Genomic DNA, 576,716 nt, shown 5'->3' with positions numbered 1-576,716 from the left:
AAGGACAATGAAGCTGCTCAAAGGTGGGGAACAGCCTCTGTTTGTAGAATCACCAGGGAGATGGGGACTCCTGGGGCTAGGGAAGAGGCTCCTGGGAGAGGGAAGGTCACAGAGGGTTATCAAATCCTGAGTGACACAGGAAGGGAAAACTGGGGTGGCACTTCACTGTCCCCTTCAGGACACAAATTAGGAGGCAATGAATGAATGTAGCAAGCAGGAGATTCAAATTAGGGAAAGGGTGATTATTCCTGCAGCATACAGTTAAACTCTGGAATTTATTGTGGATGCTGTAATGTACATGAGTTCAAAGTGGAAATGAATTTCACTGTTGTGATATTAAGCACAAAAGGGCTTGTTTGGAGGGGTATATGCAGGAAATTTCACTATATGCCTTGCTTATTCTTATCTTCTTTCCAAGATGTCCACTACTAGCTACTCTTTGAGAGAAAAACAAACCTGTTAGATATTTGATCTGATCTGATACAGACATTTCTATCTTCTTTTGGCTAAGCAGTTGGTGAGACCATGCTCACAGCATGATACAATCCTGTTTCATTTACTATAGCTAGTATAAAGAAAATAAAAGAACACCAAGACCATAGTGTACACTGGGCTTCTCAGCTTGCTAATTGCCACTGGCTTAAATTTTAATATTTGAAATAAAGTGATGAAGAAACTACATTCCTATTCTTGACCCATAGTTTTTGCTTTTTTTGTAAATCAGCAAAACTTTTTGTAAGAGCCCCAAGGTGGCAGAAGTCAGGTACCCAGTATACCTCCAACAAGCTCAGAGCTGCACCAAGTGTCATATTCTGTTGGAGTCCACAAATAGAATGATTCAGAGGCAAGAAAATTTATACTGAGCAATTATGAAGTGTTGGTAAAAGAAAGTTCTTCCAAAGCTTCATTAGTTACAGCTTTGTTTGTGCTCTGAAGCATGAATGTTTATACACCACATACATATAAACTGCTGGTTATAGGCACTTGAGGTCTTTCTGCTCCCCCACCCTGACTAGAGCCTGTCACTAACATAAGGAATAAAATCAGATGGATTTATTGGTATCCCCCCTAGCTACGCTAGTGCAAACACATGTGGCTGCTGAACAGCTTTTGACACTCAGGTGAACAGTGGTTAAGTGGTGACAGAAAACTTAAAGAATTGAACCAGCAGATACATATGGATGGGCTAGTTCCCTGACACCAAGGCAATTAATCAGAGGAGAGAAGCAGACAGCACAGCCCATCCTCTTGTGGCACACCTCCTTCCTTTCTTATAAATACAGCAATACAAATGTGTGCCCCACACTTCAAGAAAGATGTTGAGGTGTTGGAGCGAGTCCAGAGGAGGGCGACCAAGCTGGTGAAGGGTCTGGAGGGTCTGACCTACGAGGAATGGTTGAGCAAGCTGGGGTTGTTTAGCCTGGAGAAGAGGAGGCTCAGAGATGACCTTATTTCAGTCTACAACTACCTGAAGGGAGGTTGTAGCGGAGTGGGAGTTGGCCTCTTCTCCCAGGCAACAAGCAATAGGACAAGAGGACACAGCCTCAAGCTTCACCAGGGGAGGTTCAGGTTGGACATTAGGAAGAATTTCTTCTCAGAAAGGGTTATTAGACATTGGAATGGGCTGCCCAGGGAGGTGGTGGAGTCACCATCTCTGGATGTGTTTAAGAAAAGACTGGACATGGCACTTAGTGCCATGGTCTAGTTGACATGGTGGTGTCAGGGCAATGGTTGGACTTGATGATCCCAGAGGTCTCTTCCAACCTGATTGATTCTGTGATTATGTGATTCTGTGTGCATGTAAATAGATACGTCTTTTTCTTACCTTTGCTTCTCAGTTTTATTTTTGCTACTGTTTGTTCTATACTGACTTAAACTGGAAAACTAATTTTGAAAGACTTTTCTGCTAATAACATCCTGGTCTTCTGAGGAAGGTAAAAAACAAAATTGAATGTCCTGTTTTCTTAAAAATCAGAAGTGGGGGGATGGACATGTAGGCAGGAGAGTCTTTAAGTTGGCATGTAGTCAGGTGAAAATGGCAAACCATACATCCTGCAGGTTGTGTGAAGAGTTTTTGGATCTTCAGCTGTCAGGAACCTCATCTCACGTTTCATCCTAGAAAAGACTCAGCACCTCTAGTGCCCCAGTGCATGGCAGCACCTTGCTTGAACAGGTCCTCAGTACAGAGTCAGGAGGAAATCCTTCCTTTTTAAGATAAAGTGTGAGAATAAATGTGGTAAACTGAAAATAATTCCTGTTGTGGGCTTTGCCTTACAAACATAGACCATACCTAACAGTATACTTCCTTTTCTCTCCTCCTGAGGAGAGAGATGGATGCTGTAAAGCTCTTGCAGACACAATTAATCCCACAGAACTGATAGGTTCAGGTTTTCTGAGGCAGCAGGGGACCGTGCCTGAAGACTTCCCTCGATACAGGGGTATCTCTACTAGGGTAAAATTAAGGATGTAAAGAAGACAACGTCCTTCATGTCCATCCCTCAGGTCTGATGGCTCTCCATCTGCATTTCTGCTAGCTGGTGCAAAGGAAGGCAGGCAGGATGCTACAGGGAAGTGTCAGGGATGGGCTGTGGCAGCATGCTGGGATTACATCTGTAATCTAACATTTAAAGGTAGCCCTTATGACTTCTTAACGTACCCTGGGGGCTACCTGTCAGAGATCAAGGACCTGCAATCAGCTCCCTGCTGGCTGCTCTTCCCTCTTCATTTCACCTAAGCTCTCCAGTGGAGAGTCAACCTTTATGTTTAATGAATCTAGAAAGACCACTCTTGGAGTTTTAATAATTAAAGGCTACATTTACAAAGCCAGCTTAGAGAAAGTTGTTCCTTATGTCATGCTGCTCTTTTAATTTCGTGGGAGAAGGAATGAACAACAATAATTGCACTTTCATTGCTTTGAAGAGTGACTGGAGCTTTAACATCAACTTTGCAGTTTATATCATATCCTTAACAGGAAATTTGGCCTCTGGTACTTATTCCTGGTGATAGCGCCTAATGATATCTGTATTTTAACTGCAGATGGTGCTGGAGGACACACACTGGCTCTAGCCAGCCATGAATTATTAAAATTGCAGGTGAGGTAACCAAGAGAAGAAAAATCCCTCTATTTCATAGGTATTAAAATTTGTGAAGAAGAAAAAACTCAAGAATGTTGTGTCCTCACTCTCCCTGCTAACTATGTGATAATTAATGCAGAAAATAATAATTGCAATTGCATTTTAAATTTAATTTTCAAAGCCAGAATGAACTCAAAGAAATAGGTTGAGATATTTTTGTTTATTACAAGGAAAATCACCTTAACATCATGAGAAAATGAAGCTGTAACTTTTGGCATTGTTACAATGGTGAATCAAGTTACACAGCAAAACTATATCCTTAGTCAGTTTTTCATATTACCATGCCACTATTTGAAATATTACATGATGTGGGAGAGTAGCAAAAGAAAACAATTTCCAGAAACACAATGTTGTGATGATGTGAGAGCTGATGGGAATAAATACATTATGGGGTTCCAATATCTGGAATCCCATAATGTACTTGGAACTACATTATGGAAAAAAGAAAGCATGAAGCAGTACAAAGCCAGCTTAAAGTCTTGTTCAACATATCATAAAATCACAGAATCATAGAATGGTTTGGATTAGAAGGGACCTTAAAGATCATCTAGTTCCAATCCCCCTGCCACTAGACCAGGTTGCTCAAAGCCTCATCCAACCTGGCCTTGAACACTGCCAGGGAGGGGGCAGCCACAGCTTCTCTGGGCAACCTGTTCCAGTGTCTCACCACCCTCACAGGAAAGAATTTCTTCCTAAGATCTAATTTAAATCTACCCTCTTTCAGTTTAAAACAGTTATCCCTCATCCTATCTCTACATGCCCTTGTAAAAAGTCTCTCTCCTGCTTTCCTGTAGGCCCCCTTCAGGTACTGGAAGGATGCTATAAAGTCTCCTTGAAGCCTTCTCTTCTCCAGGCTGAACAACCCCAACTCTCTCAGCCTGTCTTCATAGGAGAGGTACTCCAGCCCTCTCATCATCTTCATAGCCCTCCTCTGGACTTGCTCCAAAAGTTCCATGTCCTTCTTATGTTGGGGGCCCCAGAGCTGAACACAGTACTCCAGGTGGGGTCTCACGAGAGCATGAATAGAGGGGCAGAATCACCTCCCTCGATCTGCTGGCCACGCTTCTTTTGATGCATTCCAGGATACAGTTGGCCTTCTGGGCTGCAAGCGCACATTACCAGCTCATGTTGAGCTTCTCGTCAACCATCACCCCTGAGTCCTTCTCCTCAGGGCTGCTCTCAATCCATTCTCCACCTAGCCTGTATTTGTGCTTGGGATTGCCCTGACCCATGTGCAGAACCTTGCACTTGGTCTTGTTGAACTTCATGCGTTTTACACAGGCCCAGCTCTCAAGCCTGTCAAGGTCCCTCTGGATGGCATTCCTTCCCTCCAGCGTGTCGACCGCACCACACAGCTTGGTGTCGTCGGCAAACTTTCTGAGAGTGCACTCAATCCCACTGTCCATGTCGCCAACAAAGATGTTAAACAACGCCGGTCCCAACACCAACCCCTGAGGAAAGCCACTCATCACTGGTGTCCACTTGGACATTGAGCTGTTGACCGCGACTCTTTGAGTGCGACCATTCAGCCAATTCCTTGTCCACCGAGTGGTCCATCTGTCAAAGGCGTGTCTCTCCAATTTAGAGACAAGGAAGTTGTGTGGAACAGTGTCAAATGCTTTCCACAAGTCCAGGTAGATATGGTTTGATACATCCTCATCTTTGTAGAACCACAGCTAAAATAAAGCATGAAGTGAGTCATTCACAGTAATTCTTAGTACACTTGTTTTTTAATTCATCTGTATTCTTGTGAAACATCAAGGATTCCAGTGCACTAAAAAGTGGTGAGAAAACTGCCATTCATCTCCAGGTTCAGGAGTGCCATGCCAAAATTATAAAAGGAATAGGCTGGCCAAAAAAAAAAAGCAAACAAATAAAAAAACCCCTGGATGTAACATTTGTGTAGAAAGTGATCAGTGTTCTTGAGCGGTGAAATATTTTGTGTTTTATTAGCAGCACAACACTAAAGTGACAGATTGCCAAGTAAAGAGAGCTGTTATGGTCTGATACTGCGATGTGAGCCATTACAGAGCGATGTCTTGAAAAACATACTTTCTTTGGCTTAGCTTATGCTATGGGAGGATGCACAAAGTGCAAAGTAAACAGGTGAGTCATAAATAATCAAATTTATAATGTAAACCACACAACATTTGATTTTAAACAAAGAGGAAAAAATGTAAATACACACATAGTAGCCTAATAAAGGACATTCTGCAACCACTGATTATAGATTTTCTCAGGAACTTTTTGCAACTTTGCTGTTTTTAACTTATACCAAAGAACATGCACAGAACTGCTGTCAGTCTCTTGAATGTGTTTCATTTCACTAAGCAGATATCAAAGATCAGGCTATGTGCCCCTCCCAAAATAGGTAGCAATTTAAGAGGCTGTAATTCACCTGTTCCAAGGCATCTGTCTAATTCTTTCACTTACACAAGGAGAGGCTCTAAACCACTGGTGTTCACGCAGAGAAATGGGTTTTGAATGACATTGAACATCGCATTTACTCATGGAGTGGGGGGACCAGGCAGTACTGCAGGACAAAGCACAGTTGTGGAGAAGTATGGCAGCATCCCACACACTTGCATTAAAGCAGAGGGAGCATGTACTCATTTTTGGGCTGACACACAGACTGTCATGGGCCAGACAATAAAATCTGACCTTGCTGCTGAGCAAGGACAACACATCCCTTCTCCTCCTCCTTACAGATCAGGTGTGTGAGCTCGGTTTTAGCTTATGTTAAAGACTGACACAGAAATCTCTGCACCAGTCAAAGCCCTGTCTCTGGGCATGCTGCCAATGCCAAATCCACCCTGCTCCTGGTCCAGCACCTCACTTGAGAGGTTCCAAAGGCTGAGGTCTCTTCAGGCCCACAGATGACAGCCTCCTCATGCTCAAACGTATTTTTAAATTTTTTTTTTTTTGTCCAGGCATAATACTTGGACAAGAAAAGGATTATTCACAGCCCCGCAGGCATGGCATTTCTGCAATATGACAACAAGAGTGTATGAGATGTGTCTGAGTGTTTGATCTGAGAGTGTTTCTTAAACTGCAAGACCTTCTGGGGCAGTGTCTAAGGTCACTTACAGGTAAGGTAGCCAAACCTAGCTTAGTTTCATCTATGCGTCGCGATGCACGTCATAGCGTATTAAACAGTCCCTTAATAAACCAGCTCCTGGACAATTCCTGAGCTTTCTGTCTGGCAGAGCCATCAGGTATGGTCCAAAACAACCATGGAGAGAGCCTGCATGTCTGCAGCATCACATCAGTTCTCTTCTGCCTTATTTCATCCAGTAATGTAGATGCCACCATAGCCTACTATGTGGTTTCCATTATAGTTCTCAGACCCTTGTGATACTCAACACAGGGAAAACTACACCGATTACTAAGAAACTCAGTTAACATTTTAACTGATTTTTTCAAACATTTTCAGTGCAGATTTTCAACTTAGAGCAAAGGAACAGGGTCTTTTTTAAATTTTTGTTTGTAACTGAATTTGGTAGAAATTTGCCCGTCTTGAATAATTTTTAAACTTTTTCAACCACATCTTGCGTTATAAAAGTGAAGGCATTTAAAGCATAGGTCAAATGCTCTGGTAGGTCTGGATCCTGACAAATCCATCACCATGGAAATAAAAAATAATTTAAAATACTCGGAGGGTGAAATATGTTTAGATACTATAGAGCCTGACTCTGCTACTAACATAAATAAGGAAATAATTTCTGGGGTAAGGCTGTCACTTGAAACTTAATTCACTATTCATGGAAAGTGGCAGAAGATACAAGTTCCAGTTCTGTGCTGTGAATCATTGAGCACCCATGGATTTGCAGGGCTGTCACATGCTACCATCCATGCACACAATTCACCCTTCCCTGTGGACAAATACCCTGTCAGTATGCCGTCATCATTGGTTGGTGCCTGTTGTGCTTTGGCTTGAACTCTGAATTTCATATTTATGGCTTTCTCAGTCGCTTGATTTTATTTGAACATCATATTTCTGTTTCTTAATTGACTTCACATGTAATGGCAAAATTTAAAGGAAAATTAGGAAGATGGGGCTGTGCTATTATCATGCCACTGTATCAGAGGCCCTTTCAGGTACATTATCACACCAGCAGAGCTGCTGAGATCTAGTGATGTCATTAATCACAAAATATATGAAGCTCTAACATGATATTATGAATCCGCATCTTATTTAATTAAAACCTTGAGACCGTAACTTCACCATTTGCCAGATGTGACAACACAACCATGATAGAAATTCATTTATAAAACTTTTTCAGGTGAATATCCTCAGCAAAACTGAGAACATAAGAAAACAGAAAGATGTTTATCTCCATTTACAGCCTAGTTATTTCCAGAAAAAAAAAGGACTGGTTTTCTCTGGATTTTTTGGCTTGTGAGAAGCCATTTGACACTTTCAGGCTTCTCTTATTTTCTGTTTGACATTTTCATAAAATTATAGAATGGTTTGAGTTGGAAGGGACCTTAGAGATCATCTAGTTCAAACCCCCAGTTTTCAGGTTTCTCTTATTTTTTGTGATGAGCAATCACAAATGAGACTGAATACTTACTGCTGACCTGAAAATGTAAGGTGGTGTTATCAAAATACACACTGCTTTCCTGAGGCTGTCTCCTTGGCTATGAATTAATAAACCTGTGTTCTTTCTCATTCACTTATTTCTGAACTCCAAGGGAAGTTATCCGATCTTTACGCAAAGTGCTTTTGCATTGGACAGTTTCCAGAGCAAATATCAAAAATGATCAGAGCCTTTGAAAACACGATGGATGCAGGCACCTTGCAAGAATTAGGATTATTTAGTCTAGAGAAGAAAAGACTGAGAGGAGACATGATAACAGTCTTTAAGTATGTAAACGCTTGCTGAAAAGAGGAATGAAATAAACTATTCTTTACGTCAACTGAGGATATAACAAGGAGCAATAGGGCTTAAACTTTGACAAGAGAAATTTAGGTTAAATGTTAGGAAAAGCTTCCTAACAACAGGGAAAGGGAAGCAATGGACAAGATTGCCTGAGGAGAAGGAGCCCCTATTAACAGAGGGTTTTTGAATGGCCTGATCAAATATCTCCCAGGGATAGTTGATGTTTAACTGATCTACTAGGGGACAAAGATGGGTTAGATGTCTCTTCGTGTCCTTTCTGGCTGCACTTTCTGTGATTCTATAGAGAAGAAGAGAATAAAATCTTCTAGTAAGCTTAACCAATTCACTGGATGAAGATATCTGGGATGTATAGTGTTGAACTTTGTTTAACATCAGCAAGTTGAAACAGCCATACAGTTGCATGAACCTTTTTTCTGTTCTTGTTTCTTTTATGTTCTTGACTCAGACTATCTGTGTACCTCTAATCAAGCTGTTAATGATCCACAGTGCCTGTTCTACTCTTCAAGGCACATTTCTGTTGGAACTGCATTAAGTTTTACACTTAACACTGGCTTTCCACTATAGAAATGAAATATTCTTACGATCTTTGATATTTTTGATACCCTGGTTCATTAATCTACTTTTTATTCATTCATTTGCTAGCCAAAGTGCAGTTTAAAAAGAGTAGATATTTGTCATGGTACTTTGCTATTAGTGTCTCCTAGCAACACAACTTCCTCTCAAACAGACCCTGATCACCTCCACAAAGTCCACATTGTCTCTGCGGTTATATTGAACATTTCAGAAAAAAAGTCCAAGTTACTTACTCATTCCCTCTACTAACTCAAATCTTCTAGAAACACAAAGTTTAAATCATATACAAAGTAAAAATGTAACTTGTTGATCCTTCGATAAAAAGGAAGCTAAAGAAGCACTCCTATCCACAAAGTGAAGATTTTACTTCATCAGGCTATGTCTCAACCATCCATAACACCAAACAGGAATGCCCACAGACCATAGGGACCCATGAAAAATGGAACTGAAATTAAAAAGAGGGGTTAGAGCCTGGGGATTAAAATCTCATACTAAATCATACAGCATGATATGTGCAGCTGTGGAGGATCAGGCTGCTGTGACAATGCACAGATCACCATCCAAGACCCAAGGGCTGGTTCTCCAGCTACAGCTACTTAAAAAACACATTTTTTAAGTTACTTGAAAGCTCTCTTTACTATGCACCCGGTGTCAGTTCTTTCCAGTGCTTTCAGTCTTCCTGCCTCTGCGCAGGAGAAGCGGCCGAGGTGCAGAAACATTCAGGGAACATTCAAATATGCAAGAGGATGCAAAATTTTACACAGGAACATTCATTATTATTCAGTGGTCTTTACAGTCCAGAGCTCCTCTGCAAGCTATATTTTGGGGGTGTGTTCTGTTAAGGAACGCACCCACAGGTGCAAAGTGGTGATGCAGACATCTGTAAGGACGACTAATGGACTAAAGTGCACTAAACAGTTTGCCATCTAAACCTAGCAATAACTGGCAGACCTCCCTTTATTTCTCTTCAACAGACACATTTGTAGCTGCCACTCTTGAGGCCAAGAAAACTGAAGAGAAGCAGAGGAGACTAGCTGAGACACCAGACAAGGTCAGCTAGGAACAGAAACAGTACTGGTGTCCATGACAAGGACGGCTCACTGTCAAGTGTGATACTAGGCTGAGGAATGATTCCTGCTGTTCTCCAAAGATGGTCTCAGGAGAAAGAGGTTTTGGAGAGGGAGCAGGACTGAGAACTCCACTAAAAGTCCTTGAGGCTTCCTGCTCTATCTCCTGTGGTGTCTCTTGTCCAACAAAGGCAGGCAGCATGGTCACCATTGGTAAGGAGAAATTGCCAGGGACCACAGGATGGAGCCTTGCCCGCACAGTTGTTGAAGGCACACTGCAGGCACATGTTGCACTGAGTGTGGACCACATGTTTTGTGCTAGAGAGGCCTGTGAGTAGGCACAAAGGCTTGTGCGATGTAGGGTACTGACGTTCACCCCAAGCGCTGGGTAGTGTGTCTTCTGCTCTAGAGATGGTGCTGGTCCTCAGCAGTGGAGACACAAATAGCTCAGCACCATTTCATTCATGGGTCAGGGACTGCTCCTGGGGCAGATGCTTTTGGCGATGTCAATATGGCAATTTTCTCCCTAGCTTACACAGAATGGACTAGCTGGCCTGCAAACCAGTCTGAAAATTATCTTTTCTAGGTTTTATAGAAGGATTACAGGAGGTAAGAAAGAGCTTTGTGTGGAAGGGGAGTGGCCAAACTAAGTTTACAACCAGCAGCACTTGGGAGGTCTGGGAGTTTTTCTAAATTAACGTCGAATTTGGGCAATAACTTCAGCCAAAAAATTACAAGAGAAATATATGCAGCAAGATCTGTATCGGTAGGCAGTATCTTTGCTCTGAGCAACAGATGCAGCTGGAAGAAATTAGGCAAAGCTCCTCTACCTGGAATTTTGTCCATTGTTTTCCAACCCTATTGGTTGGCCAAGCATATGACACCTATGGCCACATTTCCGGAGAATATCTTATGGATTCATGGCTGCATACCTTTCTTACCTGTCATGCTAACGATGAGGAACAGAAGTGTTTGTAGCCATCACACCTACTGCATGCTGTTAAAAGATTCCAAAAATTTGGACCAAGGAAAGTTTACTAAAGCTGAACAAATATGTTTCAATCATCAGCGTTGGAAGCCTCTTGCAAGTGTAAAGAAGACTGTCATAAGCCAGAATATAGGTACTGGAAGTAAGAGTAACTCATGTGCCTCATCTGCCCTGAGGCACTCTCTTTCTTTTTCAGTGAACTTTACATTTCAAGCATTTTTAATGCATGAAGTATGCTTCAGCATATTCCACAGGAGTACACTGGGTACTGAAAATCAACCTATCTTGTGGACTGTGAGGCAAATATATTTGTAACTAATGAATTTTCTGAAGTACTTCTTTCTGTGTGTGTTGATTTTTACAGGTTGTTACTAAAACAAACAAACGGTACTTAATTACAGTTACAATATGTTACTAATATTTGGGTGCCTATGGTTTATGTCATGATTTAATTGCTGTTGTTTGGACAACACCTCTTTATAGGTGATGTATATCTGTGATAGAATAGCCACTTTTTACTGCAGTGAAATCTCTCTTTATTTCAACTTTGTAGTCATTTGAGTAAATCTTAGATAAGCTGAAGTAGATTTTTTTTTCTATCAGCATGTTCCCAAATACTGTGAAAGCACAGAGGGCCTGATGTAAATTTGAAAGTTTTCTGTTACCTTATTTCTCAGAGAAAATTGCTGCTGTATGAGTGTCATCCTTGCAGCAAGCCCTGCCACATACCCCTCAGTTTGTGTTGTACACTACTAATATAATTCTTCACAGTGTTTCTGCTTGTAAGTGGGTGTCCTGGTTTGGCCTAAACCAGGCCAATTTTCCTTTCAGTGATTTTTACTTTCAGCTAAGTCTCTTCTAAGTAACTGCACTTTCTGAAACTAACTGCATGTTTTGCAGACAGCGTCTGCTTCTAGGATTGATAACGCTTGAAGTTTGTAGTTATCACTGAGGCACCGGTAGGGATGTTATTCAGAAAGGCTCTTGCTGTACTTATTCTTAGAGAAACCAAGGTCATTGCTAAATTCCTCACTGCTTACGAGTGAAGAGCCGAAGGGGGGTCGCACCTGTAGGGAGGAGCGGACAGGGCAGGTGACCCAAAATTGACCAATGAAGGTATTCCATCCCATACAAGTCATCCTCAGTATAAAGCGGGGGGATCACGAGGGTCTCAGCCTTCCTCCTTCTTCTGTTTTTGGGGGGGCCTCTGCCTGCTTGGCTGCTTCTGTTGCTTTGGGCTGCTTCTGCAGCTTGAGCCTTTGGCCAGTGTCCAAGAAGGACTCTGTCCGTTTTCCTGCTGCCCCCAATCCCGATCCGTGCATCCCTGAATCCAGTTCTCGACTGTCGCTGGGCCCAGCCTGGGCCTTCCTGGAGCCTGCCCTGCAGTGCCAGGAGTGATGTGACCGACATCGGGGGAGCTCGATCTTGGGTTTGTATATATTTGTATATATTTGATTATTCCAATATTATTATGATACTCTTTTTCATTATTATAGTTTATTAAAACTGTTTTAACTTTCCAACCTGTAAGTCTCTCTCCCTTTTCCCTTTCCCTTTCCTTTTGGGCAGGGGGAGGGTTAACAGAGAGCGTCTGCCACAGGTTTGATAGCCAGCCCAGCTTTAAACCGTGACAGTGGGTCTGAGCAGTTTGTGCTACAGTACATTAGTTCCTTGGGCTGCCTGAGTTACCCGGGTGGCTTCATCAGCCAGCAGGGTAGGGAGAGCACAGAGAAGGACTGAGGATGCCTTGCCTTCTCTCCCGCAGGACAGCAAGATCTGTGTTTTACCTGGACTGCAGCACAGAGTATCAAGCACTGCATTACAGATGTTGTTTAAACCATGATAAGGTTTACTCCTATGCAGAGAATCCTCCTCAGGGGCTCTCTTCATCTTTTGAGAGGTCCCATTTCAGACAGAGTTGACCTGAGCTCCCTCATCAGGAAATAATTTTGAAATTAAAGAGCAGATGACAGGCAGAGAAATTGGAACCAAAGACCTTCTACTACTTTATCTGGATGACAAGAGAATTTAAGGGGTTGACAAAAAATAATAGTACTGTTCTTTCAAAGTTTTTTTTCCTGTTTTCAGGCATTTCTGTTTGTTTCTATTGTTCGTTTACTTGTGGTGGGTTTTTCCCTCTTAAGTATTCAGTGTGCAGATTTATATAAGGAGTCAAAGGAAAAGAGCTGTTAAATCATCCAATCCATCCCATTCAGAGGGCAATCCTGGCACAGTACTGGCAGAAAACAGTGCCTGTAACTCAGTGAAAGGCAAAACAGCAGAGTATGAACTCCTGGGCAGCCCTGGCTCCAGGATTCAGAGGGCAGCTGTCACACAAGGCAGGAAAGGGGAGCCTGCTCCTCCTCACAGCCTCCGCTTCATCCGTAAGTGGGAATCCTTAGGCTTTGCTGCACAAGGAGTCACTGCTGCAGCTTGCTGTGCTTTCCGAACACTCATGATTACTCTCTTCTGTAAGGCAGAACACGCAATTTTAATTCTTCACTTCTTCCCCAAAGAACTGGAGTGGAATGATAAACTCCCTTTTGACACAGCCAAGTGATGGGCCAGGCTTCATGCTTGTTACAAGTCCCCTGTTCCAGGAGATTAACAACTAACAATTTAGTCGTTAATGTTGACAGTAGCCTGACACTCACCTTTCATCATCCACATCATGAAGGAAATGCCATTTCTGTAGGATTTCTGAAGAAGCTGTCACAGACTGTTAAGCAAATGTGAAGTTTTCCATATGCACGTGTGCAGTCAATAGCGCCTCTTCTTCCTTCCTTAAACGCTGACACACAGGTGTCTTCTAAGTCATGTCCTTGCCCAGCTCCTGCCCAAAAGACATACAAATGCCATGTCAGCAGGGCTTGTCCACTGAGCCTGTAATCCCAGACACCTCTTTAAGCAAACCTTCATTTTATTGCTTCTCAGTTCCACATCTGCATCAGAATTTTTTGGTGAAAAGACCTCCTAACAACCCTTTTTTTAACTCTTTTAACCTCATCCTGATCCTATGGAGTTGATGGAAGAGAATTCACTTGACTTTCTCTGAAATGATGGGAGCATGGAGAAAGGAGATCAAATAGGATTCACATAAAGCAATAACTTATTTCAAACCCCAGCATAAGAACTATGGTTGATTGCATCTCCCGCTGCTGTTGTTTTTGTAGCATTTATACTATGGCTAAGTCAATGGGTTAATGTCTGACAAGAAAAGTATCTGGGCATTAAAAAGTTGAAGACTCATGCCTCTAGATCTAAAAATTATTGAGCTCCAGCTCAAAGGTGACAAATTTACCCTTGGGTGAAGCAGGGCTACATTTGTCAAGCTTTCAAATACCTGCCTTTCAGTGTGTAGCCAGCTCACTTAGTCTACCACTACTCCTGTTCAATTTGCTCCAGGTTTCTGTCTTCAGCTTTCTTCTGTTCCTGTGCTTTTAGCCTTAGACAGCAAGCAGGACTAGATCCAGTGTGCTGGGTGATGTGTAAGACATGGGCCATCATCCCAATATAAAATATACACAGCAGGTGTGTGAAATATTCAGATGTTGCTGGGGGGGGAGGGGGTGGCTACAGTAGCTGTAGCATTTTTTTCGTCTTGTCACTGGAACAGCTCACACTGGCTGTGCATCACTTATGCCCTTTGGCCAGTTTCTGCCTCTCTTACTCATTTTAAACAGTCCCTTGCCCTGCAGTCATGATTATTGAATAGGACTGCAGGGAAACTGAGGTGCTACCACTGTAAGGCAAGATGTAAGGCAAGATAGACCAAAGAGGTGTCCTTGTTTTCCAGTGTCCTTGTAGATAACTTTTCCTCTTTATATTTGGTTGATATCACTGGAAAAAATACTCAGCGCAAATTTAAAGGGAAATTTGGTGTGGGTTTGTGCGTTATGTTTCTTCTAATCACAGATCAGAACTTAAAAAGGTTATTTTGGGCCAGGTAAAACTTAGGAGCTTTATTTATCTCTCCCCAGCAAAGTCAATAGGATCTCTGCTTTGCTGTGATCAAGCTTATTTACTTGACAGTTTAGAATAAACCTAGAATCAATATCTTTATTGTGTCATGTGGAAATATATATATGTGTTAGATAAAGCCTTGCAGTTATAGCAATGTGAGAGACATAAATATAGTGCTTTGAACTTTTGGGGAATTGGTTTTAGGAATAATATATTTTATACAGCAGAGACACTAACCTATAACAGAGAGACTCAACTAATGGACAATGCACTAAGAAGTCAAAACAGTACCTTCATTAAATCACAAAAAAGTGAATATCATGATTCTTCCAGATGCAGTTTTAACGAGACAAGCACAGAATTTGAGTAACAGAGGTTGCTATTTGACCTTAAAGCAATTATCAGCCTCCCCACAATGATCACCTAATGTTCCTGAAAGTAAACCACAATTGTATGTATCTGATCTTGTGTTCAGCCAGCCTATGATAACACTATTCCATGATTATGGTATACTTTTAGCCTCATTTTGAACATCTGCTTTCTAATTCTAGCACAACTTCTAAGAATACAGTAACATTTTGACAGCGGTACGTTTTCCCAAGGCTGAGAATTACTCTAGGGTAACAAAACTTACAGGTCAGCTTTCTGTCTCGCTGTGAATTTAAATTTCAGCTGTAACCAATTAACATTTGGTTTTTCTTTCTGGCTGATTCAGAGTCTTACAAACCACTGCTACCTTAGCCAGAACTACTTTGCCAAACAACAAAAACGGAATCAGTTTCAAAAGGTACACAAGGGCTTTCCAATTGCTATGGGAGATTTTTTTTAACACCCATCTCTCAGATTCAGCATTCATCAGGAGAGAAAAGTATAGCATCAAGTGCTCTGTGTGTGGCTGTGCTCTGCAGTTTGGTGTTCTCTGGAGCAGAAAGAATCTAATCCCTGGCTCACAGAGCAGTTTGTGGTGACTTGGGGGCACCTGCTCAAGGTGGGTTTGATCTGCAGCAAGGCACTGATTATAAACCAATGTACAAAACCTAAATGGTGAGTTTCATCTTACATACCTTTATGTGACCCTGATAGAAAGAGCAGAAGGGGAAAACCGCCTATATGTCCTTTACTTCTCCAAGAGCTCCAGAGAAGAGAGGAGCCTGTGAAAGAAGTGTGCTTAGGTCCCTTCTGGCAGAGAGAAGGGAAGATAAATAAACAGGTCTGAAGCATAGTTGTTTTGCTTGTGTTCAGGTCTGAACACAGTTGTTTAGCTTGCGGTATGCTTCCACGTTTTAGAGGCACATCTGCCAAAAAGGAAGCTGTATCATAAAGTAGGACAAAGTTTGTCATGAAAATGGTGTACAGAAATATATGTGAACTGGCTCTGTGTATGTGTGCTTCCAACTTCCGAGTGCAAAGACTAGAGAAAGAGGAGCAGAAGGCTTTGTGTGTTAAGAGTTTCAAGCAAAAGTGTGGGAAGCAATAAAGATGCTTAAGAGTCTCTCATTAGCTAGCAGCCAGTTTAATTTCCCATGCTATACACACTTATTTCAGAGCTGAAGTGACAAAACCTTCTGGAACAGCTAGTGGAGCAAGCAGGGGTTAGGGGGACCTGGCAGAGTGAGGACTGTTACAAGGCACAGTCAGAAAGGTGAGGAGTAACTAAAGGAAAAAGGTCAAACTGACTGATCAGCTTGAATTAGGCCTTGCTGTGCTATGAGACGTGAAAGTCTTCACCAGTCAGCGAAGGTTAGTATGGGACAGAGAAACTTCTCCCCTAGGAAACCTGTGAATCATTATTTGCATAGATAAACTTGGTTGCTAGATGGGGTCAACCCACCACAGAAAACCTACACAGTTAGCTTAGACTGGCAGTGTAAATGCTAGACGGCTGAAGTCTGGGTGACTTGCACCCAAAACATGCTGTGCAAAAGCTTCACCATAACTCAGTAGTAGCTGTTGCTGAATTCTTTCGCCCACAAAGAAGTTATGGAGGCCAGTATGCCAGCAGTGTATTAGGTAACTATGCAAACCATAAGCAGTTTAGAAGTTTAGACTTGATGAAAATTAACCAGTGGCAACTTTCATTACCACGTTCAGTTAGTGATGCAAGGGAAATAGCTAATCAGATTGCAATTATCTTCAAAACAAAAGTAGGTGACCTGCAAATGGAATTTATAACCTTGCAAACTTTGATGGTACAATTAAAGGAAAGACTGGCTCAGCCAGACTATTGATCATTAGTAGCTGAAAGTGGAAACACATTTTTTGACCGCAGATGGACTTTCAGCTATGAAAAAAATGAAATCCAATTTAAGGTCAAACTCTTGAGATGAAGATCAGGATGGCAGGGATATGTTGACACACCAGACCTGCAAAAAGTCTTTTAACAGGTTTTTTCATGATTTAAAGAGCCATTGTATAATGCTTTCAATTTGCCACCTTTCCCAAATAGGTTTTCTTTTTTCAAGGGGAGAGGGGGAGAGTTAATGAAGGGGTTCTAATGCGGGTTATATCGTGTATAACTGTTCATTAGATGTCTTGGACTCCTTCTGGTAAAAATAATGACGTCAAATATGAATGATTCCACAGTGTATCAAGCACGTGTGTACTGCATAGAGGAAAACTCAGTTCTCCCAAATTAACAAGCAAAAAAAAAACCCAAACAGCCCAAAAAACCAACAACAAAAACATGCAACCACTAAACCCCAAAAGTAAATAAAATAGAGGCAAAAATATATTATGCTAGGGACATACAGCAATTTCAGTTAATTTTAAGAGCAATGATAGAGCAGTATAAGAAATACGTAAATGACAGATAATGCTTTTTAAAACTACAGAGCTAAACGAGAATTTCCCTAAAATAAAAAATGTTTTCTGGGAGTTTGGTGTAAAGATAGTCCTTGAGGTCAGGCCTTTGCCTGGGCAACACTTCTCTCCTATCTCTAGGCCAGCCTCATCTGCCAAAAATAGGACCATCTAATTTGAGGTCCCAGACCAGACTGGCTCTTTGAAGGCCAGGACAATTTTGAGAGTCCTAAACTACATGTTATACACTGAACTGCAGTTAGTCAGCAATCGCTCAAAAAGAATCCCAGGCAGACAGAATGAGGAAACAGTAGGTGAAATTAAGTCAATCACTGGAAAGTGAGTATTTCTTTGTAAATATTCTCTAGAGTTGATCTATCCACTAGGCAGTATAAGATGGGGAAACTGTGATGCCTTGTCTGGATCTTCAGCAAGATTTGAACCTAGGAAGTTCTACATCAGAGACCAGATCTCCAATACTAAAACTAAAAGTAAACACATTAGCTCACAGGAATAACTTTCCTCAGTGAAAAAGTCACTACAAGTGGACAGGCCCTAAGCTCTCCTTGGAAATGGTGTATTCATATCAGCTACAGTTCATGGGTAGCAGTCTGCACAAGCAAAATTCAAAGATATAGATCTTTAGAACAGACAGCATAATCATTAACTGTTGGCACATACAGTTCAAAGCCTTGGTACCCTCTACGTTTTGCAAACATTTAAACAGAAAAAAAAAGAAGCTTCTTTATTAAAAATATAAAAACATCAATATATTTTAGCAACATACTGGAAGGTGAAATAGAGTTTCCTAACTTGATTTATCTCAGTCATTTATTTTGTGATACCCAGTGGGAAAGGCATTAAACTAGACATACTTTTAGTTTTCCTTTGAAGCCATTTCATTCCATACAATTTCTTCCAGCTCCCATTTAAGATTCAAAGGATCCCCTTGGTACTGCCAAGGATTTAGAAAACATAATGTTCTTAGAGACAATTTTTATTCAAGTAGTTGCAAAATTATTGCCTCTCCATGGATTTTCACAAAGGCTGTTTTCAATACAACCAATCTACAGTATCTGACCTGAACAGCCCAAGCAGTATCAGGGAAAACTTCATTCTTTTCTTATCAAGCTTCAAGAGCTTTTAGAGCTGACGGCAAATATGCAACTGTGTTCCCTCTATTGCTCTCAGAGATTTCAGGAAACAAATCTGTTCAGTTTGTATCCGTACATAAATACAAATCTGATCCCAAACCAACTAGAATATGAATTAGCAGAATGACTTGAGTATAGTTACCAGGAAAGGCACACTGGGAAAACAGAATGTATTCTGGAAAGTGTCTGCTCTTTTACATCTGCTTTCTGAAACTCATCTTTGAAACTTTGTCAAAATATTTTTAAATGTCACACTCTTAAAGGCAGCATATATCCTAGAGAAAGTTAGGTATAGAAATAAAAAGAAACAGGAAAGCAAGTATTATTCCCTAGAAGACAATGTATGAATCTCCTCTGGTTATAAAAAGTTGTATCTGTTCTTCCTTCTTACTCCCAGCACAAATTAGTCTCTCGTTCAGACTGTGAGAAATGACTAAGAGAAAATTGGTTAAGAGAAAAAAAAAATGCCCAACTTAATAACTTACATAAAGAGAAAAAAATTACAGCCATATCTTTTGTTATGTTGTGTATTCATTGGGAGTTAATTTGCTTAAGAAAAGATGGTTTGATGGGTCAAGGGAAAAGGTTTTTATTAGATATGGCTAAGTTAGTAGAATAGTAATTTGAATATATCGAAGCATCTTTGGTTGTACTGCACTGTGTACATCAAACCTGTTCCTATAGCAGTTTTATTACTTTAAAGCTTACTCATTCAAGATGAATTCACCATAAGAGAAAAATTTCTGTGAAAGCCCTCGGAAAAGAGGACTTCATGAACAATATTTATTCTTTCAAAGGAGGCCGGAATATTTTAATAAATATTTTAGTTACAAGTAAATCTGTCAGCATGTAAAATGTTGGCTATATTTTAATTCTTCGTAAATTTTCCCAAAGAAAAAGAGTAAGTATTCAACATCAAGTTTTGACTTGAGAGTCTCTGATCTCTCTTCTTTCCACATTTTTTTGTAGTGCCTAGAATCTCATCAAGTATAAATTGCAGTTACCTCAATGAAGTGAGACAACTAATGCTATTCTGTATTCTGTAAGATTTTGGTCCTTGGCTGACTACTCATGCATCTTTTTTATGTTCAGATGTATTTATTTCTTTGTTGTGTGGGTTTCAGTACATCATTGGTTCACTTGGAGAACTGTAAAGGTCCCCACATTCAGCATTATTTTCCAAACCAATTCAACCTTCCCAAATTGTTGTAACAGTAGAATTGTATCCTTTCTCAGTAGCCTAGCATCTTTTATTATGAGAAAACAGTAAGTTTTTAAGGTACCTAAATGAGATAAAAGACTAGAGGTGAAACGACAGTATGTCATTTTTAGCACAAATTATTCAAAAGAGTTTAATACCTAAAGTTTAACTTGATAACTGAAACTCCATTGCTGTTAATAAATTTTTGATTCAAGTTTAAAATACAAACTTTTATTTAAAATTATGTTTTCCATAACCTGAATAAATTGTCCCTGTTTTCCCTTTCCCATTCCTTTTTTGGTCTGAGGCAGACTGAGGCTGAATTCTTAAATATCACATTGTGTCCGTGTCACAACTGTGTATGTCAGTCAGATAGCTCTTACAGGTAATCTCTTGTATGAGGTAATGAGTCCATTAATTTGAGAGGGCACGGAGTAAATGCACGCAGACCAATATGATCGTTAAGCAGATCTCTCTTATTTACTTATCTGAGGGTACATTTATACTATTCTATTGAGGGTACATTTATACTATTCTATTTTTGTACACGCTCTGTGTACATGTCATTTCTATTATGATTGGTTAGTATGCTTTGTTCACACGCCTCTATATTAGTTCTGATTGGCTTATGCTAAAAAGTTTTATCTTTCAGGTGCAGCATTCTTTCTTATTTTTCAACTTCCCCATATCTTATTTTTCCATTAGCCAAGGTCCTCAACTTCTGTATTATGATTGGCTAGTTCATTACCACCCCATTACCACCCCCTGGACATGCCTGGACATAGCTCGTTCAGTACGTGACCACTGTCCCGTGGGAACCCCACAAATCCCCCTTTTTATTTTTGAACGAGCTCTGTCCTGTCTCGTCCTTTTTGTCTTTGTTTCTTACTTAAACCCAGTTCCTTGTGTCTCTCACAGCCCAGTCAGAGAATCCCAGCCTTGGTTACCCATAAATCTTGCTCTCTGTTGTTGTGCCAAAAAGGCTGTATTGACCATTCGTTGTACAGTTTTCTGCAAACATGCAAACAAACAGGGTAACACAAGTAGGATAATGCCTATTATAAACATTCCCATAAGTAGACTCTATCTACAAAACATGCAGTTTGCTTCAGAACATACTGTTATTCTCTGTTATTCTAGCTGAAAGGAAAATTACTGACAGGAAAGCTGATTCTGTGTAAAGGTAACACAGAGCAGGCCTTTTAGAGCCTACTCTGAGGCCTACTCTTGCTAAACCGTTGCTAAACCATCCGGTATCAATTTCCCCCTTTGGAAGTAGTTAGATTTATTATCTCATTACTTCCATATACTTTTCTCAATGATTGTCTTAACACAACCCACCGTACTCCTGTGCCTGTAGAGACAGAAGCATAACCTCAACCCATTAGTAATAGTTCCCCTGGTCCCAACCACTCGTTAGTACCTGGTTCCCTATACCACATTTTGCCTTTGTTTTGCACATAACCTGCTTCCTGTCGAACTGCCTCCCAATGTATTACAATTGGGGGTTGCTCCTTATCTCCTGCTAAAGTTAAATGGTTAAGTACATAAACAGCTTTTGCAAGTCTCTCAGAAGGTTCAGTCACCTCTCCCCCTTTTTGTTTTTGCAGAAGGTGTTTCAATGTACTATGAGCATGTTCCACAATCGCCTGACCCGCAGGCGAATGAGGAATCCCGGTGACATGTGTAATACCCCATAGTTGATAAAATTGACGAAAAATCTGTGAACAGTATGCTGGTCCATTATCAGTCTTAAGTTGTTGTGGAACCCCAAGACTTGTAAAGCAAGCAAGTAAATGTCGTTTGACATGATGACCTGTTTCTCCAGTTTGTGCTGTTGCCCATATTACATGTGAAAACGTATCAACAGATACATGAACATATTTGAGTCTTCCAAATTCTGCAATGTGAGTAACGTCCATTTGCCACAGTTGCAACGCACTCAATCCTCGAGGATTTACCCCTATTCCAATTCCCATGCCAATTTTCTGACAACTAGGACAAGCACTGACCAATTTGCGTGCTTGTGCCATGGTGAGGTGAAATTGTTTCACTAGCATTTTCACTGATTGATGAAAGAATTGAAGGGATAGGCGCGCTTGTTCAAATAAATTTGGTGATATTTGTGTATAGGACACAAGTGTGTCTGCTTTATTATTTCCAATACTCAAACCTTGATCAAATTGATGACTATGAATGTGAGTAACAAAATAAGGTACCTCTCTGAGGTTTATTGCTTGATGAAACTGTAGCAAAATAGTGTAAAGTCACATATTCTTCACTGGTCGTATAAAAGCTCTTTCAATTCGATTTACAATGCCTGCTGCATAAAGAGAGTCTGTTACAATATTTACAGGTAAGTCCTTCCAATTTACAAAAACCTGATATATCGCAAAAAGTTCAAGTGTCTGTAATGAGTCCTCAGTTTGTTCCGAGAATTTGCAATGTTTTCATTGTCCATCCTCTTGCGAGGTAATAACTGCTGAGTGTGATCGCTTTCCTGCATCAGTAAAAACAGTTAGTCCAGTCACAGGTATCTCTGATCTGATAGGTTTTTCTTCCCAATCCTGTTTGCAAATAAACTGTAGCTTTTTATCTTTTGAACAATTGTCCAGTAAAGTCCTGTAAGGCCATTTGAAAAAGAGTTGACTGATTTGTTAATCACTGTAGATATTCCTTCTTGATAGGCAAATAGATATAATCTGGGTCTAGTCCGGTAATGTCTGTAATTCTTTTATGCACTTTGACAAGCAATTGTGATATTGCTTCCACTCTGGTACAAAGTGTTGTTTTAGGATGAAAAACCAAAGAGTCCACTCGAGCATTGTCTTCTGCAATAAACCCAGGCAAATTAGTATGATTTCTTACATGTAAAACATAAAACAATGCAGTTCGGATTTGAATTTCTTGCCACAGAGCTCGCAGCAATTCAAAAACACACTGATTACGCGTATGCTCTAAAACAGATCTATCCAATTGCTTTACAATGCCAGCTACATATGCTGAATCAGTAACCAAATTAAAGGGAATGGGAAAATTCTGAAATACAGAATATACATAATATACATAATATATATATATAATATAATATATACAGAATATACATAATATACAGCTCGTAATTCTACCACCTGAGGTGAACCCTTTTGTTGTACTACCATAGATTCCCACTTGCCATCAGAATACCAGACAAGGCCCGCCTTGCCTGTGTTCCCAGATCCATCCGTAAAAATGGTAATTCCATCCACAGGAGTGTCTGCGCACCACACTCCTGTGGCAATTGGAAGTTCCGCACTCAATTTTATAACAGGATGGAAGGGCAAGTGGTAAACAACCTGTCCCGAGAAATTCTCCATAGCTGTTTGCAAAGCAAAGCTATTAGCCATACACCACTCAAAATATTGAGCTGCAATAGGAACGGTTAGTGATGCAGGGATCTCTGGCCACAAGCTCCCGACATCGCATCCGTCCTTTGATGGTAATCTGTGCCAATAGCTCTGCAATCATGGGAACAGGTAGGTAGAAACAACCATTCCAATATATGTAACGAATTTGATTATTCTGAATTTCACTGAATTCCATTGACCAATTATTGCATACAGAATTTGCCTATCAAACAAACTGATAATTTGTATTTCCTGATTCAAATCAATACGATATACAAATTTGGAATGTAGCCTGCTTTCTACTTCTGTAATCAGTTGCTGTACCTCTGCAGTAGTCTGTCGTGGTGCTGTTAAAGTTGTGTCCCCTGCTAACAATTGGAATATAGGCTGCAATTGTGATGACATAAGCCCCAAGCACGGCTGCAGCCATAACTTGAGCCCTATGTTCCACATTTGCACTCGTTCCACAATGGTCGTTTGCCACAGGTCCAAGGCTTGGCAGCCGCGTAGGTTAACCCCGTGTGGAAACACCAGTCCTGCGCTCCCTGCGGTTCGGGCTGCGAGTTGACTGCTTAGGCCTGGAACTGGTTGGGAAGATTCATTTGTGTCAGCACACAGTTCCTCCCTGCATTCTTTCTCCAGTTTCCCTGCACTCTGCAGCTGGTTGTTATCATCTGACCTTGAGCATTATACTGAGACCTGCACAGCTTCACAAAATGCCCTAGCTTCCCACAGCAATGACACATCAAAACAGAGTTATCTCTCCCACTCAGCTTCAACTTCTTAAGGCAGTTTTTCTTAAAGTGGCCTTCCTGTTCGCATGTATAACAACGATGAACTACCTTAATTGCCGCCGCAAAAGTTTTTGCTAAATGCTCCATCTGAAATGTGGTGGTTCCTACTTTCCCACAAGCATCCATTACCTTGGTTAAGGTGGGGCCACGATTTGCCATCCCTGCAATAACTTTCCTGCAATCCTCATCTGTGTTGTTCTTTGCTTACTTTAGTAACAATGCTTCTTTTACAATTTTCCAATCTAACAGTTGCCAAATATTTCTTCCCTCAGGACCCGCACCCACAATCACCGGATATGCTTGTGGAATTATAACTCCTTCTAATAACGCATCTCGAATGACCCCTTTCCATTTTACTCCTTCCCCCTCTTCCCCCGTATACGCGGGCGGACGCTGACCCTCTCCCCCACCTCCCACATTACCAGATGGACGCAAACCTCCCCCCCCGCCCTGATCTAAAGGTGGAGTAGGGAGTTGTAAAGGAGGTTGAGGTGGCCCTAATACTTGTCCCGAACACAGAGGGGGGTTTGGGGGAGACATAGTCACGTGTCTCGAGGCGTTAGCTGAACGGTGCTGCTGCAATTCTGTCTTTAATTCTTCCAGTCCTCTGCCAAGCTCTGTCATGTCAAGTTCGTGTCCATTTCGTGATGGTAACGGTCCTTTAAGTCCTTGTGACTCTGGTACTGCTGACTCTGTAAATGGCGACTTTAACGGTGGTCGTTTAGCGCTGGAATGTAAACTTTGTTCAACAGACTCAGGAAACGGCGAATCCGGTAAAGGTGGATATGAAGCAGGTTTACCCTCCTTCTTGTCCTCCTGCTCAGCCTCATCCGTAGAGAGATCAATGAGAGGAGGGGGTTTCGGAGGGGGTTTCAGCCAAGTCTCCTGTTCAGCATCTGAATCAATTAGTCCAAATCGAGCTCGTGTTTTAGGGCTCACTACCTGTTCTGATGGATCTGTATCTATTTTACTCACTCCCCGCTCCTCGCCTTTTTTCGGAGCCGTCTGTACCCACGGCGATAAAGGAGCTGCCACCGGTACAGCCACCGGGGCCGTGGGAGGTTTTGGTCCCGCAAACAGCGAGGGGGTAGTAGGCGCTTGTGGTCCTAAAGCCATAAAAGCTGTATGTGTGACTTCTCTCTCTGCTTTTATTCCTTTTAACGCTTCACTAACCAGCCTCCATGTAGTAGACAATTTATAGGCTTCCGTATCACCACTTGATACCGCTTCCCAGAGAGAGTCACCAATCTTCTCCCATAAAGGCACTTCAAAGACATCATTAAAGGTTGTAAAATGTCCTTTATCTTTTGCCCAAGACAGTAACTGCTTTAACGCATCTTCATCATATTTAATTCCTCTCGCAGAGAGTATATGTTGGAGGAGTTTCACCACTGCCACTTCTGTCTTGGTCAGGGTAGACCCCATTCCTCCCCCAGCTGCCTGGGAAGCCCTACCCAGGTTTTCCTTTGCTAGCAAAACTCAGGCTTACCGCATCCGTTCCTGCCGGTGTGAAAATCCAGTGCCGGGGCAGCTCTCTACAGCTGGCTTCCTCTCACCCTTTCCTTTCGTGCCGTTGTCCGCTGCTTCTCCGCAGTCTCTGGCCGAAGGCCCCTGGTCCGGGGTCAGGTCCCTGTTCGGGCGCCACTTGAGTCCATTAATTTGAGAGGGCACGGAGTAAATGCACGCAGACCAATATGATCGTTAAGCAGATCTCTCTTATTTACGTATCTGAGGGTACATTTATACTATTCTATTGAGGGTATATTTATACTATTCTATTTTTGTACACGCTCTGTGTACATGTCATTTCTATTATGATTGGTTAGTATGCTTTGTTCACACGCCTCTATATTAGTTCTGATTGGCTTATGCTAAAAAGTTTTATCTTTCAGGTGCAGCATTCTTTCTTATTTTTCAACTTCCCCATATCTTATTTTTCCATTAGCCAAGGTCCTCAACTTCTGTATTATGATTGGCTAGTTCATTACCACCCCATTACCACCCCCTGGACATGCCTGGACATAGCTCGTTCAGTACGTGACCACTGTCCCGTGGGAACCCCACAAGGTAACTTCTCCAAGGAATGAATCAACTGAATAATTGTACATACATGACAGCATCTGAACCCTGCCTCCTGCATCCTCTTTGCCTGGCCTAACCCTAAGGAGCCTGCAGCCCAAGCAGGCAAGGCAGTCCACCGTCCTGCCTCAAAGGCTCAGCAACAACAATTTCAACTCCTGGGATACAGAGTAGCAATGTTGAAAGTCAAAGATTGCTTTATTTCCGATAGAAGTTTTCAGGGAAAAAAAAAAAAGAGTAGTTCAGAGCTGCTGGAAAGGGGGTGTGTGTGTGCATTATATGTCTAATACTGCTCTGAAAATTGAACTGAGAGGCATCTGAGCTATAACGGAAATTTTCATATACCATAATTGTCTATAAAACAGTAATGTCAGTTTAAACCTTGGGAAAGTATCAGAAAACGGTGAATGTGGATACACTAGCCAGGCTGTCCAACTGCTTAAACACGCAAAAAGACAGAACAGATTAATCTGTGAAGAAATGCAAAGTAACATCCTTGAGGTAAGGAAACACTGCTTTTCTTGTGACTTTACCACTGGAGACAAACTTCTTATTTTGACAGAGCATTTTATTTCACAAATTGCATTTATACAAACGACTGTTGAATTGCACATTGCAGCATACGAATCTTTTAGAAACTCTCCAAAAGACAGTGAAGACCAAATTCCTCTCACTGGTGCTCACAGGCTGGGTTGACTGTGCACACGGGTGGGTGCACACAGCAGGACCCGTGGGATTCCCTCCAGCAGGCGCTGGGTGCCTCTGCCATCCACGGGCCTGCAGAGCTGACCAGCAGGAGCCCACTGGGCGCTGGAAGCACTGGCTCTTCAGTGCCAGCTGTAAGGCTTTTTGGCTCAGGTCTTCATCCACAAGCGGCCTGCCCTTCGGTCTGGCCCTGTCTGGCCTGACTGGCTGCATGTCTCAGGAGCTGGGGAGCTGTGGGACGATGATGCCTGGCTGGTGGTGCTGGGGCCATCTGTCTCTGGCTGCGTGCTGGAGGCTGTAAGGGGAGACAGGAGGTCAGCAGCACAGCCCCGCACCCTACAGTGGTGCCCTCACCCATCACGGAGGTAGACAGCCCCTGCCAACCCCACCCAGTACACCAAGGGGGCTCCATGGGAGGGCCCAGGTTTGCCTCTTACCAGTGCTCACAGAATCACAGAATCAGCTAGGTTGGAAGAGACCTCTGGGATCATCGAGTCCAACCTTTGACCTAACACCACTGTGTCAAATAGACCATGGCACTAAGTGCCACATCCAGTCTTTTCTTAAAGACCTCCAGGGATGTTGCTGCTTGTCTGCAGCAAGCTCCGTTCGGTTGCTGGCTGGCCTGAGGCTATCCGCACCCCAGGGCCATTGAGCACTGACACCAATGTGAGGATGCAACAAATGGCATTTATTTAACTGCGCAACAGCCTTATATAGTCGTCTTGTCCCGTACGAACTCGCACGATAATGACACATCCTGCTCCTTTCGCCACGCCTACCTTCCGTTACAGCCCGAGACTTTCCAGTCGCCGTAACCTAATCTACCTACATTTCCCCCTCCCCATGCTTCAAGTCATGCGAAGTAAAGCGTATCGCTGATTCTGGAGCCTTGTGTCAAAGCGTAAGCATATCTGGCGGATACAACATCCCGAGCCCAGGTTCTCCAGTAAGATTCCCCTGCAACTCCTGAGATGCAAAGCAAAAGCAAGCTAATCATAAGCGCATTGTTTAAAGCTTTTGTTTCACTCAGCAACGGCCGCCGTTCCTCATCTTTCTTGGCGCGCCGCTGCTTTACCAGACTCTCTGTACTGTCATGACTCCTCACGTCTGAAGGTCGAGGCTGGTGCTGTTTCGGCTTCCCCCACAGGTACTCCTGCAAAACATAAAGCTCGGACAGCGTACATATTACTTCGGGTTAGGATTTTGTTTTAAATCAGGGCGCAAACAGCGTGTAGGGACCCACTGTATAACATCATCCCGTTTGATGGCGGCATACCCCCTCTCGTGATGTAGCAGCTCCCAACCTGTTTCCCACTCCGCTGTCCCAGGGAACCGAACCTTGACTGGGGGGCCCACTTCTGGCACCCCTGGACCCCAATGTCGCTCAATTGGGGCACGCTCTTGGTCTCCCCAGGCAAAATGATTTAAAGAATAAAGAGGGCGATGTAAAATGTGAGATTGGTTGTTGACAGGAATTACGTCTGGGAATCCTTCCCCCTCCCCAAGAATCTTAATTCTGTATTTTTGTTTCTTACTCAAACCTGGTTCCCTGTGTCTCGCAGAGCCCAGTCAGAGAATCCCAGCCTTGGTTACCCATAAATCTTGCTCTCTGTTGTTGAGCCACAAAGGTTGTATTGACCATTCGTTGCACAGTTTTCTGCAAACATGCAAACAAACAGGGTAACACAAGTAGGATAATGCCTATTATAAACATTCCCATAAGCAGACTCTATCTACAAAACATGCAGTTTACTTCAGAACATACTGTTATTCTCTATTATTCTAGCTGAAAGGAAAATTACTGACAGGAAAGCTGATTCTGTTTAAAGGTAACACAGAGCAGGCCTTTTAGAGCCTACTCTGAGGCCTACTCTTGCTAAACCGTTGCTAAACCATCCGGTATCAATTTCCCCCTTTGGAAGTAGTTAGATTTATTATCTCACTACTTCCATATACTATTCTCAATGATTGCCTCAACACAACCCACGCAGATCCCTATGATAATTATAATCACAACTATATAAACTATTCCCTCTAATAATGTGGCTAATCATCCTTTTAGAAACAATCCACCGTACTCCTGCGCCTGTAGAGACAGAAACATAACCTCGACCCATTAGTAATAGTTCCCCTGGTCCCAACCACTCGTTAGTACCTGGTTCCCTATACCACATTTTGCCTTTGTTTTGCACATAGCTTGCTCCCTGTCGAACTGCCTCCCAATGTATTACAATTGGGGGTCGCTCCTTATCTCCTACTAAAGTTAAATGGTTAAGTACATAAACAGCTTTTGCAAGTCTCTCAGAAGGTTCAGTTTCCTCTCACCCTTTTTGTTTTTGCAGAAGGTGTTTCAATGTACTATGAGCATGTTCCACAATCGCCTGACTCGCAGGCGAATGAGGAATCCCGGTGACATGTGTAATACCCCATAGTTGATAAAATTGACGAAAAATTTATGAACAGTATGCTGGTCCATTATCAGTCTTAAGTTGTTGTGGAACCCCAAGACTTGTAAAGCAAGCAAGTAAATGTCGTTTGACATGACTACCTGTTTCCCCAGTTTGTGCTGTTGCCCATATTATATGTGAAAACGTATTAACAGATATATGAACATATTTGAGCCTTCCAAATTCTGCAATGTGAGTAACGTCCATTTGCCACAGTTGCAACGCACTCAGTCCTCGAGGATTTACCCCTATTCCAATTCCCATGCCAATTTTCTGACAACTAGGATAAGCACTAACTAATTCACGTGCTTGTGCCATGGTGAGGTGAAATTGTTTCGCTAACATTTTCGCTGATTGATGAAAGAATTGATGGGATAGGTGTACTTGTTCAAATATATTTGGTGATATTTGCGTATAGCACACAAGTGTGTCTGCTTTATTATTTCCAATACTCAAATCTTAATCAAATTGATGACTATGAATGTGAGTAACAAAATAAGGTACCTCTCTGAGGTTTATTGCTTGATGAAACTGTAGCAAAATAGTGTAAAGTCGCATATTTCTTATTGGTTGTATAAAAGCTCTTTCAATTCGATTTACAATGCCTGCTGCATAGAGTCTGTTACAATATTTACAGGTAAATCCTTCCATTTTACAAAAACCTGATATATCGCAAAAAATTCAAGTGTCTGCAATGAGTCCTCAGTAAATTCCTGAGAATTTACAATGTTTCCATTGTCCATCCTTTTGTCAGGGAATAACTGCTGAGTGTGATCGCTTTCCTGCATCAGTAAAAACAGTTAGTCCAGTCACAGGTATCTCTGATCTGATAGGTTTTTCTTCCCAATCCTGTTTGCAAATAAACTGTAGCTTTTTATCTCTTGGCAAATGTGTTAACAATTGTCCAGCAAAGTCCTGTAAGGCCATTTGAAAAAGAGTTGACTGATTTGTCAACCACTGCAGATATTCCTTTCTGATAGGTAAATAGATAGCATCTGAGTCTAGTCCGGTAATGTCTGTAATCCTTTTATGTACTTTGATAAGCAATTGTGCTATTGCTTCCACTCTGGTACAAAGTGTTGTTTTAGGATGAAAAACCAAAGAGTCCACTCGAGCATTGTCTTCTGCAATAAACCCAGGCAAATTAGTATGATTTCTTACATGTAAAACATAAAACAATGCAGTTCGGATTTGAATTTCTTGCCACAGAGCTCGCAGCAATTCAAAAACACACTGATTACATATATGCTCTAAAACAGATCTATCCAATTCCTTTATAATGCCAGCTACATATGCTGAATCAGTAACCAAATTAAAGGGAATGGGAAAATTCTGAAATATTTTTAATACAGCTCGTAATTCTACCACCTGAGGTGAACCCTTTTGTTGTACTACCATAGATTCCCACTTGCCATCAGAATACCAGACAAGGCCCGCCTTGCCTGTGTTCCCAGATCCATCCGTAAAAATGGTAATTCCATCCACAGGAGTGTCTGCGCACCACACTCCTGTGGCAATTGGAAGTTCCGCACTCAATTTTATAACAGGATGGAAGGGCAAGTGGTAAACAACCTGTCCCGAGAAATTCTCCATAGCTGTTTGCAAAGCAAAGCTATTAGCCATACACCACTCAAAATATTGAGCTGCAATAGGAACGGTTAGTGATGCAGGGATCTCTGGCCACAAGCTCCCGACATCGCATCCGTCCTTTGATGAATAATCTGTGCCAAGAGCTCTGTAACGAATCTGATCATTCTGAATTCCATTGACCAACTATTGCATACAGAATTTGCCTATCAAACAAAGTGATAATTTGTATTTCCTGATTCAAATCAATACGATGTATAAATTTGGAATGTAGCCTGCTTTCTATTTCTGTAATCAGTTGCTGTATCTCTGAAGTAGTGTGTCGTGGTGCTGTTAAAGTTGTGTCCCCTGCTAACAATTGGAATAGAGACTGCAATTGTGACGACGTAAGCCCCAAGTACAGCCGCAGCCATAACTTGAGCCTTATGTTTCACAGTACCCACTTTTGCACATGCCTTTATCATAGCATTCAAATCTGTTTTTCCAGGTAAAGCTTCAATGATCTTTTGACAATCAGCATTAGCATTATCCCTGTTTGCCACAGGTCCAAGGCTTGGCAGCCGCACAGGTTAACCCTGCGTGGAAACACCAGTCCTGCGCTCCCTGCGGTTTGGGCTGCGAGTTAACTGCATAGGCCTGGAACTGGTTGGGAAGATTCATTTGTGTCAGCATACAGTTCCCCCCGCCGCGTTCTTTCTCCAGTTTCCCTGTATTCTGCAGCTGGTTGTTATCATCTGACCTTGAGCATTATACTGAGACCTGCACAGCTTCACAAAATGCCCTAGCTTCCCACAGCAATGACACATCAAAACAGAGTTATCTCTCCCACTCAGCTTCAACTTCTTAAGGCAGTTTTTCTTAAAGTGGCCTTCCTGTTCGCATGTATAACAACGATGAACTACCTTAATTGCCGCCGCAAAAGTTTTTGCTAAATGCTCCATCTGAAATGTGGTGGTTCCTACTTTCTCACAAGCATCCATTAGCTCAGTTAAGGTGGCATTACTATTTGCCATCCCTGCAACAACTTTTCTGCAGTCCTCACCTGTGTTGTCTTTCGCTAACTATAGTGGTAATGCTTCTTTTACAATTTTCCAATCTAACAGTTGCCAAATATTTCTTCCCTCAGGACCCGCACCCACAATCACCGGATATGCTTGTGGAATTATAACTCCTTCTAATAACGCATCTCGAATGACCCCTTTCCATTTCACTCCTCCCTCACCTCCCCCCCCTTCCCCTGTATACGCGGGCGGAAGCTGACCCTCTCCCTCACCTCCCACATTACCAGATGGACGCAAACCTCCCCCTCCACCCTGATCTAAAGGTGGAGTAGGGAGTTGTAAAGGAGGTTGAGGTGGCCCTAATACTTGTCCCGAACACAAAGGGGGGTTTTGGGGGGAGACATAGTCACGTGTCCCGAGGCGTTGGCTGAATGATGCTGCTGCAATTCCGTCTTTAATTCTTCCAGTCGTCTACCAAGCTCTGTCATGTCAAGTTCGTGTCCATTTCGTGATGGTAACAGTCTTTTAAGTCCTTGTGACTCTGGTACTGCTGACTCCGTAAATGGCGAATCCGGTACAGGTGGGTACAAAGCATGTTTACCCTTCTTCTTGTCCTCCTGCTCAGCCTCATTCGTAGAGAGATTAATGAGAGGGAGGGGGTTTCGGAGGGGGTTTCTGCCAAGTCTCCTGTTCAGCGTCTGAATCAATTAGTTCAAATCGAGTTTGTGTTTTAGGGCGCACTACCGGTTCTAATGGATCTGTATCTATTTTTCTCGCTCCCCGCTCCTCAGCTTTTTTCGGAGCCGTCCGTACCCATGGTGATAAAGGAGCTGCCACCGGTACAGCCACCGGGGTCATGGGAGGTGTTGGTCCCGCAAACAGCGAGGGGGTAGTAGGCGCTTGTGGTCCTAAAGCCATAAAAGCTGTATGTGTGACTTCTCTCTCTGCTTTTATTCCTTTTAACGCTTCACTAACCAGCCTCCATGTAGCAGACAATTTAAAGGCTTCCTTATCACCACTTGACACCGCATTCCAGAGAGAGTCACCAATCTTCTCCCATAAAGGCACTTCAAAGACATCATTAAAGGTTGTAAAATGTCCGTTATCTTTTGCCCAAAACAGTAACTGCTTTAACGCAGCTTCGTCACATTTAATTCCTCTCTCAGAGAGTATATGTTGGAGGAGTTTCACCACTGCCACTTCTGTCTTGGTCAGGGTAGACCCCATGTAAACACGTCCGAGCCGCATCCCATGTCGCCCAGTCCTCCCGCGCAGCCCGTAGCAGCCACAAGATAACTCCCCATGTTTTTAATTCTTTGGCAGAACCCGCTGCCATAGCTCGCTCAGCGAGCTGCATCGAGCACCGCTCCCAGGTATTCGGCTGTAAACAATCAGCCGGTCCTGCCACCGCCCCCCCCTTTAACGAGACGGTCCACACACTGGGCTACGTCTTTCGATTTCACAGAAATCTTAAATTCCCCGCCCAGTAACGAAATCACCTTTATCAAGGTTTCCATGGTTCGCGAACCCACTCCGACCGCCTGCGGTCCGCCAGCCCAGCAATCACGTCGGGGTCACCACTTGTTGCCGCTTGTCTGCAGCAAGCTCCGTTCGGTTGCTGGCCAGCCTGAGGCTATCCGCACCCCAGGGCCATTGAGCACTGACACCAATGTGAGGATGCAACAAATGGCGTTTATTTAACTGCTCAACAGCCTTATATAGTCGTCTTGTCCCGTACGAACTCGCACAATAATGACACATCCTGCTCCTTTCGCCACGCCTACCTTCCGTTACAGCCCGAGATTTTCCGGTCGCCGTACCCTAATCTACCTACACAGGGATGGTGACTCCACCACCTCCCTGGGTAGCCCATTGCAATGTCTAATAACCCTTTCTGTGAAGAAATTTTTCCTAATGTCCAACCTGAACTTCCCCTGGCGCAGCTTGAGGCTGTGTCCTCTAGTCCTGTCGCTAGTTGCCTGGGAGAAGAGGCCAACCCCCACCCCACTACAGCCTCCTGTCAGGTAGTTGTAGAGAGAGATAAGTTCTCTCTCACACCAGCACAGTCCTCACACTCCCACATGGCTGCACTGTCTTCAAGGCGGAGCAGCATCGGTGCGTGCCCTTGGCAGCACAGAAGCAGCACAGGAGCAGGGACCATGGCCTGGGGAAGAAAACAGACTGGTGGCTGCAGCTGCTAGGGCTGGCAGCCACACCAAGGAGGCAGCCAGGGACAAAAATGTGACCTGAGCCAAGCAGTGCCCAGCGGAGCTCCCTGGGATGGCCCCAGCTGAGTGCCAAGAGTCCTTGCTCCCAGAGCCCTGGCTGAGCTCAAGAACCCAGGCAAACCCTCCCTCCATGGCTTGGACGACCACTTAGTCAGCGGTAGCAGGGGCGTGCCATCTGGCCTGGTAGCTCAGCGTGGCCTTGCGAAAGAGCTGTCCCTTTCCCTCTTCCTCAGCCTGTGGGGCACCCCTCTCCAACCTGTCACAAGGCCTTCAGAGCCTAGGGACAATATGTATCGCACTCCATCTAACCAGTAGAGAGTTTGAAGCTGTATTGCCACTAGGCACACACATGAATACACCACATAGGTACACGTATATGGGATTGCCCACAGAGATCACAGATAGAAACACGGAGCAGTCACAGGAAAACGGTGTTGGCTTATCTGGATGGGTTTCACACCTGGGCAATGGGACTGATGGCTCTCCTGGGATAGCCCTGGGAGGCATCTGGACAGGGTGTTCCTTCTTCTGAGCCCTTTCTTTGGGTTCCTGCCTGCCTTTGGGCCTCTCTGTGGAACTGGGCTTGAGGAGCTGGGCCTCTGACAGCTCCTGGGATGGGCCTGCCATGAGTAGCTGGGGCAAGGTATTCTCTGGGGTCCTCCCAACTGCCACTGGCTCTCTGTTCTCCTCTGTGGGTTCACAGGTGGGCTTCTAGTGCATTATTTAGGCAGGCAATAGGACAGACTGCACTGGTCAGGCACTGGGCATGGCCAGAGAAGCATAACAATCAGATACTGTTAACATATTCTGGGTGTGCAGAGGATCTTTTATTGCATAGTGTAACACAGGGATCTGGAGAGACTGAGACTTAGGCATCTGCTGCCAGCAATTCCAGTGGGGAAATTGCTGTTTTGGTGACTTACCCCTCTTCTTCTGGTTGCTCCCTGTCTTGGGCATAGAGACACAGGCTGGCATCGCATTGGTTGTGCCTCTGGTACGTGTCTGTAAAGCCAGTGACAGCCTCCCATGCTCATTGTCTGCATGTGAAAGAAAAGTAAGGTCATGATCCTCCTCCCCTGCCCCAAGCATAAGGGAGACCCAGGATCTAGTTAGGCATTTAGGATAGCCAGACACTTGAGCACCGCGGGTCCTGGGGAGCCCCATGCAGCCAGTGTGGTTGCCTCTCTGAGCCCCAGATGACCTTGACTTCTGTTGTCAACAGCCTGGGCGGGGGGTGTTGGGGAGAAAACTAGGAGGGAAGCAGGAGCTGCGTTTTGCCCAAAGGAGCATGGACACAAGAAGTTGACATGAGGTCTGACAAAACAACCAGGCAAGTTCTGGGAAGAGCAAATTCCTTCAGAACTCCTGTCCATGAGCACTCCGCTTTTTGCTCCGAAGGCTGAGTTCCTGGGGTCTAGTGCATCCCTGCCTGCGGGCCCATCTCCTCTCCTCTCCTCGGAGACAGAGTTTGGGCAGAGAGCCTCCGGGCTGGCCCAGAACAGCTCATCTGTCTTGTGGGCGCTGTGGAAGAACAGAAGAGAACCAACCTGGTGGGGACTTGGATGCCCAGGGAAGACATTTCTGGCCGGAATTTCTCCCTGTCGTTATGCTGGGGGCAGCGGAAGCAAAGAAACCCAGTGTGGAAAGCCTGTTGCTGCAAGAAAGAAAGAAGAGCAGCATGAGCAGGGCACTGCTGCCAAGCACCTGCCTCGCCTGAGGGGCAGAGGAAGGGCCTCGTACCTGGATGCAGCCCTAATGGAACCTGGTGGTATGGTGTACAGGTCTCTGCCAGTCTTCTTGAAGGTGTTTTCCATTTTCAGTAGAAAACTCCATTTCAGTAGAGCACCCAAACATTTTCAGTAGACTTATTGCAAGCAAGTCACAGCAAAGGAATGCAAGTCTAGGACACCTACCATGCACACACTAGATCATCATCGGCTCCAGCCCTTTGTATGACTTGTCTTGCTTGTTGGCTTTTGCAGGGAGGCAACAGCATCGGTCCTGGGACACAGATGTCTTCCCCAGTCTGTGGGTGTCTCATGAACATGTAGGAGGTTATCCTGTCCAAAGTTCTTCTTTGATTAGACTCTTGAGAATGAGTCTAGTTGAGATTCTTTCAAACACACCTGTACATTTTTGCTTAAGGATGCAGGTGTGCCTGGAAGGGGACAACAGAGCAGTAACTGTGCTGTGTGTCTCCAAAAAATTCTACGGACTGACATGTCAGATTTTTTCTTTCACACAGGCACCTGAAGAGGATCCATTGCTAGCAGGCCACGGCAGGAACCCACACTGAGGACTGGAACCATAGGAAGTGGGAACAGCGCTGAAGGCCGTGCTACAGAGATGTGGGAGTGAGTAGGTGCAACATGCAGTGGGACAGGAGCTGAGCCAGGATCTGCTTCAAGGGTTGAGTGCTGCAGTGGGGCTTTGGGTAGCACCGGTGAGTCTGCACCCCACAGCTGGAAGCCAGGGATGCCTCCCTGGAGAAATAAACACCCTTTGGGAGAGTAGGCACAGCCACTGCTGTGATGTAAACCGCTTGCTTCTCCCCTCATCAGTGAACAAGTGACAATAAAAGTGCCTTACATAACCAAGATAATAATTTTACAGCCACTTTTCATAATAGATAATACTTCTTAAGCCTCTTACTACTTTTGTCTCTTTCTTCCAGACTCCCTTCAATTTGTTATTATGCATTAAGTAAGGTGCCCAAACTAGGCAGACTACCATCACCTGCATCCTCATCACAACCAAACAGAGCAGAATAATTACCTCCAATGTCTCTCATACGACACTGCTATTAATACTTCCCAGAATTTGATTTTCTTTTCTGGCAAGTGTATCTCATTGTTGACTCCTATTGGGTCTGACTGATCATTGAGTCACGTTCAATTAGCTTTTCCAATCAGAGTGATTTCAAGCAACCTAACCAAAAGCTGGGGCAGTTCCTTCTAGAAAAAGCTTATTTTTAAAAAAAAGGGGGGGGTAATTAACTAGTCAGTTTTTTCAGAGTACTCTATTACTTTGCCATTCTATTAATGAAGAAAAAAATGGTATTTGTCCACTGAGTCTGGAGAAATTGATTTTATGAAAGATTTTCAACCTGTAAACCACTAAATCTTGGGAGACATGGACTACTTCTGAAAGGTTTGCAAAGTGTAGCTAAAAAAAAGAAAGCCTGTTGTTAGTAAGACTAACTTCACTGCATGGATGTACATCTTCTCAGGCAACATATATTGGCTGATCAATTAAAAATGGCTGAAATTATTGCTTTGAGTAAATTGCTGATGATGCTTACTGGCTGATTCACGTGTTCTAGACACTCACTGTCACTCAAATCTTTATGTTGTCCTTTTAAGATGATTAAATACACAGGGACAAATTTTCAAAGGCAACTATCGAGTCTGCTGAGCTGTAGTGAAGAGCATCTCAATACATACATAATATAGGTATTTAAAGAAGAGTAACAGCGTATTTACCAACTTGCTTTTGCAGATGCAGAGTTTTATAGATACGGGAGGTACAGGTAGAGGTTGGGAAAGATGGCCCAAATTGTTTAATGTCTTCTCTAGCCGAGTTTCTAACTATGGTAAATGTTCCCTTTACCCTATCCTTTACCACAGTCACACTTCTCATTCTGCAATAGTATTTATTGAAGATAGATGAAAAAATGGAGAAGATCATCTACATGAATGAGCAAATAACAATCCTGAAGTTGTAGAGGTTAAAATGCAGAAAAGTCAGGAGAATCAATATTTAATTAACACCTCTATAATACATGTAGTGATACATATTAGCTACAAATACAACTTTAGCTGTTGGGTTAGCATAAATGCTTCACCTAAGGAACCTAGGCTAAATAAGAAGTGAATAGTGTGAAAGTGAAGATAAAAAAGCAGATTAAAGTGGGAGGAAATATTGTGTTTCCAGCTCTAGAAAGTAAGACAGATGAATTACTTTTGAGAGAGACTGAGGAGAGTACAAGAGGAGAAAACTTGCAGGCAAAATCTGGGTTTTCTCCTGTGTAAATTATACCTTCAAATTCTAGACTTTCTGCTGAGCAGATTAATTTACAAAATGTAACTGAAAGGGTGGCAAGAAACAGATTTTTAATGAAGAAATGCTGTTTTGTCTGTAAAGATTTGCTAGAGGTTGAGTCTATGCTATTGGATGGTGCTGTTTTCTAGGATGGTTGCGTTAGTCTTTGTCTTTTAAGCACTAGAAATCACTGGGTGTGAGTTTCTTAATTATAAGTATTGCTATTATTTTATTATTGGAAAAATCTAGTTATATATCCCCAGTAGGATGATATATATCATCACTTGGTAAATTGAAAAGAAAGCGTCCAGTTTTACACAATATGCTACTAGAGCTAATTGATATACACAATACACTCCCAAAGCTAATAGAAGTTAACGGAAACATTGCTAATTATTTCATTGGTCAGTGCAGAAGTCACACATAAAATAGCTAGCAAACCAAGAAAACGTAAATGGTTATTCTTTTGCAACAACACATGAGGTTTTGGGCATTTATACAGTCACACCCAAAGATTTGGTGAATCAGTGCTCCAAAGCCTGACTGCATTTCCCAAAATTTAAAGTAAAATAGGTTTTTTTGCTTTGTGAAAGGTCAGATTTGTACATAGTGTTCACACGCCAGTTTCAATCTTAAGAGCACAAAATAAATTTTTGCTTCAAGTTTGGCTTTGAATTAAGGCTGAACATAGCCACACTCCTAGCTGTTACTGGGGTTGTTACTTTTACAATAGTAAACTTGCACCTGTCTTCATTTTGTATGCTCAGTTTTTCACCCATCTTTCAAAGATGCACATGCTTTTTTACTCAGTCCAAACAGGATCATTCCTTCAGAATTTTCTCAGTCTTTTCTCACACAAAAAGGGTAATAGGAGGATATAAGCACCAGGCATATACAAGGTAAGGTAGTTTAAAAATATAACCAGAGGGTAAAAAAAGCTTTTTGAAATTAGAACCTCATTTTGAAGTTTTTGCTACCAGAAGGATTACATAATCAAGCTTGTCATGACATATTGTGGAGCAGTCCTGTACTCTTGCAGGTTCAAGAGTCCTAGGACAATGTGACAACATTAACTTTCCAGAGTTGCAATTCTTTTAAGGCAATAAACATTCCTTTTTTTTTTTTTTTCCTCAGAATAGTCCCACTTTCCCCTTTTCACATTGTGGTTTTTAACTAACCACCTTTGGGATGTCCCCTTTGCGTGCTTCTCGTTCTCCAAGTTCTTATTTGTTGCTAACTGACAGTGGCTTTTATGTATCTTAGCTGACTTTTGGCTGGTCATTTTCTGAACTTTGTTATTCTATTGCTCAATAGTTGCTTTCCTTGTAATCCAAGATCCTCATGCTACAGTTTCCTCTGCAATAAGTGATTACCATATTGCATTCAAGCAGTTCCTGGTCCTTGCTTCAATTACTTTTCCTCAATGAAAAAGGAAAAATAATTTGAGGTGTTCCCTCCTTTAACTCGAGTTCATCTCTCTGATTATGCCATCTCCCTCCTGCTATGAGTCAGGGCCTAAAGAGAATTGCATAGAAAAACGTCAAACCTGTCAGCATGAGAAACTTCAGCATTGAGTCATTTAGCAGTCAGTTCAAATATTCAGATAATTCACCCTTAAACATCCTCAGCTGCTGCTGCTGCCTTTTGCCACACCTTTTAATGATGATTAGAACCAGCAGCTAAGAGCGGCCAGAAGAGCGTGAAAAATATATCTGTGTTATCATTTGTACTTAGGGCAAAACGTAAAGCAAAAGGAACACGCCATTTAGATTGGAATTTGTAACCAAGTAGATAATTCACACAAAATAATTCATTAGATTAATTCAGTTCTTGCAGCACATTCAAAAGCACAAGCTAATTGTGACATCCTTCATTGTTCATATTTTGTAAACGTAACATATATAATTACACAGATACATTTCAGCAGCACTGATTCTTTCATTATTGATCAGACTGGTCACACAAAAGTACTTTTGTTCTACCAAGAGAATGAGTGCTACAGGACTTTCAGCACATATTCTTACAGATAAAAAAAAAATAAAAACATATGAGTATTCTCAGGTTTATCTGTATCCTTCAAACCCAATCTTACACAAGAATTTTGTGCCAGAAATAGTCTCTCGCACCACAGTTTGTGAACTCAAGAGGGTATTCTTATAGTGAAGTTGATGTTACATTTTGAACAAGTTACATTTTACAGTACTTATCTCTAGTCCCTAGTATGCACCACTGATCCTGATGTTTAGAACATTTTTTTCCTGCCTGCAGGTGAACTCAGTGATACAAAGCAATAAGAACCCATTTAATACATGTCTTTTCTTGCCGTGGATGCATTGCCAATGCACTGGTAATACACACCAGTAAACAAGGCCAGCTTCTGCAAATGAACCTGGGAGGCATAAAAAAGTATTAATTAGTAGAATCCTATTATCCCAAACTTTTGAAAGAAAATAGGCTTTTTAGTGACTTGCCTTAAACTGTGCTCATTTAACAAATTATTAGTATTATTTTAATTACATTAATGGTCTTTGCTTAAAAAATTCCTTCCACTTTTTAATAGCGAAGCTACAGGAAGATGCCAGTGTTGATTGATCGGAAGTGTTTATAGTAGAGTCCAGCAGGATCTGTTATTGCAGTAGTCACAGAGCACAGCAGGCGATACACTTGAGCAGTAAATGCTACCCCAAAACCCTGCTGGGGAAATCAGCCCTTACTTGGAATAGCTCAGATTGTCCACTCTCAGTAGCGCCCTATTAGTTTTTGTCATCTCTTTAGTTGTCTCACCAGCAAAGTTTTAAGTCTGTTGAAAAAGTTTCAACAATTTTTTATATATATATATATATATATATATATATAGTACGTTTAATTTTATTTTGACCATTTCATGCAAAATGGTGCTTCAGCATTTAGGAATTTTAGCCCAGATCTAAAGAACTGTGAATATAACTGAAGAATTCTGTAGATTGATTTAAAGTACACTCATTTAAGCTATTGACTGGGTTTAAGTCCCTTAGTACTACGTTATATTTCCTTGGATTACCTGTGTATAAACATTATGTTTATAAACACAGTAGTCCCCAGTGGCTGGAAAAAGGGAAACATCACACCCATTTTTAAAAAATGTAAACTGGGAACTACCAACCAGTCAGCCTTACCTCCATGCCTGGTAAGATCATGGAACAGATCCTCCTGGAAGATATGTTGAAATATATGGGAGACAGGGAGGTGATTAGAGACAGCAAACATGGCTTCACCAAGGGCAAATCATTCCTGACCAACCTAGTAGCCTTCTATGATAGAGTGACTGCATCAGTGGACAAGGGAAGAGCTATAGATGTCATCCACCTGGACTTCTGTAAGGCCTTTGATACAGTCCCCCACATCATTCTTGCCACTAAATTGAAGAGATAAGGGTTTGATGGATAGACTGTTAGATAGATAAGGAATTGGTTGGATGGTCGTGTCCAAAGAGTTACAGACAATGGCTCAATGTCCAAGTGGAAACCGGTAACAAGGGGTGTCCTTCAAGGCTCCCTACTGGGACCAATATTATTTAATATCTTCATCAATGATATAGTGGGATTGAGTGCACCCTCAACAAGTTTGCAATTGGCACGAAGCTAAGTGGTGCAGTTGATTCACTTGAGGGAAGGGATGCCATCCAGAGGGACCTTGGCAGGCTTGAGGAGTGGCCTCATGAAGTTCACCAAGGCCAAGTGCAAGGTCCTGCACATGGATCAGAGTAATAAAATTGATTGATAGCTGCCCTGCAGAGAAGGACTTGGGGGTACTGGTGGATGAAAAAATTGGGCATGAGCCAGAACTGTGCACTTGCAGCCCAGAAAGCCAACTGTATCCTGGGCTGCATAAAAAGAAGCATGGCCAGCAGATCGAGGGTGGTGATTCTGCCCCTCTACTCTCTGCTCTCCTGAGAACTCACCTGGAGTACTGCATCCAGCTCTGGAGTCCACAGTACAAGAAAGATATGGACCTGTTGCAGCAGGCCCAGAGCAGGGCCGCAAAAATGATCCAAGGCCTGGAACACCTCTCCCATGAAGAAAGGCTGAGAGAGTTGGAATTATTCAGCCTGGAGAAGAAAAAGCTCCAGGGACACCTTAATTGCAGCCTTTCAATACTTAAAGGGGGCTTATAAGAAAGATGAAGAGAGACTTTTTATCAAGGCCTGTAGTGACTGGACAGGGGGGCAGCAGTTTTAAACTGAAAAAGAGTAGGTCTAAACTGGACATCATGAAGACATTTTTTAAAATCAGGGTGGTGAGACACTGGAACAGGTTGCCCAGAGGAGTTGTGGATGCCCCACCATTCAACGTGTTCAAGGTCAGATTGGATGGGGCTTTGAGCAACAAGAACTAGTGAAAGATGTCTCTGCTCATGGCAGAGGGGTTGGACTAGATGATCTTTAAAGGTCCCTTCCAAAACAAACCATTCTATGATTCTATGATTCTATGTTACATAGACATCTCCAGCCTTAAGATTTTCAAATCTCGTGTATGTTGTACTACACTACAGCTAGATCTCTAATACTAATAAGAAAAGTGAAATGCTCCGGAGATCATTTTCTGAGCTCTGTACAACCTATATTTGGTGTTGCAGTGCCCAGCTCAGAGTTTACATCTGTTATCCCAGTGACACCTTAATAAAAATTTCCAGAGGGTCACAAATTTAAATATCAGCTGTCTGAACATCTTTAAATATGAAAGTGTCTAATGTTCAACTCACTGGAATATGGCACGTATTTAAAAGATAAAAATAAATAATGTAGTGTCCATAGATAAAATGCTTCACTTTTAAGCAAAATATATTTTTAGGTATTAGAAGAAGTTCTCAGCGTGAAAATCCCATATCCTGGCTGAAAGCAAGAGCTTGTGCGGACACATAAGATAGGAGGAAATAATTTTTCAACAATGTTGCTACTGACTCGCTTCCTTAAATTTCCCTGGGAAGATGAAGACAAACCTCCTCTGTATATATTCCAGCAAGATATGCGCCTATCATCCACCCATGTCCCTGTACCTTTGCAAAGGATTGATGCTATGTACCCTGATTTGCAGGACAAGGACTAGTGCTGCCAATACGCAGGATCGTATGAAGGGTTCCTCATCTTACAGCTTTATCTTGGAAACAGTTTAAGAAAAACGTGAGACTGGTGGGCTAGAGCAAGGGCTAATGGAGAAAGGACTGATCTGTTCATCCTCTCAGTGGTGACTACAGGCTGCAGGCTGTTCTTGCTGGGTTCCCTAAACTAGAAACTGTTTATTTCACTGCTGAAGGCAAAAGAGGGATACAGTTCACTTTATGCTTGAAGGACTCCACTGCTCCAGCCTCTCATTCCAAAAATTGTATCTCTGCCAGTACCATTAAGTGAGAAAGGATGCTCAGCAGCAAAAGGTTTGAGAGAGAGACTTCTGACGGTGATGTCTTCCTCTGCAAATACTTAGGTGAGCTCTAGGCCTGCCTGGGAAACCTGAGTCCAACTGTGTATCTCCTTCTGTGGGCTGTGAAACTAACATCACTAGCCACTTTGCAGAGTCTTCAGACCCCTGCCTGTAGGTCCATAGTGTTTGGGGGCCTCTTGTCCCCTAAATCCAGTTAGTTCTGTTGGGTCACGTGGGATAGGCTTTGACACGTAGGAGCAGGAGAGGAGGTTCAGCTGGGGTTCCCTCTAACTTGGGTGAATTCTCAGAAGGGGTCCATGGGGCACCTACCAATCTGTCTCCTGTCACTGACAGAATCACAGAATCAATCAGGTTGGAAGAGACCTCTGGGATCATCGAGTCCAACCGTTGCCCTGACACCACCACGTCAACTAGACCAGGGCACTAAGTGCCATGTCCAGTCTTTTCTTAAACACCTCCAGAGATGGTGACTCCACCACCTCCCTGGGCAGCCCGTTCCAATGTCTAATAACCCTTTCTGAAAAGAAATTCTTCCTAATGTCCAACCTGAACCTCCCCTGGCGAAGCTTGAGGCTATGTCCTCTTGTCCTATCGCTAGTTGCCCGGGAGAAGAGGCCAACTCCCACTTCACTACAACCTCCCTTCAGGTAGTTGTAGACTGCAATAAGGTCACCTCTGAGCCTCCTCTTCTCCAGGCTAAACAATCCCAGCTCCCTCAGCCATTCCTCATAGGTCAGACCCTCCAGACCCTTCACCAGCTTGGTCGCCCTCCTCTGGACTCGCTCCAACACCTCAACATCTTTCTTGAAGTGCAGGGCCCAGAACTGGACACAGTACTCAAGGTGCGGCCTCACCAGTGCCGAGTACAGAGGGACGATCACTTCCCTAGACCGGCTGGCTACACTATTCCTAATAGAGGCCAGGATGCCATTGGCCTTCTTGGCCACCTGGGCACACTGCTGGCTCATGTTTAGCAGGCTGTCGATCAGCACCCCCAGGTCTCTTTCCACCGGGCCGCTTTCTAACCACTCTTCCCCCAGCCTGTAGCGCTGCATGGGGTTGTTGTGGCCCAAGTGTAAGACCCGGCACTTGTTCTTGTTGAACCTCATGCCGTTGGTCTCGGCCCATCTATCTAACCTGTCCAGATCCCTTTGTAGGGCCTTCCTACGCTCCAGCAGATTGACACTCCCACCCAGCTTGGTGTCATCTGCAAATTTACTGAGGGTGCACTCAATCCCTACGTCTAGATCATCTAGAAAGATATTGAACAGCACCGGCCCCAGAACTGAGCCCTGGGGAACACTGCTAGTGACCGGCCACCAGTTGGACTTTGCCCCATTCACCACCACTCTCTGGGCTCGGCCATCCAGACAGTTTTTAACCCATTTAAGAGTCCACCCATCCAAGCCCCGGGCAGCCAGTTTGTCTAGGAGGATGCTGTGGGAGACAGTGTCGAATGCCTTACTGAAGTCTAGATAGGCTACATCCACAGCCCTGCCCTCATCTACTAAGCGTGTCACTTGGTCATAGAAGGAGACCAGGTTGGTCAGGCAGGACCTGCCTTCCATGAATCCATGTTGGCTGGCCCCGATGCCCCGATTGTCCGGCATGTGCCATGTAATGGCACTCAGGATGATCTGTTCCATCACCTTGCCTGGCACCGAAGTCAGGCTGACAGGCCTATAGTTCCCTGGATCATCCTTCCGACCCTTCTTGTAGATGGGCGTTACGTTTGCTAATTTCCAGTCAGCTGCAACTTCTCCAGTTAACCAGGACTGCTAGTAGATAATAGAGAGTGGTTTGGCAAGTTCATTTGCCAGTTCCTTCATTACTCTGGGGTGAATCCCATCCGGGCCCATAGCCTTGTGGGTGTCCAACTGGCACAGCAGGTCACTAACCGTCTCCTCCTGGATGACGGGAGGTTCGCACAGCCCCCCGTCCCTAACTTCAGGCGCTGGGGGCCGAGTCTCCTGAGGACAACCAGTCTTAACATTAAAGACCGAGGCAAAGAAGGCATTGAGCACCTCTGCCTTTTCCTCATCCCCTGACACTACACTACCCTCCTCATTCAGCAAGTGGTGGAGGCTCTCCTTGACCCTCCTTTTGCTGTTAATGTGTTTGTAGAAGCTTTTCTTGTTATCTTTGACCGTAGCAGCCAAATCAAGCTCTAATTGAGCTTTGGCCCTTCTAATCTTCTCCCTACACGACCTGGCCATGTCCCTATAGACCTCCCAAGTTACCCGACCCTTCTTCCAGAGCAAATAGGCTCTCTTTTTTTCCTTAAGTTCTAGCCTAAGTTCCCTGTTTAACCAGGCCGGTCTTTTTCCCCGACGGCTTGTCTTCCTACACACCGGGACAGCCTGCTCCTGAATATTTAGCAATTCCCTTTTGAAGCATGTCCAGCCTTCCTGGACTCCTTTGTCCTTCAGGACCGACTCCCAAGGGACTCGGTCCACCAGCCTCTTAAACAGGCTAAAGTCAGCCCGCCGGAAATCTAAGGCAGAAGTTCTGCTCTTGCCCCTCCTTACTTCCCTCACTAGCGAAAACTCTAACATTTCGTGGTCGCTATTCCCAAGGCGGCCACCGACCCTCACATCTCCCACTAGTCCTTCTCTGTTCACAAACAACAGGTCAAGCAGGGCCCCTCCTCTAGTGGGCTCATTTACCACTTGCATGAGGAAGTTGTCCTCCACACATTCGAGGAATCTCCTAGATTGCTTCCTCTCTGCCATGTTGTATTTCCAGCAGACATCCGGCAAGTTGAAGTCGCCCACGAGTACAAGGGCCAGCGACCGGGCGGCTTCTGACAGCCGCTTGTAAAACGCCTCATCCACCTGCTCATCCTGGTTGGGTGGTCTATAACAGACTCCCACCGTAATGTCCGCCCTGCCGACCTTCCCCCGATCTCCACCCATAAACATTCAACCTTGTCATCCTCACCATCTTCCTCAATTCCGACACAGTCCAAGCACTCCCTAACATACAGCACTACCCCACCGCCTCTCCTGCTTCGCCTGTCCCTCTTAAAGAGCTTATAGCCATCCATAGCAGCACTCCAGTCATGAGAGTCATCCCACCACGTTTCTGTGATGGCAACCACATCATAACCTTCCTGCTGTACAGTGGCTTCTAGCTCTTCCTGTTTGTTGCCCATACTGCGTGCATTGGTGCAAATGCACCTCAGCTGGGCTAATGGTCTTGCCTCCGACGCAGGCCTGTCACCCCTAGGTTCATTTGTGGTTGCCCTGGTCTTATCCCCCTCCCCCATCGAATCTAATTTAAAGACCTCTTAACCAGCCCTGCCAACTTCTGGGCCATAATGCTTTTCCCCTTCTGACTCAGGTGTTCCCCGTGCGTTACAAGCAGGCCCGGTGCCATGAAAGCCGCCCCGTGGTCAAAGAACCCAAAATCCCACCTACGGCACCAGTCTCTTAGCCACTTATTAATCTGTTGTATTTTCATAGTCTTTTCCCTATTTTCACCTAACACCGAAGGAATTGAGGAGAATATAACCTGTGCACCTACCCCCTTCACCAAACTCCCCAGGGCCCTGAAGTCCCTTTTGATAGCCCTGGGACTTCTCTCTTCAATCTCATCCCTACCCACCTGGAATACTAATAGTGGGTAGTAGTCAGAAGGCCTCACCAGTTCAGGAAGCCTCCTGGCAACATCCCTTACCCGAGCCCCAGGGAGGCAGCAGACTTCCCTGTGAGTCGGGTCTGGCCTGCATATGGGGCCCTCCGTTCCCCTTAGCAGGGAGTTGCCTATAACAATTACTTTTCTTTTCTCCTTTTTGGAGCTGGTTGCAACCCTCTTACTTGGTTGCTTCTGTTTACGTAGCCCCGTAGAAGGTCTTTCACCTAGATTCGTGTCTTCCTGACATTCAGGAAGATGCTCAGGCTCCAGCACCTCATACCTATTTTTCAGGGGGACGTGGGGAGGGGAGGAAGGTCGGGATGGGATTCGCCTGCCACCCCGAGCAGGGACCTGCCTCCATTCCTCCCCATCCCCTAGGTCTCCTCCTGCTCCTTGTGGAGGAGGAAGAGGATCCTCCACTACCCGGGGAGCATTAGGCCTGTCCGTTTTCCCCAGGACAGGCAGGGAACAGCACTGCCCGCCAGCCTCTTCCTGGGATGCTCTTTTACTCCTTAACCTTTCCACCTCCTCCTTGAGTTGGGCCACCAAGGAGATCAGGTCATCGACCTGTTCGCACCTCACACAGGTGAGGTCTCTGTTACCCTCGAGTGCCAGGGCCAGGCTCTGGCACTCCCTGCAGCCTGCCACCTGCACCTCTGCATGCTTCTGCAGCAGGTCCATTTGGGTTGCCATGTCTTTTCTGGCACCCGCAAGGGACTTAGGGCCCCGCCGAGTGGAAACCATACCTTCCTGTCCGCCTACTCTGCTCGCCCTGCCTGCGCGAACTGCTGCGCAAACTGCCACGCCCCTGTTTGTGCGCTCCTGTTCACCACGCTCCGGGTCGCTTGCGCTCCCCAGGGGGCCCTTCAAATCTCCTGCAGTGCCTCCTGCTCCGCCCCCTCCTCTTAGTCACTGCTAACTCACCCTTGTACCCTCTGGGCAGCGACTAGTCCCTGTCCTCCCAGAGGCTTCTTATCACCCGATCGACAGGGGGTGGTGCTACGCCCCCTCCTCTCCTGATTCGTTGCCGGGAACTTCCGGGTCCAGAAGGGACTTGGGGCTGCTGCTCGGGGGGCCCAGAGCATGGAAACTGCCCGGTACAGCCCGATCTCGCCCTCACCCCGCACTCACCTCAGTCGCTGCTGCCGCTGCTGCCGCTGCTGCCAACTGACTGTTTGTTATGGTTTCACCGCGTTTAAATCTCCCGCGGTGCCTCCTGATGGCCCAGTATCAGAGTTTGAGTGCACTTGGTGGCCTCCTGCCCTTACATGGCCTGCATGCAGACCAAGCTCTCCTGTGGGTAGGCTTCTTTTACAGCTGCCTGAGGAGGTGAATGTGCACAGCTTGAGGAGGTGGCATTCAGTTTCTCTTCTCAGCACAGACCGTAAGTGTGTGATAAACACCATCTCACTGGGGAAAATGTTATCAGCCTTGATGAGCCGAGTCCTGCTCTGTGCCCACAGTGTCACCAACTGCTGGTTTTCAGACCAGGAGACTTTTCCACCTGGTGGGTAAGGAGGCATCTGTTATTTTCCCTCCAGCCCCTGGGCCAGGAGATGTTTGATGGGATGAATTGTGGCTGATGCTTGTATAACATGTTTCTGACCTCAGCCCTCCTTTGAGGAATTTCTTCAGGTGCTGGTTGCTGATGCAGAAAGCCCAGTCAGGTTCAGCCAGGCCATGCCTAAGCCTGTGTAGGGCATTAGACCTCTTGTTCAGCCAGAGGTCCTTCTACTAACTATCATGCTCCTCCAGACCTTATACCAAGGTTGTGACTACACCTTTCCTCTTCTTTGTTTCTCTCTGCTCTCCTTGTGTAGTACAGGAGTACTGATTTGTGGCTCTTTGGACATGTTCAAGGTCATTCCACTAGTGTTTTGTCTGTAAGCAGCTTGAGTGCTAAATAACCCTTTCCCAGTTTCTTCCATTTTTAATCTGTTCGTTCAGTCTTTTTCTTTTTTTCACTAGTTCCTGTACAGAACCAGTGTGATTCATGATTATGTGCTGTGTGCTAGGTCCCCTCCTCAGCTCCCGAGCTCAAGGAGAGACTTTTGTTTCAAGCTATCCTCTCTATGAGGAAATCATCAATGACAACATTTAGCTTAGAGAAAAGACATATCCAACAGGTCCGTAGAGGATAAAGCTTTCAATTAGAAACCTTTGTAGCTTTTATCAATCATAGGTCTAGACAGTGCTGCAGACATTGATTTCCTTTACCTGGTTCTGTTTCATACCCACTGACAGATATATTCTCCATAAATTTGTCTGCTGTCTTTGTGAATATGTTTAAATTTTGGAGTGCCCACTGTCCTTTGACAATGAACTCCATAATTCAGCAATATATTCTATGAAAATACTTTTGGTTTTGGACTCATAATGTCACCGAGTTCCTGTGCTGTGATGCGTAAACATTGCTTATTCACCTTTTTCATACCATAAAAGATTTCATAGACTTCCAAGCTGAAGTGGACTCACAGTTGTCCTATAGAAACTATTCCATATATTTTTATTTTATTGGGCCAAATCCAACACTATCTCTTCTGTCGTTTATGGATCTTAGGACCCATGAAATCTGGATAAATGTAGCACATATGTAGCACCAGAAAGAACCTATCTCCTATGGGGAACAGATCATTTCATGAATCTTCGCATGCCCAGAATGGGTCTCCTCCTTCACTCCTTCTTGCATTTCAGCAGTGCCTGTCACCTGTCATTAATTCGGGCTTTATTTTTTCTTCTATTTTTCTCCAAAGATACAATCTCTTTCATCTCTAACCCCCTTTTTACATCTTCCTAGTAAAACATACAAGATAAAATTTTAAAATGTTTGTTCTGATCAGTGGCTTAGGAAAGGAGATACGCATGAATGGCCTGGCAACTAGCGATTATTATAAGACTGTCTGTTGGTAAATATATATAGATTCACTCCAGATAACTGTGCAGTTGTAAAGAGATACAGATAACCTTTTCAAGTATTAAACAGGCTGACACCAAATGGATAACCAAAGAACTAGTGGACATATAGCTGGTAGTCGAGAGATGTGATTCCTCATCCTTTTGTGTTTCCTTAAAATAATTTGCAAGCTTGGAAGATGAGAGCAAAGGTTATTCTTTTTATTTTCAGATTTTACTTTCCCTGTTTAGGATTGTTTTAACCTACAATGGTTATTTATGATAGCAATAACGCTATTGTCCAGGTCTGACGGAACTGTTTCGTTTCTTTATGCAAGAGGCCCAGATTTTTTAATTACCACTTAAAGGTTAGCATCATGTTCCAGAAAGCATACAGAGGAGAACACCTCATAAATCAATACTTGCATACATGAAATAATGAGCTGAGTGACAATTTTTAAAAAGCATCATGTAGTCTATAAACTCTTCTAAAACAGAAAACTTTTATTTTTTTCAGAAGTGAAGACTACAAATATTTCAGTAAAAGAGCAAAATGATTGAGTTTTCATATGGACTTGCCATTAGCATTCTGTGTCCTATAAAAGAGCCTAATGGCCTCTTGAACACTCTAGTAATTTGGGTCCATTAGAGTAATAGGCAGGGATTAAAAGCAGAAACAAAGACATCATTAACCATGAAAATTAAACACATCTGTTCATATTCAAACATTAAAATGACAAATATTTCATCACGGAGAAACATAGATCTTAGTATAGGAAGAGTCAATATAAAATCAGCTCAATATAATGTTCTGCCAAACTTACATGCTGTTTAGAGGAGGAATTTTATAGCAGCTTCCATCTTAGATGCCAAGCAAAAGTCCTACTACAGTTTCACCTAGTGGATACCGCAAAGGAACCACACAGGTCTGCAGTGCTCCCATCATTGCTTCTGAGATGAAACCCCAACTCCAGAAGAGTCCATTACCCTGACGCATCTTCCTACTGTGCTTAAAAAGTAGGGAAAAGCTGATGTCACATGTGCAGTCCCTGAAGTCGCAAGCTGTTTGTCCACCACATAACACATAGATGTGCTTATGATGTGGGGGAGCCTATTCCACTCTCCTAAACTCTGGGATCAACAGCTCCTAAAATGATTCTTGCAGCTTGGTAGAAACAGTACATCCCAGCTTCCGTAAGCCCCAAAACCTTCACAGGAATGAAGCAACAAAAAAATGCTCTTAGTTTTGCTGTTCTTTGAGCGTGGTGTATTCAGTACTTACCCTTTCACCTTAGGACTATATGTAGATTGATGAGGTTGTAGAAAACAATAAATGAAGGTTTTTGTAGAAAAACTGAGTGTTTGTGCTTAATCCCAAAACAGTAATCAAGCTGTAACAGGGAAAAATAATAAAATGTTTTGTCGTGTCCTCTCCGAAACTTTTCCCTAGTCCTTCTTTTATCCAAGCTTTCGTTCCAGCATGTGTCACAGCAACTTGTACTAGGAGTCCAAGCAACATTTTAGCATCACTTCATAGAACTAGTTCTTTCATGGTTTACTGTTTCTCAGTCATTAGCCAGTCAGTCCTGTGTCTTAGCTGCTCCCATTTCCCTTCAATCTACTCCTTAGGGCTACTTATAACAATTGTTGTCGCTTTTCCGATTACCTTGTTCTCTCTTAAATTCACATATTTCCTGGCTCTGTTATCTAGGAGGAACCTGTATTTAGCAAGATAAATCCTTTATTAATTACCAATCAACAAATACCTAGAGAAACAATTATTAAATACTGGCAATGAATATTGCTGTTTCTTTTCCCTGTAACCTCTGGAGCTGAACTCCATCCATCTCCCACTCCTTGGGAGTTTTAGTGAATTTAATCTTTTGTTGTAAATAGAAAAGACCACCAGGCTGGAAGAGATGCATTAATTAAGAATACAATATTGTAAAGGCTGTTAAAACCTCATGTAAACCAAATAATTTGAGAAGTCCTTAATGTAATTTTAGTCCATGACTACATTAGCAAGACACCAACCTTGAGATACAGGCTTAATAAAAGTTTCTGGAGTCTGGAACTCTCTTCTACTTCCTTCCCTCACCTTTACATGCCAGCAATTTTAGAGGACTCTGTAACAGAAGGGGAAAGTCATATTCATTAAAATGAGTCTGAATACCAGATTTATTTATTCTAATTTTAGTTCTGAAGTGCTTTTCCCATTGCATCGAGTGCTTTGCAAATGTTAAAGGGTGTAATAGAAATACAAACTGTTTCTTGTACGTAGCTTAAAGCAGTCACTTCTTGATTCCTAACATCTGACCAGCTGCATCTCTCAAGCCTGGGTGCATGAAACAGCTCATCACTCAGCTGCGCAACAAGTTCAAAGCTGGAGACCTTCTGCCATTGTCCTCCTGGGTGAACCTGGTCATTCACAACATGGGAATTCGTCTGTCCACAGCGGAGAGAAATACGCACTTCTAAAGTGCTGCCGCTCTCTTCATGAACTAGGTATCTGAAAAAGTGCCTCTTTCTCTCCCCTGAATGTACAGGGAGCTCACAGTCACTCACTGAGGTGTAGGCATCTATGCATTAGATGTCTGAAGCTTCATTTACAGGTGAGTGGTGAGAGTTATCCCGACTTCCCTTCCTCAGGCAGCAGCTCTTCTTTGGAAAGAGGGAATTACCTGGCATTGGTTTGCCTGTTGATTAAAGATGCTAAGAGAGGAGTATCATCCATGTTAAACAGCCTAGTCATTCTATTAGTTGATGGAACAAGAGATGAGGATCAGAAAATGCTATTAAAAGGGTAGATGTACCTCCATTTTAAAAAACTTCTTGTTACTGCAGCCACCTAAGAAATTTGTTAGATAAACAAGGAGAGCTTCAGCCTTTACAAAGCTCACTATGATTTCAGGGAACAGCAGTCCTGGTTTGTTTTTCTCATTACTCTTCTATCTTTAGTCATCCTTGCTCCCAGATGCACTTTTCTACATGGAATCTCTTGTTCCTGGAAAGAAAAAGCATCCAAAATGTTATTAGATGTTTACATGAATTTTCCAGTCCAGTAATGCGTATCTAAGTAACTTGGATAATTCATGTAAGTGTCCATACTACAATCTAAATTAAAACAAACCTAAAATTGTTTTGGAGAGTTACCTATCATTAGACAGATATGTAATTGAATGAAATGACATAGGAAGCCATAATAAATACCATAATAAAGCCATGAGTCAGTCGGCAGCAGAGGCAGCACCGACAGCAGCGGCAGCGGCAGCGGCGGCAGCGACTGAGGTGAGTGCAGGGCGAGGGCGAGATCGGGCTGTACCGGGCAGTTTCCGTGCTCTGGGCCCCCCGAGCAGCAGCCCCGAGTCCCGTCCGGACCCGGAAGTTCCTGGCAACGAATCAGGAGAGGAGGGTGTGTAGCACCACCCCCTGTCGATCAGGTGATAAAGAGCCTCTGGGTGGAGAGGGACTAGTCCCTGCCCAGAGGGGAGAGGGTGAGTAAGCAGTGACTGTGTGTGTGTGTCCCAGGGCGGGGGAGGCCACAGCCATTTGCAGCTTGTTGGGGAGGTGTCGGGTTCCGGAAATTCCAAAGCAAATTTAGAAATAAAATGCAGACAGTCCCCGTCCGCCCCCCCCCCCTGCCCCCCCCGAGAGAGAGAGAGGGAGAGAGAGAGAGAGACCCACCTAATTAGTCAAAAAGGAGCAAATCTAGAAATAAAATGCAGACAGTCCCAGTCCGCCAACTCCTGCTCCCCGAGAGAGAGAGACCCGCCTAATTAGTAATTCCAGTGCAGCCCACGTGCGGCGTGCCTGGTTCAATGCAGACAGCCTGCGCGCAGGGCCCGCAAAAAATATAAATAATTCCAGTGCAGCCCACGTGCGGCGTGCCTGGTTCAATGCGAACACCCGGTGTGCTTAACCTGCCTGTAGGTAAAGCACCCCCAAAAAATCCTGACCCGAAATATTAAAGATTCGTGATCCTTGAGTTTGGACAAAGCACAACCGAGGCACGGTATCAACAAACTTGGCTCTGACTTTATTAGGTCCAACACTGAGGCAACTCAATATTCAAGGAAAAGAGAGAGAGAGAGAGAGAGGTAAAAGAAAGAAAGAAACAGAGAAAACAGTTGAAAGAGAAAGAAAAAGAAAATATTCACCACCCTGAGATCCAGCGGCGTCCCGCGGGAAATGCTTCCTTCCTACTTGGAAGACGGCGGTGAGGGTCCCGCGTGTTCGAGCGATCCAGCCTCTTTTATAGAGTTTTTTGGCAGAGTCATGTGACTGGGAGCCGTCAGTCAACAGTTCGCACCAATCACAGATCCGAAGGCGGGACATGTCCGGTTCCTGCGCCGTAGGATTGGCCCCTTGCCAGGCTGTCACCGGAGACACACATCCGGAGGCGGGTGGAGGGCGGGCGCCTAGCTTATTGCGCCATCTTACGTTGCCAGGCTCAGGCATTCCAGGCAGCCGCCATAAGATGTCGCCCGAGCACGTGGTTTACGATTTCTGAGACAATGCTCAAAAGGAAAGGGACAGATCCCCACACCACCCCGTGGCTCAGAAATCGTCAACATATAGTCAGTAGTTCGATTCCAGGGGGTGTAGAAAAGTCGATTCCAGGGGGTGTAGAAGAGTTAGGACAGAAAAAGATAACAGGTTAAAAGAAGGAAAAGGGAAGAGACAAGGAAATGTAGAAAGGTAAGGACAGAAAAAGATAATAGGTTTTGAAGAAAGACAAGGGAAGAGTAAAGCATACAAGGAAATAAAGATAAGTCCAATGACTTGTGATTGGTATCATTCTAATAAACAGAATGAGTCACCTCTTCTTCTTTACAGAAGTCTAACAACAACAATATCATCAATAATGATAAATAGCTTTTGATAAAGTTATAGTGCAACTATAACATGTAAACAAAATGAGAAAAAGTTATACAGTGTAAACACATTTCCATTATCATCAATTTTCAGGAAACAATTACAGTCATTTAACTTTGGCACAAACTCCTTCTTCTGTTAGCAGGTAATCGAGAACTAGCCAATCTTGATTGGCTCTCGAGCACCGCTGATTGGTTCATTGGTGTTTCAGGTTGCGGGTCCATAATACTCAATAATTCGTTGGGGATCTTATAATTTGATTCCCAGTTCTTAGCTGCCAATTTTTAGAAGTATGAAGAATGGTGGTATAACATACCAATATAACATACCCCAGCCCAATTTTTGGTAGTATTTTGAATGCATGGTGCCCGCAAATCCAATAATGACCTTTCAGGGTTCGCATCCCATTTGCAAAGGACTTGGCCATGATCTGGCGGGGCGGTAGTCCTTTGACTCAGATGGTTCCCAGGCCAAAGGGGTTCCCTGTCACACCACAGTTAATGCAATTAATTTAATTCCATCCTAATTTGCATTACCATGCTCCTGCTCATTGTTTCCAAACACAATTTGTACCTAATATTTCCCCAAAGTGAGTGTAATCAGTGGGGGACCAGAAAATCTTCTCCCACCAGGGACTGATTGTAGCACCCTCCCTTTTGGTTGTAACTAATACAATAGTGACCAGGAGCAGGGTGTTGCATAGGCCAAGATGAGGGTGATTCTTTTCACAATCCACTCATGAGCAAGAGAAATGGAGATCCACAATCAACTTTTCAGACCAAATGGTCCGCCACACACCCAGCAATTAATAAGCTTAAAAGCTTGAGTAACCAATTTTCCCAACAACAAGAACTCATTTTCCCCATGTTAAACCTGAGAACAAGGAAGCAAGGTTCTCGCCGGGTAGGCTTTGAACAGTATAGGCGAGACAACATACAACTGCCCAAAACAATTTGTCAATAGTGATAAAGGCATATTGCAAAGATTATTAAGGCTATACAATTTAAAACTATACATTCAATCAAAACTTCCATTAAATGTTGCTTTCTTCTTCTGCTTCTCTGAACTTCTATCTTCCGACCTGCAAAGGAACAGAAAAAGAAACTTCTCGGTCCTATTAGTGAAAGGACCGGGTGAGGTTTTGGTTAACCATTGTCTGGTGGAACAAGCTGGGGTCTTGGGAGTGAGCAAAACCATTCTTTTAAGGCTTGGGTTATGCTTTCCCCAGCGACAGGCCAGCCCCGAGCCCGAGCCTTACAGTAAAGATCCTTGGCTCCCATATGTCCTCGTCTGATATGCAGCCACTCCAATAATCTCTCCCAATTTTCTATTACTGGTTCATTTTGTAAGGGAGCTGGACGAGACAATTCACCTGCTCCACCATTCCATCGACCAGCCAGACCATCACCGCCCTGATGAGAGGCCACCCAGGCTATGGCAAAATTCCCTCGTTTGGCAATTCTTAAAATGTCCTGCCACTTTTCCTTTTGCCATACCGGTATCTGGTTGACTTCCCACCCATTTTTCTCCCAGAAAGGAAGCCATTCGGTGCACTCCTTGGAGACAGTGAGAGAGTCAGTGTAGATGTAGACAGGAGAAGAAGATTGAGCCTCATGTTGGAAAACACTCCAAACAGCAATTAATTCACCCACTTGTGCACTACCTTCACCTTCTGTTATGATTTTCTCATCAGTCTGGGCTCGTAAAGCAGCGGCTCGATACTTCCACACTTTTCCCTCACGTTTGGCTGAGGCATCAGTGAACCCGGTATTTGGTAATTGCTTGGAAAATGGAAGCACTACTTGTATGACAGGAGGTGGGAGGTTATTCTCATGATCTGGAGAGAATTCCTCCTGTATAGCTAATTTTTTAGGTGTGCCTTCTGATACGTTAAAGATGCTACAATAATGTTCAATTTGTGCATGCCATTTCTGTACAGAAGCTCGTTGTGCCACCCCGTCAGGGGGAGGGGTCCCTGCTATTTCCTTAAAGGGGCCTCTGAGAATGATTTGTTGCTGACGAATGGTGTGCTCAGCCACTAGTAGTGCTAAGCTTACCACAAATAATTCTATTATCCACAACACTCTCCTTCGAGATGTACTATCTCTCTTTAAATTTACCAGGTTTGGGCGAGAGGGCCTCGCTAGAGGACACTTTGCCTCCATACGCCTCACATTTTTAGGTCCTGATTTCACTGGACCATATTTCCACCCATAGTTAATCAATTCTTGAGCTACTTCCCCCCACGTCCACACTTTTTGTCCTGGGATATAGCGATCCGGGGTTACAGCTCTGGTTAAAGCAGCTGTCACCCGTGCACTCTGAGGGGTATTTCTGATAGTGCCTTGCAATTGAATTCCTAAGGGTTTCAATGAATCAGGCAAACCTCTAACCAGGGGAGTCATCCTCTCAGGATCTACCGGTATCATCATTGGGGATTCCTGCCTAAGCTTCAATTCCCGATCATACATCATTTGCAAACAAGCCGCCTTGTGCACATTCTCCACAAGCTGATCCACCGAGCCTGTAAGCGCAAGAGGATCTCCCCTCTCCAAGGGATTCAAACCTCCAGCCCAATAAGCTGCTCGCTGAGTGAGAGACCAAGGGGCTCTATTATCACCAGTAGTCAAAAACACTCCAGGTCCCCAATATCCCTCAGCTTCTCTTTCACTCAACAGAATCTGATCACCACCAGTTAACGACACTCTCCACACATACTCTGTCTCAGACTCCTTTGGACTGCGTGAAAAATCCCTTTTCAACTTAGCCAATTCAGTTGCTGTGTACGGCACCTCCTTAGTAACCATCTTAGGATTATTGTCCTCACTATCCTCATAAGCATATTCGACCTTAACCAGCGGTCGAAGGGGTTGCGTAGGACCCTGCGGTAAATCACATCGTGTCCTCGCTTCCTCTGGTTCCCCCTTGCGGTACAAACCATCCCCTTTGTGATCATCACCAGGGGACGGGGCTGCATCAGCTGCCTGTGCACGACTCCGTCGCCCTGCAGTCACAAGCACGTAAGTTCTCCACAAAAGCCTCCTGCAAACACCTTACGTTCTCCCGCTCATTCTCTACTTCATCCTGCAGAGTTTTAACCCTTTCCTCCAATTCACAGTTTCTTTCCTCTAAAGTTGCCAACCGATCTTGCAACAACCGCACCAAAAGCTCTTTTGTCTGCGGCGTCTGTGCCGAGTCCTCCAACTCCTGATCTCGCGTTACATCAAATGCACTCAGAATTGCACCCATTCTCTCTAAGTTGTTGATACCTTCCGAAAACTCAAAGATCCTGCCGACTACGCCAATTTATAAATGTCGGGTTCCGGATTTAAGGTCCGCCTCCAAAGCAAATTTAAAAATAAAATGCAGACAGTCCCCGTCCGCCCCCCCCGCTGCCCCCCCCGAGAGAGAGAGAGGGAGAGAGAGAGAGAGACCCACCTAATTAGTCAAAAAGGAGCAAATCTAGAAATAAAATGCAGACAGTCCCAGTCCGCCAACTCCTGCTCCCCGAGAGAGAGAGAGAGAGAGAGAGAGACCCGCCTAATTAGTAATTCCAGTGCAGCCCACGTGCGGCGTGCCTGGTTCAATGCAGACAGCCTGCGCGCAGGGCCCGCAAAAAATATAAATAATTCCAGTGCAGCCCACGTGCGGCGTGCCTGGTTCAATGTGAACACCCGGTGTGCTTAACCTGCCTGTAGGTAAAGCACCCCCAAAAAATCCTGACCCGAAATATTAAAGATTCGTGATCCTTGAGTTTGGACAAAGCACAACCGAGGCACGGTATCAACAAACTTGGCTCTGACTTTATTAGGTCCAACACTGAGGCAACTCAATATTCAAGGAAAAGAGAGAGAGAGAGAGAGAGAGGTAAAAGAAAGAAAGAAACAGAGAAAACAGTTGAAAGAGAAAGAAAAAGAAAATATTCACCACCCTGAGATCCAGCGGCGTCCCGCGGGAAATGCTTCCTTCCTACTTGGAAGACGGCGGTGAGGGTCCCGCGTGTTCGAGCGATCCAGCCTCTTTTATAGAGTTTTTTGGCAGAGTCATGTGACTGGGAGCCGTCAGTCAACAGTTCGCACCAATCACAGATCCGAAGGCGGGACATGTCCGGTTCCTGCGCCGTAGGATTGGCCCCTTGCCAGGCTGTCACCGGAGACACACATCCGGAGGCGGGTGGAGGGCGGGCGCCTAGCTTATTGCGCCATCTTACGTTGCCAGGCTCAGGCATTCCAGGCAGCCGCCATAAGATGTCGCCCGAGCACGTGGTTTACGATTTCTGAGACAATGCTCAAAAGGAAAGGGACAGATCCCCACAGGAGGGCGCTGACTCCCTCCCAGTGCATAAGGCGAGGAAGGTGCCAAGGAGCTGTGAACCAGGGGTGTCACCAGCAGGTATTTCCCAGCTCAGTGAAAGAACAATGGTCTCCACCCGGCGGAACAAGACCAAAATGGATGTGGGAACCCAGACAGAGCTCCCACGGAAGGAGGCAATGGTGCTGGTTGCAGGCTGCAGGGAATGCTACAGCGTCTCTGTGGTGACAGGGGGCTGTGTGCGCTGTGAGCAGGTAGATGATCTGCTCAGCCGAGTGGCACAGCTGCAAAGCCAGGTTGAAAGGCTTCAAGCCCAAGTAGAAAGGCTTAGGAGCATTCGGGAGGCTGAAATGGAGATAGACTGGTGGAGCCAGGCTCTGCCCTCCCTGCAACAAAAATGGGAGCACCTGCCGGAGAGCTCCCAGGATCGAGGGACACCTGTACTCTGCCATTCTCAGGTGGAAAACAATAACCTAGAGGAGAGGAGTGAGTGGAGGCAAGTCTATGGCCGTGGCAAAAGGCGAGTGCCCTCCTTGCCTACCTCGCCTCCACAGGTGCCTCTGAGAAATAGATATGAAGCCCTAGTGGAATACAGCCAGTCCAATGGGGATGTGGTGGAGAGGCAACCTATATCAGAGGTCTCACCACAGTCAGAAAAACCTGACAGGCGTATAGCTACCTCCTCCACAAGGAAGAAGAGAAGAGTTTTAGTGGTTGGAGACTCCTTCCTAAAGGGATCTGAGGGCCCAATATGCAGAGCTGACCCTCATCACAGGGAGGTCTGCAGTCTGCCTGGAGCCAGAATCAGGGATATCACCAGGCAACTCCCCAACCTGGTGAAGGCCACAGACTACTACCCCCTGCTGATCTTCCAGACAGGTGGGGAAGAAGCTGCATCCCATAGTCTGAGGGGGGATGAAGAAAGACTACAAGGCCCTAGGACGGTTGGTGAAAGAGTCTGGGGCGCAAGTCATTTTCTCCTCCCTCCTTCCATTTTCAGGTGATGGCGTGGGATGGAACAGTAGGATTCTCTCTATAAATGCCTGGCTATGAGACTGGTGCTACAGGCAGGGCTTTGGGTTCTTTGATAATGGCTGGTTTTATAAGACACCAGGCGTGACGGTAATACATGGGCACGGTTTATGTCGTAAGGGCAAAAGGGTTCTGGGACAGGAATTAGCAGGGCTCATTTGGAGAGCTTTAAACTAGATTCGAAGGGGGATGGGGTAGTAGCTGGGCTTGCACCACTGGGGCAACGCTCTAGTGTTGAGGCAGACCAGGAGGCCTCCCATCCCCCTCGGGTGAAATCGGTGTGCTCAGCTCACTCCCTGAAATGCCTGTACACCAATGCATGCAGCATGGGGAATAAACAAGAGGAGTTAGAAATCCGTGTTCGGTCGGGGGGCTATGATCTAGTGGTAATTACAGAGACTTGGTGGGACACCTCGCATGACTGGAATGTGGTCATGGATGGCTATGTCCTGTTCAGGAAAGACAGGCCACTAAGGAGAGGTGGTGGAGTTGCTCTTTATGTGAGTGAGCAGCTAGAATGTATTGAGTTCTGTCCAGGGGCGGATCAGGAGCGAGTTGAGAGTTTGTGGGTGCGAATTAAGGGGCAGGCTGGCAGGGGTGATACTGTTGTGGGTGTCTATTACAGGCCACCAGATCAGGATGAGGAGGGTGATGAGGCCTTCTACAGGCAGCTGAGAGCAGTCTCGCAATTACAGGGCCTGGTTGTCATGGGGGACTTCAACTGCCCTGCTATTTGCTGGAAGGCCTACTCAGCCAGCTAGCCTCAGTCCAGGAGGTTCCTCCAGTGCATTGATGATAACTTTCTGATGCAAATGGTGGATGAGGCAACTAGGAGAGGAGCGCTGCTGGATCTTATCCTCACTAACAAGGAGGGTCTAGTTGAAGAGGTGAAGGTTGAGGGCAGCCTTGGTTGTAGTGACCATGAGATGGTAGAGTTCAGGATCTCATGTGGCAGGAACAGAATAGCTAGCAGAATCACAACCCTGGACTTCAGTAGGGCCAACTTTGGCCTTTTCAAGCAATTGCTAGGGGAAATCCCATGGGACAGGGTACTAGAAGGTAAGGGGGCCCAAGATAGTTGGTTAGCATTCAAGGAACGCTTCTTCCGAGCTCAAGATCAGAGCATCCCAGCAAGTAGGAAGTCAAGGAAGGGTACCAGGAGACCTGCATGGTTAAGCAGGGAACTGCTGGGCAAACTCAAGTGGAAGAAGAGGGTGTACAGATCATGGAAGGAGGGGCTGGCCACTTGGGAGGAATATAAGTCTGTTGTCAGAGGATGTAGGGAGGCAACGAGGAAAACTAAGGCCTCCTTGGAATTAAACTTTGCAAGAGAGGTCAAGGACAACAGAAAGGGCTTCTTCAAATACATTGCAGGTAAAACCAACACTAGAGGCAATGTAGGCCCACTGATGAATGAGGTGGGGGTCCTGGAGACAGAGGATAAAAAGAAGGCGGAGTTACTGAATGCCTTCTTTGCCTCTGTCTATACTGCTGGAGGCTGTCCTGAGGAGCCCCGGACTCCTGCGGCCCCAGAAGAAGTCAGGATAGAGGAGGAATCTGTCTTGGTAGATGAGGGCTGGGTCAGGGACCAATTAAGCAATCTGGACATCCATAAATCCATGGGCCCTGATGGGATGCACCCGCGGGTGCTGAGGGAGCTGGCGGAAGTCATTGCTAGACCACTCTCCATCATCTTTGCTAAGTCGTGGGCAACAGGAGAGGTGCCTGAGGACTGGAGGAAAGCGAATGTCACTCCAGTCTTCAAAAAGGGCAAGAAGGAGGACCCGGGTAACTATAGACCGGTCAGCCTCACCTCCATCCCCGGAAAGGTGATGGAACAACTTGTCCTTGGTGCTGTCTCTAGGCACATCAAGGATAGGTGGATCATTAGGGGCACTCAGCATGGCTTCACCAACGGGAAGTCATGCTTAACCAACTTCATAGCCTTTTATGAGGACATAACCCAGTGGACAGATGATGGTAAAGCTGTGGATGTGGTCTATCTTGATTTCAGTAAAGCGTTTGACACGGTCTCCCACAGCATCCTTGCAGCTAAACTGAGGAAGTGTGGTCTGGATGATCGGGTAGTGAGGTGGATTGTGAACTGGCTTAAGGAAAGAAGCCAGAGAGTGGTGGTCAATGGGACAGAGTCCAGTTGGAGGCCTGTGTCTAGCGGAGTCCCTCAAGGGTCGGTACTGGGACCAGTACTATTCAATATATTCATTAATGACTTGGATGAGGGATTAGAGTGCACTGTCAGCAAGTTCGCTGATGACACAAAACTGGGAGGAGTGGCTGACACAACGGAAGCCTGCGCAGCCATTCAGAGAGACCTAGACAGGCTGGAGAGTTGGGCGGGGAGAAATTTAATGAAATATAATAAGAGCAAGTGTAGAGTCCTGCATCTGGGCAAGAACAACCCCATGTACCAGTACAAGTTGGGGGCAGACCTGTTGGAGTCCAGCGTAGGGGAAAGGGACCTGGGGGTCCTAGTGGACAGCAGGATGACCATGAGCCAGCAATGTGCCCTTGTGGCCAAGAAGGCCAATGGCATCCTGGGGCCTAGGATCCTCCTCCCCCTCTACTCTGCCCTGGTGAGGCCGCATCTGGAATATTGTGTCCAGTTCTGGGCCCCTCAGTTCAAGAAGGACAGGCAACTGCTAGAGAGAGTCCAGCGCAGAGCCACGAAGATGATTAAGGGAGTAGAACATCTCCCTTATGAGGAGAGGCTGAGGGAGCTGGGTCTCTTTAGCTTGGAGAAGAGGAGACTGAGGGGTGACCTCATTAATGTTTAGAAATATGGAAAGGGCAAGTGTCATGAGGATGGAGCCAGGCTCTTCTCAGTGACATCCCTTGACAGGACAAGGGGCAATGGGTGCAAGCTGGAACACAGGAGGTTCCACATAAATATGAGGAAAAATTTCTTTACAGTGAGGGTGACCGAACACTGGAACAGGTTGCCCAGAGAGGTTGTGGAGTCTCCTTCTCTGGAGACATTCAAAACCCGCCTGGACGCATTCCTGTGTGATATGATCTAGGTAATCCTGCTCCGGCAGGGGGATTGGACTAGATGATCTTTCGAGGTCCCTTCCAATCCCTAACATTCTGTGATTCTGTGATTCTGTGAAATACAAATCTCCACTGTTTCTGTATTGTATTTCTGCTCTTTTTAGCCTCAGGCAACTGTGTAGTACTATGCTGTAGGCTGAAAGGACCACATCTGTATTCCAGTCTACCATCTCTCTTTAAAGAATGTCAATAACTCAAAAAAAGGCAATCAGCTGAAACCACAGCTGATTAATCCCTTTTGGGAACTGGTATACCTATTCCTTTTTTTTTAACTTTAAAATGTAAATCCACCAGGCTCCCTCCCCAAAATGAGGAAGGCACTTTTTATGATTTGTGATTTTAAGAGACCTGTCCATTTATAAACAAAACTATACAGTGATTTGGAGGATGGGGCTCAAAAGGATCTTGTGGTGCAGTCCCAGTTATCCCTGACATTTCTCAAAATGGCCTCTATCAAGCTAGTCAAATGCTAGCCTGAAAGCAACTGTATAGGTGCTTCTACTGCTCTGCTTGAAGGTAGTTCCACAATTTCACTGCACTGCTGATTAGAAATCTCCCTCTCATTTCCACCCTGAGCATATTTATGACCAGTTATTTTTCATGCCAGTCCTGCTTTTTAACTCAAGGAACTCTTCTCCTTCTTTTCTATATATACTTTCCAATATATTTAAAGGCCATATTCCATTTTGCCAAGCTGCTTAATCCATGTTCTTTCTCTCTCCTCACATCCTGAGTTTTCCACTCCACCCTTTGTCACAGTGTAGCTTTTCTGCACTTGTTCAAATGTGAATTCAGCTTTCAGGGAAAGAGCTGAGAATTTACGTAGTATTCCAGATGTAGTCTCATCAATAGCATTGAGTCTTCCCCAGGTTACTTTTACTCTCCAGATGTTGCTTTGCAATTACCTCACAGTCAAATAGTACACTAGGTCTTTAGCTTCCTCGGTCACTTCCAAATGATGACATAATTGTTGATTTCCTTGCTATTAATCCTTGGATACCTGTCCTTGAATTTCATTTTTCTGGGACCCCCCTTCTGTCATTCCTGCAATCACAGGAGTTGTTTACTCCTTTAGTAATTTGATATCTCAGTCTTCCTTGTGTTTATGATACTGCAAATTTCATGCACACACTTCTTGGTTTTAAGCCATGATCATTGATGAAAATATTAAAAAGACTTGTCCAAAGATTGATCCTTGAGAAAGTCCAATAGTGGCTTCCCTTCAGCCTGGAATTTCCTTTTCTGACACCATCATCTGCTGTGTCCCTTCAGTCAGGTTCTTACACTTTTACATTTCTCCTATTAATTCCTTCCTTCTCCAAATTTATAATTTCCCAAGTAGCAACATAATGGATATTTTACTAGAATCTAGATATTAGAATATGAAAAATATGAAATTTCCCAGTGATTTCCTTATCAGAGAAAGTTTGTTGGTCTGCCCTCATCTGTATTTGGTGGGTTAATGCTTCCTTCTAGAGAGCTCAAATCAGGTGGTGTGATCAAGCTGGAAGAATTGTCTCTTAGGGCTGTTGGAAAAACCTGTGCATGTGGATGGATGTGCCCATACCATAATAAGGAAGGGAATGGTACTTCTGTAGGTGTTTGTCTAGCTGAATTCCAGCTGAATACATTAAATGTTGACTCTATTTAGCTGTATTGTCAATCAAGCAGTATCCTGTCTGAAGATTTTAAAAGGTGTTCTCTTGCTTTCTTGAATTGACACAAGGTAATCAAGATAAATGATGGAAAATCAAAGTGTCAGTGATATGTATGAAGACTTAAGCAATCAAATTGGAAAGCTGTGGCATCTGTAATAATTCCGCTGCAGAAAAAAAACCACTTATTTTAGAATTTAAGTCCTTTTAAGTCATGTTGTACTTCATCCCTCCTCAGACACTGATTTGTTATCTTAGGAGACATCCTTCAGGTAACAGTGCTTTCTTTTACTGTAGAAACAGCTTCTTCCCAGACCACTTGTTCCAAATTTGGCCTTAATTTCTCTAACTCAAGGATAGAGACAGTGTCTCCTTGGAAATCATTATTCTTTATCCATTTATCATAAAGGAAATACTTTTCAGAATAAAACAAAATGGATAATTTAAATGCAGTCTGCTTAAATATGACGTTGTGTTTCTCTCCAAATGAACATTAGATTGCAGTAACATGGGCAATAAAACTATAATTTCTAACTAATTTCTAAATGTCAACTATGCTTTGGAAAACTAATGAGAAATTTAATCGTTCAAGGCCAGCTTATATAAAACTTAAGGAAAAAATTTCTCTCTGGGCTGCAAGATCTGAATTTTATTAAAATCAATTATTTAATATATTAAAATGCATAAAAAATTATTAGGCAGATGGCATAATAGCTGAATTTTACTCAGAGGTTTGAAAGAAACTATTTTGCCTAGTTCTGAAACTACTCAAAGGATACAAAATTCAAGATAGGAACATAATCTTTTATAGCATTCATTTTAGGTATCTTGCTCATTTACCTTTTGGCTAAGTTTTCTGTCTTCCTTCCATCCCCAGATTTCTCCCCACACTCTAATATGCAAGAACAGAGGCCTCCCTGGTTTTACAATGCCAGCAAGAATGAGCTAATTCAGGACGTCACACGGTAATATATGCCTGGAGCTGGAACAGAGCCTTAGTAGTGTCACTGGGACTTCTGTGATATAAATTTTCTTAAAGGCAAGTCATTTAATTGTATAAAGAGTAGCAAATGCTCTAACAGTTGGATATGCAAACCTCAGCTAAAACTCAGACCTGCTTGGCATGTGAGCTTTGCCCTTTATATCAGTTCAACTATAACCAATTCTTATTCTAATAGGAGTGTGCAAGTTTTTTTCTAAGATCTCTTGGGGCAAGAGAAGGGGCAAGAAGGAGGACCCGGGTAACTATAGACCGGTCAGCCTCACCTCCATCCCCGGAAAGGTGATGGAACAACTTGTTCTTGGTGCTGTCTCTAGGCACATCAAGGATAAGAGGATCATTAGGGGCACTCAGCATGGCTTCACCAAGGGGAAGTCATGCTCAACCAACTTGATAGCCTTTTATGAGGACGTAACCAGGTGGATAGATGATGGTAAAGCTGTGGATGTGGTCTATCTCGATTTCAGTAAAGCGTTTGACACGGTCTCCCACAGCATCCTTGCAGCTAAACTGAGGAAGTGTGGTCTGGATGATCGGGTAGTGAGGTGGATTGTGAACTGGCTGAAGGAAAGAAGCCAGAGAGTGGTGGTCAATGGGACTGAGTCCAGTTGGAGGCCTGTGTCTAGCAGAGTCCCGCAAGGGTCGGTACTGGGACCAGTACTATTCAATATATTCATTAATGACTTGGATGAGGGAATAGAGTGCACTGTCAGCAAGTTCGCTGATGACACAAAACTGGGAGGAGTGGCTGACACAACGGAAGCCTGCGCAGCCATTCAGAGAGACCTGGACAGGCTGGAGAGTTGGGCGGGGAGTAATTTAATGAAATATAATAAGGGCAAGTGTAGAGTCCTGCATCTGGGCAAGAACAACCCCATGTACCAGTACAAGTTGGGGGCAGAGCTGTTGGAGTCCAGCGTAGGGGAAAGGGACCTGGGGGTCCTAGTGGACAGCAGGATGACCATGAGCCAGCAATGTGCCCTTGTGGCCAAGAAGGCCAATGGCATCCTGGGGTGTATTAGAAGGGGTGTGGTTAGCAGGTCACGAGAGGTTCTCCTCCCCCTCTACTCTGCTCTGGTGAGGCCGCATCTGGAATATTGTGTCCAGTTCTGGGCCCCTCAGTTCAAGAAGGACAGGGAACTGCTAGAGAGAGTCCAGCGCAGAGCCACGAAGATGATTAAGGGAGTAGAACATCTCCCTTATGAGGAGAGGCTGAGGGAGCTGGGTCTCTTTAGCTTGGAGAAGAGGAGACTGAGGGGTGACCTCATTAATGTTTAGAAATATGGAAAGGGCAAGTGTCAAGAGGATGGAGCCAGGCTCTTCTCAGTGACATCCATTGACAGGACAAGGGGCAATGGGTGCAAGCTGGAACACAGGAGGTTCCACATAAATATGAGGAAAAACTTCTTTACGGTGAGGGTGACCGAACACTGGAACAGATTGCCCAGAGAGGTTGTGGAGTCTCCTTCTCTGGAGACATTCAAAACCCGCCTGGACGCGTTCCTGTGTGATATGATCTAGGCAATCCTGCTCCGGCAGGGGGATTGGACTAGATGATCTTTCGAGGTCCCTTCCAGTCCCTAACATTCTGTGATTCTGTGATTCTGTGATCTCATATCTGTGCTAAAGTCTTCCAGGTTCTAATGAATATGCTCAGCTACTTGAAATTCTCTGGTGATAAAAGAGAGCACACCTTTTCCACTCAAGTACCCTTTTCCCCGTAACAAGATGTAAAAATATCCTCCTGACCTATATAAAGAAAATTGGGCCAGTAAATGTTAAATAGAAGCATATTAAGAGTTCACGAGGAGACAGGCATCCTTCAGTTGTTAGAAGTGATTACTTTGAAACTTCTATGAAGTTTAGAATGTGCATGATAGATAAAGATAAGATAAATGATTGGCATGTGCATTTATTACTTTTTTTTCCTATTTCAGCCTTCTCCCTAAGCCCATGTGAATTTAGGAGCAGAGTACTGTTTTTTGTACAAGTCATAAAAGAACACAGACATTATGTAAAAGAACACTAAATATTATGTAAATAGTTTCAGTGGAGAAATGAAGTGGAAAAACTCATTTTACAATAGAAAGAAAAAGTGGTATTACTTACCATTTGATGGGGCTGAAAACCACTGAGCTTTAGAGTTGTCTGATCATTTCCCCAAGCTTTTAGGTACAATAAGGAGCAATGAATTTTAGACAGGCGCTTCCTGGACACAGTATCCCACCCCAATGAAAAGGAAAGCCGAGGGGAAAAGTTGGATCCAACTGATCTCTTTAACACATGTAAAGCCAAAGAAAACAATCCACTTCAGTGGAAGTTTTCTAGATTTACACCAGAGTAATTAGTATAGAATAGAAGTGAATAGAATAGGACAGAACAGAATAGAATATTTCACTTGGAAGGGACCTACAACGATCAGTTAGTCCAACTGCCTGACCACTCCAGGGCTGACCAAAAGTTGAAGCATGTTGTTAAGGGCATTGTCCAAATGCCCCTTAGACACTGACAGGCTTGGGGCATCAAGCACCTCTCTAGGAAGCCTGTTCTGGTGTTTGACCACCCTCTTGGTAAAGAAAGGCTTCCTAATGTGCAGTCTCAACCTCCCCTGGTGCAGCTTCGAACCATTCCCATGTGTCCTCTCACTGGATACCAGGGAGAAGAGCTCAGCACCTCCTTCTCCACTTCCCTTCCTCAGGAAGCTGAAATTGGGAACAGAGCCCTGATTCCAGTACTATTTCAAGTTTTTGTGTGCTAGCTGCTGAGTTCCTTATGAAGTTCTTGTACAAATTTGTACTGACTTAAAAAAAAGGACTCTTTCAATTTGAGAATTTGAAGAGAGAGTCCAGCGCAGAGCCACGAAGATGATTAAGGGGGTGGAACATCTCCCTTATGAGGAGAGGCTGAGGGAGCTGGGTCTCTTTAGCTTAGAGAAGAGGAGACTGAGGGGTGACCTCATTAATGTTTATAAATATGTAAAGGGCAAGTGTCAAGAGGATGGAGCCAGGCTCTTCTCAGTGACATCCCTTGACAGGACAAGGGGCAATGGGTGCAAGCTGGAGCACAGGAGGTTCCACTTAAATTTGAGGAAAAACTTCTTTACTGTAAGGGTGACTGAACACTGGAACAGGCTGCCCAGAGAGGTTGTGGAGTCTCCTTCTCTGGAGACATTCAAAACCCGCCTGGACGCATTCCTGTGTGATATGGTCTAGGCAATCCTGCCCCGGCAGGGGGATTGGACTAGATGATCTTTCGAGGTCCCTTCCAATCCCTAACATTCTGTGATTCTGTGATTCTGTGATTCTGTGATTCTGTAATTTAAGAGCTCTTTTTTTTCCTTCAGAATGTCAACATTTGTAGGAATTCTTGATAAACTATGAAGGATTTCATAGAATCATAGAATGGTTTCAGTTGGAAGGGACCTTAAAGATCACCTAGTTCCAACCCCCCTGCCACAGGCAGGGACACCTTTCCACTAGACCAGGTTTTTCAAATCCTCGTAGGGAGGGGGCATCCACAACTTCTCTGGGAAACCTGTTCCAGTGTCTCACCACCTGCACGGTACATTTAGATTGTCTCAAGGTCTGGGAGACCCTTGTAAGTCATCTGGGGTGATTTTCGTTGACTATAATGGATTTTGGATTAGGTCTGAGTGGAAATATCAGGGGAATTTATTACCGACAGTGCAGTTGTTGAAAAACATAGGTGTGAATGAGCAGCTAGTACCACATGATAGATCTGCTCTGCTCCCATCGAAACTACAGGGAAGTTGAAGAATCTTAGCTAGGGTGCAAAGCTGGCTCTAGGTGCTGGCAGAGCCACTGGCACCAGCTATCACGTCAATGCCTCATGGTCACTTCTGACTTCAGTTCAAATAGGTTTGAATCGGCCGCAGCTGCAGATTTCTATTCTGTGATTCTGCAACCTTGAAATCTGCCACTCACTTCAATGACAATATAAGTGATATGAAAAGAAACTTTGACTTATTTTCCATTTTTAAAAGGAGTCATAGTAAACCGGCCTTGTGCCAATTAGATGTATCTGGCTCTAAGCTCATCAGTTTAACCACAATGAAAATAATAACAAGCCGTCATTTAGGGGAACATAATGTCATGGGAAGTTATCTGAGAGCACTCCAAGGTGCAATTTAATGTATTTTTGCATAGGAAAAGTTTTTTTTTTTTAAAAAAGGTGAATAATCAGAAACAAGAAAAGAACCTAACAAAAAGAATACTGAAGGCAGCACAACAGAGACTGCAGAACAGTTTGATCTTCAGGCACTGCTTCTGTCTCATTTTCGCTACTCTAGCCATTTTAATAAGTATTATGAAATACTATTACAAAAACTATAGAAAGACTCCAAATATGTTGCAGTTACTTAGTGCCCTATAGAATGAAGCTGGTGATAATAAACACAAGAATACTAATGTGGCCAATTGTCCCTTCTATACAACTTTGTTGTAGTAACGCTGGCACTTAATTGGATTTGTATGCAATATTAGAGGGGAAATATGTATATTAAAAATGTAATCTGAAAGATTTCTTCATGCAGAAGATAGTTCCACCAGTTTTAACATAATCTAGGATTGCAGTTACTATGATTCAATAATTTAGTCTCTATTCATTTTACTCATTTTACTGTGATTTTCTTAACATTTTTCAATTAGTATTAAAGATATTCAGCAGGAAAATTCATTCCACACAGGTAAAAATATTCTCATATAGCAGAGTGATTATTTTTATTATGTTTCTACTTTTAAGGTGCAATTATGTTACATATTATTTTGCATGTACAAAGAAGTTTAAAAGCAAGTACTTATAATTATTCCATAAACTGATGTTATAGATACCTCACTCAAAAATCAGACATTACCAAAATTGGAGGGAGGAAGGGGACAGAGAGAGGAGAAAAAAAGATGGAAGGAAGGAAATAAAGTGGAAGCAGAAGTCATTTCCGCCATCTTTGCTTGCAATGAAGGATTGCTAACATCACTAAAAGCCCTGTCTGAAATCCCTACTATCTTGAATTGCACAAACAAAATCAATCCTTGAATTAAGAATTAAGGAAAATAAAGAATAAAGTAAGAAAAGTCACCTGAAGAGATCTTGAAGAATATGTTACAGTACAGATCATTCCATATGTTGTATCTTTTCACTGATAACTTCTCAAAAAGCACTTGAGTTTTCTTATTTACTTTCAGTCTCTATTCTTTCACACACAAACACAATCATTTGTTGTTACAGGGCTGACTTCTAGTGGCAGAACTAAGGACCAGCATGGCCAGTTACTGTTAAGAAGAAAAAGTGCCTATTTTGAATTTACAGTTAAAAAATGAAATCAACTTGCAAAATAGCATATGATAAAAATGAATGTCAGACAGACCTGGTCTACTAACCTTGCAGAGTGTCTGTAATTACACTGGAAAATTTTAATACGCTCCATTTACAGGAGAGGAAGGGAATTTGGGTATTATTTCTCCTGACCTACATTTGCACTCAGTTTGCTTAGGAGTAAGGAGTCAGGGAGGTGGGACTCATAGTAAGAAAGGTTTATCAGGATATGAATTACTGAATAAAACACAAGATGTTCAGCTTCTCAAAAGTGATTAACTTCTCTGAATTATCCAAGAAATTAGGAAATAATCATAGTAATCATACCAGCACTTGTAACACACCCTAGAGATTTTAGACAGTCTGGTGGTGGAAAATAGGATTTAGCAACACAAAAAAGATGAAGGGACAAGTTCATGTTTGTACCGGTTTCTATTGTTCATATGGCCCAATGACTTCAGCAGCATTATGTCGAGATGTTTTTGCCTTCTGTGCCTGTTACAAAAGTCAGGGAAAGCAGAATGTAAAAAGCAATTTTTTTAGATTTTATTTTTTTCATCCCTTATCTTAAAGACCACAGCTAATGGTCTTTAAGACCACTCATGTTGTGAACCTTTTCTTCACATGAATAATGGATTGTGCCTGTGGGCAGCATGACTCATGTCAGCTTTGCATAACTCCTCCAACCACAGAAATGGCTTACCATTACCAGAAGGGGACACATGACCTGGCCCATGAAAAATCCTAGAATTTCTGAAACCTTATGCTATACATAAAATGAATATAGTTCATTTTTTCTTTAGTAACAGATTACTCTAGCATAGTGGAGGTCAGAAGTGTCCTTTTGTTGAAATAAGTATGACAGAGTAAAAATTCATACTCCTTTATCCATCACCCAAAGATCCTTTGCCTCTTAGAAGGAATAAAAATAGAACTGATGAATCACAACATAACTTGAACAATTATATATCAGAGTTGCAACCTAGCAAGGCAAGAAAAGTATGTTCTTCATTTTAAGTCTCCTGGGAGTTTTTGTGGTGTCAAATGAACAAATCACTTTTAGTAATCCAGCACTAATGTATATATACATGAAAATGATACTTAAACAAATTAGATTTAAATGTGAAGATTCCCTCATATCACCTTGGAAATGTAAAAGGGTTTAAAGATGGTTTAACTGTGCTGTATTTCCGTGTTAAAACCCCTTAGTAATGCCAGTAATAGGTGAAATGGTTCCAGTGCAAACAAGAGTTAGAGCTTTCATTGGGAAGCTGCACTCTGCATCCAGTTCTCTGAGGAGCTGAGCACCTCTTGAAAGCAGTAGGAATTGAACATACCCAATATTTTGCAGGGTCAGATTTTACTTTGAGTGAAAACTAGTAGATTTACACAAATTCTGCAGACGATTCAGTAATGCCCAGAGATAATCAGGTATGCGAAGATTAAAATACTCAGAGGTATCTTTAAATTCTGTTCCCTGGGGATGGTGTCTAATACATGTTAAATCCAATCAGTGCCTTTTAGCTTTCTTCCCTGTCACAGAGTTTCAGTTTACTAATTAGAAATGTTCAGCTGCAATTCCTTTACATCACTTTCTCACAGGGTAGAATTCAGCACCCTCTGAGAATTTAAAAAGGTTACACCACCATTTGTCAAGGTCACAGCAAGAAAGGTTTTCATTAATTTTAGATTGGCAAAGAATAAGAAATATTGTAATTGCTGCATTTAAGCCATTCACTGCACCAGTTCTCTTTCTGCTTCACAGACAGCCAATTAGGGACTTTATTTAAAATGAATGAATTGCATGACTGTCATTAAAGCTATGATTCTGAAGAGTTCATTTGCTTTTTTTCAATGGAAGCATTACAGAAATGCAATCATTTTTCAGGACAATGACCCAATCACTCAACATTTGGTAAATAAAAATGTCTCTCTATAGATTTGACCACAGGTGGAGCCTCCATTAAAATTAGTGCTGGGAGGGCCCAGTTCTGCAAGGCACTGACTGGCCACTGTGCCAACGCTGACCATCTGCCTCCTCAGTGTGACAGAAAGACCTGGAAAATTCCCCAAAATGTTGTGCTTTTGTGGTAGAAAAAAAAAAACAAAAACAAAAATCACAATCAAATGCTCTTCATTTGTGAAAACTGCACAGAGCCATCTCTAAGGCCTGTTGCTGATTAGTGCAGCAAAACTGTGACTCAGTTTCAACCAAGCCAGAGACAGAGCAATGAGTAGACCCCTGGGCTCACCCAAACATGGTTTCAGCATTCTCCAGCATCCTACGAGCTTTCTTGAATGAATGTCCTTCTCATGACAGACAGCTACACTTTGCATGTTCTTTCTTTTTGACTTTCATTTAAAATTAGAGGTATTGTTTTAGATGGATTTGTTTTATTCCTTTCCTTTTTGTGTGACTTGACTCAAAAGAATACATCTCCTCTGTTTCAAAGCAACACATTTACTTCAAAGTGTTTGAATCTGGGTGGCCTGAGACTGCAGTTTGCAGCGTATTTTTTTATGGTTTTGCTTCATCAGTAAGTACACCTCTCAGGTGGGACTGCTCCTGCAGACTGTAAGAGTACGGGAAGTTTATCTTCCTGAGGACTGTATGACTTTGCACTGGAGATACAATTTCGTGTCCTGATTTTGCCAAAAGAGATTTGCTTTTTCATATGATAATGTGCTGGCCCAAAAGCTTTCCTTGGGACACACAAAAATCATCCATCATTTCATTTCTATATTGAAAATATTTTGGTTTATGGCTTTGTTTTCTTTCCGAGAACAAAAAAAAAGTCCTTGTCCCACTTGTACTGTTAGCCATATATTAATCACACCACATGCACGTCTTTTGCTCTCATCACATAGTAAATGTGTTTTTCCTGATTCCTCAAAACAGATGTGTAAATGAGAAGCTTTCTTACCACTTCATCTCTCTCCTCTTCTCTGGTCATTAGAACTACAAGAAGATGAGATATTCAAAAGACAAAAGACAGCATGGAAAGATTAGCTATTTCTTTCTCCCTCTAACTGTTTCGGATGAATTTTTTCCAACATAAGTAATGTAGACAATGCAGTTACTCAAAAATCTTGTGTGAACAAAAGAAGTTGTTACAAATGTGTCAATTGAAACTTTTTTATTGTAACGCACTATTGTGCCTCTTCGGCTATTTGATATAGAAAAGGGTGCATTTCCTGGACATTTTGGCCTTTGCGGTTAGCATCTGAAACTGCTTACATCCCCTTTCTTCAAAGGAGCTATGTTTAATCAGGTTTGTGATTTTTCAGATCTATATTCATCAGTCCACATCCAAACTCTACACTGAGTAAAAGCTGAGATGCACCAGCATGTGCCACTGGCTGCATGACCTCTGGTGTTACTTCTCAGGGAACGAAACTGGATGCTCAGAGAGCAAAGGGACCTGTGCAGGCTTCAGATTGGTCCCTGTCCAGAATGAGCAGGTGACAGGGCTTGCAGGGGCTTGCAGGGGCTTGCAGGTGCTTGCAGAGGCTTGCTAATACCTCCCTCCAGTCAGCTTCAGCATAGCTGAGGTGAGCCAGTAGCAGCCAGGAACAGACTGTCATGAACAGTGCGAAGTCATTCCCAACCAACCTGGTAACATTCTATGATGAAATGACTGGCTTGGCAGATGAGGGGAAAGCAGTGGACACTGTCTATCTGGACTTCAGTGTTTACTGAAAACAAGCCAGCAAACACTGAAGTCCAGATAGACAATGGACACTGTCTACTGTAAGATCCTCATGGAGAAGCTGATGAAGTATGGGCTGGATGAGCAGACAGGCAGATTGAAAACTGGCTGAACAGGCAGGCCCAGAGATTAGTGACCTGTGTCACGAAATCTAGATGGAGGCCAGTAACTAGCAGTGCACCCTAGGGGTCAATACTCGGTCCAATCCTGTTCAATATCTTCAAGATGACAAGACAAGATGACCTCCAGAGGTCCCTTCCAATTTCAACCATTCTGTGAAGAGCATGGGTTCCCAGTGGGACTCAGGGTCCAGCAGGAAAGGGAATCCCACAGTGCTTTGAAGCACAGCAAAGACTTTTAGACATGGGACTAAATTACCAATATAAAAATTTAATGTAAGTAGAAAACCAAGTAAGTCTTCATTCACTATTATGTGCTCTATCAAGAACAGCATTTGCTCCTCAGAAGACATACAAATTCATGAGAATATTAGATTTCTTTTTTTTTAACAGGCATTCTTTTTTGAAGAAAAATTTGAAGTCTCTAAGTAGTCTAAAACTGAAAAGTCAGGATCATATAATTTAAAAAATTGCCTATTTTTTTTCATCTCATGACTTTAGGCTGTGATAGAAGGACATACTCAAGGTTTTGAACATTTGAGTTAACAATACTGATATAGAATGTCTTTTTCTGACAAGCTTCAACACACCTAACAAAATCTCCCCTCATGGTCCCCTGTCTGCACCATAATACAATTAAACTGATAATCATGATTATAATTGTCAGATATTCTGAAACAAATGATACCTAAAGCATTTTATGGAATGAGTAGCATGAAAATTAAGGCAATTTTAATAATTTCTGTGTGTCAGACCCTTGATGACTAAAACTTTGCTAAAGAAAAGATGAAAGTACAAGAGAGTTCTCCTAGGTGTGACCTTGTTGAAGAATGTCCTAATGCTGTCTCCCACCAACCTCCTGACAACCCTGGCAGAAGCAAGAGAAGGTCAAATCAGAGAGGCAGCAGCACTGACAAAAGAAGATGAGAGACCTCGCAGGCAAGAGGCTGTGAGGAGGCAACAGGAGCCAGAGGTGTTCATGGATGGAAAGGTGATGCTGCTGTCCTGGGGTAGAGCGGCTCCATGCTCTCTATTCTGAAGACAACAGAAGGGGGAGCAAGCATTTACAGGGAAGGGAGGATATTTTACCCTTTGCCCAAGATTAGGCTAATTATGCGTGCTGCTGACTATGGCCCTGCCTGCCTTTTGCCAGGAGGGACCTCTGTTTCTAAAGTAAGTAAGAGAAAAGAAGTGTGTCTCAGAGATTAAGTTCCTCCTCAGCAGAGGAATTCATTTTTAGCGAGTGCCTTTGACCATGAAATCTCACCTGCGCTACTCAAATCACAAGCTGTTTTGAGTTGCAACCAACTTTGTTGCCCTCCTCTGGAGGCATTCAAGTACCTTAATATTGTTCTTAAATTGTGGGGCCTAGAACTGCACACAGTACTCAAGGTGAGGCTGCACCAACACTGAATACATTGGGATAATCACCTCTTTTGACCGGCTGGTTATATCATGTTTGATGCACCCCAGGTGCTTTTTGCCCTCTTGGCTGCCAGGGCACACTGCTGACTCCTGTTGAGCCTGCTGTCGACCAGCACCCCCAGATCCCTCTCTGCAGGGCTGCTCCCCACCTCTCCTCTCTCAATTTATACTTGTGCCCAGCATTATCCCATCCTAGGTGCAGGATCTGGCATTTGGACTCTTTAAATTTCATCCCATTAATCATTGCCCAAGACAGAGCTGTAAGAATTGCATAGTCATGCCCTCTGCTCACAGGCAAGTTGGATGCCTCAGCCCTGCAATCACACCCAAAGGCCAGCCTGAGACTGCCACACCCAGACATGTAGCAAGGTCATTTCTCCTTGGTCTGTTCCTATGAGCCTTTTCTCAGTGCATCCCGCTCTGCTAGCTGCTGGGTCTAACCACTGCAGCTGAGTTGACTGTTCCTGTCAACTGTATGCTTGTATCACTTGTGTGACAAGTATGCTTGTATCACTGTGCGAGTCTTGCATAAAGAAGGCTCTTAAACAGCTTCACCTTCTTTAAAGATGACAGATGACTCTTGGTTTTAGTTGAAGGCTATAGTTTTTGGACCCAAGTGCTGGTGGCTGTGATCACTTATGGCAGATTCATTTGAGCAAAGGTAGCTGATGTGAATTCCCATGTACTATTGCAATAAGAAACTTTTCCTCACTTCTTTTATGTTTCCTTTAACAGAAATGTCTCTCAGGTAACAAACTAATATATTGAACATGTTTTACATCTAGCAGAAGTCCCTTTCATTTGTCCCCCAGTCTCTCACTTTTTTCTGGGTTACCCAGCCATCCATGAACAGAGTGGAAATGTTTCACTCTTACTCTAAGCCCAGGCAACTACACTTAGGTAAAAATGTGAAAAGCAGTAACAAAACCAAGCAGCCCTGTAAGGAATCAAGACTTCAGCCATTTCTGAGTAATCCTGTTTCTTTAAGACTCCTAAATGACACAGACTCACAGGTTCCCTCTGTTGTTCAGCTAACAGAGACACTGTGGGTCAATACTGAGTCAAATAATACTGCTTTAGCTGGCCAAAGGTACCTCTTCATTGCACCTCTAAAAGAGCTGTGCAGAAAGAAGCAACTCTTGTCCTTTGGCCAAATTGAAGCAACTGATCGAAGTTTTTATTTTCTACCTACTACATTTTCCGCAATAAAGTTGACAAAGAAGGTTGACTAAAACCGGGGTGGGGGGGAATCTCAGGGACGTATATTTCTGCTCTAAGCTACTACTCTGTGAATCATGAGTAACATTACTTGAGTAAATGGCATTATTTAGTTAAAAATGAGGCCAGTCTAAATAAAGGCAGATTCTAATGATACTGACTTACAGCAGAATCAGGCCTCAGTTATTTCAATACACTACCAGTAATATATCTTCAAAGCTCAGACAGATCCACTGAACTGAATAATATTCTGTTCTCATCTATAAGAATGCAGATACTGCTTCTGCTTGCTATCAAGACCTGAAGAAAACCAGTATTTTACTTCAGTGGTTGTTGTGTCTGAAAAATTGCATAATGAATTTCTGAGTCTTCCAGCTGGAAGAAGGTATCTCCTCTACTGCCTCTTTTAAAGATTTTGCCAAATATGGATGGCTCTGGGTATAGCTAACAAATTCTTATACTACCAACAAGTATTAAGGGTTATTCCCTCACACGTAAAAATATTTCTATGGAAGTTTCCAAACTATATCTATGAGGCAGCATTAAGTAAGAAGTAAAATACCTAATTTTTTGGGGAAGATTTTTGTTTTGAGAGCTGCCTCTGCTGATTTACCCTTTGGCATTGGTTACATTTTGTTAGAATTAAAATTATATGTTTAAACACTATATCTACTATATGCAATATACATACAACAAAAAACTTCAGTTTTGCAAGATATGTTCACTTCTCATGCTCACTACATCGAAAACATACCTCCCAACTTGCTTGCACACCCTTCTTATCTCAGACTGTTTATTGCTCAGGTAGAGCAAGGGAGAGACAACAGTATGGATGACAGTATTCCTTAAATATATATCCTTTACTCTTATCTACTGTTAGCTTATTAGTAGCACCGTGACTTTTGTGATAACCTATGTTTCCTGATGAATTTCTTATGGCATTTCATTCATTCTACTAAAGCACTGAGATACTCAACTGAGTATTCTTAAATACTCCTAAGACTGTGGTTCTTTCACACGACATTTCAAGTTTTTAGGACCTAAACATTTGGCTAATGTTTCCCATAGGCTCATTTGAAAGATTTTTCATGTGGAAATCTTAAAGTATGTTTTATGCTTGCTGGGATTCTGTGGAATCTTAAAAACAAGATTTATAAATGTATGTAATGATACTGAAAGTTGTTTATGATGTCAATACACTGGAACACATTCTCCTAAATATGTCTTCTGTTTTTCTTTTTTCTGTGAAGAAAAAAGAAAAAAATTTACTTAGAGTACCTCTTTCTTTTCTTCATAAGGGAACAAGCAAAGAAAAGACTCAAATGCTTTGGTCTGAGCAGGAAGAGCATATACTCCTAAAAATGTAGATCATACTTTTCTCACCAATGGCGGTATCATTTTTTCTAACCTATATATGATTTATGATCATTCCTGCTTGTGCCCAGGAGGGATATGCTATTTAAAAGAACAGTGTGTGATTCCATGACAACTGGCATGTGCCTTATAAAGCCTTTCTTTGTTGAAAATGTGCAGGTGAACTATTATACTTTAAAATAGGAGAAATGGAGCTCTGGTGGATTTTCCTTAGTGCATGAGGAACCTGCACATTAAAGTCGAATATTATTTTTATACCTGCCTCTAGAATTCACAAAACCCAATTGCAACAGCTGCAGTAGAAAGTCTAATAAAACACACTGCCCCCCATGCTGCTGTACAAATATAACAAGCGCAGTTTTTTAGCCAAACTGCTTTGTTCTTTTAGATGTTGCTGACTACAGCAGAATCATGAGTCTGTGTACTGTCCTTTTCCCTTTGCTGACAAGTCAGGGAAGCTTTTTTGAAAAATACAAGAAAACTAACTTGTAGGCACTTTTCTCTGTTTTTCCACTTAGCTATTTCACTTGTTTTAAACTGCCTCATTTAATAAACAGTAAACAATCACTTAGTATTGTTAGAGATTTGAATTTATGTGGTATCTAATTTTCCAATTAGCAGCAAGAACTCAGACAGCCTCTTGTGTTTGTCTGACTCCTGGGATCACTGGTACAAATTAATTTCCCTGTTCCCTTTACCCTCTCAGGAACACAAAAACCAGTGGTAGCATCTTAAATCAATATCTATTTCAGCTTCTGGAGCACAGGATCTGTTTCCACTTGAACAGCTAAAAAAGTAACCCACAATAAGACTGGATTCTACATATGCAGAAAGCCTCATTTCTATTGATCCCAATGAGAAATTATGATCTTTTGCATCCTGGAGGATCAGATCTGAATATATCACCATTTTCATTAGCCGTGAGAATTTAGAGCTTGATCTGGTGCTCCCTGAAGCCAATGGAAAGACTCTCATTGTCTTCAGCTTACTTTGGATGACATCAGGAGCTCATGGTCCAACGCGGCAAGCCAAAACAAAGTAAAGCACTCCTGCCGCTCCTTTTGCTCCCTATGAAGGTTGGACATGCTTGGAAAGTAAGAGAGAAAAGACAGATTGGCAAGATAGTGCAAATGAGATAAAAAAAAAAGAAACAGCTTCTCTTAATCTATCAGGTCAATTTTGCAGCACAAAAGGAAGTTTATTTGTATCACTGAAATGTTGATGTGTTTTTAAAAAGGCTTCACCTGTCTGAAGTTGAACAAACCCCATGATTTTAAATGAGCATTTCAAAATTTTCTCAGCAAAAATCAGAAGGATGGAAGAGCTTGATCTGTTCAGTATATTGATAAGGGCTGTCATAAATGGGAACGGTTTCTCAGCTCCTGCTTGTGCCTGATAAGGATACCCTCAATACCTGCTAGCAATAACGTAACTTTTCATAAGATGTATTAACACTGATTCTGTGTTTGTTTACTTTGTGACTCTGCAAAGATGCCACTACCTTTGGAAATATGGGTTGACATTGGGAACATATCTGCAATTGTGTTTTCAAATCATTCTGTTACTGAGTTACCTACATCCTGCCAAGAAAGATTCAGTCATCTGGCACAAAACAGCTAGTCATTACTGGATACCAGTGTCTCTGTAGGAAACCACATAGGTTAATCAAAGGCAGAGACCCCTCTGCTTTGAAGGAGAAATCCATAACAGCTCCTCTTACATCAGTAGAGAAAGCCATCAGAGGTCAGTGCCTAAGTTTGTCTCTCATGAGACACCCAGGAATGTATTATCTCCTTGTAACAGCAAGAAACCTTAGATTTAACTAGATTGAGAGGGGAAGGTCTCAGCTTCAGCACCACTTCCTAAGCACTGTGTTTTTTACTTTGTTTTCCAGGGAAAACTTCTGTGATCCTATCCTAGCTCTGCTTGTCTGCCTTGCCTCCCATATAACTCATCTCCGCAACAAACACTGGCCAGTGACACCCAAACTGATGAAAGTTGTCCAGTTCCTAAAGCAATCTGATTCTTACCAGTGCCAAGAGAAAAAGGCAGCTGAGGCAACTTGTTTAAGGCCTCCACTGATGACAAGGCTGCAGTGGAGGTTTAACCTTGATTAGACATCAGAGGATCCATGTGGAATGAGCCATTATTAATATTGTCAAGAAGTGAAAAGCTTCATTCATAGATCTCGCCTGCTTAGACATCAAAGTCAACAAGCCTCAAAAGAAATCTGTGGGCAACCAGGCATCCTTAGTTCTCATATTGATCACACTACTTGTTCTGAAAGTTTCTCATCCCAGCTCTGGCAAGGCCTGACCTTGCAGAGGGAACATGATATACAAACAAGGCAAAGGGCTGTGCTTTCTTTCTTATTCTTAAAGTTAACACCAGGTGGATAATTAATATCAAATCATATATTTGGTAAATCATCTTGTTTTCTGCAAATAATTTCTCCCTCCCCCCATAAAATTACATTTTAAACTAGTCAAATGAAAGTAAGTAGGGGAAATGACAAAGAAGTCAGCAGATGAGGAGAAAAGGCTATGTAAAGAAGTAATCCAATCTTTGCTGCATTCTTTCTCAAATATTTTCTGTGTAAAATTTGGTGGTCAATGGGACAGAGTCCAGTTGGAGGCCTGTGTCTAGCGGAGTCCCTCAAGGGTCGGTACTGGGACCAGTACTATTCAATATATTCATTAATGACTTGGATGAGGGAATAGAGTGCACTGTCAGCAAGTTCGCTGATGACACAAAACTGGGAGGAGTGGCTGACACAATGGAAGGCTGCGCAGCCATTCAGAGAGACCTGGACAGGCTGGAGAGTTGGGCGGGGAGAAATTTAATGAAATATAACAAGGGCAAATGTAGAGTCCTGCATCTGGGCAAGAACAACCCCATGTACCAGTACAAGTTGGGGACAGACCTGTTGGAGACCAGCATAGGGGAAAGGGACCTGGGGGTCCTAGTGGACAACAGGATGACCATGAGCCAGCAGTGTGCCCTTGTGGCCAAGAAGGCCAATGGCATCCTGGGGTGTATTAGAAGGGGTGTGGTTAGCAGGTCACGAGAGGTTCTCCTCCCCCTCTACTCTGCCCTGGTGAGGCCGCATCTGGAATATTGTGTCCAGTTCTGGGCCCCTCAGTTCAAGAAGGACAGGGAACTGCTAGAGAGAGTCCAGCGCAGAGCCACGAAGATGATTAAGGGAGTGGAACATCTCCCTTAGAGGAGAGGCTGAGGGAGCTGGGTCTCTTTAGCTTGGAGAAGAGGAGACTGAGGGGTGACCTCATTAATGTTTAGAAATATGGAAAGGGCAAGTGTCATGAGGATGGAGCCAGGCTCTTCTCAGTGACATCCCTTGACAGGACAAGGGGCAATGGGTGCAAGCTGGAACACAGGAGGTTCCACATAAATATGAGGAAAAACTTCTTTACGGTGAGGGTGACCGAACACTGGAACAGGCTGCCCAGAGAGGTTGTGGAGTCTCCTTCTCTGGAGACATTCAAAACCCGCCTGGACGCATTCCTGTGTGATATGGTCTAGGCAATCCTGCTCCGGCAGGGGGATTGGACTAGATGATCTTTCGAGGTCCCTTCTAATCCCTAACATTCTGTGATTCTGTGATTCTGTGAAAATTGAAGAAGTAAATTACTGAATTTACTTTCAGTTTTTTATTGTGGTCTACCACATTTTGATAGGCAATATTTAATTTTGCAACTTTGGTGATGAACTATGTATTTCATTTTTCAATTTCATTTTCAAGCTATGCTTCCAAGTAATTTAAGAAGCATTACTTCTACATTAGCATTAGTAGCCTTACTGCTACACACACCCAACACTTTTTATTTGCATTTTTCTTATTTCTTGTATACTGATACCGCTTTCTCCATATCATTCTGATGCACACTTAATTATTCCCTCTTATTTAGCGATTCATATTCTTCTTCCATCCCCTCTCCCTGCAAAGATGTCATTTTGTCCTTTATATTTCTTACGATGTTATGGATTTTTTTTCTTTTTTATTAAAATTCTCCGTATTACTTGGAGTCCAACTTGCTTTCATTTTCCATTAATTTCTTAGAACCTTCTGGTTTCCTCAGCATCCTCCTCCTCTCTTTACCAGTCTTTCTTACTGGGTGGGGAGGGACTCACGAAAAGGTTTATACTCTGTGTACGACAAAGACATCAGAGACAAGTGTTCATATAAACACCTGCCTAGGGACCCCTCTCCTTAGCACACAGACGGGTGAAGCTACCCTCTCATGTGAACCAACTGTTGCCCTGTAGGCTGTGCCATCATTTAGACCACACAGAGCCTCCTTGAAGGACTTTCATTCTCTCTTGCAAGTCCTGTGTTGGGCAGCACCCTGGGCTTGGCTCCTGCTTGCTTTGCCCAGGGACAGCTTCCCACCGCACCGCCTCCAGCCAGCTGTGGGCTGGGGCGATGCTCTCAGCTCTGCCCCGCTGGGCAGGTTCCCAGCTTCATGGAGATTACTGGGAAGCCAAGGTGCTTTTCAGATCCCATTACTTGGGCACAATGTCTTTGTCGCCGGGTTTGTTAGACACAGTGAAATGGAGGAATGAGGCTCTGCCGGCTGCAACTTCATCTGCTGTGTTGGTGTAACACAGAGCAAAATAATTCCTGCTCCGTTATGTTTTTTTTTCCATTATTTTAACTCTAATCTGGAATGCTTGAAGAAGAGATTAGAAATTGCATGCTAAAAGACAAGTTAATCATGGGGCTTTATTCAGAAAATGCACATAATTTTCTAAAGCTGTTATAAAATCCCACTGTGAGCAAGCAGGAAGCGGAGAACCAAAGTGAGCCCTCCCAGCTCCCTCAGGCAGTGTGCGAAGGGCCACTGCAGTGCTCCCCAACCCCACGGGATACCCGCTCCTGCAGGGAGATGCTGGCAATCCCAGCCCTGAGGGGCTGGAGCCACAATGGAGCATGGTGGGACACCAAACCTACTGAAGGCTTCACCACTTGGGGAGACAGCAGCTCAAGGCAGGACTATTTTGGCCAGCAGATTTGCGTTCAGGTGCTGGACAGGCAGTGACTCATCAGTTTTGGAGCACACTGACCTTTTTCACACAAAGCACTGGGCAGGTGCCTCCTGCTCCAGCACAGGCACCGACACATCCTGCATTTGGCTTTAAGATCTAAACAAAAGGAGGAAATGGAGAGGTGGTGGGGTCACCATCTCTGGATGTGTTTAAAAAAAGACTGGACATGGCACTTAGTGCCATGGTCTAGTTGACATGGTGGTGTCAGGGCAATGGTTGGACTCGATGATCCCAGAGGTCTCCTCCAACCTGATTGATTCTGTGATTCTGTGATTCTGTGATTCTGTGAAAATTTACAGAAGCACAAGGCTGTGTTCTTATCCATTTGTACTTTTATAGGGCACATAACCTGGTATTTACAAGATGGTAATTATATTATTTTAATGTTGATGGCACATGTTTACAAGAATGTAGCTATTTGATTAAATATAAACTGCTAGATTAAATAGCCCATTTACTGTAATCTAGGTAAATGCCTAATTAAATAGCAAGAGAATATTAATCAGATTTATTATGGTTTAACAAATATGTGAGCATTATATATTAATACTTTAAAATACACTATTGATGTTGTACTTCATTAGTTAAACCGTTCCTCTGTTAAAAGCACATTAAAAGTACTTACATTGTCAACAATCCTGGTTCCTAATTTATATTACCCGAGAAGTGGTTTATTTTACCCTGTTTACAGATCCCAGTTTACATTCAGTTCCCAGCTGTCTAACTTCATGGAAATAAAATGCACAATCATTCACTTTATGTTTTTTTGAAGCTACAGTCCAAGATGCAAAAGCTCACCTTGAAGTTTTCTGAAATATTTCCTATGAGACTATCTATGAAATTCCAGCATCTAATTGAAGTCTAATAAAAAGTCTTCTTTATGACACACATTTTGCTAAAACAAGCACAGCCTTACTAGCAGAGGTGCTGTAGCTAATGACATTTTTTCATTAAAAGTATGTTTAAAAGATTTTTTTTGTCCCATAATATTACTGGAAAGAAAAGGAAAAAGTTAATTTTGCTTTCATTTTTAAATAACGTGTCTTGGTATGAGTTTGGCAGTTACTACAACTGTGTATTCAACAGGTCATGCTAATCTCTTTGGAATAAATGAAAGTCATGGATGTGATATGTCCCTGCCTCTCTACATCATCACAATTTTAAATAATATTGGAGGTTTCAAAAAAATTCTTGTCTTTTTTAATACCATGGCTAATATATGTTAATAATTCTTTAGAGGTTTTTTTAAAGATGCAGTGAAAAAAGGAGATATTTATAAATGTGAAATATAAAGCATTTGAGTATTTCAGTAGTATCTTTCTCCTACCCTTTAACTACAGAGTGTTTTTATGAGGAAGGAATTCCTTTTCTGTCCTTTTGACAGCTCTCCGAGATGATGCTTCTGCTGTTCTTGCACAGCCAATTTTAATATGAGGACATCATTTTGCAGAATTTCTTTCTCAGTAGAAGTAGAAGAGCAGAGGAGCTCTTTCTCAGACCATGGTGGTTTCATACCAAGCTATTTATATGCGGCTTCTTGGCCTTCTCTGATTGATGGTTTCTGAAGAACTGTGGTACTAGGCCTTTGCGTCTTCTCCAGTCCACTGTACTTTTACTCCTGACATTCTGTTTACAATCAGGACATTTACTCCTGAGAATCAGTTACTGATAATATGATGATGCTATGTATTTATATCTGGGAAAGTGTTCAGCCCATGCAGTGTATATGGTACCATAGTTCTGTAAGAGTTCAGTTTTTATATCCACAAAGGCACTATTGAAAACATCATTACTCTAAGGCAGTTGTATCTTGTTTGCATTTGAACAAATCCTACTTCTCCAGATATTTTCAAGCTTAGTAATTCTTAATACCACAAGAGAAAATTCCACTTCTCACTTCTTTTTCACATTCCCTGTCCTTCCTAACACTACACTGAAGCAGTTCATCCCTCTGTTTTTTTCACTTGTGGTCTTAATTTCTTAGTATCAAAATTTCCTTCTGTTTTATCTTGACTACCTCAACAGCCAAGCTGTCTAAATGTTGCTGTCATTCTTGCTTATTTCAGTGCTGTTAAATTATCAGTTTAGCCTTGCCTGCAAGGCAAAGGTTGCAGATCTTTCCACCTTCCACTAATGCTGTGCCTACCAAACACTCTATTTCAGATAACATAGTGTTGTTACCTCAACACCAGGTAGTTGGCCTGACATCACTCTTTTATCTCCATTCTTTGGTGGAACCAGTCATGCACTTAATGGCACTTTCTGCCTTGTCACGAATTTTCACTATTCTTTGCCTGGGAGGTATGGAGCAATGTTGAGTTCTGTTTTATCTTCCATCTGAAAAAAATCCAGCCCTACAAGTTTAATCAATTCATGAGCAAAGACACCTTGTCTGATGAGTGACCAAGTTAATGATATAGCAGGTTTTGTATTGTTAAACATTTCTCAGTGTCTACAGTCACAATAACTTATGACATGAACAACCAATCAACCCCTCCTAGGAAAGTCATGAGAAAAGAATGGGGTCAGTCAAGCTTAAGGTTTTTCTTCACAACCCTAAAGATTATGCAAGAAGCCAGACATCCTTCGGTGGGGAGGGAGATTCCTATGCTGATTTCATAAGTTGCTTTTCTTGATATATGACAGGACCTGGGCAACTACCAGGACCCCATAGTTATCAGGTAGTACGGGCTGGCCCTGTGTCTACTCCACTTCACAGAGGCAAGGATTTTTCTTTCTGTACCCTACTGAACCCTCCTGTATAATCCCAAGTTTATACTTGAAATTTGGCCTTAATATCCATGCTTGCACAATTCTACACTAAAAATAAAACTTAATTGGGATAATTTATTTACTGAGTACCTGCTCATTTTTCTTGTCTAAGAAAGAAACCAGCCACTTATTAAGTCCAAGGCTACCCAGCTGCTCAAAATTGCTTCTAATCAGAGGAGGGCCTACACATTAAGCAGTAGAGCCATATGTTCAATGAGCATTAGACTGATCATATCAACCAGGGTAAGCTCCAGAGGGGTCTGCTGCCCTAGGCAAACTGCCCAGCCCAACCAGTCTGTCGCTGAATGCCCAATCAACCTTGCCAGCTTGAAGCTACCTGTGCAAACAGCTTTGCTGCCCCTGGAATTTGGCTGCCCCAGGCAGCCACCTGTTCTTGCTCTGAGGAGAGTGCTTGCTCCGAGTTCAAAAGTAATTTGGAAATATTGGAAAAATCTCTGTTTGCAGGGAAAAAAGCATCTCTCAGGGATCATTAACTATTTTGCAAAGGGGAAATAAAAAGGCTAGTAGGCAATCACTGTGTAACTTGTTTCTGCCAAGAAATGTTTCCTGATAAAATTATATACCACCAGAATCTCAAAACATCAATGCAGATGCACACCAACACTAATTATGTGACAGGCTGTGGAAAGGATTAGTTCTACAAAACACATCATGCTGGGAAAGCAAAGGACCACAAAGAACATTAATTTTTATCTAAACACAAAAATCTACATGGGCTAATTAGTCTTGTTTCAAAAAATGAAACACATCAACAGCCACAACAATGGTGAGAATTAACTTTTATAACGTTAAGTTATATAGGGACTTTCTGCACAGTCCACAACATATCTAATTAGTTCTTCAGTTACATAAACTAATTTCATCCTCCTGATGTTGCCATTTAAATTACATTTCTTATTAATATAAAGTTCTTTCAGTGCTACAATTGACAGCAGTTAGTGCTACTTGCGAGACTTTTGCATCCAACCTAATTAGACACTGTTGTCTTACAAATTATTTTTATATATGTTTCAAACTCTCTAATTATGCTCAGTGCACTGCATTGCAAATAAAAGGATTGTTTCTTTAGTGTCTAGCATACTGTCCATGGATAAAATCATCTACAGTGAGGGAGTTGAATTGTAGATACAAAAAAATGACTGCACAATAAATTCTCCTAAGCTGTAGATGTTGAAATGGAGCAAAAGAACCTTTTTTTAAAAAATGTGCTGTTATTGTTTAGCAAGATACAGAATCCAAACAAATGTGTGGCAAGTCTGAGGGCAACTCTCTGAAATAACTGGCTAAATAAGCCTGGCCATTTTCTTATGTGAACCTAGTTCTAATTATTCTCAAGAGAAATGCCAAATTGGACCACTGCTCCATAAGAGCTTATAAAGCTCTCACTGACTGTTTTCTATCTTCTTTGGAAAGGAAAAACATCATTTTAAAATCAAAACTGCTGAAAAATAAGCTTTTTCTTCAAGCTGGATTAAAAAAACTCTGATGACACATGCTTTCCATTCGATCCTCCCCATTCTCAAGATCAAAACATGTCACAGATAGATACACTTTGATTTCAGAGATGCTGGCAGAACAGAGGCAATGTCTTTTCCTACACATTGATTATCCTGCTCCTCAATGGCTTAGCTATCAGGTTTCTCTGGAGTTGGGCACACCACAGTGTCAAGGACTTTGGTTTTCTGGATCCCATAACATCACCTCTTCCTGACTGGGGCCAGTGTTTCTCCTTACCGTTGCTAAGAAATCTTGCCATATCTCTTCTTGATCTGATCACATCGGCTCTGAAATATAAATATGTAGGGACAGGACAATGTCCCTACAGTTGTGGATGTCGTGGATGTTGTGGATGTCGTGGATGTTGTGGATGCCCTGTCATTGGAAGTGTTCAAAGTCAGGTTGGACAGACATTTGAGCAACCTGCTCTAGTGAAAGATGTTCCTGGCCATGGCAGGAGGCATGGACTAGATGATCTTTAAATGTCCCTTCCAACCCAAATCATTCTATGATTCTATTAAATTCAAGCCTCCTCTCATTTCTCCATTCTTTAAAATGTTGCCCATAAACCAGTCAATTTCTCCGTTCTCATCTCCCCATATATCTCCCAGACTTCTCTGTCTATCCTACTAATGAACAGTTGCATTTTTGTTCTACCTCCCATACTGCCTGTCATGAATGGACAATAAGAGTATTTCAGATGCTTCACACATCCTCACTTGGTGACAATGCAGATGCCACCAGCTATTTTAATACTCTTTAGTCTCTGTGGGTGGGATTCATCTCATCTCTGTGTCTAAAGTGTCGCTGCCTAGATTCAAACTAGTTATCTTTTTATAGTCAGCCAAAGGAAACAGGCACGTTCAGGGCAGCCTTTATCTGACCTATTTTAAGTGTCTATTTCAGGATGAAGTGTCCCATGCCTTAGAATTGTCTATTTCTTGCTTAGATAAATCCTACCTTCTGCATCTAATCAAGCTCTTACTGCCACCAGTGACCTTGTTTTTCTGATGTTTCTAACCTTTCTTTCCAAAGCAACAAGAACAAGATTTGAACAGATTGTTCACATTTGCTCAAAGCAAATCTATGCACAAGGTCTTCAAAACTACACCTGGGTCTTGAAGGTTGAGTTTTCCATCCTGTGAGAGCTTCTGAGGTTTTGAAAATTTTATCTCTAAATAAACAGAACAAAATGTTGAAATGTTGACTTTTTACATGACTTAACTATATTAAAAGAACAATAAAGCTCAGCTACAGAAAAGTCTGTCAACATACCTGAAAAATTCTATTTTATTTTCCCTTTGCTAAAAAACCCTTCACATCTCAAGGAAAGCATTAGATAAAATTTGGAAATGTATTGAAATTTTTGTTTTAAAACTTGAAAGGGCATGTTTCAACCATGTCAGTACCACATGAGAAGGCTTCAAAGCCCAGTCCTTTCTCCTACTCAGTCTGGTTTTCAATAGATAATTATTTCCTGACCTTGGAGTCTCACCTAAAGATTCCTAAGCGATTGCAGGTCAAGCAAATTTAAATTAAAAAAAATAACACAGATCAAGGTAGGTCAGGCCCACATTTCGTATTAGTGCTAGCATATCTATGTTTATTTCATACTAATTTTCAATTACTGTAGTAAAACTGAGCAACTTAGTTTGGTTAGCAGTTATCACAGATGTTTCCAGATTGAGGTGTTATGAGCCTGGCTCAAAGCCAAAACTCACTCCAAAGGCATGCTGGAGTAAAATCATCTGTCTTTCAAAGGCCAACACCTGTTTGAGGCAGCTTTTTAAACTTAACATGGATGCCTAAATAAACATGCCACTCAGAGGCACATAATGGTACAAGAACAGTGTACAGGACAAACTCTGCCTTGTGGTGTCGTGGTGGCTGGACACACACAGTCACCAAGAACACTTGAATGTGTCATAGTGTGTCTAGGAGAAACCTGTGTAATAGGCAATGTGATCATGTTGCCACAATACTCAGCAGTATTGAGACCTAGTCTGATTTTATTCTGTACTATCTAGAATAATGTTTTAGAAATATGAAGCTAGTTACTTCCCTTGTCAGTTTGGCAAGAGTAGAATTTTTAATAATTTTAACAGGACTAACCTAACAATCTGTATCTCTTTCAGCTTTCATTCTGGAGAAATAGCTGGTCCTGAGCACAAACCCTGCTAAATCTAATTCATATTAGATTACAAAAGATCAAACTGAGGGACAAAAGGGCCAACCTCTTCAGTTGTTCTAGAACTTATAGCTCTTAAATAAATATATAAAGGATCCAGTACCAGTAAATTAAGTCATCTGCTTCCCACCATATCAGTGTTTGTTCACTGGGTTTAAATGCAAGACGTATATCTTCAGTGGTTTAAAAAAACCCCATGTGGCCAGTTTTGGTAAATGCCTTAGCTGTGTCAATCTGTGCTATAGCTTTGCATTGTTGAATTAATTTCCTGATCCCATCAAACACAGGGTGGCCTTGAGGTTCTGGAAATGTCTTTCTTTCAGTACCGCTATTTCAAACTAAAAATTCCTTCCTGAATAAAAATACTTTTAGGCTGAAGTTTCTCTCATTTTTCTTGGCCCAAAGAATGGGGTTGGAAATATCAGTCAATTCCATCTGGCTGCTTGAGATATAGAAGTTAAAAAAAAAAAAAAGAAAGTAAGAAAGTCTCTTTCATGTTTTAAGAACTTATTTTCAGATGCTATATTTGTACTTGTGTAATTGAAAGCTAGCATCCGCATCTGCACATACACAACCCTGTTTCGACACGGACTTAATCTTGTTACATTTGCTCAGAATACTTTATTTAAAAGTAAGAATAAAAGTACAAATGCCAAAATTCTAAACGCCTTGGTCTTCATATGTTACAACAGTCTGAGAACAAGATTTGTTAAAGGAGTCTCATGGGAACCATGTATTCTGTGTTCTTTACGCTGCAGGAGAAGTAGCTTTTGCCTTCTCTTATTAATATTGCCTAACACAGGTGTTTTGCACCAGGAGGTGCTGGCCCCTTAGGATACTAGTAAGAAAGGCACTCAGACTCTGTAAGGTATCATTCACAATGCTGTTTATTAGAGCTAGCACTATAAGAAGAGAACAGCATAGATAATCTTACATCCCTTTAGATGCTGGGGACCCCAGGTGGTGTAGCATCAAAGAGGACTCTGACCCACGTGCAGCACACTGTGCAGACCCTGCCCATAGCAAAGATTCACCCCTCTCTGTCATTTAAGCTATTGTGGGATTTTCTCACAAGTAAACAACTCTATCATTTCTACAAACGATGTTCACATGAGAACTTCTTGCTGCACTTTTAGATAAAGGCAAGGCTACACAGGTGGTATAATCACCGGTAACAGGTGGGAGCTGCCCGCAGGATGCTCTGTCAGGGTAAGCTGGTTGAGTTTATCCCACGGCCAAGGGATTTGTGCAACCCAGCACAGGCCTGAAAGCCATGATGTACATGCAGCGCAGCACAGCACAGACCTGGGCGTGCTCAGGTTAACTGCTGTGTGGACCACTAACTGCTCCATGTGCGATAGTCTTCTGGTCAGGGTGAATACAATGGGGCACTTACCTGCAGTTTTCTCCGGTACTTCTGTATTTCAAAGGACAGAGAAATGACAGCGGAAATTCACCTTCTTTTAAGTTAATATGTAACACAGTTGGGATGAATCCCGCTAAGGAGATATCTCCTGCAAACAGGACCTAGACAACCAGCTTGTATTAAACACCCAGTGTCTAGACAGTGAGAGATAGGCATGATGAATGTCACATTAAGTGTCAAACACCTGAATCCAAATTAGGGTAAAGCTGTGGAGAAACCTGCAGGAAGTCTGATTTAGTAGAGGCATGGTAGTGCTGCAACAACTGCATTTGCTCTTCCCAAAATGAATTAGCACTATTAAAGGGAAGAAAACACTGGAAACACTAAAATATCTTTACCTAAATTATTTTACCATTTTTCAAGGGGTGTGAAAGAGAGTCTGTATGTGTCTCTTCCAGCAGACATTTGTTGCTTTAGAAAAAAACGATAAGAAACATCTGTCACATGTATATTTTTGAAAGCAAATATCTGTTTAAGAAGAAGAGATAATTGGTCTTATTAAGAGGGACATTTTTCAGTTATTAGTAACAATAAAGTACACTCCCAATTAAAAAGAAACTCTTACCTTAGGTGTTTCCTTGAATTATTGCAATACCCTGGGAAATAAAATTATGTCTAGAAGGACTTCAGCTGTATATCTTTTCATTATAAAAAGAAAGGAAACAAAAAAGATAATAGATAATGAAGTATTTAACCTTTTTATTTTCACAGTTTGATCAATGGTTTCTACTAGAGGAATAGTAGAATTCAATTCCTTCTACTAGAGGAATAAGGCTACATAATTTATTCACACTATACATTTATTCCAGGCTAACTTTCATATTTGTTAATGAAGTGGTAAAATTCTGCCATTTTAGCATGGTTGGATCACATCGCAGTGAGAGTGAGACCACATGTCTAAGAAATTAAATATTCTCCAGGACTGAGATTCACTTGCAAAAAATAGAGGACATTGCTTTCAAATAAATCAGAAGGATGCCATAGAAAAAGATCACAGAATCACAGAATCACAGAATCACAGAATGGTTAAGGGTTGGAAGGGACCTCTGGAGATCATCTAGTCCAACCCCCTGCCAAAGCAGGTTCACCTAGAGCATGTTGCACAGGGTTGCGTCCAGGCGGGTTTTGAATATCTCCAGAGAAGGAGACTCCACAACCTCCCTGGGCAGCCTGTTCCAGTGCTCTGCCACCCTCAAAGTAAGGAAGTTACTCCTCATATTCAGATGGAACTTCCCCTGTTTCAGCTTGTGCCCATTGCCCCTTGTCCTGTCACTGGGCACCACTGAGAAGAGTCTGGTCCCCTCCTCTTGACACCCACCCCTAAGGTATTTGTAAGTGTTGATGAGATCCCCTCTCAGTCTTCTCTTCTCCAAGCTGAACAGACCCAGCTCTCTCAGCCTCTCCTCATAAGAGAGGTGCTCCAGTCCTCTGATCATCTTTGTAGTCCTTCGCTGGACTCTCTCCAGTAATTCCTTATCTTTCTTGAACTGGGGGGCCCAGAACTGGACACAGTACTCCAGATGTGGCCTCACCAGGGCCGTGTAGAGGGGCAGGATAACCTCCCTTGACCTGTTGGCCACACTCTTCCTAATGCACCCCAGGATACCATTGGCTTTCCTGGCCACAAGGGCACATTGCTGGCTCATGGTGAACTTGTTGTCCACCAGAACACCCAGGATCTTCTAAAGGATGTTGTAAACCAGTCTTTGACAGCCAGTTGATAAACAGAGATGAAGAAAAGTCAAAATTAAGACAAAAGATAAAAATGTCTAAGCGGTTCACAAGCATGACGATGCAAAATAGTAAATTGAGAAGTCACTAATACTAGACGAAAACAGCATATGATGACAGAAACCATTAGAAAAACCCTTAGGCAACAAAACATTTTCTGAAAAAGGAATTAAATTTGAAACTTATTGGTGCTAAAACTTAAAATGACTCAGGAACTCTCTCTTATGTTACATACAAAACCAACTGGTAAGGGATATTTACAATCTCTAACACAGTATATGCTACTTTTGCAGCTTTTTATGAAGAAAAATTCTATACATCAGCCCTCTAAAAAATGGGAAGAAAATTCTAGAAATAGCAAGCTTGTTAAAACAATGTGGAACTTATAAAGGAGTAACACAAAAGAAGCTGTACTGAGTAAAACTAAATATTCCTCTAGCCCAGTTTCTTGTTCCTGGCAATGACTAATGGTGAATGCCTAGGAAAGAGCAAAAAAGAGGACAAACAAATAGTGATACCTCCTATATATATTCTTCTCACATCCAAAAATTATGGATCAGAGATTTCCTGAGCCAAAGGTTTGCCATTTTTTATTGTTGTTTTTATTTAATAGTCCTGTGTAACTTCTGTGCATTTGTCCTACCTTTTTTTACTCAAGGTAAACCTCTGCAAGTTGTGTTCCACTCTCTCTTGCAAAGAGGAGTTTCGCAGCTTTACCATTGCTGTGATCAACCACTTCTATCTTGAAATACTCAACTTCTGATTTCATTTCACTTTTCTTCAAAAAGACAGCAAATAGTTTTTCTCTATTTATCTCATCTTTGCCACTTATTATTTTATAGAACTGTATTGTATTCTCTCTTGGCCCACCCTTTCCCAAGCTGCAGAGTCCTCGTCTGTATTCTTTCCTCTATAGCAGCTTCTCCATAACTTTCATATTCCTTGTTTCCTCCTCTGTGCTTTCACTACCAGTAATTATCAACTTACTTACCATTTGCTGTTTTCACTGTTGCTGAGCAGTGAGCTAACCAAGAAAACCTCGAGGGAGTATTCAATACAAAGCCTAGCAAAACTCTAGAAACCTATTTGTTTTCCAAGTGCATTTTAAGGTATTCTAAGTAAAACTTGGTTCTTAAATGGTTTTAATGGTGTTATACTGAAGAAAAAACAAATAATTTCGTGAGAGCACCTGCTCTTTTGGACTCCCCAACCTACTGGGAAAAGCCTGAGAGATATCTTGAAAAGGTCATTTAATTAATCTCTCTGTCCAAAGACAAGGCAACCTACCTTGCAATAGGAGAATTTAGCATGAACAACCTTATATACAGCCATCTCAGCTGGCCATGCTATTGTTGGATTGCAAAAGAAAGGGTTCATGCAAACTAAACCAGGCTGGAATTTCTCTAACCTGATTTAAATCACATTCTCAGATTATAGAAACTGTGATTGAACCAGATTCATTGAGGATAAGCAAAGATGAGGTCACACTGAATTATTATTAGAAACTTGTAGACTGACAGACCAAAAAGAAATCATTTTTTGTTCAATGAACAAAGAGGCAATAATAAAAAGGAGTATTTTACCAAGGACATTTTTTGCATTTACAGGACCTCCATAATCTTTCCAGATAAATCAGAGGATGCCCCTGGGCTGCTTGAAATAAAAGACTGACACTGACTGAATAGACAAGAGGATTTAAATACTATCTGACATTATCAAACCAACCATTTTAAAGAAATAGTGAATTGAAGGTGCTTTAATCCATCTCTTAAATTTCCAAGAAAATAAAAGTTATGTAAAACTTGTAATATGAATTTACTTTTAAAAAATGGATTCTGCAAATGTATCAACACATTATTAGACAAATGCTATCTTTTCAATGTTAGCAAGAAGTACAGATATCAGTTACTATTGCAAGCATTTTACCACAAGCTAAAATCCCAGCATTTAAAAATGAGAGCAGGCCATTTAATAGCATGGGTTTGTGAGCAGTTCCAAGAGGAATATTGGGAGCAAAACAATTAATTCAACAGTGCTACAGAGGAGTCATGTCGCTGTTATTAAATGTTCATTGCTATTCCTTGGCCTCATCTGAGTTTCTGAGGTCCATCTGACTAGTCAAATTCCTCTTGGCATGGCCAAACTAAGGGAAAGAGAAACATCTCCTTGTCTTGCTGTGCTGAGAGACAGATGCAGGACACTCAGGCATTCCCCTTCCGCTCACCCTGTAAGACCAGGCATCTACTCACAAGCTAATATTTTTGTGTTGTGGTTACAAGTTGTCTTACATGTTGGATTCTCAAGACAGCAAACAAGCTGCACATAAATGAGTCTTAATTTCATCTTAATTTTGCCATTAATGTAGCTCTACCTGGTACAGCTGCTTGCTGAGTCTCTGCATATCCTGGTCACATGCTCTCCTGGAGTGTCCGCAGCCCAACAGTGCTGGCTAGGGCTGTGGGGAAACTCTGGCCTTTCATTTCACATCTACTTCTTAGTGTGCCACTGTCACACAGGTTGGGGCTTGGGATTCACCTGTGCCAAGTCTGTACCTGGCTCCTCTTGGTGGCCTGCCCCATAGCAAGTTCATTGTTTCACCCTGCCTACTTGCTCCTTTTAGCAGTCTCTTTTGTGTAACACCACAGCAACCAGTTCAGAAACAGTGTGCCACATTCACAGAAATAATACGGATGTTTCTCAGCTCACTATTCAAATATTTGGGGCAAAATAATACAGCCTGTTCATATAATGGAATCACTATTGTTCCTGAGGTTGGGGTCAATGATTTGCTGGTGCAGATAAGTGCAACATCAACGAAAGCAGATATACCCATCCGTGTCAGCAAAGAATTTTGCTCACAGTCTTGAGAGAGAAGACTGCAACCAGCAAATAACTGATAAGGAATGAAAAGAAAAAGCTTTCTATTACCAGAACAACAAAGAAATTAGTATAGAGGGTACATTATACTGTACCCTTTATGTGGCCTTATCCTCTATTGTGCTGAGGGTTCTCAATTACCATTTACTTCAATAGGAATCTTGTAGGACATTCACAACTCTCACAGAATTAGTATTGTGCTACTGTGACTAGTATGCAAATCACTAACATGCAAGTACATTAAATATAAATTAAACTGTAAGGGGTTTAATCTTTATTTTGGAAATGCAATGTGTGGGAACAATTATTAATAGAGGTATAATTCTTATCAGATACATACATGTATGCAAATACCTTTTCTTTCTGTCTTGCCTTGAGCAAACGTAAGATGAAAAAGCTCTATTGACCATTTAATTTTCCCAAAAGAGAGCTGGAGGAACGAGTCTGAAAAACAATCCTCTCATCATCAAGTTTCTGAAGTATTTCAATAGGGTTATACACAGGATAATGGGCAATGCTTCTCTCGTAACAGAGCAGTGCCGGTATTCTCCACGAGTTGTGAGGCTGTAATGTCCAGACTTTTCAGACAAGGTTATTCTAACACTTCCAGACAAAAAAGAAAACCTGATGAATAAAACAATGAAATTAAGCTAGATTTCAGAAAGATTTTGTATGGTTCATGTGATGCAGAACATGAAGCGTTCACATAATTAAAATCTATTGCACTTGTGAGCTTCAGTGTGCCTGACATTTCAAGGTCTGTGGATGAAGAACTTCCTTGCTGGTTTTCACTTTATTAAGCATAATGTGCTTTATTCTCTGGTATAGCCATGTTGGTAGAGACTCACGATGGGCTTATATGAACAAATCCTGAAATGATGGAGGTAACATTCACTCAGATTTCAGTGAGAAAAGACTGAATATGTTACAGCAAATTCAGTCCTGATCCAGCAGAACATCAAAGCATGGTCTTATCCTTAAGGTTTAGGAGCATGAACGAAGGTGACATTTTCTGGTCTTGTGAGTGTCCTGGACTTGGAACTCTTTGAGAAAATCCTGGAGAAGGACTTGTCTTCAGGCCAAACTGTCTTTCTACTCTTTCTTAGCCACCTGGTCTACTGATGTTAATAGCAGTGCTTTACCAAGACAAGACTACATCACCTAACGGGTCCTTCATTTTTAACTGCAGTCACCCTCAGTTTTACATCTCTCTGCAGCACAAAAGCTGACAACTTTGGATGGTCATGTATCTCAGTGTAAATCTGAACTTCATATTATTACAGCTGTGAATATTGAAATATACACATCACCTGGAGCCTGAAATTTTCTAGACCTTCAGCCGCTAGCTAGCAACACTGTTACTTAGATTTACTGTGAAATTAAATCGTAATACCAGCCTATTCTGCTGAGAAAGGGAAATGCTGGAACAGCTTTTTCTTTAAGTTTTCTTAGCTGTGTTAATGGTTCACCATAAATATATTCAGTATTTGATTTTTACCGTATGTTGCCTCTGTATTTACACTATAAAGCAAATCTTTGAGGAATGGTGTTTATATTACCTGTGAATCCACACGTACAAGGAGAACAATCTTGACTTAAAGCTCCTCCAGCATTCTGACAGGCAAAAGACAGTTCCTTCCCTTCTGTAGGATCACTGGACAATCCAGGCTGCAAGAGGCAAGTTTAAATGCCCCGAAGGCACAGACTGCACAACTTCTCTGGCCAACCTGTGCCAAGATGTGACTGTCCTCATGGCGAAAAAGTTTCTCCCTATGTCCATTCTGAACCTCTCCCGTGCCAAAGAAGAAAAATAAGTATATAGGCAAAGAGGAATGACTGGACTGCCCATGGATGCATCCCATCCTGCCCTGCTACCACCATTCAGTGAGCCCTCCTCACCCCAAAAAAGTTTAAACAATGCTGTTAGATAATGCAATTTCTTCTCCATGACTTTTTATACTCCACCTGAGCCAGTACTTGCTCTGCAAACTTGCCCATGGCAGCAAAACCTGCTCTGAAAGTATTGCGTGCATCTGCCAATGCAATGGTACGTTTGCAGTGCAGGTAAGCCCCACTGAAAAGAGCTATCAATGGAAACATGTTACACATTGTAACTTGGAATAGCAATGACAGTTAATTGCAAACAACAGCAAAGAGCAGAGTTACAAGGTCCTTTACAAGGTAATGGCCATTTTTTCTGTTAGTTTTTCAAAGTCACTAACAACTAGTTGTTGAGAGAAAAATAGTAAAGCCTTAGACTGAAGGAATAGGTGTAGCAGCACCTGTACTTCTCTGCTCCTTACTCCCTGTCTTTTGGCTTTCATAGACAACGTACCAGGATCACCTCCACTGTTTTTCCAGCATTGCAAGCATGACTCCAACCCAGGTCTGCCTGCAGCACCTGGCATCAGAGCCTAGGATAGCATTTGATCTAGTTTTGTACTCAAGCCACTACTCTGTGCACTCACAGACTTTTGTACCACCTCCCATCAGCCAGCCACAGCACTTCTGAACACGCACAAGTGTGCAGAAGTGCTCAGCTGTGGCACTAGAAAAAAAATCACAGAACTGCTATTCATATAAAGAAAACAAATATATCTACTAGCCTGACAATATTACTGTGCTGGCATAAGAGATAAAAGGAAGGTATGGAAAATAAAGGTAAAATTAATTATTTAAAACACTCACTAGTATTTTCCAATCTAATTTTGTATATTAAGTTTTTCATAAACTTCTTTTCTTCTAGAATAAAAAACAGAAAATATTTGAGAGGTAAATTATTGCCCATGGCTTCTTCTAAGTCATGAAACTATCTGGGAAATTTCTAGCAAGCAAAAGGCAAATGGAAGCCAAAAGCAGTTTAATTTACTGCCCCAAACACAGAATCATAGAATCACAGAATGTTAGGGATTGGAAGGGACCTCGAAAGATCATCTAGTCCAATCCCCCTGCCGGAGCAGGATTACCTACATCATGTCACACAAGAACGCGTCCAGGCAGGTTTTGAATGTCTCCAGAGAAGGAGACTCCACAACCTCTCTGGGCAGCCTGTTCCAGTGTTCAGTTACCCTCACTGTAAAGAAGTTTTTCCTCATATTTAAGTGGAACCTCCTGTGTTCCAGCTTGCACCCATTGCCCCTTGTCCTGTCAATGGATGTCACTGAGAAGAGCCTGGCTCCATCCTCATGACACTTGCCCTTTACATATTTATAAACATTAATGAGGTCACAGCACCTGTGTCCTCTGAAGTGACCCAAAGAAACATAGATATTCTCAGAGGAACCAGTTCCATCCACCTGGGGATGATTTTTCAATGATCATGAGAAGAGATGGAGAAATAGAAATCAACAGGGAAAATATGCAGGACTCTGCTGTCAATTATTTAAAAAAAAACTCTAGGAATTGGCTTAGCTTTATCTAAAATAAATGTGGAGGCTGTAAATACATTGACTGGAAAAATACCCTGAATAAATCTGATGTTCCTCGCATGCTGGCTTGCTGAGAGTGACAAATCACTTGACATAACCTTTACTCATTTTCATACAGCTTGAAAAACCTAATAAAATCTTTTAAGCATGGGAGATGGTGTGAAACCTGTTCTGCAATTAGAGGGGAGAATGCCCCTGTTATGCTAAGAGATGAGATGAACAAGTTTAATTCCAGTTTATGATTAAGAAAAAGATGTGGATGAGTTGCTGCATTCAGAGACTTAAAGTCTACTGTATGTCACAACAGCATATTTATGAGCAACATGATGTGATGCTCTCATTCACTTGCAAAGCAAACGGCATATACAAGCTGACAGCAGTCCCAAATCTCAGGGGAATCACACACTACTTCAGCTGAAAAGAAATTATTTTAATTTGTAACAAGTGCTGCAAAATTTACATAAGTGAACAATAAATACATAATAATAATAATAATAATAATAATAATAACAACCTAGGAAAAATTAATGCCTTTTCTCCACCAATAGTTATAATAGAACTTAATGAAGCATTTAAAATAAAACTATCCTAAATACTCACTATCATAAATTTCCTTGAAAACAAATAAATAAAGAGGAGTAAAGTCCGTAGTTAACAACTCAAAATAAATGGGCCAGATACTGTTTTCTAATACAGCTCTTTACACAACCCTATCAGTGTATTAGGCTTGCCAACACTTTAGGGCTACATCGTGTCAATGTATGCAGCATTGTGTTCCCCCAAGGTGCACTTAATCTGCTCTAGAAGATTTCCTTAAAGACGCTCTTTCCTTAAACGCCCACCCCCTTCCCAGGCTATATACATCCTGTGCTCTCCTGCTCGTGAGAAGCAGCAGAGAATTCAATTTGATGTTTCTTTGCCCGCTAAACCTGGTGAGAACAGGATTGACAATATGATCAGGATTTTCCCCACTTTGCACTAATATCAATAATTCTACAAGTTACACACTGAATGAAGGTCAGAAGTGGCAAAGTTCCCATCCTACAGCCCACCCCAGCAAAAACTCGATTGCCTGGCGTGGTGAGGCTTACTGATGTTCAACACTTCGGCGGCTGTGTTACACGTATGTTCCTGTCCTCCAACAGTACAGACCATATGTTTGGTAGTTATAATATGGTTTTTGCTCATATATCGGTATTGAAATTCCCTTTTATAATGCACATCCTCAAAATAATAGAATTTACAATGTAAATGGCACATACAGACATCAAGAGCTTCCTAACAAAATGCTTTATTTTTGCTATGATTACTTGGGAGGACACCAGCAGATATGGGAAATGGAATGAAATATAACTCTCAAAACAGCTGTGAAATTCTGAAAACTTTTACTTTCTGTTTGGAAGTAAATTTCTTTGGAAAACATGTCAAGGCCACTGCTTTTTAAAACTCATTTTGCACTTCTGTATCCTTGAAACACTTTTAAAATGTTTACTTGATTAAAAACTGACCACTCAACCTTGTCAAATGCTTTTCCTGCATGTAAAGACAAAGGAAAGCATTGACCTAGTAAATTATAGTAATCCCATAATCCTAAGAGCATGTTTACAGAGTTTTCATATTACTAATTACTGAGGGAGTTGGCATTCAATTACATTCTGCAATCCCCACACAATGTTTCTGTTTTGTCTTAGCTTTTTAGAATACACATTTATTCTTTTTCTCAAATTACCTGGAAGACCCTACATAACAAAAGAACTGTGTTTGTCCAGTGTGATGAAAGATTCCATTTATCTGTCATCTCTGAAATTTAAATACAGTTTTAATTTATTTTTCATGTTGAGATTCCGTGTGAGTTTGCTCTTTGACAGTCATGTTATTTATTTTGTATTTATTTTGTTCTCTTTCAAAGTTATTCAAGATTAATAAATACATCTCTTACAGCCTTGGCAGCTTTCCAGATCATTTTATTAATTTTCATAATTCATATTCAAGCCAAACTCACATTAAAGCTAAGAAAGAGTTGCTGTAATAAGATTTGAAAGAGTTGCTGGAATCAGATTTTAAAGATTAGGTTAAAACTCTTCAAGGCATAAATAAACTGTCTACACCAATATTGTTTCCTGTTTATGCATGTATTTCATAATTCATGCTATGAAATATGCAAAAGGTGAAAAACAGTTAAAATGGTTGAAAAGGAAAATGAAGTCACAACACTATGTGTTAAAGTGTTCCCTGCACCATTTTGGAATGTTGAAAAATTCTGAAAAGCTGGAATTTAAAAAGAAGAAAAGCAGTTTTGCTGATGAAAAAGGATAGCATTTTATTTTCCAAATTAATGCTCTTGGCATTTAGTGAAAACGAAAAAAAGAACCCAAACCACCTTTCCGTGCAGAATCATACCAAGGAAACATATGTATTTTCAAGTATTTCAAAGTCTGCTTCTAATTCCTTACAATCCTGTGCTCTGTGCAAAGATTTTTGTGATCTTACCAAGTGCTCACCAGATCTTGGCAAAACATTTGTTATGAAGTACACAGCCAATAATTAGCTGCAAAGCATAATCGAAACTGCTCATGCCACAAATAGTATTTGTTGAATATTTTCAGATAAAAAAGGGAAAAACAGATACTTTAAAAATCTTAACGATACTGTTTTGTGTAATGTTTTCAGTTTTGAAATCTACCTGACTTAGAAATTGTTTTTAAAGACAAGAATTTTAGGCCAAAGAGTTTTACTTTAACTCAACTTGTAATCTCAAAATATTTTTCTTTTTTTTTTTTTTTTTATTTGGTCACAGAGCTGAAATTCTCTTGTTCACACAGCTCGACTGGTCACATGTTACCTAAAGCAGTAGGGAATGCTTCAAGTAAACCCAGCAGTGTCTGCAATTCAGAATACCTTTGGTTTGATATGTAATGAATCGAGCACGTGTTTGACTAAAAACCTGCACAGCAGCAGTTAGTCATATTTAGTCACCAGGGAATAAATATTATTCTCTGCAGAGTGCATTAAAAAATTGTTTAAATTAAATTAAGGAGAAAAATAAAAAAGCTAACCTCATTCCAAAAGCTAACCCTCAATTCATTTCAATAATCCTTAGTACATTCAGGATTTGGGGGTGAATGTTCATTACAGCTAATATTCTAATTGTGGGATGTATAAGTATAAACAGCAGTTAACCCAAAACTCTTAATAGACTTTCTGAACAAAATGTATCACCAATTGACCTTTTAAGTATCTTTTCCAAATGGCATTGGACAAAATTGGCAATTAAAATAGTATTTCTTCTTGCTGGACTTATTTGGGAAAAACATTTGTGCAACTGCCTCATCACTGCACGCTGCAGTGAAAAATCCTCAGACAAAACTATTAAAATTCCTTTTCTTTTAAACTTTTCTTCCCATCTTTAGGAACAACCTTCTTAGCATTTTGAGTTTCAGCTGGCCAGTTCTTCACTACCTTGCACTTTCTATCATCTTTACCTCGAAGAAAAGCAGAATCTTTAGGTACCATAGCAGTACCTATAGCATAGACGTGACTCTGTGTCTCCAGACAGCGGGGATCTGGGACATCTTTATGAGGTAATAATTCTTGAATGTGACATACCATTTTCATAAAGAGGAGGTGAGTGCTCAACAGCTACTTCTCTTGTGCATGTCTGCAGGGACGAGATACTGCTGGGGCAGCCCCTGTGTTTACTGTATCTCTCTTCACTGTAAGGATGGAAGAGTGAGAGATGATGCCATCATCTTCCAATATTTCCTTAGAAGTCTGATTTATTGATCAGTAATCATTTTCTGTTTCACAGGAACACAGACCTGACAGCAATAACAGCTGTTGTTGTACCAGATCACCAGAGATTTACAAAGTTCCTTATGGAAAACGAGTATTGCTGCAGTGTGGAGGTGATGGTCCTGACAAAGAACCACCATATAATGTTATATGACTTTCATTGCTGTAAAACTTCAAATCTAAACAAACAAATGTGTCCAATGCAATATAGTTCTCTTTTATGTCCTGGGCAAGTCTGCAGTTTCCATGGTTACCAAAGGGCTGCCTAGTAGAGAAACCATCCACATTTTCTTTTATAGATATTTTTTTAGGACTGTCCTTTTGAAAAGTTAGTACAGAATCAATCTGTTGTAACACATATCCATGCCTCTTCATTTTGCTATTAGTTAGCAATTTATGCAAAAAGCAATTAACTAATTTTAAACAAATAACACAGGGCACCTTTGAATATACCTCATTCAAAAACAGCATTTCCAGTAACATGTGTAATGAAAACTGAGATGAATAAATACTGTCATTTATTTCTGTGAAAAGGTCCCAGTCAAGAAAATGTACTTAATGTTAGCTACATAAACTACCCATCTGGAGTCAGTGAAAACTAATTATGTTTGAATCTTACTTATTTTAATGTACGCTTGTCAAAGATATTTTTCACAGTGATCTCCTAAGATGGTATTTAATCACATTCAAGAGGTTACCTCAAAACAGTATTGGCTGTTACCTAGCCCAGTTCTTCTAAACTAGGTTAGAATGACAGAACAGTCCAGGTAGGAAGGGACCTTGAAAGACCATGTGGTCCAACCTTTTGTGGGAAAGGGAGCCTGGGTGAGATTATCCAGCACCCTGTCCAAAACCTCCAGTGATGGGGACTCTACCACATCCCTGGGATGTTGTTCCAGTGAACGATGATTCTCATTGTAATAAATTTTGTTCTGATATCGAGAAGAAACCTCCCCTGGTACAACTTGTACCCATTGCCTCTTATCTTCTCCATGTGGCTCTTTGTGAAGAAAAAGACTCCATCTTCTTTGTAGCCATCTGAGTCTTCTCTTCTCCATGGAGAAAAGACCTCATAGGGTAGGCTCTCCAGCCCTTTGATCATCTTTGTGGCCCTCCTTTGGACCCTTTCCAGTCTGTCTGCTTCTTTTTTGAATTGTGGGGACCAGAACTGGACACAGTACTCCAGGTGTGGCCTGACAAGCACTGAGTAGAGTGGGATGATCATGGCTCTATCTCTGCTAGCAATGCACCCTGCAGATGCAACGCAGGATCTGACTTGCCTTTGTTGCTGCAGTGGTGCACTGCTGACTCATGCTCAGCTTTTTATTAGAACAAGGTTAGAAAGAGTCATGAGTGTTTAGTGGGAAAAATAACCTGAATAGCCACTCTAACAGTGGCTGCAATTTTCCAAAGCAGACCTTTTCACTGTTTTCCCAGGTTTCCTTTCAGTAGCCACACGTCCTGGGCAGATCTGGCTGGCGTTTTCTATTGCCACTCAACAATCCCACAGGATAGTAAAATTTGTAACCCTGTAATCTTCCCTCTCCAGTGTACAGAATAGGGGGAGGCTGGAGTACAGATAGCCTTTGGATTAACTCATTCACTTGAAGGCATGTAGATAGTTCACCTGTTGCTACAAAGGAAGAAGACTAAACAGATCCAGACACATCATTTGCAATGTGGCTTTCTATCCTAAAACAGATTAAATTATTACATGAAATTGTGTATATAGTTTGACCTACATAAAAGGAACCTCAAATACTTTCTGTATGCATTCCTCTGTTCTAACAGAACACACCTGTTTGTCCTGTCTTATTCACAAGACTACCAGATTTATTTTCCAAGTACTCTTTCTTCTGATAAAGATCAAGGGATTTTATGGAACTGAAGTAGCAGAATTAGGAACTGAAACCTAGTTGTAGGGATCATTAAGATTTGACTTTGAAATGTTTTGAAATTGTCATTAAACTCTATTAAGGTCCACAGTACCTGACTATAAAACATGATATTGACTTTAATGGTACATACTTAAGTACTTTGAGTATTAAGATTGGACTTTGGGCTCACTATCCCATGTGTGTTTAACTATCATATTGTAGCAGAATCTTACTATACCAATACAAACAATAATGGTAACAGTGACAATGCAGGATGATCATTTCACAAACAATAGGTATTGACATTAAATGTGGACATCAAAGATTATTAACAGCATTCAAAAATCTCATTTCAAAATGACTCCGTACAGTCCCTTTGCACCTTTACATCTGCTCGCTCCAGATGGTTTGGAAATCTCAAACTATGGTTTTTAGTCACATCTACAGTGTATTAGATGACAGTTTTGGCTTCCCAAAATATATTTTCCTTTTCATATTTCTCACTTTTCTTTGCCCTCAGATGTTCATGCGAAAAAACCTTCACCTTCCTTAGATCGCTCAGAGTGCTTCCCAGTGCTGAGAGAGTTGTTGAGGGTTTATCAGGGTACAAAACCTCATATCTTGCCTCAACCCCAGCTTAGTTTTTATAAATCAGTGCAGGAGTTGTTCCCCCATCAGATGAAATCTGGTCTCACTAAGTGAAACAGTGTGTAGTGAGGCCTCCCATACATCTGGGCAGACCTGTTAAACTCACAGAGTCTTTGACGCCTTCCTTACTCTCTCCCACCAGAGGTGCTAGGTCCTACCCTCTTTCCAGTGCTGCAACACCATGTGCCACATTCAGCTGTCCAGCTTGGCAAAACTACTAGCTGTGTCAGGCACATGGAACTGGAAAAGGAATTAATACTGTTCAAGAACCAAAAGGTGTATTTTCCAGATACAGCTGTCTGTAGCCCTCATAAACCTGTGTGCACAGATACACACATATCTTACAATGACCATGCATTGCTTTACTCTGCTGAGCTGCTGAGCCATGACCTAACACAGCACTGCAGATCCTTCTTCAGTGATCACCTGGCCAGGATGAGCACAGGGAGGTCTTTCAGCAGCTCCTGTTGAAGCAGTCCTTCCTCACAGCTGTTTCTGAACTCCTTTCCCTTTTGTTTACTTCATTCATTTAAAGAGAGCCTCTGAAATAAAGGCAATATTTCAGGAACTGTTCTGATAGAACTGTGTAGCATGAGACCATCACCAGCTTAATTCATTCTTAATGCAGCTGCACAAGCAGTCTTCATCTATTTTCTTGCTGTATCATGTTACAAATTAACATATCATTTGATGCCCACTATTTCCTCTGCTTTTTATGTTTCTCTCATATTGACTATCGCAGATGGTTTTTCAAGCAGATCTGTTAGCTTGCCTTTCTCTAACAGGAATTCTGAATTCTCATTTACTGAACATATTAATACTTCTGTATTCTCATGTAATTTTTGCTTTCTTCCCTAATATTAAGAAAAGCTCTGAGTTTGGTATCATCTTCACATTTAATTCATGTGATTTCTATTCTATTAATAATCTTCCGTGGTATGTCTGCAGCTGATGCAAACTATATTCACACTAAGTAGACATTATAGTTAATGTACTAAGTGACAGTGTACTATTTCTAATACTTATTACACTGTTTGCTGCCTTTTCTAAACCATCAAGTGCATAGGTATACTGAAGAATGTATTCAGTGTTTCTAGGTCTTTAATTTTGTCCAAAATAGATCTTCTTTGTTTCTGAGAATTATTAGCTTTGGGTGTCTTACCTTCATTATAATATTATCCTTTTAGCTAAACCAAGAGCACCTTCACTCAAGTGCTCTGATGCTACTTTTAAAATGTGACTCAGACAAATCAGGTACAGAAGTATGAAGTTCGATTTTAAAGAAATTCCTATTCCTTGAGTATTTTGGTGGAGGAATCTTAATGTCACTGTTTACTTCAACAAAACACAGATTTCAAAATTATAATGAACACCTAATATTACAGTTAAAAATGAAAACAACCAATGTGCTCATAGATTTAAATGCCAAGATTCCTATTATCTCATTTTGAATACTCAGCTGTGTGAAACTGCTCTGACTGTTTTTCAGCCACTTTGAAATACCACCATTGAATTCTTCCTGCCAGCAAAGCAGCTGAACAAACTGCCAGGTAACCTCTACAACAAAAGGGTATTTCAAGCATGTCTGGCAACGTAACACGTACTGCTTAATATTTTCATCAGGATGTTCACATTGTTTTTCTTTCTTCTGAAAACAGAGAAAACACAGTATGTATCCAGCACTGAGATCTGCAGAATATCATTGCTTTCTGATCACTAAAGAAGGCTAGTATACTTCTTTGTTTCCTAGAGTTTTTTCAGTCTGCAAATCAAGACTAATTTCAAGTGATAGTGAATTACTACTTATTAAAAGGACCCTGAACAGGTGTCTTCTGTTGGCATCCAAGGCACCTCCAAAATTGTATAAGGGTTCAGGAGTATTGTGCCACCTTTTCTGGACTTGACCCCTCACACAACATTTTGCAGTAGAGGACCCTTGTCTACATACTTTATCTTTGAGCAGGGTCAATTGCAAGGGGGATCCTCAGGATACGGGATCCTCTGGAGAGGGGCTAGGGCCCCGTGGACAGCATTCCCTCCATCAGTTCTCTGTGAACTATGAGCTGGTTAAGCACTAGGGAAATGGGCATGTGGATTCAAAACATCTACAAGGCTTGAAATTAATTGCATGTTTCACTTTTCAAGCACAATTATTTGAGGACATAAATGTTAGAATTTAGATGTGGTACAACTCCTGATCTGTGATCTACAGAACAAAAGGTAAACTGTGCCTTCATATTATACAGGGTAGCATCCATTTTTTCCTTCAATTGATTGATACCAGAATTTTTTTGTGTGAGTATAATTAAAGGCCAAGCTATGGCCTCTCTGGTAAATTAGCATATAACCTCATTTATTTATAGCCTTATGTATTTAGATCTGTGTAAGGATTTCAGAGTAGAATGTTTCTTTGCTGACACACACGGCACTACAAAGAGACACTATTTAGGATCCTGTCTTCAGCAAAGGAAAACAAACCTTTTGAAGTTAACTATGCTCACAGCTTTCCATTTGCAACTTATTACAGTTAAAAAGCCAAGAGCAGAAAGCCTCTCCAAGATTTCTCAAAATGCCCCATAAAATCTAGAGTGGAACAAACTCTGGGAATCTCACTTGGATTAAAAAGCTGGAGCAGGGGCATTTCCAAGTATTTTAAATCCAGAATTTTTTGTGACATTTACCCAATGCCCTGCCGAATTACAAAAACCTGCTGAGGTTAAAAGGTAACCTGAAGAAGAGAAGGCTAGGGAGGATCTTATCAATGTGTACTGATACCTGTTGGGAGGGAATTAAGAGGAGGGAGCCAGAATCTGCTCAGTAGTGCCCAATGACAGGACAAGAGGCAAAGGACACAAATTACAACACATTAAATTCCATCTGAATACAAGAAAACAATTTTTTTTACTGTGAGGGTGATTAAACACTGGAACAGGTTGCCCAGAGATGTTGTGCAGGCTCCATCTGTGGAGATATTCAAAACCCAACTGGACACAGTCCTAAGCAACATAGTCTAGCTGACTATGCTTGAGCAGTGGGGGGATTGATTAGACGACCTCAAGAGGTCCATTCCAACCTCTACCCTTCGTGATTCTTTGAACCCAGTCTTTGGAATAAGCATCTCCTTCCATGCAACTTCTTCTTACTCTGTTCTAAACACTATGCTGGGTTTGAAGTAAACCCCAAAGCCCTACAAGGAAAGAGTGAGGGATTTAAGTCATTTAGGGAATCACTTTATCAGCCTTTTAAATCTTTATTTTCAGCAGCTTATGATAATGGTTTTAAATCTAAAAGTTTCTGTATTCTAGTGAACATTTTAATTAGCACAGTACCACTTTCAATACCTGCATCAGATTGTCAAATATGTCTGTGCTTTAATGCTTCTTTGATTCACGGCTTTTAATGATGAGTTTGTTTGATCTGCAAGCTCACAGTTCATTATACTTGTAATGAAACTGTGAATTATAATTTTTTAGGCCGATTCCACTGCGTTATATAAAGCTGGATTCCACAACTCTTACTCCCTTGACGACTCATTTGAGTCAGTCGGCAGCAGCGGCGGCGGCGGCAGCGGCAACAGTGACTGAGGTGAGTGTGGGGTGAGGGTGAGATCAGGCTGTACCAGGCGGTTTCCGTACTCAGGGCCCCCCAAGCAGCAGCCCCGAGTCCCGTCTGGACCTGGAAGTTCCCGGCAACGAATCAGGCGAGGAGGGGGCGTAGCCGGAGGCACCGCGGGAGATTTGAAGGGCCCCTGGGGAGCGCGAGCGACCTGGAGCGTGGCACGGCGCTGCAGTTTGCGCGGCAGTTCGCGCAGGGAGACCTGCAAACCGCCTGTAGGTCCACATCCTAGGCAAGTGCTTCAGGCCCCTGCCATAATGGTGTGCACTCGCCTCAGAGACAAAACCAGCATTTCTGCAGAGAAGGCCCCTGGGAAGTCTGGTGCTTTCACCCACACGGAGTCAGTAATGAAAGAGACTCAGTACAGGTGGCAGGCTGCAACGAGTGCCCCAACCCTTCCCCTGGTGAAAAGGTAAGTATCGGCAATGTAGGCCCACTGATGAATGAGGTGGGGGTCCTGGAGACAGAGGATAAAAAGAAGGCGGAGTTACTGAATGCCTTCTTTGCCTCTGTCTATACTGCTGGAGGCTGTCCTGAGGAGCCCCGGACCCCTGAGGCCTCAGAAGAAGTCAGGATAGAGGAGGAATCTGTCTTAGTTGATGAGGGCTGGGTCAGGGACCAATTAAGCAACCTGGACATCCATAAATCCATGGGCCCTGATGGGATGCACCCGCGGGTGCTGAGGGAGCTGGCGGAAGTCATTGCTAGACCACTCTCCATCATCTTTGCTAAGTCGTGGGCAACAGGAGAGGTGCCTGAGGACTGGAGGAAAGCGAATGTCACTCCAGTCTTCAAAAAGGGCAAGAAGGAGGACCCGGGTAACTATAGACCGGTCAGCCTCACCTCCATCCCCGGAAAGGTGATGGAACAACTTGTCCTTGGTGCTGTCTCTAGGCACATCAAGGATAGGGGGATCATTAGGGGCACTCAGCATGGCTTCACCAACGGGAAGTCATGCTCAACCAACTTGATAGCCTTTTATGAGGATGTTACCCGGTGGATAGATGATGGTAAAGCTGTGGATGTGGTCTATCTCGATTTCAGTAAAGCGTTTGACACGGTCTCCCACAGCATCCTCGCAGCTAAACTGGGGAAGTGTGGTCTGGATGATCGGGTAGTGAGGTGGATTGTGAACTGGCTGAAGGAAAGAAGCCAGAGAGTAGTGGTCAGCGGGACAGAGTCCAGTTGGAGGTCTGTGTCTAGCGGAGTCCCGCAAGGGTCGGTACTGGGACCAGTTCTATTCAATATATTCATTAATGACTTGGATGAGGAATTAGAGTGCGCTGTCAGCAAGTTCGCTGATGACACAAAACTGGGAGGAGTGGCTGACACAACGGAAGGCTGCGCAGCCATTCAGAGGGACCTGGACAGGCTGGAGAGTTGGGCGGGGAGAAATTTAATGAAATATAACAAGGGCAAGTGTAGAGTCCTGCATCTGGGCAAGAACAACCCCATGTACCAGTACAAGTTGGGGGCAGACCTGTTGGAGTCCAGCGTAGGGGAAAGGGACCTGGGGGTCCTAGTGGACAGCAGGATGACCATGAGCCAGCAATGTGCCCTTGTGGCCAAGAAGGCCAATGGCATCCTGGGGTGTATTAGAAGGGGTGTGGTCAGCAGGTCGAGAGAGGTTCTCCTCTCCCTCTACTCTGCCCTGGTGAGGCCGCATTTGGAGTATTGTGTCCAGTTCTGGGCCCCTCAGTTCAAGAAGGACAGGGAACTGCTAGAGAGAGACCAGCGCAGAGCCACGAAGATGATTAAGGGAGTGGAACATCTCCCTTATGAGGAGAGGCTGAGGGAGCTGGGTCTCTTTAGCTTGGAGAAGAGGAGACTGAGGGGTGACCTCATTAATGTTTATAAATATGTAAAGGGCAAGTGTCAAGAGGATGGAGCCAGGCTCTTCTCAGTGACATCCACTGACAGGACAAGGGGCAATGGGTGCAAGCTGGAATACAGGAGTTCCACATAAATATGAGGAAAAACTTCTTTACGGTAAGGGTGACTGAACACTGGAACAGGCTGCCCAGAGAGGTTGTGGAGTCTCCTTCTCTGGAGACATTCAAAACCCGCCTGGACGCGTTCCTGTGTGATATGGTCTAGGCAATCCTACTCCAGCAGGGGGATTGGACTAGATGATCTTTCGAGGTCCCTTCCAATCCCTAACATTCTGTGATTCTGTGATTCTGTGATTCTGTGATTCTGTGATCTGTTTAAGGTGCGAATGGGTCGATGATCTGTTACGTGAAGTGGTTGAGCTGAAGGAAACAGTTAGAAGGCTGCGCAGTATTAGAGGAGCTGAGGCAGAGATAGATAGGTGGTATCAGCACCATGCCCCCTTAGAAGACAACACTAAAAAAGAGGCTCCTTGGACCCTGGTGACCCACAAAAGCAAGGCTCCGCCTCAGTCTCCACCCTCCAATATCACAACCAAAAACAGATATGAAGCTTTAACAGCTCTAGATACCCACAAGCAAGATCCACAAGGTGTAACCGTACCAGCAGCAGGCAGTGGATACCGTAAAAAGAAACGACGAGTGCTCGTGGTGGGTGACTCTCTGTTGAGGGGCACTGAGGAGCCCATCTGCCGACCTGACAGAGAATCACGAGAGGTATGCTGCCTTCCAGGTGCTAAGGTGTGAAATATTGCTGAGAGGTTGGCACAACTTGTTAAGAGATCGGACTACTATCCTCTGCTTCTCTTTCATGTGGGCATGAATGACACCATGAGCTGGAATCTGGGTAGGATCAAGGAAGACTACAAAGCCCTGGGGGTGCAAGTGAAGAATATTGGTGCCCAAGTTATCTTCTCCTCCATTTTACCTGTCAGAGGAAAGGGGGCAACCATAAATAGACGTATAATGGAAATAAACTCTTGGCTTTGTGGTTGGTGCTATCGTGAGGGTTTTGGCTTTTATGACAATGGGACACTCTTTGACAACTATGACCTGTTAGGGAGGGATGGGATCCACCTATCTAAAAGAGGCAAGGGAATCTTTGGCAGTAGGCTGGCCAACTTGGTGAGGCTGGCTTTAAACTGAAGGACTTAGGGGGAGGGGTCCAGAGCAGTAATGCTCATGCCATCGCCTCTATTGGGGGAATAAGCCAGGCCAATCAGAGTAGGGAGAAAGGTTCCTTAGCTGCCTCCCAAGATAGGAACAAGAAGGCCAACCGCCTCAAGGGTATGTATAGATATCATTGATCCTCTTGCGCCTCTCCTGGGAAACCTGCATGCTTGGCTACCTCTCTGAAATGCTTGTATACCAATGCATGCAGCATGGGGAATAAACAGGAAGAACTGGAGATCTATGTGAGGTCGCAGGGCCATGATCTCATTGCAATTACAGAGACATGGTGGGATAGCTCTCATGACTGGAATGCTGTCACGGATGGCTACGTGCTTTTTAGGAAGGACAGGTCAGCAAGGCGAGGAGGTGGAGTTGCCCTTTATGTGAGAGAGCAAGTGGAATGTATCGAGCTAAGCCTAGGGAAGGATGAAGAACGAGTAGAGAGCCTATGGGTAAGAATTAAGGGGCAGGCTAACATGGGTGACACTGTTGTGGGGGTTTACTACAGGCCACCTGATCAGGAAGAGGAAGTAGATGAGGCCGTCTACAGACAGCTGGAAGCAGCCTCGCAATCGCACGCCCTAGTTCTCATGGGGGACTTCAATCACCCCGATATCTGCTGGAAAGACAACATAGCTAGGCACCCACAGTCCAGGAGGTTCCTACAGAGCGTTGACGATAACTTTTTGACACAGGTGGTGGAGAAGCCAACGTGTAGAGGTGATCTGCTAGACCTTGTGTTAACAAATAACAAAGGTCTGGTTGGCGATGTGAAAGTTGGGGGTAGCCTGGGTTCTAGCGACCACGAGATGGTGGAGTTCAGGATTCTGCATGGAGGAAGCAGGGCAATAAGTAGGACCACAACCCTGGACCTCAGGAGAGCTGACTTTGGCCTCTCCAAGGACCTTCTTGGGGGTATCCCATGGGTTAGGGCTCTAGAGGGCAGGGGGGTCCATGAGAGCTGGTCAATATTCAAACATCACTTCCTCTAAGCTCAAGATCGGTGCATCCCTATGAGTAAGAAATCAAGCAAAGGGGGCAGGAGACCTGCATGGACGAGCAAAGAGCTTCTGACAAAACTGAAATGGAAGAAGGAAGTCTACGGAATGTGGAAAAAGGGACAGGCTACTTGGGAGGAATACAGGAAGGTTGTCAGAGTATGCAGGGAGGCGACAAGGAAGGCCAAGGCCCGCTTGTAATTAAATCTGGCAAGGGACATCAAAGACAACAAGAAGGGCTTCTTCAATTACATCAGCAGCAAAAGGAAGACTAGGGAAAACGTGGGCCCGCTGCTGAATGAGGAGGGTGCCCTGGTGACGAAGGATGCAGAGAAGGCGGAGTTACTGAATACCTTCTTTGCCACAGTCTTTACTACTAAGGCCAGCCCTCAAGAATCCCAGACCCTGGAGGTACAAGAGAAAGTCTAGAGAAGGGAAGACTTTCCCTTGGTTGAGGAGGATCAATTTAGAGATCATTTAGACAAACTGGACACCCACAAATCTATGGGCCCCAATGGGATGCACCCACGAGTGTTGAGGGAACTGGCAGATGTTATTGCCCAGCCACTCTCTATCATCTTTGAAAGGTCATGGAGAACAGGAGAGGTTCCTGAGGACTGGAGGAAGGCCAATGTCACTCCAGTCTTTAAAAAGGGTAAGAAGGAGGACCCAGGCAACTACAGGCCGCTCAGCCTCACCTCCATCCCTGGAAAGGTGATGGAGCAGCTCATTCTGGATGCCATCTCTAAGCATGTGGAGAAGGTCATCAGAAGTAGTCAACATGGATTCACCAAGGGGAAATCATGCTTGACCAATCTGATAGCCTTCTATGACAATATGACTGGATGGGTTGATGAGGGGAGAGCAGTGGATGTTATCTACCTTGACTTCAGCAAGGCTTTTGACACTGTCTCCAATAACATCCTCATAGGAAAGCTCAAGAAGTGTGGCTTAGATGAGTGCACAGTGAGGTGGATCGAGAACTGGCTGAACGACAGAGCCCAGGGGGTTGTGATCAGTGGTGCTGAGTCTAGTCGGAGGCCTGTGGCTAGTGGTGTTCCCCAGGGGTCAGGACTGGGCCCGGTCCTGTTTAACTTATTCATCAATGACCTGGATGAAGGAACAGAGTGTACACTCAGCAAATTTGCTGATGACACAAAACTGGGAGGGGTGGCTGATACACCAGAAGGCTGTGCTGCCATTCAGCGAGACCTGGACAGGCTTGAGAGCTGGGCAGAGAGGAACCTCATGAAGTTCAACAAAAGCAAGTGCAGGGTCCTGCACCTTGGGAGGAATAACCCCATGCACCGGTGCAGGTTGGGGGCTGATCTACTAGAGAGCAGCTCTGCAGAGAAGGACCTGGGTGTTCTGGTGGACAACAAGTTCACCATGAGCCAGCAATGTGCCCTTGTGGCCAGGAAGGCCAACGGTATCCTGGGGTGCATTAGGAAGTGTGTGGTCAACAGGAGGTTATCCTGCCCCTCTACACGGCCCTGGTGAGGCCACATCTGGAGTACTGTGTGCAGTTCTGGGGCCCCCAGTTCAAGAAAGATAAGGAATTACTGGAGAGAGTCCAGCGAAGGGCTACAAAGATGATCAAAGGACTGGAGTTCCTCTCTTATAAGGAGAGGCTGAGAGAGCTGGGTCTGTTCAGCTTGGAGAAGAGAAGACTGAGAGGGGATCTTATCAACACTTACAAATACCTTAGGGGTGGGTGTCAAGAGGAGGGGACCAGACTCTTCTCAGTGGTGCCCAGTGACAGGACAAGGGGCAATGGGCACAAGCTGAAACAGGGGAAGTTCCATCTGAATATGAGGAGTAACTTCCTTACTTTGAGGGTGGCAGAGCACTGGAACAGGCTGCCCAGGGAGGTTGTGGAGTCTCCTTCTCTGGAGATATTCAAAACCCGCCTGGACGCAACCCTGTGCAACATGCTCTAGGTGAACCTGCTTTGGCAGGGGGTTGGACTAGATGATCTCCAGAGGTCCCTTCCAACCCTTAACCATTCTGTGATTCTGTGATTCTGTGACTAAGAGCTCCTTATTCAATGAGGATTTTCTTGTCACTCCTAGCCATTAATATAGTGTATTTACCATTTCTCTGAAGTGAGGAGGTTTTTTAAAAATCTCTGTCTAACTTTACGAAATAGAAAGTTTCTTTATCCTTAAGCCTTAAAAGTGAATTAACTCATATAACTGTCATTTCCCAGTTGTCCTATTTACTTGTCCAGCTGATGCTGACTGATGTGCTGTCCCAGCTCAGGCTGTTGTCTCTGTTGCAATGATTTCTCTCTCTCTTTTCTACTGACAGCTGTAAAGTGCTTCCATACTATAACTTATTATATTGCTAATACAATTACTAATGCGATTTTAATGTTCCAGTATTTTGACTTATGTCTCCACGTTGCATTATCTTTGCCACCCTTCATGACTGACATTTTTCATTCTAAGATAACACAAGTTCGTAGAGAAATATACTTATTTATGTGATATTTAAGCATAATTTTTGCCAGTGTAGCTGAAAGTAATAGGATAAGCATGTACCAGAGCTGGCCTTAGCCTGGCTGAAGTGTTATTTGTCAGGTCCACGTAAAATAACTATTTTGTAAAGACCAGTGACCTGAAGCTCCTTATAGCCTTGAAGCAGTCCCTCAAGGATAAGTGCTTGAGTTATTGCTCCTTAGGGTCACATATTAGTGATGCTGATTTGATCTTTTTAACTCAGTCCCCAAATATCTGTCTGTACAAGAAACTGTTATTTATGGGTTCAGGAATACCTTTAAATGACTTTGATCTTTTCCTCTTGTTGTTGTTTTCAGAAATTGCCAGATTAGCTTAAAATGGATCTAGCAGCTATAATGTCACAAAAATACAGATGCTTGGTTTATCTCCTGAAGAGCAATGTTTGGGTTCAGTGGCAGATAGCACTTGTTTTGAAGGTCTTTGCCCTGAGGCTGCTCTGTATTCTGAGTGCTTTGAGGATGTGTCTAAATGAAATCAATCTTTGACACCTGAACTTGGGTCTTGTGCTCCATTACGGCAGGCGTATGTTGCAGCTCTTAGATTTCCTTCCGTTTCTCTCTGACTCTGCAGCACATTATTCATCACACAGCCCTGCAACCCAGTGGCAGAATTTTATTTACCCACAGGAGGAGACTGGGCAGGACACCCCACCGCGGAACATGCAGGAGGCCAAGTTCCCCAGTGGTGATGCTTTGCCTGCAAAGAGCACTCTGCCCTCATTAGTACAGAGGCTTTCAAGTATTTCCAAATTCTTCTGTGTTTTGAGAAAGAGAGGTATTCTGACACTTGATAATATTTTCCAGATTTGAATGCTTCTTACTGATACCACGTAAGAAAAAATTGTTCAGTGTTTCTTTTAATAAATTAGTTAAATCAAATTCTCAATGTACTCATCTAATGGGAGACGTCAAGGGTTTGTTCAAAAGCTGACTACTGTAGTTAATAAAAAAACTGCTGATGGACTTGGTACAATTTGGATTAAGTCTTGAATGAATTATTCCCAGGAATGCCTACAAGTAAACCTGCAGTTTGCCTGTAATTGATTGATTGATAATAAAAGCATTAATAAGAATATCCCAATATCAGTTGTACTTCTTTATTATTTAGAAACATTTGTGTACATTCATATTTCATATTTTTAAAAGAGAATCAGGTGCGGCAGAAATTTATTTTGGAACAGGAAAAAAGAGTTGAATTGTGAACACAGGAGTGTCACCCCCCACTCTCCGAATGGGCTTTGCCTGTGATTAGAAGTAAAATTTAGATGCAGTTCTGTGGCACTTGCCACACACACACACAGAGCCTGAAATGACTCACCTAGAGATATGTCCAGGTAGACAGAGGCTAAGACTCAACTGAACTCAACTCAATTTTCAAGGTAGTGTGAATATCTGGAGGCAAATGAGTCATGTTGACTTCAATGGACAGCCACACAGCTAAAGCACTGTGCAGTACTTTGAAACCACAGAGTTTCAAATAGCTTTATCTTTCACTGCACAATCATATCATTTTTCATTATATTTCTGTGTATTCCTTTCATGAGAATTATTACATTATCAAGCAGAGCAGAAAAATGAGACATAGGAGTTACAGTTTCCTGCAAAAGAAGTGCCAGATATAATAGTTTTCTCTTTATCACATTCACTTTCTTAGGCAGCCTGCCAGCTATTGTCTTTGAACGAACAAAGCTCTCAAAAGATGTCAGAATCTGAAAATGTCTTTTTCAAGCAAGCTGATTCATTTAAACTCTTTTTGAACATTATCTACTGCATTAACAATAATGCACTTTCAGACATACTTATGAGCATCCCATTAGGCTGTACGTAATAACTAGGTGTTTGGTAAATTATCTAATTGACCCCAGATTTATAAGGCTACTACTTTTTTAACCATCATGCAAGACCTGTGTCATAGTTCTCCAGTGAAAAAAAAGTAACTTCAAACAGACTTTCTGCTTCTTGTTGGCAGTTTTGATCTGCTTGGTTTTGGGGCACTATTGCATCCACACACATGACAGGCTACTTTTCTTCTTCTGTAGGCATGTAGATGTGGTGCCTATAGACATGGTTTAGTGGTAGACATGACAGTACGAGGTTAATGGTTGGACTTGATGATCTTAAAGGTCCTTTCCAACCAAAACGATTCTATGATTCTATGATTCTCTACTGAAATATTTTTAGGGGGTGAGATTCTCCTTAATAGCTCTCTGCATGGACTGATCCCTATTTATTACCTATATTAATGAATAAATTATCTGTACTTCCTTGATAGGATCAGTTTTTAGTCTGTCTGTTTATATGGGAGGAAACAAAGGCTCCAGTAAACACTGTGAAACATCCTGTTATAGATTTAGATACCCCGTTGCAGCAAAGCACACAGTGCGCTAGGCAGGCTGTTTTTTGGATTGGTTAGACTGCAGATGACTAGCAAAATATTCCCAGACAGCATCTAAAATTCGTGGCCTCCTCAGTTTTGCTTTTCCCTGAGGCTTCTGAATCTGCTCTTTGTTCACACAAAACAGTTCTGAATGCAGCAACACAGCAAATGAGTTGAAATCAACCAAGACCTTCAGCGCTGGAGCACCGATGTGAATGACAAGGGGAATGCATGGCCCTTCACACCAAGTGCAAAGATTTCCTGGTAAAGCAGCTTTATTGATCCTTCTCTCTGATTTTGGAGCTAGAGGGATCTCCGCGGTTCCTGTACTGCTATGCAGCCCAACAGGGAGATGCTTGTGGAAAAAAAAAGTCTGTTTCTATTTTTTTCATTTTCTTCAGAAGATCATCTCTCAGATGATTAACTAGTTTTAGCTGAAACTGATAAAACTGCTAGTCTGAAACTTATGTAGGTTTTTCTGCACAGCTTGGATTACCATATTCTTAATTTTGGTTGGTCTATAGTGGAATTTCTAAAGTGACAATGTCACTTACGGAGTGTGTCCTGAATTGTGAAGGATTTCCTTATCAGGCAGGTGTACAAAACCAGTCAGGCACAACCTGTCACTTTGTGAATGCGTTTTATGTGATTTCACAGTACAATGATTTGAATATCAGGCAAAGAGACTTTTTATAGTCAGCATTTCCAAAGATCGTTGCCTGAATTTGGGGCCCTAACCTCACTGTTTGGTAATTTCACTAAGAGATACATTGTTTACTTGTATACTTGTATATTTGCATTTGAAAGCATTGCATTTAATTAGTCAAGGCAAAAAAAAATTAATTTAAAATAATCTTTTTAGATCACATAGGTAAAAATAATATGAATATTTAAAGACTTAAAGTGACTACTTTCTTTACTCTATGCTTAAACCAAGCTTTTTTTCTTTTTTTACAAGGAGAAAGCTTTTGCTTTCCACAAAGCAATTCTTATCATCTTGTCAATGCCATTTAAATGGACAAGTGCATGAATTAAAGCAGAATAAAAAACTGTGTTTTATCTTTGAACATTCTGTCCTGCAGTTGTTTTTCACTAGGTGACAGGCTGGTTTCTTGGAAATGTCTGGTATTTCCAACAGCTGGTTGGCAGGTCCACGGGATTCTCAGAAAAAGCACCATAACCTCAGAGCAGAGATCCCCCCGTAGGGACACATCTCAAGTGACCCACTCACCTGAGGAGATGGGCTGCAGCGGGGTTGAGGGGCACGTCTCTGGGTAAGGCTGGAGGTTCTCTAGGTTTGGGGGACTCTTGGACACTACCCCCGAGACGGACTGCTCCCCTTGCAATGCAAAATGTGAGCATGACAGCATAAAAAGACCCAGAACAAGGAGTAGCGGGCTTCCTGTGACTGTTTCTGATCACAATCTTTTTTATGGCTTCTTTTACATCTTTTCCATGTGTGGGAATGATGGAGGGATAAGGACAGGTTCTACATCTGCAGGTGCTGCTGTGCACTGAAGATGATGTTTTCTAAGTTGGTGGATGAGTTTTCTAAATTTGTATCTCTGTTTTCTCATGGCTGTAAAGCCAGCTGGCAACATTTTTTTTTAACCTAAACCATTTAGCGATTATAACTTGTGTCAAGTTCTCTTTATTTTCATGTTATTCTTCTGCTTTTGAAAGAGATCATTTAATTTTCTCTACATCATCCCTGATTTTGGAACCTTACGCTGATACTTACTTTCAAAGTATGCTTACACTGCCACTGAGTGACATAATCTAGCATTTCATTATTATTTTCTCTTAACATGCTTACAGGCTTCACTACCCTTTTCTCAACCATTTAGGTGATGATTCTGAGCACAAGGAAGAATCAAGTGGCATGAAATATTTCCAGTAATTCTGACTAAAAAGACCAACACTTCAGTTATTCTGGTCCGAATGGCAAAAGTATAATTTTCTTCACATTTAGACTTCACATGGAGCAGAACAGCATACCTGGGCAGCAGGAGATGAGGCATCACTAAGAATACAATAATTTAATCACAAGAAGCAAAGATAAAAGAATGCCACTCCTCTACACATTATAATTTACTCAGGGCAACTTAAACATTCATCTTTATCAAAGTAGGTCAGGAATAAGAAGAGCACAGGGCTATGTTTTTAAACCTAAATACTTATTAATCTTTAAAAAAAAATATTTTAGCATGCACTCTAAAAGTGCATTGGGCATGTTAAATTGGCCAACAAAATAACATGACTCTGATCACTGCAGAAGAAAACACTATTCAGTAATCCAGCTAACAAAATTGTTTCTGCCTTTGTTTAGTATTCACCTGAAAACTAGATCCATTAATGTGGGGACCATTAAAAGTTGTTCCATTTTTCTTCCACGGTCAGTAGTTATATGGCCATTTCTATTAATTCCTAACAGGTGGAGGCTACATGTATTAAGCAGGATTGCTAGTCAGCAGGATGCTGGGCTGCAATTTTAGGGAAAGCAATGACTCAGTGTGTGACCTTGGCAGGTTACTTGATTGCCACCCACTCAGTATCAATCAGTCCTGCTGGAAAATTGAATGAATAACAGAGTCTCACTGAAAATCACATTCTGTAAGCATCAAATTTCCATGGATAACAACACTACATCATTTTTTAGGAAGTAGAAAAAAGATATAATTTCAATTTTGCTGATAGTCCTTGAGCTTACACTCAGTATAATATATATATATATAATGGCTCCTCTAAGAAGAAGGGAATCTCGCTGTGAGACGCAGAGTATGTCTACGCAAGCACTTAATTTTACATTAAAGGAGTGGATTAGTAGACCAAAAGAGGTGGTGCTGAGCCCCCTAATCCCACATAACCTGTGGCTCAGGCATATTACCTGGATGGATATAGTCTGGTCTCCTGGATGGAACATCGTCATGAAGCATGCAGCTTGGAGCTGTTTGAAGGGCCAGTCTTTGGTTCCTACGTCTATGTGCAGTTGCAGTCCATGTAATGCACCCAGAAGGGAGCTTTCAATTGAGTTTCCTCCAGAAGAAATCCTGTTCCCACACCCCAGAAGTGCTTTACAAGTTCTGAGATATGGGAAATGAGACTCAGGGCTTCCCTTCAAGCTTTCACTGTTGTTCCAAACAAAACCCTTATGAAGATGAAGCCACAGGCTCTGAATGGGAGGAAGGCCACTGGAAGTATCTGCCTCAGGTTTGAAAAGAACAGAGAGAAACTTTATTGGGTTATTACTCAGTGTGACAATACTAGATTTCACGTAACTGTAAATCTTGCAAGTCTGAGAGACACCATAGTCAAGGCACATACTAGTGCTAACAATGAGTAGAGATGAAAGGAAAAAATGAATCTGATCACCAAGAAAAATTCCACAGACTGTAATATTTTTGCTAAAATGCTTTCCAGTTTCTTGTATACAGCCAGCTAGAGATGAGGAATGCTGTGATCTACTGGCAAGGAGAGGATGCTGTTAAGAAAACATATTTCACAGTTAACTCGTACAGCCACATTTCTTTCATGTGATCCCAGGGAAGCAGATCCATGAACCCTACCACCTGTCTTCTGGTCCTCCTGCCTTCCTTCTACCACTTCACAGCAAACACATGAAAGAGCCTAGAGCTGTCATTCTGCTGGGATAGACACTGAGACCTTCAATTACCAACATATCTATTCCTCACCATGGCTTAAAACATGAGAGGTAATATAAGCCTATTCCTTTTGAACTGAGACTTAAAGGTTTGTTAAAAGGAATTAATTATTTTTTGCTTTTTGATATCTTAATTTTAAGAGTCATTTATTAATGTTTACCATTGTTTAAAGTCTCCACATAAGACTGCCAGGACAGTCATCAAAAATCAGCAATATAATATAATCTTAATGAAAACAGAGTTATTAAAGAAAAAGGAGATTGGAATAGCAGTTTCAGGGGCAGTTTTCTTTGTGCGTTTAGACAGCAGGACTGTATACCTTTTTTTTCACCATGAGTCTACTATGCCTAAGGAAAGTTACATATATTTGCATTGTAAATTACTATTCAGTGAGGTCAGACACTATAACATTTTCCAGCGGTTCATATTAGTTTTTCAGAGCAAAATACCAGAAAGAATGAAATACTTCTTTTGCTGGTTTTGTCTCTTTTCATGGTTATTTCAGAGCATAAAAGTTGTTTGCCACATTTCTTAAAGAGTAAAAAAAGTGAGTAAAATTGGAAGGTTTTTGCATCCCTAAAAAATTTTGAAATAATAACATGAGAATATTGGAAGACACTTCCATGATACTGGACAATAAAGGCAATAACATTTATTTCAATTACATATAAATGTCTAGAATTTTAGATCATGAAATAAAGAATAAGACCAATAGTTATACTGACACCAAACTTCAAGTTCTCATGCAGGCATAGGAAAGAGAGCGAGACTACTGAATTTAGTGGTGTTCATGTTCACTTGTAGGTACCAGAATTTAGATTTTCAACCAGGATAAATAATCAGGTCTCACTGATTCCACAGGCATTCGAGATAATCTCCAGTTTGTCACTCTGAGTGTTTAAATCTCATACTCTTTACAGACCCTTCCCTTGCTTTTAAAAATAGAGGTATTAATTACCATTAATAGCTGTTTGGTTGGCAAAGGAAGATCAGTTGTGTCTCAGGTGATTTTGTCTTCAATACAGAAGTTCCCGACTGGACTTGGACCATCTTCCTCTCTTGTCAGTAGCCAAATGTGACTCAGTGACCAGATAATAATACTTGCTCAGGTCCTTGAGCATCATTTGGCTACAAAGCCACTGAGGCACAAGACAGCACACCCTACATGTGTAAGACAAAGGACCAAGCCTCCAGTAACTACTTTCCGTTTAAAGTTGTTTTGCTACTAGATTTCCTGTCAAGGTATGTTGGGTCATTTGGAACTTCTGAGTCAATAATTGTGCTTAATGTGCACAGATGGTGAGACTTACCCTGTCTGTGAGCTATTGGTGGCTTGGCACGTTTGGGGATTTAAAGGTAGGACGAGCCTCCCAGAGCTGACATCTCTAATACAGAAGATACCTGGGTCATGGTGTATTTTGCTTGCCATCCCTGCCTCCCTGTTGCTCCAGACTACTGTGCCTGGCAAAACACTACAATTACAGTTAAAAGAGAGATTTGTCTTTTTACTTTGGTTACACTCCAGTCAATAAGAGTTTTTCTTACCTTAATTTGAGTAAGTGAATCAGTGAGAGCAACTGGGCAGTGCAGGACCATCTTGCCCTTCTTGACCAAGGAAGTGGGGCCTCAGAAGGAGTTGTTCTGGTGCTGCTGGGCAATTGCCAGATATTTGCATGGATCTAGGAATGTGGTCTCTTTGCACTAAAGAGGGTAGGTTTAGTTAAGAGGATATGCCTGGTTGCCCTATACCAACAGAACAGTCACTCGTGGCCCTCTGCCAAAGCTGCATCTTTGTATGGGTTAAATGGAGTTGAGCCATGACCATGGCCTTGACTGACATCTGGGAGTTTGGGGAGGGTAAAGAGGAGAACATGGGTAGGGACCCCCCACCTTTCTTCCAGCAGTAGGGTTCGATCCCTGACTCCAGGCTTGGCACAGCAGCAGGTTGGTGCCCATCTCTGCCATGTGCTGTGAGATGCAGAGGGTCCAAACAACCCCAGATGAAGCAAACCCAGGCACTAGCCCACAGGTGCAGCAGGAGACAAAAGGACCTCAGTGAGGGGCAAGGGGCTGGTCGTGTCAGACTCACTCCCTCATGCGTGGAGCACACCTGTGCCACCATACAGGGTGTGATGCGGACCTCTCAAGGTAGGGTGTATTAAAAGGAGTCAATGTTGTCACAGCACAAGGACTACAGTATAGCCAAAACAGGGACAAACACTCCTGTCATGCGCCGGACAAGCATGCCGTATCTTCACCAAGCAGACTGAGGTGTCAGGAGTATGGACACACACAGAACATATCCCAAGCCTTGGGAATGACGGGGCATCTCCCATAGGCAGCACAGGGCAGCTTTCCCATATGTCATATTCACATAATGCCAAATAAAAAAAGATCTGCACATGAAACTTCTTTTCTTTGCTTCCGCAGAAATTACTACTTTTTAATAAAATAACCATTCCTGTCTTGAGTTTGGTTCCCAGGCTGTCAAACTAACCTTCCTCTCTTCTGTCTCACTCTTATTCTATGCCAATGGATGAAGGATCAGTGACCCAAACTGTAGTGATTTGCTCCTGCTGTAAGGGCAATACTTTAGCATCTGTAGCACCTGCATATGTGTTGGTACTGGCAGAATAGTCATCTGTGCTCTCCATCCCAGTATATGCAGGTTGTGTCTAAAGTACAGAGAGAAGTCTTTCCTTTACATACACAGCCTTGGTATTTAATTGCTTTGTCTTTATATAACCTTGAGAGTATGTCAGATTCTCACTTTCTAATTTCTATAAAGTTATTGTATTTTAGGAAAAAGTCTATTTAGTGTTTATCCAGCTGTCAGAATCATCATAGTGTATATACTCAATTAGAAATACCAAGAGACCTCATTTTAAAAGGCATTTTAAATTTCCAGTTTACTGCCAGGGGTTATATATGAAACAGAAGTAAAAAATATTGTCTGTATTAAAAGTGACAGGACATTTGCAGCTGGTTCCCCAGTAATAACCTAGAACGTAGAATCATGAAACAGTGTCTCATTTTAAAAAATGCCTCAAAGTAGTTTGAAGGAACAGTCTTATAATTGTTAGTGCAAACCCCAAAAAGATTTAGTAGGCAGCTTTGATCTTTTCAGTTCTTGATTCTAAAATACGGTAATTTTTACTAATTTCTAATAAAACAAATGTTGTCAATTTTTAGATAAACCAGCAAGTGAAAATGTTACAAGCTGATATGTTGTAATTTTTGTATTAACTCAAAACAAAAGTGTGAAATGGTAAATAAGAAATATGTAGTGAAATGATACTGATCCTAAGTACACATGGAAAGCTGTTTTTGAAAAATTTTAGCCTTTTTATACTTGAAAGTACAGAAGGTATAAATGAGTAGTTCTTCATTGTATACAAGATGTGCTAACTACAAAAGTTTCAGATTACATGAGTGACACTCTTTACACCCTGGATAAAAATTTCAAAAATATCTAAATTACTTACATGAAAGTCACTGGTAATTAGCCATCTTCATTTCTTGCATGCTTTTGAAAATACTTTAGAATTCAGGCTAGAATTTTTATGAGCTTGGAACTCCTGGAGCCAGATTTTCAGAAGAGGTTATAGTTCACCTCCCACTGAAATGCTAGAACAAACAGTCACATTTCAAGAGTTCAAGAGGACAGCAAGTCAAGATCTGACAGAGCTTTCAAAGGTTATTTGAAGTAGTAGAAAACATTCCTCAACCATTTTAATTAAAATAAAGCAAGGAAAAAAGAAATTTGTTGAGAAGGTCAAGATTAAAGATAATCTTGGAAGGTCTTCAGAACTAAATTAGCGCTTGCTTCACTTGTCAATACAGATAATGATGATGAATTTGGGGGCAAAAGCAGGACAGATAATGGGAACGGAAACTATCTCAGCTTAAGGGGAAGCAAAACCCCAAGACACTAGTGAATTTTGACCAAAGATAGCTATCTTCCAAAGCTTTGGAAAAGCTGCCATATCAACTTGCAGATTCTGCAGCAAGGTTTTTCTAACACTGTATTGTTTACCTTGTTTAACAAATGCTTACTTGCAAAAAGGAAAAACCAGGACATTGGTAGTTTGTTTCCCCTGATTTGTTTTGTGGCACTTGAAGAATGATGACTTTTGTCCTTTACTGCAGATCTTAACGTTATAAGGAATAATTCTGTGGATGACTGGCACAGCTAGCATGGTGGCACATGGAGAAGCTGTTCTGCAAGTCCTTCTGAAACAAACATCTCATATACTGTTGCCCAAAATTACAGGTACTAGATACTGCAACCCAGGTAGCCTTGTGTTCCTACATCCATTGTCTGGAGTGCAATGTCCTAGATGTCTGGAGAGTACTAAAAGTAATACTCGTGCTTGAGAAGACAGACAAATGTGATCTGGGTCACTGCAGGACAAAAAACTGGAGGACATACAGGAGATATGTTAAGAGGAGGCTGCAGTAGGTAAGTGCTGAAAGGGAGTATGCAAACAGAGTTTTGCAGACTTTGCTGTGGATTAGATCTCAGCCTTATCATTTTTAACGTTTCCATGACTGAAACTGGCACATCTTGTGCTGATGTATTTGCTGGTGGCATAAAATGAAGAGGCACAGTTGACATCAAGGGGGATCTTCAGCACTTACAGCAGAAGCTTGAAGACCCGAAGGACAAGGATCACAGGGAATGGACCAGCTGTCGCATACTCAGGTCTGTACCACTCACCTTTAACTCAGGCGCCTCACTTCAGCTACTTAAGAAGTCTGTTGCCCAGAAGCCATTAAAAGACAGGAAGAGGCATCTTCAGAGGGCAATTCTGTTCTGAACCTTCACTCTTCATGGTCTACACAAGGAATACAGCCCTAAGAAAACTAGTTGGCTAGGATGAATCCAGGATTTGGAGACTGGTGAGAGGAACTTGTGCTGCAAGTTAGAAGGTAATGAATGGACATGATCATGAGGGGAGGTAACAACAAGCTACCAGTATGAAACAACAAAATACAATACTAGGCAGTATTAACTGTACAGGTAGTGAAGCACCAGTGCTGTTGTAGAAGGTTCTCGTGATACCTCATCTTCGGTATGGCCCATAAAGTTTGTCACCAGTGCTCAAGAAGAGTGACTTCTGACTTGAAAAAGGTGTAGAAAAGCACCACTGGGATCAGACAGAGTGTGAAACGCATACTTGTTTGGCCTGGCAAAATGCAGGCTATGAAAATACATGGCTGCTTATAAATATATGCTGGGTTAAATGCTAAGAGCAAATAAAACTGTTTATGCTAAAGAACAATGCTTGCACAAGAACAAACAGGGGTAATAAACTGGACATGATTATCTTTTAACACTGACGCTGCTGAAACAGATCTATCCACAGACCTGTCTGGAACAACTTTCCAGAAAGACCAATGGGGAACAAAACATTTTCACATGTTTAGAAATGAATTAAGTAAGTTTATGAAGGGGATTTGTGTGTCCTGTTTGCCTGCAAGGGCAAAGAACTGGCTGCAATGACTAAAAAGATCTTATCTTTAGTGCTAAGCTCTTCTGACTATCTGTCAGTGAACTTGGGAATGTGAGTTGCTGGTGGCTGAAATATCTAGAAAATCTATTCCAGCTGGGTTGCTGAGCTGATTAAAAAAAAAAAGCAGTCTGTAATTTAAAAATAAAAGCCTATATGTATTTGGATATTGAATAAAGATCAGACAAAAATGACAAGAAGAAGTATAAAACCTCCTGTGTATGAAGCTCATGATTTCTGCCTGGATTTGCCATTCTGAGGGCTGTCTCTCGCTCATACTTGGGAACAGAAGCAGTTTATCATGCCATTGCAGTAATCTCACTATCAGATGGCCGTTTTGTGATCTGCTTTTGCAGAAGTGCATACCGGGAAGAAACTTCAGATCCTTCGGTCTCTGGGAAATGAATCGTACAACCTGGGGACTACGAACAATCATCTCCATCGTTATGGACAGCCCCTCTCAGCTTCCCATATCTTTTGCCGCAAAACAAAGCCATGTGTTCTTCATGGCATATAGCTATCGTGGAGAAAAGATTCCTTTTAATTATTAGATTAAAAAAAAAATACTTTCCATGTTCAGAGTCAAGACTGGTGTTGTGGTCTCTCTCTTATGGCATTTTTTTGTTATTTTCTTTTGTTCAAAAGCCAGGACAAGGTAGGGAAGATGGATGTTAAGGGAGCTGGAAAGCTGGGGATACATTGTGGAGAGTAATTCTATCTTAGAAGTAGAGAACGAACAGGTAAATGAGAGATGCAGTCAAAAAGATTCAGTACACATAAAAAAATAGGAAAAACTAACGGCTAGCTAGGAATCTACAGAAGACACCATCATTAAAGACATGAACCATAGCCTTAATCGAATATAAACCTGTGTGCTTTAATCCTTTTTGCAGTCTTCTGACTTTTAGATTATAAACTCTTCAAGGCAGGACTGTGTCTTTCTAGTGCCACAGTCAGATGTTTCCTATCAGAGTAATTGAGTGTTTACAAAATGGGGAAGAAAGAGTAGAAAACTTCATGCTTGCCAAACAAATAGCACAGAGAACAGTTTTTTATTATGACTTCATGACTGGTGAAATCTTTCATTACTGTTAAGAGAAACACCTTCATTACATGCTGCTTCTAACATAATATTGTGTACTATGAGTCTGACAACAAATTTTACTTCCAACATTAATTTAATCTAGTAACCAGTTAATATGAGAGAATGGAGAGCTTTTGTTGCATGAGTGAACACTTTTGAAAAGGCAAACAAAAACTCTCTTGAAATTAATTTGGAAGAAAAGGAAAGAAATACCTGTAATTCATAAATTTGATAACTTTATAGCTAATGTTTCAGCACTGCAGACTTTGTATCTACAGTCTGATGCCACCTCATATTAACAGTCAAAACAAAAATTCCCGTACTTATCTGGCATTATGAGAAAACTTTGTGCTATGCATGTTGATGTTATTCTGTATGAAATCCTACCCAGGTCCTGAAGTGTTAAGCTAAGCTCCCTTTTTCAGCAGAGATAATAACATGCTAATAGAAACTTCTGACAAGTATTATTTAGCAATTAGCAACTGCCACTGTAATAGAATTGAAATATCAACAAGGATAAAATGTGAAAAATTTTCTTCTTCTCCCTGGAACAGTTGTTCTGTTGGAGTGCTGTGCTCCTGAGAAGCAAAACCTTTGCAGAGTTGATTTGATGAAGATATTTTGAAACATACAAATATATTCATTTTATCTTTCCTCATCAGTAGCTTCAGGCAGCCAAGGGATATCAGTAAATTTCTCCAAATTCTGTGTTATTTCAGAAAGTTTATAGAGGAGACCATAAATGCAACTTTGCAGCATCAGAAGCACTATTTAGTTGCAAAATGCAGCTGAAGAATTACCCTCTGCCTAAGACTGTCTTTGTCTTGCTCAGCATGGAAATTCAGTGGCTTTCTCCCTTTTCCAGGTATGCTATCTTAAATTAAGCAGTACAAATGAAATGAGGCATAAGCACGGCACAAGAACACAATTCAAATAATGCATCTCCCTTACAAGTTCTGTCTGGATTCCCAAGTGCATTTTGTCTGTGCTGAAAAAAACATGACACATCACCTGGGACATGAGAAGAAGGACAGAGACATCGCGGAGAAAGCTTCTGCGTCACGCAGCCACCGACTGCTGCTGGAGAAGAGAGTTGCTGCCTCCCAGCAGCTGTGTGCTGCTCTGGGACTGGGTTGCTAAGAACCAGGTGCAAATGGCAGAGAGCAGTACTGCTACACCAGAGTGGACCAAGCCCAGAGGAAAATCTAGGTCAGCTCAACACAATGTGATAAAAGTATTTAATCTCTTCTTTCAAAAAGTCCAGTTAAATATATATGCCTTTTCTCAAATAACAATACAAAATTTGGTTTCTATTGTTTATGTCAGCAGATGGATCAGAGCAAGTGGGATCTTTCTCCCTATGGGTATTTAAATAAAGACAGATCAGCTAAACACCTCCCTTCAAAAAGATTTGGCCTTCCAATCAAGAACAGAAAAAGTCCTGTTAAACCTTCAATATGCCTTTATCCTGTATCATCTGATTTACACGTATTTTTGCAAACTCTGCCACTATTTATGTATCTTAGACCATACTTAAAATATTTCATTGTACAGGCTGACACATTTATGTCACTCCTGTATTAGAAAAGCTCTAGACATACAATATTGACAAATGTGAAAACCTGTCTGGTTTGTTTTGAAAGATATTTCATTCTAGATTACCCTTATTACCTGGCATTAAATATTTCAAATCTAGAGCATAAAATCACTGAATAGTTCATTGGTGTTATAATTCCAACAGGAACAATATGCTCTAACCTGTATAATATATCTATATAATATGCTTTAAATTTGAGGTTCAAATATACGTTATGGAAACTTGCAGACCTTTCAGGAAAGCCTCTGAAAACCTTGATTTCTTTTTGTACGCCTTCACTGATACGCATGCTAAAAGCCTTAGTATAAAGAGCAACCATCTGACTGTTCAAATAATTTTAAAGTTAAAGCACTGAAAAGCAAGTTGAACTGCCTAATTGGTAAATTGCTAAACTAAGACAAAATAAATTCCATCCATAGGCCAAACTTCCTAGCTCTATAAGTCTGGCAGTTAGATATGTAAGGTTGTTAGCTAAGCTCTGTCAAGGGCATCAAGGGCAGGATGCAGACATCCCTGCAGAGCAAGTGATACCACTCAACCATTGCAGATGGCTGACTTGGGAGGGGATACATCTCCTCCAAAGGTTGCCTGCTTCTCTCTCCCGATTATTGATGGAGCCCGAGCGACTAGGATAGACACCATGTGTATGTGTTAGGGAGGTAGGTGGAAAAAATCCTACCCCTACTGACCCAATGTCAGAGGCAGAATAGCCTTGTGCTGATCAACATGCTTTAAACTGACTGCAGCCTTTTGCAAGTCAAACAATGTCTTGCTTTCTCCTACTCTACCCACCATACTTGGAAGAAGCTCCATGTAAAAAGCCACAAAACCACCTCCTTATTCTCCATCAAATCTTCCCTTTACTGTGATGTTTATACACTAAAAGTGCCTGGCATGATTTAGACTGCCAATGCACTTAGACCTCTGCTAAGATCTATGATGCTGAACAAGAGAGCCTCAATGTTTCTATACTGCCCCTTTGTTTGTACCCATCTGTTGCCCTTCCTTCTACACTGACGTAGAAATTTGGGGGTCGAGGCAGAGATGTTTTTTTTTTTAAACCTGTGTTTGTACAGTGCTTAGTGTATGCAGGTGCTTGTTAATAGATACAGCTCCTAAGTGCTATGGAAATAAAAGTAATATCCAGGATTAAAAGGAATACTTGATATCAATTTATTTTTCATAGTTAATGAGCAATTTCTATGCCAAATGGCCAGTTTCACAAGGTAAAAAGGGAGCTCTGCTAGGAGGAATGTAGATCCTCTGTTCTCACATCACTATATTCTCTAAAAGTATTATCTTCAGAGGCATATGTTTTCTGATGTTTTCTGCATTGCCCTGCTTGGGAGAAAACACAGAGATATTTGCTAGAATGAAACAGGGCTTGAGTCACAGGCTCTCGAAGGCAATAGAGCTCATATATACATATATATACATATATATATATATATCCCTGAGAAGTGGCATTACATCAGGTTTGAGTAACATCGGCTCCAACAAACCTCTCCAAATAAAGCTTGTAAAAAGGAAAGATGGTTACAAGACCTGTGCGCACTGAGACATTACTGCTGCTTATGAGAGTACTTATAAAGAAAACTTCCAAAGAAATGGACACCAGAGAAAACAAATTAAGACTCTTCTCCTTTTATTATCTAAGCAGAGATATTAAAAAGGGACCTCTGTGTCCTAAGTCATGAGAAAGATTTTCCTGTTTACCAAATACTATTTAATGCTACCAGAGTTATTTTCAATAATTGAGATAAATAATGTGAGATGAACTGACATCATAGTATTAAAAATGGTGGATGACAAGTAGGACAAAAATTATAGGACTAAAGAGATTTTAAAACAATTGGTTGTAATAGTTTGTAAACAAATATAAAAGAGAAGAAAATTTAATAGGTTTACAATGTCGGCTTTTTTATTTTAAAAGTGGTAAAAACGTTAAAATAATTATAACACATATTGCACACACTCCCTAATAATTTTAATATTAGTAATTGCTCCCAGTGGTTGAAAATGCATGAGGTGAACCAGTAAGGCAGGTGCACTAAAAAATTTTCTTTAATACTAAAGTATAAAGAGATAATTGGAAAGGTGACAAGAAAGCAAAATATATTACATACAATGGTATATTTGGAATTTAAATTGCTTAGAATTAATTATGCCATAGACTAGTCACTCAAAAATAGAAAATGCATTTGCTAATGAGTATGAAATTTTTTCTGGCTCATGGACAATCAAGTGGGAAATCTCAGTATTGCCTTGCATTAAAGTTGTATTATCCATCTATGTGCTTTTTTATAGTAGAACACTAGCAAATTTACAATGGAGCTGCATCTAGAGGATTTGTAGAAGAGACTAAGGAGGAGACAAAACTATGATGCAGATAAAAGTTCTTGGAGAAAAAAACTGAGAATCTGTTAATTAGAAAATGCCTCATCTATCCAGATGGGCATAGGTTGTTTTGATGACTAAGTTGCTTCAAAGAAGACTCTTAACTCCCAGATGACAACTACAAAAGGGAAGGATTTTGAGGGACTTCTCTGTCACAGCAACAGCTATCAGCTCAGAAAGGATGAGATGCCCAAGTTTGTGGTGATGAGACTGGAAGCTGATGTAGGTAGGACAGAATGGGTGACATTCACATTGCCTAACTTTACATGACTACAACATACACACTTCTGAGCTGCTCACTTTCGTATCATTTAAAGTCATGAGGAAGAAGTAAAGGCTTTTAGATCACCCTAGATCAGACAGGTTTATGTCTCTTCTCTGACAATGAAGAAGGACCAGTGTGACTAGCTCAGCTGTAGCCATCTGCATTTTATCACATGAATCTCTCCTGATTTGTGTCACTTTTACTTTGTTTTAAATCCATGTAAAACTCCGAGTCACATCTTTGGCAAGTAAACTTTTTTGTTTGGAGAAGTCAGCATAGTGCTCCATAGCTCTTGGTAGGAAACTTGTGCAGGTGCTGATGTTAAGATTGTTAGGTCTGCAACCAAGAAGATGAACCCAAAGACTTTGTCAGGATGGATTTCTGGACTTCTGTGTCAATCTGGGGGGTAGAAAGGATCTGGAAAAACCACCTTCCTTTAGGAGAAAAGCTCTCTTCAACTCTGCAGAAGGAAAAGGAGGCACAGATGTCTTCTGGTGTATGAGTTTCCTTGCTAGTAAAATTTCTGCCTTGCTCCTAGATCTCCAGTTAGTAGAGCAGGGCCATCGGGATGAATTAACAGCTTAGCTGCTGGTAGAGACAGTGACTGTAAAACTTTTAAGCCAAGGTGTGAAAACAAGCAACAAACTGTTTTGGAGTCAGAATTTATTTCCTAGGAAAATATGTACTTACTCAGCATAGACTTCAAGCCTGTTTCCCACACAATGAGGAATATGCAGTATGCATAGTTTAAAAAAGCCATTTGTCTCTATATCCTATTTTAATATTTCATTATTATATGTGTTTTCTTTTTTATGATATACATTAGTGTCTGATGACTAGCATGACAGATCTTTTCCTTTTTAAAAACTGTTTATAGATCTCAGTTTGCATTTCCTTACAGAAACACTTAAGTAACACAAGAAACACTTTATACTAAACAGTCCAGTGAAATTAAACAGCTGATTTGTCACTGATCCAGTCTCCAGGAGCAGGCAGCAGCCTGCTCACAGCTCTTGAAAGACAGACTAATCACTGAAGCAAATGCATGGAGACATAACTCCACAGACCTTTCCCCCACCCCCTAAATTTGTCTATACTGTCCATGAAAAACTAAATAGCAGAAACAAAACACAAAGAAACATCTTTTAGAAGAAGCATCTTGTTTAGCAGATGATAGACCACAATGCATAAAACATTATCTTCTGCCACAGGGGTAACAGCAAGCCTGGTACAGTTCCTCTGCTCCTCACTGGAGTTCACAGCTGCAGTGGCATCTCCACAGAATATATGGAAAAATTAACATACTGCCTACGGCTACTCATGTTCAACACCTGACTGGACTATTTCTCTCCCATAAATACAGGATAGCAAATACATGCTGCAGCAGGTCATCATGTGGGTACACTCCCATGGTGTGTCTATGTTTATAAAAGTTTTAAACCTTAGAAAAATCCTATTTATCCCTTTCAAATTCCAGTCAGTGTAACAGAAAGAGCATTGAGTCACAGGGCAAGAGACTCCAACACCCAGGTCACCTTCCTCCACTGAAGAAAAATTACTCTGGCACAGGTTCTTCTTCTCAGTAAGCCCAGAAAGAAACCAAGCACAGAAGCAGTAGGAAAAAATCTCCCCTTGCAGAGGTAGGAATAATATTGTGCTTGCTTGCCTTTTTTTTTCTTTTTTAATCTTTTCCACATCCGTGCAATAATACTGTTTGTTTCTTTGACAAAGTGATGAGCAATCCAGGTTAAATATAATCAGCCCAACTTCCCAGCTGGTTCTTCTGGTCCAGTCAAGTTCTCTGGTTCATTTTAGCGCCTCTTCAGTTATCTTTGATAATTGCATTTATACTTTTTCCTTTCATTTTCTATTAAAAAAAATATCTTCCTATTTCTTTTTCGGACCTCATTGTGAGAACCCAGGAGATGTGGGACACTTTGTGATATGGGAATAAAATAAGATGATGTTAATTCACTTCAACATCAGAGTCTTGGGAAACAGAATTGATATCAAAAAAGTACAGTGTGAAATTTTAACTGGGAACCACTGATGACAACACTGAGTCTTCTTTCATCTTTCCAGAGGAACAAGATTTATATAGAGGCATTGCTACCTTCAAATGAGTTCATTATAAGAAATTTCACTCACAGCAGAATGATTGTGACTGTAGGATAGATAACCTAGCTAACACTAATTTTTGCCATTTAAAAATGTATGCAGTTTTTAATTTCATTTCTGATACCTGTAAGTTTTTCTCTAATTACCAATTTGCCTACTTGTAATGCAAAATAACTGCCAGATTTTCAGCTATTCTTAATCTCTATATGAAAGAAGGGTTTTGATAATTGAGGTTTTGTGGTGGTTGCTGTTGCCAGTTAATCTGCCTGATAAACTAATTTAGAGACCCATCCTGTGTGAACAGACTGTTGCATCCTTACAGAGCTCCACGGATGTCTGCAGGACTTAGTGACAGTTTATCATTCTAATAGCATGCTGTTAACCCTGAAAGGCTAAACTGGAGCCCAACCCATGTTGTTTTGATAATACAGACTACTTTAAAAAGTGCATAGAAAACCTGAAAAATGCTGAGGCTGGGTCAGTTGCTGCATTTCATTTGCCATTTTGAAGGGACAGTGTATGAGTTTTGATTTTTTTTCTTTACTTTAAACTTTAGAAGGAAAAAAAGCATAATATGAATGCTACCTTGAACATGAAAAAGGCTCAGCTAGGAATATGGAATGCCGAATGTTTATATATTCACGGGAATCTTCCAAATATGGAGAAGCTACTACCAGAGTATCAGAGTTTTGCAAGAAGTAAGATTAATAGGTCTTTGAAAGTTATCAAAACTCCCTGGGTTTTGCAGTGGTGGAAAAAGTTACAGTATATGAAAAAACGAACAGATTTAGTGGTTTTACTGCTGTTATTAGTCATTACAGGGTTTGAAGTCAGCAGCAAATTAATTTTTGTTAGTAAAATACATTTAGCTTGCTTTGACTTGTGTGTGTGCTATGAAGAACTTTGTTGATTCATGTAAGAATTTTTTAGAACTTTGGTTTCTCTTTTGTTTAATTAAGGCAGCAAGTTTAGACCCATGTCTGTTGCAAAAGTTAGGACAGAAAATGACAGATTTTTTTAGCAAAGGAAGAAAAATTAAATTCTATGATTAAAGGTTCAAGCAGAAAAGGGAGATGACGCTAGCACTTTGTATTAGTATGTGTTTTATAATTAATTAGTCTTATTTTGTTTACAAATACTTGATATTTCTGACAATGTTTTTCTTGTCCAGCTGGCAGTCTTCTGTTTATTACTGAGCAACACATCAGCTTTTAAAAAAAAATACTTTCTCTTATTACATGAAACTGTCATCTGGTAACTGTATTTATAAAATCACATTATATCTGGCTACATGTTACTATATTATGAGTTGGCAATATTCTGTGGAGACTATTTTTCCATATTTTGAACTCTAGAACACATTTCCAATATCTGCAGTGTTACAGAAGGTAGAAATTTGCTGAAGTGGAGCAAAAATATCATTTTGGCTTGCTTTGGGTTTTGTTCCTCATACCTGACCAAAAGCCTCAAATACTGGATACTGACTCGGTTCCATATTCATATGTTATCAAAGCTGAAGATAAGCTGTTTGGGTGGTTCTCTGTGACTTGAATTTTGGGGATCAAGGTTGGTGATCCTTCTGGAAGGATGTCTTTCCAATGAGAAGTTATCAGTTTGAAGCAGGACTCGGGGTACAGCTGTAGAACTGCATGATCTGGGTTGGGCAGTCAGTCAGATCAGTGATCAACATTGTTTCGTTCACCATTGAAATCTGTGAGGGAAAATCCAATCATTATTAATAACTGCCATATTCAGAGATGTATACTATGTGCTTAGCTCACTAAATCAGACAATTTAAAATATTAAAAAATTTTATACTAAAATACTATTAATTACTGTATTATTTATACATCCCTTAATATTACACAATTTGCTCTGCTTTCAATATGTGGTACTATCAATACCAGAATGTTTCATTTGAATGACAGGCTTAGCCACATTCTGCTTTGGTTTTCAATTGTACTGAATTAGCACTATTTTCACAACTGGCTATATGGAAGTCAGTACTGACTCAGGTTACATATTTCATATGATATCAAGCAATCTAAGCTACTACTTTCTGCAAAAAGAATGATCACTTTCTCCTTGAGAACAAGGACATACAGTGTTTTATTTATCCTGTCTTTATCCATGCTCTGTTTCTTACGGAATAGCAAAAGCTATTTATTCTTCTAATCCCCTTGTAAGCAGCATGATGACTCAAGTGTGGCTTCAACTCAACAAAAACAGGGAGGAAGAGAGGTGACAGGCCAGGTTCAGGGAAATACGCTATTCTCTTGTACTTGGATTCTTCTGATCCTTTAGCAGACAAAAAAGCCACATCGCTTTGTGTGGACTTGAGGCAATACAGCTGGTATCAATAGAGGTTATATCACTAAGGGCAAGCAGAACAGGAGATAAATATAAGTCAGAAAATGTGTTTCCTCTGCAGAAGCATAGACAGAGACCCTTTGGAGTTGTTAAGGTGCATGGTATTTCAGTTGTGGGGGATCAGTGTCTCATGTTAAACCTGCAGAAACTATATGTCCTATCTAAACAAGCTTCCTGGACCCCTTATAGGTCAGTAGAAAGGAACAGGTGCTACATGGGGCAATCCTTTCATTCCACCCACAACAGTTGCCTAAAATAGGTGGAACGGATTCCCACTGTGGCCTTTCTACTCCACAGAAAGAGACTAAACAACTATTTTAGGGTAGCGGAGTGGGAGTCGGCCTCTTCTCCCAGGCAACTAGCCATAGGACAAGAGGACATAGCCTCAAGCTTCGCCAGGGGAGATTCAGGTTGGACATTAGGAAGCATTTCTTCTCAGAAAGGGTCATTAGACATTGGAATGGGCTGCCCAGGGAGGTGGTGGAGTCACCATCTCTGAATGTGTTTAAGAAAAGACTGGACATGGCACTTAGTGCCATGGTCTAGTTGACATGGTGGTGTCAGGGCAATGGTTGGACTCGATGATTCCAGAGGTCTCTTCCAACCTGATTGATTCTATGTGATTCTGTGTAATTGAATGTTTAAAGAACTGGCCTCAGAACTCCATGTTCCTTAGCATGGCTACATCTTGGAACGTAAGTCTCCAGCTATGATTAATGTAAACCTCACAGATGAGATGATAAAGAATCAGTAAAAACTGCAGTAAGAATAATTTAGCTATTTGAAAGCTTTGAAATAGTTTCACTTCATCTTTGAAGTCTAAAGAACAAAGACCGTATGCAGTCCTACTTTTAAATTTATTTTTCCTTTTGTTAAATGAGTCATCTTTTCATAAGCCTATACCATCATTCTGTGACAAAAATAAAGTAACAGACAGCAAAGTATAAGGTCAAAGATGGACTTTGATGACATTTGAAATTTGATGTAAGAAGCAAACAGTTTTTAGTAATTACAGTTTTCAATTGGATTAGTAGTTTATTATAGAATACTTCATATTCCAGAAAAAAATTAGACTTGATAATTACATTATTATACGTAGCCACAGTATATTTCATAGAGTTCTCAGCAAATTTTTCAAGTACTTTTGTAACTTACAAGTCTAAATCCCACAGAAAGTTAATAGCTCTTACACTACTAAATCACAGATACTTAGTTTGAATCCTGCGTGTTTATCCCAACTGAAACTGCAAAAACCAACTGGTTTTAGGTGAGCACAGATTTCACACCTATTGATATATTCAGCGGTAGGATATTTTGGTAATTTACCCATGTGTAAAATTGAAGGCCAGCTAAGATGTATGCACCATGTTAAAATCCTCAAAATAGGATTGCTTTGGTAAAAATGTGACTTTCACCCAGAAATATTTTAACATGGATTGGTTAGGATTTAAAATTAATGCAAGGAGTGTAGAAAAATGCACTAGGTCTAATCAAAAGGAGGGTGTTTTCTTGGCTGAATAATACCCTAGTGTTAAGATTAAAGAAAGAAACATCTAGGCCAAATTGAAAAGTTCTCTTCAATTTTACAACATTCAAGTTGGGCTTGAAAATTCAACCACCAATTCAAAGAACAGCAACAAAAAAGTGAACATATTAAGAAAGAGCAATACAAATTCAAATTCAGGTCAAGAGGCAATGGGCACAAACTGAAACACAGGAGGCTCTGTCTGAACATCAGGAAACACTTTTTTACTGTGAGGGTAACCAAGCAGTGGCACAGGTTGCCCAGAGAGGCTGTGGAGTCTCCATCCTTGAAGATGTTCAAAAGCCATCTTGACATTGTCCTGGGCAACCGGCTCTAGGTGGCCCTGCTTGAGCAGGTGGTTGGACAAGATGGTCCCTTCCAACCTCAATCACTCTGCGATTCTGTGAAATTGGGGAGCATGAAGTTCTCTTTAAAAGACTAGCCACTCTATACAGTAAGAAATTCTTTAAATGCCAGGATAATACTGAGAGTTCATCCCTGCAGCGTAATCATGCTTTCTCTTTTTTTTGTGTGTATTTACTCCCTTTCTTCTTGAATGGTTCATCAGTACCTAACTTATGCTACCAAACAGGTAGGCTTAGTCACAGAAAAATGCACAAAATAGAATATTGTACTTAAGAGACAAATTAGTCTTTCAAATGGGCAGTCATGTTTTAAATAGCCAGCACCTCCTCCTACTATTTTTTTTCTTTTGAATACGTTCAAAAGAAAGTTATCAACAAAATTCCTTACACAAATCAGAAGGGAGTAGGGTTTTTAAATAATCAATGTTTATGTGAATAGCCTAACCCTACTCTGGAACTCTAAAAATTGTTTTAAAAATAGCTGCTTCTATCTTAAAGTCCTCTACTTTGCTGAAAGAATGAGTCCTGTTCTTGAGCTTAGATTGTTTGGAAATACTGGGCAACAGTTTACAGTCAAAGTATTGACATCCCACACACTGTAATGTGAATACAGAAGCTAGTACTGAAGTCCTGAAAAGGAGCATCCACTGCAATTGCTTTATTCACAGAAAAGCCATCCTCAAAAGCCATATCTAGGTAAAAAAAGTATCTTACCATCTCCCACTTGCTTTGCCCGATCTTTTGAATGCCCCAACTCACAACGTAGGTTCTGGCTAGACATGTGTCTGCCGGGCTGCCACCACCAGCTTACATTTATTGAACTTTATTTACTCTGCCCATAGCCACACTTAACTGCCTCTGTCTTACTGCTGTGCCAGAAGAGATGTTAGTACAACTACAGGGAAAACTTAATCACACTGAAAACAAACCTGTCAATCAAGAGTATTTAAGCTGGCTCTATCACCTAGAGGAGCGTAACTTCAACCAAACTCAGCTTCCAAAGACATCCCAAAGATAATCTATTATTTGTCCACAGTGGCATACATTAGGTGATCTACAGCATGGAAGCAAAAGGACAGTTCTGTCAGAAATGTGTCGGTAATTCAATAAATCAGAACATAAATGGCAGTAAAAGTAATTGCATTGGAACTATGCTAGAGATAGCTTTGGTGTGGGATGAACCTCTCATTAGCTAAAATCAGCACTGTTAAGTTTCTAAATAGACCTGTCAGGCACGATTGCCTGGAATAACAGTGGCCTGGCCTCAGGTTGGTCTCTCCCAGCTCCTAACTCAGCAATGTGCTAACAAACAAGGACTTTTCCAGTTTTGTCAGTCAGGTCCTCAGAGTATCTCTCCTGACAACACTCTCTCCCACTGTAGTTTTATAAAGATACTGTAAAACACTACTGCGTTGCTGCTTGGGACTACAGCTCAGACACACAAACCATCTTTCTGACACACTCAGAGACAAAAGACTATTTTTACAACTGTTTTGTTACATGATAATATCACAATTATCTTTTCTCCAGTTTTAGTCACCTAGACCATCGTACCTAAAGCCTCCTAGCAACAGGCATATTACAATGAATCAGTTTCTTTTTGATGTGTAGATTGCACACATATATATACATAACCGTATATCTTTTAATGTAAAAATTGCTCTTGAAGTTGGGTGCAAAATTGACCCAAAGCTCCCATTTTCTCTTCAGAGAATATTTTCAGACAAAGGTCTTTTTTTTTCCATTTGAAATTATACAGACTACAGTGAAGTCATTATGTATGATTACAGTACCCTGCACCAAGGGAAAAAACCGTCTTCAGGAAAAAGGGAGAGCCACGACACAGTGCTAATGATTTTGAATACTGCAGGCAAAGCCTTTGAATAAAGCTGGTGGTCAGATAATCAGGAAATGATTCAGTAAAATATTGATAAAGCATAAAGATTTTTTTTATGGAATATTTTTAAGGCAATTACAGATAAACAGTTTTACCAGATTTTCTTGTTAGTTGGAAATATCTGAGGCCCGAAGAACCTGACCAGCACATGTAGACAAGGTCAGGAAGAAAGAAGCTGGACTTTTTCTTCATTCTGTTCCTTGTACAGACTTGGGCACTGTTCCATTGAGGAAAAGAGGATTGCTTACCAATAATTCTGTAGAGATCTGGGTGATGGCCCTATCTGACCTTCTGGCAGTAGAACCATGGCTCTGGGAGACATCACCAACAAAGTCAGAAATCTTCCCCAGACTCCCACTACAGATCTGCTCACGTGAGACTCAGAAACTACAACAGCCTCTATTTTTTGTGTTTCTTATCCATGGTCAAATTAGCACTTTTAACTCAAATATTGTAATATTAAGATTATACAGAATCATTTCTGAAGAAAACAAGCATTTATTTTTGGTCCCCAACTTTTCTGTTCTGGAGTCTATCCATATAAAATCTTCTTATAAGTGGAAAAGCTGTGACTGTTTTCCTTGTGGAATGTTGGCCATTTAATGGCAGTGAAACTATTTTTAAACAAGATCCTCTATCTTAATCTTTTTATCTGTTAGAGTCATATTTAATCCTTTCTTACAACTGATGATAAACTAAGCAGTTTGTAATCTTCTGCTACATATCCCTAGGACACTTAATAGATTGCCTACGTTGGACTTCTTCCAAAGTTCAGAAATCCCTTTTTCCAAAACGGATATTCTAGATTTCTTTAAAATGTTCATTTAACTCTTCACTCTGTTTGCCCCTTCCCAGAACTGTATCTATTGTTCCTTCTCAAAATTAAGATAAGGCATAACCTAGACTCCATAGAAAGTCTTGTAATTTTTCCAAGGATACAAAGAAAAGACTTCTTAGCAATAAGGTTAAATCTGAATTATCCATGAAACTTCTGCATTACAACAACTAAATAACCTATTAAACCCTACTCAGCTGCATGCTAATAAAATACTTAGTTGCAAATAGTTTTAATGAAAAATATACAGTAATTATTTTATATAAGTGTGTGTATATACATAGATATGTTATCTAAAAAGGCTATGAGTATTTGAAGGCTTTTTGCTGAACTTCCCTGAGTTTTAAATGGAAAGCTGAACACTTTGTAAGCATGTGTTTTGAAGTGTGAGGCACTCTCTTTACTTCCCGTTAAAAAACATTCATATTTGAAGCATTAGTTAAAGAAACATAGAAACATAGCAGTACTCTGAATAGGCAATATAGAAATGCAAATCCTAGGAAGACAATACTAAGTTAATTTATATTATTCTAGACTACTCTGTTTAGAACCTGAATTCTTGCAAGAATAATATGAAAGCTTTTTTTTACCCTAAAGGTGGCCTTCCCCATTTAAAATAATCGGAAGGTTGAAAACCTGGACATCACAGTGCTTTCTAACGCTATGAGTTCAGATAAAAAAATACTGCCTACTGGGCCATTAATATCATCCCGTTTGGGAACGTAAGTTTTCCGTGACAGATACATATGTTCCTGGATCATGTACCCATCAAGTGTGATTACACCGGTCAAAATCATAGGCCAAGGCCAAACAGCCACAGGTAGCTCATAAACTACATGGAAAACATTGTTATAATTTTTTAAAAAAATGTTTTTGTCAAGTTCATATATTCTAATGCTGATTATCTTCAATTCTTGTTTTCTTTAACTAGATGACAATTAATTAAAAAAATGTTGCTTTGATGTCTTGGAGACTAAAGCAAAGCAGAATCTAGGCAAAGAAGCTTTTCTATTTGTATTATTTAATTAACTACATTTTAGAAGGCTTGATCCAAAATAAATTATTTCTCTAAATACTAACATTAATTAGCTCACAATATCAGATACAATGCAACACTAAGCCAAATTCACTGGAGGCCTGAATTTCAAATTTGAACAAATTATCTTTCACCTTCTCTTGAACTAAGACAAAAGAAACAGTGTTATAGTTTATGGTTAAAGGGAAAAGAAAAGCAAAATATGAACATAATTTCCTTTCTCCTCCTTAGCCTGCACCACTGATCTCATCCAGAGTTGTGTTTCTCTGCCGTCCTGGGAGGTACCTGCAAGGGGGATGGCAGACAATTTAGAGTACGCACTCCAGCTCTGATGTGGGCAAAACTGACTATGGATGTACCCAAGAAGTATTACATACGTTCACGAAACGGCTGCTTTTTGTATTTGCTTTGGATTTATGACTCTTCAGCAGTAGTCAAGCCCCATCACTGGGTTGTAAATAACTTTATTACAACATTAATAAAGCCACTAGCATGTGGCAAATCCAGAGACTTGTTTCCATTGTAGGATATAATCAAATGAGAAATGCTTTCATACAATTGAACAAAGCAGAAAAGAAAATTTTGAGACCTGGAACAGCTCTGTTAGGTGAGTTTTATAACACCTGTAGCGTTTAAAACTCTTTGACTACAGTAAGGATTTAGGGATGGTTATTATTTCATTGTCTCAAATTGTAAAGATTTAACATCTTATTCTAGAACAAGATAATGGGAGTGAAAATGTTATTGAAAGCCAAAAAACTATTTTTATCAATTACTTGTTCTCCTTTGAGGATGTAATCCTCATTAAGAAACTCATAAGTGGAAAATAAATCCTTCAAAACAATTTTCATAGCTACTCTCACTAGAATAATTTAGACTAAATACCTCATTATATTAATGCAAATTAGGTTTTATTATACAATGGGTACTTTTAAATAAAACCTTGTAATTTAAATAAATTCAGGAACTACCATAACGCTTCAGGAATATATGAGTACCCTACACATAGGAAAGGAAAAATGGGCTTCATATGTCATTGGAACTGAGCAAAAATATATAAATAAATGTAGTTTACATATTTAATGTAGGCTTTGTGTAGGTATCTGTGTAGCACAGGGAAATGGCTTGAAGATCACTGTAGAGTTTTCAAGATTTTCTTAGGTTCATGCTTTAACAAGGATGTTTAATACTAATTACTACTATTATTTTTAGTTTCTATTTTGCCATTAAAATATTCAAGGTCTCGTATTGCCTTAAATATATGTATCACCTCTTCTGTTTTGAAGAGCTTACAAAAGATGAGATCTTGTTTATCATATGTGCTTTGCTCTATTTACTACAAAATGAAATGCATTTTAAATGTTGATTTTTGTACCAAGTGGTTCTCATTTGTTTTCTATTAAGGACCCATGAGAAGTAAAATAACCTTTTATATCTCCTTTCAAAGCCTCAGATATTTCCTTCTTATGCTGCCCATAGGGATAATATGAATTATTATAAGCTTAAAAGTCATTGCCAACGTTTAATTCCAACACAGCATTTATTCCCCTAGTTTATTACTATTTTTTTCAGTTTTCCTGGTACATGATTTCCTCACAAGTCTACCAAGAATCAGCCAAACTACAATCTAAGTACTAAGTATACTATATTTTTTGTCTTCAAGAATAGACACTTTCTGTTACAGTTAACTTTCCTCCAATACTTACAAATAATTACAGGTATAACTGAACTTTAGGACCCATATAATACAGTTCTTTAAAAACAAACAAACAAAAAGAGGATTTTTTTTTTAAAAAAAAAGAGGATTCTTCCCGACAAGAGGAAACTTCACAAATAACAGGATCACAATCCTGGACTTCAGAAGAACAGATTTTAGTCTGTTTAGGGATTTGCTTGGAAGCATCCCATGGGAGACTACCCTGGAGAGACGAGGGGTCCTGGAGAGCTGATCAACTTTCAAGGATCACCTCCTCCATGCTCAAGAATGGTCCATCCCCATGCACAAGAAGTCACGCAACGGTGGCAGGAGGTCTGCATGGGTGAAAAAGTAGGTCCTGACTAGACTCAAACATCAGAAAGATGTGTACAAGAGGTGGAAGCAGGAACAGGAGACCAGGGATGTCTAGAGACACTGTCCAAGCATAAAATGACAGGGTTAGGAAAGTCAAAGCCTAATTGAAGTTGAATCTGGGGAGGGACTTGAAGGGCAAGAAAGGCTTCTACACGTATATTAGCAGCAAAAAGAAGACTAGGAGAAATGTAGTCCTGCTGCTGAATGGGACAGGTGACCTGGCGACAAAGGGCTTGGAAAAGGCCAAGGTACTTAGTGCCTTCTTCACTTTGGTGTTTACTGGTAAGATTTTTCTTCAGGAATCCCATGCCACTGAGATCAGAGGGGAAGTCTGGAGCAAGGAAGGCTTACCCTTGATAGAGGAGGATCAGGTTAGGGAGCATTTAAACAAACTGGACATACACATGGTCCATGAGACCTGACAAGTAGCAATAGGACATGGGGTAATGGTTTTAAACTAAAAGAGGGTAGATTCAGACTAAATTTAAGGAAGAAATTTTTTACGAGGGTGGGGAAACACTGGAACAGGTTGCCCAGAGAGGTGGTAGACGCCCTCAGCTGTTCTGTGACTCAGTGATATTTACAAACACTGGGCCTCCTTTCAAAAGCAATCACAAGTTTGAAAGAAAGCCAAACTATATGGTCTAACTGAATATTTCATGGACTAAAACAAAGGGGGCGTTTCTCCTTTGGATAAAGGAGAAATTGTGTTCATCAGAAATAAACTTACAGAAGTTCACACAATTTGTTCTATTCTTCTCAGTCTTATTCCATCATAAAAGGTAACAAGGCTGTCTTTTCAGATTTAAAATGTGATGTTCTTTTTGAAGGCTGTTCAAGAGCAACAGCTGGCAAAGAGGGTTTAGGATTCACTGAGTTTCAGACATTACATATCACAGTTGTGAACTCTGAACAACTATTGATCCAACAGCCCCTTCTAATTGTTAATTGAGGCAAGAATATCCAAACTGACATGACACTAAAACTAATAGTTCCAGGCACCTGTAGAAGTCCCCCAGATTTCCACTTTAACTGTAGACTCAAAAATTTTATCACAAGCATGGGAGAAAATAAAATAAAATCTGTCATTAAAGTACTTAAAAAGTGAAAGTGGTACTTGATTAACCAACGTATTATTGTTTGTGGGGCTTACAGGTATCTTTGAGAACTAGGGAGTGCTCTTCTTCAATAACACTCTACATTTTACAATAACATTTTACAATCACAGACAATGGGGAATATTTATGGATTAAAGAAAAAACAATCAGTTCTACATATTTCCCCCCAAAGGTCTTCATGCTACAGCGGTTACACTGAGGATTAAAGATCAAGACTTCAAACCAATTTGTTATTTTGTTTTTTGATGGATGATTGATAAAAAATGCTAAAATCTGGAGGGTTAATACATTGGGTCAACATTATAAAGTACCTAAGTTATTTGGAATTTTAAGCCACCATTTTTTCAAAAGTGATTTAAGACCATATTTGCAAAGACATTTAGATAGAGACAGACGTAGCCGTAAGCAATTTATATGTCAAATAACAAAATAATGCTAAATTCTCATTGATCATCCATAAATATTTTAGGTAATTATACAACTATTAAAATATGCTCCTTAGGCATTTAGGAACAGAGAATTGGATCTGATATCCAGAGACATGCAAGTGATTCAAGAGTCTTAACTCCAGTGGCAGTGTCTGGGGACTTAGGTTCTAAATGACTAAGTCACCTTGTGAAAATGGGGCAGGCGTCAAAGTTACTTATGTGCTTTTGAAAAGGCCACCCTTTTTGAAAATGAGTTAACATTTACCCAGCCTGGTCACAGTAGCCTGAACAACATTAGATTTCAAAATCACAAGGACAGTGATCTCACCTTAAAAATCTGTTTAGATATAAAAATTAATGCTTATATATATGGCTCATTCTGAACACTAATTATACAATTTAAAAGCAATGTTAAAAAAACCTCAAAAACGTTAAGGCTGCAAAATTAACCATGCAGAGATTAGAAAATGTTAGAATTAAGGTTTGCCTGTGTAACTTTAAATTTGTTTTCAGGTGCTTAGGCATTTTATCTAACTGCACGGTCATATATTACTTCACTCTGAGGATCTACCTCATTCAGAGAATGACAGTGCCCACAAAATTAATCAAAGTTCCATACTTAATGAGACTATAATGTGACTGTAGGCAAATTTATATGCAAATGACCAGTTGTGCATCTAAGTGGCTACTTGTATGTGTCATTATCTCATTTGCATGCATAATCACTGCAATTATACACAGTTTTTTTTAAAATGTGAGACCATAGCATTTGTGGCTGAAAAATATGACTTAATTCATGTATTAGTCATGCCTATTAATCAATCATTTACTTACAATGTGTTTACACTAATCAGTTGCTCTTTGCATAACTTACATTGCCTCCTTTCCTACAAGATTCACCCTGTTCCTTTTACCTAATCACTGTGTCTGTCACTCCGTAGGCAGAGACTACGTGCTGGGTCAGGGACCAATTAAGCAATCTGGACATCCATAAATCCCTGGGCCCTGATGGGATGCACCCGCGGGTGCTGAGGGAGCTGGCGGAAGTCACTGCTAGGCCACTCTCCATCATCTTTGCTACGTCGTGGGCAACGGGAGAGGTGCCTGAGGACTGGAGGAAAGCGAATGTCACTCCAGTCTTCAAAAAGGGCAAGAAGGAGGACCCGGGTAACTATAGACCGGTCAGCCTCACCTCCATCCCCGCAAAGGTAATGGAACAATTTGTCCTTGGTGCTGTCTCTAGGCATATCAAGGATAAGAGGATCATTAGGGGCACTCAGCATGGCTTCACCAAGGGGAAGTCGTGCTTAACCAACTTGATAGCCTTTTATGAGGACATAACCCGGTGGATAGATGATGGTAAAGCTGTGGATGTAGTTTCACACTGATTTCAGTAAAGCGTTTGACACAGTCTCCCACAGCATCCTCGCAGCTAAACTGAGGAAGTGTGGTGTGGATGATCGGGTAGTGAGGTGGATTGTGAACTGGCTGAAGGAAAGAAGCCAGAGAGTGGTGGTCAATGGGACAGAGTCCAGTTGGAGGCCTGTGTCTAGTGGAGTCCCTCAAGGGTCGGTACTGGGACCAGTACTATTCAATATATTCATTAATGACTTGGATGAGGGAATAGAGTGCACTGTCAGCAAGTTCGCTGACGACACAAAACTGGGAGGAGTGGCTGACACAACGGAAGGCTGCACAGCCATTCAGAGGGACGTACACAGGCTGGAGAGTTGGGCAGGGAGAAATTTAATGAAATATAACAAGGGCAAGTGTAGAGTCCTGCATCTGGGCAAGAACAACCCCATGTACCAGTACAAGTTGGGGGCAGAGCTGTTGGAGTCCAGCGTAGGGGAAAGGGACCTGGGGGTCCTAGTGGACAGCAGGATGACCATGAGCCAGCAATGTGCCCTTGTGGCCAAGAAGGCCAATGGCATCCTGGGGTGTATTAGAAGGGGTGTGGTTAGCATGTCAAGAGAGGTTCTCCTCCCCCTCTACTCTGCCCTGGTGAGGCCGCATCTGGAATATTGTGTCCAGTTCTGGGCCCCTCGGTTCAAGAAGGACAGGGAACTGCTAGAGAGAGTCCAGCGCAGAGCCACGAAGATGATTAAGGGAGTAGAACATCTCCCTTATGAGGAGAGGCTGAGGGAGCTGGGTCTCTTTAGCTTGGAGGAGGCTGAGGGGTGACCTCATTAATGTTTAGAAATATGGAAAGGGCAAGTGTCATGAGGATGGAGCCAGGCTCTTCTCAGTGACATCCATTGACAGGACAAGGGGCAACAGGTGCAAGCTGGAACACAGGAGGTTCCACATAAATATGAGGAAAAACTTCTTTACGGTGAGGGTAACTGAACACTGGAACAGGCTGCCCAGAGAGGTTGTGGAGTCTCCTTCTCTGGAGACATTCAAAACCCGCCTGGATGTGTTACTGTGTGATATGGTCTAGGCAATCCTGCTCCGGCAGGGGGATGGGACTAGATGATCTTTCGAGGTCCCTTCCAATCCCTAACATTCTGTGATTCTGTGATTCTGTGTACCTCTGCCAAATAGCAAGCTCCCTGTCTTATGGCTGCTATCTGTGATCTATGCACTCTGTACTCTATTACTCCATAAAAATCCAGAACAATTTTAAAAACTAGGACAGATCTGTGCATCAGAATTAGTTAATATCCCCTTTTCCAGTAACATGAGGTTCTATTACTTACTTATGTTTAATGAAAATTGTCAAAAACATCGTATCAATTCTGAATTTGTTCTCCTAACTGGCCCCTACACAGTGCAAACCAGGATTCAAACCAGGAGTTTTATAGTCCAGAGGCTGAAGAGTGCAAGAAAAGCATGAAGACATGTTACTCTTCATCAAGCAAATATGTTGCATTCAGTTTGCATGACCCGTTAATCTTTTGTATTTTTCGTTCACTACATACTAAATCCTTAATATAGGCTAATCTATTTTCTCGATTACTTGAAGTATAAATTGGAAGACCAGATGACTTCTATATTCTCCAGGGAATAGGCCATTATTCTTTTGTGATCCATATGTCAGTCTGTTGTGCTATATTATGCACTATTACCTGTATAAATTCCAAATGATAAAGGACAAGATAGCAAAACGTACCATGCATATGATTTTCCTTAAGTCTAGGGAAGCAAATAAAGTCTGTTATGTGGAGACCTTTGCCGTAAGACAATTATTACACATGCATTAATCAGAGAAAAATTGAAATGGAATTAAGACATCAGCACTGATTGGCATCTCTGAAGGCACTGTAATGCAGAAATGTGTTCAATGTTCCATTAGGAAACTTGCAATAGAAGAGCTGTGTATAAAAAAGGGATCTCTGAGGCCGTGAAGTTCAGTAATCAGTCGGATACTGCTTTTCATAATAAATTAATCTTAAAATTTATCTAGTCTCTTAACAACAGCCAGGTGGCAGCATGCTCCTGTGATGACCTCTGGTGAGACACATCATTAATATCAAGCTGAAACTAACACTAAGAGAAAGACAATGTGGCCTGGGAAAACAGGATGCAACTGCACCCACCGCACTGCACATCAAGCTCCACAACTCCGATAATTAAGTTGGAGCCAAGCGAAGAGAGACTGTACAGACGAGAGTTACTATGTGACCATTTGACTGTGAGTCTGTTTTTACTGCATGCATTTAATTAGATTGTTACAATTAATGAGATGGAGCATCTGTCAGGATAATACTCATGATATACCTTCTTCAGGATAACTGTATCGAGCTGAAACAGAGTACTCTCCACGTTCTCTTCAACCGTCACTCACAATGGTGAAATTACCCGACAAAGCATATGTGGAACAATTTTACCTGTGCAAGATCTCTCCTGTTCAATCATGGGAAGATAAAACTAGTGGGGTTGCAATGTGTCCCTAGAGCCAGTAATGCTACAGTACTGTTTGTACCACTAACATTACAATGCTAGTAATTCCACTCCTCCCAGACTTTTTCTTGATGGGAATGGGCATGATAGAACAGCACAAAATACTGTAATTTAGTTTACTTTTTTTTGATACCTAAGTAGTCCTTATATCATCAATGCATCAGTGGGAGCACCTCTGGAAGTAAACATACTGGAATTATGTCATGGACATGTTATGGACCCATATGCTAACATGCGTGCAAACAAAGAGAAGGCTCCAGGGAGACCTTCTAGCAGCCTTCCAGTACCTGAAGGGGGCCTACAGGAAAGTGGGAGAGGGACTTTTTACAAGGGCATGGAGTGACAGGACAAGGGGTAATGGTTTTACACTGAAAGAGGGTAGATTTAGATTAGATATTAGGAAGAAATTCTTTACTGTGAGGGTGGTGAGACACTGGCAGAGGTTACCCAGAGAAGCTGTGGCTGCCCCCTCCCTGGCAGTGTTCAAGGCCAGATTGGATGGGGCTTTGAGCAACCTGGTCTAGTGGAATGTGTCCCTGCCTGTGGCAGGGAGGTTGGAACTAGATGATCTTTAAGGTCCCTTCCAACCCAAACCATTCTATGATTCTACGATTTATGCAGCATAAAAAGGCCTTGCTTTTTCAAATATTGTCACTAGAAACAACTTCTAAAAATTTTTCATACACTGATTAGGATTCAAGTTTCCTCATTTTATCCCCATTTACTCATCTAGCCTTATTCAAGACCTCTACATAGTCCAGGCCCTCTCTATAGTCAATAGAGCGAGGGACTAGTTGCACAAAGGAGGAACTAATTCTGCCAGTTTAAGAAAAATGCACTATTTGGTTTAATGCCACAAGCACTAGTTGTGCTGAGTCATAGCAAAATTTCAAACTAACACCACAGTAAAAAAACTGTTAAAAATTGCATTTCTGAATGATGGCTGTTTGCTACTCACTCTGAAGTGACTGACTACATTACACACAGACTAGCTTCTACGCTGCTTTTACCCCTTTCGTTCCATCTGAGTCATAAAGGAAACATTATCTTTCTGCTTAACTTAAATTAATTTCAGTTCCCATTATTCTATCAGCAACATGATAAAAACACCCTTTAACTTGTGAAAAGATCTATGCAAACAGTAAGAAATAATAAAAGTATATTGAAATTTAAAGATAAACCAAAATATGCACAAGGAAACTTCCAGGACTGATTCATAAAGAAGTGACAGGGCGAATACATAGCTCCTAACATCTATTATGTGAGACTAAATCTATTTGCTCTTCTTTAAAAATACTTACAAATCCTGTTAACACAGGGAAGCATCATGAACATGTAGGTGCACTGACAGGCAAGTAGACTGAATAAGAAGAGTTGTGTATGTGTGACACAGGGCTCCCACCAGTGAAAGGAGACTGAGATAGCAAGGTGTCTTTGCTTGTCACAACACTAAGAACAAACCATGTCCCTCTACCAACTTGTTCTAGAATAATTTATGCTTGGTTCAAGGTTTTAACTAGTTTTTGCTAAACATTTCTTGAAAAGAAGCATTTCTGAGGCCTTCCTTCCTCTCCCAAAGATCAGAAATTTCCCAAGGAATTTTGAAAACAAAGTTCTAAACTATTCATGAATCCTGCTAACAAGTTTTCTAATATATCTTCAGAAAACAACCTCCCAAAACTGACAGATCTAGCTGTTTTATTTTTCACTTTTTATAGATGTTTTTATCTTGTGAGCACCTTAAGTTACCATTTGTATGTTTTACTTCTTCACCAAAGCCGGCAACCTGGTCAGACCCTTCTTACAAGAAAGTTTACATGTTCTATTTGATTATGCTCCTAAAAAATTGATCATAAAGCAAAATAAAAAGACCCTCTTCACTCTTTTTGAACATCTAGGACAATCATCCAAAACTACACACATTCTTGAGACATTTGGCATGGGAATGATACTGAGAATACAGATCTTACAGACTATTATTAGGAAACTTCAAGAAATTTTCCTAATTTAATTGTAGGAAAAATGTTGATTTTTTTAATGTCAGGAGGATTTGTGCACATAATAGAAAGCAAGAATAGACAAACCAAGTACTTTTGTGCAATTCCTTCAATTTATAAAAAAACCCAGGCATATAAACAAAACATTATCAATGTTTCCAGTAGTTAAAACAATGTAGATATAATCCATTGACTATTTTATCTTATTATTTTAAGAACTACTTATTAAAATACAGAAAGTAAATTCTAATCAAACCACCTGCATTTTATTAGGGGGTGATATTTTCATTTTCAAATTTTTTTTTTAAATCTTTTACTCGCCCACCAAAAAAAAATCTTGTATTTGGATGAGTGATTTCTATTTATTTACCTCAGTGTACTCACACTCTTTTTTCCCCCATCATTATCATCCTTCCCCCTCTCCTTATCCATACCCCAGTTAAAAGACTTTTTTTTTTTCAATGGCATTTAGTTCCTAAAGAAATATCAAACACTACTTGCTTACAACTTTGGAACTACCTCTAGCTTTATTGCCTAAGTTGACTACTAACCGACTGTCCAATGCTTTCTTCTCCTGTGCTCTGTTCTCTATTTATTTTAGGTATGTGTTGATCTACAAATACCCATGTGTTATTGAAGATACCATCAGCTGAGCATTTTGCACTGCCATTTTGTTGTTGCATGGGTGTCTCCCCATGCCAATAAAAGTTGTATTCATAAATCTGCAAACTGAGGTGTGGCAGCTTCCATCCCTTGCTGAAATGAAGAAATAAACCTGTGAGAGTTATTCACAGGCAATTAAGCTGTGGTAAATCAACTAATGATCACTGTTCCTGTGAGCCTATTGAGTGCATTCCTGCATGAACGAGTATGAAATAATGTCACTTACGGCATCTGAGGCAGACGACAGTTGAAGCAAGGGGGAAAAGTGAAGGTAATCTCCCAGAAAAGTATTTTCAGCTTCACAGTGTGTGCTTTTAAAATAAACCAAGTGTGGTAGACAAACCTTGGCAAATTAAAATGCAAGGATCTCTACTGTTCCAGAAACCACACAACTATGATGAGAATTTTACTTGGAGATCTTAAGGTATGTTATGTTAGCTGAATGTTTTTGTTTTAAATAAAATATCTCTCAAGTGCTTGATAGGCATGCATGGAAGGAAAGTTTTTCTTTCCGATTTAACTCTCTATGTCTGAAGTCTATAGCCCAGATCCTCATCAGCTTCATATCCAATAAGAGGAAAGGACCCATGCCAGTTTACACCACATGATGATCTACCTCCCACTACTCCTCCCAAAATGATATTGGATATTTAGAACCACTTATTCCACTTGGTTCTCCAAATCAAAATAATATACAACAATTTCTATGCAATTGTGATTGTTTTAATATCTCAATGTCGATATAAAAAAAAATTGGTGGAGGCCACACAATATTAGATTACCTTTCCTTACCTTACTAAAATACTATAAAATTGTCTATTACTGTAGTCCCTAAAGATTCAGTTTACTTTCCTTTAATAGTTAATATAATTAACTATATCCTAGAACCCTACATTCAGTTTGCTAAAATTAATTTGTTCTGTCGCCATATTTTGATAGGATTGTCACAATGTAATTTTTTATTATCTTTGCAGTTGTTCATATCAGTCTCGGAGGTATGCACTCTCACCTCATGTGCATACCCTGATAAGAGGTGCATAAAAGCTCAATGCTCGATTAATAAGTTGTTGCTGGTTGTAAACCACGTCCTCAGATTAGTTGCTTAACACTTGGGGAAGGAAGTGGTAGTCAAGAAGAAAGGTCTGCTTGCACCACAAGCAAGAGACAAACTAAGTTAGGGAGCACAAACTACAAGTAGGGAAGCAAATCCAAGCTCAGCCTTTCAAAAAGAATTAGATGTCTCTAACTGGGCTGAAGGGAACTGGCTGGGAAACAGCTTCAGATCAGCTTCTGTCTGATTTGAATAAGGTATTTGAACCTCACCTTCCTACTCAGGAAAACACTTTATCCATAGTTAAATTGTAGGTTAGGATCAAGAGCCATCAGTACCTTGACTAAAAATTTCAGAGTTTTTATGCTTTCCTGGCATCTGAGATACAGAACTTTCCAAATGATGCCATGTTAATCACGGCCACAGAAACTAAAAATTTTTTAGCTACCCTTGGGGAATGGAAAACAGGAAGGTTGGACCAAAAATGAAATCCCAATACTGGGCCTAATACAGGATCCCAACCTAGGGAGTGAGCCCCATGCAGACAGTACTAGTTTTATTATTATTCCTATTATGCAAATATTCCTATGCAAATTATTATATTTCATGTGAAATCATTACATTTTCATTAGTGCAGAAGCTGATACTTAACCCAATACTGCCAAGATCTAGGCAGTTCTGTGCATGCTGAAAGCGGCCTGTGTACAGCTCCAGCCAGAGCTTTCACTAGACACTCAGATAGCCTACACGATGCGGGTGGTAGGGGAAAAAGGATTTTGTTAACACCAGTTTCCCCTGAGTGTTAAAAGAAAGCACTAAGGGCCTCCTTATATATCTAGCTTCTGGCTTTGTGCTTTTTCTAATGGAAATGCAGATTCCGTAGCTGCTGCCTTCTCTTGTTCAGAATGTTTGCTGGTTTTCTCCGACCGCTGAAAGTTGGGTGTGGAGTACTTGAAGTGAGCAACCTTAATGTCACTTTCGCCAACATTTTTTAAAATTCTCTGTATCACGGCTGTTATACATTACACAAATATGTATTGCTTCAAGCAGGTGGTTAGTTTTCATTGTCTATTGCTACTTTTTTATTTCTCATAATTGTAAAAAAGATGGCTTTATTGCTTTGCGATTGTCTTGCTAATTCATGACCCTGCCTAATCGTTATTGTATAACTGAAATAATTATGTAAAATCTTTAAAAATGCATGAAATTTCAATATTATAAAAATCTTATATAAAGGCAAAACCCACCTGTTAATTCAAAACTGAATGTGAATTTCAGATATTTGGCACCTGCATTGTTTTTACTCCCTGAGCATATGGATGAAACTTATTTTAATACACTGTTTCTCACACAAATTTTAGAAATCGGAAAGCAGCCATGATTAATAAAAACAATTTTGAGTGAAACTACAATGCCTGCTGAATGCCTTCTTGGCAATGGCAAATCAATTTCTAGTACGCTTCATGACAGCTGAAAGTAGCTGTGCAATACTTAAGCTGAAGCATTTTAATTAAACCTTGGCATTTTAACAGAATAAAAGAAAATTAACTATCCTATTTCATTTCCCTGTAGTGTAAACAGAGTGCATGACAGGCATCTGTGAGATATATAATTAATCCCACTAGTCAAAAAAGACTTTCAAGGATAGTTATGAAGACTTCAGCTCATATATACAATAAAGTTTATATCCCAAAGATGCTTATTATGTACCCCTCAAATTACTTTAATGAGATGATTTATTGTTGTATACACTGTGAAAGAGAAATGTATGGCTATATATATAACTAGATGCATTATACATATGTATTTGTAACTGCAAAGAAAGATGACTAAAAGGAAGATAGGAAAACAAGAAGCAACTGCACCTAATAAAAGTGGAGAAAAAAGTCTGCAAAACACATTCCATGTACTACAAAAACTGGGTGTAAGGAAGGAGTTGTACTTTTCATTACATTTTCATAAAATATTTAATGAAATATTTATTCATTGGTTTGAAATAAGCACCAGTGAAGTATGGAAAAAGCACAGCATCTTTGCTAATAACATTGAGTGACATCAAAGTATGTTATTGAACTGCAATTTATGTTTAAATTGATTTTAATAAAGCATGCAATTCATAATCAAGCCAATTTTCTATTAAGTGATAATTGAATGGTGACAGCAGGGTGACATACTACTGCACAGTGAAGCAGAAGCAGCAGAAAGGGGAAAAAGTTTCCACGATATATCCTGAAGTGAAGAAATAAATAAGCATGTAACAATTTTCAGCTAGCCAGGAAACATTTACCCCAATTTGAGATCCTGTAGGGTGTTTTAACTGGCCTTCAGATGCTTCCTCAGAAGGACAGTGGTCTGCTACAAATCCTAGCTCACATCCGTTACATCCCATGGCTGTCTTTGATATACTAGAGCACACCACCACTCACTTAGTTGTGTAAGCAAATGAATCAAGTGCCAGATCCCCACTGATGATAATGGAAGCTTAAACCTTTAGTTTCCAGTTAGATATATATGGGCACTTGCATTAAGGCTTCTTAATCCCAAACTGAATCTCACCCTTATAACAGGAGCAAAACACAAATAATGGGGATAAGCATCTGCCCACATACAAGTGTCTAATGTCATTTGAGACGTCTTAGGTTGTCCAAGAAATCCATATGGGGCTGGCAAAATGACAAAGGACATCATAGAGGGAAGTTGCACACTGCTGGAGTGGCAGCTGAGTGCTGGCTAAAATACCCTCAGGGCATGTCAAAGAGCACTGGACCCTACAGATGACAGCCCATTGACATGACTTAAAACAACACTTGCATGGGTATTAGGTGCCTAAGACAAAAATGTGGCTAAAAAATCTTCTCTCTGGTGCACCTAATCTTATGGGGTGCCTGATTTGATGCAAAGCTCTCTAGTCATTAACAGTTCTGCACCTACATCTACTCAGAACAAGTTGGCTTCCACAGCTCAGTGCCAAGATTCCACGTAAAATGAAGTGAAATAGATCAAGCAGCCCAAAAGACCCAACATGGAAGCTCTGCACGGAGCATGCCGAGTGCTTCTATTAAAGACACGGTGGAAAAGTGGTGGCTCTGCTTCTCTCAATATCTTAAGAGAAATAAATGGGCAGTTGGCTCCCTCATCACTTAGGAATATATCCAATAATGTGCTTATGCAAATAAAGTTTAATTGATCAGCAAATAAAGTTTAATTGATCAGCATATAAAGGAAAGATGGAGCCAGACTCTTCTTGGAGGTGCACTGGGGTAGGATGAAAGGAAACAGACACAGACTGAAACACAGGAAATTCTGATTAGATTTTAGGGGAAAAAATTACTTTGAGGGTTATCCAATCTTGGAACTGGTTGCCCAGAGAGGTTGTCTACAGACTTGGAGGTGTTCAAGACTCAGCTTGACACAGCTTGGAGCAATCTGATCTAATTAGACCTTGTCACGGTTTAAAGCTGGGCCAGCTATTAACCATGTGACAGATGCTCTCTGTTAACCCTCTCCCCCCACCTAAGGGAAAGGGAAAGGGAAAAGGGAGAGAGACTTATGGGTTGGAAAGTTAAAACAGTTTTAATAAACTATAATAATGAAAAAGAATATAATAACAATAATAATAGAAATAACCAAATATATACAAATATGTACAAAACCAAGATCAAGAGCTTGGAAATCCTCCTCAGGCAGAGTTGCTCCCCCCAGCACAGGCAGAGGGGAAAATGCAGTAGCTCTCCCCAGCACGGGCAGAGGGGAAAATGCAGTAGCTCCCCCCTGCCATCACACCTGCAGGCTTTTAACTGGAAAATTGGCAAAGCTGGTACCAATCAGTGGGAGACAGGAGGGCCCCTCCCTCCTGGGCCCCACCTCCAGGAGGCAGTGGGTTAGTGATAAACAGGAAAGTGAGAATGACATGTATGGGATGGAATACCTTGCTGGTCAATCCTGGGCCCCCTGCCCCGTCCACTACTCCCTGCAGGTACAACCCCCTTCGGCTCTTTACTCGTAAGCAGTGACCTTGGGTTCTCTAAGACTATTTGGCCTGGTTTGAGCCAAACCAGGACATTCCACCCCTTATTCCATACCATTCATGTCATACTCAGATCACCACTACCTTTTCATTTTCAAATATATATATACATATCACTAGTCTATGATTCATCTTTATGCAAAAAGTCCATCAAGTTCATTTGGTTCAGGATTGTGGCTTTCCATCTGGTTAGCAGTCTCTCAGCAGTCTTTCTGGCTAGCAGTCTCTCTTTTGTCATGGTTCGTGCCCACGGGTTGCAGGTTAAAGATGTCAGACTCGAGGAGGTTACTGGACGCCACTTGATGAAGCTAGCTCCGGTCTCATCACCACTGTCTTAACCTAAAAGACACTTATGCAGCAACAACATGCAGTTCAGACTTAAGTAGTCTCACCCAGAATCAGATCACCTTCAGGGACACATCGGACTTCATCTTGCAACATCACCCACCAAGTACATCCAGGTCCCTGAGCAAAAGCAATCCCACGAATGGGTTTACCTTTGCCCGTTACAGGAAGAACCCAGACAGTTTTTCCCAATAGATTCCTTTCATGCACCACAGGGACTTTATCTCCTTCTACTGTATGTAGAAGGTCTGACTGAGCAGGGCCAGCTCGATTGATAGATCCCCTGGTGTTAACTAACCAGGTAGCTTGTGCCAGATGTTTATCCCAGTTTTTAAAGGTTCCACCCCCCATTGCTTTCAGGGTAGTTTTTAACAGCCCATTATACCGTTCAATTTTCCCAGAGGCTGGTGCATGATAGGGGATGTGATATACCCATTCAATGCCATGCTCTTTGGCCCAGTTGTCTATGAGACTGTTTTTGAAATGAGTCCCATTGTCCGACTCAATTCTCTCTGGCGTGCCGTGTCGCCACAAGATTTGCTTTTCAAGGCCCAGAATAGTGTTCCGGGCAGTGGCATGGGGCACAGAGTATGTTTCCAACCATCCGGTGGTCGCCTCCACCATGGTAAGCACATAGCGTTTACCCTGGCGGGTTTGAGGGAGTGTGATATAGTCAATTTGCCAGGCCTCCCCATATTTATATTTCAACCACCGCCCCCCATACCACAAAGGTTTTAACCGTTTAGCTTGCTTAATTGCGGCGCATGTTTCACAATCATGGATAACCTGTGCAATAGAGTCCATGGTTAAGTCCACCCCTCGGTCACGAGCCCATCTGTATGTTGCATCTCTCCCTTGATGACCTGAAGTGCCATGAGGCCACCGAGCTAAAAATAGTTCACCTTTGTGTTCCCAGTCCAAATCTATTTGGAACACTTTAGCAGCTTGATCCGCTTGTTGGTTGTTTCGATGTTCCTCAGTTGCCCGACTTTTAGGTACGTGAGCATCTACATGACGTGCCTTCACGACTAGTTTCTCTAGCCGAGCAGCAATATCTTGCCACAATTTAGCAGCCCAAATAGGTTTCCCTTTGCGCTGCCAGTTGCTTTGCTTCCACTGCTTTAACCACCCCCACAAGGCATTTGCCACCATCCATGAGTCAGTATAAAGATACAGCCTTGGCCACTTTTCTCGTTCAGCAATGTCTAAAGCCAGCTGGATGGCTTTTACTTCTGCAAATTGACTTGATTCACCTTGTCCTTCTGTGGCTTCTGTGACTCGTCGTATAGGACTCCATACAGCAGCTTTCCACTTCCGATGCTTCCTACAAGACGGCAGGATCCATCGGTGAACAGGGCATACTGCTTCTCATCCTCTGGTAGTTCATTATATGGTGGGGCTTCTTCAGCACGTGTCACCTCCTTTTCTGGTGGCATTCCGAAGTCTTTGCCTTCTGGCCAGTCCATGATCACTTCTAAGATTCCTGGGCGATTAGGGTTTCCTATTCGAGCCCTCTGCGTAATTAATGCAATCCATTTACTCCACGTTGCATCAGTTGCATGATGGGTAGTGGGAACCTTACCCTTGAACATCCAGCCTAGTACTGGTAATCGAGGTGCTAGGAGAAGTTGTGCTTCAGTACCAATTACCTCTGAAGCAGCTCTAACTCCTTCATATGCTGCCAGTATCTCTTTTTCAGTTGGGGTGTAATTGGCCTCGGAACCCTTGTATCCTCGACTCCAAAATCCTAGGGGTCGACCTCGAGTCTCCCCTGGTACTTTCTGCCAGAGGCTCCAGGTAGGACCATTGTCCCCAGCTGCAGTGTAGAGCACATTTTTAACATCTTGTCCCGTACGGACTGGTCCAAGGGCTACTGCATGCACAATCTCTTGTTTAATCTGTTCAAAAGCCTGTCGTTGTTCAGGGCCCCACTGAAAATCATTCTTCTTTCTGGTCACTTGATAAAGAGGGCGTACAATCTGGCTGTAATCTGGAATATGCATTCTCCAGAAACCCACAACGCCTGAGAAGGCTTGTGTTTCCTTTTTGTTACTTGGTGGGGACATGGCTGTTATTTTGTTGATCACCTCTATCGGGATCTGGCGACGCCCATCTTGCCATTTAATCCCTAAAAACTGGATCTCCCGGGCAGGTCCCTTGACCTTGCCCCTTTTTATGGCAAAACCAGCTTTCAGAAGAATTTGGATTATTTTCTCTCCTTTGTCAAAAACTTCTGCTGCTGTATCACCCCACACAATGATGTCATCAATGTATTGCAAATGTTCTGGAGCTCCACCCTTTTCTAGTGCAGTCTGGATCAGCCCGTGGCAAATAGTAGGACTGTGTTTCCACCCCTGGGGCAGTCGATTCCAGGTATACTGGATACCTCTCCAGGTAAAAGCAAACTGTGGCCTGCACTTTGGTGCCAAGGGAATAGAGAAAAATGCATTAGCAATGTCTATGGTGGCGTACCACTTGGCTGCCTTTGACTCCAGTTCGTATTGAAGTTCTAGCATGTCTGGCACAGCAGCACTCAGCGGTGGCGTAACTTCATTTAGGCCACGATAGTCCACAGTTAATCTCCATTCTCCATCAGACTTTTGCACTGGCCATATAGGACTATTAAAGGGTGAGCGAGTCTTGCCAATCACTCCTTGATTTTCTAATTGTCTAATCAGTTTATGAATGGGGATCAGGGAGTCTCGATTGGTGCGATATTGTCGTCGGTGCACTGTCGTTGTAGCAATTGGCACCTGTTGTTCTTCAACCTTCAGCAACCCCACAACAGAAGGATCTTCTGAGAGGCCAGGCAAGGTAGACAGCTGTTAATGTCCTCAGTCTCTACAGCTGCCTATACCAAAGGCCCATCTATACCCTTTTGGGTCCTTAAAATACCCTCTCTTGAGGTAGTCTATGCCAAGGATGCACGGAGCATCTGGGCCAGTCACAATGGGGTGCTTTTTCCATTCATTTTTAGTTAGGCTCACTTCGGCCTCCAATACAGATAACACTTGAGATCCTCCTGTTACTCCTGAAATACTGATAGGTTCTGCCCCTTTATGATCCGATGGCATTAAGGTGCACTGTGCACCAGTGTCTACCAGGGCTCGATACCTTTGTGGTTTTAATGTGCCAGGCCATCGAATCCACACAGTCCAATAAATCCGGTTGTCCCTCTCCTCCACCTGGCTGGAGGCAGGGCCCCCCTAATTAAGAAATGGATTCATGCTGCTCACAGGGATTGGACCTTCATTTCTCCTATTCACACTTGGGAAAAGTGATTTGAGGCCCATCTCCCCTGACTGGGGTCCTGCTCACTGGTAACTGGAGCAGCCATCCTCCTAGAAAAATTCTCTCTCGTATTTCTTTTAGCTTGCAACTCACGTACTCGTGCCTGTAGGGTACTGGTAGGTTGTCCATGCCATCTGCTCATGTCCTCCCCATAACCACGCAGGGCAAACCACAGGATACCTCGTGATGTGTTCCTTTTCCTTTGAGCTGGTCCTGTAGGAGAACGTTTTCTCTTAACAGCTGCAACGTGCGCCTGTGTAGGTAGAGAGTCAAGTTTATTCTCGATCATGGACAGTTTGTCTGACAGTTGTTTAAAATGAGTCCTTGTTCTCCTTAGTCAGTTTTTCCACAGCCGAGATGCGGGTCTGCAGTGGGGAAGAAATACTATCTTCATACTGTCGCATACAGTTAGCCATTTCGCCCACACTAGAATGTGCCATAGCATCTTCTCCCCATACTAATATTGACAATGTATGGGTATATGTTGGTGGAGCATTCTTCACAACCTTCCGGAACATGGATCGGTTGCATTCCACTTCATCAGGGTCTACAGGATCTACAATGTCCCCTGGGTGTCTATAAATGATCTCTTGCACAGCCAGTTCTCTAAGGTAGTTAATACCTTTTTCTATAGTGGTCCATTTGCTTAGGTGGCTCATAACATCATCTTTATAGGGATACCTGCTCTTTACAGCTGATAAGAGTCGCCTCCAGAGACTGATAGTGTTTGACTTTCTTGCGAGCGCCTTATCAATACCACCATCTCTGGACAGGAATCCCAACTGTCTGGCTTCTCTGCCATCCAATTGCATGCTGTCTGCCCCATTATCCCAGCATCGGAGCAACCAGGTAATAATAGGCTCACCATCATAACGGCTGAAGTCTTTCCTTATATTTCTCAGGTCCTTCAGGGATAAAGAGTGGTAGGTTATCTCTACGTCCGAGTCCTCCTCTTGTGATTGTTCTGCTTTAGAAGGACCTTTCTTCTGTGATGGGTCTGCTTTAAAACGACGATTGAGGAAACCCCCATCTGTGTCAGGCCCTAACTCTGCCTGAGAAGGGCCCTCACCTGGGTCATATGATGGCTCTGCCTTAGAAGGCTCTGAGTCATCATCCTTCTCTTCACGAGCTGATTTCTTTTGGTATTTCTTCCTGGTTACAGGAGCAATTGGTACAGATTCGATAGATGCTGGAGTCTGAGTAGATGCAGTGGCTGTCGTGGGAGTGCTGAGAGTCTGAGTAGCTGCAGTGGCCATCTTGGGGAGTGTAGCAGCTGTGGTACAGGCTGCCGAGGTTTCAGTGGATTTAGTGGCTGTAGCGGCAGTACACACTGTAGGGTCTGAGGTGGCTGCATGACACCTACAACTGTCCCTGCACCGATATTTAATCTTATCCCACATCAGAAACACATTCACGACAACCAAAAATAAAAACATGCCACCTAGACAGTACCATCCTAATTTCGCAAAATCTAGTGGAATCAGCTTGGCAGAAAAGGAGAAGGTGCTATTTCCCGAAGTAAAACTGGAAGTGTAATCATTAACAGAATCAGCTAAAGGACGCCTGGAGCGTGCAGATGAAGTCGCTGCTACTGATTCGCGATTAAAGCTGCCCATCATTGTGTCATAGAGATAAGAGATCGGAATATTAACTGCCCAGTTTATCACAGCATAAATCAGTATCAAACCCCATACCAAAACAATACATTTCGACCAGTGCCCACTGCTAAACTGCATGTAAACATTCGTAAGCAGCAAGCAATAACACAGTGCCCACGGCAGGTAAGGCATCATTGCAATACTCAATTGTGAAAGAAACTCCATAAAAAGATGAGATAACACAGCATTCAAAAATGACATCACCAACTTCACTATCTGTTTTAACTTTCCAACCCCTCCTAAATCTCAAAGGAAGAAATCTGATACTCTCTCAGCTGAGCTCTCCAGGTCTCCTCCCACCAGAGCCAGGATTCAACTTATCAGAGCAACCTGTTGGAGCTTCTCTCGAGCCCCACGTTGGGCACCAAATAAATCTGTCACGGTTTAAAGCTGGGCCAGCTATTAACCATGTGGCAGATGCTCTCTGTTAACCCTCTCCCCCCACCTAAGGGAAAGGGAAAGGGAAAAGGGAGAGAGACTTATGGGTTGGAAAGTTAAAACAGTTTTAATAAACTATAATAATGAAAAAGAATATAATAACAATAATAATAGAAATAACCAAATATATACAAATATGTACAAAACCAAGATCAAGAGCTTGGAAATCCTCCTCAGGCAGAGTTGCTCCCCCAGCACAGGCAGAGGGGAAAATGCAGTAGCTCTCCCCAGCACGGGCAGAGGGGAAAATGCAGTAGCTCCCCCTGCCATCACACCTGCAGGCTTTTAACTGGAAAATTGGCAAAGCTGGTACCAATCAGTGGGAGACAGGAGGGCCCCTCCCTCCTGGGCCCCACCTCCAGGAGGCAGTGGGTTAGTGATAAACAGGAAAGTGAGAATGACATGTATGGGATGGAATACCTTGCTGGTCAATCCTGGGTCACCTGCCCCGTCCACTACTCCCTGCAGGTACAACCCCCTTCGGCTCTTTACTCGTAAGCAGTGACCTTGGGTTCTCTAAGACTATTTGGCCTGGTTTGAGCCAAACCAGGACAGACCTGCTTTGAGCAGGGAATGGATTAAGATGACCTCCAGAGCTCCTTTTCGATCTTAACTACTCTATGCTTCTATGAAGGTAGTTTTAAACATATGGCTTCAGATATACATATACCTAATTCTCACTAGAACGTATAGGATTTCAGTTAATCCTCATAGCTATTGGAGACTCTAGTTCCCAGTATGAGATACAGGAACCTGTGTTAGGTATCTGTCATACACAATGTACAATCAAAGATAGGATTCCCACAATGAAATCCAAAATAACACATAGGTTAAGCAGAGAGCTAAGAAACACTGCCTAGAGAAGGATATCTAATCTTTCTTTCCTTCACTGTTCACCAGTTTGAAAGAATGAAACCAATGTGCTCACAAACTCAACAGTGGAAATACAGATCCTAGAAATAGCAAGTTAATCAGGAACTACATTTATGCCTTTCATAACACTGAAGGTTGAAAATTTGAAGCAGAATTGGGAGTAGTGGGGGTTTATAGGAGATGTTGAAACATTTTTCCCAATTTATGCCTATACAAGCAACTCTTACCTTTTATATTACATTCATCCTAAATGAATTTATATTTTGCAAAGAAACTTTAAATCCTGCACTAGTTACACAGGAACAAAACCTATTTGGTTGTTCTTTTCAATGTCATAACTGGTTTTTGTTTAAGAAAAAATATGTATCTTTAATACTAAAATAAAGGCTGAGATTTTTGTTAACAGAGAAAATATGTTAAATAAGTCTGTGATTTAATAGTGGCTTTCCTCATGACTATTTCACCTCAATTACTGTTACTGAAAATTCTTGTATTTTCCTGGAACTGGGCTTTAATTTTGCAGAGGTAGCTGCAATTCTAAAGTAGCTATTTTATTCTGGCTGCTATCTGCCTCAATTGTTTCTTTTTCCGTGGGAAAATAAGTCTGCCTTTTTATTGTGTTTCAGAACAGCAGAAACACAAGACTGAGAGCCCTCACAAGATGATAGTGTATTTTCTTACAAGTCGTAAGTGATCTGTCACACTGGAATCTATCTTCAGAAATCTTTCTGAACTTCTGTAAGAACACACAGTAGATATTCTTCTATGAGCACATAAGGGAAAATTTGGAGTGTACTCTGACACTTCTCATGGAAGATGAGACAACTCTAAATATCAGTGTAGCTTCTAGATTAAAAGGTGGAAGTTGCTTTAATTAGGTATAAGCAATTCTGAAATAATCCAAATTGTATGAGGATTTCATAGCAGTCCAAATTTTTCTTGTTTTAGGCAGGATAGAAACAATGACATGGGACAGATGCAACATCACTATTCCATGTGTGAGACTGTGCCATAAGACCTGATGCACTAGTAATGAATCCTATACTGATTCTCATGAACTATTCTAAACGGTTTTTATCTTTAGGGACTATCAAGGAACTTCTCTATGCATTACTGTACATAAACTAATTGGTCCACTCACTCTGTAAATATTTAACCATGTATTCAACTGAAAATATTCAGTACAACAGCCGAAGTGAGTTGTATATATTCTTAACAGCCTACAAATAGGGTAGAATTCATGACATGTTCATGCTAGTACTACTATGTATTAATTTGTGTCTGTATTGATTGTTTTAAGGAACAATATTTGGTTTCTTTATTTTTATTTACTTTTCTTGTGCTCCTTACAGGGACATGTGTTACCTATATTCTGAAAAGTAAAAAGTAAGTGAAACAAATATGCACATAACAATATAAATGAAACTTAAAAATTTTATGACAGATATAACACATGATGGCAGAAGTTATTCCAGCACAACTAATGCACAGTAAAAGAATGATGCAAAATAACATTTCAATGTAGTAACATAGCTGAAGCACTAGATTTATTATTACCATTACTTTTACGCATTGTAAATGGGTAAAACGTACTTTAAATGTGCTTGGTACATTTAAAAGACATACAGTGGGCATGCATTCATCTGGATGACACAATGATTAGTGAGTTAACAAAACAAAATGATTCCTCTTCAAGACTATATGACGTTCTTGCTAAAGTTTGAATAACGGCACAAAAGAAATTTCAAAAGTACTGATTACCACTATGAAGACCCCAAGGAATTCACATTTCCCTACTTAGTGTCCTGGAAGGACATTGTTAGGCTGACAGTAAAGACTTGAAAATAGAATTGTTATGCTACATGCATGCCCATAGCAATTTGACAAGAGACAGGGTACAATTCAGAAAGAAAAAAAAAAAAACAACAAAACCCCCTTGTTAACAATGTTGTAAACCCAGTTTTCAGAAGGACATTAAAGGGCTTGTTTACAGTCACTGCTAGAATACCTATAACAGAGATTTATCTTCTTTGTACAACTACAGAAATAAAGATTCTATTAAGTTCAGGAGATAAATCCATTTTTCAAAAAAGACAAGTCTTAGTTGATGTATTTAACCAGTTTAGATATAACATACTATTTAACATATATAATTGTGAAGCAACTACTTTTTCAAGCCATTCAGCCCAGAAGGCCAACCGTATCCTGGGCTGCATCAAAAGCAGCATGGCCAGCAGGTCGAGGGAGGTGATTCTGCCCCTCTACTCCGCTCTTGTGAGACTCCACCTGCAGTACTGCGTCCAGCTCTGGGGACCCCAACATAAGAAGGACATGGAGCTGTTGGAGTGAGTCCAGAGGAGGGCCACAAAGATGATTAGAGGGCTGGAGCACCTCTCCTATGAAGACAGGCTGAACGAGTTGGGGCTCTGGAGAAGAGAAGGCTCTGGGGAGACCTTATAGCAGCCTTCCAGTACCTGACAGGGGCCTACAGGAAAGCAGAAGAGGGAATTTTTACAAGGGATGTAGTGATAAGATGAGGGGGAATGGTTTTAAACTGAAAGAGGGCAGATTTAGATGAGATATTAGGAAGAAATTCTTTACTGTGAGGGTGGTGAGACAGTGCAACAGGTTGCCCAGAGCAGCTGTGGATGCCCCCTCCCTGGCAGTGTTCAAGGCCAGGTTGGATGAGGCTTTGAGCAACCTGGTCTAGTGGAAGGTGTCCCTGCCCATGGCAGGGTAGTTGGAACTAGATGATCTTTAAGGTCCCTTCCAACCCAAACCATTCTATGATTCTTTAACAAGGGTAATTGTTCATGTGTTGCCCCTGAGTAATGAGTCACCATAAACAATTGCCACTCTACCACAATTGCTTTACAATAACACTTTCATGCTTCTGAACCACTTTTACCACGACACTACCAAAACACTTATCCAACTATATTGTATCACTGATTGGTTTTGTTTAAGCAGATAGAATTAAAAAAAATAAGATAAAATAACTTACAGTCAATGTGTGCCCTACTGTAACAAGATGTGTCATAATAAAAGGTTATTTTTAATGAATACTTCGTTATTTAGAACGGCAATGTGGCATTTAAAATCTAATTAGTTTATCCCTTTCTCCACATATGGAGAAAAAAAAGATAAAATAGCAACTGAGAAGAAAATAATACAATATAAACTGGTACAGAACTGGTAGAAATGAGAATGGTGTACGCTCTGCTAACAATGCATTCACATTGGCCAGATGTAAAGGTATAAAAAGACAAGCAAAATATGTAATCTGAATTAATTACAGTAAAATCCCATTGAAGCAGGAAATCTTTGAAAGTGTACATTCAAAAACAAGAGAGGGGAAAAAAAGCAAGAGGAATGAAGGAAAAAAGGGAGCACGGAAGGCACGCGAAATCTGACGGGATAATTTGGAAGAAACTGTTCTAGACAGAGGAAAGGCAATTTGGAATGGTCCTTATCCATACTGCCTGCCAGGAATGAACACCAAGGACACTATCCTGTCTGAGTTTCCTCTTGGCTGGACCTAGTAGGTTTGCACTGAAAGGAGCCTAGAATTGAACCAGTACCTACACCCTGGGGCACCTCAGTGGAGGAGGTGCCAGAAAAAGCTGCAAACTTCAGTTACTTACAAATGAATCCTCAAATTATTGCCTAAGCTCCTGTAGAGTCAACAGGGGTAGACAGGAATCTCCAAAAATTGTTTCTCCAAAATGCTTAAGTGATACACTTAGCTTTTTGTAGGCTCTATAAAGAGCCTAAACAACTTTGAGAGACAATTATGGATTCCAGATGCCGTGTGAGGAATATAATGGGCAACAGAAAAACTGAAAAGGAGTATGTCTGAATTTCTACATGCCTCAGAAGCTCAGGGTTATAAGAAGTACATGTACTAAAGGTTGCCCGAGGGCTTCAGTCCTCTGGAGCTCAGACCTAGTCTGCGTCTTTTTTATGGACACCGGAACTGAATGTGAAGAACCACTTTGTCCATCCTATCCTCAGATTTCAAGAGGGGGAGCTATTTACTGATACCTAACCATGGAGCTCAGACTAAAGCTCTGTCTTTCTTGTAAGGTGATATATATGCTGTCGAGGGCTTGCTAGAAGGTAACTGCTTTGTATTTTGTATAGGTCCTCACGGAAGAAGCAGGTGATGATACATAGCCTCAGAACGTTATTGCATCCTTAGTTCTGAGGTAGACCACCTGAATTTTTGGGACCTTGAACTTACACAGTTGGATGCTGCCCAGGGAGATTGCCTCATAAACCACCTAAGATTGTTTCTCAGAAGGAAGCTGATCACTCAGGCATAATCCCTCAAAACATTAATAATTCTGGTTTGTTTTTTCTTTTTTTTCAGTGCTCAAACAACTCTATTGGATATGTAGCACAAGGCAGAGAGATTTCCAGAAAAAAACATGGCTACTTCACAGTCCAGCATACATATTTTGAAGGGTAGGACTATGTTGGCTTTTATAGTTGCTATCAATAATATGATATTTCATTTTCTATGGAACAGATTCTTATGCACAAGTTATTACCACCTTTGAGTATAGGTGATCAACATACGAAATTCTACTGCTGTCTCAGTTGACTAAAACATATTGTGAGCATTTTACTTACACCAATAACTTCTGAAATCATATTTTGGATGTATAAATCCTTGTATATTATGGTATGTTAGCAAGTACATACTTTTAAGAAAATGCCTGAATTTCCCACTGATTTTGATTTAACTTGCTAGTGTATCCAGGAAAATAATTTGCAGCACATTATCTCAATTTCAGACATGTAACAGTTCAAGGGAGCAAAAGAGATTTGTTACACATAATACAAACTGGTAGCAAACAGCACTTCTGAGTGGGGCCTTTCACAAAAGATTTCATGATTAGCTACAGGTCTTCATAATGACCACCAAAAAACCAGGGATAACAAAGCTTGGAAATAACTTGAAAATGCTGGTCTCTCCTTCTTTCATACGTACAGAATTTTCACCAGCCCTGAGCAGCGGTTCTACAGGTGACTCCCAGGGACCTTCCAACTCCTATGACCAACCAGCTAGACATTTATTATTAACCATTATTATTTTCACCAATAGTGTAACAGCACCTGGAAGTCCAGACTGGCACACCATTTTTATGCAAGAGATGCCTACTAAAGTATCATCCTTAGATCTCCTGGTAACAAACTTTTGTGAAAATATCTATACATACTAAATACTTAAAATTATTTTTAGACATTGGTACAGTGATAGGATTGATGAGCAACAAGAAGAAAGAAGATTCTGCATGACAGAGGGCAGGAAGAATAATGATGAGAGAAAACCAAAGGGAAAGATATGGATTACATAGTCCTACACTAACGTAGGCTAGCTTTTTTTTTTTTTTTTTTCAATCCAACCTATACCCTGGCTAGTCTGTGCATACAATACTTCAATTATTGTAAATCACTCATGCAACACAAGTCTTGTGCCAGACACAAGTTCACCACATTTCGCTACAGCTGTCCCAGAATAGCTGAGATACAAGGGGTTGGAAGAAACTGGAATAAGACTCTGACTGAAAAAGAGAAACACTTTGAAGTGTTGTAGGTCATGCCAAAAAGTTGCAGGAAATCAATGGAGGACGGGGTTATTTCACATATAAATGATAATCTGGATGAAGAGATGAATTTCATGTTCAGCATTTCCTCTTCTCATTTCTACAGTAAATACTTCAATGACACACTTCAGCATAAACCCAGTAATTCCTGCTCCAGTTTCATCTATCCCAGTGTGTATCCCATCTCATATCTCAGTCATTTTCCACTTGAGGGACAGTAGCCATTCATGAACTGCCATCAGCAGTTCAGTTCATCAGCATGAACTTCCCTTCCCATCACCAAACATTAAAAGAAATGAATTTACGTGCCCATAGGTGCTTCAAATTGGGTTGGCTAAAAGTTAAAACTCAATTCAGTTCTCCAAGGGCCAGGATGACATCAAGTCTGTAGGCAATATTGCTTTTACTGCTACTCCTTGATGTTTAGGATCCACTTTGCTATGCTGGTTGTAAAGGTGAGTTCAGTTTGGAAAGCTGGAATCCAGCTAGGATGGGATGATTTGCTGGAAAATGGCAAGACACACTGCACAATTCTTACAGAAAAGGTTTATAGACAGTGCAATTTCTATTCCATACACAACCAGTACTCCCACTCCTTTCAACCAAATACTTCCATGTGTTCTGCTCGGATTTGCTAGCTCTTTCAAGCTGTGACTTGTTCTTTTGATCTCCAAGTTCCTCCTTGTCTTAACAGTTCCTGCAGTGCTTCCCTTATTTCCTACTTTTCCAATGCTTTCACTCATACATATCTCCCCTAATTAAAATCCCTTTTAAATTAAAATCTCTTCCTCAGCAGCTCATTTTCTAATAGACATGATAAGGGAGTCAAATTTCTTCTCCATACCTATCATCTCAGTTTCACATGCATTTCCCCCCAAGCCCCGTAAAATTCTGGCTTCCCCAAACCCCTCATCTCGCCATTCTCTTCACCTCCTAAAACCCCACTTTTCTCCACTCACACAATACATTTTCTCCTTTGTCCCCTGACAACCTTTTCCCACTCCTTTCTCCTTTTCAGTTACCCCATTGGTATTCGCTCCTCTCCGCCTTTCTGAACACCCTTGTTGTAAAATGTGTCAGAAAAAATATATTTATCATCTATCTTCCCAATCTGCAAGTCACTCTTCTTCTCTGTCACGGGCAATTTCCCTCTTTACCTCCCAGATCCCTTTTTCTTCTCCTCTATGACCCAATCCCATATTCCCCCAACCTCCTCCGGCATCCACCCTCTGCTCCTTTTGTGCCCTCCACAACCTCCGTCCTGCTCCAGCTCCTACCACACATCTCAAAGCCTTCCCGGAAAACCGCTCCCAAACTCGAACCTCCCAGACTGACCCCGAACGCGCCCGGCCCAGCCCGGCCACGACCCCAAACTCACGCCCCGCCACATGTTGAGGCCGTGGCGGCTGCTCCAGCCCTGCCCGGCCGTCGGCCCCCGCGCAGGCGCACTCTGCGGAGCGCCAGGCGGGACGGGGGCGCCCTCCAGAGGCGCCGGCTGCTCCCTGCCCTACCCGGCCCTGCCCTGCCGGCGGCGAAGCGCCCCAGGGCCCCGCCGCCCGCGAAAGACGGGGAGACAGGGCTGCGGCTTGGTGAAGGGGGCGGCGGTGCAGCGACGCTCGGCGGGAGCCCCCCGTACATCCCAGGGCCGGGCCCTGTCAGAGCTACTGAGCTGCCGCCGGTGGGGCCGCGCCCGGCGCCTGTTGCCACGGGGAGGGCGGGCCGTCAGGGTGGGGGTCCCGCCTCCCTCAGGGCGGCCGGGCCAGGAGGGACTCGGCGGCGCGGGAGCTTGGCTTCTCCCCGGCCGCGGCGTGTCGGCGCGGCGGCGTGGGGAGGAGAGAGGGAGGGCACAGCTCGTTTCCCGCCTCCCGCTCGGCATCTTCTCCTCCCTCCCCCTGATCCTCCTCCCTCCCCGCCGCGCCGGCGAGGCTGCGAGAGCGGCGCCCGCCAAGCGCCCGGGGCTGCCGCCCCTCCAGGACGGGGGAAGGAGGCGCTGCCCGCGGGGAGGAATCTGGATGAGGACTTGTGCCTCAGGGCGGGTTCGCCAGCCCCTCGGGCATGAAGGGGACGCGCGGGGACTCTGCCGTGCCCTGCCCTGCAGCCGAGCGGGGACATAAGGTAACCGCCCCGCACGCCTTCCCCCTCAGCCGTGCGCGCCTCGCCCCCGTCCCGCCCGCCTCGAGTGCCGGGAGAGGGCAAGTGCCATCCGAAAAGTTATCCTCATGCCGCTGGCCGAGGGGCGGAGGAGGCAGGCGAGGAGGCAGCCCTCGGTCTAGGGTTGCACATCGGTTTATTCGGCAAGACCCGCTTCGCGCTCTAGAAACCCGGTCGCGCCCCTGAGGCTATGCGGTTCCCGCGGGGGTGAGGCGGGGAGGGGCTGAGAAGTGTGGCGGTTGTGCTGGGGCTTGTGCCGCCGGGATCCCCTCGCCTCAGCGCCTGCGGTTCGGCAGCGGTGTCCGTGGCGGTGCTGCGGCCGGCAGAAAGTTTCGAGCGAGGGTGAGGGGCAGAGAGGAGCGGGAGAGGATCGGGGAGGGGTGTGCGTGGGGAGGGGGGGCGGCCTGTTGCGGGTGGGCAGTGGGTGCTGCGGCCTCCCTTCCCGTGGCAGCAGTGGTGCTGCCAGCAGTTCGCTGAACTTGTTTCACTCTTCCGTGCTTAGTTGCCATTTGTTACGGACAGGTAGGATTAAGTATCCGGGGAGGTATAACGTCGTTTAGTCTTCTGTGAAATTTGCTAACCTCCTTGTGTCAGCTTAGATATGTTTGGGAAAAGAAAACAAACGTCAGAAATCTTACCAGAAGGAAATGCATGGCAGTACACCTGAGACTTCAGTACGTTTGTTGTTGTGTGACATAACTGTAAAAGCACTGCTGTTCTTTCTGAATCACACTTTGGGGCTTTTTAACTGAACACTTGTGGATTAAGTATAAACTTTGAATAAAATATGTGGATTATCATTAACACTATTGAAGATTAAATCCCACTTTAAATGTTTCACAGTTATGTTCTTCCCCCTTTCATCATAGTTTATACAAAGGACAGATTTGTATTTTTTGCTGAGTTCTAAAATCATTTGAGGAATAAAAAGTGAAGAGTGCCCCACAGAGATTCTAGGTACCTTTGCTATAAAGTGAAAAAACAATATTGAACCACCTTAAAGAAAAACAAACAAAACCCCTATACTTTCAAAAGCCTCCTTCCTTACTAACCCAAAGAAGTGTACATTGCAAACTGACCTGAGAGTGAAAACATTTAAGTCATTTCAAATAAGGCAAGGTCCCCTTTATAGAGAATGTTCTGCATTAACTCTCTTGGTTAAACTGGAGATAATCTACTTCAAGAATTACCAGCTGCAGTTCTGTTTTACTTCCAAATTTTCGTGTACCAAGGTAATCTCACAATGTTTATTGCAAAAGCTAAAGGAAAAACTTAAATGCAATGAGCTTAATTTCATTAGATCAGAGAAGTATGTATAGCTTTTTGGTTTTAGGTTTGGTTTTTTTTCTTTCCATAACACAAATCTAGAACCAAATTTAGGGGGAGTATTCAAAAGCAGACTAGATTGAGCAACATCCATCTGTTACTGCAGGTAATGCCTGTGATTGTTTATTGGACATTGATAAGGCACTATACTTAAAGTGGTTTACAGATTGGGACTTTTCTTAATAAACACAGTTATATTCCCTAAGAAGGTCTGTCACAGTTAATGACCCAATGCAGCTTGGAGAGTACTTCATGTATGCTCAGTTTTTTGTATTGCATTAAGCTGAGAAAGGGTTGAGGAAAGAGAAGTGTAGGCACGTATAAAACTTGAAATGCTTCCCAATTTTGTGTGTTTTGGTTTTTTTTCCATTGTCAGCTTCAAATATAACATCTCTCTGGGCTTTCATGCAAATGGCAGATCTTATTAAACATGAAAAAAATTTCTGTTCTAAAATGTTCTGTAGTTCTTACTTCCTTAAAAAGATAGATATAACTAGGGAATTATCATTTTTCTTGACAGCATGACAGTTAAAACGTGGTTTGCATAGGAGCAAGCACATGTAGGGTATTAAAAGGTGTCATTCTAAACTGTCATTGACTAACTTTTCAACGTGTTTTTGTGAAAGTGAACATATTGCTTGTAAAATGACTGCCAGGATGTAACTAAGAGGTAAGAAGGAATTAATGTAGCGATGTAGGGTCTAATTTAAGATTTTGAGCACGGATTTAATATTTGGATGCCTATGACTTCAGTGCTTAGTTTTGTAAACAGGTATGTGAGTTCATTTTCTTCATATTGACATCCCAGTTAAACTCACGAAAGTACTGTTGATGCAGCAGTGCTTAAGCTATGCAGAGGTGGTGTGTAGAATTTTGCCTTTTTATAACATACTGAAGCAAAATGCTTTGTTTGCTAAGAAGCTTTCTGTTCTGATAACATGTCCAAATTGTATGTAGCTATTGCTATCAAACGCTGAGCTTGTGTTAGAAGTCAGGAGCTTAAGTGTTACTGTGTGTTGAACAAATATTCTTTTACAGTATGTGAAACCTTAAGCAATGAAAATGGCTGGGTGAAGCAAGGGAGGCATATAAAATGCCATTAAGGTATGGGAGTGTGGGAAGTTTGGTAAAAGGGCAAAAAAGAGAAGGAATTTAGGAATGGAGGGTTTTTTGGACATGAACTTTTGCCATAAAAACTAAGTTACCAGCTTTTGAAGATAATGCATACCTTGAGGATTTGAGGTAAAGGTATACCTGGAGAAACAGTTGAGGTATTTGCTTTTACCTGAAAACTATGGTTGCGTATACAGCATTTTTCTTGCAGTTCTGTTTGCAAACCTTGTACTGCTTTACTTTAAAACCTTCTCTTGAAGCCTTCTCTTGAACTATGACAGAAAATTTGTTACGTCATTGTTAAACCTGTCTGGTGTGGTTGGACTAGGTAAAATCATGGTGAAACTAGTTAACTGGGTGTAGTGTTTCTGTAGAAGCAAGAGACTGATACAAAATGGAGTACTGACTAAAGAAAATTCCATCTTAGTTACAAGTTCAACACCCAGGCACTGAGGGGTGCATACTATAAATCTGTAGAAAGTCAGGGCTAGCTTTTGGGAAATAATTTTTTCTGGTGGCCACAAACAAGTAGTATTCCTGCAGCATGAGCAGAGTGAGCTTTCACTTTGTGTGCCCATTCTGGGTGTTTTTCCCTGTCTTCTGTTAATATTTTCTACTGATTCTCTGTTAGGGGTGTATGTCCCTGAAAATCTTAGCAATCTAAAGTCTCTTAACAAATTGTCATTATATTAAATTTGATGTTAAATTTACGTGCTTTCTGCTAATATGTGGAGGTTTAGCTTTAGCAGAGTGATACTGAACATCTAATTATCTTTTTTTTTCCACTTCAGCGGAGAGACTCACTATGATGTTCCAAATTAATATATTTGTGAATATTGCTGTTGATTTAAGTCACATAACACGTATCAGCCTCTGAAATTGAAGAACTAACTTTTGGAAACTGCAACACATGTATATCATACGAGAAATACCCAAATAAGTTACGTACTTGTGGTTGTGCATTAAGCATTCACTGCTTCTGAAGATGAACATTTATTGTAAACAATTCTGAAAACTTCATAATATTATATCTGTATAAACCTGGAGAGATAGCTTCTATTTGTTTCGTAAGAGTTGATCTATGGAGTTCGGATTTTGTATAGTGAACACCATTACTCTTTATTATTATAAAAAAACCTGGTACAAACATGTTTCTCTGTGTTGTAAAAAAGTAGATAGCTTTTAGAATAGCAGCTTTGAGGAAAAAGTTTCAAGATTCAAGAAATTGTACAGTATGTACAAAACAAAAACATGCATTAATTAAAAAAATTACAAAATAGCACATATATAAGTTTATAACCCAGCAATTTATTTGACTTCAGAAACAAGGAAATTATTTGTATAACTATCTGGCAGTTTCCCCAAAATAAAGTTTCTTTGTTAATGTGGAATTGTAAACTAATTTGCAACAGTATTTGTGAAAAATGTAATATGTGGAAAATCATAGCATAATACTGTTTCCCTGGCTTGATTTCTTTAGACACAACACTTCTTCGGGCTGTGAAGTTTTGCATAAAGATTTTTGCTAGGAGATCTGAAGATGCCTGTATTTTTTATATGTATTTTTCACAGAGGTGCACATGTACATAACTAAAAAGTACTGTCTTCCTGGTGCCGGTTCAAAACTTGCAAGTATTTGCATCAAACACCAAGCAAAGAAAATTGAATGGGAAGATCTGGCTGATTAAGTAAATTTTTCTGGAATCTCCCACTCTACTCTCAAAAACAAACTCCCCAAAATCATTTGAGAAAGAAGATTGTAACCAGTCTTGAAAATAGTATGGTAGCAGCCATTGTGGAAGTCCAGAGACGGCCTGCTACCTCCTCCTTGTTATTTGAGCTCACACTGTTTTCTGAAGCTTTCTATTCTGTAGAAAGAAGGTTCAGTTTTCAGAAAACAATTTACTGTGTCTTGGCACTGCCCAAAGCCATCTTTTTGTCTGAAGGGCAAGGTCATATTATTACTTCTCTTGGGATGACCTGTGTTCTTCATGGGTCTAGAAGAAAGTCCAGAGGTCTTCTAGGATCTTTTCAGGCATGTAATGAGTTCACTAAGCCTTGCAAACAGTGGGATCTCCTTCTTCCCTTAGTTCACTGGCTGGCTAATGCAAGGTCATCCCAGGAAGTTCTTTAATTGCTTTGGTCAGTGCAAGACAAGTCAAATTGAACAACCTTAATGGTCTTGTCAGTATGAAGAATGCTCTCCTGCTCCTATCAGTCTATAAAATTCATTGAGGCAATTAGAGACACCCATTTTGTGATTCCACCAGATTCGTTGTAGCGGCCTAATACCAGTGGGCATTGGTGGGAAAAAAATATTATGGTTGGGGAATTACTTCTGTATGTATGTGTGGTATATATGATAGTGGCTGGTATGTGTACTGTATGGTAGCATACATATTCCTGATGCTTCATATTCTCCGACTAACATTTTATGGTAAATTTACTGAGATGGCAGCTGCTTGAGCATTGAGTGATTACTCCTTCAGACATCAGAGCCTCCGTTTTCTGGCAGGTTAACCAAACTCATGACAGTATGCTTCTTCACTTTTCCCAGTCAGTGAAAACAGATGCTTACTGCATAGGTTGGGGCTTGTGTGAATCAAGATCAATGGTGTTCAGAGAAGCAGTTGTTTCGTTTCAGCTTTTTGAGTTTCAGGAAGTCCAAAATGCATGCACATTGTTCTTACATAAACTTCAGGAATTGCTGATGAGAACTGACAACTCTTGATAGTACTGCGTACTATGTAAACCAAAAAGCAAAGGGAACCAGGTCAGTTACAGTTATTCTATCTCAAAAAAAAAGATACGAGTTTATAAACAATTCAGGGAAAGGCAGAGAACACATCAAGGAGATGCTATACTTTCTTCAACAAATGATCAGATTACAGCTCTTCAGCTTCTAAAAGAGGTGATAAAAGGTAATGTGACAAAGTCAATGACATTGGCATGAAAAAAGGTGAAGATGGGCTCATTATTCACCATTTCTCATTGTATGATAATGTTCGGTGCAATTATCAGTCAGCAATAAAATAAAACAAATTATTAAGTAATTAAGCTGTCAGACTCATTGCCACAGAATGTTATAGGGGCTCATATATAAAGGACCTGAAAGGAGAGTATTCAGATTGACGGCCTGTGAGTTCACTGATAGGCATCAGGTGGAGATGGTCAAGAGGCAGTTTCTGGGCTAGGAGTTCTCTTAGTCTCAAGTGCAGACAGGTAGAAGAGCATGCCAATGATGGAAGTGTCAGTCCTTGACCTGTTTCTCATGTTGTTTTTCGTAAGCATCCTTTTTATCAGAAACAAGATAGTAACTTGATACACAAAATTTGGCCACTGCTGTGTTCAGCTATTTGCTATGGATGCCGTGTTTGGCTGCAAATTGACATTGTCTCAAAAGAGTGTGTTCAGATAGCCTTCTAACTGGAGCCTGATTAAATTGTCTTGTCAAATGTAGTATTTTAATTCAAGAATGTTCAATGCTTTCTTCTTGTTCAGTCTGTGTAGAGAAAGTTACAGCACAAAATTTAGATGATCTGAATCACTTATTACTCCTTTTAAATAAAAGATCATTAATAGTCATGATGTTAAGTTGTGGTGCTGGTTGGTAAAATACCACTTAAAAAGGCCAAAAAAAAAGCTGTGGTTTGGGGCATAAGTAGGCACCCTCATCCCTGCATTTTCAAGGGTGGCATTACCAGGATATTTCAGTCAAGTTTTGCAAAGAATTTACCCAAGATATCAATAAGGACTTTCCCTGTTCCGAAAGATTATTTCAGGTTGAATGTTGTAGACGTGCTTCAGTTCTTGATGCACCTGAACATTACTTTGAAATCTATGGCAATACTATAATATTGCACAGGTCTTTACTGATTCTAGTGCAAGGGCATACATTAAGAAATTGAAAATGCAATTAAAGATACTACATTTTAAGGAGTATATTTGGTTTCATGTTAATAACAAACATTGCATGTTTAGGATTATAGTAAAGTTGAGGCTATTGAAATCTTGAATTCTAATTTCTCTAAAGAAAGGCAAAGTCAACTTTACCCAGACCAGCAGTGATGCTCCCCCTCCCCACCCCAGCCAAAGTAACGGGGCTTCAAGAAAAACATATACATTAACGGGAAAAGGCGTTTTTTCTCTTCTTTCATAATAACCTTTTGTTAGAATATGCTATCATCTTAACAGCAAATATGACTGATGGCTGAGAGCAAAATAGCAGTCTCATCAGACCTGCCTTTTTAGGGGAAGTCATTATACTTCTGAAGTGTCTGCGGTAACCCATCAACATGGGTTATTGGGTTCTTATTACTGTATAATTATGATATATGTATGATTCTGCTCTTTGTCCATCTTGCACCTACCTATCTAATCCCTACTTAGAGACTCTTTTCATGAGAATAGGAATAGATTGTATTTTTTGAACACTAGCCTTTGAGCAATAGAGGAAGTATGTATTTACTGTCATTGCTTTCTTATTCCCATAAGTGAAGGTCAGCCTCTAAATCTGAGACACATGAAATATCTATACTAAAAGCAAACATCCTTCCCCTTAAGTATGATGCTGTGTATCTCTATTATCTTCTGGTTAAAACTAGTGATTGCTAAACTGTTCTCATTTTTGGAATTATCTTTTCTTGTGGTAATCTATCGAAGACACAGGGGGTATCTAACACTTTTTCTTGGAACTGTTACTGTCGTTATACAATGTCTCCTACACAACGCTTACTGAATTATTTGGAATATTTTGAAAGTACTTTTAAATTATGGCAATTTTTGTCTGGATCTGTGTTTGGGATTTTTTTTTTTTTGGTGTCTGAATGATAGGTTAACTTGCAGCCAGTTCAGTCAGTAACCCAAAACCAGCATCTATTGTTATTGTTTGCTCAGCTGAGTCCAAAAATATGCTAATAACAAATCTATTCAGTCCCCCATTCCAACAGAAAATGCGAGTGTGCCGAAGCATGCCGGTGAATTCTTGTCTCAGGTTGCTTATATACTTGGCACCTGCACGTATGTCTTTGAGCATGCCAGACTTTTATCTGTGATGAATGCAAAACTGATTGAAGACCTTATATTGCCAGATAATAATTTTTGGACATGCATGCTGATTCATGTGTTTTCTTTAGTCCTATCATCAAGCTGGTGAACAAGTGCAGAAAATTTTTCTCATTTTTCCAGCCCATGTTCCAGCAGACATTTGCTGCATCCAGTCTTGGCTGGCAGGCTTACTTCAGCATCCATGCCTATCCAGAAATCAGCTCCTCATGCAAATATCCAAGAGTTGAGGCCATCTGTGAAATCTGCTTCTCATCTATTCATCATTAGGGTTTATTGATTGTACTGTCATTTTTAGGTATAATCTCTGACTCAGGGTCAGTCTCTTTACCATGAGTACTGCAGCTTCCAGCTCACTATGTAAATGATGAGCATGGACTCAGAGGGTCTTTTTGCACAGCGTGCAGAAAATCCTAATTAACAGCAGAAGTGACTAAACTAAAATAATTTTTATAGCTGCGTACAAAATCCTGTTTTCACTTAAACTGCAGCTCCGTGAGGTTTTGGAATACTTAGTGGGGCTATAGGAATACAGCTTTGGGTAAGTTCACTACAAGCTTACCTCACAGCTATGTCTACAATTCATTCATTTTTCCTGGCTATTATGTTTTTATTCATGCGGCAAAAAGTTCTAAAAAGATAATACAGATTTATTAGTTAGCAGAAGACTATTTCTTGGAACCTGAATTTGTCTTGGCAGGTTGAGCTACTGTGTGGTTTTTCTGTCTCTTATTTATGAGTTGCAACAATTGAACTAATGTTTACAGGGGCTAAGGAAGCTACAAATATTTTTTACATGTCTCCCATATGCAGATTTTTCATAGGGATAAAGATCCTACTAAAACTTCATCTCAAATATCAAGGTATCTCTCAACCAGTGTAACTGTCTACAAACAGGATCCTTCCTGTGAATTGTTAACTTACTCTGAAGGAATTTTGAATCCCATTTCAACCTATTGAGATCTGCTAAAACTTTGGAAATATCAAGGACTATCACACACGCTGTCTTTGGGCTTGATCTGCAGTAGCGTTCTTTCTGAGAAATAATCTTCCTGTGAGCTTTCTTCTTGTTTACCAGAGGAACAGCATAATTGTCAGTATGCATATTTGATAAATACTGCGCTTGTGTTTGTAGCTGATAAAAAATTTAGGAAAACAGTTCTGAGACTACTTTTTAAAGTAGACAATTAGGGCACAATTCAGTTGACTGCAGATAGGCATCTGGGCCCTATGGTGTCCTGTCTGGCCAGTAGTTGTTGCTATGGAAGGACAGGAGTGTCCCATATTTGGTAGCTCCATGTAGATGCCTCAGATACTCTAAGGCACCTAAAATACTTTTTTTTTTTAGGCAATTGAAAACATCCTCCATTGACAGGATTGTCAGCTTTGCTGACAGATAGACACATCCATGTAGATTTTTTTTTTTCAAATCTTGATGTGGATTGCACTCCGATTTCCCAAAGCCAAAATGATACTTCTTGAAAATTTCCAACAGCAAAATATGCATGTGTACAATAATTTGATGAGTAAGAAATTGTTGTTACTATAAATAAGAGCCATGATTTTGGGGACTGCATTGTAAAAAGGTATTTATGTGTATAAACACAAATATATTCCATATCTTGGCCTCTGTTCCCTTTTTTTCTACCTGTAATCTTGTAAGTTTGGAATCTGAGTTCATCAGAAATTTATTGGTAGAGGAAAGGGTTCAAAGTGTTTTTACTCTGTAAAGTCCTCCAGGTTCTGGAAACGCATGAAATACCTATGCTGCCCCAGTTGACTCCATTGATTCAAAATTACTAGGTTGTGGTTTTGTGGTGCATAAAAATGTGAGTGCTAAAAATGGAAAATATCTATGTATGGCAATAAAAAATGTACATGAGCAATAACTAACCGTTTCTTTCTTAATTCTGTTCCGTTGTCCAGTATTCTCCAAAGACAATGACTATATGAAAGCAGTAAGTTAACTATAACTATCAGTGAGAGTATTTTTATTACTTTATCTGCAGTCATGTGAAAAAATAATAAAATACGTACCTGACAATAAGTGGATTGACTGAAGTTGATTGTAGTAACAAGCTATCTCTACAATCAGCTGCAACAGACATCACATAAAAGTTGCCTGATCCTGATAACGTTTGGAGAGACTGCCATGACTTTCCCTGAGTAACTCCGGAAAATTGATTCATTCTTTCTGTTCATTCTTTTGAATAGCTTATTAATGCAGACATTATTCTAAAGGAGATGCTGCCATGTCTTTTCCTTCTGGTAGGTTTAGATTTAAACTCATCTAGCACCAAGTACGAAATGAATTATGCTTTTTCACAATCTAGATCTTTAATGAGAAAAAAAATCACGAGATAAAATTAAGATGCTCGAGGCTTTTGTCACAAGAAAGCAATTGGTATTGCGTAAGAAAGAAGGACAACTGGTGGTATCTTCAGTAGTCACAGATTAAGGAAACAGAGTGATTCTACTAGAAATAAAAGATTATCTTTTTTTCTTGTAAAACAGTCTTACACTGTATCATTATTCTGTAGAATTAGTTGACAGAAACAAGTGAGAATCTTGAACTGAAACTATGTGTTAATAATAGGAAGAACACAATGCTGGTAAGTAAAAATGTCTGAAAGATACTCAAAGCAATTTCATTTATCTGCTTATAATGGGTGTTAAAATCATCATAATTTTCTGATAACAGTTCTGGGAAGTGGTATACTCTTACAGTAGCTGAAATAAGTCTCCTTTAACATGGAAGGGCTGTCTGTATATCTCTCCTAAGTGGACAGTATGTCCCAAAAGAGAGTGGGATCATACAGTAACCTATATGTCATTGGAGATAATCATATTAGGAGTTAAGGATAGCTATCTGCATAGAGGTATGTGCAAATATATGCAGGTGTTTGAGTTTCAGCAACTATTGTGGAAATTGCTGTGACTGTGCTGCCAATGTAGGTCTGTTAGACACACCAAGCACAATGCCATGGGAAGATGCATGCACTATCTTTACTTATTGTTACTGGCATAGTTTTAACATGCTATAACAGGACACTATTAAACATGACATTACTCGAAGAGGACTCTTGAAACAGTTTATAAAATCGCAAAACTAATTAATTAACTACAATAAAATTCTGTATTTCTGAACATATGTATTTGCCAATATACTTTAAACTTTCATGTTACATATTCTCTGTGATGATAACTACTTTAAATTCAAGAACTGCCTTGTACTGAGAAATGCTTGGGTTATTATGAAAAATTTAGTAAGAGATTCTAAAACTAGAGTTTGAGTTGGTAGTAGAGCAGCTGAAAATGGAAAAGTTTTAAAGATCTTTTTCCTGCATTACGTTTAGGTTTTCATTATAAGAAACGTTTCAAAAAATCTATGAGGATCAAATGTTTAATTGAATGATGTTGACTCCCTATAAAAATGACATTTATGACACTTGTAAATCTTACAAAGTGATCAGATGCTAATCCAACAGAAAACATTAAAGTGGAAGTAGTTGAAATGATTTGTGTCCAGGGAAAAGCAGAGTTTCATTTCCTGTAGGTAGATACAGGTGAGCTCACATCTACAAACTGAGCTAAAGAATAACTTCTGTTTCACAGTAATTGAGTCTTACAATATTCACTATTCAGTCAAGAACTGAAATGAAGTGGTTTTGGTGATACTGCAGGTTAGTACTGAGGTGGTAGTTCTGGTGGTCTGTGTTGACTTGTTATCTAAGCAAGACAATTTTTATAGCTTTCCAGTTTCTAAGTAGTACTATTAAATTTTGCTAAGTAGTGTTGAAATTTCAGTAATTGTCTCTACTCATTATAAAATCATGTCAATGAACAAGCTTCTGTTCCAAACCCCTTCAGTTTTTAAGGAAAGTGGAAACTTCTCTAAGCTTCCAATAACTGGTAGTAGTAAGTACTTTTCCATCTATTCCTATGAAACACTGAACATCTGACTCCTTTCTGATGGGGTACTACTGTTACTCTCTGTTCATGGATAAAAAATTTTAATAGCTTCTGCTTTTGTAATGCTAAAATGACTGTCATTGCCTTTATGTCTTCTCTGTTATTTTTATGTCTGCTTTTCTTGGTAGTTTTAAAACATGATTAAATAAAAACTGTAAATGTTATTATATTGTCTCATCACGTGAGTTATCATCAGTCGTCATCCATACCTACGCAACACGGCCCTATATTACTTGAGTAAATGGAGATACTGATGGCATTAGCAGGTTGCCCTCTTCACTATGTATGTTATTACTAGGCCATTGAAACGTAGTTTTCTATGGATTTACTGGCAGTCAGCTATTCTACAAAACACTTAAAGATCTGAGAATTTTGAGTTGAATTTCAGGTTGTATGTGGGAATGTGCATTTCCACCTAGCTGTTTCATCTTCCTTTTGTTATATGTCTGCCCATTTCTCCATATATTGTCCTATTTCATTATCTGCGGTTGTTCCTTGCCAGTGTGCTTTACCACTGCAGATTGTTTCCATGTTCTCCACCCCTTCTCAGTCCTTTCCTTTTATTTGCTTCTCTCATCCTACTTCTTGGTTTCTCTTATGCATTGTTGTTCCCCTATCTTCATGTCTTTTAACTCTTATAAAGCAATCTTATAATGTCTCTTTAGTATAGATAACTTTTTCTTTCTGTTCATTACCTGAGCATAAGCTGGATGAATTTAGAAAGCCCAGTGAAAAGCTGTCTGGCCTCATTTCATAGTAAAATTCCGTAGTGAGCTCAAATAACTGGAAGGAGAAGCTGTAGAGGTAGTTTTGCTTAGCCTGGAGGAAGATTTCTCATTAAGCAGTTTCAGGAGGTCATCACAGATCAGTTTTGAGTAAGATAGAGGTAAAACATTTTGTTACATGGGTTTTCTTGAGCTTTGACTTACTGAAGAGTCGGTAGTGTAGTTAGTGTACTGTAGGAAATGAATACATAGTCTTTCTCATCACAGCTGTCATAAGAAACCATGAGGTTTGTTTCAATGAGTTTGATAGTTCTAAATTTTTATATAAGGCTTCTCCGTCATCATTATTGAATGATGGTCTGTCCCACTAAGACATCTTTGGATTTTTTCAACTACGGAAGTGTCTGTTTACAGGCAAGAGAACATTCTACTCACTAGTGCTGCTCTTCAGAATTAAATATAATTAAAGCTGTGGTTCTGGTGATTTACTGTTCCAGATAGTTTGCTTTTGTCTATAGAACTAAATACCTAAGTAAGACATGACATCATTTTATGCTATTAGGAGTGCCTTGTGTCTCTCAGAATATTTTAATAGCAAATCTAACAAGGATTTGATGTAAATACAGAGAATACATAGTCATATGTTACTGAGAAGTTGTACTCTGGTTATGTGTCTAATTTTATCATAAAATCATAATGTTCTAGCTTCTGTAAATAACAAACTAAATAGGACCCAGCTTTCCAAATGGATAAATCTCATAGCTTATTTAGTGACAGGAGACAATTCCCATGCCATGTAATGTTTTGTTCACTGGCAGAAGGTATGCTGTTAGTTAGAAGTGTCAGACTATATTGCAATCACGTAAGAATTCAGTTATCTTATTTTAACTTTTCCTACCCTTGTTTTTTATGACCAGCCATGCTGAAATTGTAATGAGAATTCACAGGCTTACTTCAGCAGATAGATGGCAGAATGAACATTTTTATAACTGGAATAAAAGCTTTGTGTTTTGTCACAAGTCCTTCCTGTTATCTTGTTTACTTTTATCAAGGTATGATAGAATGGAATCCTGTAACATAGTAAACATTACCTCTAAAGAAGCTTCAAGGAACAACCCCCTTTTTGTTATGTGTATATATAAAAAAATACTTTAAATTTATATATATATAAAGGCACACACATACACTTTTTTATATTTTGGTTACATATTTACTTCTCGGCTAGACTTGCTGATACATTTTGGTATGTAACATTTCCTGGCTACACAAATCACTTTTTCACATTTATGTCAAACTTGAGTTGATAGTAACATTAAGTTCACAGTGTTTTTGTAGATTAGATTAACCATGGAAGCAACTTATCAAAACTGCATGGTGTCAAAGCAGTTTGGCCTTGCATGTAATTACTAACCAAAAGCATCCTAGCAGGCGGTTCAAAATATTTCAATTGAACAAAAATACCATATCTTTGTTTTCCCTTATAAGTAACAAACAAGGTCACAGTAACTGGCCAAAGGGAGAACATTTACCAAACTTCTCAGGCTTAAACTTTTCCCTTACATTGCTGCAAGCTGAAAATAAATGTTAGAGTCAATTTTTAAAAATATTTTTTCCCAACTCCAGAAATATTAGGGTTGCTCCATATTCACTGCAGACTTCAACGTGTGCTACTCGAAGTAATTTGAAGTGAGCTGCTTTCATACAAACAATTGATTAGCCCTACTCCTGAACTCTTCCCAAAAATCTTTGTGGGACAATACAGGGAAAAGGCTGTGGATCATTCCGTGATGGCTGTGTAGTTCAAGCCACTATCTTTTTCTGAAGGCTTGTGGACTCCCCTTTGGCATGAGATTGCATTTGCTCTTGTGACAGGAAGTGGGCTCTGTGGTCCTTTGAGAATCATCCTACTGAAAATGTGCCGCCACCAGAAAGGCTTGTCCAGTACAGTGCGCTTGTTCCTTGGTTTCTGTCCTGGGAAAAGAAAGCACCAGAGGTGAATTGGCCTGCTGCTGCTGATGCAGTTAGTTCATCCTATAGCCTGACACTGAAAGTTCTCTGGAAAAGAGGGTAGCTGAGGGAAGGCTAAGTATCAAGTGAATTATACTCATGCACTGCTAATGAGCAAGCACCCTTTACAAGAAATTGTAAAAGCAGATATCTCACATACATTGCATAGGTAAAAGGACAAATTCTGTTGCTGAGTTCACTGAAGGTCACAGTCTTACAACAAATCTATATTTGTAAATATTAGGGTTTGGAATATTGATACTCTTACAAATATATCACACCTGTTTAAAGTATTAGGAGAAATATTTGGTACAGGATACATAGGTAATAGTGGACATAATAAATATTAGCAGAGGTCAAGGACAGGTTAAATGCTGTGGAAGTTGTCCTTCTGAGAGGGGAATATGTGATCTTTGCAAATACATCAGATGCTCAAGCTGTCATCCTGAAAAATTATAGGTCACAGCCAAATGAATGTAAATTTCTTCATATTGATGTGTTTTGGCAGACCGTTTTCAGGATTTTATGTGAAGAATTTAGGTTGTATTTATGGGCCATGTTTCTTAAAGGTCTTGAAATATTTAAATATGAGTACCATAAAGAATTGCAATTTAGCTGCTGCAAGCTAAGTAAAAACAAGCTAAATATAATCTAATTCTTATTAGATTTATGAGAAAGGAAATACTACGTGTAACATTGAACTTTTTGTATACAAACTTATAGAATATACAAAACCAGATACAGTCTCATAATGAGGGCTTATCTTTTCACAATAACTAGCAAGGTTTCCCTTTTTTCAAGGGTACTTATGATTGGGAATATCTTGGGAGGCATTTGCCTGGGCTAAATATGACCTGCTGTGCATAGGTCAATGGGTCTTTAAAATAAGTTATGACGGGGTATATAATGCACATACAGTTAATGTAAAATAGACATATGTAGTGCAGTGGCTATAAATTTTAGAAATCCAAAATTCTTTCTCCAAAACAGAAACAAAGAAGTTATTTTATACTGGAGGGTACTGAATTTTATTTAATATAACTTGGAAAAAGGTGTAGTTGAGGAGCTATCCACCTTTTTGATCATAGGCTGGAGAAAGGGCCAGGGAAATAGGAAACCAAATTCAGAAAGTTACTAGCTATTAGAGTGTACTACTTCATCTTCCAAGAGAATGCACTAACAGCCAGACTGTAGATTAATATTAGATAGGTTCATTCACAAGCCAGTCTGTTCATGCTGGATCACCATGCAGCAAAGAATAAAAGATTTAGATATAACAGAGAATAAGTAACAGGGAACATAACATTGTAGTATAATCAGAGAAGGACTTCAGAGAGAAGTATGTTCACTGACTACACCCGTTCCTTGAGATGATTAGTGGGGACTGGCTCACGTCCATTCTTCTCAAGCCTGAGACTCTGGAGAGATAAGTTGCATCCCTGCTGCGTATAAGCAGGACTGTACCATGGTGTAGCAGCTACTTCAGAACACTTTGGACATTCACAACATAGGCTGCTTTGTTCTTGAACTGCTTACCTCTTGCATGCCTCATGATGGCATCAGTATGTTTACACAAGCCATTGGTTTGCGGTAATTGCCTAGACATGATGTTGCTGTAACTGTCACTGTTGGTGAAGCTGTGATCCCAAAGTGTTTATTTAGGGTTATCCTGGTTTATGGGATACAGCAGCATGAGCTAATGTGAAGTGTTGTAATTTGGCATCTGTGATCATGTTGAACTGTGAAGTTTGGAGGAAACGGCTGTCTTGTCAAGGATTACTTTCATCGAGTGTCAGCCACAGAATGTTTGTTGAGAAAATTGAACTAGATTGTCCTATTGAGGTGAGATCAGGATTGGGTCTAGAATTTTCCGGCGTAGAAGCCTAGGATATCTGACACCTGCTCTTCCGTTTTCTGGGCACCTGTCCCTATTGAATAGAAGAATGATACTTTTCTTTGGAGTGTGTCAACCCCCAGCTCGTACCTGAGGAATTACTTCAGCCTAAGTGAGTCAAATATGGGTCTTTTCATAGTCAATTGTAGAAAATATATCCACAAATAATCCATATTGAAAACAACCAAGCTTATAGGGGATGTGTTCAAGGGGAGTTCCCATCTGTCTTGGGGTAGTAGAAGGGGTCTGTTTATATGGCTTTCTCTACATAATGTTTATAACTGCAGCAATTGCAGTGCATAGCTCTCTACAGAAATTTGTGGACTTCCAAGCAAGACTTGTGGATTCCCCGACTGGTTCTGTCAGCTGAATGTACACTGTATAGATAGGACATCTTTTAATGATTTGGATGCCTTTCAGCATACACAGGATAGCATTTTTTGCTGTTCTCAGGCATCATCTTTATCAGTCTCAGGATGCTAATCTGTCTCCACTGTGATGGGTGCCACTCATGTCCTGCTCCCTGCTAGAGGTGACACATATTCCTTGATAACTGGAGCCAGTACAAGGAGAATAGCTCAGTCTTGAACTCTTGCAGGTGAAAATGAATTATGCTTTTACTCACCTTAACAAAAAGCAGAGGACTCAGAGAGGTCTGTGGGGTGCCAGTATCTCCAGTGCTGTATTTATGGTGAATTTTGGGAATACCACAGCTCCATCTTGCCCAGTAGTCTGTCTTTGACTGTGGCTCACAACAAGCACCTAGGGAAGAATATAAGGACAGGAACCATTAAGCTTTTAGTGATATTCCCCAGAATATTCTCCTGAGCTCTATGCATATTTAAAGAATGATCAGAGCTGGATGCCATGCCTTTGCATGTGAGTTTTAGACTGATTTATCTTTCAGGAATTTGTCCACCTTCCTTTTTCAATCTGGCTAAATTCTTATCATACGGACTGTCTAGAGACATCATTGCATTTGATGTGCCTACTGTTTGCTCTGAAATAATACTGTGCTGTGGCATGTTTTCACTAGTTTCGTACTCCATGAGTCCCTATGAAAACAGTGAAGGAAGTCAGGCCCAGTCCTTTTCTTCCTTCTTGCCCTGAGCCTGGAGTTTGGTCAAAGAATCCTCCTTTAGTCAGTAAATTTTCTACCATCCCCTGCAAGTTAAACTGTAATTCAATCTAAAGTAATTTACCAAGTATCTTCCTGCTAGATGGACTAGCATAGAGAGACTGGATACTGTTGAGCCATGGTCTGAAATGTGATCGGAGTCGGTAGAGGCAATGATATCAAACATTTCAGTCCTGAGTAGCTGGACTCTGTTTGCCAGACTTGGCATCTTGAAGCACACACAGTGAAATAACAATGCTGCAGTTTTCTATGTGGGTATCTAGACTGGAGTCATTACATTGCAGATCACATATATAAATAAGATAACTTGGACATTGATTTGACTAGGACTGCAAGCCAGCTAGTGGTAAATGGCTATCTATGATCCTGAGAGTGATGGCAGAAGACAGTTTTAGGTAGTTTTTTTTCTGAAGCTCTGCAGGTGAAGGAAGAAAAGAGAAGGAAAGAACTGGTTTGTATCTGCTGCCTGTGAGGCACTGGTCTAACAGCCATTTGTGTTTTTGTAGTCTACCTTGAGTAAATCAAAAATTTGTGCTGTTTTAGATGTCTTCTGTAAAACAGATTGGGCCCTTGAGATCAGCAGTAGGGTGCCATTCCTCTTTGCTAAACAGAAGAGTCCTTCACCCTGTCCTAAAATGCCAGTTGTGCAAACGGTGTGAACGGTTATCAGCCCCTGGACCAGATCATGCCTGGAGAGGGGACTGATCCCAGGAAAGTTACCAGAGCATAGAAATGAGAGTAAATGTTTCTTGAGGTTTCGTGGCTGGCTTTCAGGCAGCTTACATGCCTTTCCCTGTTGTCCTTCATTCTTCTCACTTGGATACTCTTGTATTGTGAAGTTCTGGGCATTGCTACCTTTTTATGTATTTTCACATCTTTGAGTATAAAATACTGTCTTATTTGCCTGACAATTCAGAATTAACAGCTGTAGTATAGTAGACTTTTAGTGATGTAAAGATAAGTAATGTATTCTTGCAATACAAAAATCAGACAAATAATTACAATATCTATAAAGAGTTATGAGTATTATTTTGTATTTCTACATAGTTTAAACAGCTGGAGGAAGCCACATGATCACACAACCTGTTACGTGTGGGGGACTTAACTTCCCCAGTATCTACTGGAAGAGCAATACTGCTAGCCACAAGGCAGAGCATGTACAGGACAGGGGCGTACTGCAGTGGTTACTAAGAAGAAAACCATGTCTCCCTAAATAGCCCAGAGTGGCTGTCATGTCCAGGATCTACTGTTTTCCCCACCGTTGTGGGTTAGCCCCAATAGGCAGCTAAGCACCACACAGCTGCTCACTCCGTCTCAGCGGCATGAGGAAGAGAATCAGAAGGGTGAAAGTGGGAGAACTTGTGAGTTGAGACAAAGACAGTTTAATAGGTAAAGCAAAAGCTGTGTGAGCAAGCAAAGCAAATTAAGGAATTCATTCACTACTTCTCATTGGCAGGTGGATGTTTAGTCATTTCCAGGAAGGCAGGGCTTTATCATGTGTTATGGTTGCTTGGGAAGACAAATGCCATAACTCCAAATGGCCCCCTTTTCCTCCTTCTTTCCCCAAGCTGTTATTCCTGAGCACAATGTCATATAGTATAGAATATCCGTTTGGTCAGTTGGAGTCAGCTATCCTGACTGTGTCCTCTCCCAATTTTAGTGCACCCCCAGCCCATTCGCTGGCGAGGCAGTGTGAGAAACAGGTAAGGCCATGACACTGTTCAGCAATAGCTGAAACACAGACCAAACCACTGTTTTGGTCTCAAATCCAAAGCATAGCACCATATGAGCTGTTATGAAGAAAATTAACTCCATCACAGGCAAAACCAGTACACCCACTTAACATCAACCCACTTTGACCAACTATTTGTGTATGAACATTTTATCATTGTATGTCTTTGGCTATTCCCTGATGGTAGCTTAATCTCTTTCCACCTGTGAAGTTTTTTTTTTGTGTGACAAAAGATAGGCTGTTGACCTCCTTTCTGTGTTGCTTCATTTTCTCTGTCTTTTTCCATCATTTTTTGAAGCAGAAAATGTCAGTTCTTGCAAAACCTGAGCTTTATTTGCTGTGAATTACATGACTTCTGGAATTGTGGTCAATGGCAAATCTAGTTTGATATTCTTCTGTAACCCTTATGTCTACAACCCCATGCTTTCAGGACCTTCCTCATGAGCTATGGCATCTTAGTAAAGCAGAAAAGGAGTGAACAGAGTGATACTATAGCTACAGTTGTGTAAACAATTGCTTAAATTTTTCCATCTCTTTGAAATCCTGTGTCCAAGTGAAACTTGGTTAAGAATACTTCAGGTTCACACTTACTAATCCACCACTCTGAGAATACACAGAATCACAGAATCAGTCAGGTTGGAAGAGACCTCTGGGATCGTCGCGTCCAGCCATTGCCCTGATACCATCATGACCATGGCACTAAGTGCCATGTCCAGTCTTTTCTTAAACACATTCAGAGATGGTGACTCCACCACCTCCCTGGGCAGCCCGTTCCAATGTCTAATGACCCTTTCTGAGAAGAAATTCTTCCTAATGTCCAACCTGAACCTCCCCTGGCAAAGTTTGAGGCTGTGTCCTCTTGTCCTATCGCTAGTTGCCTGGGAGAAGAGGCCGACTCGCCCTCCGCTACAACCTCCCTTCAGGTAGTTGTAGACTGCAATAAGGTCACCTCTGAGCCTCCTCTTCTCCAGGCTAAACAACCCCAGCTCCCTCAGCCGTTCCTCATAGGTCAGACCCTCCAGTATTCAAGGTGCGGCCTCACCAGTGCCAAGTACAGAGGGACGATCACTTCCCTAGACCAGCTGGCTACACTATTCTTAATAGAGGCCAGGATGCAATACAGCGTCCTTATTGTTGTAGTTGAATGGGTGTATGTGTATAATCATGGGTTTATATACGTGTGTGTATATGTGTAGATTTATGTATGTACATGCATATATAAAATGAGAGAATTGCAGATTGCTGTAATGGGAGTGTTTAGAAGACTGGCAAATGAGGCCAATTTTAAATTTTAAAGCAAAATTCTTTCATTAACAACACAGTTTGTGAAAATTGTTAGTACTTACATCATTATCACTACATACACGAAAATATGAGACTTTAACGATCATATTCCAGGTTAGCTGTGAATACATAAAACCACAGGGATGGTTCCATACAATTAGCACTGATGACTATGGTCTTTTGTTTCAGTCATTGAGATCAAGGTGATCAGATTTGAGAGCCCTTTGATGAGAGAAGCCGGAACTGAAGCAGGCTTGTTTTTTCTTCTGTTTTTCTCTTCATGTTTTTATCCTCTTTGCCTCTCTCCCCACAAAAGGGGGAAGGAGTGTCCTACCCTCCTATGATACTGCTTATTTTCTTTTGTCTTTCCAGTTGTCCTTTGTGTGTATTTGACAGGATGTTCTGCGTATTTGCAATCCTCAGTCTTGTTAATACCTTGTGCTTATTTTGTCCTTTGGCAGTTTGTTGTTCTTTGAAGCCTACTGCATCCACACATATCTTCATTTGGCCCTTTGGTGGTCATGTTGCTCACATATTTACATAAAATATTTATGCATTGTATCTGGCTGTGTCATCACAGTGTTACAAAATACCTGCATACTGGTTTTGATTACAGTGTCTTAGTACACTTTTTGCAATACACTTACTTTACACTTTTGTTTGCTGTAGTTTTAGTATACATTTGAGTTCAAGACAAACTAATAATAATTGTACCCCGACTAGAACACTTAAAATTTCTAGGTGCCACAGACTTCTGTTTTAGCTACAGTTATCATCAGTATTAGGATGAGTTAAGAGATATGTAAGCTCTCTCATGCCTCATCCTTTGTATTCAGTATTTTCCCCTGGCCAGGATTTTGTCAGAATCCTTTCAAAGTTCCAAAGCTACATTGGAATTCCAGGATGGAGTTGGAATCAGAATGTTAATGTCTGTTTTCTCACCCAGACTTCATGGGTTTCGGTTGCTTGTGGTTTGGTTTGGTTTTTTTTTGGAGGGGAGGTGGGAAAACAGTGCCTCATACAGTATTTGCCTGGGTTTTACAAAAAGAAAAAAAAAGAGGATAGGGTTACTTGATGCTTCTGATGATTTTCCACAGCAGCTTCTGTTACCAGGAAATCAAAAGGGCATCATCATGTCTGTTCAGAGGCTGTCGAAATGGTTAAAAGTTTCCGAAGTGGTTCTGTCAGTTTGAGACTATGCTGTGTTCAAACCACATCAGTGGAACTGTTAAAAAAGATACTAAACCTAAGTATTTGTAGAATAGCTATTGTTAATTCCATTCACATTTTTAGTAACCGGTTTGTTATTGCAGAGGCATGCAGCACTGATGCTGCATTTGTTTGGCAGAGCAGATTTCCTCAGAGGGTTTTAAAATCAACTTGCACTTACTTACTGACTATGGCAGAGCTTCGTGAGCTTGCTCACGTTGTGAATGTACATCTAGAAAGTACCTAAAAGAAAGAAATGGAGAAGGTTTCTTTGTATGTATGCATTGCTTAAATGCACGTCCACTAGCCTTCCTTTACCTCTCCTTCAGAATCACAGAATCATAGAATGATTTCGGTTGGAAGGGACCTTAAAGATCATCTAGTTCCAACCCCCCTGCCACAGGCAGGGACACCTTCCACTATACCAGATTGCTCAAAGCCTCATCCAACCTGGCCTTGAACACTGCCAGGTAGGGGGCATCCACAACTTCTCTGGGCAGCCTGCTCCAGTCTCTCACTACCCTCACAGTAAAGAATTTCTTCCTAATATCTAATCTAAATCTGCCCTCTTTCAGTTTAAAACCATTACCCCTCGTCCTATCACTCCATGCCCTTGTAAAAAGCCCCTCTCCCGCTTTCCTGTAGGCCCCCTTCAGGTACTGGAAGGTTGCTGTAAGGTCTCCCTGGAGCCTTCTCTGCTCCAGGCTGAAAAGCCTCAACTCTCTCAGCCTGTCTTCATAGGAGAGGTGCTCCAGCCAGAATTCCTCCTAGCAGGAGACATGGGATTAGAAGGAATTGAGAAAACAATGACAATCACTGCCTTTTTTTTTTCTTTTTTTTTTTTTTTTTTGCATTTCATGGCATAAGGTAACGTGATATGATACATATTTCTGCTGATGCAAAAGTCATCCAGATGAAATGCTACTTCACCCCTATCTGTATGCAGACACCAACACACAGAGAAGGTGCACTCAGTGTGAATGTGAGTAAAGCATCCCATTTCAAAGAAATACATATGTGAGTAATATTTTTTCCATCATATGTACAAGAAAATTCTGAACAGTAGGTGAAAAGCTTCGTAAGGAAAAAAATGTACACTGAAAGATAGGAAAGTGTCTATACTGCTGGAGGCTGTCCTGAGGAGCCCCGGACCCCTGAGGCTACTGAAGAAGTCAGGATAGAGGAGGAATCTGTCTTGGTAGATGAGGGCTGGGTCAGGGACCAATTAAGCAACCTGGACGTCCATAAATCCATGGGCCCTGAGGGGATGCACCCGTGGGTGCTGAGGGAGCTGGCAGAAGTCATTGCTAGACCACTCTCCATCATCTTTGCTAAGTCGTGGGCAACGGGAGAGGTGCCTGAGGACTGGAAGAAAGCAAATGTCACTCCAGTCTTCAAAAAGGGCAAGAAGGAGGACCCGGGTAACTATAGACCGGTCAGCCTCACCTCCATCCCCGGAAAGGTGATGGAACAACTTGTTCTTGGTGCTGTCTCTAGGCACATCAAGGATAGGGGGATCATTAGGGGCACTCAACATGGCTTCACCAAGGGGAAGTCATGCTTAAACAACTTGATAGCCTTTTATGAGGACGTAACCCGGTAGATCGATGATGGTAAAGCTGTGGATGTGGTCTATCTCGATTTCAGTAAAGCGTTTGACACGGTCTCCCACAGCATCCTCGAAGCTAAACTGAGGAAGTGTGGTCTAGATGATCGGGTAGTGAGGTGGATTGTGAACTGGCTGAAGGAAAGAAGCCAGAGAGTGGTGGTCAATGGGACAGAGTCCAGTTGGAGGCCTGTGTCTAGTGGAGTCCCTCAAGGGTCGGTACTGGGACCAGTACTATTCAATATATTCATTAATGACTTGGATGAGGGAATAGAGTGCACTGTCAGCAAGTTCGCTGATGACACAAAACTGGGAGGAGTGGCTGATGCGCCGGAAGGCTGCACAGCCTTTCAGAGGGACCTGGACAGGCTGGAGAGTTGGGCGGGGAGAAATTTAATGAAATATAATAAGGGCAAGTGTAGAGTCCTGCATCTGGGCAAGAACAACCCCATGTACCAGTACAAGTTTTGGACAGACCTGTTGGAGACCAGCGTAGGGGAAAGGGACCTGGGGGTCCTAGTGGACAGCAGGATGACCATGAGCCAGCAGTGTGCCCTTGTGGCCAAGAGGCCAATGGCATCCTGGGGTGTATTAGAAGGGGTGTGGTTAGCATGTCAAGAGAGGTTCTCCTCCCCCTCTACTCTGCCCTGGTGAGGCCGCATCTGGAATATTGTGTCCAGTTCTGGGCCCCTCAGTTCAAGAAGGACAGGGAACTGCTAGAGAGAGTCCAGCGCAGAGCCACGAAGATGATTAAGGGAGTGGAACATCTCCCTTATGAGGAGAGGCTGAGGGAGCTGGGTCTCTTTAGCTTAGAGAAGAGGAGACTGAGGGGTGACCTCATTAATGTTTATAAATATGGAAAGGGCAAGTGTCATGAGGATGGAGCCAGGCTCTTCTCAGTGAAATCCATTGACAGGACAAGGGGCAATGGGTGCAAGCTGGAACACAGGAGTTCCACTTAAATTTGAGGAAAAACTTCTTTACGGTGAGGGTGACCGAACCCTGGAACAGGCTGCCCAGAGAGGTTGTGGAGTCTCCTTCTCTGGAGACATTCAAAACCCGCCTGGACGCGTTCCTATGTGATATGATCTAGGTAATCCTGCTCCGGCAGGGGGATGGGACTAGATGATCTTTCGAGGTCCCTTCCAATCCCTAACATTCTGTGATTCTGTGAAAGATTAATTAAAAGGTATAGACAACAAATTCAGAGCCTACAGTTTTAACTGCCTGATTTATTTCCTTGATGAAAACATACAGTCTCACTTTTCAGGAATGTTTAGAGACTGTTTTACGTCTTGAAATACGTCTTTATAGTTTCCTTCCATTTTTCTATATCAGGACTTCTAAATAATTCTGAGAGTACTTTCATTTGCAATAGAACTACCCAGAACCCTCATGAAGCTGTGTTTTTCTTTGGCTTTTATCTTTCCCTTGAAACCAAGTTGTATTACATGATCTAGATGGTTAAATAGTTGTAGTCGTTTCCAGAGTCTGAAGCCACAGAGATCATCCACAAGGTTGTTTGCTGAAAGAATGACGAGTGCTTAAATCACCATGCGTAGGTTGCCAAAGTAGATTTCAGAATTCCATGCACTGACTCATTAAATAGGTAAATTAACTGTACCTGAATAAAGTAGCATGTTCCTTTATGTTAATAATTCTAATTACAATAGAAGCTATTTCAATTCTGTGGGATTTTGTTTGGTATAATAGCCTCTTCTACCCTCCTGTAAACTGTAAGCTGCCTCTTTTTAAAGACTTTTCTCTGTATTTTAGAGTGTACCTATCCCATGTAAACTGGAACGTTTAAGCTGTTAATTTGCTCTCATTCGACTTAGGAACATCTGACTAGTTTCTAACGCTTTAAAAATAATCTTCCTATCAAAAGTTGAGAGTTTTCAACCTTCATTTTAACACTGCTACCACTTTGATACTTTTTCTTTAATTCTCAGAAAATTGGGTGCTGAAATAAAAGCTTCTTTGCATCCTGTCAGTCTTTAGCAGTCGTGTAATTTCTCTTCTTTGATGCATCTGAAAGTTTGAGATGCAGCTTTTTGACATTGATTTTGTTGTTGTTGTACCCTGGGAAGTAAAAGATGAGATAAATTCTTAAGTTTCTGTAGTATGTGTCATGAAGGCAAAGCAGCCATGAAAAGAACCAGATAAAGGAAATGATTGTATACTTTTGACTTGGAATTTGGCTAGATATTTTTGCTTTCAAACTTTAGATCAGCCTTTTGAGCAATTCCAGTTTAAGTTTCATTCTAGATGTATGACATCGTGTGTCCCTGCACATGGAAAATTACATCAGTAAAAATTATCTCGTTGATTATACGTTCCTCAGATTTCCAGAAAGCTTTCAAGAGATTCCCTAAGCAGAAGTTTAAGAAAATAAGCAGCCATGGCACAATAGTAGAGTACTGAAAGGGTAAACAGATGGCTAAAACTTTAAAAACAGAGAGTAGGGATATATGCTAAATTTTTGCAGTGTAGGAACATTGTCTTTGGAGATCTGCAACAGTCTCTGCTGGGGCCTGTTCACATAACACAGGTCTTGCACGATGCACATGACTTGTACTGTCATAGAAAAGACCTGGAAAAAGTCTGTGCAGGGGATTGGAGGTCTGATATTTCAAAAGAAGTAAGAATTAAGATCAATTGAATAGCTTCAGAAGGACCTTCTGATGCTGAGTGATGAGACAGTAGAATGGCAAACGAAATCCAGGTTGCAGAAATGTAAAAGTATGTTAGAATACAATAGAGCAGAATAGTTCAGTTGGAAGGGACCTTCAACGATCACCTAGTCCAACTGCCATGCTGTCCTTTTGAAAGACAGAAAGCCCCTCAGTATGTTTCCTTGATGCTTTATTCATTGCATCAAAATACCATTAAATTAAGCTAGGAGATTCACCTCCTGGTGTTCTTTATTGGCCTTATGCTTCTCGAGCTAGCTCTGTATTATTAAATACTCAACATCAAAAAAGTGTTCATTCTTTACCGTTGTATGTGTAAGCCTTACAGAAAGTTTCCCAAACTCTTCATTTGCACTGTGGTAAATGGGTTCTGTTGTTTCAGTGTATCAATTTGTCCTAACATATGTGTTGTTGTGTTTGAACCTGTTATGATACCAGCATTTTACTTGTACTTGAGTGACCTCGGTAGCTGTGTTCTTTAACATCTCACCTCAGCCATCTTGCCATAAAGTCACATATCAAGCACCGTGCCATTCCCAAAGTCTACAGCCACTTTTATAATGGAACTTTTCAAACCACCACTGTTTAATTGATGGTTGGGTAGTGCATGCCATCAGCTGTTGTTAGAATACTTATGTGAGCCCCTCAAAGAAAATGGTTTCTAGTCTATAAATAGGGGCTTTTTTAACTTTAGTTCATAAGAAATTGACACACTACTAGCTGCCATATGTGTCCATCTCTTTGTCTTGCCATTTTTTAGCTTGTCTTGCTAATTGGGTCCTTTGCCCTCCTCTGGATCTATTCCCTGGGCCTACACAAACAAGCAGTTGATTTTATGGCATTTTCCAGTAAGAACATTTTGAAAAAATGATTTTAAGGTAGTTATATTTTTCAGAGAGGAATATGAGTAAGCATGTTAATTTTACTGTTTACTAAGCATGGAAGCGGGATTATGAATCTGTCTTTGCTTGTCATATTTGTTTTCTTAATAAGGCATTTAAAAATTTATACAGCCCAAAATATTTTCTGTTAATTGTGTTGATTTTTTATTATAAATGGGTCTATAACACTCATGCTGTAAGTAAATATGAATTACGATGACGTATTTCCTCCATATTTTTTGGTAAACCATAAAATAATGAACAAATGCAAATTGCCTGCTTATCTTTACTAGTATAAGAAGAAGATTTAAAGTGGAGCTATTTGAGTGCATAGACCATATGCAAATCATTGTTCCAAATGTTGATGATTACTTGAAAAGAAAGCAAGCTATCTAAGGTGTAGGCTTACTTTAAGAATATGCCACAAGTAGAAATAATAGTACAAAACAAACAAAACCCACTGATGTAATCCATGAAACCATAGTAATATACTTGGTGTATCTTTTTGAAAATTTTCTTGCCAGTTATGGACCAAACAGATAATTAAATGGTCTGCAGTTATGTGAGAATTAAATTTATGCTTACATTTATGTTTGCCAGTGATCCCATGGTAGTCTAGGAAGTACAAAAACTGTATAGTCTAATTCATGTGCATATGTCTGCAAGGTTGTGGCTTGAGAAACCAATTTTGTCACTATGAGTAATTTGAAGTAATGTAGTATAACAACTAAAGCTTTCTAATTAGTTTTACAGTTATTTAATATGTCTGTGAATATTAAAACTGTGTAAAATTTCACGTGTATGATCTATGGTGTTTTGTCTGGCCTAGAGTGTAGAGTACCAACGTGCAGTATGGATAGACAGACTTGTTTGTGTTATTTGGAAAAAACTAACAGAATACTTAAAATTTTAGGGGGCATTCACATAAATTAGATGTTTTCTTTATTTCATTCTTTTTATCAAAGCAAAGGGAATATAGCCTAGCTAATCAGAAACTGATTGCATATTTCTTTAAAGTTCATATCACAATGCCTACATATAATGTGTAGTGCAGACCATTTCATATATATTTCTGTATCCCAATCCATGTCTGTTTGATTAAAATATATAGATGTAATATGTAGATCCTTACATGATTTGTCCATTCTAAGCCATGGTTTGAGGATTAACCAAGTATCTACCCAAGACTGCCCACATAGTCATCTCAGATTATTTGAACATGAGTGAAGAAACACCATCACCACCACCAATTTCATTAAGAGAAGACAGCGGGTACTCGCCAGAGAACCACTGACTGGCAATGAGAGGTGTATTAAAGCTATTCTTTTGCAGTGAAAGACAAGGGAAGGATGCAAGGTTCTTGCAATATATGAGGATATAAAATGCTACTTGAGCAAAATGATAAAATTATATGCAGAAGAATCTCTATCTATTGGCCTTTCCTGTAAAGGTTACATTGTATGATTAAATGGGTGTACTAATCTACTATATCATCTTGGGGAACATGTGGCTGGGAAATGTACAGAGCGTACAGATTTGTTGCTTACAGAGTTAGTCTTCCAAATCTTAAAGGCCATTTTCCTTAACCTGTAACTTCCATGTTAAGCATGATGGTATTGCCTATAGCAGATTGGCTACTAAAACAGCAGCCTCAGAATGCTCCTTCTTTGTTCAGGGTCTGTCTCTTATGGCAGTGAGATTACTGCCATCAGTTGATCTCAGAATAAGGTCGAACTGTCCTACAGTACTTTACCACCTGCTCTTGTCCTCATCTCTCAATGTATGGCCTTCACATGAAGCATCGTTACAGTCCCCACCAAGGATTGAACAACTTCCCCAGCCACAGTCCAAACACATTTTCATTCAACTCCTTCCAAACAGTTTCTGAATATGTAACCTGAAGGTGAGTGATTGTCTTCACTTTTTCGCAGTCACTTGGCCATCCATGTCGCAGCAGGAAGGATATTCCTATGTGCTGCTGGATGCTGAATATCAAAAATGCAACAGTTTTTCTGTGTTCCCTGACTTCCCAGTCTTCAGTTAGCGACATATTCAGGGACCCTGTCATGAAAATTAGTATGGCTGGAGACAACTTGTCTTCTAGCCCTGGGTGTCAAAGTGCCAGTCCCTCCTTGATTCACTCTTAAAAATTTAAGGAGAACACAAGGATCCAAAAATACTGCTTTTCTTCCTGTACCATTCTCTGGAGAAAATCTGAATATAGTATTGGCCGGAACTTTTCTTCCTGAAGTATTTCAGTAGCCTAAAAAAACACCATCCTTTTGCTTGCTCTGTCTTGGGGCAACTTGTGGTGGAATTTTGGGAGATATGTATATATATATATTGTAACATGCACCCAGGTATGTATCGGTCTCTATGTCTGTTTGTAAAATGCAGCTTCATTCAATTTTTTCCTTTTTGGGGGCTATTATATAGAAAGCAGCTAAGGAATGTTAAATTGTATAAGAAACAAGAACTACTAGCTATTGATAGTAAACCAGTATGTCCTTGACTTTCAAAAAAACTTAAAATCCAAGCATATCAAGCATAATTAATCAAGAAAGAGAAGTACATTAAGTATCTACTAGAGCTTTGATACAAAAATCGGAGATCTCCAAACCCCCTTGCTTTCTAACTTTCCTCACCGAAGTGGGAAGCTAGGTGCAGCTGGGTAAGGAGTCCGAAAGAAAACTCAATAACACCAGAGTGTGTTATTAAGCAGACATTCTTTATTGCAGCGCTGGGCAGCACTGGGGATTATCCACCATGAGTGCTCCACCGATTTTGCAGATTTTCAGAAATTATATACCGTAAAGTTATACATAGTCATAAGATTCCCAATGACTCATTTGCATAGTCATGAGATTTCCCGGAACTCATTAATATATGTAAATGTCCGTTCCGCATGCACAGTCATTTTCTGTGGTGGTCGTCAGGGGTCTTCAGATGAAGGCTTATAGTCTTCCTCACTGTGTTCGCTAACTGACCCCTGCTTCTGCGCAAACTCAGTCCAGGGATCACGTAGGTCACGTAGGCTGTGTCCTTCAAGGCAGCTGTTGCAACTCCCTTATCTTTAGGTTTCTGTGCCTCTGTTTTCCCAAGGCCAAGTTGTCTGAAGTGAAATACAGCCATCCTAATTAGAAACTATCTTTTCAAGGCCCAGTTGTCTGAAGTGAGATATACCCACCTAAATTAAAAAAAAAGGCTCCCCTTTGTTTATTTATATAACTAGGTTAGTCGAATGTCTAAGGTATTTACAACATCCTCCTTGTTCTTGGGGCCCTCAACCGTTTCATTCCCCCCTTTACTTGTTACTTGTAAATTCTTTTACAAAGGTTCCAGGTTTTCGTATTTCATTACCTTAGGTAGGATCCAAATTTTCATAGCTAATTTCTTCAACCTATACCATAAAAGGCAATTGAAAGCTATTAGTACAATGACAAACACTAACAATATCAGAGGTGGTGTCAAAAACAAAAACACAATATAATCATTAACAGTCTCAAGTTAACTTTACGGATGTGGGTTCTGTGAGCTGGGATTTCCATGGTCCTTCGGGTGCCTTCTTGATTCTCAAGTAGCAGATCCAGGCAGTGTGCTTCTCAAACCTGACCGCTGTGTAGGTCGTGAGCAAAACTTGAAAAGGGTTGCTCCATTTCTATTCGAGAGGGTTACCTGAAATATTTTTAACATAAACCCAGTTCCCAGGTTTAAACAAACGCACTGGTGGCTATAAACCATCATAGGTTTCCTTTAAACTGGTCAGCAAAGTATATGGGTTTTCCACTATTGGATACAAACCTTTAACCATCTGATTTATTGTTCGCAAATCCTGCACCCATCGGTAAGTTTTGCCAGCAGGTTTTTTTAACAGGTAAAATAGGTGTGTGTTATACTCTGAAGAGCATTCAATCAATAATCCAAATCTCATGGCATCCTTGTCAGGGTCCGAGTCAGATTCTGGGCTCTGAGAAGTTCTTTGCAATCCCAGAGAGCGACATTAAGGCATAAATAAGGTCGGATGCTGCCACTCAGAACACTTTGTTGAACGAGAGGGCAGAGAGAAAACGAAGCGATAGGAAAGGTAGGAAGTGAGAGGAGAAAACTAAGCAGGAGAGCAGAAAAGCAGGGTTAGTCACCACCATGGATCCAGCGGTGTGCCGTCGGTCCTAGTTCCTCGGTGGGGGGCGGGGTGCACAGACGAAGAAGCAGAAGCAGGTGCCGCCCGGAGGAGGGAGGCGGCGGCAGGGGGCAGCAGCAGCAGCAGGGGGAAGCAGGGATGCTGTAAGGATCCTGCGACTGGTCCATGGAGTCGTGTCATCCAATGGGCATGTGTCTCCATGTAGGTCTTCTCCAATGGACGCGTGTCCACAGGCCTCGGTAACAGAGCTTGTCGCTGGCAGATAGAACATGCGCACTTATCCCAAAATAACTAAACGCACCTGCTGTCTGCCCCAAAGAGTCCATTTTATGGTCCTCCACACCACCCTGTGGCTCAAAGTTTGTTATGTCGTCTCAGATCGCTGTCTTCGGGATCCCGTGGTGGTGGGAGAAGGAAAGGATAATAAAGTAGGAAAAGAGCATTTGAACTTCCTAAAATGTAAACAATCAACAAATTCAAACAATTTGTACAACGATGGCTTCGGTTGGTGTATTCAATGCCACCCGGTGATTAGGTAGGTCAGACAGAAATTCAAACAAAATTAGTCTTTAGACCTTATTGCTTTTTCAAACAGAAAGTTGTAGGCAAACATATTATTTATCTCTCTCATGAAAGTTAGTATTGAATAATGTGGCAGCCCTTCTACGGAAATTTGTGTTTTAACAATAAAGAAAACTTAAAAATATTGTTCCACCCAACAATTAAGACAGGCTTACATAGCGGGCGGACAGCTTTGTCCACCATCTTGATATGTACCTAGTAATTATCTTAACAATATCTTAACAATCTTTGCAAATTTTTAACAATATCTTAACAATCTAAAGAGCAACAATTTAAAGAGAACAGAAACTTAACAATATCTCAACAATTGAAAGACACTAGAAACATATCTCAGGCCATGTTGGAGGTTTATGGCTCTGGGGGATCAGAAGAAGGAGGTGATTGTCCACAATTGCAAACACAAGGCCAATGACAATTACAGGATAAATATTAAAGTAATAATTAAAAGGAAGAGTTCGACCAGAATCATAATTGCAGCTCCTGGTGTCAGCCACATTCTGTCCTTTTTTAATTCTTACGATCCGTTTGGCTATTCACAGATGAGTTTGCTGCCTGCGTCGCGATCGGGAGACTGGTGGTCACGCTGCCCTCGTCTGCTGGAGTTGGGGTCTGCATACGCAGTAGGAAAATGGATTTCCACACCCCCAACCCAATAAGGAATGTTCCAGCACCTTCTCCTGGAAGGGCTGGAAGGCGCATGTGTGGTTTGGGGGAAAAATCTGTGCAATGAGATCTAACAGATATATTCTTTAGATATGTCTTTTATGTCTAGCAATGTTACTTTGATCACCAACGATACTTGCAAGTAAGTATAGGACCCTGACAATCAGGAGGATCTGTATTTTACTAATGTAATACTCTGCTGAACTTTTACCAACTTATATAGATCCACATCATTTATTCACTTTCACACATTCTGATTTCTTTCAGCTTATGTATTCATTTCACTCAAAGCTATCAACTTGTAGTGCATTTCTTGGTTGGTTTAGCAACACAACAGACAAAACAAAAAAAAACCAATTTGGTAAGGTAGTTGATGTTTTCCATAGTATTGGAGACTTAAGCTTCAATATTCACCATTACTAGAAAGTTCAATAATTCCTTGTTTTGATGACAAACTAAAAATTGTCCATAAAGCAGAAGGGTCTTCACAATTATGATGATTCTGCCAATGGTTACAAAGATCCTCTTTTCTTTCAAATAACTGTTTACGTAAGATGCAGTTATAGCCTGCTTTGGTTGTCAGCTTTTTGGGCCACGCTGAGACCAATTTCTCTAGCCTGTCTGTGGGTAACCCATCCATGAGATCCCTAGGGACACCTTTCTAACGCCCCAGAGACCATAAGGTGTTTTGCCTATTTGGTATGTTTCTCCCACCAAGGAGATCTAGGGGGAGGGAACCCTGTGCAGCCGCCCGGGGGATTTTATCTCAGATGCCACAAGCCCTTTGATTCCGATCTCGCCGACGAGGTGTTAACTGGGCCATTTTTTTGCCCACAGTTAATCAATTCCTGAACTACTTCCCCCACGTCCCCACCTTTTTCCCTGGGTATAGCGATCCGGGGTTACAGCTCCGGTTAAAGCAGCTGTCACCCGTGCACTCTGAAGAAAGAAAAAGTCGGCAATAGGTTTTCCAATACACAAACGGTTTCACTACAAAACCCCAGTCCATAAGCAAGCTTCCACAGAAATCCTAATGCACAAACAGGTTTCACACAAGATCCTAGTTATCAAGCAATTTTCCACACAGAATTCGGATGCACAAGTTACACAATCCAGGCACACAAGCCACAAAGTTCTGATGAAGTTCTGGTCTACAAACACAACAAGCAGGGGGGTAATCGTCTCAGGGAGGCGGCACGTAAATCTTCAGAAGGCTCTGGTTAAACAGGGATTTTCGTCACACAACCCCCACCCCAGTCGTCCCTGAGAGGCACACACAGAAAACCGAACTCCACACACAGGAACTCCCATCCCTTACATCCCTGAGAGGTGAACACATAATACAGACATGTGATACAGATCAGACCTATCCGGGGTACACAGGAGAAACGAGGCAAAGTTAAAGCAGATTAGAAGCGCAAGCCAAAGTTAAAGCAGGCGAAGGGCGCAAGCTGAAGTTTAAAGTGGGCTGGAGGGCGACACTGTCGCTTTAAGGGATCCTGCTGAGTGTGCAAGTCCTCTATAACACTTTTCACTCCTCGCCTGTCTTCCAGTTTCAGGGGATATTGTTTTATCCTAACAGGCCGTGTTCTCTCTTTAAGTTTAACAACAAACCATTCTGCATTTTTAGCTTTTCCAGGCATTCCTGAGGCCCACACTCCTGGACATACCTGGTCCTTTATTTCGTGTATAATTTCTTCTTCCCTAATTTGGGGTTCAGTGAGAGCCAAACAAAATTTCAATGTGATTCTTTTCTGGTATTTTAACTCAATTTCTCCATTTTTAAATTTTATCTCAGCATTCAATTGTTCTAATAAATCTCTTCCCAAAAGTGGTCTAGGAGCATCAGGCAGGTAGAGAAATTTATGAATTACTACACTTTACCCAATTTTGATTCAAAAGAAAGCTTTCTCAACCTGCCCAGCTGCTTCCACAATGTTAACATTTTGTTTGCTTGTTGACAATAAGGTCTGATTCAATACTGAAAATGTGGCACCTGTATCTACTAGAAATTCTACAGTTTTTCTCTCCTTTTCCTAGCTGCATTTTTACCAAGGGTTCTGCTAGGGAAGATTCCCCTCGTTCCAGTCAGTCAGCTCCTGTGTCAGTAATCATTACCGATTTCAGTTTGAGACAACCCTTTTTCCAATGCCCCATCTGTTTACAATACACACACTGATCTTTTCGGGAGGGGTGTATTTCCCCTCGGTGCAGCACTTGCACTTCGTCTCACAGTGTTAGTGTTATTCCCCGGTAAGTTCCAGAGGGTCTCTGGCCCCCTGCGCTGCGCAGAGCAGCCGCTGTAGCACCGGCAGCCGCTCCGCCCTCACTCTCCCCCTCCGAGTCTCCCCACTCCGATATGCCTGCCATGCAGTCTCCAGCAACCTCTCTAAATCTCTCGCAGCCATTCCTTGCACTTTCTGTAGCTTTCTCCTAATATCATCTGCCGATTGTCCCAAAAACAGAGATCCACTGTTCCCGGCAGAATTCCAGCCAGAATCAGAGCCTGCACCTGAGTTCTGGCCACTTTCACAAGCACCACATCCAACATTGCATCCACATCCTCCCAGTCAGGATCCTGGGTTTTCACAATTAGTTCAAATCCTTTAGCAACCTTTCAGGATCATCCCGATAATTCCCCGCAGCATCTCCTTCTCTATCCCCTCCTCTAATCTTTCATTCTGTGCATCAACCTTTAAACACTTTTGTACAGTGCTACAAGCCAAACAACATCCTTTTAACCTCCCATTTTTCTCTTTTTTTTTTCCTTTTTTTTCCTCTTTTTTTTTTCTCTTTTTTTTTCTTTTTTTTTTTTTCTTTTTTCCCTATCACCAGGACCATAGGGTCCTGGGGTGCTAAATTAATTCCACATTCCTTTTGTCACCCTTTACTCTGGGTGGTTCCATAGAGTAAAGAACATATCTGCGTAACCCACTTCATCCCATTTTCTTTCCCTTAACAAAGTATTGTAATCTAAAGTTCCGTTAAGAGGCCATTTTTCTCCGTCATATAACTTGTATAAAGGCCACCACTGATTGCAATATTTTATCAAAGTCTTATGGCTCACACTTCCTCCAGGTGGTCCCCCAATATCTTTCCAGTGAGTCAGAATGCAGCCCAAAGGGCTCCTTTTCAAAACTCGACCCTGTTGGTTTCCCATTCAAAAATTTATAACACACAAAGACAGGGACTGGGGCCCGAACACTTACACACACAGACAACAATTAACAATCACTATAGACAGTATTTCAGGTTCCCACATTTATCAATCACTTTGTCCTTCTCCGGCTGTTTCCCTCGCGGGATAACAGAACCGCGGATCCAGACTCTGCACTCGCTTCGTATGTATTTGTACGTCTCACTCACACAATCACACAAATTCAGATACAAAGTCAAGTTACAATAAACAAATTTTTCCTCTGAACGTTCACTCACCCCCCCGCCAAAACCTCGGGGAGACCAACAAAGGTAACAGAGATTACAAAGTTAACAACAGCAGCTGCTACTCCCCAGATGACAAATGTCGACACAGGTTATTCAAAGATGTTCAAATACGTGTATACCAAACACATACGTATTACTATGCATATGTAACCAAATGCCACCCGGCGGGGTTCTCACGAACCGCAACTTATGAGTAGCTCCAAATGACCGGTCCCCAAAACAGAAACAAAAACAAAACAAGCCAAACAAACACAGTGTCCTGGTTTGGCCCAAACCAGGCCAATTAGTCTTAGAGAAACCAAGGTCACTGCTAAATTCCTCACTGCTTACGAGTGAAGAGCCGAAGGGGGTCGCACCTGCAGGGAGGAGCAGACAGGGCAGGTGGCCCAGAATTGACCAACAAGATATTCCATCCCATACACGTCATTCTCACTTTCCTGTTTATCACTAACCCACTGCCTCCTGGAGGTGGGGCCCAGGAGGGAGGGGCCCTCCTGTCTCCCACTGATTGGTACCAGCTTTGCCAATTTTCCAGTTAAAAGCCTGCAGGTGTGATGGCAGGGTGAGCTATTGCATTTTGCCCTCTGCCCGTGCTGGGTGGAGCTACTGCCTTTTCCCCCTCTGTCTGTGCTGGGGGGAGGTACTGCCTTTTCCCCTCTGCCTGCACTGGGGGGAGCAACTCTGCCCGAGGAGGATTTCCAAGCTCTCACTCTTGGTTTTGTATATATTTGTATATATTTGATTATTTCTATTATTATTGTTATTATACTCTTTTTCATTATTATAGTTTATTAAAACTTTTTTAACTTTCCAACCCATAAGTCTCTCTCCCTTTTCCCTTCCCCTTTCCCTTAGTGGGGGGGGGAGAGGGTTAACAGAGAGCATCTGCCACCTGGTTAATAGCCAGCCCAGCTTTAAACCGTGACACACAGAAAGAATGCCTTTTCTTACCAGTGGTCCTTGTCTGTCCCTGCACGGATCGGCTGAATCAGAGAGTCCCTCCAGAGAAGTCTCCGGGGCTGGCCAAGGGAGTCTCCGACCCAGGGGTCCTGCAGCCGGACAGAGAGTCTCCTGGCTGGCTCGCCAAAACTGATACAAAAATCGGAGATCTCCAAACCCCCTTGCTTTCTAACTTTCCTCACCGAAGTGGGAAGCTAGGTGCAGCTGGGTAAGGAGTCCGAAAGAAAACTCAATAACACCAAAGTGTGTTATTAAGCAGACATTCTTTATTGCAGCGCTGGGCAGCACTGGGGATTATCCACCATGAGTGCTCCGCCAATTTTGCGGATTTTCAGAGATTATATACCATAAAGTTATACATAGTCATAAGATTCCCAATGACTCATTTGCATAGTCATGAGATTTCCCGGAACTCATTAATATATGTAAATGTCCGTTCCGCATGCACAGTCATTTTCTGTGGTGGTCGTCAGGGGTCTTCAGATGAAGGCTTATAGTCTTCCTCACTGTGTTCGCTAACTGACCCCTGCTTCTGCGCAAACTCAGTCCAGTGATCACGTAGGTCACGTAGGCTGTGTCCTTCAAGGCAGCTGTTGCAACTCCCTTATCTTTAGGTTTCTGTGCCTCTGTTTTCCCAAGGCCAAGTTGTCTGAAGTGAAATCACAGAATCACAGAATGTTAGGGATTGGAAGGGACCTCGAAAGATCATCTAGTCCAATCCCCCTGCCGGAGCAGGATTACCTAGACCATATCACACAGGAACGCGTCCAGGTGGGTTTTGAATGTCTCCAGAGAAGGAGACTCCACAACCTCTCTGGGAAGCCTGTTCCAGTGTTCGGTCACCCTCACCGTAAAGAAGTTTTTCCTCAAATTTAAGTGGAACCTCCTGTGTTCCAGCTTGCACCCATTGCCCCTTGTCCTGTCAAGGGATGTCACTGAGAAGAGCCTGGCTCCATCCTCTTGACACTTGCCCTTTCCATATTTATAAACATTAATGAGGTCACCCCTCAGTCTCCTCTTCTCTAAGCTAAAGAGACCCAGCTCCCTCAGCCTCTCCTCATAAGGGAGATGCTCCACTCCCTTAATCATCTTCGTGGCTCTGCGCTGGACTCTCTCTAGCAGTTCCCTGTCCTTCTTGAACTGAGGGGCCCAGAACTGGACACAATACTCCAGATGCGGCCTCACCAGGGCAGAGTAGAGGGGGAGGAGAACCTCTCTCGACCTGCTGACCACACCCCTTCTAATACAGCCCAGGATGCCATTGGCCTTCTTGGCCACAAGGGCACACTGCTGGCTCATGGTCATCCTGTTGTCCACTAGGACCCCCAGGTCCCTTTCCCCTACGCTGGTCTCCAACAGGTCTGCCCCCAACTTGTACTGGTACCTGGGGTTGTTCTTGCCCAGATGCAGGACTCTACACTTGCCCTTGTTATATTTCATTAAATTTCTCCCCGCCCAACTCTCCAGCCTGTCCAGGTCCCTCTGAAAGGCTGTGCAGCCTTCCGTTGTGTCAGCCACTCCTCCCAGTTTTGTGTCATCAGCGAACTTGCTGACAGTGCACTCTAATCCCTCATCCAAGTCATTAATAAATATATTGAATAGAACTGGTCCCAGTACCGACCCTTGCGGAACTCCGCTAGACACAGACCTCCAACTGGACTCTGTCCCGCTGACCACCACTCTCTGGCTTCTTTCCTTCAGCCAGTTCACAATCCACCTCACTACCCGATCATCCAGACCACACTTCCCCAGTTTAGCTGCGAGGATGCTGTGGGAGACCATGTCAAACGCTTTACTGAAATCGAGATAGACCACATCCACAGCTTTACCATCATCTATCCACCGGGTAACATCCTCATAAAAGGCTATCAAGTTGGTTGAGCAAGACTTCCCCTTGGTGAAGCCATGTTGAGTGCCCCTAATGATCCCCCTGTCCTTGATGTGCCTAGAGACAGCACCAAGAACAAGTTGTTCCATCACCTTTCCGGGGATGGAGGTGAGGCTGACCGGTCTATAGTTACCCGGGTCCTCCTTCTTGCCCTTTTTGAAGACTGGAGTGACATTTGCTTTCCTCCAGTCCTCAGGCACCTCTCCTGTTGCCCACGACTTAGCAAAGATGATGGAGAGTGGTCTAGCAATGACTTCCGCCAGCTCCCTCAGCACCCGCGGGTGCATCCCATCAGGGCCCATGGATTTATGGACGTCCAGGTTGCTTAATTGGTCCCTGACACAGCCCTCATCAACCAAGACAGATTCCTCCTCTATCCTGACTTCTTCTGGGGCCGCAGGGGTCCGGGGCTCCTCAGGACAGCCTCCAACAGTATAGACAGAGGCAAAGAAGGCATTCAGTAACTCCGCCTTCTTTTTATCCTCTGTCTCCAGGACCCCCACCTCATTCATCAGTGGGCCTACATTGCCTCTAGTGTTGGCTTTACCTGCAATGTATTTGAAGAAGCCCTTTCTGTTGTCCTTGACCTCTCTTGCAAGGTTGAATTCCAAGGAGGCCTTAGCTTTCCTAGTTGCCTCCCTACATCCTCTGACAACAGACTTATATTCCTCCCAAGTGGCCAGCCCCTCCTTCCATGATCTGTACACCCTCTTCTTCCACTTGAGTTTGCCCAGCAGTTCCCTGTTCAACCATGCAGGTCTCCTGGTACCCTTCTTGACTTCCTACCTGTTGGGATGCTCTGATCTTGAGCTCGGAAGAAGCAGTCCTTGAATGCTAACCAACTATCTTGGGCCCCCTTACCTTCTAGTACCCTGTCCCATGGGATTTCCCCTAGCAATTGCTTGAAAAGGCCAAAGTTGGCCCTCCTGAAGTTCAGGGTTGTGATTCTGCTAGCTATTCTGTTCCTGCCACATGAGATCCTGAACTCTACCATCTCATGGTCACTACAACCAAGGCTGCCCTCAACCTTCACCTCTTCAACCAGACCCTCCTTGTTAGTGAGGATAAGATCCAGCAGCGCTCCTCTCCTAGTTGGCTCATCCACCATTTGCATCAGAAAGTTATCATCAACGCACTGGAGGAACCTCCTGGACTGGGGATGGCTGGCTGAGTAGGCCTCCCAGCAAATATCAGGGTAGTTGAAATCCCCCTCAACAACCAGACCCTGTAATTGCGAGACTGCTCTCAGCTGCCTGTAGAAGGCCTCATCACCGTCCTCATCCTGATCTGGTGGCCTGTAATAGACACCCACAACAGTATCACCCCTGCCAGCCTGCCCCTTAATTCGCATCCACAAACTCTCAACTCGCTCCTGATCCGCCCCTGGACAGAACTCAATACATTCTAGCTGCTCACTCACATAAAGAGCAACTCCACCACCTCTCCTTAGCGGCCTGTCTTTCCTGAACAGGACATAGCCATCCATGACCACATTCCAGTCATGTGAGGCGTCCCACCAAGTCTCTGTAATTGCCACTAGATCATAGCCCCCCCGACCGAACACGGATTTCTAACTCCTCCTGCTTATTCCCCATGCTGCGTGCATTGGTGTACAGGCATTTCAGGGAGCGAGCTGGGCACACCGGTTTCATCCCAGATTCACCCCCTGAATTCACCCCAGGGGGATGGGAGGCCTCCTGGTCTACCCCAACACTAGAGCGTTGCCCCAGTGGTGCAAGCCCAGCTACTACCCCATCCCCCTTCGAATCTAGTTTAAAGCTCTCCGAATGAGCCCTGCTAATTCCTGTCCCAGAACCCTTTTGCCCCTACGACATAAACCTTTCCCATGTATCACTGTCACGCCTGTTGTCTTATAAAACCATCATACAGCCATCCTAATTAGAAACTATCTTTTCAAGGCCCAGTTGTCTGAAGTGAGATATGCCCACCTAAATTAAAAAAAAAGGCTCCCCTTTGTTTATTTATATAACTAGGTTAGTCGAATGTCTAAGGTATTTACAACATCCTCCTTGTTCTTGGGGCCCTCAACCGTTTCAGCTTGTTTGAGAATATAAAAATTAAGTGGTCTGGTGTTGATGTTTTTTGCCAAGCTCAGAATAAAATTTTAAGGATCCTATGGGGCAGGTAAAATCAGTTAATTATAAAGTCTAACAACCACACTTAAAGAAAAAGAGCCCCAAAGATATGTCCAGATTCTGAAAATCTGAAAGGCTTGGCACTGAGTACTCATATGTTACTGGTCATCCTTTAAGGCTTCTTCCTATCAATAGTTCAGGAAACATCAAGGATGCTTCCTTAGAAAATGCTACAAACAGTACATATAGCTGTATGTCATGGTTAAACTGGGTATGCAGGTAATTATACTGTGAATAAAAGGGTCCATTCTGTTTTGTACAGTAGCTGACCAGGACAACACACTGTTACACTGATTTTGGTGCTTATCTGCTCTGAGGGATTAAGAAAACATAACACAGTAGGTCAGAGGCTGTCAGACACTTTTATCTTAGGAAATGATCAGTGAATTTCTGGAAGTTGTTTCCTGCTGGAGGGGCTGGTCTGTGACTTGGCTTTATGTTTGGTACTGCAGCTGCTGCTAACAGCTGATGGACTGGGTATTTGACTGCACAGCTAAGAATGAAGCAGCCTGCCTAGGTAGGATAGTTACCCAGGCAGTAAATGAGATGATCATATGAAGTAGGATGCAGCTGTTCTCATTTTAGCTGATGCAAAGCCAACTAAGTGTGAGGAGTAAAGATGTAAAGTAAAATGTTTTGACTAAATAACAGGGAAAAAGGACTTTAACCATAACTTCAGTTACTTTGACCAGTAATTCTGAAACTATTAGGAATCACACATTCGCTAAAGGAGAAACTTCGGCATTTGTTGATGATATTTATTACTAAAATCCAACCAATTGCCTCCTGTTTTGCACAATGAGAGCAGCTGAGCTCTATTTTTTTCAAAAACAGCTTGTCAGAATGAGATGCCCAGTTACAATAAACATTGCTCCGGACAGCATTCCAGAAAGAATGTTGGGCATGCTTTTATTTCTTGTTTAAACTAATTCAGCTATGTATGTTCCAAGTATATTCTAACTTTCTTTAATAAGGTAGAGTGTCAGATTCTTAAAGGCTGCCATTATTATCAATTTATATCTGCCAATTTTAATTCAACAGTTTTACTATGGTTATTCGGCTTGTTGCGGTTGCCCACAGCTTGGCCTTGTGGATAACCCTTCAAAATACTGGATAATTACACTATTCCCATACCTAATTTATGCATTTCAATCAAACAAGAAATAGCTTATGGTCTATTCCCTTGTTGATTATAGCTTCTTCTATATTAAAATGCTACACTTACAATTTACTTGCTTTTGCCAGATGGCAAGTTCCCAATTACACTTCTCATGTGCCTAATTCTTCTGCTTGCATTTTGGCAAAGCTAAAATCTCAGTAGAACCAACAGACTGTTGAGGTATATTATTAACATTAATAATTGTTATTTTTACGGTCTTTGTAGTAAATGGTAGCTCAAAAAAAGACCTGATGGATCAAGGGCTATGACTTAACCTTTGGTGCTAAGGCTCTACTTCTATACAAGTTCAGAACTTCAAACCAGATTCTTAAAAATGATTTGCTGTACACTTCCACTCTTGCTCTTTAAGGGCTGTTTGAGTTTCTTCCACAGAAGACTGGAGCACAAATTGCTGTTTTGTTATAGTGGTGGGTGAGAAAAGCTGATTGTCCTTTTTCTGCTTCCTTTCCATTGGCTTTCTTTTTGTCTTCCTAGAACATCAGAAGGGGTAAAAACTCCAGAGGATCTCAGCTAAATGCTGAGATTCCATTGTCTGACTGATGAGGACAATCATCTTGATCCAGAAAAGTGACTCTGGTTTAAGTACATCAGTCTGACATTCTTAAATATGGTTCAGTACAGAGTGTCTGTGGAGTGATCTCAGGAAATCATCAATTAAGTTACATTTTTAAATGTAGCTGCATTTTTTACCTAGACTTCAGTAAAGCCTTTGACACAGTCTCCCACAGCATTCTCCTGGAGAAACTGACTGCTCACGGCTTGGATGGGCGTACGCTTCGCTGGGTAAAAAACTGGCTGGATGGCTGGGCCCAAAGAGTTGTGGTGAATGGAGTTAAATCCAGTTGGTGGCCAGTCACAAGCGGTGTTTCCCAGGGCTCAGTGTTGGGGCCAGTTCTCTTTAACATCTTTATCAATGATCTGGACAAGGGGATTGAGTGCACCTTCAGTAAGTTCACAGATGACACCAAGTTGGGCAGGAGTGTTGATCTGCTGGAGGGTAGGAAGGCTCTGCAGATGGATCTCGACAGGGTGGATAGATGGGCCGAGGCCAACTGTATGAGGTTCAACAAGGCCAAGTGTCAGGTCCTGCACTTGGGGCACAACAACCCCATGCACCACTAAAGGCTTGGGGAAGAGTGGCTGGAAAGCTGCCTGGCAGAAAAGGACCTGGGGGTGTTGATCAATGGCCAGCTGAATATGAGCCAGCAGTGTGCACAGGTGGCAAAGGCGGCCAACAGCATCCTGGCTTGTATCAGCAATAGTGTGGCCAGCAGGACAAGGGCAGTGATAATTCCCCTGTACTCGGCACTGGTGAGGCCGCATCTTGAATAATGTGTTCAGTTTTGGGCCCCTCACTACAAGACAGACATGGAGGTGCTGGAGCGAGTGCAAAGAAGGGCAACGAAGCTGGTGAAGGGTCTAGATCACAGGTCTTGTGAGTAGTGGCTGAGGGAACTGAGGCTGTTTAGTCTGGAGAAAAGGAGGCTCAGGGGAGACCTTATTGCTCCAGGTGTTGGTCTCCTCTCCCAAGTAACAAATGATAGGATGAGAGGACACCCCTCCAAGTTGTGCCAGGGGAGGTTTAGATTGGATATCAGGAAAAATTTCTTCACCGAGAATTGGAACAGGCTGCCCAGGGGAGCGGTGGAGTCACCATCCCTGGAGGTATTTAAAAGACATGTAGACGTGGTGCTTCGGGACATGGTTTAGTGGTGGACTTGGCAGTGCTGGTCCACTGGTTAATGGTTGGACTTGATGATCTTAAAGGTCCTTTCCAACCAAAATGATTCTATGATTCTATGATTTTGTTAACCAAAGATTGCCCAGGCCTTCAAGGTGAGGAATTCTTTCTGTGAACTGTTTTGTTGGGTTGACTCTGTACATATATGGCACAGGTCTAAACTGACCTTAGCGGTTTAGAAATGAGAGGCTCAGACTCAATTCCAGAGTGAAAAATGGAAATACTACACAATAATGTACACTTCTATTGTCCAAAATAATAGCTACTGTATGTGTGTTTTAGGCTGCTGTACTTTATAGTACTAAAAATGCTTTTTATTGTTTATCTTCTCACCCTCCCCCCCATTTTTGGTATTTTAAAATGCTAAGGGTTTTTTCTCTGACATGCTTTCAGTGAGTCATAGGGTATAGCATGACTTTGAGTGCAAAATTAAGAGTAATCTACTTCAGAACAATTTTACAATGGCAACTTGTAAAATGGAAAATCATTAATCACTCACTGGTTTATAGCATAGTTTTAAAGGAAAAATTAAATGCTTTGGAAACATGTCTTTTTCTTGGCTACCAAAAAAACCACCGGAGTTAATCAGTATTGGATAAAAGCTTTTCCTTCACTATCTGCAAGAAATTATTTCATTCATTAACAGTGAAAATATGTCTGATTTCAGAGAACACATAATTTGGTTATACTGTGCAAACTGCTGAAGAAAAGTGTATCCTTTTGTCCATTAGCTAATTCATCCTACTGCATATGATGCTAATGTAAACATAGCTGGGTATGGCAGATTTCCTGACTTGGGGGCTCTTTGTTCTTCTTCCTTGCTGTGTTCCATTAATAAGAGTGACTGAATCAGGTAAGAGCTCATGGAAGTAGAGACAGTTTTTCATTGCTTAAGGACATTGAAAAATACTCCAGAAAAGACGATTTCAGAATACACAAGTTTCCCAAGGAGTAAAAAGGCAGAGAGAAACACAGCAAGGGTCTAGGAGCCTGCAGCTCCAGAGGAACAGTCAAGGGGGGAAATTGCCGCAAAGGCCACAGAGCTGCAAGTCAGATTTCACAGGTGATAAAATGGAAACCTCCTTGATTCTGGAGGAAATTTCAGAGTTTTCTGCAACTCATAAAATTACTGAGGGGATAGACATCAGTTCCGAAAGCAAGGATTCTCTTTCAGCAAGGATTCTCTTTGAACAAAGAGAAATGGGAAGGAAATGACTTGTTTATAAGCTGTCTTCTATTTATATTCTGCCTTACCTGGCTGCTTCCAGGTTCTCTATTTAAAAAAAAAAGAAGTTATACATTATAGTGTAGTTGAGATGAAAAAACTTCTGGTTTCTTTGAGGAGCTCACTGTAAGGGAAAGTTATAAGCAGATCCACTTCAAAGTTCTGTTTTATATGTGTAAATGTAAAGACAAATTGTTTAGAAACAGATCATGTGAACTCATGATATATAACTTTCCTTTACAACTGAAGCCTTCATTATTCCTGTTTGTCTTTTATGCTGAATATTCATCAGAACAGGTGAACACAAGCAGTCATGTAAAATGAAAATATTTATAACTTCTGTTTGTCTAGATTATTGCTAAATAAAATCTAGGATATAGATTCTGTATATGCTTGTTTTGCTCACTCATTGATTTATACTAACATCCTCATTTCTCTTGGAGCAAGGTTTAGTTAGGTAAATGACCACATTTTACATATTAGCTAAAACACACCTTTGGGTTAACTCCTCCTTCAATTTTATTTATTTTCTTCTGTTTTCTTCTGTTAGCTTTTAAATTTTAGTTCATTTTTTGAAGTACTTCTGAGAGCTGAACCTGTGCAACAGAAGAAATTAAGGAAGTTCTCTTTAGGACTTATAACAAATTATTAAGATTGTATTCATTTAATTTATGCTAGCTAAACAGCCAGTCTTACTCATTCTCTCTGAGCATACGTTCTGGTCTGTAGTATGACCATCCTGCAATAACTTTTTCCAGTTGTTTAACAGGGAAGAAGCACTATATTAACACTATATCTTTTCTCTTAAATATTTAACTAGTGTTCCATCTTTTTATCACGGTTACTGATGACTGCAGTTTTAAGAAAATTAAACTAATGCAGGTTCCTCCTATGGAAATAATTAATAGTCAGTTCCTCCAAGTATAACATTGCAATCCACTAAAACTTTCTGGGCATTGAGTCTGTCAGGGAATGAGCTCTGGGACCGTTGTTCCTGTTATAGTGTCCTGGCCAGAACACTGTAATTTTCATATTTCCACTTCTCTTCTAAATTTTTTGGAACAGGAAACATTTTTCTTGTGTGCCTTAACTCTTTTTTTTTTTTTGCTTTCATGCTTCCTTTCTTTCTGTGAAGATGCATGCTGGTACTGAATGAAAAAACTATTATAACTAATGAAGTAGACACTGAATCACAGGATTTAAACAGAGTTTTAGATGCTTTTATATGCTTTTATTTCAAATGCAGATTAGATACACCTGCTTTATTATGTCAGAATTAAATATATATTATGTTACTGAAAAATAACATTTAATTATAAAAGAAAATGGAGAGGCTTTTATACCTCTCGATCAGCTATGCTTCTGATATATCTGTGACTAGGGAAGAAAACAAGAAAGAAGAGAAAAGAAATAGGAAGAAGGCAAAAGAGAGTGGTAAACTCATCATATTCTTTAGGGTTTATATCTGTACAACCCTTTATGCAATATGAGAATATGGATACAGGTGCAAAGCTTCCAAAACCTATTAAACCTGTTCTATCATGGAGGGACAGTTATTCCGTTTTCTGTTTTATACAGCCTCCTATACTGGGTGACAGCCATGTGTTTCACTTGAATTCTTCAGAGTTCAGATATCCCAAGGCAGAAGACTAGATTATCCTGCTTTGGACTTTTAGTGGGTTTGGGGTTTTTGCTTTTGTTTTTAGTAAAGGACAAGTGATGTAAAAGGAAATGTTATGACCAAAGAACATGAAACACGGTTCTCTATTGATTGTCAGTGTTGTTGACATGTGTTGTAGAAGTGATTTGACATACTGTACAGAATACAACTGTAAATATACTATTCTGCCTGTTACAGAGTGCTTGCAGATGGAGCAGTGAGTAGGTGTGCAGTGAATCATATCCTAAAATAAAAATCCCAATGCACAAAATAATGAACCCATTAAAAAGTGCTTTATTCCACTCTCCTGTCCAGAATATTGTAGAGTTTCATATAAACCAAAGTACACATTTCTGGTTTTCTTCCTGAGAAAAGCTAACAATTAACTTCCTCAAGCCAACAGTAGTTGAATTTCATACTTAGGAGAATGCTTGAATTGTACCAACCATGCAATAGGACAAAATAATTCCAAATCTGCTTGGACATTTAATGTTTGGTGTTTTTTTTCTCCCCAGTATTAACTTAAGCAACATCTTCTGCCTTTAAGGTACTACTATAGCAAGGTCTCTCCATTGTGTCTTCCAATCTGCACACAAGCCGCAGACTCCAAATTAGTCTTTCCCTCCTCAGCTTGGTTCTTTGAAAGGGTCTACAAACCTGAGCTTGCTTGTTTGCTCTTAGAAAAGCAATTTGTCCCATCTTACATCTATGCCAGTTCAGCCGTCAGGCTCATCTTCGCACAGAGTACGTCAGTGAGCACAAAGTACACATGCAGCTTTTCACTTGCTACCTCACTACTTAACCTCTTTAAAGGATCATACAGAATTAAACCCACAGAAATTAAGTAGTTTTTAATCAAATTGTGTGAAGATGCAATCCGAGCAGAAGATACCATTTAACACGCCCCCCAAAACCAACCCCAACTAGCCCTCTATGACAGTTTGAATCTCTTTTATATAAATTAATTTTGTGCTTATGTTAATTTGAAAAGAGAGTAGAGCAGATGAATGGGAGGTGAAGAAGATTCCTGTCCTGGAGCCACTGAACGTACCAGGGAGGAGAGTCTGAGTGACAGAATGTGGCAAAAAAAAAAGGGATAAAGAAGAGGCAGCAAGGAAATGGGAAATAACAGCTGAAGCAGAGATTGAAGTACTACTAGGATCATCAGGCAATAGACCCACAGCCAGCTGTTCGTGCTCACAGATGGAAAAAATTCCTAGAAACCAGACACAAGGACCTGCTGTGCACTGACAAGCTGGGCAATTGTATACTTATTATAAGTCCTTTTATTTTTATCTTGTCTTGCATAGTCACTTTCAGATTTTTCTGGTTCAGTTTATGCTTATTCATGCTCTAATAAAACATAAATATTCTGAGTTTTGAAGCTTATATATACCATGTATTGAAATGGTCTAGGTAGATCTCCCTTAAAGCCTTGTCTATTTGTGAGTCCTGTGTTTATATTCCAAAAGGTTCCTATTGGACTATTTTCCACCTTGTTTAAGTAAGTATTTAAAGCAAATACATTTTTATAGCTTTAATAAGCACAACAGTAACTTTCAAATGTTTCTTTCTATTTATGTGTGAAAGATTAAATCCTCCTTTGGCTCACTGTTTTGCTCAGGTTTAGAAGATTACATCCTGTTCTAGATAGTCACCATAGCCCTATTCTTAGGAAGGGGCAATGTCTCAATCTATCAATAAACTGCCTGCTGTCATATCCCTTACAAATTTAAAAAGCACTTCAAACATAGCCAACTCGAAATGCTTTGAAGAGAAACACTAGAAAAAATTGTTTCCAACAGTTCTTCTTTCATATTATATTAGAGCCTCTAACAGCAGTTGAGAAGACTTGGACATTTGCCCCCAGTTCTTGGAAGTCCAGAGATGTCTAGTAACTGATTATTTTTATATTTTCTGACCATTAATACAATTACCTCCCACTTCAATTGCTTAAGAATTTGCTTGATTTTGTTTTTTGCCTTCAGTGACTCTAGGTAGATAAATATTTGCATGTGATTTTTTTTTTGCATTTGGTAATTCTAATAGGTATATATTTGCACATGAATTTTACTTTTTTTTCCAAAGTATGTGTCATTTTATCATTAACATAAATTGCTTTTGCTGTACTATTTGACCTTTCTGAACCTTTATCAAGGTATCTTTTAATATTTCATATGGCAAAACTTCTGTTTCATCCTAATTTTAGCTATATTTACTGTTTGCCACATAATTAAAGTTTTCAGCAATAGAGGACTTCTATTTTTTGTTAACTTCATTATTAGTTATCTATCTCTTGCATTGCAATTTTGATGATACAAGAGGCTTGAGGTGTCTTGTTTTTTTCTGAGGAGGGAGTGTGACTGATACTGACTAATTTTAGGCCACAAAGAAAAAGATACTGCAAATGAAGTAAGAGCATAATTCCAGTACTAGCCAGATACTCTTTTGACTGCACAGATGATCTAAGAATCTATTTCCTGACTACAGTAAAAATTATACAGTGAAAATTATCTGAATAAGTTAGAGAAGTTGATACAGATAGGACTAAGTGGCTTCTATGTTTTAGTTAGATGAATTAGTTGAACTGATACATGATAGTCATTGTCTTCTGCAGCATTGCGTTGTCTTGTACTTTGAGAGATAAGGAGATATTCTTGAAATATTGTAGATATATACAGAATTTTTTCAAAATTCTAATTTTTTTCTCTAAAAAAAGTGACATCTTTTAATGGCAGAATATTCAAACCACAATTTACGTATCTTTTTCCTTTATTTTTTCAAGGCGTAGTTTGCAAGTACTTCTAGTTAGTCAAGTGCTGGTATGAGTGGACTCGTACTCAATGTGGAAGATAAATATGTTTGCTTAGTTACTTTTCCAGGACTAAGTTGTCAGTCATTGACTTTCAAAATCCAAATTAAAAGGAGGTTGGCAGTTTTTGGTGAGGAATGGGACATCAGCATTCTTGAACTGTGAAGATAATTACTTGACTGAGACAAAGACTTAGTTTTTCTACAAATGCATGAAACCCCATATTTGAAGTCGTTATTTATTATACTAATGCGTTCTAATGCTAGATGGAATTTTAACATTGCAACAGAAGTCTTTATTATTTTTCACATACATTTTGGACTAATGTTTATTTCTCATTTACTGTAGACTGTGCTGTCATTAATATTTGCAGTCCAAACAGACGTTGGGTATCCAGTGTTTCATTTGTGTTCCACAGTTTTAATCTCAGTGCATTTTTGTCCGTCACTTGTAAGATGTTGTCAGTTAAAGTAGTCAGGAGGGCAATTCAGTATATCGTGTTCTTTCCCCATACTTACAAAAATTTTTCCTTTCTTTTTCCATTCTTTACATTTAAATAGGAAGACTGCTGCCTTCAGATGATACAGAACTCACTGACAGTTGCTCTTGCTTCAGTCCTACTTCATGAGAACTTCAGGAGATACTGAGGTATTTATTTGTCCTTTTCATTTTGAGAATTTCTACTTTGCAGATACTAGATACGTAGAAGAGCAGACAAGAGACATCATGAATCTAGACCAAGAAGAGTAGTCATATGTGGAACAGAACACAGAAGTTCTGTCCGTAAAGAGAGCTACTGGGTGATTAGAATAGAATAGAATAGAATAGAATAGAATAGAATAGAATAGAATATTTCACTTGGAAGGGACCTGCAACGATCGGCTAGTCCAACTGCCTGACCACTTCAGGGCTGACCAAAAGTTGAAGCATGTTGTTAAGGGGCATTGTCCAAATGCTTCTTAAACACTGGCAGGCGTGGGGCATCAACCACCTCTCTAGGAAGCCTGTACCAGTGTTTGACCACCCTCTCAATAAAGAAATGCTTCCTAATGTCCATTCTGAACCTTCCCTGACACAGCTTTGAACTATTCCCATGAGTCCTATCACTGAATACCAGGGAGAAGAGCTCAGCACCTCCCTCTCCACTTCCCCTCCTCAGGAAGCTGTAGAGAGCAATGAGGTTGCCCCTCAGTCTCCTTTTCTCCAAACTAGACAAGCCCAAAGTCCTTAGCCGCTCCTCACAGGACATGCCTTCCAGCCCTTCCACCAGCTTTGTTGCCCTCCTCTGGACACATTCAAGTACCTTCACATCCTTCTTAAATTGTGGGGCCCAGAACTGCACACAGTACTCAAGGTGAGGCCACACCAACGCTGAATACAGTGGCAGATGTTATTGCCCAGCCACTCTCTATCATCTTTGAAAGGTCATGGAGAACAAGAGAGGTTCCTGAGGACTGGAGGAAGGCCAATGTCACTCCAGTCTTTAAAAAGGGTAAGAAGGAGGACCCAGGCAACTACAGGCCGCTCAGCCTCTCCTCCATCCCTGGAAAGGTGATGGAGCAGCTCATTCTGGATGCCATCTCTAAGCATGTGGAGAAGGTCATCAGAAGTAGTCAACATGGATTCACCAAGGGGAAATCATGCTTGACCAATCTGATAGCCTTCTATGACAATATGACTGGCTGGGTTGATGAGGGGAGAGCAGTGGATGTTATCTACCTTGACTTCAGCAAGGCTTTTGACACTGTCTCCCATAACATCCTCATAGGAAAGCTCAAGAAGTGTGGCTTAGATGAGTGCACAGTGAGGTGGATCGAGAACTGGCTGAACGACAGAGCCCAGGGGGTTGTGATCAGTGGTGCTGAGTCTAGTTGGATGCCTGTGGCTAGTGGTGTTCCCCAGGGGTCAGGACTGGGCCCGGTCCTGTTTAACTTATTCATCAATGACCTGGATGAAGGAACAGAGTGTACACTCAGCAAATTTGCTGATGACACAAAACTGGGAGGGGTGGCTGATACACCAGAAGGCTGTGCTGCCATTCAGCGAGACCTGGACAGGCTGGAGAGCTGGGCGGAGAGGAACCTCATGAAGTTCAACAAAGGCAAGTGTAGAGTCCTGCCCTTGGGAGGAATAACCCTGTGCACTGGTACAGGTTGGGGGCTGATCTACTAGAGAGCAGCTCTGCAGAGAAGGACCTGGGTGTTCTGGTGGACAACAAGTTCACCATGAGCCAGCAATATGCCCTTGTGGCCAGGAAGGCCAACGGTATCCTGGGGTGCATTAGGAAGAGTGTGGCCAGCAGGTTAAGGGAGGTTATCCTGCCCCTCTACACGGCCCTGGTGAGGCCACATCTGGAGTACTGTGTGCAGTTCTGGGGCCCCCAGTTCAAGAAAGATAAGGAATTACTGGAGAGTGTCCAGTGAAGGGCTACAAAGATGATCAGAGGACTGGAGCATCTCTCTTATGAGGAGAGGCTGAGAGAGCTGGGTCTGTCCAGCTTGGAGAAGACTGAGAGGGGATCTCATCAACACTTACAAATACCTTAGGGGTGGGTGTCAAGAGGAGGGGACCAGACTCTTCTCAGTGGTGCCCAGTGACAGGACAAGGGGCAGTGGGCACAAGCTGAAACATGGGAAGTTCCATCTGAATATGAGGAGGAATTTCTTTACTTTGAGGGTGGCAGAGCACTGGAACAGGCTGCCCAGGGAGGTTGTGGAGTCTCCTTCTCTGGAGATATTCAAAACCCACCTGAAAGCAACCCTGTGCAACATGCTCTAGGTGAACCTGCTTTGGCAGGGGGTTGGACTAGATGATCTCCAGAGGTCCCTTCCAACCCTTAACCATTCTGTGATTCTGTGATTCTGTGATTCTGTGGGATAATCACCTCTTTTGACCAGCTGGTTATACCACGTTTGATGCACTCTTCTGACTCCTGTTGAGCCTGCTGTCGACCAGAGCCCCCAGATCCCTCTCTGCAGGGCTGCTCCCCTCCACTCCTCTCTCAATTTATACTTGTGCCTGGCATTACTCTGTCCTAGATTCAGGATCTGGCATTTGGACTTGTTAAATTTCATCCCATTAATCACAGCCCAATGCTATGCTATGCTATGCTATAATGTAATATAATGTAATATAATGTAATAATATAAACTCCTCTATAGCTGGGCACTATGTTAGTCAATCTTTTTTATAAATCGAGAAATCAAATAATTACTAATATGCCAAAAGGAAACATATTAAAATGCAGTTAAAATGTTGCTTTTTGGGGGCCTTCTGTCCAGTTTTATCTGATCCTCTGCTTTTCTCCAAGAATGGACAAAAAAGTTTTCAGGAAATCCCTGGACATGAATAGCCTGTCACCTAAATAATGACTAAATAACAAACCCTTCAAAACTATCTGGCATTTATAGGTTTATCCCTCTAATATTTACAGGGAATTCCAATTAAAGAAAAGCTTTGGTATTAACACAATATACAAAAGCTTTCATCCCAGTTTATCTTTCATAAATGCATGAGATTAAATATAAAAGTTGTTTTAAAGATATTGATAAATATTTGTCATTTTTGTAAGGTACCAGTGAATTAGCTCATTTGTATAGAAAAGGCCTTCTCCATTTGTATATGTAAACAGAGTCTGATAAAGGATTAATGGCCACAATTCATGAAGGGAAAAAAGTATCTTGTAAGCCTGTGATCAGTTGGATTTGTGTCAGTACTAAATTTATGATCTGAGGCTGTTATATGTCTGACAAGAGCTTCATCTTCTAAAGCATGATAACAGTGTGAGTACATGGCTAGAAGAAAGGAAACATTGTGCTTTGAGAAATGAAATTGTCCAAACATATGGATGATGATTGCAGTGCTTCACATTGCGCAAAACTTTTATTCTGTAAATCTTACAAATGTATGTTTTAATGCTTTTTAAATTGCAGACAGCTACCAGCACAGGTTCTAAAATATCATAGGTTGAAAAGAAAGTCTGTTGGTCATTGTATAGTCAGTCCAATGTAAGCAGTGCTGGTCTGGAATTCTTGTTTCTGCATTTGAGAACTCAGACTTAAATGGCACTGAAAAAAGATGTCTCATCATTTCTATAATATCATCTTAAAATATGTAATTTTTTTTATAGCACTTGGTATTTATATGCATCTTTCTTAAATACCAAGAATGGCTTAATGTTTTGGGAAGGCTGGTAATTGTTAGTGTAGTTATAGTATAAAAGTAATTTCTGCTATTATAGGTATATTATATGTATTTCCTTTTTTTAAAGAGACTTTATATACCAGACAGTATAGACTGTTAGAATAATGTTAGCATTAAAATTGAAAGTTTTCAGAAAAAAAGATTATTAAAATTCAGTTGTATGTTAGATATGGATTCAGAAAAGAAAGCAGAAGTCTTTTTTGTTTCTAATTTTGCATTGTGTGCTTTTAGCAGCTAACTATGTTAATAGTTTTTACATGCAGATTCTATGAATTGCTGCATATTCTCAGATTTTAATAAAGCAGTTGCTGTTATGTGACAGGTTGGGCCATTTTAGTATGAATTATGGATTTGTTATGTCTTACAGTGGGGCAGTTCATTTCTGGAGTCAGTACACAACCATTTTAGCAGTAGAATTGGCCGCTTATGTCACAGATTATAATTAGCTGCGTCTGTATGCCAAAGCAACAGGATGGAATGCAAAACACAGCCAAACATGTGAACGAATTTTCTTCCAGTGATATTTGGCCAGGCCTAAAATATCTTCCACTCCAGATTTGAAAGTAGTGGAAAAGTTAGACAATTCTCTCTTGGGAAGAAATTGATTGTAGTTTATTCAGAAGTCCACATTCTTTCAGATCTCTAAGGTAAGTAATAATTTTTTAAATTTCTTTTTATATCTGTATTAAAATACTAGCATATTAACAATTGAGTTGTTTTTAGTTTGTTCTTTACTTATTAGACAGACGTATTGAGCTTCTCCCCCATCTGATTTTCTGTGCAACATTTCAGGCTCATTCTGTCCTCATTTAGGATCAAGTTGATGCTTATGTGATTTATTTTAGGACCTAAATTTAAGTGTTCATTTTTATATACAATTATTTTAGATTCTGATAGCTTAAATATGCTTATTTTTACAATTAAATGCAGTATTAAGTTGCATAGTTTAAACTTGCACTTGTGTAATATTAAGAAACTAACTTTTAGTACTTTTTAAATCTTTTACAATATCATATGACTATACAGATATATTACTGTACTTATATAAATACCTGATTTGCAGTAGTAAACCTCTGATGTTTGTAGCTCTAAATTTTCCTCAGTTTATCTGTCACATACTGAAAGATAGATTAATCAAGAGATCCGTGCTTCTCCTGAACGCTTCTTTTTGGCTTGACAGTGTGATAATAACCTTCTATCTGAGGAACTGCTACCAAAATGAATTCTAACTTCTTTGAAGCATACTTGAATTAATATGGAGTGACCAACTATGTGTATTCAGAACTCCTTTTGCAAGTTTGTAGTCTCCTTGAAATCAAATACATTTTCTCTCAGATAATTTCACTGACTGAAAGAAAATAGCTATCTAGATATAAGTGGGTTACTGACTCATTATCAAATGATTTATTGGATGATACTTGGTGTCTCTCCACCAACAGGTGCTCGCACTGCGTATTTAATCATGCATCAGAATGAGCACATAAGTTCCTAAAACAGGATATTGCCAAGGTGTAGGAATGTGACTTGACTGCATCAACACCGGTCAACTAGGCTCCTTTTATAAGTGAACTATAGTAACTTTGTGCCATGGAGTTCTGAAAGTTTGCAGTCAGTTAAGATTCTGGAAGTTTTGGTGGTGATGCATAGTCAGAACTGATGCCACTTTGGCCGAGATGAATGTCCGTTTATCTACTAAACAAATCTGATATTCACGTATTAGATAGAGACCTCCTTTCCATTACATGATGAACAAATGGTCCTAGAATACCACCAAAGGGTAAAAAGCAAGTTATATTTTAGTTTTTATTCATAATCATAAGGCTTTAGTAACAATATTAAGTCATGATATTCATCCTTACTGTAATAGGTTTGTATTATACAGATGTGTGTGACTGTACTTAGTGTTGAGAATACTCATGCAAAAATGTATGTCTAAGGTAAGGGAAAAGAGTTTTGGAGGAACAGTTGAAAGGAAGAAATGGATAAGTTCTATCATACAAACCCAAGCCTTTGTCAAAATGCACAGAAAAGTTGGCTGGGCAAGATCCTCTTGCTTGAATAGCCTTGTGAGATTTGTTCCTTCCTGTGAAAATTAATGCCTTTTACATGAGATACAAATCCCAGGACCTGACCTCTTATAGTTTTTAATTATTTTCATGACTTGGAATTAAGTAAGCTGGATTTCCAATGGACTTATTTCTCAAAGTTGATTGTCTTAGATGTTTAACGAGCAGTGACTGAAGATTTTGCATAACAGAGACATTTACAAGGTCTTTCTCTCACACAGGTTTTCTGATATCTAATAAGGTCTTCTTGCCCATTGCAGTCTCTCAGTGGAGACATAAATGGGATTTCTTCTCTCTTCTGTCTCATTTTCAGAAAGTTTGTAGGAATGTAGTATTTCTGAGACCTCTACTTGTCTGTTGAATTTGGTTAAAATTGGCCAAGCAGCTGAAAAACTATTGTAGGAGGGAGGGAAATGAATGTGACACAGACGATTTAGACAGTGACAGAGTATGGTTGCTTTTTTATTTATTAAACCATGCTAGGAGCATCATAGCAGTTTGAATAACAGGTTAATTCAATATCCTGGTCAAATTTTAAGCTTGAGTAACAATATTCTCACTATTTAATTTATCTGTAACTTCAGCTACCTGGGTCGGTCTTCTCATTAAACCTTTCTGTATATCTGCCAAAAGCTGTTAAAGAGCTGCTTAATTTCATGCTGTTGTTGGTTGTGTTTCTGAGGTGGATGAAGTACTTCTGTATAAGAATGTGGAGAGGAATATAAACTAAAGTACATCAATGTTTTTAAAAATGGAGTATGGTATGTGTGAAGTGTTAGGTATTGCTGGTATTAGCCATAAAACACATGGTTTTCACTAAGACATGTAACATGTTTGTTTATTTGTGTGTGTGCATATGTATATCCTGAAGGTTGTCTGTAAGAATTGCATATATATATGTTTTCAAGAATGGTATGTAGAAGTGGAATCATCTTGTAGTAATGCCTGTTAAAACCATGTGGTCAGTGCTCTGAGGAACAAGTGAAGTCTTTGTAGCTTTTCTTCGCCTTAGTGTTTTTCAGTTGTGTGAGTGGTGGATACTGAATTTTCTACAGACTTTTTGTATCATTGGTTTATCAGTTCTGGATACTATTGGCTTTCAGAAAAGGCTGGCTGTGTAGTGTACATCAGCCTCTGTTTTAAGTTAAAGTTTCACGGAGGTCCTACTTTGAATTTCAAAGCTGTTAGAGCTGGCTATGAGAAGCGTGCAGCCTCTGTCAGTGATGACTGCTGATGGAAGGAGATGTCTCTGCAAAGTTCCTCTGTACCCAGTTTCTTCAGTTTTGAGGAAGAGGAGACTGAAGTGAGGGGCAGTACTAAGTAAATAAAAACCGTGTTATGGTGACTCTGGACTGCTGAAAGCAGAGTAAAATGGAAGTGGTTCTTAAAACTAAATGCTGTGGAATGAAGCTGAGTTAGCAGAGCACAGCTGTGGCAATGAACCCTAACTGCATTAGTGAGGCTGTAGATGGCATTGAAAGGTCTGTTCCAGTCCAGTATTGAACCAAAATAAATGATCTGCAGAGGTCCATTGCAGCCTAATTTTTCTCTGGGATTCTCAGAATTTGTTCAGAAAGATTTTCCTGAATATTCCCTTCATTATTATTGTTTGACTACTCATCTTGACTACTCCCCTGGTTGTCTTACTAGCTGATCCAGTCTACAGTGTTTCGGATTTCATGTCTACTTTCAGTATGAGGAGGGCATTGCAGTTTACCAAATAAGATATGTCATGGGAGATTGGTAGCTAGCAGTATTCTCAAGTCCCTCTTAGGCTCCCATAAAGTTTCTATAAATAAGTAAGAATTGACTGTAATATTGGACTTGAATTTCATGTGGAAATACAAGGAAGGAAATGGATGGATTCAGATTTTAAAGCCAAAAAAGTAAGAATGAGGATTATTTTAATATCATCATTCCCTGTGAGCTGAAAAGTCACAGGAGGATATTTGGGAGACTGGCAGAAAAGATTATAGTTATTGTTTGCTTGAGTGAAAGTTTTCTTGGTAGGGATAAGAAAATTATAAGATGGATTTCAGTATGTGGAGGAGGAAGAGGTTGATTGGGTTTTGGCCTGAGTGCCAAATGAGAGAGAAAGCGTGGTGAACATTCCTAAAAGTCAGCATGGATGGGGCAGACAGGGCTGCGTCACGTTTGGTTCACTCCACATTCCTGTAAGAGTATCCTGGTAAGCTTTGTACTTCATATTACACACCAAGGCTTCTAGCATGTATTCTGGTTCAACAAAAAGACGGTCATTTTTGAGGGCTAAAGAGGTGAAACTTTACCCAGAGGACACCCAGAGACAAGTTTTGTGTAGCATGGGTGGATGTAGTATAGAGTTTTATGTAGATGGAGCCAAACTTTCTATAGGATGGGCAGCAAGACCAGGTTAGGAGTTGGTAGTCCTATGCTGCCCATGCTACTTTTCCAGCTATTTTTCTAGTCTCAAATGCTCAAATAGACCTGATGAAGGGCCTATATGCCAAAAAAATTGTCTACTTTTTCAGTCTTACTATTTGGTATAACAGAAGATACTTCTTTTAGCCACAAAAATTTTCTCTCCTGTAACATTCTACTTCTAGTTTTGTTGCATTAAGGCAGGCGTTTTCCATTTAATGAAAATACTGAAGAAGGCTTCTGAAAACTGTTACCTTGCTTAAACACAGAACTGCATTATGAAATAGTATATTTCATTCTCCATCATTTCATGAGTCATTTAATAATTATGTTCAATGCATGTGTGAAGATAATGCTTTCAAACAGAAATGCAGTTCTTATATTCATGAAGTTGTATGACTATTAATGTATTGTCATAACAGAGAAGAAACTGCTTATAAGCTATATTTGATAAAACCACTGTTTGTGTTTATCTGAATACCCCACATTCCTTTTGAATTGTATGTTTCATTGAAATTCTGTTACTAACAACATTCACGATCTGTGAAAGTACTTACTTTTTTACATTTAGGTTCATATATATTATTAATTTTGCTTTTTGTTAAACATCTGTTGAACTGACAGCGTTGTGATTCACAGTTGGTGATTTGTTTTAACTGATTTTAGTAATATTTATGGAAGACAAAGCCGTATCCCCTTAGCCATATTGAAAACATCTAAAATGCTCTTTAAATTAAGAACATTAAAATGACTGTCTTCCTGTGTCAGAAATCCTCAGGTACCTAGTAACCTATGATTGTAATTTAGGAAAAATTTCAAAACTAGCATTCAAAAAATTATCTAGAAATAAGCTTTGATTTAGGGTGGTTTAATACGTGAAGCACATAAATTACTAGAATATAAAATAATGAAAACAAAGGCAGCAGAAAGCAAAATTATTCTCTCTTCCTTTGCTTTATCGGAGGATTCCATCTTTTGCTACCTTTCCCTTCTCTGTGACTTTCTTCAGCATTCCCTGGGCACTTTCTCCCCATATTTTACAATCTGCATTTATGTCTCTCATGTTCATTTCCTGAGTGTACCCACTACTTAACCTTTTTCTCTTATCCCCAAGTATCTACTCACAGTATTTAATTTACTTTACTTAAATTATACTGTGGAGACTTTTTCTTTTTTACATGTCGGATTTCATATTTTGTTAATTCACAGCTAAAAAGTAATGAGAACATTTACGAGACAATTTTCCCACCCTGAAATAGATTTCAGCATAGTGGTAGAGGATTTTAAATTTCAGCTGAATTTTTTTCAGCTTTTTCTTTTAGAATAAAGTAATAGATTTTAAAGCTATAAGGACACTCTTTACTTTCGTACATTGGAGGCTAACAAAAGTCTCTCAGTTGTCCTTACATAGAACTAAAGCCTTTCTGATCACAGAATCACAGAATCACAGAATGTTAGGGATTGGAAGGGACCTCGAAAGATCATCTAGTCCAATCCCCCTGCCGGAGCAGGATTGCCTAGACCATATCACACAGGAACGCGTCCAGGCGGGTTTTGAATGTCTCCAGAGAAGGAGACTCCACAACCTCTCTGGGCAGCCTGTTCCAGTGTTCGGTCACCCTCACCGTAAAGAAGTTTTCCTCATGTTTATGCAGAACCTCCTGTGTTCCAGCTTGCACCCGTTGCCCCTTGTCCTGTCAAGGGATGTCACTGAGAAGAGCCTGGCTCCATCCTCATGACACTTGCCCTTTACATATTTATAAACATTAATGAGGTCACCCCTCAGTCTCCTCTTCTCCAAGCTAAAGAGACCCAGCTCCCTCAGCCTCTCCTCATAAGGGAGATGTTCCACTCCCTTAATCATCTTCGTGGCTCTGCGCTGGACTCTCTCTAGCAGTTCCCTGTCCTTCTTGAACTGAGGGGCCCAGAACTGGACACAATATTCCAGATGCGGCCTCACCAGGGCAGAGTAGAGGGGGAGGAGAACCTCTCTCGACCTGCTAACCACACCCCTTCTAATACACCCCAGGATGCCATTGGCCTTCTTGGCCACAAGGGCACACTGCTGGCTCATGGTCATCCTGCTGTCCACTAGGACCCCCAGGTCCCTTTCCCCTACGCTGCTCTCCAACAGGTCTGCCCCCAACTTGTACTGGTACATGGGGTTGTTCTTGCCCAGATGCAGGACTCTACACTTGCCCTTGTTATATTTCATTAAATTTCTCCCTGCCCAACTCTCCAGCCTGTCCAGGTCTCTCTGAATGGCTGCGCAGCCTTCCATTGTGTCAGCCACTCCTCCCAGTTTTGTGTCATCAGCGAACTTGCTTACAGTGCACTCTAATCCCTCATCCAAGTCATTAATGAATATATTGAATAGAACTGGTCCCAGTACCGACCCTTGAGGGACTCCTCTAGACACAGGCCTCCAACTGGACTCTGTCCCATTGACCACCACTCTCTGGCTTCTTTCCTTCAGCCAGTTCACAATCCACCTCACTACCCGATCATCCAGACCACACTTCCTCAGTTTAGCTTCGAGGATGCTGTGGGAGACCGTGTCAAACGCTTTACTGAAATCGAGATAGACCACATCCACAGCTTTACCATCATCTGTCCACCGGGTTACGTCCTCATAAAAGGCTATCAAGTTGTTTAAGCATGACTTCCCCTTGGTGAAGCCATGCTGAGTGCCCCTAATGATCCCCCTATCCTTGATGTGCCTAGAGACAGCACCAAGGACAAGTTGTTCCATCACCTTTCTGGGGATGGAGGTGAGGCTGACCGGTCTATAGTTACCTGGGTCCTCCTTCTTACCCTTTTTGAAGACTGGAGTGACATTCGCTTTCCTCCAGTCCTCAGGCACCTCTCCCGTTGCCCACGACTTAGCAAAGATGATGGAGAGTGGCCTAGCAATGACTTCTGCCAGCTCCCTCAGCACCCACGGGTGCACCCCATCAGGGCCCATGGATTTATGGACGTCCAGATTGCTTAATTGGTCCCTGACCCAGCCCTCATCTACCAAGACGGATTCCTCCTCTATCCTGACTTCTTCTGGGGCCGCAGGGGTCCGGGGCTCCTCAGGACAGCCTCCAGCAGTATAGACAGAGGCAAAGAAGGCATTCAGTAACTCCGCCTTCTTTTTATCCTCTGTCTCCAGGGCCCCCACCTCATTCATCAGTGGGCCTACATTGCCTCTAGTGTTGGCTTTACCTGCAATGTATTTGAAGAAGCCCTTTCTGTTGTCCTTGACCTCTCTTGCAAGGTTGAATTCCAAGGAGGCCTTAGCTTTCCTAGTTGCCTCCCTACATCCTCTGACAACAGACTTATATTCCTCCCAAGTGGCCAGCCCCTCCTTCCACGATCTGTACACCCTCTTCTTCCACTTGAGTTTGCCCAGCAGTTCCCTGCTTAACCATGCAGGTCTCCTGGTACCCTTCCTTGACTTCCTACCTGCTGGGATGCTCTGATCTTGAGCTCGGAAGAAGCGTTCCTTGAATGCTAACCAACTATCTTGGGCCCCCTTACCTTCTAGTACCCTGTCCCATGGGATTTCCCCTAGCAATTGCTTGAAAAGGCCAAAGTTGGTCCTCCTGAAGTCCAGGGTTGTAATTCTGCTAGCTATTCTGTTCCTGCCACATGAGATCCTGAACTCTACCATCTCATGGTCGCTACAACCAAGGCTGCCCTCAACCTTCACCGCTTCAACCAGACCCTCCTTGTTAGTGAGGATAAGATCCAGCAGCGCTCCTCTCCTAGGTGGCTCATCCACCATTTGCATCAGAAAGTTATCATCAATGCACTGGAGGAACCTCCTGGACTGAGGCTAGCTGGCTGAGTAGGCCTCCCAGCAAATATCAGGGTAGTTGAAATCCCCCATGACAACCAGGCCCTGTAATTGAGAGACTGCTCTCAGCTGCCTGTAGTAGGCCTCATCACCCTCCTCATCCTGATCTGGTGGCCTGTAATAGACACCCACAACAGTATCACCCCTGCCAGCCTGCCCCTTAATTCGCACCCACAAACTCTCAACTCGCTCCTGATCCGCCCCTGGACAGAACTCAATACATTCTAGCTGCTCACTCACATAAAGAGCAACTCCACCACCTCTCCTTAGCGGCCTGTCTTTCCTGAACAAGACATAGCCATCCATGACCACATTCCAGTCATGCGAGGCGTCCCACCAAGTCTCTGTAATTGCCACTAAATCATAGCCCCCCGACCGAACACGGATTTCCAGCTCCTCCTGTTTATTCCCCATGCTGCGCGCATTGGTGTACAGGCATTTCAGGGAGCGAGCTGGGCACACCGGTTTCATCCCAGGGGATGGGAGGCCTCCTGGTCTACCTCAACACTAGAGCGTTGCCCCAGTGGTGCAAGCCCAGCTACTACCCCATCCCCCTTCGAATCTAGTTTAAAGCTCTCCGAATGAGCCCTGCTAATTCCTGTCCCAGAACCCTTTTGCCCCTATGACATAAACCCTTCCCATGTGTTACGGTCACGCCTGGTGTCTTATAAAACCAGCCATTATCAAAGAACCCAAAGCCCTGCCTGTAGCACCAGTCTCGTAGCCAGGCATTAATAGAGAGAATCCTACTATTCCATCCGACGTCATCACCTGAAAATGGAAGGAGGGAGGAGAAAACAACTTGTGCCCCAGACTCTTTCACCAACCGTCCTAGGGCCTTGTAGTCTTTCTTCATCCCCCTCAGACTACGGGATGCAGCTTCTTCCCCACCTGTCTGGAAGATCAGCAGAGGGTAGTAGTCTGTGGCCTTCACCAGGCTGGGGAGTTTCCTGGTGATAATCCTGCATGATTACCTTCCGGAAACACGTGTAAGATTGTTCTTCAACTGCCAATTAAGGAATCAAAATCTATCCTAGGCAGGGTTTAGTTGCCCAGATGGCAGAGAACAGTCCAAACCACCTGCAAGCCTGGTCTAGGTAAATCTGCAGAAACTAAGATCTAGCATAATTTATCTTTATTTTGCCATTAGAAACTTGCATACTTTTCCAGAATTTGTGTTTAGGAAATCCTAATTTGCAGCTCTTTCTCTTCCTGGAGAAATGCTTACACGAGAAGTCACCACCACTGTTCTGGGATTAGTGAAATATTCATTTATTGTAGAGACAATTATCAGAGGGCTTTAATTAAAATATAAATATTTTGCTGCCTGCCTCTGACTCACAATGATCTCATCGGCCAATCGTATCTGAGGATGTTTTTTAAACATATATGGGACCTCTTACTTATGCTGTTGTGGAACTTGCTTTTCCAAGTAAAGGCTTTGCTAGACTGTAAACCAGGTTTCAGGATTAGTGATCCCTACACAGTGAATTAAGTTGTTTTCTTGAAATAGGGATCTAATCCAGCCTACAGTGCAAGTCGCAAACGTTCTGAGCATGCACAAAAGCCACAAAGAATTTTTCTTAACTGTATCAGAACCAGTATTTCAGCATGAGCTGCAGTTTTCTTTGGACCTACAGGGAAAAGTTTAGGGAATTGGTCTTAATGCCTTTAATTCTGTTTTCGCAAACTATGGTTAAAAATTTTGAAGCTCTGGAGTTAGTCTGTTGCTCATTATTTATGGTCAAAACTGCAGATAATACTGCAGTGAATGCATAGGTAAAAAATAGCATGCTGATATTGTTATTAGGCTTTCCTGGTACAATATTCCTTTTTTCTTATGTTCTGGGTTGGTTTTCTGCTAAGATCTCGGACTACAAAAACTGATTGGCATGTCAAGCGTTATTCTCTATATTTGATGAGCAAACAATGTCTAATTTGAGTTAAAAAAGGCAGGTTATACTTGTGCTCTGTGAATGTCTTTTCCTGTGTATGCCCAAAGAATAACTTTAGAAACTACAGGCATACTTCCTGGAGAAGGTAATGTGCTTGTTATTTGATCCAAATAGGAATTGTTTTCCAGTTATCCAAATTAGGATCTTTAAAATGAAGAAATATGCCAAAAATAAGTCTTGCTTTTCAGATTACAGTATTTGATTTAAATCAGCAAATCAACTTTAATTGAAAGTTAAGACTTTTAATAATAACTGCGTATTTCCATTTCAGATTAAATACTTTCCGTGAAAAATTCTACTTTGAGATTGGGTGCAAGCTGGAACACAGGAGGTTCCACATAAATATGAGGAAAAATTTCTTTACGGTGAGGGTGACCGAACACTGGAACAGGCTGCCCAGAGAGGTTGTGGAGTCTCCTTCTCTGGAGACATTCAAAACCTGCCTGGACGCGTTCCTGTGTGATATGGTCTAGGCAATCCTGCTCCGGCAGGGGGATTGGACTAGATGATCTTTCGAGGTCCCTTCCAATCCCTAACATTCTGTGATTCTGTGATTCTGTGATATGTTATGTCAAACGAGAGATTTTGCTCTTCATTTATTTTGGAATGCATACATACTTAACATGTGCCTCTGGGGTTTGTTTATGCTTCATTTGTTTTTACAGCTAATTGAAAGATCAGATATGTCTTTCCTATTGGTTTTAATCCAAGAACTGGCATACTAATCAAAAAAACTATTTATACATTTTGCCGTGTTCTTCATCTTCTATGTTTCTTGCATTGCATTATTGCTTTGTCACAGTTGCTGAAGAAACTTCAGCTGAGTCGGTTGCTGCCTAAACAGTTGAAGTCAACATCACCAAAAAAGGCTTCTGTAGTACATGTCTTTTGATGATTTCCTTATGTGTCTAACACACATTTAAATTAAGCTGGTTTTCCCCTGTGTAAGTAAAAATGAGTAATAAAGCTGTTATGACCAGGACTGCAGTGCAACAGAAGCACATCAGTTTGTGTTCATTGACATTTAAAATTCATCAGAAAAGGGCAGAGATTTAAAATATATAATGAGACACAGTATAGACAGGAAAGCATTTTGCTTCCCTTGCTGCTGAAAAGGAAAGTTAATTTTGAGGTTTTAGTTTAGTTTCATGTGACTTTTCAAAAAAGGTACAATTGTGACTTTCTAGATGCAAGGTCAAGTTATTCTTCTTTCATATTTTTTAAAACATATCTGTGATCAATCACTTGAATTAGGGAGGGAAGACATGAGGATTAATTTTCATCTCTAGCCTCTGCGACTAGTTCCGTTCCTTGTTTCTTTGGTGTATTTTCACTTCACTATTCAAAGAAAGCTTCACAAAACAGCAGTATAACTGTGTAAGTATGCCTCTAAAGGGGTAACAGCATGCTACCTGAAAGCAGCACTTTCATAAAAGCAGCAGCAAGAACAGGAAAAAGAGGAAATGCATATGTCTTTGTGTACTTAGAGCTGTTTCTTTTTGCTCTCACAGAGAGTATCTCTTCCCAGCACTGAGGAAATGAAATACTTTTCCTGGGAACAACATTGAGGATAAAGTTAAAGGACTTTTGCTAAAAGCTCTGTCCAAGCAGGACTTGCATTAGGAACAGTATTTCTACAAGATACATTTTGGCCTTGCTGGTAATCGTTGTTGTATGATAGAAGGGGTCCGCTATCACACACCTAGAACATAAAAAGTTATCGTTTTTTAAAAAAGTATTTTTAAATAGAAAAAGATGTAATTTCTTTTTTTTAAAAAGTATTTTTAAAAAGTATCTAAAATTATTCTTTGTCTGGTAGACATCCACACAAAATTATGAGAGCAGAGATTCTTTCTTGATTTGCCTCCATAGAGGGATTGCTTTCATTTCCTTCATATTTATAAAGAACTTCAAGCCTTTCAGTGTGTTCAACAACCCCAATGAAGGTTATTTGCCCATTCTTCCCCCTGAGTTAGCTTTGCAATTCTGGCATATCTGTCTCCCTTCCCGTAAGTATATAAATAACCAGAAAAAGCGTGACAAATGACAGAAAAGTTTTTAAAAAGTTTATGCCTACCAGTGTTTTGAGATTCCTGGTGTTGCCTCCAGTGAAGGAAAATTGAAGGCCACAAAAACAATTCTTAGTTGCATTTAATGGTCCTTAAGAAATGAAATTTTGTACACAGAAACCTAATCTTCACTGCAACTCAAAGCAACAAACTACCAGATCCTGTCTGCAAAGTTTAACTTTACTACATGTTAAAGTAAAACTTTGTGGTGTTTCTTTTCTTGAGATGCTGTACATTTCTTAAGATACTGTACATAGATGATAAAGGAGGAATTGAAAACAATTGAGAGCATCCAAGCAATACAGTAAAAAAAGAAAAAGCAATTGAGAGCAGCAATTCAAATAGCAATACAAACAGCATGGGACATATCCATTTTGTCAACTACTCAAATAAACTTCTTCTCTTAATGTCCATGATACCCAGAGATATACAAACCACTCTAAAGTAGCCAGAATTCTATTTAAACACACAGGTTAGGAGTATTAATGCTGACCTGATATAATAAAAGTATGAATGTGATGACTTAAGGGGAGTTCTTAGATGTTCTTCCCAAATAAGCAGTATGCTAAATACATGCTCTTGAAATAAATAAAAAACTGTATACCTTGTCATGTAAAAGTGTATTAAGATTATTCTTTGAACTACTCATCCAGATTTCCTATTTCTTAAAATTGTGACATTGGCTTTATTTCTCTTTCTATGAAGGAATATTATTTCAATTCAAATTAGTGTGAAGATAGGGTTTTTTAACTACTATCAGAGATACTTGGTGCAATGGTGCCTATTAGAAATAGGTTAACTCCTTTTAACACTTTAAATTGCTGTCAAAAACACATAGCAAATTCTGTTTGTCTTTTGGACAAATCAGTAAACTCTGAAGTTATAGGCAAAATAATTTTTGTGAAATTACACATAATACAGATTCCCTATTCTTCATGGAAAGATGTTATTGCAATACAAAATTATCAGTATTTTATATTGGCAAAACTTAATCTAAGATTTAACTTAGGTTCACCCTCTTTCCAACACGGAATAAGATATTTCATTATGCATGTCAAATATGTAAAATATACTCAGTGTATACATTTCAAGTCAAAACTCCACACCTGACGTGCCCAGCTTCAAAAATAACTGCATAAGAATGAAGATGCTTGCCAAAAATCCAGCTGAAAACATCCCAGAAAATATTTAAGAGCATTATATTGTAAGGACAGATTGCATATATGCTGTCTATCAAAAAAAGTTTGAGAGGGCAAAAGTAACTCAGCATGGCAAATCAGCAGATTAAGAAAATAATTAAAAGCAAGAAGTTGGAGGTTCCTCGAATGTGTGGAGGACAGCTTCCTCATGCAAGTGGTAAATGAGCCCACTAGAGGAGGGGCCCTGCTTGACCTGTTGTTTGTGAACAGAGAAGGACTAGTGGGAGATGTGAGGGTCGGTGGCCGTCGTGGGAATAGCGACCACGAAATGTTAGAGTTTTCGCTAGTGAGGGAAGTAAGGAGGGGCAAGAGCAGAACTTCTGCCTTAGATTTCCGGCGGGCTGACTTTAGCTTGTTTAAGAGGCTGGTGGACCGAGTCCCTTGGGAGTCGGTCCTGAAGGACAAAGGAGTCCAGGAAGGCTGGACATGCTTCAAAAGGGAATTGCTAAATATTCAGGAGCAGGCTGTCCCGGTGTGTAGGAAGACAAGCCGTCGGGGAAAAAGACCGGCCTGGTTAAACAGGGAACTTAGACTAGAACTTAAGGAAAAAAAAGAGAGCCTATTTGCTCTGGAAGAAGGGTCGGGTAACTTGAGAGGTCTATAGGGACATGGCCAGGTCGTGTAGGGAGAAGATTAGAAGGGCCAAAGCTCAATTAGAGCTTGATTTAGCTGCTACAGTCAAAGATAACAAAAAAAGCTTTTACAAATACATCAACAGCAAAAGGAGGGTCAAGGAGAGCCTCCACCACTTGCTGAATGAGGAGGGTAGTGTAGTGTCAGGGGACGAGGAAAAGGCAGAGGTGCTCAGTGCCTTCTTTGCCTCGGTCTTTAATGTCAAGATCAGTTGTCCTCAGGAGACTCAGCCCCCAGAGCCTGAAGTTAGGGACGGGGAGCTGTGCGAACCTCCCGTAATCCAGGAGGAGACGGTTAGTGACCTGCTGTGCCAGCTGGACACCCACAAGGCTATGGGCCTGGATGGGATTCACCCCAGAGTAATGAAGCAACTGGCAAATGAACTTGCCAAACCACTCTCTATTATCTACCGGCAGTCCTGGTTAACTGGAGAAGTTCCAGCTGACTGAGGGTGTACAGATCATGGAAGGAGGGACTGGCCACTTGGGAGGAATATAAGTCTGTTGTCAGAGGATGTAGGGAGGCAACTAGGAAAGCTAAGGCCTCCTTGGAATTCAACCTTGCAAGAGAGGTCAAGGACAACAGAAAGGGCTTCTTCAAATACATTGCAGGTAAAGCCAACACTAGAGGCAATGTAGGCCCACTGATGAATGAGGTGGGGGTCCTGGAGACAGAGGATAAAAAGAAGGCGGAGTTACTGAATGCCTTCTTTGCCTCTGTCTATACTGCTGGAGGCTGTCCTGAGGAGCCCCGGACCCCTGCAGCCCCAGAAGAAGTCAGGATAGAGGAGGAATCTGTCTTGGTAGATGAGGGCTGGGTCAGGGACCAGTTAAGCAATCTGGATGTCCATAAATCCATGGGCCCTGATGGGATGCACCCGTGGGTGCTGAGGGAGCTGGCGGAAGTCATTGCTAGACCACTCTCCATCATCTTTGCTAAGTCGTGGGCAACGGGAGAGGTGCCTGAGGACTGGAGGAAAGCGAATGTCACTCCAGTCTTCAAAAAGGGTAAGAAGGAGGACCCAGGTAACTATAGACCGGTCAGCCTCACCTCCATCCCCAGAAAGGTGATGGAACAACTTGTCCTTGGTGCTGTCTCTAGGCACATCAAGGATAGGGGGATCATTAGGGGCACTCAGCATGGCTTCACCAAGGGGAAGTCATGCTTAACCAACTTGATAGCCTTTTATGAGGATGTAACCAGGTGGATAGATGGTGGTAAAGCTGTGGATGTGGTCTATCTCGATTTCAGTAAAGCGTTTGACACAGTCTCCCACAGCATCCTCGCAGCTAAACTGAGGAAGTGTGGTGTGGATGATCGGGTAGTGAGGTGGATTGTGAACTGGCTGAAGGAAAGAAGCCAGAGAGTGGTGGTCAATGGGACAGAGTCCAGTTGGAGGCCTGTGTCTAGCGGAGTCCCTCAAGGGTCGGTACTGGGACCAGTACTATTCAATATATTCATTAATGACTTGGATGAGGGAATAGAGTGCACTGTCAGCAAGTTCACTGATGACACAAAACTGGGAGGAGTGGCTGACACACCAGAAGGCTGCGCAGCCATTCAGAGAGACCTGGACAGGCTGGAGAGTTGGGCGGGGAGAAATTTAATGAAATATAACAAGGGCAAGTGTAGAGTCCTGCATCTGGGCAAGAACAACCCCATGTACCAGTACAAGTTGGGGGCAGACCTGTTGGAGAGCAGCGTAGGGGAAAGGGACCTGGGGGTCCTAGTGGACAACAGGATGACCATGAGCCAGCAGTGTGCCCTTGTGGCCAAGAAGGCCAATGGCATCCTGGGCTGTATTAGAAGGGGTGTGGTTAGCAGGTCGAGAGAGGTTCTCCTCCCTCTCTACTCTGCCCTGGTGAGGCCGCATCTGGAATATTGTGTCCAGTTCTGGGCCCCTCAGTTCAAGAAGGACAGGGAACTGCTAGAGAGAGTCCAGCGCAGAGCCACGAAGATGATTAAGGGAGTGGAACATCTCCCTTATGAGGAGAGGCTGAGGGAGCTGGGTCTCTTTAGCTTAGAGAAGAGGAGACTGAGGGGTGACCTCATTAATGTTTATAAATATGTAAAGGGCAAGTGTCATGAGGATGGAGCCAGGCTCTTCTCAGTGACATCCCTTGACAGGACAAGGGGCAATGGGTGCAAGCTGGAACACAGGAGGTTCCACATAAATATGAGGAAAAACTTCTTTACGGTGAGGGTGACTGAACACTGGAACAGGCTGCCCAGAGAGGTTGTGGAGTCTCCTTCTCTGGAGACATTCAAAACCCGCCTGGACGCGTTCCTGTGTGATATGGTCTAGGTAATCCTGCTCCAGCAGGGGGATGGGACTAGATGATCTTTCGAGGTCCCTTCCAATCCCTAACATTCTGTGATTCTTTGATTCTGTGTGAAAGTAGCGAATGTAACGCCCATCTACAAGAATTGGTCGGAAGGATGATCCAGGGAACTATAGGCCTGTCAGCCTGACCTCGGTGCCAGGCAAGGTGATGGAATAGATCATCCTGAGTGCCATTACATGGCACATGCAGGACAGTCACAGAATCACAGAATCACAGAATGTTAGGGATTGGAAGGGACCTCGAAAGATCATCTAGTCCAATCCCCCTGCCGGGGCAGGATTGCCTAGACCATATCACACAGGAACGCGTCCAGGCGGGTTTTGAATGTCTCCAGAGAAGGAGACTCCACAACCTCTCTGGGCAGCCTGTTCCAGTGTTCAGTCACCCTTACAGTAAAGAAGTTTTTCCTCAAATTTAAGTGGAACCTCCTGTGCTCCAGCTTGCACCCATTGCCCCTTGTCCTGTCAATGGATGTCACTGAGAAGAGCCTGGCTCCATCCTCTTGACACTTGCCCTTTCCATATTTCTAAACATTAATGAGGTCACCCCTCAGTCTCCTCTTCTCTAAGCTAAAGAGACCCAGCTCCCTCAGCCTCTCCTCATAAGGGAGATGTTCCACTCCCTTATTCATCTTCGTGGCTCTGCGCTGGACTCTCTCTAGCAGTTCCCTGTCCTTCTTGAACTGAGGGGCCCAGAACTGGACACAATATTCCAGATGCGGCCTCACCAGGGCAGAGTAGAGGGGGAGGAGAACCTCTCTTGACCTGCTCACCACACCCCTTCTAATACAGCCCAGGATGCCATTGGCCTTCTTGGCCACAAGGGCACACTGCTGGCTCATGGTCATCCTGTTGTCCACTAGGACCCCCAGGTCCCTTTCCCCTACGCTGCTCTCCAACAGGTCTGCCCCCAACTTGTACTGGTACATGGGGTTGTTCTTGCCCAGATGCAGGACTCTACACTTGCCCTTGTTATATTTCATTAAATTTCTCCCCGCCCAACTCTCCAGCCTGTCCAGGTCTCTCTGAATGGCTGCGCAGCCTTCCGGTATCTCAGCCACTCCTCCCAGTTTTGTGTCATCAGCGAACTTGCTGACAGCGCACTCTAATCCCTCATCCAAGTCATTAATGAATATATTGAATAGAACTGGTCCCAGAACCGACCCTTGCGGAACTCCGCTAGACACAGACCTCCAACTGGACTCTGTCCCGCTGACCACTACTCTCTGGCTTCTTTCCTTCAGCCAGTTTACAATCCACCTCACTACGCGATCATCCACACCACACTTCCCCAGTTTAGCTGCGAGGATGCTGTGGGGCATCGGGGGCATCGGGGCATCGGGGCCAGCCAACATGGATTCATGAGAGGCAGGTCCTGCTTGACCAACCTGGTCTCCTTCTATGACCAAGTGACCCGCTTAGTAGATGAGGGCAGGGCTATGGATGTAGTCTGTCTAGACTTCAGTAAGGCATTCGACACTGTCTCCCACAGCATCCTCCTAGACAAACTGGCTGCCCGGGGCTTCGATGGGTGGACTCTTCAATGGGTTAAAAACTGTCTGGATGGCCAAGCCCAGAGAGTGGTGGTGGATGGGGCAAAGTCCTACTGGCGTCCGGTCACTAGCAGTGTTCCCCAGGGCTCAGTTCTGGGGCCGGTGCTGTTCAATATCTTTCTAGATGATCTAGACGTAGGGATTGAGTGCACCCTCAGTAAATTTGCAGATGACACCAAGCTGGGTGGGAGTGTCGATCTGCTGGAGGGTAGGAAGGCCCTACAGAGGGATCTGGACAGGTTAGATAGATGGGCCGAGACCAATGACATGAGGTTGAACAAGAACAAGTGCCGGGTCTTACACTTGGGCCACAACAACCCCATGCAGCTCTACAGGCTGGGGGAAGAGTGGTTAGAAAGCGGCCCGGTGGAAAGAGACCTGGGGGTTCTGATTGACAGCCAGCTAAACATGAGCCAGCAGTGTGCCCAGGTGGCCAAGAAGGCCAATGGCATCCTGGCCTCTATTAGGAATAGTGTAGCCAGCCGGTCTAGGGAAGTGATCGTCCCTCTCTACTCAGCACTGGTGAGGCCGCATCTTGAGTACTGTGTCCAGTTCTGGGCCCCGCACTTCAAGAAAGATGTTGAGGTGTTGGAGCGAGTCCAGAGGAGGGCGACCAAGCTGGTGAAGGGTCTGGAGGGTCTGACCTACAAGGAACGGCTGAGGGAGCTGGGGTTGTTTAGCCTGGAGAAGAGGAGGCTCAGAGGTGACCTTATTGCAGTCTACAACTACCTGAAGGGAGGTTGTAGTGGAGTGGACGTCAGCCTCTTCTCCCAGGCAGCTAGCGATAGAACAAGAGGACACAGCCTCAAGCTTCGCCAGGGGAGGTTCAGGTTGGACATTAGGAAGAATTTCTTTTCAGAAAGGGTCATTAGACATTGGAATGGGCTGCCCAGGGAGGTGGTGGAGTCACCATCTCTGACGTGTTTAAGAAAAGGCTGGACATGGCACTTAGTGCCATGGTCTAGTTGACAGGGTGGTGTCAGGGCAACGGTTGGACTTGATGATCCCAGAGGTCTCTTCCAACCTGGTTGATTCTGTGATTCTGTTGTATTTCCCAAATCTGAAGTTGTGTGCAAATGAACAAAAGAGAGAAGCTCATGAAGTCTGTCAGGCTAAATGTAAAAGCAATACAACTGGGCAAAAATATTTGAGGGACAATGAACATCGTAAGTGACGATAAATCTTTCTTCAAACATGACAACCACCAAAACCTGCCAGGTAGTTTGTATGGTAAATGGATAATCAGTCTCTAAAAAGAGTGGTCAGAGATCTGAAGGATATAAGAGGTATGCAAAATTAACTATTTGTGTTTCTGTTAATTGTGGAAGAAACTGGAGCACTTTCTATGCTAGAACCCTACTTTATGGGGTACTCATCAAAGGATGTGTTTCGGAATAAAAGGACTATAGAAAAGGTTATCTATAGGGAACATGTAGATAAAATATATAGGAATATTCAAAATCAAAAGATATTCACCGAAGACCTCTGAAAGAAGTCAATAATAAAATAAGTGAACTACTAATGATGATAAAAGGCCAGCTCTAAAGACTGCAGAATCCTAGATTAATTTAGATTGGAAGAGGCCTCTGAAAATCATCTAGTCCATCCTCCTGCTGTACTTGATCAGGGAGTCTGTAGCAAACTCTTAGCAGAACATCACTTGTCCTTTTATCTGCCCTTTGATATTTCTCATAACCTCCTGAATGTCTCCCTTTCTATTTCAAAGCAAAACTGTATGGATTTGACCCAGCGCTTTGCACACAGCGCAACCCCCTTCCTTCTTGCCTTCCCAACCTTTCTTTCCTGAGTGCTTGTATCCATCCATTGCAGCATTCCAGTCATGCAGCCTATCCAATGTATTTCTGTAATTCCAGTGAGGTCATTGCTCTTCAGCTGTGCATGAATTGCTCTTGTTTGTTTTCCATGCTGTGTTCATTCAAGTACAGGCACTGGAGGTGGACCCCAGTCATGCCACTTTTGTAAGGAAGGGGAAAGAGCCTTCTCCATCATGCTGTCCCCTGGGTACTTCTTTGCTGCCCTCCATGCATTCACTTCTCTTAAGGCTATGGGAACCCTCTCCTGATGTACCTAGTTTAAAGCTTTCCTCACTAAGTTAGCAAAGATGCTCTTGCCCAACTTGGTCAGATGGATCCCATCTCTTCTCAATACTTCTCACTCCTTAAAGAGGCTCCTGTGGTCATAAAAGCCAAAGCTCTGCCTCTGACACCAGCTAAGTAGTAAGGTGTTAACATGCCAGATATATCCACTGCTATGTGAACCTTTCTCTTTCCTTGGAAGGATTGAGGAGAAAACCAGCTGGCCTTTTCACCCTTTACCCCCCCCCTAGAGTTCCATAGTCACTCTTCATGTGCTCATCCTTAGGAGTATCATTGCTGTATATGTGATGAGCAGCAGGAGCTTGATAAGCCTCAAAAGTCTCTGCAATATCCTATATCTGATCACTCAGCAAGCAGCAGAACTCCCAAGACATCAAAGTCAGGTCAGCAGATGTGTGCCTCTGTCTCCTGCTAAACGAAGTCTCCAATGACTATCACTTACCAGTTGCATATGCAGGTTGCCACTCTCCATCTTTTTTTTACTTCGCTGAAGAGCATTTCAAGACTGAATGGTCAGAAACGAAAATGGCAGATAAAATTCAGTCTAGGTAGATGTGAAGTTTTGCACATGGGGGGAAAAAAGGCCTTCAAATGCAAAGTGATGGTATCTGAACTATTACAACTTCATAGTGAGACCCGGGGTTTATGATGGACGGTTCATTGAAGACACCAGTTCAGTACCCACTAGTTGTCAGAAAATGAAATATTTGGAATTCATGGGGAAATGATAGAGATCAAAAGACAGTACATTGTACAACTCCATAATATACCTGCCTTTTGAATCCTGTGTGCTGTTTTTGTTCCTCCTCCAGCTCTGAACTGAGTAAGTTAAGAGGAAAGTAATAATATAATAAACATAAGAAAATGTTCTTCTATTATTTGTGTACTCAATTTGTTGTTATCAAATGGGATCTACTGATTGAACAGGATATAGTAACACAAAACAACTGAAACAATATTGAAAAAATATCTCTGAAAATTTATTTTAATTACATCAGTCATTAGGTTTCCTGATATTTTTTTAATATTTGATTTTGGTTTATTATTTATCACATGTTCTGTTCTTGTAGGAAAAGTATGTGTTTTAAAGTAAAACCTGTTTGTAAAAGCTATGTAAAATGTTACTCTCTTATTTGTTTCTGTCTATCAGTATTTCATTATGGTTTAATTTTCTTTTTTTTAAAAAAATTAAGCTGATGGAATTCTACTTACTGTTTGTTCACCTCAAAGTTGCTATGCCCCATCTTTTTTGACTTTGCAGCTGAATTTGAGTGTGATAAAATGAAAGTGTAGAGGTTTTCAGGATAATGATGTTTTTTCAAGTTTAGTGAAAGTTTCTTGTGAGGTAATGCCCTCATTAAAGGAAAACTCTGTCCTGGTACATTCTCTTGGCACGTGAACAGTATCTACTGGGTCAGAACACACAATTCAAGCTAGCTAGTACTGGGATGATTTATCTTTTGCCCAGGAAATTTTTATAAAGGACTCGGAGAGAGCAAAAGTAACAAGGTTGCTGCATTGATGTGGATACTTGAAGAACAAAAGGTACAAATCTGTATACAACTAAGCCTCATTACTTCTGTTTATAGTACAAACCATTAATTAAGCTTTCACTGTTTCTTTGCTGTTTTTAAAGGATTTTTAGGCACAACTGAAAGCAACAGCAGACATACACAGGCTATCTACCCTGTTGTCTTTTTATTCCCTTTATACATTGTCACTGATTTCAGTTTCATCTTTGCTGCTGATGCAAGTGGTAAGCATAAACTGGGCTTCCTAGTTTGCTGTTTCCCAGCACTCTTCCTAGATGAAACACTTGCCTGCCAACATAAATTCTGGGTGTGTTTCAGAATATTATTGCTGTGATCACAGAAGATGTACTGTCTGTTCAAATACCATGTCTGAACTGCTTCATGATCAGAGGTAGCGAGGGCAAGTCCTTCATACCTTGTGGCTGTTTTTCACAGAATCACAGAATCACAGAATCACAGAATCACAGAATCACAGAATCACAGAATCACAGAATCACAGAATCACAGAATCACAGAATCACAGAATGTTAGGGATTGGAAGGGACCTCGAAAGATCATCTAGTCCAATCCCCCTGCCGGGGCAGGATTGCCTAGACCATATCACACAGGAACGCGTCCAGGCGGGTTTTGAATGTCTCCAGAGAAGGAGACTCCACAACCTCTCTGGGCAGCCTGTTCCAGTGTTCAGTCACCCTCACCGTAAAGAAGTTTTTCCTCAAATTTAAGTGGAACCTCCTGTGTTCCAGCTTGCACCCATTGCCCCTTGTCCTGTCAAGGGATGTCACTGAGAAGAGCCTGGCTCCATCCTCATGACACTTGCCCTTTCCATATTTCTAAACATTAATAAGGTCACCCCTCAGTCTCCTCTTCTCTAAGCTAAAGAGACCCAGCTCCCTCAGCCTCTCCTCATAAGGGAGATGTTCCACTCCCTTAATCATCTTCGTGGCTCTGCGCTGGACTCTCTCTAGCAGTTCCCTGTCCTTCTTGAACTGAGGGGCCCAGAACTGGACACAATACTCCAGATGCGGCCTCACCAGGGCAGAGTAGAGGGGGAGGAGAACCTCTCTTGACCTGCTGACCACACCCCTTCTAATACACCCCAGGATGCCATTGGCCTTCTTGGCCACAAGGGCACACTGCTGGCTCATGGTCATCCTGTTGTCCACTAGGACCCCCAGGTCCCTTTCCCCTACGCTGCTCTCCAACAGGTCTGCCCCCAACTGGTACTGGTACATGGGGTTGTTCTTGCCCAGATGCAGGACTCTACACTTGCCCTTATTATATTTCATTAAATTTCTCCCCGCCCAACTCTCCAGCCTGTCCAGGTCTCTCTGAATGGCTGCGCAGCCTTCCAGCACATCAGCCACTTCTCCCAGTTTTGTGTCATCAGCGAACTTGCTGACAGTGCACTCTCATCCCTCATCCAAGTCATTAATGAATATATTGAATAGTACTGGTCCCAGAACCAACCCTTGCGGAACTCCGCTAGACACAGACCTCCAACTGGACTCTGTCCCGCTGACCACTACTCTCTGGCTTCTTTCCTTCAGCCAGTTCACAATCCACCTCACTACGCGATCATCCAGACCACACTTCCCCAGTTTAGCTGCGAGGATGCTGTGGGAGACCATGTCAAACGCTTTACTGAAATCGAGATAGACCACATCCACAGCTTTACCATCATCTATCCACCGGGTTACGTCCTCATAAAAGGCTATCAAGTTGTTTAAGCATGACTTCCCCTTGGTGAAGCCATGCTGAGTGCCCCTAATGATCCCCCTATCCTTAATGTGCCTAGAGACAGCACCAAGGACAAGTTGTTCCATCACCTTTCTGGGGATGGAGGTGAGGCTGACCGGTCTATAGTTCCCCGGGTCCTCCTTCCTGCCCTTTTTGAAGACTGGAGTGACATTCGCTTTCCTCCAGTCCTCAGGCACCTCTCCCGTTGCCCACGACTTAGCAAAGATGATGGAGAGTGGCCTAGCAATGACTTCCGCCAGCTCCCTCAGCACCCGCGGGTGCATCCCATCAGGGCCCATGGATTTATGGACGTCCAGGTTGCTTAATTGGTCCCTGACCCAGCCCTCATCAACCAAGACAGATTCCTCCTCTATCCTGACTTCTTCTGAGGCCTCAGGGGTCCGGGGCTCCTCAGGACAGCCTCCAACAGTATAGACAGAGGCAAAGAAGGCATTCAGTAACTCCGCCTTCTTTTATCCTCTGTCTCCAGGACCCCCACCTCATTCATCAGTGGGCCTACATTGCCTCTAGTGTTGGCTTTACCTGCAATGTATTTGAAGAAGCCCTTTCTGTTGTCCTTGACCTCTCTTGCAAGGTTGAATTCCAAGGAGGCCTTAGCTTTCCTAGTTGCCTCCCTACATCCTCTGACTACAGACTTATATTCCTCCCAAGTGGCCAGCCCCTCCTTCCACGATCTGTACACCCTCTTCTTCCACTTGAGTTTGCCTAGCAGTTCCCTGTTCAACCATGCAGGTCTCCTGGTACCCTTCCTTGACTTCCTACCTGTTGGGATGCTCCGATCTTGAGCTCGGAAGAAGCAGCCCTTGAATGCTCACCAACTATCTTGGGCCCCCTTACCTTCTAGTACCCTGTCCCATGGGATTTCCCCTAGCAATTGCTTGAAAAGGCCAAAGTTGGCCCTCCTGAAGTTCAGGGTTGTGATTCTGCTAGCTATTCTGTTCCTGCCACATGAGATCCTGAACTCTACCATCTCATGGTCGCTACAACCAAGGCTGCCCTCAACCTTCACCTCTTCAACCAGACCCTCCTTGTTAGTGAGGATAAGATCCAGCAGCGCTCCTCTCCTAGTTGGCTCATCCACCATTTGCATCAGAAAGTTATCATCAACGCACTGGAGGAACCTCCTGGACTGGGGATGGCTGGCTGAGTAGGCCTCCCATCAAATATCAGGGTAGTTGAAATCCCCCTCAACAACCAGGCCCTGTAATTGCGAGACTGCTCTCAGCTGCCTGTAGAAGGCCTCATCACCCTCCTCATCCTGATCCGGTGGCCTGTAATAGACACCCACAACAGTATCACCCCTGCCAGCCTGCCCCTTAATTCGCACCCACAAACTCTCAACTCGCTCCTGATCCGCCCCTGGACAGAACTCAATACATTCTAGCTGCTCACTCACATAAAGAGCAACTCCACCACCTCTCCTTAGCGGCCTGTCTTTCCTGAACAGGACATAGCCATCCATGACCACATTCCAGTCATGTGAGGCGTCCCACCAAGTCTCTGTAATTGCCACTAGATCATAGCCCCCCGACCGAACACAGATTTCTAACTCCTCCTGCTTATTCCCCATGCTGCGTGCATTGGTGTACAGGCATTTCAGGGAGCGAGCTGAGCACACCGATTTCACCCCAGGGGGATGGGAGGCCTCCTGGTCGACCTTTAACACTAGAGCGTTGCCCCAGTGGTGCAAGCCCAGCTACTACCCCATCCCCCTTCGAATCTAGTTTAAAGCTCTCCAAATGAGCCCTGCTAATTCCTGTCCCAGAACCCTTTTGCCCCTACGACATAAACCTTTCCCATGTATCACTGTCACACCTGTTGTCTTATAAAACCAGCCATTATCAAAGAACCCAAAGCCCTGCCTGTAGCACCAGTCTCGTAGCCAGGCGTTAATAGAGAGAATCCTGCTATTCCAAACAACGTCATCACCTGAAAATGGAAGGAGGGAGGAGAAAACAACTTGTGCTCCAGACTCTTTCACCAACCGTCCTAGGGCCTTGTAGTCTTTCTTCATCCCCCTCAGACTACGGGATGCAGCTTCTTCCCCACCTGTCTGGAAGATCAGCAGGGGGTAGTAGTCTGTGGCCTTCACCAGGTTGGGGAGTTGCCTGGTGATATCCCTGATTCGGGCTCCAGGCAGGCTGCAGACCTCCCTGTGATGGGGGTCAGCTCTGCATATTGGGCCCTCAGATCCCTTTAGGAAGGAGTCTCCAACCACTAAAACTCTTCTCTTCTTCCTTGTGGAGGAGGTAGCTATACGCCTGTCAGGTTTTTCTGACTGTGGTGGGACCTCTGATATAGGTTGCCTCTCCACCACATCCCCATTGGACCGGCTGTATTCCACTAGGGCTTCATATCTATTGCTCAGAGGCACCTGTGGAGGCAAGGTAGGCAAGGAGGGCACTCGCCTTTTGCCACGGCCATAGACTTGCCTCCACTCACTCCTCTCCTCTAGGTTATCGTTTTCCACCTGAGAGGGGCAGAGTACAGGGGTCCCTCGATCCTGGGAGCTCTCCGGCAGGTGCTCCCATTTTTGTTGCAGGGAGGGCAGAGCCTGGCTCCACCAGTCTATCTCCATTTCAGCCTCCCGAATGCTCCTAAGCCTCTCTACTTCGGCTTGAAGCCTTTCAACCTGGCTTTGCAGCTGTGCCGCTCGGCCAAGCAGATCATCTACCTGCTCACAGCGCACACAGCCCCCTGTCACCACAGAGACGGTGTAGCATTCCCTGCAGCCAGCAACCTGCACCATCGCCTCCTTCCGTGGGAGCTCTGTCTGGGTTCCCACATCCATTTTGGTCTTCTTCCACCGGGTAGATACCATTGTTCTTTCACTGAGTTGGGAAATACCTGTTGATGCCACCCCTGGTTCACAGCTCCTTGGCACCTTCCTTGCCTTGTGCACTGGGAGGGAGTCAGCGCCCTCCCCAACGAGCTGCAAATGGCTGCGGCCTCTCCCGCCCTGGGACACACCCAGTCACAGCTGAGTCTCCCTCTCCCTTCAGGCCAGGGACTAGTCCCTGCCCTCCAGGAGGCTTTTTATCACCCAATCAACAGGGGGTGGAGCGTTTAAATCGCCCGCGGTGCCTCCGGCTACGCCCCCTCCTCTCCTGATTCGTTGCCGGGAACCTCCAGGTCCGGGGTCAGAGGGAAGCAGCTCGGGGCTGATGCTCGCGGGGGGCTCAGGGGGGGCCCAGAGTACGAAAAACCGCCCGGTTAAGCCCGATGTCACCCTCGCCCCCGCACTAACCTCAAGTCGCTGCCGCCGCTTTCGCTGCTGCCGCCGCTGTCTGAGAATTCCTGTGTTGGATTACTCTGGGATATCATGAGCTTTGGTAGATATTAAATTAATATTAGTTGATCAGGGGACCATAGAGACAGAAACTCTGCTTTGCGGTACTTCCTAAACAACTTTATATGTACCTAGCCATACCTGAATCACGATCTTGACAGTGATTTTTTTTTCCTCCACACATTTTAGAAAAATGGCGAGTGAAGGCAGGCCTGAATAGCTCTTCAGCAGAAGATATGCAGGGTCAGACAACCTTCTAACAATCAGTTATCATCATTGATGTTAGTATTATCAAATACTGGGCATAATATTTTCGGTGATTGATGCAAGTAGCTAACCTGATACTTTACAGGAGCATTTTGTGGTGTGTTCATGCAGTCCACAGTATGCATTCAGTTCCTTTGTGTTTTTTTTTCTATTGACGTGTATTTATCTGTGTGTATTAATAATATGCATTTGTGTACTTGATATACACTGAAGATTTATATTTTATGTGCCTGAACACAGATATCAAAAAGAAAGTCCTAAAGGAGTTGACATCAATGTTCTCCATTGAAGAGGTTTGGGACATTTCTGTATGTGCCCCTTCTTTCTGGAGAATGACTCTGAAGAAGTGTCCCAAATGAAAATATCAGTAGAAGATATTATGGGACAAATCAGTAAAATTAATAATTATTCTGTCACCAGGACCAGATGGTATTCACTCATGTTCAGAAGAAAAAAAGTTCTTTGTGTGCCTTTCTGGTAAAAGAAGCAAGATAATATAAAACATGGCTTCATCTTCATTTGCTGCCCCAAGAGCTTCCGATACTTTTAGGTATTGCTAACTGCATGATTCTAGCTTTGCTTCAACAATATATTTCCACTATCCGTTCTTCCAAGAGCTAGAGTATGGAGTAGAATAGTGATGAGAAACACAAATAAATCTTCAAATATTATGCAATTCCTATTAAATTTTGTATGCAAACAGAGAGAATTTAAGCATTGTCACAGTGGGTAGAATACCCCCAGGTAGATTATCCCTGTCTTGATATTTTGAACAAATAAAAGAGCAATAATGTCAGTTGAAGCCAAAATGTGATCTTCATTCTGTTTATAAATGGTTATAAAGGGATTTTAAAGGAAGACTGTGTTATGAATAAGTAAAATGTAAAGTAGGCAAACAGAGACCATCAGATGTTTGCAACCAATTGGGGAAGAATGCTTTAAGTTACAACCCTTGAATAGCAGGATAATGTCCCATGAGCTTAAAATTCGGAAGATGTCCACAATACCTTCGTAGTCCATTCTAATGCAATATGGAAGAGTTTTACTTAAAGAACAAAGGCAATGTCTTAAAAATGCGTATTTTCTGTAGTTGTCTCACAAGTGCTGTAGTTTTCTGAACTTGCCAATGATATTGTAAACCCAAGTAAAAGAGGTTTTCTCTGGAGGACAGTCGAGCTTTTAATGTATAGTAGAGTATACAAGAGTATTCAATACAATAGTTCTGTAGAGCAGTCTGGAAATGAATGGCAGACTCACATGTCCTTATTTTTCGTATGGCACTTTCTTCCAGGACTGAATGTATTGCTTTTGCAGGTACAACAGGTTGTGGTGTAAAAATATGGTATCAACGGTAAGAATTCGAATTTCATTAAATGTCTGAAATGTCAAATTGTTTGCTAAGCTTTCAATTTCTAATACAAAACAGAAATATATCTTTAAAGAGCACAATTATGTTTTACCTTTTGTAGAATTTTCAAATAATTTACAATTTGGAGTAGTTATTGAAAAGGCTGTAGCAGGGAAGAAAGAAAAATGAACCTATAAATATCAGAGCATATTCCAGAATTTTTGTCAGTTAGAATGACGTCTTTTGTGCCTACATGCAAATTTAAGTAAAACCATAAATTGTAGTTGTGTTATATAGCCCGATGAAGCTACCACATGATGCAAAACAGCTCACTTCCTCTGGACTGTCACAAATTGATAAAACTTTTTCTATTTCAAATGAGAAATTATTCCCTTTTATAAAAGCAAGAACATTTTTCTGAGAAGTAGGTTTGAAACTGTGTAACAGATGGCATTCTTCTTCACTACCCAGGGATTTTATAATCTTGATAATCTCATCAAAAGAAAGGTAGTGAAATGTCCATTAAATTTAATATATATAGGGAAATGATTGTTGCTTACTATTTTAGAGCTCGTTACTATTCTCTTCAATATATTTAATTAAAAGCACTTAAATGATATCACAAGCTCTTATTAGCATAAACCAATGGAGGAGGAGTAGTTTACTTAATTGGAAAATGAGGATAATGTTCACTTGAACAGAGCTGAATTTATTTTTCTTTTTTTTTCTTTTTTTTTTTTTTGAGTAAGCCACATATGTGCTAGCAAAGGCTAATCCTCAGCAAATGGCATGACACATCTTGCATCTCTATAACTAATTCTCGTCTCTAGCAAAACAGAACACCCTTTTGGAAGCCCTCCTCTATGCGGTCCCCAGACCATAAAGTGGCCATGGCCATGTCTGGCAGAGTACTAGGTGGTATAGGCCAAGCTATTCCAGGGTGCATGCTGTCAGTGAAACAGCACAGATGTTCACAGCATACACCTTGACCCTGCTTAGTTTACTATTCTAGATGTAAAGTAGAATCATAGAATCATAGAATGGTTTGGGTTGGAAGGGACCTTAAAGATCATCTAGTTCCAACGCCCCTGCCACAGGCAGGGACACCTTCCACTAGACCAGGTTGCTCAAAGCCCCATCCAACCTGGCCTTAAACACTGCCGGGGAGGGGGCATCCACAGCTTCCCTGGGCAACCTGTTCCACTGTCTCACTACCCTCACAGTAAAGAATTTCTTCCTAGTATCTAATCTATATCTCCCCTCTTTCAGTTTAAAACCATTCCCCCTCGCAGGAAAATTCTTAGCGTAAAAAATGGCCTGGGTCAGCAAAGCAAGGATGGTATGTACCGGACGAAGTGTGCATTTCATGACTCTGTAAAAATCTGTCCAATCATAACTAATTTTTTAATCCTAAAAATCACAGTTAGTTTGGCATCCCTGAGAGAAATGTTTCAGCCAGTCTTTTAAGTTTCTGCTTATACTTTAGTTTCTTGCAGCCTTTCTGCAGACTGGATTAATGTGCCATTACCACAGAATGACTAGTTATAATTCCATCAGGAATATAGAGATGAAGCACAATTTTCCCTGCAGTAGCTTTGGGTCTGGAAATGGGAAATGAGAGCTGAGATCTTGTCTCCCATAAGAATCTATACTCTCAGTGAGGTGTTTGCCTACACCTCTGCTGGTGTCTGCAAGGGAGATGGAGGAAGAATTGATTTTAAAGCAGAGGGAACAAAAGCCAGACAAGAAGAGGAAAGAAGATGATAAAATACAGGAGGTTGGTCCTCCAGAACAACCAGAATTGAGCCTGATCAGCCAAGAGTGTTGGATTTGAAAGAAATGCTAGGAATAGATGTGACAAAGAGGCTGGAGCTAGCAATAAATGTGAATGTTAAAGGAGAGGAGACATATTAAGATATAGGTGAAAACATGGAATAACTGGATAACTATGTTGAGAGAAGGAGTCAGAAAATTGGAGTGGAGGGAAAGTGGCAAAGAAGAGATGAGAAGGAAGACTGAGATGGTCTAAGGGCTGAAAGAAATATGTTAAGACTGTAAGAAAGTAGAGAAGGAGAAAGAGATTTAACAAAACCTAGGAGAAATGCAGCTGGTAGGAAATGAGACTACGTCTGGCTAAAGTAAGTAAGAAGTTGAGACTGTACTGCATGGAGAAAGGGAAAACAAAGAATAGATATAAGGATAGTTTTACATGGGAAGAGCCGATCCAGTTTCTGGGACAGATGGACAGAAATAAGACAATTGCACCCAATACTCAGAAGACATTCCGTGGTTCCTTAGTATTATCCCTGTCCCGCTGTAAAAAAAAATAAGTAGGAAATGCGCTGCCACAGTGTCTCATTCTCTCCTAGTGCTGGTCAATAGAGAGGACTAACATCTACTGCTGTAACCAGTTTTACGAAGATCTGTGGCTACATCTCAACATGAGGACTCAGCAGATGAGTCAGTTCAATGTGAATAGTATGTCCTATTTTCTTTTTTTGTTCTTTTGTGTTTGTTTGTTTTTTTTTTTATTTAGGAAATTACACAAAACAAAAATTGAAAGATTTTGGAGCATTCTAATGGTAGCAAAGTCAAGTACTTAAAAAAAAATCCAAAATAAGACCTAGATCTATACTGCTAATTAAAATGTGCCTATGGAAGAGCCCAACAGGAATATAGTGGCTGGCATCCATGCTATTAAACTCCCTTATTCTGTAAAACAGAGAAGCCACAACCATACTATCACTTATTAATTATAATAAAGCAATGACAATGTTAAATGTCTGATTTGAATATTTATGAAAACCCAGCCTTCCAGCCCACGTACATGCTATGTTGGTTGGCATCAAGCAGGGATCAGCTGACTGGCAAAGAAAAGAACTGTTCCTGTCTCCTTTTCTCCATAGATTTGTAATTACATCATCTATTTTTGAATGTCAGTTTTCTTAGGAGAGAGGAGGACTAACTTGTGAGCTAATTTGTGTTCTTTGCATAGAGTTTCTCATTGTGTGTAGTTCAGAAACTGTTAGCTGTTAGACTACAACGTTCCCATTTGCTTCAGTGCTCATTTTCTGGAGTTTGGTGTGTTCTGTTACAGAAAAAATACTGAAATTGTTTCTCCTATACTTACATGCTTGAAGAGCTGACTTGTAAGAAATTGCATTCACTCATTTAGTAAACAATTAACTATCAAGTACTGCGGAACTACAAAAGTAATAGGTCTTAGAGATCAGAAGAGAACAGTTTGAACACCAGTATTAGAAATATTATTAAAATTTCTTAATATTTATTAATATGAATAAAGGAAGAAGCAGATCAATAAATAAAAAGGATCACTAATTTTTTTATATATACTTTAACAATTTGCAAGACTTTGCGATGATAGAACTGTATCTTAAGAAGTATCTTTTCATTAGAAGCATGTTCTAGTTCTTAGTTTATGCTGAATTATTTCTCCTTTTTTTTCCTTTATTGCCATGAATGTTAACCAGTAAAAAAATATTTTCCTTTAATTTTAATCCCTATATTTACTAAAAATTCAGAGTACTTTCAAAGATGTTGGTAAGAACTGAAATTAATCAACTTTTTATATCAAGTTGTGTTGACAGCTACTGGTACTGTTATTAATTTGCATTATTGACTGACTTGGGTAGATAGATATACAGCAAGATGTTGCTAAATCTTGGTCTGACTAAGTATGTGTTTTTAATTGTCATCTTTAACTTCTGATTTCAACTGATTCTTGTGTTCCTGGTTTATTTTTTTTTTTAATAATAATTTTAAATCGGGTGTCTGGAATAGATCACATGCCATAAGAACATGATTTATGTACTGTAGATGGTAACTATCACAGCCTTGTCTGGTAACTAAAACAATCGTTGGATTTTACATATCTGAAATGATGCAAAATTCTGTAATTTGATATTTTATTCAGAATTTTGTTCATCGGGTTACTTGCTTGAATTCTTAACTATCTTAAGAATTCAATACCAGACTTTTTCAGTAAATTACTGTAATAATAAGGACTGAGTAGAAAGGCCTTATCTGCATCCAGTGTAATGTGCATGTCTGTTCTGAATAAGGGAAACATTTAGCTGTCACTGAGTAAAAGAACTAAAATCCTAATGAACGAAAACTACCTCTGATAGATTATAGTAAAAGTTCTGTAAATTTGCCAGCCATCTTCTTTAAGTTTCTCTTTTTGGAGTGTCAGATAATACCTGGATTGCATTGTAAAGCTATATTACTTGCAAAGAATGACAACCCAAAGAGAAACCTTCCACTTTCACCTGAAGAAAAGCCCTTTGATGCCTGGAAGGATCAAATGATCAAAATAAGAGAGGATGCGGTATTCAGCTCTCAGTGTAATTTATAATCCTGTAAAAACTATAATTTTGTAATTTATAGATGGAAAACTTATTAGATTCTCAAGTCACCCCTATGTGTTTAGTTTTGGTTTGTCCTTTTTAGACAGAAAGCCCTTTACACAGTAGACTAAATGCACACTGTTCTTGTTTTCCATAAAGACAGGATTTTTATCAGCTTTTAAGGAGAGGAAGAGGGAGATACTGCTAGACTTTCCATAAGGACAAGATAGCTCTCAGAATTTCTTGCCTGAAATTGTTCCTTTCTTCCACCTGTCTCAAGAGAGGTGCTGAAGGGTTCAAGCTAATCATTTAAAGACTTGCCTGTATAAACACAGCCAGTTAAACAGTTCCTCTTAACGTTAGGGCTGGATTTAACTATGGTGTTACTCACTTATTCTTCCAGTCCATTTAGTTTTCTTTCATTGTTTTTGCTTTGTAACGTCCATGTCAAAATACGTTGTGTATCGATTAAGAAGGGTATTTATTATTGTGGAGTTTTTTAAGAGTCTATGATGTATTATTTATCATTCAGGAATACATTTGAGGTTTTAATTACAGAAAGTAGGCTTATTAGCACTACCAAGAACGATTTGTTAAACAGCAGCATTTTCTGCATTCGTATTTCATTTGTATGTCCCCTCATACATGAGAAAAAGGAATTAAAATGGAATGGGTAATAATCTCCTTATGATTCATTCCAGTATTTGGAAGGCACTGCTAAGATGCAGAACTGTACAGCTCTTATCAGCTAAAATAATCAGTGTATGTGAATTGCTATGTTTAACTTTCAGGCCTCAATTTGTTGAGCAGATATTCCTGAGGTAGTGACTAAGGGAATATCTCCACTGTGCTTCAGGCTTCCCTTCCCAGCATGAGCAATGGGAGTTGCCTTTCCCTCTTACCCTGCAAGCTGTGTTGCACCATCCTTGCACCGTCTTTCCTTCTTTTTCAGCAGAAACCTTAATTCTTTCCTTCTTGGCTTGTTCATCATTATGAATAACATTTATAAGAAAAGGATATAGGAAGGGAAGAAAATGCACCAAGTCAGGAAGTGAAGGATGAAAGTTATGGTATTGGAATTGACAGTCTTTATGTGCTCACCACTATCAATATTTGCATGACTTCTGAACCCATTGTATGTAACTGCCCTTGACTAGAAAATCTGAAAGCAATTTCAAGCTTGGGAGTTGACTGGAATTCACGCTTTCAATTGAGCTATTGCTGGATCTTGAGCTAAGGAGTTTTTTAGGATCTGGGCTTGACTATTATCCTGAATTTGACTCCTGTTCTATCAGTGGACTACGCTAAACTTCCTTGAGTTTCTCACATCCTGGGCAATTACTTTAAGACAAGAACTTAATTTCAGTTTTCTAAAATTTGCTTCAGTCAGTGTTCAAAGATACAAATTGCATCCCCACAAAAAGGCAACTTTGGCAAGAATATCATCAAATATGGTAGTTAAACTAAACAGCATCTTACGATAGAGAGCAAACTTCATTACTACAGTCCTGAAGTTGGCGGGGGGGGCAGGGGAAAAAAAATTTTAGGAGACTAAAGGTCATGTTGAAGAAAATTTAAGTTGGGATACTAAACTGGAAATCACCATTTTCTCATCTGTATATATGTTAGTAACATTCAAGTAGAATGAAACTTTCTGCAGGTCCAGGAAATGTAGCATATTTATATTCTGGAAGCAGAACTTCTCATTAAGCATAGAATCTTAGTAAAGTGAATAGGAATAAAATACCACTCTATGACTGCAACAGAACCACATTTTAAACTCTGTTCCATACATAGCTGGCTAATTTATCTTTTTTCCTTCCTTGCTTACTAAGTCCAGCTACTGCAGCTGGATTTCATATCTGCAGGAGCCATATATCTAGAATTTTAACAAAGATGGAAGAAAACAGCACATTTTTTTACCCTGAATGCAGCTGTAGCACCAGTAATTCCAGCACTCTATGCAAGTAAGGGGAAGCTGTATCAGAAGTGGTTGCACCTGCTATTTGACAAGTAACTTAAATCCAAGTTGAATAACATTAGTGATAATTTATACCTAGTATCAGTATTTAGGAAACCTTAGTCTATCTGTTTGGCTGGTAGGTAAAGGAAGGCAGCAGCATTTTGTGGAAAATTGCTGATTCAGTCAACTAGACCCAGAGGAGGGTGCAAGTCTGCACCTTTGAAATTGAGGGAACCACTAAAGCTACTAAGAGTCTAGAAAACTAGCAAAGAGTTTCTGAAGGCAAAGCTTAGACTGGGATATGGGTGACTGAAGACCAGGGCCTCCATGGTAGCAATCTTTGAAATATTTTTACTACCACATGCAAGACCGTGTGGAAAGAACATGAGTAAGGAAAGGGGCTTGAATTCGTTAGGAGCTGGGAATATTTTTGAACCAGAGGGACACAATAGGAATGACATCTTCATTTTAACTGGAATAGAACCAGGCACCTGACACTTTAAAAAGATTAGAGCTTTCTGAACTTAAGGTTCAGGGAAAGCTGAATAGTGCAGAGGAGCACATTTGGAATGAGTGAAGAGGAAAGTAATAAAAAATACACATCCCCAGCTACAGGATAAAAAAGAACCTGGCAGTAGGATACATTGAACAAACAAAGTGTCACTTAAATTGGAGGTAGAAGACTGGGAAATAAAGGAAAATTATATATGTTTCTGTAGCCTCAAAATTAAGATAAGAAAATTAAAATGCTTAGCTTTAAGGAAGCTAAGAAACTAGACGAACTTGGATAGTCATGTTGAAAACATAACAGAAGGAAAAGTCAGTGGGTAACACCAAGTTAAAAACATACGGGAAAGACAGAATAGGACATGCAAGTGGTGCCATGTATTAACAGAAGTTTATTGTAAAGACAGATTGATAAAGCAGTTATATCAACAACTCAGCAGCTATATCAACATGCTTATGGACTGAAATGTGCAATCTGAACATAGCAATAATAATATTAATAGTATAAATATGATTGATAGTATTAAAGACTCTATTGCCAATGACCTGACTAGGGTGATTATAATGACTGTGACTTGCTGTAGTGGATCAGAAACACTATGAGAGGAAACTGTATTTTTTGTTTTGCCTTTTTAGTATAAATGTCATAATTAGGTCCAACATTCAGACCACATTTTTAGATCCCATAAATGACTGGTGTAGGGAGCAGTTTCTCAGGAATCAGAGTCATTTCCTGACTTAATTCTGAGCAGTGCACAAGGTCTCTTTCATGTTGTTGTCAAGGAGTGTATTGTAACATCGGCCATGTTGATGTTAGAGTGAATATCTTTGATGGAGTAGTGAGAGACGAAGAATCTTAGTCATTGTTCTTAACTTAAAAAAAAAGGTACTACATGAAAAAGAAGCAGCCTGTGAAAAGGAAACAAATTTTTGCATGTGACTATTTCAAGATATTGTATCAGATGCTCAGGGTAAGTACATATTTAAAAGACATGGCTAAACCAGTATAGCTAAAAAGCAGGACAAGAGAAATTGTTAGAAGCAGGAAGGTATTCATAAAAACATGTTAGTTGTATCAAATGGGGTAAAAAGGATCAAAACTCCAATAGGCTAAATGGAACAACACAGTAGAGGAGTCAAAGCAGTATTTAAGAACCTGAAAAAAAAAAAGAAATTTTTTTTCAAATTGCATGTAAAGCTGCCACAGAGACTCCAGACAATACAATTTAGCAGCACTGTTCAGAGATGCTAAGGCTATTGAAGAAAATAAATTCCTGATAATGTCTGGTTGCACCTTTTTTTCCAACAAGTAACCAATTCTGATGTCAAAGTTAACGCTGCTTTGAGCAGGGAATAGGACTAGGTGATCTCCAGAGGTCCCTTCCAACTTTCATATTTTGTGATTCTATGATTCTGTTCTGGGAAAACTGTTACATGATAAATCAAAGGCTACCTCTCAACTCCTCATGAACAATTGATCACGGTAACACGGGTATACCTTCATTCCATAACAAACACTTGTCTTCTGTCATACTGCAGAGGACAAAAAAGCAGATTAAACAGTCTCCTTCTATTTCATGTATTTGTATTAGTTGAAAGCCTTAACTAAGAATTTAAATGACTCATAAGTTGAGTCATTTAGTTCATACCTAGCTTAATTATAAACATTTTGTTAAATGCTCAATTAAAGTAAAAGAGGGATCTAGTGGAATGAATCTTTTCTGGCTTCTGTTTCACATGTAAAAAATTTTGAGTCCAGGGAAGACAGAGAAACCTCACAGACAGAAGACCCTGCAATAATTTCTGTTCTGATATTGACTGCAATACATTATGTATCTTCTGTTCTCCTGGTGGACTTGCAGTCCTTTATGTAAATACTTAAATGATCTTGACACCATATTGGATCTTACTCTTTCATTATTAGGTGAAAACAATGGCTGTACAGACTGCTCTTTTCTCTCTTCTGAAAGACTTATTTCTAAAATTTGTAATAGTGGTGAGCTCTGTGGGGTCTAGCCATAGCCTTGTGGATGAGACACTCATCTAGATGTGGCTGTCTCGCCCACATCATTCTCCAGTCACTTCTACATCACTTATTCTAAGCTCTTTGTGTTCTTGAAAAGATTTTTGTTATCTACCAAGACAGAGTAACATATATGTTGGAAATCTCAGGAAAGTAAGTAATTGTGAGATGCTAATTTTCTTTCCACATTACGGTACTCAAGGTTGCTCAAGGAAACTTAGCTGTAATGGTGACTGAATTTCAGAGAGGGGAGCTTTACATTCTTTTTTTTACTAAAGCATTCTAAGGCATTTTACATGAAAGACATGGGATATTTCACACCAGAAACTAGCTACTTCTTAAAATATTAGTAAGACATGCAAAAATTAGAAATCATTTGCAAAAAAATCTGTCTAGTATTTTTGCTTGATCTTTTGATTCTGAAGGATGTACCATGAAAATTACTTTTTTCTGATCTGATTAATGTTTTGGTAGTTTGTGAAAGGAGGAAAAATAATTCAAGTTGGAAGATTGAAAACAAGGTTTTAAAAACATTTTTACTGTAAATGAGATTCAAAAGTACACAGATATTAGCCAAATAATCATTTTTAATATAGCACTTCTTCCTATGCTGTCAGTGACTACCTTTCAGCTATTGCAGTGGAAATTAAAATGTGCAAAGCTGTTAATTGTGACTGTGTCATAGTTATTATGCAAATTTGCACTGTGGGGTATGCAAACAGTTAACTAGGCCATATGAATTTCGTTGCCATTTTCCACAAATTATGCTGCAGGGATCCAGCTCTTGTTAGCTGATGACTCTAGTTTACAATTCAAACTGTAATACACTATATAATATGCAACTCTCAGCAAAGCAAGGTTGGGCAAGGTGAAATACAATATGTGGGAACAAGGGATGGTTGAAAGGAATTAGAAAGTTTTCATCTAGTCATGGGACTTTGAGTTTTTCTTGCCTTTCTGATTTTCATAGAATCATAGAATGGTTTGGGTTGTAAAGGACCTTAAAGAGCAGCTAGTTCCAACTCCCCTGCCACAGGCAAGGACACCTTTCCACTAGACCAGGTTGCTCAAAGCCTCATCCAACCTGGCCTTGAACACTGCCAGGGAGGGGGCACCCACAACTTCTCTGGGCAACCTGTTCCAGTGTCTCACCACCCTCACAGCAAAGAATTTCTTCCTATTATCTAATCTAAATCTACCCTCTTTCAGTTTAAAACCATTACCCCTTGTCCTGTCACTACATGCCCTTGTAAAAAGTCCCTCTCCCACTTTCCTGTAGGCCTCCTTCAGGTACTGGAAGGCTTCTATAAGGTCTTCCCAGAGCCTTTTCTTCTCCAGGCTGAGCAACCCCAACTCTCTCAGCCTGTCTTCATAGGAGAGGTGCTCCAGCCCTCTGATCATCTTCGTGGCCCTCCTCTGGACTCATTCCAACAGCTCCATGTCCTTCTTATGTTGGGGGCCCCAGAGCTGGACGCAGTACTGCAGGTGGGGTCTCACAAGAGTGGAGTAGAGGGGCAGAATCACTTCCCTCGACCTGCTGGCCACGCTGTTTTTGATGCAGCCCAGGATACGGTTGGCCTTCTGGGCTGCAAGCGCACACTGCCGGCTCATGTTGAGCTTCTCGTCAACCATCACCCCCAAGTCCTTCTCCTCAAGGCTGCCCTCAATCCATTCTCTGCCCAGCCTGTATTTGTGCTTGAGATTGCCCTGACCCACATGCAGAACCTCGCACTTGGCCTTGTTGAACTTCATGCGGTTCACAAGGGCCCAGCTCTCAAGCCTGTCAAGGTCCCTCTGGATGGCGAAAGCTTTTCCATATGGAAAAAAAGCTTTGTCTTGAAAGCTTTTCCATATGGATTCTGAAAGTTTCCCTTATTTTCTAATCTTTTTCTTTGAACAACAGGTTTACCTCAACTGTTTCTCCTCTGTGAGGAACATACCCCTGCTACACCTATTTCCTGCTTCTGTCTTCAAGGACAAAAGCGTGCATGCCTGAATGCTACCAAAGTGTGAAGTCTTAATGTACTTCTGATGTTCATGCTATGTAATAATACTCATCTAGCTCAATGTGTTATATAAAAACAACATTAATGAATGTAATGTTCCATGAAGATATTACATGCAGATCGTAAAAGTAGTTCTCGCTCGCCTGAGTTGACAGGTTGTTTTATTTCAGTTTACAGTTTGTTTATAATAGCACAAAAATTTAGTTTAAATTATTAAAATGGTCTTTCTACTGAATTGTTTTAGTTTAGCTCTATCACCTCTTTCATCTCCACACATACTGTGAATTTTCTTGAATGGGAATGAGTATACTTCATGTAAAGAGAGAAGAGGTCAGCACTGATGACTGAAGTTCCCTTTCAAAAGAACGTGTATAGTATGAGCATCAGTGGTACAAATTTCTTCATGAAACCTCACCAGTTCATCTTAACTCTGACTCGAAAAGGTCCTTCTGAGTGCTAAACTTCTTGTCTCTGCTGAAAATCCCAACGCAGCTGGAAACAGTCCAAAAATATAAAATGCTAATAATTATATAATTATTACTGGAATTATAGTTGGTTATTAGTATTGACCAAATAAGTAGGTTTATATTTAAATTATACTTTCTAATAGTTTATTATTATTAGTTGCTTTATGAAAACATGACAAAATACTTGAGTAATACAGTTCTGAACTGTTCATTAAGGAGAATTTTATTTACATTCAAGAATATAGCAGCTATTTATGAACAAAAACAGTGAAAAAATTTTTACAACGGAAATAAACTGACATTGCTTATTTTAATTGAAATTGTATTCTGTCTTCAGTAATTCCTACAGATAAATTATTCCTGAAAATAAAGCGATTAACAAGCTTCTGCTCAGGCTTGCTTTCCCAAGCAGGCTTACTGATAAGTTTGCAAATTCCTTCTTCAAAACACAGCTGTCTTAATTGAATATTCCAGTGCTATCAGAATAGCTCTTTGAACTTGATGCCCAAACTAACTTAAATCCAACAGTAACATTATTGATGGACAGTTTTTCAATATCTAGGTATATAAAAATCTATATGAAAATATAAAAAATATAAAAAATCTATATGAAAATATAAAAAATATATGAAAAAGATGGAATAGATACAAGAAAATGTTCTGTCATGGCTATGTATTTTTAGAGGACAGCTTTAGTAACACAATGTAAAGAACATACAGCTCTTTCATCGGCAGCTCATGTGTGTATTCCTATGGGCATGAATTTCAAGCATTATGTGCAACACTTAACAAGTAACCCCTGAACACATGAGAAAATCTCACATGGTCTAAATATCTGCAGTGTACAAGTAATTCACAAGTTACATCTGTCATTTAAAATCTGTGACAAATCTTATGGCAGCTAATCAGCATTCAGTATCTGTTTTAAATCAGCAAATGGGCAAGAAGTAATTGGATAAAAATGGATCCCAGTAAAACAGATCACAGAATCACAGAATCAACCAGGTTGGAAGAGACGTCAGGGAGCATCGAGTCCAACCGTTGCCCTGACACCACCCTGTCAACTAGACCATGGCACTAAGTGCCATGTCCAGTCTTTTCTTAAACACATCCAGAGATGGTGACTCCACCACCTCCCTGGGCAGCCCATTCCAATGTCTAATAACCCTTTCTGAGAAGAAATTCTTCCTAATGTCCAACGTGAACCTCCCCTGGCAAAGCTTGAGGCTATGTCCTCTTGTCCTATCACTAGCTGCCTGGGAGAAGAGGCCAACTCCCACTTCACTACAACCTCCCTTCAGGTAGCTGTAGACTGCAATAAGGTCACCTCTGAGCCTCCTCTTCTCCAGGCTAAACAACCCCAGCTCCCTCAGCCATTCCTCATAGGTCAGACCCTCCAGACCCTTCACCAGCTTGGATGATGACAATTGGAAAATACTTTCAGATAGGAAACTACCATGACAGAGCTTGATCCCTTGAATTATGGCCACATTCCGCAAGGAATATGTGAGTAGTTGACCTTAATCCTATTTGGCTTCTGTGTAAGAACACCAAGAAATTCCACTTACAATGAAGTAGATTTTTTTATTATTATGGTACTGCTGACATGATCCAAATAATACATGTTTTCACGGCCCATTTGAATGATGTCAGAATTTTCATTGTGAAAGTAAATTGCCATTTTATCTGCACTTTAAGTTGCCAGGACTCTTCTTACTCTCTGTAGTTCATCACTATGTGCCGCTTTCTTGTAAAAGAAAGTAAAGATAAAAGTTACTGAAGTCATTGTTCATTGTGCAAACTTCTTGCTTCTCCAACCAACTTCTGTACACCCAGGTGTCTAAGTAACCACTTCCTTCATGGTGTCTGTTTAGTGTGCTCCTACACAACCAACTTACAGTTTCATGGTTATTTCATTTACAAATCACATTTTTCATCATAGTACTAAGGATCTCTTGTTTTCCTTCTAAAACTCTTAGTTCAATCACAGAATAAATCAGGTTGGAAGAGACCTCTGGGATCATCAAGTCCGACCATTGCCCTGACACCACCGTGTCAACTAGACCATGGCACTAAGTGCCATGTCCAGTCTTTTCTTAAACACATCAGAGATGGTGACTCCACCACCTCCCTGGGCAGCCCATTCCAATGTCTAATAACCCTTTCTGAAAAGAAATTCTTCCTAATGTCCAACGTGAACCTCCCCTGGCGAAGCTTGAGGCTATGTCCTCTTGTCCTATCGCTAGTTGCCTGGGAGAAGAGGCCAACTCCCACTTCACTACAACCTCCCTTCAGGTAGTTGTAGACTGCAATAAGGTCACCTCTGAGCCTCCTCTTCTCCAGGCTAAACAACCCCAGCTCCCTCAGCCATTCCTCATAGGTCAGACCCTCCAGACCCTTCACCAGCTTGGTCGCCCTCCTCTGGACTCGCTCCAACACCTCAACATCTTTCTTGAAGTGTGGGGCCCAGAACTGGACACAGTACTCAAGGTGCGGCCTCACCAGTGCCGAGTACAGAGAGACGATCACTTCCCTAGGCTGGCTGGCTACACTATTCCTAATAGAAGCCAGGATGCCATTAGCCTTCTTGGCCACCTGGGCACACTGCTGGCTCATGTTTAGCTGGCTGTCAATCAGCCCCCCCAGGTCTCTTTCCACCGGGCCGCTTTCTAACCACTCTTCCCCCAGCCTGTAGAGCTGCATGGGGTTGTTGTGGCCAAAGTGTAAGACCCGGCACTTGTTCTTGTTGAACCTCATGCTGTTGGTCTCAGCCCATCTATCTAACCTGTCCAGATCCCTCTGTAGGGCCTTCCTACCCTCCAGCAGATCGACACTCCCACCCAGCTTGGTGTCATCTGCAAATTTACTGAGGGTGCACTCAATCCCTACGTCTAGATCATCTATAAAGATATTGAACAGGAGAACCCTGGCAGACTTCACCAGCCAGTTATGAGATCTGCCTGTCTGATGCTTTCCTTTCAGCCCAGCTTCGTAAAACAGCCCAAACCTATAAAAGAATTTCTCTCTGACTTCTGCAGACAGGTCTGAGATTGTTCTTCTGTGTGATTTCAGCTCATGAACATGTAAGTCAGTAATATGGAAAGTTGATTCTTCCAGAAGAAACAGTCCAACACTATCAATTCTTAAAGGATTTCCCCTGTAATTACTTGGTACTGGGCCACTAATTCTCTTAAAAATCATTAAATATTAAGTAGAAAACTTAATCCTTTTCAAAGCAGTCAATTGTCTAGGCCAGCATCACCCATTTACTAGGACCAAAGCAATTTTTGGCAGTATTAATAATGCTCAGGAACAACAGAACTGTTTTCTGTCAGGAAAAAATAATTTGTGCAGGAAACAACACTGCACTGGGAGATGTCCCCTGTGGAATTTCTGAAGGGCTGAAAACAATCACAAAACTCGTAGGCTTTTTGGTGAAATGCGTAATGGATTTTGACCTTGCCTCATTAAACATCAGTACATAATACATTATATATAAAACCCTCAACTCACACAATAAACATTTTACAACAGGGTAAAAAATCAAACAGAGGAGAACAGGAATAAAAAGAATACTATCTTCTTGTTAAATTACATGCTTCTGGAAATCATTCTGATTGGAATTAATTTGACCAAATGCTCATGTCTAAAACGTGTAGGTATGTACATATGAAAAAGTCATCCAGGCTCTCTTTAAGTCTTTTTGTGGAGAGAAGTTAAACATATCGAAGGTGCAGTTCATTGGATATCTAAAGTATACATCTAAAATAAGTCACATAAATAATTCCCTGCAGGGTTAGGTTTACCTCCATTGACCATAAAGGGACTCCAGGTTGACTCGCTCATATATTGAAGGCTAAGTTGTTGGTCTCTAACATTGTGAGATGAATCCCAACCTGAGAGACCACTGTGATGAGGGTGACGTAAAAACATGAAGATCTGAGAATTAATTTACTCTTTATCAAATCGTATTTCTACTGCGAAATTTACCTTGAAGATGTAATGGACAGCAACACAAGGAACAGGCAAAGCTTAGATGCCACAGCTAGAGATTTGTTGTTGAAGGCTCAGCTAACTTCATGAGACTGTGCAGTTTCTGAAGAATGGTCCCATTTTCCCACAGCCCTATTGAAATAACCTTTTAAGTGTTCTTAGGAAAAAAAAAAAAAGCAGTCTGTCTTGTGACGGGAGCTTCTGTTGCTACAGAAGTTTCTGTAGCTGTCATCTATCTTGTTTCTTGTTATACTGACACTTAACAAGTATGTGTAATGAAGGAAACAGTAAGAAACTTGGAGGACACCCTATGTTAGGGTATTAAATAGCTGTACTATACTTGAGCAAGAACTGCATGGCTTATTTCTCCAAGTATATCTGTTTGTGTCACCAGATAACAGTTACTGCATCCTATCCTGTAAGTTACAGTGTTTGGGAGAAGTCTGTGTGGAAGTAAGGGTAAAGGTTTTTCTAAGCATTTTGTGAAGCCCGTTGTATGTATAAATGTCCAAATTTGTCTTACTTGGCAGAGCATGGTAAAGGAGGTTTAAGATAAAGGGCAACTTCTATGTGAGTGATACAGTTTGTTATATGATGTTTAGCGGGAAAACAGAAAAAAAATAGTAGCAACTCATATATAAACAGTATCATATAATCAATACTAGGTGCTTGAGTAATACATGGAACTGAAAAATATAATCTGATAGTTTTAAACAACCATAGTTTATGTGGTGAATATTAAGTAACATCTTGTAAATACACAATGTTTTGCAGTAATGTTAAGCCAAGTTATTTCAGAATCCATGATTCTCCACTAATAAATCATTATACTATGTTCATTATTTTCAGCAGATGAAAAGATTTATATACACAGTATCATGAGCAACTGAGACTGATAGCAAAAATTAATTAGAATATTGTACCATCATGGCTGTAGCATGGTTACATTACGAACTGCTGATGATCAAGTCTCATTCTTAACATAAGCAACAAATCAAAAGATTTTTGGGTGGAAGTGCAGAAATAAGATGAATACTGCATATATGCAAAGAGATAACGCATTAAATTCTGTTCAATTGTAAACTTATATTGCGTTTCTGTCTTGTAATTCGATAGGAAGCTACAGGAACAAACAATGACATATTTCTAAAGATGAGGGTTAGAACTGAGAGCCACAAGCTTATTACAGACACAGGATGGCTTTGCAGGAGACACGAAAAGAGCTTCTTTAACAACTTAGAGTAATTCATCAGCTGGGCAAGGATGTAATTTAACCACGTTTTGAAAGTTGTGTGAGCAGAGCACAGTGATCTGTAAATTCAGAATTGAAAGGAGACCTTGTGTGAAACCTGTCTGAAGGCATTCTCATTTGGGAACACTGTATTGTAGGAAAGTTGACCAGTTTTTGGATATAAGATGCCTGTGGATATACCAGGCTCAGGGGAAGTGCTTGAACTTACAATACCTATTTTCTTTTTGACATCCATGGTTGTGGTGGGTTTTTTTCATTTTATAGCAGTGGAAATGAGACAGGTGTTGCCCACTGTTGTCCTAGATAAGCAGTTTCAGCTGCTGAGATTTTATTCTCTTGGCTGAAATAGTAAGCGTTAATGAATGGTTTGAGTTGTTGGTGATCTGTGTGCTGTAAAGGTAGAAGTTAGTGAATATCCTCATGTTTTAAGGAAGTGCAATCTGGTAATATTTCTTTAAATTCATAGAGTGGTTCTTTAAGAACTGTAATATAAAGTGAAGGAAGGTGTTTAAACACAGTAAGTAATGTCTTTATTGCTAATATATCTTTAAATATGAATATCTGATAAATTGAGAAATCATTATTTCCTTTACATTCTTAAGAACCATTTAATTTCTTTATATACAGATTCTGAAGCTTAACATATTTTAGCATTCCAGTGATACACAGTTAAGTTTTGCAACTCAAAGAATGCATTTTATTACTGACTTGAGGAAAGAATATGTAGAAGTGTTTTTAAACCTGTGCTGACAAGGTACTGTTACCACTTGTAACTATTTTTACAGTAAGATAATATTGTTCTGTGAGCCACAGATTATTATATGATCCTATGAAATATTTTGTGATGGGAAAATTAGAATATTAAGAAAAATGGGAGGAAAGTGTTGCCATTCTATATAGGATAAAATAAATTTAAGCCTCCTGAAAATGGCGATTGATGCAGTTCATGTATTAAAACATCACATTGTGTGTACCAAAAAGTAAGACGTAAGTGTAATTTAAATGGGACATGATGAAAATGCTTTCCAGGTAAAGCTTCATAAGAGTTTCTAGTTTCTAGTAACTTGCTATTACAATTATATCTTCATATTTTCCTTGGGTTTTTATATAAATATTTTAATTTAACTCAAAGAACTAAACAGTCCCTTTTGTTCTTTACATAGCAGATGATACGTGAACAATACACTACAACAACACCAGGCACTAGCCTAGAGAGGCCGAAGAATGAATATGTCTACAAAATTGGAATTTATGGCTGGAGAAAGCGTTGCCTCTACCTGTTTGTTCTCCTCCTGCTTATCATCCTAGTTGTGAATTTTTCTTTGACAATTTGGATTCTTAAAGTGATGTGGTTTTCCCCAGTAAGTGTCCTCTTTTAATTTTCCATTCTTTTCATATCCTTTTCTCTTCCCTGCCTCACGACTTCACTTATTTTGTATGCACATCAGCTTCCCCGTATGTAATAGACGGTTCTTTTTTCTTCCTTCTCAACTGTAATTTGTACTTTGGTTGAAAGTATATAAGAAATATCTATCTTTAAACATACTTCCTGATCTGTAATTTCTGTGTTGGTAATAATCTTTAAAATACTGAGGTTGTTGATACCTTACATTGAGGTGAATTCTAACCATTCTAAGAGAATGTATTTTGCTGTTGTCTCTTAGTCTCTGTTTAGTTTATATTTTATAGATGTGTTTGCTGTAATTTTATCTCATACAGAATTCCTTAGTGCTAAAATATTGCTGACAGTTGCTGTTTTTTCTTAGCTTCCTTCTCCTGTTTATCAGCATCTAAAATTTAACAATTTATTTGCTCAATTAATTACAGCCCAGAGGTAATTATTACTACTTTGTGCTTGAGGCTAAGCAGCTGTATTATTCAGGAATAAATTTAATAACTTTCCACTGTCATATATTTTAATATTTATAATGTAATTTTTGCATGTAGTAGATTAAAGGGTAACTTTCAGAACTCTGCGAGATGTAGCTTTAGTCAGAATGCAGTAAAATGCATCAGTGAATATGGAAGCTAAGCTAATTTGTTCCTAACATGCAGTTGTGATACACAGATTATTTGAATATACTTGTTACAAGAACAACAATAATAGTAAATTCCTACAGCTCTGCCCCTGCTACTAAAGAAACTGTTGTATTAAAGTTCCCATTATCTATCATTATTGAGCCTCTGTCACTAAATGAAGGCCATTTTATCTTCATAGAAGCATTTCTATACTCTTCTTTCTCTTACTATAAAGAAAGTAGGTTAATTTTAAGTGCTTCTTACTAATATAGTTACTAGTGCTTGAATTCCCATCATTTCTTCCCCCACATAAATTCTTTTCAGCACTGTTACTGTCATACAGATTACAATGCAGAACATCTTAGATCACGTATAATTTTTCTGTTGTGCAATTCACATAGAAGATGGGCACCTAGTGACTGCACATCATGAATCACAGAGAACATGAATAACTTAAAATTGTTTTCTGTGTGGCTTGGGTTTATATTTTTAAGGACTTTTAGAAATTATTTTCTGTTGGTTCAGGTTCTTTGTATGAAAGTGGGTATTTCTTCTCTAATATCAGTCAGGACTAAAAAAATAGCATCAGAAACTCCACTTCTAGGAACTCATATCTCCTACTAGTTATCTGTGAGGAAGGCATCAAATGCCTTGATCTGCTGAGGCACAGTGTCCTGCCTTGGCAACAAGAGTAGTGGAAAAACAGCTCAAGTAGTGCAGGCTTACATTCTTTCACAGGGTGGACTATGAATGCCATGGTTATAAAGGTTTTCCTAATTCTCTGTTAAAGAATCTGTATTTCTGACACAGCTGGTTAAATAGTGACTTAACTGCAATGCTTTCATGTATTTGGGATAATTCTAGGGAAATATCTGTATTTCAGCTAAGTATCAACTATAAGAATATTTGTGCAAAATACAGGTGTATGTTACAATCCTTAGCAAGAGTATGTGTGAGGTCATTAAGAAGGGAGACCTTCTTTCACTGGGTGTTTTTTTAATAGAGTATATCTGTCAAGACAGGAAGTAACTCTAAAAATACCAGAAATATCATCCAGAGAAGCACTGCTAGCCTCTAAGAAAAGTCTAAGAAAGAGTATAGAGGTTAACTGCATGTTCAAAGTCTGCAAGTGTAATTGAAGCATTACGGTCCTTTCCTGTGTCTAAGGAAATACTGTTTGTAAAGAATGAGGGTAACAGTCATAGAAGTAACCAAGACTATCATCAAATCCTTTTCCTGATGGAATTAAGCATTTATGCCTCCAAGTTTTTGGTTACTGTTTGGAAAGAGAGGCAATAGTATATTCTCAGGAATAGATTTTTAGGGTTCTTGAGTTCCAAGCTTGACAACTATTTGCTTTTTAGGAAGTCAGTTGATTCATATATATCCTACTTATCCAATTAAACATTCCCATTATCAGGAAGAGTTTAAAAGTAATTGTGTAATATTATCCTATGCAGTTGTCAGTTATTTGGCAAACATTAGTCTGTCAGCTGTGATTATACTGTTTATATTTATTAATTATGTATTCTAAGTGTATTATATAGAATTATACTACTTACTATGTTTAATATTAATAATAGATATTGTATTTTTACCTAATACTTTAAAAGTATTTGTTCCTAGTTTTAAAAAAATGCACTAAAATGTTATCCCTGTTAACAATACTTGAATAATAATAGCTAATAAAATATTAACAACTGTTTCTCTGTAAAATAATACAAGAAACAAGTTGTATTCTTTCTAAGGTTGATAAATATATTTAGAAAAAAACGTGATAAACATTTAAAAAGGTATTTTTATAGTACAGTTCTGAAGAGAGTTTATGCTCAAGGAAAACATTAAACATTATTGTAATATGTAGTTTTATTAGGAAAACAGTTTTGCAGTATAGTGCACAGAGTTGTTGGTGCTTTAGTGATCGATTGGCATAGTTCTATAGCACACCCTTTTCATGAGCACACTCAAAGCTGACAAAATTGTTATTTAGACCTCAGATCTTTTCTGTAAAGCGTCCTTAAATCTTCCATTGAATAGTAACTTGTAGTGTACAAAAATCACATGGTATGTCTATTCATAGATCCAGATTAAAATAATAATGAAACTATGAACAGAACTTCAAGCTCTGGCATAGATTTAATCCATGCACACATCTTCTGTCTCAACCCAAAAAAACAGACAGTGTGACAAATACTAGCAAACAAGCTAAGCTGATAAAGGAGAACGCGAACCAGAAGTAGACACACTGCAAGATTAATACATTTTAATCTCCTTGTAGAAATTTGGAAGGATGATGAAAGACAGAGACTTATCTAAACTCCGTTGTTTGAGAGGCCTTCAGCATTAAATGAACATGACTAAATTGGACAGAATTTCATTTCATTTCATTTCATTTCATTTCATTTCATTTCATTTCATTTCATTTCAAAATCTAGACTAAAAGGGAACAACACGAACAGAGAATATATTCCTTTTCTCATACTGCCCCAATAATATAACCTATGAGTATCCCCAAGTTGTGCAGATTGATTAGCAGGTATCAGATAATTCTCATTCTTTTTTTTCTTTTTCCCTCCTAGAGTTCAGAAGGACAAGGTCTCAAGTTTTTGGGGGGGGTGGGAGAAGAAAGTGGTGTATTCATTATATCAGCTGTTTAGAGAAGACAGGATCAAATAATTATGCCTTGAGTGTGGTGAATAAGGTGAAATAGAGTAATTTAAAACTAGAATTAGTTTTGCATGAAAATCAGAAATTTTGAAAAAACTGGAGGTTGGATTTTTTTTTCCCTGTACATAAAATATCAACATTTTGCATGAAATGGAAATTCCAGATTTTGTTTTTAATGTATTGAGGCTTTCTGAGAGACCTAAAGGGGACTGCTAGTGAAACACGGAATCAAACTCTATAACTCATTAAAGGGTTATAAAGCAGGTATGTTTATTACAGCGCTGGGTGCAAGGGGGATCTCACCTCCAAACTTGCACACCGGACCACAAAGTAAGCATCTATTTATTATACAAAATATGCATATTCATTAATATGGGTTGGGTTATTACAATTAGTTCTGGGAATAGGTGTGACTATGGTAATTATTTCCAGGAAGTCATTATCATAAGCCTCCTCCTTCTGGCACTTGCACACTGTTATCTGGTGGTTGTCTATGGGGGTCTTCAGGATGAAGGCTCGTAGTCTTCTTCACTGTGTACTGTCCACCTTTGTCCTAGAATGCTGAGTTGGCTAAGCTTCTAAACTGCAAGACCGTTTGTGTACCAGCAGTTCCTCTTATCTATACATTTTCGCTTGTTAGCAGAACTTCGGGCCTGTTGTTATGTCTCCCTGCCTTCTCATCCCAAGATGTTTTTAACTCTTGGCCTGTTTTCCCGTATCACTAGTCCTAAGAGTTTAGAAACTAAGAATCTTAAGGGATTTAGGGCTGCAACAGGGTGAGGATGTCAGAAGTGCTGTGAACAATTCTAAAGGGTCCAATAGGTCTGAAAGAGGGGAACTTTACATCCCTGACATATGCTGAGAGGACAAACATGGCAGGATGGAAGCAGTGAAAGTTTCTAGACACTGTCAGGGATAACTTCTGGGTATGTATACTGGATAGGAGAGCTAAGGGTGGCACAGAGCTGGATCTGTTACTCATGGGTTCCCATGGGAGGCAGATCTGAAGGGTAAAGTTACTCAAGAAACCTTGCAGGTGCTTAAGGACAGTATCCTCCAAATGCAGGAATGATCTATTCTGATACTTGAGAAGATAAGTAGCCTGGCTTAGCTAGACAGGTTACTTGTGATGGAGCTCCAGTGTAAAAAGTGGCATAGAAGAGTTGGAAGCAATGACAGGCTACAAAGAAGTAGTTTAGAAACATTGTCTGGGCCAGGAAATGTGTCAGGCTTCCTGTGTCTGGAAAGCCAAAGCTTAGCTTTAGTTAAGACTTCCGAGGGACAACAATGGCAACAAGATGGGCTGCATCCATGGGTACAGAGAGAACTTTATGATTCTCTTGCAGAGTCACCCTCTGCCACGTTTGAAAGGTTGTGGAGACGGGAGATCCTCAGTGACTGGGGGAACACAAGTGTTGCACTTGTTTTCAAAAAAAGAGGCCAAAAGGTCAGTCTAGTGAATTATGGCCTGCTTGGCCTCACTTCAGTCCCAGGAAAATGATGGAGCAAGTCCTCTTGGAAGACATTTCAAGGCCCATGAAGGAGAATAAGGTAATGGGGAACAATCAGCGTGGATTTACCAAGGGTGAATGATTCCTGACCAATATGATTACCTTCTATGATAAAAATATCTGGATTTATAGATAATGAGAGGGCACAAAATGTCATTTAGCAAGGCTTTTGACAGTCTCCGACAATATTCTTGTACCCCAGTTAGGACATTACAGCCATGAAGGGTGGACAACCAGACGAATAAAAGAAATGACAGGATAGTCAGGCTCAGAAGTTAGTTACTAATGTGTTGTACTCTACATGGAGGCCAGTAATAAGTGTTGCAGGGATCTATCCTGGGACTGGGCCTTTTTAACAACTTTATCAATGACTTAGAAGAGGTGACAGAGTGCTTGCTCACTAAGTTTGCAGATGATACCAATTTGCATGTACCATTCAGTACTTTCAAGGCTTGGGCTGACATTTAGAGGAGCCTAGAGAGGCTGGAGGCATGGTCCAACCTTATGAAATTCAAGAGGGACAAATGCAAAGTCCTGCTTATGGAAAGGAAGAGCCTCTGGCACCAGCACAGGCTGGGACTGCCTGGCTGGGGGCAGCTCTGTGGAGAAGGTCCTGTGGGTTGGTGGGCAGCAAGCTGAGCATGAGCCAGCAGTGACCCTGGCAGCAACGAAGGCCAAGAGCTTCCTGGGCTGTGTGATCAGGGGCAGAGGCAGAGACCACGGGAAGTGATTATCTCCTTTTACACAGCGCTCATTAGACACGCATATAATAGAGTCTCCAGTTTTGAGCCTCCCAACAGGAGATATTGACAAACTTTAGTATCATTTTTGTTTTTAAGAAGTTTTGTCTTGTGGTTGGCCATCTGATGTTGCCAAGACAGACTTTTTTTTTTTCTGTAAATAATATTACACTAGTGATTTCCTCTGAAAAACTCATTATTAATCTTTTATGCTTCTGACAAAGCAAAGAGACATGCTTCATAGGAAAAAATACATTAGTTTCATCTTTTACCTTGTTGTCTTAATTGATTAAAATGGCTGCGCAATTTTAAAATGGTCTACTGACTCTTATAGCACTTTAATTTCAAGGCCATCAGTTATACTAGACTAGATGCTATCATATGAGATGAAAATTCATCCTTCTAGACACTATCAGATCCTAAAATATTTAACTAGAAAAATATTGAATATATTGAATGAAAGAATACTCCTTACTCTCAATGTTCTTTTCCAAACCCTTATTGTGGTCTAGACTATAGAATTGAGCATTTCTGTGTCTTTCTAATTGAGACTGTTTTGATTTATATGGAATAACTGATTTTTTTTATTGGGCTGGAGATAACACATGCTTTAGCTGTCAGATGATTACAGCACTTACCTTGGAGACAGAAGCCTCTGTGGTAGCTTCTGCTCCAATTAGTATTTAATTAATTTATATGAAGTAGAACAAACTAAAAAAAGAGAGAGTAAAAGATTCCCAACATCAAATGTACTATAACCTGTTGATTAGAGCATGGATCTCTGGGAGAAGATATGAGATCAGATTTTCCCAGGGAAAGAGGAATTTTAGTCTGGGACTGCAGCAACCCAGTTGAGTCCTGCAACCACTTCTTCTTAGGTAAAAGGACATTCGTACCTCTTCACATGACCACTCTTTATCCTTGTAGACTTTATTCATAAGACGGTCACGTATGAAATTTTGTGTTCATGTCCAGTGATGATCAGCTAACTTAACTGCAAGAATATTAGTATGTCTAGGTTTGTTGGACAACTGAGAAGGACTTTCGAGGCTCTATATTTTGGAATTTAATTCTTAAAGAATTTCAGTGTGTCACGGTTTAAAGCTGGGCCAGCTATTAACCTGGTGGCAGATGCTCTCTGTTAACCCTCTCCCCCCCTACCCTAAGGGAAAGGGAAAAGGGAGAGAGACTTATGGGTTGGAAAGTTAAAACAGTTTTAATAAACTATAGTAATGAAAAAGAGTATAATAAGAATAATAGAAATAATCAAATATATACAAACATATACAAAACCAAGATTGAGAGCTTGGAAATCCTCCTCAGGCAGAGTTGCTCCCCCCAGCAAGGACAGAGGGGAAAATGTAGTAGCTCCTCTGCCATCACACCTGCAGGCTTTTAACTGGAGAATTGGCAAAGCTGGTACCAATCAGGGGAAGACAGGAGGGCCCCTCCCTCCTGGGCCCCACCTCCAGGAGGCAGTGGGTTAGTGATAAATAGGAAAGTGAGAATAACGTGTATGGGATGGAATACCTTGTTGGTCAATCCTGGGTCACCTGCCCTGTCTGCTCCTCCCTGCAGGTACGACCGCCCCCCCGGCTCCTCACCTGTAAGCAGTGAGGAATTTAGCAGTGACCTTGGTTTCTCTAAGACTAATTGGCCTGGTTTGGGCCAAACCAGGACAAGTGTCTCCCATACAAATTGCCTGACATAAAAATTCCATATTGACCTGGCTGTGGAAGGCTGCATGACCAGCAAACAATTTGGAAAAGTTGGACAGTGTTCAGCTAATCTGTATAAAAATGTTTTATACAACACTGAGCATCTGAAAGCTTTATAGAGATTAGCTGCTCAGTAGGAGACATTAACAAGAGGTATTTGGCTTCTCAGTTTGTTACATAACTGATACGATTTCAGAACTATAATCTTTTGCTTGCATTGCTGCGGACTAGTGATTTCTAGGGTTTTGTTGGGGTTTTTTGCATCTTTAGTTTTCCATTATCTTTATATTCCTTAGAGAAAACTAAGTTCATGAGACTGACTTCACGTTTTCTTCTGAATAGAACAGGCTTTAGCTGTCTTATCCTGCTGTCGCATAGAGAATTAGTACTCACATCCTCAGATCTTCACCCATAATACTAATGCATTGTGTCTACACTATAACCAGAGAAGACTTGGACCAAAACTTTTAGGACACTATTGAATTTCATGGATTGTCATGGTAGTACTCTAAAACTCTTGTATGAAAAATGCACCTGATCAGATGATTACCATTTCTGATGCAATAGGAAATCTTGTTCCAAAACCCCACATAAATTGAGTTATGGTATCATTCAGGTTATGCTACATTATCATAACACCAGGAACAGTCATGTGCCGAAGATTATTCATAGCTTTTTTTAGCCTCTGATGGAGAAACCCATGTTTCCATGGATTTTCATGGATACAACAGCTATCATGGTCTCCTGGAATAGGAAAGGTCAAGGCAATTGTCCTGATTCATGTTGATAAGGACAGACAGTCATGAAACAGGAGTGTTTCCTAGGAAAACTAGTTGCCTTTCTCTAGTCTGGAGTTTGGCATGAAGGTTTTTCTCTGACCAAAAATTTTAATGACAGTGTGAGTAAGAGGCAGACAGGTCTTTATAGTTTTAGATGCACTGTCAGTCAAACGTGATTCGAATCTGCACTCAATCCCATGTTCTCCTGCCATCCACGTTAAATCTTACTGGAGTTTGAGTCACTAACAGAGGAAAATCAAGCCCTAATACTAAGCCTTAAAACAACCTCTGTATCACCTTATCGTGGCAGGAATGAACTTGGTATATGGAGGGCCAAGCACACAGTGTCCAGTCCATCAATGTGTATTCTAAGCATGGTTCTTCCTAAGAACAGGACAGATGTTTAGCCTGCTCTCATGCCTGCACTTCAGCTGGACATAAAGACATAGGCAATGAGGATTGGGAAGGCCTCTGCACGTTTAGGCTAGAGTGGTCTTTACTTCCAGTTTCTCTTTTATACACATGTATTTCTGGCACTGGAATAAATTGCTACATTTGGACAAACATACAGGGGTTTCTAAATGTTATTCACAGGTATTTTCTTCTTTTGGCTTACTTGTAATTAGTGAGTGCTCTACCCATATACCTGTTCCCAGAAACATCTATCACAGACAAAACACTCTGCTAATCTTCTTGGGTTCTCATGGACAATTAATAACAAATATAGACAAAGTAGTAAAAACAATTTTTACATTATTTTCCAAAGTTTTCTGTAAGTTTTCCAAAGTGCCAATTCATTTATATTTAATTGTATAAAAAAATGTTGAAAAGCTAACTATATACAATCTTACAACCAACGGCTGTATATACACATTAGTTGGCTGATAGTTATACTGGTCTAGATCTATAAATATTGTATGCATTTTATAATCAAATACTTACATAAACAACTATGTAAGCACTTGAAAAATTCAGGCACCAAAGATGGAGGGGCTTACTTAAGGAAATATGAAAAATATGAAACTAGGGATGTGATTAATTAAGAAAGCAAAATTTTAACTGAAAATCAAGTAATACTTCTGACAGTGAGGTTTACTAGACTGTGTAATAGCATGCCTTATTAAATTGGAGATGCCCAGTCATTTGAAGTATTTAAAACTGGTGGTCAATGGGACAGAGGTGGTTGGTGGTCTGTGTCTAGCGGAGTCCCACAAGGGTCGGTACTGGGACCAGTTCTATTCAATATATTCATTAATGACTTGGATGAGGGATTAGAGTGCGCTGTCAGCAAGTTCGCTGATGACACAAAACTGGGAGGAGTGGCTGACGCGCCGGAAGGCTGTGCAGCCATTCAGAGGGACCTGGACAGGCTGGAGAGTTGGGCAGGGAGAAATTTAATGAAATATAACAAGGGCAAGTGTAGAGTCCTGCATCTGGGCAAGAACAACCCCATGTACCAGTACCACTTGGGGGCAGACCTGTTGGAGACCAGCATAGGGGAAAGGGACCTGGGGGTCCTAGTGGACAACAGGATGACCATGAGCCAGCAGTGTGCCCTTGTGGCCAAGAAGGCCAATGGCATCCTGGGGTGTATTAGAAGGGGTGTGGTCAGCAGGTCGAGAGAGGTTCTCCTCCCCCTCTACTCTGCCCTGGTGAGGCCGCATCTGGAGTATTGTGTCCAGTTCTGGGCCCCTCAGTTCAAGAAGGACAGGGAACTGCTAGAGAGAGTCCAGCGCAGAGCCACGAAGATGATTAAGGGAGTGGAACATCTCCCTTATGAGAAGAGGCTGAGGGAGCTGGGTCTCTTTAGCTTAGAGAAGAGGAGACTGAGGGGTGACGTCATTAATGTTTATAAATATGGAAAGGGCAAGTGTCATGAGGATGGAGCCAGGCTCTTCTCAGTGACATCCCTTGACAGGACAAGGGGCAATGGGTGCAAGCTGGAACACAGGAGGTTCCACTTAAATATGAGGAAAAACTTCTTTACGGTGAGGGTGACCGAACACTGGAACAGGCTGCCCAGAGAGGTTGTGGAGTCTCCTTCTCTGGAGACATTCAAAACCCGCCTGGACGCGTTCCTGTGTGATATGTTCTAGGTAGTCCTGCTCTGGCAGAGGGATTGGACTAGATGATCTTTCGAGGTCCCTTCCAATCCCTAACATTCTGTGATTCTGTGAAAACCAGACTAGATAGCAATAAAAATGTAAAGAACAGTCATTCAAGGCAAGAGTTCTCCTTCACTGCAAAGACATACACTAATGAGCTTTTGCAGCCTTTCCATGCATTTTATCATTAACAGTGTATGCTCTATGTAATTAGTTGCCATTTTGAGAATGTTACGTTTTTAAACACTCTAATGAAATAAAATATTTAATGATTCACATATTCTCATCCTAAATTTTACTAAAATATTTTCATGTCAGAACACCAATATTCTATAGATTCTGCTCTGAATAATCCTGAACAGCTGTATTTTGCTATTTTTTGATTAAATTAAATATAATTTGCCTCCAGACAGACCACAGTTATTCCCATTGTCTCTATCAGATGGTGAATATTTAAATATTTTATGCAAAGGGTAATAGCTGAAAAGAAAGATATTGAGATCCTTATTGCAGAAAATCTGTTATCAAAGTAAGTCAGACTTCTCAGTAGTGTGATATATACTTATATATATATATAAAATGTATTTTCTTAAAGCATTTGATTAATCTGAATTACATTATGAATCAAATCGTGTATGTAAAAGAGTGTGGAAGAACACTTGTTTAAGTGAAAAAAAATAAGTTTACTGTTGTTGGAATAATTTATATTGATAAAGAGTTTAAAAGTTTAAGAATTGTGGACAAGTGAGCTCATAAGGCCTTGACTGCAGCTCCTGATTCTGCGTGGCTAGTTTTAAGTTGTATGGGGAAACATAAATGAAGCTGCTCTTGGCAAACCTTCTGCCAAAGGAAAACCAGATGTTCTGACTCATGGTCTTATGTACCACCTTCTTTTCTGAGTCCTGACACAATCAGTAACTTTGTAACATTTAACTGCACATTTTCTTGGGGTTTTGGCATGTATTTTTGCTCCCAGGAGCAAGGAAAGCAATTGTAATGTAGGAAATAGGAATGATGAATGATAGACCTGGTGAAATTTACAATTTGTGTAGCTCAAGTGACCTGAAAAATGTTTCTATCCATGAAACTTAATCTATTTTTTCTACTGCTATCACCTGACTTCATAAAAAAGGTTAAAGCTCCCTGAAGATTTTTTGTATATCTTTAGATTATCATATACTCAACAACACTATTACCAAGATTCACATACTGAGTGAAAATTTACTGCAGCATTTCTTAGAATAACCTAAATTGACACAGAATGGTTGAGGTTTAGGACACTGATGAAAACAAATACGATTTCCAAAATGTGGGACCCAGGGACTTCCCAGTGCCTGGATCCAGGTGCCCACCCTGATTGCACCTTGCCTGCGTGTGAGCTGCACCCCTGATTTCAGGTGCCCAAGTGCTTACAGGATTAATGCCTGCAGACCATCTCCTGCTCAAAATCCACTTTCCCAAAGGGGTGCTGACATGGGTGATGGGGGCACACTGCAGCATGCACCTGCTCTGCAATTTAGGACCCAGAGTCAAGCCCAGCCTACTGAAATAATCACGAGATGGAGAAATTGAACAACTTGTGTTTAATTCCTATTTCTTTACTCCATATACAAATAATTGCGTATATATTCATGTATGAAATCCAGCCATCTGATCAGACACATACAGTGTGCAGAGTTCCTCAGCTGCCATTTTTCAATATGGAACTCGTAGGATGTGTCAGTTTTGAGCCCAACACTAAAATGACCTGAGCCTACCAAGCTCCAGTAGAAATCAGTGAGACAGAAGAGTAACCACTGTTCTCAAATGATGGCTCCCTAAGACATACGTTTGTTTACGTCATTTGTATGTCATGTTTCAGTTCATATATTGTCTGTGGTGTTAGTACTTGCAGCTAATAAATACCTTCTGTCGGTTTCTGCAGTGTCCAGCACAACAGGGCCTCCATCCAGACTGGGACCTGTGAGCACCACAAGATTAGGAAAAGAAAACAAATATTATGTAGCAACCAGTTTCCCATTAAACATATTCAACCTTTGACAAAATTAAGCCAAACATAGAAGTCTTCTCCTAAAATGTAGCGATCTGGCTGCTGGAAATAAATGAATTGTCCTAAAACTTTCTCCTGACTTTATGTGTTGAAAAATTTACTTCATGAATGCAAAACAGTTTTAATTTGTTTTTCAAAATTTTCTTGTTTCATCTTTAACCAAATAAAAAAAAGTGTAGCATCTTTGAAAATGTATGATCAGGTCTGTGCTGATTTTGTCTGAGATAGAGTTAATTTTCTTCACAGTAGCTGGTAAGGGACTAGGGTTTGGATTTGTGCTGGAAACAGTGTTGATAACAACATGGGGATGTTTTAGTTATCGCTGAGCAGTGCTTACACAGAGTCAAGGCCTTTTCTGCTTCTTACACCACCCTACCAGCAAGTAGGCTACGGGAACACAAGAAGCTGGGAGGGGACACAGCTGGGACAGCTGACCCTAAGTGACCAAAGGGATGTCCCAGACCATATGACGTCATGCTCAGCAATAAAACTAGAGGGGGAGGTTAGCGGGGGAGGCACTGCTTGGGGACTGGCTGGGCATCAGTCGGTTGGTGGTGAGCAATTGTTTTCATTTGCATCACTTGTATTTATTGGGTTCTATTTCTCTCTCTTTGTTATTTACCTTTTCATTACAATTTATTATTTTTATTTTATTTCCAATATTAAACTGTTTTTATCTCAATCCATGAGTTTTCTGACGTTTACCCTTCCGATTCTCTTCCCCTATCCCGCTGGGAGGGAGTGAGCAAGCAGCTGTGTGGTGCTTATTTGTCGGCTGAGGTTAAACCACAACAAGATCCCAGCTATGGAGTAGGGCATGGGTTGGAACTTGTCAAAAATTCTAAATGTAATCAAAAAAGAATTGCAAATAACTCTCATCCTTTCCAATTTTATATTTCATTTCTTTGTCATTGCTGTTATTTTTTAGGTATATTGTATAATCAATGTATACTAATACATGTTAAGCTATCATTTTATTGATGCATGGCATATATTTATGCCATTATTTTAAAGACAATAGTATTGTCAGTACTAGAGCAGAGCTTGCTGTGGTGCACCATAGAGAAAATTGAAAAGAAGATTTGTTTTCCATCTTGCTCAATAAGAGTTACAAAAATGTGCTTATTAATAATGTCATTAGACAAGTATCATAGTAGGTGATTTTATGTTTATGTGTAAAATCTCTGTGGTCACAAGTACTGATCATTATAAATTTTTGTACCGTTCATAAAAAGATGGTTATGATGGCATTTAGCAGAGGTAATCAAAACTTTGCTCTTAAACTTTGTTTAATCAGTAATACTAAGATGAGAGTGGGTCATTCAAAATGAGGTTGGGTTGTTATCGGAGATGATCTATTCTTAATTGCAATATACTGCAGTGGTTGCTATTTAATATGATAATATTTTAAAATAAATTTGCATGATAGCTGCAAGACAAAACATAGGGTAAAATACTTCAGTCATTCTTTCACACAGAGCTGTAGACTTCCTCAAGAGTGCTTTGTGAGGGATGCACCATCTCTTTGTCCTTTTTCATCTCGCGTTTTTGTCATCTTGACTGTTTAGACAGCAAATTCTGTCAGGGTGGAGATGTTTGTCACTTTGTGCTTACACAAGGCATAGAGCACTGAGACCGTAGGATGAAACGTCCCCTAGTACAAGTGATAGGATTTACAATATTGAATCAATACGTAGTCTGTGTAATCATATACACCATGCAAATATTCCTGATTCCTCAGAGGCATACAAGAAATAAACATCATGCACTGTTGTTCAGAAGAAAATCCTTTTGACAACCATTATCCATCAAAGGAAAAGATTTAATTCAATTTCTTTAGGTAAGTTGCATAATTATAAATGTTAATATAATAAAATTAATTAGCCAACTTAAAAGGCTCAATTCCTGAATCAATATATGTAGCAGTGGGAATAGCAGTATGTTTTTCTAATCTTGAGTAAATCGGTCACAGAAGATACAATGCCACATGTGACGAAATTTTTATTAGCAAAGTATTATCTAGCTTTGAAATGCCTGTCTCTGCAGTACAGAACCAGAAGCAGAATTTGGTCCTTGCCAAACAAGGAACTGAAGCTGTTTTGAGAAGCTATTTTTTCATCTCAAGTGATTCCTGTTGTAATTAATACCTATCTTTACTTAAGAAAGACTGTTATTTTATGTGTCGGGACAAAGAGGACCTGTAAATACCTTGAAAGCATGCATCTTAAATATGAATCCTGTTTTATGAAAGAAATCTCATCAAAACTAAGCAAATGTCCATGGTATGATGAATTTGCATCTTTCATAGCCATTCCTTACAAAACTGTTGAGTTCAAAGTGGCCATCTACTTTTCTAGATCATGGAAGATTACCTACCCACTTTCTAACCATATCTGCAAAGGGTGTTTTAGTCTGTATCCAGCCCTAAGCCAGGTGAGACTAACTTGTATACCAGGAGTGGCCGCTGTTGCTAAGTTCTCTGATTTGACCAATGTCTTCGACAGAAAAGACTCCACTGTCATCTAAGAAGAGGAGTTTGATAACTTTCTCTGTCTGAGCTCAGGAAATAGAGCTCTTGAAACAGAAAATGAGATGAGGCATCAGTAACATTATTATACCAAGCACGTACTTAGCTCCAAAATAGATATCATAAGTCAAACAGAGAGTTTCATCAGATTCATTACCAATCCTGTTTTGCTGATTGCTCTTTAATAATCTCTACCCACAGCCCTATTATCTCAATGAAACAGTACGCTCCTGTTTGCAAAGCAAGTTCTCTAAATAGTAATTGCTGCAGGAAGTACTGCAGTGAAAGCTGGATCTATAAAGCCATTAGTTGAACTAGCTTTGGGGCACAGCAAATGATGTTTTGGTCTAAACTTGACAAGGTCTTTCTCTGGGCTGGCCTAGAAGTAGGATATAAGTATCCTCTAAGTAAGAAAAGGTATTATCTGAATAGAAATGCTGCAGCCTGTCTACTCTGAAGTTGATATCATTATTGTTTCCAATTGGCAACTACAGCATGTGTGGACTTTTAATATTTGGAAAATTTGAATATTCAGGGAGCAGTTATTACAAATCAAACATGCTATTAACTCCTGAGACAGGAGCTACTTTAATTTGAATTGAGTTCATGTTAAAGCTAATGTTTGGATCAACTTAGTGATTTTATTGTTGTAACAATCCTAACATAAGGATACACCTGTCTTTCCAGTATTTGATCTCTCCCCAAAAGAGGAAAATACACATCTTCCTGTGCAGCTAATACACAGATCAGAAGTTTAATTTCCATTGTTCAGAGGAGTCTGAGGACTGCAGTTGAGTCTAATGCTGAGAAGGTGCAGAAACAGTGATGATATGATATAAGAAGAAGAGTGATTGACCCAGTATAGTACGCCCCCACGTGTATCAGTTTCTATGTTGGTAGGAAAATGCAAGTTACAGTTATAGATTGAATTCAGGTGACTAAAACTACTCATCATAAACTGAATGAATGTTCCTCATGCCTCATCCTCATTTCTAAGGGCCATGTGCATAGAGCAGCAGACGTCTACATTATTATATTGGTTTGGGAGGTAAATCCCAAGTATATCATCTGTTGCTCTTTTGACTCCATAAGCCATAGTCAGCACGAGGCTCAGCTGCCTGAGAGCAAATCGCTGTGAGTGCAAGAGCCCTAGAGCTACAGCTGCTTGCTTCCACTCCTCGTAGTCCCACAGCAATGTGTGATGTGCATCTCTTTCGAAGTGACTTTCTTGGTCCTAAGCCAGAGCAGCAGGTCCCACTATGACAACAGGTGAAAGAGGGAAAGTTCTTGCATCCTGTTTTGAGAAGACAGGCCTTTAATGCTAGCCATATCAGTCCTGGCAAACTTACTTTATTCAGTCATGTCTGTATGTTCCTCAACATAGATATTCATAGCCAGAAGAAGGCGGCCATACCACCAGACCCATCAGTATGATTTTTGGAATGTTTTGGTCCTGATGAAAGACTCGGTCCTTCCATAGCCCTCTGAAAGAAACTTAAAGACCTCTCCACAGCTTGTAGGCATACTACACTTCTCTGCTGGCTTTGTGGAGAATGGAACTGCTTCCCCTTTTTTCAGAGAGTACATTTGTTGTGTCTAGAGTCTAAGAGAATGATAACACATCCAAGATGGTCCTCCCATCCAGATACTCTATAGCAAGATGAGTCTTGCCTAGGATCCTAGTAGTGATAGCTACTTATTTCAGGTGGTTTGAAGTATCCCTATGTAGACAATTTGCTGAATAGCTGTCAAATATCCTTTAGACCATGATTTCTGAATCAAAGAGCCTTTTGTTGAGCTTTTATGAGGCTTGAACCCACTCAGAGCTTGAATTTCTTGTAGAAGGCCTTGTCGCTGTTGCTACAAGCATTTACCTCCTCAATAGTGTTTTCAAATGATGAAAAATGCTTCTACTATGGTTGAAGACATCCCGTTACTCCAGTTAGAATCTGCCTAGCAGTTTTGAAATGAAAACTGGTCACACCTTTGGGAACACTACTGCTAAATTGCATCTTTGGTGCATAAGGGTTTGGCAGCTGCCAGCAGTTTCCGTGCCAGTCAACTCCTTGCAGCAACAGCAAAATCTGCGTAGTGTCTACAGAAATACCATTTCATCTTCCTCTTCTGTACAGCTCAGTCCCTGCTTTGCTGAGGGCTTTGACTAATTAGAAAACATGAGCCTCAGGGCTATATGCAGAACAACATGTTACAGCTCAGGGCCAGCACGCTCACACAGTGACAGTCACTAAAATCAGGATAACAGGAGTCCAGACTTGCCATACATCTGCTGTTTAATGGAGCACTTTTTTTTGCCCTAATCAATAGCTTATTTTATAACTGTATAGAATTCTGTGTCTAACTGAGATTTGGACCCTTTCCTCAAGTCAATAGAAATATTTTTTATTCAATGAGTAGGAACAGAATCAAATCCTTGAAACTGAAAGCATAAAGGTCGTTCATCACTGAGGAAGTCACAATACTCAATAAATAATAATTGGCTTCTGCTAAATAGTAATGTAAGAAGAAGAGTGATTGTTGAGAGAACATTATGTGTAACTATTATACTCCTTTTTATGGAACTGATCAGTGGATCTCAGTGGATTAGGGTGGTTGTTTATCCTAAATTCCTCTCTTTTACATTCTATGTAACTTCAGTTTGCCAGTTATAAAAGGAGGATAATAGAAGTTCCCCATCTCACAGTACTGCATAATGCAGTACTTTTATAATCTTGAGATGCTAAGGAAATAATAATCATTTACAGTCACAATGGTAATAGAAGTGAGGATCATTATATGAAATCCATATTTTTGTTGTTCTCATGCATGTTACAGAGTTTATCTGTTCGTCATCACAGATAGTCGTTTATGCAGGTAACTCCGGTCTATATTTCCATATGTTTTTGCACTTCGAGTGGTCAATGAGAATGGATAATGAGGCTCTTATTCAAATATGTGAGAGTGTGAGCTTCATGTCAATGCTTAAATGAAATATGTGATGAAATAGGACATTCTTGAGGACATTCTTATACAAAGTAATCCTGAGTGATATGACTGGATTTACTGAAAAATAAGAACTTGTAGCTAAGTTAAAGTGCTAAGTTTTGTCACACAGCATATTATTCCTGATGTCAAAGACATTCCTTTGTCTATATAGCATATTTAGAATAATCATTGCTGAAAAATCTGAATCCATTAGCGTGTGCAGAGTAAATTGCAAAATCTTCTTTTTCAACATCAGTTACAGTTTTTTTGTCTGTACTAAAAATTTCTTCCTGGCAAAGCCAAAGGCAGGATAGAGATTGCCACTGAGGAGTTTGATAATTTTCCCTGATTTGCTTCAGAGCAAGAATTAATTGCTACTTCTTACTCTGCCTTCTTAAATTTCAGATTTACCAATGCCATTTTTATACTTACTGTATACTATACTGTTTATTTAGTTCCTTATATTCCAGGAAAAACATGCAAACTGTGTTTAAAACTGATGGGAAAGGCATGCAATTAGAGCAATAATGAGATCCTAAATTTAGTTAATTAAATGAGAGCCATTTGTTAGTGGTATTTCTTTAGAATATCCTTACATTTCATGTCATATTTTTCAAAAGTGTTTGTCTTAAAACCTGTGGTTTTATGGTGTTGAATTGATCTCTGTTTTGTGTTACAAGTTAGAAAACACTGTCCATAGTCTTCACTGGAAAAATATATTCCTAAACCACTCAGTGCTGGCTAGGAATTGTGATTATGAAAGCCATAGGGCGCTCATCATAGGTATTACTTTAATTTTGCCTCATGAGATGTATCAGTATATGCTAGGTACTTTTTAAAAGCTTTGCAATGGTCTAGAATTTAGAAACTGTATTTACTTCCACTAAGAAAAGTCAGTATATTATGTATTTCAAAGCAGTAAAATATTTGACACTGAATAACAGATTCCATAAATAGCTTTTCTAAAAGTCTCTTTCCTGAAATAAACCCTTGCTGAGGAGTAATCGCAGCTGTACTCTCCTGTGGAGGGAACTACTGACTCGAATATTTCTTATCTTAAGCAAAGCTTGTTTCTCTCTTTGCCTCTCTTCAAGCATGTTAAAAGAAAATAGCTGCAGTTTTTCATTGGAGGGTGGTTAGACATGTTATTTAGCATTATATATATAAAAAATATATATTAATATATATATCAAATATATATATAATCTCATTGGTGAGAACGTACCGTATTTGAAAATAATCAGAGTCTCTTAAAGTTACAACTTTTTTCAGTGGTAGGCAGAATTTCTTAGATGAACAGGTTATGGATGTATCATCAGTGGCCTGTCACGTGTCTCTTCTCTGCTTACATGGAAAGCAATCTCAAAAATATTTGGAGTGGAAATACTTTTTGGATTTGTTGTTTATTATTTAGCCCTCCCACCTACTCCTTGTAGTTTGAGGCAGTTGACTTGAAATATTTTCATGTGTGGCCAAGCTGTAAGGCTGCAATTTTTTTGCCAAGTTTTCTCTCACTTTTTGTGTTGGTGGGGTTGGGATGGTGAGTCCTTTACAAATTAGCTAAATATCCATGAAACACCTTGCAGCTGAAGCCTGCAAGTCCTCAGATGTACTGATTACTGAAGTAATTCCTCACTCATTTTTCACATTATCAATTCTGTAATAATGATGAGAGAAAGTAAAAAGAATGAAAGAAGATACGGGCTGGAAAGCACAACTGGGCTAATATCGGGAAGGAGAGAGAGACTATTGCAGTCTACAACTACCTGAAGGGAGGTTGTAGTGAAGTGGGAGTCAGCCTCTTCTCCCAGGCAACTAGTGATAGGACAAGAGGACGTAGCCTCAAGCTTCGCCAGGGGAGGTTCAGGTTGGACATTAGGAAGAATTTCTTTTCAGAAAAGGTTATTAGACATTGGAATGGGCTGCCCAGGGAGGTGGTGGAGTCACCATCTCTGGATGTGTTTAAGAAAAGACTGGACATGGCACTTAGTGCCATGGTCTAGTTGACATGGTGGTGTCAGGGCAACGGTTGGACTTGATGATCCCAGAGGTCTCTTCCAACCTGATTGATTCTGTGATTCTGTGATTAAGGAAGGTACAAAAACTGACAAGCAGGTGACAGAGAGAAAGGAAAATGATAGTGAGAGATGGAGCCTTGACCTATAATTAGAGAAGGAAAAAAACCAAGAAATTAAAAATTAATTAGAAAGAAGTAATTACTGAAAATGGAAGCAAATAAAAATTCCTCTTTGTCTCTTCAATAGGCTTAGAAGTATTACATTCTTTGTAAAATACGTTATTGACAGAATAAACCTTGAGATATTAACATAAAGTTTGTTCTATGTGAGTACTTGTGTAAAAGTTTATTGTTCATGACATTTTTAGAAGGCAAGTACAAAGGCTATTTCAGCACAGCCAATAAAAATTCACTTTTTTTTAAGTTAATGACTATAATATTGTATATTTTCATTTAAAAAAAAATCCTAACTTTAATAACTTTTTTTGGAAAGCTACAATTTGTTAAAGAAAATACTTCTGGAAGACATGAGGAATTCTCCAAATTTTAAGTGCATGAGTATGGGTATCTTCATCAGTAGTCTGGAGGCAAGCATCTCTGGAAATTTTCAGTTTATAAAAAAAACGAAAAAATAAATACAACAACAATAAAATATGCATAATTCTTGCATCTTTTCCTCAGACTGGAATGGGACACCTGCGCGTTACGAAAGAAGGCCTTCGTCTGGAAGGGGAATCGGAATTCTTATTCCCTCTTTATGCCAAAGAAATCCATTCTCGAGTGGTAAGCAGATAATCTTTCAATAATGCTAAAATAAAATTAATGCACTTATGAACAGTTGAATTTAGGCAAAGTCCAGGAAGATATATGTCATGGAAATATATATGTGCGTGTGTGTGTGTATATGTGTATACACACGTATTTTTGCATACTTTACAAACATGATCATTAGGTCAATGTTCTGATGCAGAATTAACATTTTTCTCTTAGGCATGTGATAAGTAACTCAAAAAGGAATTATAAAGGTCGTTGTATATAAGTAATGCTAAAATTCTAAGAGTGCATAGAAAGTTTTTCATTATTTTTACTGAGATTATTTTTTAATGCAGGCTTCCCTGTGAAACTAGTCTCTTCTCCCAGGTAACAAATGATAGGATGAGAGGAAACGCCCTCAAGTTGCGCCAGGGGAGGTTTAGATCAGATATCAGGAAAAATTTCTTCCCTGAAAGGGTTACCAAGCATTGGAACAGGCTGCCCAGGGGAGTGGTGGAGTCACCATCCCTGGAGGTATTTAAAAGACCTGTAGATGTGGTGCTTAGGGACATGGTTTAGTGGTGAACTTGGCAGTGCTGTGTTAACTGTTAGACTCGATGATCTTAAAGGTCCTTTCCAACCAAAATGATTCTATGATTCATCCATTACAGAATAGTTTAAATATCTCTAAAATTAGTGGATCCTATTGGAAAAGTTATGATTTCTCTAATAGTTCAGTTTTTGTCACTTCCAGGACAACAATATTAATTAATAATTAATGAGTAGCCCATTCCAGTGCCTAATAACCCTTTCTGTGAAGAAATTTTTCCTAATGTCTGACCTGAACCTCCCCTGGCACAGCTTGAGGCTATGTTCTCTAGTCCTGTTGCTAGCTGCCACGGAGAAGAGGCTGACCTCTACTCTGCTACAACCTCCTTTCAGGTAGTTGTAGAGAGCAATAAGGTCTCCCCTGAGCCTACTTTTCTCTGGGCTAAACAACCCCAGTTCCCCCAGCCACTCCTCACAGGACATACCCTCCAGACCCTTCACCAGTTTCGTTGCCCTCCTCTGGACTCTCTCCAGCACCTCAATGTCTTTCTTGTAGTGAGGGGCCTAAAACTGGACACAGTACTCAATTTGTGGCCTCACCAGTGCCGAGTACAGCGGGACAATCATTTCACTTGTCCTGCTGGCCACACTATTCCTGATACAAGCCAGGATGCTGTTGGCCTTCTTGGCCACCTGGGCACACTGCTACTTCCAGCAGCAGGAACAGCTCTTACTTAGATGGTGAAATTCAGTTACTAAATCTGTATTTCCATTTTGTTTCTTATGCTGTGTTCTTTTCTGCCTCATAGGCAGTGGGAAAACTATTTATGTGCTTAAATGATTTTCCCTTGAGGTTGTTTATGCAGTAAGATATGTAACTTTTTTAAGACCAGCATAGCTAATACTTAAGAACTTCCTCTGCCCCAAAAAATCGTTATGCAGTGTTAAGCTACCATTCGTGCTCTTTTAATATTCTTTCAGCTCTTGTTACATTTAGTACAATATAGGAAGAAAGAGGTGTGGCAGCATCTAATATAAGCTTAGCTGTCTAATGACCCATCATGATCATTAGTAGCATGCATTAATAAGAGCCTTCAGGCTACTGCATGTCTCTGCCCCCTATGAACTGATAATTCATCAGAGGTTTTTTGTTTGTTTGTTTGCTTGCTTTTTAAAATATTTGAACTCTCTAGAGGCTTAATTGCCTGTAGCTTGATCTCCTGAGTGCCATCTATATATTTATTCTCATAAAGTTGCTTATTTGTTATGATTTCTTTTTCTGAATTTGTTAGAGAATTGGGCCACTTACAGCTATCATAGCAGCTTTCTCCCTTGCTTTAATAGTGTTCTCATTGCAGTCTCCTAACAGCTTTTCTCACCTAATGAGGTCTCCAAAGTGCTAATAAAGTACATAGCAGAAAATATACTTGCTGTGCATCATCTCTGGAGCCTGTTACAAGCTTATGCCTTCATTATGAGTCTTAACACAGAGTTATGGGCAGCACCGTTGCATCTTAGCTAATACATATTCATGGAAAGATACAAGATAAGCATTTATAAATATATTACTAGATTTTAATTAGTCAACAACACACACATGGAAGCTGCAGGTCTAGAAAACAGTAGAATGCAGGTCTAGGGAAGTGATCATCCCTCTGTACTCGGCACTGGTGAGGCCACACCTTGAATACTGTGTCCAGTTCTGGGCCCCGCACTTCAAGAAAGATGTTGAGGTGTTGGAGCGAGGAGGGCGACCAAGCTGGTGAAGGGTCTGGAGAGTATGACCTATGAGGAACGGCTGAGGGAGCTGGGGTTGTTTAGCCTGGAGAAGAGGAGGCTCAGGGGTGACCTTATTGCAGTCTACAACTACCTGAAGGGAGGTTGTAGCGGAGTGGGAGTCGGCCTCTTCTCCCAGGCAGCTAGCGATAGGACAAGAGGACATAGCCTCAAGGTTCGCCAGGGGAGGTTCAGGTTGGACATTAGGGTCATTAGACATTGGAAGGGGCTGCCCAGGGAGGTGGTGGAGTTACCATCTCTGGATGTGTTTTGATTCTTTGATTCTGTTTATTCGCACTTACATTTTGATATTACTAATTACTAACTTATTTTTTTAAATCAATCAGCGGCAGTCAAATAAGTGTAATAAAGATGCCCGAATTTGTGGGTCATTTAGCACATGTACTTAAATGTAATATATTTACCTGACCTTTGTTGACCTTCCTTTTCCACTTCATACCAACTTGTTACCATTAATGTTCATTCTAATACACTGCTTACTTTTTTCGTAAGACTTTTCATTATTTGTGTTAATTCTGTTAGCTTTCACTTTTCCTGATATAATTTACAGAATGAGATTCATTTATTTTGCTCACTTAGTGACTTCTTTTGAGGTAGCCTATCTTCCTACTTGTAAGATATCATTTTTTTTTAAAAAAATATAGGTTTGACTCCAAACTGTGTATTGCTACTACCACTGTTATTGGATGAATGTTTGTAGTAAAATTCTTCAAGTAACATGTGTTCAAAATTCTCAAGTTATCTCATACTCTAAGCATTAAATTACCATGGGAACATGACTTGGGAGTGATTTTCAGAGGTTAGCCCTTCAAGATGCTGCATAGTCTCTCTTGAATCCAGAAGAAGTACCAAGAGCCATATATGTGAAAGACATCGATCTTTAACAATATTCTGGTAGTTAGAAACTCACTTATTTATCTAGGAAAGAGTATCCCCTCTGAGGTCACAAGCAAGCAGCTTGCTAATACCCTCTTCATATCGTGTATTCCCTGACACTTCTGCAATTGATATCTGCTTAGGCACTCTTATCAGTTACTAGGTTCCTGTCCTTCACATAAAAGTATGCTTTGGTATGAAAGCAGCTGTACTGCAAAAAACTTCCCGTCTTTTTAAGTCTACCGGTGTAGCTACAATTTGCTGGTCCAAATGAGCATGAATAGAATTTTGTCCCCAGATAGTTTTCTAATTCTTAAAATCAAGTAAAGACAGTGGCCAGTGTGATCTCCCTGAAAATCAGCTGCATTTAAAGACAATTCAGGCAGTAAATTGAAGAAAAACATAAGAATCCACTCAATGCCCACCTCACGAAGTTTTAGGACACTTCCAAATGACCCCTGCCAGGTCTCTTGCCATGAATCAGTTTCTTTATTGTCTGTATGTCTAGTCTGGTGGAACACAGTGGGCAGCTAGGTCTTTCAAAACACTTACTCATCTGCTCTTCAAGACAAGGAGAAGCTTGGGGAGACTTCAACGGGCCTGAAGTACAGAGAGATTGAGTGGAAGGTCTGGGAGTAAGTAATGAAAATGGTACATCATCTGGGAGGAGTTCAACAAGCACAACACCAAGCCGTGAGTTAACACAAGGGGATGTTTTGGTTTTGGTGAAGTAATTCCACGCTGACTGCAGTCTAAGAATGACATGAAATTTTGAATTGCCTACCATAGTCTGGATTGTGGTGAGGTGTGGTAGGGATGAATGAAGATACCAATGACACCTGCTCGGCATGCCCTGGCTTCCATAAGTAGCACAGAATGATGGGTAGGCATGAGGCTCTGATTGCTCTGCAGATGTCCCAGCTGTAATGCAGCCTGTGAGGAGAGTTGAGTATGAGTTGCTTTGTGACCTTCAGATGTGATTTTTGTATACTGGGACACCAGATGTGGAACAGCACAGAGTGTATTAGGCTCAAATGATGGTGCAGGGGTGTGGACAAGCAGGTGATGCTGTTCAGTCTGCTGATGTACTTTTGTCATCCTTCCGTGTGGTGGACAAGGAGACAACTTAATTTAGACTGACATTCTTATCTGTACTGTCATCTATTAAAGTCAGCTTTGAGCTAGTCAACCTGCCACTTTCTCCATCACCCACTGTCTGAGTTTCCTTGCCAGGAGAGTCAGTGCCAGGTGCCAAAATCAAGCCAAAGCATACAGGTTGCACGGATCATTGAGGAAGCAGAGTGCAAATGCATGTTTCTCACCACGTTAATGTGACAGTATAAATTCGTGAAGTGGGGTACTTGCACTTCAATTAAATGGCTATCTTCTAGGGGTCTCAATTATGTATTGAAATGTAGTAAATCTAGTACTTAAGCATTTTTTTCCAAATGATAAAATGTTAGCAACCATGTTCATTAGGCCAGTAACACATTTTTTTTTTTCACCTGAAGTATTCTCTATAATTTTTTTCGTATTTTAAATCTGATATAGTTGAGGTAATCAAAAATATCTGCCCAAATTATTTGTTGACATCTGTGAATGGTTTTGTAGCTGCAGTGCTCTTTCAGTGACTGAGTTAATACAAACACTAGACTAAATTTTGAAAATTGTTAACAATTTTAATTATTCTGCTGAATCTACTTTTTTTTGCCTCCATTTTTCAGGACTCATCACTGCTTCTCCAGTCTACTCACAATGTGACTGTGAATGCTCGCAATTCAAATGGGGAAGTCACAGGCAGATTAAATGTGGGTAAGTCTAAGTGATTTTTCCTTGTTCACTGTTACGGAAACAATGTAATCAATATTTGCAAGGAGCTTAGAGGATATAAAACACTGAACACGTGATTATTTTTTACTGTTACGGCCATATTTGAATAGTCCAGCTGCCACTCAATAAGTACTACAGTACAGTTTCAATTTTTCAGTTAGGCATTAATTCTGTAAATATTTGAAGCACTTCTTTATTGCAGAGTTATGCAAGAAAGGTCACTGCAGAAGTTACTCTTTTTCTTGTGTAAATATCTACTGATAGTTGCAAATAATTTTCTAAGAACATGCAACAGGAGAACATGGCTAGAGCGCTCTGTATATCTCTCTTCATTTCCTGGTATTCCAGAGACTAATACATTTAAGCAGATGTCCTAAAAAAAAATGACAGTTCACAACTCAGAAACGTACATGTTTTACTGTATTTGGTAGCAGTAAGATACATTGGTTTACTGAGTGAAATCAATAGATCTAGACAGATGTAGGTGATAGATATTGGCAACAAGAATAAGCAGACCTTACTCTTTAAATCATATTTTTAAGGCTAGAATGGCAACAATATGTGTCAGATGCAACAGAAATTTTCTTAGTTTTGTTAATATTTTTCAACCTTTATTTGACTGGGGAGAAAAACATAACAATTTATTAACTTGCTTCTTCTAAGATCCTCATGCCGCAAAGCATAAATTCCTACTTATTTAAGTGTAAGACTAACCTGATACACTTAGGTAGTTTACTAGATTGGGACCTAGATGAGCATTGGTGAGCAACTCTTCCATGCTGATGAGACTGTGTAACTTCTGTGATAATTCCTGTTTGAAGAATTATCATATTAATTCATTTAACATTTTGCGAGCTTCACTGTTTTCAAACAAACTTCAAATAAAAAATATAATTTATAACTTATAAAGGAGCCTGCTATTCACCTTAAAAATGTATAATTATACAATTAATCACAATTTGGCCTTTAAATGTTTTCAAATGTCTTTTTTTTTTAATTCAAGCTATTTATAAAGATCTGATTTATTCCTCTTAAAAAAAAATGCCCCTAAATATTTATCAAAACATGATAGTAGCAGTCATATCTCATTTTGATAATAATTAGGGGTATGAAATTTACAGTACTTCTAGTTTCATATTATTAGTACAGTTATTGAACTAGTTTGTGGTAATTAACTATACAGTGGCCACATGACCAAAACCGAACATATCACATGGTCAAAATTTCTGTGACATGGCACACATGCTGTTGATTCTGTCTGCTCTGTACTGTTTGTGGATGCCCATCATGGGACCAGATGCATGTCTGCACTGTGGTCGTGTGCCCATCCTGCCTGATGAGAAGTTCTCAGGGGGTACTTTGGGAAGCGCAGACTGCAGAGCAGATCATTGACCACCACACTAATTTGCCAAACCTGATCCCTGCCAAAGTCTGAGAAACTTACAGATAAAATCATGTCAGAGATGAGCGGAAAGGCCTGATGAACTGTTTGACAGGCTGTGTCCAGCCTGCATGACCTAGAACTGCTAATAGGAAAGGTGTGCTGTAAAGGTGTTGATGAATATTTGATGCTGTATTGAGTTTAGGCACTTGTCAGATGAGTGACCCCATCATTAATGGGTGCTTCTGCATGAAAGTGAAAAATGCTGCTCTGATTTCTGCTGAACTCAATTCTGTCATCATATTTTAATATACTCATGATGCACTTAGGGGACTGTGTCCCTACGTAACTAAGGCACCTCCATATTTCAAGCTGGAACCGTGACATACCTTTGGCAGGTGGCAGGTGCATTGCTTCTCAGACAATATTGCTGCATGAACAATTAAGAAACTTTGTTGGGGAAAAAATGTCAGCACTGAAGAGTAATATAGATGAATTGCTCATTTGGACTTTGGCACCTGTAATGTAACTGAGGTCCATAAATGAGCCGTCTGAGATACTCACCCATAGTTAACAAAGAGAGCTTCAGTGATGAAAGCAGTGTAAAAAGGATATATTTTACTGAAAGGAAAGATGTTTTAGTTATTGTGCCAGCTATAGATCTTACCTTAGGAAAATGAAGCCTGGCAAAAATAACAGAAATCTCAGACCATCTTTTCTTTTCTTTTTTTCCCCTTCCCGGTCACCACTTAGTCTTCTGAGAGTGTTAAGAAAGAGCAGTACAGAAATTGAGACGGAATGTGCTGCCTTAAATAAATACAAAGTTAAAAATACCTGCTCTGTAGGGCTAGAGACATCTAGATTGAGGAAAACTTGTGAACTGAAGACCTGATAGACAGAGAAGGGTCAATACAATCCCATGTTGTAGACTATGGACTGTGGTGTTTAGGGAGGAGAGTTCTGCTGGATGGGAACTGTCTTGTCAGTTGTGAGTCATATATAGCAAGTACCACCCGTATTTAGTATTTTTCCTTCTTATTGGTAGTTTAGTTCTGTTTCTCCACTTTTCATCACTTGCCTTTTCTGGCCCTATTCCCAGTAACGTGCAGTTCAGTGTTATTGTGCTTTACAATCTCAAGCCTCTTTAATCTTTTGCTAAGGGAAAGCCAAATACTTAGTGTTGTCCAGACAAAGTTGTCCAGCTGTGCAGAGAGGCTGTATCTAGCTTAGGCAATATATGAGGAAACCAGAGTGTAGACTGGAAGACCTGCATCTCAAATCTTTTAGAAGTGTTCAGTGTATAAAGGCAATTCAAATTCAACATTGAAGCAGGAAAGTTATGACAGCGCTCTGGCTTGCTGTGCGAGAAATACTTAGGTAAAAAGGTGAAATAAATACTTGAGCCTGAGAAAAACAAAACTACATCAAAAGGAACTGCTAAAGTGCATTTGCATATTATTTGAAATATTTAATGTTTAAGTAATCTCTTTTTGACTGGCAATTCTATTTATTGAATTCATTAATAATTTTGGTCTTAATGTGCTGACTGATGTAGTTCTTATTATTGTAAATACCAACATGAATTATTACTAATATTAAATCATACTAATTTTAGACTGATAGAAAAGTGTTGAAAGAGCAGTAAAAACTTAATAGTGTAAAGAACTCTGTTGATAATTAAGATATGGTCAAACACCAGTGACTGGGGTAAGTGACAGTCTCTTAAAGTAAATGACCATCTATACATAGCTTGATATTTTTAGCCATTGTCCTTAGCCAGTAATAAAATCATAGAATCATAGAATGGTTTGGGTTGGAAGGGACCTTAAAGATCATCTAGTTCTAATCCCCCCTACCATGGGCAGGGACACCTTTCCACTAGACCAGGTTGCTCAAAGCCCCATCCAACCTGGCCTTGAACACTGCCAGGGAGGGGGCATCCACAACTTCTCTGGGCAACCTGTTCCACTGTCTCACCACCCTCATAGTAAAGAATTTCTTCCTAATATCTAATCTAAATCTACCCTCTTTCACTTTAAAACCATTCCCCCTCATGCTATCACTACATGCCCTTGTGAAAAGTCCCTCTCCTGCTTTCCTGTAGGCCCCCTTCAGGTATTGGAAGGCTGCTAGAAGGTCTCCCCAGAGCCTTCCCTTCTCCAGGCTGAAGAGCCCCAACTGTCTCAGTCTGTCTTCATAGGAGAGGCGCTCCAGCCCTCTGATCATCTTTGTGGCCCTCCTCTGGACTCGCTCCAACAGCTCCATGTCCTTCTTATGTTGGGGTCCCCAGAGCTGGATGCAGTACTCTAGGTGGGGTCTCACGAGAGCAGAGTAGAGGGGCAGAATCACCTCCCTCGATCTGCTGGCCACACTGCTTTTGATGCAGCCCAGGATACGGTTGGCCTTCTGGGCTGCCAGCACACATTGCCAGCTCATGTTGAGCTTCTCATCAACCATCACCCCCAAGTCCTTCTCCTCAGGGCTGCTCTCAATCCATTCTCCGCCCAGCCTGTATTTGTGCTTGGGATTGCCCTGACCCACGTGCAGGACCTTGCACTTGGCCTTGTTGAACTTCATGCAGTTTTCACAGGCCCAGCTCTCAAGCCTGTCAAGGTCCCTCTGGATGGCATACCCCTCTGGGGGGAGGGGGGGGGATAACAGAGGGCATCTGCCGCAGGTTTAATCGCCAGCCCAGCTTTAAACCGTGACACCTCCAGTGTGTCGACTGCACCACACAGCTTGGTGTTGTCAGCAAACTTGCTGAGGGCGCACTCAATCCCACTGTCCATGTCACCGACAAAGATGTTAAACAGCGCTGGTCCCAATACCGACCCCTGAGGAACACCACTCGTCACTGGTATCCACTTGGACATAGAGCCATTGACCATAACTCTTTGAGTGCAACCATTCAGCCAATTCCTTATCCACCGAGTGGTCCATCTGTCAAGTCCATGTCTTTCCAATTTAGAGACAAGGATGTCGTGCGGGACAGTGTCAAATGCTATGCACAAGTCCAGGTCGATGACATCAATGGCTCTTCCCCTATCCACCAGCACTGTAACCCCATCGTAGAAGGCCACCAAATTTGTCAGGCACAATTTGCCCTTAGTGAAGCCATGTTGGCTGTCACCAATCACCTCCTTGATTTCTGTGTGCCTCAGCATAGTTTCCAAGAGGACCTGCTCCATGACCTCGCTAGGAACAGAGGTGAGACTGACTGGCCTGTAGTTCCCCGGGTCTTCCTTTTTTCCCTTCTTGAAGATGGGGGTTATGTTTCCCCTTTTCCAGTCAGTGGGAACTTCACCAGACTGCCACGACTTCTCAAAAATGATGGACAGCGGCATAGCAACTTCATCCGCCAGTTCCCTCAGGACCTGTGGATGCATCTCATCAGGTCCCATGGACTTGTGCACCTTCAGGTTCCTTAGATGGTCTCGAACCTGATCTTCTCCTACAGTGAGCAGTTCTTCATCCTTCCAGTCCCTGCTTCTGCCTTCTGTGACTTGGGTGGTGAGGCTAGAGCACTTGTCGGTGAAGACTGAGGCAAAAATGTCATTGAGTACCTCAGCCTTCTCCATATCTTGGGTAACCAGGTCTCCCGTTTCCTTCTGGAGAGGGCCCACATTTTCCCTAGTCTTCCTTTTATCACTGACATACCTATAGAAGCATTTCTTGTTGCCCTTGACATCCCTGGCCAGATTTAATTCTATCAGGGCTTTAGCTTTCGTGCATGTAAGATGATGTTCTGTTATACGAAGGGTGGAAAAATAGGTGTGTGCCTGATTTACTTTATATGCACAAGCCTTTGCTAAAGAATTAATGCCTTCCACAGTTGTCAGCATGCTGGGATTATGTCTTATAAATATGAGTAGTTGCCATTGTGAAGGAGCTGCATAGATAAATTTGTGATTGTTTCAAAGATGACAATATAATATAGTATCACTCATAAGATCATAACAAAAATACCTTTTAACTCATAGAAGATTGTGATTCAAATGATCCATTAAAATATTTTAATAAGTTACTAAGAGTGATTTAAATACCCAGTCTTCAATAAAAGTAATTCACAAGAGAGATGTGAATCAAATATTTACTTGAGGAGTTTCTATGAAATTCCTCACATGAGGGTAGTAGGCACATATTATGCGAGAATGAAAAAAGGCTTCCCTCATGAATCACAGGTATTCTGAAATGACACCAAATGTGAGCAACTTCCACCATGAGCACTGTTTTTTTAAAATTTCTTCATGCTCCTCTGTTTACTTGCATGCATACCTCTTGCAGGAGTTATCTGGACATTGTAGGTCTTTAAAAATGTTGTAGATCTTGTTATGTTTTGGACTGTGTTCCATAATTACGCTGCTTTCAGAAGCCTCACTGAATCCAAATACATTTAACTGCTTGCCAGGAAAAGCATACTTTCAAAATAATAGGGATCATAACTAAAAAACCAAACCAGTTATGTGCTTTACTCTTTTTTGACTCCAGTATCCCTCTGGATGACAAAGATACCCATTTTGTTTGAGTTACTCTAAAATAATTTAAAATTCATATATGACCAAAGAAACTCATATTAAAACCAAGTAAGTAAAAAAAATAATAATTTAAAGCAAAAAAAGGAAATGGGACTTTTAGTTAAGGGATTATGGGGATGTGATTGCTTTGGGAATATTTCTGGGAGAAATGAGACTTAAAAAAGGATGTTGGCCAATGTACAGCAAGGAGGGAATCTAAGCAAGGCACAGATGTGGGAAGGTACAGGATTGAGAGTCAGAGGGAATTAAGCAAGCTGTGGAGAGAGATGCCTATAGGCAAGGCAAGGATGTCTACAGAAAAGATGGTAACTATTTTCATTAGAATTGCTCCTGTCTTTAAAATCATTAATAAGATTCAGATGTCATTATCACAGCTTGCTCATCAACCTTCAAAACTGAAATATCTAGAACTTCTTTTGATAATCTAAGAAAGCAGTTGAAGAAAGCTGCTAACCATCATCTCTAAAATTCCTGTTCTTACCACTTCAAAGCCTTATTCAATTCTAAAATAAAAAAGAAATGTAGCACCTTTGATTTATACCCTGAGCCATAATAAACCAACTTAGTGTAAAAAATTATCAAACTTTTTCAATAATGAACAATAAAAAATATATAATATATATAAAAGAAACATATAGACTATATAGTCAGTTATCAAATACTTAAGAGCAACATTGTTATCAAACAGTAAATGATGCTTCAGCTAAGTAAATGTATGCTTACATATGCAGCCTACCAGCAGATGAATATAATAGTCAGATTTTGCAGTGGTGTTCCAGTGCCGAATATTGAGAAAGTGGATGAAGAGCAGCATGTTTTCAACTATCTTTACTGAAAAGTAGGGCCAGTTTTTGAAAAGATCTATTTTTCAAGGATCGTGTAAGGAGGTCAGGGGTTCAGTTTGAAGTATTTAAAGCTAGCGGGAATTTATTTAGATAGCTGTATTATGAAGCTGTTCTGCACCACTCAGAAAGCATGGCAATATGGTAAAAGTCAAAATAGTTTATACAGTCTGAAAACAGAATCACAGTCAAAATTCTGCCTAGAGACTATTTTCACATCCATCACATTAATCTGAACAGCTGTTACAATGAGAGCATCTGTGCTCTCCTGCCCCCCTTTTTTCAAACAGGAACAACACTCTGAGGAAACAGATAAGTGTCAGTACTTCATCGCTTCATTAACATTAATTGCCATCTACAAACTACTACTTTCCAATGTCAAATCATTTCTGGTTTTCTTATCAGCATTTTGATATTTCATTTTCAAGTGATGGTATTTTTTCATCAGAGACATAATAGGAAGAAAACAATGTTAATGAAGCGTGATGTATGTAAGAAGAGTTTGATGGTGTTTTTACAGGGAAAACCCTGAAGCCAGTTTCATAAACTTGACTTAATTAATGACATTGTAAAATCATTTAGCTTTTCCTTCTTTATTTTTCCCAGAAGGCTTTCATTATAAACTCCATTTTTGTCCAAATAAGTTCTTTCTTATCTTGAAGATAAAAGCCAGAACATATTTCTTGAAGATCTTTGTACTGCAGGAAGGTGATTATTTGCACAACTTTAATTGCTGTCCAGCTGGGTTATAAGAAGGAAAGATACAACAGAGGAGTAATTAACAGAAAGATAAATTGGAAACTTCATTGTAGTCTTCCTATGATCCAGAACTTACAATGTTTGTTCCAAGGGGATTACAGTAGGGATTTTTACTTCCAGAAGTATAGCAATTTTAGCTACCATTGAATCTGATCATATCAAGACATACATGTTAGTTTTATTTAAAAGTAAAATTTAGTTGACTCGGGTCACACAGAATTTAGAGAATGACAAGTGGCTGCTAAAACATCCCGCAGGCTTTTTAACTGATCCTCTTTTCTAATTTCCTGTTTTAATCCATGGCAGATGTGTTTCTGTTCTATATTAAATGCATATGCTATAAGTCTTTTGTGAGACCACTGTGTATTTAAATGGATATAATGTTGAAAAGAATTAAAACAAATAGTAGAAAAAGTAAGTATTAATCAATATACATTTAAATTAAAGCTAGCTAAGCATATTGCTATGAAAACTTACTTATGAAAAAAGTAATTTAGTCATTACAGCTACAGTTTAATATTTAGACTCAAATGAACAGTATCCTCTTCTGAAAAAAATGCCATTGGTGTCTATGTACTGTGTATAGTAAGGTGCTTACCACAGCAAGCTTTACACACTCTGTCCCCAAATATGATAATCTTTATGAAGAAATATATGATAATGTTCAATATCAGCAATGCTGACTTAAGCTAGGCTTTAAACATCCTCTAGAAGTTATTCAGATAGTTATGTGCATTGCCAACTTGCTTAAATACAGCAGCATCACAGTTAAGGGGAAATTTAACCTGGCCAAGGGGATTTGAATCCTATGCTGTCACTTCTCTTCTAACTGTGTCTAGAAGCAGAGAAAAGCAATATGCATATAACTCTATAGAGCTTAGCTCTGAAAAAAAGGCTAATGTTTGGGAAATAATTTTTTGGAAAAAGAACCAGATAGTGGATACCTGACTGTCCTGGTTTGGCCCAAACCAGGCCAATTAGTCTTAAGAGAAACCAAGGTCACTGCTAAATTCCTCACTGCTTACAAATGAAGAGCCGAAGGGGGGTTGCACCTGCAGGAAGGAGCAGACAGGGCAGGTGACCCAAGATTGACCAACAAGGTATTCCATCCCATACATGTCATTCTCACTTTCCTATTTATCACTAACCCACTGCCTCCTGGAGGTGGGGCCCAGGAGGGAGGGGCCCTCCTGTCTTCCACTGATTGGTACCAGCTTTGCCAATTCTCCAGTTAAAAGCCTGCAGGTGTGATGGCAGGGGGAGCTACTGCATTTTCCCCTCTGCCCATGCTGGGGGGAGCAACTCTGCCTGAGGAGGATTTCCAAGCTCTCGATCTTGGTTTTGTATATATTTGTACATATTTGATTATTTCTATTATTCTTATTATACTCTTTTTCATTACTATAGTTTATTAAAACTGTTTTAACTTTCCAACCCATAAGTCTCTCTCCCTTTTCCCTTTCCCTTAGGGTAGGGGGGGAGAGGGTTAACAGAGAGCATCTGCCACAGGTTTAATAGCTGGCCCAGCTTTAAACCGTGACAGATTTATTGGTGCCCAACGTGGGGCTTGAGAGAAGCTCCAACAGGTTGCTCTGATAAGTTGAATCCTGGCTCTGGTGGGAGGAGACCCGGAGAGCTCAGCTGAGAGAGTATCAGATTTCTTCCTTTGAGATTTACGAGGGGTTGGAAATTAAAACATATAGTGAAGATGGTGATGTCATTTTTGAATGCTGTGTTATCTCGTCTTTTTTATAGAGTTTCTTTCACAGTTGAGTATTGCAATGATGCCTTACCTGCCGTGGGCACTGTGTTATTGCTTGCTTCTTGTGAATGTTTACATGCAGTTTAGCAGTGGGCGCTGGTCGAAATGTATTGTTTTGGTATGGGGTTTGATACTGATTTATGCTGTGATAAACTGGGCAGTTAATATTCCAATCTCTTATCTCTATGACACAATGATGGGCAGCTTTAATCGCGAATCAGTAGCAGCAACTTCATCTGCACGCTCCAGGCGTCCTTTAGCTGATTCTGTTAATGATTACACTTCCAATTTTACTTTGGGAAATAGTACCTTCTCCTTTTCTGTCAAGCTGATTCCACTAGATTTTGCAAAATTAGGATGGTGCTGTCTAGGTGGCATGTTTTTATTTTCGGTTGTCCTGAATGTGTCTCTGATGTGGGATAAGATTAAATATCGGTGCAGGGACAGTTGTAGGTGTTACGCAGCCACCTCAGATCCTACAGTGTGTACTGCCACTACAGCCACTAAATCCACTGAAACCTCGGCAGCCTGTATCACAGCTGCTACACCCCCCAAGATGGCCACTGCATCTACTCAGACCCCAGCATCTATCGAATCTGTACCAATTGCTCCTGTAACCAGGAAGAAATACCAAAAGAAATCAGCTTGTGAAGTGAAGGATGATGACTCAGAGCCTTCTAAGGCAGAGCCATCATATGACCCAGGTGAGGGCCCTTCTCAGGCAGAGTCAGGGCCCGACACAGATGGGGGTTTCCTCGATCGTCCTTTTAAAGCAGACCCATCACAGAAGAAAGGTCCTTCTAAAGCAGAACTATCACAAGAGGAGGACTCGGACGTAGAGATAACCTACCACTCCTTATCCCTGAAGGACCTGAGAAATATAAGGAAAGACTTCAGCCGTTATGATGGTGAGCCTATTATTACCTGGTTGCTCCGATGCTGGGATAATGGGGCAGACAGCATGCAATTAGATGGCAGAGAAGCCAGACAGTTGGGATCCCTGTCCAGAGATGGTGGTATTGATAAGGCACTCGCAAGAAAGTCAAACACTATCAGTCTCTGGAGGCGACTCTTGTCAGCTGTAAAGAGCAGGTATCCCTATAAAGATGATGTTATGAGCCACCTAAGCAAATGGACCACTATAGAAAAAGGTATTAACTACCTTAGAGAACTAGCTGTGCGAGAGATCATTTATAGACACCCACGGGAAGTTGTAGATCCTGTAGATCCTGATGAAGTGGAATGCAACCGATCCATGTTCCGGAAGGTTGTGAAGAGTGCTCCACCGACATATACCCATACATTGTCAATATTAGTATGGGGAGAAGATGATATGGCACGACCTAGTGTGGGCGAAATGGCTAACTGTATGCGACAGTATGAAGATAGTATTTCTTCCCCACTGCAGGCCCGTGTCTCGGCTGTGGAAAAACTGACTAAGGAAAACAAGGACTCATTTAAACAACTGTCAGACAAACTGTCCAGGATAGAGAATAAACTTGACTCTCTGCCTACACAGGCTCGTGTTGCAGCTGTTAAGAGAAAACGCTCTCCTACAGGACCAGCTCAAAGGAAACAGAACACATCACGAGGTATCCTGTGGTTTCCCCTGCGTGGTTATGGGGAAGACATGACGAAATGGCATGGACAACCTACCAGTACCCTACAGGCACGAGTACGTGAGTTGCAAGCTAAAAGAAGTACCAGAGAGAATTTTTCTAGGAGGATGGCTGCTCCAGTTACCAGTGAGCAGGACCCCAGTCAGGGTAGATGGGCCTCAAGTCCCTTTTTCCCAAGTGTGAATAGGAGAAATGAAGGTCCAATCCCTGTGAGCAGCATGAATCCATTTCTTAATTAGGGGGGCCCTGCCTCCAGCCAGGTGGAGGAGAGGGACAACCAAGTTTATTGGACTGTGTGGGTTCGATGGCCTGGCACATCAAAACCACAAAGGTATCGAGCCTTGGTAGACACTGGTGCACAGTGCACCCTAATGCCATCGGATCATAGAGGGGCAGAATCTATCAGTATTTCAGGAGTAACAGGAGGATCTCAAGTGTTATCTGTATTGGAGGCCGAAGTGAGCCTAACTGAAAATGAATGGAAAAAGCACCCCATTGTGACTGGTCCAGATGCTCCGTGCATCCTTGGCATAGACTACCTCAAGAGAGGGTATTTTAAGGACCCAAAAGGGTATAGATGGGCCTTTGGTATAGCAGCTGTAGAGACTGAGGACATTAAACAGCTGTTTACCTTGCCTGGCCTCTCAGAAGATCCTTCTGTTGTGGGGTTGCTGAAGGTTGAAGAACAACAGGTGCCAATTGCTACTACCATGGTGCACCGACGACAATATCGCACCAATCGAGACTCCCTGATCCCCATTCATAAACTGATTAGACAATTAGAAAATCAAGGAGTGATTGGCAAGACTCGCTCACCCTTTAATAGTCCTATATGGCCAGTGCAAAAGTCTGATGGAGAATGGAGATTAACTGTGGACTATCGTGGCCTAAATGAAGTTACGCCACCGCTGAGTGCTGCTGTGCCAGACATGCTAGAACTTCAATACGAACTGGAGTCAAAGGCAGCCAAGTGGTACGCCACCATAGACATAGCTAATGCATTTTTCTCTATTCCTTTGGCACCAAAGTGCAGGCCACAGTTTGCTTTTACCTGGAGAGGTATCCAGTATACCTGGAATCGACTGCCCCAGGGGTTGGAAACACAGTCCTACTATTTGCCACGGGCTGATCCAGACTGCACTAGAAAAGGGTGGAGCTCCAGAACATTTGCAATACATTGATGACATCATTGTGTGGGGTGATACAGCAGCAGAAGTTTTTGACAAAGGAGAGAAAATAATCCAAATTCTTCTGAAAGCTGGTTTTGCCATAAAAAGAGGCAAGGTCAAGGGACCCGCCCGGGAGATCCAGTTTTTAGGGATTAAATGGCAAGATGGGCGTCGCCAGATCCCGATAGAGGTGATCAACAAAATAACAGCCATGTCCGCACCAACTAACAAAAAGGAAACACAAGCCTTCTTAGGCGTTGTGGGTTTCTGGAGAATGCATATTCCAGATTACAGCCAGATTGTACGCCCTCTTTATCAAGTGACCAGAAAGAAGAATGATTTTCAGTGGGGCCCTGAACAACGACAGGCTTTTGAACAGATTAAACAAGAAATTGTGCATGCAGTAGCCCTTGGACCAGTCCGTACGGGACAAGATGTTAAAAATGTGCTCTACACCTCAGCTGGGGACAATGGTCCTACCTGGAGCCTCTGGCAGAAAGTACCAGGGAAGACTCGAGGTTGACCCCTAGGATTTTGGAGTCGAGGATACAAGGGTTCCGAGGCCAATTACACCCCAACTGAAAAAGAGATACTGGCAGCATATGAAGGAGTTAGAGCTGCTTCAGAGGTAATTGGTACTGAAGCACAACTTCTCCTGGCACCTCGAATACCAGTACTAGGCTGGATGTTCAAGGGTAAGATTCCCACTACCCATCATGCAACTGATGCTACATGGAGTAAATGGATTGCATTAATTACACAGAGGGCACGAATAGGAAACCCTAATCGCCCAGGAATCTTAGAAGTGATCATGGACTGGCCAGAAGGCAAAGACTTCGGAATGCCACCAGAAAAGGAGGTGACACGTGCTGAAGAAGCCCCACCATATAATGAACTACCAGAGGATGAGAAGCAGTATGCCCTGTTCACCGATGGATCCTGCCGTCTTGTAGGAAAGCATCGGAAGTGGAAAGCTGCTGTATGGAGTCCTATACGACGAGTCACAGAAGCCACAGAAGGACAAGGTGAATCAAGTCAATTCGCAGAGGTAAAAGCCATCCAGCTGGCTTTAGATATTGCTGAACGAGAAAAGTGGCCAAGGCTCTATCTTTATACTGACTCATGGATGGTGGCAAATGCCTTGTGGGGGTGGTTAAAGCAGTGGAAGCGAAGCAACTGGCAGCGCAAAGGTAAACCTATTTGGGCTGCTGAACTGTGGCAAGATATTGCTGCTCGGCTAGAGAAACTAGTCGTGAAGGTACGTCATGTAGATGCTCACGTACCTAAAAGTCGGGCAACTGAGGAACAACGAAACAACCAACAAGCGGATCAAGCTGCTAAAGTGTTCCAAATAGATTTGGACTGGGAACCTAAAGGTGAACTATTTTTAGCTCGGTGGCCTCATGACACTTCAGGTCATCAAGGGAGAGATGCCCATACAGATGGGCTCGTGACTGAGGGGTGGACTTAACCATGGACTCTATTGCACAGGTTATCCATGACTGTGAAACATGCACCGCAATTAAGCAAGCCAAACGGTTAAAACCTTTGTGGTATGGGGGGCGGTGGTTGAAATATAAATATGGGGAGGCCTGGCAAATTGACTATATCACACTCCCTCAAACCCGCCAGGGTAAACGCTATGTGCTTACCATGGTGGAGGCGACCACCGGATGGTTGGAAACATACTCTGTGCCCCATGCCACTGCCCGGAACACTATTCTGGGCCTTGAAAAGCAAATCTTGTGGCGACACGGCACACCAGAGAGAATTGAGTCGGACAATGGGACTCATTTCAAAAACAGTCTCATAGACAACTGGGCCAAAGAGCATGGCATCGAATGGGTATATCACATCCCCTATCATGCACCAGCCTCTGGGAAAATTGAACGGTATAATGGGCTGTTAAAAACTACCCTGAAAGCAATGGGGGGTGGAACCTTTAAAAACTGGGATAAGCATCTGGCACAAGCTACCTGGTTAGTTGACACCAGGGGATCTATCAATCGAGCTGACCCTGCTCAGTCAGACCTTCTACATACAGTAGAAGGAGATAAAGTCCCGGTGGTGCATGAAAGGAATCTATTGGGAAAAACTGTCTGGATTCTTCCTGCAACGGGCAAAGGTAAACCCATTCGTGGGATTGCTTTTGCTCAGGGACCTGGATGTACTTGGTGGGTGATGTTGCAAGATGGTGAAGTCCAATGTGTCCCTGAAGGTGATCTTATTCTGGGTGAGAATACTTAATTCTGAACTGTATGTTGTTACTGCATAAGTGTCTTTCAGGTTAAGACAGTGGTGATGGGAATGGAGCTAGCTGCAAGTGGCATCCAGTAACCTCCTTGAGTCTGACATCTTTAACCTGCAACCCATGGACACGAACCATGACAAAAGAGAGACTGCTAGCCAGAAAGACTGCTGAGAGACTGCTAACCAGATGGAAACCCACAATCCTGAACTAAATGAACTTAATGAACTTTTTGTATAGAGATGAATCATAAACTAGTGATATGTGTATATATATTTGAAAATGAAAAGGTAGTGGTGATCTGAGTATGAAGTGAATGGTATGGAATAAGGGGTGGAATGTCCTGGTTTGGCCCAAACCAGGCCAATTAGTCTTAGAGAAACCAAGGTCACTGCTAAATTCCTCACTGCTTATAAGTGAAGAGCCGAAGGGGGGTTGCACCTGCAGGAAGGAGCAGACAGGGCAGGTGACCCAAGATTGACCAACAAGGTATTCCATCCCATACATGTCATTCTCACTTTCCTATTTATCACTAACCCACTGCCTCCTGGAGGTGGGGCCCAGGAGGGAGGGGCCCTCCTGTCTTCCACTGATTGGTACTAGCTTTGCCAATTCTCCAGTTAAAAGCCTGCAGGTGTGATGGCAGGGGGAGCTACTGCATTTTCCCCTCTGCCCATGCTGGGGGGAGCAACTCTGCCTGAGGAGGATTTCCAAGCTCTCGATCTTGGTTTTGTATATATTTGTATATATTTGATTATTTCTATTATTCTTATTATACTCTTTTTCATTACTATAGTTTATTAAAACTGTTTTAACTTTCCAACCCATAAGTCTCTCTCCCTTTTCCCTTTCCCTTTCCCTTTGGGTGGGGGGGGAGGGTTAACAGAGAGCATCTGCCACAGGTTTAATAGCTGGCCCAGCTTTAAACTCTGACACTGACTCTCAGAGAGCAATTACTCATCTGAGTAGCCTCATTCTCTCTTTATTTCAATGGGAAGAAGGAATTCAAAATAAGTGAAAAAAGGGGAATTATTAAATACTTTATAACCTTCTCATCTTTCACAGTTTTCAGTAAATTTGCAATCCCAAAAAAACGTATTTTGGTTCATATGCTATAGTAATCATTAACATAAGTCATTGGATGATAATTTGAAAATAATACGTATTGCTAAAGGTGAGGACAGTTCCTGTACTTCCTTCCTTTGAAGTAATAGGAAGATTGAATTATTGGCATTGGTTAATGCTAGGTGAATTTGTGAAGGTTAGCTTAAAATAGCTGAAATTTATTGTAAATATAATCTATTACAGAATTTGGATAATTAAGTATGTCTAAAATCCTAGTCATTTCAAGTGTAACTACTTTCTTCTTACAGCTAACAAGTTAGTGGCAGTTAGTGGACAAAATAGGAGCTAGATCCCTATCCTTTACAGCAGGTCTGCAGAAGAAGACACACACCCCTATCCTGGTGGACTACTTGACCATGTATCTGCAGTGTAGCCTTGTGGCAATGAGGTCTAATAGAATAATGGGCTGCGTCATTCCACTCCTGGGAGACTGCATCTGGAATACTGTGTTAAGCCCTCTCCAGTATGACAGAGCAATGAGCAAACTGAGTAGACTCACACAGGGAGCCATTCAGATGGTCAGGGAGTGGGAGCACATGAAGTATAAGAGGCTGAAGGAGTTGTGGTTTTTTAACCTGCGGAAAAGAAGTCTTAAAGGGGGGCTTTTAATTTCTGCCTGGTACTAGGAGGGCTAGAGACAAGATGAAGCCAGACTATTCTCAGAGGTGCACAGCAAAAGGTCAAGAGGCAACAGTCATAGGTTGCAGTGAGGCAAAATGCAACTGGATAGAACGGGGCAGGGGAAATATCACTGTTAGAATGGTTAACTATTGGAAATGGTTGCTCAGGGAGGCTATTGAATCCCTTTCTGCCCGGACAAGGCCCTGAGCACCTTTTTCGAACGTGCAATAAAGCTGATCCAGCTGTGAGTAGGAGGTAGGACTAGGTGACCTCCAGAGGTGACCTCTTACTTTCATTCTTCTGTGATTCCAGTTTTACCCAGTCATCAGCTGACACTCTGGAAGGGCTCAGGTTGCTTACAGACCCCATGCCAGACTTCCTAGTCTGATGTAGAAGTCTTAGATACTCTAGGGCATCTAAAATAAGCTGAAGGCCAGGCAGGGAACACCAAAGTACATATAATGGCACTAGATAGCTATGTTGGCAACTGAGTCATGCCCCATCTGTTTAATTGGTCTTCTCACATGGTCACAGAATCACAGAATGTTAGGGATTGGAAGGGACCTCGAAAGATCATCTAGTCCAATCCCCCTGCCGGGGCAGGATTGCCTAGACCATATCACACAGGAACGCGTCCAGGCGGGTTTTGAATGTCTCCAGAGAAGGAGACTCCACAACCTCTCTGGGCAGCCTGTTCCAGTGTTCAGTCACCCTTACAGTAAAGAAGTTTTTCCTCAAATTTAAGTGGAACCTCCTGTGCTCCAGCTTGCACCCATTGCCCCTTGTCCTGTCAAGGGATGTCACTGAGAAGAGCCTGGCTCCATCCTCTTGACACTTGCCCTTTGACACTTCGGTCCTCTGCCCCGATCCAGTAGGCGTGCGTAGAATACTCCTGAAACACAGTGCTGGAGTTGACCTTATGAAAATACTCTCATGGCTTTCTTTTTTAGAAAAAAAATAATTGGAGGAAAAAGAATTATCCATTATACACAAGATACAGTGGTTAAAGTATTCGCTCAGGGATGAGAAACTCAGATCAGCTGTCCTCTCTGCATATAGGGTTTCAAATTATCATGCCTCATCTCCTTTAGTGTTTCCTTTTCACCTTACCTGTCTGAGGACTGTGTGTTTCACCTTTTCCTTGAAGTTATTCATCATGCAACAAATTCTGGATTCATTAGGCCTGAGAGAAAAGGTGACATCATAGCCTTTTTGTCAAGTTACTGTGTGAGAAACATGATGTTCTATTCCTGACATGGTTTCTACATGCAATAATCCATTTTACAGTGAAATATTTCATGGGTTTATTTTTTTATATCTAAAAAGAATATTTTATAAGGATAATGCCTAAATGGATAAAGACATTTAGTTACCTAAATCACTCTGAGAGGGGAAAGTACTGCCACCTAAATACCTAATACTAGGTTGGGTTGCCAGTGTCTGGCAATGAGCACTCAGAACCAATTTTTTAAAGATCTTTATAGACTTGTGTTCAACGACAGAGAACAACAAAGTATAAGAAGTGCTGACAGTAAGGCATCCTTACTTTGATCTGAGAGGGCATAATTGTTGCATCCATTGCATAAAAGGAGAACTGGGAGGAAAAGAGGAAACAGGAGCAGCAAGTGTTCTATTAATGTATTAGAGATCTTTTTCAAGGTGATGAGAAGTGTATGATATGGACATAAAATGTATATATGCAATGTGCTGCCTATTCTCTATAATAATGCATTTGTTCTAATAAAAGACCAGCAAGTACTTCCATACCATTCCATATGAAAATTTGACTAATTTTATGCTTCTGAAAGTAATGGCTTTACATTTATTGGTATTGTATTACTCACGGAACTAGAACTGAATCTGTAGGAGTATTACAATTTTAATACACATTTAATGAGATCTTATTTTAAGTAAGGTGCTTTAATATAATAAAAATTAACTTAAAAATGGAATTGCGTAGCAATACCCCATAGCACTTAGGATTTTGGCTTATATTCAGGACTTCAGTGATTCTAGGTGGTAGGATAAGAGTGAAGCACACAGAGTAGGTGACAGCCATAGGTTATCAGAAATGATGGATAGCAGAAGAGACTAAGAAAAGAAAAGATCTGGAATTAAATAAATAACTTCAGTGTTGGAAAGCCTTTTCTTCTGAAAGATCTAAAGACACAGTAAAAGTGCTTAGTACTTGGTAGAACTAACTGGATTTGAAGAGTCTGGCTACATGTTTGCAGTGTCATTGACTTTAAGCATTTGTGGATATGTATTTTATAGCAAGACTCTTTGCCGCCTTGTCCTTCTACATTTTTATGGGCCTGGAATTCAAAGGTTGAGTAGCAGTACAAGGGAATTTATTTAAATGCTTTTCGACTGAAATGGACCCACTAAACAAAAGACCTTCCTTCCCTGGAAAATGACCTAGGGGAGTCAAGAGTGAGGAGGAGAAACAAAAAGGAAGACTGTTCAGCAGTGTGCTCTTTTGCAGGCAATAGGTCAATTGTTTTTGGAGCAATTTTTCATCATTTAAAGTGGCATCCTCAGTGTCAAGAGGTGTGTGATGTGATGATCGCATACAAGGTCTGTATCAGAACGGCACATGTTAAAGGAGGAAGTGTAAAGAAACAATGGGCAATTATTGGTCAGCCTAATTAGCAGGGATAACTAATCAGCCTGGGAATTCCTGTGACACCTCTGGCAGCAATGGAAAACAATTCAAATGCTCTCTATAACCTGCGTTCAGTTATGTTACATTTTTAATTGTAGGATTTTATTAACAACTATGATTATATAGTATTAGCCGACTTACATGTAGTTAATATACTAGGGTTGTGAACAAAATGCATTTATGAATTAGATTAAAGTTTCAGATATTGAATTTGGCTGCTGTTTATGAGCTGAAAATTATCTTACAGTTAAAGCAGTTAAAACAGTTAAAGCAGCTCCTATATTGTATAATTATTTTCTTTTGTCATGTCACATCTCTCTGTGAATTAATCGACATTCCATAACAATCCAATTAATAAAAAACTGTCAATTTTCTGGCAATGTGCAGATGTACAAATTACATTAATCGATTCATGCTGTTTGAGGTAGGTCTTTCCTGTTCCTACTATGAGAAACATGAAAAATCTTTCTTTAACGAGATTGCTTGTGAAATAGATTCAGCAAATTAGCAAATCGAGAAGATAAATGTACTTCTAGAAGAGATCAAGTTAGGCCTGGTGCAAATCATGTCACACTTCTGCAGTTCTTTCAAATCCATTTTTTTTCCAATGCTTTATGATCAATGAAAAATTTTGTCTGTACCAAGGTGCTGAGAAGGAAAGAGCAGAAGTGCCACTATTCAGGCCCAGCAATTTATTTCAAAGATGATGGCGTTTGTACCATGGAAACTGGTAGATAGCATTCCCTCTAAACATAAAGTATCTTCATCACATTAACGTATTTTTCTGTGATCATGTGTAAATAATTAACAATTATATATAAATTAACAGTATCTATTTCTGAGTCTTTTGGAGATACTGCTGCATATTGTTTGCAGGCTTGTACAATATTTCAAATAACTTACAGCAGTTTCTAATTAGTATTTTAAAGATTATTGACACTATAAAACCTCACAGCTTAGAATTTAATCTGTGGAAGGTCTTGGGGTACCTACTTTGCTTTAAAGTACATATACCTAAAACGTAAGTCTTCAGGATCTTCACTCAGTTATTAATTCTTTTAATCAATAAATATTCTATAACTATATAAAAATACTTGCTTCCAGCATGCTGGACCTACTAAAATATTGACAGCACTGAAAAGGAAAATACTTAACCTTGTCAGAGCCCACAGAGTAAGCATTTCCATTTCTCTCTCATCTACTGGGTCTAATCCAGCAAATATTTTAATTGCATGCTTTTTAGAATGAGGTCCGACAATAAGCAGGATCAGGAGAAGAAAAGGTGGTAGTACAACTTTTCTCCAGCAGTCCTGCAGCCAGTGTGTTGACCCTGGAAGCTGGAGACTTGGGTTCCCTTCCTGTGGAGGAAATAAAGTCTCCAAATAAGTACCTTCCTTTTCTACACAGTGTAAAACATCTTCAACAAAAGAGATGAAGAATCACTCCTAATTCCCTTCCAGTGAAAATGGGTACCCTCAGTGTGCCTGAATCACTTGACCTGTATCATGTCAGACAGAAGAAGCTTTGATTTGTGTTTCGCACACTCATGCTGAGCACTGCAGTCATGGTGGTGGATGAATGGGAAGCATGAGGAACCGGCCCCTACAGCACCAGTAAAGTTGATAACAGCCAGTTTACTTAGGCTTTTGATTTCTCTGAATAAACAAGGATCTACCTACACTACATAAATTGGCAGTTTCAGTACTGCTGCTGGGCAGAAACAGGAACATTAAAACACCTTAACCAAGATATTCTAGGAAAGCATTGATAGGGATCCATCCTTGCCTCACTTACCCAGAACTAGGTCTTTTGCTGTAAAAAAAAATGACTGTTTAACGCCTTTTCACTGAATTAAGAGATTTTCTGAGCTCACTTTTTGCACTACACTTCTCATAAATAAAGTCATGTGCTTCAGAGGCACTTTAGAGAAGAGCCAAATTAAGATCAGTAAGGCTGTGGCTGGGTGCACATGTCCAACAGAGTATAATTTACTGCAGAGTTCAGCCCTCTATCCTGACCTTTTTCAAATAGAATCAATATTGGGTTTTACGCCTTAAAATTGTTGCCCTAGTTTAGGACATTATGGCTTCTATAACCCTTTCCGTGCTTGATGGGCAATTAAAAGCAATACTTTGCATCTGCTGAGTGAAGCAATAAGCAACTTGTGTAGGACCTTATGGTATGTATCTCTTGCATCAGCTGCCATGCCGATTTTAGGAAATACCTGAATGTATTTCTTAGCAGTATCAATCATCCGTCACCTAATGCCATTTTAATGTAAGATCTAACAAAAAATCCTATTTAGTTTGAGAATTACTGCCTGGAATATATTTAACCTTTATGGGAGCAGGCATGGTAAGACAGGGTCTTACTGGGAAGGAAGCAGCTCAGTGCCTCTCAGTCCCATGGATGGTCTGTGAGTTACCTTTATTAAAAATTGCTGAAAATGAGTCTTAACTGCTTTGACCATTCTCTGTAATTTTAATTCTGAACATAGATTTAGGTGATAACTCTGTCAAATAGACATTCAAACTTACGTGATGTGAATTTTTAGTTGATCAGGTTGTTAGAAAGGGGAATATTAAGGGTTTGATTTATATCCCCTTACTAAGCCTATACTGTAGAGCAGGATGTTTCACTGAATTTAGGATCTGGTAATATGTAAAGACTCTGTTGCACACAATTATTTTAATTTTTGGAGTACCAGATCCGATTGCAAATACTCTTGCAGCTTTTTCAAACTCTTCTAAGAACATGATCAGTAACGTTTGTTAGATATGTGGAGCTCAACTGGCGTTCGTTATAAAGAGCTGAGGGTCCTGCCCTTACATGGTATGTTTGTAATTTTAAAGCATTTGAGCCTCGCTAATCAAAAGGAACGATGCTGCAAAGACTTTGATAATTAGTTTCTATGTTTAAAGAAAAAAGATGATAGACTTATACTAATGAAAGAATCTTAGCAGTTTCAACACCAAGAACATGAATGTTTGTCTCAATCAATTCGTGAGGGATTTCCAAAGTTCCCTGGAAACCCAACTTGAAAGCGTGACTCCAGGCACAGTTTTGATCAACAAATTAGATCATGTAAATAGACTTATCCAATTTCAGTACTTATAAGGCCACTATCCTTGGAATATCAGGGTGCATCATGATCCTTGAATTACTTAAATGAGTCACTAAATTATTAAGACCACAGTTCAAATTATTAGCAATTTACACAGAAAATTGAAGCAAGCTGATGTAATTATTCCATTATTCTACTGTGCTTTGCAGGTCCTAAAATGGTAGAATTCCACGGTCAGCAATTTCAGATCAACTCAAAGGACGGCAAGCCACTTTTTACAGTGGATGAAAATGAAGTTGTAATTGGCACAGATAAACTTCGAGTCACAGGTTTGTAACAGTTTAAGAAATGCCCAAATGATAGCCACAAGAAAAGCGCAATAAAAATGGTGTTTTTAAATACATCATTGTGTGTGAACACAAGTTCTATCTGGTTTTACCTCATTAGGAAATACAAATTTGAAGATATTCAGACCTTTTTCGATAAATAATCAATAAGAACTTTTAACAGCAAAATAATAATATGTATATAATAATATATATCTACCTATGTATGTATGTATTTTGTTTTAAAGCCATTAGTGATTTGAACCGTACTGGTGCATTTTTTTCTGAATTATTTAACTTTTCCAGTGCACAGTGTTAACTGAAGCTGAAAAAATTCTAGATATTCCAGTCTGAGCTGTATTGAGTTTTTTTTGTGAACTTTTTAGACTCTCTCTCATATTTTTATGTGGTTTCATCTTTCAAAGTGAAAGCCACTGTATTTCTGCTCTCTGTGTAGCACATATGTCATGGGATTATATTTGTAGTATATTTAAAATGTCATCTGTCAAAAGACAAGGTTGTCTTAGGCTATTTCTGCAAATCACCAAAGTACTCATTTACAAAGTAAGATGTCAAAGTTATCACATGAAAAGCTATTTCCTTTCATATGACCTGATAAAGTCAACCTTCATTTTCCAGGTGTAAGGTTGCATTAAAACAGATACATCAAGGTACAATTTCTCTTTAAGCAGAAGAGTCCATCAAAGGAAGTACTGAAATTATCCTGTAACTTGTTTGCAATTACATTTTTAATATTTTTAACCTGATTGCAACTATCATGTTTAACTTTTGCTAATTACTGGTCCTCTGAAATCTTGAAGTCTTAATTTGAATGGATATATTCATATTATTTCACTGTGCAAAACTACAAATGTGGTAGTAACTATACAATTAGTGTTCCAAAGCCAAAGTTAAGTTATAATGTGTTAATAAATTTTGTTTACGCCTGAGGGTCTTATCTTAGTTTTTTACTTTTTAACCTAATTGAAATTACAACTTTGTTTAACCAGGAAACCATATCAAATAATTATTGTTTGCCCAAGGGATGCTAAACTTTAATAGAAAAGAATGTTTAACAAAGATATGAAAAACTGCATAATTGTTAACTGATTTGGAAAAGGTCTATCTCTGCTCAAAGTAAGTAAAAATCATTCATACATGAATTGAATTGTTATGCTAAAACATATTAATCTTTACACTGCAAGGATAATTGTTTACTTTAGCAGATATTGTAGAAAGATTCATTACCTGTTTCTTTTTTACACTGTAGTACAATTCGAAAGCAAATCCATTAAAGTCAGTGAGGTTATTTCAGTGTAAAATTAATAAAAGTGAGAGAAGATTCATGCCTACTTCGCTTCAAATTGATTTATAAAAATTGTTATTTAAATGATACTATTAGCATGAAGGATAAATTAGTAATACTTTACGTACTGAGATAATTTTTTAAACATTTTAGATAGCGAACAAGATCAATGTGAAATAAATTTTGGAAAGTTCATACCATAAGAAACAGACTACCTCAGGCTTAAAATACACAAAGAACATTTTGCAGTTTTTTATGTACAATATAGTGAGCTATTTGATTTTACTTCTCTTTATTTATGTGAATTATGAAAAGCTCAGTAACAATTTGTAACAAAACCTGACAGTTTTCAACTAAAATATAATACAGCAGAGCAAATGTCTGTGATTCATGGTTTTTCATGAAAATGAAAAAGTCTAAGAATAAGCTAATCCAATCCACCACCTCAGGAACTGTCATTTTCCAACAGTTTGGTATGTTTGACCTCATACTGTATAAGTCAGACATTTTCTGGCCCATGTGGTAGAATAAAATAGTGGCAGACTTTCTCTCTGTTCTCCTAAGAAGACCAAATGCCTGGGGAAAGCCATGATCAGCAAAGTGTCTCAGATACTCCACAGGGTCACAGATTGATCTAGATGCCCATGTTCAGACAACTGAATTGAACCCCCAGTCAACACAGTCAATGCAGCCTAGAGCGTGAAGGAGACACCTCGACCTGGCACATGGAGAGCTCTTCTGCCGACCAAATTTAGTTGTCTACTTTAAGATGAGCTCAATGGCTCGTTCATCTCCCTTGAATACAGTGGCTGAGTTCAGATGCTTAAACGTGAGCATCCAGCAGTTTTTGAAACACCTTAGGGTATGTGAGACACCACATGGTATCACTGTATCTGCAGGAGACACTTCCTTTGATCTTGGCAGCTGAAGGCCAGGCAGGATGTACAAGGGTATTTTAGATGACAGTAGGTACATATGATTAGGCAACTAAATTCTGCCTCTAGCTCATCTGTGACACCTACATCATAGATATTTAAATTTAAGTATATGAAGCTGAAGCTCAGTTTAACCCTTTATGACAATTAATGCTACCTGAAGGAGCAGGTACTCCAATTATATCCTCTCTAATATTATTTCAGTAATGATCTGCATCTTTTGCTGACATTTGTTATGCTGCTACAAAGGTATCAAACATCAGCATTTTGTTCTGGTAGGGTTTTATACATTCAGTTGGCACTGGTGACAGTGAAACCCACCTTGTAACAGTGTATTGGCTGACAAAGAGACAGTTGCTTTATAACTAACAATATTGTCATGGCAGAAGGAAAAAAAGTCACAGCACTGGCTGGAAACAGAGTCCTCCTGGACAAATGGCTAGAGTCCATGGCAATAGGAGTCCTGTTTTTCACTCCCTTGCTGCTCTGCAAACTTGCCAACTAGAAGGCTGTTCATAGAAGGGAGAAAATAGGCTCAAGTAAATTAAATTATATACAATAGAAAAATAATTAACATTCAATAGATATAAAATGTTCTCAATTACTGCACAAAAAACTTTTTAACAAGTACAAATAATTATTTATATATCATAACTGTTGTATCGGGTAATATTTTGGTGATGAGTAGCTAAGAAATTAATAGAAGGCAGTTGCTTACCCTCCTCCACTCTTCTTGAAGAAAAGCTGGCAAGGCAGAGGGGATCAGTATCTTTATGGAGAAGCATATTACGTCACCCTTTCTCCAGTTTACTACTTGTCCTTCTGCTTGCTTGTCTTTCATAATCTCTTAAAAGTATTTACTGAGTATTGTCGATGATTTTCTAGTGCTCTGTTCTATGGAAAGGTTTTCAGTTTGAGTAGCTGATGTTGAAGTGCAATGTGAAGGTGTGTGTTTAATTTAAATGCTTCTGCTCAGAAGGTAAGTTAAGTAGGAGACAATTTGAGAGTATGAATAAACATTCTGTTAGACTTTGAAGAGGCAGATAGTCATAGAATCATATCTCAAATTGGAAGGGGCCCGTAAGGATCATCTAGTCCAACTCCTTGCTCCTCACAGGACTACCTAAAACTAAACCACATGACTAAGAGCATCGTCCAGACACAGCTTGAACTCTGACAGGCTTGGTGCTGTGACCACTTCCCTGAGGAGCCTGTTCCAGTGACCAGCCACCCTCTCAGTGAAGAACCTTTTCCTAACGTCCAATCTGAACTTCCCCTGATGCAGCTTTGTTCCATTTCCTCATCATCCTTGCTTGATAGTGTGTGGGGAGCTGTTAGTGAAACTTGCTGACTTCAGTCCTCCCATTAAGAGAGTTAATATCTTGATCTTGTGTATTTTAGGATTAAATTACATTATATTCATAAACAATAGTCTATAAGATAGTAAATATAGTAATATTCATATTGTAATTAATGTTATTTCTTTACAGTTTAGAAGATAAAGTAGCTAATGAAGACAATCAATTTAGGGCCATTTTCCAAAAAAAAATGCTAGTGTCATAGTGTTCAAACTTAAGTGTTTGGTGAAGAAATTTTTCTCACAGGAAGGCAAGGTTTTACTCTTGCTCTGAGGTAACAGCTCTAGAATATGTAAATAAGCCTTTTCATTCCCTCTTATACCACCACCAACTCCCACCCCCGCCCCATGCTACCCTTCTCTCTGGAGCGTTAACACTGATATTTCCTGTTGACTTTCTTCCATTAGCCCCTATTGCCATGCAAGTGATACTATCTCTGTTACCACTTACCTGTCTTTCAGAGCAGAGTGTCTGTTTTAGGAGTGGAAGACCGAGGCTGAATTCCCTTCTTGGCCCAAGAGACTTCAATCCTGCGGTCCCACCTCCCAGGACAGCGTTCTGTAATGCCATACTAAACGTTAGGTGCCTAGCATGAGGGGACAGCTGGGAGCAAGCACTCCTGATGTCTGCCAGCAAAGTGAAGCTCTGCCTCTGGCCACATGCTGTCTCATTTCTTCCTCTTTCATGGTTCACTTTCAAAAAGAGAAGCAGAGTGTGACGTCCCTGGAGTTGTTCACTGCTGAGCGTGGGCTTCAGTCTTCTCCAGTGAGGAGGGAATGCTCCAATAACAGTGCTGTTTTATGAAGTCATTTGAAAAGATTATTTTTAATTAAAATGCTGTAATTGCTGGGTTTTAGTGCTGACTCCAATGCTCTTGATTTGCACAGGCTGAGAAACAGCAATACAATCGGGCTTCTCTGGGGAGTTTGGTCTCTCTGCTCTCTCTGCCTTGTTTCTGAACCACGGTGCTGCTTAGACCAAGGGACCTGCCATGTGGGACCAAGAAACAGGAGCAAATGCCTAAAACAAGGATCTGCTTTATTTCAAACAAGGCTTGAGCAACCATGATTGCACTCAAGCCTCACAAATCTCTCTTTGTGTAGGTGTTTGCTCCCCTCCTCCAGTCAATGTTGCCAGGTTCCTCTTTCTGACATCTCTCACTGCATATCTGGTCACCTTTAACACAGAAAGTCCAAACCTTGATAGGGATGTAAAAGTTGAACTAGAAGAGGCATCTGATTTATCAGCTCATATCGTTTTCATAGACAGACAAGTAGGTCATATAATTTATTTTATAATCTTATCAAGCTACATCTCAAATGCAAACACTATTCATTTTTACATCACCAAATGTGAACTTCTGTCTAAGAGGTGCTGTAGGAGAAATACAAAAGGCTGTATATAAACAGGTCCCAGAGTGAAATTAGGAAAGCCTGTGAAACAGAAGAGTTCCCTTCATTGCCATGATTTTTCCTTCCTTGTGCCTTGCAGCTTTGCACATCCTGTAGAAGACATCGTGAGGGCACCTTTGGCACATGGCATCCCACATGTGCTGCAAGGTGCCCCCAATAGCTTGTCAGCCCACTTGTGAGCAAGCTGCAGATCTAGTTTTGAGGATGGCTTTAAAAGTGACCTCAAGACTTAGTAGGGCATTCTGAATTTTAGTTAGAAGAGAAGACTTCTGAGTAATAAAGTTTAGGATTGTTGTCAAAGCAAAGCATTCAGGATGAGAAAATATTACTAGACAAGTTAGTTTGAGCTTAAATAATTGATAAGAGAGCTCATGTATAGAGAGGTAAGCCTAAACTTGGATGACCTGATAAAGTCATATTTGCAAAATAATTGAGATATCCCTTTATTAGTGATTTGCCCTTTTCATTTTTGTCACCTCTTTCACAGTGTCTGTGTCATCTGAAATCATAAGTAATTACTTTTTTTCTTCCAAGTCCATGATAAAATGTTACATCACATTTGGCCCCACCAGTAACACATCCCCTCACTCATCATGCTCTGTTTGCAGTTATCAGTCCTATTGACCTATCAGTCAATTTTAATCCATATAATGCATTCCAGGCTGATTTGTGTTGCTCTAATCTCTTAATCAAAATGTGGTGTGACATCAAAGTAAATGCCTATGGAAGTTTATTACACCCATACTATTACCTTTATCAGCCAAGCTTGTCATCTCATTTACAATTCAAAGATATAAATGTATTTAATAATGTCATACCCGGTGCTATACTGCATACAAAAAAGGCTCAAGAAATACAGAAGATGGTGTTTAATTAATCTTAGTATTTTGTGCTTGCCTTTCATGCTCTGGTAGCTGTTTCTTGACTTTCACTTGAGTGTATATGCGAAAGGGTGCAACTGAATTTCTCATGTTTTTCCCTGAAGCCACTGATATAAATACTTACAACCTTTAATTCCACTTTTAATCAGTTTTGGAACTACAAATCTATAATGATGAGCTATAGTGATTGTATGGATTTCTAAAGATGACAGAGGAATTATATGAAAATCAAGCAGAGCGCAGAGTAGAGTTTTTCAGAGTCTACCCATGCTGGTCATGTCTAATGTGGAGACAAAACACAGCAGTTGAGTTTGAGAGACACATCTTTTCCTTTTGAAGCCATTATTATTTTGTCAGTGGTAGCAGATAATAGACTGTGTTCAAGTAGTTAAACTACTAGGCTCCACTTACCTTTTGTTACTCTGATTGTTACTGTGATAGCTAGGTATGCCATTTCATGATTCTGTGAATAGCCATTAATGTTACTTTTGCAAAATATTAATGTGATGATTTCCTTCCCTCATCTTCCTAATAATTGAAACTGTATAGTTTATAGCAAGTGGACTAAATCAAAAATTGTTTGTTACACGTGGACGTAGCAGGAAAATTTATAAAAATGCAAACATAAGACTAGATTTTTATCTAGTCCCCTATTGTAGGGACAGTTTGGAGCTTGCAGTTTTGGACAAGTTCTTTTGGCAAGGCATATCTTTATTGCTGAAAATAGAAAGATGCAGAGTGGTGCACTTACATGAGGCCTGCCTGCAGAGGGATGAGGCCCCTCTGTAAAGCAACTTTACACACACTGAACAAGGAGGCTCTGAAGGAGGGAGAAATGTTACACCAACAGTTTATCTGGTCTGCTGCCTGGTTCAGTGCAGTAGATGCATTTATCAAGTCAATATTCACACTGATGAAGAAGGCTTCCAAACCAAGTTTCCTGCCTTCTAGCCAGATATTCTAATCATCATCACATTATTATGCAAAACTTAGATACTGCTACCTCCTTCTCTTCTGCTGGCAGCTATGTTTTGAGGGGAACTGGAGGGTGTTACTGTGTGGAAACTGGTGATGTGAACATGCAATATTTAGGCACTTCATTAACTGCCTGACCATAATTTTTTTTACAATCTGAATTGCTCTCTTGAACACCTTGGACCTAGGTTGAAACGTGACTGTTGAGCTGTTACAGGCAACCTGAGTTCCTAATTAAGTTAAATGTCTGGGACCTAAGATTCCTATAAGTTCTTATTTGGATTTATCCTCTAAGCATTCAGTCTTGCTTCTATTTCACACTATAAATTCTCAGAGGAGGACCAGCATCCATTGCATGCTGCACTCTGTGCTATGAAGTCCAGTCTTGAAAATTACTGTCTTTATTATCGTAGCATTTCTTGCACAAATTAACTTAGAACCACAAAGAAAGAGTATGTTGCAAGAGCAGATGCAACACTACGTTGCAACACTAGATGCAAAGAAGGAAAAGCAAGGTTAATAGTAGGTGTGCTACCTACTATTACCTAAGAAAAATTAAAATAATGACTTGTGAAAACAAAGCCATGGACTCTGATTTTCAGGATGGTACTGATATTAAGGTGATGAGGTGACACAGTAGCCCCTTTACAGGAGGGATTTTATGAACAGTTCAAGAATCTGCAGCCGTGAACTTCATCTGGGTTCTGGGTGTCTGGGTTTTAAGACCTATTTGCCTGCAGCAGCACAGCGCAAATAGTGCTTTTGTACTGATGACTTCCTTTTCCCCACCTACACATGTACCACCACACAGAGTTAATCATTGTTTCTTCCCCGTTAGGATGAAACTACTCTTATTTCAAGAGGTGAACTATCTGATCCCATAGTCATTACCATTTTATGTGCATAAATACCATTTTACATTCTGCAAGTCTGCCTAAAAATAGGGAGAAATCTTTGATGAAGCTACATGCCAGAATTTGTGCTATGTATAGAATAGTCTAAAATAAGTATGATTATTTAAGTCTGTAATATTTGCAAAGGTTTTGTGGGATTTTAATTGCCTCTATTAACTCTAATGGAAGTTACATTGTAAAAATCTTATTTACTTATTTTGCTGTCCTGAGTAGTTTAAAATTTCTCTGTCTTCAGACTTTTTAGATTTCATTTTATGAATTTACACCTGTACTTTTACATTACCTATATTGTGTTGTTCCAATCAATACTGTAATAGTAGGACTTGTATCGATATTTTAGTTGTCTCTTTGTTAATATATGTTTTTGTACCTTAAGTTCTGATATCAAAGTGGCCATATAAATCACTGTCACTATTTTTTTTTACATTTGAACTTTTACAATATAGTTTTTCTTTTTTTTTTTCAGGGCCTGAAGGAGCACTTTTTGAACACTCTGTGGAAACACCACTTGTCAAGGCAGAAGCTTTCAAACAGCTTAGGTAAGAATTTATACATTAAAACATACATCTAGTAAGTAAACATTGTTTGCTATAGATATTCACATTTTTTCTGAACAAGGGATTTCCAACAGCATTTACAAAACTACTAATAACTTTTTTCTATTTTATGTGACATTATTGTTTTGAAGGAAAAGTATACATTGCTCTGCAAATTTGAAATATGTTATGAATGATTTATTGCTGATGGTGAATATTTAAAGCCACATAATATACTGTGGAAAGCTTTTCTATAAACTTCTATTTTTCAATTTTGAAACACTTAAGTATGACTTTTTCTACTATGTTACAATTGAAGTTGCTTGTCTGCAGCGGCTCATCAACCTATGATTAGTCAAGATTTTTAGAAACTAGTATCAATCTGAGAAAACAGACTAATAAGAAAAATTTGGAAATGCACAAAGCTCTGTATAAATAAAGAGCAGTTTGGGGTGAGAAAATAATGATAAAGTACCTTGTATGTTTCAGAGCTCCTTAATTCTGGGATAGCATTTTTTGTGCATTATTCTATGTAATTTTGAGTATCCCAAATTAGTTTATAATATGATGTTGGTTATGATGAGGTAATAAACTCAATTTAGTTCTGTTCATGAATATGTTATGTTTCATGTTATAACCCAGTTCAAAGAAAGATTTGAAATGAAAGAGGATCTATTTAACAATTATACTTCTGTCCTTTCATACCTTGGCAGTCAGCTACTTTCTGTCGTAATTTCTCAGTGTTTCTTCTCCAGTAATGATAACTATTAGAGAGTAGCAGAAGATGATTAAAGCTTTCAAGAACACTGTCTGTATCCTGGTTACTGAATTTTCAGATTGAGAATGGCAAAGGAAAGGGAGACTATTATGATACTTCTTTTAATTTTCTCCTTGATAGTTAGGAATTACTTACAATAAGATACCTTGTGCTTGCATTTAAAGACAGAATGAGCTCAAGACATTAGTTTTTACATGTTGAACTCCACTTTCAAAAATGTGTTTCTTCTGCTATGGTAGAATTTGAATGTGACAGACTTTGACCAATATATAGGATTCTGCATTGTAGTGAACATTGGCTGGTTTTGGAGGGAGTGGATTCATTATGTTGTAAATTTGTCATTTGATTATCTCAATTTTGATCAAGTAGGACATCGACTTTTCTAATTACAAAGTCAAGAAGCTCTCTGCAAATTTTAATTGGATACATATCAATTATTTTCTGTGGCTGTCCCTTTTCTTGAAATGTATCATCAATTAATAATATTTTAATAGGCTTAAAGCTAATAGTTTTATCCTACAGCCATTATGCTATGTTACATTTTAAGTTCTTATCTGCATTTCATTTAAAAACAATTACACTGTTTCACACTACATACAACTATTGTTATACATTTTTCATCTGTTTTTGAAGTAGGATATCAGCTGAAGGAAAACATTGAAATTAATTCAAAGTGTTCATAAAGTTCTCCTGCATGGATGAGTTTACCTCATGGCTTACCTCTTTAGTGATTTTTACCATGTCAATGATAAGCACATGTTTTGATCTAGAATGTTCCTATGTGTTAGCAGAGCTCAAGTGCAATAGTTAAAGTCCCATTCAGTTCTGTCTTCAGTTAACCTAAAATAGTGAGAAGTACAGATTCTTCCACAATTTACGGAAGTTATACTAATAATTATTATCATATCAACGAAGTACCTACATGGCCACATCAACATTGACACTTGCGACTGACATTCACAGAAAGAGTTATTAGGCATTGGAATGGGCTACCCAGGGAACTGATGGAGTCACCATCCCTGGAGGTGTTTAAGAAAAGACTGGATGTGGCACTTAGTGCCATGGTCTAGTTGACACAGTGGTGTTAGGTCAAAGGTTGGACTTGATGATCCCAGAGGTCTCTTCTAACCTAGTTGATTCTCTGATTCTGTGATATGTGACATAAATCCAGAGCTGCTAAACACCTGCTCTAGAAAACAAGTTAGCTTAACCCTAAGAAAAATGCTGAATATCAGGGCATGAAGCTGTGCCATGTGCACAGCACTCATGTCCTGGCAGGCCCTTACCCAGAGCAGTTCAAAATGCCTCATTCTTTTAATTATTTTTTGCCGTCTTTACCACCCACAATCAATGTCACTTCTGAAAGCAGAGGTGGCGATGATACCATGGAGGGCTTCTGGGGAGGATCAAGAAACAAATGCATTTGTCTGCAGTGCAGATGCGAAGTTAAGATGTAGGCAGAGAAGAGCAATTTACAAAGCTTATGCTGGAAAAAGGTTGCTTTCAAGGGTAATCTTAAATGTCGATGTAAACAAAATTCATGCATTTGGTTGTGAAGGAGCTCAGACAAGTTTACCAACGAATGGCAATTTTGTAATGTTTTATAAATATTCTGTTTCATTCCACATTGTTAAATACAGTAATCTACCTACTGAAAAATACTTCAATATGAAAATTTAAAATGCAGTTTTAAGTATTACTTTTCTATTTTAAATTTGAATATGCGTCCTTTCCAGATGAAGGTAGTGAGTACCAAGTTATAAGTAATATAACCTATTTGCTCACCTCAAGCCTTATCTCCAGGCTTTCACCATCTATTGATCTTCTGCTATTTTTCCTCTATTTTTCCTTCAGTGGTTGTGCTGGGCCATGTGAATGTGATATGCTGGATGAATGTGATATAAAGTGCCACAGTATGCAGCATTAAATATAGGGGATAGTGCTTCAAGAAAACCTGTCCACTTCAAATGTAGTTGCATGTTTCAAGGAGCTTACTGGAAAGCTGTCAATGCTCATAACTTTTCAGTTTGTGTCATATGAACAGAGGCCACATTCATTCTCTGTCATTCAGATCTAGGGCAGGATCGCAAACAAAGCTGACACAAAGGGCCTTCTGAATTACACATTCTGCTGGCTTCCGTGTCCAAGTGCCAAATTTAAAGATAGACTTCTTTTCTCGAAACAGAGAGATAAGTGTGTTAGAACATATCTTTTTATAGCTAAGTAATGGAGACAGAGCAATGCAATTATACTGTGGTCAGTAACTGTCTTTTCATTCTGTAATTTGAAGGAAACATATCAAGTCCTTTTCAGTCTAACAGATTGAGTTCATGACTCACCTGTAAAGAAGAAGAGATGTGCTTGCATTTACTTCCAACTGGTAGGAAGAATTATAACAACAAAATCTACATTTCAAAACTGAAGCTTTCCTAGGTTTAAAATAACATTGTCTACTTTTTAATTCCTTTTCTGGAGCTCTTATATCTAAATAAGGTACCTAGTTTCCATTTACAAAATTTGTTAAGACTTTAGGACCTAGTAGAGACCTAAAAACAGGGTCTCACGTTCAATAAGTGTCCAACAAACATCTCAATGGCATGTTTACAGTCAATGGGAAGATTTGTATATATCCAGGAAATATCCTCCCCAGACAAACACCACTGAGGAGGTACCTGGTTAAAATTAGCCAATTGTAATTAGTGAGGACAGAAAAGCATCTGGACTCCTACTTCTCTCTGCAATTCAGTTGCCTGATATAGTCAAGTGCATACACAGCTTTCAGGTGCAGGAGTGCTTCTGAGCACAAATCCTGTGGGAAATCACTTAGTATAGCCACTTTGTGGTATTTTGCCAGTTCTTCAATTGAGGGTTTACATCCAAGTTCAAAAGTGACCCATATCATTCCGCCCTTCCTGGATTTGAAAAGCACTGTAGCAGCAATGATGTCACTGTTCCAGAGAGTCAACTTCTGTCAGAGTATAATTATAAATATGTATATAATGTTTTCTGAATATGGGTATTTTTAACAGCTTATGGGTATATTCTGAAAATATTTCAATATTTCCCAGGGAAACAGATGTATTTTAAACACATGTATAATATTGACATTCACTAAAACTTTAAATATGTGATTTAAGAAGCATTGCTTCATATTTTAATGAAATACCCATGTGCAATGCTTAAAAGCATAAAAATACATATTTACTAGCTTGTGACTTACATGTTATAGAATATTGATAATTTGAGAGCATGATTATACATATTCTAGGTATTTGGTTAAGGTAAATTACTGTACTGGTGGACTGCTCATAGACTTCCCTATCTATATATTCAGAATAAATGTCCCCTTTAATTTTTACTTCTGTTCTGTGGCATCCAATAACTCCACTTTTCTTACGGCTTCTGCTTCTCTCTGATTCTTTATGAAGGCTTACTTTTATCCTTTCCATTCCCCATTGGTAATATGATTTCCTTTTGCACTTGAAGTATTTGCTGGGGTTAAACAGTGTAATAAGACAGAGAGAAGGGCTGGAAACTGAAGTTGTGTGGTTTTATGGTCATATGAGTAAGAATTACGAAGGCAATCTAGAAAAAGATGTATAGAAGCCAGCCAGGGTAAAAACATTTACTAAATTATTGCTTAATCATATTTGTAATACTAATGCTTACATGCTAATTGCCTAAAAATACCATCTGACTAATTGAAGTACAGTGGGTTTTTTACAATCATTATGCAAATCAAAAGCCTAGTTAGTCAGAAGAGAATGAATTACGTAACGGAAAAGTAAGTCTATGATTCAGTATTTGTAAAGCATCTCTGTTCCCTGACTAGTGAGATATTTCTCCTGCAATGTAATTTTATGAGCCCTGGCATTAATTTGCTAGATATAAATTTGCATTCATATACTTTACTGCATTCAGGTTAACTAAGAACACCATCAAATACTTCTTTTGGAAGCTTGAAGAATTTCTTTCCATTCATCTAATGGACTCAAATCTGTTAAAAGGCATAGTTTAGGATCGGATGATACAGGATATCATGTTTATGACCTTTTCAGAAGCATTTCTGACTCAGATGTTTTAAAATACCTTATTAGCAAAGGCTTGGGTACTACTTCATATCTGGTCTTCTTTTAAGCAGTGATTTTACTTGAAAATATTAATCCTAAAGTGAAAAGCATTTTCCAAGTACAATCTGTTTTCTCTGTCTTGCGTTAACTAGCTATTTGTGTGCACCCATATTCTTGCAAAATCATGTTCGTTGCAATTTAGTTTACAAGCTATAGTGCTTCACCTGCAGGGCATATATATCATTGTACATATGGACCATATGAACTTAGGAGATAGACTTACCTCTGCTGATTAGATCATCCTCTCGTCTGTAATCCTGAGTCCGCAGAGGGACTCTGTCCTGCTCTCACAGATGTTTCCCTCTTGAGGTAGGAGGGACATTTGGTGACCAGTGGGAGCAGAGCCTCAGGTCTCCTAGTGAGCAGCAGATGTGTTGGCAGTCATAGCTGCTCTCCTGAGCACCTACAACACATTTCCTGTTTTGAAGGACTGCTGGCCTCTGAAACCAGTGAGTGATAGATAGATGCCTCAGTAACAGCAGGGGAGGAAATCCATGCACTGATGTTAGTGGCCTTTTTGCCAGGTAAGGTCTCCCTGAGAACACACACCAGGTTTCTGCCCACTGTCATAACTGACTTTCACTTAAGGCAGTCAGGTGGCTGATGTTCTTCCTAAAGCCTCAGTTTTTCAGAGATCTCACTTAACACATTAAAATCAGTAAGAGTTGTTTCTGCTGCTTGTATGGGACAGTCGTTTACATGTTTTCCATGGCTGCTTATGCCAGTAGTGCGAAGACCAAAGGTGTAATGATTTCTACACCTACATTGTTGAACTGGATAACTGACAATGTCAGACTGCTCGGTGAGATTGCTAAAGTGAACTTGTCATCAGTGACTACAGTGTACTCCACTGGAGCGCAAGCTACCGTGAGAACTTCCTTAATGATTGTTGCAGTTATAGACACCTTGCAGATGACCACCTGGAGCTCTATTTGTAAGTCTGTGGTTGTGCTCTCACTAGTCTAAGATGTAACGTTGAGCTGGGTAGAGCATCCCTTACGTTATTTTTCACCTACATACCTGTCTGCACGTATATCAAGGAAGCTGGGGGGGAGCCATGAAACAGGAGTCACCCACCATAAGGATGTGCATGTGGCAAACGCTGGAGGAAAAAAGGAAAGCATTTCCTGATAAGAGTAATTCTTCCAAGAGATACTGTACATGTGCACAGTCACTACTCACACTCTTCGCCCTCTCCCTCAGCCTGTGTGTGCAGTTGTGATCTTTCAGTTGTGAGGAACCTGAAGAGAGTGTGGCATGTTCAGCCACTGAACTAAAGAATTGCAAGAGGGAAAGGGTATGACCTGCTTGTCAGGAAAGGCTTCTTCACTTGAGTGTTTCTTTTCACGCAGAACAAATGGACACTATGAACAGCATGTCCTGAAGAATTTCAGTTACTTGAAATCTTTCTATGCTGCTGCATATTAAAGAAAAATTTGCTTGAGATATATAAAAGAAAAGCATGGCAAATTTCAGCCTGGAAGATAATTTTATGAAAATACACATAATGAAAATACTAACCAGGTCTTTTACAACAGTGATGCAAATAGTGTTATTATAAGAGAGTAAAATTTTATAATACAATAAGTTATTTTATAGTATCATTAAAGCCATTTGAAAAAGATAGCCATGCTGGAAACATCTGTGATGTGCCAGATTCAATCACATTCAGTGGCGCCTTGGCCGTTTTTAATTACCTGGAGAGTGAGCACATCATAAAAATTGAGGTCATCACAGAGACCTCTTTTGAATTAGCTCTGCTTACCACTCACAACTGTCAGTCTTGAGAGAAGCTTCTATTTTAATCATATCTCAGTTCTGATATTTAGATATTCTGATACTCATTCCTTCAACAACTCTGCATTGAGTGACAGTGAACAAACAGGCAAAAACACCTCAATATTTAAGATGGATGGAGAACTAGTAAACAAATAATTACACTGTAATAATCATATCTGCTATGTTTTTGAATAGGCTAATAGATTTTTTAAAATTACTTTTATAGTCTTTTCAAAGTACCATTAAAACTGGGCACTGTTTTATTCTCTTCTGAAGAGAACATGTACGTGCATTTGTCCTAAAACTTTGAACATTTCTTTTATATTGCTTACATAAAATAAGTTCTGTTAACCAAAACCTTGGGAACTGGAAACATCCTTTACTCAAATCTGCCTTTGTAATTGTGCTTGTGCACAGAGATCACCCCTAAGCCATAAGCAGTGTTGGTGCCTGCTGTGCTTATGCTGAACAATTCCCTTGAATCCAGAATCTTGTAAGTGAGCTTTACTGAAATCATCTGTTGCCACTCATTTCAGATTTAGAACACAAATACAGAACAAATGTGGAACATAGACTATTCTAAGAAATAAAAATATGATGAGAAATTTTTTATTTAAATTAAAGGAAAGGAAAATGTGCTGAAGAACATACCAGCTGACATCTTCAAGATCAGCAAATGCTCCCAACATTTAGGAATGCCACCCAAAAGGACTGCAGTGCCTCAGGGATATGCCCTTTATCCTTGATCATTTTTAGCATAAGACAAGATAAGCTAAAAAAAAAAAAAACCCAATAGAATTATTTATTTAAAAATCAACCACACTTCCTATACATATGGAGTAGGGTTAAAAAACAAAAACAAAGAAAAAAACCCTCACCTGTATCTGCCTAACACTTTAGCTGATCCTAAATGTTTTCTTCATTGTTCCTGTGTGTGATTCAGCGGATAATTCAGCACATACTTGGGGTTACCATTCAGCTCTTACATATTCAGTCTGCATTCATATAAAAGAATCCAAACCCAGAGGACCTCTGTGTGCCCAGAATAAGCAGATGCATCTCAGATGCTCATCCAGATTTAGAACTGCCCTCTCACTGCAAGCAGAAACACTCATTCACAATTCATTCATTCATTCATTCTCTGAAGTGGGAAGGGTTCCTCCCACAAACCACCCACACGGATTCATTTTCAGAGAGTCTAATATACCTGGAGCATGGCCCCAGGGGTTTGCAACTGCTCAGGCACATAGTTCAGGTGGAATTGATTCAACTCATTTAGACATCTATCTATATCAGATCTCATCACCTCTTTCTGGAAGGCAACATATACTGTTAGGGCATGTTACATTTTATCCTAACAGAGACATGTAAAATAGATCAGATTAATTATGCCCTCGCAGTGCCTGTTTCTCTCTATTCAGTTTGAAGGGTGCACGGGGGATTACCTATACTCCTTACTATAGGCTACTACATTTGTTTAGAGGAACCGTGTGCTTATCGACTATGCCATGTTCCGTTAAGCTCTGAAGTAATGAAAATTCATCATAAGAAACAAGGCCACACACTGTGCTGGGAAATGTTCAAATCCCAGAATAAAGCTTTTCCACTTGTAACCCTATATTCCATCTAAATTGTTAATCAGAGTTTATATAACCTTGTAACTAGGATTAGCAAATGCTGCCAATTACTGACTCTTGTTTAATATCAGGCACGGAATAATGAGTCCTTCCACACTAATAATTAGCTTGGAGACCCTGGCCATGCTAGAACTTTATCTTTTCAGGAAAGTCATGACACCATCATATTTACCTAAAATAAGTGTCTTTTCTTTCTAAGTTGGTAAAAATCCATGGTTGTCCTGTACTCACTAAAGACTTGAAGAATTTCAAAATACAGTCAATGTTTTCATTGCTATCAATTTTCTGAATCTCTTCTTTCTTCAAAACTTTCTGCATATCTTCTGCGTCAAATTCAGACTTCTTTTTTATACTAATCTTAATAATTCTGTGTCAGCCTCCCATGCTTGTATTTACATATATATTTATTATTTTCTACAATTGTTCCATTGACTCCAGCAATTCTTGTCCTGAGGGTTTTTCTGATTTTCTGTATGTCTTCCTGTAATTTACTTCTTTCTTAAAGCTTACAAATCTGCAAATTTGTATCAGGGAAACAGCACAATCTCTCTTTTCTTATAATCTTGGATCATCAGATTGCCCACAGCCTGAAGCATAGAGAGGATGAAACAATCTTATATTGTTTGTGCTTTTCTTTCACAGAGTTCTTAACAAAGAAGTCATTGGAGGAACACAATCCATTTTGGTTTCTTGGGTCCTTCAGCTCTGATGTTGCAATACTTATAATTTAGGCACCCTGGTTCAGCAGAGACTCCATATCCAAGCTGTTTGAGTTGTAAGATTGTAGTAAGTCCATGGATAAAATCATTTAAATATAGACTCATGGATAAAAGGATAAATTTATCTATGGACAAATGAATTTATCCATAGAATCTGATTAATTATTATTTTATTTCTATCCAATGATTTTCTAATGTGAAACACACAAAGTGTCAAAGAATCCATTACTGCAGCTGCTCAAGATTCTATGAGGTCATTATATGATTGTTTTAGCTTTAGAAAATGCATTCCCTATAGGTGGCTATGCTTAGTTGAGCCTAGTGATTATTTGTGATCTTACTTCTCGGTTTCTCCATTCCACCACCACATGGTTCTTCACGAAATATTGACTCCATTGTTATCAATGGGATTTTGTCATTTCGCTGTGGCTCCTCTTCATTCCAGTCAAGCACAATAAGCCCAGCTGTGTCATGTATGATGACAGCTACTTCCTGAGAGTTGGCAGAAAGGGAAATAGGAAGGTGGTTCAATGGTCTTTTTTTCCCCGCCAGAGTTGAGAACTCACCCCTGAAGTGGTCGAGTAATGAAGTACTCCTGGCCCTTACAAACACAGACATCTGGGAGAGGAATCTAGTAAGTTTTGTGCCCTCCTAAAAATCTAGCTATAAAAGTAACAGCAGCTTTTAAAAAGATATTGTTTTCCTCGATCATACAGAATCCATTACAGATTTGAGAGTTTATTTTTTAAGCTCAGTAATCATACATTATAAACACTTTACACCTTGTCGATACCAGACAAAAATAATTGACTTAATCTTATTTTTATTTTCCAAAAGGAATTATTTTTTTAAAAGAAAGAATCCCGTAGCAATATTATACACGCCATACAAAAGTCCTGTACAGCTATTAGTAGCCCTCTTTTAACAACTTCTAGTGCTTCATACATTAGGACTGTCAGTATATGATATATATGTATGTAAATGTAAAGAACATTATTGTCCCAAGAAAGAAGGCTACCAGAAAAAGCAGAGCCTACTACATCCTCGTGTAATTATTTCAGAGTAGCTCTGCTGTTATTGAAGTGTTTGGAATGTTTCAGTGGATTATAATATGCATTTGTGTCTAATTTTTAGAGGTCAGAGATGTTACAAACTGCCAGCAAAGCCCAGCATATTTTGAGACTTTCCCAAGTGATTGGAGACAAAATGATAGACCTTCCAAAATGACATTTACATTAATGCGTTTAAGCAATAAGCAGAAGAGAGTCAAGAAAAAAGTGACTTTTAAAATCAAATTACAACAAATTGCTCTGTTATTTTATAGTCTCTAAATTGCAACAGAGTTCCACTGAAGATTTTTTAAAAAGCTTCAGAATTACTAGAAAAGTGAGGTGCTTTATGTACAGCTGCTTCATTCCAGCCAGATAATTTTTCTTTAATGCAGTTCCTATGTATGTGCACTTGCTTCTAAACAGACACCCTCATAGTATGTTTCTCTGAATTCAATCGTACGGTATTTTCTTCTGATATTATCAGTCAACTTTTCTGTATTTTCACAAGATGCTGGTGATCTTTTTTATTACTGGCACAGTAACTTTATTTTGGAGAGGTATTAGCCTTGGCATACTTAAGTTGAAAGTACAGTTCTAATATTGAGCTGTATCTGGTGCTACTCTAAGTTTTCCTGTAAATTTATCTGCAATGAAATAGCCAGATGCACTTGGAAGAAACTGCAAAAAAAGTTCTTTTTTCATTTTAAATAATTGTTATTTAATTTTGATTTATTAAAAATGTACTGCTTTGCATATTACATTTTATTGTTGCATAAATAATAGACTAACTCAGGATTCAGTGTAAGGGAGCTGTAGATACTGACATTAGTCTTACTGAAACAGAATATGTGTCCTATTGTGTGCAGGCAACTCCCAGAAGCAATAACCCTTGGAAAATGGTTTCTTTGAACTAAGCTACAAAAATTGGGATGATGTTATATAACCATTGACCAACTAATGGACTTGACAGGGGAAAATTGATGCTGTTTTTCAGTCAATTTTTTTTCATCATAGTTCATTTAGTTTAACTCAGTGAAGCTCAGACTTAGAGTATCAAAGTGAATGGAAGAAATATGGAAGACAGCATCATCCTGGTAGGAAGCAATTATTCCACCTCTGAATGAAGAAATTCATTATGTGTGATGCAAAATGGGACATTTTAGAAAGAAAAATCAGTCAGCGTTTGAAAGATTTACCGTAGTTATGTCAGATCAGAATTTTGTGCCAAGGCTTGGCTAAGTAACTGCTATGTTTCCATTACTGTGCAGAAACTGATCAGGGAAGAAGATTTAATGAGTCATTAGTATTTTGTATTTTTTGACATTCAGTAAGAGCTATCAGAGTTTACTGTTGAATACTAATACTTCCGTGTTCTTAAGATATACATCGTTATTGGAAAATGCTGTGAAACTCATCCGTCCTGTTTGCAAGAAGATGTAATTTTAGGAGCCATTCCAAAGAAAATAATTTTACAAAATAAAACAGAAATGAGGCATATACTGAGACTGAGATCTCAGTCCTGGTTTTTTGTCCTTCTTTGCCTTTGGACCTGCTGGCAAACAACTAAAAGCCACAAGGCAGAACACCAAGATCCATAGATTTGGGTAATCATATTCTTCTTGCTACATCCTGATCACTCTCCCACTTGCCTGACCTCAAAACAGCAAGCTGCTGGGAGATAAGTGAATATGGGTGGGAACTGGCAGCCAGCATTAGTGTGTGCCTGCTGCTCACGATCCACCTCTACAACTCCAGCTTAACTTTGCTCAGCTTGTGTCAACAGGAATCCAGCCTCTTCATAAAGAGAGAATATGGTTTGATACTCCATATATTGGACCATAAATAAATGCTGACAATCTCTTTTTTCTGTGAAACCAGTGCATACTCTGGCTATGGTTTGCTCTTGTACCATGTCTGGCTGCATTGCCAGTGAATTAGACTGCTTTCAGACTAATGAAAAAGCCAATATACTCCTATTGCCTTTTAAAGGTTAACACGCATTCAAAAAGCAGAGCTGAAAGCAGACACCTACAGAGAACCAAGGCCAATTAAGCCCACAGAATCCTCTAGGTTGCTTTTTTGACTTTCAAGACATTAGTTCTTTGGCAGGTTAACAATTCTCCTTTTCCCTCTTTTTTCCTCATGGTTTTTTCTTACGCCATTTCTTACCTTTTCTATTCTTCCTCTGCTCCATGATCTCCAATCACTGTCTAATTTGATTTCTGTTCGCCTTTCACATTTCCAAAGTCAGACTTGAACTCAAGAGCAGGCATTCATGGCAAGACTCCTTCTGCACGCCAGAGGCATAGGAGGGTTTCTTCCTTACTTAACGATGTGAAAAAGCTGTTTGGTTATGTGCCAACAGCATCTGATGCTCTGTGACCCATTTTCACAGCCTGTCCCCTATGCAACGTCAGTGCTTCTGTGTCTTTATAGACTGTAATAAGACCTGTAGCCATTGCTCTCCTAACTCTTGTTTCTCTCAAGAAAATAAAGTAGGGATGAAAAGTTACATATCTTCATAATCTCAGAAAAAGTTGAGCCTAGTCTTGGAAGTACATATGCACAGGCAGAGTTGCACAGGGCCTACTTTCACAGGAATGCAGGCTTGCAGGATCAGATCTTCAGTGCCATAACTGACAACCTTATTGAACTCACTGTAATGGCTTTATTTGGCTTTGGAGCAGTTTAGTCAAAGCACTTTCAATTTTTTAAAAAGTTTTCCAACTCTGAGAAGTCATGGAGATTGTTTACTGAGAGGTGGGTCAAAGAGCTGTGTACTCAGAAAAGAAGAGTGGGAGACATCCTTATGAGGTCATCAGGTTTGATTTTAGCATCTTCATGGAAGTTCAAGGGAAACAAGAACAATATGCAAATACCCTCCCATTGAGCAAGTACCATTCCAGTGCAAGCTCTTCTGAGTTATATTTTCTATATCTCCTCTTTTTTCTTCATATTCTTCAATCTTTTTTCTAATACTATATATCCCATGCATGCTCCGTATAAATGCCTAGGAACAAGCGTGTGAAGCGGCATCTTCAGTCCTACAAAGATTAAATGGCAGAAAGAAAGGGATTAGGGATCTTTCACTGTCTTCTGCCCCCTCATATGACTTTCTTCTTAAATCAAACCTTAATATAGAGATTTATTTGGCCTTTTTGCATAGATCCTTTTATTTTAATTATACTAAAGCACTACGGGAGGAAGACTGAGCATAGTAGAGAAGTGGAAGTGATGGATTAGTATATTTTATGAACTCTCACAAAAATCAATACCAGAAAGGTTTGTGAAAAACGTTTAATGAAAAGGGATTACGAACTAGCCAGCATTTAGGTTCTGCCTGGATCCACCTCGTGTTTAAAAGGGCTTCACAAAAAACACCCCACCATATAGGTGAACACCAGACCAATGTCTTATTAATGATCTAAACTAACATACTGCTGTGAAATAATCTGATATCAAGTAAAATAAATCAAGTCCAGTATATTTGACATTTTATTTTCTCCTATGTACAAGGGCCCTTTTTTTTAATTAAAGCTGAGTCAGGGCTAAAATACATAGGTGCTTCTCTTTTACTGATACAAGAACATATTTAACTCAAATACTTAATACACTATACACTGCTAAATTCTTTACCATATCTTTAACACTTTAGTGCCAGGTTTACATTTCATAAAATCTCCTCTGTATGGTAAAATTGATCAGGCTATTTTAACCGAAAAGCAAGGGGGGAAATAAATAAAGGCATGAGCTGTATGTATGTATGGGCACACCACAATTTTAGAGGCAGTGTCCATCTATCTGTCCAGTCCACTTACAGTAACCCTGGTCTTCCTCAGGTTGGTGCTGGGAGGAATGCATACATGTGGGGAACCTTTATCTAAAGTCATCCCGAGGAATTCTGTCCCTGTTGAATTCAGGTGAGATGCTGACTCATAAGATGGAAAGGACAAGAAGTGGCCAGAAGCAAGGAATAAACTATTCCCCAAATTCACAAGAGCAAGCTGGTTCCTCTTTCCTGCTCTAAGAGTCAAGCAGCTCCACACTGCAGTAGGAAGCTTGGGCTCCAGAAGACTGTGGTACTCTTTCTGCAGTACTGAAACAGCTTTCTAATGCATTGTGGTACTTGTAAGATCAGCAAGGTAGCCTTCTGTCTCCTGCGAGAACAGGATGAAAGAAGCATGCACAGGCAATATCAGCGGTTTCTTTACCACAGCCGCAGCAGGCTGTCACTCCCCTCACATCCTCCCTAAACAGCCAACTGAGCAATTTCTGGTGATGTGGTATTTCCACGACTTAGCAATGTGCTTATAGGAAAAGGTGACAATCTCCAAGCCTTTAGGTTGGGATGGTTTCAGATCCAGAGCCTGGATGCTGTCCATGTTCCCTCAGAAGACGTTCACACAGTCCTTCATGAACTATTCTGCACACCTCAGCACCAAATTTCTTTGGCAGACAGCTAAGACAGTATAGTCAACTTCTGGAACTATCTTACCAACAAGTAAGAAGACACGGATAAAAATATTATCTTCCTTGTAATCAGTTTCTTTAGTTGCAATGGACTGCTGGAGGACCAATATCCAGATGACAGAGCTATGAAATATTAGCAGGGACCACTTACTCCCCCACCCTTCCCTGCCTTTCCTTAGCTGACACTGTGCAGTTTCCCTGCACTTTGCCAACAAACCTCCAGGTGGCTGCAGGGAGAAGGAAAGCAAGGCAAAACACCTACTCTGCAAGTGGGCCTAGATATGGTTTCCATTGCTTCACATTCCGTGGATATGTCTACATGAGTGTTTTACTTAATATTTGGACCGGGCTTTTGAGGGAAATGGCCCAACTGCCTGAGCTCCCCACATCTTGGTTCTCATTATGGAACTGTTTGGGCTACATGAACAGGATGACATTTGGATTAAATTCACCTGAAAGCTCTGCTCTCCTGGAGAATGCCTAACGTGCTCCAACCTTTCTGGGTGTCCAGTCATCGGGGTCACGAAACAGCTAGTCCAGAATACTACTCAGAACACATATAATGGGGGTGTAAGCTCCTTGGCATCAAATGTTGTGCCATCCCGATCAATTCCTCTTGCACCACATCATTTGCTAATAGACCCCTGGCAACTACCACAGTACCTAGAAGCTACTTGTAAGTACAGAATCCATCTTTCCAAATGAGATATAGGCTGTGACAGATGTCTCATTTAGGACAGCACATTACATAGATTAATTCCTCTAGATGATAAAGATCCTCACTCCATTCTGTTAAATGTAATTTATATGCGTGTAATTAAAAAAAAAAAGATAAAGTGACTGGTAACAATATATTCCCTCATCATTCTACTGCCAGAATTCAAACAAACACTATAAAATGACTAAAAACTCTAAGACAATCAACTTCTGTCCTCTTGAGTCTGCAAGCACCCTCCAGGATTTGCACGCAAACCAAATTCTTGTTTTGCCAAGACTTCTGAGGGGTGCACATCAATGTTTTGCTCAGCCCAGTCTACTCCTTCCCTCCATTTATTGCCTAGGGTATAGATCTTGAAACGTTCTTATCAGCCATTACCTGCACACAGTCATGTATCTTCCTTCTGACTGACCCAAATCATTCGCAGTGCAGAGCAACTTCCTCCCATCATGTGTTTTAAGTAGATCCACTGGTCACTGATGTAAAAAAAAAGCCCATTTTGCTTTATAAATGTCTGTTTAAAACACCACCAGTGTTGATGATTGCAGTGCTCTATTCATATCTTTCTGAGACATCCTGAGTTCATACAAGTGTTGCCATCAGTCAGCTCTTCTGCTAGGGGAACTCTGTGGTCCCCACACCCTTATGCATACGGGAGATGTCCAAACCTGCCCACCAGTGACAAAGTGGAAGTGCCTCGGGGCCAGGACCACTGAAGAATTTTAGGTGACTTTAAGGTCAATGTTTAGGGGGCTGAGGAAGTCATGTGTCTTCAGGACCAAGTGGGGACTAAGAAGGGACATTCAAAGCCAAGGTTCAACTCAGTCACATCATTTCTACACTAGGTGCCTGTTTGCGTTTTAGTACATCTGGACTTGAGCCCCTGAACCTTTGAATGCTGTGTGAAGAAATACATCATTAGTGTTACTGAATGTTGCCTCTGCTAAAATCTCACACATAATAGTTCCAGAAGGCTTTAAAATCACTGCTTAAGCTTCACTGCAGTTTCCATTGCCAGGAAGCTCCAATGACTGACTTAATTAGGTAAATCCACCCTTAGTTAATTTAGAAATAGGACCTGTATAAACATCAGAAATTTAGGATTGTGATTAATATAGCAAATGTAATTCTGCCATGTAATTTAAATTATATGTAAGTCATATCATAAATCTGTAAATGCTTCCAAAGTCTGTAGCATTAATTTTGCTAGAAAGTAAGAAATATTTCTGCAGTGTTTGATTGCTTTTCAAACTTCAGGTCTGATATGCTCTTCAAAAATCTGTCCCAATCTGCCTTCTTATTATAGTCAATAGAACTTAAAAATAAAAATTTATGCCTACATGTGGAATACTTACCTAGGCGAAATACTTTACAAAAAAAAACCATGAGCTGTTTCAATGTTTATAGCTTTTTGCTAAAACAAACTATGGCAACAGTTATATTCAACTACCTCGACACTGCTTTATGAAAATATATTAAATTTTAAATATTGAAAATACAAACTTTGATTAATGTTTCATTACATAATGCATACAAACATGCATTGAAAAATATTCCCATGAAGCAGACCTCCCATGTAAATCACTCAGGGAAAAACTGATTTCCCATTTCATAAAAGTGTAAATCTAAGGATCTAAAGCAAAAAGCCATAGAATAAGTTGTTAAATCACAAACATTGCTTAATAAAGATTACTAGTACTATATTAGATGTCTGATGCAGAACAGGCTCATACTTGTGCCCTTGTACTCAGCATGCTCATGACAGAAGTTTGTGCCATCTGAGAATCATGGGGTAAGGCATCAAACTATTTTGTGCATATGGTCCTAATATGGAACCATGATGCAGTTACCCATTGTTAGGATTTTAAATTGTCCATCTGGAGTTTAAACTAATTGAAGGTGACTAACCAAGGAGATGTTGAGGAGAGGCAGATCATAGAAACAGTGTCATAGAATGGTTTGGGTTGGAAGGGACCTTTGACGATCAAAGAAGATAGAATCTTCTGCTACCTCTGGCCATCAGTGATAAGCCAATATTGCCTGAGTTATTTTCAGATTTGGGTATAAAAAGTGAAGTTTCAGTGACTGTGCTTGACTGTGCTCAGATATCATGGGTTTAGGTTTTAAGATATCAGCTGGATTTAGCTTCTTCGAAACTCTACAACTGAAGTTTCACACAAGCAGTGATTGGCAGTCAGCATCTAGACTCACTACCTGACGCATACCTACTAAAGGACCTGCTGGGGCGCAGTGCTCCACTCACCCAGATCGGCAGCTGTTGGCACGCGTGGAGCCAACACAGCATCTGCTGGGAGTGCGTGCACATATGTGTGGACACACAACACACACCCCTCCCAAATTTGCAGAAGACACAGTGGGTGAGCACATGCAGACCTGGGAACAGGGACGCATGTCTGAGTTCTGCAGTATGGATGAAGCCCACGTTATTTTATATGTGTCCAGGGAACGTACAGAATAGAGAAGGTAACATGGATGTAAAGTAAACTGGGACCACCAGTTGATTCATTTTCTCTAGCCTTAATATTCATCTGTTTAATTTTGGCTGATAGTGTAAAATTCAGTCTGGTGTCATCAGGAAGGGTGAGCCAATATTCAGGAACAAAAACCAGTAGGTATCAACTCTGATCCTGTGGTGTTCCCAGTGACTCCAGACGAAGCAGTTCTAGGTAATGGTCAAAAGAAGCAACACAATCACTAGCTTATGCTGAGCTTGGATTTTTTCTTTCCTTCTCATGGTTTTTAATTAGTACTTCTGTCCCTGCTACTTATTGTGGAAATGATACCAAAATTCTGAAGAAACAAAGCCTCATCTCTTTGGAAAATAAAAATCATTAATCCTGCACAGCTGACCCTACGAGGTGATTACTCAGCTAACACGGTACCTTCCTGCCATCTTGTGGCACTGTAGGGTTTGCAACTTTCTCTTATATTGCATAATTTTAATTTCAAATTAAGTTACTGGGTTTTAAGTTTCAGATGCCATCTAATTAAACAACACACACACAAACTGAGTGAAATCTTGGTCTGACTGATAACAGTGTAAGAACTCTTGTTGATTAAAAAACTTTCAGACTGCACTAATTGTATTAATTTCAATATCTTATTATGTAAAAAATGAAAATTAATTCAAACTAAAGAGTGCAAAAATGGGTTTCAGTTTTAAAGAACAAATACCATTATACTGAAATAATCTGAAGTTATCTCTGAAATAATACCTTGCATTTGTGTTATGAATTCATGTATATTTTTCATTTGGGATACTTTGGTGTTTTAAAATATCTACCTTTTTCAAGTCTGCTTGAAGAACAAAGAAACTGCATCTTTTATATAACTTCAGGCAAGATCTTTCAAGTTCTTGTTCAAAAGTTTACTTATTTTTCAAAAATAAAGGAACATACGAGAATGTTCTACTGTCAGATTTCCTGCTCCTGCTTTCAGGCTGGAATCACCAACTCGATCTTTGAGCATGGATGCACCACGAGGAATTAATATCAAAGCACAAGCTGGGAATATTGAAGCTCTTTCCCAAATGGATATCAAACTACACAGCAGTGATGGTGTGGTGAGTACAAGCCCTTCTGTTTCCATAACTATGGTCGGTCTTGCTGTCTGAATATAACTAATAACTTCAAGTCTTTTTTCAAGTTCTGTTAATTTAATTCCTTAGGTTTTAGGAGACAAGATATTAAAATTAATGGTGCCAATAAGACTTTTACTTATGGATCAGATTAAATAATACTGCCAATTGACATAATGTTGTATTAGCTTGGAGAAATGCTTTCTAATAAAATCCTGATAGCACTCAGCTCCCCACCAGCACGGTGATCCCCAGGCACCCCAGTGGGGTCCTTGGCCAGAGGTAGACACTCAGCCCCAGAGTTGATAAATTAAGGAGTGAAGCTCTGCAGACATCATTAAGAGCTGCCCCATCAGCAACGCATGCAACATGCAGCAGCCTGTTTATCCCCTCTGCGAGGTTGTACAGTGCCAGTTCTTCCACAGAGGAACTCCAGACCAGACTGTATGTCCATCCTTAACCAGCTGGCATGGCTGCGAGGCTTCAGCACTCAGGCCAGGACAGACCTGGGTCCAGTGGCAGCAGCAGCACCCATGCCCCACTAATCAGTGTACAGGCAGGGGCCCCATCTCTTATCACAGAATCATAGAATGGCTTGGGTTGGAAGGGACCTTAAAGATCATCTAGTTCCAACCCCCCTGCCATGGACCGGGACACCTTTCACTAGACCAGGTTGCTCAAAGCCCCATCCAGCCTGGCCTTGAACACTGCCAGGGAGGGGGCATCCACAGCTTCTCTGGGCAACCTGTTCCAGTGTCTCACTACCCTCTCAGTAAAGAACTTCTTCCTAATATCTAATCTAAATCTACCCTCTTTCAGTTTAAAACCATCCCCCCTTGTCCTGACATTACTTGTCCTTGTAAAATGTCCCTCTCCCGCTTTCCTGTAGGCCCCCTTCAGGTACTGGAAGGCTGCTATAAGGTCTCCCTGGAGCCTTCTCTTCTCCAGGCTGAACAGCCCCAACTCTCTCAGCCTGTCTTCATAGGAGAGGTGCTCCAGCCTTCTCATCGTCTTCATGGCCCTCCTCTGGACTCGCTCCAACAGCTCCATGTCCTTCTTATGTTGGGGTCCCCAGAGCTGGACGCAGTACTGCAGGTGGGGTCTCACAAGAGTGGAGTAGAGGGGCAGAATCACCTCCCTTGACCTGCTGGCCACGCTGCTTTAGATGCAGCCCAGGATATACAATTGGTTTTCTGGGCTGTGAGCGCACATTGCTGGCTCATACTCAGTTTTTCATCTACCAATACCCCCAAGTCCTTCTCGGAAGGACTGCTCTCAATCCACTCATCACCCAGCCTGTATCCATGTTTGGGATTGCCCCAACCTAGGTGCAGGACCTTGCACTTGGCCTTGTTGAACTTCATGGGGTCTCTGCTGAGGAGGACGGGCACCAGCTTATCCTTCTCCCATGTTCCAGTGTCTGCCAAGAGCCTAGGCCTGAGAGCAGCTTTCTGTGTAACAAGTCTGGGTAGAAAGCTATTCTTAAACGACTGCCTAGACAAAGTCAGGTTGTTTTATGGCATGTTATTGCATTATTATCTCTTAACGAGCCCATTTGCCCTGCTTTCTCCCATGCAGCTTTTGCTCGATGCTGAAACTGTGCGACTGCCCAAATTGCCTGAGGGTACAAAGGGTGAATCCGGTATTTCTCAGGGGCTTTACGAAATCTGTGTGTGTCCAGACGGAAAGCTCTACTTGTCAGTGGCCGGCGTGGGCTCCACTTGCCAAGAATACAGCCGTGTTTGCCAGTGAGGCACCAGAAAAGGCCGCACACCCCCTCACTAGTCTGAGTTTTATGTTATTGCTAAAGAGCATCACCAAAAGCAGAATTTTAAAAACAGAGTACTTCAGTTTAGGAAATAAATCTGTATCTACAATTCTGGACTACAGGGTGAAAGGGGAAGAAGAGCACAAATGACATTTCAACTTCAGAAGAATGACTTGAATCAAATTATATGTTCTGTCAGTAACACTTTGAAAACAGCCTTACTGAGAGCATTAAAAAAAATATAGGGAATATGTTTCCTTGCTGAACTATTATTCAGTCAGATGATTATGTCATTGTTAATATTTTTGAGCTCCATGTTTCTTTTCCTCTCACTACACATAAACACTTACTGCATTAGGGGGTGAAACTAAATTGAGGGAACTACTTGAACTATTTGCATTATTTGGGGAATTCAGAAAGTGCCAGCAAATGGTCTATGCAATTTTGTTCTTGCAATAACAGGATACGAAAAATGTGGTATTTGTATAAGTTCTGTGTAAAAGCTATTTGCTAATAGCTTTCTATTTAATTTGGCAACATACATGCTGATTTGCTTATTACGGAGATTCATATGAAAATAACTAATACAAAAAGCTCCAGGAGTCATTTACACCTGCCTGTGTCTCAAATCTGTTCACTATACAACAGAGAAATATGTTAGTATATTTTATAATAGCAATAGTTTGTTGTACTGCTTGTACCATTGTACTCATTTAAACTCTTTTATATTTTAGGATATGCTAATTCAACAAGGCAATTTGCTCTGCCAGCTGGACTAGTAAAAAGTAAAAAATCCTTAATGTGGCTCCAGATTGTCTGACACAAGGAACTGTTTGGGTGGTGGGAAAAAAATTCCTTTTTTGCAGCCCACAGGATTCACTATTTCATTTCCATCTGCAGTTGTTGACTTAAATTTCTGATCCTATCAGAGTGGGACTCCATCACAAATGGAGAGAGTAAAACTACTCTTTATTATTTTTTACATCAGGACTTTGGATACAAAGTAAATGCTCACCAGAGTTGACAAACCATTTTTTGACCTTGTAGAGAAACACAACTGCAGACCTATTCCCGTGTACAGTGTTGCACTGAATACAAATAAATTGTTTGCACACCTCTGGGTAGCAGGATTTGTATTTAATAGTCTGTTGTTTAAACCTCGTTGTTTTTTAACTCCTTTGATGCTGTTTTGTATACATTTGATTGTATTATTACCCAGGTAGGAGTGCTATCACATAGTGCCTTGGTATCTATTTACAGAAAGATTTAACCCATAATCATTATTAAACCACAGAATGTCCATCCTTTAGAGATAAGAACCACCCTTAAAGCAGGAGAATCAGAACAAAAGAATGATTAACACTACGCTGTTTTTTAAACTTGCTACTTCAGCTCTTGTGGACAGGCAAAGAAATCCCACACTCAGTTATGATCCCAGATACCCACAAAAGACTGAGTTGAGAAAGAGTCCCCAGTTAATCACTATTATTGAGGCAAAGCCCTTGGTAGTCCCTGCCTCAAGGGCTGCCTTTGTAATTTATCCGACAAGTCTAGTGCACAGTACTGAAATTACCCTTCAGTAGCAGGGTGGAGCCCTCAGCAATTAGTGCAAACTAAAAGCTTCAATAGGAAAAGTAGGAGATGTGCTTAAGCTGATCTTTTGGGTCCCTTCAGGAAAAGGAGGCAAGTGAATCAAGGTCTCCCATGTTATTTGGAGAGTGCTCTGATTGCAAACATACTGCCTAAGGGAGAAGTAGGAAGCCACACAGCTGCTGTTTTTGAAATTCCCTTTTCCTGGGCTTCTCTACCTTCAGGAGTGAGTCCAGGGCTGTTGGCGCTAAAGAGAGGAACAGATCTCTCTACTCCACAACTCTCTCTCTCAACTACCTATCTCTATCATCTTTCAACTATCTCTCTCTGTATCTCTTAACTATACCTATGTCTACAACTAAGCCCTCAGCTGAGGCAGGCTTTAACAGAAACCTGTCTTCAGCATTCCTTTAAAGTCAGTTTAGGTGGTTCCAGCTCTATGTGCAAGCTTTTGCAAACCAAATTATGAGCAGACTTAGCTTATTTATTGTATAGAAAGTATGAGTATTAAAATAAAGAACAGCAAATTCCATTGCATGTGCCAGATACCTAAAAACTGCTGCTACAAGTAACGTGGAGGGCTGTAGTGTCTACAGTCTTTTATAGATGTAGTACAACAGCAAAACCAGGACTTCAGTCCTTAGAGAATTCAGCCACTATCTAGTTTCAAGAGCATTTGAATTGTCATCATACCTATGTTTCTGACATCAAGGAATATATGCCCACTTCCATGCGGTACCAAACTACTCATTCACCTCATCTAATCCCTAAATATTAGCAGGTTACTATAAATAAGCACTTTAGTTACAATCTGCCTACTCTGCTGGCAATGGAAACATAGCATTTACAGTTATGCATTTTGAGCTTTTGTTTTGGAGGCACATTTTCAAATGTGATTTGCCAGTTAATACAGAGCAAGGGATTGAATCCAGGCGTCCATGTATCACAAGAGTAACCTAAGCCCTAAACTACTGGCTATTTGGAAGCCACGTCTGTTGCAACTTCTTGCACTGAAGTTGCTCTGTTTTAATGAACATTTTTACAAAGCTGTGGTATACAGCTAGGAAAATAAGGGTGCAGTTCCCTGGCTAGTAACACTACTAAGCATTATGGCACCTCAGTTAGTTAGACATTGCAATAAATACTGCCTTTCTTGTGAAGATAAACCTTTTGGACTTCTGTGAAGATAAACCTTTTGGACTTCCCTCAGTTCACAGGCGGATCCTGATTAGTACAGAAAAATGAACAGCTCTGCTGTATCCTCAGCTCTGCCATCATCCAGATTACCTTTTCATTGTTTAAACTTCATTCTTCTTTTCTTATGCTACAAAACTGACATTGAAAATATAGTTGCATTACAGAAGTTGTGCAGGTTTTTTAAAGTATGGATGGCAACTTCTTGTCACTGAAGAACATTTTTGGGATTTTTTCTTTTAGTTGTGGTTAGTGGAGAAACAAAGTTTATGCTAAAATTACCACAGTGTAATCAGCTGATGCTATAATCTGAATTGTTAATCTCAATATAGTTCATATGTCACTAAATTATTGTTTCTGATATCTCCATATGGATGTCTTTCCATCTCTCTTTAACACTTCAAAATTATTGTTTCTACTTAAATCAAACTTCAGTAAATAGATACAGATTAACAGAAAATTATGGCAGAGGAAAGTGAGAGTACACACTTCTCCAGTTTATTTTCAGAAGTGTTATCCAAATGGAGAAGAAAAAACTGCGCAGCATAGTGAACTGCATTGTTGGCATATTTTTTTCCCGCAAAAAGAATTATTTATATCAGTTCTTGTAACTGGTTGGGATTGTTACACAGTGGAAAAGTAAAAATATCAAAACAGTAGTAAAACTTTATTGGTGATTGCCCAAACACAACCCTCTTTGTTTCCATTTCACAGTCCTTTAGTATTGATGTTTGTCTATCTTTATATAGCTTTATGCAAAAGGAAATTGCAAGAATTAACTGAAAACTGAGTCCTTTAATAAACTTTATACGTTTTGAAAAGTCTGCTTCTCCTTTTGTGTTCAAATGAAACACAGCTTAAATGAATGTTTTCATTTTTAAAATAAAATTATCTTCCCAAGACTCTAAGAATGTGAAATGCACATTAAGTAAAAATATGAACAAAAATCTTGGCCCCAACAAAAAATTTACTTTCCAGAATTTAGAAAATGCTTTACAGTTAGGTTTCATTGCACATCTAGAACTTGTCTTCATCTGTAGTAGGTGAAAGTAAGCAAAAAATTATGCCAGTGCTACTGAATTAATCATCCAGAAAGCAAACCGAAGGAAAGATACAGTTTTGATGAAAAACTCATTGACAAAAACCTCCATGTGACAAAAATGTACGTCTTCTTCAAATGAAAACATCTACTTTGGCTGTGAAGTTTAATTATTTTTGAACTATTACTTCTACCTGTGTTCCACAATACCAATCCAGCCATCCTCAAAGTGTTCAGATCCAGCAATAGGAAATCTCGAAGTTGGTACTACCCTCCTTTACTTTAATTGGAGTAATTACAATAGATTTTTTTAAAGCCTCATTTAAAGCAACCCAAGTACCAAGTGAATGCAATCCTTATAATAATAGTTCTTAAATCCTAGTTTTCAAATTACCACAGTAACTTTCTTTGATGATTTGAGTACAAATATTGCAAAACTGCATTTCTTTGTACAACAAACCATTTCTTTTTCTTTTGGTAGTTGCTACACAAAAATCTATTTCCTTAAAAAAAAAAATGGTCTTGTCACTAATTGCTGAGGCAAGTGACCAGTGCTTTTTAGAATAGGTGCTAATGCCATTGTTTGAGAGGATACCTCTTAAAGCTTCCACAAGAAGATAAATAGTAACAAAGGTGCCATTCCTTAGATGAAAGCTACAGAAATGAACAGTTAAATCAGTTTCCTATACCACTGATCTTTGCTAAACCGCACAGCTATAATCCTGGCAGACAAGACTACTGAAGCTGCTTTTTCTAGACGTGTTACTGGTACCTGTGGAAGATAACTAGGACATATACCTGGCTGAAAAGACATTTTCTCTCACGTGAACTTGTGTAATGTGCAGAATGACTAGCAAAATATTGTGGAACCCACATGATAACATTTACTTCTACAGACCCTTACTAAGGAATCATCCCATACTAACTGTTCTGAGCTTCCATGCCCAACTTCGGAACAAATATGTTATTCTGCATTTCCTAAGGCTCCCAGCTGAGCCAAAAGGAAGCATGAATTTAGCATTTTTTTTAATATATTTATTTTTTAACAGGGACTAAATGGCACTTATGAAATCAGTTTCTATCACAATATGGTTTCCTGATCTCATAAGGGCTCTTTATTTAGGCTAGCTGTTACAGTGAGTTAAGCAAATAAAAAAAGAAGATAAGAGACTTCCAACTGAGACACACTATTGCCGGTCTCTCTACATCCGTATGTAAATTGTATTGCCACTGATTGACAGTATCAACCTAGGAATAATAGAATAAATGAATTTTTCTATGTCATTCAGGTTTTCTTGCTCACCTTGGTTCAATATTTAAAATTACTTCAGATTATTAGCTTTCTAAGAACTGGGACCATTTTCTTTCTCAGTGTCAGCACTCAACAACATACACAAAATAAAATATAACAAAATAGTTTAGCAGTTCTGCACAGCCATTTTAATGGTTCATAATAATATTGGGAAGGCAACATAAGTTATGCGCTTAAAAGATTTCCTTCCTCAAGATCTCACCTAAAAATGGGAAAGTGTTCATGCTACCGTGCTACCTTATGTTTTAGCTCCATTTAAACTGAAAAACACAATGAGAACTGTTTCCTTTTTAGTATTTTGCTTACCCTGAATACTATTCATCTGACTTAATGCACAAAGTATGTAAGAGCCACAAAAGAATATGTTTAAAAAACATAGAGAATTAACTAAACTGATTTATTTCATGGCACAACAGGATTTGTGTTTTGCTTACATCCTATTTATCACAAAAAATCAGCAAAATGTATAATTTGAGAAAACTGCAAACATTTGCAAAAAAAAGCATTTTTCCTTTTTAATAATATTTTAATATTTGAACAATTATTCAGAATGAATTGAAAAAAGATTGTGTATTTACCTATATAAAAGAAAGCTTGAAATAATAGGTAGATTTAGTCTATTTTATAAAACCAAAATGCATCAGACTGCAATATATGTTTGCATTTTCTTTATTAAAATTATGGCACTTAATATTTAACAGCAAAAATAATAATAGGGCTTCACAATCAGAAGCAGTATTGTTTTCCAACCATCACATTTCTTCCCACTACAATTTGTAAGACTTTTCAGAAGAGAACAAGCCCTTTACAATTTTCACAAAACAGAAGAACCCTTCGTCATGATTTTTTTATTTCTTGGATTACAACACTATCACAGCTGTATCAGCCCTGCAAGCTCACTGTTGTTTATTTTCCATTGTATTCTGTAAGTTAAATTACAGTTTCACTGTGCTGTCAAGTAAACAACTGTAATAGCATGTCACTGGAAAATGTTTATGTGAAATGTGGCTGATCCAGCAAAGAAAACTCCTTCCATTTAGCATTACCCTTCCATTTTTTTATTTTTTTTTTTATTTTTTTTACAAATAGCTAACATTGAACATATTGTATGACATTACCAAAAGTATTACAAACTATAAAAGAAAGAGTGTGAACTAAAAATGAGACTTCTCTAGGGCTGTAGTGAACAACAAAATTAAAAGAGCGTTACATTGCAGCACCTTTAAACATGTAACAAAAAACAGTGCTCAGTGTACACCAAAAATGGGTTACTGAATTGTACTATTATCTATGTTTGTTTGTGGAAAAATATATATATATGTACACACACAAAGGCACACACTCAGGAAAAAAAAAGAAACTCAAGCATTTAGACATCTGAAAACTGAGTTTTGGTGTTCAAAAAAAAAGTCATAAAACACCATATAATAATGTTCACCAATTTTATATCATCCACATGCATTTTTCATTAAACAAAAGCTGACAGGCTCTAGAAAAAAAGTACATTAAATACTTAATTATTTTATAATAAAGTAAATGCAATCAATGCATGACATGAAGTTGCATGTTAAATCAAGTATCATTATTCAGGATTAAAATAACTGTACCAGTTCACAGGTACTAAACTATCCTTTAAATGTTCACAATGTGATGTGGCATCAAATTTATAATCAGATCCAGCTGATAAGAATATTACTACAAGTGACATGAATGTCCACAGAACACAAAAGAATACAGAAATGCTTTGGAGCGATACCTCCAAAGTTATTTTAATTTCCATCCCACCTCTCATTTCGTAGTATGTCCAGTCTTAAGATTAGTACATTGAAAACTGACATTACCATTTTGGAAACATTATATTAAATGAAATAAAATCTAATAAGGAGTTATAATTACAGGCTTCATCTAACAGAAAGCTAAGCTTTGGTTATATAAAGTGCAGTTTAATAATATGCCAATTAATCACAATCTTGTACATACAGCTAATTTTTGCAGCTCAGTTTCCCTGCAAATTTTAAAAAATATTCATGTTTTACAGTTTGCTTATACAGCAGGCTCAGTTTAAAAAAATCCCGTTTAAATAAATTTCAACTCTTAAGTACTTCAGTGCCATCCGCCTTTGTGCACTATGCTTCTGAACTGCTTGGCAATGTGTAACCTCTTGGATGTTCAGTAATCTGCACAATCACATTTGTATCCTGTCACATGAAATACCTAAGCTCTTGACAACACATTTCCCTAACCTCTTCAACTCTCTTATACTTTTTGTTGTATAAAGTTTTCAAGTTTTATTATGATACAAGCAGTACATTCCATCACTCTCATAGCAACTTCTGAAGTAAACCTATCATTGGGAATCTGTGGAAAAGGAAGTAAGTCAGGATACCTAGTTTTTAAGCTATCTACTCCATAAGCTTCCAATGTCTGAACATCGTTTGCAAGCCCTTCAAGTTGCTGACTATATTCCTCTATTTTCTGTGCAAGGGCTGCTGGTTTTACGTCTTTGTCCGATTTGCCCTTCACAGCGTAGTCAGCTGCAATCAAGGCTAGTTTAGTAGAAAGGTAGCATTTAAAGCATACCCATTCATTGGCATTTTTATGAAGGTCATTTCTTGCAGCTGAAAAGTTAGCTCGGGCTTGCCTAAGCCATCGACGTGCTTCTACAGGATTGCCAACAGACCGGAATGTAGGTGGGACAAAAAAGCGTTGCGAGTAAGATGGCCCCGTGGAAGATGGACACTTTTCTTTATACTGTTGCCTTTCAGATTTGTGGCTTGTTGCTTCTTGATTCCATGAAGTATAAAATCTCTGAAATGAAAATTTATCTGATTGAAATCGAGAAGCAGAGGATGAAAATGGTCTTCTTGAGGCTCTGTCCATATTTTGATCCATAAAGGCCTGTTTTTCTAGCCTGTTAATCTCATTCTGTAAATGTTTGAAAACTTCATTAGCTATGTCAAGATTCTCTGCATTTTTATCTGGGTGCCATTTAAGATACAGCCTCCTAATAATCTTTTTTCTTTCAGATTCTGGAAGCTTCCAAGCCTGTTCAATCACAGATGTCACTTCTCTTAGTATTTCTGGCAATAAGTTTGACTTTATCTTTTTTGGAGAGTGATGTTTTGAGGACATTGTTTTGTGGCTCTCTCTACCAGTGAAGAGAGGTGGAATTGTCCTCGGTCCGTGTGCTGGAAATTCTGTAGGACTCGTTGGGGTAGAAGGTGCGCTATCCCTGCTTTGAGAACTTTCCTCTGGTCTTGAAAATTTGTACAAGTCAAGAGAGCTCACTATTTTATATTCACTATATCCAATATCAATCTGGTAAATCTTCCCTAGAAAACTGGGACTTTCATCATCTTCTCTTTCTACTTCTTGTACAATGATTGCATAGGTGTAAGTTGGTTGATATGATCCGTATATATCACCACCTTCTGCATCAACAAGGTAACCAACGTATTCACCAGGATAAAATACATTCATTGGATCCATAAGAAGTGTATAGTGAATTTCAGCTGGTATAGGAGTGCCAGGTGTTGGTAGTTCAAGTTTTGAAGGCTCAGAAGAGTCATACTTCACTCCTAAACTGTCAAGCTTCTCACTGATCCGGTAAATATCATTACAACCCAGCATGGCAATTAAATACGAGGTATCAGAAATCAGGTTGTCAGTTGCAGATTTTAAGGACATTGCTAATGCTAACAGGAAATTTATGTCTTTGCTGTCAGAATGCTGTATATAAAGCAATATTACTGCATTTCCATATCTCTTCAGGAAAGCAAATGTTTCACTTTTGCTGTGGGGAATAGGAGAAAAGCCTTTAACTCTTAAAGTTGTTTGCAACTTCTCAAAACAGGAAACTTTCAAACCTTCTCGCAAAGCTTTGCAAAGTCTTATGGCTTTTTCTTCATTAGCTAAAAAAGCATTGTCATTTTCATGCTTCATAATCCTAACGAGTCCTGTGATGAATTGTTCTGAAGACAACAGTAACTGTAATCTTCCTTGCAAAGAACATAATGCTCCAAACTGACAAATTTTGGGAGACTCTTCATCCAACTGTTCTTCAAGAATACTACTAAGTAAGCGAGGCCTCAGTTTCTGAGGGAATAACATTATCAATTTAGTATGAAAACCATGGTCTTTGCCTAAGTAACACTGGCTAAGATCAACAAGCATTTGCACACCAATGTTACCTTGGATTCTGCTTTTGTAGTGGGGTGCATCATCGAAAACTAAGATACTAGACTTTACCAACCTACCATCTTGACTGGGAAGGTAAAGGGCAAAATCCCTCATACTCTCAAGGTCATTCCTAACCTTGACAGAATCATTCTGAAGACTTTTGAACAGACCAGAAACTACTCTTTTAACTGTACGCATTTCATTAGGATCCAATTGCTTTCCTTCCGAGTTCTTGAATATGCGACCTAGAACTTCAACGTACTGCTTTGTTGAAATAATATCTTCAGTACCCAAATGTTTAAATAACTGATGGAAAGTACCAAGTTCTAAAGGAAGTTTGTAAAGATAAGGTTTAAAATCAGATTCATACTCAAGGTTTATTACCACCTCTTCAGGCTTAAGGAGCTTCCAACCTTCTTCCACCATTACAAAAGAAACTCCTCGAAGCTGAAAGCGGAATTCCCTTTTCTCTGTACTAAGAAATTCATAAATGCTTCTTAGGACCTTGGCCCTAGTTTTCACCATGTCCTCATCCAAAGTTGTTATATTGCATATGTTCCTGCAGTTATTGATAACTTTGTCCAGGGGAGGGTCCAAGTTAACATTCAGCATAGTTAAAACTTGTTCAAGTTGTTCTTGTGCACCAAGACTACTTCCCTCTTGCTCTTTGATGCTTAAAGGTGTTGCTTTCTCAGGAAGAATGGGACATGAAGTCCACAGCAACTGCAACACATCAGTCTGTTTGAATTTAGGATTCACCTGTGCCCCATTGAATCGTATAAGAGGAAGTGTCCCATTAACTTCTTGATACTGAGGATGAAATCTAACAAATTCTGCTGGAGCTCGTTCAGGGCACAGAAAAGGAATTAATGACAACTCTTTCAGAAAATTTCCTGACAAAAGGTCAGTTCTTTCTTGAAATATGTGATGAAGGAGGACATCGACAGTATTCTGTAGTGTTTCTTTAGACCAGTTTTCTGTATTTGCTCGCATGCTGATCTCCTTAGCGAACTGTAATAACTGTTGCTGTGAAATGATGAATTTCAATCCAATATGTCGTAGAAAAGTTACCCATGATGGAAGGAATGCAGCTTGATTTTTCGATTTTGTAAGTTGCTCTAGTTTCTTAAAAAAATCTTGAGGTATAAAGAATTTTTCAGGAAGCATAACTTCAAAGACTTTTACAGTCTTGTCATAAAAGTATTTTGCAGGTTTTAGTCTATTGCTTGCATCATGAATGATCAAAATGCTTTCAAGCTTTTCAAACAGCTGTTCTTTCATTTCTGAAGTTTCTTCAATGCTAGTTAGTCTATTCTTTAAGTAGGTCAAGTGTTCTAATTTTGCATCATAAGACAGACTTTCAATTTTTGGCAAAAGATGTTTCAAGTACACTTCAAGATCATCCACAGAGACACAGCCAAGCACAGTATACAAATCTTTCAGATGAACCTTCTCTTCAAGAAAAGCTGATGAAGTTGACTGTGTCCATCTGTCTACTTCTACTGATGGGATGCTTTTCGTGAGGACGTAACACATCCCATATTTTGAAATACTTATGTATCTGCCACTAATTGATTTATAACATGGAAGAGACTTTAAAATTTTAATGTCATCCTGAGATGTCAGATGACATAGATTGCAACTGAAGTACATTAAGAGAGCCTCAAAGTCACTTTCTGCTAACTTTTCAGTCCTAAAAGTTGATGTCTGTACCATATATTGTATGGCTTTCAGAATGCTTGAAGGATTATCTATATTTGCTGTACGTCCTGACAACAAAGGCACTAAAGCACTGTCTTTGGAGCAAATTTTGTTCAATGCCAGCTGAATACAGCCTGTTTTCATTAAAGCATGAAAGACTTTATCACTCTGCGCATTTGGAAAAACAGCTATATGCATAATGCTGAGGGGCAGCAAAACATCACACTCTGGCACAACAAGATGATTAGCTGAGACAGTAAACTTTACACCTGGGAGCAAAGTCCAGTCCTTCAAAGTTTCAACAACTTCATCGAATTTTGCTTGCATATCTTCTTGCTCTTCCTTTATATTTATAGACTCACTAATAAAATGCCAGGCATTTTTAAGCCAAGATTCACTTGCAAAGTTTTCCTTCCATTTCATACAATTTCTAGTTCTATATTCTCTAGGCAACACAGATGATAACAATTCAGCAAAACTTGTGATATCAAAGACTTTTGCTACTTCACTGTTAAGTAAAATACTGTTGTATCTCAAATACAATGTGTTCATAAAGAGATCCTTGCGAGATGGAATCAGTTCATGGTATGTTGTTAAGAACTTCGGTCGCTTTGAATCAAAAATTTGCAAAACATTGTCAAGAGTAATAAGGAGTGGCAAGCCCTCAATCTGGATTTCATTTTCTTCTGCATCTTTAAAACAGTAGTCAACCAGAAGTTTGAGACTATGGAAGAGTTTCAAATTTGTCTGCTGAAGACGACAGGGTAACTTTCCAATGTGGCAATTAGAGTCTGGAAAAGAAAATGTCATCAAAAATGACCGGACATCAGCAGGTGTCACATAGGTGACAGGAATGTCTGCATCTACCAAACAGTGGTAAAGATTTGCAGTTTCATCACAGTTATATACCAAATTAAAACCAATTTCTAAGAGTAAATGCTTGAGTCTGTAAACATTTTCAGCCACCGTCTTACGCGTTGTGATGTTGTATTCTGTATTTTTGAGATGCTGCAATTCATCTTGTAGTAAATTGTCAAAGAATGGCCTACCTTTGTTCACAGTAGACATGTTAACCCATGTGATGATAACGGCAGAATGCAAATCAGAACCATCAATATTTGGAGCTCGCATAACAGGTAAAAGACGCTTCAAATCTTCATAAATGCAACCGTAAACTGCTTTCACTAAACAATACCAATCTGGCTGAATATCAAGTCTATTAACTGGGAAAAAAGATAAAAATTTTTTTAAAGTGTCTTTCACAGCATGAATAGGTGTGTTTTGCAGCACTGATACTGTAGGATCAGTGCCTGGAAAATACCGTTTCTTCAGCTGAATCAGCAGTTCAACATAGGCTGGTGCTATCAGAGCTGTCATTAGGCTACTATTCCAGTCACTTCTTACTCCAACACCATTATCATCACGCCATAGATTTCTTCTTGCAGAATCCAGAGCAAAGTGCCCATTCACATGAAAAGGTAACCCAGTTTCTAAAGACAATGGTAAGAAACAGAATGCTCTGTGTGGTTTTTTGTAATTATGAGTAATGCAAGCTGCTACCCCGCCACGTGGAAAAAGAGTAATGTCCTCATTCTTGTGGGCTGAAACCACACTTTTGGATACCTTTTCCATGGCAGAAAAGCCTGACCTGTTACAAATTAACCAAGTTGTAAGATTTCCTTCAGAGTCTTCAGTATCCATTGTGTAAGTAATCTGTTGCACAGGTATTTCACTTAGCTGCTTTTTTTTAGTTACACTGTCAATTACAGATGCATGGAATTGCTTTCGTTTCAGTCTGTCTCCATCAGTGATTTTGCCTTGTACAGAATACAACACATTCAGTGCTCCTGTTACTTTTTCTATCTCACAAATAGAAATTTTTTCCATATGGTTCAAAAACATTAAGAGTTCTGCTCCATCTGTACGCAGCTTATCTAAAAGATTTTGGACCATTCTATCTGAGCACGGAACTGAGGAAATTTCTGATACTTTCGCCATTTCTCCATTTCGAAGAGGAAACCTAAACATTGTGCAATTATCCAGTTTAAAGTGATTTCCTAAGTAGAGGTCCAGTACATCTGAGAACTGTGTTCTGAAATCTGCATCTAAATCCCTAAACATGCGGCCAGGACTTGTTGATGTTGAACCTGGTGCATATCTAGCATGAGGATCAAAAATACAAAGTATATCATTGCCAGATATGAAAGAAGGGCAATCAGTAATGTGATAAACAGAATTGAAACCTATACCATATTGTCCAGTTTTACAGGGATTTCCTACTTTTGTACCTTTTCCAAGGTTCTGAATTCCTCGAATATCATCTTCTGTAAAAGGCTGATTGTTGTAAACACACAGTGCTGGTCCTTGAAGTGGTGCCCATTTCTCATCAAATATTCTATCGGCTGGATGCTGTCTAGGATCAAACACAAAACAGATCTCTGTAGCTTTCGCATCATCTGCATTCTGAAGGAGCTCTTTCAGCATTTCTTTTTCTGAAGGGTAGGCATTAAGAATGCTTTTAATTCTACTTGTCAGTTTTTCTTTCTGGCCAAATTCTGTTCCAAGGGTAGTAAAACAGATATTGGATGCATATCTTTCTAAAGCTTTATGGCGTTTTGGTATTGCTCCAAGCTTTACTGCAACTTCTCTTGGAATATCACCATGACAATATTTAACAGTTGTGTCTTTAACTTTAATCCATGGACAGTCATTGTAACACAAAGATTTTGCAGGCAGAAGTGCAAGACGAGTATCAGGTAACAAAATATCACCATACTTTTTCTCACAAAATTCCTGCTTCTTCTCTCTAATGAGGCCCCATATTCCTTCACTAATTATTCTCCTGCAAAGCTGGAAGTTGTCTTCTGTCAGTTCTTTGGTCCCTCTTTCCTGATTTATTAATTCCAGAACTACAGCAAAATCTTCAACTGTAAAAGCCTGTCTTACACCTAGACTTTCAAATAGCTCACGGAAACTATTTTTATATTTGTTAGGCAACTGATAGAGATAGGGTGCTGCTTCAAAATTCAAATGAAAAGACACTTTTGTTGGATCAACATACACATTCTCAACCAGAATAAAACTATAGTTTGTCAGTTGTTCAATTATCAAAGCTTTTGTTGATTCATTCTGTAACATTGCTTCATGTAGGTATTTGTAACAAGCATTAGTGATATTTTCTTGATATAACGTGATTCCATCAAATGACTTTGCAACTTCTTCTAACTGATTTATGACCAAATCAACAGCTGGTTTCTTCAGTAAACCCAAAAATTCTTTGACAGCTAATGACAAAGCACCACAACCTTTAAAGGAGTGGGAATTTTCATTAAGAATTGGTTGTATTAGGCAAACTATATCTTGATGATCAGCGGTGAAAAGATCAGTTGCTGAAAACATTGCTTCAGGCTGAAAATCACTGCCTTTCCAGTGCAGTGAGAAGCCTGCTGGCTTGCTAAGGAAAGGAAGGAAAGGGATGGTTTGACATTTTGCAGCAAATTCTTTAGCTCTAGGGTCCCTAGATTTTAGTTTTTCATCAATAAGACTCAATATAACACTGCTTCTGAGACAAGCTGCAGCATGATCAATCTGGTTAATTTCAGCTACTGACTCTGCACGTTCTATAAGATCTTCCCATAAAATATCATCTTTAGCCATTCCCAACTGAACAAGTTTAACCAAAGTAACTGGGTTAAGATAATCCTGAGCGGTGCCATAAGGAAATCTTCCATCTTCAGCATCGTATAACTTTGCAACTCTTCCTTCAGGATGGATCAGTCTTGATGGTGTAACTAATGGATGTGCATCCAACGAACAGGGAATACATGGAGTAACACGAAGAATTCCTGAGAACTCCTCAACTTTTTCACTGAGAACGTAACGCATCAAAGGATCACGCAGCTCTGCATCAATCTCCTGAACATTAGGAAAAAATACCTCAGAAAAGAACTGTTTCTCAGAGAAAGTGTTCTCTAATAATATGTGTTTGCATCCTGCCTCTTCAAATCCTGTCTTTACCCAGGATGGAAGATCTACAGCACACAGATTTTTTGAACCTGTTTTCTTAAGATACTTCAGAAAGATCTTAAAGGCTGATGGCCCAACATCTGGTCGTTTCAGTATAGAGTCATCTAAAAACCTTACATTCTTCATGGAAACCCAAGAGAAACCATCAGAAAACACTTTGATCCCTTCTTTGCTTTTCATATGAGCTATGTCTTCATAAAACCCTTGACAAATAACAGAAAAATCATCGTGAACTGAATCAGGATCTGGCCACACTGCACAGTAACTGTAGTCAACTAGCTCGCCATTGATTGCCATGTCACGTAGAACACAAAGTGCTTCTATGTAGGCTTTTACAATAACATGCCTCATGAATACTGTATTCCATCTTCCTTTCGTGTCTGTTTTCCAGATTTCTTTCCGATTTGAAGTAACTGCAAAGCAGCCATTTATATGAAGAGGTAAGCCTGTTTTTATTCGTAGAGGTAAATAGCAGAATACTTCACCTATGTTGTTGCAATTAGGTTTCACAATCCACTTTTGATCCTGAGTTTCAGATAGCAACACTCCTACCCCACCACAGGGAACAAGACCTAGTCTTCGTCCACTTTCATGTAATGAAAATTTTAAAGCATCTCCAGTGTCCATGCAAGAACATATAAGCCACGTTGTCGAATCTACTGTTTTCTGTGGCAATTCATCAGCTGATCTTTTCATCTGTCCTGATTTAGCCATTTCAAAGAAAGAAGCTGGATCATCTTCTGTACCTCTGAAAAGTGGAGACTGTAAATCAGCGATCCGCCTAAATACATGGTGAAATTCTTCTACTACTATCTGTAAGATACACGAGGACTTTGGTGTTTCAGTGGGAAGCTTTTTATTACTGCTGCTGCAGACCTTCATGAGTTTAGCTGCTTCCTTTAAAACACTTACATTTGGTGCAGTCAAGGCTTTGGAAGAACACAGATTTTTTTTGATAGTGACAACATCTTGTGCCACCCCGGGATCATCTGCCTCAATCTTCAAGTATTTCAAAACCATTGAATTTACACTCTGAGCAAATATTATCAGTCTATAACCACAAAGGCTAAATTCATCCACAAGAGAGTAAATGTCTGCTGTATTGTAACATGCACTGCTGACTTCACTCACTTTAGCTTCCTGCTGAGTTCTAAAGGACAGCCTGAAAAGCGTTCCTTTGTAGCTGTAAGGAGATTCCACAGTCAGTGGTAGTTGGCAACCAAAAACTCCTATAAACGGCTTAAACTGATTGGGAAATTTTCGCAGCCTCTTCTGTTGTTTACTCCAGTTGATTTTGATCCCTGGGTTAGATTTATCTCTAATATGCTTACTGATATGGTTAACATTTGGATCAAACATAATCATAAACTCCCGGCTCAAAATAATAGGAACATCAGTGATATGATAAACAGAATTGAATCCCAGTCCAAATTTTCCTACTTTGTCAACCTCACTCCTTTTTAAAGACTCTCCTAATCGAGTTATATTTAGGAAATCAGAGTCGGAAAATTCAGAATTATTGAATGACCACAAAGCTGGACCATGACATGCTGCCATTCCTGGATCCAGAAGATTCTCTCTTATATCCATATTTCTTCTCATGTCAATCAGGAAATTACATTCCGTTGCATTAGCATCATCAGCATTTTGAAGAAGCTCTTTAAAGATATCTGAAATGGAAGGGTATTCTTCCAAAATGTTTTTAATTCTTACAGTCAGAGGTTCTCTTTGCCCAGATTGCTCAAATCCCATATTTTCTGGATTAATCAATCTTGTGCTAAGGCATGGGACGTTTAACCACTCCGCGGTTTTCATTGGTATGTCTTCATGCACCAAAATTATCGGTTCAACAGAATCTTCAAGCAAATCATTTAAGTCATCAACTTTGATATCACAATAACAGCACTCATGAATTGGCCTCATTGCAAGTTTATATGGAAGTTTGCCACTGTATAATGGCATGGGTGTATGCAGACTTGCAGGAATCTGATTGCTGTACAGCCATCTTACGATGCTCAACATAATGTGAAGATTCTGTTTACTCTCTTGTTCCGAGAGAGACTGCTCACTTTTTAGATATATTTTCTGAATGACCATAGAAACATGGTCTGGTGTTAACTGCTCAATTGAACCACAACATTTAAACAACTGGTGAAACTTCGCCATAGTTTTTGGCACATAATGTAGATAAGGTTGTAGATCAAGATCAGGTACTGACTTTATTACTGCTTGTGTGAGGGAACAAAATGTTTTACCTGTCCAAACCCAGGGAAATTTCAGGGCTTTAAAAGCTTCTTTGCCTTCTTCTAGATGATCATGCATAAATCCATAAATCTCAAGCAAGATATGCTGAAATTGATAATAGTCCTCATCGCTGAAGGTTTTAGAACTGTGCCAATCCACCACCACTTTGAAATGTTTTAAGACTGCTTTTATGCTGGGCTTGGTGGGGATGCCAAGTGCTTTTTCTATATCCAACAGCACATTTTCCACAAGAGGAACAGAGGAACCAACTAAAATTGCATGAGATATATCACACATTTCTGGTGGCGAACAGAGGTTACAGTGATCTCCTTTCCAAACTAAGGATCCTGGATAATTTGGAGGTCTTTCCTTACATGTAGGAATCCACTTTATTTTTTTCAGCGCAGCTTTTGTTTCAGACGAGTGAAGCAGTGTATGGTTTTTGTTCAAAATCATCAAGAGAGTTCTAGCTTTTCTTAACAGTAAATCATGACTAGTGTTAGTGTTAGCACGCAAACTTTCAATCTTATTTGCCACTCTCATAATGTCACTTTCCTCAAGATTGGCCTCATTTTTTAAGCCTATTTGTCTCAGAGAATGAAGAATATCTGAAGATGTAAAAATAACAGGGGGGAAGCAAATTTCCTCCTCAGCATAAAACAAATTTTGCAGAAGTTCTACCTCGGGATCAAAGAGTTCGTTTGCTGACATTATCTTTTCCTGTGAAATCTTAATAAACTTTAGTGATGTCAGCCAATCTATCACATCGGTATTCTCGTTTTTCAGAAAAGTCAGATTTTCAAGAACCCATTGCATTATCTGTGTTGTTTCATCGTATGAATAAAAATCACTTCTTATGTCTTGTATAACAAACTTCAAGCAATCTGTGCTCTTTAGCTGTTCTATTTTCAGCAGGTTAGCTAAACGAATAGTAGCTTCATCATTGCTGTCAATTATTGGAGTAAAAAATCTTAGACCAGGAGGAATTTTGGCAGTGTGGTGTAATACCTTACTACCTTTTAGCGCAGTAAAAACAGGGACACTTTCATCAGATGATTTTTCAATTTTTTTAAATATTAGCAATTCCTGAATAATTCTTCTCTCTTTTTCACTTACATCAGTTAAACTAGCTAAGAATGCCCTAAGAGCATCTTTATGTGTTGATGGGAATGATGCAACCTGACTGCAGAGTTTCTGTAAGGACATTTTTTCCATTATTTGTAAAACAGCACTTGGCAATGGTGGATGCACGTATTTTTTTATAAGTGGATGTTGGATAGAAGTATCCAGCTTCTTAAGTACAACTCCACCAACTTTCTGAATAATATCAGCTAAGTATTCCGGGAGCTGAGTCTCAGGTTCATCTTCCAGAATGATAGGTGACGGATTCCTAAATCTAACGAGTTCCACTGATGTTTGGTTTTCCTCCAGCAGTGTCTTGGGGATAAGCGGCATGTCATCAAACACACTCAAGTCATCAGAAAAATGTATATATAGGTTCTTCCAGATCATCTTAAACCAGGAAACTGATGGGTGATTTTTGTCTTCCAAACCTGGATACCACTGTACCACCATGTCTCTACCAGGCCACACGCTATTCATAACTTCTTTAATGAGCCGGGCAAATCTTTCTGGGTTCAGAAGCTGCAGCTGAGTGCATGGCCTTCCTGAAATTATAGCAAAAGGGCAAAGCCATGAAAATCATATAGCAGAGTTACAAAAGCACTTAACAAAGTGCTTTTGGGTTGTTGGGGGCAAGGGGAGCAGGGAGAAAAAGAAAAAAAAATTTAAAACTCTAACTTGTGCCCTGCCTTTTCTTTTTGTGGAAAAAACTGTTTGTTAAATAGAACTGCAGATACCAGCTCCCCTTGCTTTTAGGAGTTAATTAAAAGTGAATACATTCCATATTAGTATAAAAATAAAAACAAATTTAAAATTATCAATACGTTATCACATTTGTTAGTTCGACACAAGAGTTCTCAGGCATACATAGCAACTACGGATTTACAAAGTAGAAGCTTCAAATGTATTTTTTTGTTTGGTTGATTCTTTACACTACTTATTTGCCTAGTGTTAAATAAGAATCTAATCCATTATTTGTTTGTCTATAATTGCTAAGATTCAAATAGATTTGAAAGATTATTTATTAGATATAGCAAAGAGTAGCTCAAATGCAGATGACGTTACACTAAAACTGACAAGCAACAAAACTTAAGTTGTGCAAGGAGCGCTGAAACTAAGTTTAGATGCGTATGCTTTTATTCTTATTATCAAAGCCCTCACTGAAAGAAATATATTTTAACACTCATGTCTTAATCATAATTAAGACAGCTTATACTTAAAAACTCCAGAATATATGGGCGTAAGAAGATAGTACAGAATATAAAAATACCACTACCTTCCAACATCAAAAACATGACAGAAATGGAAGCAAGACAATTATTTGAATTTCAAATATTTCTTCCATCTAAACAGCAGTGCTATTTCCTTAAAAGCAACAGTGCAATTAAAGATATTATCTACTGTCCCTGCTCTGCTGGAAACCAGTAGTATGACATCCTTCAGAAAAAAAATTTTTTCCTTTCACTTCATGACTATAGAACTATGCATTCTGTTAGTTCTGTTGAACAGAAAACATAAGTAAATACAGCAGCCTTGTGAAAGTGAGAAATACTTGCAGCAGTGGGACAGCAAGATGAGAATCTACTTAAAAGCTAAGCTTAAATCCCATTACTTGTGCACAGAACTCTAGAAATACTGTTTTAAAATCTATACATGTGATCTTAAAATACTGGAAATCTTTCTACATCATGGGAATTTATTAAAAAAAATTTAGAACGCTTCATAATTGTCTTTGGTAGTTATCTTTTGGCAGCTCTATTAGGCAAGTTTTGTTTACAAGAAAGCTGGGGTAATATCACCAAATTCACACAAATATCAAGCTTCAATCCAAACCAGTACATCTTCAGTTAATAACCGTACCTGAAAATCCCCAGAGAAGTTGCTGGGCTAGAATATAATCAAATCCATTTTTAGAAAACATCTAATGAGTTACACATTCACACACCAAATACAGAAACAGTTCTAAACTAGAAAAATACAGTACACATTTTAGGAGAGAAAAAATAAGATCTGGTTGTCTTTGTACAACACAATAAAAAAAAATGCATCCCATCTTCTCAAAGAAATAATACAAGGAAGTTTCCATTACTGCAACTGTATCAGGAATCTCTCTGATATAATTTCTACAGCTATATAAGTAAAATTCTTGACAGGTAAGGTTTCAAAACCTGCCAAAACCCCCTCTTAATACTTATTAGAAATAACTTTTATGGTATTGCAGTTGTACTTTACAATTATGTAAAATCTCAGAATAAAGAATAATTTAGGAGTGGAATGAAAAGTAGGGACTACAATCTTGCAAAGAATTATCTAAAAGTCCTTAGGCATTTCTAGAAGATTTAGAAGAATTATACTTGTCATATTCGTTTACAAAAATATATTCTTCTAATCAATGAGAGGCATACTACCAACTAAGAACAAGTCTCTAGAAAAATGTCATTCAAAGAAACTGCCAGAGGAACAAGAGGTACAGAAGCAAGACCTTAAATGTGACCAAAAATCTTCCCAGGAACTAAAAAGACTAGATAAACTTTTGCAACTCAGAGACCAAGCCTGGAAGCGAAGCAATGTCCTAGAAGAACTCAGCATGGGATTGCTTTATTAATATATAGGGTTTTTTCATTTTAGTCACCTCTGCTTTTTCTGTTTAAGATGTATTGAAGCATATGGTTAGTGAACTGCTACGCCATTTAGACGCACACAGGTCTATGGGGCTGGATGGGATCCACCCAAGGGTACTGAAGGAGCTGGTGGAAGTGCTCACCAAGCCACTTTCCATCATTTATGAGCACTCCTGGCAACTAGGGAGGTCCCAGTTGACTGGAGGTTAGCAAATATGATGCTCATCTACAAGAAGGCCCAGAAGGAAGATCTGGGGAACTACAGGCCTGTCACTCTGACCTCAGTGCCAGGGAAGGTTACGGAGCAGATCATCTTGAGTGCCATCATGGGGCACATACAGGACAACCAGGCGATCAGGCTCAGTCAGCATGGGTTTATGAAAGGCAAGTCCTGCTTGACTAACCTGATCTCCTTCTATGACAAGATGACCCACTTACTGGATGAGGGAAAGGCTATCGATGTTGTCTACCTAGACTTCAGTAGAGCCTTTGACACAGTTTCCCACAGCATTCTCCTGGAGAACTTGGCTGCTCATACCTTGGACGGGCGTACGCTTCGCTGGGTGGGCAGGTCCAAAGAGTTGTGGTGAATGGAGTTAAATCCAGTTGGCGGCCGCTCACAACTGGTGTTCCCCAGGGCTCAGTATTGGGGCTAGTTCTCTTTAGTATCTTTATCAATGATCTGGATAGGGGGATCAAGTGCACCCTCAGTAAGTTCGCAGACAACACCAAGTTGGGCGGGAGTGTTGATCTGCTGGAAGGTAGGAAGGCTCTGCAGAGGGATCTGGACAGGTTGGATCGATGGGCTGAGGCCAACTGTATGAAGTTCAACAAGGCCAAGTGTCGGATCCTGCGCTTGGGGCACAACAACCCCATGCACCGCCACAGGCTTGGGGAAGAGTGGCTGGAAAGCTGCCTGGTGGAAAAGGACCTGGGGGTGTTGGTCAACAGCCAGCTGAATAAGAGCCAGGAGTGTGCCCAGGTGGCCAAGAAGGGCAACAGCATCCTGGCTTGTATCAGAAATAGTGTAGCCAGCAGGACAAGGGCAGTGATCGTCCCCCTGTACTCAGCACTGTTGAGGCCGCACCTTAAATACTGTGTTCAGTTTTGGGCCCCTCACTACAAGACAGACCCTGAGGTGCTGGAGCAAGTCCAAAGAAGGGCAATGAAGCTGGTGAAGGGTCTAGAGCACAAGTCTTATAAGAGGAGTGGCTGAGGGAACTAGGGTTGTTCAGTCTGGAGAAAAGGAGGCTGAGGGGATACCTTGAAGAGTAAAATGGTCACTATATACTCATGCCCTTTAAAAATAAGCCGAAGAGTGACTTGTTTGCAAATTGTGTTTACATTAAATGATTTCTGAGACTCAGACTTCAAATTTACCAATCAAATGCATGATGAAATGCAGGAGCAGAAAGGTAAATATAGACAAACTCTAAGTAGAAAAACGGGCAAAAAAATGTAATTGTGAAGGCAGTTAAACACAGAAGCATCTTATCTATAGATGCAGCAAACTTCTTCACCAAGTCTTTTGATGAAGACTGGAAGTACTTCAGTAGGTCTACACTGACACAACCATAAGCTATGAATTAAGACTCAAAGAACACTTGATGAAATTATATGGTCGACAGTATGCTTGAGACTAGATGCTTAAGCTAGTTTAATCTGGTTTTTGTAAGGTGCACCGATGTGGTCACTCGCAATTGTGAGAAAAGAGATGATCCACAATACCAAAACCATGACATAGCTATTGCATATGCAGATACTACAAATGCAAAATAGAATTCAGACTGTCTTAAGTGGAGGAATACTATTTGCACAAAATTACTGAACCTTGAATACATGCTTTAGTAACTGAGTATTCTTTATTCCATCTTTCTTCCCTTGCCTTTTTGTTCATTTATAATTTTCATTTGTGTCATTTCCAATTCAAACAACATAATCTATTGTATCTTAAATATTTTTTTTAGATGACCAACTTATTTCTGTGAACTCAATTTCAAAAAAGACTCTGCTTTAAACTTGGGTTTAGAACTAGTCTGTTCAACCATTACCAATCTGTTTCACTATATTAGAAAACAAAAGACATTACCTCGGCTTTTGGCAGCTTCTTTCAAAGCAGCTAGAACCTCAGGCTTCAGGTCGTCAGAAAGTAACCTTCCTTCCAGGCCAGGGAAGAGTGATCTAAGCACACCATAAAAAAAAACACAAACAAAAAACCCCAAAACACACTTTAGCAAAGCATTTAATTTATTTCTGTTGCTGCACAGATATTACCAGCATGGTAATCATCATGGTAAGACAGTCACATTCAAAGCAATCACTTACATATGCAGAATTGGGCTTTCAGTGTGTGTTGTCTTATGAGAAAATCATACATTTAGAAGTAGAGAGTAGTAAGAAACTAATTTTTCCAACTACTTTTCAAAGCAGGTCTAAGCAAGTTTTCTCTTGATAGAAAAACTGGCATTACAAAATTATTTTCATCTATTTGTATTCTAACCAAAAAAAAAGTAAAATAGCACCTACTATTCTGTCTCTTAAAGATTCTATTTGAAAGCATACAAAAAATACAACATGTAATTCTAGGACTTCACACAGATCGCAAATGCCGAAAGATCTGCACGCAGTGGTTAAGATTATTGTAGCCGAGAGTCAGTCTCATCCTGCCCTTCCCTCCCTCTTCCTTTATGTTAGCACTTAAAAAACTCCGTAGTTTTTTAGGGCTTTGGTCTTCCTGAAATAACTATCCAGTTTAATTCTGACAGCAGGTATGCCAATTATACATAAACCAACACAGAATCTTTCTTGTTCTTCCACAGATGATAACAAAGAAATTCGTAAGAGCTTATTTCAGCTTTTTAAGCAGGCTCCAGATCTGAATATGCAAAGAGCCAAACTCTGGAGATGAAAGTGTTTTAAAACATCTAGCATAAGTCATTTATCATATTTATAACATCAGAATTAAAAATAATTACTGTAGGCAAGAATGGAGGCAAATAAAGCATTACTATTTCAAATTTCTGTATTATCATAGCTAGCAAATAGATTTATGCCTGTTACAACATGCTTTATCAGTTCTACGAGACTAACCAAACTAAGTCCGTTAACAACAGACCAAGAACTGAATAAGATATAGTGATATCATTAAGTTCCCAAAAAAAGTATCTTATGAATAGTCTGAAGCAGGGCTGTAAGAAAAATGTGTTAGTCTCATCATGGGAATATTTTCTGTATTAGTATACTGGCTTAACTTCTGGAAGGTGAAACAAAGTGAAAGAATAGCAAAAGATAAATCATCTCACAACATGCTAGAGAAATTTCTTTTTTATTATTTTTTAAAAGAAGACACTAGAATTACAGGATCTGAGTATTTATCCCCTGATAAATAATCTGAATTGTCTAGAACAAGAAAGATCACAGTTTTAGAATAAAATAGAAGAACAGCAGCAGACATGAAAAAAGCAATCTCCCCTCAAGCAACATGGGATGGCCAGTTACCTGCATCTAACTGCTTTTCTTCAAGATGTGTTGTCTATACATATATTCAAACCACAATTTACATAAGTACCTTACTTGAAGCACTTTTTACCTTAATAATATCTATATTGGCACACTCCAACCCACATCTAGTTCCTATATAAAGAGTTCACAGGACAGTAAAAGCAGCAAAGCACATGTCAAATGTTACATTCTCTCAAGCTGAGGATCTGAAAATTAGTGGAACTCTGAGGGAAAGGAGAAGGAGGGGTGGTTGTGAACAGATGTACGGGTAACACTTCATAAGGAGGAACAGCTACAGGTAAGACATCTGGTGTGTTTGAGTGACTTCAAGCAGTATCTCCTAAAAGATTACTTGGAGAAGGGCCCAGATTTAACAAATCTCTTACACATGTGTAATCCAGTACAGACATAAACAGCAGTAGTCATGCTTTCCCCCCACTGACCCCAAGGGCATTTATTCCAGCTAGTCTGCTCTTTCCTATCTCCTCCCCAGTGTCAGTGCAAGCTTTTTTTTGGCAGATGAAATGTGAACCAAATTGGAACACTGATGGAGCTGGGAAAGAAACAAGGAAAAAAAATTGGAAAGGGATGGGAAAGAACCAATGGAGAGCAGATGTAGAAGACAAACCCACTTCTCTCCATTTCCATGGTAGTATCTGCTTACTTCCTGAAACCAGGAAGTGTTTAGTCCTAAGCCCTTCAATGAAAGTCAGTGTGTTGTGTTAAAAAAAAAAACAACAAAACCCCAAGCCTGAAGTAAGCTCAAGCTTTAAGTTTAAAAGAAGCTTTTATTGTAACTTACTTTAATGTACTTCCTAGTATGCATGTTTCTAACCTCCTCCTATTTATAATTCTCAGAAGAAAGCTGATTTGAAATATATCCTGAGGTATTCCTCTAAAGCCTAGATCATATGATTCTTTATAAAGTTACAATGGCAAGTAGCTGTCAAACTTTTCAAATTAGACATATGCACACAAACATGTACATATATACAGAAAACTGAGTTATATCTATGCATTATTTCATTACATTACAGGCTGCTGCATATCATCTGAAGCTCTGTTTTAACATTTAAACCAAAAAAAAAACCAACAGTATTTAAAATATTAAGAATACCTGGGATATTCTTGTGAGGTTATGTAAACTACATCCTGTTCTGACACAGACGAGGAAAAAGGAATAAAATTTCCACTCTGTAATGGCAAAAGCTCCAATCCAATCAGTTCACTGTAGACTCCATCAGAAAGCACAAATTCTAGAAGATGAAGCTTTTCTTCAGCAGGTCCACTGTGTCCAGATTTCCTTAGTGCTTGCCGTACTACAGCAGGAGTCACTTTTTTCACAGCTTTAGCAGTAGAAATAGTAAGATGCACTGCACTAGCAGTATTTGCTGGTACCTTGGCAATCTGCTTCCCTGAATTCTGGAGGTAGTTGAGAACAGACTGTGTGTACTCCAAACTTTCATCCATTTCAGAAAAGTGCACCTGTTCCACCTTTATCCACTGATTACTCACTGAGTAAATAACTGCATGCTGGAGCAGCTCTTTAAAGAGAGGTATTACAATTGGTTTCCAAGGTACCCTGATTTTGTTCTCATCAGGCCATAACCTATAAATTCTTTCAGCTGACAACGGAAAATCTGAATTCTTCTCAGTCTCCATTCGTTTGATAGCTTCCAAAATAAGGGTGGTATATGCCTTTGGCACTATATTTACCACAAGAAGATCATTCCACAAAGCTGCTGGATCTCTCCACTGATCCAGCTCTCGCCATTTGATACTCCTCCTATTGTCTGTGAGACCAAAGAAACCACTAACATGAACTGGGAGTCCAGTTTTGCTTTCTTCACCTGGAGGCAAAGGCAGGAAACAAAATGCTCTTCCTGAAAAATCTGCCACAGCTCCTTTTTCCTCCCCACTACTTGATAAAGACATGGCTATTCCAATAGTAGGAACAAATTTCAAGTCATCAGCTAAACAATCCAGTTCAGTACACATTCCTCGACCACCTACACAATTACATACTAACCAAGATGTTTTCTGTGCATCCTTAACACTCTCATCTTCTACAACTATATTTACATGGTATGTCACACATGTTATGCTATTGCTTGGAACTCTCTTACAATACTGATTTATTGCAGTTCCTAAGATTTTGATAGAATTGGGTCTTTCATGTTTCAAGGCCTTGTTCTCACTAGCTGTTACTCTAAAAATCAGCCTTTCAGTTCCATCAGCTTCCCTAACATGCAATGAAACATCCTGAACACTCTTCAAGAAGAGCAATACTGTGTCCGCATCTGCTCTGAAGGATTCAAACAGCTCCAAAACCTTCTGTTTGTCATAAACATTGCTGCTCAGTTGGGAAGGCTGCAGACGAAGTGGGAAACGAAAAAAGGTACCAGGAAAGTTTCCATTCTTAAAGGTTTCCTTAGTGCTGCCAAATACACCAATGAATGGTGCAAATTGGTCTGTAAGTTCATTGATTTCCTTGCTATCTTCTTTTAGGTTCCAACACTGGCCTGATTCATGAGGTCCAAAAAGGGTTTGATGGGGATCAAGCATGCCAATCTGGTCACCACTGAAAATACTAGGGACATCTGTATACACAAAAAACAGCTATTAACAATTCTAAAACAACATACTTTTCAAAGACAGTCTTAAGGGACAAATTTTAAAAGGGCAAGAAAAACAAATGTTATAAACTGTGATAAATCCAGTATAATGCCCAGGGAAGTGGTTGAGTCCCTGGGCATCCCTACCATTCCTGGAGGTATTTAAAAGATGTCTAGATGTGGCACTTAGGGACATGGTTTAGTGGTAGACTTGGCAGTGTTAGGTTTATGGATGGAATCAATGATCTTGAAGGTCTTTTCCAACCTACATGATTCTATGATTCTGTAATTCTGATAACATTTAATTCGGTGCTTATTGACAGGAAGAAACAAGCACACCCCTATTCTGCAATTAAAAATATAAATAGTCATTCAACTATTTGAATTTTAGCAAACAGTGAGCAACAAAAAGTATATTTTTTTTCAAGTCTATACTTCTATCTTTCCAATATTTTCAGGAAAATAAAAAAACCCTTAATTTACTAAAGGTGTATGACATTACATTCATACTTTGCAGATCTTGAAGGCTTGCAAACAGTAATCTTGTACATTTAACAGCATAAATTCCCAGAATTATCAAACCACTGAACATATTAACTAAGCTTTTATTCATGCTCTACTAGGTAAAATATTGTGAAAAAACCATCCTGCGCCTTACAAGCTCACTTCACAAGTTAAAAATGTTATTTCAGCAAAAATCTGCCTCTTATCATCTACTATTATAATTACTGTGTAGACTGTAAGCACTATTTACGCTACATGCTTCTTCCGTACAGCAGTAAAACATTTTGCCAGAAGAATAGGTTTCAAGACTGAATATTACCAGCTTGTGAAACAGTATGTACTATCTCTCTCAAATGTAAATGTGCATATACCTCTGTTATGGAATATCCTTTCTAGCATGAAATAAAATCACTGCTTATTATGCAAAGAACCTGCATAAAAGTTTCATTCTAGCCTAAACTTTCACACTTCTTGCACATCTACCCTTTATTATGGGCCTCTATAATATGAGCAGCAGCGCATAACTGAAATAACAGTGTAAAGGAATGTTCAATATAAGGGACTAAGTACATAATGATGTTACTAGAAGAAACAAGTGTCCTCCAAAAACCTTCAAAATCCAAAGGACACCTTATAGAGTTTTAGAAAAATATGAACGCTTCTTAAGGAAACTTAGCCAGGGATCTAATTTAAAAATGCACTATAGAGAAAATAAATGTTTGATGAATATCTAAAATAATTAAACATTCAACATTTTCATTTTAAAATATCTGCTGAGAGTACCTGTTATATGATAAACTGAATTAAAGCCAATTCCAAATCTTCCAACTTTCAGGGGATCATCTTTCTTCCTGCTTCTTGCTATTTCTTGTATACCATGCCAATCCTCAGGGGTAAAAATTGCATCATTGTACGCATAAAATGCTGGCCCTATAATAAATAGGCAAGTGTTAAGAAGATGACAGAAGAGTTTACTGTTAAAAATCTCTAGGAAATGAACTTACAGACCTGAGAAAGTATTTCTTTAAAGTATGCATGTGCAAATTTAATGGGGAAGCCATGACTCAAGTTGACAACAAATTATGCTTGGTGATGAAAGGGAGACAAAACAAAAGCAAGAAGATGGATTTACCTCTCTATACAGTACTTAAGAGATTTATATTCTGATGTGGTATCTAGTATCCACATGTTAAAAGAATTATTCTGAAAAACTGAACAGAAAGCAGAAAACAACAAAACTTCTGAAAGAAGTGCCCTGTGGTGCAAGGCTTAAACTCAATCTGTTCAGTCTATCAAAAAGATGTTTGAAAGTTATACTAATCACAGTCTATTAGTATCTCCCCTGGAAGGGAATACATGGCAAGATACTTTCTAGACACAGGTTATTATTGTAAGACAGAAAAATCCAAATTAGAGGACACAATGAGGCTGACTAACAACTGAAAAAAGCAAGAAACAAGTAGTGGATCATTCATCACTGAAATCTTCAAATCATGACTGGGATGATTATGCAAACAAATTTGTTTGATAAATACATATGTGACCTCTGTCCCACAAAGCCATATTAGATGTTGTAAAAACCTTAAAGTTACAAGAATCTACAGTTGCAGTATACAGGCAGCATGGAGCAAAGTTTGGTATAAGGGGGAAAGAATAAGAGACGGGGAAGAAAACAGAACTCCCTGCAGAGTGCTGAAATGTAAAGGGCTAGGGTCATTTTTATATTAACAACTGGAGATAGCTCTCAAAAGGTTGAGATTAATATGTAAAAAAATCTGAAAATGATTGTCTAATACCCCAAGCATTCTTTTATCCTAGGTCTTACTTATTAAATCTTGTTTACTTGCTCTACTAAAAATCTTTTCTTGTATTTTGGGATACCAAGTGAACCTAGGGAAATAAACCACAGGATACACAGTCACCCTGGGAGAAGTGACTTAGAATAAAGTAGAACATGAAGACTTTCTCCAACAGCATTACTAGAAGCAGTTAGAAAGCTGCTACTGACAACCTGCAAAAAGACAGTGTAAGGCCTTCAATACCAAACGCTGGCTTTGGAAAAGAATTACCAACATTAGAACACAGACAAAATATGCACCTAGCAAGGTGGAAGTGGCAATGGAGTCATCCCTTTATGGTCATCTCCATACAGCAAGGAGAAAAACACAGAACCACATGCATATTGGCCAAAATCAATAAAAATTATATTTACCCTGATATTGTGCCATGTCTTTTGACCATAAAGTTTCTGTTCCATACTGAGTTTCATCAAATAAAAACCTAACCTCTGTGGCACCAGCATCTTCTGCATTCTGTATCAGTTCCTGTAACAGCAAAAAAACAAAAACAAAGTATAATGCAGTAATGTTGTACATGTTCTAGCAATGGTTTTCCAACTTAAACAGTAGAAAATAATAAGCAATTGTCTCAAGTGTAATTGTTTCCATACTTTTCAACCAAAATAATTTTATCCAGTTTACTTCAATGAAAATAGACATCATTATAAAAGGAATATTCAGACAAACACTATAAAAGTGATTTGAATTTGGAGCTCTAATACCACACACAAGCAGTATTTATAAAGTTTAGAAATAAGCTACTGAACTTTTACTACTGTAACTATATTATCCCAAATCAGAGTTGTACAAGTTTCTAAACAATGCAAGATGGCAGAAGAGAATAAACAAACAACTAACTAAATAAATAAATGAATTAAAGTTTACTGAAACAACAGCTGTAAGACAACAGTGAGGCAACAAGTCATAAAAGGGCAATACACAGCACTCTTCTTTACATCAACTGAACTCTGTTAAACATTTCACAGTATGAACCAACTGTTCAAGAGCCACAGTGCTCACTTCTACCACCCCTTCAGCAAAGGTCTGCAAAACAGTTCTGACCATGAACTCTGTAAATCATAAGCCAACAGAGCTCACCTGTTGAATGAAGCCCATACACTAGAAAGAGGCTTATGTTAAGATTGAGTATTTGTTAAATAGTATTAGTCATGGTGAGAGCTATGGAAAACTCTAATAACTAAAATGTCAATAAACTAGTTCTATAAACACTACCGTTAATAAAATACGCCTATCCAGTCCCATTTACATCAACAGCATTATGCACTGCAGCCACATAAGCACGATTATAAACACCTACAGGATTAGAGCTTCACACAATGCTCTATTTACACTGAATCATCAAAGTGTATCACGGCTCCAAAGATACACACTCATACATACGTATATACACATAGACACGTGTGTATGTTTGTGTGGGTGTATGTGAGTTTGGCATAAGGAAGTATCTCGGCTGAACTGAAAGCTATGTAGGTACATTACATCACATCCAATATACTCACACAACATAAATTTCATTTAATTATCCATAAAAATAAAAGACTTGCTAGCAAGATGAATCTTTACTTTAAAAATGCACTACCTAACAGCAGATATTTATGGCCAGGTTTAAGGCCAGGTTGGATGAGGCTTTGAGCAACCTGGTCTAAAGGAAAGCTGTCCCTGCCTGTGGCAGGGGGGTTGGAACTAGATGATCTTTGAGGTCCCTTCCAACCCAAACCATTCTATCATTCTATGATTCTATATTTCTTATTAGGTTGCATTCTAATATACTGCTGACAGTAAAATAAGCTCATTGTTATCTAATACGTAGTTTCAAAACTATAACCCCTCTATTTTTCACTTTGTGACAGTATGTTCAGTCCATAAGGTACATCACACAAGTAACTAAAATATACTTTTTATATTGTCACTTCTACATAATTCTGAAGCATGATGAGATAGCAAGAAATATACCCACAGTTCAGCATAAATAGTAAATTTTTAAAGAATCTCCATGAGGTATTTAATTACAAAAAACATGTAATTATTTTAAAAGAATAATCACGGCAATCATTCAAGAGGATACAGAAAGATAGTCAAAGTCTCTAGAAATATTAAATAATAAGTACGGAAACTGTCATGTAGTCAGAGACTTGCATTCACGCTGTGGCACACAGAGCATCTGCTACATCCAGCTGTAACAGCATTGTATTTGAAGAATCCAAACAGTGGAATCAATTTTAAACAGATCAGCAAAACTCCTGGTAGTAATCCCTCCCTCACAGTCTGTTAACTATAAATTGTAAACCATGAAAACAGGAATATTTCTACTTTTAGATTTACCTGTCTGATTTCTAAGGATATTATCTTATTTCTTCATGTGGGAATGAAAATTTGGGTTTAAATTGTTACAAAGGTCTGAACCCTTCATCATTCAAATGCATCGTACAGATTCAACTAGTACTGGGAAATAATAAAAATGTAAGCACTCATCCTATGAACAGACACTGCGCAGAACATATCCAGAATGCAGTTTGCCAAAACAATTGAAGATATGCTTATCTTAAGCATTCACACTAAAAATAATCAGCTTCTGGTTCCACGGTCACCAAGAAAACCTTCCAAGAGACAGCAGAAACCGTCATCATCTGTCACCATTTGTATTTGTGTGTTTTATATATACGGATTGATATACACATATATCTGTACCAAATCCCATTAGTTAGAACCTAGTAGTCCCTTATACTATGAAAATGAATCTCCTAACATCCATGTGATGAAGCACTCTGGATGAGAAGTTTAACATCCAATTATGAACTAATCACCTCGGATGCTCTTCAAAAAAAAAACCAAACTGGCACTTCCAGATGTCAGCATAGGAAGCTATAATAAATCAGACAAATCATCTTACAGGTACCTGTCCTTTCCTTTAATGAATTGAGAATGATCTGTATTTTTTCAGGTCTGTCACGGTTTAAAGCTGGGCTGGCGATTAAACCTGCAGCAGATGCCCTCTGTTATCTCCCCCCCTCCCCCCAGAGGGAAAGGGAAAGGGAAAAGGGAGAGAGACTTCTGGGTTGGAAAATTAAAACAGTTTTAATAAACTATAATAATGAAAAAAAGTATAATAATAATAATAGAAATAATCAAATATATACAAATATATATACAAAACCAAGATTGAGCTCCCCTGAAGTCAGCCACGTCACCACCGGCACTGCAGGGCAGGCTCCGGGAAGGCCCAGGCTGGGCCTAGCGACGGTCGAGAGCTGGATTCAGGGATGCACGGATCGGGATCGGGGGCAGCAGGAAAACAGACGGAGTCCTCCCTGGACACCGGCCATAGCAGAAAGAGAGCGAGACCCTCGTGATCCCCCCCCTTTATACCGAGAATGACGTGTATGGGATGGAATACCCTCGTTGGTCAATTTTGGGTCACCTGCCCTGTCCGCTCCCCTCTGCAGCTGCGACCCCCCTTCGGCTCTTCACTCGTAAGCAATGAGGAATTCAGCAGTGACCTTGGTTTCTCTCAAGAATAAGTACAGCAAGAGCCTTTCTGCACAACATCCCTACCGGTGCCTCAGTGATAACTACAAACTTCGAGCGTTATCAGTCCTGGAAGCAGACACTGTCTGCAAAAACATGCAGTTAGTTAGAGGAGACTTAGCTGAAAGTAAAAATCACTGAAAGGAAAATCGGCCTGGTTTAGGCCAAACCAGGACAAGGTCAAAGAACCACAGAATGGTCTGGGTTGGAAGGGACCTTTAAAGATCATCTAGTCCAACCCCTCCTGCCATGGGCAGGGACATCTTTCACTAGAGCAGGTCAAAGCTGACCCCATCCAACCTGACCTTGAACACTTCCAATGATGGGGCATCCACAGCCTCTCTGGGTAACCTGTTCCACTGTCTCCCCACCTTCATCGTAAAATATTTCTTCCTTATGTCCAATCTACACCTACCCTCTTTCAGTTTAAAACCATTGCCCCTTGTCCTGTCACTACAGGCCTTGGAACAAAGTCTTTCCTGTAAGCCCCCTTTGTATGTTGAAAGGCTGCAACAGGGTCTCGCCAGAGCCTTCTCTTCTCCAGGTTGAACAACTCCAACTCTCCCATACCTTCCCACAGGAGAGATGTTCCAGCCATGTTTAAAGTAAGGTGAGGTGAACTCCACTTTACCAGTTCACCATCCTATTTACTGAAGAATTTTTTAGTACTTAAATAAATGTTGTCATTTCCATTGTTAGGCTTGTACACGTAACATTCAAACGTGGAGCATCACAACATAACATGCCCTACTTTTGCATACTCTGAAGTCTCCTGGACTAATGATAAAACACCATAAAGAACACTAACCTCAGTTCAGAAGATCCTGTGACATTCTTTTGTTACGAGAACTAATGTCTAGACTAGAAATGTTTTTCAGCCCATACAAAACTGATGGATTCATTGTTCTTATCACTCTAGAGCAAGTCTCCCAAAAGCCACTCAAAAATTCCCATCTTAGGAGTGTTCTTAATCTAATGATGAAACTTTGTGACACTGTCTTAGTTCACTGTGGAAAACATATTTACCTACCACGAAATTCCACAGCAGAATCTTGTATTCAAGTCTCCAGCTTATCCCATTCTTATACTAAGATAACCCCTTCCAAAAAATTTTATATACTCTTATGTAATTTTACCATAGCTTATAGCAGAGATGAACAATAAAATAATAAGCAAAATAAACATTTCAGACAGCTCACTCATATAAAGTACATAATGAAGCCTCTGATTTAATTATAACATCTGCATTTTATCTCTATTTTTTTATGAATTACAATGGCATCATTGACAACCAAACTCAGAGACATTAAACACACAAAAAAAACCCCACAAACCCACAACTTACTTTGCCTTGTCCACAGATAGGGAAACATGTATCTCCTATACTAGAATGAATACCTAATGAGGTACAACTGCAAGATTGGCTGGAAAGTATTAAAATAATGCTATTATGTCCTGCATATTAAATGACTGCTAAAAATACCATTTGTTGTATACCTTAAGAATCTGTCCTCCTTCCGGGTATCTTCTTAAAATATCCTTAAGAAAATCAACAAGTGGTGGAGTTGTTTGTCCAAAACGACCTAAAAACAAACAAACAAAAAAATAATCTGTGTATTATGCTACTATGCACTTAATTTCAGATTAAAAAAGAAAATACTCACTAAACAATTACTGGGGATTTAGGTATTTTTTTTAAATTAACCCAAGGCCTGATACTGTGAAATCTATTTCCAAAATCGACTGTAAAAATACTACATTATAAATCTTTTTATTTAAAAAGTTAAAATAGCAGTCTTGATGTTAATGTCAACATACTGTTTCGTATGTAGATGAAATAAATTTGGGGGCTAAGTCTTTGCATCAGTTATACTCGAACTTCAACTACTGGATGTTCAAATATAGCAACTTCTAAAGGACTACTGCTTTTTAAGTAGCAGGACAGTACTCTAGGGCAGCAGTGGCTCTAACTTTTTTATAGCCAGTGATGATCCCTACTGACAGCTACACACAGGCACAGTATACTTTGACTTTAGCGTACACTTCCTGTCCCGGCATATCGTGGTGCTGGGCCTGGTGCTAGCTTTGGTGTTACCTGGGTTTAGCACAGGATGCAAAAGAGTCTCAGAAAGGTACTATACCAAGTGTTATGAAGTTCTGCTCTAAGAGAAAGAGTCTATCAGAGAATGAAAAGATCAGTACTCTTCAATTCAAACTCCAGTCTCAGACTAAAGAGCAGCTCCCTAAAGCCAAACCTGTAAAACATGTGCTTCAAACAAATATTAATGACGCAATCCCCACAAGGAAAACAGACTCTACTGATGCCTCATCTATCACTTCCCTTTAAAGTAATTATTCTCTCTCTCCTCCGCTTCTGTATATGTGTTTTTATGAAGTACACAGATTCAAATACACACACATTATACATACTATGGAATAAAACACTAGACAAAAGAAAAAAAAAACACAAAAAAATACAGAATCCTCAGCAATGTGGAAAAAAGGGGAGAAGTAAGAAAAATGTATTTGCGGTGAAAACACCAAGTAAAAACATCAAACACCTTCTTGTCTTTACAAAATTTTTGTATCACTCTTTATCTAAGGTAAGATAATAGCATCAATGAAAAAAAAACAAGAAACTGCAACTCACAGCTGAAAGTGTGGGAAGTATTTTATAACTTTTGTTATTGTTTTTACAGCATATAGAAGTATATGAAAGTCAACATGCAACATGCAAACTTCCAAAATAAGGTGAACTGATCAACAGTAGGAAAGTTTGGGTGTTTCTTTTCTTAGGAGATATTCTCTAAAATCAAGAAACTGATCTTCTCTAACTTGGGCAGGCAGGCAGAAGTGTTTAAACACCACCTTTAACTATGGGAACCACAAAACCAGACAAGCAACTTTTAAGTGATAGGACTGAACAAAGGCATTATTCTAACTCTTTACATCTAAGAGCAAAGCTGCTCTATGTATGTCACAAAAATATCTCTATCTTGAGATCATGACTTACTGCATCCTGTCAAAGGCTGAACTGATTTTTCTTGAGTATTAGAGCTGGTCACATTTAACACAAAACTGGTTCCACAAATCTGAAGGAGAGACTTTTTCCACAATAAGGACAGTCAAGCACTGGAACAGGAGCCCAGAGAGCCTGTGCAGTCTCCATCCTTGGAGGCTTTCCAAACTGGACCAGATCAACCCTTGAGCAACCCGGTCTGACCTCAGAGCTGACTCTGCTCTGAGCAGAAGGTTGGAGTAGAGACCTCCTGATGTCCCTTCCAACATGAATTATTCTGTGATCATAAGAAAAGATGATGCATTATTTGATAGACACCAGTGATGAATGAATACAGAGGTGACGTGGGTGATCTTCAGAGTACTTCAGCACCCAATGTGCTTGGCTCTACTGACCATCCACTTCCTGAAGTTAGAAGTTCAGGGCCTTCCTTGATTCATCTGCTGTAAGGAAAAATCTCAGAACTGAAAGACTCCAGAATGAACACAAAAGGCTGGTACTAAAGCCTTCAGATCTTTAGATTGACTTACATCAGAGCTGTGGGCCAGAAAAAGTTAAGTGCTTTGTCTAGACATGGGACTGCTGAGACTGATATCTCTAAGAAAATCTCACAGCCAAATATTCCATTACTAGGCACAACAAACAGGAACAGTTTTTCTTTCCCATGGAAGATTTCTTAGGACTACTACACTATCTTCTCCATACTTGCATGGCAAAAAGAACAGCTAAGAGAAGAAAAACACTTTTTATTTAGTCTATCACAGCCTACATACAGCAAAACATTACCAGAACAAACAGTCAAGAATGAGAGATAGAAAAATGTTTGATGCCATAGAACCAAGGGGTCCATTTCCATAGGTGTTTTATAACTATTGCAGGTTCTAGAGAATGTGAACATGAACTTCTGGATAATATACAAATGCTTCATTTCCCTCTGCCACTAGAAAATCATCAGCCAGTACACTCACGGCTTACACAGGCTAAGAAATACAATGTTTTGTGACATCAAATAAAATACCTGCATGAAAAGAAGGGTCTCCTTCTTCATCCTACCATCCCATTAGCATTTATTTCATTCCCTTATAATAAAGTTATTATTAAAAGAATATTAATGCTAGCAACCAAGTAACATAATCTTTACAGATTTTAATCAGAGCATTTCTGAAGATATTCAGGTATCATAATCTAATTCAAGATACCATACAAACAGATATACCTGCAATTTTTGTAATAAAAATGTAACTAAACATACAAAATCAAAAGAAAAACAAACAAACAAAAAAAATCAGAAGAAATCAAAAGGTTTTTACCTATGTGGTTAGTGAAAATATGTCCTTTCAGTATCTGAATTGCTTACAAGTATTCAGTTTATTTTATATGAGACAAAGCTCCTGCAAGGTAAGTTTTATTGATTCCAAAGGACAGCAATATTCTAATTTCTACACATGAAATTACAAAGAAAAAATTAAACACCAAGGCACTTAAAAAGAGAAGTTTAATTTTCCTGGAGCAGAATGAAAAGAACAAGTGAAGGGATACCTAGGACTTACAAGAAAAATAATTGCTTCCCATTTAAAGAAGAGAATAGTTTCAATTAAATCCAGACTGCATTAGAAAATGCTTTGACCTTCCAGTTTATAAACAGACACAAGCATTTTTCATACCTCCTCCTTTCAACGCTCTTGACTGAAGCATCAGAAAAACTTGATTTTGAGACTTCTGAAGATCCACAATCTTGATACCATCAGATAACTGAAATTAAAAAAAAGACAGATCTTGATCAGAACATTATGCAGCATAGTTTACTGTAGCTTCATTTCCTACGTATTTATTCTATGAAGTCTGGTTTTATCTAAAAGTATACAAATACTCTGAAACATCCAGTATTCAGTTTAAGCAGCATTTCAGACCCTGAGAACAAGTCATGGCCTCCAGCTTTCACATTTGAAAAGTTCTATGTTCTGGGAACTTATGAAAGCATACAAATAAAGCAGTTATTGTTCTAAGGTGCATGCCCATAAAGAAAATAAACATATACAGGAAGTATGGGGCCTATGTACTCCAAAAAGTACATATGGGTATGCAATTTTACAGGAGTTTCAAACTAAGTAGCATCAGCTCAAAGCAGCTAGTAATACAGAACGTGTACAGACAACAGTATGTCACAGAAACAGCCCTGAAAATTTTGACAGCCTCATCTCCCTGTTTCCTCTACATGCAGACCTATGGACTCACTGGGAACATCACAGAGAAACTGGGGCAAACTAAGCAACAAATTCTTTAGCAGTCATTGGGAAAACTATTTAGTAAACATAGCAAATTATGGTTTTGTTTCAGTTCTAATTTGATATATGTGTCCCAGTCATATACAAGGTGATTCTAAAACATTCATACGTGACGTGATGTTATCCTGCATATCACGATAACAAATGTAGAATTAGAAGCTGTGCTGTGCTAATTAGAAACTTAAGCAATCAAATTAGTTTCCATTTATAGTAAATGATATTAAAATTTAATTACGTGAAATTATATTATATTAGTCTCAGTTTATAGCAAAGTTCAGGACTGCTTCCTCACTTTGATGAGTAAAAACAAATTACTAGAAAGAAGCTGGTGCTTACACAGACGTAGATGCTTACAATCTAACTACATTTAGTAAGCAAAAGACAGTCCTAGTCCACAGTATATAGTCATAATTTTAAAACATTAATAAGAAAAGAAAATATTCCTTTTTACTTAAGCCAGTTTTAAATAGTACTTATAACAACAGTGCATTTATTGTAAGTTCCTACAGAAATGTTATACTTGAGATGATCTTGTCTCAAGATGCAAAATAGCTTAAACTGGCTATACCACCCACTCAGGACTCACTAAAATAAAAAAGAATCCACAGAATGCTGTAACCCATCACTAAGTATTAAAGGGACACAATAATCAAATTTTCTCAGGTAGGATTTTTGCACCAAAACACTAGCAGAAGCTAGGAGAATTAATAGATTCAAATTAATAGTTTACCACTGTAAGGAACTATGAGAGAAAGAGACACTGGATTTTACTTAACATCTGTACATTGCACCTAGCAGCTTTAATGGAAAAAAAAGATTTACTGATGAATATTCTACTACCTCAGTAAATTAAAAAATAAATGTATACCAATAAACAGGAGCTCAAAAGTTTGTAAAGGATTTTCAAAATTGCTACAATACAAGTATTCCCATACATATTTTAGTTTAATATATTAAAAAAAAAAAAACAAACAGAATAGCTGTTACAGTCTGCTTACTGACTGTTCCCTGCCAAAAGATATTTTTCTGTGCCAGACAGAGTGCTGCTCATATCTCCGCTTCCAGATGAATTTTAGAAAGTGATACACAGATCTCCTTCCTCCCAACACAGGAAGGCCTGGAGAGAACAAAATCAAGGACACACAAAACCAGGCAAGAAAATGATAAAATACATGGGCAGTTTGTTTCAAACCTGAGTTCTCAAAGATTACTTGTGTTCCCAATGTAGGTTCTTAAAAGCTTCCTGAGCAATACAACTACTAACATCTAGTTATTTCCTAGCATCATAGAATGGTTTGGGTAGGATGGGACCTTTAAAGATCATCTAGTCCAACCCCACCCTGCCACAGGCAGGGACACCTTCCACTAGACCAGGTTGCTCAAAGCCCCATCCAACCTGACCCTGAACACTTCCAATGATGGGGCATCCACAACTTCTCTGGGCAACCTGTTTCAGTGTCTCACCACTTTTCTTCCTTATGTCCAATCTAAACCTACCCTCTTTCAGTTTAAAACCATTACCCCTTGTCCTGTTACTACAGTCCTTGGTACAAAGTTTCTCTCCATCTTTCTTATAAGCCCCTTTTGTATGTTGAAAGGCCACAATAAGGTCTCCCTGGAGCCTTCTCTTCTCCTTTACGCATTTGCAAGTCCCCTTGCCCTATTTAACCCTCATTTACAACCTCCTCTCTCTCCCTTTCTTGCCTCTACTCATCCCCTCCCACCATCATCTCCAGGTTCCCAATTCCCAAAAGTGTGGCTAGAAGCATGCCAAGCAGTACTGAAGTGGTGACCCCAGGCTGACACCTTCAACAGAACAAGGTCATTCATTCATTTGACTCTCACTCCTATGCCCAGACCTCAATTTTTTACTTGTAAGAGCTTCCTGTCACAGCGATGTCAACTCTGTTGTTGAAACTGGCGAGCAGGTAGAAAATCCATTAAAGATGGAAAGGAAGCCAGAACAAGCACATCAGCACTCTCACGTGAATCTTCTACTCCCTCCTCCAAAGAAATAAGGATAAAGTACACGGATGATGCCAGAAAAAGACAAACTCAAGTGATAAAAGCTGGCACCATCAAGAGAAGTATGAGGGTTAGCTCCTTGTCCAAACGACCTCCTTGCTTCCTATCAGACCCACACCTAAGGCTGTGCACATGCTGGGCTGCCCACGCACCAGAAGACCTGGCAAGATACAAAAGGCAGCCGGGTGGGGACTTCCAGCAGTGTGAGAGGCCACCCGAGAAGCGGAGGTGCCGCCACCGCCCCCCGCCCGCCCCGCCGCGTCCCCTCACCTCTCTCCCGCGGTGCCACAGCCGCTGCTCGGCGCGGGGGAAGCCGGCTTCCTCGTCAATCCGCGCCTTCACGTCCCCCACAGCCGCGGAAGGCGGCAGCTCGAAGGTCCTGCAGCCCAGGCAGTCATGGAGGACGGTCACCCGGGCCAGCCTGCGACAACACGAGAGACACCAGCTGAAGAGAGACACGCAGTGCCCTGCCCCAGCGCCCACCCGCCGCCTGCCCGCCCTCCCCCTCAGGCACCCCGGAGGCCCGGGGCGGGCGCCGGAGCCTGCGCTGGTACAGGGATGGGCGGGGGGGTGCCTGCCCCTCTCTCTAGGGGTTCAGGAGCCGACGGGCCTGCGAGCGGAGCCGCTCCCGCAGCGCCGCACGCCCGCGGCCTCCCATCCCGTCCCGCCACCACTCACATGCCCGCTGCGGCACACAAAGGACCGTAGCTGCTGCCGCGGCCGCCGCCGCTCCCCACACGGGGAAGGGGTGGGGCTGCGCCCGGCGGCGACAGGCAGGGGCTCGCACGGAGCTCTGCGCCGCGGAGGAAGAGGAAGGAGGGAGCAGGGGGAGAAGGCGGCGTTAAAGCAGCAGCGGCGGCTGCGGGGGAGAGGCATGCCCGGCCCGGCCCGGCCCGGCCCCTCAGCGGGTTCTCCGCGCAGGGAGGCCCGGCAGCCGCGGTTTCCCGGCGCCGCGGAGCTGGCGAAGGCTTCCGCCGGCCCTGTGCCCGGTTCGCGGCGCTTGTCGCTCCTGCTGCCTGCCAGGGCCCACGGGTGAGCGAGGCCGGTCGCCTGGGCGAGGGGAAGGATGGAGGTTCGCTTGGCCGGCGGCGTGAGGCTGCCCGAGTCGTGACTAACGCTGAGGTGCAGAGACCTTACCGCATGCCCGGTCCTCCCTCAGTAGGGCAGGGCGGCACGCTGGTATCTCACATCATTCCAGCATTCAGGCACCACCAAGTGGAGCACACCAGGTTACAGCTGATAAACTCTACGTTTCTCAAGGATGCAGAACACAGAAGGAAACCTCATTTTTCTGCTCTTCTGTCAGTCACTTGATTGATCGTGATTATTTATTGTTATGCATCTTGTACTTTATCTCATAGGGTGTATGGTAAGTCCTCATGCCATTCAAGACTTAGGAAAAGTGCTGTCCTGAAAACAGAGCTTTAGTCTATCTGTGATCCCAATGAGCTAAGGGGGACCTTGAGAAACTTGTGGAGGGGCCAACAGAAACCTCCAAGTTTCATTGTGTGCCAAGTTCTGCACCTGGGAGCATGGGCAGTGCATCAGTGATGGACTGAATAGCAGCCCTGCTTCAAAGGAGCTGGGGGATACCAGGCTGGTTATGAGGCACCAGTGTGCTCTCTATAAAAGGAGGATGACCAGCAGAACAAGGGAAGTGAGTCTCTGCTCAGTGCTGATGAGGCTGTATCTAGGATATGGTGACCAGAATGTGGTGTTTTGGGCTTCCTTAGTTCCAGATCCCAGCAGAAGACTACTAACACGGTCAGGCACCCAAAGCATGTGACCTACAAGGAGAAGATGGAGAGTCGCACTTGTTTCGTCTGATGAGAAGGAGACTAAGGTGCAATATAGTAATATCGTGCAACTACTGGAAGGGCAGTTACAAAGGTGATAGAACTGAACTCTTCTTAGTAGTGCAAGACTAACAAGGGGCAACGGCAACAAACTGCAGCTTTGGAGGTTCACTCTGGACAGTAGGGGAAAAACCTGTCACTGGGAGAATAGTAGTAGAGTGCTGGCATGGGTTGTCTAGAGGCACTTTTCATATCGGGATATTTTCAAGGCTTAGCCACGACTGACCTGATCCAGTATTGGTGATCCTTCTGCTTTGAGCAGAAGGATGGACTACAGACCTCCAGCCAACAATTCCATTTCATTCCAACAGGTCATCAATTTCAGTCCCTGACTAAACTAAAACATTTATGACTTTACTCAGTGACAGGGAGTTAAAACTACTGCTTGGCAGCAATAGACAGCAGAGTTTCTGTGGAAGGGGGAAAAGACAAAATGAATCTGTTTGCAGAAAGTGTATCAAGCTAAGAAAAGACGAGCCCACTAAAATGGAAGGAAGCTTAAAAGCCACAAAGGTCAGGTGGATCAGGATCCAACACAGTATCTAGCAGACACAGTTTTGCAAGTACTGCAACATCTTGTTTCATTCATCCGCAATATTTGTATATTAAATACTACAGGGTTACAAGAAAATGTTAGAAATTTTGTAGGTCTGATCCTGCCTTCACCAGAAAAAATTAAAAAACTATTTTAACTTAAACAAGATGGAGCTAACTCTTCGCTTTAGTTTAGGACTGTGTTCAGTTTTCTATCGTTTCATCTTTTTAACTTTCCATTTTGTTACAACCCCTTCACAGTTTGTCATCATGGATTTTTTCATACTATGTCCAAAGGAATGAGAAGGCTGCCTTCCAATCTCTTACGTTTACCTTTTTATGTCTTGATACCAAGGGAATATACTACCTGCAGAAGCATGTGGCAGGAGGGGCACAAATGTGGATGACTGGACAAGATAGAAGGAGTGAAACCTGATGCAGTCCCATCCATATCAGCTACTAAAACAGTCCCCAGACCAGTTGAACCACCAAGCCACACTGGCAAAATCGAATTCTTCTTCACCAGCTGGGATCACAGGAGTGATTTAGCACTTTATGAAGCATGCGCAACTGTTTGAATGGGACCCTGGAGAGAAATAGTGCTATCTCAACTAACAGCCACCTCTCTATGCCAGACATCTCAAATGGTGGGACACATTCAGAGGCATAGACAATCCTGCTGTCAGTGATTGGCGGAAGTTCCCCAACCCAAGTCACATCACATGACAAGGCAATACTCCCAAATTATGTCCTGTAATGATTTAATGTTAATATTGGAGGAAAAAACTCTGAGGACCGCAGATTCTGTCTAGTATGTGACCTCTGCAGTAGAGGGGGAGGAGTTGGGAAGAACCCGTGATACAGAACTGGAACCATGCAAGGTTCTGGACAAAGGAGTTGGACTCCTGAGCTCCTGGAAATTAGCCATACCTGTTCCCCTCATAAATCTGATCCTCTTGTTACAAGGGAGACTGTTTTTTCATACTGGCAGGAATGAATGTCCCATTCCTGTTTACTATGGGACACCTTTCATTTGCCTCTCTGTTATCATGTGTTTCTACTCTGTTTTCCCCTTTTTATAATTTCTGCCTTTGGGTTGTTTTTTTTTTCTGTCCATCCAGATAGAAGCAAGATGTTCATCCTCTTAGTACCTCTGTATTAATAGACTAAGCATGGCTAGGGCATGTGTTCCAGTGCAGCCCTTTGATCATCCACACTGTTTAATTGTTGGCATGCTTCTTGGCACAGTTGTGACCTGTAACCACCACCAGTCTTCAGGACAATGATCAGGCATGGGCCATAAACCAGGAACAACTCACCACAGGCAGAACAGACAGGGACATTTTGGTTTAGCGCCAAAGGTTGTTTAAGTTTTTTAGACATGAGCTGTGCTATGCCACTTACCCTTTGAGTTCTGGCCCCTTCCCTGGGGCCCCATCCCATTTCATTTATTTATTGGCTAGATGTTGCTATTGATGATAATAAGCAAGACTCCCACTGATTTCAGTGATGCCAAAATTTCAAATTACCAATTTCATGGCATAGCCTCCTAACAAGAGAAGGCACTAATTTAAGTAACAAAGATAAGGAAAATTAACACCAATACTGATACCAGATCCAAAGAATGGGGAAAAATTAGCTCTTCTCAAACTCCATCAAAAAGAAAAAGCGCAGAAGTATTCCAAGTACAGTTTCAGTAGAAACCTATTTGCAGAATCTTAATTGGAATTTAAAGCCACTCCTACAGCGTTAATCATAATGCTGATTTCTGTCAGCAACATCCTGGCCATTCATCTGGCAAGGAATGTAGAATATAAATCTTTTTATTACAAAGTGATTTATACATATCCTGTTATCCATTATCCAACTTTGTCTTTTTTTACAGCTTATGACTGTGACCTTTGTGAACCTTATTTTTTTCCTGATATCTAAATAAAAATATACTAGAAAAATTACTATATAGAAATTACACTGTCTGACTGAAAAGTCATGTTCCAGTTTGCAGATTTTCACAACAAAAAAAACCCCAACTTTTAAATATTTTTAATCTTGCTTATCCCTTTGAAAAATGGAAGTATGGAAGCTGTGTAATCCTAGTGAAGCTAAAGGTATCACATACATATTTTTTATGCAGAACTACTATTAATGATTGTTCATGACAATGTAAAAAAATCCATTTGACCTGACCAGGTGGGAATTTTGTAGCCATGGCAGTTAGAAAAAAAAAATCTTTTAAATCTAAATGATTGGGACTAATTTGAGAATTTTTAAATACTACATATAGAAATTCCTGTGATAACATTTTTGTAACTACTTTTCCAAGCAGAACAGCATTTAGATTTAAAAATAGATATAGAAAATTCTCCTGTGGCTATAAATGATATTTCTGTTTGGTTCAGAATTAGGTCCTATAACCCCTACAAGAAGGGACGTGCAATTAAAAAAATGGAGTTTCTGCAACATTGAAGTATTTTAATAACGTGAAATGAAAGACATTTTCATAGTGACATTTCCTTGAAAACAAAATTCTGTGTTGCCAAATGACCTCATATTTCCAGTAATTTAAAATAAGTGTGCAGCAGCAGAAAGAGATGGATGCAAGCCCCTTCCTTATCACTGCACTTAAAAAGATGGAATGGAATCTGCAATAGGAGAGTGTGGTCTGATAAGAAACAAACATTATTAGGTCACTTAATGCAAGAGGAAACCCTCTGCAGTACAGTAGCTTCCAGTGCAGCAAATAACGTTCTGCAGTGCTGGCAGGCAAGGACCAGTGACTCAACAACTACATCTAGATTTGAGACAGTGCACGCCAGACATAAAATCAAAACTTTCTATGACACAGTAAGCACTTGCCTTCATTCTTAAATCAATTCCTTAAGTCTTTCTAACAGATGTTTCAAACATTACACTGTATATATTTCACATTAGCCAGAGATTACAGGTTGCATTGGTCTGTAGTCACTGCCAGGAGCTTGCCTTATCCTGCTTACTAATGCCTTTTCAAGAAGTTTGAAAATAAACCTACCATTTGCTGATGACACACGTGCTACTCATTGGAAAGCCACCCCTTACAGGAAAGTTTCTATTTTATTTCAATAGCACCATTAACAGAAAACAAGTAATGTTTTTCTTAAAAGAAGTCACTGAAATGGCTATAGTCCTGTCTAGTACAAATGACAAAAAAAAAAAAAACCCTTTGGCCTGTGAAGCATTTGATTCAAACAAAAGATCTAGTTTTGCCCTAAAATCTGTTACACAATGTAATTTGCCAAAACTATTTTACTGTAGATTGGTGGAGTGAGTTTAAATCAATTCTCCTACTCTGCACTCCTCATGTGAAATCATTATAGGCAGCTTCTAAGCAAAATAGCTCTATGATCGTCGCTTAGTCAAGTATTAAAGAACTGGAGGAAAATATTATCTCACTCCTTTTGTAAGCTGATGTGTTTCTAAATGTCAAATCTCAAAAGAACAGGATACTTTCGAAATACTACTAAAAACAAACAAAAGATTTAAGGGCACAGAGGCCAGGAACAGCCATTTATTTCCATCTAATGATTTTGATCTCTTAGTTATTTGCTTTAATGTTCAAGCCCATTCCTTGACGGCACTAAGAAAATGCTAATGGAAAGTGTTTAAAGACCCATAAAACTTGTTTCAGTTTATTCTTTGCAAATAAAGAACAGAGCAAGAAGGCACAAGTAAATGATAAAATTTCAAAATCTTCTCAAATGCTGAAGTAAAATTTCCTCTTAGATCTACCTCTAGGAAAAGACTACTTTAAGTCCTCAAAGAGAGGACCTAACCTTACTCTTAACTATAGTACAGTAACCATTACTCCACAAATTTGAATTGCTAAGAATCACAGGGTTTTCTATTCCAGATGGTACAAATAACAAAATGCCAGTACAAAATGCTTGACATTTCAAATTATGCAAGAGATTAAACCAAAATAGTGATAAATATAAACTCCTCAGTTGTTCTTTAGAGAATTGCATTAGGAGGGACTACAGTGTTGCAAGAACTGCTGTTGGCATACATATTTTAATAAGCAATGTGTTCAATTACCGGTAGAGTTTTCTTATACAGCTTTTGGTGCCAATAAAAGGGCCAGATTTAGAACACTCACTTTAACCTTGAAATGTCAAAAAAAGCAGAGTCTAAATTTGCAAATTGATTTCAGTGTCTAATGTAGGTTCCTAAATACCATAATGAATCCCGGCCTAGGTTTTTTGCCTCCATTTAGGACACATGGTGATCAGCTTATCAAAGGTATTTTTTGCCATACTACCTTAAGAAATTTTTCTTATTTTTATTCCAGAGTAATTAATGAAGCTATTATCTTTATACATAAGTGAGGAAAATAGCACTCAATAACTAAAATGAGATCAGTGGCCCCAGATTACATGTGTATTAATCATTTTAAGAAGTATTTCTCCATCACTATTGCTTCTGAATACTGCATCTAATCATGCTCCAAAGCTTCATAATATTTTCTAGGCATCAGTGAACAGAGCCCTATGTATTTGGAGAAAATTAGAATATCAAATAGAAGGAAATACAAGATATGCAATTTTCTTAAATTACGAAAAGCCACAACTTCAAGCACCTCTGCAAGTATCTGTACAGCAGATAGTGGATGATACCCAGTAATATCCTTTCAGATAATGCTATCTCTTTACAAGCTCTCTATGAGTTTTGTCTCCGTCATACCAGGGTTTCATACAGAAATACAAGCAACAATTTATCCTTCAGATAGCAGAAGGATGGGTGACACAGAGGAAGAAACAAGAGCCATATGAAAGGCCTAGTGAGAGGAAGGGAAGAAAAGGGGAAGAAATGACACAGGGCATCCTCTTCTGGGAAAACAGAGAAGAAGTGAAAGGGATTCCGGGGTTATGTGACAAGTCCAGTCACACAACTGTCATAGCTGCAAGTAAATGCTGCTCCAAACAGTAGCTCATACACAAGAGTTGCAGAATTGTTCATTGCGAATCAGAGGCTGTGTTTCCATGTCCTGTCCTACATAAGGTAGTGTGGGGTAAGACATCAAGTACCTCCAGCCTCCTACACGCCCCCTGCATTTCACTTTTCTTTCCAATTTACTGGTGGAACTTCTTACCTAATTGTCCCTTACCCTGATGGTATTATCCAATTTAACAAATTCTTACTGTTTGAATTTTTTGAGCTAATTTGGCTCATTTTGACAGAGCTGAGACACAAAGCACAAAGCAGCTGTGGTATCTTCAGCAATGAGGGTGTGCTAGCCTGTCGGTTCAGCAAGGGTAAGACATAAAGACATCCTAACTGTTTCCGCTGAAGTGGATGGTAAAACTTTCGTTAGTTGGAGGCAGGGTGCTTTTGAAAATGCTGTCGTTGTTGTTTACGTCTCTGTCAGTGTGACAGAACAGATACGGTATGCCACTTGGCGTACCTCTGTATATTTGGACACAAGAGAAGCAGGAAATGTGGAAGTCAAGGGAGTTTTGTACAAAGGTTAAGGAAAGTGAGATGGGGAACAGGACACCTACAGAGGCTACAGAGCAGATTTTTAAATGTAGAACAGATTGTATGCTTGTTTCTTATGCACATGTATTCATATTTGCACATACACACTTATGGAAAGACTTGATAGGTACAATATGTCTATTATAATTTATGTAAAATCTCTATTGAAATATGGGTATGACTGAAGTGCGAAGTTAACTAAGCCTGTGTTAACTTCTCTTCATTTAGCCTTCTTGTGCCTGTCTTGAACAGGAGCACTCCCTCCCTCTGGTCACTGACCAGTTTGAAGCACTTCAGTACCTAAAGATTTTTGTGGATACATAGTAACCAGATTAAAGGCAGCATGCGTTTAACACAAACTAACATTGCAGCAAACCCCATCTACAGCATAATCAATGAAGCCTTTCTGGAAAAGAAGTTGTTCTTAATTGGCTAGAAAAGCTTTTTTTTTAATATTTGTATTGCATCTGTCTGTTGATAGAGGAATGAGGATGAGAAGCTGAGGGAATTGCACCCCTAATACCATTAATTAACATAATAATACCAAATATATATAATGAAGAGAAAAGTTCTAAAACTTCAAAGTCAAAACCTGGACTGGAAGTCTGTACTTTAGCTACTGCCTTTATATATATTGCACAAACTTGTGTTATATAAGTCTTGTTATTATAGACTCTGTACAAAAAATAAATAAAAAGCATAAAAATTTAGCTTTTTAACAGTCTTGTTATTATACACTCTGTACAAAAAATAAATAAAAAGCATAAAAATTTAGCCCTGCCCCAAAAACCATCTATTTAGAGCGGACTGAAGACATGCTGGAAGAAGAGCATACACCAAAATTTGAGAAGATAACTAACTTGGTGTGACATCACAAGGGCACAAGGGTCTGCTAAAATTGAGATACTTGCTTCAGGTTAGGCATCTAAAGCCCTAATTTTGCAAACAGATTTGAAAATTGACATTTGACTCCCATAAAAAATAGCTAGGTATGATATCAATATTAAAGTTGAAGGTCAGGTAAAATACTTCACAAAAATCTTTGAGATCTGTAATTTTTTATAATTGATTGATACTGGGATAACAAATTCCACTGGGGATTCTGAAATATCACTACATAGTCTAATGCAAACTGAATTTAACTGCGACTTATGTAAAAAACATAAACTGCATGGAATCAAATGAGTAGAAATCACTATATAACTGACATGACAGGATATTTGTCATTTATGATCTTGGTGGAACAAAGTTTAATAGTATCCAAGAATGTCCATATTTTGTCATTCATTTAATAGTATCCATCATTTGACAGTATCCAAGAATGTCAATATTGAAATACAGAATTTTAAATTGTTGGCAGCATAAATAATGCTCACTGCAAGACATCTGCTTTTAGCAGAACAGATTGAGCCATTCACATGTAAAAGTCAAGTATGTGTCAACTCAAGTCTGTTTGCCTCCCCTAACTGTGAAGCCTGATTTATTCAGTCCCACCTCTGTCCAATGCACAGTCCCAGCTTGTATATTGGCCCTGAAGCTCAATCTAGGACAATCCATACTTTCCAGCTCCTGTCCCTGACAGTTCTGTAGTTTCATCTCTGGTCCAATTTCAGTCCTTGGTGCCAACAAAGTTGACCATCAGACTAGATCGTTACAAGGGACCTTCATGTCTTACTGGATTATGGAAGAGCTTGCTGCATGGATAATTTGCACCTCAGAGATTTCCAGATGTACAAAATTTGCATTAGAAGGGCCTAGTTAACTGATCTAGAAGACAAAGAGAGAGATTCAAACCCCCAAATTTTCTATCCCACGGACATCTTGCAATAGAAATACATAACTTTCATGAATTTTCACAAAATTACCCAGAAAGCCAGTGAAGCAGACCCTGAAACAATAGTCAGCTGTTGCTAACAACAACTTTCTAACACAATGCCAAGCCCACCTTCTTACGACACAGGAAGAAGCAAAGGCTGTACGTTACAGAGTTGCACATCAGTGGGGATCCTGCAGATTGCCAGGGTGAGGGTAGAGGCTGTCATCTTTGTGCAGGCCCATTGATAGCAAACAAGAACACTTCTAATTACAGCTTAACATCCAAATACTCATTTATCTCATTTGTTTAGGCACTGTTCGCACAAGTAACTTGCTCCGCTTTTTAGCTGTTAGCAAGATTATACATTCTTCCCAGTAAAGCAATACATTAAATACAAAGTTAGACAAGTGCAGGAAAACTTTCTCTTTCACTTATTTTCAAAAAATGCTATAGTGAATGCAGACTGTAGATGTAAACTGAAAGTTAGACTATGAATCCATTACTCACAGGAGTGATTAATTTTTTTTCAAGCAGTTCTCATTAATTTCACAGAAACAATTCATAAGTAAATGCAACAGAACCTGGCACCTATGTATGATTTTGTAAGTTAAGAAATTAAGTTCACCTTTAAAAATAGCAATTTTGTACAAACACTAGGCAGGTTTCAGACTCAGTCTTGAACTTACTGACCATGGGGGTTTGAGCAAGAACATGTCAGCCTAACAGAAAATTCTTTCAGAAGTTAATATTTTTTTACCTGTTCTTATCCTCGATCTCCATTGTCTCTTTTTCTTTGATATCTTCCTGATAGGAACATGAAGCAGATATTGGATTTATAAATTAGCAAGTTATTTTTTAATCTTATTTGCTTGGTGGCTTATCATGTCTTCAGTGGACGCTAGAAAGCCCAAGCGTATGAAACTCAACTCAGTGTTCACTCCATCCCTGAACTCCAAAAGATGTCTGCATGCCTCACCATCTGCTCCTTCTCCACTTTTCTTTTAAAGCCACTTGCTTAATTGCTCACAGAAGTTCATTCTCTTATAATCAGGAACAGACTTAATAGGACAGGTCTCAGAAAGCAAGGAGGTCTTGTTTATTTCCTTTAACTGAATTCAGCTATGTTCTTGTGCAATATATTTATGTTTGTCTTCTGGAGGAGTGGAGTTCTGGAAGCTGCTGTTTCTGCTTTGTCTTCCTTTTTTCTGGAAGCGGGCACAGTTGGAAGAGTATTTGTGAGGGCCAAAGTCGTACTTGTCTTTTCCCTCACACCTGCTAGAAGACACCTCTTAACATCAGCTCAGGAGTTCTAGAAGAAGAGACACAAGAGAAAAGGGGTGGGCCATTAATACAAAACAGAATTGAACTGAAGGGTATGGAAAAGTCATTTCCTCTGCGGGCATAGTTGCAGTTACTAGTATTGAGTGAGTCATGATACTAATTATAAACTGCCTTGTGCGTTACAGTACTTGTAAGCACACAGAGGACTGAAAAAGAGCAGTGAGGTTTCCTCTTATCCTCCAGTACAATATCGTACAATCAGTACAATAACTAACACATGTAGCTGTAAGTATGCTGAATAAATGGGCAAGTTTTCAATTCTTTTGCATCAGTACCTGCTTTTAAAAAAGGCTCTAGGATATATATTACAGTCTTGACATAAAATTATGCCATCAAAAAAATAACAGTCTAGGCAGAACATTTATGAAGAAGGATTTTGCCCTTCTATTCAAATGGCTTGCAGCTAGGGGAAGAGATTAACTAGCTTGCAGTGACTTTCCATAGGGAGGGTTCAAAGTCTTCTCAGCTATATAGGTCAACACTCCCCACTCCTAGCTATGTAGGTCAACATCTACCCTATGCTGCACATACCTTCAGGAACTATTTCCTTCAAGCTGACACACAGAATTTTTGTAGCACCAGAACAGTGTATAAGTGAGGCAAGGCATGTGCTGTCAAGCAGCAGAAAATATTTCATTCAATATACATGTTAAGTTACTACCCAAGGAAGATATATTTGAGAGAGCTGGGAGGACGACAGTGGTATTCCATTTTTGTTCTGCATCTGTGCAAATGTACATCCTTCTCTGAGCCTCTGACAGTGTTGGCAAGTCTTTTCATAATGTGCAGTTGCATATGTCCCTCTTCAAACAGTAATGCAGAGACATTCTTTCCTGATCCAGAAAGGGAAACAACTATAGCTAAATTGCAAAATGTGATTTAGTTTACTATGTAAGTATGATACTGATAATACAAATGGTATGAAAGAAAGGAGGGTATAATTTGTGGCTTGAATTTTTTTTTGATACTTAGGAGTTTACCTACTGAGTTAGTAAATGAAATATCAAAGCCTGAAGATGAATTCTGAATGCATATTTACTGTGAAAAGCATCACGGAGGATATAACTTAGCATAATGTGTTACTAAATGGCTTCAATATAAATTTTTCTTTCTACAGATGCTGAGATGTGTGTCTAGCATGTAATCCAAACAGAAGTTCCACACTTAAGCCATACTTAAGTAATACAGACTTAAGCGAACAGCCATGCAAATCAAGGCTCATTTGCCCAGGTATTAATGATTCCATAGAGAGTAAAACTGTTACAGCCCTGCTATGTAATGGGTTGCAGTTGGGAGGGGAGCACCAAGAAAAAGCATTTTGGCTCCCGGCAGTCCATGGTGCAGCCATAGTTGGAAGACCAGGCCAGTTTATTGTATTTCCTCTAAAACATCATTAGTAAAATCACACATGAAAAATGTTTAAAGTTATTTGAGCAGGTTCGATTGTCTTGGGGAAGGAAAAAGAAAAAATAGGTCTATAATAGAAAGCTAATTATTACTTTAAGAGACAGCCTTTCCATAATTAGTGAGTGACACACTTTCTCAGACTACATTCTATTTCTAGGCTTGGCCTTTCAAAGAGTGTCCTTTATTTTGTTGCTGTGGGGAAGCTTTTTAACTCATTGCAATTTTGTGCTTGATTTCACACATAGGACTGTACATGACTTGCATGCTGACAAGACTCTAGCTAAATCTATTATCTTTGTAAGTCAGTAATTGCTGTATTTCTCCCAGGACACTGAAAAGCCCCTTGTTTCAAAAGAATTGATATGTTACTTGCTCTTGGTACTGACTCACCCTAGGAAAATAAAAATATCTTCTAGGATTTTTGACAATGACATCTTGTCCAGAAAATGGATAGGTCTAAAGTATGTAAAAGCAGCCTAAAAATTATTAATTCAATAAATAGTTTAGTTAGCAGAAGAGCAAGTTATATCACAGCATGAAGTGACATCTCTACACTGGCAAATCATTCTGATAGTCCTCGAAAGATCTTGGTCTTGATGGTACGGATGTGACCCATCTGTGCTATCAGATCACATTACAATCCTAGAAGGATTTTGACACAGTCATCTCTATGTTGTCTCCCATGGCAAGAAAGAGAGCCGACAACTTGGCTGTCAGATACCAGATACAGACAGACCCTGGCACACTCACTTCATGACCTTACACTTTTTCAGTGCCTGAGATTCCCTTTTAACTGCATATATTGAGCTACAGCATCTGAGAACATTGTGTCATTTAATTCATTATTATAGACATAACCATAAATCTCTTCTGGGAAAAAAACAGTTACAACCACTGCCTACTCAGTTTTCTACTGTGAGATTTATTACTTTTTAAAAGGAAGCACCTTTTGCTGGAGGATTTTATGTCTGTCTTTAATTGAATTTTGGTGGAGCAGGTTTAGTAGTCAATCAGTAAAAACAATCTTCAGTTTTGTGGATGCCTATAGAGATGAAGACATAGGCATGGGTGTTACTGCATAGCTATGCAAATACTTAATTTTGCCTGCAAGTCAGGTAGGTACATATATATTAATACTATTCCAGAAATTTCTGGTGTGAAAACCGTTAGTGGTTATCTGACTATCTATCTGTTCACTCCTCATCCATCCTTTTAATATTGGGATCAGTCTAAAATCACAGAATCACAGAATCAATCAGGTTGGATGAGACCTCTGGGATCATCGAGTCCAACCATTGCCCTGACACCACCATGTCAACTAGACCATGGCACTAAGTGCCATGTCCAGTCTTTTCTTAAACACATCCAGAGATGGTGACTCCACCACCTCCCTGGGCAGCCCCTTCCAATGTCTAATGACCCTTTCTGAGAAGAAATTCTTCCTAATGTCCAACCTGAACCTCCCCTGTTGAAGCTTGAGGCTATGTCCTCTTGTCCTATTGCTAGTTGCCTGGGAGAAGAGGCTGACGTCCACTCCACTACAACCTCCCTTCAGGTAGTTGTAGACTGCAATACGGTCACCTCTGAGCCTCCTCTTCTCCAGGCTAAACAACCCCAGCTCCCTCAGCCGTTCCTCGTAGGTCAGACCCTCCAGACCCTTCACCAGCTTGATCGCCCTCCTCTGGACTCACTCCAACACCTCAACATCTTTCTTGAAGTGCGGGGCCCAGAACTGGACACAGTACTCAAGATGCAGCCTCACTAGTGCCGAGTACAGAAGGATGATCACTTCCCTAGGCTGGCTGGCTACACTGTTCTTAATAGAGGCCAGGATGCCATTGGCCTTCTTGGCCACCTGGGCACACTGCTGGCTCATGTTTAGCTGGCTGTTGATCAGCACCCCCAGGTCTCTTTCTGCCAGGCCCCTTTCTAACCACTCTTCCCCCAGCCTGTAGCGCTGCATGGGGTTGTTGTGGCCCAAGTGTAAGACCCGGCACTTGTTCTTGTTGAACCTCATGCCGTTGGTCTTGGCTCATCTATCATCTAACCTGTCCGGATCCCTTTGTAGGGCCTTCCTACCCTCCAGCAGATCGACACTCCCACCCAGCTTGGTGTCATCTGCAAATTTACTGAGGGTGCACTCAATCCCTACGTCTAGATCATCTAGAAAGATATTGAACAGCACCGGCCCCAGAACTGAGCCCTGGGGAACACCGCTAGTGACCGGCCGCCAGTTGGACTTTGCCCCATTCACCACCACTCTCTGGGCTTGGCCATCCAGACAGCTTTTAACCCATTTAAGAGTCCACCCATCCAAGCCCCGGGCAGCCAGTTTGTCTAGGAGGATGCTGTGGGAGACAGTGTCGAATGCCTTACTGAAGTCTAGATAGACTACATCCACAGCCCTGCCCTCATCTACTAAGCAGGTCACTTTGTCATAGAAGGAGACCAGGTTGGTCAAGCAGGACCTGCCTTTCATGAATCCATGTTGGCTGGCCCTGATCCCCCGATTGTCCTGCATGTGCCGTGTAATGGCACTCAGGGTGATCTGTTCCATCACCTTGCCTGGCACCGAGGTCAGGCTGACAGACCTATAGTTCCCTGGATTATTCTTCCGACCCTTCTTGTAGATGGGCATTACATTTGCTAATTTCTAGTCAGCTGGAACTTCTCCAGTTAACCAGGACTGCCAGTAGATAATAGAGAATGGTTTGGCAAGCTCATTTGCCAGTTCCTTCATTACTCTGGGGTGAATCCCATCTGGGCCCATAGCCTTGTCGGTGTCCAATCGGCACAGGAGGTCACTAACCGTCTCCTCCTGGATTACGGGGGGTTCACACAGCCCCCCATCCCTAACTTCAGGCTCTGGGGGCTGAGTCTCCTGAAGACAACCGGTCCTGACATTAAAGACCAAAGCAAAGAAGGCATTGAGCACCTCTGCCTTTTCCTCATCCCCTGACACTACACTACCCTCCTCATTCAGCAAGTGGTGGAGGCTCTCCTTGACCCTCCTTTTGCTGTTAATGTATTTGTAGAAACTTTTTTTGTTATCTTTGACCGTAGCAGCCAATTCAAGCTCTAATTGAGCTGACCTGGCAACATCCCTATAGACCTCTCAAGTTACCCGACCCTTGTTCCAGAGCAAATAGGCTCTCTTTTTTTCCTTAAGTTCTAGCCTCAGTTCTCTGTTTAACCAGGCCGGTCTTTTTCCCTGACGGCTTGTCTTCCTGCACACCAGGACAGCCTGCTCCTGAATATTTAGCAATTCCTTTTTAAGGCACGTCCAGCCTTCCTGGACTCCTTTGCCCTTCAGGACCAACTCCCAAGGGACTCTGTCCACCAACCTCTTAAACAGGCTAAAGTCTGCCCGGCAGAAATCTAAGGCAGAAGTTCTGTTCTTGCCCCCTCCTTACTACCCCCACTATCGAAAACTCAAACATTTCATGGTCGCTATTCCCAAGGCGGCCACCGACCCTCACATCTCCCACTAGTCCTTCTCTGTTCACAAACAACAGGTCAAGCAGGACCCCTCCTCTAGTGGGCTCATTTACCACTTGCATGAGGAAGTTGTCCTCCACACATTCTAGGAACCTCCTAGATTGCTTCCTCTCTGCCATGTTGTATTTCCAGCAGACATCCGGCAAGTTGAACTCACCCACGAGTACAAGGGCCGGCGACCGGGCGGCTTCTGACAGACACTTGTAAAACACCTCGTCCGCCTGCTCATCCTGGTTGGGTGGTCTATAACAGACTCCCACCGTAATGTCCGCCCTGCCGACCTTCCCCCTGATCTTTACCCATAGATATTCAACCTTGTCATCCTCATCATCTTCCTCAATTTCAACACAGTCCAAGCACTCCCTAACATACAGCACTACCCCACCGCCTCTCCTGCTTCGCCTGTCCCTCTTAAAGAGCTTATAGCCATCCATAGCAGCACTCCAGTCATGAGAGTCATCCCACCACATTTCTGTGATGGCAACCACATCATAACCTTCCTGCTGTACAGTGGCTTCTAGCTCTTCCTGTTTGTTGCCCATACTGCGTGCATTGGTGCAAATGCACCTCAGCTGGGCTAATGGTCTTGCCTCCGACGCAGGCCTGTCACCCCTAGGTTCATTTGTGGTTGCCCTGGTCTTATCCCCCTCCCCCATCGAATCTAGTTTAAAGACCTCTTGATCAGCCCTGCCAACTTCTGGGCCATAACCCTTTTCCCCTTCTGACTCAGGTGTTCCCCATGAGTTATAAGGAGGCCCGGTGCCATGAAAGCCGCCCCATGGTCAAAGAACCCAAAATCCCACCTACAGCACCAGTCTCTTAGCCACGTATTTATCTGTTGTATTTTCATAGTCCTTTCCCTATTTTCACCTAACACCGAAGGAATTGAGGAGAATATAACCTGTGCACCTACCCCCTTCACCAAACTCCCCAGGGCCCTGAAGTCCCTTTTGATTGCCCTGGGACTTCTGCCTTCAATCTCATCCCTACCCACCTGGAATACTAATAGTGGGTAGTAGTCAGAGGGCCTCACCAGTTCAGGAAGCCTCCTAGCAACATCCCTTACCCGAGCCCCAGGGAGGCAGCAGACTTCCCTGTGAGTCGGGTCTGGCCTGCATATGGGGCCCTCTGTTTCCCTTAGCAGGGAGTCATCTACAACAATTACTTTTCTTTTCTCCTTTTTGGAGCTGGTTGAAACCCTCCTAGTTGTTGGAACCATGTGTGAAGGGGATGGGGAAAAGGCACTTTTTTTTTTTAGGATGTTTCACTTTTCCCCCCAAATGCTTTCTTAGTAAACTGTAAATTGAATGAAAAAATACAACTCGTATCTCATGAATATGACATCAGTTTGGTTTTACCAATAATGGCTTTACCGGCAAATACAGGGAGATGCGCCTTGCGACACATACTGAAAACTTGCATTCTTCTATATCAAACCCATGAGCACGAGAGAAACATCCCTTTAAAAATGAAAAAACGAGGATACCTGGCAAAACTGAGGACTGACAGATGAGTGCCAAGAGCGGCAGAACAAGCTGGAAACCATGTATGCTTGAGGTCTAATCTCTGCTCTCAAGTAGCATGGTGTCATCTCAGGGCTAATTTGTAATCTCCTGTATACTATTATAAATACAGAATGGCTCCACTGTTTCACTAAATTCTGCTTTCTCCTGGATTTATGAGGCAGGAGCATATGACAGGTTTAATCCTCACAATTAAAATCCCACTCCATGCAATAGCAGCAGTAAGTCTGAATGAGCCTAGACCGCACTTACACAGCTATAACAAGGACTGGTATGCAAAATGGACTGGTGGTGCTTTGTGCTGCTACAGTCAACTTTAACACTACATGTTAATGTGAACACTAGCTCTCTCACTATTGCATATTATGAACATAGTGCTCTGTGTATACGCAGAATGAGATACAGAATCTTGTATAGAAATGAACCTGTATGAATACTAACATATATAACTGTTCAGCAAATTACACTCTAGTCTTTCAGTCATACAGGGTTTAAGACAGCCTGAAACAGATCTACCTGTACACAGCTTGTATTCCAGAGGAAGCAGATAAACCTTGAAAAAAGGACCATCCACGTATCAAAAATTTGAGACGACAGACACCTCTTAAGTACAAATTGTTCCTGTCAATATACAAGTATACTAGCTGAGTTCAAAATGCATTTCTATCAAAGGTTAAATTAAATTCAAGGCTATCACACAACTGCAAGTACCACACAAATGTACAGAGTCACTTCTCAGAGATAGCTGTTCTGCAGAAATTTGAGATGGACCTGATATAGTGTAATATAATAATGTGCCAGCAAGCTAGAAAGGCTGGAAGTAAAGTAGATATGTCCAATAATATGTTTATTTTCTAGACAGTTTTGGTGCAGCAAATTCAACTGAAATGAGTAGTTCAGACCATCAGCAGATATAAATCAGTGCCATCAGCAAAGTATATTGCTCTGCATTTGGACTGTTATGTACTACATGAGCTTTCATGCTTTATCACATACAATTTTAAACTTAAAAGTAAACTAAAAGCTTTCAAAAATGCCAACACTTCAATATTGTGCATACTATTTATAGTATTAATACTATGAATACTATATTATTAATACTAATTATCATGAATAAAAATGCTGCACTCTTGTTGATTTTTATATAGAGGACAGATTGATAGTAGCTGTACCAAAGTGATTCTTTTTTCTAGAATGTGATGATTTTGATGCATTTGGCACAGTAGGCATTGTTCCTTTTCATTGAAACGTGACAAATGTATGTACAAGGATAAAAACATTTAACAGATGAAAAATGGGACAAATTTTGTAGTCATTGCTTTTTTTTGACCAAATATTGTTGTTTGTGCCTAACCCTTCCAAGGCCACACCAGCAATGGAAAGAGCAGCAATTATCCCTCTTAGATCCCATAGAGCAGTATAATCACTGACCAGCAACTCCATAATTGCCATAGGTTCCTAGAATAGGAGGAAGTTTAATAAAAAAAATTCCCAGCTAAACCTGAATTGATGACAGTATGCCACGTGGGGAGTGAGGGGGGCAAAAAACACAGAAGACTCTGCCAAGACGCAAGCAAGTTTCTCACAAATTTGAGAATGTATTTAACCTTGACTGCATGAACCAGATACCCAACCAGGTATGTGAGACTGTAATGACATCCAAGGTACCAGTGTATCTTTATTTCCAGCCTGTGTGTAGGAAATAACCTCCAGTTCCTCAAATTAAAGCTAAAAAATAAAACCCCAAAATGCAGTCAGAAATCATATTATACACCAAAGGGTTGGAGGGAAGGATCCATTCTTCCTGATCCCTGCAGGGACCAGCAGAAACCCAGAAGCATCGGCTATGGTTCAATCAGACAGTGATTTAACCTCCTCCAAAACTGACCTATCAGATACCAAATATATGCCTGTATATACTTATATTAATCAATGTCTTTGAATGCATTCTTTTTGACTTCTCTATCTGCCCAAAGGAAAAATCCTAAGGCAGGATGACTGTGTACTGCTGACTTCATTTTGATGCCAACAATTGATAAACCACAGAGAAAAAAGATAACCATATTTTCTAAGGTGGTCCTTACAGGCAGCAGGCCTTGTTCAAAGTGCCAGCTATCAGTGGGCAGTTTAAACAACGTTACAGCAGTGATCCGCAAGTCCATGAAAGCAGTAAGTGATTCAGACTATTTCTGAAAGCTGTTCAACTCCAGCTTCCTACCTATTCAAAGGAGAGTCTCTCTCATGCATTAGATCAGGCAACTAGAGCAAGCCAGTCTGATTATGGCACAGAAGGTTCTCTATTCCCGTCTGCCTAAATCCAGAGCATGCCAAGATCTGTCCATAGGAAGAGGAAGCGCTCCCCAAGATTAAAATCTCCAGAAAAGATTTAAGTGATGGTGCATTTTCTCATAGAACCAAACCTGAACAGTTTATCTCGGTGCTCACATTTCCTAAGTGGTTTCTGAAAAAGCACAGAAAAGGCTTATGCAGGTGAATTTGGTATGGATACATCTGTAGCACATCCTGGAAAACAGTTCAGAGTTACTTGAGCCAAGGGAGCAGCTTCTAGCTCAAAAACCAGAAGGAGCAAAGCAGTGTTGAGAGATATTAGTCATTTAGCTTAAATAATAAGTTTTAAATAGAATGAACCACTTAGAGTTATAATGTTGTGTGATTTAGTATGCTGTTTGCTTAGCTTTACTTACTTAGCATGAGTAGCTAGATTTGCTCAAGCCTTCGGCCGCAAGCTGTGGACTTTCACCTGTATATGCATTCTACTGGAATAGAGTTCATTTTCTTAGTAATTTTCCTAGTAGCTGGTACACTGCTGTGTTTTGTCTTTAGAATGAGAAGAATGTTAATAACACACTGATATTTTAGTTGTTGCTAAGTAACATTTATCCTAAGTCTAGGGCTTTTTAGTTTCCTATGCTCTGCCAGAGAGCAGGTGCAAAACTGTGTTCAGTTTTGGGTCCCTCACTACAAGAAAGACATTGAGGTGCTGGAGCGGATCCAAAGAAGGGCAATGAAGCTGGTGAAAGGTCTGGAGCACAAGTCTTATGAGGAGCGGCTGAGAGAACTGGGGTTTTTTAGTCTGGAGAAAAGGAAGCTCAGGGGAGACCTTATCGCTTGCTACAACTACCTGAAAGGAGGTTGTAACGAGGCGGGTGTTAGTTTCTTCTCCCAGGTGATAGGATGAGAGGAAACGGCCTCAAGTTGTGCCAGGGGAGGTTTAGATTGGATATCAGGAAAAATTTCTTGACCCAGAGGGTTATAAAGCATTGTAACAGGCTGCCCAGGGAAGTGGTGGAGTCACCATCCCTGGAGGTATTTAAAAGGCGAGTAGATGTGGTGCTTAGGGACATGGTTTAGTGGTGGACTTGGCAGTGTTAGGTTAATCGTTGGGACTTGGTGATCTTAAAGGTCCTTTCCATCCAAAACAATTCTATGATTCTATGATTCTGTAAGAAGCACAAACCAAAAGATAAGGAAGCTACAGCCATCAGCAGAAGCTGCAACTCGACAAGACAGGAACAGTTAATGGCCTTCCTGCCTGGAGACAGAAAAAGAATCCAATAATGTGTTAGAAGACCCCAGACCAAAAATCACCATTGGACTAAAAAGGCACATGAAGAACATATGAGGAGTGCGTGAAGGGCAGGTGCATAAATCCTAAGTATGTAATTGCCCAGGGATTTCTTTGTTTGGGGTCCCTCTCTGAAGGCACCCAGCTTGAGCTGACCCTGCTGCTGTACTACTCTATTAAATTATTTATTTTTATAAAATTCAATGCCTGTGATTCTGCTACCTTAATCAAGGCTGAGCCTGAAGGAAGAGGAAACGCCCAAGAGTGTGTGTGTGAGCGAGGAGTTGAAAAGGGCGCCCATCAGCTTACTGGAGCTGCACGCTGTGAAGAGACTCCTGTCCTAGCAGTTAAAGTCTCGGGTGGTGTGTGTGCGACTCCTTGAATGGTGTGTGAATGCTTAGGCAGTGGCTTCTCCCATAACAGCAGTAACAATCCAGTGCCACAGTAAGCAGAGCTGACAGCCCTATAGTTCTTGAGATGAAGCCAGTATCTCCCTGCAGCTCAACACTGCATGGATACACCAGCTAAGATGATCACTACCCCTAGCCATGAAGTAGAGGAAATTTGCCTCAGGGGCCGAAAAAAAAGTACGATACTTATTCTAAAGAATAAGACTAAGTTAATTGAAACCAAAAAATAGGTCCCATGCCAACTTCATCTGTTTCTTTCTCAAAGGAAAAAAGGAAACACGATTGTCAATGAGTAAATGTGCTTAACACAAGATTTGAATCCTTCACTTATGGAAAAGGTGACTCAAGAAGTATGACTACATACAACAATATGAAAGCTCTAAAAATGATTTGTAATAATATGACTAATTAACAGTTTGATCCTGTGGTATTCAGATGATCTTACAGTAACCACCTGGGACTGCACAGTTGAATTGTGCATAAAGAATCCTTTTATCAAATTCTGATGAAGCAAACTTTGATACCCAATGAAAATGTCTCAAAGTGATTTCTCAACAATACATAGCAGCTGGAGAAAAAGGTTTAAAAAAAACCACAAAACTGAGGGAAAGAGCCATGTGGTTAAACCTCACTGCTGTTCTCCAGAAACTTGAAGATTTTAAGACCTCTCCTCTGAAACTGAAAGCGGTGAATGCCACACAAAAGGACAAGCAGAAGGAGAACTATTTCTGCTTAGCATTAGTTCTGAACTATTTAATGGTTTTTTTAATGAAACAGGAAACTGAGGCTGTCTATGAACCATAATACAGAAACCTAAAGAGCTCTGCAGTCACAAACATATCAACAATGGGGCTATTAAGCAGAGAAAAAAATAGCAGGAATATGGGTTATGACTTGACTGCACAATACGATGCCGTTTAGAGATACCCAGCTTAATTGTTAAGCTCTGCTTGATCTAAAGCAGGGTACATTAAGTCTGAACACTGGGCTAAATGCAGCTATGCAATTTCTAGGATCTGAGCTAGTCTGGACCATCCATCATAGCAACACACTGTTCTGTGCAGACTTGCCAACACAAGAGTTTATGAATTATCTAACAGTGGGATGTCTCATGAGTCCCTGATGAGAAACCAGATGAAGGACAGGATAGGAACGGAGCCCTTGCACATAAAATACTAAAATTTCAGAATAATTATTCCAACAGCCATTTTTGTTAAAGTCAGTCTCTGTAAGTGATCCAGGGCTGGAAGGAAAAGTAGTTGGTCAAGTGTTCTGAAAATATGATTCCCCAGAGGAGAGTGAGTACTTTTACAGATTTCCTTCTCTTTGTTTTTGTTTTAATTAGATTTTGTTTGGATTGCTAAAATTATTGTTTTAGCTACAAAAATACCTCCCCTGAGCACTTTTCTTCAAGAGTAATCTGGAAAAGTCACAACTTGATTATTGTTTTGCAATGTTACTAGTGGCTGAAATACAAGGAAAACCAAATATCCCTCATGGTTACATAAAGGCACTTTACAGTGCTGTACGCAGACACTGTTACAAAGGATACATGAAGTCTAAGAGTGCACCTGAAGTGCACTTTGCAGAAATGCACTTAAGATAAAACACTAAATTAACTTATTTTAAAGATGAACTTAGGAAGAATATGTATTTACCATAAAGTCAGTTATGCCCTAAATTCTGAATACCTAACCTTGGTATCTGAATTCTTTATCTGTTTTGCCTCCTACCTTGTAAACTACTAACAGGCAGTTCAGACTTAAGTATACTGAATCAGAATACAACTTGTGTTGTTATTTGTTTTAGATGATCACAAACAATTAAGTCTTTGTCTATGTTCAAATGTCTAAAGCAGAAAAAAATATACTTAGGAAATTTTCTTACCCATTAAGTAAATCAAACTCCAAATAATTTTCATAAGTAATACATATATATGGAAAGTTATCCTTTCACAATTTTTTAAAATAATTTTTATTTTACCTTCAAGTGAAGGGTTTAGCTATATTCAAATCTTCCTACTGATCTTACTTCAACATTTAAATTGAGAGCAGATAGGTTCAGATCTTTAAAAAAATTGTCTTCAATCACTAAAATGAATTGATGTTTGGTTTAGGCATTACCGTTCCCTGAACATTGTGTAACCTCAGCTGTCAATATGATAGCTGGCCTCGCTACCTTCTCTGGCCTAGCATCTTTCTCTTTGATCACCTTGCAGCACAGATGGCCACGAAGGAAGGATGTTAGCCTGCTGTTAGGAGCAGTTGTGTTCTTAGTTGGACTTTCTGTCTTATAAGGACAGTTCAGGGACTTTTTCATTATTGTTCTTATGATTGCAGTGAAGATTGGAAAGAATTGCTTATCATCACAGTAATTTGAAAGTCCGGAGAATCAAAGCTGTTTCAGGTGCTGAATTCATTTTTTTCTCTCATTAAATGAGTATTTATTATTATGTAGATGTTCACCCTTTTGTTTATAGATATTTGGATTCAGGCAGATTGATAGCCACAAAACACTAACCTGTATCAGATATACATAAATGTGATTTATTTATTTATTGTATGAATGTGTTTTGCAGTATCTCCTTCTTTAAGGTTTGAGTTAGATGATTGACATTCTCAGTCCTACAACTCAGAAATCTGCATTTGACTGACAAAAACCTGATGAGGAAATTTCAGGTCTACAGCTACAGAATATTCCCAATACTTTCATAGAGGGGATGATATTAGCAGCTCTCAAAGGAGAGCCAAGCCTTCTCCTAATACATATTCTGTCCTCAATTACTATTGCAAAGAACCTTTTTTCATGTTGAATTGCTGGAAAGCTTACGGTGAGATAATCTTGATAACATAATGAGCCTGCCAAGTATGAGATATGCAGACAGCCTTGGCTTGAGGGATCTCCAGGTGAGACAAGTACGTATTACTGACATAACCGCATCTGACGAAACTGAGCTCTGATTCATCATGCCGGGGACCTTCAGAACAGTTTTGGATTGCAAATTTTGTGCAGTGTACCACTTCATGCATCTCTTACTCTGCAACAGCTTCCAAATGATTTCTGGGCACAATTTGAGATATGGCCTTTTTACTTAGAAAGCCTCACGCACAACCTATTACAGAGGTAATGTAACAGAGGCAAGTAGCATTCCCATTTATTTTTAGTTTTCAATATAGGAACCAAGATGACATGGCTAGTAGAAAAAAATGTGCAGAAACTGAAATTCCATAACTGAGGTAGAAATTAAAGTTAACTCACTCTAGTTGGAAGAAACTAGCTTAGGTCTGTCCAAGAACTCTAGAACACAAAACTGCAGTATTAGTAGGAAATATTTTTAATAAATCAAACAGAGGTTAGTACTAAGTGACTGGGAGAAAGTGATGTGGGCAACTACAGATCCTTTGGGTAACATCAATAGTGTACAAGGCTTTAGAAAGGAAAGACTAATTAAAGACATGAAAGCAAATGCAAAATGAGTTAAAATACAACAAAATATGCAAAGTCAACCTAATACCTTCCATTGAAAAATTATTTTCCAGAGAAAGGAAATGGCATAAATCTCATCTTCTGAAGTTCAGAAACACTGACCACATTGAAAACTATCAGTTAAGCAGGAAAAGACAGAAATTATCACACTAATAGTAGATAAAGAACCAGCTTTATGGTAGATGAAAATAAGAAGCAAATGGGAGTTCCCCAGAGACATGACTTGAAACTACAGGGACAGCCAAGGGAATCAACAGCCTGTCCTCTAAGCAGAGACTTTAGCTAAGGAGAATGAAAGAAAAGATAGCAAAAAAAAGGTGAGATTATCCTTGTAAATCTATTAGTTAAATGTGCATGGGAAAAGAAGTCCTATTTAACCTATTAGATCCTGTGGGCACAAAAATATATAGGTTTAAATTATCCTAGAATAAATTGAGCCTAGAGTGGGGAAAAATTAATCATAAAAGCAATGAGGTTCTTAGGCAGCCCTCCAAAAGGAGGTGCAAGCAGAGAAAAGTGTCAGCTTTGGAGACTGATCAGCTTTCTTCCACAAAAGGCTCTCAGAGCCTCTGACATCAGAGCACTGGTCTCTTCCAGGAGATCCCTTCCAAACCCACAGAGCTCCTCTGTGCACAGCCAAGCCCTGGGAATCACTTGGGACATCTAAGCTGACAGTGTCTAGACTTGCATATCTGGGAAATAGCAGCTGGGGAGGGGTGGGGAGAAGCTCTCAACTCTGAAAGTCACATCTACTCTCTTATCTGAGAGCAGCTGAGTTCGCTGGCCTGTGGGGCATGTTACCAGGTCACTGTATTCACTCCTAATTTCTCCAACAGTACTGGATAGAATGAAACGATGTTGTATTTATGGCTTGGGAATACTTTTGTGTTGTCAACATAGTGTCAACAAAGCTTTATTTTAAAGAAAGCTCACTCATGCATCTGAGATTTGCTAAATGTATGGGTCTAAGCCAAAAATGAATGGATACATTAAGTCAAAAATTGTTTTAGTGTAGTCTCCTAAATCAGAAGCTGACTCTGTTGTTCAGTCAGCTGGCAGGCAATTTCAATGTTGATGATGACGATTCTGTTCTGTTTGCTTGCACCCGGGCATACCACGAGACTGCCTAATTTAAGGCAGAAAAGTGAAACACATCCATTTGGCCTTGCACCCCAACATACCACAGGACTGCCTGATTTAGGGCAGGAAGCGAAATGTTTTGTAATAGCTGTTTGTTTGGTAGAGTTGCATAATAGTATCAAATCTAGAATAAAGGTCTCAATCTGCAATTATTGGAAGGAATCACGTTATCAGCAACCAGCCTGCAAATACGTAAGCTACCTGAACAAACAGACCAGACCTGTAAGGAGAGGAGGTATTACTTTGGACCAGACTGGTCCTGACCTATGGAAAATTGTATATCAACTCCAGCAATACACAGTGGCACTTGGGAAAAGAAACTCACTTTAGTTCTGGCTTCCCTCTTTGAAGAGCTCTCGAGTCTGGCCATCTCAGCCTCAGAGTCTAAGCCATCAAAGACTGTGGCCATCAGGGCCAACCAGGCAGCATCAGATTTATAGTATCTTACACCTAGGTCTTGACTGGCATGTGTGGTTAATATTTGGTATTTAATTGTTACAGTACTTGAGTAAAAAATGGCTTGCTTGAAGTGTGGAGACTTGCCTGGTGTCTCAGAAAACTCCCTTCATGGGAGTTCCCAATCCCCTAACAATGACAGTTGCAATCCCCTAATAATGACAGTCACAACACTCCAGTACCAACCCCAGAATCATAGCCCTAGAAACAGAGCCTGCAGTACCTGTTAGCAGGACATGGTGTTGCCATAACACTGAGGTAGCTGAAAGATTGTCCATTTTTAATACTTCATTACCAAACTAGAGTTCTGTAAGATATTTTTGGAAGAGGACAGTAATGAGGAAAGGCAGGGAGGAGATAAAGGCAACTACAATTTCTTTCCTTCCCGTTAGCACCAGCTGGTAGGGACATGTGGCCATGTTATGTGATGTGGATTCAGACACAAGCTGCACAGTGCCTGCTCATCCTCCTCACTTGATTCAGATCAGCATGTAGCAACTTCTGAATTTTTGTGGGAGAAAATACTGAGAGGTTCAATTGAAAAAATAACATGGGAACATTAGAGACTGTCAGTATTAGCCAAGCAAAAAGGGAGGTCAGCTTCATGGTGCTGGAGAACAGCATGCATGGGGGCTGCAAAAAGTAAGGACAGGCAGCTCATGCTTGATGCTTAGGAAAAGAGAGGAATCAAGAAAAGCATAGAATCATAGAATCATTTTGGATGGAAAGGACCTTTAAGATCATCAAGTCCAACCATTAACCTAACACTGCCAAGTCCACCACTTGGTAGGTAGAGCAGGGCAGCCTTAATCTAGCGGCAAGTCAGGAAAATCATTTGCACAACAGCATCCTGGTCAGTATCAGCAGGTAATGTTTAAGATCCAGGACAGACAGAAAATTCAATTTATGCAACAAGATAAAGTCAGAGGCAGCCATATGGCAGAGCAGAAGGGTTAAGAATAGTTCCCATCCTGCCCGTAAAAGACTACTTACATTTACAGAAATGTATATAGCCTTTAGACCAGCTGGACTCTGTCTCTCTTTTCATCTTTGTAACATATACAGCACTTAGACTGTGTCTACACTACTACAGCCCTCTGCCCCAAAAGCAGGACTTGTCCCCAGTTTAAATGGTGCACACTGACTCACATGTGCTCAAGGTCAGAACCAGGCTAGATCTGGACCACACACCCAGTGTGTATCCCTGCTCCTGGTTCTCTGTGACTCCTGTGACATCCCTGTGGTCTTGGCAGATTTGCAGGAGTTTTGAGGGAACAGTAGGGTTCTTTTTAGGTTGTGTGGTATTAACCCAGCAGGCAGCCAAACACCATGCAGCTGCTCACTCACCCTCTCCCATCCCAGGAATGGGGGAGAGAATTGGAGGGGTAAAGGCAAGGAGACTCATAGGTTGAGGTAAAAACAATTCAATAAATGAAATAAAATTAAATTAAAATAACAATTATAATAATAATTATAATACTAGAAATAGTAAAATATACAAATGAGTGATGCACAATGCAATTTGCTCACCACCTGCTGACCAAAGCCCAGCCTGTTCCTGGCTAATGATCTTGGAGGAGAGAGATCCCGAAACTGCAATCCCAGAAAAGAGACAACTTCCTGGCCAACTCTCATCTATACACTGAGCATGACGTTGTATGATATGGAATATTCCACTGGCCAGTGTGGATCCATTGCTCTGGCTATGCTCCCTCCTATCTTCTTGTATACCTGCACACTAGCAAAACATGGGGGGTTGAAAAGTCCTTGATTTCTTAGCAACAACTAAAAACATGACTGTATTATCAACATTCTTCTCATACCAAGTGCTATACTACAGCCAAAACATAGTGCTATTCTAGCTACTAAGAAGAAAATTACCTCTAGCCCAGCCGAAACAAAGACAGGTCCAAAGGCCTGAAATAATGATGGTTACGTTGCGTAAAAATGGTACTTTTATAGCATAAAGTCACTACCACAGACTTAATGTTGCTTGCCACCATAACTCATGTCAAGGAGAGAGGCAGGTCCATAAGCAAGAAGTGGGGAGTATCTTGCAGGCTGTCTTCCTTCTCCAGAACAATTCCACACAGCAGCCAGACAAACCTGCCTGCAAAGTACAGGGAGCTGTTTCAGAAACGAACTCGAAAGTGATACGAGCTCCAATGAGCGCTGTTCATCTGCCTGGCAAAGGGTATTGTTTAGACCAACAGGTAAATACTTCTGAAGTGTTTGTTGCAAGGCCAAATTTTATTTTCAGTTACTAATATTAATTAAAAAAAAAAAATTTTCTTTCTTCTCTTCTGTTCCTCCAAGCCTAGTTTTTTATAAAAGCAGCAGGAAGAGGCTCTTAAGATCACTACATACTTATACAAGTGTGGATGGAGTTTGACAGACATGACCAGAAGTATTTTCATCTCTATGCCATTTGTCAGCACAAACTGCTGACAAATGGTATGGCATTTTCTGTCTATGACTGGTATGCTTTGAAGCAGGGAATTTATCTATATGAATTTCTTCTTCATAAGTAGGAGGGCTTGTCTCTAAATTGGGACACTCTATGCTGAAAATTTTCATCTAGGAATGCCAAATGTTGCAGAAGCAAGGAGATTAACACAGAGATTTGGATCAATACAGCATGCCAAGACAGTGGGGAGAAAATGTTTTAAAAGCTGACAATACTTAACTCCTTTGCTGATGCTGCAAACCAGTGTGAAAGCACTGAAATGCAGCCTGTTTGTTTAGCAGATGTCATTCAGGACAGCAACTGTTGTTGAAAAATATTCTTAGGACTCTGCCAAGATTTGGTGTGCCCATGATTTTATATCTCTTCCTTTTCTTCTATTGCTCCACAACATACCTAATTCTAGATATTACTTTCTAAACAGGTATTTCAGTGCTTTTTTTTTTTTCCTAATTAAAAAGGTTAAAAAGGTGGTCTAACACTGAAAGAAAATGACCTAGGGATTGAATATGGACATTTCAGCATATGAAACAGAAATAACATTATTCACAAACATCTATATTAAGGAACAGGGGTATCATAAAGCTGCATTCATGAGTGTTTGCAGAGTGTTTTGAACTACTTGATTAAACAGCACCTTGTTAGTGAAAATTATGATTAATGAGAAGCTTATAACAACAAAGCTCTCTCCACAAGCACTGCAATAGAAAGAAAGAAATCAGAAGCACATTTCAGATTAGAGTTGCTAAATTAATAACTAATAAATGAAGCTCCACTGAAAGGGTATTTGGAAGATTTTTATATTGTAAAGTTTAGGTTGACCAAAAAGAACCTGCACTTTGTTCTATTATTTCTATTTTTTTATAAAACATTAAGAGCTTATTGTTATTCCTCTTAATCAAAGTAGTATTTTACAACATGATGAGAGAGATGCCAGAGATCAAGACAAAGGGGCAAGCAGGAGCCCCTGGGATCAATACACTCAACTGAGTCTGAGCAATTTTGTTACTCCATTATGTTCCATAAAGCGAGCTGGTGCCTTTTCCATCCAGCTATAACACTGATCCATTAGAGAAAGAGGAGACATGGGCCTTCTCATTTATTATTTATAAGACAGGGCATGCACAACTTGTCTGACATCATTCTTGTCACAGCTAATGAGAAACTGAAATAAATCAGGTTTTTTGGCATCACAGGAGAAATGAAAAAGCTCTTTCAGGTCTAATGATCCATTTTTCTGCAGCAGGGGAGTGGTCTTTAACATATGCAACCAAATAATTTATTCTATGTAGTTGTATATGTCCAAAAGTGATGAGCTTTCCACACTACTACTGCTGTTTGGGGGAAGTCCCTGTGTACATATACATACATTGTATAAACATCAAACAACCAATATGATTTAAAGAGATGCATTTAGTATTGACCAAAGTAACCAAAGGAAACCAGAAAGCACTTTAAGTTCTTCAATTCTTAAATCTAATTTGCTGTGATGGATCAGCCTTGTTAGGCTGAGATACTGCATGGGACAGGACTGCTGGGGTAACACGAGCCTATACCAGGAGCTGGGGAAGTGTTTCCAATACCAGTCCGATATGAACATGAAGGTAAAGAGGTGAAAACTACTTGTTAGTGCCTGGAAAGAGACTCCAGGTCACTCTACAGTGCAAAATTCACCCTCCAGTGCACAGCCTGCTCCATCTCTTGTCCGTGGACTGCTCTAGACAAGAGAGCCTGGCTCACCACATGCTTGTCCTGGTCCCATGTAGGCATGAGCAGATTTTTGTTCCCTACCTCTCTTATTTAGCAGCATAGATATGGCCAGGGCCTCCAAATTCACCCTCGGGGAGTAGGAGAAATGTGAGATGCTGCTGGAAGATTGGGGCAGACCAGGGACACTGCTGTTACAAAAAAACCTCATGAGAGTTGATCAGAAGTGGTAATTCACGTAGGAATTGGCCTGGGAAGGAGAAAAAGAACAATATGGAGGGAGAAATATGAGAAGGAAGGGAGAGGTTTACAGGGGACAGTTTATGGGGAAAGCACAGGTAGCATAAGCAAGGACTGAGAGCACAGTGCTGCAACTCCCCTTCTCTCCCAACGGGTTTCCAGACATCTCCTGACATTAGCAATTTCTTTCATAGTGTGAATGATTTTATGGAACAGGACTCGGCAACAGCTGGTGCTGGCTTGTAAAGCACATCAAACTGCCCCAAAGCTACTATCATGTTCTCCAGGATCTCAGCTTACATTAGTTAAAACCTGACAGCAATTTTGCTGTTAATGCTGCAAAGCTCCACCACGTACCATATATAACTAACAAAGAGACAGCCAAGTAAATTAGCTGCTCTTTTTGCTTCACTGAAGCTTTAATTAAAACTGGTAATTTAAATACTAACATTATTATTATTTCCTTCTTCATGGGAGACCAGAACATTAAAGCTCTGACCTTTACTATTTTCCACCAGCTGTCTTATCTCAAATAGGTGGTGATTGGGATATGTAACCAGCTGTAGCATTCTCCTGTAAGAAAAAAGAAGCCAAACCTTACCACTGAGAGGAGCCTGGGGCACATTCATGCCCTCCTGAGAGGTCACTAGAGGAGCTCAAAACACCTGCCCCATTGTGTCCTGAGTGTAATCATTGCCTACCAGAAATGCTGCCTTATTTTGTTTCTCCTGGGTGGAGACAATTTCTACAGGTAAGTTTAGGGAAGACAGATAAGCTTCATTTATTTCTAGGCTGACGTTCATGGCAGCACATTTCTTTGTGAGTGAAGACGTGTAGGTCTCCACAGGCAGTGTGAAACCTTCCTTCCTCACACAGCTCTGGTGTACCTCCATCACAACCAACAACATGCTAAAAATTCCAAACAATGCCAGTCTTCTATTGAGCTGATCAAAAAGAAGATGAAAAATGCTAATAAACTAGACCACGCCATTTAAAGATTTAGTTCAAGACTGCTAAAATGCAAATATATCCATTAAATACACACTTATAAAAAAAATCTGAATATGAACTACAGAGAAAACCTACTATACCAAATTAATGTGCAACTTGTTATATTTCTTAGCTGAGGCAGAAATAATTGCTGAATAATTGTGTTTAACAAAAAATACTGCTGAACGAATTAATACTTATTTCTAAAAAGATTACATCTTCCAAAAGATCAAATACTGCAAAACCTGACATGCATTTTTTCAATTCCATGTGTTATTTCATGGGTTCATACAAACTGAGCGGTTAGACACTGTTTAAACTCTTCAAGAAAATGTTCTTTGTGATTATAAAAACCTACAGTTCTGTATATCTTCACATAAAAACTCATCCAGTATTTTAGAAACTGTGTTTTTGGGAGTAGAGTCCAAGCATCCCCGAGCACTGTGAAGCACAATGACCACTGGCTAATTTTAGGTATATGTGGTATATCAGTTTTCCTGGAAGTGCCCCCATGTTTCCATTGACTTTACAGGGAGCCTCAGGCAAGCATGGTCATAACTTGGGCATCTTAGACCCTCTATTATTTTTTTATGAATCTGAGCCTGTTGCCCTGGAAGCCATAAAAATCATGTTTGATAAACAGGAAAACAATTAAGAAAGAGGGATGGAGAAAGAAAAGGTTTTCCAGTTGGCCCCAAAAATGCCAAATTCACCCCGGTATAATTCTGCTGAAAACAATGGAAGTACACAGGAGCTGAACTTTTCCCACTGTCTTCACACGACAGTAAGCAGCCTATAAAACAATTTTATCTAATTAAATTATGGCATGGTCCTGCACATTTTCAGTATGGGAACAGAAATCCTCTATGCGGGATTGAGTTTTTGTGTTCTTTTTGCATTCTTATAATGCTCACATGACAATGCAAATGATTACTTTCTCAGTCTTTGGAAATCCAGTTTCCAACCAGAGATGCTGCTTGATGTTGGGAGAGTAACAATTCTGACAAAGGAAAGGAAGAGACAAGAATGAACACTGACAATACTACAGCCTCAGCATTCACATTCACTGCTGGAGCACTCCCTAGATAACAGCATTTTGTTATAAGCTCATTAAAGGCTAACTTGGGCCTCTTATAATTCAGTTTCTGGTAGCAAGCAATAAGAAGCTGTTTTGCAAATAAACAGCTGACGGAGCTGTAATACCTTTGAGAATACGAGGTGAAGGCAACTCCAAAAGCAGTGATGGGAAATCTTCCCTGTGGGTTTCTCAGTGTAAAGGAGGCTCTGCCTTATGTCCCCACTGAGGTGATCAGCATGATAGGGGCAGAAGTGTGTAGTTACCCACAGGCCTCAGCATCAGGAGCTGCTGTTCTGCCAAGTCCCAAAAGAGATAGATACACAAAAGACGACTCCTCCTTGCATCATCTACTCATCCGCCTTAACACTCCAGCACAGGCTGCTCACCACAACTACCCTGCTGTTACCTCCTCTGCTGCTGGGAGGGAGATCTCCCAGTGGTTTCTGCAGCAGCTGAGTAAGTACCAAGGTAAAACCTCAGAGGCCATCAAATAGGTGATATTCTTTGTTTTGGAGCAAATCATCATGGTCTTATGCAGTACTTAGATGAAAGAAAAATTGATATTCTCATAAAATAACAAGGAAAATACTCATTACTTAGTTTTTTTACTCTGCTGACATGTATAGCTTTAGTTACAACAAAAAATTTTGCCTGATTACCAAAAAAATTGCTGAGAAACACAGTGCAGTAAACTTGCTCTAGCTCTGCTTTTTTTTTGGTTTTAAAGCTGTACTAGATCATTATGGCATATGCAGAATAAAAAGCATCGAATCATTTGCCAAAGAACAAGACACTGGGTTTCCATAAGAACAAATGTTTACATTTAAAAAGACATACATCTACTTCAGCTAGAAACAGACCAAAGATAGGAAAATGTTCATTCTTTTGAGTAATAAATCATACTTGGCACACTCTTTGGGAGAGCTATGATAATTAAGAACCAGTCTCCCAATGGTAACACATAAAGCTATTGGAATTTCATAAGCTTTCTACAACTGCATATATAAGAAAAAAGTAAGAATAGAGCATTTGGCATGAAGTAAGCTTGTGTAACAAGAAATTCTAGAATTTTTTAAAATTGTCAGCCATTGTAGCATGAAAAAACGTATTGTGTATCTCAGTGCTTGAAGGCAGCACTGAAATTCAGAAAGAGGCCTTTGCACAGGGAGGGTGAGACTGCAGCAATCTGCTAGCACATCTATAGAGTGGAGCCCAGAGAAGCCATCAGGAAAGGAGAATGAGCTCATGGGCAAAGTCCAGTGCTTCACCCACCCTGCCAGTGCACTGCAGCTCGTGAGTCACACCAAAACCCTGTAGAGACACAGACGATACAGTTATTTGCCTAAATACACTATTAAACGTGTCACAGTCAATGCTTTCTCCACCTGTGAGTGCTAAAAGCATCGGGATACCCATAAAACATCTCCGACAAACAACTGCAGTGACCACGGGATCCGCTATCATGCTCGTACTTACAGCATCGGCTGGGACAAAGCTCGGTATTTAACTATTTCTTCATAAACTGCTTCCACATGCTTGTCTGCTCATTGTGCCATTTCTTCCATTGGTTTCTTGTGTTTGACAGCATCTGGACCACAAAATGACCCTTTTGCCCCTCGTTTGCAAAATCAGCAGGCTGCGGAGGGATGGATGCCTGACCACTGCTGCAGCTGCGGTGTAGCCAAACAGCCCAATGCAGCAGAGGCTTTAGCTCCCCCTTCGCAGCCTGGGTTTTTCGTTCTTTGTCTCTGTTTTTTTTTTAAAGAGATATGGTCCTGACTAATCTCAGGTTTCAGAAGCACAATAAAAATTGCAGGCACGAGGTAGCTGGTAGACAGAGAAGGATACTGAGAGAGAAGGACAAAATAACACATTTTGAAGAGATGCTATTCCAGGCAGGCATAACTTGTATTTCAAGTAAATATCTCCTATAACAGATCCAATTTTGGCGTTTGCTCTGTTTCATTCAAATTTACTTCCTGATATTTTTCTGCATTATTTTTTCACTTTTTGCATTTCTTTCAGCTTATACAATAGAAATAACAGATTTTCTATCTATTTATTTCATGCTTGACCTATCCTGCTGTGTCAGAGAATGTTTGCATTTAAAACGTTCATGATTTGAAGAGGTCCCCCCTGAAAACCTCTGACTGTACAGCAGCTTTAGTAAATAATTTTACTGTTCTGCTTCTGCCTCTCTCATTTACCAACAGCGTGCTACGCTCGCGCTCTTTAGAACTGCTTTAGATTAATTTCTTCTGTGCTGATTACATCAAGACTCAGAAGTTTGTGTACTACCAGTAGCATCCTGAGTTTGGTTTCTCTTTTCCAGGTTGGCACGGGTAGCTGTTAGCACGCACTTACTCATTTTAAAACTTAGCTCCTTATATACGTCACATTCACGTGATCAGCTGTGCATAAAGCAGATCTCAAAAGAATTGAGGATCTCGGATACAACCTTGAACAGAAACAAAGATTGGACCGTTTGAGGCATTTCTAAGATTTTTCATTCTATCACCTTAGTCGCCCATGTTAACCTGTCAGGTTGTCCTCCAAGACAAGAAACCTTTCATCTGAGAGCTCCTCTAATCTTGCCAGTCCTGCTGCTTTGTATTCCACGTGTCAGTGAGGAGTGCTGTTCATCCCCATGGTCCAGCAACCCACCACCACGAACACATCCTTCCAACCCTTGTCAGTATTCATTTAAAGTGCTATACTAATATAGCACTTCACAAGAGCTTCAGGACGGGCCAAAAGCATGAGATTAGGGATTTCTGGGGAGTCTGGAGCTCTCTTTTCCCTCTGCAGTCCTTGGCTGCACAGAAGATGCACTAGAATTAGCGTGCCTACAGGGTAACACCTGCAGAGGCACAGAAAACAAATACTGACAGGAAGAAAACACAGTGCTATTGCAGCTTCGTTCAGACAGAGGACTCCTCCTTAGAGACCTCCTGCACTTTACTATGACTCTGCTGCTTTTGGTTAAAAAAAAACCCTGTTTTCCTGCCAAGGAGCTGAGGCTGACTTCTCTCATGTTGAAGGTTAAATGACCCTGCAAATACTAAAAGGCATCTACAGCACTGTATAAAAGGATATATTAATCTTCCAGGGAAAATAAGCCTGTTCCTTAGTGCTTCATGTTAAAGCATGTCCAATAGTAAGTGAAATTATTTGTGTTACCATAAGGCTTAGAGTTTACTTACAAGCAATTTACTGGAGGAGGCCAGCATCCTTACATTTAGTGTCCTGATCATGAAAGGTCAGGAGGTACTGAACATAAGTAAGAAACAAATCTGGCCCTTTTGTAGAGCAGAGATCAGGGAAAACACATTTTTCTGGTAACCACATCTCAGCTTTACTGAAGTTCACTACGGTCACAGTGAGAAATCCTCTCTGAGTTCAAGTAAACAAAAGGACATTGTAACCAGGCAGAACAGACTGTTTAGCCAGGAAAACATGCAGTGCCAGTCTCCAAAACATTGCCCCACTGGATAAGCCCCTGCAACACAATGATCTCATACAGCTGTCCTGTTGCTCCTAAGTTTAGCTGCCGAAAGCATGGGCTCCAACACGGTGGCACGCTGGGAATGATGCCTCGCTTTCCAAGCAGGGCATGCGTGTCGGCTCAAACTGCCCAGGGCCATGCTGGCCACATAGGTCAGGAGGGTGGCATCAGCCCTGTTTATCAATGTCAGACCCTGAAAGCAGAAAAAAATCCATGTAGGGGGGTGGGAATGAAGGCACGGATGACACAGGAAGCATCGCAAGGATAGGAGGCAATAGGAGGACAGGACAGTTGAAAAGACAGCGCTTAAAAAATATTCTCTCACAAAGTGCTCAAATCTTTTTTAAGCAGCAGGCATGAAGAGTCCTCCTTTAAAATTCCTTTCCTAGAGTGAAAAAATAGATTGGGGCCTGCTAGCATTATTAGAAATCTTCTTATGGAAGAACGTGAGCTGAGGGCAGCCCTGTGTCTGCAAACTGAGCCTGAAAGAGCAGCTGGGCTTCCCGTGTAGGAAGCAGGTAAAGGGCGAATTTCCCCTCCAGGGACATTTTTTTAACAAAAGGCAAAAATAAGTACTTGATTGATGAATTCACCATCCCAGCTGTGAAAATCAAGTAATATTAGAAGGCTCATTGCTGCTGCTGAGTTTGGTATGACTCTTATTGGTGCTGACATGAGTGAAGTGCAGCCAGCTACTCAAATGGGTTGCCCATGAGGCTGATGCCTTATAAAGTTCACCTGCCTCCTTCCTCAGCCAGGACCATTCTTCTTACTTCTCTGCCTCTTTTATTTCACCTCCCTCCTCCCCAAATGGGACACCTCCTCTAACACAATGCTCCCGGTGTTGGCGGCCTCTGCACGATGCCCATGGAAGGAGAGGGACAAAACTGCATCCCCCGGCGCCCCTCGAGCACTCGCTGCCGTACAGCACAGTGGCTGTGGCAGGGTGGGGAGAGATGGGCTCCCACCGGGCAGCACCGGGCTGGGGGTAGCCAAAAACTTGCGGCATCACTCACCCCTGCCATGCACCGTGCCACTGCAATGCTCCAGGCTGAGGAAATGATTTCATCATCCACATGCAGCCCACAGTCGTTACCATTATGAGGGGAGCTGAAATCTCCCTCAAAGGGCAATATGTATTGCATTTACGTAATGGGCCCAGTTCAGAAGTTATGAGGGAGCTTGAACTGCTTTTAACTTTGTGGAAAATCTCAGTAGAGGTGACCCAGCTGTTATGAGAAATATGAAACACTATTCAAAATCTTAACCACAGTTAATTTTTGTAAAGAGAGCTCTAATTCCTCAACAATTTGATTAAATTTTTCCAGGCGTTGCAAGATTTCACTCCTCAGCTGTTGGGGGAAAACCAGAAATTTCCTGTTTAATCCGTCTCCCCAGCCCCCAGCATTCCCAGCCTCGAATTAAAGGCAATAAAAATGAAGCTTGGCCATAAAACCTTCCTGCAAAATCCATCTGTTAGTGACCGGCACTATGTAACAGCAAAGATGAAGTGGGCTCTGAAGTCAATGAATGTTCACGAGATAACTGATTAGTGACATTTAAAGATAAGCCAAATTGTTGACAATCTGAATTAATTTCTTAAAATATCAACAATAGTGAGAGGGTTTTTATTATATAAGGTTAAATATCTGGGACTGCATTAGTTGGATGTTGTAGTAAGATCACTGCAACTAGAAAACACTTCAGCACAGCCCACTCCAGCTGTCCCACATGATTCATGTGTGGTTTAAAGGGGCTGCAGGGAAAAGAAGTTTAAAAAAAAGAAGAAAGATGGGAAAGAGGTGATATAACTGAAAACTGCCCAGTATTGTGAGTGCCAAGATTCCCAAGTTTGATTCATTTTTAAGTCAAAATAGTGATTTCTGCATTTTGTAATTGATCATATCTGCAGTAGACCTTTTATTAACCTTGATAAAAAGACAGAAATGTTAAAAATTAACATTTCTGGGCTGTGATCCAGGATAATTAAAATACCATCTTGCCCCAGCTATTAGTGCCATAACAATTATAATGCCAGCAAGGCCAGGCCATTAGTGTTTGGGTGATTAAAATACCAGCCTGGTCTTCTACACCCAGAGTGATTAGTATGTTGTCAGCCCGGGCTATTAGTGTTAGCACCACCAATAGTGTGGAATTGTATAGTCCTTTGAGAATTTGATTTAGGCTCAGATTAGCCTGACATGCTGCTTTTTCATTAAATATACTTTTCATTATTGAAATACATATATGCATATTTCAAATATTCATAGAATCATAAGAAAAACATGTTTTGGTGCATTTGTACCACCATGATAATGAAAATTTAGCATATTGTCTGGGTAGGAGGAGTCATGAAAAGACTGGATTATTGAGTAAGAATTCCAAGCAGGGAAATTAAAACAACGATGATGATGTGTTCACCCTCTAACTAAAATGCAAATGCCAGCTCTGTCAGCCCATGGCAAGCAGCCCAGCCAGAGCTGTGCAGCCTGACTGACCCCATTTGCCCAGGGCGGTAGATGTATTAACTACTGCAGTGCCCTGCAGCCCTCTCTCCTTCCTTAAGGCAGGTGGGGAACAGCTGATGTGAAGAGCTGGCTTTGACACCAAGTGTTTGAATTCAGGAGATAGGCTTTTTCTATGATTAATACGGGCAACACCAATGGAGGGGCAAATCTCTACATTAAGGGCAAAAAGGCTATGGAAGATGCACTGGCAGAGACCTGAGCTCAGGCTCCCCAGGGAGGTGGGACCATGAAGAACCAGGTATGCAGAAGCTGATACAGGAGGCTGAAACCATGTCACAGCAGGTGGTTGGGCTGTAGCACTCAGAGCATCAGTGTAAAACTCAGAATTGCATCTACACTGCTTCTTAGGAACAGGATAGGATTCATACATATACATATATATACTATATACTATATATATATTCATATAGGCATATTGACCATTTACTGCTACTTTTTATATCCTGTCTTTTAACCAGCTATCCAGATATAGCTGGATCCTGTGGTCTTATCCTGTGACCACTTAAAATTCCTTAAAAACCTTTGGCAGTAAACTCAAATGCCTTTGGAAATCTAGGTAGACAGGATTGCCAATATCCCTAAGTACTGATTCTCTCATTTCAAGTAGGTATGTGAAGTATGATTTGCACTTAAAAAAATTCATATTGACTTTTCCCCAATGTCACAGTTATTCAAGTGTGCTCTAATTTTATTCTTTATTAGAAATCTTGTGAAAGTCTCCTGTACAGAACATACCAGTCTGTAGTTCCTCAGCTCCCTTTTGGAACCCTTTCTAAAAACTGGTCTCATCAGTCACTTTCCAGCCCTGTGGGAACCAAAGGGGTTTGAAACAAAAATTACAAGCATGGACAGTCATTCAGGTATTTCATTCCTGAGTTATCAAATTAACTTCTTTTTGACAATGTCTAGGTGAAACATCTGGCCCTGGTAATTTGTTACTCTTCATTTTATCTACTTTTCTACACATACTTCACTTGAAGGCAGCTACTCCATGTAGTTTCCGTCTGAAAGGATGCCAGCATGGAGATTTCCCTGTGCTCTGTTGTGGTGAACATAGATGCAAATAACCGTTTCAGCTTTTCCTGCTATGGGCTTATTTTCTTTACCATGGTAGGATTTTATGGAAGTGTTTGAAAATGATACAGGATTAGTTTTGCACTTTTGCAGATTGTTCCTTTGTAGCCAGCTCAGAGCTGTGTCACTTCCAGTTTTGGTTTATTTATGAAAGGATATTTTCCTGCATGAGAAGATGTTTCACCTAAGCAATAGTAGCTATACCTTCTTAAACGTGATATCACACAGAGTGCAAGATAGGCATGAGCTAGCATTAATCATTATGTTCAACAGTCAGAGCAGAGTCATGTTTAACACATTATTTGCCATGATTTAAATGCCAACGAAATACGCTCAAGAGAGAAAGGTGAAAAGACTCTTATGTAACAATTTCCACATACCTCAACAGATATAAGTAAAGCTGGGAAAACATTTCAGGGATCTCTTGTACCTGCGCACTGGGGATCACAACAGAACAGAAGAGTCAGCTGTATGAAATGAGGGGTGTTAAACTGGGTTTTGAAGACAGACTGGTAGCATGAGTCAGACTGCAGTGTCAACAAGCCTTCACCCTGCCTCCATCCTGCAGTCAGAGAAAAGATTATTAATTACTATAATAAATAATAATAAAATAATATATAAAACATGCATATATTACATATTACAGAATCACAGAATGGTTGGGGTTGGAAGGGACCTCTGGAGATCATCTAGTCCAACCCCCTGCCAAAGCAGGTTCACCTAGAGCATGTTGCACAGGGTCACGTCCAGGCGGGTTTTGAATATCTCCAGAGAAGAAGACTCCACAACCTCCCTGGGCAGCCTGTTCCAGTGCTCTGTCACCCTCAAAGTAAAGACGTTTTTCCTGATATTCAGATGAAACTTCCCATGTTTCAATTTGTGCCTGTTGACCCTCATCCTGTCACTGGGCACCACTGAGAATAGTCTGGCCCCATCCTCTTGACATCTGCCCTTAAGGTGATTGATAAGTAAGTATTGATAAGATCCCCCCTCAGTCTTCTCTTCTCCAGGCTAAACAGACCCAGTTCCCTCAGCCTTTCCTCGTAAGACAGCTGCTCCTGTCCTCTGATCATCTTTGTAGCCCTTCGCTGGACTCTCTCCAGTAGTTCCTTACCTTTCTTGAACTGCGGGGCCCAGAACTGGACACAGTACTCCAGGTGTGGCCTCACCAGGGCCGTGTAGAGGGGGAGGATAATCTCCCTTGACCTGCTGGCACTCTCTTCCTAATGCACCCCAGGATACCATTGGCCTTCTTGGCCACAGGGGCACATTGATGGCTCATGGTGAACTTCTTGTCCACCAGAACTCCCAGGTCATTCTCCACAGAGCTGCTTTCCAGCAGGTCAACCCCCAACCTGCACTGGTGCATGGGGTTATTCCTCTGTAGGTGCAGGACCCTACATTTGTCTTTGTTGAACTTCATGAGGTTCCTCTCTACCCAACTCTCCAGCCTGTCCAGGTAATGCTGAGTGACAGCACAGCCTTCTGGTGTATCGGCCACTCCTCCCAGTTTTGTGTCATCAGCAAACTTGCTGAGGGTACACTCTGCCCCTTTGTCCGGGTCATTGATGAATAAGTTAAACAGGACTGGACACAGTACTGACTCCTGGGGAAGTTATTAGTGAGTGAGAGCTATTTGCAAGATTCTACGTGATTCTGATTTAATCCTGGTTAAGCAGGATGCCAAGAAGGTGCAAAGAACAGATTCAGAGAAGCCCTAGAAATACGGTTAGAAAAACAATGTTCACAGAATCACAGAATCAATCAGGTTGGAAGAGACCTCTGGGATCATCGAGTCCAACCATTGCCCTGACACCACCATGTCAACTAGACCATGGCACTAAGTGCCATGTCCAGTCTTTTCTTAAACACATCCAGAGATGGTGACTCCACCACCTCCCTGGGCAGCTCGTTCCAATGTCTAATGACCCTTTCTGAGAAGAAATGCTTCCTAATGTCCAACCTGAACCTCCCCTGGTGAAGCTTGAGGCTATGTCCTCTTGTCCTATCACTAGTTGCCTGGGAGAAGAGGCCGACCCCCACTCCACTACAACCTCCCTTCAGGTAGTTGTAGACCTTGAAAGAAGAGATTAAACCTACTTAATTTGTTTATCAAAAGGAAGGTGAAGAAAAAATATGACTGATCATCAGCAATACCCATGGAGAGACAGGAAGAAGAAGATATTTCTGTAGCTACTGGACAGTATTAAGTTCTTGTTCAGAAACGCTCTTTTTTTCATGCATTTTTTCCTTTTTTTTATGTGGCTATATTCCACATTTCATTTTTACATTTTTTAGCAGAAATTGATCCTTGAGCATAAAGTTAAGAAGTATTTCCTTCTCAAACAACCTTCCTAAATCAGTTTTCACAACCTTCTTGATAACCAGCTTTGCCTTTTACCTCCCATTCATCTCTGTTGTGCACCACTGTATTGGTCTCACTATCAGACAACTCACTCATGGGGAAAATCTTGTTCATCTTCCCTTATCTGCTTTTTGTCTGGCTCAAGAGCTACTCCCTGTTATTTTTTAGTTTCTCTCATGTTTTATTGTGTTTAGGCTCTACCTGCAAGTCAAGAAGTCATTCCCAAGGGGGTGAACCAGATTTCTCCATGAGCTGCAGAAATACCTCAGCCGTAAGCAGGATTTCTCTTAGGATTTTGCTGATAACGGCCTTGCTTTTTCTCTTCTTCTACCTATCATCTGCCTACACAAACATGTAGCAGGCAAAACAGAAAGGAACGGTCAATGGCCACAATGGCCGTGGGCCACAGAGGGCCCTGAAGCTGTGCTGACCTCTGCCAGGAATACACAGAGCCCAGCACAGCCTGGCCATGGTATTGCTGAGCCCAAAATGGAGCTGCCCCAGGTGCCTCTGCACCTACACTGTGTTCAGTCTGCCACCCAGGCACATAACGATGAATGGGCAGGAACTGTCTGCAACACATGTCAAAACATGCACAGATGTAATGGGAGGACTCTGATTAGTGAACCGTTTTCAATGATAAACTTATAGTGACGCTATCTGTTTCTTTTTAATTGGCAAGAAATATTTTTATTTACCAGGAAGTGTAGACTCTCTTAAGGGGTTAGATGTTAGATGGAGTTCACAAATAAAATAAATAAATAATACAATAATAAATAAAACTATAAATAAAAAAATGAACAAAATAATCACCATAGTGGTACCCCTACCTCCGATGCTGTCACAGCCCTCGGGCTCAATGGTAGCACTGTACTCAGGTACACTCTACAGCTGCTTCATGATGTTTCCTAACAGCTTGTGATTTGACCCAAAGTGAGCCTAGCAGACCCATCCCACCAGAAATGTCAGACTCAAAAGCTTCCTTTCTGTTAGTTACCTAAGACAGGTGTACAAGAAAAAACTGATTTCACGGGGTGCCATCTCTAATAGGTGCTCTGATATTTTCTTTCCTTCAGAGGTACTTCTCACTCCTGTGTCTCTCAGGCAGTGGTGGCCTGATGGGTTTGTACCAGAACTGTTTCTGCGTCTCCTCTAGCAGCACTGCACTGCATTTCTAGCGACTCCATAAGAATATGAAACTTTAAGGCTGGTGCTTGCTTTATTTGTTTAGATTTTTCACTGTTTAAAATATCAGCTACTAACTTTTTGATAATGCCCACTCTTTATTATAAATTGCTGTGGTTGCAAGGTAAGGGTGAGCAGAAGTTATATCATTAACTTAATCATCCCTATAAACATATGGAATCCCTTCATGTCTGTACATTTTGTTAGTCACTGTACTTTTCTGGGTCTAACTGGAGTCCTCTGGAAGCCAGCAGGCATCCCTTCAGCGGGTATTAATTCACCTAAGTCTCAGTTTCTCTCCACCGTGAGTAACATCTGACACCCAACATTGCACTTCCAACATCTGTTTAGGTTATCTCAGGCTGGTGTCAGAAGCCTGACATGCCTTTCCTTGGCATATTCCTTCCTGAAGCAAGGCTGCCATCAGCTGCAGCGCCAGCGCACTTGGAAGCTCTTTCGTGCACAGCTCTCTCAACGCCTGTAAGCACTCGCACAACCCAAAGCCTGCCAAAATCTAGGGGAGTGTTGCTGGGTGGCTGGGAGGCGTATTATTCAATACGCCAGAAATCACGCTGAAAATCACAAACAGTGATGTTGTTCTATCAAACGAGGATAACGTCCACAGTTTTGGTGATAGATAATGATTTCTTTTCAGCATTCTTGTAAGTGACTTCAGATTAATTAATATTCTTACTTTCAGTTTTCTTGCCGTCACTGGGTTTGGATCCACTTTATCACAACGCTGCATCTTTCAGGCTTGCCAGTTCCTCATTCAGGAGCTCCACCAGAGCTAATGGAACATGCATTTTGGTGGACTTAAGGATCACACTCACACGGGATGTTGGAGCAGACACAGCTTGATTTTCCTGTGCTCTGAACCAAAAGCTGTTTAACTGTGATTAGCACAATCCTGATCCCCGAGCTATTAAGCTCTGCTGAGAGGCAAAGTATATTAGCTTAGGCTGGATGCCACATAAACACTTGGAGCAGGGAAAGAGTGAGCTCATGTTGGTCTGAAAAAAATTGTGTAGCCATATCCATTGTCTATATGCATGAATCTATTTCTAATTATAATTTGCAGATGACACCAGACAGGTGGGGGATTAGTGAATACACTTGAGAGCAGGCCATGCAAAGGGACCTAGACAGGATGGATGAATGGTGCAACCTTATGAAATTCAAGGACAAATGCGAAGTCCTGCTTATGGAAAGGAAGAGCCCATGGCACCAGGACAGGCTGGGACTGCCTGGCTGAGGGCAGCTTTATAGAGGAGGCCCTGGGGGTTGGTGGGCAGCAAGCTGAGCATGAGCCAGCAGTGACCCTGGCAGCCATGAAGACCAACAGCATATTGGGCTGCGTGAACAGGAGCAGAGTCAGAGACCAGGGGAAGTGATTATCCCCTTCTACTCAGCACTTATTAGACCACATCTAGATTACAGCATCCAAATTTGGGGCCCTGAATACAGGAGAAACATTGGCTAACTGGATAACTGCTAACTTCAGCAGAGGCCACCAACATGGTGGGGGCTGGAGAACCGGCCTTATGAGGAGAGGCTGGAGTGGGCTTGTTCAGCCTGGGCAGAGATAGCTTCAGGGGACCTAACAGCAGCTCCCAGTGCCGTCAGGGTGGTCATTGAGGAGAAGGAGCCAGGCTCTTCACAGCAGTGAAGAGAAAATCGGTGTACTGGTTTTGACTGGGATAGAGTTAAATTTCTTCATAGTAGCTTGTACGGGGAGAAGTTTTGGATTTCTTCTGAAAATAGTGTTGATAACACAGGGATGTTTTAGTTACCGCTGAGCCGTGCTTACACAGCGTCAAGGCCTTTTCTGCTCCTCGTGCTGCCCCACCAGCAAGTAGGGGTGCTGGGAGAAGTTGGGAGGGGACACAGCTGGGACAGCTGACCCCAACTGACCAAAGGGATATTGCAGACCATATGGCATCGTGCACAGCAGTAAAATTGGGATGGAAGTTGGCAGGGGTGCCGCTGCTCAGGGACTGGCTGGGCATCAGTCAGTTGGTGAGCAATTATTTTCATTTGCATCGCTTGTTTTTATTCTTGGGTTTTATTTTCCTCTCTCTTTGTTGTTTTGGTGTGTGGGGGGGGGTTCCTTACATTTTTTAAAATTCTTTTTAATTATTAAACTGGTTTTATCTCAACACACAAGTTCCTTTCTCACTTTTACCCTTCAGATTCTTCCCCCCATTCCACTAGGGGAGAGTGAGCAAGCGACTGTGTGGTGCTTAGTTGCCAGCCGGGGTTAAACCATGACACCTGAATAGAAGTCTTTTCCCCATGAGGACACCCCAAGCAGAGGCAAGGTTGCCCAGAGAGGTGATGCACTTTCTGTCTTGGGAGGTTTTCAAGCTCTGACTGGATGAAGCCCTGATCAGCCTGATCTGACCTCAGAGCTGACCCTGCTGTGAGAGAAGGTTGGACCAGAGGCCTCCTGTGGTCCCCTCCTGCCTAAGTTATCCTGCAGTCCTCTGATCCTCCATGTCCATCCTCTTGAAAACGTGTCCCTCTAGTCCATTAAAATTCTGGGCAGACATCACAGCAATGGCTCCACTTCCCTCCTGTGGTGCATGCAGAGCCACCTCTTCCTGCACTATGTACCTGCCTGCAAGACAGCTGAAACAGTTTTATTTGGAAAGCAGCATAGAGGAGAAGCTTCCTCATCCCTCCTATGAGTAGTTATTGATGAAAAAAAAAAAAAACAAAAACGAACAAACCACTGCACCTTTATCTTACTTTCACATAAATAGGTCAAAAAACAATCATGAGAGCCCCTTTATCTCTCCATTGGGAAGATCAATGCGAATCTGGGCTATCTGCCTTGAAGACTCACATGTGGGTACGCTTCCATAAGATATCTTAGAAGATCCTAAAAAAACTCTATGAGTAGTATGTGAGTGTACATTTGTATGCGATATTGTTCTCAGATTGTCTCAAGGATAGTTCTGGTCATGGCTAAAGGGTTTTATTCCCAGACCAAATGCATTGTTCGTAATTTTTTAAAAAACTGGAACCAAGTTGCTGGCAGTTGGACTACATGATCATTGTAGGTCCCTTCCAACTGAACTATTCTATTCTAAGTACTTCAAGTGTTGTTCTTCAAACTCATAGTTTAGGTATTTTTGAGGAAAAAAAAAATCCAGAATGCAGGGAAGAAAACAAGAAATATTAAATTATGTAAGCATAAACCCACATTTTTTTTAACTCCACAAAACTGGTATTACAGGAAGAGATAAAGAATTGCAGCATTACTGCCTGAGGAAGGATGAAAGATCATGTCCCTCAAACTGGGATGGAAAAATCTCTTCTGTTGAGACTGTGTGTCAAAGGATATATACACAATGAATAGAGGCACCAATTACTCAGAAAAGCGTGAATTTTCATGTAATATGTTTTTAAAATACAGCAAGGTACGCACATTTATACCAGCACTAGCATCAAATAATAGTCATAGCACTGTTTAATTTCTTCTTGTTAATTTGCACTTGCATTCACTTTTTCATTTCCACTCTGCTCCCCCAGCAGGCAGAGCCTTGCTGTCCATGTCAGGGTGTCACAGTTTAAAGCTGGGCTGGCTATTAAACTGGTGGCAGATGCTCTCTATTAACCCTCCTCCCCACCCCAGAAGGGAAAGGGAAAGGGAAAACAGAGAGACACTTATGGGCTGGAAAGTTAAAACAGTTTTAATAAAATATAATAACGAAAAAGAGTATAGTAATAATAATGGAAATAATCAAATATATACAAATATATACAAAACCAAGATCGAGCTCCCCCGACGTCGGTCACATCACTCCTGGCACTGCAGCGCAGGCTCCGGGAAGGCCCAGGCTGGGCCCAGCGACGGACAGGAACTGGATTCAGGGATGCACGGATCGGGATCGGGGGCAGCAGGAAAATGGACAGAGTCCTTCTTGGACACCGGCCATAGCAGAAGGGAGGTGAGACCCTCATGATCCCCCCACTTTATACTGAGAATGACGTGTATGGGATGGAATACCTTCGTTGGTCAATTTTGGGTCACCTGCCCTGTCCGCTCCTCCCTGCAGGTGCGACCCCCCCTTCAGCTCTTCACTCATAAGCAGTGAGGAATTTAGCAGTGACCTTGGTTTCTCTAGGAATAAGTACAGCAAGAGCCTTTCTGCATAACATCCCTGCCAGTGCCTCAGTGATAACTATAAACTTTGAGCGTTATCAGTCCTGGAAGCTGACACTGTCTGCAAAACATGCAGTTAGTTTCAGAAAGTGCAGTTACTTAGAAGAAGCTTGGCTGACAGTAAAAGTCGCTGAAAGTAAAAATCACTGAAAGGAAGATCGGTCTGGTTTAGGCCAAACCAGGACCCAGGGAGAGCAGGACCCAGGGTTGCTCCCCCGATTTCCACCACGAGAGGTCCCCCGAGCGCCGTGCGTGGGGCCGCGGGGCTGCTCCGCGCTGGCTGGCGGGGGCGCGGCTGCTCCGCGGGCACCGCGCAAGGCGGGGCAGGGCTGCGGCGTGAGCCTGCGGGACAGCGGGCCCCGCGTCCCGGGGGATCCTGAGCAAGCCGCTCAGTCAGACCTGGGTATCTAAAACTAAGCACCTAACTGTGAGGCTCTATTATCGAGTGCACCCTCAGTAAGTTCATAGATGACACCCAGCTGGGCGGGCGTGTTGATCTGCTGGAAGGTAGCAAGGCTCTGCAGAGGGATCTGGACAGGTTGAATCGATGGGCCGAGGCCAACTGTATGAAGTTCAACAAGGCCAAGTGTCGGGTCCTGCACTTGGGGCACAATAACCCCATGCACCACTACAGGCTTGGGGAAGAGTGGCTGGAAATTTGCCTGGCAGAAAAGGACCTGGGGGTGTTCATCGATGGCCGGCTGAATATGAGCCAGCAGTGTGCCCAGGTAGCCAAGAAGGCCAACACATCCTGGCTTGTATCAGAAATAGTGTGGCCAGCAGGACAAGGGCAGTGATCGTCCCCCTGTACTCGGCACTGGTGAGGCCACATCTTGAATACTGTGTTCAGTTTTGGGCCCCTCACTACGAGAAAGACATTGAGGTGCTGGAGTGAGTCCAAAGGGAAACGAAGCTGGTGAAGCGTCTGGAGAACAAGTCTTATGAGGAGCAGCTGAGGGAACTGGGCTTGTTTACCCTGGAGAAAAGGAGGCTGAGGGGAGACCTTATTGCTGTCTACAAGTACCTGAAAGGAGGTTGTAGCGAGGTGGGTGTCGGTCTCTTCTCCCAGGTAACAAGTGATAGGATGAGAGGAAACGGCCCCAAGTTGTGCCGGGGAGGTTTAGATTGGATATCAGGAAAGATTTCTTCACCAAAATGGTTATCAAGCATTGTAACAGGCTGCCCAGGGGAGTGGTGGAGTCACCATCCCTGAAGGTATTTAAAAGATGTGTAGATGTGGTACTTAGGGACATGGTTTAGTGGTGGCCTTGGCAGAGCTAGGTTAACGGTTGGACTCGATGATCTTAAAGGTCCTTTCCAACCAAAACAATTCTATGATTCTATGGTTCTATAACATGCAGCAGAGAGCGGAGTCTGCTCATAGCTTGTCCACCAAAGTGTGTAATTGTGTTTGGAGTTCCTTTACATGAGAAGGTATTTAAAATAATGGTATCTGCAAATTCCTGCCTTGTTGTCTCATGTTTGCAGTTTTATGTCCCTTTGTTTCAAAGACTGAAGTTATACATGTTCTTCAATAGAGTAAGTTAAAAAAAATAACAAAACCAGAATTAGAAAAAAATGGCATTGACCAAATATTCAGAATAATTCAGAAAAATGTTCTGTCTCTACGAGGCCTCAAATAAACCAAATTACTGTCACTTCCCTCCAAAGTAACTTTTAAAATTATAATGGCAGTGCAAATTTCTGGGTGCTAGCAGGAGCCCTGAGCAAATGGACATGCATTATACCTTCTTTTCACGCAGTACTTGCCATATGCTTTCACTGAAGCATATTCTGAGCTGCATTTTGGTAGGCATCCAGGTGACTTCAGGCATGGGTGTGCTCCAGCCAAATTGTTAATATGAATAATGATTCGCGGTAGTGAAAGCGACACATATCTACACGATATTCATCCATATGAAAGGCCGGTGCAGGTGGCAGCATATTAGCCACCCTGTTAGTTTTGGTCAATGCTGCATCTCAATGGTTGTCACACATCTTTTTTTAAAAAAATTTAAAAGTCATGTGAGAGACCAGATCCTTGCACGTTAATCACCATTGCAAAAGGGAATGGTGAGGAACAGGTTAGCTTAGTTGTACAGTTAGAAAGAACCAGGTGCTAAATTTGGCAAGACTGTGCTCTCACCTTAATCCAACAAAGCATGTGTTTAATTTTAAGTTCATAAGTGATTCATTGACATCAGTATGGTTATTCTCATGTTTGAAATTAAGCACCTGTAAAAATGCCATACAGGGTTGGACCTCTCCCTTCAATACCCTGAGTGTACACACAATAGTGCCCTTTGTAGTGTCTGAAAATCTGGTTCCTCAGCTTCCTTTGCCTGCAAGTGATACTGCAAATAATATGACAAGCAGGTCCTTTCGGGCCCAGTCCTGCTGTGAGCTCCACTTAGGCAGACGTCAAAGCCATCGAGACTCTCTGTAGCCCAAGCCTCTTAAAGCCTGTTTGCATCAACTGCAGCAATGAATCTGGGCTCCTGTTGCATTCTTTCCGCATCAAACTTAGTCTCAAGCTATGGCAAAACAACTTCAGCCTGGTAATTCACAATCATTGCTGCATCAGGGGAACAGCTTTAGAGTGCATAAAATTTATATAGTGCCTTGTAGTGACAAAATACTCTGTTTACTTACAGCCTCCAAAATTCTGTAAGTGACTTCTGATTATGACACTGTAAGAATACAGTCCAGTAGACTTAAATGTTTGTTTTCCTAAGCTTCCTAAAAATCTTGCTTAATTCCCAGATGGAAAATGTTCTGTAAGTGTATAGCATTGTTACCAGATGAAACTGCTGAATTAGCCTGAATATGAATATACCTGAGAATGATGCCTCAGTAACATACCTCAGCGATGTACTACAATACACAAAGCAGAGTGCATGTATTTGCATGCAGCTAGTCATAAACGCTTATGCTTTAGCACTAGATGACCTAGGGGGGAAATGAAGTAACCTTGTAAGTGGCTGATTAGAAGGGAAAAATGTTATCCTGTCATTAAAGAGTGACTGAAGAGGGGAATAAATTTCCAGACTAAAGACATGAACTAAAAGAATTTGAATTACTTTCTGATGTTAAGTACATCAGGCATTTGGACAGTGGCCACCACTGCAAGACTACTGTGTGGTGAGCCAGGAGTCATGTTTGTCACGTAACTGTCACCACAGAGGAGTGAGTGAGGAGTGCCCGTCCCAAAGGGCGATAGCACACTGGTTGCATGGACTGGTTGGATCTGAGTCACACGGTGAGTTATAACCATATGAAGTACCAGCTTGGTGCCTTACAGTAGTGCCTTTAGCCATGGCACCGGCTTTTTGTTTTGATAGCAAAGAGACATGAAAAATATGTGTGTGCATGTGTATTCATACATACACTGAATTCCACTTATAGAAAATAGGAACTGCCCCTTAAAAAGGGCTATTGCAGAGATTAGAGCAAAAATGTGAGAAGCAGATGCCTTGAGTCTGGCTGCTAAAATTGTACTTAGACACTAAAGTTTTGAAAATTGTTAGTATCTACTCGGTCTTTCTCACATGAATAGGAAGTGCAACACAGGGCTTATATACAATCACAAACTGAGGTTTTGAAGCCTAACCTTTTCTTAAAATCTTAGCCATCATGTAGAAACAACTTCAACAAACCCATATGTTTACATCAACTTTGAAGAAAGAAAAGCATGTGAAAATTTTCTTCATAGAGCACACTTTTCTACAGGTTATTAAACAATTTGTGATCACATAGTCGCACTAGCAGAATGTGTGTGATACACAAACATCACCACTGCTGTTGTGTTTGGTTATCAATGTGTTTTTCACCCACCACTTTATTTACTCTTTTTTTCCTTCCCTTCCGCATCGTGTAGACAGTGGTTCTAACAGCCAGGTCCTGCCACTGGGTAGAGAAGGCACCTTCTGTCCTCTCTCTTCACCCTGGCACTCTGCATACCTCTGACTTCCTGTTCGGATCAACCCCCTTGCTGCCTTATCACCTGAAGTGTAGGAATTCCTTCTCCAGAAATGTCCCATTATCTGCAAGAAGCAACAAGTCTCTTAATTTGGTCCTTCATTTCAATGATATGAATCCAAATCTCATCAATGCAGTACAAATTACAGCAGAATTTGGCCTTTGCTGGCTTTGAAGCAATAAGAGAAAACATGTGCGTAATCATTGACAACTGTGAATTTACACATTTCGAGGCATGTTTTTAAATCAAAGTAATGTGCTCTCTGAAGATGTGATTAGTTGAGTAGGCATAAATCCTACAGCTCTATTGAAGTCTGAGGTGCAAATAACAGTAAAGCTTTGGCTTCAAATGCTCACGAGACTTTTCATAAAATAATAAAAACTCAGGAAAAGCTACAGACCGTTATGCTAAAAATGGTACAGATCATAAATAAATATATAAAGACACTATTTGCAGGAAGAGGTAATAAGACCATATTTGGATAATATAGACCATATTACCTCTGTTCACAAACTTTATCTTGCTTATGTCCTTAAATGGTCACTGCTACTGTAACACTAAAGGACAACACTGCTCACAGGCAGGATTCCCAGTTTGAAGTGTGCCTTCATTTTCTTCTTTACACTCATGAAGTTTTAAAACATCTAACAGTTCATCAGTAACCCACCCATGATGTAGCAGACATTTTATTTTTTAAAATAAACATCACACATTCCAAAATGTCTAATGAATCTCCTCCGTGCCTCTGCACATTGAAAAGGAGTGCTTTTCCCAGGATCCAGCAAACGGCTCTGGACAATAGTGGAACTACTCCAACCGTTTCCCCATCACTCTATGTAAAAACTGTCCCTGTGCACTGAGAACCATTTGAACATTTTAATCCTGCTAAATGTTTGGGCCCACAGAGTACAGATTTGTACCTAAGCATTGGAGTTAGTGTTGTGAAGGTTGGAGTTTTTTATTTTTATTTTTTGTGGCTCTGCCTGAAGCACGCCTAACTGCCATAGCGCTCCGTCATCTGCATCCGGCTCCCTCACTGGCCAGGCTGGGCATCTCTTGGGGTTTGCCGTGGCTCTGGCCTGGCTCACATCCCCAAGTGTCCTTCCTATGGAAACCAGGGATCTGGGGAGGCATGGCTGGCATGCACATGGGTTTCACTCCAAAATGTGATCCAGACATGGCCTTTGTGCACATCCTGACTCAGAAACTCAGATGTTTCCCAGGTTATGGTGTCTAGACATAGGCTTAGTGCTTCTGGGACAGTAATTTATGTTTTCCTGTACATAGGTTTCTCATCTGCGTAGTGGCGGTATTAATGCTACCATTGTGCTGTCCATGTTGTTTGCTATCAGCTTGGAGTAAGAACTATCATCTCCTGACTTCCTTGTTGAGAGTTAAAACATGAACATCCTGATTTCTATTTAGATCTCTAGCCAGTAGTACAATTAATACCTGCACAATAATTTGTTGCAAAGTGTTGGGGCATCTATATAGAGCATATCATACTATCAGAAATCAAAAGAGCAGATAAAAAGAAGTTTAATCTCTCAAGGATACATAATGCATGCTTCTCTGCTACACACCTGACTGTGGTGATGACTACGACGCCACACACCACATAAATCCAGAATGCTTATAAAAAACGTATGTCGCACCACCTGTTCTCATCCAGCTTCTTTTCTTTTTTTAACTAAAACAACTGCAAATGAAATGTAGACTCTCAAGCCAAAGAAACACTCCAGCCAACGGCCAATTTCAAAGGGTTCATGTTAAAATTATATGAAGAGAAATCCAACAGGAATAACTTTGGGAATTCAAAAGCATAAAAACTGGCAGTTTCAAATTCCATATTGGAAGATGAGCTATTTTTAGAGACAAATGAGAATTTCTGCTTCACTTTAAACCTGTTCTATTTCTGGAGCTCCAGCCAGCTGCCTTCCCAATAAAAATGAATAATAATAATAACTACAACATGTGAACATTGGCCTTCTCACAAGGGCTTGCAACTTTAAAAAAACAGTCATTTTCCATTGCTGCAGTGATGGCATCCACAGCCATGCTCACCTTAAGTGAAGGTAAGTTAAATTTTTGGCAGCAAATTTAGGGTTAGGAATTATTTTAGGTAAATAAATGCAATGCAAGCTATGAGGAAAAGAATGTGTATCTAGACACTTGTTTTTCATTTATAATATTGGATTAAGTTCATCTCATCCTCAAGGCAGGAAAAGGATCATCTGAATCCACCTGTAAGAAGTTGAATAAATGATAACTTATGCAAGAATGCAGAAATTCCCTTTCAACTAGAAGTAAGCAAAATGGGTCACTGGTAATTAAATTATCGATTAACTTGGTCTGCCACCCATTCTACAATGCGAACTGACGTTTATTCATTTAGACAACACATCTCAGCACCCTTTTGAACACAGGAACACTGACTGTTTGAACTGGTAGTAGCCTCCCAGTTAATATGTAAATATTGTTTTCAAAGCTCAATACTTACTGGGCCAGAAAGAAAAAACCACGGTGGGTTTTAATGCTGTGGATAGGAGGACTCTGTGGCCATCTAAAGTATAAAGTCTTTTCTACCTGCGAGTTCTCTGACTTGTAGCCCTTGTAGCATATATTCTATATGTCATCTGTTTTCTCAGCAAGCAAGCAAGAGCTGAACTCTGTGCTGGCCAGGGGCAGATGAGACCTCCTTGATCACTTACTGTATGTAAGGGGCATACAGGGCATTAGCTCCTTTCATGATGATAAATGAAGTTTTGGAATATATACAAATTTTGGGAAATGCCTTATTTGCTATCCTAATAAAGTCCATTTGGCTCTGCATTCAGAAAGGCTTTAGCACAGCTGAAGTAAGGAGGCACATATAAAAGAAGATGCAAAGAGCTGGTACCATCTTACCACACATATACGCACAAGTGCACACACACTTGTACATGCACAAAGGCGTGTGACTATTTTTTGTCTTTCAGTATATGAACAGAATAGTTATTTCCTTCAGCTAACATACAGCATCTATATTATGCCGATGTACCTAATTTATGGCTAATGAATGTGCCTTCAACCAGTAAGTCTGACAAAAATAAGTAAATGCACTTATAATGAAAATGCTAACAAAATTAATATCAGTTTTGCTCAAAAGTACAATAAGTTACATCCTTAAAACAACAGTGGAGGAGTAGAATATCCTTATTGCTACATCACAACTTTTTCAACAAAGGGTTACAACTTTCAAGTAAAAATCATTGTCATACATGATGACACAATGTCTCCAAAAATAAAATTGAAAATAATAATTAAGGCAAATCCATCTTTATGCAATTAAATATGTATTTCCTTCAATAGTTGCATTTGTGCAGAAAACAGTAATTCTGTTCATGCACAAAAACGTCTTCAAAGAAACAAAAAGGAGCAGGATCCAAATGGCAAATATAAAATATTCTGTACTAATAAGTTGCTTCTGTTTCACTGTGTTTGCAACTACACTAATCCTTTTTTTCCTGACTAGTTTCTGTATTGTTAATTGCCAGTACAGCCACTCATTTTCATTACAGAAATCTAAACTATGAAACAAGAGGAATATAATAGTTAATCAAATACTATACAAATAGAAGCACTTGTATCATGGCCTTAAGGGCATTGGCTGATTTTAGATTGGGTGTTTATCTTGCACATCATATCATATAGTGTAGAATTTGAATATAAATTATGAGAGAGAAAATTAGGTAAGCAATACCAAAGCAACTTCAGCAGCATCTCAAGTGTCTTGTTTTTGCAAATCAGCTGCATATAGGGCCACTATTTTTTTATTATTTATACACCCTAATCTTACCTAGATGTCTTGCTGACTTACCCAGTTCTGGGTGCTTGTTCCAATTCATTTTCTGGGAATATATCAAAGTGAGAAGACAAATACAACTTCTCACAAGTATAACTCAGTGAGACTGTTTTCAGAGAGAGACCTTTAGATGGGTTCATTATTTCATCCAAAGCAAAATTTGCAGCTGCTAGGAGCTGACTGAAGACCTTCCAAATATTTCCTTTTTGTTGCGGATCTTCAGATATCATTGTTTTTGTAGATATCTGCCCAGCATGTCTTGACAGCTACTTGATCTCATATTATCTGATAAGAAAATGTAGAATAATTTACTGTTATTAATAATAAACTCTCTTAAGTGCTACTTTGCAAACACAAAAGCAAAGTGTACTCACATGAAATGAGCAACGTATGAGTATGCCCCAACAAGTTTACCATCTAATACTGGGAGCCTCAGAAAGACAACAGCATGAGCTCTTCTTATGCCCCAAAGTGCAGAATACAAGCAAGACAAGAAACCAGGCAACTGCTGTGGGAAAGAAGAGTGGAGATTAAAAATATTGGGAGGAAGGCTGCTGGAACAAATGGGTTTTAAGAATGGTTATAGAAGAAAAAAAAAGTTTACTGTTTCGTTTGTACTTTTTTGTAATTTTGCCTTCATTTCCAGGATAAACTCTGGAACTCCAGCTGGTTCTGGGGAAGGAAAGATAAAAGGGTGCTGGTCTTCACAGCACACGCTGTTCTCAGCCATAGGCACCTCTCCTCTGAGCTCTCTCACACCTTGCATGCGACCTGGCTGCTCGAGGCTCTCTCTGCCTCTCAACACTGTGCTTCCCAGCACCCACAGGGCTGGGAGCATCCTCTGAGGTGCACACTGGTCTAGGAATAGAGATATAATAACAAAAGGGATTAAATAAAATTTTTTAAAAAGTAGCCGTGAGAAAGTCAAAAGGAAGCTGAGTCCACCGCTCTTCTTGCATCTGTACAGAGGCTTGTGGGCATGTCTGTGTGCTTTGGTACCAACAGTTGCACATCTGCCATACCCATCGCCCAAGCCTGGCAAGCCATGAAGCTGTATTTTCAGAGCCCTGAGTTTAAGGTCATAAATTTTGCTGCGAAGCAGTATTAAGTAGCTCATACTACACAAGCATGTTTGTATGGATGTTAGTGCTGAGCTGGCCCTTGTCTTGCAAGTTCAGAGATGCAAGTTCCCACACTTATCCATATATACACAGCATAAAGGTCTGTATTTTTCCATTCTCCCTATATATGTAGATGCATTCCTTCTCAGTCTCTCAGAACTATTTTTCCAATGAATTTAACATAGCTAGCTCTAATAGAAAGCCTTAGCCTTTTTCATTAAAACAAATTTTCTCATGATGAATATGGATATAAACCTGCAAACCATTATTTCTTTCTCTAGTCTTTATGGATGAAATTCAGTTTTGGCACAGACGGATGTATATATCATCCTGTGCTAGATGAAAAGATTGCAGGAAGGGGGGCTGCAGGATCTTATGTTCAAAACAGCTCACAGACTTACTAGAAAGGTCTCAGCACCAGTGCTTAGCTCGCTGCACAGCACTGCAGCCTCAAGCAGCGACCTTTGGGGTGCGTGTTTCTGCGAAGTCAGGGATCCCCACAGATGCTCAGCTTGCCTGGCAGACTGAAGCAGCAGATGTGAAGGTCTTAAGTCTGCAAATGCTAAACCTCAGGCTGCTCTCTCCTAAACTCTCTGTGCTGTACCTCTAATATTGCTGCAGGAATATTTGCGATCTATGTGCTCCCCAGCACATTGTTCCTTGGACTTCAGTAACACCGCTCACAGGAGCGGACACTTGCAAGACAAAGAAAACCAGTTATGGGGGGCTTTTATGATATAATATTTCAATCTCTTCATGGATAAGCTGACTAAATGGAAGTAAAAGGGGTGTTTGCTGCAATGCCACTTCAGCTATGAGGTTCTTGCAATTCGGCACTAAGGAGGTTTATCAAATTGCCTGTTAATACACTACAGTACTGGGTCCCAAGCTAAGACTGACAGAATGAAATAACTTGTGATTGTGGAGTGCATTTCCAAAAGAAGCCATAAGTGCCTAATTCTTTGCCTTAAGATTACATCTAAACATTTTTGACAGATCTCAGTGCCTTTGAACTTTAAAACTTTACAATAGCATAATTGATTTTAATCTTTTCTAAGCACTTATCTGGTATATGAAACTAGATATCCTATATTGTGATTCAGCCCTCAGGCTTTAAAAATTGTAAAGACAGTTCCTTTGAAAAATATATAAAATCAAATACGATATCTCTAATGACAGTATTAGGATTCTCATTTTATCGTTTCATTACTGTGATTAATATACAGCCCCTGCACTTCAGGTAAAAGGAGCCCACAACTCTGAGAAGAACATTTGTCCAACATCACACAAAGCAGTATTAATAATTGACTTAACTGAATAATCATATTGGCAAGGACGTTAACTCAGCTATGCAGGACTGTTTATAATACACGTCATTAGGATCTTCAGCACTTCTGTCATGACTATGTCATTTTAATACTCAGCAATGTCAAATGCCAAAGAAGAGTGAAATGCTTGGAGTGCTGCTGGGGAGCAAGGCCACATGAACATTTAGGTGCTGGGACACAAATCAAAATTCATAACCCAAAGTTAGATGTTGAAATGTTCACACTACCTGGTGGAGTATGAAGCATCTATAAATGGGATCTTTATATGGCAGCGCACTGACTGCGTAGCCAAATACATGAACCAGCAGGAAATGAGGAGAGAAGGGCAGATCCCAGTGTCTTCCCTGGGGACCTGAGGGTGCAGCACCCCACTGCCAGATCTGCTCACACCCAGCTCTGACTCAGACCCAGCCAGCACAGCCTTAAATCTCTCCTTGATGTGCTGTCTCTAAACCACTGTGAAACCTCAAAAAAATCCCCCAAACTAAGCCTTCTACACAATAACAGGGCACCAGAACACTCCTCCAGGAAGTACGAGAGCTTTTCAATTCCTTTTTTCTGTCTGGTATATTCACTATGTCCCTTGCCCCATAGCCCTGTCTTACAACAGTGCAGGATTTTGGTGTAAAACATGCACCTCTGCTGAAGACCATACCCAAGTCTCCCACAGAGTAATGACTTTAGCAAAAAACACCTATAGGAGATGATATACAGTTTTGCAAAATAAAGCTGTTATGTATTTATGTGTTTATGCTTTAAATACTGATATTATGTCCATTTCATATAGTTTTGTATGAGGGAATAAAATTACTGATGCACTCCTTAGGAGGTGTGAGGCCCAACCTCCAAGTCTCTGCCAGTCCAAGGGCATTTGAACATGCTCATCTCACTACACATCTGGTGAATGAGGTGTTCCCATGGTCAGTACCAAAAATATATATGGATGCTCTTTTATAAAAAAGAAATAGTTGTTTGAATTTCATGAGAATATTGGATTAGATTATCCCATCTTTTGAGCAAAAGGATTAAAAACTGGAATGGGCATACTGGTAGGTCAGACTCACCGCTTCACCTACCATCAGTGAAGCAGAGCAGGAGACTTTGGGAAAATAGTTACAGCTCTCTGATTCTCTGCCTAAATTTAGCCTGCTTAGGGAGGCCTGGAGACTGGCTCACACTTGCTGGAGAGCAACCATCTCCTATGATATCCTCAACTATGGCAAGGCTGGATACGACGAGGGTATAAGTGGGGTGGCTGGAAAGCAAGAGGCTTAGCCCTTTCCCCACTCTCTATTTGGTGGAGGCTTGTTAAGGAGTTTTCACCAAATACTGCTGCTCCACTCATCCAGAAATTTTGAAGGTGGGAAGGCAGTAGGAGCACTCAGGTGAATCCCTCCAGGGCTCACTTGGCCCATGCTGGCACAAGTAGGTGTTATTTCGATCTCATGGGTCAGCAGAGGTGAAGCAGGGAAAGGATGTCTCTTCTGCTTTTAGGGCAGGAAAAAATATAATTTATAAACTGAATGTAATGTCTACAATAAGCTAGCTCAGATCTCTTCACATGGTTTCCATGTTGCAGACCTTAAAACTGTGTCTTAAAATTACTGATTGAAAATGGAGACAATGCATGCCTTGTAAGAAGCAATGGGAGCCAAACCTAGAAAATATGCTGAAACATCTTTTTGTTTGTTTGTTTTCTCCACATTTTTCTTTTTTTCTATATTACTCATTTTAATGTAGGTGACAGTCAACAGTGGGATGAAAGGATACAAAAATAAAGCTGCAGATAACACATTTCAGGACTCGGGTACCACTCTAACATGAGATGACATAGTTCTGACTACAAAGCATCTCACAGGCTTTAGGACACAGAAAATAAACAGTACCAAGCGCAAACACTGTGAAGACTAATTTTAGCCCTTAGCCTCTTATTTCACCTTTTTGAACTGGAACAGAAACTGCAGCAAAAATTCCTGAGAGCTGAATTCAATCTCCATCTCGGATACAGGGCTATTTCTCCGTGTTACATGACACTCTTCAACCTGTCATGTACTGCTATCACTCAAAACCATTTATAACTTGTTAACAAGGTGGTGACAGGGAGCTGAATATTTTCCCAGAATGGTAGTTACATGTTTTAATAAAGATGAATATCTTGATCATTTTAAGGACACATTAAAGAGTGGGTCAAAATAGCCACCTTTGACATCTGGAAACAAATTCATTTGCCAGAAGGTGGTGCAAAACTCATGCATAAATTATTTTAAGAAAAATTAGGCTGACAACTGACAGCACCAAGAAATATGCCCCAGATTTCTTGATAATTTCATAGCTATTATTATAATAGAATATTGTAGGACAAACTCAATGAGAGCTAGAGAAAACACAGGCCAGAGAAGAATAAACTACTGTGATCTTGACACAGACTTACCTAGCGAACATGCGTTGCCTGCTTTCTGAAGGGAATCATAGAATCATAGAATGGTTTGGGTTGGAAGGGACCTTAAAGATCATGTAGTTCCAATGCCCCTGACATGGGCAGGGACACCTTCCACTAGACCAGGTTGCTCAAAGCCCTATCCAATCTGGCCTGGAACACTTCCAGGGAAGGGGCACCCACAGCTTCTCTGGGAAATCCAGTTATGATTTTTATGACCCTCACAGATTCTTTTTGCAAAAAGCAGGTCATCTGCAGCAGACTGTGGTGCACAAAGTACTCAGTTTTCACCTTTTCTTGACCAAGCCTGTTCTCCAGGCTTCACAGATCATTTCCACATGCTCCCCTCTTCCCTCCTGGTACACAGGGAGATTTCTGCAGGGAGCAAAAGAAACCAGCTCCAGCCATAGGGACAGCACCACTGAGGTGGCTTCTCCATGCACCAGAGGAGTCCCACATCTGGCCCATGGTGGGACAAAGGCTTCAAGTTTGGGTCTCTCTTCACAATTTTTGTTTATATTTTTGTAGATAACTTAATGTTATCTCTTCCTAGATCAAGCTCTCCTACTATTTCATCTTCCTTTTGGGAAAATGATTCAAATTATGTTATTCAGTAATGAGATTTATATCATGTCAGTGACTGAAGAAGGTAGATTTGGTATGTCTTGGTGAACTACCGCAGATGTAAGTCCTGTCACCATGTATAAAAAGTTCTAACAAAAGGAAAGATGGAATAAATAAAGGATCTGTGAAGAGTAATGAGAAAAATATAAAGTGTAATGAAAAATGTAACAAATGTTAACTTCAACTCTGCAGTCCAGGTAGGAAAAAATAATCCTGCTTAAGAGCTTAGCAATGCATCTATAAAAGACTCAGTCCTGAAGCCCTGAAATTAGGAGAAACTTGGCATCTGCATCAACATTTGCAGAATCAAAGTTCACACTGAAATGAGGTTTCCCTCTTCCAGCTTTTCAGTTTTCTTTTTTCCTTTCAGCCCTCCTTTCCCCTGCACCCACCACCACACAGTCTCTTTTTTCATTTTTTGTTGCCAGAATGCAGAAAAGATCTTTAAGGATTTTTTCCCAGCCCTACCTGATGAAAAACCATAAAACTGAGAGAGATGCAAATAAAAATGTCATCTGGCTTCACATGTTTTAAAGTGTCTTTTTATGTTTATAATTTTAAAAATTACTTAATTTTAAAACCTCAGACTTTAAAGGATATCTTCATTATGCCCTGAAAACTAACACAAAGGCAAAGGATAAAGAAAACATGCTTAAAATGAACATCTATTACTTTTTTTTTCTCTGACAAGCTTTTACAAAAGCAGCTGCAATAGTGAAATAATCAGCTGTATCATACTTAACCCTTAGGATATCAACTTTAATCTACATTTTTAAAAGGAATCAACATTTTTTTGTGCACTTGCCCTACCTGTCTCCCAGGTTATGCTTTTGGGATAAATACATTCTCCTCTCCTCAGCTGGCCACCAAGTGTTTTGCTTCTGTTTCGCTGCCAGTTATACTGCTGTCCCGAAAGAATAACTACGAGAAGTCATGACCACTGAGTCACTGGCACTCCGGTGTCCAAAAATGCAACCTTTGGGAGAAAAGAAATTATTAGGATATCACCTGCAGGCACAGCTGGGCACTTTTCTAGGGTTTTGTGGGTCATGTCCGTAACATTTGCTGAAGTACAATCTTGAGATGATGAGTACGTGTGTGTGAGTAAGTGTATAAAACTCGGCTGTACAATGGTCACATTTGGTACAGAGGAGCCAAGGGTGTAGAAAATGAGTATCAGCCACTTTTCCAGTCTCTTTATCCCAGGTTTCTTGGTGGTCGAATTAACCCTCAGTATCACCTGTGAGCAAGTATAAGGCTGTCCCAATACTACAGAGTTAGAGCAAAACCACAAGGACAGGTGCCACTGAGGATGTCCCATGTCCTCGGGACCCTCACCCAAGGGAGACACACTTCATGCTACAGAGGTCTCCAGGTAGCTCTTTTTTGAGCACCAGGTGCTACCTGCTAATGCACCAAGACTGAAGTAAAGACCAAAGGAATTAACCCTGATTTAGGCTTACGTCACTTATGCTCCCATCTGACTTATTCAGGGAAAGAAACTGCACATGGCTGGAGGCAGAGCACGGCTGGGGCATGAAGAGGGAAGTGGCAGCAGCAACCAGCCACAACCCTCCCTGGCTGCCACGTCCCCACAGAGGTGACGCAGCTGCAGGAGCCACAGAACGCTCTCAGAGCTCCAGTCCATGCTGCCGCATGGGAGTTTCATGGATTAAAAAAAAAAGCCACCCATCCTCAGCTAACAGGCAGGCTGGTCATCTCCTGGGGCTACGTTTCCTGTCGCAGTGGGGTGCAACCTCCCGGTCTGCCTGTCGTGCAGAGACGTAATTTGCTCTCCTTTGCAAAGCAGAAGTGCCTTTGATCCACAGCCTGGATTAAAATCTGACTTTGAAGATTTGCCAAGTGGTGCTACATTTAAAACTTTCCTATAAATTAATTTAAAGATGTAACAATCACCTTAGAAAGAGAATTTCCAAGCTCCGCAGCTGCATTGCTGTGACCTGCTTTCACAGAAGTTAGGGTGGAGGAAGATCCCTTTGCAACTTCCAAATACAGGATATCCTCATCCGCTTTTTGCCTTGGGATGCCTCAGGTATGTCCCAGGATACAGACTGAAAATTATTTCCCCAAGTGACGCCCCCCAAGAAGAAGTGGGGTCAGACAAACAAAACAGAGCCGTGACCAGGGCACACAGGTGTTCCCACACATGCCTGGTGCCAGCCAGATGGGCTAATCCCACCCCTCCATGAGTGTCAAATATAGCCCAGGGTCCTAAGCAGCTCTTTTACAGAACAGTGCAATTAACCAATTGCATAAAAAACTTGATCCTTCGCGCTACTTTGGAGTATTGTTTTGGGGTATTTTTGCAGTCCCTTTGGTTACAGACACTTTAAAAACAGATCAGGCCACCTTATTTCATTGCTATACCAGCTCTGTAAATCCTTGTGACTGATAACTGTTACATTAATGGCAATCACTGGGAAGCAACTTGCCAAATTAGATAAGGCCATTACAATTTACACGTAATAAATACATGTATATACAAGAAAATGTATTAAAATATATTCCAAGGAAAAAACATCATTAAAAACAAAAGGATGGCACAAAAGATAATTCGAAGGTTGCATAACCTTACAATCCAATGAAGTATATATGCACTGAAAAGTCTTGTATATGTTGGTCAGCTAAGGAACCATTCAGAAATTTTATCAGCTGTTTAAAACATGTGACTGTTTTCTGTTACTCCTTTGTAAATATCATTTGCAGTAGTTTATACACATCAGTGACCTGGGCTGAGCAAAAGATCACTGACACTCAAATATAAAACATTTAGACCCCTATGTGTTTCAATACTCATGCAACTAATTTTCACTTTACTCAGACAGACGGAGTGTGATTTTGGAGTTTAATATGCTGGTTTTTATCCCATTGCCCCATATCATAAATAATCTCTGACCATGCTGTCTTTGTGTGTCTTGTATGAACATTTATTCTCTTCCCTCCAATCGTTCCTTATAAGCATGTCAAAAGTGATTTTTTTTTTTCCAGAAGATAAGTGTCTTTACTGCTTTCCATTTTCATGCTATTTAATTGGCTCTTTTACATCCCTGGTTCCTTTTGTATCTTTAACTGTTTGTCTTGCAAGATCCCCAGCCACCTGTCCAGCCCCTGCTCCCTCTCTGAGGCTACCTTTTGTTTAAAATAGTTTGTATTATTTGTTTCTGATTATAGCTAATTCTTCTCATTCTACATAGATAAAGTGGGTTTTGTTAGATTAATATTTAACCAGGCTAGAAACTACTGACATCATCTAACCTAACTCTCTGAATAATAATGGCCACAGGACTGCCTTGAATTAGCTCCCCTTTCAACTGGAGGAGACCTCTAGAAACACATATGAACTTGATTTAAATTATTACAGTGATGGTAAATCTACCACAACCCGTGATAAACTGTTCCAGAGTTTAATTAACATGTCTATTAAAAATGTGTGCTTTATTTGTAGTTTACATTTATCTGCTTCATCTTGCACCAACTGGATGTTATTAAAGCCTAGTTTGTTTTAGAGTTCAAAAAGCCTTTTCATAGCGAATTTCTGGTTTTGATATAGGTACTTACATGTTCGTTGACTCTCTCACCCCGCGGCAAGTTTTTGAGGACTGTGGTGATTCCTACAGCCCTTCCCCTTCTTGACATGTAGACATGAGACCCTGGCACTTTTTTTTCTCCGAGTTCCACGACCATCTGGAGCCACAGTCAATATTTCAGTCTAAACTTTTAGTCTATATTCATCCGTTCACACATGCAAAAATGGAAATTGTCTTTTTCACCAAAGTATCATTTTCGGATGACAATCCTCTTGAAAACTTCCTGCACAGAGGACCGAGACAGGGAGACACAGGTCACAACCAATGTCTATCAGGACACCATTTATGAATTAACTGTTACTACTAGTAGCATCAAGCTGCTATTAATAATAGCAGATAATGGTACATTCAAGTATTAAGACACATGTTCACGATCACTCCTCGCTGCCTGGCTGGAGCAGCCATTGGAAGGCCAGTCCCGGTGGTTTGCTCAGAAAGCAGAGGGTCGTGCAGAGGGTCTGGGAGCTTCAGGTGGGTGCTCTGCAAGTCCCTCGTGGTCCCGTGATTTGTCAGGCTGCATGCAGCAGCCACCGCCTTCCTCAATACAGTCCAAGTTGTACAACATTTGTAGGTGTTGGCATGCACTGATAGCCTTGCATAGGCTCTTCATGGCCCCAGTTTATCTGTTCTTACAGATTCACCAGGACCAGGAGTTTCCAGAGCTTGTCAGCTGCTGACAGACTTTCACACACTACTTCTCAGCACATAATTTTTCTTTCTTCAGACTGCTGTTCTCACGTCACTATTTCTGCATCCACACACGGAGACCCCACAGAGACCATCTGCATGAACTCACCCAGGAAAGATGTGCATGGCATCCTGTCATGATGCTGAAGCCTTCACCAGAGTCTCTCCTTACCAGGCCCCTCACCTGTAATTACAGCTTGAATACTATTTTCAGCATACGGAGATTTCAGTGTGCCCAAACATTTCCTTATAGTATATTTCCCAAATCATGATGCTGAAGCCTTCACCAGAGTCTCTCCTTACCAGGCCCCTCACCTGTAATTACAGCTTGAATACTATTTTCAGCATACGGAGATTTCAGTGTGCCCAAACATTTCCTTATAGTATATTTCCCAAATTATTCAGATAATCCTGCATTCACAATCTGTCTTTATCACAATTTACCTCTTCCCCAGGCATCTCAATATCAGAACAAAGTTTCATATAAGAGCACTGAGAATCATTTTTACATTGTCTTTCACACAGACCATCTTGATGCTAAATATTCAAATATGCCTAACAACAGCATAGAAAAATATACTATTGTTTCAGTATTTACAGATAATTTTTTATTTTAAATGTTCTTCTCTCGCCAAAAAAAAGTTGAAGTGAGCTTTACATATTTTTGAGTCTATTACAGGTGTTTAATCTCCTTTTATCTTCATCTACTAAGATAATCACAGGTGTAAAAAAATCACATTTGTCTACAACTCCTTGGAACTTCTGAGAACTTTGACATTTGAAATATAACAAAACTGTCTTTAAATATTTTATCATGTGTTTTTGAACTGAAAAATATCACTGGCTCATAACGTACTCTGTAGAATATTTTAGATTATATTCTTTTATATCTCTACATCAAAGCAATTTTGAATTTAGAAAAAAGAACATAAATATCCCCAGCAGTAACTTTCTGCTACTTCCATGAATTTTAAACACTTTAGACAGGAACAAGTTAAGACAAACTAATCACTTAGATCCTCAAAAAAGTCTGCTGAAATCAGCAGGTCTACCTCTCATTTCAGTGTCTTTGAGTCAGTCCTTTAAAATTGGATTGCTTCATTCACAGGTTTTTAAATAATTTCAGAATGAGTGAACTGATTTGCTAACAAATAATTCACTGTTGTAAAAACTAGCTGCATTGCCTAATGATCAAAAATTGTTAGTTTAAAAAAAAAAAAACCACCACCAAACCAGAACAGTTAAGCTTGGCAAATAGAGGCCAAAATATTTACTTAGCAGCTGTCATTTAAAAAATAGTATTCATTTAATGAGATTTTTAAAATTCTCATGAAATTGGGATTACCAAATCAAAACTGCTCCTCTGAAAATAAGTAACTAAACAAGTAGTGACCCATGATCTCATTGAACTCTTTAGAACAGAACAAGTAGAACAGAAGCATTCAGATTTGTCATAAGAGGCTATTAAAAGGAGGAAAGTAGTTAAATATGTACTGTATGCTTACAGCTAGGTTCTCTGTCAGCAGAGCAGCAGTATTTTGAAAATCTACTCCAGAGTGAGTATTTTTGCTGGTGACACCCTTTGGACATATGATTCCCTTCTCCGTGTTTCTGATTTATAGTGGATTTGTTTTGGGTTGTCTAGGACTTACTTTTAGGTGCCAGTACTTTCAAAGGCATGAAAGGTGTCTGAGGTAGGTACCGTTGTCATTAAAATTAAAAAAAATACACATCAACTATACAAAATACATTTGCAGAACACAAATGGCAAAAAAAAAAAGAAAAAGCAAAAAAGATGATAATTTTCAGCAAGCAGGATCCCACTATTCTGCACTAAGACTTATGCTGTTGAGGGTGTTGCAGGCACGTAGCTCATTAAACTGTTTTAGACAGACTCTCAGGACATGTTCATTTCACCTTATCAAACCTATCTGGGAGTTTGGTGCCTTAGGTGTCATCCCTACACCCCACATGCAGGCAGTGGACAAAGATCAGTCACCCCATGTGTAGGCTGAGTCACTCCACCTGTCTTGTGCATCTTGTCGAAGACAGGATGAAACTCTCCCTGAAAGCCCTTATTTGTCTCCTCAGGCTACTGAGAAAGCTTAAATAGCTGTTTTAGCCTCCAACTTTTAGATAGCTGATTGAGATGAATCCTGCCAACAAGGACTGATTACCCCAACGTTCAAAAGGAGTTATTTGAGCTATTTGAAGGTAGACAATTGGCAATAGGAGAGCAAACACGATTCCTGTCAGGTAGGTACAAGCTAATGTCCTTTGGGAAAAAAGCACTTTTCAAATATCTATATATTTTGAAGTGAATTTAATTTGAACTTTCCACAAAAAGGTTTTCATGACAGTGTTGGACACATGTGAGATCAATATGTACTCAATATAAAGAAGAAATAAAACACACTAACAGATTCAAGCACTGATTTTTAAATAATTAAATAAAATACCCATAGATAAAACAATGGTACATGTAATATTTGAGGGATGGATTATATTTTCCTTATCTACCTAAAAAAAGATACAGATCAAGGAGAAAAGGATGAATCCAGAGACAGCATTCAAAATTTGGAATCAAGCATGTTATAAAAATTAAGACTATTATATTTTTAAAAAGAAGCAAGTAGAGCGATCATGAAAGAGTTTATAAAAGAGAACACGGTGTGAGAAAGAGGAGATGGATATTGTTCTTACAGAGTGCAGATTCCCCATCCCACAGATCAGAATCGATTCTACTAGTAAATCACTATTGCCCACCTCAATACACTAAGTTTTTTTAATAACTTCTCCCACATGTGAACTTATTTGAAATAAAACAATTTACTTCACTGAAGTGGAAGAGAAATTATTAATATTTCTGGAGGCTATGTGATGCCAATATAATGTAAATTCTACATCCTGAGTCACTCTGTTGAATTGACCAGTGTTTCTCCTCATACCTAACTGACCCTGCATGAGTATCTCACCTTTACCAAGAGTTATTCACGTGTTAGTGTTTGTAGGGTATACGGTTCTTATACAGAGCTATAGCAGTTTGGGTTTGAAAGTATGTGTAGTTTTATCCAGTAAGATAATCTTCCTCCTGAGGCTTCAAGAAGTGCAACTCATAATGTGTTGCTTCTGTCACAGCTTTCATGTGCTCTGCAGAAAGCTAGGTAGCATTTTTTGAAGAAGGACCCCAAATTTTACAGTATGTGAGTGCAAATTGCCAGAAATCTACAACTTCATGGAGCCTTAAAACCCAGGTTACTGTTTTAATATGAAGTACACATTCAATAATGCTGCTTCTGTGCTATCTGATAGTGAATTGGTTTTATTTCATCTTTCAGTCTACCTTTCATCTTTCCTATGCTGTGGACTTGCCTTTTTAAGTTTAAACAAGCCTGATACAGGGCAGATCCCATCTCTCGACATTATTATTTCTGGCTTTCTCTGTGACCTCAGGAAGATGACTATATTTCCATACAACCATACAAATAAAACCACATATTTTCTCAAACATCGGGGCCAGAAACATTTTAAAACTAGAGCTGGGAGCTTCTCTGGAAAATTACCAAATTATTATGGAATAATTATTTCAATAAATTCCAGTAGCTTCACAAGTATGGACACACCCTCTAAACGGAGACAATAATTCTGCAGCAAGGGGTGAATTCCACAACAAATCCTGTCCATAAATTACCACCCCAGCAAGGATATAGCAATTCCTCTACATCTACACATCTGGTCTTGTTTTTAGTATCTGCCAACAGATTTTGAATGGATATTTTTGATATGAGGGGGTTTTGTCCTCCTTTGTTGTTCTTACGATAATAATTCTGACCTATTCCTTTGTAAAACTATCTGAGAATCCTCATATAAAAAGATTCACCAATTCAAAGCATTATTATCATAATTACTCTTGTATTTAATTGGGAAGTTCTGTTTGCTGTTTGCATGCCAGTAAGAACAAATTGGCTCTCTTTCCTATTTTTGTATCAATAGGGATGTGTGCTCTTGATCCATGATAATTATTTTACTTTTCAGCACTTCTATTGCTTTGGAAATAGTTTAGCCATCTTCTGTTAACTGGTTGCATCCCACACCCAGTGTGCTCACCTATCATAACATTAATTTCCACTCTCATTCTTGATATTTTTTCTAAGCCTTTTCAACAGATTAGTTAAAAAAAAATGAGACACAACTATTTTCTTTCTGAAAATGGCATAAACATATATAAACAGAACAATGTGACAAGTATGCAGCGAAATAAATGATAGTAATATTCTGCCACATGGTGTTTTTGTCTGCAAGTGTGCACATGTCTGTATGGGCACGTGTGCATTTGCCAGTGTATACACTGGCAATTTTGACATTTTGCCATCCCAAAGTCACAAATGCTACTTTCAAGGAAGCTGTGCAGGCACAGAATGTCTCAAGAACATTTTCCTTTGAACAGATTTGATATTTCAGTCAACCACTGGAACAAATGAAAAGCATTTACACAAGGGATCACTTAAAGCAATGAAACATGTGAAACGTGGTGTTATTAAAATATGATCAAAAGGAAAAAGTGTTGGTAGTGAATTCAAAGAAGACACGACAAGATAGCTTTTTATTCCTTTATGTACAAGTATTTTAAGGACCTGCCATCAGGTGGCTATCCTTTTCCTATAAGCATTTAAAATCTTCAGAGGATCAAAGGCCATATGACACATACTACATACCCTGAGATCTGTAGAGCAGGGGAAGCTCCAGGGATAGTTCAGAGTATGAAGGTGATAACAGAGATATGTTTAGATAAACAGAGATAAATGGGAATTCATCTGTCCTGACGTAATTTGGGGCAGCACAGAGCACTGAGCTTGGTGTTATGTTTCCTGCTGATGTTAGGTCTGCCCATCTCCTACTTGTTCACTTCCTCCTGCAGCCAGAGGCCACATCATCCAGCCAGGACAGCACTGTTGAGAGCTGTGTGCTATAGTCTTGGCATGAGAACTGCATCTGAATTGCTTGCAAGTCACAGCTGAAAGGCTACAAGCTTTATCACCCCTGGCTATGAGATATATGGAAGTGTTTAAACAAATCCTTTTTCAAAGGGCACATGTCATTTTTGGTCCTGATCCTTTTGGCTTTAGTGCAACTCTAGAGAGCTGAAAGAGCCATAAAGTGCAAGCCATATAATGCATTTCATGTATCTTATCCAGTTTCACCACTTAAAGCAGTAAAATTAAAAAGCAATCAACAAAAAAAAATAGTTCTTCATCACTACTCCTTGGTATGGTGGGAAAGGGCAAGAGAAATGAAACCACTATGAATAACAAACTAGCCAAGATCTCATTAAATGAATATGATCTCCTACAATGCTTAAACTATTGGCCCACCTCAGTGCCTTCAGGGAACTCCTCACACGTGGCCCTCATCACTCCACACCCAAACCATTTGCTGCGTCCTCTGAAAAAGAGACATTTGAGGACATCTCTGACACTAATCCCTCTCTCAGGCACCCCCAGGAGAACAAGTCGCAGGTGGCAGAAGGCAGGGCTGACATAGCAAGAGTCAGGACTAAGGGAGCACACTGGGCTTCCTCCACAGGCCAAGAAGCATCCCCCAAAAAGATGCAGTAGAGCTGCAGGTCGTTCCTCTTTGCGCAGAGCCGGGATGCCCCTATGTCTCAGCAGGTAGTGATACACCATCACTGCAGACTGTAGTGTGAAATAAGGATAACCCATCTTGCTTGCAGATAACTTCTTTGGACCCCGATAGCAACACAGGGTGACAGCATAGTGCTCAGTCCAGGCTAATTTGTCCTGCTCCCTGCACCAAGCTGCACATTCAGACTGTTTCTAGTACCTGAGCTCACTGGCACTTACTGCAGGGTCGGCACTCGGTTGGACCCTGGAGTAAACACAAATGGTGGGGACTGAAGTGATTCCCAATGAACCGGGGAGGATATGGGACACCTGCCCAGTTGAGAGGGAGTCTCTGAGCTAACAGAAGGGCAAAAAAAGTATTACTTATCTTCACAGACTTTTTTAGGAGTTTTTCACACACATTTCCTAACCAAGAATATCTCACATAAGTTTTACCACAGGAAGGAGAAACCCAGGGCATTTTGATAACCCAGAAAAACCTGCTTAAGTCTTCTGATCTGAGGGCATCTGCGTGTGCATATAAAATCTTCCTAAAAGGTAGGTGTATGCGTGGAACAACTACATCAGATTATACACACTTCCACCTTCTATGAAATTAAATATGCATGCAAAAGAGGGAGGCTACATGTAAAATAGGGAACTACAATTGTCTGCATCAAGACAGACGCAAGTTTCAATAAATGATTTTGGCACGAGACTTGGAATAGTAAATTAAAATATAAAGATACTACATGGAACCATGACACATCTTCAGGTTAGATAAGGCTGCATAGCATATGATACTGTAGAAAACTGTATTTACACCATGACAGGTGGCTACAAATTCCTGTCAAACAAATGACAGCTAACAGACAGCAGCACTTAGAGAACATAAATCACACAAATCAATTGTAATATTCAGAAATTCTAACTAGTAAGAGCTCAAGTTACACTATGGGTGGGCAGAACAAAACAGACTTTGAAATCCATCAGGAAGTACAAGACTTAAAATATGGGAACGGGCCTGATTGTGCATACTAATTGAAGAGCCCTCTAATTCTGCTCACGGTATCTTCTATCTTGCCCCCCTCCTCACAGGAGCAGTTACTTACCGAGAAACAAGTGAAAACGTGCCTCAGTACACTGCGCACATAATACTTTGAAGTTAAAATCTACAATTTAAAGCAGGTAAATAAGAAGTTTCTTTCCAGTAAAGTGAATAGTTCTATTTACTTCAACCAGCATATGTGGAAACAAAAAAATGAAAATGAAAAATTCCCTATAGTTTCTACCTTTTGTAACTTAAATACTTTACAATGCCTTTAGTCATTCCACTTAATACACTTACAATTTGTATTTTATTTTCCACCATCTGTGTTGATTGTTCAGTGTTAACATTTTGTTCATCTGACTAATAAACATAAGCACCTTCATTTTGTTTTGTTTTCAGTCTATGTCCTTCACTGGCTTTCATTTATGATGAGAAGTATTTAATCCAAGTAAGAAGTTCTACTTTTATTACATCTTGGGGAGGGAGAAGAAAAAAAAATGAAACTGAGGGATCAAAATTAAGTCAGAATTTACAGCATACTATATCTTTAGTTTGAGAAAGTGCATTTTTACAAAAGAAGCCCCCAGACAATCTCTGCGTTTAATGAAAATATCTAGAGATTCTGCATTAGGCAAAATTCACTGTTTTATCTATAAACCATAAAACTGTCAGGATGTTGAGCACAAGTGAACTTGTGGCTTTCAGGAATGGTTGTGAGGATTTGTATGTGCTGGGGTTTTTTCCCACCATGAGCTGTTACAGGGTTTCATGTTTTCTTTTGAAGCATCTGACACCAGCTAACGTCAGGTAGGAGGCAACGGGCTGTGCCACCGCGGTAGGACCCTGTACACATCAGGGCATACAAACACCAATTCAAAGAGAAAGGAAGTGTCAGACTACTAAGAATCTGGGGTGAGGGCTTGTTTTAGTTATCACCTGTTTACACTCAGTTAGAAGTCAGAGAAAGGAACTCTTTGAAGAAAACTCAGTAGTCCTATCACTGTGAGTACAGTGGGAGAGTTCACAGTATAATTTGCTGGGAAATGTGGAAAAAACAAGTCCTCCAGCAAAATCAAACAAGTTCAGACTTTGCAGAGCTTGTATTTATTTTTGCAAGTAGATGGAGTTTTCAAATATGAAAATCTTTTTTTTTCAAGTAAAAAGGACAAAAAGGACAGTAAGGCAACTTTAAGGAGTAGTTTTTAAAATTAATTATCCTTTAGATAAGTCACTGCGTCTCCACCTTCTATGCTATTTGTAAAAATAACAAAATCATCATTGTATGAGGAGACTCCTTTGTTCCCTTTCTCTCTGTTGTACCGAAAATGACTTCCAGATATCAAAAAAGGAATATACTTCATATTATTATCAACATACAATATTTATATATTGCTACACCTACTAGCTAGTTTTGATGGTTGCCCACTTTTTTCAGGTAAAGAATTTATTAAGTAGATCTGGGTGTTTTGTTGATACAAAAAATGGTCTCGGTTCCCTGACAAAGCATCATTCAAGCAATGGGAAGTATAATTGCAAATCCTGCACCAGTTAGCCCTTAGCCCAAAAGCTTTTTACGACACCTTTCTCTGCAGTGTTGTACCGCACTGTTCTTTATTCTGTTCTGACTTTCTGCTACTTATTTAGAGTTGCTTCAGTCTTTATTTTTCGGTCTTTCTGTTTTCATTCTTCACTGAGAGGGTGGTCGGTCCCTGGAACAGGCTCCCCAGGGAAGTGATCACAGCACCGAGCCTATGAGAGTTCAAGGAGCGTCTGGATGATGCTATTTTAGTCATGTGGTTTAGTTTCAGGTAGTCCTACAAGGAGCAGGGAGTGGGACTCGATGGTCCTTATGGGTCCCTTCCAACTTGAGAGATTCTATGATTCTGCGATCCTATTGTACCAGTCATCAAAACATACACTCTCCTGTACATCCCCAGTGTTCTTTGTATTGAGGAACATCTGTAAGATGCTTCTTATTCTTTCAGATAGCTGACACAAAAAAGTTTATTTTTCTTTTCTGCTTACCTTAAAAGAAGGATCTCGTTACACTAGGGGCTGAAAGCAGTTGCTGTGTCTCAGCTAAACTGTGGTAGCTGCTCATGCCCATTGTAAATGCAAACTTCAAAACAAAATAATGTAAGTCAAAATTTGTCATAATGCTATAATCTAGGAGCATGCACAGTGAAAATTATTCTATTTCAAGCTGAAATGTCCAAACCACTGGCTTCAAATAGACTTAACCCATTACAGTTACTATAGCTGCCCCTGTCAAATAAAACTGCAGCAGCAGCAATTTGACACATTAAATGTGATTAACAGTTACAAAGGGATTTGTAATTACTTGGAGGACACACCACAAGCATTAAATACAAATACTGGCACTTTACAGAGGAGACCTTGTAGCAATTAAAGCTGGTCCTACCGTCAACAAGGCATAAAGAGGAAATGGGTCTCTGCAACACCTGCAGCAGTCTCCTCTCCATTGGCAAACATGGTTCAGCTGGAAATATATGGAAAGCCTTTGTGGCCTGTGTCCTCTAAATTTCTCAGGGCATTTCTGTCTATTACAGCAATTCACTGAGATACACAAAAGGTTCTTTGCAGCTGCCAGAAAGAGAAGAGGTGGGTCTGTGCTTAAGTCTTCTGCCAGATAAGATTATTCAATCTATTCAATGCTATTATTCATAGCATGGTCTAAGGCCAACACAGACATTAAAAAGTGTTTTCATGGCTATGCTACACACAAAATGAAGACTATTTAATTCCCCCCTTTTTAAAACTTCAATTCACTACTTTTTGCAGTGTTAGCTATGCTTCCAGTGCAGCAAGGTGCAATTATAGCCTACATAAGCAGAGCCTAGATAGCTTTAATTTCTGCAGTTTGGGGAGTAACATTAGTAAAGCTATGGCAGCACTGACTTGAGCAAAATGTAGAAAACCAAGTACTCATGTATCTTCATAGAGCCTGGCGTAAAGCCAGTGCCACTGAAGACTCACTGGTATGGCTACCTGAGCTTGCTGTTAGCTACATGAAAATTATCTCAGGGTGCCCACACATACTGCAGTAACACCTCCCAATAACCTCACTTCTTATATCGTTAAAGACCCTTTTATTTTGTAAAGGGACTGTTCATGGATTGTTATTACTTAGTGTGCAGTTTTCCTGTACTGAGGATGGCAGAGCTATGGCGTAGCCTCACAGGAATCCCCAAAAGCATTTCTGGCTGATTCTGCTGGGGCAAACCCACATCAAAGGAGAGGCTCTGACCTTTCCAGATAAGGTGTTATTTGAGTTCCTTTGCCCTCTCCAGTCTCTCTAAAGTCAGCGTGCAATTGTAGTTTTCTTGTTCTTTGTATTCAGGGGACTTAAAGAATGTAGGTAAGTACGACCAATGGCCCCACTTCCCCGACCTTAAAGCATTCACAAAGGACCAGCCACATCTCTGTCAAGGCAGAGAATATTACAAATATGAGTTTAAATGTGATCTCAGCTGTAAACTTTATTGCCTCCTAAAATAGCTAACATCTGTAGATAAAACAATGCTGTAACAGATTTTTTACAGATTTGCAATGTCTCATGAAGCAATATTTTTACAAAATAAATGATCCAGTCTTTCAAACTCAACAAAAGCTATCCAGTCTTCAGTATATCCCACAAGTTCAGCAAATGACATATGTAACCCGCACAGCCAGAACAGACTGGTTTTCATTCATTCTTTACAGCTGTGTAAAAGACCTTCTTTTCTCTTGTTCTTATGCTGTCTCCCACATATGTCAGCATACTTCAAATGTAAAAAGAACTTCATCAAGATGGGTTAACTCCTGCACGAGATTATTACTAATACATACACATATGAAGCAGGAAGGAGATGAAATAGCAGCAAATTTCAAAATGCCAGTTCAGGTTTATCCTCCTCTAACTAGGTAGGGAAGGAAAGTCATCCCTATGCACAGTGTTTTATGGGTTAGAATTCAAAACCTCCTGAGGGATATACAAACTAGCCACATGGCTGAGCATTCATGGTTTGAAACAGCAGGAATGTCCCACGTACATTTTTCATTTACATGGTAGGGGGATATATTGACTTTTCGATTCAGTGATAATTAGTTGTGAATGAGTAGTACTATAGTTGCCCTCATTCTCTTTCTTCCTCCCCTTCTGTAAAGACATAATTAACAAAGATACAGGAAAATTTCATTATACTTGAATATCAGACATAAAACAATCTCTTCAAGAGATATTCATGCTTGACAAAATTCCATTTTATTAACAATCCGCCTCACATATACACATTTGTTTATAGCAGATATTGACTTCACTCATTAGGATGCAAAGGTGTCATTCAGCAGTGCCCCTGTCTACTTAAGAGCACTTAAGAGTGCTGACAAAGCACTTGTAGCGTATATTGCTGTGGTGGCTTAACAAAATTTGGAGCTCCAACTGTCTGTTCCACCTCTTTGAAAGAGGAGTCCTTTAAGGGGACTACAACAAAGTCTTGGCCACTTTTGTGCCAAGACTGGCATCTTCATAACCCATTTTTAAGTGCAGCTTATATCAAGAGGTAGATCTGGCCAGAACCCCCTGGTACTCCTTTTCTGCTCTCTCCATCGGGAGGACACAAGCAGTTAGGTAGGAGTGACCTCCTGAAGGTGGGTCTCAAAATCTGTGTGAGCTCATCTCTGTGCTTTTCAGTGCTCCCTCTCTTCTCATGCACGCAGTGGATCTACAACTGCTACTGTCTTCCTTAGTTTGGTTTACGTACTAAATTTGCCGGGGGGTTATTATCTTTGCTCTCCATTCGAGGAGAGAGAGAAAAAAAAGAAACTTCTGCTGTCTTTGCTACCTTCCTTTCTACAGCTCCTGGTCATGGAATATTCGAACTTCTTCCTACAAGGTATCAAACACTATCATTATCTTTAATTACAAACTAACCTGATGTATTTTTATAATTAAAGGGAAGTAAATAACATTTAGAGTTTAATTCTGAGCTTCTGCAGTGGGCAGTGGTTAAGTTAAATCACTTATGGGAAGTACAAAGTACTATTCACAAAAGATGAAGATGAAATAGACATAACGACAGGCAAATGTGAATCATATCCACAATACCTTGTCTTTCAAAATAAGTAACTGCATCGTTTCAACAAGAAGAGAAAGAGCCTAGCTGTAAAGAGCAGTCGGGGTAATCATATCATGCCATAAAAGGACAGCCTTGAACAGAACTATATTTCTTGTGAAATAGGGATGAAAATTGCTGTTTTCAGGTCCTTAATTATAAGGTAGCTATCAAAGCCTTTTAAAATAGAGATTATCAGTTCCCAAAATGTTAAGCTTATACTGCCCTTCTATACAGTCTTATTCCAACACACAGTTCTATTTTCAAAGCCTGTATGCTGAGGAAGAGGCACGTCAAAGCAGTGAATATCAAAATAGCAAGACATAGAATCATAGAATCATAGAATCACAGAATGGTTTGGGTTGGAAGGGGCCTTAAGGATCATCTGGTTCCAACCCCCCTGCTGTGGGCAGGGACACCTTCCACTAGACCAGGTTGCTCAAAGCCCCACCCAACAGAATCACAGAATCACACAGAATCACAGAATGTTAGGGATTGGAAGGGACCTCGAAAGATCATCTAGTCCAATCCCCCTGCCGGAGCAGGATTACCTACATCATGTCACACAGGAACGTGTCCAGGCGGGTTTTGAATGTCTCCAGAGAAGGAGACTCCACAACCTCTCTGGGCAGCCTGTTCCAGTGTTCAGTCACCCTCACTGTAAAGAAGTTTTTCCTCATATTTATGTGGAACCTCCTGTGTTCCAGCTTGCACCCGTTGCCCCTTGTCCTGTCAAGGGATGTCACTGAGAAGAGCCTGGCTCCATCCTCATGATACTTGCCCTTTCCATATTTATAAACATTAATGAGGTCACCCCTCAGCCTCCTCCAAGCTAAAGAGACCCAGCTCCCTCAGCCTCTCCTCATAAGGGAGATGTTCCACTCCCTTAATCATCTTCGTGGCTCTGCGCTGGACTCTCTCTAGCAGTTCCCTGTCCTTCTTGAACTGAGGGGCCCAGAACTGGACACAATATTCCAGATGCGACCTCACCAGGGCAGAGTAGAGGGGGAGGAGAACCTCTCTTGGCCTACTAACCACACCTCTTGTAATACACCCCATGCTGGCTCATGGTCATCCTGCTGTCCACTAGGACCCCCAGGTCCCTTTTCCCTACGCTGCTCTCCAACAGGTCTGTCCCCAACTTATACTCACACATGGGGTTGTTCTTGCCCAGATGCAGGACTCTACACTTGCCCTTGTTATATTTCATTAAATTTCTCCCTGCCCAACTCTCCAGCCTGTCCAGGTCTCTCTGAATGGCTGCGCAGCCTTCTGGTGTGTCAGCCACTCCTCCCAGTTTTGTGTCATCAGTGAACTTGCTGACAGTGCACTCTATTCCCTCATCCAAGTCATTAATGAATATATTGACTAGTACTGGTCCCAGCACTGACCCTTGAGGGACTCCACTAGACACAGGCCTCCAACTGGACTCTGTCCCATTGACCACCACTCTCTGGCTTCTTTCCTTCAGCCAGTTCACAGTCCACCTCACTACCTGATCATCCAGACCACACTTCCCCAGTTTAGCTGTGAGGATGCTGTGGGAGACCGTGTCAAATGCTTTACTGAAATCAAGATAGACCACATCCACAGCTTTACCATCATCTATCCACCGGGTTATGTCCTCATAAAAGGCTATCAAGTTGGTTAAGCATGACTTCCCCTTGGTGAAGCCATGCTGAGTGCCCCTAATGATCCCCCTATCCTTGATGTGCCTAGAGACAGCATCAAGAACAAGTTGTTCCATCACCTTTCCAGGGATGGAGGCGAGGCTGACCAGTCTATAGTTACCCGGGTCCTCCTTCTTGCCCTTTTTGAAGACTGGAGTGACATTCGCTTTCCTCCAGTCCTCAGGCACCTCTCCCGTTCTCCACGACTTAGCAAAGATGATGGAGAGTGGCCTAGCAATGACTTCCGCCAGCTCCCTCAGCACCCGTGGGTGCATCCCATCAGGGCCCATGGATTTATGGATGTCCAGATTGCTTAACTGGTCCCTGACCCAGCCCTCAACCTGGTCTTGAACACTGCCAGGGAGGGGGCATCCACAGCCTCTCTGGGCAACCTCTTCCAGTGTCTCACTACCCTCACAGTCAAGAATTTCATGTACAATGTTACACAATTTTCAAAGAATTAAAGACTCAGTAAATAGTATGAGTATTTATACTGATTCAGTTCGAGTCAAAGTGGTGCCCCCAGTGCTGTAACACACTGCTCCCACTCTGTCAGGCAGAAAGAACCAAGCAGCACATAATATGCTACATATTGCCTTTTTACAGGATGAAAGGCAGCATCTGCTCCTGGACTCAGTGGGGACCACTGGCCCACCAGACAGCCTAAACCAAGGACAGCCAACACTCACTGACCCAACGACTCAGGGGCAACAACAGCACAGCTGGACAGGACCTCAGGCTGCCTGCACAGATTGTGGCTTGTGGTGGAAGGATGAAGACCTTCCTGCTGAGCATGACAAGCAGGCAAGCGATTCCGCAACAAAGGAGCCAGCAGCCCCACAAAACCTCAGTGTGGTCTTGGCCAGGCAGCGGTGAGCTTTCACTGGGGCTGAATTAGGAGGGATGAAGGAACAGCAAATGTGCAGAGCTAATCTACATGGCATGTTAGTACATCCCAGAACTGCTGAAAATTAAGTAACTTTTCCATAGTTGCCTAAAATACAATCTTTTAACACAGTGTGGAAAAGTTGCAATAAATCACAGTAGCAATAACATACACTGCTATTTACAGCAGTAAGGGTCCTGAGGGATTCTTGAAACATCAGAAGCTTTCATTTTATGTTGCAAAAGATAGGGTATTTATCATAGCACTCATTATTTGTCATTCTCTCTTTGAATAACTCTAACACTGTGCAAACTCTTATAGATACTTTTCAAGGTTGCTCTGCTGCAAATCTTGCATGAAAATGTAGCACTAATTTGTAAACCTCTGCATTTTCATAAATACTGCAGTATACCTCTTAACTGCAGGTTATCGTCATCTTCATGCACATTTCAACACATGTTCATTTGTGTTCACCTGCCATTCTGCCCACTAACTTCCTCTGTGCTAGAGGTCTTCTCCAGTGATTTAACATCTTTCACTGGCATTCATTCTTAAAATAATGAGGGCTATCATCAAGAAAAAATAGCTTTCATGGAACTAAACTCTCTTACATAATGGCTTTTGGCCTGTGTCTGCACACTCCAGTCAACATAAACAGTCGAGGAAATAAGAAGTTTATTTGAGATCATATAAAAGTGCCTTAAATTAGTAGTATTTGATACATCCATGACATCTTCCCATCTATTTCTTCACAGAAAACACCGTCCACTTCTCCAGGTAGTAGTGGCATCCTGAGGGTTCCTGAAGCCACACCTGTTGTCAGGTACTATCTTGAACCCACTGCTGGCTAAAGCTCTTTCCCAACAGCATGAATAGCGTGAACAGTGCTGGACACATCACCATTCAGACCGGTTTACAGAACAAAACCTTTTTGTTTTAGTCAGCCAAAATTCTAGCATCATCAAGCAACTAGTCTTTGAGTAATTAGATCTTCTGCCAGGTACAGCATACAGCTTTGTGAGGCAGGGCACTAGAAAATAGGCTGGCTCTCTGAATTAACAATGAACAGTTGTCCTGTACATTCACCTGGAGGTCATAAGATGCCCCCTTGCCCCTCAGATACACGAGTCTCAAAGATATCAGATGTCCTATCATTGCATCTTTACCAGTGTTCATTCATTCTTTTCTGTGGCTGATGAAGAGGTATAAAATGAAAGAATAACTATTCTTTTTTTTTGAATTAGAGCTAGAAAGGGAAACAAAGAGCACATATATAAAATTGACTGTTCTAGCTGTTTCTTTGTCCCAGTCATGTCCTTGTTCATCAGCAGTGCCCATGCAGGTTGGATAAATCACAGGAATAATTGACTCACAAATGCCCAGCAACACAGATTTTCCTTCTCCACCCAGAATATCTCCAGGTAATGCTTGACAGCCCAGTTCTGCATGACAGAACTGCCAGCCGCCTCCATGCAGTCTGGCAACTCTGTATCAGCAAACCTGCTTCCGATTACTGTTTAGCACAGGAAATTACAAAGCTATTAAAATCAGCACCTGGTGTCGATATAATGCCAAGTTCATACACAATCTGCATGTTCTCCCATCAGCCACTCACTGCATCCTCCAGAAGGGAAGCCAAAGCTCTTGCCATCGTTTCTGGCCCTTCTGCCTCCTGCTGAAATAGACGCTGCAAGAAAGTGCTGCTCTTGGGCAATGGCTGTAACTCAGGTCATGAAGGAAAGTAAGACTGGGCATAGCCTTACATGCTTTATTTAACTTAAGATGTTGGCATGTTACAAACACTTTCCGGCATGTGAAAGGGAAGGTCAAACAGGCTCTTCCATAAGGCTCTGTGAAGACATTTGCATAGTGGCACAATTTTGTTTGGTACTTCAGACCAAAAGATACGGCTGTAGGAAGCCTAGTGCCTAACCAGGGTTGCAGAAGTCAGGGTAGCTGCAGTTTACCAGAACATGAGTACGGCGTAGCTGTGCACAGCAGGTACTTACAGCTGGTTTAACTGATTTTGTTTTCCTTATCTGAACAAACACTGTATTGGGGACAGACATATAGAAGCTGATGAAATAACAGGCTTTCTTCACTTCAAGTAAATAAATATGGCAATGATCAGTAGGAAATAAGAGGAAACCATTCTCAGAGATGCCTCCATACATGTTTTTCCTATAGTAGTGATGAGTGATACTTTTTAAATCTTTCAGTGATACCTGTACCAAATAGTTGTCATGAAGTCATAAGTGTTTTAAGTCCTACTAAATCTTTTGCACAAATGGTCAGTGCCATTCCAGAGCACTTTGGTGTCATGGAGGAACCAGGATCTCTCCTTCAGAATAACTTCTGACAGTGGATACTGCAAAGCAGGCTGGTTCTCAGAGCACTGAGATCTCCTCCGTGTTCACCTCCTTTGGCTCTCCTGTCCCACAGCACATCATTTCATCATCCTCTCCCCTTCTAGGACATATAGATTCCCTACTGAATACTACAGTCTGCTCTGAGAAAAAGCAGGTGTTTCAAAGGACAAAGAAAAGAGCGTGAGAACACAGAGAGCTTCTAGCCTCTGCTCCTTCTGCTGGAGAAGGGAGACTGTGCAAGTAACATGTTCTGGGTTGCAGGAGCAAGGCAGGGGCAGTGCAGGGCCAGATGCTGCAGGGTCAGGAAGAGCTGAACACAAGACCTGTATTGAGATTGCTGAAAACTGTTACACTGTCATAGCAGTGGCATCTAAAACTTATGCAAACACCTGCTACTGAAATATTATGGTCATCTCAATACATAACCCATCATTACCCTATAGATCTATTCCCATTCTGCAGCCTCTTACAGACTGTGTCTCCACACATTTCCTGCTCACACAATGTCCAGCCCCCCAAATAACTGATTTTCTCTCTGTAGCAGGCTGCCAGGCTGCTATCTTTGACCTACTGACACTTCCCACACAGACCTCTGATCCCTCTGAATCTGATCCCTTTGATACCTCCATTTTTTTACACCTACCTATGTCTGTTGCTTCCAGATGACTTTCTTTCAGATCAACATTGCTGCATGAACATGCAATTGGGCAGGAGTCCAATGGCGCATAAGGCTTAGTCCAGGCATTTGCTGTGATCTTGTGGAACATGCCAGGGATCCAATGTCACATAGATCATGGAGCCCTTCAATTGCTAGGTATTAATACTAAGTGCCAAATGAGACAGTAGTTTCATAACAGTATTTTCTAGGGTGCAAAAGCACAGTTTATTAAAAACTTAAAATAAAATCCCAAATGTTGGTATGGAACAAATATTCCCTGTTTATTTTATTACAAGAATTTGTGGGTATCAAATGAAACAAGAAGTCATCAGGTCCAGGATAAACAAAAGGAGGAATTGCTTCGTAGACCACGATGTTAAGTTGCAGAATAATAGGGGCATTATCATGTTTCTGATGGTTTTGGCCATTATATAAAGTTCAGTTCATTCCTTGATAAAAGTATGTGTTTAACACCAAAGTACATTGAATAGGTTAGAAGCTGGAAAATATAGTATAAATAATGGAGCCACATTTCTATAGATCAACATTTTGAGAGAGAGCAAGCACATTACACAAAAATAAATCAAGAAACAAAACCCTTTGTCATGCAAGGTCGTGTTCCACAGAATAGACAGGCTTCTAAGAAGTGATTTTTTTGTGGAATTTCAGTAAGGAATTAATGTGCATTAGGTGATAGTCACCAATCTTTACTATGATTTTTTTTGTTACCTTTCCCAAGGTAAACTGCTGTCACGGTATTTTCCTGGTTAAAAAATGCTATGCCTTCATAACCCTTTCCAATGAAATCTTAAAGCTGTCCTCTCATCACTCACATTATTACTTTGAAGATATTATTAGAACCCATGATTGCTTTTCCTGAGTCATCTTCAGGTAGTGTTTATAGTCTCTTGTTTTTACGTTGTTTTAAACTATTTTTTCATAGCTCTTTGTTTTTCAGAAGAGCATGAAGGGTTTTAAGGTGAGGGAAAGTGCAAGAATGTATCTAGGGAAAATATATGAAAGCTTTACAAATCACGAGCTAGGAAATGTGTGTCAAACTAGATACAGAACTCCAGACTAAAAACATCAATGTCAGAAGAAGAACATCTGCTTTGAAAAAGCTGGCAGCAAATATCAGCTGAGCCTGATCCTTTTTAAATCTTATGCTCTTTTGTTTACCTTTTTCCTTATCCTTTTGGCATTTTTATGGCTGTAGCTAATATGGAAGATTTCTTATAGACAGTAGGATGCAGCTGCTATCACATCATACAGGGAAAGTATAGTTTATAATCTATAACCAGGAAAAAAAAAAAGAAAAACAATCATCAAATTTGTCAACTCTTTCAAAGTAGAATATGTGAAAAAAATTATGTATTGCCACTGCGGCTGCAGACAATGGCTTAGGGATTAAATCTAGTTACTATTTCTTCTGAGACATTGCTTCTCTTCAGTTGTCTTCTTAATGATAGCACTATTTATCAAAGCTGCCTATTTATGAGTAGTGACAATCTGTACATCTTATTGTCTTTAATTTCTTCGAATAAACCTACTTTTCTCTAGGAGGCGAAACTCATCCAAAAACTACACTAATGCTGCTCTACAAGTCAGTTACTGTATCATCTTCTAAGGGAAGGCTCTTTATGCCTGAATCTCCAAGAATAACACGTGGGCTAGGCCCCAGTTCAGAAATATGCATGTACTTAGGTGCTGTTGACTGTCTCCTGCTTAAAGATATGGACATGCAAGCGCTTTGCTATAGGGATGGAATTAAAGAAACCTCAACTCTCTACCCCTTTTGCACTTTCAAGATGATTATCGACTTTTGAGTGATTAAGTTCAGGCTCTTAGGATCTTAACTGCAGAGGGAATAAGTACCCACAGTTTGCAGCTGTTCCATAAGAAACTGAAATTGCTCAGCACAGAAACTTGGATTTGTGTTTGCAGTATGTGTGCTTTGGAATATAGGATTTGATGTAGGCAGTATGGGATTTTACATTTGAACTATTGAAGTGAGCTCCCAGATGCCAAAGTAATGACAAATCAGGGAAAGCAGAATTGTATCATTAGGAGGTCTGTACTGATATAATTCATGGGAAACTACAAGTATTAGCTGAGGATCTTGACTACTAGATTTCTACAAGTTTATACCTTAACTAAATAGGCCACCGAATCAAAGCTCTGGCACAAGATAGTATTTTAGAAAACAATTTAAAATGAAGCACTGATTAAAAAAAAAAGTAAGTAAACTTGTTCTTAGTTTGTTCTTGATTACATGTGGGGAAAAAATAGATTGGAAAGGAGGGCAAATTCTGGTTAAGACTGATAGAAAAAAGGGAAGAGGAAGCGAGAAGAGGTAGAAGATCTACGAGATTGAGGGTGGTTTATTTAAATGGGGAAAATTCTGAGCTGCAAATTGAAAATAAAGGGCAAAACTGAGCAAATGTTTGAAGATAGAAGTGTGGTCATGTGATTGCAGTCTCTCTATGATCAGACATAGGTATTTATAAACATCATTTTATCTAAAATAAGAACATTCTTTTTAGTTGACACTAACTTCATGATCTTTTAGAAATTGTTTTGCTGGAGTTGCCTTAAGGGAATACTTCTAAACATGTGTTTTGATAACAGCTAGGCAGGTGGCCAGCTATGATCTCTACTCATGATCAGTTAATTGCACATATCAGATTTGTTTCTCCGTTCCCTTTCTTCCCACTTAGCCTGCTTCCTTCACCTCTTCTATAGAACAGTTAAATTGGGATTTGGAGTGTTGTTTTTTTTTATACTGTTTATTATAACATCTAGCAAAATGTGGTATAACCTGGTTGAGACCTTAGCATGCTGTAAAGTTGGATAATAAAGTGTTCTGAAGAGAAGGGCATGCTATTATGCTCATAAATTTTTTAAAAGTAGGCTGAAAATATGGTGCCTCAAAAACATTCGTTGGCTTCTGAAATACAAGTTACAAAATCATGGGTCTGTCGAACCTCCTGTTCTTGCTACACGAACAATATTGCTGACCAAACTCCAACAGCCTTGGGGGAAATCTGTTCATTGACACAATTCTACCAGCACCTCTGGAAAGATTGCTACGTTATTAAAGTTTGCATGCTGGTGCAGAGCTTCAGCCACCCTAACAGGTAGAAAATCACAGTGGACTATTTCAGTACAAGTGAAAAACTCGATGTAAAGAGGGAAGAAACTTTATATTTTCATTTAATGAAACAACAAGGAACAACTACAAAGACACAACTCTTACACTGCTGATTCACTTCTCTGATGTGTGTGAGGACAGCTAAGGGTTGTGAAACTTCAGTGCACAGTAAAGTGAGAAGCACACTAGTGCCCTAGGGATGCTTATTATTCTTATTATTCTTCAGAAACATTTTAAATACAGAAACTTTTGAAGTCTCAGAACCAGGTTATTTTGGTTTGGAATTCATACAGAATTGTTTTGCATTATCTCAAGTACAGTATTACAAATAATTATATTTACATTATTTTTAAAGAGATACGAAAGCATACTGGGGGGGACTGGATGGCCGTATGGCATAGACTGCCACTGCTCCTTTGATTTCATTTTAGCTATAACTTAGACAACTGAGGATCTAACCCAGTGAGAAAAAGTAACTTGCCTCCAGTCATACCCATGTGATAGAACCAGGAATAAAACCACAACTTCTGACTCCCAGTCACAGGTGAATTAACTAATACTTCCTACAGGGTGCATCTACATTATCCTTGAGGACAACCTCAAAGTCAAATTCCCAACCTGCCACATTATCTAGATGTGGGAATGCCCTTGAGGCTTCCCTTAGAGTGATACACCTGGTGAGCCAAGAAATCTCCATTTTGCTTAGATCTTATGGTACCTACAGGGAACCAGTCAAAGCTGGGTCATATTAAAAGCCACAGGAAAAAAAAACACAGAGAAACAGCAATAAAAATTCAGGACCAAAGAGAGACAAACCAAAGCCATTTTCTTCTCATAAGTCATGAGGTCAAAGACCTGCCATTGCAGCACATATAAATGGCAGACAGGGCTTTTTCCCTGAAAGTAAAAAACTGCTGGGGCTACATTTGAAGCTAGTGTTGACTAGAACAATTTGCTCTGCGATGACTGTGCAGAGTATTGCAAATTATGGTAAGTCTGATGACACACTCTGTGATAACAGTGAGCCAGTCTTTCAGGAAATGCCAAAGGGTCTTGATTTTTCTGCCTAAAGGTGCTGTAGTTGAAGTTCTTATTGTAAGCACTGTAGCAGAGAGTTGGAGTAGGTATCAGCAATACCTGGACTAACAACATCCATGTGATAAGGCAGAAACAGCGTGTTAGCTTTTATTGGGATGGCAATGCAGATTATGCAGGAGGATGGATTTGGGTATTCTAAAGCATCTTTCCTGACCACAGGACTGACCAGTCTTATGGAACAATATCCTCCTAATGCTTTAGAAGGGTGATGACCAGCACTTCTGACTATAACTGGGGCCTAGACTGACTGCTGCTTCAGAGCCAGTGCTGACCTGCCACAAAAGGCTCTGAAAATTGTCTTCCACCTCTATAAATCAGCAGCCCATTGCTGATCACCAGGACACAGCTGTCCCAGTAGATGTGTGTGATGAAAGCTTGCAGCTGCACTGATGTTGCTGGTGTGACATTTTTAATAGGATATCCAGTATCTATGCCACACTTAGAAAGGCTACAGTTAGCACAAACGATGGTTGCGTGGCCAGTGAGTGGGCTATAATGATGGCACTGCATTTCCTATGATGATTCCTGACTTCTCTGAACTTCTGCTGGAGCTCCTGTGGACTGAAGCAGAGGAAAGATGACAGAAGAGGTACAGTGAGGTGGTGCAGATAGCATGTATATAAAGCAACATGGTAAACATTGTTGTATATGACACAAGTATGTTAGGCACAGCATGAATACTACAAGATCCTTCTTAAGCATGGGGCAGGGGTTTGTATAGCCACTGTCAGTTGTTTCATAGGTTTGATTATTTCTTCTAAGAAACATCTTCAGAAAGTTCTCATTTCTATCTCATTTCTATGGCTGTGACCCAGTGAAGCACCTTGGGCATGAATAGCAGCCCTGGGCTTTGTTCTGTTTCCCTAAAAATTCCTAAAATGGGACCTAACGTGCCTTCTATAATTCTTGCCTAACCTTTAGGAGAAAAATGAAGCAACCTCCTTAAGAGCTTGAGGTGCTCACGTAATAAAGAGAATGGTAATCCCACCAAATATGTCTCAAGGAAGATTCTTTGCAAGTTCAGAAAAGTTTAAGCAATGAATTACGAAGACAGCATCTCCCTCTGCAGGACTTAAGAGACACCTTGCTGGTTTCACACAGGAAATACAAGCACCTCTAGGAAAGCTTTTTAGATACCTAAACAGTAAGTACAAGCCAGATACCCAATTCCAGTCATTTCAGGTCAGATCCCATCCCAGTAATTTCAGTGATTAGAATCAAGCATCCAGTGAGTAGTCTAATGGATTTTAATCAGACCACTTGTGCTTGAATGCTTTGCTGGAATTGTGACTGGAAGAGGAAGCATGAGCTGATGATCAGAAGGTGTAGGTGAAGTGTCATGTTCCATAGGTTCTACTTCTGGCTCTGATACTAGTCTGTTCTGTGCCTTATACAAATCACAATATATATCTACTATCCTCATTTTATAAAAAGATAAAAGATTATTATCAACCTTTGGAAAAATAATGAATTAAATAGACTATTGTGGCTATTATTACACACTTCTGATCAAATTTTGAGGAAGCTGTAGAATAGGAAAGAGCAGATTGTTCAGGCTTCCAGGCTCCACAGTGAAAAATAGTGTCATAAATGCAAAATGCAAAATGCAATGCTTAAGCTTTAGAAGGTTAAATTGGTAATAATTAACCTTACTTCTCTTTTTCATATGTACAAAATAAAGATCAAAGACCTCTCATAGACCTTCAGGACTTGCTTTTGCTTACTATCCAGAGAACTAAAAGGTGCTTTCTGTGAATAGTATTGTTCTTAAAGAAAAGCACCTTTGAAATGAACAGAAAAGGATTGCTTCCATTCTGTACAGGTCACCCATAAATTTTATTTCAACATAAGCATTTCCAGTTTTACCATGAAAGCAACAAATAGACTGTTATCAAAAATCTTCCAGTGAGTAGGGGGAAGTTGTATGTCAGAAGGCGGCAAATTAATGTTAAAATAGAAGTAAGAAGCCTGGATAATTTTCTTTTATTTATAATAGATGGAAGTGGAAACTAGAGAAAGAGAGAAATTTATGGTTTGTTTACATATTTTTCCAGTAGTGTATTCCTGAAAGTCGGATTCATTACCTGAGTGATACTCCTTTGTACCTGCAACACCTCTCCTCCATCTCAATTACCAGAACATCCCCCAAAGGCCTTGCCTGGATAGATGATCCAAAACAATATTTAAACTATGTCCAACCAGCAACAAAACTACATTCTATAGAGCCCCTTATACGGATCTCAAAGCTGATAGTACCCCTTATAAGGATCTCAAAGCTGTCTGGAAATGTTAATTACCATCACTGGGAAACACAGCGCTCGTTACTGGCCCGCTGCTGCCCACAGTACATCATCCCACCAGCAGAAGGCTCCCTCAGCTCCCGAGTGCAGCAGGAGCAGCCTGACACGGAGCGGCCCGGGCGGAGGGGGCGCGGAGGGCAGCGGGCAGCGGCCCGGGTCCGGCTGCACAGGGAGGGCCGGGCAGCCGCCGGGCTGCGGAAGGCAGGAGCTGGACCAGCGCACCCTGGGGCAGCCGGGGGGCAGCGGCGAGAGGGAGGCGGCCGTAGCCCGCAAACGGGGCACAGAATGAGGAATCTCAACAAGACACTATCGCTCTCGACTATCCAGTACCCATTATCTGGTGATTGTTTGCTTTTGTTTTTAACGCTCAAGGCAGCCATGACTAGCATATTTCCTCTTTTCGCTTTTGCCTTCTAATGAATTCCTGGTTACTCAGTGTGCAAATATTTGCAGGAGTCTACCAATGCTACCAGTTGACGTGCTGGTATCACTTTCATCTGCACATGTTGTAGACCCAAAGTATGGGGTATGTGTTTATGAGAACTTCAGTGATATCTTCAATATGGCTGATTATCCTAAAAGGCATCCTGCTTGGTATTTGTATGTTTTATTAACAGCTGAAGTACAGAGGGCTGAATTAATCTCTGTGGAAAAAGCTAACCTTGCCTCAGATCAGATAAAATGAAATTCAGTTGTACATTCTGCATTTCCTCTGTACCGAAACAGTGCAAGTCACAGCAGCCTTGAGAACTCCCCTGCTTTCCAGGGCTGCACAGGACCCTCCAACAGTTCTGTGTCCCTGAAACGCAGCAGCGCAGAGGATGTCTGTCAAGACACTTTTACTCCCCCAAAAGCCTCCATCTGCTGACAGCCCAATGGCAACCACTTTGAATCTACCCCAGCTAAAAAAATGCCTTTACACTAAAAAGCTTCTGCGAGTTACTTATGGCAGCTTTACAGCTCATTTACGTAAAGGAATCACGAGCCACAGATGAATCAGGCTCAAACAAAATTATCTGCAAAAGGCCACACAGTAAGTAGCAAGGGGGACAGGAATCAGGGACCAAGAGCATGCTCTGTTGTGCTTGATTTTGCGAGTGCAAAGAAACAATTCCAGTACACAAAATACATTGTTTCCTCCTCTCCAAACCCCAAGGAAGAGACAAACAAAAGTTGTTTTCTGTCATGTATTACAGCTGTCTAGCAAACTGACCTGCATGTCTGACTTCCAAAACTTTATGGAAAATTCTAACTTCCTGTTGCAGACAAAATTATAAAGCATCTTTTTAAGAAAGCCTCATAGCTACACTATTCTCCCTTCTTGGAAGGAAACTTTAATGTCACAAAAACTTTGAAGTGAGCCTTGGGTTTGTTACAATGGACTAACCTGATTAGAAATTATGCAAACTCTTGTTGCTCTGTAGCTGTATTCCCCCACAGGCTGTATTACAGCTCTCCAACCAGTCCCACAGCATTGAATGATGTCATGGGATCTGCAGCTCAGCGAGATGAAAGGGATAAAGCGGAACCCGCTGGCACTGGGGAAAGCTTCCAACACACAACCCACAACACAGCTTGGGAACTCAAAAGCTACAGATCCAGCCACTCAACTCTAAGCATTTCAGAATCGTGTGCATTCTCCCAGTGCAAGCAAGGAAAGAGGGATACAAAGCTAGGGATCGATTTTTAACAGAAGAACTCGAGTACTGAAAGGCAGAATTCGAGAGTGCAACTACCTGCTGGAAAAGGCGCTTTTTTTTTTCCTCTCCAAAGCACTGCCTTTGATGTACGGCAACTGATCACTGATCAGATTACAGGCATTTGGTCTCAGTGCTCGTCTGCCTTTGATCTGCATGGTTAATTTTATTTTCCCGGATTTGGAGTTTCGTCTGGGCTTGTGCTGACATACTTTTTTTTTTTTTTTTTTTTAAGGAGGTAAAAGCATTTAATACAGAAGCTCTGACAGTGTGAAATTAAGCTGCAGAAAGCCTGAGCACTGGAAAACTTCATCAGATAACAGGTACTGGATTTTGTATTTTTTTTGCAGTTTTGCGTTGCAAGATTTTAAGACATTATAACGTTCACATAAACAGTAATACTACACATCATTGTGTGTACAAAGTTCGAAAGATTATATATAATTTATGCAGCGTTTTATTTGCAACTCTTAGAATTACATTGAGAATGGACTACCTAGAATATATAGACAATTGAAAACTGAAGCAAAATCAAACTTTTTTTAATATTTTGGGGGTATATAAGATTTTGGTGTGCACTCCTCTTTCCTACTGTCTATAGTTTTGTAAAGTCATATTCGAATACAAGTATTACATGACTCAGGGGAGTATTTATTTTCTAGGAAAAGACCAACCATATTTCCTACACACTGTGTAGACTTTATTAGCTCTCAATGCGTTTATTAAACTGTGGCTTCTTCAAGCAACACTTTTAATCCTAATAGTTCCACACTTGAGATGAAAAAAGTCTCCTCTTCCAGAAGTTACTAGAACTAAATTTATAAATATAACATCTTTATATACAAAAGGAAAATGGTTTTATTTCAAGATTGAAGAGACGATAGTTCAACTATGCCATATGAAAAGAAATCTTGATAATAAAAGTAACATGTTAACCTGATGATAGACATTTCCTTTAACGCATTTTAATAAAGATATTAAAGAAATCTTAAGCTTATCTAGAGCAAACACCTGGTTTTGCTGAACTTCATCGAAGTTTTGCTCCTATTTCAGTGAAGCAATTTCCATTCACAGTATCTTGTATTCTGTGCCTCAAATTCATATTTATGTGTTTAAGAAAATTTAAGGCATCTACTCCAGAAATTCATTATAAAGGAACAATCATTAGAAGATTTAGGATTATTCACTGTACATTTGTAGTTTTAAAGGGCCAGATTTTGGAGAGAGTTTGGGACAAATCCATGAATGTTCTGTGCCTGCAGCTGGAGCCAATCTGTTAAAATAAGACTCAAGCTTCTGTAGGTATTTAAATATAATTTAGATTTTCAGAAGAACTTAGAACCTATAATTGGGGCCAGACTTGCAAAGAAGTTCAACATTCCATACACGGAGCTCTTTGAAAATCTAGTCTTAATGGTGGATAGTGAGTTCTTCTGAAATACTGACTTCAGATGTATATTCTTAAATCTAAATTTATGTGTATATATATCTTAAGTACATCTGTTTGTTACAAAATTGCAACTAAAAGTCAGCATAACTGATAGCTGTGAAACATTGTTTGAAAACTATTCTTTAAGAGGTTTATCAGTCCATAGGACCCTCAAGATGTTCATATTTCAGTATGCACCATAGTAACTTGCAAACCCAAATTTTAAGTCTGCTTGCATCTGAAGAAGATTAAGTTATCAACACTTCTAGATAAATGTAGTCAGCTTTCATTAGTCTGCGAACTTTGTTTCTTCTAATTAAAAGTGTATTTGTATATATAAATTTTAAATTTACTGAATATCAAGAGATAATATGCCAGACATAGATTAACTAGGCCTGACTTGGTATCATTTACTTTTCTATACCACCAATTAATTCATATTCTGAATTAACAAGTCAATTACATTATAAGGAAAGTAATTAGCACTGCATGAATAATGTGCATATAGCTCTCAAGGAAGAATATTGTTTAAGGCACAGCCCAAGCAAAATTTAGTGTTTTTCCTTAAATGACAACGATGTACTAAAACATGTTTCTGTAACCCTGAAAAGATGGTTTTATTTATTAATTCTATACTTCACTGATGAGCTTCTCTACCTTTCCAATCTTCTCTTGCTTGTTGCTAGTTTCCTGACATGTACATTTATTTTCTGAGGAAAATTGTTTCTAAACTATACCTCTGTTTGCTGTAAAGTAGAAAGAGAAGCAAATAAAAAAAATAATGTCAGGATTCTTTTCCCTCAGAAGTCAAAATAGCTATGCAAGTCTATTAAACTATCACTATAAGGATCTGACCTATCACACAAATGGGTAAAGTTACGCACAGAAGTAACACTGGTTAATCAGATAATTACACTGATGCGTAGGACTTACATATATAAATATTTGAAATATTTAGGCCCTAGAAATGCATTTCAGAAACAAAGATTTTTTTTTCATTTTGTAAAAAGTCCCTAGGATTTTAGGTAATCTTCCCACATATTTAAACACAGATGGGTGTTAACCCATTTACACTGAAAAATATCTTCGCTTGTCTGTATGTGAGATTGAAATGAAAGCACAGTTGGACATATATAAGTATGGGGGGGAGAGGATTTTTCAGCATTTTTGTGATTTTAAATAGCAGTTGTCTCACAGTTCAGTCTTTCATTGATCTGACATTTAAAGATTAAATAATAATAATTCTTGGCACTTGCAACTTTGCTTTTACAAAGTGCTGTATAAATATTAATTAATCCTCAGGCTTAAGTCTTCAGAAAGAAAAAGTTCACAATGCTTTTTCAAGCAAATCTGACTAGGAAACTCACAAGTACATCATTTATTTATTAAAATAGCTTGAGCAATTTCTGGTTATAAATAGAGCCATTTCCAAACAGCGTGTCTTAGATAACATCATAAACATATTTTAAGGTTTGTAATACTTAAGACTATCAAAAGACATTGCACAGTTATACTGACATCAGTTTCCAACAGCTGTCATAACAAGAGTAGATCTATCTCACAGTTGACTGGAGGAACTGTGTTAGCATTTGAGATATGGAGATAACAACTTCCTATTGCTGTATAATTTCTGCTTCCACATCAGATACGCCATGCAACTTAGTCTTATCAAAGGGGTCAGCTGAAACTACTTTCCAAATCTTTCTTTTCTGCTTTCTCTACTGTAGTGAGAATCTCTATACTTGCATCTACACTAGTTGCTCTCACAGTTCACTTCTTCTATTTCCTTAGAAGAAACATCATGATTTAAAACAAAAGAAACCCTGCAATTTTCAGCATCTTTCAATGATTAATGGAATTAACTCAGCCATTTTACATTTAGAGGAAATATTTCACATGCTACAACAGGGACTTAAATGTTTAAGTTTCAGTGTCACAGACTACAAGTTGCTCTTAATTCATTGGCATAGTAACCCCTTGTGTGATGACAGTCTTAATGTTTCTTTATATGGTAATCCTCAGTGTTTAGTCAATACTTTAAGAACTCTGGGATGTTTTAATACACTTGTCTAACTATACTACTTTAAAATGAGTATCTTAAATACACGATGACTCCACTAAGAAAACCTCACGCAATACATTTCACTGGTGTCTACACAAAACAGATAACATACAAAACAGTTGTCTGTAAATAGCAAGAGGATGTAGCATGCTCAATGCTGTGCAGCAACTGCCATTCACAACAGATGCGCTGCCTGCCATTCCTCACTGAAATTCCAGCCTCTTGCAGAGCTCCTTCTGGCAAGGGTTCTGAAGCAAAACTCTGCTTTGCAGGCCCTTTTTAAGATAACTAAAGGAAGCCTCCCATAAATTCTGAGTTACTTCAATTTTTTTTAAATGGAAAATAACTCATTTTGCAGCCATCATTTATCTCTTTGAAGACAACTTGCTGTATTTCAGTAAGTGCTACTTGTTTTTTATAAAAATCCATGTGGCTGGTGAGCTCCAAAATTTTATCTCTGTGAGAAGCTCACAAAATTCTGTTTATTTGAAAATGCTTTACTGCCAAGTATATCCATTAGTTCATTCTCTTCAGAACCTAACCCAGTGTATTCATACAATTGTCTAGACTGTAGCGATATCATTAACCTTTTCGTTAGAAGTAAAACTAATGACCTAAAATCCCTGCAGTAGCAGTTCTTTCTCCAAGGTCTCCAAGATTGGTTTCACCAATGTTAGAGCATCACTAACTCCAGCAAAGCTCCTAATTTACATCACAGTAAGTGGCAGTAAAGTACACCCTTTCTAGTGACTGTGAACAATTTGTTCTCTTTGAAGGGCTGGATTTCTGAACTCATATTTGGTATTAACATGACACTCATAGCTGGGTAACTTGTTACCTGCAGAATGGAAAAATATTTCAGATTCTGAGACAGCAGGAAAAAAAGCTACTCAAGTACTCCGGGAAGGAGAGAATTTTGCAGTGCATTGTCAGAGGGCCTCCTTCATGGTCTTTGGGTGGCACAGGCAAAAGGGACTTTAGCGAGTTACAATGACTCCTCCTACACTCATCTTCTAAATGGCGGCAAAGGGTTTTGCCCACTCCGCATAACAACAGCCCAACAGTCCAGGGACAGGCAGCCATAAACACTTACAAGCCAGGGCTCCTACAGAGGGAGATCAGCAACACCAAGGCTGCAGCCCCCAAAGCCCAGGCTGCCTCTGGAGACAGGGTGGCAGCCGCAGCCTGCCATGAACCACCTAGGCGTGCACAGCAAGTCTTCCCACCATCCTCCTGGCAGGATAAAAGGGACCCAAGCGCCTCATTTGTGGTTCACCCTGGCTTAGCACCACTAGTACAAGACACACCCCACCACGCACCACCAGGTGTGCGTCTCCCGGCAGGGAGGCGACCTAGGCGGGAGGCAGGCAGCCCCTCACAGAGGACGAAGCCAGGCCAAGCTGAACCGTGGGGCCTGCGGGGTCGGAGGTGCCCCGGGGCCGTCTGTGAGGGGCATGGCTGCCGCGGGGAGCGGGGCCGCAGCCTGCAGGTGCTCTCCGGGAGCCGATCCCCGGGCCCCGCGGCCTGGCTGGGCGCGGCGGCCCCGGTGCCATGCGGGGGCTGCCGAGGGGGCCTGAGCGCGCAAGGGGTGGCTGCCAGGTGCGGGCAGCGGGGCAGAGCCCGTCCAGGAGATAATACTGGCCCAGGCTGCCCAGAGAAACTGTTGATAGACCCAGGGTAGGGAGATGTTCAATAAACCAGCTCTGGCCCCTCAGTTCTCAAAGCACCTCTGGGTCTAGCAGGAGTCTCGTTTCTGAAGCGAACCCATGAGATAGTGATAGGACGAGTGGGAATGGTTTTAAACTGAAAGAGGGGAGATTTAGATTAGATATCAGGAAGAAATTCTTTCCTTCGAGGGTGGTGAGGCACTGGCACAGGTTGCCCAGAGAAGCTGTGGATGCCCCCTCCCTGGCAGTGTTCAAGGCCAGGTTGGATGAGGCTTTGAGCAACCTGGTCTAGTGGAAAGGTGTCCCTGCCTGTGGCAGGGGGGTTGGAACTAGATGATCTTTAATGTCGCTTCCAACCCAAACCATTCTGTGATTCTGTGAGGCCCCTCCCACCCGCTGAGGCGGCGGCCGATAACGGCCTCTCCCCGCCGTGGGGCGCGCGCGATTCCCAACCGCCGCCTCGGCCGCGCGGCCCCTCCCTGTCTCCGTCCCGCGGCTGCCTCCGCGGGCGCACGCCTCCTCGCCGCGGGGCACGTGGGCCGGGGGGCGGCCGATTGGCTGCCTGCGGTGGCCTGAGCCCGGCCCCTCCGGCGGAGGAGGGAGGCGAGCGGCGCGGCGTGGCGTTGCCGGGGTGACGGGGCGAGCCGGAGCGAAAGGAGGCGAAGGAGGGAGCGGGCGCGGGGCGAGCGCTCTTCGGTGGCGGGCGGGCGGCCGGGTCGGTCAGCAGGCCGCGGCGTGGCAGGTGGGTGCGTGGGCGATCCGGGCGGGGCCAATCCCCTCAGCCTCGGAGCGTGCCTGGTCCTCCCCCTCCCTCAGAGCGGCGTCCCCCGCCCCCTTCCGCGGGCAGGAGGGAGGCTCTGAGGCGAAGGTGCGCGGAGCGGGACGGCGCCTCCGCTCCCCGGGGCTCCGCGCAGCTTGCTCCCGCCACCCGCCGGGACACCGGCCTGGCTGGGCGCTGACCCGAGAGTGTTGGGCGCCCGCAGCCCCGCTGTGCGCTTGACACCGGCCCGCTCCGCCTTCCCGTTGCGCGTAGGGCCCGCGGGGGAGATGATGGGAATGACCCTCCGCGGAAAGCGCAGGCTGCGGGGAGGAGAGGAGCGCTCCGCTGCATCCCTTCCTCTCCGAGATGGCTCCAGCTCTGTTGCTCTGTAACCGGCCCCTCTGTCCCGAGGCGTCCCGCGGTGGGTATGAAGGGCACAGCGCAGCAGAAGAGTCGCAGTTCGTGTTGCTGGGTTTTTCAGATCTCGACAGCCCTAGAGTAACTCCTCCACGCCCCGGAGTGCGGCGAACAAAAAGCGCTTGAAAACTGGGCTTTCTTGTTCACAAGCTCTTCTCGTGTCTGCTGCATAAATAAGTTGCTGTTTGCTTCAAACAAGTTTGGAGCTGGAGTTGAAGGAACAGGAGCTAGTAACTTTTTCTTTCGGCTGGTAAGAGGTTGAAAAGCCCCAATTACGGTTCTGTTGAAAAGCCCTTGATTGTTTGACTTCCTTTCCTGATGTCTGTCTCCATTAATCTGACCTTGGACTGAAAGCTTTACCTCATATTCATGAAAAATCTTGATACTTAATACCTATTTACCGCCTTTTTAGTTACAGCTACTTTAAATGAATGCTTTTATCAAATTAACAAAGGGGTCCAGTAGCTTTTAATATGAGTGAAAGTGGCAAATTGATTCAATCAGTAGGTAGGTTTGTTAACTACCGCATAATCTCTTGCAAGTGCACCTTCAGCATCACATGTAAAACAAGTTAGATATGTTGCCTGGAAGCTTTTTACCATATAAGCAAAGAGGGTATTTTTTTCTTTAGAAGTAAATGTCTTTATTAGTTCAATAGTAAGATGTTTAAATTGTCAGTTAAGGAGGCAATAAACTGCTTTTTCTCAGTTTCCACAACTTGCAGTTGAAATCCTAATAAAAGGGAATGCTGAGAATGAAAGTAACTCATGTCTGTGCATTTTAAGACATTGCATGCTATCCAAAACCGCTAAAGGGTGGCTGGATAAATGTAACACGTTGGCATTGCACCGTTGCAATAGTTACTGTATTAACCAGCCCAATACTTTATGATTCTTAAAAATTACTTTGAAAAAGAACTATTTGTATACTTTGGTATACATGAAATACGAAAATAATATTAGCATTCTCATTGTATTAGTTATTCACATATCGAAGTACAAATATGTACAAATGCAGCTCTGTGCTGAGGTTTCATCTAGCAAACTAGTGTCTCAGAACTTGAGATGAGTGAGATATATTAAAGAGGAGGAGCAACATTTTTTTACTACAGTTTTGATGTTGAAGCACAGAATTGTTCATTATTTGTATTAGTAGCTTCAGCTTCAATGGGATTAGGAATTCTTGTGTGAATCACAGGTTTCGATCCTCTAAAATGCTTTGAGTAGTCAAAATGTCACCACATTGCACCTTTATTATGATATTTTACTCTAATTTCTAATTAATAATAGTCTGGATATATTGAAGAACAGGAATGATAAACTATTTTGCATAATTTTACTAGCATGGATTTGAAACATCATTTGTAAGTAGCAAAACCAGGGATGAATTACATAGTTAATTCTCAAGTTTTGCTAATTATACCCTTTTTGAGACACTGGGATATAATGCATTCTGTAAATGCTGTATATGATAGTGAAGGCACTGTAGGGATGCTGCTTTGAGGTGTTAAATTATTATCACCATTACTGCTATAAAGCCAGGTACTTTAGCTAACATAACCTGAAGCATATGGTACTCAGAAGGAGCACACATATTTCCTGGCTGTGTAAACCTCCTTTCTCTCCTCCTTCAGCCCCTAAAATAGATATAAATGTTTTCTATCACCAGCGATGTTCCAACTTCAATCTGCTATCTCTGTCTTTAGAAAACTAGAAATAAATTCATAGCTGCGTAATTTTGTACCATTTCATGTATGGCAGCTTCTGAAAAATAAGGATTTATTCAACACGATGTTTAATGTGATGAATTCTACCTAGCTGACAGTATTTCCCCCCCCCCCCCCGCCATGGTACTTCTCAGAGCAGTTGGAGTGAATGTGGTCAGACAAGCCCACGAAGGGGAAGAGTACAAGGGTTGTGGGCAGGGTGTGAAGGGAAAATGTTCTAGAAGTGTGAGTCAGAAAAACTGTCTGTAGCTCTGTAGTGGAAGTTCTTGTCACTGACTTGTTCCCTTTGTCTTTATCATTGCAGCAGCATAAGTACTTTCCTTTTTTCTTGTTTCTTGCCTGGGGGGCACTGACTCTGCTAAAGCCATCTGCCACTCTTGGCATTTTACTGTATGCAGTTGACAGCTGCAGGTGGGAAACGGGGTGGTTAGAAGGGAGCTGAGATCCTGTTCATTGGATACCAGAGCGCTCTGTTGGCAAGATAAGATGGTTATATTTTCATTCTTCTTCCTTATCCAGAATTTCTCAGAGTATTCTTTGCCAGTGTTATAGAAAGCATGAAAAGTGGTTGTCAAGTAAGAATGTAAATCAAATATGGGAAACTTATAAAATCTAGGCAAGTTAAGTGAATTCGGAGTTGGGACCCTACACCCCTTCTAAAGTTTCCCTTAGAAGGTGGATGATGTTGCCTTCAAAGTTTCAATGCTTACATGTATGAGAAACCTGCTAGTAGGCCATAATTTAATCATGCCACCTCAAGTCTTGAGGCGAGGTGTCTTTCATAGTGAAACTTTATTTTTTTGGAGAGAAGGAAGAAATATTTTTCTGACATATTGACTTTGAAATAGAATGATGACTACTGCTCTAGGCAAGCAAATAAACGTACAAGTAAATTTTGGAGGACAGTGGATTCTAGGACCCTGGAAGGTTGGAAGTTCATACTTCCACAATACATGCATTACATGCTCCTAACTTATTGTTTGATATTGCCCTCTTTATACATATGCATAGTAGGCCCCACACAACCTTAAAACTATGCAACCACATTTCTTAATGAAAGTTCTTTATCTTGAGTTCAGTACGTTACCAATGATGGTTGCTTTTCCCCGAGTATTTTGGGCAAGTGTATTACTGTTAACCTAAAAAGGTGAATTTGGAATGATCTACTGACTTCAAAAAACTGTGTCCACAGTTTTCTTTCATTTAGTAAAATTGAGGATAACTGAACTCAGCATCATAAATATCAACATCTGGACAAGAACAAATAGTATTTAAATGTATTTAACTTCCATTTGGTCGCACATATTTTAGAGGCAAAAACTTCTAGTTACTTCTTACTTGAATGCATATGAGGTGAATGGCTTGTGTCCAGCAGACATCAGTGTAATGCCACTTGATAGCAATAGAGAACAGATTTGCCCAATGGCAACCTATTATTAAGTGCTGCAGTGTCCGCTTTTTAAGCAGAGCTTTTAACCAAACTGGAGACAGAAACGGGAAACAAGCAGCTGGCACAGTTACATCTCCTTCAGGACTTGCTTTTAATACAATGAGTTACTAACGTGCCTTAACCATTTGCATTATTTTTATCAAAATGTTGTCATGAAAAGAAACATTTTAATTTTTTGTGCTCTTAACAATGTTTTTTTATTGTAAACCAGTTAATTTCTTTCTCATATGTTATAGCCAGTATATAGTTTTGGGGTTTTTTTTGGTAGGAACTGGGACAGTAAGCACAATGATTGCATGATATGATACCACAGGCATTCATAAGTGTCTACTGAAATGATTTGAACATTTAGTTTGGTGCTACTAAACCTACTCAAGTGCACTGAAGTTCAAGGCCCATAGACTTGCAAGCTTATTTTGGAAGGTTTGATGTTTATAAAAGACAAATTATCTGGAACGTATTTCGTATCATAGACCTAAAGCTATGAGATTGACTCATCATTATGTGTATAATGCAACAAATTTGAAGCTCAGTAAAATGTGTAGATGAGTTGGAGAAGTCTGTGATAGTTTGATGCCAGTTCTAAAACACTTGATTTTGGAAATTTACTCTGGGTTTTGGAACTCCTGATGTTTGAAGGTGTTGGATTTGGCAAGAGTGTTACAAAGGCAGTAGACTTGCTTTTAAATAGAAAATATTTCACAGGTGCAATAAAATTTCCACACCTAAGTCAACAAAACTTGTTTTAGTACAACGTGCTTCTCCATGTGCTGTCTATGTTTTAAAAGTCTTTCAGGTTACTGCTATAAGAAGATCATCTTATAACAGATACGGCAACTCCCAAACTGAAACATGAGCTGTCGGCATGACCAGCAGCATTTTTAATGCTGCTTGTTATTCTGTACTACCTTCTCTTAAGAGCTGGCGTTTGTTTTTGAATCCAGTTGTGACTCCAGAATATTACAAACGTAAAAATACATCATTAGCTTTGTTTCAATATCGATTTTAATAAATTGTGTATATGTGTTAACTTTTTAACAATATTAAATCTTTGGGTTATTGCATATTGGAAAAAATGCATAGGATGAATGTGGCTTCATTAAATAAAGCTAATATAATTTTATTGCAATAATATTGTACGAACTGAATCTACTGGCCAGTTAATCAGGCTGTTCTTCATTTTCTTTATTTTTTCATACTTCAGGTGGCCTGCTCAGAAAAAGTACAGACTGTTTAGACTGTACCACAGCTCCATATTTTAGATCATTAACCTTAGTACAGCTCACCAATACTGTTTGTATTGATAATTCTACGTTAAACTTGACATACAAGTACACAATTAGTACGATATTCAATTTCTTTTTTTGATGTCACACATCTATTTTCAGAAGCAAAAGTAAATCTTAAAATTTAAAATAAAATGTAATTTTAACCTTTTAAAGAATCCTATTTTAAAAATTTTGGTAGTGTTATATAGATGGTCATAATTACATTAGAACTCTGCTATGTTTTATTTCTTTAACAATAATATTATTAAGGAATATCATGACTAAATTCATATGACTTCGAAGAATCACATGACATTCAGTTCTAAGCAACTCAGTTACATTTGCAGCTTTATTTCACTTGCACACTTACGTAAAGTTTTGCCTCCTATAGCAATTAAGAAAGCATATAAGTGTTTAATTTTTTCCACTGAATACCATTATATGAAGTGAAGAAGTCAGTGGGGATTTTTCCCCCAAATTCCTTTCGTTCCAGTATGATTCTTTGAATTAATATTTAATTAGTTTATATCATTTAGCTTTTAGACTTTTAGCTTTATTATCTTATTTTTGCAAGCTTATTTTGCAAGACTGCTTTTCTGTGACATAGTGTAGAGTTGTTTATTGTATTACTATTCTTAGTTCTTTTTTAATCTCTTCATGACATTACCACTCTTGAATTTCTGTAGCATTCCAAACTGTATAAAAACTGAACAGCAGCAAGCTTAAGCCTTTCTTGATGCTTTTTTCAAGGTTACTGAGGTGCAAACTCTCACAATTTGTCATGTGTCTAATCTGTTTTTACTTAGTAGATCTTCAGTTTCTATTTGGTCAGAAGATATTATATATGATGTGTGGTTTTTATCCATCATGTTTCTTTCCAAACATAGATGAGAAACATTTCTTGAAACTTCTGAGTTCACTTAAAAGTATTTTCACTGTCTCTGTCCACTATTTGGTCTTTGCTATTATTAGAAATAGTTTTGTTCCTGTATAGTTTTGTTCCTGTATAGTTTTGTTTTGTTCCTGTATACCTAATTTTTTTGCAGCACTAGCGCTGTCAGCTTCTCTTTTGCAGCACTAGCGCTGTTGGCTTAAGTGCCAACCTTGTGCACTTAACTTTTAAAATTTGTTGACTCTCCTTTTCCATTTTTCCATCTGTTCTACAGTAGTTTTTACATCAAATTGTTGCATCTGGGTCATCCAAAATTCTTTCTGAGCTTTCCCATTTTATGTTTCTCTGCTTATATTTTTTTTCCTCAGACTTAAAGACCTATGTTTAATACTATATTTGTATGTATTTGTATTACTTGATGGTATGTCTTTTTTACCCATGTTGACATGCATATAATCTGATAATTGTCATTGGCCCATAGACCATTACCATCACTAAATGAGAAATAACCATAAAAATGTAATCTTGGCTGTAGCACTGTAGAGTGCTGCCTGGCACACCTCTTCGCCTGTTCTGTTCTTCCTAGCAGACTTTAGCCCTTTCTACACTTTGAAATACAATTATCTTAAAAGCTATCAATAGTGCCACTGAAGTATACTTTCTTCTTATTGATTAGAATTCATTAATTAGGGTATTCATGCAATAAAATGTGAAATTGTGTGTTAATTATAGTTTATGCTCAATCTGGCTGTATATTTTTCAAAGTGTATTATGCTTGTTATAGTTCCATATTCTAAAACATTTTGCGACTGGTCTTAATGCTTTTCTATACTACTTTCCTTATGTTTTAGGTTCCATCCTGTCATTTGTCAGTCTCTTCTACTCTTAAATGATAAAAATTACTTATTTTGTCTTTTAAAACAGCGTAATTAAATATCAGTCCTTAAGCTCTGAAGTAGTCCAGAAATGTTTTAAACATTATTTTTCACATCTATCTGAAAGCAATGACATTATATTACTGTTATATAAGGTATACAAATTAGGATCAAATTCAAATAGCATGTTATGTAAGCTGGATTTATTTATCCTTTTTTTTGTTATTGTTGCTATGCAATTTGGATTTCTGAAGTAAAGTCAAACTTGCATTTCCAGGTAACTGACAAAACCAAAAAGTAAGAAACCAGAAATTAACACAAAGACTCAAATAAACAAAAGGAAAGTAAGCAGGGAAAAAATGTTCTGCTGGCAAAGCATAATATTCTTATGGTTTGATGGAGGAGTATCCTCCAATGATGGTGGAGGTGCAGTTTGTTGATTTAATAACCCAAAAAACTTAATCCCAAATTAGAACTTCCTTTCCATGACAGTTGCAAATAGTTCCCCTTCATTTTTTTTTTTGTCATTTGTTTGTTACTACTTCTTAAAAAATAATTAAGCAAGGCTTTATCACAGAATCACAGAATGTTAGGGATTGGAAGGGACCTCGAAAGATCATCTAGTCCAATCCCCCTGCCGGAGCAGGATTGCCTAGACCATATCACACAGGAACGTGTTCAGGCGGGTTTTGAATGTCTCCAGAGAAGGAGACTCCACAACCTCTCTGGGCAGCCTGTTCCAGTGTTCAGTTACCCTCACCGTAAAGAAGTTTTTCCTCATATTTATGTGGAACCTCCTGTGTTCCAGCTTGCACCCGTTGCCCCTTGTCCTGTCAAGGGATGTCACTGAGAAGAGCCTGGCTCCATCCTCATGACACTTGCCCTTTCCATATTTATAAACATTAATGAGGTCACCCCTCAGTCTCCTCTAAGCTAAAGAGACCCAGCTCCCTCAGCCTCTCCTCATAAGGGAGATGTTCCACTCCCTTAATCATCTTTGTGGCTCTGCGCTGGACTCTCTCTAGCAGTTCCCTGTCCTTCTTGAACTGAGGGGCCCAGAACTGGACACAATATTGCAGATGCGGCCTCACCAGGGCAGAGTAGAGGGGGAGGAGAACCTCTCTTGACCTGCTAACCACACCCCTTGTAATACACCCCAGGATGCCATTGGCCTTCTTGGCCACAAGGGCACACTGCTGGCTCATGGTCATCCTGTTGTCCACTAGGACCCCCAGGTCCCTTTCCCCTATGCTGCTCTCCAACAGGTCTGTCCCCAACTTATACTCACACATGGGGTTGTTCTTGCCCAGATGCAGGACTCTACACTTGCCCTTGTTATATTTCATTAAATTTCTCCCCGCCCAACTCTCCAGCCTGTCCAGGTCTCTCTGAATGGCTGCGCAGCCTTCTTGTGTGTCAGCCACTCCTCCCAGTTTTGTGTCATCAGTGAACTTGCTGACAGTGCACTCTATTCCCTCATCCAAGTCATTAATGAATATATTGAATAGTACTGGTCCCAGTACCGACCCTTGAGGGACTCTGCTAGACACAGACCTCCAACTGGACTCAGTCCCATTGACCACCACTCTCTGGCTTCTTTCCTTCAGCCAGTTCACAATCCACCTCACTACCCGATCATCCAGACCACACTTCCTCAGTTTAGCTGCGAGGATGCTGTGGGAGACTGTGTCAAACGCTTTACTGAAATCGAGATAGACCACATCCACAGCTTTACCATCATCTATCCACCGGGTTATGTCCTCATAAAAGGCTATCAAGTTGGTTAAGCGTGACTTCCCCTTGGTGAAGCCATGCTGAGTGCCCCTAATGATCCCCCTATCCTTGATGTGCCTAGAGACAGCACCAAGGACAAGTTGTTCCATCACCTTTCCGGGGATGGAGGTGAGGCTGACCGGTCTATAGTTACCCGGGTCCTCCTTCTTGCCCTTTTTGAAGACTGGAGTGACATTCGCTTTCCTCCAGTCCTCAGGCACCTCTCCTGTTGCCCACGACTTAGCAAAGATGATGGAGAGTGGCCTAGCAATGACTTCCGCCAGCTCCCTCAGCACCTGCGGGTGCATCCCCTCAGGGCCCATGGATTTATGGACGTCCAGATTGCTTAATTGGTCCCTGACCCAGCCCTCATCTACCAAGACAGATTCCTCCTCTATCCTGACTTCTTCTGTGGCCTCAGGGGTCCGGGGCTCCTCAGGACAGCCTCCAACAGTATAGACAGAGGCAAAGAAGGCATTCAATAACTCCGCCTTCTTTTTATCCTCTGTCTCCAGGACCCCCACCTCATTCATCAGTGGGCCTACATTGCCTCTAGTGTTGGCTTTACCTGCAATGTATTTGAAGAAGCCCTTTCTGTTGTCCTTGACCTCTCTTGCAAGGTTTAATTCCAAGGAGGCCTTAGCTTTCCTAGTTGCCTCCCTACATCCTCTGACAACAGACTTATATTCCTCCCAAGTGGCCAGCCCCTCCTTCCATGATCTGTACACCCTCTTCTTCCACTTGAGTTTGCCCAGCAGTTCCCTGTTCAACCATGCAGGTCTCCTGGTACCCTTCCTTGACTTCCTACCTGCTGGGATGCTCTGATCTTGAGCTCAGAAGAAGCACTCCTTGAATGCTAACCAACTATCTTGGGCCCCCTTACCTTCTAGTACCCTGTCCCATGGGATTTCCCCTAGCAATTGCTTGAAAAGGCCAAAGTTGGCCCTCCTGAAGTCCAGGGTTGTGATTCTGCTAGCTATTCTGTTCCTGCCACATGAGATCCTGAACTCTACCATCTCATGGTCACTACAACCAAGGCTGCCCTCAACCTTCACCTCTTCAACCAGACCCTCCTTGTTAGTAAGGATAAGATCCAGCAGCGCTCCTCTCCTAGTTGGCTCATCCACCATTTGCATCAGAAAGTTATCATCAATGCACTGGAGGAACCTCCTGGACTGAGGCTGGCTGGCTGAGTAGGCCTCCCAGCAAATATCAGGGTAGTTGAAATCCCCCATGACAACCAGACCCTGTAATTGCGAGACTGCTCTCAGCTGCCTGTAGAAGGCCTCATCACCCTCCTCATCCTGATCTGGTGGCCTGTAATAGACACCCACAACAGTATCACCCCTGCCAGCCTGCCCCTTAATTCGCATCCACAAACTCTCAACTCGCTCCTGATCCGCCCCTGGACAGAACTCAATACATTCTAGCTGCTCACTCACATAAAGAGCAACTCCACCACCTCTCCTTAGTGGCCTGTCTTTCCTGAACAGGACATAGCCATCCATGACCACATTCCAGTCATGCGAGGCATCCCACCAAGTCTCTGTAATTGCCACTAGATCATAGCCCCCCGACCGAACACGGATTTCCAACTCCTCCTGTTTATTCCCCATGCTGCGTGCATTGGTGTACAGGCATTTCAGGGAGCGAGCTGAGCACACCGATTTCACCCCAGGGGGATGGGAGGCCTCCTGGTCTGCCTCAACACTAGACCGTTGCCCCAGTGGTGCAAGCCCAGCTACTACCCCATCCCCCTTCGAATCTAGTTTAAAGCTCTCCGAATGAGCCCTGCTAATTCCTGTCCCAGAACCCTTTTGCCCCTACGACATAAACCTTTCCCATGTATTACTGTCACGCCTAGTGTCCTATAAAACCAGCCATTATCAAAGAACCCAAAGCCCTGCCTGTAGCACCAGTCTCTTAGCCAGGCATTAATAGAGAGAATCCTACTATTCCATCCCACGTCATCACCTGAAAATGGAAGGAGGGAGGAGAAAATGACTTGTGCCCCAGACTCTTTCACCAACCGTCCTAGGGCCTTGTAGTCTTTCTTCATCCCCCTCAGACTACGGGATGCAGCTTCTTCCCCACCTGTCTGGAAGATCAGCAGGGGGTAGTAGTCTGTGGCCTTCACCAGGTTGGGGAGTTGCCTGGTGATATCCCTGATTCTGGCTCCAGGCAGGCTGCAGACCTCCCTGTGATGGGGGTCAGCTCTGCATATTGGGCCCTCAGATCCCTTTAGGAAGGAGTCTCCAACCACTAAAACTCTTCTCTTCTTCCTTGTGGAGGAGGTAGCTATACGCCTGTCAGGTTTTTCTGACTGTGGTGGGACCTCTGATATAGGTTGCCTCTCCACCACATCCCCATTGGACCGGCTGTATTCCACTAGGGCTTCATATCTATTGCTCAGAGGCACCTGTGGAGGCAAAGTAGGCAAGGAGGGCACTCGCCTTTTGCCACGGCCATAGACTTGCCTCCACTCACTCCTCTCCTCTAGGTTATTGTTTTCCACCTGAGAAGGGCAGAGTACAGGGGTCCCTGGATCCTGGGAGCTCTCTGGCAGGTGCTCCCATTTTTGTTGCAGGGAGGGCAGAGCCTGGCTCCACCAGTCTATCTCCATTTCAGCCTCCCGAATGCTCCTAAGCCTTTCTACTTCGGCTTGAAGCCTTTCAACCTGGCTTTGCAGCTGTGCCGCTCGGCCGAGCGGATCATCTACCTGCTCACAGCGCACACAGCCCCCTGACACCACAGAGATGCTGTAGCATTCCCTGCAGCCTGCAACCTGCACCATTGCCTCCTTCCGTGGGAGCTCTGTCTGGGTTCCCACATCCATTTTGGTCTTCTTCTGCCGGGTAGATACCATTATTCTTTCACTGAGCTGGGAAATACCTGTTGGTGACACCCCTGGTTCACAGCTCCTTGGCACCTTCCTCGCCTTATGCACTGGGAGGGAGTCAGCGCCCTCCCCAACGAGCTGCAAATGACTGCAGCCTCTCCTGCCCTGGGACACACCCAGTCACTGCTGACTCACACAGTCACTGCTGACTCTCCCTCTACCCCTGGCCAGGGACTAGTCCCTGCCCTCCAGGAGGCTTTTTATCACCCAATCAATCAATCACCCAATCAACAGGGGGTGGTGCATTTAAATTGCTTAAATCGCCTGCGGTGTTTCTGGCTACGCCCCCTCTTCTCCTGATTTGTTGCTGGGAATCTCTGGGTCTGTTCTTTCCTCTTTTTCTGAGATCATGATAAAAATTGTCTGAGGTAGGATGTGATTTGGTTATGCTGTTTGAAATGTCTTCTATAATAGTCTTTGCCTACCAGATCATGAATAATCATGTTAACACATCTTAAGAAGTCAATATGCCATAGGTAAGTGGTAGAAACAGATCCTGTGTATGCTTCCAGTTCACTGCAGAATAAAGTAGAAGAGGTTATTTTAGCCACTGGGCAAAACCTTTCTGCTCCACATTGCAACACAGAAGGAACATTCTTGCGATCAGCTGTGTCTTGGCTGATATGTGCCATATTTGAAGAAATTGGTTTTTGTCTGTTGATCATGTACTTAGTTGGGTATCTAACAAGAAAGAAAGATGTTAGGGATGTTAGATGTTAGATTTACAAATGTTGACATTCTCTAATCTAGACTGATAGCAGTCTCTTCTTCTTTTGAGAATTAAGGCTATATAAACTTTGTGTGTATTGCCTTGTCTGCTAAAAAAGAACATGACTTTTAAGGCATATGTTTGTTGTTTAGCTTCCAGGAATCTATCTGAAATAATTTAATGGCATTAACAGATACATATTTTGACATGCTGAATGACATGAAGTACTATGGGCATACGACTTTTGCAACTTAAACAACATTGTGAAATATAATTTTTTTTTCTTTTTTCCTTTATTTTTTTCTAGGGAGAAAGGCTTAATTGTAAGAAATGGGTGCTAAAGGATTACAAGGAGAAGATAAACTGAAGATGCTCATAATTTTACTAGCATATTTGGTAAGTTAAAAATTAGTATTTTTTTCCCCAGGATGAATGCTGAAAAAATTGTATTGGACACAGGAATGGTGTCTTTTGTTTTACACATTACTGCTAACGCTTTTAAACACTTATACGCAGAAAATTACATATGCATTTTATCAATTTAAAAGTGAGCTTAGTCAGCTAATTTGTATAATTTGCTACTCCTCACATGCAATTAAAAAACTTTGCCTTTTGAGCCTCTTTGTGGAAGAAGGACTGGACTAGAACAGAAAATATAAATAAAAATAGTGCTGTGAAGGTGGTGCTGCTTCACTTCAGAGAGATGGCAGGAATTCTAGGCAATATGCAGTGTCCATCAGTATGCTAATATATATAATTTCAGAGTTTAGAGTATTTGGTTTATCCACAGGACACAATACATAGCACACAATTACATTGACTACTAAGCATACTTCAACTCTGACTTGCAGAGACAAGCTCTAGAAGTAAGGGTAATTAACGCTTCATAGCTATCAGAAAGGCTTTGGTCTCTCTGAAAAGACTTAATACACAAAGTAAGAATTTAGTAGCAGTTGTGGAGTGTACTGTCTGTGATGGAAGCCTGTATGTAGGCATTTAATTTAAAATTCTATTGAGGGAGCTCACAGAGTTTGCAAATGTTCCAGGGTAGGATTCCAGTGATTACACTGAGACTTTGCATGGCTGATATTACTGCTTATGGTATTTCTCATAACCTTAGTTTCTGGTTTGGTCAGATAATGTACTTAAATGCCTTTGAAGGCAGAAATTGGATTCTGTGTCATTGAGCCCATTAAATATAAAGTGATAGTGAAATTTAGAGTGAGTAGTATTCATACAGGTTTGGGGTGTTTTTTAAGTTTCAAAAATGTTTCAGTGACCTTTTAAAATTTCTAAATATTTATGTTTAAAGGAATAGATTTTAGTTAATATGTTCAATTGTAATAGCATCATTAAAGAAATTAAAAATCACAAATAAATGAAACGTGGCAGTATAAGGTAATGTAACGTTGCTTACTGTCTTTAAAATTGTAGCTTTAGTAAATGGTCACGTGCGTTTCTCATAACGTTGAGTAAGGTGAGGAACTTAAACTCAAGTTCAAACAGCTAAGTGTTTTGACATTACACAAGTGCCAGATATCAAGCAGGTCTTCCAAAAATTGTAAAATTACTGCAAGTCACTGAGTACTGAGAACCTTTAAAATTCAGGCCACTTATCCATATTTGGAGTTAGATGATTAATTTTCTTTGTCATATTTAAAGTTTTTGATAATTCAGGAAGTTATTTTTGAGATAGAAACATGAATTTATTCTCACATTTAGAGTTTCTGTAAGTTATATATTAATCACAGATTAATTATATTTTAGTGAGATTACTTCTTTTTGTTCTTTTCATTTTAGCTAAGTAGGGTAATTTGTGAGACTGGAGATTGCAGAGAGCAAGAATTTAGGGACCACACTGGAAACTGTATCCTCTGCAAACAGTGTGGACCTGGAATGGAACTCTCAAAGGTAAGCAAATCATGCTTTCTTGGATTTACTTTGTTTCCAGTAAATGAATTTATGTATGTGCTTAAAATAACAGATATATATATTTATGTGGAAATATTTTTTTATTATTTTGGCGTTTGAACTTTTTACAGTTTTTCAAGTATCAGGTTTTCTGGTTCTCTTCATATAAAATGATTGGTTCAGAAAATGATGATGCCATTAATAAAGTAGTCATTACCATTAGAGGATCTAGGTATAGGCTCTCAAATTAAAATGATTTTTTTTGAAGGTGAGTTAGTGCTACAAAAGGGGGAAAAAACCTACAGGGAATTAAGACTGAATAACCTCACTGTGTAGAGGAGAGTATGAAAAATTAATTTCAAACTACTGATTGGTACAGACCACTGAAATGGGGGGAGGGCTAAATTGGTTAAATATTTTCTGTACAGCAACTTGTCTTAACAGAATGGTTTATAATAAAAGTAAGTGCATAAGCACATAAATACAGAATAGGATTCAAGTGAGAACTGAGGTATTTCCTTAGAATAGCTGGGAGATAGGTGATTGTTCTGTTCTCACTAGCTTGGTAGTTGGAGCACTTTGTGTTGGGAAGCTAGATTCAAGTGAGGTTCAATTTCCTTGTTTTACAACTTATTAAAAATGCTGTAAACCCAATCCATATCTTTATGACGTGTAAAGTAATTGAGAAGATTGAGGCCATAAAAATACATGGTAATATGTAGAAAGCACATAAGGCGTCCTTGTTAATATCATGGAGAAGGAGAGATTGTTTTCCTTGTTAATATCATGGAGAAGGAAACAAGTCTTATGCAAATGTTTTTTCTTTTAGAACAACTGCATCTCTTCCAAAAGAGAATCCCTATAAAAGTTTTGGAATTAGCAGATTATTTAGGAGTGCAGAAATTAATCAAAGGAGATGAATGGTGACTGAGGTTATGGACTGGGATTCAGTAGAACTAGAAAGTTATCTTGGCAAAATTTCCAGCAAAATTCTAAGTCTGAATGCAAGTGATGAGGGGGATCGTAGTTGCCTTCAGCACAGAGAAGGTAAATGCTGTGTATGAGCAAGGATAGAGAATAATAAGGGAAGACATAGCTGAAATGAGAGGTAGGGAGGAATATTGTGGGATTCACTAACTCGATCACCAGAGGTGAGAGAAATAACAGAATGAGTTATGAGTCATGGGGAGACTGAATGTTTTGAGGGAGCAGGTGTGTCATGCTAGAGGTGTGAAGATGGTCAAGCAAAAAAGAGAGGGTACAAGCTGGTATCATGAAGGGTGATCAGACTTGTCAAGTCTCATGCAGAAGTGTAAGACTCTTCAGCATCCAGCTACTATACCTACATCTTGCCCATTGTTAGAGTGTGAAACTCTGGCCCAGACATAACTGTGCAGTCTGATTGATACCTGATAGGTGGGGCCATAAAGCAAGAGAGAAGTAGCTGTCCTGCCCAGTGCCTTTGCATATAGAAGGGCAACTTCTGTTTTGTACTCTTACTGATAGTGTAAAAAGGATGATAAAGGTAGAATTTAGGGTGTTATTTAGGAGGAGTGAAATTTAATTTTCAGGGTTGCTTTTGTAGGCAAGTATGTTATGTAGATCCAAGGGGGAATTTGAAGTGTTCTTTTTGAAAATTTTTTAATATGAGACATTACTAAGTCTGGTGTGTGTGTGTGTGTGTTTAAGCAACAGGGGAAACGAAGCTTTCAGTTTGTGTCGTTGTATTTCTTACTATATTCAGCTCTGAAAAGAAGCACAAGTTAAGTATTGTGGTTTATGAGTGGTTTGAAGAGATTTACTGAAACTGAGTGACACATTTTCCCTCTCTCCACCCCCTGTAGTTAGTTTTCAGTGCATTAACAGGAATACTTAGTTTCACACTTTAGTGAGGATTGCTTTCTATGTTAGGCAGTATTAGTTAAGATTTATTCATACAAACAATACTCTTGAAGTACAGATTTGAAGATGCCTAACGATATGGATGTGGTTTTGTTTGGATGTTTTGTTTTTTTTTAGATTGGTCTTAAATTTGAGGACTGAAAGGTTCTGGGGAGTGTTTTAATTTATAAAGGCGCTTGCAAATATGGCACTTAATACTGCTTTAGTAGGACTGCTGTTATAATATACATTGAAGTAGCATACTTATCTAGTTGCCAAATAAAAAACGAAAGTGTAAAAACTAATGCCCTCAGTAATTACCTTTTTCTTTCCATTTAATAAAGAAATGCTAAACTAAAATAGGAAGCTTATAGTTTGCAATAGTACACTATTCAAGTTATGTTTTTACTTTAACTATTTTTGTTTACTATCTGATAGTCCTGATTCTTAGGACTAGTTTTCCTGAAAATATGAATGCTTAATTAATTTCAGTGTGTAAGCAATTACTTCTCCCAGACATGAATAGGCTTTCAGGTACTGTTTTTTGCTGCTACACTAGAACTGAAGTAACTAAACAGATTTTGCTCAAACCTAAATGTAAGTGGAAGAATAATTTCCTTTATAAATAGAGGTACAAATTTCTGTGAATCATAGTGACGGATGTGATGCTGTGGCTGTTACTGAAATGCAGTTGAGAGTAGTCTTGCTGAGAGCTACAGCTTAAAGCAGCGAAGTATGTTAAGTCAAAGGTCAGAAAGCAAAGGGAAAAGGGATTTAATGATATACTTGAGGTAATTTGCAGCACAGGAGGAGTTTTGTTGCTTGGCTTTTTTACATGTGAGAAAGTAATGATGTAATTATGCTGTAGTTTAATAACAATTTCTTAACAAATAATGTGTCTGTTTTCCTATCAAATATTTTGTGTTCACAGGTAAAACTAGATACACTGCTGGATGTGTGAGCACAACTGTATATCTAAGTATATAGTAATATACAATGTTACGGTGGGGTTTTTGGTTCAGTTCTCCCCCAAAGTGTTTTAAGCAATTGCCTGACAGGTTTCTTTTTTATATTAGTAACAAAAAACCTCAGCCTATATTGTTGAATACAAAAGGCCAGCTATTGGGTCATGCAGCAGTGGACCGTGTGAACGGTTAATGTAAATGTAGGTCCCTATTTCCTTCCCTCGAAACTCAGTTCAGGTAGAACTTCTGCTGCTGAATAAGCTGAGGCAGACAGGTCCACTGTCAAGAACTGTAGAGCCCTTGCTTCACTCTTATTTATGAGAAACTACTTCATCTTAGTTATGATCTAAATCTGTAATTTATTTCTTGTTATTACCAACTATACAAAAATAGGAACTACGTTCCTTTCAAAAGCCAAGTAGAGTTAGTAGGCTAAGCACTATGAAAGGAAAACAGGAGTTCTCAAGATAAAAAATAAGATTAATATGGTGGTACAGGTGGGTACTATGACTTAAATACATTGCCACTGCATTGATTAGCAACTAGTTTAGAGCATAAGTGCACTGGTGCACGAACTTTCTTCCTTTTGCCTTTGTTGAACTGACTACATGATGTTATGGAAGTCAAAACTAATACATTGTTACCTAATTGTGATACCTGTTTTTTTTTTTTTAAACTTCAATGGGATTTTTATTGTGGATAAAACCTAGTTAAGTCAACAGTCATTAGTTGTACCTATGATTAAGGGAAGACACAGTGACACTTAAGAATCTTAAGACAGGCTGCACAGGTGACTTAAGGTATGGTTAATCAAGTCATGTCCTGTGTGACAGTCTGGTCTGCTCCCATGTCGCCAGATACATTCAGGTATACCACAGACTTGCATCAACAGTATGGATAAATGTGCAGGGCAAAATACCACCTGTACACAGTGGGTGTGTATATATGCATATATGTATATACACACATATGTATGTGTGGGGGTATATACTTACTTATACTACTATTAACTTATTTATATGACCTTTGTGGCTATACTATGTGAGCATTTCATAACACCTTTCTAAGTTAGGGGAATCCTATTACCTTTTCTTAATTTATACATGAGACACTAGCACAGAAATCAACTTGCCCAATGGTAATGCAGGAAGTTTTTGGTGGAACAGAGTAGACAGAGGCCACAGAGTGGAACAAGAGGATGGAGTCTCTCTCTTCACAAGGCACCACATGGTCAAGACAAGGGGCAACGGGTACAGACTGTACCAGGAGGGAGGTTTTACCTCTGTATAAGAAAGAAATTTTTTACAGTGAGAATGATCTTTCACTGGAAAAACGTCCCTAGGAATGTGGTGGAGTCCCCATCACTGGAGGTTTTTAGGAACCCGTTGGACAGGGTGCTAGATCATCTAGATCATTCAAGAGCAGACCTTCTGCCTTAGATTTCCAACGGGCAGACTTTAGCCTGTTTAAGAGGTTGGTGGACAGAGTCCCTTGGGAGTTCGTCATGAAGGGCAAAGGAGTCCAGGAAGGCTGAACGTGCTTTAAAAAGGAATTGCTAAATATTCAGGAGCAGGCTGTCCCGGTGTGTAGGAAGACAAGCCGTTGGGGAAAAACACCAGCCTGGTTAAACAGAGAACTTAAGCTAGAACTTAAGGAAAAAAAGCCTATTTGCTCTGGAAGAAGGGTCGGGTAACTTGGGAGGTCTATAGGGATGTTGCCAGGTCATGTAGGGAGAAGATTAGAAGGGCCAAAGCTCAATTAGAGCTCGATTTGGCTGTTACAGTCAAAGATAACAAAGTTTCTACAAATACATTAACAGCAAAAGGAGGGTCAAGGAGAGCCTCCACCACTTGCTGAATGAGGAGGGTAGTGTAGTGTCAGGGGATGAGGAAAAGGCAGAGGTGCTCAGTGCCTTCTTTGCCTCGGTCTTTAATGTCAAGACCGGTTGTCTTCAGGACACTCGGCCCCCAGAGCCTGAAGTTAGGGATGGGGGGCTGTGTGAACCCCCTGTAATCCAGGAGGAGACGGTTAGTGACCTGCTGTGCCAGTTGGACACCCACAAGGCTATGGGCCCGGATGGGATTCACCCCAGAGTAATGAAGGAACTGGCAGATGAACTTGCCAAACCACTCTCTATTATCTACTAGCAGTCCTGGTTAACTGGAGAAGTTCCAGCTGACTGGAAATTAGCAAATGTAACGCTGTCACAGTTTAAAGCTGGGCCAGCTATTAACCAGGTGGCAGATGCTCTCTGTTAACCCTCTCCCCCCCCCCCCCCCCCCCAAGGGAAAGGGAAAGGGAAAAGGGAGAGAGACTTATGGGTTGGAAAGTTAAAACAGTTTTAATAAACTATAATAATGAAAAAGAATATAATAACAATAATAGAAATAATCAAATATATACAAATATATACAAAACCAAGATCGAGAGCTTGGAAATCCTCCTTGGGCAGAGTTGCTCCCCCAGCATGGGCAGAGGGGAAAATGCAGTAGCTCCACCCAGCACGGGCAGAGGGGAAAATGCAATAGCTCCCTGCCATCACACCTGCAGGCTTTTAACTGGAAACTGGCAAAGCTGGTACCAATCAGTGGGAGACAGGAGGGCCCCTCCCTCCTGGGCCCCACCTCCAGGAGGCAGTGGGTTAGTGATAAATAGGAAAGTGAGAATGACGTGTATGGGATGGAATACCTCCTTGGTCAATCTTGGGTCACCTGCCCTGTCTGCTCCTCCCTGCAGGTGCGAGCCCCCTTCGGCTCTTCACTCATAAGCAGTGAGGAATTTAGCAGTGACCTTGGTTTCTTTAAGACTAATTGGCCTGGTTTGGGCCAAACCAGGACAAACGCCCATCTACAAGAAGGGTCGGAAGGATGATCCAGGGAACTGTCTGCATAGATAAGCAACTTCAGACAACCTTTATAGCATGAAACAAAAAAAAAACAACAAAAACCCTCAGATTTATTGTATGTATCCAGTTCTGAATCTCTACTATTCTTTTCAGCTTTTGCTGTTTCAGTTTAGTGGGGCTCTCTTTTACAGGAATGTTTTTAAAGTAATTCTTTCTTAAAATAAAAATTAGTACACCCTCAACTTTTCCTTTCTGAGTCTCTACCAAGTGTTCTAACAGCAGTGCTGCAAGTGTTGCATTAACTTAGAACTAATATCCATTGATCACTTATGTTGCTTGTATTTTTTATAAAGTACTTTTAACATATTGCCATCATAAGAAAGCCAGCTTTGTTAATGTATCAACAATTTAGCGTTGATAGGGATGGGAGTGAAAGCTGCTTCTCCTGTTTGCCTCTATTTGTTCATTTAAAAAAAAATCTATATAGCCTTTTCTTCTCGTAAACGTGTCCTGCAACACTGAAATAGCTTGCTTTTGAGTGGGTGGGGTTTTTGTTTGGAGTTGTTTTTTGGGCTTTTTTTTAAGAAGTGCTTTCTTCTAGGGTGGGAGACTAAGATGGCTGTATCGATTCAGAAGGAAGTGTTTGCTTCATGTGGCTCAGTACTATTTCATTTCTCATTCATGTAGTAGGAAACAAAGCATCATGTAGTTAAGCAAGTGGTTTAATATCTTTCATTCTTGAGATGGCTTCAAGTTGCCAGTGCCTGAATAGTCATTGGTGTGGCTTGATAGTAAGAGCCTTTTTTGTCCAATCTTACCAGTAATGTGTTTCTGTATAAATCAAACCTTATTTATGATTCAAATCTATATAGATCACAATTAATGCATAAAAAAATAAACTGGGATAGCTTGCGTTTCAGCCTTTTCCTGAAAACGTTCCAGTACAGAAATGAGAGTCCTTCTAGTCATTTCACCATAATTTGCCTTTTTTAAAAAGAAAAGTTCTACAACTCTCTATAGCTCCTGTGTAATTTTTTTTATTTATATATGAAAAAGCAATCTATAGCTCAGCCTTATCAAGTTTATGTTGCAACTCAGAACTTTAACTGCAATTCTAGATTGTTTTGTCAATAGATCACATCTGAGGTTGTAGTTCAGAAACATTGAAATGACAACTTGGCAACAGTAAGTTCCTTCCACAGTGCCCTGCCTGTGCAGTTATGCTGACACAGTAGATTTTTAGGGTGTGCTGTGGAAGAGATCACTGAACTGATAACTTTTAACCTGGATCAGTCCCATGGTCAGATTTACAGCTCAGCCTCATAATCAGTTGTATCAGTACAGTTGAGGACAATGTATGACAAGGAAGAAAAAGCAGATGAAAGGGAGAGAGTGCCTTAAGCCAGCATTGCCACCAAATACGTGATGATAAATACAGTCATCCGGGGACTGCTGCTGTACAGAGAGCCTGTGGGACAGAGGCAACTTGATGGTTGCTAAGGCAGGGCTGTACATCATAGGTTGCTTCCTTGCACCAGGTATATGATGAAGGAAAAGGAAACCTGCATGTTGGCATAGAAAAGGAATTATGAATTAAACAGGAATGTGCTGTTCGAAGCTACTCCTGAATGTTACAGTCCTCATACAGAACATCAACGGTGGTGTGCTGTGTCTGACATGTCCCAGGGAAGTTACTGAGAGCAGCTGCTACCATGTTTAGCAGTCACATTGTAACTTTTCAAAGCAAGAGAGGTGCTTGTGAGGAAGCCTGCTGTATCTCAGATCAGGAGAGGCTAACATGTGTTTCTGGTCAGTCTGCTGGAAGCTGGGGCAGCTGCATGTAGGCATGTCAAATCTTACTCACTGAGCATGAAACTTTTCTAACACTAACTTTGCACTTTGCCACAGCAGCTAAATCTGACATTTTTGCAGCACACTGTTGCAGCCTGTCCTGCTCAGAGAGGTCTACTGATAAATACAGCTGATCACTGGATTCTAGATGAGGCTGATTCACAGCCTAAGGTACTTTTGGAAGCTAAAACTGTGTGCTATTTAATAAGGCCGTATAGTTAAAGGTACTACTAGAAACTTCACTTCCCAGCAACAGTGTAGTGCTGCAACCTGTTATATGACCTGACATCAATTGAAAGTGTCTTAATGACTGGAAGGCTTTTTCTTGAGAATACCCAAATATTCTTGTAATCATCATGGCCTAAGTGGAACTTCTCTGTGCTGTACTGTCTAGGGACTTAACGTAGGTTGTGGATAATCAGTGGAACTAGAAACAAATTCTAAAATGTACTTGCAGATTATGATCTTAATAATGCCTGAAAGCATTTTTTTAATGAAATTTGAGGTTATTTTAATTGAAAGAAAGTTTAAAATCTAGTTTACTGTTCATTTACTTTCTGCATTGCATTCAACTTTTAGGGAAAAACCATACCACTTAACTCCATTACCCTTTATAGTCTGCTATACTTTTGGTCGTTTTGTCTGAGTCAGTGTTTGGGTAGTATATACCAAAATAAAATGTTAACACTGCCAAGGTAATACTTTAAGGCATATCTGTATTATTGTATGCTTTTCATATTTTTAGCTTGAAACTAAGTTATGAGTTTAGTTAACTAGTTTGATATAGATCCGAAGGTGGCCTTGACCAGTCATCTCGCTTGATACCTTAGTGAAACCCACTTCTGAACAAAGTTGTTCTGGGGATACATACATTAAAAGTAATGAGATGTCACAATACTGTGATAGTGAAAGCTGTATAAATATCCAGAAAACAGAAATGCATTTGAATTTTGAGGATTTTTTTAAAGTAAATTTTAATACAGTTTTCTAAATCAGTGCTTGAGTCTTCATGGCTTGTTCTGCATATCATTTGAGAGAGAAATTGCTCGTGAACATTACCTGGTACCACTGATGGTAGCATTGAAAAGGGGAAGTGGAAAGGGAATAGTGGGCTAAGTGTTTTTCACAATATGCTTCACAGTAGGAGAAATAAATATGGCTTATATTTACCAGCTCTCTTTTTTCTGGAACAAAAATAAAAAATCATGTTTTGAAATCTAGCTAATTGAGGTTACAAGTTTTATTTCTCTTTTCTGCAGTCCTGAGGTGAACTGCCACAGGAGATGAGCCCTCTTTTAAAAATATGAGTGGGAGGACAGAAGGGGTGAGGGGAGTTGGGAACTATTCAGATCTCATCAGCCATACAACTTGACAGCTTTGTAAACAGAGCACTAAGAAAACTGGTGCATATCAGTTTTGCATATGTACTGATAAAAGATGAACAGTCAATTGTGTCTTTGCTGGACTGCTCAATTATAAAGTCCAAGATTTCAAAGGGTTTGAATCCATCATCTAAATCATATCCTTCAGTTTTGGGAATGTGGTTTAATTATGAGTACAGATCTGTTTGAAGTTCTGCCTGGTTTACAAGCTTAAATATTTATTTGCACCTGCCAGGCAGTGAACTACATCAAATGTTATGTGAACATAAAAAGCACATACATAAAGTTGTAGTTGTTATGGATTATATCTGCAGAATTCCTGGCAAGAACTTAGAAGCCATCTTTTAAAAGACTTGAGACTGTAAATTCCTTGGGCAGAAGATTTCTTTATATTGTATCCACCATTTTTATAGCTTTAAAGTAAACCATTCCACGTTACAAAGGACCACTAAGATGTGTCTGTACATCCAACTATAGCAAAGCAGATCTGCTAGAACTAGAAACAATTTACTCAAGCTTTGGTAGTTTGGGCCAGGGAGTTGAAGGCATTTAATTCTAACTTTATTTCCTGGTGTTTGCTTGGTTTTAATCAGAAACTTCAAAGGTAGTCTGGAAAGGAAAACTTATAATTAAGTTAATTTAAGCCTTATATTTGAAAGTTTGCTAGGACTTGGGAGGGACTGATTCCAAGGGATTTATCAAAAGATACGAATATACATGGTTTGACTGAACTATATAATATATCCTATGACACTACTATTTGGATGATCTAAACAGAAAGACTAAAGAGTAGGTATTTAGAAAGAATGTGTTAAGGAATAATGAGATTCAATGAAAAAGTTTATTTAGACTTAGGAAGAGCAAAATCTCCTAACAGAAGTTAGTCTGGTTACAGTCCCTGGTGGTAATCATGTAGCTTTGTATACAGTCTTACAATTGCATAAATGAAATTGAGTGTAAATCTGAACACAGTAAGATATTTTTAGGTGACATAAAATAGAACTGCTAGAACCTCCATTGTTTTGGCATTGATTCCTAGCAGAAACTGGTAGGTTTGAAATAAAATGGTAGAAAATGTTCTATGCCTGAAGTAAATTTAAAAAAAAAAAATTGAAATATTTTTATCCCCTTTTGCCTACCAGCTTTATTAGGGTTAATATCCCTGAGGAGGAATGTTCTGTACAGTGTATGAAACTGTAGTATGCTTTTTTGTTGTTACTCACTGCAGTGATTTGTCTGTCTGCTCCTTAATCTGAATAATAGTCAATACTAAGAAACTAAATTTCAGCTAAAAAGAAAACAAAAATTAAAACTTATTTTTTAAATTCCTGGGTCTAGAGACAGAGGAAGAAAACTATTTTTAGTGTCCATTTGTAGTTACTTTCTTAGAAGTGTTCATTTTCTGTGTACTTGAATGCGTCTTCTTCAGAGGACAGTAAAGACATTCTTAACATAAAGGAAAATTGAAAATTCTTAGAATGGCCAGTAAAATGCATCTGAAGTTGTTTATTGTTACTTTATCATTGCAGATTAGAGGCACTATAAAACATGTCTTGGCCAACTCCATCACAGAGCTTGTTCCATAGGTGCTTTCTCAATGCAAAACCTTGGAGAATCCTGAGTGCATTTCTAAGGTTCAAAGCTTTTTTATTGCAGCAGATTTGCTTAGGTGGGTGACTTTGGAAAAACTTATTTATACGCATCAAACATGCATGTGTTGTAGAGGAAACTGATGGAAACCTTCTCTTGAGTTGCCCCAGTTGAAGATTTTCTGCAGTTTTCCTGCTGGGAAGATGCCCTATTCTTCCTCTGAGACCACATACTGGAGAATGAGGTCCCCCACACTGTGCCTTTCCCACCTACTCCCTTCCCAAGAAGTCCTTTCCAGCAATTTGTTGTATTCCTCTTGCTGTTTTGCAGTGTGTCGCTAACGCGTCAAAAGTACTGCAAAAAAATTAATAGGATATTCAGATTAGAAAAGGGAATAGCAACTCTTAGTAAGTTGATAACTCTAAGAAATAGTGACATAAAAATGAAATAGATTGATAGCTTTTGTTAATCAATTTGTAGAATTCAGTCCCCAAACCATTACGTATTGTTGGGTGAAGTGTTTCTCTCTGCAGCCTGTCAGTTGTATTAGGTGTCCTTTTGCAAATGAATGGAAATAATTTATTTAAACAGCTAAATTTGGGGTAAATAACCAACCATAGCGATATTCCTTGTGTAGTAAAATATGGTGCCTCCCTGTGATCTGCAGAGCTATTAAATTTTTCCAACAGTTTAAGAACTGTTAGAACTGGAACGGATTGAATTTCTAAAATTCTTAGTGGCTAAGCAACGTTTCATGCCTAGCTGATGATCGTTAACCAGCTCTGTTTTATTTGGTAACAGAAATTCTAGGCCTTTGAAGATCAGTGCACTCTCTCTTCCACAATTAACTTTGTTCACCTTAGCTATGAACCTTAATATCAAAGTGCTTCTTTGCTGTTTTTGTAACCAAGTGCCTTTATACTTCACTTGTCCCAGTTTCTGCACTTTCACATGACTGACCTAATTAAAAAACAGACAGCTCAATAATTCTACCATAAGCTAGTAATAATGAAACTGTGGGAGTCCTTGAAGCCCTTTCTCATTCAAATACACAGTGGTTTCATGAATAAAGTGGATGACTAAGTATTACTTATAGAAGTAAGGGAGATTATTAGCAGTGGAAGACACATTTGAACTTGCTGAAAGGATGGCTTTTGTCTCTAGAAAGACCTACTCTCAGTAATAATTACACTAGGTCTTCATTTTATCCCAGCATTCTCTTCTTGTTCATGCTTTCAGTGACTGAATAGCTTGCTATTGCTTGTTAATCCCTACAGGAATGCGGCTTTGGATATGGGGAGGATGCACAGTGCATGACATGCAGGCCAAACAGATTCAAGGAAGACTTGGGCTTTCAGAAGTGCAAGCCTTGTCTGGATTGTGCGTTAGTTAACCGGTTTCAGAAGGCCAACTGTTCTGCCACCAGCAATGCACTATGCGGAGACTGTTTACCAGGGTAAGTCCATTTCTGAAAATGACACTTGAACAAATTCAAAACTAATTTGCATTAACATTTGCATGTTCATGTTTTCCGGATAAACATTCATGTTCTTTATGTATGTATGAAGGTCCTAGGTTCTAATCTTGGCCTTGCCAATAATTTGCTGTATGATCTGAGCACATAATTTCAGAACTGCAGTCTTAATTATCTCATCTATAAAAATGGTGTGATAATTACCTACCTGATCTATAAGAGTATAATCTATACAGCACCAGAGCAAAATACTTTAAAATATTGAGTGCTACTGGTGACTTATTCATTGTTATAAAGAATTAAACACTTGGAAACATGCACAGTTACCTTCTTGAAGACTGATCACATTATTTGCTTGCTTTTTTTTCACCTCTTGAGGTCAATGCCTAATAATTCTCATACACATATATTTTTAGGTCAAAAGTAGTGGCTGTGGTTTATGCTCCTGAATTTCCTTCGCCATGTTGGTAAATTCATAGAGCATGATCCTGGTTGAGAATCATAAATGGATCTGAAAGAATTGTTTTGGAACAAATTATAACAGCGTGTAGACTCACTGAAACTGCTGTTATAAATCAAGACTTGTGCTTCATTTGTTGTCCAGTCTTCCCAGATATCTGTTGCTAATCTTCTCTGTTTGTAGTATTAAGATCTCTCAAAAGCTACTCTTTACATTGTGGCCAAGTTCCGCTATTATAAATACCTGCCATTAATTTGTTAAAAGACATTTCTGATGTTTTTTTGAACTATGGACTGGTAGTTTAATTGGTAGGAGTAGGTTATGGAACTGATTTGCAATTGTAACAGCCTTTGTATTTTCAGGATATATATTTCAGCGATGCTTAAAAGTTCATATGTTTGCTTCCTATATATATCTCAGCCATTTTTTTTTATTTTTATACACTTTTTTTTTAATCAAATACCTGAACACTGTTGAAGCTCCTATAGTTATTCCTCTTGAGCCAGAGGTGAGATTTTTTCATTTAAAAACACTCAGTAAAGCTTTGGTAACTGATGTTAGGTTAAGTCACAGTATAAGAAGGTGCAAACCCAGGTGTTCGATGTTACTCACAGCCACTTTTGATACTACCTGCAGCCACATGGTGAATTGGTTTATGCTCTTATTGCAAAGAAATATGTATGTATTGTACATCTTATTTAGCTGTCAGCAGGGAAAAAATTTTCTTCTTGTGATGTAAACAGTATAAGCTAAATTTTGGAAGATGAGAAGGGAACACAAAAGAAGCCAGAATAAAACATGGATTAAGGGTAAATCTAAACTGAGGGACCTGGGAATGCTTCTCAGTATTCTGGTCTAGAATTTATTCTAGATACATGTGTTGAATACTTGTTAAAATGAGAGCTGTTGCCACAACCTGCCTTTACTGGCAGCGAAGTTGAAAACGTGAGGAGGGAGGGAGTCATGGGTAGGGGAGTCACAGGTCATCTGGTCTGGATGTTTTCAGGAACAGAACTGTCGAACATGCCACCACTCATACCTGTCCATCAGTTTAGATGCTGCCAAAGCGAATGGAGGATATAGCTAGCCAAACCAAATGGTTTAGCTAATGTTTTACCTCTCAGCAATCATATGTATTTCTGCTTTGCATGGGTTTCCAACATGCCATTCCCTATTGTTCAGCTTCAAAACACTACAGTGAGCATGTCAGCTAAAAACAAATATTAACACATTTCATTCGGAGTAAATGATCACAGTGGCCCCTTCAGTCTTAGAGCCTACGAATCTGTTTCTGTTCACATTGTTAAAGCATGAGTTTCTTGAGCAGTTGGAAGGCTGTTTGCTTTAGCTGATACAGTCTTCATACTTTAATGGCATTTGCAGTGTTAGTAATTTAACATCAATAGAGTTAGTACCTTTTATTTAATGTGCCACTACCACTACAGAAGACATTTAATTCACATACTGACCTTGAACAGACCACAGCTATTGATTCTAGCTTAGTACTAATGACTGGTTGAAAGAAAGAGAGACCTACTTGATTAGGGACCTGTTGTAGATAAGTTCTTTAGAGTATGTCATACTGTCATACAAATTTGAAATATGGCACTCTAAAGTTCCAGTTTTTCATTTGGTGCTACTCTTGTTCCCTGGTTTAGGAATGTAGGCTTCTGCCTGTCACTGTAGTCAGAAGGCTCTTCAAACATAAACTCAGTAGTAAAGTTCTTGAAGGATCTTTAGAATAAAATGTCTATGCATTTGAACTAACAGATTTAGATTTTTTTCCTCAATTTACTTTAGATCTGCTGCTGTACTATTAATTAGTATCTACTGTTCTTTTGTTTACTTTTATTTTCTTCTATTTCCTGATAGTTTGCATTGGGACACAGATTGACAAAAGTTTGGAGTTAGAGGTTTTTGTTAAAACATCTAATTAATTTTGTGAGGAAAAATAACTGGTTTTCCTTAACTGTTTTGTCATTCCTTTATCTTCTAGATTTTATAGGAAGACTAAGCTTGGAGGCTTTCAAGACATGGAGTGTGTTCCTTGTGGTGATCCTCCTCCTCCCTATGAGCCTCACTGTAAGTGCTGTTTTCCTCTTGTTGGAGTGGCATTAACTTTTTTGCTTTAGAATGTTTTCTCCTTTAACTTGAAAGCTTGGCAAAAAATGATGGTCACAGTAAGAAGAAGTCTTCTAAAGGCTCTTTTTCTTGTTAGTAAATTATTTCGTTAATACATTTCAGCAGGTCCAACACTATCATTGTAAATTTCCCTCATGTGAACAGTCACTTGAGGATGAATATTCCTGTCATACCATGTGATTAGGGAGTCTTGAGTCCACTTCTGATGTTGTCATATTAATTTTAATTTCTGTTTTGTGTTAATGCCAAAAGAAAGGCAGTCTCCCTAGACCCTCTGCCTGGTATCAGGTGGGCCTCAGTGAGTATGAATTCTTTTCTGACACCCAAAAGGGGTAATTTGTTGATACCTTTAAAAATAACTTTTGTACTGAGGTTACAGCAAGAGAGAACAACACAGATAAATAGAGTACTGTATACATTAAGAAGGAGATGAGTAATCAGTTTTTGTATTTGGTTTTGGCCGATGAGAGAATTAGAATCTCTTTAAAAGGAGAGAACCTCTTTATTCTGCAGCAGAAGCTTTTTTACTGCTTCTTCCAAGACTACTGATGGTCTACATCCCATCAAGTTTTTAATTCAATAAAAGGAGTAAATTATTCTTGTTGCATTTATTGCCTCTCTATAATATGAAAAATAAAATTGATTCAACATAATCTTGTGGAAGACTTTGGATTTACTTGTTTGTTTCTGTACCAGTGAAGCTATGTTTGGGGAGTTTATTCCCCTATTCCAAACAGAAACAATTATTTATAGAAAGAATGAATTGACAAGTTCCTGAAATGCTTCATGCTACTTTAATAAGGACACACTGTTTCTTATAAACATTCTTTCTTTTTTAATTGTGCTAAATTAAAATATAACCAAGCATAAGCTATTGTGTGTTAAAATCATACTTTTAAATAGTTTACTTTGTATTAAATTTAATGAAATAAGATTTCTTCAGCATTTCATATATTGCTGAGATAGTTGTTTGTCAAGTAAGCCAGACTTCCTTGTTTTGCTTCCATTCTAGTTTTAGTGCTTTTTGGGGGAATAAACTTACTGTCTGAGAATCTGGTTTTGTATCTTTAATAGTAAAAGTTCTTATAATTTTGACTTCCTGTGCATTTATGCTATGGTTTGAGAGAATTTCATTATATACCTCTGAATCAGAATAATTTAATTTTTATTCAAGATTGCAACACTGAGAACTAGTCCATTGGATTTCTATGAAAAGAATGAGTCAAATAAGTTAAAATGTTTGCAGCAGTAAATCCTACCCATGTATAACATAAGCCTAGAAAGTAAATTCAAAAATTTTCAACAACTTTTGTAGTGTAGACACTTCCTTTAAACACTTTTAAGATATTATGTTCTTCATAGCAAACAGTGTAGGGTTTGATGCCAAGAACAAAATGCTGATCTTGACTTACTGGAGCAAATAACTTCAAATTTGATGAGTTGCAGAAGGTATTTCTAGACAGAATTTGAACTCAAAACAGGCAATTTCATATGTACATTTATTTTAATCCCCCCAATTGATCAAATTAAGTATTATCCACTTTGTTTGTTTTCACTCTCTTTTTAATCTACAGAAAGTGAAATCCGAAGTGCAACAACGTTGTTCTGATCTAGGATCTCTAACTCATAAATTCATGTTATGCAATTTTTCCTCTTTTCTTGTTTGTTCCCTTCTAAGAAAGCATGCTATTCAAAGATGAATTCTGCTCTCTGGCACAACTGAAAACAGGGAAGAAGAAATTACCTCCCTTATCTTTCCACTTTGACTGTAGTTAGTGACTCACATGCATATTTCCACATTTTCTAAAATCACAAATTTTGATTTTTAGAAGGTGGTGAAAGAATGGTTACCAAGTCTTTTGAAATAACTCAGAATTGTTATTGGATTTTGTAACTGAGCCTAAGCTTGGATCCTAAACTGAGCCGTTTGGAAGCTACTACTAATTTTAAGCAGGCAACTGATAACTCCATTTTTCTCTGGCACAGGCTGCAATAGTAAATCCAGATTAGAGACTTTTTTGTTCCCTAATTGCGTGGCTGTGACAAAGCCTTTGACTAAATAACAGGAGAAGTGTTAAGAATTACTTGTTTTTCATATTTCTGGTGGTCAGTTGTGATAATTGGCAAGTATTTCCAGCTTTTACAGAAGCAATAATAAAAAGTTTGAAATCACTAAAATGTTCTTTATTTACGTACTAACCAGCCATTAAAATCCTAAGTAATGGAAATCCTACCATGAAGTACGATTACTGTATGTCACTATGGTTTTCAGAAGGCTTTTGTTTGGAATTTGTATATTGGTTCTTCAGATCTCTGACATAAGCTGTCTTAGTTTAGGAGAGTGTACATGCCTTCCTCAGAGCAGCCTAAGAAGTTATTCCTAGGTAGGTAAATGAACTGAAATGGTAGGTAAATGAACTGAAATCTGTCTGAGTTTTACTTAAGATCAAATAGGTGGAAATATCTGAGTTTTAAGACTAAGTCAAAAACATGATTCTACAAGGAAGTATTAAATAGCGGTTTGTGAAAGCAAACTTTTTCCACCTAATGCTGAAAATGTTTGCTGTTTATTTCACAGAATCACAGAATCACAGAATGTTAGGGATTGGAAGGGACCTCGAAAGATCATCTAGTCCAATCCCCCCCCAAAAAATGGGTATTTAGCAACTACCATACTTTAAATATTGTGCTTGCAGATTTCGATAATGAATATATTTTCAAAGTTAAGATGTTTAAGACTGCATTACTTGAAGTTAAATGGAAAGAGACCACTAAGTGTATGGGGCAAGTTCTCAATGATCAGAGGACTAAGTTCTCATTCTCTGCCTTTCTTACCCTTCTTTCTTTCCACTGTGAAACAGAAAGTCAAATATTAGTGCAGCTAACTCTTATATTACAGATGAAAAGGAAAAGTTTAAGTGTTCTGTTTCAGTGAATTAATTGTCCTGTGAGGTGTGTGGCAATCTTTTGTTTGCTTAAGAACATTACCATAAGGGCACAAAGGCTCACAGCCCCCTACTTGGACTAAAGGTTCATGTTAAAGCTGAGACATGGATGCAGTTCTTACAGCACTAGTAGCAGTTTATTATTACCTGGTTAGCTATAAATCTAAATACTTGCTTTTATCTTCTTTCTTTCTGTGGACATTTTAAAACAGATCTGGTTTAAATATTTACTCATGAAAAAAAAGAGTTTGTGAATTGCTAGAGGCGAAATTGAAAGGATTCTATAATGAACAAGTAAAGAGAGTATTAGAGGCCAGGAGAATTGCTATCACCTTTGTGTAAACTTTAAAAGGGACACAATGACTTATGTGTGGTTTTAGGATGTCAGAAAATTAAATACAAAATGATGTAGTTATATTTTAATTTGCTTAGTTCAGGTAAATAAACCGTAAATACCAATCCTATATATAGGGTCAGCATCTAAACATTAGATTAGAAATGAAAGCATGTTTTTAAAATTACTATTTACGTTAACTTTCTAAACTGAAGTTATTTTTCTCACCTGAAGACATTATTTTGTCAACTGAATGAACTGGAAACTAGAGTGAAAACCCAATCAATCAAAGACATAATTTCTGAAATGGAAGGTAGCATAGACTGTCCCAAAGTGGTATCTGTTCAGCAGAGAAAGAGTGATGTAGATATGGTTCAATGATTCCTTTTTCTCAGCACCAATCTAGGCTTGCAGATTTCACTCTCCTGCCTGCTCGGGCCAGTGTTGTGCGGCCCCAATGGTTATGCTTAAACTGTTAATGAAACTCTTCAGTAAGCAAGACTGTGAAACCCCCTTCTTAAGGTTATTTTTAAATCTAATGAGTTTCTTACCCCCAAAACACTTGTGGTGGCACAACTGAAGGGGAAATGAGGGAAAGGCTAGGATAAGGAGCAGAAGATTTTCCAAAGATATCATTGCTTTCTTTGAGCAAGGATTGTGTTTTCACTAGTCTGTCTTAGTATATAAACAAAAAACATTAGAATCCATACTCTTTATCTTTTGGTCATAAGAAGATCACAGAATCAACTAGGTTGGAAGAGACCTCTGGGATCATAGGGTCCAACCTTTGACCTGACACCACTGTGTCAACTAGACCATGGCACTAAGTGCCTCAACCAACCAGTCTTTTCTTAAACACCTCCAGGGATGGTGACTCCACCACCTCCCTGGGTAGCCCATTCCAATGCCTAACAACCCTTTCTGTGAAGAAATTTTTCCTATTGTCTAACCTGAACCTCCCCTGGCGCAGCTTGAGGCTGTGTCCTCTAGTCCTTTTGCTAGTTGCCTGGGAGAAGAGGGCGACCCCCCCACCCTGCTACAACCTCCTTTCAGGTAGTTGTAGAGAGCAATAAGGTCTCCCGAGCCTTCTCTTCTCCAGGCTAAACAATCCCAGTTCCCCCAGCCACTCCTCATAGGACGTACTCTCCAGACCCTTCATCAGCTTTGTTGCCCTTCTTTGGACTCTCTCCAGCACCTCCATGTCTTTCTTATAGTGAGGGGCCCAAAACTGGACACAGTACTCGAGGTGCAGTCTCGCCAGTGCTGAATACAGGGGGACAATTACTTCTCTTGTCCTGCTGGCCACGCTATTGCTGATACACGCCAGGATGCTGTTGGCCTTCTTGGCCACCTGGGCATACTGCTGGCTCATGTTCAGCCGGCTGTCCACCAATACCCCCAGGTCCTTTTCCACCAGGCTGCTTTCCAACCACTCTCCCCCCATCCTGTAGCGCTGTATGGGGTTGTTATGGCCAAAGTGTGGGGCCTGGCACTTGGCCTTGTTGAACTTCATGCCATTGGTCTCAGCCCATCTATGTAACCTGTCCAGATCCCTCTGCAGAGCCTTCCTACCCTCAGGCAGATCAACACCCCCACCCAGCTTGGTGTCATCCGCAAATTTACTGAGGGTGCATTCGATACCCTCATCCAGATCATCAATAAAGATCTTAAACAGGACTGGGCCCAGTACTGAGCCCTGGGGGACGCCACTAGTGACCGGACGCCAACTGGATGCGGTACTGTTCACCACCACTCTCTGGGCCCGGCCATCCAGCCAGTTCTTAACCCAGCGAAGAGTGCACCTGTCCAAGCCGTGGGCTGCCAGCTTATCCAGGAGAATGCTGTGGGAGACAGTATCAAAGTCTTTGCTGAAGTCCAAGTATACTACATTCACAGCCTTTCCCTCATCCACTAGGCGGGTCACCTGGTCATAAAAAGAGATCAGGTTGTTCAGGCACAACCTGCCTTTCCTGAACCCATGCTGAGTAGGCCTGATCCCCTGGTTGTCCTGTAGATGCTGGGTATTTGCACTCAAGATGATCTGTTCCATGACCTTGCCAGGCACCGAGCTCAGGCTGACAGGCCTGTAGTTCCCGGGATCTTCCTTCTGGCCCTTCTTGTGGATGGGCATCACATTGGCCAGCCTCCAGTCATCTGGGACATGCCTGGTTAGCCAGGACTGATAATAAATAATGGAGAGTGGCTTAGCAATCTCTTCCACCAACTCTCTCAGTACCCTTGGGTGGATACCGTCCAGTCCCATAGACTTGTGAGCGTCCAAGTGGTACAGCAAGTCGCTAACTACTTCCTCTTGAATTACAGGGGGTCTGTTCTGCTCCACATCCCTGTCTACTGGCTCAGGGGGGGCAGTTGCTGATGGCAGATTAAAATTAAAGCAATAGAATTATTTTATCAGCTTGGCTGTGTCAGCTATTCCTACAAGGGGTTCCTGTTATATTGTTAAATTCAAAGTGCAGAACAGTGTTAGAGCCACCAGAATCCTTTAGCCTCTGGACAGGCTTTCTGCTAAAGCAGAAGAACCTGTGACACTGAACTTTTTCAAGCTGTATTAAAAAAAATAGTTCCTAGCACTTCCACATTACAGTTCCTTTCTGGACCAATGTAGAGTCAGTGGTGTTCCCCTGTTATATGCAAATTCAGTCTAGAATTTGGCTGTACAAACAGTTAAATTGGAATAAATTGTGGGAGTCAAGGAAGAGAGGAAATGAGCACCTGGGCGCCAGGAGCATTTTACAGCCAAACCACCACCAAAGGAACAGCCTTGTTCTTTTTTTTTTTTTTTTTGTAATTATCTGCACTATTATATTTTTAAAAAATAATAATAGTCCAGTATGTCCAGCCAAACTAATTTTTACTTCTTCAGGACTACTTCTGCTTGTCTTCATGACATAAAGCAAGGAGCATGGGAAGCTGGCGGGGGACAGGATGGGGGCAGGATACCATTCTGTGTGGAGCTTGGGAAACTAGCTTCTACACGTTCCAGGAAATAAACGCATTCTTTGCTTCATTGAAGCAGAAATGTTTTGTTGAATAAGTCACAGCAGTGGAAATATCTACAGTTTGATTGTAACATCATGTGCATTTGAAATAAACCTGCACTTGGGTCTAAAATGGCTACTTTTTTGCCATAAGCCATGTTTTGATATACTGGTTTCAGTGACAGTGGTTTCAAATATAAAGAATATCTCAAAGTAGAAAATAAACAGTTTTTACTAAGGTGACGAATAAAAGTAAAGACTACAGCTTGTTGAGACAAAATACGTACAGCAGATCATAGTGAAAACATCGCATTTTCATATGAGGTGTCCATATCTTACCCGCCTTAAATTTTCTTTCTTTAAGGAACTTCTTCCACACTTTGACTACCTCCACTAAGACTGATCTCAAAGCTCCCTTTACAGTTTTCTTCTTTAGATTTTTTTTTAAATTCGTTTACTTCTGTATGTTTACAGAATTGTTTTTCTGAGAATTAAATGTCTTAGACTGCAGCTGAGTCTGACTCTTTAAATCTACAAGGTAAATTGTTTCTCTAATGAAAGTTGCTATTTAAGGAATAAAATCAGGTGGTATTTTCTTCTTTTTGGTGTTAGAAGTAGCTCGTATAGGAAAAGTAAGATTTGGTATAAGTCTGCTTGTTTACATTTACAAGATTAGGATCTGTGATTTTGTAAACTTTCTTGTGAGTGTAATGGGTATTTGGGGTATTCAAGGACTATACTTCAGAACAAAGATAAAAAGGTAGAAATTACAGTCTGCAGGGGAACATTGTAGGGTAACAAAATACATGATTAAAAGTAAGGGGAGGGCTGGAAGGTTGCTGGCTACATGTGTATTCTGTAAAATACTTTTGCTAGTGGTAAAAGAAAAATTCCCACTGTCTCAGCTTTACTTGAGCTTTTTACATTATTTCATTAAACATAAATATAGCATTTTAGCTTGAGAGTAATTTTTGGATGACATTCAATTCCACATTAGTTCCTCTGTTTACATACTGGAATTTTAATTTACTTGTATCACTTTCTTCTTTCTGTTTACAGATTTCTGTGACTTGAAAGCTGGCAGACTCCAGATAATGTTGTTCCAGCTATTAAGTTTTTCTGTAATTTTTATTTGATTGCTTTATACAGTAAACTTTGTGTTACTAATGCAAAGCAGCTGTTGAAGGTAGGCTGCTTATGTGCATATGAGGCAATTGGCAGCTGAAAGTATATAACAAGTGGAACCATTCTTAATTATTTGGTTCTATTCCAACATATAGGTCCATCTTGTTTCAGTATTTTTTCTGATTTGGAGTTACCTCACAGCATCTCTCATAATCCTCTTTGCCATGTTGGACACTGTGATAGAAAGCAGCTGGAATATTGTATAAACCTTTCACAGAAGTCATAAGGAGTGACAGCTAATTTAAGTACAGCTTATAGCATCACTAGCTTATAAATATCAGTACTGTTTTACTACAGAGAAATTAGCTTTCTGTTATCTCATAACTGAAATGTACACTTTTGTAAGAATGTAATAAGTCAGTCTGATCTTTTCCATATGTGACTTGATAGTAGAGTAACTTATCTTCAGGAAGTCTGAAACAAATTTGACTAGGTGTTTCAGAGAGATGAGAATTGCTATTCATGTCTTACAAAGTTTTATTACAATTTTATTTTTTCACTCATCATAGATCAAAGAGAGTTAACCTAGAAAATGTAAACGTTTTCAATTCCTTGTCCTTGATAATTGTGATGCTTCTGACCCATTGGGGAAAGATTCATGTATGACTTAGAGTCAGACAGCTCCTTTTCTTCCTGTTCTGAATTTGCTTTACATGCTGGGATCCCCTCCTAAAACAAAAAGTTGCAAACAAAGAGGGAGCAGATTTTAGCAACAGAGATGTTACCACTAAAATTAGTTATAATAGTTCTGAAACATTACTTAATGGAGAGGAAATTTAGATTCATTGGACAGTTTAATCATGCTCTAAAACTTTCTCCTTGCCAAGCTCAGAGAAATGCCTTTTTTTACAGACACATACCCAACTTAATTTCACTAACTCCTGTTGGCTGTACCTCTCTCTCGTTTCGGTGTCTGTATCTATAGAAGTACTTCATTACGTAGCTTGTTATCACTAAATATGTATTACAGTTAGTAAACAGAACTGGTCAGGAGTGTTCCCTCATTTCTATCCACCATGCCCTCTCCTCCTCACCTACCTCTCCTCCTCCTCCTCAAAAAAAAAAAAAAAAGGTGCGGAGTGCACGAAAACATAGAGGGGGAAAAAAAAAACAAACCAAAGAATTTTACGTGGAAGAAAATTTAGCTTTAAAATGTTGAAATGACATTGCAAGGAGGTGCTACTCCCAAACCCAGCAGAATTTCTGTGTAGCCAGCCAGCCACTTTACCAGGGAATCAAAATTTGGAAGCCAAAGCTCTCAGGGCTTCCAGTCAGTCTAAACTGTTAGACTTTTGTCCACTTTCTTGCACTATCCTTAAATGTTTTGTTCCATGCAGTTTACTTTTTACAGAGGAAAATTTGTTTTATCAGAAGGATTTCCAATTGCGTCTCATATAGCTTAGTGCTGCAAAACTGTAGCTGTGAGGGCTGTTCCAGTGAATTGATTCACTTACTAGTAACTTCTGTAGAACAGAAGTACTCAGTATAGCACGCCTGCTCTGTTGTGAAAGATCTGTCATTTGAGTCTATATTAAAAGGATAGTAACCTGAACAACTTCAGCAATTCTAATGAGTGAGTGAAATTTCGTGATCTTCACTGAAGCTCTTACAATGACAGTCAGCAGGGTCACTTGTTTTGTGCCTGCTGCCTCAAATATAACTTAGGTTTCTTGGCACAGTGAAACGATTGGACTCGATGATCCCAGAGGTCTCTTCCAACCTGGTTGATTCTGTGATTATTTCACTAAGTGAGTTTCAAGGAACCCAGTTCAAGCTATAAACTAAAAGAACTAGGCTAGTAGTGAATGCTTTACAAATATGCTTAGTATAGGCAGTGTTAGCCTTGTCAAGTATTTAGAAGTACTTAAGGCTTAAATATCCAAATAGGCCCAGGATCCTGACTGCAAAATTGCATCATCAGCTGTCCTGCTTGACAGCTACCTAACTGTGCAAACACTTAAGAGCTGGAGGGACCTGCAACCATTCATAGCCTATGGTCTCCAGGAGTATTCCACTGGTTCCAGGTGCAGGTGGTTTGGACACATTGCAGCTTTAGATTAGGCCAAAAGGATTGTGGTTCACCTGCTTTTCCCTGACTGCCATGGAAGGAAATACCTATGCATGGACTGGGTAGGATGCTCTCAATACGTGCCTAATTGGAGAATACAGACCCCATTCTCTATCCCAGTCGACCCAAGAGGTAATGGAATTGGAATTTAAGGAGGCGCCTGTGAAGTTCTCTGTACTCTTCAGTGGTCATCCCAGAACTTCTGCAATACTGAGCAGCTGTGTGCCCAGCTGGCACAGAAACCATCAGGATCTACAAGCTTATCAGTCTGTTACCCATCTCTGGACAATCTGTTCTATGATGTCTTCTGATGCCAGACTCAGCAGAGCAGGTTGGGATACTGGCTGGGAGTCCTTTTCCTGATAACTTCTTTGAGTCCAGAATTCTTTCCTTACCATGTTCACTAACTGTGTGTTGGCTTCTTGTCCTTACTCTTCGATTCCTACATCACAAGTATGTTCCCATCACAGGTAGGTTCCCAGAATTGTATATGCAGCCTAGATAGTACAGTGCTTAGCACTGCAGGGCCTGCATGTATTTGTGATCCTAGTTTCATGCCTTATCAAATTAATACGTTTGAATACAGATCTATTGTTCTAAGTTATCTTCTTAAGATAATGACATTGTTCATAATTCGTCCATTCTGACTGCAGCCACATGTGATGGTTAAATAATAAATTCGAATTTAATACTCATAGCTTTTCAAAAAGAGGGGAAAAGTGTATCTGCTATCTTTGCTGTTTGGATATGCTGATGAAAGTATACCAATAAATCTGTTCTTTTATGGAATAGAAATTTGTTCAAATAGTTAAGAGTTCGAGTTGTATTTTTGATTAGTGAACGGTACTGCATCCAGTTGGCGTCCGGTCCTGTCCCCCAGGGCTCAGTACTGGGCCCAGTCCTGTTTAAGATCTTTATTGATGATCTGGATGAGGGTATCGAATGCACCCTCAGTAAATTTGCGGATGACACCAAGCTGGGTGGGGGTGTTGATCTACCTGAGGGTAGGAAGGCTCTGCAGAGGGATCTGGACAGGTTACATAGATGGGCTGAGACCAATGGCATGAAGTTCAACAAGGCCAAGTGCCAGGCCCCACACTTTGGCCATAACAACCCCATACAGCGCTACAGGATGGGGGGAGAGTGGTTGGAAAGCAGCCTGGTGGAAAAGGACCTGGGGGTATTGGTGGACAGCTGGCTGAACATGAGCCAGCAGTATGCCCAGGTGGCCAAGAAGGCCAACAGCATCCTGGCGTGTATCAGCAATAGCGTGGCCAGCAGGACAAGAGAAGTAGTTGTCCCCCTGTATTCAGCACTGGCGAGACTGCACCTCGAGTACTGTGTCCAGTTTTGGGCCCTTCACTATAAGAAAGACATGGAGGTGCTGGAGAGAGTCCAGAGCAGGGCAACAAAGCTGATGAAGGGTCTAGAGGGTATGTCCTATGAGGAGTGGCTGGGGGAACTGGGATTGTTTAGCCTGGAGAAGAGAAGGCTCGGGAGACCTTATTGCTCTCTACAACTACCTGAAAGGAGGTTGTAGCAGGGTGGGGGGGTCGCCCTCTTCTCCCAGGCAACTAGCAAAAGGACTAGAGGACACAGCCTCAAGCTGCGCCAGGGGAGGTTCAGGTTAGACAATAGGAAAAATTTCTTCACAGAAAGGGTTGTTAGGCATTGGAATGGGCTACCCAGGGAGGTGGTGGAGTCACCATCCCTGGAGGTGTTTAAGAAAAGACTGGTTGGTTGAGGCACTTAGTGCCATGGTCTAGTTGACACAGTGGTGTCAGGTCAAAGGTTGGACCCTATGATCCCAGAGGTCTCTTCCAACCTAGTTGGTTCTGTGATTCTGTAAATCTTAAGCTGTAAATTAGTGAATTTCCATTTAAAAGATTTATCTGACTGATCAACCAAACTTTCCTGCCTATTTCCTGCTCTATGTGTTTGAGTGAAGTACAGGTGACTGGGTCAGACTTGCTATTTCAATTATTCTGCTCTTTAATCTCCAATAATGGGCAGTCCTCTCTTTTGCTTCTTGCTACCTTTGTATTATTGGATGTATTGAGACTGACCAGCAAATCCTAGAGGAGGTCTGCTGATAACATCCAATGGAAATTTAAAAAGCTAAATACAGCTCTATAAAGGCTCTGCAAAGTTTAGCAAAAATCAATACATATCAAAAAAAAAAAAGGAAGAAAAACATAAACAGACAAAAGGTTTAACTCTGATATATTTTTTTCCTTTTTGAGGCCCCCCCCCAAGTATGATCAGCAGGAGGGAAAGTATGCCACAGTTTTCCAGAAACTGGTTTATGAATAATGGGGTGAAACTTGGTAATTGTAAATTCAAGTGGAACATCAGGAATACATTCTAAAATACGATTTGTTGAACCGAAGAAGTTTAACACACTGCTTGAGGCACTATAATGAGTAATCCTCTGCATCAAGGAATGAATCTGCACAAAAGAATCATTAAAAGCCATTTCTGCTGTATTAACTGGCGTGGGTTTTGTACCTTTTAATTCAGAAAAGTATTATGTTTTTTTCTTTCCTTGATTGTAATTGTATTTGTACTTCTGTAAATTAAAATATTTCCTGAGCAGCTATAAAACCACAAAATGTCCTTGAGATACAAATACATATTTCTGTGGCATATGCAAGATCAAGGTATGGTTCACTAACATAGACTTTGCAGTAGCAGTGCAAAGCCAAACAAAATTTGGATTTCATGAATATTTCTTGGTAGCATTTCTTTCTGGAGGCTCTACAGGAGATGTGTTTTGAATCCCTTTTCTGTGTTCATTTTTCAAGGAAATTGTTAAACCTTTCCTTTTATTACATATGGTAATTATAGTATGTGATTTTTCTTTTGGCAAAATGTGGTTTGTGTGTGAGATGGATTGTGAAACTTTTTTCTCGATCAAAACATAGAAAGTTCCTCAGTAAAGAATTTTTTTTTTGTATGTGAAATCTGTCTGATTGAGGTGGTACTTAATGGAAGAAGGAAGCTCAAACTAACACACCAACAGTGAAAACCATCCATCTTTCAGAAAATACACAATATTGTGACCTCACTTTGTCCTCGTAAAAAAAAAAAATAATGTTTAGGTTTTTTACGTGGGTCTGAAAATAATCCCCTTTCCTTTATATGACTGCCCTTGAATCATATACATTTTATGCAAAATGCTGTTGATGCTATGAAGTGATAAATAAGGAGGTAGAATACTCATTTTATCTTAACATGCCAATTAAGACATTTGTAATTTTAAGGATTCACAGTTTACTGTCTCTCTGATGGTAGAGACTCATGAAGATTACTACTTCAGTTGCTAGCTGGCAAATTAAGGAATGCTGTACCTCTTCCAACAGAGCAAAAATACCAAACCAAAACAACCCTTTCTAGTTCTGTCCTGCGGTTACTTTGTGCAAGCTTGTGATGTGACACAGGTGGGGTGCTGACATAAGGTTTCTTCTTCCAGAATTGGTGGGCTTCTGTCCCACTCTTGTGCCGATTTACCCTCACAGACATTCCTGAGGCTATGAGATGCTATTGATAGGAGCTGCTTTCTTACTGACAGTCAAATGTTTCTGTCATTCTTCATCCCCATCATTTAAGTTCTAGATTTATCTGGATTGACCTGAATTGGGTTTGTTGACTGAACACCTATCAGTGTTTGGTGGTTATCATTGAGTATGTGGATCATTTCTTTAATGCCTGCATCATACTAGTCTCTGGATCTGTGAAAGAACATTCATTCCTGGCAGTTCAGCATTCTTTGGGGGCAGCAGAAACTCCTTTTTCCTTCCTGACTGATGAAGGCCAGGTTTCTGAGAACAGAGAATTTGTCTTTAATTGTTTTTAACTATTACATATTTGAAGCATGCTGAACATTGTCAGTGGCCCATAGGTGTGACAGTTGTCATTTTTGGCTGCTAGTAATAATTTTAGAATTGTAAATTCAAGTGTTACTGCAAACCTCTCAAGAAGCATGAAAAGATTAGAATTTTGTGTTCTTTAGTTTGGTTTCCTAAGTGAACAAAGTATATACAATACTGTTGTCATTTATTATCCCTTTTAAATCCTTTTGACCCTGATGACTAATTTCTATCCATGCTGACAGAGTAACAGAGACCTCAGACAATGAATTTTCTGATTTTATGAAAACAAGTGATCTGGTAGTGAACAGGGAGCTACATTAGTGCACTTACTGAGAATGTTGTGGCATAAGCTCCTATCACATTCTTCAACAGCAGAAAATCTACAGAAAGGAAAATAATGTAAAACAAATGGTATTTTCTGGACCTCTTGAAAGTGTTCATTTATTATGATTGGGGGGCCAGGAAAATTTGAATACTAGAAGTTTGAAACTTTAAAAAATCATTTACTCTAATATAAAATCAAGAAGATTAGTATTAGCAGTCCCTACTTAGAAAGCTGTTAGCAATATAAATATTAAATTATTTTCAGAGTGAGCAGATGTAATATAAAAGGCTTCCATCATACAAATAGAAATCGTAGAATAAATTAGGAATTGAAATGTTGTTTTTCAACACTATTTGTTTATAATATCTGAAAATTTAATATATAAAATATGTATGATCATAATTCAGTAAAATTTTAAGTAGATGGTATGAAGTTGAGGTGATATTTGACCAAGCTGAATTGCACTGAAAGGCATTGACTTTCTAGTTTCAGCATGAGAATTGCACTAGTTATGTGCAATCCATTTTTAACTACTAAAGCATGTGTTAATGTATTTCAGAGAGAACACAGTATTCCAATGTAAATCTCTTTTTGAAAATACATTCCTTGTTGCTTGCTACAATGTGATGGAAAACGTATAGCTTGAAATTAAAATGGAAATGTCAACTTGTGATTTTAAAATAAATTGTATCAAATTTCATTTGCTTCATGAATTCACATCACAAGCTCATGCAACTGTTAATAGGAGTTTACGTAAGTGGTGCCCATCTGGCATTCAGGAGGTTATATCGAATCAGTACACGGGTAATGTACAGGGCAGATTTCGTATCTTTGTTCTAACTCACAGCTGGCAACCCTATCTGTTAATCCTGTCGAATGGTTCAGTTTGAAATGCAAAACTACTTTGGAACTTGCATATCCTTCCGCACAGATGTGTGGAGCCTTGATGATGTGCTTCTTCTATGATTCCTTTTAAATCAGGGGATGAATTGTTGTGTTAAGAGTGAAGTTAGAGATTCATTTCTGACAATGTAATGAATCCTTAAATATCCATTTAAGACCATGTTTTATGTAATAAAAGAAAGCTGAGAGTGACCAAAATACTTAGTTTTGCAAGTTTTTGTGTAGTGAGAATTCACTGTAGAGACCTCACTTCTGTATTGAGTTAAAAAATAGTTTGTAATTGCAGTATTCACTTCTAGTTTGTTAATCTAAAATATGAACAAGCAGTCTGCAAGCATATTTAGTTTTGTTTCTTGACACTGTTAAGTACAGTTAGAAAATGAAATTCTCATCTTAACTGCGGAGTATGAGAATTTCAATATGTTTTTTCAAACCAGTTTACCGTACTTTTGTTTCTAGTAGTAACTTGTGCAACCTTTCATCTTATGAGTCAATCCTATAATTAGTATCCTTCTTTGCCAGAGGCATACTGCATGTTTGTTTTAGGTACAGAATGTCTGCAAGAAATTTAACTTAATCATTACTTTTTAATGTAAGAGCTGGTTAGCTCAATTACACTAGATTAAAGTGAACTTGAAATTCCTGAGTTACAGAGAAGGGACTATCGCTGGACCTGTACTGAATAAGTACTATTTCCTATGCTTTTTTTCTTATGTGTACTTACTAATGTGGCCAGCCTTTTAGCCCAGTCCTGCAGTGGCTATAAGCAATTATCTATTTGTTGTATGGAATGGGTTTGCAAAGTTTTTGTTTAACTTGGCCATTAGGTTGATCAAAATTATTCTAGTATTGCATACATTGCAGTAAAGCTGCAAGACATTTTTTCAGTTAACTTTTACTTTATTGTGTTTGGGGATAATCTGAAAAAATGAGTAGTAGTTACAGCTTTGTAGTACTTTTTTTAGATCTTTTTTAGACATTTTCTAATTACAGAAGTGTATGACTTTTAAGTATATGAATTTATTAACGTGCTTTTATTCTATGTTCAAACTGAATATATTAGTTTAAATTTATCTCATACAATGACCCAACTAATTCTGGGCATGGTTGCATTGGCACCGCTTCAACAGCACTGAGTTTTGGTGCCTATGGTATAAATACATGCTGACTGCTGTGGCTTTTGGTACAGAGAGTCCAAGTTGTGACTGACATGCGATAAATGAATGCACAATAGCATGTTGGGTTTTTTGTATTCTACTTTGTGCTGGTAGATACTGTTGGCTATGTTGCTTGGTTACAAAATACTTAGACTGTGTGTCTCTTAAAATTCTTGTTTAAAAAAAATACAGTAGAAAACAAGGAATCCGTCTAGGCTGAAACTTTCCATATTGCCAACTTTCTGTTAAGAAAACCTTTGTCAAGCAATAGAACACTGAAAAATCTCTCCAGAGGATTGGAATTACCTGGAGGACTGGAATGTATTGGAAATAGGATAAGATGCGATAGCCTTAAAACAGGAATTGTGCACTAAGGGCCTTAGCAGTAATGATTTATTATAAACTAACACCTCATGAGCTGGAAACAACCTAATAGAAGAAAGACCTAATGTTCCTACTGATTGTTTGTATCCTTCCAGTTGTTGTACTCTACTTTGCTCGCCTTTAATTTTTGGGGTGATAGGCCTCACACATTCTCTCTCTTACTGGTTCGCTTGTGCACTTGTGGCAGCAGCACACTGCCAACCCCCCTCTTACAAAGATCATGGAGTGGTCTCACGTGTTATTTTGGGCAGCGATGTGTGCCTTTGAGGTATAGGCTGTGACTGTTTCTTAAAAAGATTTGCTCTTTGTTACGGCTTTCTCAAATAAAAGGTTGTGTCCACCAGTTTTAATGAAGTTTCATTTAAGTCCAGTGGTATAATTGTATGTGCATACTACTGAATGTAACTTATAGTTACCATCTCTGCATGTGGAAATTTAGGGTGGAAGTAATGCACCCTAATTTAGGCATATAAAAGTTAATGGTTGACACTGAATTTGTCAGCCCAAACTCCCACTGATAATCAGTGGAAAGAATTAGGTACCTGAAGAGTTCAGGCAAGCCAGATAAGGTAAGTGTCAATGACTAACACTAAGCAGTCTTTCAAACCATTTCAGATCAATTACTCTCCGGAGATTTCTCTTTCTGGCTCTGTTTTATAAAGAGAACCTAAGGTGAGTAGCTCTGGCTTTGTCTTTAGACCTTTAGACTTCTGAAGTTAAGAGTTTCATATAGTTGCCAATGCCAGGTTAGATGAAAACTGCAAATTCAACATTGAATTATTATATTTGTCTTCCTAAAACCTGATCTTCCTCTTATCTTTTTTCTAATTAATTTTAAGGAGGAATATTGAGGGTTTAGAGTGTAGATTATTTATATTTTTTTTCATTCCTGCTAAATAAATAAAAACATAAATAAAATAAATTAATAAAAATACTTTTCTTATTCTTTGATTAAGTGTTTGCACCAAACTGATGCCCCCATTCTAAGAAAACTTGTCAAAGTTAGAATGTGCCAGAACTGAGGCCTGCAACCATAATTAGATTCCTTCATATATAGTCACTCTGATACAGGTTTTATTTACATTGTTGCATATGTTATTTCCCACTGGGCCTTTGTTCATTTAAAGCACAGGGTAGACAAAACCTATAATTCTATGTCTGGCCTTATTGCTACACACGAATTGCTATTTTATATTCCATACAGAATGTGAGTTACTAATTACCGCTAGGCTTTTCTGTGGTTCTGCCACTGTAAAGCAGTTATTACAAATTTTGCAGTTGTTATTGACTTTTATCTTTACAATAGAAGTGATGTAAAAGGTATAGTGTCTGTTATACAGTTAGTGAACTGAAACAGAGAAATTAAAGTCAAAACAGTCAAAGGCGTCCAAAACGCTGTATCCTTACTTGACAAACCTAGAGTAGGGTGCCTCCTTCTTGGCTGCGGGTATCTATAATGGCTATATCTATAAGCTGGTGACCTTAGGCTCACTCTGTATTTGCTAGAGAGAAATGATCAAGGGAGGTGTTTAAAACAAATTAGATTAATTGCACGCTAAAAGAGCCTTTCTCCTCCCTATCACCACTGTGTAGAGAAAGTTCAGATGACTCCCTCAGAAGTAGATGTTTGCTTTGGTCAGATGAATCTCACTAATAGAGCTTGACTTTTTGAAGATAACCTTTCAGAGTGTCTTCTGTATTCTATGACTAATTCCTATTGACTTCTGTAACAGAGGGGAGGTGTTATATTTCAGATTAGGACTGACTTTATCCCTAAAGCTTTAAGTGGTGAATTAAAAACTGCTTTTTATAAGCTATTATTATTTCTGACTTCAAAGCTACAGCTTTTTCATCTGTGCTATAGTTTTCATGTGCATGCTTACTATTGCACAGTAGGTAATTTTCTTTGCAGTAAATAATGACATTTACTTTGATATTTGCAGTATTACAGTAAGGTGGTGATAAACGCCCAGCTTCTAAAGGTGTTAAGGCTATATGTTATAAAATTATGAAAATTTATATTTAATCCCATGCATTTCAGGATACCCAAGAAAGCATTTTTAAAAGATGCTGAGGTTGCAAAGTTGAACATTAAAAAGATAGAAAATACTAGTAGGGTTTGTTATGCAACTCTTAACTTCCACCTTAATTCAGAATCATAATTCAGCCCAGTTGTATTGTAAGTATTATGAAACAGTCTTAATTACATAAACACACTCTGTGTTTTCCACAGTACAGACATATTTTCCCCTCAATATGTGGAAATGGCTAGCAGTTATGTTTTTAAAAAACAAAAACCCGACCCTCCCCCCCCCTCCCCCCCCCCAAAAAAAAAAACCAATCACCCCACATTCGGAAGTAGTTGCCTTGCTTGGAGAATTTAACCGAAGTTAGTGATTTTTTAACATAATTATAAACAGGAAAAAAGTAAGTGGTGGGCAACCCCAAATATGGTTTATTTAATTTTGTTGCATTCCACAAATATATTTTACGTGACTGTTGACTACGTGAAGAGGGATCCTTACTGCTTCTGCTGAAGCTTTACAACTCAGCAAATTCAACTGGAGAGATGAAATAAGCTTTTACCCAGCTCAGCTTATAGCCTAGTGGCTAAAACAATCCCTGTGGAGGTGGCAGAGGAGGCAACTGTGCCTCCATCTCATGCTTCTTGACAAAGGGCTTTTAAGATTTACAGAAGCCAGAAACTCCATCGTTAACCTCTTCTTTCAAGAGTTGCATTAACCTCTTCTTTCAAGAGTTGCATCTGAAAGGCTTTATAAGCCATACTCATTATTTCTTCCCCCTCAGTGTAATTTTAAAATAAGATTATAGAGTTTTGTTCTCAGGAGAGTTTTAAGAGAAGATGGAAGCCCCTCTCTACCACTCTGAGTGATTTATGGGAAGAACAAAGTCTAGTATCCTTCTCCAGGTTTCTACGTCTATAGGCTGAGCGTAGTGACTTTAGGCACCGTGTTACTCTGTGGAAGCTATTTCACATTCTGTTCTATGTTTAACCTTTTCTTTGCACTGTATAGGAAGTATGTGACCTAATACAGGTCTTTAGTTTCCCAGATAGAGACCTTGGATTTTAAAATTACAAACGAACATGTAGACACACGCATATTTACAGATCTCTTTCACTACTGATTTTGTATTAGTTACATCTTCGAGGTAGGCTCTTTCTGCATTGACTTTCTAATAGATGGAAGAATTTCACTAGCATTTGTGTTTTTTCACTTTCACTAATAAAAAATGTTAGTACACTACAGAGATTTTAAAGAGTGGAGATGTCTCTAACCATCAGGATTTCATTTTCCTTTCCCAGTTACTTCATATGTTAATTGTAGCCCAGGAAGCAACAAGGGAAGGGTACTAAAATTTTATTTCATTTTTTTATCGCTGCTGGAACATCTAGCTGTCTGAACTAGATAGGTTATTTGGCCAAATCAAGAACTTCCTTTTTAAGTGAAATAAGCAAATGATCCTGCAAATAATTTGGTATTCAAATACAGTAGATCTTGTATCACTCATTTATATAATTTTTTTATTTGAATATACAATCCTGATTGTCTAAAGCTATAAAAACTTTGTGACTGAAAATTGTTACAATATACCCTGTGATTCTGATGACAAAACAGGTGTCCAGTGTGTAGACAGAAGTGAGGTAGCTGAGTACTGTTATTACCTTCAGAAAACATTTTTAAAGCAAAGAAAAAACCATAGCTCTTGAAAATGTTCTGCATGGACTGTTAGTGATGTTTATCAAAGTTTGTATTAACAAATTTAGGATACAGGCTTGCAATCGTCGTGCAAACTTCTGCTCTACACCCTGGCTCTTACCACAGCTGAACCAGGACAAAGAGGGAAATCACTGGGGTAGGAAGTGAAGTGTTAGAAACTACTTCTCATTTAATCAGAGGGACACAAGAACCTTTTACGACTGATTTACAACTCACTTCTTGCTTTATTGGGATTTATACAAACATATATAGAGTATATATAGTATATATATATTTATACAAACATATATATAGTTTCAGCGATTGTGGGTGTACGTGGCAATTGCACTGCCACGTACAGTGGTCTGAAATTAAATACATAGTGTGCCAGCAGTGCACAGCTGGAAGAGCATGTATGTTCTCTGCCCAGGTGAGGGCATAAAGTGTCATAGCTTCCCTACCAGCCCTCAGTCCTGCCTATCTGGTTGTGGTTACAGGATGGAGCTTTCCACACTGCCATGTTTCAATCCATACTGAAAACTGATCCGTGCACCAATCTACAAGCTCATCACACAGCAACTATGAGCTGGTGTTTGAACCTTTTAGAACAGATCTGTATCCAGTATGCATGGGATTCACAATGTTCAATTACACTTTTCATTAATGAAAGTGGGTTAGTTGCCGTTGGCTAAAGAAACAAGCTTCAGACATGCTTATTCTTATATTTACATACATGCCATCGTCATTTAACTAGTGAATATATAATCAGATTCTTAAGGGTATATGATCTTCCTCTCCTCTTTCGGAAAATGGGTAATGGCAGTAGTTACCCACTTGAAAATGGTGTGCATTTAGGCAATACAAACTCTTCTTCTGCTAATGTGGGTAATGTCTTGTATAAGCTTTTTGGCACTGAGAGTAATAGAGTGTATATAGAAGCTGTAACTGTCATAAACAGACTTAATTTACTCAAATACTGCACCAGGTTGTTTTTATTCTATAACTGGGTAGTCCTAAAGATGAAATGGGACTGCACATACATGGTGGTGTCAGGGCAATGGTTGGACTCGATGATCTCAGAGGTCTCTTCCAACCTGATTGGTTCTGATTGATTGATTGAATACAAAACAGATACTTTCTACTTTCATCTTCTGTTGAAAATCGTAGCCCGGGTGGGATGGATGCATTCTGTAGTTGGAATTGAATGAGAGAATATCGTAAAATATTGTGTTCTTGTTCCCAAAACATGTCTGGAAAAGAATTTGATTAAAAGTACAAGTTGGAAGTGAAGTAGGCTTTCTGCTGTACCTGGCAATCTTGTATGTTCTGACACAAACTTTATGTAATACTGATTTAACACATGAAAACACCTGAGAAAGAAATTGCATTTTCTGCAAAATATATATTGGACACCCTGAATGGTCAGAGGTGCAAAGTGAGCTGCTAGAAGCCAAAGTCAGAAAGGTAATTGCTGACAACACCACCGTCCTATTAACAGCAAGATATTCTTTATGCCACCAGATCATGCTAAGTATTTCCAACTTATGGAGAGACGTACTGTCTTTTCACATTGATAACCAGTGATGTTATGTTGCGGGGTGCAGAATATGTAGTTCAGCAGTGACACAAATTTTATCCGATTTCCTCTGATTTTTTGCTTACTCTCAGGTTTTTTTCAGGTTATTTGAGGGTACCAGTTATTTGAGGCTGTATTCTCATGTAGTAGTATTTTTAAATGACTAGACAGTTCTCAAAGGTGAAAGTTTTGTGCATGAAGCAATGTTACTTTTGTGCCCATATAGCAGTTCAATTTAGATGACCATGGTAGTGCTCAGAATTAATATCTCTTAATTACTAAAAGAAAAACTTGTGGCAGAGGTTGACTATGCCTTACAGACATAGCAGTATCCAGTACTGTGGAGTTCGTATATATTTTAAATTCACATACACAGTGTAATTGTTCTACCATTTTAAACATACAAGGCTGTCAGCAGTTGGAGTTTGTGAAAATACGTAGTGCAAGAGAAATGGTCTTGGAAACGAATAAATCAAATTCCGAAGATTTTAATTTATAAGCACATTTCTCAGGATTTCCAAACAATAGATAAATACTTGAATAGTCATTTTCTCCCCTAGGGCTTTTTGGTACATTTATTTAAAAAAATAACAAAACCAGCAAAATAAAACAAAAAAGTTGTAGGGCACTGACTTGAAAACTAAAGGCTTTGAAGTCAGCACTTGGAGTACATTTGAAAAATGTGGTTTGACATGATGAACTTTTGGGTGTAGGCCATGCACGCAAATGGCTGTCCTTTTACAGATGTTGGGAGGCTCGCTCTCTCTGCATTTACCACAGTCTCCAACAGTAATGTTTAATGAAGTTTCTTGTGTCCTACTTGAAAGATCAGGAAAAGGGAGGCAATCTGCTGCTTTGTAAAGACTCAGAAATATACTCAGGACAACTTATTTTCCATTGATCTTAATTCTCAGTAGTATATATTATACATGTATTTTTTATATATATACATATATAATACATGTAGTATCTGAATTATATACACACATCATGTCTATACATAATACATTCTTTTGCTTGTTGGGGACTAGGTAGAGGTATTGCCTTCTTACTTTTAAATGAACATAAACATCTTTTAAACTTTTTTCAAAATGAAGGAGTTTCAAGATAAGACACATTGCCTTACATTTTCCATGGATCAAGAGCACACATACAGATAGCCACTGCAATTCAGCTGACAGGCAGTAACTTGTTAAATTGTCATAACTTGAGGGTATGTCTGAGCCCTTAATTCTTGTCAAATTATGGCTGATACCACTGACTTGGGCTAATCAGCATAAAAGTAGTGGGCAAACACTTTTTATAGTAGGCAAATGCTCCCTTCCCCTCTCTTGACCAGAAATACCCATATTCCAGGAATTAAAAACATTTTAATTTACTTTTGTATCTTATTTTTAATCCTGATTGTGAAAGGTGGCACTCTGTCCAATGTTACGATGTTTATTGCTATCTAAGTGGAGATTTGATTAGCTTTGTTTTATTGAGTAAACCCTCTTTGGGTTAGCATTGCCTTGACATGGTAAGAAAGAAAATCCAAACATAATCCACATTTTATCTTCCTCAACTTTGGTAATTATTGTATTATTATTATATTATTATTATTTATTATATCCATGGAAGAAACATAAAATGTTGCAAGTTCTGTTTTCACATGATTAATCAGCCACGGAAAGCTTTCTTTTAGGCATTCTGATTCCAGTAGTGACTGTAACTAATCATGGTTCTGAAAAAAAAAATCTGAGAAAATAAACATGAAATAAGTGATAAAGGAAGGCTTTTTACATTTTGTCCTGTCTCTGGTTGTTCGGTAAAACAGGCCAAAAATTCAACTGTTCTGTTTATTGGCGGAAGTTATAGTGATACAGCTGGGATTCATATGTTCCGTATTAGCTGAGTTACTGCTATTTAACCATCTTGGATTAGCAGAAACTTTACTTGCTTTTAAGAACCTCACCTTTGCACATACTGACATTACGATGTGCCATTGATTAATTAAGGGAAGAACATGTATTTAAGCTTACTGCTCAAAATTATGCAGGAGATAGCTTGGTGTTTGCGGTAATTCTTTAGTGCTAGCACATTTCCAGAATATGTTGGAACTGAGACTTAGAAAAGGAGATCTATTTCTTATATAAAGTATATTTTTTGTTATATTTTTGTGATGCATAATATGCACAGGCTTTCCAGAATCATAAAACAGTGTGCACCTCCTCCCTTCTTTCTTAATGTATCATGTCCAATTCACAAAGTGTTTAATTACATGTTTATATTTAATCAAGTAATCATTTAATAGTAAGTATAAGTTTAAAGTTTAAAATGCACCTCCTTGCTTTACTGAAATGGGACCATTAAGTCTGTGAGCCTGCAAAGAAAGAGTTTATGAGAATGCATACATATCTGAGTAATGTAACACTGAAAGCGGAGTTCAGCAATGCCCAACGGGCCACTTCTACAATAGCAATCCACTTCTGAAATGTTGGTCTCTGCAGGGAAGATCACTATCATTATAATTAGAGCTGCACTACAATGGACTGCGCACAGTAGCTATTCCAAAAAGTTCTTTGAAGGTGAAGATGAGTGGTAGGCATTCTCAGGAACAGAAAATTGCTTTCTCAAGTGAAAAAAAAAATCAACCAAATAAAATACATCTTAAATAACTAGATAGCTAAAATAAATTTTATTTTTTGCCATCCCAGTGTAAAATAAAATCGCTGTATTTCCAGTTTGGGTGTTGTTGATGAGCACTAAAGAAATATGTCATTCATAACTTCCCAGAATATGTAATATGTCATTATACTTGGAAAGAGATACACTTTGTGAGCAAATGAAGAGAGACAAAAATATAGCAGCTCCACTTCCAGGGCTCTTGTTCTATTTTTGCTTTAAAAATTAACAATTCTTTTTTCTACTGATTATGAAGACCTTATTTCTAAAAACTGTTTAGTACTTTTAGGTAGGTACATTGATACAGGTATTGGTATACATATATTGATATGAAAAATATTTGAAGATATTCTGATCAGTTTTTTATTGTTTTGTTTTAAATACTTGTCCAGACTGTCTTTAACTTTCTAAAGACTAGATCAGGCATTTGACTAAAATTGAAAACCCAATATCAATGCGTAGTCCTTGGTTTTCACACCAAAGCCAGCACACTTTGCTGTATAAATAGCTTTTTTTTAATATAATTTTACTTCTTCTCACAGAATTATATCCTGGAACTTTACATACCGTGCAGAAATTTCTGCAGTCTGTTAAAACTGTAAACTTAAAACTACAGCTGCACGAATCCTAGAAACTGACTGAAAATTTTTCTCTGTGGAAGATTGCAATGCTGCTGCCAAGAGCATTGAAGTTATAACAAAAAGATTATGACACTGGTTGATTTTTCTTCTAAATAACAATGAAGATCTGAAAAAGAGGTCATAGAACTTAGCTCTGTGAGTAATAGGAATTATAGAAGAATATAAAGAGGACAGGTAATAATTATTTAAGAGGAAAAGTACCTGAGACCCTGAACTGGAATTTTATTCTGTTATCTGGAACAAAAATAATAGACCATCTGCTATGATAATGAAAATGATAACTTTTCAGTACAAGGACAGAGTTTCAAAATGTATTTCTAGTTCATGTAGGAGACTTCAGCCTCTATTGACTTGAGTTTTGAGTTCTGCTGTATTTTCATAATTCAGAATCACAGAATGGTTGAGGTAGGAAGGGACCTATGGAGATCATCTGGTTCAACCACCCTGTTCAAGCAGTCACCTCGAGCTGGTTGCCCAGGACCATGTCCACACAGCTTTTAAGCATCTCCAAGGAGGGAGACTCCACAACCAGTCTGGTCAATCTGTGCCAGTGCTCGGTCACCCTCACAGTTAAAAAAGTGTTTCCTGGTGTTCAGAGGTAACCTCCTGTGTTTGAGTTTGTGCCCATTGCCTCTGATGCACTGAAAAGAGCCTGGCTCTGTCCTCTTTGCACGCGCTCTTCAAGGACTTACACACATTGATGAGATACCCCCTTGAGCCTTCTCTTCTCCAGGCTGAGCAGTCCCAGCTCTCTCAGCCTTTCGTCATAGGAGGGAAGCTCCAGTTCCTCAATCATTTTTATGGCCCTTCGCTGGGCTCTCTCCGGTAGCTCTACTCTTGTCAAATTTGGCAAGTTAAAGATAAAAAAGATCTGCTATAAATTTGCTCTCTACACTTTTGATGTGACAGTGGAACATAATAGGTAAATCAAGGTAAATAGAAATATTCAAGCAGATGTAAGTGCAGTAACACTTGTTTTTCTTCACATTGAAATCAGGAAATTAATGACTAAACATTCTTTCTTCTGAATAATAGCCATGATCTGACCTCTCCACTTTCTTATGTTCCTCCACTTACCAGCAACTACATGACACTATAATCCACAGAAACCGTCTTTATTTAAAAAGTGGTGTGTCTTTTTTTTTCATTTTGGATTCTTTGTTTCCTAGAAGTTAATATTTTCTTCGGTGTGAGTGGTCTGAAGACTTAGAACTGGATGTAATAAAGCTGATTTTCAAAATACCTAGCTTTTTGGCAATCTGGCCATTATAACCAAGCAATATGGTGTTGTAAACACTTTGCTGCCCACATTTGATGTGTGTAGAGGAATACCATAATTATTTGAGAAAAGTTAGTAAGTTATTCTCTCGTGCTATTATTATATTGCAGTTAGGATATCAAACAATTGTATGTATGTACAATTTGATAAGTGATTTTAATATACTCTGGCAGACGTTTATCTCCCAATTTAAACTTATGATTGCATGGACCATTTCTTAGGAATTATAGTCTTTAGGTTTTAACCAAAGATTTTCAGGGGGAAATAGGCACGTTTAACTTATAAAAATAAGTTAATAAAATACGGTTTGTGGGTTTTTTAAAAATCTGCTTTCAGAGAAGTACTCAATGTTTCGTTCCTTTGCTCATAAAATATTGTTGAATTGATGTGAACTTCAAAGCCGATTGAAACAGATGAGCTATCAGAATTCATAAGTGTTAAAAAATAATCTTATAACAAAAAAGAGCATCCAAAGAAGAGCAATGAAGCTGATGAAGGGTCTAGAGAAGGGGTCTTATGAGGAGCGGCTGAGGGAACTGGGGTTGTTTAGCCTGGAGAAAAGGAGGCTCGGGGGAGACCTTAACGCTCTCCACGACTACCTGAAAGGAGGTTGTAGCGAGGTGGGTGTCGGTCTCTTCTCGCAGGTAACAAGCGATAGAATGATAGGAGGAGAGGAAATGGCCTCAAGTTGAACCAGGGAAGGTTCAAATTGGCCGTTAGGAGAAACTTCTTCACTGAAAGGGTTGTCAAGCATTGGAACAGGCTGCCCAGGAAAGTGGTGGAGTCACCATCCCTGGAGGTATTTAAAAGACATGTAGATGTGGTTTTTAGGGACATGGTTTAGTGGTGGACTTGGCAGTGCTAGGTTAACAGTTGGACTTGATGATCTTAAGGGTCTTTTCCAACCTAAATGATTCTATTAATTTAATTTTAAAAGGCCATTCGTAATTTAAGATATTTTCAATAGTTGTAGTTAAACTTTTGATGCTTTTTCACTTTCCACATAGAAGTAACGATGTCAAAGTTAGAAACATTGCTGAAGTCTTTACTGAGACAGAAATAAAGTCAATATCTGCTGAATTTTTACTAGAGGTATTGTTTGTATTAAGAAAACTCTCACTGAATAAAAAAAGCACCGTTGAAATCCTAGATTTGATCCTAGAAATGACCATGGTGTCGTGGCATATGCAACCAAGCAAATTGGTACTTTTGACAGCATTTGAACTTCTGTGGGTGTCTCAGTTCTCAAAAAGTTTCCTTATTAAGGAAAGTTCCTGTATTTGTGCCTCCCTCTAGTAGACAGCTTTCTCAGCTGTACTCTAGGGAATGTTCTCCATATTAACATCATCTGACATCATTAAAAATGGAGAGGTCTTTGTTCTCATGATGAAGATCTGATTCCATTCTTATGGACAGTCAGAATGCATTTGTATGCATCTACACTCATTACCACTCATTCTGCAATATTTTTAAAGGTTTTTTTCGTAATGTGGTTGCTGCTAATCATATCTATTTATATGTGCAACTAATGTTTATACATTAGCAGATGGAACATGCTTTTTTTTCTGTGCTACGAATCTCTTCTATTTCCCAGGCTTTCATTTACATGACTGTATTCCTGAAATGTTTACATTTTGCCTTAATTCTTATTTAATTGTATTTCAGGTACCACCAAAGTAAACCTTGTGAAGATCCCATCAACTGCTTCCAGTCCTCGAGACACTGCTTTAGCAGCTGTTATATGCAGTGCACTTGCAACAGTGCTCTTAGCTCTCCTTATTCTTTGTGTTATCTATTGTAAAAGGCAGTTTATGGAGAAGAAACCAAGCTGTAAGTTTCCAATGATTACTGTTTCTTTGTAATACTCATATACCAGTATTAGTTTGGCAAATCTCTCTTAGATAAATAAATGAAATTTCTACAGCATTCTAATAAGTTTAGCATTGAGGTGAACAAGCTAGCAGAGGCCCAAGGTTATATGTCCATACATGTTGGCCAGCTCAGTGTGGATGTTCCAGCTTCTACTGAGAAAATGCTGTGCAGATGTCCAGAAATAATCCAATTGCATTAATTCTGTGCCATACTCTGTTAGGTGCTGCACAGATATATGTGGACCATTTGGGATCCAAGCTGAGATGTCATTATAGAGTTGCAGTGCCAATGTGGAAATACCAGCTTGGAGGGTCTGTGCATCACATACCATTGTGAAACAACTTAGCTCTTTGCGATAATGAATGTCACCAGTGTAGATATAGCAGATTTGTCATCAACAATTTGGTTTTATGGGCATATTCAAGACGAATTAAATGCCTAAGCCAGTTAGACTCGTACATTAAAAAAAAGAATCCATAACAGCTCATCGGTGTAATTCACAAATTGTTTATAATAACCATTTTTCTGCCCATTAATTTAAACGAAGAAAGAGAAAAGTCAAAAGCACTCTAGTTCCCATTTATCATTTAAAAAACTTTTAATAAAATATGTTTATAGCATCTAATGAGCACTGGATGTCAAACAAGAATAATAACTAGGAAGAATTGATGTTATCACTACTTACAGCACAAGCAAGAATAAAAAGATTCAGAGATGCATTGTAAGAATTGTTCGTAACCTAGAAGATGCTTTACAATGTAAATTTTAAGAAATTCAGGCATAGTGAATTGAGTCTTCTAGTTAGTGAAATTTAGTAACTCATTTGCCTTGGCCTAGAGTTATACAGATTAAAGGAATTTTGCTCTTAATCACAGTATCACAGAATGGTTGGGGTTGGAAGGGACCTCTGGAGATCATCTAGTCCAAGCCTCTGCCAAAGCAGGTTCACCTAGAGCACGTTGCCTCCCTGGGCAATCTGTTCCAGTGCTCTGTCACCCTCAAAGTAAAGAAGTTTTTCCTCATATTGAGATGGAACTTCCTGTGTTTCAGTTTGTGCCCATAGCCTCTTGTCCTGTTGCTTTTTATAATATAAAGTTCTTTAAGATAACAAACAAAATCCCGTTGGCTGAAAGCTGAATATGGAAAATTTCAGACAGAAGTCACTGAGAATCATTAAACACTGAGAAAATGTAACAGTGAATTAAATTTCCAGGTTGGATGGGACTTTGAGCAACCTGGTCTAGTGAAAGGTGTCCCTGCCTGTGGCAGGGGGGTTGGAACTAGATGATCTTCAAGGTCCTTTCCAATCCAAACCATTCTGTGATTCTATGAAATATGTACTCTCAAATCATAATAATTCTATGAACTATATCACTCTCAAAAAAACAAGAGCAGATATCTTCCTAGAAGAGGCTGTAGTTGAACCAGCTGTTCTAGGGTTTGTTGCAAAATCTGTGGTTTGCATTACATGAAACCATATGATCATTGTGGAAAATGTATGGAAATATTGTATAGTATGACATTTAAGCGTTCTATGAAGTTAGGAGGCTCTGAACAGGAAAAAAGAGTATAATTTACCAATATGTATTTTTATTGATTTTGTCCAAAGGGTCTTTGAGGTCACAAGACATTCACTACAATGGCTCTGAATTGTCATGTTTTGATAGACCACGGCTAAATGAGTATGACCACAGAACTTGTTGCCAGTGCCAGAGAAGCACATCACAGACATGTGGTATGTTAGGTCTACTTAAAAGTGACTTTATGGCATGATGAACATTTATGTAACACTTGGGTTGCAACATTTAACTTCAAGTACAGAGCTAACATTGTCAAACTACCCTTTGTCCTAGGCTAATTTCTCAATAAGCACACACAATTTCTAAGTAGCTACTTGGTTATGATTTTTTTTTCTGTTTTCATTCCGATGACCCTTCACTTAAAAAAATAGCTTTAAATGTCTATCTCGTTTCTTGCCAATAAAAATAGCACTGCCTCTGGCTTTGAGACTTAAATGGGTGTGAAGGATTTACCAGACAGTATCTAAGACATTATATGAAGTCTAAAGGACGTTAAAAACCTGAACAATTCAAATCATTGAGATTTTGTGAAGTAGTGTCAGAACGGATACATTTATGACGTTAACAAATACATAATTTAACAAAAGAGCATAGGCTTAAATACCATCCTAATATGTTAACTCAGAATGTGGTACTTCCTCTCACGTGTATCTAATTGAAAAGTAAATTAATTTTAAAAGCAGATATTAATGACTGGCATCTGTATTACTCCTGGAGGAACGGCTTGGCTTTTATAAGTAATTCCATTTTAAAGTAATAAATTAAAGACCCATTTTTTGCAATAAGAAATCTCTTTCCTCAATCTATATCACAGAATCAATCAGGTTGGAAGAGACCTCTGGGATCACAGAGTCCAACCATTGCCCTGACACCACCAAGTCAACTAGACCATGGCACTAAGTGCCATGTCCAGTCTTTTCTTAAATTCATCAGAGATGGTGACTCCACCACCTCCCTGGGCAGCCGTTTCCAATGTCTAATGACCCTTTCCGAGAAGAAATTCTTCCTAATGTCCAACCTGAACCTCCCCTGGCAAAGCTTGAGGCTATGTCCTCTTGTGCTATTATATATTATAATGTAACTGGCAAACTAGTACTCAAGTTTGAAAAAGTACAGAGACTAAGTTTATACAGAGCTTTAACACTTTTAACATTATTAAATTAATTTTCATTCCCTAGGACCAGTTCACTTGATTCCATCACTGTGCTGTGACGAAACCTGTAGCATGGAGCACAGCAGTCACAGTTGCGCTTTCCACTCACAGACTACGCTTAATGAAAGGTAACTGAGTTTTATAAATGTCTATTAAACATTAAATATTTCTTATGCACTCATATTTATACAGATACAATAACTGTTTGGAGTGGAATGGGGGGTTTTGGTGAACTGTAGCCATATACTCCTGTTTTGTGCAAAAACAGGTTTATGGTGAAAAATCGATTTTAAGTATTACTTAGTAAATGCTGACATGATATTAACAGTTTCTGATGAAGAAGTGACTGACTTCTCTCACAAGCAGATAGTCTTCCTCTTACTCTGTGGTACCTTAGAGGCTTTGGTGACCCCCTTTTCTGCTGTGGGTTAGCAAGGTGCTACATAAACCTGTGAATCTAGGGGGCTTAAGGTATAGTTTAGAAGTGTCATGAAGATTTTCTCTTTTTAGAAGCTGTTAATGACTGAGAGATTTGAAATATCTAGTATTTCTTCATTTCTGCCAGATTGTAACCATTAGTTTCTCCTGATCAGCTGAATATAAATACAGTAATAGTTATTTCAACAGCAGTACCATGAGCTAAATATATAAAATTTATTGTGTCATTCAGAGTTTCCTGGTTACAGATTTTAACACAGGATGTATTTCTTTCTTTTAGCTAGAATTGTTTTCCATATAAGGTTTAAATTGGTCTCCAGCTGTTTTGTTCTTCTGGCCAAATGTAACTAAAAACGTAGAGGCATCTTCTTCGTAGTTATTGTTTATGCAAGGTGACTTAGTGACCTAAGTACAAGATACAAAATACCTAAATTTTCTATAATAACTTGTATACCAGCAAGCTTGAGTCATCCTTTTATACCACAAAGGCTGGTGTATATTTCACAGTCTCACAAATTGAGAGTTTTGTACTTTGTGAGGGATCTTTTGGTTAAGTTTTTAAAAATAAACGTCATATCCATGCTATGTGGACATCAAAGATCCTGTGGTTCCTTTCAGTAGAAATGGAGTTTGCTTCAATTTCCTTTGCCAAAATAATGTATTTCCTTCAATTGTGGTGCAGTGTCCTGACTTTTAGCCTCATCTATAAAAATGCTTTGTGTGTATATCAAAGCTATTAAAGCATCATGTTTTGGAAATGAGTAAAGCTACTTAAAATCTGTTGTAGGCAATGTTAATGTGGGATGTTTTGTCACAAATTATTACTGTATATCTGACTTAATATAGCCTTTACAGTTTTATAAATCTGTAGACGGTTTTTGGAAATAAAATGTATTAGTATATCTTTTTGGTTTTGTTAATAATTATATTGGTATGCTATAGTAAAAAACATTACTGGGCTTTCAACAGAGATAGGCATGTATAGTGCACTCAGGCATGTCAGTATCATCATGCACCTTAAACAGATTTGAGATAGATAACATTGAGTTCCAACTTCCACTTTCTTCTGTTTTCTGTAAAATAAAAATAATCCTTGTGAGAATTAAAAATCCTTTCCCTTCATTAATATTCTGTCCTTTCCACATGAAAGAGAATGGGAGAAAAACTTTTCACGTTTTGAAGGCTGGACAGAACAAACTGAAAAATCTAAAGTGAATGCATGTTCAGTATGAAATCACACAGATAGGTGTTTCAAGCTGTCGTGTTGTCTACTCCCTTTTCCCAGTCTGAACCCACTTTACTACTTCTGCTTCCATTAGGTATTTGTCTAGCCTGTTTTTTTTCAAACACCCCCCTAGTGTTGGAGGTTCCACAGTCTTCCCAAATATATTTCTTGCTGCAATTTAAGCTTGTTATATTGTTTTAATCCCTCACCCTGCATTGAGAACAAATAAATTCCTTGCTCTTTGAAACAGTCTTTGTATCTGAACAATAATATAGTATTTTTATCATATTTCTGTTCTTTAAACTATAAACAACGACAACTGTAGTTCATGTTTTCTAAAACCCTGAATTCATAGTGTGAAGGGCTCTAGGCATCCTCTTTACCTTTAGTAGTGTTCTCCAGAGCTTTCTTCATTTTCAGATGAGGAACAAACTGTATTCCTTTTCAAAAGAATTGGTTTGTACAGAATACCTCTAGAGTATGAACTTAATATTACCCTGTTATACCTTCTTGAAATACCTATAATAATTAATGACAATAATTACAATAGCCATAATATTTTCTGGAACACTTTTGAAAGTGTGTATTTTTTATCCTTTTGCAGGGCTTCTGATTCTGTTGGACAAATGATTCCTACCTTCCTTGGTTCTCTTTCACGCTCTGCCTGTGGAGACATTTCAGATGCTTGGCCTCTTATGCAAAACTCAGCTTGTTGTGACAGCATTTCTTTATGTGAATCATATTCAGAACTGGCTGGAGGATCTGCAAAATCCTGCAGTCCTGAAACTGAAAATGCAGCCACTGTTGAGTCTGATAATAACCAGGATCTAACTGAAGTACTTATTTCAGCTAAGTCTCTTGATGGAGACATTGCAAAGTCCTGTGAAATCTCCAAACATAGAACATGCATAGAAGTTTCATCACTTCAGAACACAGCAGCTGCTGAAACCCAGCCCAAGACAAAGCCTAATGGAACAGCAAACGACGCTACAGACTGATAAAGAGGTAAAAAACATAACTACAAAGGAGTGAGAATGAGTACTCAAGGCACGTAGAGTTAGATAAAAACAGAATTGTAAAAAGTTGTAGGGTTATGTTTCTCCATAGGTTACACCTAGCTATTGCTGAAATAAAATAACACTCTACAAGAGATCCAGCAGTTTCACATTTTTAAATCATTGACTGAATTCGAAAGGTGTAGTTACTGTACAAACTGTTATCTCAGTTATCTCAAACTGTAACGTTGAGATAATGTGAGCTAGAATACAGAGGTAAGTCTGTATACCAGTCAGCTTTTATAATTATTTTTTTTTCATCAAATTTCAGAGGGAAAAAAATCAGTTTAGTAGCCTTATGACCAAACTATTATGTGAGGCTGGTGCTTGTTTATGAGGGAAGAACTGAGGACTTATTTTGCTTATTGTAAACAAAGCGTAAAACACATGCAAGTGTTCTTTCAGAAATATTTACAAACCCTTCTCTGTGAAGTTACTACAGCAGTAGCAGGAACAGAAGAGAGAATCTCAAATGCTTTTTAATGCCATTCATATTGCCATGTCATCAGATAAAACATTCCATAAGTTTGTCCATAAAATATAATTTAATCTATAAAAGCTCAGTGTTCTAATTCTCAGAGAAAACGCAGGTCTGAGGTCAAAATGAGAAGAGATGATAAACAATCGTCTTTGCTGCATAACAATGTAATGATCGCAAAAAGTCACTCTGCTACTGTTTCATCGTTACATCTTTTTGAATATTAGCTGTGCTCTGTATTTTTAAAATGACATTTTCTACTATTGAAAGTAACTTGGAGCAATAAGTAGCTAATCTGTGAAAGGATCCCAAAGTATGGCATGTGTACCGGTGGTGTTACTCAAGGGTTATGCAGTCCGTGTCTGGAAAGCTGAAATAGTCTCCTGTGTATGTACACAGAGGCAGGAACAGCAGCAGGTGCCACTAACGTTAATAATCCACCAAGCTTAATTAAGAAAATTATGCTATCTGTAATTATGAAAATTTTGGGTCATCTTCAGAAAAAAAACCTGCCTGCCTTTGATCCTCTTCCATTTGGTTTGCATGCCACTTTCATATTGCTCTTAAATAAGAAGTAGAAAGTAACAAGTATTTAACAAAAAAAAAAAGCATGTTCTGGAAACATGTAAGTGCAATGGTTAATTCTTTGTAAATCAAGCCTTAATTCTTTAGGTGATGTTTTCAAGAGGAGGAAAGGGAGGTAAACAGACTGCTAAGTTAAGAATTTTTTTGCCATTGACTTCAATGGAACTCATATATCACCCTGAAAATCTACTGCTGTCACTGAAAATATGAACCGTATCTAGGTCACACCTATTTTTCTAAATATATTATTTACAGTATATAGTTTTGTCTGTAACAATGACACTAACTGCCCATATGTCAGATAGCAATTGTCATAGTTTCATTTTGGTATATGCCAAATATCATTAGGTAATAGTTGTATTCTCTAGGCGTATATAGGAAGGGACAATGACATGGCTATGACTGTAAATCTCGACACTGCTAGTTCCCAGTTTTTCAGCAGTTATCAATGGAACTTGAATGGTCTCTTGATGTTTTAAGGGAGTCTATTTCCATATTAACAAGATTTTAAAAATCAAAAGTTTGTGGGTTTTTTTCCCCACTAAACCATGTATCAATTTCAGAGGTACGTGATTAATATTATTTAGAGTTTTTCCAGATGAAAGGAACCACAGAACTTCAAAATATCACTATAAAAATTAACTTACATTTCACCATACGTGTTACGATATATAAATTTTTAATTTTCTTACTGATTCATATTTATATGCAGACATCTTTTCTGACATTTCAAAATCCTGTATTATTTGATGATTTTGTACTATCATGTATTACTACTGAGATTTGTGTATAATTCTGAATAAGCAAGATGGTTTTGATGGGTTAGGTTTTTCTTCATTTTTTTTCTTTAATAGACTTTACTGATTCATTTTAGACAATTTCTCCATATTCAGACTGTACAGTACATCATTATATCTGCATCTTTGATGGAGAAATTTAAGTAGCATTTGAGGGACAGGACCAGGACTAGGCGTACCTGAGATGTATTTTCAGGCTTAACTCTGAGCAACTATACAACTCCAAGAAAATTATTTAATCTCAGTCTAACCTGTTTTCTTCCATTTGCCCTTCATCTTTCTTGTCTTTTTGAAATGTTTTGAGGGAAGGACGGTCTTTCTAGTACATGTGGATGCGTTAAAGCCTTGCATAGGGCCATACTTCATTATTATATTGCAAAATAAATAATAATGCTATCCGAAGATAGCATAATTTTATTTATTTGCACATAAACGTAACTTTTTAAATGGGTGTTTTAATACAGGTTCAGTCTTCAGGTTTAGGTGAGTTTTTACACCATGCAATAACTATAACTGTATTTTTTTAGTGTTTAGTCAAGTATAGTAGTACATACAGGTTTTTTATGAGTTTAAGTAACCACTGTTGTATCACTTTCTTTTAGGGAACCGAGCTATTTCTCTCAGCACTAAAGTTGAATGCTTCCTTAATGCTCCTCTGCTAATTCTCGTCAAACTTGGTCTGGTCTTCAATGTTGCATGGTTTCAAAATCAGCTGGAAAAAAAATGGCATCATTTCACACCTTCTGAGCAGTTGCATCTGAGCCATAACAGCTGTAAAGTGAAACTTCAAGGAGCATCCTAGGAGAACCTCGAAATTGGATTTATGACCTTTTACATCTCTTTTAAAAAAATAACCTTCTGTTCCCTCAGATTCTCAAAAAGGCTAATGGAGTAAGCTTAAAAGTATATGTAAATATAGCAAGAAATATAATACTTCAGTGTGTTTAGGGTAGGTATCTTAAATATGGCTATAGATGTCAGAAGGCGTGGGACAAGATGTTGCCAGTTATTCTGCTTGCAGATTTATGCATGCATTAGGATTTTTTTGGCTGGTTCTAATTTTAAATCAGTTTCCTGCTGTTGAAGGACTTAAAAAAAAAGCATTTCTATTTATGCAAAGATCATCTATTGATAAACTGAAGCTTTTATTATATATTACATTATAGTCAATAAGCTAGTTTGGGTAATTAAAGAATTTGCATGTTACAATATGTATGGTTGAAGTTCCCTCCATCCAATTATTACATTTGTGGGAGGAGACATTGTTTTGTTAAATCTAGCAGGAGATTAGCTTTGAATTAGATTTAGTTTAATGAAAGTCAGCCATATAGATAGAGATGTTGTGTTTAATTGCTAGTCTCAGTGTTGGAATACAGCACTTGTTATAGCACGTAATTTTTGGATGTTGAAATAAATGTCATCAACTGTCACATCAAAATGTCAGACTATAGCAGGTGTGCCATGAAAGTATTCATACAATGAGACTGTTACTAATATTTTTTAGTAGTGTGTTATTTTCAAGGGTCAAGCTTCATGGTGACCTAATTTGTTCATTTAGCAGACCTTTTAATTAATGTCACTCTGTCCTTATTATTATTGTATTGTGTAAATTCAATTTTTCCACACAAAGTATAAAAATTAATTCATAACATTTTTTAAAATAAATACCTCTGAATTGAATCCTCAAAGATGTGTGCATGCCTAGTAAATTATCAGCTCTGCACTCACTGCTGGTCTTTTAAGACTTTTTTAAGTGCAGTTTTTGCCTTGACAAAAGCAAAGCAATAAGCAAAACAAATGCAAATTCGCAATAAATATTACTCATCTTTCCACACATGCTTTGTGTGGCAATGGAAATGTTGAGACAGTATTCATATTCCATAATGGAAAAAGACTTTTGCTTTGAAGCATCCAGTAGAAGGTTGAACCTGCACGAGAATAGCTAAAGCCAGTATAGGCAGGCGAGGCAGTAAGATGCTTCAGCTAAAACCATTGAGATTATTCGTGTGTGCAAAAATCATGAATGACAGTTATCAAATTCAAACCTAAGTCAGTGAAGAAATTATGTAAATTTTTTTTTTTAAAGTAGTAAATACCACCATTTGGTCACTGACAGAATAATACGCAGTTACACAGGGAGTACAATTACTCAGCTAAATACTTTAGAGTATATAGTCAAATAAGAGTAGTTTTGAGTATTTTCTTTGGATACTTTCATACATGTGAAGAAGTGACAAAATGTTATTTTTCATTACATGTGCATGAAGAGATGTGTGCTTCTTTGTATATACTTTGTAAATAGAAAAAAATCCAATGTGCATTTCAGTATATGGCAAGATATTTCTAGAACATATGGAGATTTAACTTGTCACTAATAACAGTTCTTTAAAATGCTGTGTTCAAAAGTTTTGCCAGGGTCTGCCACAGTATGTTTTCCCGCTGGAATTTACACTTTGTATAATTGTTCTTATCCGGCAGCTCTAGACAAAAATACTCGTTTCTTTAAATGAGTGGCAGGTAGCTTGAGAGCAAATTGGGAGGAAAAAATGAAGAGTGCTTTTTAAACATATGTGTATATTGTGTATATACTTTTTTCCTTAATTTAACCAAATTGGTCTTTTTTATATTGCCTGTGGCAAGCAATGTTGTACATGCCAATAGAAAACATACATGACCACCGCATTTAGACTGCCCGCATATCGCGTCTAGGGACTTACAGTGCTGTTTTAAATACTCCTTTAAGGAATATAAATTAAAATCTTGTATAAATCGTTTTGTAATACTTTTTCTACTTGTGAATAAAATGTTACATGAACCGCTCTTGGTTTGTTGATCTCAAATTAATAATAGCATTCTATACAAAGTAGTGATCAAGGCTTTTTATTATTTTTAGAATTCCATAGTGGCTTAATTCTATTAAAATTACAGTATAATTTGGTACATCTTTGTCTTGAGATGCTTGCTGTTTAACAGTAGCATCCTTCTTCAAGCTGGACGACCTTGAAGCAGTAAGTTAACAACAATACTTAAAATCATAGCGCTTCAAAATCTTATCAAAATTTTGCTTCTCAAGAACGGGAGAAAAAGCTGGTAAGCACCACAGATTGCTGTCTGCATAATGTCTTGAAAAAGAAAACCAAGTACTCCACACAGTAGATTGTTTCAGACAAGACAGAGACGTAAATAATGAGAGTAGCTGTATTTTTGAAACAGAAAAGGATGCCCTAATCATGGCCCCTGATCAGTACTGACAGAGCCTGCACTTGCGCTGTGGTGCAGGAGCCAAGACTGGTTTCAAACCTTGCTCGAAGAAAGAGGGAATTAGGGAATACCAATAGAGAAGAAAAATTACCTGTGATTATATAGGCCATTTTCCAAACATTGTCCAGAAGGTTTGTACTTTGAAAAGATTGAGGAAAATGTTACTCAAATGGGATGCTGTACAATTTAAATGATTAAGAAAGGGATGGCATCGTTTGACTGATGAGAGTAGAAGACTGAGAAGAAAGAGTAATTTGATAATTGCATATAATTACATGACTTCTTATGGTAAAGATGTAAGAAGCAGTGACTGGAAACTGAATCCAGATAAGGACGGTAGGTCAGATAAAGCCAGGTTGGTCATGGTGGAGAATTTGTAGCACTATTGTTTTTTATGTGAAAGTTTGAGAGAAACTGAAAGCTGCTCTGTCCCTGTCACTAGTTTATTCTAGCAAATTTCACATGAGCTCTAGTCTGTCTATTGCTGTTATTTCTCCAGTCTTTTAAGTACATAATTCAGAGGTTACCCGGGGAACACCTTCCCCAAATAGCAAGGTCTCTTTACATGACTGTGCCCATGTGCCACACTCCTGAGTAGTCTTCTGCATGTCTTCTGCTGAGGCTGTCAAAAATGGCAGCAGTCCACATCCCCAGCTGACCAAATCACGCTCCTCATTCACTTAAACGCTTGGAAGTCGGCAAAGCAGCACGTGGCATGTTTGGTAGTTCGCTTTGTGTCAATAAAGGTAGCCAGTCTCAGCACTGCTAGGAGCGCAATAGTGTGCCCCTGCCAAAAAAATAAAAATTAAAAAAAAATGAGGAAAAAAAACAGGAATTGAAAAACAGGTATTTATTCTATTTTACCTGGAAACAAAATACAATTTAAAACAAATTACATATGCAATCATAAAACTTGCATAGACATTTGATCGTATTAATTATAATATAAATGTCATTAGCAAGGCTGCAATTTTCTATCCAACTGTCTTTCTAAAAGAGGTCTACAGGAAATAAAAAGCCACCCCAAAATCTTTTCCCTGCTTGCATTGTTTTTCAGTACAAGAGTGTTTCTTGCCTTTTCTACAAGGTAGACCAAGCTCTTAATCCAATGCTCCTCATCCTACCGTGAGTTTGAGATCGCCTGGTTTTCCCTTTGTTGTGGGCTCTTTGCAGGCCTTTGGTTTGCATTCCTGTGAAGTCCCTCCAAGCAACAACCTTCATGCATTAAATTACTCCTCTGGCTGACTTTGGTGATGGAGCTACCTGCAGCACATTCCAGTGCAGACACTGCTGCTTTGTTTTGCCCTTTTGAAAAAAGGGTATTGAAGGGAGCGTGCAGTGTTTTATCATGCGCAGAGCAAGCTGAGGTTGGGTGCTGCAGAGCAAAGCCACACAATGCACACTTTGTGCTGGCAGGGTGCAATTTAATCCATGTTTAGTTTTGGCATGAGGGTTGGTAAAACCCACTTGCTCTTCACGTTGCACATAAGCCATTTCCATTATGTCCGCTAAGGTAGCGCTTTCAATAGGATTAAAAAAAAATAGTGGGTGGATTTGCTCGTGCGCCTGCTGGTTTCCACAACAGCAGTGAATGATGGGATTAGTGGAAATGTTTTCCAATAGCGTACTGACAGAGAGGGTGGCTGATTGAGGGCACACTAAGGCTTCTAGCAAGGCCACAGCTTCAACAGCAGGGTCAGCTGAGTAAGATGGAGATTTTTTTTTTTTTCCCCATCATTTGATTTTCTAAATCCTTCCTTACCACAGTTGGATTTGATTTTTTTTCATTGACTTGACAAAGGGAGATGTGGCTTGTTCAGAAGGATATAAATAACATTTTTCTAATGCATTGGAAAAGCACAAAAAAAATAAAAAAAATAAAAAAAATGCAGCTTTTAGAAAGTGCTTTCTCTGAGCCTCAGTCTTTATGCAGTTTTCCATTTCTTTTGCCCAGGTCCCAGCTTCAGTTTGTGGATGGACAATTCATGTGCTATTCAGCATGCAAAAATTCTCCTAAAAGTATAGGAGATAGATACTATACCAAAATCTAGTCTGTAATCAACAGTTTAAGGGAGAGCGCTGATTCAATGCTTGGCAAAATTAAACCACTGGAATCCAAGTAATCACCTTGCTTTGCCCAAGATTTATATCAGACAGTTGATTGGAACATAATGATAAACATATATAAATACAGAATGTATATAGAGTACATAAAGATATATTCTACAGTAGAATAAAATAATAACCAATTTTTTTAAAAAAATGCCACCTTGGATGGGATCTGAGGCAGGACATTGTCCAGGCCAGTTAAATTTTATTCCTAAATCCTTAAACATGAGGAAATTACAGAACACTATGGACCAGTTCAGATGAGACCTTTACACTACACAAGCATGTATTCTGCATGTGGCAGAGGTTATGAAATGACCTGAGAAATTTTTTAAAAAAATAGTAAAGTCTCAATTTCAATTTTTTTTTAAATGCCTTTCAGTCAAGAAATCCAAGTGCCCTAGACATCTCATACGTCAATACGGGAGCCTTAGAAAAAATAAATTACTATAAACAACAAAACACAACATTTAGGACCTACAGCCAGTACTCTGTGGCTCCCTTCCAGGATTTTCAGAGCTGCAATCTCTTGCTCTTCAATAGCAAAATACTGGAATATTCACTGAGTGAATGCAATTTTTCTGCCGGGGTCGGTAGCATCTGAAGGCCCTGGCTGGTCCCGCTGGAGGAGCTGAGCGTGCGGTGGCAGCTCTAATGCTTCGCAGCTGGTGGGGACCGCAGCAGGACGGTTTGTAATGGGGACGCTCTGTGCATGTGGATGCGTGTGCTTGCTTACAGTGGACATTTAAGAGAACAATATTGAACAAAACAGGAACAGTAGAGGTTATTCGTTATGAAAATAATAATAATAATGAGAAAAGGACATCTAGCTGTTAATGCACCAAAAAAGCAAAACCAGCCATTGCATTGCAAAGTAATTGTATTTTAAAAGCCAAAGTAAAGATCTAGTCTACAGCCACCTAACTTCCCTAACTTCTTGTTCACTTAAACTCACATAAACTCTGCGCCTGGCCAAAGCAAAACAAGGAAGATCTGGAATCATCTGAATAACAGCATTTACTGCACCACTTTTGTTCATACATTGCAAATGTGCTTTCTTTAGATGTATGTTGACTCCTGCTACATATGGCAGCTGAGTTTAACCTTTGGAAAGTCAATGGCCAGTATCAGTTTGGCCATTTGGTTTATCCTGTTCCAAGAGAAAAAAAGAAGGCTGTTGACCAACCTGATGCCATTTTATGTTGTTAGACCCAACGACAGTTGTGTTCCTTTATCATTAGTAACTCATAACTTCAGCTTTATTAAAATTTATTTCTAAGGATGTTCAACAATAAAAGTTAAGGGGACACCACATCTGTGCAAGAGCAAGAATATCTTTCCTACTGAGATACCAAAACAGACCCATAATGTTCCACCAAATGAGACTTGCAGTACATTTTGTCAAAATTCATCACTTTTTTTTTTATATTTTTGTAGAATCATAGAATCATTCAGGTTGGAAAAGACCTTTAAGATCATTGAGTCCAACTGTAAACCTAACACTGCCAAGTCTGCTGCTAAACCATGTTCCTAAGTGCCACATATACACATTTTGATACTATGAGTTGAAAATATTCATTGTTTGAAAAAAAAAATTCACATGATGACAAAATGCTGTGAAATCTCACATAAGACTATTTTCTCCAGGAGGGTTTGTGCAGTTACCCTCAATGTTAAACCCTCAATAAATTGAAACCCCCAATATTAATTTAAATTGTATCTTTCTTTAAATATAGTTTAAACTTTGGAGGATTAGTTGTTTACTCAAGGAAGACTGATCTATTTGTGCAGGCAAGAACTGCCTCAAAGTTATTTCCATACACTGGTTTTTAACTAGCAGGACAGATGGATTCAGGCAGAAGAAACTCTAAAACCTTTAGATGATAAAATGCCTATTTCATTGAGGGTTAAAAGAAGCAAGCTGTGAGTGTTCGGCCCTCTCTCTCATTAGTTTAAACAGGCTATGAGATCTGGAGGGAAGAGCTCAAGAATGCCATAAATTACATCTCCTCTGGCTTTCAACAACAAATAGATAGTGTTAAGAGTTTACTCAAGGTGTTGGCAAGTGCTGTAATAGGGCTTCCTGAAAATATCTGTCTGCCAGATGATGTTTCCTACTATGCAGAATGTCACTGAGGAGGTCTTGTTGCACTTACAGCCAGATGCTTTCTTTGCCTAGAGCAGAAGTCTTTTTATTGCCTTTCTGCAGGAGGTGGACTGGGGTTAGAGGGGAAGCAGCAACGCCTGCAGAAGCCAGAGGAGAGCAGGGTGCAGCGCTGATACATCCAGCACACGCAACAGCCTGTGACAGCTGATTTGCCTCTGCAAGTCTCCCAGCTGTGCAGAAATCAGCTGTAAATGTGCTTGGAAACCTAAATATCCCCGAAGATGCAATATTGCTCCTTCTGCAGATGTATCAGTGTTGTAACTGCAGTAGCTCAACACTATAAGTAAAAAGAAAGAAATATCTTCTGTTAGTTGGGGGAAAAAAAAAAAACAACAAAAACAACCTTAAGGTTTTGGGCTCAAGGCCTTCTTGGATCTGCTTTCTTATGATGTTTGCTTGCACAATTTGCATCTAGTTAAAGGTCTACAGCTGCTGCAGCTCTGAGGGGATGCTCCTACAATTCTCACCTGATCTTAGGGAGCAGAAGTTACCTTTCAGTTTGTCCTTGTTATACTTCATTCTGCAAGAGCTGGAGGGTTTAGATGCCTGACAATCTCAGTTCTTTTCCCTATTACCTCATTTTTTTGGACAAAAAAAAAAAAAGAGACTCTATTCAAATTTTGCTTAAGTTGCATTACTCACAAACTGCCTAAAATAAGACTCCAATTTCATTTTCTCATGGAAAAGAAATGCAGTTACCCTAATGCCACCCAGAAGAGGTCCCAGGAATCAGATGCTGCTTCATGCTGCTACCAGTGTCTCTCTCTGCTGCTCTGTCCCCTAGCCCAGCAAACAGGCCAGAAAAATCAAAGCACCTCTTTGACCAGAGCAACCCTGACCCACACCAGCAACCCCTTCTTTAAAAAAATCTGTTATTGAATCACAGCTTATCAGTAGTTAAAACAAAAAATATAAACAAAAAAAAGAAGACAGAGACAGGAGAAAAAAACTGCTTAAAGAATTATACTGTAGAGTCATTCAGCAGAATTCCCATTTGTGTATTAAAAGTTAGCTAAATAACCTTGGGCTGCACAGGAAGACAAGTAGGAAGGAAAACTTTTCTGATCTTTACAATCACCCTGCCCCTTGAGCATACCAGGCATTTTATCTTCTTACACTTCGTAAAAATTTGCTCTTGTGAAGTAGACATGCAGCACTTACTCCTCATTCTTGACACAGAAGGGTTTTTCCTCCCCATCCCCTGCCCAGTGTCAGAAATAGTAACACACAACTGGCACTGAAGGCTCTATCAGGAAAGGAATGTCTCTATCTCCTACCCACTCTCCTCCCAGCTCTTCCCTACCATTCTGCCTTATTTATCACTGCTGCAATTTTTGAGTATTTCTTTGCCCTCTTTCCTCCAGGTCTGTTTCCCATTCTCCTGCCTCCACTAGCTGGTCCACTCCCCCATCACCATGTGAAAGCAGAATTGTGGATTTAATTTAATGAACCTGGAAGCTGTAACACAATGTACACAAGCATCTCTAAGGCTTTGCTCTGTTCTTATATAAAAACCAAGGAAATAAATGAGAGGGAAACAAAGCTACTCAACTGTAGTATGCAAATACTGGCCTGTGCAACATTGGGTAAAGGTCACTTTCAGAAAGGCAGTGAGCTCAAATTCAAAGCCAGCCTACCCAGGAGTTTGTTTGGTTGGATTCGTATCTGTGCACAGCTGCTTCTAAAATGGATGATAATGGTTGAGTGCTTAAAATGGTGACTTTTAAGCACATGCCCTGATCAGGATTTTTCTGCAAGAACCCTTCATGAAAGCTAGAGACAGGGAATTGGTCACAGCAGCAGGTGAGACACAGCTATCCATGACTATGTAAAAATTGCTGATAACGTGCTGCAAAAAAATTATTTGAAAAGAATACAGTCAGGACATTTGGAAATAATGATGGTTTAAACTGACTGGAAACAAAAACCTGCGTTCTTTTTTCGTCTGGAACAGTCATTTTCTCTTCCCTGAGATAATCTTAGCACAAAATATTACAGCAAAATAAACAAGGATTCGTATCAGATCTACTTTGTACACTCCTGACCTGGTATTTGACTTAATTTCATGAATGGGTGAGTCAAAGCAGGTTGGGCCGACCTGTGAGTTGAGACACAGGAGGGCATTGCCTGCTGTGTGCTTAGTTGGTTGGGGGAAAACAGCATCAACAGAGCAAAGGAGTTACTGCAGAAAGAACACCACAATTAGACTCAGTCTCCTGCTTAGAACTGCTAATTATAAATGAGCCCAAATCACATATAAGTTATTTGTTTTATTAGGTTCAACAGAAATTGTTTTAACACTGATGTTTTAAAACACTTTAAAACTTAAAACCAGCAAGATGGAAGAGGTGGAATGAAGAATCCAATGGAATTTGGGCTGAAAGAGGCAATGGTTCCCGCAGGCACCGGGAGGGGATGCCGGGAGGTGGCACACCCACCAGCTCCCCATGGGCTTACTGACAGCACGCCTGCTCCCATCTCAAATCTTCACCCTTTGAACCTCACCAGATATTGCTGGTTAACAGATCAGCCATAAATGAGAATTTTTTTTTTTTATATATTATGCTGTTATACTTGTTACATTTGCTTATGGAAGAAAACCATAGGGCCCTGCAAGGGGCTGTCAAGAGCCCCTACAGCTGCTCATCAGGGCTGGGCTCTGGCTGATGGGGCCCCTCTGCAGCGTGATGCTCCTCACCTGCATCCAGCCGAACGCAAAAACGATGCCATGACCATTGCACACATCCATGGATGCTCCTCCATCCATTCCTGCAGCAGAAGCAATACTGTATTATGTTGACATCTGCCCCTCCCTTTTCTTTTGCTGAGTATTTTGTTGGTGTTTGCTCAAAGTCTCCCAATGGGTGAATGAGTTTTACAGAGGAAACATACACTATGTTACAATGTGCTGCAGTGCTATGAAATTTGGCCGTAAAGGAGCATTTGCACTTGGTCTGTTTGGCTCTGGCTCTTTATTAGGTGATGGAGTGGGAAACTGCAAACTAGTTTCAATGAGCAAGCCTTTTCCTTAGCACTGCTCATGGATTTCCAGCAGCTGAAGGATATATTCCTGGCTGCAATTAATTCATCAGTTTGCAGTATGTGAAAACCCAGATTCAGAAATGGCTGAAAATGTTGCCGCCACCGAGCTGCAAGCTCATACAGTACTGTTCTGGATGGGGATTTCTTTGTAACAGCTTTTTGTTGAGGGATCCCAGCTGAAGGACCCATCATCCCTTTGTAACATCCACGAAGTGGGCACTGACATGCTCCCACTGGCTGAGACAGCTCTGTGCAGAGCCCTGACTTCAAGCCAGGCTAAAGAAGTCCCTGCGGGTACACTGCCTGGTGGAAAAGCTGAAAGACAAGAAACTACAGGACAGAGTCCAGCAGAGAGCTACAAAGATCATCAGAGAACGGCAGCGTCTCTCTTATGAGGAAAGGCTGAGGGAGCTGGGTCTGTTTAGCCTGGAGAAGACTAAGGGGGGATCTTATCAATGCTTACAAATAACCTAAGGGCGGGTGTCAAGAGTATGAGGCCAGACTATTCTCAGTGGTGCCCAGCGACGGGACAAGGGGCAACGGGCACAAACTGAAACATGGGAAGTTCCATCTCAATATGAGGGAAAACTTTGAGAGTGACAGAGCACTGGAACAGGCTGCCCAGGGAGGCTGTGGAGTCTCCTTCTCTGGAGTTGTTCAAAACCCACCTGGATACAACCCTGTGCAACATGCTCTAGGGGAACCTGATTTGGCAGGGGCTTGGACTAGATGATCTCCAGAGGTCCCTTCCAACCCCAACCATTCTGTGATTCTGAGTGCACCAGGAAGAGAAGATGATGTATGAAGCTGGGACTGGCCTTGTAAATCCCATTTTCTCCTTTAGATTGAGTGGGCCAAATTCAGAGATGATGAGTAAAGCATGGGCAAAGCTGCAGATAGAGCAAGTGTGGGTGTAAAAAATGGTGTAACAGGAATAATTTTAACTTTAGGGAGCCCACAACGATGTATAAATTACATGAGCTTAGCCTCACCCCTGAATCTGGTGCAACACCTGGAGCCTAATTTGCCATCTGTTTGCTTTCAGCAGAGCTACAGAACAAAAAGGTTTGCAATACCTTGCTGCAGCAAGTGGTTCGTGCCAGACAGCCCGCCTGTCCTGTGAGGGCTGGAACAAGAGCAGGTCAGAACCTAGTGGCAGGAGATGCTGCTCTGCATTTGGGAGGCTACTAGAATAGCCCTCCACCAAGGGCCGCAGTGATGCAGAGAAGCAGATATTGGGGAGGGGGGGTTGGTCCTCTGACACCAGCATGTCACAACTACAGAACCATAGAATCATTTAGGTTGGAAAAGACCTTTAAGATCATCAAGTCCAACCGTTAACCGAGCACTGCCTTCTGCTTTAATGAAGCAAAAGGGAAGTCTCAGGCAGAGCTGACTGAGGGGTGGGGATTCCCAAAGAGCAGAGCGCAGGGAGAGCGGGTTGGTGCAGCCCGGGAGCTGGCAGCCAACCTGGGGCAACGCTGCGGGACGGGGGCCGTGGGGTGGAAGCTGTGGGAAGGTGAAACAGATGCATCAGCAAGGCCAAAGGGGAGAAGAGGACAAGATGCAACACAACGTACAAAACTGCACAGAGATCAGCTAAAGAAGGTGAACAGATGCTAGAAGAGAGTAAAATGTGTATCATGCCAGCTAGGAACGTATGGGGACAGTGACAGCTCTCTCTGATGGCTCTCTGTAAATTCTGAAAGCAGTTTTCAAGTAAGTCTGACTCAGATATGCAGGCCATTTACATGTTTCCAGTCAAAATAAAAGATCTCATCATTTTCTTGGCTGGCCTCAGCAAGGTTTAATTCCCTCCTTAGAGTTTAAGATACTTTTTGTTTTTCAGTGAACACAGCTGTGCTGTACACATCTTAGTTCAAACCGACTCATAAGAACACACTTCATGGTCCCTGAATTCGGAAAGGCAGCTGAGTGTGGGCACTTGAGTGCATGCCTGCAGCGAGCACGTTGGCAATGACCACTATGTCTCCACTGGGATCAGCTTGCTGTAATGGACCTTTAATTACCTGCTCCTTGTCTGGCTGCTCCCATGACACTGGCCTGTAGCAAACAGTTCAGACCTGTAATTATAATTTAAATGCTGTAAAGTTGCAGCTGAGCAAGCCAACAACATTTATCATTTGGTATATCATAGTTACTGTGAAGAAGGATGCTCACTTCAGGATCTTGCACTATTTTCACCATGCTTTTTTGCACTAACCAGATATATTTTTATTTGACATTATAATAAATTTATAAAGCAACTTCATTTATTATCTCTCCTGCTAGAAATGTTTGGATGCCTGCCCTACACCTTTGACCAGCTCAAGGGCATATCCAGAGACACACTCCTCTTAGTGAATTAACCCAGGTTTCCAACAGCCAGCCATGGCCGTATAAATTAAAGATAGACATGGACTTTGCATGGGGCTTCACAGAAACATTTTGCAGATTTACGTTGAAGATAATAAAGCTGTGATATGACACATTCGAAGAACAAGCTGGGATGGGGACTTTCCTAGATCGATCTTACCTGACCCTGGACAGTTGTTCTTTGGCCCTTGAGCCACCTAAACTGTGCTTTATTCAGAAGAAAAGAAGCTATCTTTAAATGTATACATTTTGTTGGACACTGCCCTGTATAGAAGATTTCATATGCAACATTAAAACATTAAAAGATAGAGGCCTGCCAGCAATTTGGAGCGGTGGGGCAGGACCGTAACTTCCATTTCCTCCCACGAGGGCAATTTCCAAAAGTCCTTACTAATTCTGGGAACTCCTGCATATCTCCTGCCCTTGGTACTTAATTTTGTTTCCAGCACTTGCCCCACCTTTCTAGCTCTTTTTTCAAGACCATGTCGTGACACAAGCATTTCATGCACCCCTCCCTTTTCTGTCCTTACTCCAACCCACAGCCTCCCTCCCTGCCACACCAGCTTGAAGCTTTTGAACCTGGCATCAGCAAAGCCAACCCCTCACCCTAATTTAGCCCATTTGGTCCTAAACATCCATGTGTTTTAGTTCTCCTCTTCCCTCAACCCACCATGCCCACGGCTTTCGGCACAGCGCTGCTCCAGCTGCTTTCCCTCCAGCTCCCCAGGAACTGGTTTTCGACACCCGACTCTCACCATATCATCCCCTGGGCTTCTGTCACGTTGTATGGACAAGCAACGCGACCACCAAAAGCATCTGTGCACACCCAGAAGATGGGATCGAGGAAGGGCTGCTTTGGAGGACCACCTGATGCTGCAGGTCAGGACGCAGCAGGTCAGGGGGCCCTGCGCCGAGCATCCCTCCCATGGGACCTGTGCATCAGTTTTAAGAGACAGAGAAGAGGCAGACCAGACTCAGGCCAACAGGAAAAGCCATGGAAGATGTATATGCACTTGGCCATTAACACTATGGCTGCGCTGCTGAAGAGTGAGAGCAGGTCAAGCCTCCACCACGCAGGAGCCAAGCCAACCCACCAGGTACAGCCCTCTCCTAGAGTCAAGCCAACCTGCCAGGTACAGCCCCCTCCTAGAAAAGCCACCGATTATTGACGTCTTCATCCCCTCTGTGTTGCCAGTGCCCAGCTGCTTATGAACAGCATTTCAGCAGCCCTACTGGTGATGACCCTGAAAGTGGAGGAAGACGTGGAGGCCACAGCTGCTGCCAAACACCCCAGCACTCCTGAACAGTAAGAAAATACCAGTTTGGCTGCCATGTGCCCTGCCAAGGGATGTTACGGGACTACTAATTGCCCCAGATGACCTCTGGGCATATCAACACCTACTCTTTTCCAAAGAGTGGTCACTGCCGGATCCAGTGCCTCCTTCCACTGCGAGCTGGTTTACTCACATTTCAATTGCTCAGAGATTCATCCACAGACAGTAATTTGTTATCTGCCTCCACAGCTGAAACCACATCTTCTCAATCTCGCTGGCAGGTGCCAGCAGCCTGTTGGCAGCGTGCTGGCAGCCAGCCCTTGGACAAGCGATGTAGGTCTGCAGCAAAATGCTGCTTTCTTGGGGATTCAGGAAGGAGAAATTTGGATCAGCCACCTCATTTCATCGCCTGAGTATGTTGCCACTATAGAAATACCCCTCCTAGACACATTCGTACTCATCTGCTGTGTGCACTAACAGATGGGACGTGTCCTACTCCCAGTCTGTTCTGGAATGGTCTAGCGTGAACCACAGCATGCTTGCAGTGTACTGCAGCCAGCCGAGCTGCTCACCCAGGGTGCATCTGCAAAGAGTGTCTGCGACTCCTTATCCTTTGCATTCTTTTCTATATTTAAGAGATTCGCGTGTACACAACAGCCAGGCAAAGCGTGGGAAGGGCAAGCAAGTTTTGAGTTCAGGAATCCCTTGGGACTGTCAACAAGCCACAGTGAGGTGCTACAGGAGCAGTTAAAATAACGAGGGTGTAATGGCAGCTGTATCTACAATGGTTCTGTCCCAAGGAGCAAACGGTTATATACGTTGACATCTAAAGACACACTCAAGCTCATCACCTCAGGTAGCGTTTTCAAAGTCCCACCTGCAGAAGTGACTCGGGCATTACCAGCTCTTTAGGATCCCGAGTCACTCAAGCACTCCTGAGCATAAGGTACTCCTTATGGAGTAGGGACTCCTCTCGAGGTGCGTGCTCAAATAAATGACTCTCCATGAACAAGAAACCTTGAATGAGTTAAAATCCCACGGCCCAGTTATCCCCATTCTCTGGCAGCTGCTTGAGTGACCTGGGAGCTCCCAGGGACAAGAACGAGCGCTAGAGAAATGCTGAGGCAGCCTCGGTGCTGGCCAGGGTTAAACCATGACAGTGATGCAGTAGGTGAGATGCAGCAGGCGAGATGCAGCAGCTCCAAAGAGGTGGCCCAGCCTGCGGGGCAACCGTGGCTTGCAGCACACCTTCACCTGGTCCATTGCGCCTTTCTGCTGGGGCTCGGAAATGCCCGCTCACACGAATAAGCCATCTGCAGGTGTAGCCTATCGTCTAGCCCTGCAGCAGGTAGATATGGAGCAGCTCGGTCACCGTGATGCTGCTGTTTCCCTTTCTGTAGCTTCGGGTGGGCTTCAGCTGCAGTAGGAAATCTGCAGAAAATGTTAAATGCCAACAAAGGGTTAGGATACATTTCAGGAAAAAAAAAAAAAAGGAAAACAAAAGAATCAGCTGGTCTATCATTTTTACGAAAACAGTTATTAAAAATTTAATTTAAGAAAACTTCGTATTTTACTGAAGTACATATACTGATATTACAGTACCTTTTGCATTACCCAGATAGAAATAATTCCAGTGAATTACACCCATCCTGGCAGTTTTTGGCTGCAAATGCTTCTATGCACATACGATAATGCAATCATACATCCACTGAAGCGAAATTTTAACGCACATAGTCCCACATGCACACGTTTTCATAAAAATGGGACTTCAGCAGGATCCATCAAACACTGACCTTAATATAAATCCAACAGTTGTCATATAACAGCACCCACAGTATCCTCACAATCAAAGATGATCTAGATGTAGGGATTGAGTGCACCCTCAGTAAATTTGCAGATGACACCAAGCTGGGTGGGAGTGTCGATCTGCTGGAGGGTAGGAAGGCCCTACAGAGGGATCTGGACAGGTTAGATAGATGGGCCAAGACCAACGGCATGAGGTTCAAAAAGAACAAGTGCCGGGTCTTACACTTTGGCCACAACAACCCCATGCAGCGCTACAGGCTGGGGGAAGAGTGGTTAGAGAGCGGCCCGGTGGAAAGAGACCTGGGGGTGCTGATCGACAGCCAGCTAAACATGAGCCAGCAGTGTGGCCAGGTGGCCAAGAGGGCCAATGGCATCCTGGCCTCTATTAAGAATAGTGCAGCCAGCCGGTCTAGGGAAGTGATCACCCTCTGCACTGGTGAGGCCGCACCTTGAATACTGTGTCCACTTCTGGGCCCCGCACTTCAAGAAAGATGTTGAGGTGTTGGAGCGAGTCCAGAGGAGGGCTATCAAGCTGGTGAAGGGTCTGGAGGGTCTGACCTACGAGGAACGGCTGAGGGAGCTGGGGTTGTTTAGCCTGGAGAAGAGGAGGCTCCGAGGTGACCTTAGTGCAGTCTACAACTACCTGAAGGGAGGTTGTAGTGAAGTGGGAGTTGGCCTCTTCTCCCGGGCAGCTAGCGATAGGACAAGAGGACATAGCCTCAAGCTTCACCAGGGGAGGTTCAGGTTGGACATTAGGAAGAATTTCTTCTCAGAAAGGGTTATTAGACATTGGAATGGGCTGCCCAGGGAGGTGGTGGAGTCACCATCTCTGGATGTGTTTAAGAAAAGACTGGACATGGCACTTAGTGCCATGGTCTAGTTGACAGGGTGGTGTCAGGGCAATGGTTGGACTCGATGATCCCAGAGGTCTCTTCCAACCTGATTGATTCTGTGATTCACTCACTCCCAGTTAGCTAAATCTTGGATGTTTCTGGTATGATAAAAATAAAAATGAGTATCTTCTGACCCTGAATTGTAACACGTTCCCAGCAGCTGTGTGACAGAGAACCCAGCTGATATCCCATGTGAATCTGAAAAACATTACAGTAATCTTTCAAGTGTTAGCACTTAAAACCTAATTAGAGTCCCTGAGCAGAAAAACACTTTATATAGGTTTTAAATCAGTGAAACTATAAGTAAAAAAAAAAAAAAATACAATGATAGCAGCAGAAAAAAAAAATATCAGTACAATATCCTTACTGTTAAAATCCAAACATTTTCAAGTGGAAAGCCAGGGCTCCCTGCTCCCTGAAGCCCCTTTACAACACAGAGGACACCAGCCTCCTGGTTTTCTGCCATACTTCTGAACTGAATGTCCCCAGCATTTCTGGAAATCAGATTACCAGTTAAAATGTCTTTCATATTCTATACATTGCTTGTTTAATTTTGTTTAATAGCGTTTACAGCATTAGGGCAGTACTAACGAAGAGGAGATTACAGACAGCTGCACGCTGGCCCTGCTGGACGCTTGCCTCCCTTTCTGTTAGTATTTGTGCAAACAGCAGTGCACAGGAGGGTGCAGGATTTGTGGCGCAGGTAGAAAATAGCAAATAAAAGGTGGGAGAATGAGTTGCCCTCGGAGCTGGGGTTTGTCTCTCATGGAGGGGTTGGAGAGCAGCACCCCAAATCCCGATGGGGTTCCTCTGTAGGGTACATCAGCGCAAAAGGCGTTAATTTATCTGGGGGATTTCCTGCAACTGGGGTATTCCCAGGCGGGAAGAATTCAAATCCTTCTCTGAATGCATTCTGAAAGAAAACAAAGAAAACGCATTCACCCTAACCTAAAAGATCAATAAAACACAGGTTTCAGGTCAGTGGAGGGTGGTGAGAAGCAGCAGCAGTATGAAAGGGAGGGCCCAAAGCTGGCTCAGATGATTCAGCGTAACAAGGACTTTTCTCCAACATGCAGAAAACCAAAACTTTCCAAGCCCATCGTTTGCCCCAACATTCAGGGGGAGGTAAAATAAAATTCTGGGACGTCAGCCAAACCACCAGCTCCAACTTCATATGTCTCCCATTTCCACATACATACTGTGGCTGTTGTTTCAGGTCTTGATAAATAAATAAGCTATGCGGGCAGCTCTCACTTTTAACAAAGCCTCTCAAGAAATCACAGACGCACCACACTAACATTGGCCCTTAAACACTTTTTTCAGAGTACTAGGGCTAATAAAACATACACGTGTGTGTCCCTTGGTTGACTGAGAGCACTGATGGATCTTCTACCCAGAGCTAGATCACCAAAGGGGCCTCTGGCAGAGGATAACATGAGCTCAGATGGTGACCTTCCCACTCCCAACATCGATATGAGGTGCACGGCCTCATCTTGCCAGCCTAAAAACCTAGGTGAATAATGAAAAAGTAAGAGAAAAGCTCAAGGGTTTGGTTTATTTAAACAAGCCCTGCACTGCTGAAGGAGTTACACTGAAGTGACCTGTTACGTAGGGTGCAGTGACTGGGATTTGAAGTGTTTTCAGTTGGCACAAAGAGTCCTGACACACAGAGAACGAGTTATAAAAAGAGTTCATCTTTTACTGACCATTTTAGTTTGTGAAATGTCTTTTTTGCCAAATGAAACAGACAAAGGTGGACATGCAAGATGGGATGAGAAAAAAACATGAAGCAGGGAAGAAGAAAAAAATCAGAGTACAGCCAGTGAGGCACAGGCTTCAGATCAGCTGAACAGAGACTTCTGACAGACCAAGAAAAGGCATGGAAAATGGAATAGCTCACAAAGTAAGAAATCGAATGTCAAATCAGCTATTTCCCTGTACTCAGCCAGGCTACATCCGTTTTTCACACACATTTGAGACTGTCAGAAACCAACGAAAGAAAAAAAAAAGAAGCAGATTTTGCTGGAAAACAGAGATTACAAACTGAACGAGCTACTAAACCCACCTTGTCTTGGGAATTTGGCTTAAACACCAGATTGAATCAAAGATAACTAATTTGATTAAGTAGAACAAGTTATCTAAACCCCTATTTAGGGAAAACACCGCCAGCAAGTCAGCACTGTTTTGCAAAAGGCCTTCAATGTTAAATAGTTTGAGCAAAAGCAGTAACTGCAGACACGTGGCACCTCTCAATGCATGAAGGATGCATTCGTTGGGCAGGTGTCAGGGCAAGACAACAAATTAAACTTCCGGGAAAATAAAAACATTTGCCAGGGTGGTGAGGAATGGGGTCTGATCAGAACTTACCTGGTCTCTGACAGCCAAGTTGTGTTACAGATCCTAACAGTATTGCCTCTTCCTTGCAGCATGCAATTACATCTCCAATGCTTAGGGAATTCCTCTTAACGCCATCGCGTCAGCGCATGCTCTTTGTGCAGATGTTAAGGGACAGTGAACTGTCATTTCAACTCTTTTTGTTAGTAATGAATGGGATTTACTACGGCAAGCATGAATCATTTTGATAGCACATATAATTAGTTTTATAGAAGTTTTAGTATGTTATAAAAGTTGCTATATCACTTCTGTTCCCCAGGGCTCTCTTATAAAATGATTTTGTTACAACTGTATTCTTCTGGGAACTGAAGTGTAGACAACTGAGCACATCTGTATGTCAAGAGAAGCACTGTAAGCCAAGACATTCAAGGCAATTTTGCTGCCTTTTTTGTTTCTAAAATCCACGTGAAGAAATGCGATCACTTCTGGACTCCAGCATTATCAGCTGTTCAAAGCTGAAGATACTCATTTCCTCCCAGGCCGTCAATAAGCTGCCTCCATGCAGCTCAGGGCTGCCGAGAGCAGATGCTGCGGCTCAGCTACCAGGAGCTGGGATGGCTGTCAAATGACCTGGGGGGGAAATGCTTAACAGGTATAAATAACATAGGTCTTTAATAACATCATTTGAGCTATGGAAATTTATCCTGGATGAGGATTTGGCTCCATACAAAGGGCTGCAAAGTGAGTTAACTGGATTCCACCTTCATGAGGAAGAAAAGTAGGGTTGGTAGGAGTGTGCACTACATGACACCAGCAACCCCTTCGAACTTCATAAACATTTTTTCTTGTGACTACTTCTGAAGGGTACTGTTAATAAACACTTTAACAACTGCCCTGCTAACCTGTTGTGAGTATTCTAGAGGAGCTCCATGAGCTTGCCCAGCCCTTACATTAAGAGATGCTGCAAACATCATCCAAACACAGTCTTCTGACCGTGCTTAAGGGACAAGCCAAAATTCAAACACCTACTTGATAAATCACTGTTATTTGTGTGGTCCAGCTGCCTCCAGTGTATTGAGAGCTGCTGCCCCGTGGCGTGCAACCTAAAGGGGCTCATCTATCCCGAGCTGCCTGATCTTGGCAATGCTTTGTCTTCTCAGTGGGTCACGTTCAGGGCATTTCCCCAACGCCAGGCTCTCCCAACACTCATCTCCCGTGGCACGGGGAAGGCGTCTGAGAAACTCTGTTCAAGCATGATAGACACTTCAGGCTTTATGGCCACGTGCCAGTAGCAGCTGTGGGCATGGTGGGAAGAACCTACCACGCTGCCGCTTTGATTTTCCTCTGACATGGCCACAACCACCAGGTCAGAGTCACAGCCCAAATCACCCCTCGCCCCCTCCTACCTCCTTGGCTCATGTCCCACTGCAGCTGTAAGAGCAGAGGCAGAAGGGGGGCATTCGGAGGTGTCTAAGGAGTAAAGTGAGGAGGCTGTAAGGAGTCAGATGGACCTCTGCCAAAAGCCACTTCCTAGAACCCAAGATGTTCTGAAGATTAATTAAAAGCATCTTCTGCAACTATTTTAATATTGTACTACATGATACTGTCATTGCTGTATAAACTCAGTCACATATGACAGTCAGAAAAAGCGAATGATGGCATTTGACTACTGAAAAATGGTGACGCCAAAAAAAAGACTAAGTTTGGTGCTTTGGGGTGTTCTGAATTTAAAACAGGATTCCTGACACTTCGATCCCAGCCATCTGTGCTCTCTCTATAGTTAGCGGAGTGACAAAAGGCATGTGCAAGAGCTGGTTCATCCCACCCTAAGACAGGTAGGATATGTCCCGTTTTGAAGGTACCCATTTCTTTTCATCAAGCACGAAGGCAGCCGGAATGGCAAGCTTTAGCCATCTACAAGTTGCCTTAGAGGCTACAGGCTCACAGGCAACTGCTTGGCAAGAGGCATCCCACCCCCTCTCCTCTGCGTTTTTAAATCTACACACCAGCAGAGCACCAACCACTCACCCTGTCAGATCTTTTATCAGCGCTTTGCTTCTGGTTTAAGCATTTTGTCTTTAACAGGTTGTGTGGATACTTCCTCCGAACAACAAGCCGTAATGATTTCCTACAACCGCGCAGCTCCGGCGTGCCACGGCGCTCCGTCTAAAGAGCCATCTGTTGAAGTGCAGCCGCAGCGGACTTAAAAGGTAAACAAATCTCAGCCTGGGGAAGATCAGAAGGGCCGACAGGCAGTCCTGCTGCTTCCTTATCTTTTATCTCCTTCCCTCTCCTCCCCGAGCACACTAGCTGTTCTCCCACGGTCCCTCTCCCAGGGAAATCCGTGTGCTTGCTTTCTGCAATCATGCATTTTCAGTCCTCAACTTCTTTACGTCTTCTAATTTTAATGTAATATTCCCCTCTTGGTGTACTGCAAATATGCCAGGGTAAGCACTCACTTGAACTTATTCCCAATACCATGTCAATAAATCCCTGGCTCTGGGAACAGAAAATCTCCAATACTTTGGTCAGAAGCAATCTGAAATAGCAGACGCACAGTGCCTCCCACTTCACAGCAAGCAGACGAGGCGTTTTGGATACACCGCTTTTCCAGCTCTCCTCTCATGAATCCTGCCCTTGCCGCGAAGCCGGCAGCAGGACAGTCACCCAGCAAGCGTGGACTTGCTACCCTTGTGGCAAAGCTTCCTTCCACACACACTCTCTTCATTCACAGCTCCTAAAACCAACAAAGATGGCTGTCCCCTAGCGTAACTAAGGCTACGGGGCTTCTCTGAACTAATCTGAACTAGGGCATATTTTTGAGAAAATTGTCCAGTTTTGATGTACACTTCTAATGCTGATCAGTCAATCCAGCACCATCCTTCAAGTGGTTTGCAGTGCTCAGTTGTCCCTGCTGTCAAAAAATAAAATAGAATTAGGGGCAAATTTGTCTAATTTCAACATTCAGCTACCAGCTCTTGTTAAACACTTGTCAGACCAATGTACAACCTTTCAAATTTCTGCTTCTGTATCATGATTAAGATATTTTAATCTTCTGATAAACTACAAGACATATTTTCTGAGCCATCAATACTGCTGTTACAATGATCTATCCTCTTCATTTCTATCTCAGTATCATCTATGATGCCAATCTCCATTATTTTGATATATATCCACTCTTAATTTTTGCATGCTCATTTAAGTCTGAACCACTGTACAAGCTGCTATTTAACATCTTTACAATTAGAAAGTATTTTATCAACGTATGATATGAATTCTTCCATCTGGTTTTTCACTGAAGACAAAGCAGAAATATTTTTGAACACTTCTGCCTTTCCTGTTCCTGACAGTGCTGTAATTTCCATTTTAGACTTACTGCTTTGGAAAGAAAACCCTCCCCGAGTTTGTAACTCAGAGGTCATTATGCTTCTGCATCAACCCTTTTTCATGCCTGGTTTCTAATCTATAATCACAGATTATAGATTAGATTCTAATCTATAATCACAGATTATAGATTAGATCAGTTCTTCCTTGCCCTATTTCCCTTCTCTTCCCTGCCTTCTTTACTTAACTGCTGCCCTCTGCTCCTGTTGCCTTTGTTGGTAAGATGTTAGAGAACTCCATGCAGCACCAGCTGCATTTATGTCACCAGAAAGCAATTATTAAGCAATATTTCAGTCTATCTTAAGTGAATCAGAAAAATAATCACATCAAACATGAAAAAAGCAGAGCTGACACCTCAGATTATCAAACGTAACCCACGTGTGTTTTTCTGATGTGTCTTAATTATGTGTTATTATTTCAGGATTGCATAAGGGTATAATTTCTTCTGAAGATGTTCACTACTTATTTTCTATAGCAGCTAAAATCCAAAACATAGTACAATTTCAGATTAAAAGCATGACGCTGAGTTACAGTATTATAAAACCAACTTTTGGATAGCTGGTTCAGCAGCCCCAGTGGGAAAATATGGAATGCTGGAACAGGATTACAGTGGTTTTTACATTTAAGAAGAGTTACACCGCTGGTCACAAGAGAGGTCTCACATTACTGAAAGTACACATATTTGCTGGAAAATAAAAGTCTCTCAAAAAGAAAAAAAAAGAAAGGAAAAAGTATCAGACATTTGAACAGCTGGAAGCATTTTTAGAAACTACCAAAAAAGAGAAAAAAAATCATTTAGAATAATATTTCCCTTTCTGTAGTAACCATCATAGTGGTGATATAATACGTTCTCAAGAGGCTTAATCACGTCTGCTGTTCAATCCTCAAAGGTTATTTCATGAAACAAAAATTAGCGGAGTCAACAGTGTTTCTTCACAAAAAAATGAAGCTGTTGTTCTGAGTTATATTTATTTTTCTACCAGCTCTCATCTTTTTCAAATCTCCCAAGGGCTATGAATCTGCAACAATAAGCTGAAGTCCACTGTGCTGTGGCAAGAGTAAAGATTTTCTTGCTTTGTCTATATCCGATTTCAGTATTGGGAAGATGTTGTTTGATGCCACCATGAGAAAAACTTGAAAAGACTGTTGTTTACAGAAGGATCAAATGTGACAGTGAATTAAGGAAGTAGTAGCAGCCACAGCATAAAACTGTGACTACTACATATATTTTGATAAAGTGTCTACACTCTAGAACCAACATACTTGAATTTCTTTCAAATCTAGGGGCAATCTCTTCATTTTAAACACTCTGCTTATTCCTCTAATTATGATCCTTTATTTTCTTTACTGTAGTGCTGCCAGGGCCGTGTCAGCACTAGGATTTCCTTTTGCTATGTTCTTTTTGTCACAGTGAATCTTTCAACATGTGCCAACTCCAGACAGACATTTTTGGTAGCTTGCACCGGTACAAAAAACAAACAACACATGGCTCCCTTAGCAACACCTTTGAATTCCCTTTAAAACATACTTCCATTAAATACTCTATGACGGGTTGTTAAATTTATGTTCATGAGCTATTGTATCCTTTTGAGAACTTCCCATCTTCACAATGTGTTTTTACTCACACCTAAATTTTTGTGTTTTTTTTTCAATCACTCAACTTACAGCAAAATACCCACTTAGTTTGTTAAGCAAAACCATTCATTCTTTCCTCCTAGCGACCAACTGCAGATGCAGAATATAGTCAGTCAGAAGCCTTGTTGTGGTACAGGACTGAAAATATCTAAAAATGTCTAAATCCAGTTCTGATAGAATGGCGGTGCTATTGATACAAGACAAATTCCCATCATGCAAAAACAGGCAAAGCGAAAAAATAGGGTAAAATATCAAACAATACCTGATAGCACAAATTCTGCTAAAAAACAGGGGCCAATCATCCAATCAGCTCTCACTCTTATTTATCCCTTCCCAAACATCCACTTTTTCTGGTTGAGCTCTTTTATCATTATTCTTCACTTGCTTCTCTCCCACCTATTTGCCCTCATCTCTCAGCCGTGGTTCTCTTCTTCTCTTGCTTCTTTCACTGCATTTCTGCTGAGCAGGACACTTACGATACCTTTTGTAACAACCTAGAGAGGATCTCTAAAAGACAAGGCCATTTCTAGAGAAAAATTCATTACTTTTTTTTTTTTAAACAGGCACTCAAATACCATTTCATTATTTACTTCAAGACAAAAAGAAAACCCCACTGATATTATTTCCTTTGCTCATCACCCACTATATAACGTGCAACTGCTCCAGCCTATCCTGGAAAAACATCTTTGTTTTGAATTATTTTGTCCCCCCAAAACCTGCCCCCTGTACTTTAAATACAGTTCCCTAACGCTCGTCCACTCATCATTAAAAGGAAATTCCATGTGAACAAGCATGCAGGGACCAGATTCAGGCTATACCCATGCAGCAACTTTGCCAACATATTCCCACAGTAATTGTTCTCTGCAATCGAATCATCAAAATGCTTGAAAAATCCATATTCACTGAAACATGATGGACTTCATCCAGCAAAGCCCTTAAAGTAACATGGGCAAAACTAAACCACCACTACATAATAAAACAAACACACCCACATAACAGATAAAAGGACAAAAGGACCCAATTAATGGGAGAATACTTCTCAGAAAACAACTGGTGACCCCTGAACACTGAAGCTCAGTGGAAGATCTGCCAAAGATAAGCCTAGGAACTAAAATTCTAACTCAGTTGGATATTTAAAAAACTACTAATTCAATAGAAAGACCAGTTTTATGGCACCTTGTAAATTCCATTCATCCTCCCAACCATTTTATGCACCTTATACAATGAACAGTCCATCTTTTGTATTTAGCTTTCAAGTTTGCTATTCTGTTCCAATCATGAAGAAGACCCGTTCAACAGCTTTGTATAACAAAAGATACTCCTTTTACTTACAAACATGGCCACGCATATACCCATTGGATCATCGCAACTCCAAAAGCATGGCTACCTTCCATGTTATCCTCCACTAGGAAACATTTGTGGGGTACCAATATTACTCCTTTGTCTCTCTTTTTTTTATGTTGCAAGATCTCTCTTTCCTCCACATCTTAACATTTTCCATCACATACTTGTATGACTACAGTTTTTCTTCACCCATATTTTTGTTCCCTGTCTCAAATTCAGTTCCTAGTTTTCCGCTTCATCTTTCTTTCCAATTTCCCCTCCACTGCAAACACAATTCGCTTTTCCCCAATGCAGAACTCCTGCAAGGAATAGGATTAAACAAGTTTAAAGTATATTCGTGAGCATGTGAGAAAGACCCATGCAAACAGTTATGGGTCATGACACTTGACAGGT

General features: G+C 40.5%; 3 protein-coding genes across 9 annotated transcripts; 2 read left to right on the top strand and 1 right to left on the bottom strand.

The window, feature by feature from the left end:
• The first annotated feature begins 173,078 nt into the window (after window positions 1-173,078).
• On the top strand, window positions 173,079-353,166 carry SGCG (sarcoglycan gamma). Of its 6 annotated transcripts, none has more exons than XM_068425434.1 (9): window positions 173,079-173,269; window positions 222,962-223,049; window positions 272,726-272,920; window positions 293,356-293,457; window positions 298,374-298,461; window positions 320,479-320,598; window positions 328,843-328,915; window positions 347,607-347,778; window positions 349,372-353,166. In XM_068425434.1, the coding sequence occupies exons 2-9, from the start codon at window positions 223,026-223,028 to the stop codon at window positions 349,543-349,545; spliced, it is 948 nt and encodes a 315-aa protein (XP_068281535.1). In that variant the 5' UTR covers window positions 173,079-173,269; window positions 222,962-223,025; the 3' UTR covers window positions 349,546-353,166. The 6 variants fall into 6 exon arrangements, with proteins under 6 accessions (XP_068281535.1, XP_068281540.1, XP_068281534.1 ...); XM_068425439.1 differs by having other exon boundaries at window positions 272,723-272,920; window positions 347,655-347,778; XM_068425433.1 differs by having other exon boundaries at window positions 272,723-272,920.
• A 2,192-nt stretch (window positions 353,167-355,358) lies between these two features.
• Window positions 355,359-400,440, bottom strand: SACS (sacsin molecular chaperone). Of its 2 annotated transcripts, none has more exons than XM_068417842.1 (9): window positions 400,397-400,440; window positions 390,193-390,343; window positions 387,277-387,364; window positions 384,091-384,176; window positions 379,422-379,533; window positions 377,993-378,139; window positions 375,208-376,690; window positions 372,679-372,770; window positions 355,359-368,513 (listed from the first exon to the last, which is right to left on the bottom strand). In XM_068417842.1, exons 1-9 carry the CDS (start codon window positions 400,417-400,419, stop codon window positions 356,953-356,955), a joined length of 13,743 nt encoding a protein of 4,580 aa, XP_068273943.1. In that variant the 5' UTR covers window positions 400,420-400,440; the 3' UTR covers window positions 355,359-356,952. The 2 variants fall into 2 exon arrangements, with proteins under 2 accessions (XP_068273943.1, XP_068273950.1); XM_068417849.1 differs by lacking the exon at window positions 400,397-400,440 and adding an exon at window positions 390,601-390,651.
• An 86,424-nt stretch (window positions 400,441-486,864) lies between these two features.
• Window positions 486,865-548,781, top strand: TNFRSF19 (TNF receptor superfamily member 19). The gene is made up of 9 exons (XM_068395401.1): window positions 486,865-486,936; window positions 499,271-499,359; window positions 500,764-500,874; window positions 512,666-512,844; window positions 515,319-515,404; window positions 543,181-543,345; window positions 544,997-545,122; window positions 546,146-546,248; window positions 548,388-548,781. The coding sequence occupies exons 2-9, from the start codon at window positions 499,294-499,296 to the stop codon at window positions 548,779-548,781; spliced, it is 1,230 nt and encodes a 409-aa protein (XP_068251502.1). The 5' UTR covers window positions 486,865-486,936; window positions 499,271-499,293.
• The last annotated feature ends 27,935 nt before the right edge of the window (window positions 548,782-576,716 follow it).

The sequence above is a fragment of the Nyctibius grandis genome, chromosome 2, assembly GCF_013368605.1.
Source record: "Nyctibius grandis isolate bNycGra1 chromosome 2, bNycGra1.pri, whole genome shotgun sequence".
In the NCBI taxonomy this organism is placed as follows: Eukaryota; Metazoa; Chordata; class Aves; order Nyctibiiformes; family Nyctibiidae; genus Nyctibius; species Nyctibius grandis.
The sequence above is the reverse complement of the archived record's forward strand: the minus strand, read 5'-3'. Positions and strand labels throughout refer to the sequence as shown.

What these genes read in the sequence shown, in the direction of transcription:
- TNFRSF19 (XM_068395401.1), top strand. Translation starts at nt 499,294, where the DNA reads ATGGGTGCTAAAGGATTACAAGGAGAAGATAAACTGAAGATGCTCATA. An exon ending in CTGGAATGGAACTCTCAAAG is followed by an intron (nt 500,875 to 512,665) that starts GTAAGCAAATCA and finishes TAATCCCTACAG; the next exon opens with GAATGCGGCTTTGGATATGG. An exon ending in TATGGAGAAGAAACCAAGCT is followed by an intron (nt 543,346 to 544,996) that starts GTAAGTTTCCAA and finishes TTTTGTCCAAAG; the next exon opens with GGTCTTTGAGGTCACAAGAC.
- SGCG (XM_068425433.1), top strand. Translation starts at nt 223,026, where the DNA reads ATGAGAACTTCAGGAGATACTGAG. An exon ending in GAACTTCAGGAGATACTGAG is followed by an intron (nt 223,050 to 272,722) that starts GTATTTATTTGT and finishes TTCTTTACATAG; the next exon opens with CAGATGATACGTGAACAATA. An exon ending in AGATAAACTTCGAGTCACAG is followed by an intron (nt 320,599 to 328,842) that starts GTTTGTAACAGT and finishes TTTTTTTTTCAG; the next exon opens with GGCCTGAAGGAGCACTTTTT.
- SACS (XM_068417842.1), bottom strand. Translation starts at nt 400,419, where the DNA reads ATGGAGATCGAGGATAAGAACAG. An exon ending in TTCAGTTTATCATATAACAG is followed by an intron (nt 376,691 to 377,992) that starts GTACTCTCAGCA and finishes TTGTGTATACAG; the next exon opens with ATGTCCCTAGTATTTTCAGT. An exon ending in ACCTCACAAGAATATCCCAG is followed by an intron (nt 372,771 to 375,207) that starts GTATTCTTAATA and finishes TGGTGTGCTTAG; the next exon opens with ATCACTCTTCCCTGGCCTGG.